Source organism: Pelodiscus sinensis, chromosome 32 (genome assembly GCF_052426305.1).
Source record: "Pelodiscus sinensis isolate ZL-2025 chromosome 32, ASM5242630v1, whole genome shotgun sequence".
Classification (NCBI taxonomy): Eukaryota; Metazoa; Chordata; order Testudines; family Trionychidae; genus Pelodiscus; species Pelodiscus sinensis.
The window spans coordinates 223,719-675,627 of NC_143083.1; the positions used below are offsets into that span (position 1 = coordinate 223,719).

Below are 451,909 nucleotides of genomic sequence, written 5' to 3' on the forward strand. Positions count from 1 at the left end.
TGGGCCCAACCCACTTCCTCAGATCATATTCTGGAAGAGAATTGGCATGGCCATATATACCAAAGGAATACAATGAAAAAAGTGAACACATTATTAAACTGACAAATCAGATTTAGTACAAAAGGTGGGGTGAGGGAGAGAGAGGGACGGAATAGCTATTTATGAGTCAATGAATCAGGGGTGATAAGTGGGGAAGCTATCTTTTGTAATGGTTAAGGTAATTAGCATTTTTGTTAAGGGCCATTCGTAAAGTATCAAATTTAAGCATGAAAGAAAGTTCTGAAGTTTCCCTCTGTAATCTGGTGTTATAGTCTCTTTGAAGTAAGATGCATGTAGTACAGTCGTTAAGATAATGTCCAGATAGGTTGAAATGAAAAGCAACTGGTTTTTCCTTGTGAAGATGTCTGATGTGTGAGGATTAATTCTTTGGCAAAGTGTCTGAGAAGTCTGCCCAATATACACAGCAGAAGGACACTTTTGGCACATGATGGCATAAATTATATTTCTGGATGAACAGGAATATGTGTTCTTGATCATATAACTGACATGGTTAGGTCCAGTGATGGTGTCACCAGAGTAAATATGTGGACAAAGTTGGCACCGGGGTTTGTTGCAAGGGAAGGTACCAGGGTTGGTATTAGTGTAGTATGTCCTGTGGTGGTTGTTAAGAATCCTCCTAAGGTTAGGTGGTTGTCTATAGGATACTAAACAAAGATGCTAATTACCTTAACCATTACAAAGATAGCTTCCCCACTTATCACCCCTGATTCATTGACTCCCCCCGACCAGCCCCGCTCTCCCTGACCCCCTCCCAGCTGGCCTATTCTCCCCTGCTTCTCCTCCTGATCTCCCCTGGCCAGCCTCCCCCCTCTCCCGGCACGCCAGCCCTGCTTCCGCTGGACGGTTCCCCACCCTCATCTCACCCAACCAGCCCCACTCCCCCCAACCTCCTCCCAGCCAGCCGCTTCTCCCCCCATCCAGCCCTGCTTCCGGAGGCTGGTTCTCCCATCTTCCTCCTCCCCATCTCCCCCAGCCAGCTCTCCGCCCCCCATCCCCGGGGCCAGTCCTGCTTCCGTCGCCCCCCCGATCTCCCCCGGACAGCCCCGCTGCCCACAACCCTGCTTCCCGGCAGCCGGTTTCTCCCACACACACCCCTCCTCCCAGCCCGCCCCGCTCCCTTCCCGGCAGCCACACTGAGGCCCGGTACCGGGCCGCGGCCCATAGTCTGGGAAACGCTGGACTAACAGATTTATTGGAACATAAGCTTTTCGTGACGCTGATGCAGCAAGTACACAGTTTTCAGCCTCAGCTGTCTGGCTCTGAGGAACAAACCCAGCAGTTTCCCAGCTCTGTTCCTCCACCTATCGCCTCCTGGTGGTATCTCACATCACTGCAGGCATCAAGCAGGAACTTCATTTCTGGTTTCAGTCTCTGCCTCTTGTCCCATGACTCTAGCTCTCACCCTCACTGTTTGTGCTGAGCGATATTGATCACTGTCATTGTTCAAACCACACAAAACATCTCGGACAACGGGTTAGATGAAGAGTAAAATAAAGTGTAAAAAAGGACTATTCTGGCAAATGAGCATTTGTCTTATGAAATCTTCAGTACATCTGAGCTACATCCTAAACTGACATCAAAGTATGTGACCAAATAGCCTTCATGCAGAGAGAGAAAACCACAGTCCAGCCTGGGCTATAAAAGGTTTTCCCATTCATAAAGAGAAATCTCAGGGAGTCCTTTCAGACTCTAAAAAACAGGAAAATAAATGTGCCCAGTTTCTTCTGAAGTGGCTAAACTGGCTTCACTTCTTGCCTCATTATTCAATTGTATTGGATGCAAAGTTTTAATACCATGAAAAGAAAGAGGAGAGGAAAAAAGAGAAATATCTTCTCATCTATAAATGGCCTGGACTGAGCCCAGAAAAAGCTGGGAAGCAATTTTACCCAGAAATAGAAACAGGGCTGTAAGATTTGTAAAGCCACACTCTGCTTTGAGGTTCATTGGACACCCCGTTCCAGCTCAGTGACATTTTCTTCTCCAACCCCACAGAGTCTGACTTAGGATCACAGGCATCAGAATTGTGATTCCTAAGTATAGAGTGCCAGGGAGAGCCTTGGGAGGCAGAGAAGTAGAAAGGGTCAAGATAAAATTCTCCATTACTTGGATAGAGGCTGCTGGGTTGAGCGTGAAGGTGATGGGGGAAGGAGGAAATGCCTCAGATTCACCACAGTTGCCATGAAATAGCACTGAAACTAAAACACCACATTTTGCTCTCTCTGTTCCCCATTTATTTTAGCATCTAGATAATTCAGGCCATGGGGGTCACCCAGATGCCATGGATAGTCCCCGGGAGTTCTGGGTCATCACACATAGCTGCCTCTCCCCCAGCTCTAGGCTGCCAAGGGCAGTGGGAGATCCTCAGAGCTCCGAGCCACAGGTGGTCGGGGGCAGTATTCCCTCTAACATTTTCCATCCTTGGGTGGTTTTAAATTTCTTATGTGCACCACCTATATTGAGATTCTGTGTGGATGTGCAGCATGTCCCAGTACAAACAAAAAACCTAGGTATAAATATGTATTTTAAACAGTCCATAAGTACGGAAGAATATATTAAAACAAGAGACAATTAACAAGGCACAATGCTTAAGATGTTTAATATGAAATCAAATAAAGAAAATTAACACTACCCTTGGAGTACATGTATTATTGTCCTAACAACTCGAGCTAGTAAACACACCAACATGGGACAGACTGCAAATAACTATATAAATAAATCAAAGACATGGCCATTAAGCATAAAAAATATGCACAACTTTCAGATGCTAAACAAATATATGAGTCAACTAGAAATAGTCACGCTCTCCTGGAAAATATTAATACAATATTTACTGATATTGGAAAGAATAGTAAAAGGCGTTCTTCACTCAGGCTTATGCACTTTCACTAGGGAAAGTTTAGGATCCATACTACACAAATGAAATAGAAACCTATAAAAACTGATGAAAGTTCTTGTTTGAAACCTTCATTTTGTGTGTATCACTAACTCAAAGAGTAGAAGACCCAGAGCATTTGTCCAGAATCCAACTAACTGAAAGGCCAAACACATTAAACAGGAGCCAGGGTAAAGTTCTTCCAGTTTTAACAATGTAACATGTAATAACTACTAACACAGGGTTTTTAAAAAAAATCATTAAGATCAGAGTTTGCATTAATTTACAACACTACAAAAAATATGTTAAAAGAATCCTTTCTTTTCTGATGGTAATCCATTAACACCTATGTAAACTTCGTTTGAAATGTAATCATGCAAATGTCATGAGCTAGGCCTTTTGTTCCAGTATTCAAAAGCAGCCTAAAAGCTTTTAACACACCTGAAATTTTGGCACCACCCCATACAGCCTGTCCCAGGCCAGGAGAGTCCTGTCTGCAGCCCAGCTAGGGCTGTTGGGCTGAGACAGACAAGGTTTGACTCTTGCTATCTGCAGCCCAGATGGGAGTAAGTTAAGATACCCCAAACAAACTCCCCTATTTCCCCCATGCAATCTACCCCCACCCTCCATCAGCCCAGGAAGCTAGAGGAGATTGCTGAGTTTCCTCACAGGAAGCTGCAGGAAAACCCAGCTGCTATAATCAAACCTCTCAGCTGGGAGACTGCACCTGCAAACTCTCCTCCTGTCTCAGCCATGTACTTAGTCTTGCCCTTCTCCTTACGTTTCCTTTCCTACCTGCAAGCTCATTGTCTGGAGCAGGGAGCGTCTGCTGTTGAGGGCGTGTCCCTTCCCAGTCAGGAAGCTCTTAGGGCTGCCAGGTGTCGGTTTTGAACCAGACAGTCCGGTATTTGAGGGTTCTGTCCAGGAAACAAATTGAGAAAATACCGGACACATAAAATGTCGGGTATTTTCTAACTAGGTAAGTTTTAGTATTATTAGGAATATCAGTACGTAGCTGCGTACGGCCTGGCTGGTAGACGTGCTCATGTTGTGTGAGCATGTCTACCAGCCAGGCAGTCTGCAACTATGCGAGGAGGGGGGGGGGCAGGGCAGGGCAGGAGAGAATCTCCAGAGCCGGACTCGCTCGTGCTTTGCCGGGACAGTGTGAGAGACGGGCAGAGCCCTGGGATCTGCGTGCGCCGGGGTCAGTCCCGCTCTCCGCCGGCCAATTCTGTCCCCCCGCTCCATCCCCCGGCCAGCCCCACTCCCCCCAACCCCCTCCCGGCCAGCCCTGCTTCCCGCCAACCAGTTCTCCCCCCCCCACCCAATCTCCCCCAGCCAGCCCCGCTGCTCCTGACCCCCCCGCCAGCCCTGCTTCCCACCGTCCGGTTTCACACACCCCCTCCCAGCCAGCCCAACTCCCCCACCAGCACTGCTTCCCGCCGGCCGGTTCCCGCACCACCTCCTCCCAGCCAGCCCCACTGCCCCCGACCTTCCCGCTCCTCCTGGCCGGTCCTCCTCCCCCATCTGAGATCAAGTGTGTCCGGTATTTTTTGAAGCCACCTGGTAACCCTAGAAGCTCTCTGTGCCACAGCCCTAAGCCTCTGGGTGGGGCTCATTAAGCAGCTGCAAGCTCTCATGAAAACTTTCCCCAAATGTAAGGCATTTAAAGCAGGGGTCTCCAACTCACATCTAACTTAGGGCCAGTAGCAGTCCTCAAATCCTTCCTGAGACACGGACTCCACCCCCCCCCCACCCCGCATGCAATCCTAATCCTAAACAGGCACCCTCCTCTGGCAGGGCTCTGAGAGCATCTCCACTTGCTCCCCAGCAGGTCCCCTGGCCCTACCTGCTCCATTTGGGTGATTTAAAATCCTCCAGGGACCGGTGCCACCACCACCAGCAGTGCAGCACGGCTAGAGGGGCTTCTGATGGCTAGCTCTGTGCTGTTACTGGCACATCCCTGTAGCCCAGGGGAGGGGTGTGCAAAGCCATCTCGGCCATAGAATGGTTTAGAGCAGCTGTCCCAGGCTGTGCTTTGGGGAGCCTGCCGTGGCCACCCCAACCATCCTATGTACAGAACATACTCAGGTTAGCCCGTGGGGTCCTGGGCAGGCCGGGGCTGGTAGCAGGGGTTGGGGTCCAGCCCCCCCACATTTACTGTGGCAGACTTTTCTCTGCTTGGCCACCAACTTCCAGGCCAGCCCAGTTGCTCCACTTTATCACGGCTCTTGTCAACAAATTGAACATGGGGAGGCCCAACCTCTGCTGTTGCCTCGCTCCATGCCCCCTGGTAATCCACAAGGCCTTGTGCCTTAGGAGAAGGTGCTTGAGGGAAAGGATGCAATGGCAGGGGGAGAGGGTGTAGCAGTGGCAAGAAGAGGAGTGGGGGCAGAGCAGGGGCTGAGGCGGAGGGAAGGGTACGGACACAAACCCTCCAAGGTTGCAGGGGCTCACGTGCTGGCAGTCATGCAGGGGCTGGACTGTGGAACTGCTTGGGCTGTTGATGGCCCACAGGCCGTGAGTCTGAGACCTCTGATTTAAAGGGTCTCTCTCCTGCGTGCACTCTCTGATGACTAGTAAGGTGTGACTTCTGAATGAAGTTTTTCCCACAGTCCAAGCATTTATGGGGTCTCTCCCCTGTGTGGATTCTCTGATGATTAGTAAAATTTGTTCTGTCAATGAAACTTTTCCCACAATCGAGGCATTTATAGGGGTTATCATCTTTGTGGATTTTCTGATGCTTAATAAGGTGTGAGTGATGAATGAAATCTTTCCCACACTCAAAACATTTATAAGGTCTTTCTCCTGTATGAATTCTCTCATGTTTAGTAAGGGATGAATGTTCCAGAAAGCTTTTCCCACACTCCAGGCATTTATAGGGTATGTCTCCTGTGTGGATTCTCCCATGTTTAGTAAGGGATGAATGTTCCATAAAACTTTTCCCACACTCAAGGCATTTATAGGATTTTTCTCTCGTGTGGATTCTCCTATGTTTAGTAAGGGTGGAACGTTCCATAAAGGTTTTCCCACATTCAAGGCATTTATAGGGTCTTTCTCCTGTGTGGATTCTCCTGTGTTTAGTGAGGGATGAATGTTCCATAAAACTTTTTTCACATTCAAGGCATTTATAGGGTCTTTCTCCTGTATGGATTCTCCTATGTTGATTAAGAGATAAACTTCGCATAAAACTTTTCCCACACTCAAGGCATTTATAGGGTCTCTCTCCTGTGTGGGTTCGCTGATGTGTAACAAGCTGTGATTTTTGAATAAAACTTTTCCCACACTCATGGCATATAAAGGGTCTGTCTCCTGTGTGCACTCGCTGGTGTATAATAAACTGTGACTTCTGAATGAAGCTTTTCCCACAATCCAAACATTTATGGGGCCTCTCCCCTGTGTGGATTCTTTTATGCTGAATAAGAGAGGAACTATCCATAAAACTTTTTCCACACTCAAGGCATTTATATGGTCTCTCTCCTGTGTGGATTCTCCTATGTTTAATAAGGTCTGACTTCTGACTTAATGTTTTCCCACAGTCCAAGCATTTATAGGGTTTCTCCCCAGTGTGAGTTCTCTCATGTCTAATAAGAGCTGATTGGCGTCGCTTTCCCATGTGCAGCCTCTGGTGTATAAGACGACATGGCTTCCTACTGAAGCTTTTTCCACGGTCAAGGCATTTGTAGGGTTTCTCTTGATTGGGACTTGTCTGCTGGATTGTAGCTTCCTTGGGTTCCTTGCATGCTCTGCCACGGTGAACAGATTCATCCAGTTCCTTTCTGGGATAATTTCCCTGCTGCATCTCTGATTTGTGCCGATCTACCCAGGCATTTCCCTGTTCCAAGCCTGGGGAAGAATCCACTTCAGCTCTTCTCAAAAATATCCCCTGTAGTTCCAATTTCCTAAGACCTTCCTGCCATTGATTCTCCTTCTTGTTCTCACTCACTGTCCTGTCACCTGCTGGGAGACAGAATCCAGGCAGAAGTCATTAAGTGTGCTAGCAGCAAAGAACAGAATGGGGAATCACAAAGGGTATGTCTACACTACCCCGCTAGTTGGAACTAGCGGGGTAATGTATGCATACCGAACTTGCTAATGAAGCCCGGGATTTGAATTTCCCGGGCTTCATTAGCATAAAGCCGGCGCCACCATTTTTAAAAGCCGGCTAGTGCGAACCCCGTGCCGCGCGGCTATACGCGGCACGGGGTTCGCACTAGCCGGGTTTTAAAAATGGCGGCGCCGGCTTTATGCTAATGAAGCCCGGGAAATTCAAATCCCGGGCTTCATTAGCAAGTTCGGTATGCATACATTACCCCGCTAGTTCGAACTAGCAGGGTAGTGTAGACATACCCAAAGTTAGCTGTTTGCTGAAGATGGTACAGTGTAAGAATGCACTGTTGACTTTCAACAAGTTCTGGAACAGGTCCCAAGGCCAGCCACCTGGTATGGGAGTGAAGGAGTGCTTGGGAAGATCACATAGCTATCTTTGCTGAATGTTTCCCTCCTGATAATGCTAATTATTTGGCCTGGGAAAATATGCAAAGTATTGGTCCTGGGATTGGTCCTGCCTTTGGCAGGGGGCTGGACTTGATGGCCTTCTGAGGTCTCTTCCAGCTCTATGGTTCTATGATTCTATGTATCAACAAGCTCATTACTGGATCTGGGAAAATATGCAATGTATCAACAATCTTCTTAGGTTCTCAAAACAACAGGTGTGATTACTGTAGATCCAACAGTATATAAAGGCCAGGAATATTCCTAACATTGGAACCACGATGTAGACCAAAGCCGCAGAAGGTGCTATGCACTGGCAACTGGGGTCCATCCTCTGTCCTTCTTCAGGGGGTTCCCAGCAGCAGAAGGGACGTAGGCATTGCATTTTATTCTGAGATCCACTTAGGCTTAATAAGTATTGTATTTTATTCTAAGATTTGCTTCATTGTATTTTATTCTAATACTAAGCATTGTATTTTACCCTTATATTTGCTTAGTAATCTCTTTAAGCCTTCACCCAATTTGTGTGCTTATTGCCTCCGAATCCCGCAAAGGAAGAACCATTGCCTCTTGGCAATACATAGATGCACTGATGGCTATCCGAGTGTGCATACAGGCTGAACCAGTAGCTCTAAGGGGGGCGTGAACTGCCGCATTCATCTTAACAATGTTGACCAAAACCCAACAATTATAATTTATCAATTCTGAAAAATATATAATGGCCACATTAACAGAAACACGCAGCAAAGGTGCTTATCCCAAAGCCCTAAGCAACCTTTCACAGTTCCCCAGCTGTCCCTATCCAGCTCCCAAAACTTCACTCTGACAACTTCTGTGATACAATTAACCATTTTCAGCACACAATTTTGCAGCACATCAAAAATTACCCTGTCCTTGCATTTTTAAATTAGCTAAATTGAATACTAAATTAAATAACAAAAGGAAAGTTGTTCCAATTAAATTACTCATTTTTCCATATAATTCAGTAAAAGTAATCTCCAATTTTTCATATTTCTGAAGCCAAAACCAAGCATTCAGTCTGCTCCACTAGAACACCACATATTCCAAGCCCAGACTCCTTGATATATATAATATATACTGCATGTCCCAGAGCACGCAGGGTCCTGCTCATAGCCTAACTCACCGCTGTCTCTTTTTGTCTTTTTAGAAAAATGATTTAAATACTGATTATGAAAAATTGTTTTCTCTCAGTTATTTTAAATAATGGCATGAGTTGTGCAGATCTCTTAATGGCTTTGCTCCTGGAGAATCTTACTGGAAATCAGCAGCTGCATTTCAGTGTACGTGCTAGCACTGAAAACTATTCTGGGAAATGGATCAACAATGCGACCTGATATTCTAGCAGATCAGAAAGCTCCCACACTCCCACCCCAGGTGAGTGGTACCCAAATGATTCTTCAACCTTCATCCTAAAGAACCTTCAGCATAAACTGATTGATTGCCCTAGCTGCAGGTTGAATGGAATTTATGCTTCGATTTACAGAAGAAATGAGGTCTGAGTGAAATCAATGTAGTAAGTAAGGGTATGTCTACACTAGCCCCCTAGTTCGATCTAGGGAGGCTAATGAGGGTGACCAAAATTGCAAATGAAGCGCGGGATTTAAATATTCCATGCTTCATTAGAAAGTTCCTGGCCGGTCGCCATTTTAGAAATTGACTAGCCCAAAGTAACTGCCCGCGTCTACACGCGGCAGTGAAACGGGATTCCTGCAATGAGGTTTACCAGCTAATTTGATTTAGGGCTTTAATTCGGAATCCCGTTTCACTGCCGCGTGTAGACGCGGGCAGTTACTTTGGGCTAGTCAATTTCTAAAATGGCGACCGGCCGGGAACATGCTAATGAAGTGCAGGATATTTAAATCCCGCACTTCATTTGCAATTTCGGTCACCCTCATTAGCCTCCCTAGATTGAACTAGGAGGCTAGTGTAGACATACCCTAAGATAGTCTAGTTACAGATATTAAATCTATCAAATTTCAAGTTCTAGTATAAAACTTTATATTTACAACGTGCAAACAAAACAAACCATTGATAGCTCAACCCAAATTATTCTATCAATGAAGAAAACATCTAAGGTGATGGAAACCAATCTTCAAAACGGAAGACTCTATCATGGATAAGAAAGAATACACTAGGATATTTAAGGAGGGCTGTGGATTAAGATTGAATTTACTTTCAGATACTGTAAAAGATTCAAATTCTTGTCCAATGTATTTTTGTTTGTAATATCTTAAAGGGGTAACCTTAGAGGCAACTCCTAAGCAATTCCACTCAGGGTACATATCTACACTGCACAGCTATTTCGAAATAAACTATTCTGGAATAGTTATTCCGAAATAGCTCATTTCAAAATAGCACGTCTGTTCTGCAAGGAAGCCTCAAAATTAGTCTGAGGCAAGCTCCCCTAATGTAGACATGCTATCTTGATTTAGAGCATGAGGAGGGACTGGGGAGGAATAATTTAGAATGGCCCTGGTGAGGGGCTATTTTGAAATAGCAGCAGTGGAGCGTCTACATGCACCTTATTTCAAAATAGCTATTTCAGAATAGGCATTATTCCTCATAGAATGGTTACAGATTTCAGAATAAGCCATCTATTATTCAAAATTATTTTGAAATAACAGAATGGCTGTGTAGACGCTCACATTGTTATTTTTGAAATAACATTAGTTATCTCAAAATAACAGTGCAGTGTAGACACACCTCACTCTTGAAAGATTTCTCTATCACTAGAAAAAGCTAAAGGATTGCTTTTAAAGTGAAGTGGTCAGATAAAGACTTCAATGGTAGCGTGCCAGATAGGATACTGTACTTAGCTTCTCAAGAATGTTAGACAGCAATCTCTTATTTGTAAGTTCCTTTAGGCCTGGCTCTCTCTGACCTACAGAAAATAGTTTACTCCAAAACTGACAGCATGTTGTTCTACATGTATTATCCATTACAGCTCAGAGCAGCTTAGGATGTAAATCAAAACAAGACTTTTAAAAAATATTTTATTGGCAAAAAAAACCCCATTTCTGTTAAATTACAGAGGGAAACCCCGATGAGCTGTATCCTCTAAAGATTTAATTGCGATATACCAAGACTTTTCCAACTTGTAGTCCAGTGTCTTAAAATCTTTGTTTGGTCTTCTTTATTTCTCTCTTTCAGTCATGGACAGTAACTCCAAGCAAAATAATTCTGAAAGCAGATGGTAGTGACATACTGCAGACTCAAGATGCAGTTCTCATTTCTCTCTCTTTCACCAGGTTCAAATTCGAATGTGAAAAGTACTATTTACCAATAAATAAATAAATACATTAAATAAAAATCACTCGTGAGGCTTTTCATTTGTAGATCTAAAAACACTTCACTAAGGCTGAATAAACTAACAGCTGGAAGCCAAATGCAAAGACTATGAAACAATCACCGACTTCCAACACAGACACATTTTTGATAACTGGTCTTTTAAGAATTAATAGACACAAATCAGATATCTGAAAAGACAACACACAAAAACCCGTTGGGGAACACTTTAACCTCCCTGGACACTCATTAAGGGATCTACAAGTTGCTGTTTTGTTTCAGACCAATTCCACAAACCAAATACACAGGGAAGGATGGAACTCCACTTCATTCTCAAGTTTAACTCTCATGCAAATGGGATATTATGATATCAGATGGCTCTCACATTATCAACCAACCACACAAGTAAGAACCAATGGTTCTTGATGTCTGTGTAGAATCTGGTATTAGTACTCTTCCTTTCCAAGTGCAAACTAATGGTTCTTATCAGCCTCTTTTAACTATTTAGTCTTTAAGGTGCCAATAGACTATTTGTTGTTTTTAAGTTTTTCCTGTTACATACTGGCTTGTCTTTCCCTTTGAAACTTATCTACCCAATGAAATACAGGACTATGTAGCACTTTAAAGACTAACAAGATGGTTTATTAGATGATGAGCTTTCGTGGGCCAGACCCACTTCCTCAGATCAAATAGTGGAAGAAAATAGTCACAACCATATATACCAAAGGATACAATTAAAAAAAATGAACACATATGAAAAGGACAAATCACATTTCAGAACAGAAGGGGGATGCAGGGAGGGGGGGGGGAAGGAAGGTAAATGTCTGTGAGTTAATGATATTAGAGGTGGGGAAAGGTAGATGTCTGTGAGCTAATGGTATTAGAGGTGATAATTGGGGAAGCTATCTTTGTAATGGGTAAGGTAGTTGGTGTCTTTGTTCAGCCCCCCCCGGGGAGAGTGTCAAATTTTAGCATGAATGACAGTTCAGAGGATTCCCTTTCAAGTGCAGATTTGAAAGTCTTCTAGAGTAGGATGCATGTAATTAGGTCGTTGAGACAGTGTCCTTTCTGGTTGTTGCCATTTCAACCAGAAAGGACACTGTCTCAACGACCTAATTACATGCATCCTACTCCAGAAGACTTTCATCATCTAATAAACCATCTTGTTAGTCTTTAAAGTGCTACATAGTCCTGTATTTTGTTTCTGCTACACCAGACTAACACGGCTACATTTCTATCACCCACTTCTTCAAATGAATGAAGTTAAGACACTGGAGTTAAGTGGGTTGTGCCCAGGAAATCTCATGATACCATTAACATTTTTTGTTATTCTCTAAGGTGCTGCAAGACTATTTGTTATTTTTTAAGTCTCTAGATTCTGTTTGTCAGGACTGGAAATGGGTGAGAGCAGTGAATCACTTGATAATTACCATTCTGTTCATTCCCTCTTGGACACCAGTTAGAAGATAGGAAACTGAGCTAGATGGACCCAGAATGGCTGTTCTCATGTTCTTAATAAAAGATCGTTCTTATCCCAAAACCAGAAAATTAAATAGGTCCAGGCTAAGGATGACTGGATCTCTGTCACACCTACATTGAATTACCTTTCATAAATATTATTACTACTCAACATGCACTTCTAACATTCAACTATTTATGAAGTATCAATTATACATTTATCTCCAGATTAAGTTTCTGCCTTATCGTAATATGTGTTTCAAATTGTGCAGTTACTCAAAAAGACCAAAAAAACCTTAAAAAACAACCAATAGTCTGGTAGCACTTTAAAGACTAAGGGTATGTCTACACTACAGCGCTAATTCGAACTAACTTAGTTCGAATTTGTTAATTCGAACTAAGCTAATTCGAATTAGTGCAGCTAGACTTAAAAACTAGTTCGAATTAGCGTTTTGCTAATTCGAACTAGCATGTCCACACAGAGTGGACCCTGAACAGAGGTTAAGGATGGCCGGAAGCAGTGCCGGAAGGGCATCAGATGAGGACTTAGAGCGTGGAGCTGCTGTCTCAGGCTAGCCGAGGGCTGTGCTTAAAGGAACCCGACCCCCACCCCGGACAGACAGTTCTCAGGGTTCCCCACTTGCAAAGCAGTCCTGGCTTGGAGTGCCCTGAGTGCCCACACGCGGAACATCACAGCACTTGGCCATCACCCTGGCTGCACTTGCCGCAGGCTGCCATCCGGGGGGAAGGGGCAATCGGGGGGCTGCAGGAGAACTTCCACCCCGAGAAGCCCGCAGAGCCAGCCCAGTCCTCCCCATCGGGGGCACGTACCCCATTCCTCCCTCACCTCCTTCCACTTACCCTTCCCTAGCCCCCCTTCCTGATGTACAAAATAAAGAAAATGTGTGTTCAAAAATAGAATCTCTCTTTATTGAACAAAACTGGGGGAGACTGGGAAAAGGAGGTGGGAGAGGGGAAGAGAGAGGCTGGGAGAGGGGAGGGCAACTAACATGATCAGGGGTTGGGAACAGGTCCCAGATGAAGAGAGGCTACAGAGACTGGGACTGTTCAGCTTAGACAAGAGGAGACGGAGGGGGGACAGGATAGAGGTCTCTAAAAGCAGGGGTTGGGTGGAGAGGGTGCATTCAGAAAAGTTCTTCCTGAGTTCCCATAAAGAAGGACTAGAGGACACCAAAGGAAAGGAATGGGTAGCAGGCTTCAAACTAGTAAGAGAAAGTTGTTCTTCACAAAGCAAATAGTTAACCTGCGGAACTCCTTGCTGCAGGAGGCTGTGAAGGCTACAACTAGAACAGAGTTTAAAGGGAAGTGAGATCAAGTCATGGAGGTTGGGTCCATGGAGTAGTCTTAGCCAGGGGGTAGGAGTGGTGTCCCTGCCCAAAGTTTGTGGAAGGCTGGAGAGGGATGGCATGAGACAAATGGCTTGGTCACTGTCTTCGGTCCATCCCCTCCAGGGTTCCTAGGGTTGGCCGCTGTCGGCAGACAGGCTACTGGGCTAGATGGACCTTTGGTCTGACCCAGGACGGCCATTGTAAGCTCAGGGCTCAGGGTCGGGGGTCTCAGTGGACCCCCTTGATTTTCATGCATACCTGCTCCTGGGTGGCCAGGCTGGCAGCTCTCCTGCCCTAGATGGCCACTTTCCTGTGCCTAGTGCGGAGATCGTGGACGAGGTCAGGAAGGTGCCCGCCTCTTGCGGTCCAGGGCAAGCTCCCGGGAGCCGCCAGCCTGGTCCCGGGAAGAGGGGGTGGGCTGGGGGACATCGGGTGGGTGGCTCTGTGCTGTGCCAGGTGCAGGGTCTGCTGGCTGGGTGCTGGCAGGCTTGCACCTGGCACGGGCACCGTAGCCAGCCCGTGCCCCTTTAAGGGGTCCGGGGCCGGGAGGGGAGCATAGAGTTTCCCTGGTGTTGGCCAGAGTGGCCACCAGGGAAACCCGGGGAGGGCTAGCCTCCCACTAGTTCGAATTAAGGGTCTACACAGCCCTTAATTCGAACTAGCTAGTTCGAACTAGGCTTAATCCTCGTAAAATGAGGTTTACCTAGTTCGAACTAAGCACTCCGTTAGTTCGAATTAAGTTTGAACTAACGGAGCGCTAGTGTAGCGCCTGGGAAAGTTAGTTCGAACTAACGGACGTTAGTTCGAACTAACTTTGTAGTGTAGACATACCCTAACATGTCTATGATATCATGAGCTTTTGTAGACATAGCCCACTTCTTCAGATGACCGGAGTGTTGGAAGTCCAGAACCAAGAATAAATAAGGGGAGAGAGGGGGAAAGGACATTTTCCAAAGCCAAGATCTATCTATCTATCTATCTATCTATCTATCTATCTATCTATCTATCTATCTATCTATCTATCTATCTATCTATCTATCTATCTAATCTAAAATTTTAGATGAGACAACCACATCTGCACACAGTATTCAAGATGTGGGTGTACCATGGATTTATATAGCAGCTTATTTTGAAATAACACATCTACACACAAGATGCATTTCGAAATAGCTTATTTTGAAATAGCGCATCCACACTGAGTGGACTCTGAATTGCATTTAAAGCTGGCCAGAACCAGTTCCAGCCGTGCTTCAGGTCAGGACTTACTGTGTGAGGCTGCTACCTGAGGCTATCTGAGGTCTGTGCTTAAAGGGACCCGCTGCCCCCCCCTACCCCGGACAGCTAGTTCTCAGGTTTCCCTGCTTGCTTGTCTACCTTGATGAGGGACAGCAAAACATTTTGTCTCTGTGTGCTCTGGTTGCCCTCACTTGGGACACCACAGCACTCTGCAACATGGAGCCGGAGCTGCCCCTGGGCACTCTGGTACTTCTCATAGACGTGTTGCTACAAGCCTGGCTTCACTTTCTGCAGGCTGCCATCCAGGAGGTCCATCAGGGGGCTGTCAGTATCTAGGAGGCCCCGCAGGAGAGCTTCCAACCCTGAGGAGCACTTAGAGCCTCCCTGGTCTGCCCCACTGGGGGCTTGTGCCTTATTCCTCCCTCACATCCTTCCACTTACCCCTCCCTAGCCCCCCTTCCTGATGTCAAATAAAATACACGTATTTTCATGAACACAAACTCTCTTTATTTAACAAAACTGGGGGGGAGGGAATGAAACTCTGGTGAGACTGGGGAAAGGAGGTGGGAGAGGAGAGAAGAGAGGGTGGGAGAGAGGAAGGAGAAACCTGGGAGGAAGGATATGGAAGGGGGAAGCAAGGGGAAGAAGAGAGAGGCTCAGGGTTCACGGTTGGGAGGTCTTGCCAGACCAACTTAATTTTTATGCAAACCTGCTCCTGGATTCACATGTGGCCTTTGGTGGCCAGGCTGGCAGCTATCCTGCCATAGGCAGCTGCATTCCTCCATCTAGTGCGGAGATCATGGATGTTGGAGGCATCCCCCCAAACCTGAATAAGATCCATGATCTCCACCCTGGACCAGGAAGGCACCCACCTTCTCTGGGCCCTGGCAGGCTCCTGGGACCTGGCAGACTGCTCCTTGGGAGCAGTGGAGGCCTGGCTGCCAGTGGCTTGCTGGCTCATGTTTTGGGGCCATTGGGTCAGGGGCAGTGACTGCTGGCTCTGGGCTGGCAGGCTTGGAGCTGTCACAGGCACTGTGGCCAGAGTCTACCCCTTTAAGGACTACGGGGAGGGAGAGAAGTGTTCTTGGTTGAGGCTGGAGTGGGGCACCCTGGGAAGGCTGGAGGCCCCCTATTTTGAAATAAGTGTCTACACTGCACTTATTTGGTGTTATTCCTCGTGGAATGAGGTTTACCAAATTCAAAATAAGAGCTCCACTATTTCAAATTTATTTCGAAATAGCGGTTTGGCTGTGTAGACGCTAGGAAAGTTATTTCGAAATAAGAGCTGTTATTTCAAAATAACTTTGCTGTGTAGACATACCCTTATTCTCTATCCCTTTCTTAATTATTCCTAACATTCTGTTTGCATTTTTGACAGCTGCTGTACATTGAGTAGATAATTTCAGAGTATTAGTCACAATGATGCCAATATCTCGCTAATCTGGTCCCCATCATATTATGCATATAGTTTGGATTATGTTTTTCAGTATGCATTTCTTTGCATTTATTAATATTATAATTAATCTGTTTCAAAATTCTGTAATTTTAAAAGACTATTTCAATTGCAGTGTAGCCAACTCTTCCAATTCTATCATGAGTCTTTCACTATTTTGTAAATCCCATCTCCTAGAGTTATGAGATTATGTGAGATTGGTATGTGTATTTTAAAGCAAGTTTCTAGCACTCACGGGTGTGGAGCACAGTTGGAAAATGTGATCTGAGGTTCAACAAGCCAAAGACAAAGAACTCAAACCATTTTTTAAATCTTGTTAGTTGAGGGAGAGGAAAGTTGACTCTAGGTTTTTGAATGGTTAGGGTTTGAGATCATTCCACTGACTGTCAGGCTGGAAAGTTTGTAATCTGCAGGTGCTTGTTAACTATGTGCTTGGAACGGGCCTCTGATAGAAAGGAAGGGGGATTTCCTGATGTTCAACAAGGCTGCTGTTACCTGAGGAAATCAGGTGCTCGTATTATCATGTGCTGAAAATCTTCCACAGAGAGTTTGCCATCATTGTCTTGATCAGCTTCATCAATCACTTTGTCACATACAAGACAAACCTCCTCGGGGGTAAGTTCATTTCGGGTCAGTTTGTTAACGGTTTTCTCCAAGTCTGATTTGCATATGTAATCATCGTTGTTAAAATCTGTCCAAGGAAACAGAGTTAAATTCAAAATTACAAAGCGCTGTCCTCCACATATCTCCCAGGCTTTTCATGGAGAAAAGCTGTGTGTGCCTCAATATCAAATCCCAATACTTCTGAATAATTGCCAAATAGAATTTTAGACTTTTAGGATACATCTAGACTACACGCTTTTGTCGACATAAGTTTTGTCAACAGATACTGTCAACAAAGCTTCTGTCGACAAAGAGCGTCTAGACTACATCCAGTTCTGTCGACAAAGGAAGTCGCTTTGTCGACATGACAGTGTAGACGCAAAGGACAGTATAGATGCAATAACACCTTCTGTCAACAGAACTCTGTCGACAAAAGGTGTTATTCCTCGTAGAATGAGGTTTACAGACATTGACAAAACTGCTAAGTTCTGTTGACGTGTTGACAGAACTCAGCGGCAGTGTAGTTTTGTTGACAAAAGGTAGGTATAGTTTTGCTGACAAAAGTCCACTTTTGTTGACAAGCCCTGTAGTCTAGACACACCCTTACACTCCTTGTAATTTTTAATTTGTATTTATAAAATTACTTAAAAGGCACCCACCCACAAGCTCTGCATACTCAATCATATAGATCCCAGATAGCAAATCAATATTAACGAACTGAAGGCATTATAACACAGTCAAAAGAACTGTTTGATTTTCTCCTCTCCCCCATGCTGAGTCACTTCCACTTCAGAGTGGAAGAGAATTTAAGAGAACTTTCTGTCCTGCTTGTGTTGCACAATAAGTTGTTCGGCTTTTGTTGTAAAGAAAAATCAACTGAAAACAATATTAAAAGAGAGACTAAATTATTTCTAATAACAGAGAGGTAACCGTGTTAGTCTGATCTTGGAGAAACAAAAAAAGCAGTCATGTAGCACTTTAAAGGCTAACAAGATAGTTTATTTGGTGATGAGCTTTCGTGGGGCAGACCCGCTGATCTGAGGAAGTGGGTCTGCCCCACGAAAGCTCATCACCTAATAAACTATCTTGTTAGTCTTTAAAGTGCAACATGACTGCTTTTTTTGTTTTAAACTATTTCTGTTCTTAAACCTGCCCTCTGAGAAACTCTGCTATAAAACAAGGCTTTTCAAAGACCCCATTGGAGTTGAGGTACCTAATTTCACGAAGGCTGAGCATTTCAAAGCACCTAATAGCTTTTTTCTTAAATGCTGCTTCCTCTAATCATGAGGATGGGAGATGAAACAACTAATCTGATGGAAGCACTGTGAATTCTCCAGCAGATGTCACACTCTAATCAGCTGTATCTTTCAGTCCCAGTAAGGCCAGATCTGAGCAACTCAAGTGCTTAATTAAATACATTTTTAAAGGGGAAGGATATTCCAGGGCACAAAAGAATTGAATGGCAAGACAAAAATGGATATGTGGCAAAGGCTGTAGGACCTGTAAATTTACTATGGTAAGAAAAATGGAAGTCACATCTAGATATCTCTGCATCTGCTGAGATGGAAACACAGTATATGCACCAGGAGAATGAGAGCCAGCTACTTTAGACAGGAATCATGGAACAAATCAAAGTTGATCACCTTACTGAAGAGAGACGTCCCTGAGGTATTTGGCATAACAGCATTGGAAATGTTCTTGGTGGGTGTGAACTCCCAGAAGTAAGTAGGAAATAAGAGTCATGTGGTCTTCCACTCTGCCCCCTAACTCCAGACCCCCACAATGAGATATCTGGTCAAAGACATCATTGTTAAATGTTAATCAAACCTTACATTGATAGGTTAATGTGCTCTACTATGTGAGATGCATGGATGACCAGAAACACCTGTTCGGTATGTAGCAAAGTAGTTGGTACTGGATAGCAAGTGCTAATGGTGGGTTTACCACAGAGTCGTCCCAGGATAGAATTGTTTTCATAAGAAAAAAGAAAAAGCTATAACTGCTCAGGCAAGGTACAGCTGGCTGAAGAATTTATAGAACCTATGTGTCCTCCTTAGCCTTGAGCTACAGTTAAATTTTTACCAGTATAACTATTTCAGTTAGAGCTGTGGAAACAAAACACACACACACTTATATATTAAATAGTACAAGTCTTAGGTTACGGGTACGCTGCCCTGCAGTTCAGCCTATGGGGATATGAACAGCCATATACACCAAAGTTGTCCCCTGTAACTCTCCTGTGTGGAGGCTGTGGGCACAAATAACTAAGGGTATGTCTACATTACCCCCCTAGTTCGAACTAGGGAGGTAGTGTAGACATACCCAAGGTTCCTAGTAGCCCTGTTTGAAGAGGATTATGCTAGTGTGAACTAACAATATGCTAGTTCATGCCTGCAGCAGCCACACAAGGGAATTACAGAATAGCACTTTGATGCATATTGTTGCTATTCACAAGCATGTAGTCCAAACAGCTAGACAGAGTACACAAGTAACTAGCAGGGACAGACTTATACTGGTGACTTATACCATTATGGCAATTCCCCTTTATGGGAAAAAGCTATGCTGCTATAAGCACTTTTGTTTTGCTGTAACTGTGTCTCTGGAGAGACCAGGGGTTCGGGGAAGGGAATACATTTTAACTACACTGGTGTAGGTTGTTTAAAAGGGCCTGCATGGGAAAAGTGCTTTCAAACAGATTCTTGAAATGGAGGCTGTGCGTTACCATCATGGTCAGTGTGTTTAAGAATATGTGGCAAAGGATATGTGGCAAAGTCTCTGGGTTTGGTTTTGAATCCTCCATCAACTGGGGACAGCTCGACAGATGTTTGAGGCTTGGTCTACATTAGGAAGGTTTGTCAGTGTAACTACACTATGTTGCTCAATGGTATAGAAAATCCACACCCCCGATGACGTAGTTGTACCAACACCACCAGCATCACCCTGCTGTCGGCAGCACTACGCCGATGGGAAGTCTTCTCCTGTTGACATAGCTACCGCCTCCTGAGGAGGTGGAGCACTTATGTCAACAGGATATGCTCACTCATTAGTGTACATAGCATCCTCACTGAAGTGCCACAGCAGCGCGGTTGCATCACTGCAGAGCTGTAAGTGTAGATCTGTCCTAAGAGAGGCTGCGTTGATGAGGGCCATATACGTACCAAAGTACGTACACAGACCATGTATAGATGGCAGTTGGCAGTGCAAATCTTAAGTGCTTTTGCATCAAGAAACCTTGAGTCATGTACAGTACCAGGATTTCCTCCAAACTTTACTATGTAGGCCTATCTCACTCACCATAGATTTTAAAGGCATAATAGGCTTTGAGGTCTCTGGGAGCCATTTCACTCAGAACTGAAAACATGTCCAAAAAGTCATCTAAAGTCATGTTGCCATCTCCATCCTCTGAGAAAACCTCGGCAATCCGCTGACGGAATGGATTGTCCTGTGGAACAGGGATGCAGGATATAACAGGTCTGTCTTCACTATCATTTAGGTCAAAGCGCCTGATGGGCTCCATCATAGCCCAGCTATGTCCGGTTCTGCCCCCCTCTTCATTTTAACCCAGGTGTAGCAGACAAACACCCCTTTGCTCTATTACTCTTTTATGTACTACGGCTGACGTGGAGACCAGGAGGGCTAGCGTCAGCTTTCTCTGTCCTACATGGTGCTTCAAAATGTTTTCAAAGGCAACTACTGGACCTTTCCAGAAGGATGTTGGAATTGGAGAGCTATTCCCCAGGGAGCCAGGATTCAGATAGCTTTCAGCCTCCCGGTAATTAGTACAGGATGAATTATTTAGCAGAAATGGATGAAAGTGAAATGTGGCTCCCTATCTACCATCTGTGTTCCTTGGACTGTACCTTCAGCTCTGGCATGCTACCAATGAGTTCATAGGGGAGCTTCACATCTGGTTTATCTATGTAGCTGAGTGGGACCAGCTGTGGGGCCAGGTCTCGGTATCGGTAAAACAGTCTGGAAAGGGAAAGAAAGGCTCATTTAGGGCTCTGTGTACGCTAATAAAATGTGTTTCTTTTCCATATTGCAATATGCTTCATGAAAGGAAGAAATGTAGTATTTAGTATACTTCTTGTGTAATATATTAACCAGACAACGTATTTTCAGTGTTACATAAAAAGGAGGGGGGACGTCTCTTTGAGAACAAGACAACAGTACTGTCGGAAACCGAATGACACAAGCCGTTTTCCAACTTTATTTAGTAGTTTCCCACAGCCTCAGTGATTCTTCCATTTCACTCCGCTAGCCTGACACTACTCTGACACTGCTCATTTTTACATGATTGAAGGCTGTTCCTTTCAGTAACACAGTTCTCAAAGGCTAACCCATCCACAACTCCACTCTAGAGAAAGCAAAACAATATAAAAGGGTATATCTAACTATATGAATTATTCGCACTCAGCCCCCATCTCTTTCCCACCTCCCCCACCCAATATTTACTGACACCTTAGTGCTTTATTTACACTCACTGAAGATTTTAGTCTTAAGAGGCCAGAGTGTGCTTCCTCATACTCTCAAGGACATTCCACGGTCCGCCTAATTTTACCTTTTGACTCTGCTAGTCCTTTGACACTCTGAACCAGGTTCTCTTTTTTGGCTCCAGCCCTTTGGCTCCTGCCTGATTATGTATTATTTGTATTACCATAGCACCTGCACGCCTCAGTCATGGACAAACAGGCACACTCTGTCCTCCAAACAATTTACAGTCTAAGTTGGCTGCCACCTCTCATGCAGCTGACTCATAAATGTTTTAGAGGCTTGTTAAGAAGTTGGTCAGAATAGCAAGAATCACATTGCCTGTCTAAGAATTGAAAATAGTCCGATGTTGCAGCTAACTGCCCTGTGAGACAGTGATCTACAAACATATTTGCAACACACTGAAATTTCAACTGTCTCTTCAGGAGTCTCATGTAGTGTGGTAACAGGATACTAAATTCAGCAAATTTATGGTATCTCTGTGGCTCTTATTCAACTGCCTTGCATGAGGACAGGTTTCACAGAGGGAGTTGTGTTAGTCTGTTTCAGCAAAAACAAGGAGTCCAATGACACTTTAAAGACTAACAATTTTATTATCTGACAAAGTGAGTTGTAACTCAGAAAAGCTTATGCCATAATAAAATGAGCTCGGCTTACACTCTGCTTTCCTTAAGTGGATTCTAATGGGAAAGGAAGCTAGAAGTGTTCTGCACTGTTTTTCCCTGTACCTGCAGTGACACCTCATTCTGGGTTCGTCTACATTGGCCCCTTTTCCGGAAGGGGCATGTTAATTTCACAGGTCGTAATAGGGAAATCCGCGGGGGATTTAAATATCCCCCGCGGCATTTAAATAAAAATGTCCGCCGCTTTTTTCCGGCTTTTAGAAAAGCCGGAAAAGAGCGTCTACACTGGCCCCAATCCTCCGGAAAAAAAGCCCTTTTCCGGAGGATCTTATTCCTACTTCAAAGTTCCGGAATAAGGACTTATGCCCGAGCGGGAGCAGAATAGTTTTTCCGGAATAGCGGCTGATTTTGTACAGTAGAGCGTCGTTGCTTTTCCGGAAATTCAAGGGCCTGTGTAGACAGCTCGCAGCTTATTCCGGAAAAGCGGCTGATTTTCCGGAATAAGTGGCCCAGTGTAGACACAGCCAGCCATAGATTTGTAAGGACAGAAGGGACCAATGTGATGAAAATAAGTGATCTTCAAAAGATCTCAGGGGAATTAAGAATGGGGGGTTCAATAATGAAAGTATTTTAAGCCTACCTTACCTTTGAAATGAGCATACCTCTTTCCCCTGCAAAAACATGCAGGCAAACCCACAGGAGCTAGAAATAGAGAGAACCTCCTGGACCATCTAGTCCACCCATTGGGGGGATTGTCCTCAACCCTGTTTCCTTAGATACCTTTTTTTCTCATCTTTAAGCTTTTAAAAAATGGGTTTGTTTTACCCTTCAAATATGGGGCTCCATCCTGCCTTTTGTTGCCCACCCAAACCTCCCACTGATTTTGTAGGGACTCAGAACGAAGAGAAGGGAAGAGCTATAAACTGACCCCCAAATACGTTTCTTTTCTTCTCAATGCAATTTACTTCCAGTGTCGCATTAGACTGAGGAGCTCATTCATACTGTCACCCATGAAAATGGTATCAAACAAGAGGACAGAATTTTCTAAAGGTTTCCTATCAATTATAAATGCCTTATTTGTGATATAATTATGGTCTTGGCCTCTATTCAATACATGAAAACACAACCAGGCTTAGTTTAATTTATTAATTTCATTTGCATTTTGTACTGTGGAGCACTGATAAACAGAGACTAAGATGGGCAGAGTAGGAGATCAGGGTCTGGTGGAGAAGGGCAGTCGTCTTATGAAATTGTCTCTGCACTCTACTCAGCAAAAGATTTGGCACACTGATGTTGTGCAAGGTCAACCTTAGAAAGGGGAAGGAAATGGAAATGTTTCTGCTGATTAATTTGCTGCATGACAAATAGGAAACAAAAGCTAACTTCTACAATCAAGTCCGGTGGAACAGACTCTTATGGGCTGTGTCTAAACTACAAAACGAAAAAGGGATGTAAATTAGACACTTCAAAATCGCAAATGAAGCCAGGATTTAAATTTGCATAATGGTGGTTGCAGTTTTTTTCTAAATGGGGCTTTTCGAAAGAAAAACTGCTGTTTAGACGGGGATCTATCGAAAATAAAACCCTCAGAGGAATACAGGATCTTCTGAAAAAGAGTTTTATTTTCGATAGATGCCTGTCTAAACAGCCGTTTTTCTTTCGAAAAGCCCCATTTCGAAAAAAACCCATGGCCACCCTTATGCAAATGAAGCACCGGAAATTTAAATCCTGGCTTCATTTGCAATTTTGAAGTGTCTAATTTACATCCCTTTTTTGAGAAAAGGGATGTAGTTTAGACACAGGAGTGCCAACGCCTGCCAAAGTTCACTCGGTGATGCACTGGGAGACCAGGTTCCAGTTGCCAGTTAGGACTCTTGATCCCTCAGCCAGTGTGTTACAAATCTCTAAGCCAGGGGTGGGGAACCTTTTTTGGTCAGCGGCCACTGACCCACAGAAAAATCAGTTGTGAATCACACTCAAGTGAGAAGCAAAAAAAAAAAAAACTTCCCACACACTCAACTCTGGATGCTGGGGCTTCGCTCATGCTTCAGCCTTGCAGGGGGGCACCAAAGCTTGGAGATTTGCCATGGGGCTGGAGCATGAGCACTGGCTTGCCCTGCTGGGGGGGAAGCCCCAAGCCTCACCATGGGCTGGATCAAAGCAATGCAGGACCCAGATCTGCCTCACAGTCTGTAGGTTCCCCACCTCTGCACTAAGCCTTTCCTCTTCAGCCTCTTGTGGCTAGATGACTAATGGTCAATGGCTTGGCCTAGATGTACTATTTACTTGGAAGAGGTTCCAAAATTTCTGGAAATGAGTGATTCAGGCTAACTTAGGCCTTGTGCTCTAATGAGGCACCAGGCTTCAAAATATCACCACAGCTTTTTACACATAAAGCTAGTGGGCAGCATCATGTTGTCTCAGCTAAAGTTTTTAGGCTACTTTGATCCGGCCATGTTTACTGTGGAATCATTTTTGTGAAATAATTTAATCTCTAATCTTGTTTCATGGGACTTGGGGCTTGTAAAAATGTCTCCGGAAAATATCATAAATGCAGATGCAAAAAGTGACACAAAACAATAGCTGCTCTGTAGACAGCACTGGATTGTCAAGGCAAAGGTAAAAAGTTTTTACTTTAGCTTTAGCTCTGTTTTGATGGGCAAACAAAATGAAGCCAACGTAAATCATGGAAAACAGCATGCTACAGGGTCAAAGCATAATAATTTAAAAGCTAGAACAATCCTGCTTTGTAAAGAGAGTAAATAGAGGCATGAATAACATTTTTATATCTCAAATTTATATACATCTAAGAAATTATAGTTACCTTTAAGAAATTAAATTTTCATGGCATATAAATATTTCTGAACTTATAATATAAAGACAATAGAACAAGATCATACACTAGTCAGAAAGCATTTAATCAAATAGATGGTAGCAATATTCTGTGTAGCACTTGTTATAAACCAGATAGAGGGGAATGGGGCCTCCTAGCAGAGTATTAGATGTAACTTGTTATAGTGTTTTACATGGGAGTAGCTGGCATGTTAATAGAATTATAGATTTTTGGCTTAACTAACGACATTGAACATGATTTTTGTGCGTATGTGTGTCTACTTCACTTATCACAATAATGCCATATTAAATCCTATTTAAAACTTAATAAAAAGATTACTAAGATTACTAGATGAGTGGCCTTACTTTTTAATAATCTCCTTATAGTTTTACAGACAAAAAATATAGACGCACCTCAGAATTTCTTTCCTTGTAAAGAATGTGCAATCCTGTAAAATATGGAAAGATAGAAGATGTGATGGTGAGTTATTTTTGCTTTTTTATTTTAAACACTAGCCCAAATTCTTTTCTGTACAAGTGCACTAATTTCACTTGACTCATATTATGGATAAAGCTGGCCCAACCTTTATAAACTTTCTGTTCAACTATAGAGTCACGTTTGACAGTTTTTTCTCTCTTAAAAGAAGATAAAGGAATATTAAACAGCCATAAACCATTTACTCTAAAGACTTCAGATAGTATTTCATATTCCTGTTTAGCACCATGAAACTAAGTGCTGGAGACTGCTTTAAAACAACCTGCCATTTCCTGGCATTGTGTCTAACTTGTCTTTTATTTGTTCTTACCTGATACGCATCCAGCTGCTCTGGAGTGAAAATGGTTTGCTTATTGCCCATTTCTGTCTCTAAATCCTGATTCTTGTCCCATAACTCTTTCCCGTTACGTTACCTTTACAGGAAGGCTGAATATTGAGATATGAAAAGCTGCAACAATGAGGTTCAGACAGAGGAGGATCAGGTAACCAACCACCTTCCCTGCTCCATAGATTTCAGAATCATAATAGGAGCATTTCATCAAATCTTTAGTCTGAATACACAAGACTCTCATACAGCATCATTCATCTGCTTCCTGTGTGCTCTGCAGAGACTCATATTACAGCATTTCACAAACAACTAACACAATTTCTATCCCTTGTCTCTGTGCTACATAGGGGACAGTATGGATTTTAGTTTTATGCTTCCATCAATTAAATTCACATATATAAAAAGTCTTTCTTCCTTCAACATTCAGCAATTCACCTTAAAAAAGAATCACAGTAGGTATGGTCCTGAGTCCTTTTCTTAATGTTCATTGTAATACACATTCTACATCATATGTTAATACTGTGCTGTATTTTTCACTGTGTATAGCAATACTATATTTAAGCTCTTCCTCATTTTTTAACGTCCATCCCATGCCAGCGTTGGCACTTAATGGAGAAATCATTCCTCTCTGTCGTGTGCTGCTGCTTCCAGAGCTATCCATACGATGGTTCAGGACAATCACCCAGGGCCCACACTTCGGGATGTCCCGTACTTCAGGGGACATACATACAGGTCTTGGGTGACGCCAGGGCTGATGGCAGCATGACTGTCCCTGCTCCACTCCACTTGCTCCTGGCATCACTCGAGAAGAGGCAGAATGGGGGCAGGGCAAGGGTGAGAAGAGGCAGAACAGAGGTGGAGAAGGGGTGGAAGTTTGGGGAAGGAGTCAAATGGGGCAGGGACAGAAAAGGGCAGGAAGAGGTGGATGCGGGCAAGGTCTGGGGTGGAGGATGGGGGGGGTTGTCCTGAGCCCCATGCCCTGTTAGGGATGGCCTGGGCTGCTCCATGGTTTGGGGATTGACTATTCAGCCCTCCCTGCTAAGGTTTCTCTGATGCATGCTCATTTCTCATACCGGTTGGTTTCCACTTGACACCTTCACGTGTGAGTCTGTGTCAGCGTTTGCAGTACATGATCCAAAAATCACAGACTCACAGAACTGGACGGGACCATCTATCCCTGTCCACTGTACTCACAGCTGGACTAAGTATTAGCTAGACCAGCCCTGACAGATGTTTATCTAACCTGCTCTTGAAAATCCCCTGTGATGAAGAATTCATAACCTCCCTAGGCAATCTATTCCAGTGCTTAACCACTCTCAGTTAGGAAGTTTTTCTTAATGTCTAGCCTAAACCTCCCTTGCTGCCACAATTCTGAGTTTCCCCCTGGGTGAGGTGGCTGCAAACTTCACAGCCATAGGGGTACATGGCTATTGTTCCTCCACCTTAAGTAATTCCTCATCGCCAGGGCAGCGTAATGGTTCTCCATCACCATAGTAGGCAGGTTGGAAGTAGGCGTACAGCACTGTCTGCTGCTGGAAGTAACCAGCAGCCAGTGTCCTCCCTGTGATGGGCTAGGTCTACACTGCAGGTATTTGCCAGCAGAGAGTATGCTAATTAAGTGCACATTAGCATTTGTCCCACTGTCATTTGCATATCTCTGCCAATGCTTTTTGTGCAAGAGGTTTTTGTTCAAAAACAAGCAGTGTAGACCGGCCCATTTTGCACCAAAAAAACCCTTTTGCACAAGATCCCTTAGGCTTCAAAAAAGGAGGTATAAGGATCTTGAGCAAAAGGCGGTTTTTGGTGCAAAACGGACCCGTCTACACTGCTTGTTTTTGCGCAAAAACCGGCCGAGATATGCAAATGACAGCGCAACTCTCTGCCAACAAATACCTGCAGTGTAGATGTAGCCACAGAGTCATATCCGGTGGTGTGACAGAAGTCCTCTAATGCAGGATAGCTTCTCTGAATGCTTGCTCATGTCCTTTCAACCTACATGTGTGTGGTTGTCAAGTCTTCTCGCTAGGGTAAGCCTTTACCCCCTCATTAATCACACAAGAGGAGGTGACCATTAGGCTGACTGAAGCTTAGGAAAGATGATCAAGGATGGTCCAGGAAACAATGGCTCAAAGAGTCCCCAGACACACAATCCCAACTGATCCAGAAACTGAAATAACCTGAAAGAGAAAGAAAAACTGTGAAGCAAACCCACTCACCCCAAGGTCAGTACTCTCCCTCTTCCTCTCTCAAACTCATCTTTGTGGTCCCCTGTGCAATGCTGCCTTCTGATTCTAGCAGAAATGAGCTACTGATGGATGAGGTAGGTGGCTTCCCTGAGCTCTTGGTGATAAACTTTTTTTCAGTCAAAGCCCAGGATCATAAAAGCACTGATTTTCAAATAGTGATAGAAATGTAGCCGTGTTAGTCTGGTGTCGCTGAAACAAAATATAGGACTATGTAGTGTCTGAGACATCTTCGCCAAAGGATCAATGCCCACAAAACAGATATTAGACAGGATCACAAAGAAAAAACAGTTTCTTGCCATTTCAACCAGAAAGGACACTGTCTCAACGACTTAATTACCTGCATCCTGCTTCAGAAGCCTTTTAAATATGCACTTGAAAGGGAATCCTCTGAACTGTCATTCATGCTAAAATTCGACACTCTACGTGGGGGGCTCAACAAAGACTCTAGCTATCTTACCCATTACAAAGATAGCCTCCCCAATTATCACCTCTAATACCATTAGCTCACAGACATTTACCTTCCCCTCCCCCTCCCACATCCCCCTTCTGTTCTGAAATTTGATTTGTCCTTTTCATATGTGTTCATTTTTTTAAATTGTATCCTTTGGTATGTATGGTTGTGACTATTTTCTTCCACTATTTGATCTGAGGAAGTGGGTCTGGCCCACGAAAGCTCATCATCTAATAAACCATCTTGTTAGTCTTTAAAGTGCTTATTTTCAAAGGCATCTATTTTTCTGTCTAATGTATGAGAAGATCTCCAGCTCTCACGGCCGTCTGTTAGCTCTGAGATTACATTTGAATTGAAATTTATTGGGTTTTTTTCTGGTACCCTATATCTTTGATTTCTATATGTTCCTGAATCTTCTGCAGTGTGACACTACACAGGATGAAAGAAGCCATGGATGCAAAGCTTCGAGAAGAACAGGTGGTATTCAGGCCCAAAAATAGATTGTATGCAGATTAGGGATGTAAATACCTGCTTTAAAAAGTTAAGAGGTTAAATAATATAATTTTAATGGTTTAACTGGTTAACCAGGGTCCAAACAGCAGGCGGGGGCTGCTCTGGCCAGCTGGGGTCCTGCGGCGTGGTGCTATGGGGCTGCTCCGGCCAACCAGGGTCCCACCATCTTTATATTATTAGTGCCTTTCAAAGTATTGTCAAACTTAAGCATTCCACAGTCATGAGTCAGGCCACAAAAATCATGAGATTTTGAAAAAAATATACTCAGTTTGGGGTAGTTATTTTTTTCTTATTTGCCTTTGGTTTCTGACCTATTAGAATCTGTTATATTTTTCCAGGCAACCATCAGGGCTAGAAACTTACTTAAAATGTTACTTCCTGACTCCAGCATCTGGAGCTTTAAGAAACACCAAAGGATTGTGAGATTTGCAACACGAGTGAGACGTGACAACTGTCCAGACCAAATGGAAGGATGGCGCTTGAGAAATATCTGCCTGGCCCTAAGGGACAAGCATAATGAGGCTAAGGATAGCCAGAGCTGCCAAACAATTTCGATGCTGGGACAGCACTGCATTGGCCAGGAGAAGACAAGTGATTCTGAACCAGAAGGAACGGGCCCTGCTCTTGTACATGCAAGAGTACATAGGGGAGGGCTGGGGGCAGTGGACTAGCCCGGTGCCATGGTTGTTGGTCAGTATCTGAGATTATGCCTGTAGCTCACCATGACTCAAAATCGTTTGTCAGGACTCGCATTAATTTCAATTGAAAGTACCGTTGCAAAAAATTTCGATTTTACACAATTATTGAAAGGCTACGGAGTGGCGGCCCGTCAATACTGGCGACCTAGGCGGTCACCTAGGGCACCAAGATAAATGGCCATTGAGGGCTTTGGAGGTGTGGGTGCCAATCACACGGTGATCGCGCGTTTCGCCTAGGACGCCTGTTGCTGGCAGCTCGCCTAGGGCCGCTCCTGAGGCTACAGAAGTATAAAAACCAGAAAAATTCAATTCATATAAATTCTTTTAATTCATGAGAAACTGGGCACACCAGAAGACACTAACGTTTTTCATTACAATGTATAGTTGCACCGAAATTGTTTATTAGTCTTTAAAGTGCTACATAGTCCTGTTTTTTGTTTCAGTTACACCAGACTCACACGGCTACATTTCTATCCAAATTGTTGGTAATTGTGATTTGTTAAAATTAAATAAGTACACGAGTAGGGAATTGTTTTATTCACGAACTACACATTTTCTGTTTTCATTTTTTTTTTCAATTTTAAACAAAACAAAACCAAACCAAACCACTGCAAAGTGCAAACGTGTAAAAGCCAACAAAAAAAGCGGCCAAAAAAGTTTTGCTTGGGGCGGCAAAAACCCTAGAGCCGGCTGGCGCTGGCTGTAGCAACCCCCCTCCACACACAGCCCTAGTTCCAGTCCTATGGGGCGGAGGGGGAGCCCCGGGGGAAGGAAGCGCAGCCCCTGCACCGCACGGCACCGGGACTGGCACCACCGGAGAGCAACACGCCCCCCCCCCGGCTCATCGCATGGGGGCGGGGCCAGGATCCCCACAACGCTGCCCGCGCTCTGTAGGGGGCGCCCGAGGCCGGCTCCCTGAAGCGGGGGCAGAGGGGGGGCTGCGCACCGTGCGCTGCGCACGAGGCTTAGAGCCTCGCCCCCACCCGCGCCTGTGGCCCCGCCCCGCCTCAGGAGGCCCCGCCCACGCGACCTGACCCGGAAGCGCTGTGAGCGCGGCCGGCGCGCGATGGCGGAGTACGAGAGCGTCCAGCGCGGGCAGCTGCGGCTGAAGGGTAGCGGGGCGGCCCCGGCGCTGGGGAAGCGGTGAGCGGGCGGCGGTCCGGGGGCGGGGGCCCGGGGGGGCGGGGGCGGCGGCGGTCCGGGGGCGGGGGGGCGGCCCCTCGCCCCTCGCCCCTCGCCCCTCACGCCGCCCGCTCTGTGTTGCTCCAGGAAGAAGAAGGCGAAGGACAAAAGCAAGATCCGCGAGCAGATCGTGAGCAGCAAGAAGCAGGAGGAGGAGAAGAAGCGGGCGCTGGACAAGCGGACCCCGGCGCAGCTGGCCTATGAGAAGACGCAGGAGAAAAGAGTAGGAGGGGGGCAGCTCCTCCTGGGGGCGGGGCGGGGCGGGGGGGTCGCCGAGATGCGCTTTCCTAGGGTGCCCCAAGGCAAAGCCCCCCCCCCCCCGCGGAGGGTGGGCTGCGCGTGGTATGTTCCCGGCTGCCAAAGGAAGGTCTCACTGTGTCTGTTCCATTTTCAGCAAATGGAGAGGATCCTGAAGAAAGCCTCCAAAACTCATAAACAGAGAGTGGAGGTAAGGGGCTGTGTGTGTTGGCTTATTCCCTCCCGGGACTTCCCTCCCGTCGTCATGTGTCGCTTCCCTGAGTCTGAGTTCTGGAATCTTGCCCCTTTCTCTCAAGCAATTTGTTCGTTCCCTCTGAAGCACTTGAAATTGGCCATTGCTGAAGCACAATGCTGGGCGAAATTGACCATTGCGCTGACCCAGTCAGGCCATTTTTATCTGGTATTGGCAGACCAGATACGGTACCAATTGTATACAGGACTATCCTGTATTTTGTTTCAGCTACACCAGACTAACACGGCTACATTTCTATCACTGTACCAGTTGTACTACTGGTTTGATCTGGAATTGCAAAGTATAAACATAGTGAAAGAAATAGTAAGGTCAGGTATGTCCGTATTATAGCCTACTTTTTTTTTCCTCTTAGGATTTCAACAGACACTTGGATGCTCTGACTGAACATTATGACATTCCCAAAGTTAGCTGGACTAAATGAATGTTTTCTCTTCCCCAGTTCTGGATTCTGAGTAGGCTTTTTATTTAAAGGAAATAATTGTACAAATCTCTGCTCTCCAAGTTGGATATTTTATTAATGCTATATAAACATTTCTTTCTGGTACTTTTTCATCATTCATTGTTTGTTTAAAACTTATGTACACAGCTTAGCCTTCTTCTTGAACTATTAGTAAAGGCCCTGAGCCTCCACTCAGGTGCAAGGATCCATCTTTGCAGAGCTCTCTGCAGGATCAGGGCCAAAGATATTTCAGGTTTATTGGAGAAATGTATCTAGTGTATTGTTCTAATGTTAGCTGATAGCTACCCCTTCTCTTTTTTCCTTTGAAAAGGGGAGATCTTTGACACTGTCCTACATAATAAACTTCATTTATAAATTCAAAGGATTATGTTGGTGATTACTTCTAGCATTATTCTTAAATATTCCTTGTTGAATCCTAAAACTCTTCTTACACTGCTTTTAACTTGTCAAAATAATCATGGATCTGCTATTTCTGTGGTTGGATTACATAAACAAGGGGGGATGGTGGCACTTTGTGCAGTGGCAGTTATCAGCCTCACCCTGTTGAATTGATTTATATTTACAATTCTTTATGCCCTTATTCTGTTTTGGAAGAACACTAAGTGCCATTCTTGATTAAAACAATAATTAATTATGACAACAATTAAACTATTGCTCCCAATATTAACATTAATCTTGGGAGTTAATAAATAGAATCATAGAGGTCCCTTCCAGTCCTACATTTCGTAGTCCACAACTTCAGTCTCCTGTGCTGTGGCAGGCAAGTAAACTTAGCCTATACCTGATAGATATTTGGCCTCACTGTTTTCAAAAACTTGCAATGGAGGGAATGCTTAACCTCCCTTGGAAGCCTGTCCCAGAATTTAACTACATGGTTAGATTTAATTAATAGCTAATCTAAATCTTTATTACTGCAGATTAAGCCCATTGCTTCTTATCCTACATTTAGTGGACACAGAGCAACTAATCATGATCCTTAAATTTGGACAGCCCTTAACAAATTTGAAGTGTGTTGTCCGGTCCCCTCTCAGTTTTTTCAAGATAAAATATGGTCATATTATTTTAACCTTTCCTCATAGGTTTGTATTCCTAAATCTTTTATCATTTGTGTTGTTATCCTCTAAACGTCCTCTTGTTTGTCCACATCTTTCCTAAATTGGAGGACACAATTGGACACAATACTCCAGCTGAGGCCTCACCATTACTGCACAGGGCTGCCAACAGGGGAGGGCAAAGGGGGAAGCTGCCCCAGTGCCCTTCAATTTAAAAGGGCCTAGGATTTAAAGCCACTACCACTGCTTCCGTGGCAGTGGCTGGAGCCCCAAACTCTTTAAGGCTATGTCTACACTGCCATTTTTGCTGGCAGTGAGTATGCAAATGAGGCATGGATTAGTATATTGTTGCACCTCATTTGCATAATTTATTCAAGGTGTTTTTGCACAAAGGGTTTTTGTGGGGAAAAAAGTAGTGTGGATGTATTCTTTTTGCACAAAAACACCTTTTCCCACCATATCCTTATGCCCCAAAAAAATGAGGTTTACTTATCTGGCGGGAAAATGGGTTTTTGTGCGAAAAGAAAATGTCCATACTACTTTTTTTCCCCCACAAAAACCCTTTGTGCAAAAACGCCTTGCATAAATTCTGCAAATGAGACACTGGAATGTGCTCATTTACATACTCACTGCTGGCAAAACCGGCAGTGTAGATGTTGCCTAAGTTGCTGACAGGAACTGCAGCTCCAGCAGCATGATGCCATTTGCAAATTTTATACTCCTACTCTCCACTCCATTATCCAAGTCATTGATGAAAATATTGAATAGTACTGGATGCAGGACTGGCTCCTGTAAGGACCCCGCTAGGTATATTCTTCCACTTTGACAGCAAACCTTTGATAATTGTGCTTTGAGTGTGTTTTTTTCTCTCTCTCATAAACACTCCGTATACTATTTCCATTTAGCCTGTGTTTTCCTGGCTTGCTTATGACAATGTTATGTGGGGCCTGCCAGAGGCCTTTGTAAAACCAAGAGCTATCACATTTCCTGCTACCTCACATCTAATTGGCTATCAAATACTAGAATTGGAAGCAACCTTGAGAGGTCATTGAGTCCAGTCAAGTCCCCTGCACTTGTGGCAGGATCAAATACCTGCCTCTATACTGTTCCTGACAGTTTGTTTTACCTGCTCCTTTGGTACAGGTTGCATTTGTTAGCAGGTTGACACTAATGGATACAGTCCAGACCAAAGGGGGACAGAAATGCTCCATTGCAATATTTATTGGCCAAACTGGACAGTCTCTATGGAAAAGAATTAATAGACACAAATCAGATATCCAAAAAGGCAATACACAGAAACTTGTTGGAGAACACTTTAATCTTCCTGGACACTCATTAATGGATCTCCAAGTTGCCATTTTGTTTCAAATCAGTTCCACAAGCCAAATAGACAGAGAAGGGTTGGAACTTAACTTCATTTACAAGTTTAATTCTTATGCCAAGAGTATGATCCAGGGATGTCAGATGGCTTGAACATTATCTTCCGCATCTTAATGACTTAACTAACCAACCAATGAAGAAGCTTCAGGGGATAGCCAAGTTAGTCTGTACAGGATAAACTTAAAAAACAACAAATGGTCTTAGCACTTTAGAGACTAACAAAACATGTAGACGGTATCATGAGCTTTCAGGGGCACAGCCCACTTCTTCAGATGGTCATTGTAGTAAGTTGAGGGGCAGTAACATGGAGTCAGCAGGCCTAAGGTCTGTAACATGAAAACAGCAACAGGCCTGCAATCTAGTGAGCAAGACTTTAGTTCAGTAACTTAGATACTGATAACTGTGTAATTGTGTAAGTTAGGTCACAGGGCTGCACCAAGAACAGACTGTAAACCAAAAGGGAGTAACGGAACATCTTAAGGAATGTCCTGGTACAAAAACTCCCTAAAAACTAATGCACATATCGACCTAGGTTCAGGACCAGGTCAGAATTGACAGCATGAAGGATAGTAAGTAAGCCCCCCTTCCGTAAGGTGAGGGGTGGTATCTAGGCAACAGAGTGTGGTAACCAGTACGTAAAGAAATGTTGTAAGTTGTTTATACCTGTCTATAAAAGGACACCGCAGAGGGTGCTCTCCGGCTGAACTTGGGGGGAGGGGGCGCACTAGGCACCTGAACAGCAGGTGTCATTGCCTAAACTTACAGAGTGCACAGTAGCTTAACTTTGAATAACTGCGGTTAATATCTGATATATGGCAATAGGCCTGCCTGGTGTTGGTACCTTGTCAACGTGGGCCATAGTGCCCAGTGGTGTAACATTGTACTGATCTCTGTTACCAACTGGTAGGCTGCGTCTAGACTGGCAATTTTTTCCGCAAAAGCAGCTGCTTTTGTGGAAAAACTTGCCAGCTGTCTACACTGGCTGCTTGAATTTGTGCAAGAACACTGACGATCTAATGTAAGATTGTCAGTGTTCTTGCGCAAATACTATGCTTCTCCCGTTAGGGAAAAATGTATTTGCACAAGAGGGCCAGTGTAGACAGCTAAAAAGTGTTTTGCGCAAAAAAACCCTGATGGCGAAAATGGCGATCGGGGCTTTCGTGCGCAAAACCGCGTCTAGATTGGCACGGACGCTTTTCTGCAAAAAGTGCTTTTGCGCAAAAGCGTCCGTGCCAATCTACACGCTCTTTTCTGCAAATGCTTTTAACAGAAAAACTTTTCCGTTAAAAGCATTTGCGGAAAATCGTGCCAGTCTAGACGTAGCTGTAGAGCTTTGCATTTGACAAATAAACCTGCTCGATTGATTGTAAACCTTGCCTGCATCTGTCGTTCCCTGGGCCTCTCAGAGATCTGTGTTGACCCAAGTGCACGGGGTCTAACGCTCTAGATAAAGGGAGTACCAATTGTTACGCACGCAGCCGAAAGTTTATCATCACCAACGCAGAAGAGGTCCTGTCAGGAGCGCGCCAGGACGACCCTGACCAGACGACCCTGACACTGACAGTCCAGACCACTGAAGGTACTGAGGTACGAAGACACAGAGGTACCACAGTCATCTGAAGAAGTGGGCTGTACCTATGCAAGCTCATGATACTATCTACATGTTTTGTTAGCACTTTATAGACTAAGACTATTTGTTGTTTTTAAGTTCAACCAATGAAGGTGATGATGGTTTTTTATGTCTGTAGAATCTGGTGTTAGTCATCTTCCTTTCCAAGTACTGTACAAACTAATGGGTCTTATCAGCCTCTTGTAACTATTTAGTCTTTTAAGGTGCTATTACACTATTTGTTGTTTTTTTAGTTTTTCCTGTTACAGACTTAACTCCGCTATTCCTCTGAAGCTTATCTACTCACTGTCTCTTTTTTTCTTCCCTCTCATTTTTTTCCTTCTCTCCCTTCTTCCTTTATTTATTCTTGTATCTGGACTTCCAATACTCCTGTCATTGGAAGAAGTGGGTTGTGCCCTTGAAAGCTCATGATACCATCTACATGTTTTGTTAGTCTTTAAGATGCTATTAGACCGTTTGTTTATTTTTTTCAAAGGGGGACAGTTAGTGGCATCCAAAAGGCCAAATAAGGAGCAGAAGTGACCAAAAGCAGAGATGTGTGTGTGGGGGTGTGTGTGTGTGGAGGCTTTATTGGGGCCACCCTTAAGATTTATGGGATCCTTCACACTACCATTAAAGTGAGGCTCCTATACCCGATGGCAGCTGGGTGTATGATTTTGTAGAGATGTCATTTTCTAATCTTCAGTAACACTAATGAAAGCTAATAATAGGTCTGGCCGGCTTTTTCCGTGTTAATTAGATGCTCTCTGGAGGAAGCAGAGCCCCAGGACGGGGAGAAGAAGAGGCAGGTGGGTGGACATGAAGGGCCCAGGGGTGACCCCATTTTTGGGGTGTCTTATGCAACTGCATATTCTGCACAGGGGTGAGGTCAGTGCATGCCACAAGAGGATGGGGGGAAGGGGCAGAAAAACCTGCTTCTGCCCCTAGCCTCTAAGACTCCCACAGGCCTAGGAACCAGGCCCAGGTCTGCAGGGCCATGTCCCTCCTGGGAAGAAGCCAGGCGCCAGCCTGTTCCTCCAGCTCTCTATGGGCCGCTCAGGCTAGCGCGCCGCTTTGCGTCCCCCCGGCGACGGGGACCATAGAGAGCGCGGGCCAGAAGGGCGGGGGTGCATCCGCTCCCTCAGTCGCTTCCGCCGCAGGGCGTGTTTCCGCGGGAAGGCCCCGCCCCCTTCGCTGGTGTCCCTCCGCCCTGCCAGAGGCCTCTTCCGCCCCTGCAGCTGGCCTAGCCGGTGGAGAGCGGAAGCCGGAGCGGCCGCGTTTCCGGCCAGGAGCGGGGCCGCAGCGGCGCCGAGCAGCCGGGGCGCGATGTCCGCCAGCGCCGTGTACGTGCTGGACCTGAAGGGCAAGGTGCGGAGCCGGGGGCGGCCTGGCCTGGGGTTCCCGCGCTGGGCTCGGGCCCCTCCGCACCCGAGGGGCCCGGCGGGAGGGCTCAAGCTCTGACACCCCCATGCTCCCTCCCCACCTCGCTCGGTGCGTCCCCCTCCCCCGCCTGGGGTGGGGACCCCGGTTCCTCCAGCCTGCCCTGGGGCCTCAGGCGTGCCGGGAGCCTGCCGAAAATGCTGCCTTGCTTCAGCCGGAAGCTTTGGGCTAGACTTTGTGCTGCTGATCAGCTGCAGTGGTGCAGGAAGTGCTGGTTTTGGTAGCTGGCTCCCCTCCTCCTCCCGCTCTCCCTTCTGGGGCCTTTTATCCTCTTCCTTCGTGAATAAAAACTCATGCAAGTGAAGTGGGTTTGATTTTGGGGTAAGTGAAATGGAGATCACCACTGCTTGTGGAAACTGAAGCTACAGAGACACTTTAGCTAACTTTCTATATTTCATCGTATTCCATTTTGGGGTAATTAGATTTGGGGTAATTTCCTCCAGGGTAGATTGTCAGAGACCCTGGAGGTTTTTCGCCTTCCTGTGTAGCATGGAGCACAGATCACAGCTGGAGGATTCTCTGTATCTTGGGGTCTTCAAAGTATTTGAAGGCTTCAATATCTGAGACATAGGTGAAAGGATTATTCTAAGAGGTGTGGGTGAGATTCTGTGGCCTGCACTGTGCAGGGGGTCAGACTAGATGATCATAATGGTCCCTTCTGACCTTAAAGTCTATGAGATTCTGCATATTTAAGTACATTCTGAGGTTTTGTTCTATCATCTAAATATATTCTGTTCCCAACATTGATATTAGGGATGTGAACGGGTAACTGGTTACCAGGTAAGCATCACACTTAGGCTACGTCTAGACTACACCTCTCTGTCGACAGAGAGATGTAGATTACGCATGTCAAAATTGCTAACGAAGCAGGCATTTAAATCTCCCGTGCTTCATTAGCATAAATATGGCTGCTGCTTTTTTTTTTTAAAACTGAGCTTTTTCCAAAAAAAGGCAGTCTAGACGTGGATCTGTTGAAAATAAACCCGTTTTCGACAGATCCTGTAAACCTCATTTTTTGAGGAATACAGGATCTGTTGAAAAAGGGTTTATTTTCGACATACCCTCATCTAGACGGAGCTTTTTTGAAAAAACGGCAATTTCGAGGGGGGGGGGCGGGAGCGGTGGCCATATTTATACTAATCAAGCGCGTGTGATATTTAAATCCCTGCTTCATTAGCAGTTTCGATGTGCGTAATCTACATCTCTCTGTTGACAGAGAGGTGTAGTCTAGGCGTAGCCTTAATGGGTGATACTCTACTGGGTAATGGTTAACCATTACCTGGAAGAGGTCCGCTGGCTATTCCAACTCTGTGGGGCTGAAAGGGGGACTGTTGGCTCCCAGCCCTTGTGGGATTGTGGAGTGTGAGTTAGACTGTGTGCCCCCATTTAATCATTTACTTGTTAACTTAATGTTTAACTGGTTAACTAATTAAACATGATGTTCCATCCCTAATTGATACATGCTATTTAATAGCTGCTGAATGGATTCTAAAAGCTATGCTTAAGTTGCGAATGAAAGATTTCAATGTACAGTTTGTCATTCAGTTAGTGAAGAATTTTGGGGTTCCACTGCCTAAAAGTACTTCCCATGTGTCAGATGATAACTTCAGCATTTGTTTTTAAAACCTATTCAGATTTCTGTTGCATGTCTATTGCAGGTCCTCATCTGCCGGAATTACCGTGGAGATGTGGATATGTCTGAGGTGGAGCACTTCATGCCAATTCTTATGGAAAAAGAGGAGGAGGGAACACTTTCTCCCATTCTAGCTCATGGAGGAGTACGTTTTATGTGGATTAAACACAACAATTTATATCGTATCCTTTAAAGTGTCAAACTGTTAGTATGGTGAAACTGATGAACATGGTGGATTTTCAGAATTTGTACTTGAATGGAAGTAATAGGATAACAGGCTTACTGCTAAGAATTTTATTGATCAAGATTTACAAAGATGCAAAAAATATATAAATAGGAGTTTTTTCATGACATACCTTATTCCAGTAACGTGTATAAAAGTGTTAAAGTGCCAATTTAATATAAGTATTTCCTGAATTTTTAGTCCTCTGCCCCCAGGAGTTAAACCATCAAAAATAACATAAACCCCACAATTTTCAATATCAAATGACTCTGGAAAGAGGAATGTCATTGCTGCTTCCTTAATATTTGGGCCAGCTGTAATAATATAGTAAATGAGTTTTGAAAATGTATTTAATTATAAGCATTTTTTAAAAAGTGTAACTTTAAACTCCAATTCCTGAACATACTTTTTCAGTTGTTGCTACTTCTAAGAAGAATGCTTGTGTCTCTCTGGTGTTTTCATTTCTTTACAAGGTGGTTCAGGTGAGTATGGAAGTGGTAAAGTAATATTTGTTCATATAACTAAACATATATGTTTTATGTAGATATGGAAATCTTTTAATTATGTAGTGCTGTGCAGAAATGGCATATTTGGATTATAGGTGGTTATATAAAGATCTTTCAATGTTCGTTTCTGATGTTTATTTTGTGCTGTACAGGACAAGGATACTGACAATCTTATAATAAACAGGCACAGAAAATGATACAACATGAAAGCTAGATTCAAATATTGTGAGCTTTGTGAGCATTGTTGAGGAAGCAGATTTTTAGGATGTATTTCATTAATACATGACTTGCTGAGCTGGACTAGGGAGCCTATATTGCAGTTTTGTGGCAGCATAGAGTTGAGAAAAGAAACTAACAACCTTTGTATTTTGGAGTGAAGGGAATCAAAGTTCTTCAAACAAGACTGTGTCTTAAATGTTGCATGTAAGTAGCTGTGTGCAGAGCCTTGAGAGTAGGGATGAGAATTTTAAACTCAGTGCTGTATGAAGATAAAAGTCTGGAGAGATTCTAGGGGGATATTGTGCTCAGGCTATTCTCCAAAGCACTAATTCTCAACCAGAGGTATGTATGCTCCTAGGGCCATGTCTACACTACACTGAAGATGGATGGGGTTCAATTTAGTGGATCTAGTGAAGAACCTGTAAATTGAACTCAGAGGGTGCCCCCATCAGCATCGGTACTCCTGCTCCTCATGAGGAGTAAGGGAAGCCAACAGGAGTATTTGCTCCTGTCAGCCTGCGACTGTGTGGACGGCACAGAAACTCAGTTTAAGATATGTCAACTCCAACTACATGAGTAATGTAATAGGAGTTGCGTATCTTAATTTGACCTTCTGCTGTAGTGTAGATCAGGCCTGGAGGTGCACAGAGCTCTTCTGGGAGGGTGGGATACACCAACTCCTCTAGATACTTGCCTAATTTTACAACAAGCTAAGTCAGTACAAACTAAAATTTCATACAATTAGTAGCTTCAGAGGGGCAGCCAAGTTAGTCTGTAACAGGAAAAACTTTAAAATGCTACTAGACTTTTTTTTTAAGACTAATAAAACATTGCAGTACTACACACTGACGTGTAAAAACAATATTTATATTTCAGTTGATTTTATAATTAATGGCTATTAGCCAGCATGGGTAAGGAATGGTGTCAGAAGGTGGAGATGGATGGTAGGAGAGAAATCGCTTTGATCATTATCTGTTCGGTTTACTTCCTCTGGGACACCTGGCATTGGCCACTGTTGGCAGACAGGGTACTGGGCTGGTTGGACCTTTGGTCTGACCCAGTATAGCCATTATGTTCTTATAATTCTATGAGACAGTAAGCAATTTTTTAGTAAGTGTGTGCTGTTACACTTGTATTTTTATGTCTGATTTTGTAAACAAGTAGTTTTAAAGTGAGGTGAAACTTGGGGATGTGTGAGAAAAATCAGACTCCTGGAAGGGGTACATTAATCTGTACAAGTTGAAAGCCAGTGCCCTGAAGCATCTATTTCGGAAGAAAACTATTTCCTTTTCTTTGGTGACTTCTTTGCTGTGTGGCTTCTGGAAGGGGCTACTCTTCTAGGATAAGGCAAAGCTTGGCTGTACTTCATGGATGTTGTGTGGTACATTACAAACTCTGGGGTTAGCATGGTTTTTTTTTTTTGTTTGTTTTCCTGGAAGGAATTTTTGTAGGCAGGCATATTCCACATACATCGTGGTTTCTTTTAATTTTTAGAGGTCACAACCCTAATTTGTCAAATAAAATAGTGGCTATGTTCATGTGTTTTTGTTAGTAGCCCCTGCAAGTTTAAAAAAAAAAAAAAGACGGGGGCGGGGGGGGGGAGGAGAAGGTGAGAAGTGTGGTGTCTGTTAAATGGACGTTGGAGGAATGCACTACTGCTTGAGGGGGCAGGCTTTAAAAATGGGCATTTGACATCCAGTCTGGTCTGAGATGGGGCAGTGTGTTTTAGCCAGCGATTACGGATGTGTGTAAATATAAAGAACTACTTGAAAGAAGAGAAACCGAGACAAGGATTGTTAGATTTCCAATGCACAGGTTTTGAGGCTCAGCCCAGTGTTTATTTCAATAACTTGTGTTCTCTATAGAAATATCCCCAAACAAAAAATTGTTAAAGTAGTACTGGGGAGCAGGGAGTACATGTATGTGTGTGTTACACTCTTCGTGGCTTTTGTAGGCTGAGAATATTGCACGCACGGGGGCTCCTTGTAATCTTCCATTTTTCTCCCACAAATCTCTGGGTGCCACCCTCCCATTCCCCTCTTTTTTTCAGAGGCTCCCTGCAATTCCAGCCAGTCTCCTCCCCAAAAGGGTCTCCATGTGTCCCCTTCCATGTCCCCTTCCATACCAGGGTTCCCTCTTTCTCCCCCATACAATCAGCTTTGTGCATACCCCCATTTGCGTTTTCCCCATTTCCCTCTATAGGATGGACTCTGGCAGATCCTGGTATGGAGCACACAGTCTCCCCTCACACACGCATACATATAAACTCCAGGCATACTATGTTCCCCCACTCCTCCCTCCATGCATTTTAACATCCCCCATTTTCCCCTGTTGCAGGGGTTCCATGCTCCCTCCCTGTAGTAAGAACCCCCATTCTCTCCCCATGTTCTGTGTGAATACTCATTGCTACCTCCCTCCCCTATGCAAGGGGCTTTGTCTGCCTGCCTTTATCCTCCCCACTTCATACCAGGCAGGGTCCCCGCAATCTCCTCCCATCCACACTGGGGGTTCCGCGTGCCACATTCCCCCTTCACATAGTAGAGCTCCCCTCTTCTCTTCACATTCCAGTGGCAGTGTGCAATCTCTTCATACCTCGCATATCACTGTGTGTGGGGGGGGCGGAGGGGGGGAGTGTGGCCCATCAGCATGTTAAACTAGTGTAGTATAGAGTTTTGTAGCTGTGTTAGTCCTAGGGATGTTAGAGAAACCAGACTTTTATTGGAAAAATTTTGGTGACACACCAGCTTTTGAGCTTACATAGAGTTTTTCTTCTTACCAGCAGAAGCAGGTCCAATTTAAAAAAAATACTTCATCCACCTTGACTCTCCTAGGAGTATACACAGGAGTAGTATTGTGTGTGAAAGTATGAACGGTGCCATCAGTGAGTTCTTTGAGTTACAGACAAATGCGGAAGTGCTAAAGATCATTTTGAAATTGATTCGATGGAGTGATAAAACATTATTGTTACATTCAGTTCAATGGCATTTCTGTTTCCAATTATGGCTCTAAAATAAAGAAACTTGTTCTATTTGTGTAGTGGGAAGAAAATGAAATACTTGAAAGTCAGGAAACTTGGATTTTAAAGTTCAACAAGTTACCTTAATTCACTACTATAGGTCATCACATTTTTAATTTTCAGAAATGGAGGATTACAAGTTATGTGAATTAAACTTCACTGTTTTCTAATATTAACATTTCAGGTATTTTCTGAATATTTCAAAGAGTTGGAAGAAGAGAGCATTCGAGATAACTTTGTTATAATTTATGAATTGCTTGATGAGCTCATGGATTTTGGCTATCCTCAAACCACTGACAGTAAAATTTTACAAGAGTAAGTATCCGTGTACTTGCACTTAGATACCAGGTGACAGATGTTTTGAACACTTATGAGCATAAAGAAGTTAGTTTACATGACTTTAGAAACCGTCCTCTCTCCAGGTTATTACAACATGGGATCAATTTGTAGGTTTCCTTTTGTTTACCAGCCTGGATTAAAATCAATAGGATACTAATAACAGGTGTCCCAAAGGAGTCAGCTGAGGTCTGTCCATTAGGGAGAACTGCAAAGAATGGGACAGCCAGTCCCCCAGAGCTGGTGGTTTTCCTAGTACTTCAGTTTACTAAACTAGCACAAAACAGCCTCTCTGGTTATCCAGTGGAAACAACACATTCCCTTTATCCAGACTCAGGCTCCAACCTGGACACCCAAGTCAAATAAAGTTCTACCAATCCCAAAGGATCAGATGCATTATCTCTCAGCTCATTGAATGTTTCAGACCTTATCCCAAATACACGCTTATAGCCAAGTCTTAACTAAACTAAAATGTAATAAAAATAAGAGAATATTGGTTAAATATCATACAGACATGAGTACAATTCTAAGAGTGGATTCCTAGCAAAGGTAAGCTTTGTGATTGCAAAGAGTTCTTGCAGAATTTAGTTCATAGGTTATAGTCCATTGCTCATCATCATATTCTGTGTGTGTACGAGTTTAGGACTGGGCTCTAAATCCTTATGGTTTAGGCTTTCCCTGCATGAAGTCTTAAACAGATATGAGAGAAAAAGGATCAGGACCCAAAGGGTTTTATATAGATTTCAAGAAGCCTCTTGACATTTCAGTTCTGAGTTAACAATAGGCTTTTGAGATAAACTTCTGTTTCCCAAAACATTAAGGTAAGTAAGATAAGGCAGTTTATCCTTTAAAGAGACATATAGACAATAAAATGAATCTTGGGTGAAATAATTTCCCCTTTGATCTCCTAATCAACAGGACCTGTCTGTTTACATGGTTACTTTTACCATCTTACAAGATACAAGCAAATATATACAATTAGTATCACTTCTAATTTCTAACAATACATGTCAGAATTCTAGCCTTAACTCTTTCTGGCCATATGTGATACTTGGCATAACATTTGTTGCAATTTTTATAACAGTTATATCAACAATGGTTTTTATGGTCGTATTATAGTTAGATGTCATCAAAAAGCTGTCAACCTTTTCCTGTCCTTGTTGATGGAATGGTACAATTTCCTATAAATACATGATCTGTCTTGACCTGGCAAAGAAATAGTATTTTCTAGGATTTAATTTGAATTAATATCAGACTTCTTCTGTTTGCTGATGACCTGTGACCTTAAGTGAATTACTAAAGGGTACAAAATGTAACTTTTGTATTTAAATAAGAAACTTATGTGATTCTGAAGGTACATCACTCAAGAAGGCCACAAACTGGAAACTGGAGCTCCACGCCCACCTGCCACTGTTACCAATGCTGTTTCCTGGCGGTCAGAAGGGATAAAGTATAGGAAAAATGAAGTGTTTCTGGATGTTATAGAATCTGTTAATCTCTTGGTGGGTTTGTATTTTACTTGTAGTTTATTTTGTTTTTTAATGAGAGTTGTAGTAATCTGTAAATATGCAAACACAAAATGGAAGCAGAAATCAGTGTGAATAGCTTGATCTATAACGTTTTAGTATTTCATTTGAAACAATTTACATGTCTCCAAATGGAGTGATCAACAGTGATAGTACCTTATGTTGCTGTACACGCAGGTACATGAGTATGACTTATATAATAGACTTCAATAGATTTTTCAGCCATCAGGGAGCTTCTTTTCCATTCTAAACTTGAAAAACATAGGGACTCTTTATATTCCTGCCTACCCCTCACTCTCTGAATAAAACAAACTCTCTTCTACTCTCATGGAATGACTCCAGTGTTATTTGTAGTCCTGTTGGTCCCAGGATATTAGAGACATGGTGTATTATCTTTTATTGGGCCAACCTTGGTTGGTGAATGAAACAAGCTTTTGAGCTACATAAAGTGTCTTTTCAGACTTGAAAAAGCTCTGTGTGTCACAGCTTGTCTTTTGAAAGTGCTATGCAGGTTTCCTTTTGAGTATCATGACTGACAGAGTGACTGCTTTATGAACAGTGTACACCCACAAGTGATAGGGTGTATTTGTCCTTTATCGTTTTACTGTGGGAGTTCATTTGAGAGGTGGTATGGTTTTTACCCAGATTGTTTGTTACTGGAGTACTTAGTGCATTGGATGAAGTATACCACATGTGCTAGGCATGTGTAGGATCCACGAACCTTGAAAGGTTCATTGTAGAAGGTGTTTGTTGTATCTCCACTGCTACAATGATCTGTAGGTTTTGCACCTGTTGTCCTGGCAGGATCTGGTGCCCCTTTAAGTAAGTGTGTTCTGGTCTTTGGCGACTTTACCTCTGACAGTGATCTTGGAGAGGTTAAAGGGTAGTTTGTTTCGGAATCCCTCCTTTCTGGCTTTCAGTCTGTTTCAAGATAAGGTCCCCATTGGGTATTGGTTGTATTGTTTCATGATCTCTCTTCCTCCTGCCCCACCCCCATATGGCTTCTGGTGAAGGATGGTAGATAACAACTAGGGGTGAGGTCCAAGGGGATTTTATTTCTGTATTGAGGCAGGTTTTCTCATGGTATTTGAGTGGCCCGTTCCATGATGTGATTTATTTCTCTGAAGGGGATTGTTATTATTTGGTGAATGCAGTTTTGTGTGTGTTAAGGTGGCGATTCAAGCGTCTATCTTTTTAGACCTGTGGTGGTATCAGTGTCTGGCTGAAGATAACCATTTTCTTGGGGTGGGTGGGGGTGGGTGGGTGGGTGTGTGTGTGTGAGAGAAACTATTGGATCTACCACACCTACTTTAGATCCAGCAAGCACTTAAAGAAACAATTTCTCAATTAGTGTCTGTCTTGAAGGGTTGATGATAGGGTGATGATAGGGACACCCACAAGTGATAGGGTGTATTTGTCCTTTATTGTTTTACTGTGGGAGTTCATTTGAGAGGTTGTGTGGCTTTTACCCAGATAGTTGTTACTGGCACACTTAGTGCTATCATTTTAATACATACATGTTATCATTTTCAAATGTATTGTAACAATCTTATTACCTATTTGTTAGCAAACAAAACTTTATATATCCTCGATTAATAAACATTGTTCACTAACACGAGACCTTTCAGTGTAAATGTGCACATTTATTGAAAATATTGTTTCCCAGGATTGACTGAGTTTTCAATATTGTTTATTTTGAGCCCCTAATCTTGTGAAAACAAGGAAGTGTAAAATCATTGTACCTAGTTGTTAAAGATTGTTCCAATAGCTGAGGAGAATGACTTCACCTTTCTTTGCTCTTTAGGTTAGTGCCAACGGAAATGTATTGCGCAGTGAGATAGTTGGATCCATTAAAATGAGGGTCTTTCTCTCAGGAATGCCAGAGCTTCGCCTCGGTTTAAATGATAAAGTACTCTTCGATAATACAGGACGTGAGTATGTATATAGCATTTCTAAAAACATACAGGCATATTTCCTCGTTTCTTTGTCTTTAGGTCACCTTAAGGCAATGCAACGCATCAGACAACAAGATTTATTTAGGATGGTGTGTCTTCTCATTTACTAGTTGAGGAGGTTGTATTGCTATATAAGAGTAAAGAGTAATTTTAGTGTTACAAATTAAATGATTTGCTATCAGACGGGAAGCACTCTTCGGGTGGATGTGAAGTGTAAAATATTAATGTATTATTGACCATGAAGACCTGATCTTCATTCAGTTAAGGAACTTTCCATTTCTAGCCTGAGTGGTATGCCAGTGATTTCCACTACATAGGCCTGGGGTGGGTAATAATTTTTGTTGGGGAGGCCACTCCAAGAATTTGGTAAGTGGTCAAGGGCTGCACTCTTCCATTATATTAATGGAGGAGGTGCAGGGTCTAGGATAGAGGTTGGATGCAGAAGGGAACTTGAGGTAAGGGATTGGGATCTGGGAGAAAGTTTGGGTGAAGGAAGAAAGTTGTGACATGGGACAGGAGACTGGGATGCAAGAGGGTGTGCAGAATACAGGAGAGGGATATGGGTGCAAGAGAGGATTCTGACCTGGAGGAGAGTGTAGGGTCTGAGAGGGTTGTGACCTGGGGCAGGAGTTCACGGTATGTGTGTGCAGGAATGTGAGTAGTGACTGGGGATAAGGAATTGGGATGCAGCATCTGGGAGTGGGTTGTGACCTGGAGAAGGGATGTAGGAAGGGGAGCAGGACTGGGAAGTGGTTGTGACCAACAGTAGGAGATTGAGGTGTAAGGTCTGTGAGGGAATTGTTACCTGTTGTAAGAGGGAGTGCAGGATCTGGGAGGGGGTATGGGTGCAGGAGCAAGGATGCAAAGGGTTGGGGTTACATGGGGTAGAGGGGCAAAGGATTAGGGAAGGGAAGGACTGCGGTGCTAGAGGCAGGCTGTGGCAGGGAGGTGCTTATCTGGATTTCTCCTGGCCAGTAGCCCTGCCCAGTAGGTTCCTCAGCCAGGTAGGAGCCATATCCGTTGCTCTGAATGCTGCAAGATGAGGGGAGCAGTACATTGCGTGCTGCTGGCCCTCCAAATAGGCAGCTCTCATTGGCCAGAAACTGGCCAGTGGGAACTGCAAGATTGTGTGCAGTCTCTCCTTCACACCCAGCAGGCTCGCAGTGTTCAGAAAACTGCTCTCAGTAGCATGTGGGGTCAGAGCAGGCAGGGAGTTGGGCTCCTGCTATGTCCTTGGGTCATGTTTTGCCTGCCCCAATATAGGCTTATATCGCTGTGAATTTAAAGAATTGTCATTTATTTTAGCTCCAGTTACCCATGTTATATGCAAATTTGATGCCCCCTGTTATTGTTGAAAATTATTTACAATTAAGTTGTAATTTAAAGAAGAATGTTATAGAAGGAGCTATTCCCAGTGCAAAAATTAATCCCGGCCCTTAAGTTTGCAGTATTAATATTTTAGTGTTTTCTTATTTTTAATACAGGACATTAAATGTGGGAATTGGCAGGTTGAGATATATGGAGGTGTATATCCACAGTCTGTGAACTAAAGAGGAGGTCATGGGAGGGGAGTTGAGGAGGAAGTAAAATATTGGACAGCCTCTCTAACCGATTGCACACACATAGCAACTGTGACAGGTGCAGTCACAGAAGACCCTGGGGGATTGTTCCCCAGTGTGCTGATCATGCCACACTGCTTCCTGCCTCCTTGCTTTCTGGGGCTCCCCGCCACCTTGTCCTGCTGGGCCAGATCCTCTGGTCTCCTCCAGACAAGGCAGAGAGTTGAGGTAACTGCCCCCTGCAGAGCAGTGCAGACCCTGAACCACTTCAGCTCTGGGAGGACACAGTTGTAGGGGTCAGCACCCAGGAAACCAATCCCCAAAAGGAATCAACCCCCTGAATTAATATGTCTTTCTCCGTGCAAGTTTTACACAGTGAAAGCTCATCAGGAAAGCACCCTTTATCAATGAAAGAGAGCTGCACAGTGGTTGCTTCTCCCAGCTAACAATTACTTACATTAGGCCTGATAGTAAACAAAAGTGTTTTATTAAATACAAACAGTAGGATTTAAAGGGTTGCAATTAAAAACAGATACAATTAAGTTGCTAAATTAAAATGAATGGAAAAGACATAGCTCGTTCTAATTCACTAAGAAACTTGTCACATGCAAATTTTTACCCTAAACAGCTGTTCTTAGTTCAGGTGGTATCTTCCAAGACCCAGATGATCTTTTATTCTGAAGTGGGTCTCCAGTTCTCTTTAAGGTTCTTTTTCCAGTTAAGAAGTGCCAGGCATTTTCCAAGGCCAGCAGAAGATAAAGGGCTGATAGATTCCCATTGTTTAAATAGACTTTCTCCCAGGGCAGGAAGTTTTTGTTTGGCATCTCCCCTCCCATGGAAAAACACCAAGTTCAAAATGGGTTCCAGTACCAGGTGCTATGGTCACATGTCTTTGTAGACCAGCGGTCTCCAATATTTTTAACCACAAGATCACTTTTTCCATTTAAGTGCAATGTGAGATCTACCTCAACCCAAATACCCTTGCCCCACTTCCTTCCTGCCCCTTCTTTGAGGCCCTGCCCCTGCTCCACCTCTTCTCTGAGGCTTCACCCTGCTCACTTCCTCCTCTTTCCTCCCCCATCCTCACTCATTTTCACCAGGCTGAGGTAGGGGGTTGGGATACAGGGTCTGGTCTTGGGCCAAGGAGTTTGGGAGGCACTCTAGGCTTAGCCCAGGTTAGAGGATTGGTGTCCAGGAGGGGTTTGGGTGCAGGGGGACTCACATCTGGGACAGTAGGTTGGTGTAGGTGTAGGTTCAGGGCAGAGATAGGGGTTCAGGAAGCAAGCTCTGGCTGGGCACTGAGATGGCTTCTGGGTGGTGGAGCAGTGAGGTTAAGGCAGGCTTACTCCTGCCCTGGCCCTGCACCACTCCTGAAATCAGTTGGCATGCACAGCAATGGCTCCATGGCGCCATTTGCTGCCCCTCATACGCAGGCACTGCTTCTACTGGCCACAGTTCCCCATTATTGATCAATGGGAGCTGCAAGAGCAGTGTCTGCAGGCAAGGACAGCATGTGGAGACTCCCTGCTCTGCCTTTCTCAGGGGCTGCAGGAACATGCCAGCCACTTCCAGGATTAACAATTACCGTAGGGATATTTACTCCAGTTAGGCATTTTAGAACTCGCTACTCAAATAATTACATTTAAGTGTAAGAGAGAAATGAAAATTATGAAATGCACAGACCAGTCAAAAACCAAAACTAACCCACTTTGCAAGCAGTAAAAGTAGTGGTATCCTCCTCCTTACCCCCTGCCCCAATGTATGTGTTGGTTCAGGAGATGGGGTGTGTGTGTGTGTGTGTGTGAGTGAGTGTGAGAGAGAATCACACGCACACACACGCACACAGAGTATGTGGCAGTGACAGATTTGCATTGCCAGGCTCCCTCCATCCCCTGTGTGGAGATAGGGTTCAAAAGTGGGGGGAGGAGGGACACCCTGACATCAGTGCCTCACCTTCTCCCTCTCACACCTTGCACAGCAATCAGGAGGTGCCCGGGGGGCAGCTCCAAGGCAGAGGCAGGAGCAGCATGAGTGGGTGAAGGGGCAACTGAATTGCCAGCTCTTGATAGCTTCCTGGCCAAAGCAGTCAGGATGACTAGTCAGGGGCTCCAAGATCGACCAGTAGATCCCAATCTACTGGTTGGTGACCACTGTTCTAGCCTAACCACCTTCTGGATTTACAGGATAAACAAGGCTGTTCATAAGTTGTTGGGTTGATCACCAAGCCTTCTGGCACATCAGTAATAGCTCTTATTAGCACATTCAAAAGTATAAACTGGTTCATGCTTCATGTTTCTGACTTCACATAAAAGATTGATGCAAGCACAAAATAAGATATACAAGTCCACCAGATTATAGAAATAAAAAGGTTACTTGAGGTATGTTGTATAAAGCATCTTCGAGTTATGCATATTTATACTCTCAAGCCAATTTTCATAAAGCTGGGCGGGGGGAACCATCACAGCAACATCATCCTGTTTTGTGCACTTGTGAAATGTCAGGGGGAAATACCTCTTAAATTCTTGGGACATGTAAATGCTTTTCTTTCCCTTAAGACCAGAAGTCCAATACTGTATTTCCAGTGACAGTACTGAGCAAAGAGAACAGAATACCTTATTTAAGTTGGTCTGCTTCAATGGGCTACCTCCACTCTCTTTTCACTAAGGGCATGTCTACACAGCAGTGTTATTTCACACTAACCGGCATTATTCCACATTATGAGAAGTTATTTGGTCATATTGTCAAAATAATGGCAAGCTGGAGGACTTCTTACTCCGACTCCTGTAACCCTCATTTTATGAGGAGTAAGGGAAGTCAAAGGAAGAGTGCTTTTTCTCAGCTGTCCTGCTGTGTGGACAGCACCAAAAGCCGAAATAAGTTATTTTGACTTAAGCTGCACAATTGATGTAGCTGAAGTTGCATAACTTAATTCGGCTTTAGCCCTGCTGTGTAGATGTGCCCTAAGATTCCTAAATGTACTATAATGAATTAGATGTAGAATAGAACTATTATGGCGACCATGAGCAGCTGACCGCTCAATTGCTTTATAAAATGCAATGATTGCCTAAGACAGGGTGGGCAGATACCAGCCCACAGGCCAAATCCAGTGTATTGGGGCTAGCTCCCAGCAGGCCCTCATACTGCTCTGTTTACCTGTGCCTCCGCAGGTATGGGGAATCACAGCTCCCATTGGCCATGGATCGCCGTTCCTTTGGAGGTACAGGTTAATATAGCAGCAACAACCCATCAGGGGCTAACCTGGTGAACTGCCACTGTTTTATTGCCCACCCTTGGCCTGAGAGAGAGGTTTTTTGTTTTTTGGCTGTTCAAAAACTCCTCCTAAACAATAATAGCTAGGACCACCAAATTCACTATACAGCTTCCTCTTATCATAACTTAAAGCAACTTAAAGGTTTGGTTGTGCCAGAAAAATTTTATATGCTTAGAATGGGATTGCTTCTCAGAAAACCATACAGAAGAGAGAATCACTAGGCAAGTGAAAGGGGTTGGCTGGGGGAGCTGTCGCACCACCTCTCCCCGGTCCAGGGCTACACAAGCCTCCCACTCTCCAGATACCCTTTAGGAAAGGCGAGGGGTTTGAAGTATCCACCCCCAATTCACATGGGAGCATTGCTGGCTGTACTCCAGGGAGCAAGGGGAAAGTGCACCGTTTGTTGTATTCATCACTCTGGGGAGAGCAGGGGGCAGATGAACGTGGACTTGCCTCTGCCAGGGGACATATACCCCTTACCTGGCTGTACCCACTGGAGCTGCAGCAGCCATGGAGAGGAGTTTTTCACTAGGGATATAAGCGACTAGTCGCTTCCCTCTTCTTGCTGCCACTGTTAGAGGCAGCGAGGGGAGAAGCAGAAGCCAGTGCTGAGGGGAGCCAGCTTAAAAGCTGATTCCTCCCAGCACCTTCTCCAGGGTGCCACCATACCGCTTCTCCTCCACTGCCTCTATCACTAGCCTGTTACAGGGGCTGCTGGACTCAGCATGAGCTGGGACCAAGCAGTCTGGTTCCAGATGCTGCACTTCTGCATTTTGAATATAATAAGAGCCCAGCTTCTGGAGCTACCCCTGCTGCGGTTCTGCAGAGTGGTCCTATCGACTAATCATATTGTATCAACTATACGATTACCTAGGTAACTGCAATTTAACATCCTTACTTCTCACCTGGCTCCGACATGCTGCAGTGAGAGGGGACTGGATAGCCCTCTCTCCCCGGGACAGCCTGCATTCTGAACCTTTGGCATTGGAAAAGTTTCAGAAAAGGGCAACAAAAATGATTAGAAGTTTGCAACAGGTATGAAGAGAGATTAAAAAGACTGGGACTTTTCATCTTAGAAAAGAGGAGACTAAGAGGGGATATGTATGTTAGAGAGAGGTCTGTACAATCATGACTGGTGTGGAAAAAGTGAATAAGGAAAAGTTATATAAGAACTAGAGGTCACCAAATGAAATTAATAGGTAGCAGGTTGAAAACAAACAAAAGGAAGCTTTTCTTCACACAGTGCACAGACAACCTGTGGAACTCTTTGCCAGAGGATGTGGTGAAGACTAGAAGTTCAACAGGGTTCAAAAAAGAGCTAGATAGATTCATGGAGGTTAGGTCCATCAATGGCTATTAGGATGGGTAGGAATGGTATCCCTAGCCTCTGTCTGGAAATGGGTGACAGGAGAGGGATCATGTGAGGATTACCTGTTGTGATCCCTCCCTCTGGGGCATCTGGTATTGGCCACTGTCAGCAGACAGGATACTGGGCTAGATGGACCTATGGCCGTTCTTATGTTCTTAACCCCTCATCCTCATCCCAGAGCAATGATTTAAATGAAGCATGCACATTTTCATTTTAGTTCCAAAAAACAATAATTGAATTAAGGACCTGACCAATGCCGCGTAAATCTTCAAGCGTGCTATACAAATTGTGGTTTGTTTTCCTGATAGGTGGCAAAAGCAAATCAGTGGAACTAGAAGACGTAAAGTTTCACCAGTGTGTTCGTCTCTCTCGTTTTGAAAATGATAGGACAATTTCTTTCATCCCACCTGATGGAGAGTTTGAACTCATGTCATATCGTCTTAATACCCACGTAAGTTTGGCACATATTTTGACCTAAAGTTAAACAAATTCATGGATGAAAATATCTTAAATTCTGGATAAAACTGTAAAAGCCTCCTGGACTTTTCTTATTTTTTTTGTGCTCTATATGAAAGTGTATAACATTTTTCTGACAAGTCAAAATAAAACTTACACATGTTTGTTCTCCAACAGGTGAAACCACTAATCTGGATTGAGTCTGTGATTGAGAAACATTCCCACAGTCGCATAGAATATATGATCAAGGTCAGAGATCCAAAAATGGCCACTCTTAATTTCAGTCTCCTTCTACAAGGCAAACTACTGTATGTAAATAACAAAATGTGTGAAGTAGGATAGTTTTAAAGTATACATTTGCTTTCTGGAAAGCCACTCCTTTCATAAATATTTATCTAATTTTAAGTAATTCAAAACTTATTCAGCTAGTGCAGAGGATATGTTCTTTCCTGTAAGGCAGTTTGATTTTATATAAGACAAGTTTCTTAATAAAATAAGTCTAAATATGTTAATAGGATTGTAATGGATTATTTTAAATCTTTTGCATACTTGTTTGACAATTTATCCAGTTCTGGTTTCTGCATTATACTTTTGTGCATAGATGTTCCATAAGACTTCTGACCGAAAGGATGTTTTTACAGTTTGCAGCTCTTTGAACCTGATCAAATAAGATTTTGTTAAAAGCTGCAGATTGCGTTGGTTGTGGAGAAGTGGGAAATTTTTTTTAAATCCTGCATTGCTTGCTTTCTCTAGGCAAAAAGTCAGTTCAAGCGGAGATCAACTGCCAATAATGTGGAGATTCACATCCCAGTGCCAAATGATGCAGATTCACCAAAATTTAAAACCACAGTGGGAAGTGTCAAATGGGTTCCAGAGAACAGTGAAATTGTCTGGTCCATTAAATCATTTCCGGTAAGCTATACTGGTGTGGTGGCATTCCCTATCAATGCTGCTGTTAAACTACTGTGGGTTTCATTATAAGTAAATCTTCTGTTTTAAGAATTGAGTCTAGAGTGAATTTTAGTATAAAATCTAGAATTTGACTGAAATTCACTCTCCACTTGATTTAGTTCTTACTGTTGGATTACTAGTACCATTTGCTTACCCTCTCCCCTCATTGTAGGGTGGGCACTTGAGTCACCAAGTACTTAAGGTGGGGGTGGGCAATAACTTTTAATGATGGGTCACTCCAAGATTTTGGCAAGTGCTCAAGGGCCACATTTCTACTGAGGGGGTCTGGGACAGGTTGGGTGTAGAAGGGAGCTTGGGGTAGGAGACTGGCATGTTGGAGTGTGTGTGGAGTTTGAGAGGGAGTTTGGGTGAAGGAGGGAGTTGTGATATGGGGCAAAGGCTTGGGGTGCAGAGTCTAGGAGAGAGTATGGGTGTAGGAGAGGATTTTGGCCTGAGGGAGGGGCTCTAGGAGGGGGTGCAGGGTCTGGGAGGGAGTTGTGACCTGGGTGAAGAGGGTGCAGAGGGTTTGGGTGATGGCTTGGGGATGGGGGTATGGATGCCAGAGGGGATTCTGGCCTTGGGGAAGGGTGTAGGTGAGGGTGCAGGGCCTGAAAGGGAGCTCTGAGCTGGGGGAAAAGGGTATAGAGAGTTTGGGTGGTGGGCTGAGGCAGGTAGTTGAGGAGAAGAAAGAAAGCAGGGGTGCCAGAGGCAGGCTCTGGCTGGGAGGTGCTTACCTAGGCAGCTTCCAGTCAGCAGCCCTGCAGGAACCTGAAGACTGCAGTCAAAAGCTGCTCCATGGGTAGGGTGAAGGGAGGGAGGAGGCTTCATTGGCTGCCTCTGCCACCAGCAAAATCTCTCAGCTGCTATTGGCCAGAAACTGGACAGTGGGAGCTGAGAGATTTTGCTGAGGGGTGGGGCAGAGCACAAAGCCTCCCTCCTCGCTCCCAGAATAGAACAGCTGTATTTCAAGTGGCTGCCATTGCGCTGTACTTAGAGTCCCAGCGAGGGAGCTGCAGGCTGGATCTGGTGGCTTGGCAGGCCAGATGTGGCCCACTGGCAGCCTCTTGCCCACCCCGATGTAAGATAATCATATGAAACTGGAAAAGCAAACAGGAAATCTTACTGTTTTTTCTCATTAAGATATTAGTAACTTAGTGCTCAGTTTTAGCCTTTCAGAAAAGAGCTATGTGACTGTATCTTCATGTCTGAAGCACTTTGGTTTTTAAAGGATATTTTCTTGTACAATGATTTATTTTGCCTCTCTTTGGATAGGGTGGAAAAGAGTATCTGATGCGCGCTCACTTTGGTCTTCCAAGTGTTGAAGCTGAAGATAAAGAAGGCAAACCTCCTATCAGTGTCAAGTTTGAAATTCCATATTTCACCACTTCAGGAATACAGGTTAATAAGAGTAAAAATGTTAATTTTTGTGAAATGGAATCTTTGTTCATTTAGCTCTTTGAGTGTAACTGTGGTTTTATAAGTAGAGTCCTACGCAGATTTTGTATCTGTATCCACAAAAATGAGCCACAGATATGTGAATCCATATCTACAGATGCGGATATGAAGTGGATATCCATGAATTTGCAGGGCTTTATTTATAAGGTACAAAATGCAGCTTCGTCAGATGCATGTAGTGGAAATTTCCAGAGGCAGGTATAAATATGCAGGCTAGAGATGATGAGGTGGAGCCAATCAGGGAGGATGAGGCCCACTTCAAGAAGTGGGTCTCATCCTCCCTGATTGGCTCCACCTCGTCATCTCTAGCCTGATTCTGGCCTGCTTATTTATACCTGCCTCTGGAAATTTCCACTACATGCATCTGACGAAGTGGGTCTTTGCCCACGAAAGCTTATGCTCCAACACTTCGGTTAGTCTACAGGACTTCTCGCCGCTTTTGCAGATTCAGACTAACATGGCTATCCCTCTGCTAGAATGCAGCTTATCACTTTAAATTCAGCTATAGAGAAATATAGATCTGTTTGAACAATGTGTATGATCTTTTCAGTCGAAGTTTTTAAAAAAAAAAAAAACCCTTACAATAACTGTTTGAAGCCAGTCACAATTAACTTTCTCCTGTCTAAGGGTGTGTACTCCATTTTTCTACTTCTAAGCCAAAATAGGTCTAAAATAGATACAGAAGGCAGCAACTAAAAGAGATCGAGTAATTTCTGAATCTAGCTCAGTTTTGGTTTTTTAATTATTTTCAGAAGTTTTACTGTTTATATTTAAACTGTAGGATTAGTATTTGTCCTGTTGGTGCTTTAAATATATTGAACTTCCAGAAACTGTACTTAAGTTGAGGATTCAGTGAACCTGTTCATCTTAAGATTTTATGCAAAACTTTTGTTATCTTTTGTAAAAACAGTAGAAATTATATTAGGAATATGGGAATGTTATTGCAAGATCAATCTAGAGACCCATCCAGTCCCAATACCTTGTTTCAGACAATGGCTAGTTCTACATGCTTTAGGCAATGTGAAAGAAAATCCTCTATAATGGATAATTATGGAATAACCTATACTCAAGGGAAGTTTCTTCCCAACCATTTCTGAAACTGAATCATCTGGATTTGTTAACTTTAAAAATCTAACGTAACTGGTTGCTTTTATTATCTTTAATCTTCTTACCTATCTTTTGTATATATTGAATAAAAATTGCTTTTCCAGTTAACTAATTTAAAGTCATTTTTTAAATTTAGTTTTATGTCCCCCTTGCTTTTGAGAGGGTAAAAAAGTTCTCTTACCCTCTCTGTTACTCCTTATTTTGTGTATCTCATCATTTTGTCTACACTCTGAATACTCTAAGTTTTTCATGCAAGCATTCCATTCTTTTAATTTTGTCCTCTGACTCCGAATACCTCCTATTTCTGCTGTATCGTTTTGAGATGTGACCAGAACTGTGCACATTAGTCCAGCTGAGCTACCAGTTATTTACAGGATGGCATGATACTTCTTCTTTTGTAACCCGTCACAACATTCTACTCACTCTTTTGGTTCCTGCTGCTCATGGGACTGTTCATAATGGTTTTCAAGACTTTTTGTCTAAAACGCATGTGTATGCTGAAGTAGAAAAGTAATTTAATCTTTTCTTTTCAGGTCCGCTACTTAAAGATCATTGAGAAGAGTGGCTATCAGGCGCTGCCATGGGTTCGCTATATTACCCAGAATGGAGGTAAATTTCAGAGCTATGGACTGTGTACACTAAAGTTCCCCATGTAGTTTTTCCACTAATGCACTTTTTAAAAAATGTGCAGTTTTACTAGAAATTATATTAATAAAGGTATTTCTTCTTCACCTACCCTGCTGTTGCTGTTATGGAAATTCCACAATCATATTTTTACAGTTAAGTTTGGGTTTAGTATTTTGCACCAGAAGCAGAGATTTAACCCCTTTGGTATATACAATTTAAGAAAATACACAGTGTGGAGAAAAGACTGGCAATGTGACCTTTAGTCATGGAAGCTGTTAAGCATGTGGAAAGGTCCATTTGGGTGAACAGAAATTCCTATTAGCTGGAATGTTTAATTCTAATGTGGCAAAGTTTCCTTTAAATGGTTTTTGAGCATGTAAACAGATAGTATTCTTCTAGCATGGTCTTTTTACAAATCTCATTTTTACTTGAGTAATCTTTGCTTTAATTTGGTATTATTCTAAATATTTCTGATCTGATATCGCTACTCTTATTTAATAAAAGGTGAATGAAGTTGACTGACTTTTCTGGATTTCTTTTTCTCTTGCAGATTATCAGCTCCGAACACAATAATACTTTTCCAATCAGAACAGATGACAAATCTTCAGGTCTAGAATATGTAGAAAACGTCATGGTAGTCAAGGCTGTGAACATTGTCTGCGGGGGTATTGTATCAGCAAAGTTGAAATGAGGAGGAGAAAGAATCTGGGTTTTTTTTGTATTATGTTCAACACTAAGTGTTTGGACCATTAGTGCAGGTTGTATGAATGTATGTCTTAGAGCACGTTATTTCCGGCTAAATACTGATCATATTAGGAGTAGCAGTTATTTTGAGAAGCCAGGATTGCCTTGCCAGTCTTACTTCAAAGTTTCAAGAGTCCATATTTTAAGAGTGTATATATCCTCTTTAAAATCATTGGAAGCTTATTTAAAAGCTAGGGAGGTTGTGTTGCAACTGAAGTGGCTATTAAGCATTCTTAGTTGTAAATAACACTGAGCCATTATTTTACATTGAAAACACCTGACACTTTTGAGGATTATTTCTTAGTTAAAACTGTTAGCTTGCAAAAGAATTCTTAAAGGCAGTGAGGAGTCAAGAATGGTTAGGTCCTATGTTCAAAAATAATTGTTTTTGTTGGCATAGTTAAGCTCATTTGATATCTGTCAAAACTTGAGATATTGGGGGGGGAGGGGTTGTGTTTAAACATAAATTTGATTAAAAATACAGGTGCATTAACTACTGTATTAGCTTGAGGAGGAAGAGATGTCAAGAATAAATATGGTCTCTATGCAGTATCGTGGTCAATGCTTGTTTGAATTATGGAGCCAAGAAGTAAAGCTGAGGAATCCAAACAAATTAAGAAAACTCAGTATCAACTATCCTATAACATTTGATTGACTTAGATATTTCTGCAAAATACATTTAAAAAGTAAACCTGAAACTTCCGATTAAACATTTAAAAGCCAAAATGGCTAAAACAAAGTTCAGCAAATGGAACATGTTTGTAAGTAGTACTTCAGGCACTTCCTGATGATCAATGGCTGTCATTAGAGGGGCTGGGCAACAGAAGATAATAAGAAATTACATATCTGCCATCCAGTTTAAATTTAGATATGGAAAAATTTAAATTTCAAGAATTTACATTTTCTTCAGATTCTACTTTTTTGCCAACTTTCTGGCAGAATCTTACAGTTTCATACTTTAGAACTATGAAGATGCTGCAAAACTGAATAGCTATTATATAGTTTTTTCAATTTCAGAAAATGTTAAAGTGGTTATTTCAGTGTTTTCTTTAAAAAGGACTAAACACTTTTGTTCTAGTGTAAATTTATTTGCTTCTGCCAGATTTTAGCTTAACAGCCTTGAAGAGGGACTATCACTGTTCACAGCTGATGCAGTGAACGGAGTGGGTGTGCAAGTTTTCCCACCCCTATTCTGCCATTCTAAAGTGCTTCAACCCTGCCCCAGAGGGGAGAGAGGGTAGGTCACTGTGCCCATTTGTGACGTGTAGATATGTGGACTGTGTGTCTACACACATTATATACAAAATCCCCCTGAGCAGTTTAGCATTGATATTAGGAAGATTTGTTTCAGAAAAGACCAATTTGCCTAAAGATCATCACAGCATTGATATTAAAGCATCTAGAAGCACATCATGGTAGCTTGAGAATTGGAATGTTAAATGTAGGTGCAGGTATTTTTATAGAGTAGGGTTATTAGATTTTATTACTCACCAAAACGTTACAACAAGTTAAAGCCTCTTATTCAAGATTTTTATGTTACTACTTCCATTTTCGGTTGAAATTTTAATCTTGGAGACCAAACTGACCATTTTGCAAGTTTAATGTGAAGTGTTTAGCTAACCTGTTACAGAACCTGTCAGATATTGTCTTCAGTCTACATTGTTTATGCAGTCCTTTTATTTACGTGCTTGTTAAATGTGGCAGTTATAATTGCAGTTTTCCATGTTGAAGCTTGTACCTTACAAACCACAACAGTATTTTACGGACTCTTTGCAGCTGCTGAAGTTTGATTATGTTGCAGAGTGGCCAAAGGCAGCAAAGAATCTTTCTTGCAGCATTAACCTCCACTGTCATTCTTCCGTAGCTAAAGGGTCTGAAACTGCCTGTGGATCAAAAGTACCTCCAGGGAAGAGGATTGACTCTGAACTTGTGGAGCATGTTTTATAAATGCTGAAAGTATTAATTTTTAATATGCCTGATTTAATTATCATCCTGTGTGAGAGAATTGTCGACATTTTAAATGTTTGCAGTAGGCAAGTCAGTTAATTAAATGTGCATATTTATCAAACTGGACAATTACAATAGAAAGACCTTCACAGTTTTGTCATTACCAGATACTTCAAAAAAGACCAATTTAGTCCAACGGTTGCCCAAATGTTCTGTATTTACATACAGACAGAAATAAGAGCTAATAATACATTAGTTTCGTGTTGGTCTTTGTTTAGAGAGTATTTATCTATTCCTCTTCCTTTGGCTATTAAATTTGTTCTTTTATAATTTGCAGTGCTGTCTTCATTTTACATTGGTAACATATCGCCCCCCGGGCTGGCTTCTGTAACTTTACTTAATACACAGTGGCAGACTGCCAAACTAGTTTTGTTCTGGACAGTTATTTTTTAAAAATATTTTGATATATATATATATATAAGCAATCTAGATTTATATATTAATATTAATCTAGATTTTTAAGTCAGTGTGGTTTCATAAACACTCAAGTTAACCAGAATGTGCCAATTGCCATCACAAATATCTGGAAATTGTGCAGCATAAACTAGGAATTTGAGACAAACTTTCAGTGTTCTGCACTACAAGATTAAGTCAAATTCATTAAAAAGGTCAATTTTTTTAGCACCTGATTTTGTAAAGTCCCAGGTGCATGTGTTCAGCGTGTGCATGAGATCAATGCAGTCCCTAGTCATGTGGCTGCCTTTGATTTTGACAGCAATGCACTGTAGGTAGCTACCCCACAGATCCTACTGCCCCTTTGCATTCTGAGTTAGGTTCCCAGTGCCTAATGGAACAAAAACATTGCTGTGGATGGTTCTGGGTACATGTTGTCAGCCTCCTATAACGTACTCTTCTCCCTTTCCCCTGCTTGAAAGCAATGGCTAACAATTTTTGTGCCCTTTTTCCCCTGGTTGTCTGTGCAGATGCCATAGCACAACAAGCATGGAGCCTGCTCAGTTTCAAACTGCTGTGGCAAGCATTGCAAACACCTTGTGCATTTATGCTGCGGTTAGCCTGGAGCTTAGCCAGGAGCTCCTGGCGTGAGGAAGAACGTGAGGAAGTCACGAACACATACATGCATGAAACACTTGAGTAGAGCAATTGGCGAATGCTGGCAGCAGTTGACCATGCTGACACAGTGGAATGCTGGTTCTGGTCCTGAGAGACAAGCACAGAGGGGTGGGACTGCAACGTTATGCAGCTATCAGATAATGAACAATGGCTGCAAATCTTGCATGCATAAGGCTAAATTTTGTAAATTGCTTGCCCCTCCCTGTAGTGCAGCAATACCAGAATGAGATCTGCTCTGATAGTTGAAAAGCAAGTGCCAATAGCCTTGTGGAAACTTGAAACGCCAGACTGCTATGGATCAGCTGAGAATCAGTTCGGAGTGGGTAACTCAATCCTAGGAAGCATAGTGATGCTGGGAAAAGTGCAGGACATAGTGGGTATCGTTGCCACAATGGAATTTCCTAATTGTGCTGGGGCGATAGAGGGACTGCAATGTGGCACCAGGCCACCTTGCCAAAAAGTACATGAACTATAAGGGGTACGTCTCAATGGTGTTGCAGGTGCTGGTGGATCACAAGAGCTGCCTCACCTACATAAACATGGAATGGTCGAGAAAGGTGCATGAGGCACACATCTTTAGGAACGCTAGTCCCTTCAGAAAGCTGCAAGATGGAACTTTCTTCCCAGACTGGATGTAGCCAGAGACACACCCCTTCTCTCCCCCCCCCCCCCATCACATTCATCTTGCTTGCCCCTCTGAGGTGCTTGGAGCACACAGGACATAGAGAGCAATAAAATCAGCATAGTCTTTGATGCCTTGACAGAGGCCTCGATATGCTGGCTCATCTGACCCTGATAAGAGAGGGTGGCCAAGACAATAGATGGCCTAGAGGCTGTGAAAACTGCCCAGGCTGGCACCTATGTTGATACGATCAGACAACCGTCCCTGGGAGAGGAATCTCCTGCAGAGCAAAGAATGTCCAGTACTCCCAATTTAGTTATCTCTCTTACATGTGTAAATTAAGTTCACATCTCCCTTGTAAGAACTGGCATCACAAAGACGAACCAGCACCATTTGGCACCATAGATAAGAAAGAGAATACGTGACCCCACGGGTATAAAGATGGGTCCAGCAGCACATTTACTCTGAGCATCTATCTGCCATCTACCTGCTGGTCAGGTTAGGTAATTGCCTCCCGAGGTCCACATGGGGGTGCCCAGCCTCATATTCGTCTTTCCTGGGGAATTGAGTGACCGATCCTGGCCTGACACACTGAAATTGAGACACACAAAAGGGGGGTAAAAATTGTACCTGTATGTGTCCTTTTGTTTTAGTGCATGCATAGAATAGAGCTCTTTAACGATTAAGCTGTCACATGGTACCCTTACTTTCTATCTTTCTTTTTCCTTTGTAACCATTTTAAGACCTGTACTTGCTAGCAGTTAAGAAGTAGAACAATAGCCACTCTAACCATATGCTTTATAAGTTTTCCTTTAATAAACATATAACTGTTTAAGCTTTAACCTGGCGCCTCCTGTTGCTGTAACAGAACCAGACACAATTAAAAGAACTCTAGCCTGTCAAAGGGGTAGACGCAGTGAGAGCTGGGTGTTTGGGCTCTGCCGCCTCCACAGGGAAGACCTTTGGGGCACCCCTCAGCCTCCCTAGGCTGCCCGCTGCGAAGGGACCTTGCATCCTAGCTCTCCCTGCAGACTCTTGGGACACCCGTCAGCCTTTCATAGGCTGCCTGCTGCAAAGGGACCCTGTCCTAGCAGTTGAAGACTAGGGTGTTTAATAGGGCTCATAGACCACACACTACCCCACTGGAAAATTACCATTGGAAATCTTAAAACACCAATAGTGCTCCTTGGAGACCCCTTACTCATGAAGTCGCATAGTCAGCCTGGAGCATAGTAAGGAGCAGTTCAACTACAGGTTGAGCAAGTGCAGAATGATGGTAGAATGTGCTTTTGGACATTTAAAGAGAAGATTTGACTAGGGAAAGCAACATTCCTATTGTGACTGCTTCTTGTGTGCTCCACAATATCTGTGAAAGGGGTGGGAGGGTCGAAGCAGATTGCCTAGCAGCTAATTATGAACAGCCAGATACCAGGGCAATAAAGCAAGCACATGGAAGGGCACGTCTATCAGTCACTTAAGGAGTTCTGATTGATTGCTCCCCAACAAGCCTCAAGATCTCATCCTGGATCTTGTGTTCATGGTACCTGAATGCTCTCCTCTCCTCCTCATGTGCCATTTGTATAATCTGCAATATCATGCTCTGTATATTTAATTGCTTCCTGTTGGTGTGGCAGATTGCATTTGCTCATTAAACATGTCTTCCTAAGTACATTTATTTTTGCCTTCTGTATTGTGTTAGCAAAGTGTCGATGGATCGGGGTAGAGGACAAAAGACTCAGGCTAGGGCTACACTGTAGCCTTCTTCTGGAAAAGCTTATGCAAATGAAGCATGGAATGGAACAGTGCTGTGCTTCATCTGCATAATTAATTAGCAGCTGCTTTTGTGCAAGAGGCTTTTGCGCAAAAGGAGCTGTGTAGATGACTCCTCTTTGCGATTAAACCCCCTCTTGTGCAAGAGCTGTTCTTCCTCTTCCGCAAAAGCAGCTGTAATTAATGATGCAAATGAAGCATGGCGATATTCTATGCCATGCTTCATTTGCATAAGCTTTTCTGGAAGAAGGCTACAGTGTAGCTGTAGCCTCACTGTTGTACATGCTATAATGGAAAAAAAATGAAGGGTAGACTTTTAGAGATAACTGTAGAACACAGAAGCTAATCTGTTACTATGAAAGACAGTTGGTGTTACACAATAGACATGCTAAGTACAAGCAAAGTTGTGTGTTTAAGTCCCTGAACAGCAGCTATGAGACGGAGATCGCCATGGTGGAGCTGGATTCTGGTGGCAGGCATAAACAACAGGTTGGGGCTCTTTCTTTAGCTTTGAAACCATGTGCAACAGAGCGCCATACACCTATCTTGTAGGGCTGGAAGGGACCTTGAGAGGCCATTGAGTCCAGTCCCCTGCCCTCAGGACAGGACCAAGTACCATCCCTGACAGATACACCCCAGATCCCTAAATGGCCCCCCTCAAGGATTGAGCTCACAACCCTGGGTTCAGTAGGCCAGTGCTGAAACCACTGAGCTTATCCCACCTGTCTAAAATACATCCCTCATGCTCATTGAGGCTTCCGCCTTTGCAAAGGGGGGCTGCAAGGGCGAGCACCTCTGCAAGGGGGGTGGAGCAAGCACGTGGGATTGCAGGGACTTGCTTCCCACTCACCGGGAGAGTGCAACTTTCTCTTCACACAGGGGCCTGCAGGAGGGATGGGGGAAGTGTGAGCTTGCAGGGGCTCATACAGCCAGCAAACCTGGGGTCGTGCTTTGTTAGGGATGAGCAGTTACAGACCTTTCTCTTCTTCATTCAGGCTGCCATGCACAGTATTTGTTTTCTCTGGTGAGGGAGTGGGGAGGGCTCAGCTGGGTGGCTCTCTGTCTCCCCACAACTAACACCCGTGGGCACATGCACCCAGCCCAGGAGCAGCCACAGCACCAGCTCCTGGGGAAGAGCTGGGCCGGGGCCATGTAGGGACTGTCCAGCTGCTCCCGGGACGGGCTGTGTAGCAGGCCACTGCCACAGCTGGAGCCAGGCTGTGGTGCAGCTGCTCCTGGGTTGGGTGCAGGCAGTTGGGGGTGTCAGGGTGAAGGAGTCACATTCTCACCCCCCCGGGTGGAGAGTATCAGGCAGCACAAGGACAATGGAGGTGGGGGGGAGCACTGGCTGGTGGATCGGGTGTGGCCCGTGGCACTGAGCAGGGAGAATGAGGCTGAGCGCAGGCAGGGCCTCGCGGAGCGGAGCGAGGAGGCAGCCCAGCTCGACATGTTGGACACCGGCGTGTGCAGACAGCATGGCCAGAGCCGTGGCCCAAACTGCTGCCCTGCCTGCCCTCGTTCTGCCTGCTGCCACCCAACTGCTACCTCATACTGCCCCCGGCTGCCCCATGCCCCTGCCCAAGCACCCGCAAGGAGCTGCAGCCTCTGGCATCCCCCCCTTCGTCCATCTCTTTTCCGATCTCACCCCCACACTGCACACCGGGTCAGTGCCCTCCCTGTTCCCACATGTTCCAGTCCGGCTCCTGGCTCAGGGCGCTAACAGCACTGAAGAGCGAGGAACTCGTGACTGAAACCTGAGCGCTCTTGCACTCGCTCTGTCAGGGACTGTGGTGGCCCCTTTTGGAGAAAGGCAAGGCAGGTGCTTGCGTGGGCTGGCCTCTACTGGCAGGCACAGCAATAAACAAGAGAAGCCCAAAAAATCAGGGTTTTGGGGGCCTGAATGAGTCTGAGTGGGAAAAGGCCTTTTATTGAATAATGTCCAACGAGGGGACCTGAATTTTCAAATCATTTGTACACACTTCATCTGTAACATGTTGCAGATTCTAAACAGAAAGTGAGAAAACGTAACAGTGCCGTGAAGGTTAGTTAACATGGGTGTGTTGGTGGTTTTGCTGCTTCTTACACTTCACTTTTGCATGCTGAAGAGATTTGATTAGCTCTATACTGCAAGAGAGAGCTGAGGTGGTGGGGAGAAAAGAGAAGTAAGGCAGCGTAAAGGAGCTGTCATTTGGCAATGAGAGGAGTTGTTTCTGTGCTCTGTGGTTAAACTATTTTAATTATTTTGAGGGGATTTTTTTTATACCTTTTATAGGTGTGAGTTAGTTTGTACCACACCTAGCACTTTAACTTCAGGTAGTTGAAGGCTTCTGTCAAATCCCCACACTCATCTGTAACTAACTAAGCCCGAATCCCTCAGCCCCTCCTCATAATCATATTTGTTGCCCTCCACTGGACTTTCTCCAGTGTGTCCACATCCTTTCTGTAATGGAGGGCCCAGAATTGGATGCAGTACAGCCAGTCCCCAAGTTGCGAACGGTCGACTTATGACTATTCACATTTACATCCAAAGCTGTCGTAAATGGCGGACCCCTGAGTTACGAAAGTGAGCCGCACTTATGAACAGCGTGGTCGCGTGTAATTCTATGGGGGGGCCGACTTACAACCAAACCGACTTATGGACCAATTGCTTGGTCCATAACTGGTTCGTAAGTTGGGGAGAGGCTGTATTCCAGATGTGGACTCACCAGAGCCGAATAAAGGAGAATGAACACTTCTCTAGATCTGCTGGCAATGCTCCTCTTAATGCACCCCAACATGCTGTTAGCCTTTTTGGCTACAAGGGCGCACACTGTTGACTCATAGAATCATAGAGCTGGAAGAGACCTTAGAAGGCCATCAAGTCCAGCCCTCTACCCAAGGCAGGACCAATCCCAATTAAATCAACCCAGCCAGGGCTTTGTCAAGCCTAGATTTAAACACCTCTAGGGCTGGAGACTCCACTACTTCCCTAGGTAACCCATTCCAGTGCTTCACTACCCTCCTAGGCTGCGTCTAGATTGGCAAGATTTTCCGGAAATGCTTTTAACAGAAAAGTTTTCCATTAAAACCATTTGCGGAAAAGCGTGTCTAGATTGGCACGGACGCTTTTCCGCAAAAAAGCCCCGATCGCCATTTTCACGATCGGGGCTTTTTTGCGGAAAACAAATCTGAGCTGCCTATACTGGCCCTTTTGCACAAAAGCTTTGCTCAAAAGGGACTTTTGCCTAAACGGGAGCAGAATAGTATTTCCTCAAGAAGCACTGATTTCTTAGAGTAGGAAGTCAGTGCTTTTGTGGAAATTCAAGCAGCCAGTGTAGAGAGCTGGCAAGTTTTTCCAGAAAAGCGGCTGATTTTCCGGAAAAACTGGCCAGTCTAGACACAGCCCAAGTGAAATAGTTTTTCCTAATATCCAACCTGGACCCCTCCCACCGCAACTTGAGACAATTGCTCCTTGTTCTGCCATCCATCACTACTGTGAACAGCCTCTCTCCATCCTCTTTGGAACCTCCCTTCAGATAGATGAAGGCTGCTATCAAATCCCCCCTCACTCTTCTCTTCTGCAGACTAAACAGACCCAACTCCCTCAGCCTCTCCTCATAGGTCATATGCTCCAGCCCCCTAATCATTTTGGTTGCCCTTTGCTGGACCCTCTCCAATGCATGCACATCCTTCCAGTAATTGGTGGCCCAGAACTGGACACAATACTCCAGATGTGGGCTCACTAGAGCCGAGTAAAGAGGAATAATCACATCTCTGGATCGGCTGGCAATGCTCCTCCTAATGCACCCTAATATGCCATTAGCCTTCTTGGCTACAAGGGCACACTGTTGACTCATGTCAAGTTTCTCTCATCCACTGTAACCCCCAGGTCCTTTTCTACAGAACTGCTACTTAGCCAGTTGGTCCCCAGCCTGTAACAATGCTTGGGATTCTTCCATCCCAAGTGCAGGACTCTTTTAGGCTATGTCTAGACTGCAGGCTTCTTTCGAAAGAGGCTCTTTCGAAAGCATCTTTCGAAAGAGCCTCTTTCGAAAGATCGCGTCTAGACTGCAGGCGGATCTTTCGAAAGAGAAATCCGCTTTTTCGAAAGAGAGCACCCAGCGAGTCTGGATGCTCTCTTTCGAAGACGGCCTCTTTACATTGAAGAACGCCTTCTTTCGAAAGAGGAGCTTTCGAAAGAAGGCGTTCTTCCTCGTGAAATGAGGTTTACCGCCATCGAAAGAAAAGCCGCGTTCTTTCGAAATAATTTTGAAAGAACGCGGCTTGAGTCTGGACGCAGGGGAAGTTTTTTCGGGAAAAGGCTACTTTTCCCGAAAAAACCCCTGAGTCTGGACACGGCCTATGTGTCATCTGCAAATTTGCTGAGGGTCCATCCCCTGATCTAGCTCTGCAATTCAGCTCTGGCAGGGCTAACGTGGCAAGTCCATCTCATCACAGATACCTCCATTCCATGGGCAGTGCATCGCCTGCAACATTAGTTTCCAAAGATTTGTAATGGCTGATCTGTCTGCTACCTTATTTGATTAGTAACTGGGTCATTGTTGCTCAGGATGCTACTTCTTTGCCCTACTAAGGGTGTAATAAAGTAGTACTATATTCTTTGGCTACAGCTTGCTTTTTCTGGTGTGTCCATTAATCCACTGGCTTAGGCTGGGATAGAATTACTAGTAGCTTGCACATGACCAGTTATACCTGTGTGGTTCTGTACATGTGCCATTCACATGAGATCCTTGCATGTTCCAATGCCCTCTGTTCTCAGGGGCCTAAATTATTTAATTAAAAAAAAATCCTAACTGTTGATCTGGGAAGCATGGTGAGCTGGACCACCAATAGAGAATGCCATCTTGTGGCTTAGAAGAGTAGATCTATGTGTAGTTGAGGTAATTAAGGCCAGATGATTTTTCTGGTCAGCTTCATGACTGTTCAGAGCTGGAGAGTTCTGTACAATTTATAGGCAAGTTGTGTGTTAGTCTGTCAGCCTGACTTCTTGACTGTTCATTACTCACCCCAGCCTGTGCAATCTCTTTTATCAGATCATCTAACTCTACTAATTTTCTTCTATATTCAGCTCAAGCCTGGGACTCTGAACAGATCATTGCTTCATACTAGCTAGAATAATCATCAGGCTTTCTTGAATGTGTACTGCTTTGTGCCCACTTAGAAGCATTAACATTTAATAGATATGTGAATATGGCATGGTATTAATGAATAAACTTCTTCCATTCCATAGATCAGGATTTAAGATTTGAAGAACTATATATTTTAGAATTTGTCTGTTTGCTCAAGAACTCTTCTTAAGTTGAGTAAACGCTAGGACCACCAAATTCAGTACAAAGCTTTCTTTGTTCATAACTTAAAGTGAGGTCAGGGTTTGTTTGTGCCAGGAAAACAGGATGTGCATGGAATGGGATTGCTCCTCATGAAAGCAAACCAAAAAGAGACCAATCACCAAATCAAGTTCAGTCCTCAAAATTGACATAACGGAGTGAATGCTCAAAGAGACTGAACCAAGGTGAGCCAGAAAAATAGGATGAACAGGATTGCTTCTTAGTAAATCTTACAGAAAAGAAATTAAATGGAGAAATTTAGAATAGTGCCCTGTTTTGACACAACTGAATCAATGCTTAAGGTTTAAAAACTATTAAAAAATGCAATTGGAAACCAAATTGATTGTAACCCTTTTTTGGTAAAAACATAAAGAATGATGAGAGTTTATAGGGATGAAGAAAAAAGTACATTTGAGGGAATGCCCATTTTTAAAAAATTACTAAAAAAAATCCAGTGGAAAAATTGTAATCCCTTTTTTAACGAATTCTGAAAAAAATTAACTTCATAAAAAACACTGCATGTTTGAAAAATACAGTCATTGAAATAAAGCATGTGCATTTTTCTTTTATTTTAAAAATAAAACCCACTTAATTGACTTACAGACCTCAGCAATGCCAGTTAAACCTATTAGTTAAAAATATTTTTAAAAGCTTGCTCTGTACTTTTTGGAAACCGCTGAAGCCACATTTCACAATCCATGTGGTGAAGCTAATTGGTTTTCTAATCTATTTGAACAATCTTGAGACTTCCATTTTACAGAAATTATTACAAACTATGCTGAGCTCATTCTTCAACCTGGTTTCTAGACTCTTAGTTTAAAGTTCAAGATCCAGAAGCCTGGGGTGAGTTAAGAAAGAACTACAGAGTTGACTTCAAGTGAGTAGTAAACAGTGCTAACCATCCTATTTGATAGAGAGGCCTCATTGCTGTTAAGCTGGCAGTGTTCAGGGCTAAACTTACAGCCTTTGTACATGATGTCTAAATTGTGTGTATCACTCACCCATCTGATATAACTATACTTTCTATACCTTTACCATTCACGGATGCACCTTACCATTGTCACTCTGGCTTTTCTTATACCTGACAATGGTAAAAACAATGAGCAGGACTGTGGTATCTCGGACACTAACAAATTTATTTGGTCATGAGCTTTGGTAGATAAAACCCACTTTATCAGATGAGTTGGAGCGGAAATTACAGAATCCAGGGTATATATAGCAGCAAAAGAAGTTACCTGTGAATTGTAGGACCAGTAACAAAGGGACAGCTGTGTTAGGCTAAATCTGCATAAACAACAGGAAGTCCTGTGGCACCTTATAGACTAACAGATTTATTGGAGCATACGCTTTCATAGGACCAGTGTCAATGAAGTAGTCAGCATGGATGTGTCTCATTCACAGTATTTGATGTGGAGATGCAAATAACAAAAGTGGGGACATTGCCTTTATAATGCATCAAACAGTTGAGATCTTTATTTAAGCTAAGGATGTTAAGTATTGACTGACTAATCGACTATTCGATGCATTTTGCATTGACTATTCAATTAGTCCATAGATCAGCTCTGCCTTTGAAGTGTAGTAGCAGCCCTCCCAGGCTCCGTGCGGCACTGCCGCTTTCAAAAGGCGTGAGGAGCTTGATGCCGGGCTCTGATAGAGGCAGCAAGGGGGGGAAGCTGCTAGTCAATAGCCCATAAGAATTTGCTTATCAGTCGACTAGTCAACTACTCTTTCACATTCCTAATGTAAGCCAAAGTTGATGGTATTGACCTTGTAAATGAACTCCGGTTCAGCTGTCTCCCTTTGTAAGTGGGTGATAGAATTCTTTTGTAGAAGGATGGCTACTTTAAGTCCATTATTAAATGTCCAGGAAAGTTAACTATCCTCCTACATTTAAATGGACAGAAAGCAGCTGTAACCTGTGAGTGGGCTAGATTGCACTGCCCTTCTCCAGTGTCTAAAACAAAGAAAACCCCTCAACTCCCATAGAAAGTAACTGGAGACCCAGAATTCAGTCTAAGGAATTTCAGCAAGGATTGCACCGTGTCAGCCTCCCTAACTTTAAGTACCAAAAGAAACTCAAAAATCAATGTCATTAAATAATTTTATAAACTCTTATGAAGTCCTGTAGCTTTTTTTAAGAAAACCAAAAATAAGATTTGAATGGTTCAGTCCACACAAAACACAACAAGAAGAAACTGGGAAAGCCCAAAAGCTTCGATTTAGTTCACCGAAGTCCAGTTTGTGCCTCTGATCATCAAATCTGCACCATATGCTTAGTCTGATCCATCTCTCAACTTGTAGGTATCCTCAGTTAGGGTGTGTCTAAACTACATGCCTTCGTCGACGGAGGCATGTAGATTAGTTTATTCAGCTGTTTGTCCGCTCAGCATGGCAGCCATGTACATTTAAATGAAGCCGCAATTATTTAAATCGCAGCTTCATTTCCCTTTTTCGAATAAACTAATCTACAGGCCTCCGTCGACGGAGGCATGTAATTTAGACACACCCTTAGAGTCCAGGCAGCCTCTTCCTCTGCTGTGGATCGCTCCTAAACAGCCAGCTCACCGATTAACCAGTTAGTTAACTCACAAGTGAACAGACTTAAAGAAAACCCTGTTACAAGAAAATACACAAACTGAGAATAACACAATAGAAATTACTCTTTCCCCGTTACTACGTGTAAAGAGGAGCTGAAGAATCCCACTGGGAAAGTGAACTAAAAGTTTGGCTAAAATCAAAACAGCATTCGAAGCAGACAATCAGCACAGAAGTTAGTTGCCCCTCCCAGTTTCCCCTTGCTATAACTAACATTGCCCATGTGCTCTGGTAGAGGGTTAACATCATTACTACCTGCTGCAAAGTGCTTCAGAGTGAGGAACAACCATAGGCATGCGCACGAGGTATGCCGAGTGTGCCCAGGCACAACCTAATGTCTCAAAGGGCCAGCTGGCGACTGCTGGAAGAGGAGGGGGATTTGTGACGGGGTGCCGCAGCCCCGCACTTTAAATTCCCCGGTGCCATGCGCTGGCCATCTACACAACACTGTGGGGCTGAGGGAGTGCATGTGCAGCGTGCTCAAACGCCACATAACAGGTGACAGTGGAGATGCCTGGGCGTGGTGTGATGTCATGGCCCGGGACTTTAAAACTGCCCAGCGTTGCACCACACAGCCCAGCTCCAGGCCCGGCACGTGGTCTGGAACCCCGGAAGCAGCTGGGGCCAGGGCTGCGGGGACTTCTGGGGCCCGATCTCAGACTCCAGCCCTGCAAACTGGAAAGCAGAAGCCAAAGATAGGGGAGGGGAGGGAAAGGGGGAAAATAGGAGGAAAGGGTGGGAGAGGAAGGGGCTTGTGCTGAGGGGAGGGGGGGAAGGAGGCAGGTCAGAAGAAGAAAGGGGAAGGCACCAAGGGATAGGGTGGAGGAGAGAGACAAATGCCAGGGGGCCAAGTGGAAAAAATGTGGAAAAGGGCAGGAGGGGAGGTGTCGGGGGGGGGGGGGGGACAGGGTGATGCTGCTAGAGGGGGAGGGGAAGGTGTTGGGAGAAGGCTTGAAAGAAGGGATGGGTATGAGGAAGACGGGGATGGAGAAAGGCATGTGTGAGGGCACGGGGCATGAGGAGAATGGGGGCAGAGGGTGGTGAGGGGGTGGGCATCAGGGAAAAAGAGGGCAAAGGGGGCAGGGCAGTGAGAAGGGGGAGGCACCAGGAGGGTGCAGGTGCCAGGGGATTCTGGGAGTGAAGCAGAAGTTTGTATTTTTAAGTAATGTTTAGCTGTTAATTTAAAAAAAAAACAAGTTTAGTTAAGTTTTAATTTCTTTAGTTTGATTAATAAAAATAATGTCCTTTATGATGGAGTATTCAATAAATGTTCGCCTTTAAAAAAAATAAAAAATAAAATTCCCTGGGTGCACACCCTAATGAAATGTGCTGCGCACGCCTATGGGAACAACAGCCTGCTCTGCTCCAGGCTCAGCTTCTCCCAGCTCATACAGGGCACAAGGCCTTTGGAAAAAGCAGTAGCTGCCCCACCTGTTTGTTCATGGAGACTGAACTCCAAACCACCACATCCAGCTCCAGAAGCTTCTGGGTATGGAGTGTTAAGTCTGCCCAGCAACAGTAACACTCAACTCACTCCTGCTTCCCTCACAGCAGTCTCGTAAAGAGATAGCTCCCTATTAGGTGCATTGGTCACACAGACATCAGGTTACACACATGGGCTGTGTCTACACTGGGCCACTTATTCCGGAAAATCAGCCGCTTTTCCGGAATAAGCTGTGAGCTGTCTACACTGGCCCTTGAATTTCCGGAAAAGCAACGATGCTCTACTGTACAAAATCAGCCGCTATTCCGGAAAAATTATTCTGCTCCCACTCGGGCATAAGTCCTTATTCCAGAACACTGTTCCGGAAAAGGGCCAGTGTAGACAGCCCAGTAGTCTTTTCCGGAAAAAAGCCCTGATCGCAAAAATGGCGATCGGGGCTCTTTTCCGGAAAAGTGCGTCTACATTGGCCACAGACGCTTTTCCGGAAAAAGGGCTTTTCCGGAAAAGCAGCCTGCCAATGTAGACGCTCCTTTTCTGGAAAAACTGAAAACGGAATAGTATAGACACAGCCCTAGGGAAATGCTTCTGTAGGGTAGGGGTCTGCAACCTATGGCTCTCGAGCCAAATTCGGCTCAGAATGGAACCAAATATGATTCTTTTGTCATTCCCCAAAACAGGCACCTTTTTAAAGTAAAATGAAAAATTAATTCAAAATTTAAAAAATGCATAATTACGCATGTAGCTTGAATGCCTGCATGAACCTGAATTTGACCACTTATGATGTCAACGTCAAAGAACTGCAAAAAGCTGCAGCAGCAAAAGTCCCATTAAAGTCTGTGAGTATGTTTCATTTATGCTATTATTAATCATAACAGCTGTTGCTTACAACAGGTGTGTTGTAAGCAAAACTCGTGAAGTCATTCTGCCGCTCTACTCTGCACTAGTTAGGCCTCAGCTGGAGTACTGTGTCCAGTTCTGGGCGCCACATTTCAAGAAAGATGTGGAGAAATTGGAAAGGGTACAGAGAAGAGCGACAAGAATGATTAAAGGTTTAGAGAACATGACCTATGAAGCCAGGCTTCATGAACTGGGCTTGTTTAGTTTGGAAAAAAGAAGATTAAGGGGGGACATGATAGCGGTTTTCAAATATCTAAAAGGGTGTCACAAGGAGGAAGGAGAAAATTTGTTCCTCTTGGTTTCTGAGGACAGGACAAGGAGTAATGGGCTTAAAGTGCAGCAGGGGAGGTTTAGATTGGACATTAGGAAAAAATTCCTAACTGTCAGGGTGGTCAAATATTGGAATAAATTGCCAAGGGAGGTGGTGGAATCTCCCTCTCTGGAGATATTTAAGAACAGGTTAGATAGACATCTGTCAGGGATGGTGTAGACGGAGCGTGGTCCTGCCTTGAGGGCGGGGGGCTGGACTCGATGACCTCTTGAGGTCCCTTCCAGTCCTATTATTCTATGATTCTATGATTCTATAATATTATTAACAATATTAAGTTGTATATTTTCAGTTATGCAAATGGGCTTTCATATACTAGCTCTTTGTTGACCACGTGTTCTGAATTTTGATGTAGTTTGGTTCATTGGTTTGAAAAGGTTGCTGACCTCACTGTAGGGGGAACATTTAAACCTCCCTGGACATTCAATAATGGATTTAAAAGTAGCCATTCTTCTACAAAAGAATTCTATCACCCACTTACAGAGAGCTGAACTGGAGCTCATATATAAGTTCAATTCTATCAGCTTTGGCCTGAATAAAGCTCTTAATTGACTGGTGCTCTACAAAGGCAATTTCCCCACTTTCGATATTTATACCTCCACATCAAATGTGAATGAGACACATCCATGTTGACTGCTTCATTAACACTGGTCCTATAACTGACATGTAACTTCTTTAGCTGTTACGTATATACCCTGGATTCTGTAATTTCCGCTCCAACCCATCTGATGATGTTTTATCCACCAGCATTCATGATCTAAAAAAATGTGTTAGTCTCTAAGGTGCCACAGGCCTGCTTATTGCTTTTAGAGTTACAGACTAACACGGTTACCTCTCTTGAGACTGACAATGGGCGTATATCTCGTTGAATACTAGAGGGCAGCAAGAGCAAAGGAATAAATTTACCAATGTAAAATTATACAAAACCACATTGCCCACTAGGGGACTGTGCACACAGGGTATTAGATGGACGTAGTTACATACTTCCTCAAATATTATGCTCATGCAGTCGCAGGGGCTCTCTGAGAGTGTGGCCAAATGGAACTGATTGCAGGATCTGTATCTTTAGCTGGTGCCGCTGCAGTTTTCCATTAGTAATATAAAGTTTGCCTACACTTCAATGAAAAACCCCTCGGCTGGCACATGACAGCTCACTTGAGCTTGCCAAGGCTTAGTCTGGAGCCTGGGTGCAAGGAACCTGCATGCTCTGAGCAGCAGGGCGGGAAAGAACCCGTTGGCTTTTTATTAGACTGAAAATGTGGGCATTCATCTGGTAATAGTCTTCAGTCGGACAGCCTCTGTGCTGTAGTAATATGGGGAAATGTCCAGCTCCCCCTGATTTCTAAAAATTCAACCTTACTGTATTTTTAAAAGACTAATTGTTTACTCTGCAAATAGGCATTTCACATCTAGGTTAAAGCCACCCTCCCCCTCTACCCTCCTTCCCCTGTTAAACCATTCAGCAAAGCCCAACCCAGAAAATTGAGACCAATGGGAGTTTTGCTATTGACTAAAGATGATGCTTTCTTAGGAGCCTAGCTCTATGGGGACTGTTACCCCTCTTCCTTTGCAAAAGAGACATACTGAAGCTAAACTGGGGCTATGTCTACATTACAGAGTTTTGTCAGAAAAAAACAGCCGTTTTTCCAACAAAACTTGAGTTATGTCCACACTGCAATCACGTTCTTTTGAAAGAACAAAGGGGTTTTCCCAGCAGCGGTACTCCTCTTTCTATGTGGAAGAACACCTTTTCCGAAAGCTCTTTCAGAAAAAGGCCTGTGTGGATGGGGAGAAGGGTTTTCTTTCGAAAGAAGAGGCCTCCAGGAAATAAGACAGGTGCACTGATGGACACTCCGTCCAAAGTAATCACAACTCTATAGGTCCTGTCTCCTGGCATGTCCCAAAGTTGCAGGCACTCTGGACAAGCCTTGTGGCAGGAAGCTGGCCTGACCACAATGGCTCTCCCTGCCACAGGCCTGCTCACCCATGGTCCTCGCCCAGAACAATCCCAGGGGGACCCAAGAGGCAAGCACCCTCCTGGTCCAGAGCAAAGATCCTGTCCCTCCTCGAGCCATGGGGCGAGGAGGAGACATTGCAGGATCTCCACTCCAATCGGCGTAACGCCGATATCTTTGATCACATGGCTGAGTCCCTGGCGGAGCGCAGACACCCACCCCGTACCTTGGGACAGATCCGGAGTACGGTGAAAGAGCTCCTCAGGGATACATCAGGACCAGAGAGCGCAGCTCGTGCTCAGGGGCAGGACCCCCACACCTGCCCCTACTACTAAGAGCTCCACCAACTCTTGGGAGGTGGTGGACTCCGGCCTCGAAACCCCCATTGCCACCCGGCCGGAGGAGGAGGAGGCCCAGAGACAGCAGGAGGAGGTGGACAAGACGGACACCGTCACCCTGTCCCTGGAGCCGGTTCCTGTCAGTGAGGACATCTCCCAGGCCTCGTCTGACTCTGGGAAGGGATCTTCAGATAAGTGCTTTGAGTTTGTCTCACACACAGGGTGGGGAAGGCGGGCGTAGAGGGGGTGGGATGTGAGCATCACTCAGGCTGGATATCATGCTGCAGTCCGTGCACGTAAAGCCACATGCACGTGCAGGCAGCCCTTGAGCATGGGTGGGATCCCGCTGCCAGGCTCAGGAGAGGCCACACATGTCCGGCCCTGGGGGACCTGCCACAGCTGGAAGCAGGCGAGCCACAAGGGTGCAGGCATGACCCCAGACACCCCGAGGAGTGCCGCATACAGCACACGGGCGAGGCACCACCCGCTCTCGCAGGCAGCGCTGTAAGCCACAGTTGTGCGTGTGGACTCCAGGGAGGGCCAGGCTGCTCCTAGCTCCTCTGCCGCCCATGGGATCCCACTATGACTGGACACTTCCCTGGCCTGTTTTTCGGGGGTGGGGGAAGCAGAAAGCAGGCAGCATGGTCTTCTGGGCACCTCGGGGTCCCATGAGGCAGGGCCTGCTGCGCAGCCCACACAAGCCTTGCTCCTGGGACATTCCCCTCCTCTGGCCCGAGGATTGTTGGTCACTGCTCACAGAGGAGGTCACTGCCTCAGGGACAGTGTCAGTATGGATGATTGACCACCTCTCCCGCTTTGTGTTCTCCACAGTTGGACCAGTCGGGACTGAGGGGTGAGCCACAACACCCGAGCCAGCCACCAGAGCCCAGGGTACCCGAAAGCGCACCAGGGTGCAGGAAGACCTCATGCGCCAGCACATCAGTGTAACATGCAGCAGACCCTGGCGTAGACGATCCGGGAGGACACAGAGTGGCGGAACCGTGCCTGGGACCAGCTCATGCAGCAGTGCGATAGCATGTGTGCCATCATGCGTGACATGATGGCACACCTGCCTCCTGTTGCTGCTCTTGCCCCCCCTGCTATGCCCATTCCCCCTCCACCAGCCCTCTAAGCAATGCCTCTGCTCCCTCCTCAAGCAATGCCCATGCTTCCTCCCCAAGTGAAGCCCCCCCAACCCTCCTTTCCCAAGGGTCCCCCTTTTCCAGGACTCCTTCCCCCCCTCCCCTGTGCAGAGACTGCAGCCCAAAAGTGTCTGTCCTCCATGAGGAGGACCCCGACGGTGCACTTCCCTACGCCGAACTGGTTGCCCACCGCTGTTGGGGGTAGCCAACTTCCAGAGGGCAATGGCGACCCAATTCTCCAGGGGATGGCGGGTTGCAGGTGGGTGTTGTGTCTCCAGAGGGCAGGGGCGAGCCAGGCACACAGCTCTGAAAAGCTGGCCTTCTGCATGTGGAAGTTTTGAAGCCCTGCTGGTTATCCCACCACTCCGTGACCAGTTGGTCCCACCAGTCAAACCTGGTGTCGAGTCTCCAAAAATGCCTCTCCACTGTGGGGTGCGGTTGAAAGAGTGTAGCTCCTGCAACCATGGAGAGGGTCCCAAGAATGAACTCAGAGTCGAGCTCGTGAAGGACCAGGAAGGCAGCTGGCACAAAATGCTGCAGAAACTGATAAACAATGTGAAATCACCAGACGTACCCTCCCCAGGATCAGTGCCCGTCTGTGATGTGTTCTGGGAGGAGGGGATTGTCTCCAAGGTTATAAAAACTTATTGGTTCTCAACACATGCCTGCTGACCATTATCCTCCTTCTGCTCCTCCACCACACTGTCCTCCACTGCTGCCCTGATGAGTGTCTTGGGAGGATTCCACAGTCTGGCTTGGGAAGCTGTCAGGATTGAGTACAGCTGCTCATAGAAACAGCATGTTTTTGGCAATGCTACAGACCATCCATTTGTCTCCTTGATAGGTCTTTTGGTAGGACTGCCTCAGCTCCTTTATTTTTCACTTGGCATCACTGGGCGCCCCTGGCATATCCTGTCTCCTCCATGCCCGTTGCGATCTTCATAGACATCCACATTTCATTTGCTGGTTCAGAGCTTGGAGAGGATCCTCTCCCCATGCATCAATGAGTTCTCGGATCTCCTTCACACTCCATGCTGGTGCTCATCTGCACCCCTGGGAACTGGAGTTCATGAAGCTCATGCAACTTGAAGTCATGGTCAGGTGTGCCTGCTGAGGTGTGCTGCCTGCTCTGAAGTGTGCTTACCATGCTATCCACATAGGAAATGAAATTCAAAGTTCCTGGGCTTTTCCTGTTCACCTGGAGAACACAAGAGTCACAAGTCCGGGCCAGAGTAGTCACAGTGGGGCACTGTGAGATGCCTCCTGGAGGCCAAGAACATCAACTTTTGCAATGCTGAGTCCACACTACCATAAAGTCACCCATGCAATTTAGCATTATTCCTCATAAAAAGCAGGATTATCAAAATCAACTTTAGCAGCCCTTAAAGTTGACAGAATGGGCTTGATAATGTGGACAAGTTTAAAAAATTGACCTTATTGGCTAAATTCAACCCAAGCTCCCAGGGTGGACCGGTCTTAATAATTCCCAACGTTGTTTTCTTTTTTGACTGTCACTGCACATTGAGTTGATATTTTCAGAACACTACTCACTATGACTCCAAGATCTTTCTCTTGAGCGGTATCAGCTGATTTAGACCCCCATCATTGTATATGTAGAGCTGGGATTCTGTTTTCCAATATTCATTATTTTGCCTTTATCAATGTTGAATTTCATCTGCCATTTTGTAGCCCAGTCATGCTGTTTTATGAAGTCCTTTTGAAGCTCTTCACAGTCTGCTCTTGCCTTAACTATCTTGAGCATTTTTGTATAATCCACAAATTTCGCCCCTTTCTCCAGATCATTCATGACTATGCTGAATAGGATCAGTCCTAGTATAAATCCCTGAAATAGTGCCTTTGTGTTTGGGCCTGATTTTCCAACTCCTAAAGATCACACAGAAATGGGTATGGCCAAAGTGACACAACAAAATTGGTTAGCACAATGGAAATTAGTCTAAGGAGAGTTGGAAATGTTGGCCCTATACCATTTAGAGAGAAGATAAGGGAGGACATGACAAGTATATAAAATAATGATTGGGGTAAAGGAAAATCAGCTGCTCCTGATTAACTTGTTTCAAACCATGAGCAATTAGGAGCATTCAATTAAATTGAAAGGCAGATAGTTTAAACCTGGTAAAAGGAAATACTTTATTTTATGCAAACCATCATCTCTCTTCATTATTCAATTTAAGTAGTACTAGGATATGCCAGGGATGTTTCTGCCTTATTTGAAAGCTGCTCTGATGGTCCTTTTATTATTTGAGCAAAGTTCCTGTACATTCTGGCCGTTTCTGATTAGGCTGACCAATAGCAAGTGACTAGCTGCAGAGCAAGTGTTTATTTTCTTACTTGCTTAGTTATTAAAGCAAAAGCACCAAGACAGACGTGCTTCTAAATGTTGTGAACTTTACAATTGTTAAGGTTTCTGAGAGGTCGCAAGGGTCCCAGATAACATTAGCAACTAAATGCTCTGTGGTCCTTTGGTGCTATCAACAGGAAACATCTTTAACAGCACAGGAACTACAGCTTCGTAATTGGCCTGGTGCAAGAACATGACGGCATTTTCTCATCCTATCAGGAGTCAGATATTTTGGGAGCTGATATATAAAGCGCACAGCACACAGTGTCTTTTGAATATTGGGATGAGCTTAATGTGAGAAATTCAATGATGCCGTGCTAGTTTATTAGTCACCGTGTGGGTTATTTTCTCATACACATTGTTTAGGCTGCTCTTTCCTCACAACTCAGACATATTTATGATATTTTTGTGGCTATGTATGTACGATTAGAGAGTCTGAACATTGAGAGGGAGCTTTTAGCAAATAATTCAAATACAGAAGTCCTTATCAAAATGCCCACTGACTTTAAAGGTCCAGAACTGAGCTTTCTACATACAAACCTCAGTAACTTTCTAGAATAGATTATAGAACTTTGTATGTTGGCGATGGACTCCGACACTGACACTGGAAGAGAGTTACACTGTGATCTGTGCCTTCAAAGAAGCAGAGCCTGTGTTATATGCAATTAGTGAAGAAAAAAGCTCAGTGCAAATACAACTCACTTTAAACCAAAGCAAATGTCTTTAGCTGGGGGGCTTCAGTGAACACAAGTTATAGTTTTAATGCTCTGCACAGATCCAAACCTTTTTCTGGCTATTGCATGCTTCCCTTTCACTATTTGCTAACATGTAATTGCCAAGGCTTCCTTTGCGGATTGGCTCAGTAGCAACTTCAGATACTAAATAAGAAAAAGAATTCAAACTAGCACTTAACTGGCTAAACCAACCTTAGCCCATCAGTCACTTCTGTCCATTCAAACAGGACCTTTCTTTGATGTACTCTAATCTCATAGTGAAGTTAAGTCATGTGGAAGGCCAGATCCAACCCAAAATGCTGGCAATGGATCCTGAAAGATGTGATATCCTTTCTTCTCTGAAGTAAACATCTGACAGCACTGAGATGTTAAAGTCATGGTTGCATAAAGACCAGAGAAAAATAGAACAAAATTAGAATAGCTGTCCTATAAAATGATGGAGCTAGTCTTACCAGCCCTTACTCAGGTGATTAAGCAGCTATTTATCTGTTTTTATACCATACCCAAAATTGTGAATCTGACCCTGAACTTTCATGTACGTAAGGATTGCTCTAGTCTGAATGGCTTCTCAGGCTCAATCCATGTTAAAGTGTTTGGATTCCTATGACATTTATTACAGTGTATGAAATGAAGTGACAGATGTTTAGGAAATAAATGTACCAGATATGTTTTGAACTGCTGATGCTGTGTTTGGCTAGCAGCGTTGGTTGTGGTCTGTAAGACTAAGTGGCACGCCACCAGGCAGGCAAGAGCCTTGGTCTGATTTTTAAGCAAAACCACCATGTGAGCTATTCACACAGTTTTTCTTTACTCATAGATGAGGCCATCTGAATCCACCCTGAATGCAGGGTGCAAGAGCCCATGCTAATGGAAAGGCAAGTTGTCTGCCTAGCCAGCTTTGGCCCCAAAAGTTGTGGTCTTGATTTGGTGGGGACATAGCCAGGGTTCTACTGCTAGATCCTATGAGCTGTGTAAACGAACTGATTCTACCTTAAATTTTACAAGCTAAATTCAATCCAAACAAATTGAATTAGTGCATTGTATCAAGCACCCAAAAGTCAGACACAGCCAAGACCTGTGGTTATTTGCATCCATGTCAATCTGTAAATATGGACCATGGATATAAAGCAGATATCCTCAGATTTACAGGGCTTTCATTCTATTTCGTTCTTTTCAGTGGGTTAAGATGGTCACATTTTCCAGATGGAGTATTTTCAGGGTGCAAATCTGTTTTGCTTAAATATGCTTCTGTGATTAAATCTCAGTTTCTCTCTGTCTCTCTCTCTCAACCCTAGATGCTGTTCAGTATAGCTGAGTTAAAGTTTTGAGAACAACATTAACATTTTGATCTTCTTGACTTAAGTGCTTGATTTCACAAATGAAATGGGGCATTAGTGTTAGAAATCTGTGTGCTGGCACATGCATGAAGGATGCCACGTAAAGATAAATTTGTTGTGTTTGTTGCAAAGAATAACTGTGTCTTGTCACATTTCACAACCCAAAGGGTTCACTCACTTCACTTTTTCCTTCTTGTTCTTGATTTCTGCCCCCTCCCCCTTTGTACTCACTTCTACAATTGACTTCCTGGGTAAATGGTTTAAAAATATTTTTGTAAAAACAACAATGCAAATTTTGAAAAGAAGGATAAAGCAAAACCCACAAAGTTCCCTCTTGGTAGTATCCCTGTAGCTGATATCCAAGGGTATGTCTACACTACCACCCTAGTTTGAACTAGGGTGGTTAATGTAGGCAACCGGAGTTGCAAATGAAGCCCGGGATTTAAATATTCCGGGTTTCATTTGCATCTTGCCGGGTGCCACCATTTTTAAATCTCCGGTAGTTCGGATTCCGTGCCTGCGGCTACACGCGGCACGGAGCAGGTAGTTGGAATTAGGCTTTCTATGGGGCGGGCACGGAGTCTGAACTACTGGGGATTTAAAAATGGCGGCGCCCGGCAAGATGCAAATGAAGCCCAGGATATTTAAATCCTGGGCTTCATTTGCAACTTCGATTGACTACATTAACCACCCTAGTTCGAACTAGGGTGGTAGTGTAGAAATACCCCTAAGGACTTGGGTTCACTGAGAAGCCCTCCACCTGCTTCATCCTCTCCCACCCACAAAAGGGACTAGATACTTTTCCTTCCTGCTTCCAACCTTTTGGAACCCACACCAGAGGTCTGGATCCCTTAGGATGAAAGTGAATCGGGTGAAGGAATAAAGTCTCAGAGGGGTAGCTGTGTTAGTCTGTTTCTGCAAAAACAAGAAGTCCTGTGGCACCTTAGGGGTACGTCTACACTACAGAAGAGCGAAGGTGCTGCTATCAATCGTCCAAGGGTTCAAATTAGTGGTCTAGTGAAGACAGCTAATTCAAAGTGAAAGGGGCACTCTGATCAACGCTGGTAAACCTACTTTCATGAGGAATAAGGGAAGTTGAAGGAAGAGTTTTCTTCCTTCAACTTCCTGCAGCGTAGACAGCACCAAAAGCCAAGTTAAGCTACTCTGACTTTAGCTACACAGTTAACATAGCTGAAGTTTCGTATCTTAATTCAACTTTGTCCCATAGTATAGACATACCCTTAAGGCTGCGTCTAGACTGGCAAGTTTTTCCGCAAAATCATCTGCTTTTGCGGAAAAACTTGCCAGCTGTCTACACTGGCTGCTTGAATTTCTGGAAAAGCACTGATGATCTCATGTAAGATCGTCAGTGCTTTTCCGGAAATACTATGCTGTTCCCGTTCGGGCAAAAGTCTTTTTCCAAAAGACTTTTGCACAAAAAGGCCAGTGTAGACAGCACAGTACTGTTTTCCACAAAAAAGCCCCGACCGTGAAAATGGCGATCGAGGCTTTTTTGCGGAAAACCGCGTCTAGATTGGCCACAGACGCTTTTCTGCAAACAGTGCTTTTGCGGAAAAGCATCCTGCCAATCTAGACGTGCTTTTCCGAAAATGCTTTTAATGGAAAAGTTTTCCATTAAAAGCATTTTCGGAAAATCATGCCAGTGTAGACATAGCCTTAGGCTATGGCTATACAGGCAGTCCCCGGGTTACGTACAAGATAGGGACTGTAGGTTTGTTCTTAAGTTGAATTTGTATGTAAGTCGGAACTGGTACATATTGTAGGGGAAACTCTAGCCAAACATTTCTCCAGAGCTCAGTTTTATTCTCCCACACCTCACTTCCCTCAGTCCTTTATTCTCAAGCTGAGGTGTCTGCTGAGAAAAGCCGCTCCGCGTCTCCCTGATCTGCTGGGTGGGAGGGGGGCGCTAGCTTTGCGTCTCCCTGGTCTGCTGGGGGGAAGCAGCTAGTGCGGGGTTGCCTCACCCCGTTTGTAAGTAGGGATTCGATGTAAGTCGGATCCATGTAACCCGGGGACTGCCTCTACTGCTGTTTTTTGCAGAAGAGGATATACAAATTGCTCTCGCATTTGCATATCTTTTTCCGATTCTTTTTGCGAAAGAGGTTTTCCCAATAAAAAGCCCCATGTAGATGGGGCCATTTGTTGGGAAAAAAAACCCACTTTCGCAAGAGCCCTTATTCCTGAAAAATCAAGGCTTACAGGATGTTGCAAAAGGGGGAGGGGGGGCCGACAAATGGCCCCATTTACCTGTTTTTTTTTTTTTATCGGAAAAACCTCTTCCGCAAAAAGAATTGGAAGAAGATATGTAAATGCGAGTGTGATTTGCATATCCTCTTCCGCAAAAAAATGGCAATGTAGCCGTAGCCTTAGTGATTAATAGACTTATCAGAGCATAAGCTTTTGTGGGTAAAACCCACTTTATCAGATGAATTGGAGTGGAGTTTATAGAGGTATGGTTATAGAACTATATAAGGACAACAAAAGAAAAAGGGCACTTGGGTAAATGAGGCTAACCAAGTCAGGGTGGAAATGACTTATTCACAGAGCTGATGTGGATATCAGGAGAGGGGAATGTGTTTGTTAACCAGTTAAGATCCTTATTGGTTCATTAACCAGTTAAGATCCTTATTCAATCCTAAATTAATAGTACTGATTTTGCAAATGAATTCCAATTCAGCTTCTCTCCCTTTGTAATTGGGTTTTGAAATTCTTTTGCAGAAGAATGGCTATAGGTCAGCAACACTTTTTAGATTTCAAAAGGGCTGACTTTGAGAAACTAGTGGAACTAGTTAGTTAATTCAACTGGACTCAAGAGCTAGGCATTTAAAACTTGCATCCCAAGCAAGGAGGAAAAGACTTGTAGGGAAGAGATCCAGTGGATAAATAACCAGGTTTTATGTCCCTCTGGGCTCTTGTATTTAAAATCTTTATATATATTTGTATTGTCTTTAAACATTTTTTGTAAGCCGCCTCGAATATTTTAAATAGAGAGGCAGGGTAAAATATTTAAATAAAATAAATAATAAATTTCAAAACAGATATTAGAAATAATGGATATCAGAACTGAGTCTACAAAGAATGGAAGAACGCATTTATCAGCAAAGAAAGCTATGCCTTGGAGGTAAAAATGTGTAGGGCTCAAAGGAGAATTGCCAAAAATCAAACTAAGTTAGACAAATAGAGACCAAGAAGAGCATTTAAATAAAAAGAGACCAAGAAGAGCATTACATAAAAATTAAGAAACTAGTTAAAAGGGTGAAATGCTTGCAAACTGCATGACAACTATTTAAAAGCACCATAATATAAGTTCAAATTAAATACTACAAGTTAAAAAAAGAACAGCAAGAAGGCAAAAAAAAATGCTACAGAGGCCAAAGAGGAGAATAAAAGTGGAAGTGTAAGGCAAAAAGGCATTCTTTTAAAAAGTGGAAGTTCAAATCACAAGACAGAAAGGAGCATAAATGCTGGCATGTCATGTGTAAAAGTATTGTAAGGCAGGCCAAGAAAGAATTTGAAGAGCAACTAGCTAAAGACACATAAACTAAGAGCAAAAAAACTATAAAGTACATAGACTCAGGAAGCCTGCCAAACCTCCAATAGAGTCACTGAGCTGATGACTGAGCTGCAAAAGCAGCACTCCAGGAAAACAATGTTGCAAAGCAACTAAATTAATTATTTGCATCAGTCTTCACTCAAGAGGATGTGAGGATGATTCCCACATTTGAGCTCTTTATAGGTAATAAATCCGAGGCACTGTCCTAGGTTGAGGTGTCAGTACAGGAGTGTACAGGTGCTCTTGGGGACTAAAACTAACGTCTGTGGCCATGTCTACACTAGTAGATTATTTTGAATTTACTAAGTTTGACTTCTGGGCACCCGATTTTACAAATTCAAAGTTCCGTGTCCTCGGCACAGGGAAGAATCAAAGGTGGTCCAAGGCAGGCTCCGTTAATGTGGATGCGCTACCTCACACTCAGAGCTCCAGGAAGCAGTCTGGAGAGCTGCAGGAGGCCTCCCAGAGGCCAATTAGTTCGAATTAGTGGCACTGGAGTAGCCACACATGTTATTTTAACTTACAAGTTTGAGAAGAGCATTACTCCTCGTGAAAAGCAGGACTACAGATTTTGAATTCTGTGGCCCCTTATTCTAGAATAATGGGCTTGGTAACATCGCTTACAAAATCAATCTGGGGGCTAATTTCATACTAAGGTCCTAGTGTTGGCCCGGCCTGTGTGTGTTTTGATCGATCACAGAATAACTCTGAACCCCCACCCTGCTGAAACCATAAAAAAGGCAAATGCAAGCCTCTTAGGCAATGTATTTGCTGTAGAGAGGGGAAAGTATTCATACCATTGTACAGGGAACAGTAAGACCTTTGCTTTGTACAACTCTCTTCACCCCATGCCCAAGAAAGACAAAGTCAAATGGAGCAGGGACACAGAAAGGCTAGTAGGAGACTAAAAGAGCTGGACTTTTTTTTATTAAAAACAAGGCCCAGTGGAGCGCTGATCGCGCTCGAGCCATATTCCACGAAATGGAAGCACCACGGCTATTTAAACCAAAGGACAATGTTGGCATCAGAACAAATGGGAATAAACTGGCCATGAAAACTTTTCGAAGGCTTCCAAGCACCAGAAGAGTGAGGGTTTAGAACAGCATTCTAAGTAGGAATCCTGGGGGCAAGTAACCTCACCCGGTTTAAAATGGAGCTTGATAAATTTGCAAACAAGATTATTTGATGAGGTTGCGGATGGTAGCAGTGATGAAGGAGATCCCTTCCAGTCCCACGGTCTATATTCCTGGTAGGCGGGTGTCAGACTAGATGATCATACTGAGGCAATTCTCATAACAATCTGTTCTCAGTGTTTCTTTTTCCTTCAGTGACCACTAGATTACATTATCTCCCCGAGATACAAGCAAACCGCCTAGAGATGCATCTGAAGCTTCCTGCTGGTGTCCTGGGGCAGTCACAGCCAGTGAAAGCAGAGCCGAGTTGAAAACTAGAAGTGAGCAAGCAATTCACAAAGAAGGATAGCGCCAGCTTTACTTCTCTCACCAAATCCTGGCCTACACTAAAGACTTATTCCAAAACAATCCCCAAGGCTGAATTCATAAGCAGCGCCTCCATGCTACCAAGCTGGTTATTTTGAAATAATGTTTAAAAATATTTACTTCTGAAGACTGAACGAGAATCAGAGAAGAAGAGGAATAATTGAGTATGACACAGTTAAATAGGCTAAATCCTATTACTAAGCACTGGTTGGATCTGCTTGGCTCCACCCCGCAAATGATAGAGCAAGGTGTGACTTATAGGCACTGAGGGGCGTCACTCACCTTTTGATGGTATCTCTAAAACTGGGGTGCTATTTTTACTTGGCTCAGAGAAACACGAGAGACCGAAGTCAGTAATTTAGTAAGGCTGCTTTGAGTCCATGAAAGAAGGGCAGAGACTTATTATTACCGTCATTGCTGTGTGGTTGAAAGTGAAGAGCTTGAGGGATCTTTTGTCCCATACGGGGAGGAGGCCACCTTGTTTTTTCCCCTAGTGCTCTTAACAAGAAACAAACAGCTGCTGTTGATTTTACATGTTAACCGATTCAGCCCTATATTGTGGCTAGAGCTAGGCTTGGTGGTGGGGCGCTCGCTGCACCCAAGACAATGCTGCACAAAGCAGAGCACAGGGAGCTCTGAACACTTACAGCAGCTTCTGGGTCTTGCTAGAGTCACATCTCAGAAACACCCAGAGCAGCGGTGCTATGGTGCCACTGTGGGCCAAGGCGAAGAGGGGCTCTGGAAAGCTTCGGCACTGAAAGGTGGAATTGCAGTAAAGCTCCACTTCCTATACACATATAATTCAGTGTTAGAGCAGCAAGCCAGAGTCAATCCAAGGGAATTCACGTTCATTCCCATACAGAGCCCTTAGGACACATTTCACCTTCGGAGTCGACGGGAACTAGTAAAGAGCTAATACCAACTACACCTGTGAGGCAGGACAAACCCAACATTTTTTTTTAGCAGTTTGCCATAAAAATACTTTGGGGCCAAAGAGATTATTTTTATTTTGGACACCATCATTCAAGAACGCTGCGCCACAAGTTTGGTCTGAAAAAAACCACACACGTTTTGACTCTTTTTATCTTGTATCAGCGGCGGAGAGCTATGTGTGGTTACAGTTTTTTCGGCTCCTCATTTCTGAGAAGAGAGGATCATATTTAATCATTGTGTCAGTTGGCACAAACACCATGTTTGTAGTGAAATGCTAAAAAAACAGCCCATTTATCTTTCCCTCAATCAAGATTCATTTGATACGGGCTCCTAACGTTAGAGTCTATCAGTAATGAAACCTGCGAAGCCTTCATCTACATAGCTTGTTTACTGTAATTTATTGTAAAGAATGAGGAGACGTATCATGCCTAATACAACAAGCACAACCGCTGTATTCTGAACACAAGTGGTGGTATTGGCCAAAGGGACAGCTGCTTCAGCTTTGGATTATTATTCATTGTCATATGAAGGAGGAGTAGCTGGAATGTGGAACATCAGACCTGCACAGTTGGCATGACAGCATGACTTCTATCATTTGTAGCAGTAGAGATGAGCTAGGTGTGGCAGTAAAACAAGACAGATAAGGCCAGAGGGACCACAAGTCTGGCCCACATAACACTGCTAGATCATGTCACCTAGTTTTTCCTGCATCTAGCTCCTAACTTCTAGTCAAGCTGCAGCATATCTTTTGTGTATGTGTGGTATTACAGGACATGTTCTTCAAAGAATCCTGGCTTACATGTGAATAAGGCTGTGTTGTATAACTGCCCTCTTGGTATTATTTTGTTTTTATTGTTTTTATTGTTTCATCATCATGATCTGGTGCCCCATCCTGCTAGGTGCTGCACAAACACATATATTGCTCGAGAATGCAGGGGAGTAATCAGGAAGGTGAAAGCACAATTGGAATTTCAGCTGGCAAGGGATGTGAAGGGTAGCAGGAAAGGTTTCTATAGACATGTTAGCCATGAGAGGGTGATCAGAGAGGGTGTGGGGCCCTTACTGGATGAGGGAGGTAACCTAGTGACAGATCATGTGGGAAAAGCTGAAGTACTCAATGCTTTTTTTGCCTCTGTCTTCACAGACACGGTCAGCTCCCAGACTAATGCACTAGGCAACAGTATGGGAAGAAGGTGGGCAGCTGTTGGTGGAGAAAGAACAGGTTAAGAACTATTTAGAAAAGCCGAACATACACAAATCCATGGGGCTGGATTTACTGCATCCAAGGGTACTAAGGGAGTTGGCAAATGTCATTGCAGAGCCTTTGGCCATTATCTTCGAAAACTAGTGGAGATCGGGAGAGATCCCGGATGATTGGAAAAAGGCAATTGTAGTGCCCATTTTTAAAAAAGAGAAGAAGGACAATCCAGGGAACAACAAACTAGTCAGCCTTACCTCGGTCCCCAGAAAAATCATGGAGAGGATCATCAAGAAATCCATTTTGAAACATTTGGAAGAGGGGAATGTGATCAGGAATAGTCAACATGGATTCACCAAGGGCAAGTCATGCCAGACCAATCTCATTAGCTTCTATGATGAGGTAACTGGCTCTGTGGACATGGGGAAATTGGTGGATGTGATGTATCTTGACTTTAGCAAAGCTTTTGATACGGTCTCCCACAATATTCTTGCCATCAAGTTAAGGGAATATGGATTGGATAAATAGACTGTAAGCTGGATAGAAAGCTGGCAGATTGTCGGGCCAATGGCTCGACGTCAGGTTGGCAGTCGGTTTCTACCAGAGTGCCCCAAGGATCGGTTCTAGGACAGGTTTTGTTCAACATCTGTATTAATGACCTGGATGAGGGGATGAATTGCACTCTCAGCAAATTTGCGGATGACACTAAGCTAGGGGGAGATGTAGATACAATGGAGGGTAAGGATCCAGAGTAACCTGGAGGATTGGGCCAAAAGAAATTTCATGAGGTTCAACAAGGACTAGTACAGAGTCCTGCACTTGGGACAGAAGAATCCCAAGCATTGTTACAGACTGGGGACCAACTGGTTAAGCAGCAGTTCAGCAGAAAAGGACCTGGGGATTACAGTACATGAGAAGCTGGATATGAGTCAACAGTGTGCCCTTGTAGCCAAGATGATGCAAGAGGATGCATTAGGAGAAGCACTGCCAGCAGATCTAGAGAAGCGATTATTCTCCTTTATTTGGCAAGTGAGACCACATCTGGAGTATTGTGTCCAGTTCTGGGGCCCCCACTACAGAAAGGATGTGGGTGCATTGGAGAAGGTCCAGCGGAGGGCAACCAAAATGATTAGGAGGCTATAGCACATGACCTATGAGGAGAGGCTGAGGGATTTGGGCTTATTTAGTCTACAGAAGCGAAGAGTGAGGGGGGATTTGATAGCAGCCTGCAACTTCCTGAAGGGAGGTTCCAAAGAGGATGGAGAGAGATTGTTCTCTGGAATGACAGATGGCAGAACAAGGAGCAATGGTCTCTAGTTACAGTGGGGGAGGTCTAGGTTGGATATTAAGAAAAACTATTTCACTAGGAGGGGGGTGAAGCACTGGAATGGGTTAGTAGGGAGGTGGTGGAATCTCCATCCCTAGAGGTTTTGACAAATCCCTGGCTGGGATGATTGAGTTGGGATTGGTCCTGCTTTGGGCAGGGGACTGGACTCGATGACTCCTGAGGTCTCTTCCAGCCCTGGGGTTCTATGATTCTATGAAACACAGAACAAAAAGATGGCCCATAGCCCCAGTGAACACACTGTCCGTTTTTTGCTGCCTGCAAATGTTAGCAGCACCGCTTTTATATTTTCTTCCAGAACAATAATAAAGCTGTTGAACAGCACCCTTGGACTTCACTAGAAACATCCCCAATAGGTGAGGAGTCTTCATTTACAATTATTTTTCTGAGAGTTGCCCGTTAGCAGTGTTGTTTCCACAAGGGACACTTCTGAAAGCAGTTGAAACTGTCAGCTGCAGTACAGGCAGAAGGTTCTGAGTCAAGGAGAGCAAGGACACAGAGAAGCTGTGAGGCACAAATAGCCAGGTGTGTTGACTTAGATGACACTTTGAAACCACAAAATAACTTGCATTTGACATAAGTTTAATTTTTTCCACAGACAGGTATAGTTTGACGACTCTGCTCTCAGAATGTCAATGGGCGGTGGGGGTGGGGAGAGAAGATTAGCCTTGGGGACTAGCAACTTGGCACAGAAGCAAACTGTTGTGCAACCAAGAGGGAAGCTAGGAGATTAAGGGGATGGTTTTGTGAGGAATGTTGCTGGTATCTCTATTGACTAGCGTAATAGATAGTAGCTGTTGATGTAGCCAAATGTCCACAATGCCAGATGTCAGTTCACAAAGCAAATAGCTATGGTTAGGCATAATTATTATTAATATTAGTTAGTTAATTACAGCCCCAAAGAGCTCTCACACACCTGCCAGTCTCTTTTTTCTCAATGTTTTCCACTGACGAATGAAATTGCAACTGATAATAAATTGAGAGGTGATGCAAATCCAATTAGGCTGAGACCAGAAAGAGGATATCACATCTGGAGAGCTAAGGCACGTGACAGAAAATAACATTGTATTCATCGTGGAACAATTAAGGTAAAACATTTTGGGAGCAATAATAGTAGCAAAACCAATAGATATTCAGTGGGATTGGAAAACCTGGAACACGGTAATTCTGGAATACCTATGTGTTGTAGCAGATAGCACATTAGATACGAATTTGTAATATAGTCTTCAGCTTCATACACAAACGTTTCATGTTATAGTGCAAAGTGATGGTCATTCTTCTCTAAAGATCTGTAGTGTAATCATACTGGAATAGTACATGCATTTCTGTTACTATATTACTGGAAAAATATTGACTAATCATAAGGATATCAGAGAAGAGCAACAGAAGTGATCGGGGCTGGAAAGATTGATTTATCGATGCAAGATAAATAACTAAATATCGATAAATGCATCTGACGAAGTGGGTCTTTGCCCACGAAAGCTTATGCTCCGACACTTTGGTTAGTCTATAAGGTGCCACAGGACTTCTCGCTGCTTTTGCAGATTCAGACTAACACGGCTACCTCTCTAATACTAAATATCTATAGCTTGGCTAAGTGCTAGCGAATGTGATAGGACAATTATAACAATCTACAAATATATGAAGGGTGCAAACTCCAAGAAGAGCATGGTACTTGGTGGTCACTGGAAGCTGCTGGATGACATTTTCAAAGGGAACATAGCTGACTAGCAGAATACATATCCTGCGTATGAGATATTCTAATCTGAGCTCTAAAATCATCATCTGTGGAAAGTAGTGGACACTCCATCTTAGAGACTTTAACAAATAGACTGCACAAAATATTATCAACTGCAAAGTAGGGAACAATGCCGAATATACCGGAACATGGCTTGGGTGATTTACTAAAGGGATTTCAAACCGATTCTGATAAAAGAGACAAATTAAATTTTAGTTTTGGGGTACGGAGTATGTTTACAAAATTAGGGTCCTGTACTCCACTACTGTGTAAAACCAGAGGAGATTTGCACAAAGGATGTAAGCCTTATGTTGTAACCAATCTTTTACATTGTAACATTACTGTTACATGCAATAAAACACTTTTATTGTTTATCCTTGGACACTTTTAGGCTGTGTCCAGACTCACGGGTTTTTTCGAAAAAAGTAGCCTTTTTTTGAAAAAACTTCACCTGTGTCTAGACTGCAGCTGCGTTCTTTCGAAATTAGATCGAAAGAACGCGGCTTTTCTTTCGACGGCGGTAAACCTCATTTCACGAGGAAGAACGCCTTTTATCGAAAGTGCTCTTTTGAAAAAAGGCGTTCTTGAATGCCAACAGGGCTTTTTAGAAAGAGAGCATCCAGACTCACTCGCTGCTTTCTTTCGAAAAAGCGGCTTGCTTTTTCGAAAGTTCCGCTTGCAGTGTAGACGCTCTTTTACGAAAGAGGCTTTTTCGAAAGTATCTTTCGAAAAAGCCTCTTTTGAAAGAGGCTTGCAGTCTAGACATAGCCTTAGGATCAGCACTTCTTCTATCCTGGGAGTTACCAAATTTGTACATACAGCTGATGTAGTTGTGCAAATAATGAACATAAACACTCACACACATTGTTTTAAAATTTATCTCTTAGGCTACATCTAGACTGCAGGCTTCTTGCACAGGAAGCTTTTTGTGGATCCACACAGCAAGAGTACATTGGAAAAAGCGATGCACTTTTGCGTAAGAGAGTGTCCAGACTGCATGGACGCTCTCTTGCAAGAAAGCCCTGATTAACTGAATGGCCACCAGGGCACCTGTGCGTCTTTTGATAGGCTGCTTTTGCACAAAAAAAACCCTGTTTCCTGTCCACAGACACCTAAAAGGAGTTATTCCTCATAGAAAGTGGAATACCTATACCACAAAAAAACCCTCTGTTCTGTCGAGTCACTGTAAATTTTCTTGTGCAAAAACGTGCTTGAGGTATGGATGCTCTGCGAGTTTTTGCGCAAAAGCAGCTGTTTTTTCACAAAAACTCTGCAGTATAGACGTAGCCTTTAAGTACCATCATTAGTGTTAAGAATCAACATCCTAATAATGCTACCGTGAGATTCAGGCAGCAGCACGTAATATACAAACTTGGAAAGACAATCCTTGAATCAGTTGCTCCCAATATATGTTTTGAAAGTTACAGTTTAAAAAGTGAAGGTTTGCACTTTGCACACACTATTGTGATGGGGCCCAGATAAATACTTGTAAACAGCTGGATCCAGTTTTGGTGAGGTGCTTTAAACCACTGCTATAGATGGATGTTTGTGTCGCTAACTAATGGAAGGCCATGATTCAATGGCTTTCTTTTGGAGTTGTTGAAGGTCTTTTGTGATTTTTAAGCACTTCCAGACCACATGCCACCTGAGCCAAACCCACTGTGACTTGGTACCTGTCTACCTGCAAAACCACTTCCTCTCTCTCTCTCTCTCTCGTGCCAGTGAAAGCAGCTGGCTTTATCTTTCTGAACTGGTTTGATACAAGGCAGTCTCATAGGAACCACATTACTTTCTTTATACAGAATTTATGAAGCCAATTAATTCTATATAACACAGGCTCCTTCCCTTCTCATAGACCTCTCCATCCTTAAAATTAAGAGATTTGTAGTCTACTGGAGAGAGAGCTCATGGTGACATTTGAATCCATGTCTTCTTCTTGCCCCTTACAGTAATCACATTTCATTTCTACAATATTTTTACAAATATGTAAACTTAGTTCATTTGTGGAATGCTCTGATGATCAAAGGAAGGCTAGAAATGCTAAGTGTTTCTATCAAGCATATTCAAGTGATATTTTTATTCTATACTGTCAGAATGAAACATGTATTGTGACCTCTGCATATGTTAAAATGGACGATAAATATAAAAACCTGAATATTCTGATGAGCATCCACCAGGAAACTGCAAAATTTAGAGCTTTATTAATATTAAACATACTGGCATTTCAGACACACTTTCAATTACATTGTTTTAATTGAATACCAGGATGTAGACGTGGAAAAGACTCACTTGTGCATTTAGTCCACAATGTGAAATACAGACATGTTTTTTTTCCTCTTCAAAATCTAAAAGTAGCAACCCCTTAATTTAACTGGCAGAGGTTGCATGACAGGTGCCCATAAAGTGAGCAGCCTAGCTGGAACTTGCTCTGGTGCTTTGGCTTTCAGAGAAATGAAAACCCAAATATATATACAGATCTTGATGTTACTTAAGGTAGGCTTTGTCTGCGCTGCGGGCTTTTGCCGGCACAGAATATGCAAATGAAGTGCTGATTAGCATTTTATCATGCTTTATTTGCATAATCTATTCAAACTGTTTTTATGCAAAGGGTTTTTGCACAAAAACAAGCAGGGTGGACGTTTCCTTTTTGCACAAAAACCCTTTTTCGTGCAACATCCTTTATGCCTCTCCAGTTCAGATCTGGACTGTGAAAAGAATGTCTAGGAACGAGTACAATTATAACTCTTGCTGCATAAATCGAGCCAACATGAAAGTCATTTCTGCATCACAGACTTAAAGCTCAGAGCTCAGGAAAGGGCAGCAGGGTTTTCTTATAAAGAAAAATAAGATTTTTTAACGCACTCCTTGAAGTTTTTTCTGCAGGTGGCCTCAGTTTCAAAAACCACTTGAGTCCCTGACTACTGCGTGTGTGGCTTTCCACAGGCCCTTGAGGTTTACTGATCTACTGTTAAGCTACTGACAGTAATAACAACACTTTACAAGGAGCAAACACTGAGCATACTGACGTTTCAGAGGCATGCACAATGTACCTGATACCTTAAAACAGAGCTACTCAACTTTGGAAGCCCCAGGGGCCACAACTTAAGTGTGGTTGCATCTATATGTGCATCTATATGTAAATATATGCAAATAGCTTCTTTCACACTGATGGGCATGAATACAAAGATTAGGGCAAGGCTACACAACACGTAGGCCCCATTTAAGTCAGTTCTGCTGATATTAATACAATGCAATATTTACCTGATTTCCACCCATATGACAGCACTTTTAATGAGCAATGACAGTCCAGGAATTTAACTACTAAAATGCATCTCAACAGAAGACCATTATATTAACTTCTTTTTTGCTTTGGCTCCCACCCACGGGCTGTGTTGAGCTCCGCGTAAACCCAAACCACACTGTGGGCCACAAACAAACGGGCGGCAGGCTGCATGCGGCCCGTTGGCTGCGTGTTGAGTAGCCCTCCCTTAAAATAGTGATTAAGGATTAAATAGTTAAACAGCAACGAACTGTAAGGGCATTTAGTTTCAGGCTTTGAGCCACTAGTTATTGGATCATAAATTAAATGCAGACTGCAATAGAAAGAATGTTATGAGAGCCAGAAAACAAACAAAAAAAGCTAAACAACCTGGTAAAAGAAGCGGTTAAGGCAAAAAGGCATCCTTTAAAAACTGGAAGTCAGATACTGTTGAGAGAAATAGAAAGGTGCATGAAACTCTGGCAACTTAAATACAAGTAGGCAGGCCAAAAAAGAATCTGAAGAGCAATTAGCATATGACTCAAAAAATAACAGAAAAAAAAAGTAGCTGGAAGCCTGCCAAACAGGCAGTGGGGCCATGGGTTAATGGAGGTGCTAAAGGAGCACGCGGAAAAGAAAAAGCAATTGAAGAGAAGCTAAACAAATTATTTGTGTTGCTCTTCACTGCAAGCGGATGCGAGGGAGATGCCCACACCTGAGCCATTCCTTTTAAGTGACAAATCTGAGGTGCTGTCCCAGCCTGAGGTGCCAATAGGGGAGGTTTTTGGAACCAATTGATCAATTACATATCAATAAGTCACCAAGACCAGTAGGGATTCACCTCAACATTCTGAAGGAACTTCAAATATGAAATCGCAGAACTACTGTGTTCTGTACCTATCACTTACATCAGATAACTGGAGGACAGCTAGCCCTGGTCTTCACTAGGGAGCTTTTTCTAAATAACCCCCCTTGTTTCAAAATACCAAGCGGAGCATCCACACCGCCAAGAGCGTTATTTTGAAACAACAGGCCGGTTATTATGAAATCTGTACTCCTGCTTTCCTCGGGGAATAACGCTTATTTCGAAAGAACGTTCCTGTGGATGCGCCGGTGCTGCTGTGGCCACACCTTCCAGCTCCACTGCTCCCCTTCTCCTGTGGAGCTTAAAACTCCAGGCTGCAGGAGAAGGGCTTGTGGCACGTGGTCGATGGAGCCAGGGCACACCCCAGTGCTCCCACGGATACCAACACCCTCGGCTGCCACTGGCCAGGGACACAGGAGAGCTCCGACCTGGACTGGTGCAGAGATCCTGGCTCTCATCAAGATCTGTGTGGGGGGACCAACCTCCAGGATCTCCACACTAGGAAGAGAAATGCCAGCATGTATGGTTGGAAGGCCACTAGCCTGGCCAACAAAGGCCACACCTGGACCCTTGACCAGGTCCAGATGAAAATAAAAGAGCTCCGGCAGGCCTACAATAAAGCCAGGGAGCAGAGCAGACGCTCCAGGGCAGCACCACACATGTGCCGCTACTACAGACAGCTCGATGCTATCCTAGAAGGAGAGGCCAGTCACTTTCCCTGTGGCCCCCATCATCATCAAGTCCAGCCAGGACACGCCTGGTGTCAGCCTCCATGAGGGCGGGGTTGCAGATGAGGAGGAGGAAGAGGAGAAGGAGGCCAGCCAGGTGACCATGCTGGCCAGCCAGGACCTGCTCCTCACCCTGGAGCTGGCCCCCCTCCCAGGATGTCTCCCAGGCTTTGGAAGAATCCGGGGAAGGCACTTTAGGAGAGTTCTCTAACTTTTCCTATCTACATGTGGGGCAGCAACGGGCTGCAAGGGGCTGCACGCTCCTCTCTGGGCCTGCTCAGCCTGGAGTGGCACAACAGCCTGTGCACACGGGTGCACCCAGAGCACCAGCCCCGAGCACTCAACCCCATGATGCTCTCACACAGGAACCTTCGGTCCTTCTCACAAGGTTCCTGTAGAGGCCTGTCTTCCTCTGGTGCCACTGCTGGTCGTCCCATTCCTGCAGGGTGATGCGGTCCCCCAGCCCGAGCTTGTCTCCCTCTGCCAGAAGCGGCGTTCCTCAGTGTCCAGGAGATTGAGGGGCATTTGCAGCAGCAGCAGCAGCAGCAGCAGCAGCGCCAGGACCTGGGTGATGAGGGCCTCAGGTCAGGGCTGGTCTTCGTCCTGCTGGAGCAGCATGTGGACCGTCTGAACGAACTATGCCACGAGGCGCAGCACGAGGCCTGTGAGCCTGGCACTGCTTTGCAGCAGCTCTGGCTCCATGTTGTAAGAGTGGTGGCACCTGCAAGGGCAACCAGAGCACCCGGCGTCCATTTTATTTCCCACGAGGGGGGAGACAGGAGAGGAGTGGCCCATGAGACACAGCCGTAGAGAGGAGCCCCTGACTGCATGCATCACAGATTGCCTGACCAAGCAGTCACAGGAAGTCTCCACCCTCCTGGTGCCCTCGAAGGTCTCTAAGGCAGGCTCCAGTCAGTGTGGACGTGCTATTTCAGTTTTGTTATTTCTGGAGTTCCTCAGGAGGTCACTGAGTCCAACCCCCCTGCTCAGAGCAGGACCAACCCCAATAAATCATCCCATCTTGGCCTTGAAAAAGCTCTAGGGATGGAGATTCCACCATCTCTCTAGGCAGCCCGTCCCAGAGCTTCCCCACCCTCCTGGGGAAATAGTTTTTCTTAATACCCAACCTAGACCTCCCCCACTGCAATTTGGGACCATTTCTCCTCGTTCTGTTCTCTGCCACATCGAGGGCCATCCCAAGCGGGGCACAGGGCCTGAGGGTCCCCCCTACAGGGGCCCAGGCACAGAATGCAACTCCCTGCACCGCAGGCCCTGTCCCAGCCTTCCCTATGTCCCATCCCTGCTCTGCCTCATCCTGCCCCCACCCCCAAGTAACACGGCTTGGGGGATCACCCCGCCCCAGATAATCCTGCAGGTCTTATCCATAGGACAGTTGGGGAAGCTGCTGTGGAGCCCCCAGAAAAGCAAGGCCTGGGGTGGCCACCCCGAATCATCCTATGGGTGGGACAGCTCTGGCCACCACTGAATAGCCTGGATCCTTTCTCTTTGGAACCTCCCTTCAGGCAGTTGAAGGCTGCTCTCAAACCCCCCTCTCTCTTCTCTTCTGCAGACTCAGTAAGCCCCAATCCCTCAGCAGGCCCATGGTGTCCAACACACTAGCTACATGGGGCTATTTGGCCAATTGAGTATGGCAAGTTAGCTTCAGAACTAGTTGGACGCCACAGCCTCAGCCTCTCCTCCTGTCATGTTCTCCAACCCCCTAGTCATTTTTGTTGCCCTCCACTGGCCTCTCTCTGATTAGTCCACATCCTTTCTGTAGTGGGAGCCCCAAAACTGGTGGCCGTACTCCAGATGTGTCCTCACCAGTGCCTAATAGAGGGGACTAATTACTTCTCTTGACCTGCTGGCAAGGTTCAATATGCTGTTAGCCTTCTTGGCAACAAGGGCACACTGTTGACTCAGGTTCTTGTCCACTATAATCCCAGGCCCTTTTTTGCAGAACTGCCACTTAGCCAGTCAGTCCCCAGCCTGTTGCCGTCCATGGGAGTCTTTTGTCCTAATTTCAGGCCTCTGCGCTTGTCCTTGTTGACCTTCATCAGATTTCTTTTGGTCCAATCCTCCAATGTGTCTAGATCACTCTGGACCCTATCCCTGCCCAACAACGTAGCTACCTCTCTCTCCGGCTTAGTGTCTTCTGCAACATTGCTGAGGGTGCAATCCATCCCATCTACAGATCATTAACGAAGATGTTAAACAAAAATAGCTCCAGCACTAACCCCTGGGGCACTCCACTTGGGGCTGCCAACTAAACATTGAGCCATTGATTAGTCCCCACCAAGCCTGACAAGTTAGCCAGCTTCCTCTCCACCTTGCAGTCCATTCATCCAATCCATACGTCTTTACTTGCTGGTGCAAATACTGTGGGAGACCATAGTGAAAGTTTTACGAAAGTCAAGGTATATCACATCCACCACCTCCCCCATAGCCACAGAGCCAATTACCTCTTCATTGAAGGTAATCAGGTTGCTCAGGCATGACTCAAACTGGTTTGAACAGAAGGCATGGTATGAGAGTCATACTTGGAAATGCTACTCTGTCATTGGCTTGCTGGGAACCTTCTGTCTTTTTGCAAAACACCACTGTATCTGCACAAAGGAACCCAGAGTAATGGTGAAGCCCTTGAAAATGTGAAAAAGTGTACATGCTGGGGACAGGTGCAAAAGAGTGTCAGGAACATACAGCTTCTAAGCTAATACCTGAAACTAGGCTCTGAACTGGGGATAGCAGCAAAGGCATAACAAACCTACATGGCTGGGTGGAAGGGGAAACTGAGGCACACTACCTCCTGACACTAGTGGCTAAATGCCAAGACACCTGCACTTTAAAAGGCATTGCTAGTGGCATTCTGGGAGCACTGCTTTACCCCAGAATAGTTTCAGACACCTGGGGGACAGGAACCCAGGACTTTGGCAAAACACTTGCAGATGACACTGGGTGGATGTGTAACCGAAGCCAAACAAAGATTTTAAGCATGCTGCCACTGTACGGGATAGTGTCCAATGCTCTAGCAGTGATCTCAGGAGGCAGGTGTCACAGGGTCCCCCCATGCTTTATGAAAATTGGCTTATGAATATGAATAACTTAAAGACACTTTAGGCAAAATGCGTCAATTGACATAATTTGTAAAAGTTAACATCTGCTGAATGTGTATATTCTATTTTTGTGCATGTATCATTCTTGTATATGAAATCAAAAATATAAAGTGTGGAGCTGTTTATAAAGCTAACTTGCTCACGAGGGCCATACTTGGAAACATAATGGCCTGGTACTCAAATCAATGACCTGTGAATAGTCTAGCTTTTCCTGTAAGCCTGGATTGTGGTTGGTCCTGCCAGGACATGTGGCCAGGCCATCTGATAGCCGGAATCAATTTTGTATCTTGTACTTTTCCACTCAAGGTGAGAAAAGTTTGAACTGAACACAAAGGGTGTGTCTACACTGGGCCACTTATTCCGGAGAATCAGCCGCTTTTCCGGAATAAGCCGCGAGCTGTCTACACTGGCCCTTGAATTTCCGGAAAAGCAACGATGCTGTACTGTACAAAATCAGCCGCTATTCCGGAAACCGTACGATGCTCCCGCTCGGGCATAAGTCCTTTTTCCGGAAAAGCTTTTCCGGAAAAGGGCCAGTGTAGACAGCTTTTCCGGAAAAGCAGAAGAAACGTAAAAAAGCGGTTTGGACGGCGGGAGACCCCGTAGAAGCCACGGACTTCCGCATTACCCGAGGGCTTAAAGAGCACGCACACTACTGGCCGCACGTGGCAGGAGGCCCCCAGAGACCTCCCTTCCCAGCTCTGCGACGTGGCAAGTGTGCTGCCCAGCCACCTCAGCGGAGGCATGGCAGCTCGAGGTGGTCATCCACCGTCACCCGGGGCAGAGGAGGAAGCCCCCAGGGGCCGGAAGCGCAGGGCCCCATCCTGGACCCCCAGGGAGCTGGAGGCCCTCCTGGACCTGTGGGAGGAGGAGGAGGGTCTCCATGACCTCCAGTCCCGCCGCCAGAATGCTGAGCTGTACACCCGGATGGCCCGGAACCTTGCCCAGCAAGGGCACCCCAGCCGCAACTGCGAGCAGGTCCGCTCGAAGGTTAAGGAGTTGCGGCTGGGGTACGTGCGGGCCACGGAGGGGAGGGGAGCAGGGCCTGATGCCTGCCCCTATTTTGAGCGGCTGAACTCATTTTTGGGCAAGCCAGCCCCGCAAGGCCCAGCTGTCCCCGTTGACACCTGCCAGCACCCCCCGATCATTCGTCCCACCGAACCGGAGGAGGAAGATGAGAGCGGCGGCGCTTCGGGAGAGGAGGCCAGCGTTGCCACCCAGCAGGCCCCCTCCAGCAGCTCCTCTGTGGCCGGGGAGGAACCCACTGGTGAGTCTTTGAAGGTTACACTCCCAAAGGGCAGGGGGCTGAGGGCGGGGGGGAGCGAGACCCAAGTGTCCGGAGGGGGGAAGGGGAGAGCATGTCACTCAGGCCACGTGAGCTGCACGCTGCATAGCATGCGGCAGTTAGCAGCACGTGCAACCACGTGCAGCCTGGTGACTGAGCGGCAGGTGGCCGTGGCAGGCAGCTGCGGGCACGGCTGGGACCGTGCTTCTCACACACATTTCAGCGGGATCAGGGGGAAGGGTGGATGCCGGCTGGAACCGGCCAGGGCCCGAGGGACTCAGCCCAGAGCCTGCTGCTCCACCAAGGGGTGCAGCACAGGGAATGGCACACTGTCCCAGGCCTGGCTGTGAGGCACAGCCAGCTGCTCCTGGGATAAGTGCAGCGTCACAGTCCTGTGACCGTGGACCGCCACCGAGCCGCTCACCTGCTCCCAGTGCCTTGGCAGGTTCCCCGAGGGAAGTCCCCACTGCGGCCACACCTGTCCCTGGGCTACCAGGCTTGCGGGAGGGATAGTGGGAGGGAGATGGGCCCCTGAGTTTTGCTGCAAGGATGGGACATCCCCCCACCCAGTCACCCTTTCTGGTTCTGACCAGGAGATATCGCACGCAATGGGATCTGAGAGCCCAGACCGCCACTGACAGGTGTGCTCCCAGGCACTGCGTGGGGATGCATCTCGCTCCCTGTCAAACACCAGTGATTAGCCCTAAGCTTTTCACAGTGTCCACCGGCAGGGAGTTCCACAGGTGAACGCAGCACAAGCACCCTCCTGCCCTGCACGGAGCCAAGATACAGACCGGTGCTTACAATACTGCAGGGAGGACCCTACTCCCAGGGGTGGTCCTTCTTGCCAACATACAACACCACCCGGGAGCAGGAGGGGAACTGAGTGGGCCCAAGCCACAACTGTGCGGTCACCTGGGGCTCTGGGGTGGAGGGCATGGAGGTGTGGGGACAGTGGATGGCCTGCCTGACTGACCCGTCCTTTCTTCTCTTCCCTGCAGCGGGACCCAGCACCAGACCAGCGACTCCAGCAGCAGCGGCACCCCCAGCTGCCCAAGCCCGGAGGACCAGGCTCCGACACCGGGACCAGCTGCTTCGGCGTCATGTCACCGCGGTGGAGGGGATCCAGACCTCCATTGCGGAGCGTGTGCAGGGGGACCAGGAGTGGCGGCAGGAGGGATGGGCTGCGTTCCTGGAGGAATGCCGCGAGATGCGTGCCACAATGGGCACCCTGACGGCACATTTAATACATGCCATCCACTATGGCATGGCCGGACCGCATGCCCCCGCCATCCCTCCGGGAGCACAGCCCATGCCCCCTCCTATCCCTGCTCCTCTCCCTGCTCCTGCTCATGCTCATGCTCCTGACCCTGACCCTGACCGTGCTCATGCTCCTGACCCTGACCCTGACCGTGCTCATGCTCCTGACCCTGACCCTGCTCATGCTCCTGACCCTGACCCTGCTCATGCTCCTGCTCCTGACCCTGAAGACCGTGCTCCTACTCGTGCTCCTACTCGTGCTCCTACTCGTGGGCACCTCAGCGTGCAGGCTGCCCCAACGCGGTCTGCCCAGCGTGGGCAGGTCCGCCCCCAGAGGGGCGCTCGCAGGGGCCACCCGTCCCAGTAATTGCCCCCCCCCTCCTTCTCGCAGTTAAAGGTCCCCCCCCTCCTTCTCGCAGTTAAAGCTCCCCCCCCCTCCTTCTCGCAGTTAAAGCTCCCCCCCCCTCCTTTGTAAATAAAAAGTTCTGTTTTCATTTCAATCTTGTGTGGTTATTGTGTTCCTCTAGTAACTGTACAGAAATTATGTGAGATGCCAATTAGCCACTTCAATTTAAAGAGGGTTACAACTGTGGACAACAAATTCATGACTCTATCACCGGGGAGGGGGGGGGGGGCTTTTTCAGTGGTCATTGGTTCGCGGCGCATAAAGAAATACTGAGACTTTTCAGTAAAGATGTAAACCAGAAACTATATTTACATAGCAACAAACAAGCAGAAAAAAATGGTTACAATATGCAGTACAGTACAGATTCAAAAACATAAGTTAGGCGCAGGGAGGACGATTGTGGTGTTGCTGGCCACCTCGATCCTTTGGTCCTTCCGGGCCTCAGGAGAGGAACAGCCAGGAGATCCCTCGACGGATGACTGTGGTGTTGCTGGCCACCTCGATCCTTTGGTCCTTCCGGGCCTCAGGAGAGGAACAGCCAGGAGATCCCTCGACGGATGACTGTGGTGTTGCTGGCCATGTCAGTCCTTTGGGCCTTCCGGGCCTCAGGAGAGGAACAGCCAGGAGATCCATTGAAGATGGCACTGATGTAAGCCTTCCACACAAGTCCCAAATCCTGTTGGCTGTTCCTCAGGATGGCGATGGTGGCCTAAACCCTAGCCTAACTTAAAAGAAAAACCCTAACTACACCCGACGCACCCGACGAACAGACTCGATGACGGCCGCGATGTGCTGTGACCCGACGCTTTACTATACTATGGGGGGGGGGAGGTAAGGGGAGGAGGTGGGGAAGGGGAGGAGCTGGGACGGAGTACTCTGGGGTGACCCAAGCGACCCTGCTACGGGGCTTGGGCAAACATGTCCACCAGGGCCTCTCTAATGCGCACCGCCTCCTGGCGCGCCTGGCAGATGGCAGCTGTGTCGGGCTGGTCCAAGGTCTGTGCCTCAGCTGCCACCCATGCAGGGAGGAAGGCCTCCCCACTGCGCTCCACAATATTGTGGAGCACGCAGCACGCGGCCAGCACTTCCGTTGCATTCTGCTCACCCATGTCGAGACGGGTGAGCAAACAACGGAAGCGGGCTTTTAACCGTCCAAACGCCAGCTCCACTGGGTTTCGGGCCCGGTTGAGGCGGTCGTTGAACCGGGCCCGGTTCTGGTCCGGCTGCCCCGTGTAGGGCCGCATGAGCCAGGGCATCAGGGGGTAGGCCGCATCCCCGACGATGCAGATGGGCATCGGCACATTCCCGACAGTCAAGTCCCGCCGGGGGAAGTAGGTGCCCGCCTCCAACCTCTGAAACAGTCCTGAGTTCCGGAGGATGCGGGCGTCGTGTGCCCGGCCGGACCAGCCGCCGTAGATGTCCAGGAAGCGACCCCGGTGATCCACGAGGGCTTGCAGGACGATGGAGCAGTACCCCTTTCTGTTCATAAAGTGGGCTGCTCGATGCTCCGGGGCCCGGATGGCGATGTGGGTGGCGTCCAGGGCTCCCCCGCAGTTGGGGAACCCGAGGGCAGCGAAGCCAGCCATGGTCTCATCGACGTCGCGCAGGCGGATGATTCTTGGCAGCAGGACGTCGTTGATGGCGTGGACGACCTGCAGAAGGGTGCAGAGAAACACAAGGGAACACATTACATACAGCCAGGGGTGAGTGTGCGCTCCCTTGGGTCCCCCCCTTGATTCCCTCTGTACACACACACACACACACACACACACACACCCAGGGCCCCCCTCGCCCCACGCCCCCCCCCCACCAGTGGGCAAGCGAGGGACGGTCGAAACCCCTGAGCGACCCAGCCTGGAGTCTTGGGTGTCCCTGGGCCTGGAGTGGAGCACCCTCCCCCCATCTCACTCCCCCTGGGACTTACCTGGATGATGATAACACCAACGGTGGATCTTCCCACCCCGAACTGGTGTGCCACCGAGCGGTAGCTGTCCGGTGTGGCCAGCTTCCACAGCGCGATGGCAACCCTCTTGTTGACGGGGATGGGTGCCCGCAGCTGGGTGGCGGTTCTCTGCAGCGCGGGGGTCAGCCAGGTGCACAGCATCAAAAAGGTCCGCTTTCTCATTCGGAAATTCCGGATCCACTGGTAGTCGTCCCATCGTCCAAGGACCACACGGTCCCATCAGTCGGTGCTCGTTTCCAAAGTCCAAATGGGCCGGTCTATCGTCGGGTGCTGATGCCACGCGGTTGCCAGGACCTCCCTGGTGAGGGAGTCCAAGGCAATCTCTGCCTCCTGGTACATGAACACCAGGGCACCAGCCTGCAGCACGAGCTCCAGGCACCTGTACAGGTCTAACAGGGGCCCGAGCAGGTACATGGCCACCCACGGCTCCATAGCAGACAGTGCAGAGCAGAAAAAATAAAATGCCAGGAAAAGCTGGTGGGGGGCCAAAGGGTGGTGTCCCCAAAACTCACAGGGCAACCACCGACCCTGTGAAGGGTGCCAGTCTCTGGCAGAGGTCACAAGGCACGGGAGCACGAGACAAACGGCTGCCCGGCGAGACCCCTTTAACCACGCGTCTGGACGGAGCTCCGGCCCCGCCCCCGGAAAGGTCTGGTGGCCTTTGCCCTTTTCAAAATGGTTCCGGGCTTTTTGCGCCGCCAATGTAGACGCGCTTTTCCGGAAAAGCGCATCGTTATCGCGGAATCTCCGTGGCCAATGTAGACGCTCCTTTTCCGGAAAAGCTGAAAACGGAATGTATTCCGTTTTAAGCATTTCCGGAAATTCATGCCAGTGTAGACGTAGCCAAAGAATTCCTGCCTTTGGCAAAGGGGTATAAAGGTGGGAAACAAAGCAATAGAGGCAGTTGCTAGATGACAGGAGACTCCCCTGTTACCATCCAAGCTGCCTGCTGGAAACATCTAACACTGAACAGGGTGAAGGGTTTGGCCCAAACTAGGAAAAAATTATTAGGGTAAAAATGTGCATATACTACACTAAATTAGTGTTTGTTTATTTTGGCTTAGTAACTCACTTTGCAAGTGAAACCAGACAGCTCAATCACATAAATCCTCCTTTTTATACTTAAAACACTTTTGTTTATTATCAAACCCAGTGTAAATAATTGTTACGGGGGGGGGGGGGGAGGGAGTAACCACTCTCTCATTGATAAAGAGGGCAAACTTATGAACTTTCTTGGTATAGAACTTCTGTCCAGAGTAAGATGGAGTTATTTGAGATTTTGGTCCCTTTTGAGGGTTCTGGATGATGTCAAGGACCTATAGCTGAGCCCTCTCAGAGCTGAGCTGGTTCAGTGTCTGTGTTGCTCTGCTGGGGGCTGTTACCCCAACTCTGGGCCTTGGCTGGGGGAGACCAGAGCTTCTGGCTCAGCAGGCCCAGGTGATGAGAAGCCCTAGAGGGCAGGTACACAGGCTCAATGGCATGATCAGCACACCGTGCGTCAGCTCCAAGGGGGACCTCTGTGATCCCACCTGTCACAACAAAACTCCCAGAAGATTTGAATGGGGATTTTTCACGGGCATAACTCAAAGCAACAGTTGGCACTTTTGCTGACCAGCTAATTATGCCAGGAAATGGTTCTGAAAAAGCAGGTGCACATTATGCTACATGCGAAGATTGAGCAGAAAAAATCAAAAAACGGCAAAAGCAAAAAGACATTTGCGTTACAATAGTAAACTCCAAGACATTAGCAAACTTTATGTCCATTAACAGTGGACAAAACAAACCCGACTTCTTTTTCCTTTTAACACAGCAGAGGGACGCCGTTTGCATTGGTAGGTTTGCAGTTTGTTTAAAGGCATATAGATTTAAAATGATACTGCATGTAGAAATAGCACAATAAACCTTGAAAAGCTAAAATAAAAAAGAATCTGTGTTTTAACTTAGTGTTGAGTATTTATACAGCTGGCACCATTTAGTCCGGCATGTATGAGTGAGTGCAAGTTTGTGGTTGCAGTTGTATATAAAAATATTGTAGCCTGCTCCTGCTTTAGGAACTAACCTTCAGCTCCCAATAGCTCTCTCTGTAATTCTTTTTCCAAATAAAAGGAAGAACTATTCCTGGCTCGTAATGGTGTATTTGTGTGGCTTCTTGAACTATCATGAAGGGAGTCTGGAATGTTAAAAATTACACATTCAATGCCAGTTCTTAACCCAGTGTAATTTGAGCTTTAAATGTTTTTTAAGTTTACATTTTGACTCTGTTATTGTACAACTTTTTAATTAAAATGTCACTGTGCCTCAGACCAGTAACAACGCTTGCTCAAAGACCCATTACCAACCAGGCTAGAACTCAGATAAATATAGTCGCGAGGGCTAAGCCCATCTGCTAAGAATATTATTTGGTTTTATTTGGCTGATTGCTATCGGTAGAAATGTAGACACACTCTTTGATGTTGACTGGATTTCTACAGTGGAAGCACCATTTGTACTAACCACTGTTTGTCCATAACGTGGACTAAACTTGAATGGGATTTGACATAATCATCCCTGTCATGTTTGCCAGCACTTGAAATATCTGCTAATCTGTAGCGACACTGTATCCCAGATGGATATGGTACCATACCACTGTATGGTACCATATTGAAGACTGTTTCTAACTACGTGTTTTTACATTGTCACGCTCACCAGATCTCAGCTGACACATGTGGGTGCTATCAATAGAGGGGCGCGCACTTAGCAGTGTTGCAGGCCGAGTTGACTGCACTCACCAATCCCTCTGTTCCTCTCTAAATCACTCCATAGGCCACACTCCCCTTCCTCCTCTGAGTCACAAATTCCCTTTAACCTCCCCAATTGGTGCCCAGCCAGAGGTTCTGTGTTGCGCCCCCATTCTCTGTGCTGCTCATACCAGGCTCTTCCATTCCCCAGGCCCTGCCACGGGTTCTTTGTGCCTCCATTCCTGTGTCTCCTTTCTGCCTGCCCTAGCAAGGGCTTTGCCCCCCATTCCCACCTGCCCCAGGGTCCCCAGTTCTCTCCCCTCCACCAGGCTCTGTGCCTGCCGTTTGCCCACTTTCCCTCCATGAAAGAGGCTCTGTCTGCTCACCATTCCCCCTCAGTCAGGTCTATGGCCCAGGAAGCACCCCCCCCCCCCCCAGACACACACTTTTGTGCTGCTGGCTCTTCACCTCCCTTGGGGAGCAGGGTTGCTCTCGGTCTTGTGCCTGACCAGGGAATTTTCAGGCTGCGCAGGCTCCTGCCTACAATGTGTTATTCTCAGCAAGCCAGGCTACCTGAACAGACAGCAGCTGCACTTTGCTGAAGAGCTGCAATGACCAGCAGAGGCATGTTCCCAAACGAGCATAAAGGCTTATGTGAGCCACCATAACAAAACAGTGCATGTTCTACACATGCCAACGCGCCCTGTCAGTCTTATGTGGCTTAAGGAGCCCAATGTCCTGCCACCCCTCTCCCGGAAAGGCCTGTCTGGTTGCTGCATCAGAAAGCAAGCCCTGTGTTATTGGAAACTCAAGCTATGTAGGCAGAAGTCCTTGCATTGACTGTTGGCTCTACCGACTTCAGTTAGAACCAATAGATGCAAATCTCAGCAGGAGGGGTGCGAGTGTCTCCGGAGGTTTTACAGCCTGAGTCGATTTGCCTAAACACCCACCTTCCCACACAGGGTTTTTAGTTCCTGGAGGAGCTGTGGTCATGCCCCACTCTCCCCACCCCCCACCTTACAGACAGTCCTTGGCCCATAGTGACAATGTAGCTCTCTCAAAGAAGCAGCAGCAAATCCCCATATCTATTGCATCCCCATTTTCCAGTCTAGGGGCTTTATGTGTTCTCTCTTTCCTCATACTTGGGTCCCCCAATTCCCCCTGAGGTGTCTGTGTGTCCCGTCCAGTGTTCCCCCAGATCACAGCAGGTGCTCTGTGAACACACACACACACACACACACACACACACTTTCCCATCCTAATCCCTCTTATTTTTGACTGGGAGATTACTCATTCAGGGCGTGAGGGGGTCTATATATTAAATGTGCTTGGCAGCTGAGCAGGGAGAGTGCTTTGTTAGATGTGAATAGGTGGCATCAACAGTTGCAGAGATCTGTGCTAATCAGATGGTGGGGCAGATTTCTTTAAATCCCCCCTGCCCATTGATCAGAGGCCTGGGCATGGCAAGAATAAAGGCCTGGGAGTCTTTTCAGCCTCATGCATTATTTAATCAGCTCCTCAAACTGATCAGCTACTTAGTGGTCTGATAGATCTGATTTTGTTATAATTGCCTATTTATTTCTTCATTAGTTAATAGCCCTCACTTCATGTCTCCACAGCATTATTGCCTTCTCTCTTCTTTTTTCCTAACCCCTTTGAACTCTTTTCTCCCCTTCAAGCTACCCCACAGCTCCCACCAATTCCCCCTAGCGGTGTTCTGGAAAGATGCTCTTTGGGCCACTGTTATATTGTTTGGAGTTCCACAGTTTAGAAGGAAATCGCTGGAAACACAGAGAGCTTGAGCAGTTGCAAGTGTCCATTTATTTCATAACACAGAACTAACTAGAACCAACCAAAACGGGCTGGGCTGACCCCCTAGTGAACTAACTCACAACAAGATCTATATCTACAACAACCCAGTACACAACAGCCACCATTGGTAGGGTTTGTACAGACACTTGACCTCTGTGAGCCTGGAGTAGGGTGACCAGATGTTCTGATTGTATAGAGTGCTGATATGCGGGGCTTTTTCTTGTTCAGGTGCCTTCTACCCCCTATCCCATTCCTGATTTTTCTTGCTATCTGGTCACCTTAACCTGGAGGAGCAGTAACCATGTCCACACCAGAGCAGATACAAGATGTTAAAATACGCCTTTCTTCCCAGTCTCAGACTGTGGTACCTGCCCCAGATTCTGAGGATTTGGAGTCTTAACAGGAAGAGTTTTGGAAGATTGATGTAACATGCTGCAGAATAACAAGCTTCAAACTTGTGTAATGTAGTTATTAGAAAGTGCTCTGACTTTGTGGTGACTTGATGTGTTTAATCCACTATGAATCTCTTGATATGCCATGGGGTTCTTACCCATTTCACACCACAATTTATTTTTAGATACAAATTCTGTTTTGCAGTAAAAGTAAGTCAATTTTAAGTAAAATTAAGTCTGATTAGTTCCACATAATCAAGGCACAAACAGTTTCACTTTCTTTGAAGCTTTTTATCTCCCTGCAACTGGATTTGAATCTCTATTTCAACACCACAACCCTGTAGCCATAACCACAAGGCCACATAGTCCCAGGGCTGTTTTTGGAGGTGGTAGTGATGTGAGCTATTTTAGCAGCGGCACAGTATAATTCCAGTTTTATTTGAAGGAGGGTTACTTAGCTTTGGATGTTCTAAGGGAGCCCTGCCTCCAGGGTGTAGGGGGCAAACACTGACGCCATCAGCAAAATGCTTGAAGTGGCAGGCTACCCTCAAGGTCTAACATGAACCACTATGTGCAAATAACAGGCACTAACTATAGAGAACCTCTTGTCCTTTCTGCTGTTACCTAGCACCTGTCTACAGCAGAAGATGGGCCATGACACAGAAAGCCCTGGGGTAGGGAGTCACTTTCTCATTACACTGAACACCAAATAGCAGAAAACCAAGTTGCTTTTGCTCTGCTCTTCTTCCGTGAGATAAATGCAATTCAATTAATTTTTTTAAACTCCTCAACAGGGCCTGCAATTTCTGATGACGTTTTGTATCCCCATTTGAAATTGAAAGACCAGATGCTACCATTACACACCCAACTCTCAGCTTTATACTTGCCAGCTTCCATCTGTGCCCACAACTAATGGCAAAATTTCACTTGCGATATTAGAGGCCATTTGTCAAAAACTAAGCCCTTCATTTACAAATTCTGCTGCTCACTCCTTTGTCTCTGGACGTGTCAAGTGAAAAGATGCCATATCTCTGATGTTGCCATGGCTCAAATGTCAGATCCAGTGTGGCAAAGGCCCAAAACAAGTGACACACACAAACATTATTATTCATGCTGGAAATATAAACGTGGGATTTGTCTAGGAACTAACTCCTGTAATTTCAATGACACTTTAGTGACACCAGAGCTTTGCAACAATAAAAGTGAAGGAACATGAAATCCGTGAGGGTATGTCTACACTACAATGTTAGTTCGAACTAACGGACATTAGTTCGAACTAACATTCATAGCCGCTACACTAGCGCTCCGCTAGTTCGAATTTGAATCGAACTAGCGGAGCGCTTAGTTCGAACTAGGAAAACCTCATTTTACGAGGATTAAGCCTAGTTCGAACTAGCTAGTTCAAATTAAGGGGTGTGTAGCCCCTTAATTCGAACTAGTGGGAGGCTAGCCCTCCCCAGGTTTCCCTGGTGGCCACTCTGGCCAACACCAGGGAAACTCTATGCTCCCTTCCCGGCCCCGGACCCCTTAAAGGGGCACGGGATGGCTACGGTTCCCGTGCCAGGTGCAAGCCTGCCAGCACCCAGCCAGCAGACCCTGCACCTGGCACGGTACAGAGCCACCCACCCGATGTCCCCCAGCCCACCGCCTCTTCCCAGGACCAGGCTGGCGGCTCCTGGGAGCTTGCCCTGGACCGCAAGAGGCGGGCACCTTCCTGGGCTAGTGCGGACATCGTGGACCTCGTCCACGATCTCCGCACTAGGCACAGGAAAGTGGCCAGCTAGGGCAGGAGAGCTGCCAGCCTGGCCACCCAGGAGCAGGTGTGCATGAAAATCAAGGGGGTCCACTGAGACCCCCGACCCTGAGCCCTGAGCTTACAATGGCCGTCCTGGGTCAGACCAAAGGTCCATCTAGCCCAGTAGCCTGTCTGCCGACAGCGGCCAACCCTAGGGACCCTGGAGGGGATAGACCGAAGACAGTGACTCTTGGGCCATTTGTCTTGTGCCATCCCTCTCCAGCCTTCCACAAACTTTGGGCAGGGACACCACTCCTACCCCCTGGCTAAGACTACTCCATGGACCCAACCTCCATGGCTTGATCTCACTTCCCTTTAAACTCTGTTCTAGTTGTAGCCTTCACAGCCTCCTGCAGCAAGGAGTTCCACAGGTTAACTATTTGCTTTGAGAAGAACAACTTTCTTTTTGAAGCCTGCTACCCATTCCTTTCCTTTGGTGTCCTCTAGTCCTTCTTTATGGGAACTCATGAAGAACTTTTCTGAATGCACCCTCTCCACCCAACCCCTGCTTTTAGAGACCTCTATCCTGTTCCCCCCTCCGTCTCCTCTTTTCTAAGCTGAACAGTCTCAGTCTCTGTAGCCTCTCTTCATCTGGGACCTGTTCCCAACCCCTGATCATGTTAGTTGCCCTCCCCTCTCCCAGCCTTTCTCTTCCCCTCTTCCACCTCCTTTTCCCAGTCTCCCCCAGTTTTGTTCAATAAAGAGAGAGTCAATGTTGGAACAAACGTTATCTTTATTTTGTACATCAGGAAGGGGGGCTAGGGAAGGGTAAGTGGAAGGAGGTGAGGGAGGAATGGGGTATGAGCCCCCGATGGGGAGGACTGGGCTGGCTCTGCGGGCTTCTGGGGGTGGAAGCTCTCCTGCAGCCCCCCGATTGCCCCCTCTCCCCAGATGGCAGCCTGCGGCAAGTGCAGCCGGGCTGATGGCCGAGTGGTGTGATGTGCCCAGTGTGGGTACTCCGGGCAATCCAAGCCAGGACTGGTTTTCAAGCGGGGCACCCCTGAGAACTGTCTGTCCGGGGTGGGGGTCGGGACCCTTTAAGCGCAGCCCTCGGCTAGCCTGAGACAGCATCTCCACGCTCTAAGTCCTCCTCTGATGCCCTGCCGGCACTGCTTCCAGCCATCCTTAAGCCCTGTTCAGGGTCCACTCAATGTGGACTTGCTAGTTCGAACTAGCAAAACGCTAATTCGAACTAGTTTTTAGTTCTAGACGCGTTAGTTCGAATTAGCTTAGTTCGAATTAACTAATTCGAACTAAGATAGTTCGAACTAGCGCTGTAGTGTAGACATACCCTGAGGGACATAGGTAATTCTAGGACTAAAATGAGCTATGTCCCCCAAAATCAGGATAATCCGAGAGATATTGTTACTCGGATCTCTGCCCAGAGTCCCTCTTCACCCCCTGAACTCCTGCACCTCCTCCCACCTCAGTCCCTGGTCTGAGCCCTTTTAAGGACCCAAGCAACAACTCGTCTACTATATATTTTATAGAGTGTGTCTGTTTTTCTGTTTGATCAAGAACTCCTCCTGAATGGTAAGAGCTTGGATCACCAAATTCAGCATACAGCTTCCTCTGATTGTACCTTAAAGCAAGGTCAGGCTTTGGTTGTGCCAGGAAAACTGGATGTGCCTGGAATGGAATTACTTCTCATAAAACCATACAGAACAGAGACAGAATCATCAAAGCAAGTGCAATCCTCAGAATGGACACAATGGAGCAAATGTTGAAAAAGACTGAACCAAGATGAGCTAGAAAAATGGGATGGACCTGGAATAGGATTGCTTTCCAATAATCCTTACAGAAAACAAATAAAGAGAGAAATTTGGAGTAGTGTTCTGTTTTTGTACTACTAGACAATGCCTGGTAAATCTGCTAGTATATTATAAGTGGAGTTTATTCACCATGGCTACGTCTAGACTGGCATGATTTTCCGGAAAAGCTTTTAACAGAAAAGTTTTCCATTAAAAGCATTTTCGGAAAAGAGCGTCTAGATTGGCATGGATGCTTTTCCGCAAAAGCACTTTTTGCGGAAAAGCATCCGTGGCCAATCTAGACGCGCTTTTGCGCAAAAAGTCCCCAAACGCCATTTTCGCGATCAGGGCTTTTTTGCGCAAAACAAATCTCAGCTGTCTACACTGGCCCTTTTGCGCAAAAGTTTTGTGCTAAAGGGACTTTTGCCTGAATGGGAGCAGCATAGTATTTCCGCAAGAAGCACTGATTTCTTACAGTAGGAAGTCAGTGCTTTTGCGGAAATTCAAGCAGCCAATGTAGACAGCTGGCAAGCTTTTCCAGAAAAGCAGCTGATGATTAGACACAGCCCATGATAAATACTTATGGGAAATATTTCCCTATGTAGCACAATGATGAGGAGTTTAGAAATGCATCCGAAGCAATGAAAGTGGTGCTAGCATTTGATCTTTCCTCTTCATCTATTACTATTAAAACACATTTTTAAGAAGCTCCTCATGCATAATATTTGGGCATCTTTTTACATAATTTTGATTCAATGCAAAAAAGAATTAATCAACTGAGGAACCATACACTCAACAATAGTCTCCTTTTCCCATACCTGCCGCACCAAACCAACTCTCCTACAGACACCAGAGATGAGGAAATACCAACAGATTCCCAAACCTGCAGCTAGCTGCCATTCTAACACAGAGCTATAGCTTCCATCCAAGATAAGTGGCCAAGCTCTGACTCAGAGATGTCTTAGGAGCACACTTCATCTGCAGATGTCCTGTTCCCAGAGTGTGCAAACCCTACCCTTGGGAATGGCAACTGAAACATTCCTGCCAGAAAGGCCAGGTGGTGAGAGCTGACAACCTCCAGCAGGAGCTGTTCTAGTTAGGGCTCTAACCAGAACCCAGGATAAGCTGGTAGTCAGTGCAGAGCAGAGAACACAGGCTTTCGCTGACCTGGCCTGCTCACTAGGAAAGCGGACACTTTTCTGCAGCAGGGCTGGCCTTACCATGAGGCAAATTGAGGTGGCTGCCTCAGGTGCCAGACTGTGGGGGTCACCACTAGGACCCAGAGTGTAGAAAATCGTGTCTGCCTCTGGTGCAGATGTATTCTCTCTGCTCTAGATGCACAGAGATGGTGGAGTGCTGTGCTGAAGGAAGGAGTGCAGAATTGAGACCTTTCAAAGTTTTGGCCCAAGTGAGGTGGCATGGGGCAACCTCAGGTGCCAAAATGTTGTGGGCCAGCCCTGTTCTGCAGCGATGGAAGCAGCCGTGTAACATACGGGGACAAGAACAGAACTAGAGAAGGGCAAAGAGCATCAAAAATATTTTTAATAAATGAAAAACGTCTCAGCTCAAATGTTTTGGGTGATCATCAAAAAATTCCAACAAATTATCATGATATTATCTCACTCATAGAGCAGGCTTCATTTTACTGTTGAATTAACAATATCCGGCAAACGACTCATTAGGACAAAGTAGTATTTGCATATTCTTTAAGGTCATGCCTAGTCTGGGTCTTTAATTCATTTGATTATTATTTTTTTAGAAACACAATTCTCATTTGGATGTAAGTACAAACATGTCAATGAGAAAAGAGTTACCGTTGGGTATAAAATGGGTGGACATAGCCATTTAATACAGCCACCCCATCTCTGACTTGACATAACTTAGGGCATCAGAAGCTCTAAGTCCAGTTGTGGTCATTATTGCTGCTATTTATTAGTTATATTATGGTAGTGCCCAGAGACTAGCTCGGCATAGGCGCTTCACTTCTTTACTGACGAACTCCCAACGGTCCTCAGGTCTGACCATCAGTAAAGACTAAAGTTGCTGTTGTATTTTAAGAAGAATGTGAGAAGAAAAAAAACTCACACATTTCCCTGACACCCGTCTTTGTAAAATATCAAAATATTTTTCCATACTGTGAAATTGCTATAAATAATGTTTTAAATGATTAAAAAGGTAAAGGCAGAAAAAGGGGCTATTTATATAGGAGCACATTGTGTTGTTTCAGTTTAATTTGTGTCTGAGCTAGGAGCCTCATACGTTAGCTGGAGGGAATCCAGAGCTTTCAAAGGTTTTCTGTCAGGATTTGAAAAGTTGCCAGTTTTTTTTAATGGAGCCGAGCAGTCTCAGGCCTGTTGTTTTCAGCGATTTTGTGAGCCAGGGCCGCATGTTAGCAGGAAACAGAGCCAAATGGGCTTCCTGAACGTCTGAGAGAGGAAACACTGTAATAAGCATGGAGGCTGTGGTTAAAAATAACTCTGGTATATAAAGGCTGAAGAGAATCCCCTCTCTCTCAGTCATACTCACAGCGGCCTCTTGGCTGGCTGCTTCAAGCTGATTTCATGCGAGTGAGATATTTGGACATCTAACTGGAGCAGGTGGTTTTTAAGCAAACGGAGACAGAAAACAGTTCTATGGAGAACTGAAGCCCAAGAATTCGGAGTATCGGGCATTTAATAGTTTACATGTTGCCAGAAAGCTTTGGTTTCAAAACCTTTGCATGTAAACATAGGAGAAGGCTGTGTGTAGAACTCTTAAACCCCAACGTTTGCATAGAACTAAAACCTGGGAAAGTGACACTATTGTTTTTCTGTCACCTGAAATTTACAAAAGAGAAGAGCAGCCTGAATCACACCCTCTGTCCCTTCTGAAAGTGGACACAAAGCCTGTAAGTGCTAGATCATCACAACTAACCTTACAGTTGTTGCTTTGGTTTGAATTAGAGCTTTTGCCTTCTCTTTCACTTTGAGGAACCTACTGGGATATACAACCCTATGTGCAATGGATATGCATATTCTGCTGCAAAGCATTAGTGCATTAACACACAGAGCACTTATGCGTTTTTCAATGCATTTATTTCGTGTACAACTCCATCCTCCTTTTCTTTTTTGGCGGGGATGATTTCTCTGCATTCTGGGTAGCAAATGAAAGTAGGGGTTGCTCTACTGTAACAAGATACAAGCCTGTTGCCTTCCAGTGGGCTCCAGTCTGAAAACCTCTTTTGTAACCCCCCATGATGCCATAACTGGCAAAAACAGTCATCCCAGACTCATAACATTAAGTCTTACTATTGCAAGCATTTATTTGGCATGGTAGTACATTTCAAAAGTTATTCAAATGATCTTAAAAGCTGCTTTATATCAGACTGCCTCTTTAAAATGACTTAAAATAGATGTAATCCTTTCAGAGATTTCAACAGAATTGTCTAGAAGACCTGGCATTTATTTACACTTAGGCTGTGTCTAGACTGGCAAGTTTTTCCACGAAATCAGCTGCTTTTGCGGAAAAACTTGCCAGCTGTCTACACTGGCCGCTTGAACTTCCACAAGAACACTGACTTCCTACTCTCTGAAATCAGTGCTTCTTGCGGAAATACTATGCTGCTCCCGTTCGGCCACAAGTCCCTTTTGCGCAAAGCTTTTGCGCAAAAGGGCCAGTGTAGACAGCTCAGATTTGTTTTGCGCAAAAAAGCTCTGATCGCGAAAATGGTATTTGGGGACTTTTTGCGCAAAAGCGCGTCTAGATTGGCACGGACGCTTTTCCGCAAAAAGTGCTTTTGCAGAAAAGCGTCCGTGCCAATCTAGACGCTCTTTTCCACAAATGCTTTTAACGGAAAACGTTTCTATTAAAAGCATTTGTGGAAAATCATGCCAGTCTAGACGTAGCCTTATTGCACAGAAAATTGGCCTCATCCACTGAAGTAGATGCTTTGCTTCTTGTGATTATCTGACCAGAGCACTTTGGAGTATATTTTCAAGGCTATCTAAAGAAGGGAAGAAGATGGTTCTGCTCCTGAACAGAGAGTGCGTTCTACACATTTCTAAGTGGTATTTTTCATCCCAAGCTTAACCAGGAATGTATTTGCTCTAAAAGAGAGGCAAAAATAATTTGAACAAAATGACACACACAAAAATGGAGACCAGTGATCTGAAAGAAGCCTGTCCCTAAATATGCCATTGCATTTCCAAAAGTTTGTGTAATACTGTAATTATTTGTGTTAATGGAGAAATCTGTACAGTTTTGGATGTTTTAATTATCTAAGTCTGAACAGAACTTCAGGTTCCCGGAAGACAAATGAGATCAGCTACTCTGCATGCAAAGTATAATCTACAGTGCAAAGATCCCTGTCTTCCTCTCCCTGGTTAACTCACCAGACTCTGATTCATACTTCCATGTATTCAAATGGAGAAAGTCATTCCAGTCAGCAACAGGTTATTCCAAATCACAGTGTCGGTTAGTGAAACTCTTTCTTCAAGATTTCCCATTACTCAGCTCCAGATACACAGGCCATATGACTAATAAATACTACAGGTGCCACACAAAGATGATATTTTCTAAATGAAAACTAAACATACACTCATAGCTATATATAAGAACATAAGAATGGCCACACTGGGTAGACCAAAGGTCCATCTAGCCCAATGTCCTGTCTTCTGACAGTCACCAATGCTAGGCACCCACAGAGGGAGTGAACAGAACAGGGAATCATGAATGATCCCGCCCCTGTCATCCATTCCCAGCCTCTGACAAACAGAGGCTAGGAACATCATTCCTACCCATCCTAACTATTGGCTATTGAAGGACCTAGCCTCCATGACCTGGCCTCCACTGGCAAGGAGTTCCGCAGATGGACTATGCACTGGGCTTGTTTAGTTTGGAAAAAAGAAGATTAAGGGGGGACATGATAGCGGTTTTCAAATATCTAAAAGGGTGTCACAAGGAGAAAGGAGAAAATTTGTTCCTCTTGGTTTCTGAGGACAGGACAAGGAGTAATGGGCTTAAAGTGCAGCAGGGGAGGTTTAGATTGGACATTAGGAAAAAATTCCTAACGGTCAGGGTGGGCAAATATTGGAATAAATTGCCAAGGGAGGTGGTGGAATCTCCCTCTCTGGAGATATTTAAGAACAGGTTAGATAGACATCTGTCAGGGATGGTGTAGACGGAGCTTGGTCCTGCCTTGAGGGCGGGGGGCTGGACTCGATGACCTCTCGAGGTCCCTTCCAGTCCTATGATTCTATGATATGTGTACTTCCTTTTCTTTGTTTTAACTCTCTGCCTATTAATTTCATTTAGTGACCCCTAGTTCTTACGTTATGGGAACAAGTAAATAACTTTTCCTTATTCACTGTCTTCACACCCGTCATGATTTTATTGACCTCTATCATAACCCGCCTTGGTCTCCTCTTTTCTAAGCTAAAAAGTCCCAGTCTTTTTTATTTCTGTTCATATGGCAGCTGTTCCAAACCCTTATATATTTTCCCTTATGAACTCCATCTCTGTATTACTGATTAATACACTTGCAGCTATCTATTTAGCTAAACATGTAAAACTGCAAAGACTTCTGGACCATAATGAAAAGCATCTTCACCTCCAAGCATATTTCCAGCGGTGGCTAAGTCTCTGCCCCCCATAAGTTTGAAATGTTAAACTTCATGCTGACAAAATGGTCTACTAAAATAATTAGCCATGCTTCTATGAGGGCTTTGTCTGTATCAGATCTCACAAGCTAAGCAGTCTTGAGCCTACACTGGGGCTGTAGAGATTATTTTATTTGTAATTTTTGTTTAAATGCTATATTAGTCGGGTTTATCCTTTCCAGTGCTCAATACACCCAGCTTACACTTATTCTTTGGGTTGCACAGCTGATATCAGGGAAAATGAACATTAGGTTTGATACCTGTTCATCATTATTTATTGCCCCAAATGGCCAACAAAAGACACTGTTGTTTTCCTTCTCACATTGTCTCCCCACAGGTATTCTGTAGCTGTTCTCACAATTCAGATAAGCAGAATCAGTGACCACAAAAGTTTGGGCAGCAGTTGTTTTGTTAAGGTAACAGGATTAGTTGGGTTCATTTCCGGTGAAGATTTGAATGATTCTGACATTTGTGAATCTGATATCTTTCCCTCAAAGTTTCTAGCATCTCTCCAGAGTAATGGAACTGCTTACCTCAGAGCTCAGCTTGGGAATCACAGCTTTCCAACTGAGTTCACCATGCCACACAGATATGTTCAGTCACATCCTCCCTGGTGGCTCTGGTGGGTGTCCTGTTCCCACATCTCAAGATGTGACCCATCCTCTTGTCATTCTGATCTGATTCCTCCCAGGTCCACTTTGATTCCCTCCCTCAAGCTGCGCGCCATGCATGCTTCCAAAGACAGCAGTTTGGGAGGGATGTCTTTTTAAAAATCAGATTAATTCAGACACAACATCTGGGCCAGTATTTGTGCAGAACCCAGCATAATATAGCCCCAGTCTGACGTATATTAACTGTAACATTCATCTTTATAAAGAATAATACCTTTGTGAATTAAATGACAAGTACTTTCTTCCTCACTTTACTATCGATCCCATAGGTGCCTCTAGCCATCACATCACTGTACTTCTGAATGTTTAACAAATTGCAGATCTCAAAAAGAAGCACTTGGCAGTGTTTAAAAGTCACTCATTGGAATCTGTTCTGTGTTATTTCAAAGACACAAGTCCCTGCTTTGTGGTATTTGAGTGGAAGGTGCTCTGCAGACTTTTTGAAGCTAGGTCCCCTCCCTTTGTCTGTAAGTTCAATAAAATTAAATAATTGTCAGAAGTGGGTTATTAATCCTTAGTTGACAGCTAAAAGGAAAACATGAAATGCAGGCTAAGCATTATGCTAAAATATATGCTAGCAAATGATGACAGGAACCAAACTGCATATCTAAGCAAAACAGGTAACTAATAAACAGGCATTAAGTATTTTGGGGCTGAAATCTTCCTCAATGGCTCTATGAACAGATTGGTCAGAAATACATTAAAGACTGCAGCCACAGCTGCCTGCTTTCCCAAACCAAAATCATAAGAACTCAAGTCACTTGAAAAAATATTAGTTCTGAATATATCAAATGCAGATTATTCAGAATACAAACTAATTTCCTTTCATGCAAACTTCCATAATAAAGGATTTGATTCTCTCATCATTAGTCAGATTCATAAACTACTTGAACAGTCAAATCACATTTTTCATACATATTTCTGGGCAACTTATGACTTTTTTACACTTAGAACTATTTTGGAAATGTAGCCTCTAGATTTGCCCTCTAGAATCATAGAATACCAGAACTGGAAGGGACCTCAAGAAGTCATCAAGTCCAGTCCCCTGCCCTCATGACAGGACCAAGCACCACCTAGACCATCCCTGATTAGATGTCTGTCTAACCTGCTCTTAAATTTATCTCCAGCAATGGAGATTACACAACCTCCCTAGGAAATTTATTCCAGTGTTCAACCACCCTAACAGGAAGTTTTCCCTAATGTCCAACCTAAACTTCCCTTGTTGCAGTTTAAGCCCATTGCTTCTTGTCCTATCCTCAGAGGCCAAGGAGAACAATTTTTCTCCCTCCTCCTTGTGACACCCTTTTAGATACCTAAAAAATGCTATCATGTTTTTTTATGATCAGTCATAAAGAGATCAGTCATCTCGGCTATGTCTAGACTGCAAGCCTCTTTTGAAAGAGGCTTTTTCGAAAGATACTTTCGAAAAAGCTTCTTTCGAAAAAAAGAGCATCTGGACTGCAATCTCTTCTTTCGAAAAAGTGAGCCGCTTTTTCGAAAGAGAGCACCCAGGCAGTCTGAAATGAGGAGTACCGCCATCGAAAGAAAAGCCGTGTTCTTTCAATTTAATTTCGAAAGAACGTCGCTGTAGTCTAGACGCAGGTGAAGTTTTTTCAAAAAAAGCCTACTTTTTTCTAAAAAACCCTGCAGTCTAGACACAGCCCTCCTTACCAAACCAAACAAGCCCAATTCTTTCAGTCTTCCTTCATAGGTCATGTTCCCTAGACCTTTAATCATTCTTGTTGCTCTTCTCTGGACCTTCTCCAATTTCTCAACATCTTTCTTGAAATGCAGTGCCCAGAACTGGACACAATACTCCAATTGAGGCCTACCCAGCGCAGAGTAGAGCAGAAGAACAACTTCTCATGTTTTGTTCACAACACTCTTATTAATAAATCCCAGTATCATGTTTGCTTTTTTTGCAACAGCATTAGACTGTTGACTCATATTTAGCTTGTGGTCCACTATGACCGCTAGATCCTTTTCTGCAGTACTCCTTCCTATCTGTCGGACTGGGGCTACATTATGCTGGGTTCTGCACAAATACTGGTCCAGATGTTGTGTCTGAATTAATGTGATTTTTAAAAAGACAGTCACTTCCCATTCTGTATGTGTGAAATGGATTGTTCCTTTCTCAGTAGAGCACTTTGCATTTGTCCTTATTAAACTTCATCCTATTGACCTCAGACCATTTCCCCAGTTTGTCCAGATCATTTTGAATTATGACCCGTCCTCCAGAGCAGTTGCAACCCCTCCCAGCTTTGTATCATCTGCAAACTTAATAAGCGTCCTCTCAGTGATCCTAATGGGTCTATAATGACTGTCACTAGTGGCTGTCTGACGGATGTTTGTGGGACTTTGTGAAATGAGTTAGTAGGAGCTCAGAGGAGCCGACAGACACGCCGGGCCCCTGGTGAGTTGGAGGGTGGGAGGGCTGGCTCTGTACTCCCGGAAGGTACGGGGCCAAGGACAGCTGGCCTAAGCACTGCCAGGAGCACCCCTGCTTCCCCAGGCAGCTCTAAGGGCCTCTTGGAGTGCACCACGTGGTTCTCCAGCATCAGCGATTTAGAGGGATTGGGGCTTCGGGCCTCTTTGAATCATTGGGCCTCAAGGCAGTTGCCTGCCCTCCCCTGTCATCGGCCCTGCAGGTGTCTCAGTGGATGGCACAGAAAAATACCATCAGAAATGACGAAAAAAGTAGCACTTTTAATAATACATTTGAACTTCCTAATACGGGAATGCCCATAGTACAGAGAAGGAAGCTGGGGGAATGGCAGCACAGAGATGCCCTTCTCCGGAGGCTTCTCCCTGCTGCTTCCACAGCAGTGAGGAGCAGTGCCTGGGAGCAGCCTGTGGCACAGAGCCAGGGCAACCCATCCCCCTCACACCTCACATGCAGACCCCACGATGCCCTCCCTGGCCCAGCAAAATCTTAAATCCGGAATACCCAGTTTCCCAGGGCTGGCAGAGTAAACACGTTTAAGTGTGCTGCAGAAAAGGCAACATTTTCAATACTTGTTTCTGTTCTGTATTTGGGGATGCCAGATGATGTATTCAGACTGTACAGTTCAGATGCTATAATTTAAGAGGATGTTAAACAGCAGCAGTTAAAATTGGACATTTTTAAATCAGTTGGTCTAGACAATTTGCATTCAAGAGTTTTAAACAACTTTGTCGAAGAACTCTCTGGACCATTAATGCTGATTTTTGGTAAGTCTTGAAACATTGGGGAAGAGTTCCAGAGGTGTGGAAGAAAGTATGTGTTTAAAGAGATAAACAGGATGAGCCAGGTAATTATAAGTCAGTCAGCTGACCATCAATCCTGGGTAAAACAATGGAATAGCTGACACAGGACTCAGTAAAGACCAGACCATTTGTTGTTTTTTTAAAGAATTAAAGAGAGTAATATGATTAATGCCAACCAACATGGATTTAAGGAAAATAGATTTTGTGAAATTAAACTTGATTTTTAAAATAAAATTACAGATCTGGTTGATAAAAAAAATCACGTTGATGCAATTTACTCAGACTTCTGTAAGGCATTCAACTCAGTACCACATATATTTAAGAAACAAGAATGATACAAAATCAACATGGCACATAAATGAATTCAAAACTGGCTAGCTCAGGGGTGGGCAAGAGGCGGCTGAGATTGAGACCGCGGTTAAGAAGGAACTGGTAAATTGGCACAAACAAAGAAGAGGGATTTCGAGTTGGGCCATGCACCTAGGAACAGAGAATCTAGGCCACACATACAAAATAGGGAACTCCATCCTGGGAATTAGTGACACGGAAACAGACTTGGAGTCATGATGGATAACCAGCAGAACATGAGCTCCCAATGCCATGCTGTAGCTAAAAGGGCCAATGCATTCCTTGTATACACAAAATGGGAATATCAGGTAGCAATAAGGAGATTATCTTACCTTTGTATTTGGCATTGATCCAATTGCTACTGAAATATTGTGTCCAGTGAGCACATTTCAAGAAAGATGTTGAAAAACTGAAAAGAGTTCAGAGAAAACTTACAAGACTGATTAAAGATTTTAAAACATGCCTTATAGAGAATGACTCGCAGAGCTCAATCAATTTAGTTTGTCAAAGAAAAGCTTAAGGAGTGATTTGATCATAGTGTGTAAGTACCGACACCTGGAACAGAGATCTGATAAGAGAGGACACTTTAATCTAAAAGACAAATGTATGACAAGATCCAGCGGTTGGAAGCTGAAGCAAGAAAAATTCTGATTAGAAATAAGGTGCAAATTTTCAATAGTGAGGGTAATTAACCATGGCGACAGCTTACAGAGGGATGTGGTGGTCTCTTCATCACTGTAAATCTTTTACTCAAGATTGAAAGTTTTTTAAAAGATATGCTTAGTTGAGTGGCAACTATTAGACTTCAAGAAGCAATTAATTAATCGAAGATTTATGGACTGTGTTGTGCATGCGGTCGTGCTGGGTGAGCACAGCAGTCCAAAACCCTGCCCAAAGCAGGGCCAACCCCAACTAAATCATCCCAGAAAGGCTTTGTCAAGCCGAAACTTAAAAACCTCTAAGGATGGAGATTCCACCACCTCTCTAGGGAACCCATCCCAGTGCTTCCCCACCCTCCTAGTAAAATCGTTTTTTTCCCTAATATCCAACCTTGACCTTCCCCACTGCAACTTGAGACCATTGCTCCTTGTTCTGCCGTCTGCCACCACTGAGAACAACCTCTCTCCAGCCTCTTTAGAACCCCCTTCAGGAAGTTGTAGGGTCCTAGCAAATCCCCCCTCACTCTTCTCTTCTGTAGACTAAATTAGCCCAAATCTTTCAGCATTTCCTCATAGGTCATATGCTCCAGCCCCTTATAAGTAATTTGCTCCAGGGAGCTATTCATAGAACCATAGAATCCTAGGGCTGGAAGAGACCTCAGAAGGTCATCAAGTCCAGCCCCCTGCCCAAAGCAGGACCAACCCCAACTAAATCAACCCAGCCTGGGCTTTGTCAAGCCAAGACTTAAAAACCTCTAGAGATGGAGACTACACTACTTCCCTAGGGAACCCATTCCAGTGCTTCACCACCCTCCTAGTGAAATAGTTTTTCCTAATATCCAACCTAGATTTCCCCCACCGTAACTTGAGACCATTGCTCCTTGTTCTGCCATCTGTCACCACTGAGAACAGCCTCTCTCCATCCTCTTTGGCACCTCCCTTCAGGTAGTTGAAGGCTGCTACCAAATCCCCCTTCACTCTTGTCTTCTGTAGACTAAATAAGCCCAGATCCCTCAGCCTCTCCTCATAGGTCATGTGCTCCAGCCCCCTAATCATTTTGGTTGCCCTCCACTGGACCCTCTAAAATAGGTCCACATCCTTTCTATAGTGGGGGGCCCAGAACTGGATGCAATACTCCAGATGTGGCCTCACCAGAGCTAAATAAAGGGGAATAATAACTTATTTGGATCTGCTGGCAATGCTCCTCCTAATGCACCCTAATATGCCATTAGCCTTCTTGGCTACAAGGGCACACTGTTGACTCATATCCAGCTTCTCATCCACTGTAACCCCCAGGTCCTTTTCTGCAGAATTGCTACTTATCCATTCAGTCCCCAGCCTGTAATGATGCTTGGGATTCTTCCATCCCAAGTGCAGGACTTGTCCTTGTTGAACCTTATCAGATTTCTTTTGGCCCGATCCTCTAATCTGTCTAGGTCACTCTAGACCCTATCCCTGCCCTCTAACGTATCTACCTCTCCCCCTAGCTTAGTGTTGCCCTGCACTGGACTCTCTCCAATGTGTGCACATCCTTTCTGTAATGAGGGGCCCAGAATTGGATGCAATACTCCAGAGGCAATCTCATCAGTGCTGAATAAAGGGAAATAATCTCTTCCCTAGGCCTGCTGTCAGTGTTCCCACTCATGCAACCCAGTATGCCGTTAGCTTTCTTGGCTACAAGGGCATGCTGTTGACTCATAACCAGCTTCCCATGTTTTTGCATATTTAAAAAAAATTATATACCTAGCTAGCAACCTAAGTTCTAGTCAGAGTTGGTAGAAAAAGATAATGAAAGAAAGAAACCACCAAACCCATAAGAGAGAATGGCTTGATTAAAAAAAGCTAGAGAAACTGAGGAAGCATTAGTGAGGTGTGTAAGTAATTGTCAGCATGGTTTCAGATTCACAGTGGTATCTTAAAGGGAAAAGGTATAAGATTGTAACAGTGGAAATGGAACAAAAGGAAAGATGGTAGTATATGTTAATTTAGTACTCAGCCAATCAGAGCCAACAATCCCAACCAATGGATCTGAAGAGGGTGAATCATTTCACTCTTAAAAATTTCAGAAGCAGAAATAGAAAAAGCTATTAAGCAGCTAAAAATGGCAAAGTGCCCTGTCAAGATAAACTTTCTGCTGATATGCTTGAAAGGTGGGAGGATGTGGTTGTACATGAAATACATAAACTTTGCAATATCGTTTGGGAGAAAGAACTCTGCCCAAAGGATTGGAAAAAAGGTGTGATTTGTAAACTACCAAGAAAAGCAACCGACTGAGCTCACTGTCGAGGAACATTACTTTCAGTATCTGGAAGTGTTCTGCACTGTACTATTGAACAGAATCAAATTGGTCACTGACAAAAAAAATCACATAATGAGCAAGCACGTTTAGACTAAAAGATCATGTTTAGATCACACCTTTACAAATGATTGAGAAAGGGTTTGCCTACCTGACAAAATTAGTCTGGAATGTCAATAGAGCTCACCAAAGCTTTTGACTGCATTCACAGAGTGGTGCTATGAAAGATCTTGAGGCAAAATGGGCTTCCTAGAAAGATAGTGTCACGAGTCAATAGGTTGTATGAAGGTTCAAAAGAGAAAAAATGGAGAGACCAATTGGCTTGATAGCATCACTTGAGTGTAGCAGAGTCACTTCTTATCGCTCCTTTTTCTGCATTGTGATAGATTGCATTATGCAAAAAGCAACATCAAATGAAGATACAGGTGTAATGTGAAATAAAGGAAATTTTCAAGATCTTAACTTCTCAGATTACATTGAACACAAATTATGATACCATGAAAAAGACCACTATCAATGTCAAACACGAGGCTGCCAAAGTAGGATTAACAATCAGTCAAAACTAAAGTTATGAAGATTGAGAGGAGTCAGCAATGATGGTTATATATCTAGGAAATACAATCAGTGTTGATGGACAACTCCATAAGTAGCAAAAGAAAGAATTGGGAAGGCAAATGGAGGGGTTTTGTTTAAGACTACCAAATATTTGAAAAAGTCAGGAGATTCACACAAGAACTAGGGATGTAACCAGTTATCACCAGTAAGGGTGATGCATACCAGTAACTGGTTAACTGGTGGCCCAGAAGGGCTGGAGTAAGCCCCCACCCATGGGATCTTGGTTAAGCAGTTAACTGGTTAAACAACATTTAACTGATTAACTAGTTAATCAGGATTTTACATCCCTAACAAGAGCCAAGACCTTACACGTTTTACTGTGATGCCCACATTAGAATATTCTTCTGAAACTTGGCAAATGTTATAAGCTAACAACAGGAACTTAATCACACATTCTTGGAGAGAATATGCTGTGTTGACTGGTGGGATAAAGTAACTAATGCCTATGTGTTAAAAGAACTGGTCAACAGATGGCAGAGAAAGTGATTTGAGAAAGAAGGCTGAAATAGTATGAGCATGTTGTACAAATGTCAGAAAGTTCCCTTGTGCAAGCCCTTGAGTTGATACCGTTTGGTGGAAGATGGAAAAGGGAAGACCAACTCTCATGGAAGCAAACTACAATGAAGTAAGAAACATGGGATCTGACAGACAAAAGGAGAAAAACTGGGTTGCATCATATCACAAGGCATGACAGTTTCTCATAATACCACCTACCAATTCGTACTGCATAGCTAATGTAGTCTCTGCACATCTTTCACAATAGCATCTCAGCACCATGTTAACTTACCTACATAATATGTATCAAATATATGATGCCCAATAGACCCCAAAAAATCTACTCTGTTGGCTGTTTTAGCAAGGTCTGATTACACATGGAAGATCAAATTCATTTGATGTTATTTCACTGAAATCAGTGGAATTACACTAGAGATTAATTTGGCTGAAAGACAAGAGGTGTCCCTCTGGGTCTGGGAAGGAAGTTTACGGTCATTTCCTTGATAGAGAAAAGAATTTAGTCTTAGCATGGCCGGTCTCACACCTTCCATGAGCACTAATTCAAGTATGCAATTCAAAGCTACATTTTCTAACAGATTATGAACACAAAGGAATTACTCTGCAATTGTTTGGTATGTAGCTGAAGTAGAGCTATGTTAATACGGTACCTACCTTTCCTGCTTACACAATATGTAACATTCAAGATATATTGCTGGTGCCATAGTTGTGAGCAGAATAGTGGTTAATAAGTTAACAGGCCTGATCCCGATCTCAGCCCAAATCATTCCATGGAATGCCAAGCTGAGGCCTTTCATGAACTGTCCAGTGAGAAAGGAGCACTCAATAGAATTCAGTGCTGACTTAAAAGGTTGGATAGACAAGGCATGTCCTGCTGCAGACTCAGGTGCAATCACCAACAGATGCAGTTGCAGCCTTTCTGTGGTGCTGTATTCCTTTTACACAGCAGTAGGTTTGACCCGTTCATTAAAGTTTAGGGTCTTAATTACAATCTGTTAAAAAGCTGGTAACAGGTTCCCTTCGACATAAGAAAGCCAACATAAACCAGCAATTAGTAATATAAAAATCAAGTTTGCCAACATAATACGCAATTTTTTGAAACTGGAGTATCTTGTGTCCTGTTCTAGCTGAAGGCTTCCCAAATCTCATCCATTAGTATGTTGTTCACAGCAGATTAAAGAATACATTTTGTAATAATTTCCTTCTAATCTCAGAGACACTGCTTTTACAAATTACTGTAACCTCAGTGGCATTATTCGAAAATTACTTGGGTGTAAATTAAATCAGTGTAATCTGTTTTGGGATATTTATTAAAAAGACTTGTACAGGTGAAAAATCAAACAGTATTAGCACAATGATAATGAAGAAGAGGAAGATTGTGGCAAATTATTGCAAGGGTTGCAAGTAACTAGTAACTCACAAAATAAATAAACTCTTCACATTCAGCGCATGGAGTTTACTGATTTCTTTTTAACTGAACAGCTCTATAGAGGACAAAGAGAAACTGGAGGCAGAGAACCTATTATTTCATGTATTTGGCTTTCATCTTCAATATTCACTCAATGTTTCCTTTATTCAAAGAAGTAAACACAATATACTTTAGGTGACACAGAGTGACTATGGGGTTACATACTCATGTGTGTCCAGCACATAATGGAAAACAGAATCTAACTAGACCTTTACAGTTCAATTTACACTTACAGTTGTGTACCCTAGAAACAAAATATTTTTGTAGCAGTTGCTGAAATCACAAGAATATAAACTGCCACAGACACTAAGCATGTTAGCCAGGGAACATACACATTCATTCAGAATTCAACTCAGGACATTTTCTTGGCTGACTCATATCACCATACATACATTGTGTGCACTTACAAATAGTTTATGAGAGGAAAAGAGTTTACATTGAAAGATTACACAAGTGTGACATTTCATTGCAGTGAGTCACACATCTTTGTGTACTTGGTTACCATGCTAAGTGCATTGATTCTAGTGCATTCACAGCAGATCGACTGCTCCTCCCAGCCATTTTGTAAACTTGTAAATTCAAATGTGAGGCTATAAATTATTCAACTGAGAATACAGTCAGGGTAAATCACCACTCTTCTTTTTTGAGAATTGCCCCTGTGGTTCCCTGTTCTTGGACCACTGACAAGCAGCAGTGACCCTCAGCGTGAGGGTGTTGGTTAAAGATGACTGTGAGGTGCCAAGGTGAAGACCAAACCGTATGTGATGCTGTCAAACTACAGAAGTTAGTGGAATTATTTGATTTCATTTCGTCACTAGGGAATGTTGACTTTGGCAACCTTGCTAGTCAGGTTAAAAAAGACTCCTCAATGCTACGCATTCATCTGGGTGAGAGGCGGCACGGGCGATCTTCCAGCAACAGCCAGTCCAACCTGGGTGCCCAGCAAACAATTGAATACAAGACAGGCCGATGCGCTGCTGGGAGTCCGCTGTGCCCCAGTGGGAATGAACGTGCGGTTAGTGGCTTGAAGCTCAGGGAATTCATGGGGCCGGCGGCTACATTCCCAACCCTGGGGACGAGCCCCCCAGCGGGAGACACTGCTAGCTGGGGACGGGTCACGCCTGGTGCCCTTCGCCTCCTTGTCCCTGTCACGGGGCCTGACTAAGAAACTCAGAAACCAGGGACAAGTGCGTCCAGGGCAGGGGTGAGCAAAGGGCACAGCTGAGTAGAGTGTCCCAGGGGAACCTGTAACTACCCCTGCACGCACGAAACACCCCCCTGCGCCTGGCCCACGGGGACCCCTGCTCCCCTCCCCCCCACTGCCCCTCCCCCGTCGGAAGCCCTGACCCACGGGGAGCCCTAAACCACCATCACCCCACTGCTCCCATGGAAAACCAGGACTCTCCCCAACCCGGCCACCCAGGAATACCTGAACCCCCCCCCCCACGCTCCTGTCCCCCGGCAGCCTTGGACCCCCCCACTCCTGCCCGGGGTGTCCCCGGCCGGCGGCTCCCCTTGCTCCGGCGCCCCCGGGGGGACGGGACTGAACTGGGGCCCCTCGGAGCCGGGACACGGGCGCGCTCGGGTGCCCGGCCGGGAAGGGCCCCGGGGCGCTCGGCGGCGGCCCCGGCGGGGGGAGCCAGGGCCCGGGAGCCCCGCGCTCCGCCCCGCGCAGGCTGGAGCCGCCGCTGCCGCTGCCTCCTTTTATAGCGCGGCTAAATTTAGGCTGCGCCCGGCTCGCTCCCTCCCGCCCCGTCCGGGACGCGTTTCCTCCGCTCCTGCAATTGGCTTGCGGGCTCGGCCGGCCCGGGCTATAAGGCAGGGCGGGCCCGGAGCCGCCAGCCTACAGCCCCCGAGCAGCGCAGCGCAGCGCAGCGAGCCGAGCATGGCGCTGAGCGACACTGCCCTGCCCTCCTTCGCCACCTTCGCCAGCCCCTGCCGGGAGAAAACTTTCCACGGTGTGAGTGTCGCCGCGCGCCGGCCAGCTGGGCACGTTCCCGGGGGGGACCCGGGGGGCGCCCCCTACTCCTGCCAAGGGACAGGGGGTGTTCGCAGGGGGCTGTGCCGGGCTGCCCGTGCCTCGCGGGGCACGCACCCTGGGGTCCCAGCCTTGGCTGAGTGGCGGAGCCAAGCCCAGCCCGGAGCAGGGGGGCTGGCGCTGCCCATTGGGGGGAGACCTGGGCCCTCTTCCCCCGAGCGCTAATCTCTGCTTTGCTTTCTCAGAGGTGGAAGTGTGACCCCGGGGACAAGCCCCCTGCCAGCAGCTGCACCATGCCAGAGCTGAGGCCGGGACTGGGCAGCAAAGAGGATGAAGATCTCAACAACGTTTTGGATTTTATCCTTTCCATGGGCAATGACAACTTTAGCCAGAGCTCACCTAGTGGGGACTATCCCTCGGCACAGACGGAACCCAGCAGCTTCTACCAGACAAATCCATCATCTGGATGCTACAATTCCCTGGAACAGAGCAATCCCCCACCCTACAACTCCAGCCTCATGCCAGAGATGATCAGGTCGGAGATGGACTCAAACTTCTGCCTCCCCAACAGTGTCCAGGGTCGATTCTTTGTGACGTCCAGCTTCGGGAGCCCACACTTTGTGGACCACATTAAGCCAGAACCTGACATGGACAGTTATGGGCCTGTCATGGGCCTCGTCCCTCAGACGTGTCCTAAGATCAAGCAAGAAGGCAGTGCAACCTGCATGATGGGCTATGAGCACCCTAGGATGGCCAGCTCACCCCAGATCCCTGGCACAGAGACACCCCCTCTGAGCCCTGATGACCTAATGGTGACTGACTGCCAAGCACAGATGATTTGCCCCTCATCAATGTCATTCCAGCAGAACTATCACCCTGCCACAGGCTTCCACCATCACCAGACCCACTTCCAGTACCAGAGTGCCTCTCAGTTTGGCTTGTTTGAGAACAGCCTGCCCTTGCAACCCTCAGCTCCAAGAGGCATGCTAACGCCTCCTTCCTCTCCCTTGGAGTTGATAGATTCCAAGCCCAAAAGAGGGCGACGATCCTGGCCCAGGAAGAGGACAGCCACACACACATGCACCTATGCAGGCTGTGGGAAAACCTATACCAAGAGCTCGCATTTGAAGGCCCACCTTAGAACACACACAGGTAAATACAGCACAGTGCTTGGCTATGTGGGGCATCCATGGGGTTTGCCATGTCTGGGTACTAAGAAACCCACTGCTGCAGAATTAGATCTAGGAGTAGATTATAACCTGAATTGTGTGAGAAGCTCATTAACCGTACAAAGTCTGTAAGATGCATGCCCAGCAACGGTCTGAGAGGTTAATAACCCTGTTGTGTCTGGGAGCTTTCTGCATGTGTTTTTGCTAAAAATTTTCCACCCTTACCAAAGCGATACTTCCAACAATGGCCTGCCAATCACCCCAAAACAAGAGCAAACCCGCACAACCCTCCTCCAAGCAGAGAACTTCCTCTGCGCAGAGAAGGGAGAAGCATTGCTACTGCAATTTCTCCTGAGAGGCACTTTGATGCTACAGGGCTGGGCACCAATAGCAGATACTAAGAGAAATGTTAGGAATTCCCTGAGACCCAGTGAGGCTGCATACAACCCTTCTAGTGTTAGAGAGCTGCCTTTATGTGGGAGGAATTCACTGAGTCATGGTCTGTCTGATTTTTCCAACAGGTGAGAAACCTTATCACTGTAACTGGGAAGGCTGCGGCTGGAAGTTTGCTCGCTCTGATGAACTGACACGTCACTATCGCAAGCACACTGGCCACCGGCCCTTCCAGTGCCATCTCTGTGACAGGGCTTTCTCTAGGTCAGACCACCTGGCTCTGCATATGAAAAGGCACATGTAGCTATAGAGACTGTACTGCACAAGAGACATTATTTAACTGGTCAGGCGCAGAATCATTCAGAAAGCTGTAGCTGGTACTACTTAGAGGAAAGAAAGCTCTAGCCATGGATGCTAAAGAAGAATTTGACTCAAGGAGGTTTAGCCTGTCATCTCCTGAAGAGACTTTAAAGGAACTGTATCAGTGTCACTGGCTGCTCCACTCAGGAGATTGTGGTTTATTTATAGAGCTTCTGTGAAGGGTAAACTCGACAAGACTCCATACAGATTGTATAGAAGCTGTAAATACTGTAGCTCTGATTGTAATTGCCTAAGACATAAGCTTTATAAGACAATGTTTGTATGGAAACTGCCTGAAGTCAACCCTAGATGGGATTAAATGAATGTTACTGTTGATGTTATTTTAGATTTCAGTTCCAGGCATGGCTAAGAGAAACACTCTGTTAGACGATTTGTTTCATTGGTGCAATAATATTCTTGTTTGCCATGATCTACACTAGAAGTACAGGGCTTGATGTCTTGTAAAAAAACCCCAAAACCTCTTTTACTGATTTTTTTTATATATTGTAAATAATTTAATACATTGAAAAATATTGTAATGTATTATGTAAATAAGACAAATAGGCATTTTGCCTATTTCTGTTTTTATACAAAAGTAGCATTTTTTTAATGTTTGAAAACATTTCTCCCTTTTTAATAAAATAAATGTTTAAGTGATGTGATCACACTTTACACCCTCATGTGAGAGCCTGTCATTATCCTTCCCAACAGCTGGATCAACAGCCTCCTGGAAATGTTTTAAACAACAAAATATAGAAGGACATTTAAAAAATAGCAAGTTGCTTCCAAAAACAGGGCAAAATTAGGTGTAAAACTCATGCTCAGTTATATTTGAACTATATAAAATTCAGTGTTATACCACACAGGGAAGTGTTTCACATTCAAAATGTAATTCCTAAAAATGATTGTTAGGTTCAAAAGTAAGCAACACTGTAATTTGTCTCATTTCTAGTTTATGCTGGACTATTTTAATAGTATCCTTAATGTTTTCCAGATGTAGTCACAGTTTTGCCAGCAGTGTGTGGTTTTTACTATAAATTTAAACACTACACTTTTGTAATTATGGGGGCTTATTTTAAGGCATCCTTGTATATAAATTATCCTTGCTTTCAAGAACTTAGTGCAAAAATCTGTAGAACAGTAGGCAAAAGTTTAAACATTTTTCATTTAACATGAAAATGTTTTCATTTTAACACAGTTTGGCTAATGTTTCTTTTTAATACATTGTGAAGATGTGCAATGACTACATTATAAAGACGCACAGATTAAGTCTTCTAAAGACATTTTTGATTGGAGGTAGAAAGTCTAGTCAAAAGACCCAATTTCTGTTAACTAATTTCAAACAGAGTATTTCCGTTGTATCAGTGCAAAGTGGGAGTCAGTCCACTGAAACCATTAGGAGTTAGTTTAGCCCTCAAGTGCTGTTTAAAAAAAAGAAATCAGATCCTGACCCAAATTTTATGTTTATGCACCACTTAGTGTGAAATCCCAGCTCTAAAAAGTAAAAATGAAGGATATCAACTATAATTTTTGACTATTAGAATAAAATTGTAACATGTATTAATTAGTCTAGTATTAGGGGGGAAAATTCCTAAAATGTATACACACAGAAATTTTAGTATAAACAACAGGGTTGAGGGTTTTTTTCTGACTTTACAAGATATACTGCACATGAATGAAATCAACAGAAATGTATTTAAAGTCATTGCAAACAAATATAGTTATTCTTCTGTGAAAGCAAAGTCTGGATTTATTCATGTAGAACAGATGTATTTTGGGCTTCTGATCAGTGACATGGAAGAATGAGTTCCACATTTCACTTTTACAGCTCTTTCAAAGTGAAATTCGAGTTAAAGTTACTTGTTTGCCAGAAACAATTGCTCAATATAATTCCAGAAAGTGCAGATGACTTAAGGATGTTCTAAAATTATCACACCATCATTGCAATAGTTCTAGGTATTTCCTCCTCTTTCCTCATAGGCTAAGATTTCATATCTGAGAGCGTCTGTTGGCATTTATTACGTCCTGAACATAATTTTACAATCAAATCTTAAACTAATCGTTCCCTATTGAACTGTATACTTAAAGAATTTCCCTTTTTAGAATGTTCTCATATATGTTGCAACATAACTAGTTCCTAAGCTACTCCCTTTGTCTCTACCTACTTACAATTTTTGTGCTTTCTTTTATTTCTCATCTTGAACTTGGGACAGCCTCCCAAACAACATTCATAGGGGGTGAAACCCACCCTTTTACAGAAGTGGTACAAGAAGCCTTGTTCTACACATGTAGATTCTGTGCAGGGCCTGAGAAGCAATATCAGCGGCTCCCTCTGACCAAGTTGCTTGTGTAGTATGGCTATGCCTACTGTTACTGTTTATGGAGAGAAGCACTGCTCTCTTGCGGCTGTGGATTTCCCATCTCACTAGCCCTCTTTCAGTTCTACCCACATACCTCGTTGCGAGTCCCTGTAGAGCTCTATGCCATGGCATATGTGGAAAGGGGTTCAATATAGCCACGAAGAAGCCATCTGATATGCTATTTAAAAGTGAAGTGTTCAAAATGTTTTGAGTTTTCGTTTTGCTGTAAGCAAATGTTAAAGTGTACAAAGCCGTCCTGCAGCATACACACGCCTCTGCAAAGTAGGAGCCAACTAAACAGTAACAAAGCCCGGTGGACACTATTTTGAACTGACAGTTGCCATCAGTGTTCCCCGTAAGCTGAGCACTTGGGCAGCCAGGAGAGATTAAAATGCCACTCAGCTGATTAGCAGAGCTGGTGGTGCACAGCTGCACATGCCTTGATGCATAAAAAATGTATTCTGCACAAGGAGGGAAGAAATTAGAGAGAACACTGGTTGCCAACTGTGACAGTTTCTGAGTGTACTTTACTGAAGGTCCCTGTGTCTCAAGATATTCCCTCAATAGAGAGCAGTGTTACTTTTACTCCCTTCAACTTTATGTTAAGACTAACAGACAATCCTTACATGATAGCAAAGTTTTAAATGGGTGCATCCATGGAGGTGCATTTAGTAGTCGTGTCTACTAAAAGAGAGCACAGCAATTGTGTTCTTTGCCCTATGAGTCATTTGAGCCACCAAGTCTTTCTTCAGTTATTTTAGCACGAATGCACCTTACACCATCCCTATAACAGCATAGTCATGTCCTATTTCTTCAAGTAATGTTCTTGGTCATGAGTACTACTGGATTCCAAGGGTCCTGGCTGGATGGGGGGAGGAGGGGAAGACCCCCTGCTGCTAACAATGCAGGAGAGAGTTAATTCTTCTCCCACAGCCCCACCACATGCCAATGTCGGCATTCACCTACTTTAACATAAGTATAAATACATAAATAAAAATCCGTCTGTGTCAAACCTGCTAAGAGGAAACGAAGTCCGTTGTAAACAAGATTTTCACACGCACTTTTAAAAGATACCACAATGATGAGTGCACTATAAATGCAAGAAAGATCAATAGATTAGATAAAGCATGCTTAGAAACAAACAGATCCAGCACAATGTCCCAAGTCAAAGTTCGTTGTTAGCATTTCTGAATGAGACATTTTCCAGTGCAGTTACTGTTATATAGTTCAGTTTCAGCCCGCAATGTTTTCAACTTGAGTGAAACAGTCTCCTCTCACCTGTTAACAGGCATTTCTGAAGTTAAAACTGCATGCTGTGAGCTCAGAATTGAGCAAATACTGTCCTAGCCTCAAAGTCTGTTGCTGCTGAAACAACAAGAGCAAAACCTGTGTCCTGCCAGCCAGAGAAGCCATTACTGCAGCCCTCCAATCCTTCCAGCACTAAAGTGAAAACAATTATCCCAGAGGGAAAACAATTTAAAATCAAGATTCCAAAGGCTAGAGTAGAAACCTGAAAAGATGCTCTTCCAGCTTGTGCTGAAGGAATCTGGAGAAGTTTTTGCATCCTAAAACAAAGGAGAGTTTCTAACAATCATGAAACTTTGGGGCACTTATTCAGACTTTAGCTAACCCCAATGTAATTAACGGGTTATTAGTAATTGTATATTCTTCCTTACTTTTAGTAATTTACAAACTGGATGTAAAAATTTGTCCCAGACTGAAATTCGATCTCTAGCCATAATCAGCACCAAAAAAAAGTTTTCAAATTTAAAATAAAATAAGTGGTACATTTTGTGGTTGCCACAACTATTTTGTGCACCAATTACATGCAACAAGGAGGCATTTCTTAAATAATGTTGTCTAAGACAGAGTCCCTGACTTGTAAAATTTACAGCACCATGATAGTAACTTGGAAGGGAGGGGGGCATTTGCCAAGTGTGTCTAATCTAAAGCCTATTAAAGCTAATGAAAATACTCCCTTTGACTTAAGGGAGCTTGGATCAAGCCCTAAATTAGCATCTCAGCTGGGCTACTGCTGCAGCCCTTCAAGTTCCCAGCTTCCTTTGAGGCAGTGGATCTCTGCCTTTTCTATATCAGGGTCTCCACTTTACATCTACCATTTCCATTTAGCGATATGGGAAGGTAACGGTGGCTGCAGCCCCCTCCATGAAAGTCTCTGCATTAGGAATCATAGAATCCTAGGGCTGAAAGAGACCTCAGGAAGACATTGAGTCCAAAGCCTGCCCAAAGCTGGACCAACCTCAACTAAATCATCCCAGCCAGGGCTTTGTCAAGCCTGGACTAAAAAACCTCCAGGGATGGAGATTCCACCACCTCCATAGGGAACCCATCTCAGTGCTTCCCCACCCTCCTAGGCTACATCTATACTGGCATTATTTAGCGCAAATACTCTGTAACGCAAGAGTTTTTGTGTTAGAGTATTTGCGCAAGAGAGCGTCTACACTGGCATGTGCCTTTGCGCAAGAGATGTGCTTTTGCGCAAAAGCATCCATGCCAGTGTAGATGCTCTCTTGCGCAAGAAAGCTCCGATGGCCATTTTAGCCATCAGGTTTTCTTGCACAAGAAATTAATGTTGCCTGTCTACACTGGTCTCTTGCGCAAGAGGGCTTATCCCTGAGCAGAAGCGTCAGAGTATTTGCGCAAGAAGCACTGATTTCACACATTAGAATGTCAGTGTTCTTGCCCAAGTACTTGTGGCCATTGTAGACAGGTGGCAAGATTTTGCGCAAATGTGACTGCATTTGCGCAAAATCTTGCCAATGTAGACACAGCCCATGTGAAATAGTTTTTCCTAATATCCAACCTAAAAACCCCACTGCAACTTGAGACCACTCCAGTTGGAGATACCCTTTTTTCATAAGCCCTGAAAAGGAGGATGCAGCTTAGAAATAAATTGGACACAATTTAAAATGTATCTCCATAGGTCTAAAGGCTACTGGCTCAACCTGGCAAGGAGTGGACTTTCCACAAATTCCCATGATCTTCTTATCCAAAACAACCAACTCCCTGACAGGTGCTCCTACCAAAAGTTGTCCCCCTGCGTATGTGTGGGGGAGGGCATCCATATTGCCTTCTTCCTCATCCTGTGGTGTCTTTAGGGAATGGTGGCAGGCCCATTCCCAGCAAATCTTTCCCCCATTTTATTCTTCAGAAGACATGACAGGCTTGTTTGTTTACTTCCATCTATCACCAGGACAGGTCTTAAGAGCTTCTCCCCTTTCTTTCTCTTTTAGATATTCCCCATATGCCCTTGCACATGTGGCTTTCTTGCTCAGAGCTTCAGCATGGGTAACAGTAATCCACATACTCAGGACTAATGACCCCTCCCCCATAACAGGGCACTAACCACTGGAATCTGAATGAAATGAAACGTCTTCACAGCCCTCCCATATCACACGTTGATTGCTGTTTGTAGACCCTTTTGCCATAGCAGTGATGCTAACTTTGGACATGTGGCCCTTCTCACCCACCCTTCTTCCTTGTATCCATGCACTGCTTTATCCCATGGCACCAAGAATCCTTCTGCATATATTTCCCTTGAGCTGTGTCTACATTGGTGTGATCTCACGCCAAAGCGGCCGCTTTTGCGCAAAAACATGCTGCCTATCTACACTGTCGGGAAGTTCTTGCGCAAGAACACTGACGTTCTAATGTATGAAATCAGGGCTTCTTGCACAAGAACTATGATGCTCCCGCTCAGGAATAAACCCTCTTGCACAACTGTTCTTGTGCAAGAGGCCAGTGTAGACAGGCAACATGAATTTCTTGTACAAGAAAGCCCTATGGCTAAAATGGCCATCGGAGCTTTCTTGTGCGAGAGAGCGTCTACACTGGCATGGATGCTCTTGCGCAAAAGCACATCCCTTGCGCAAAGGCACATGCCAGTGTAGACGCTCTCTTGCGCAAACACTTTAATGCAAGAACTCTTGCGTTAAAAGAGTATTTGCGCAAGATCATGCCAATGTAGACATAGCCTTGATGAATAGGTCAGATGAAATGGGCTGGCCCCAACTCACTCGTTACAACATTTTCATAGAAGGGGTTGTATTTCTAGCAACTGTTCCCTGCATGCTCTCATTGCACTGTATCTGCTGTTCTCTGGTCTTCCCAGAGATTCTGGGACAGGGGCGTAGCTGAGGCATGGAGGAAAGGGAGCAGGAGCAGACATCCCTCCCATCTATGCTGAGCAATAACCCTTAATAGCAGGAGGAAAATACATGGGACACTGCCTTGGCCTTCACCAGGCCCGTGAGCACCAAGGACTGGTGTTTCACATCTAACCACGCCCGTGGCCTTCAGCCTGATACAATCCTCGGAGAATTCTGTATTTTTATTCTGTCTCCAACTGTAACAAACGCAGAAGTCCCACAGATTAAGAACAGTACTACAAAGGAGTAAATACACTTCCTGGTTTCTCCACTAGGGCTATGCTATACAAAATTGGGACGGTGGTAAAAAAAAAAAGGGCTTCTGACAGCCTCTCCTGGGTGGTATGCAATAATGTTGGCCAAAGGTGTGTCGCGTGCCTGACGATGGATTTGTCTGCTCACAGCATCCTCAGTTTGAAGTGCAGAGAGGTTGGGGGCGGAGATTTATCCTAAAAAAACATGCAGCAGGAAACAGGTTTGATTTAATCTCTTGTGGTCTGAGTTTCAGCCACAGTAATTTGCTCTAACAGTATTTTATGTTGCGTGTCCAGCTTTGCAGAAAAAAGACGGAGTGTTCATTTACAGCATCTTTCCACCTGCTGTGGCATTGGGGCCAGTTGAGGCTTTAGGCAGTCTACAGATTTGTTTACCATTGATTTTTGGTGCCTATTGCTTATCTTATAAATTAAAAAAGTGCTCAGGAACTCGCACACCCGAAGCCTTTCACTCGTCTGCTCTGGTAACTACCCTCCCATCCATATTATATTTGACCAAAAGAGACTTTTACACAGAAAGCTAGTGGCACAGACACGTTCTGCAGTTAATTAAAGTTGTGAGCATCCCTTGAATCAGCATCCCCTTCCATTGTGAGAATTTGGAGGTTGCTTATTGGCAGCTCAAAATAAAGTGATTGGATATTAATTTAATAGTGTACTTATCTAACACGGCATAAAAAGTATACAAATATTACAACTTTCTGGTCCGACAATTCCCTTCCCACCTCCCTCAGCAGGCTGCATTGTAAAGGGAAGGAAGAGATGGTGCAGAAAAAGCAAAGTTTTATTTCATTGTGAGGCTTTCACTGCAGCCTAGTTCAGTGACCCACTTCAGAGTCAAGATGACTGCCTAGAGCTTCTTCCTTCAATAGCTAGTTTTTGTCATGGTTCCCCCAGGAAACTAATCCTATAGCTCTGTTGGAAAAACTTTTGGCTGTGTCTCTTCATGCCCTTTCAGACATTTTCCCATTTACTCTCCTTTGCAATCTTTCAGCTGAAGAAGTCCCAGCAGTTGTGCAGTGTGGGGTATTTGGCTTAGTAAGACTAGCTGTAGCTCCCTATGCTCTCTCTCTCTCCCCCTACTTCTAGCCAAGAGGTCACCAACCAGTTGATCGGGATCTACGGGTCGATCTTGGAGCCTCTGACAGGTGACCCTGACTGGTTTGGTCAAGGGGCTATCAAGTGCCAGCACTTCAGCTTCCCCTCCCCCTACTGCTGTGCATCTCCTGCCCTTTGCCTTGGAGCTGCCCCTCCCCCTCGCAGCCTCCTGCTTCCTGTGCAGAGCAGGAGAGGTAGAGGAGGAGAACTGATGTCAAGGTGCCCCCTCCCACTCTGTATCCTTTCTCCACAGAGAAATGCCATCCCAGAACCTGCATCTAGAACCCCCTCTGCTACCCCAACCCCTGCCCCAAGCTCAGCTCAGATTCCCGCTCACACTCCAAATCCCTTACTCCACGACCAGCGCCTGCATCCCAACCCTCAGCTCCAGACTGATGAAAGTGAGGGAGGATGGGCAAGAGAGGGAGGATGGAGTGAGCAGGAGTGGGGCCTTGCAGGAGGGGGAGCAAGGGTATTTATATTTGAGGTAGATATTGGATTGCACTTAAATTCAGTAAGTGATCTTGTGCTCAAAAAGGTTGTAGATCACTGTTCTAGCCTAAGGCCTGGTCTACACTAATATAGGTCAAACTTAGCCACTTTAGGTCAATTTTCTAAACAATGAGTCACACATCACCCAGCCTGTTACATCTAGGGTTACCAGGTAGACCCGCCAAAAAAACGGACACACTTGATCATGGGCGGGGGAGGACTGGCCAGGAGGGGGGCCAGGCTGGCCGGGAGGGGAGCAGGATGGGAAGCAGAGCTGTCGGAGGCGGGGGTAGGGGCTGGGAGCCACTCCCCCCACCTGGCTTCTGCTCACAACCAGAGGCTCCCAACTGGGAGGTGAGGCCACGATTGGCGCAGGGAACCTCTGGTTGTGTGCAGAAGCCGGGCAGAGGGAGTGGCTGGGAGTCCCCCGGCTTTTGCACACGACCAGAGGCTCCTAGCGCCAATTGTAGCCTTGCCTCTTAGTCACTCCTCCACCCCCGCCAGGGTTCTGTCTGGCACCCAGCCGGGAATTCAGAAAATACCAGACATTGCACATGTTTGGTATTTTCTGAATTTTTCTACTGGACAGAAGGAGACTGAGCAATCCATCTGCCGTCCGGACCTGGAATCTCGAGAGGTTTGCTGCTTACCGGGAGCTCACATTCAGGATGTGACTGAGAGGCTTACCAAACTGATCAAACCTTTGGATCGCTACCCCTTCCTGCTTCTCCACATGGGAACTAACAATACAGCCAAGAATGACCTTGAGTGGGTTACTACGGATTATGTAACGCTGGGAAGAAGGATCCAAGAATTCGGAGTGCAAGTGGTGTTCTCGTCCATCCTCCCCATTGAAGGGAAGAGATCGTCGAATTAAGGATGTAAATGCGTGGTAGCGCAGGTGGTGTCGCAGAAAGGGCTTTGGTTTCTTCAACCATGGGACTCTGTTCCGGGCACAAAGATTGTTAGGAAGAGATGGGATCCACCAAACGAAGAGATGATGGAGCATCTTCGCGGGCAGGCTTGCAAACCTAGTGAGGAGGGCTTTAAACTAGGTTCGTCGGGGGATGGTAACCAAAACCCTGAGAGGAGTGGGGAAGTCGGATACCGGGAAGAAATGCAGAGAGGAACGAGCAAAATAGGAGGACCCCTGATACGAATGGAGAAGATAGGGAGATCAACTGGTTACCTGAGGTGTTTGTACACTAATGCGAGAAGCTTGGGCAACAAACAGGAAGAACTGGAGGCCCTGGCCCAGTCCAAGAAGTATGATTTAATCGGGATAACAAAGACTTGGTGGGATGGCTCGCATGACTGGAGCACTGTCATGGAAGGGTATAGACTGTTCAGGAAGAACAGGGAGGCGAGGAAAGGAGGAGGAGTTGCACTATATGTAAGACAGCACTATGATTGCTCTGAACTCCAATATAAAGAGGGAGAAAAGCCTGTTGAGAGTCTATGGGTTAAGTTTAAAGGAGCAAACAACAGCAGTGATGTTGTGGTTGGTGTCTGCTACAGGCCACTGAATCAGGTGGTTGAGGTAGATGAGGCTTTCTTCGGACAACTGAGAGAAGCTTCCAGATCCCAGGCCCTGGTTCTCGTGGGGGACTTTAATCACCTTGACATCTGTTGGGAAACCAATATGGCAGTACACAGGCAATCCAGGAAGTTTTTGGAGAATGTTGGGGATAACTTCTTGACACAAGTGCTGAAGGATCCGACCAGGGGCTGTACGCAGCTTGACCTTCTGCTCACAAACAGGGAGGAACTGATAGGGGAAGTAGAGGTGGGTGACAACCTGGGAAGCAGTGATCGTGAGATGGTAGATTTCAGGATCCTGACCAAAGGAAGAAAAGAGATTTAGTAAAATACACACCTTGGACTTCAAAAAAGCAGATTTTGACTCCCTCAGAGACCTGATAGGCAGAATCCCCTGGGATGCTAACATGAAGGGGAAAGAGGTCCAGGACACCTGGCAGTATTTTAAAGAAGCCTTATTGAAGGCACAGAAAGAAACCACCCTGACGCGTAGCAAGAGAGGCAAACATGGTAGGAGACCTGATTGGTTTACAGGGGAAATCCTTGGTGAACTTAAGCACAAAAAGGAAGTTTACAAAAAGTGGATACTTGGACAAATGACCAGGGAGGGGTTTAAATGAATAGCTCGAGAATGCCGGGGGGTTATCAGGAAGGTGAAAGCGCAAATGGAATTGCGACTGGCTAAGGATGAGAAGGATAACAAGAAAGGTTTCTACAGGCATGTTAACAAGAAGAAAGTGACCAGAGAGGGTGTGCGGCCCCTACTGGATGAAGGAGGTAACCTAGTGACAGATGATGTGGGGAAAGCTGAAGTACTCAATGCTTTCTTTGCCTCTGTATTCACGGACAAGGTGGGCTCCCGGTCTAATGTGCTAAGTGACACAAGATGGGATGAAGATGGACAGCCCTTGGTGGGTAAAGAACAGGTTAGGAACTATTTAGAAAAGCTAAACATACACAAATCCATGGGTCTGGACGTAATGCATCTGAGGGTACTGAGGGAGTTGGCAAATGTCATTGAGGAGCCTTTGGCCATTATCTTTGAAAAGTCGTGGAGGTCGGGAGAAATCCCGGATGATTGGAAAAGGGCAAATGTAGTGCCCATCTTCAAAAAAGGGAAGAAGGATGGATCCAGGGAACTATAGGCCGGTCAGTCTTACCTTGGTCCCTGAAAAAATCATAGAAGGGATCCTTAAGGAATCCATTTTGAGGCACTTGGAAGAGAGGAAAGTGATTAGGAATAGTCAGCATGGATTCACAAAGGGAAAGTCATGCCTGACCAATCTGATTAGCTTCTCTGATGAGGTAACTGGCTCTGTGGATATGGGGAAGTCAGTGGATGTGATATACCTTGACTTTAGAAAGGCTTTTGATACGGACTCCCACAATATTCTTGCCAGCAAGATAAGGGAATGTGGAGTGGATAAATGAACGGTAAGATGGATAGAAAGCTGGCTAGAAGGTCGGGCCCAGTGGGTAGTGATCAATGGCTCGATGTCAGGATGGTGGTCAGTTTCTAGCGGAATGCCCCAAGTTTTGGTTCTAGGACCGATTTTGTTCAATATCTTTATTAATGATCTGGATGAGGGGATTGATTGCACCCTCATCAAGTTTGCGGATGATACTAAGCTAGGGGGAGAGGTAGATACACTTGAGGGCAGAGATAAGGTGTAGAGTGACTTAGACAAATTGGAGGATTGGGCCACAAGAAATCTGATGAGGTTTAACAAGGACAAGTGCAGAGTCCTGCACTTGGGACGGAAGAATCCCAAGCATTGTTACAGGCTGGGGACCAACCAACTAAGTAGTAGTTCTGCAGAAAAGGACCTGGGGGTTACAGTGGATGAGAAGCTGGATATGAGTCAACAGTGTGCCCTTGTAGCCAAGAAGGCTAATGGCATATTAGGCTGCATTAGGAGGAGCATTGCCAGAAGATCCAGAGATGTCATTCCCTTTTATTCAGCTCTGGTGAGGCCACATCTGGAGTATTGTGTCCAGTTCTGAGCCCCCACTACAAAAAGGATGTGGATGCACTGGAGAGGGTCCAGTGGAGGGCAACCAAAATGATTAGAGGGCTGGAGCATATGACCTACGAGGAGAGGCTGAGGGAGTTGGGTTTGTTTAGTCTGCAGAAGAGAAGAGTGAGGGGGGATTTGATAGTAGCCTTCAACTTCCTGAAGGGAGGTTCCAAAGAGGATGGAGAGAGGCTGTTCTCAGTAGTGACAGATGGCAGAACAAAGAGCAATGGTGTCAAGTTGTGGTGGGAGGGGTCCAGGTTGGATATTAGGAAAAACTATTTCACTAGGAGGGTAGTGAAGCACTGGAATGGGTTCCCTAGGGAAGTAGTGGAGTATCCATCCCTAGAGGTGTTTAAGTCTCGGCTTGACAAAGCCCTGGCCAGGTTGATTTAGTTGGGATTGGTCCTGCCTAGAGCAGGGGGCTGGACTTGATGGCCTTCTGAGGTCTCTTTCAGCTCTATGGGTACGTCTACACTTCAAGCCTCTGGCGACAGAGGTAAGTAGATTAGGCTACCAGGCATAGGAAAATGAAGCGGTGATTTAAATAATCGCCGCTTCATTTAAATTTACATGGCTGCCGCGCTGAGCCAATCAGCTGTTTGTCGGCTCAGCGCGGTAGTCTGGACGCTCCGTGGTCGACATCAAAGACATTTGTTGACCTCCAGGTATGCCTCCTGGGAGGTCGACAAATGCCTTTGATGTCGACCACGGAGCGTCCAGACTACCGCGCTGAGCTGACAAACAGCTGATTGGCTCAGGGCGGCAGCCATGTAAATTTAAATGAAGCGGCGATTATTTAAATCACCGCTTCATTTTCCTATGCCTGGTAGTCTAGACGTACCCTATGGTTCTTTGATTCTATACCAGACTATCCAGTAGAAAACCAGACACCTGGCAACCCTAGTTACATCAACTTTGAGGGCTGTTACAGTAGATTTCAGTACTCCTGCTTTACACAAGGAGTAACGGTAAATTCAACCTTGCATTATGGACTTTAGGGTAGACGCAGCACTGTGAAAGCTGATGTTCTTGGCGTCTAGGAGATGTCCCACAATGCCCCCATGTGACGGCTCTGGCCAGCACTTTCAACTCTGCTGCTCTCCAGTGTGCAGGAAATGGCCCAGGAAAGGTTGAATTTAATTTCCTGTTTGGCTAGCATGGCAAGCAGACCTCAGAGCAAGCAGCACTCCTCAGCAACACACCTGACCATGAAAAATGCCCAGGGTTACAAAAGAGCTCCAGCATGGAGTGTGCAGGAAATCCTGAACCTGATTGCTATGTGGGGAGAGGGATCTGTTCAGGCAGAACTACAAAGCAGCAAAAGAAAAGCTGATGCCTATGCCAAGATTGGCCAAGGCTTGGAGGAGAAGGATATGCAAGCAATGCTAGCAATGCTGCATGAAAATAAAGGAACGCAGGCACCAGAAGACAAAGGCGGCAAATGGATGGACTGAATTACTGCTGCAAAAATGCTGCGTCTATGAGCAGCTGCATGGGATTCTAGGGGTGCCCCCAGTACTCCCTCACAGTCGGTGGATTCTCCCAAGAGAACCTTCAGCCAGCCCCAGGCAATGGCAGGGAGGACAATGTGGATGAGGAAGAGGAGAGGAGCAGAGTGGTCAGCAGGTGAGTGGAACATCTGATCTTACCAACAGCCAGGACCTTTTTTTTTAAGCTTTGGAGTTAATCCCCTCCTGCCGACATATTGCTGCTGGACTTTGCTGAGGGGAGGGGAAAGGGCACTTCTAGTGAGTTCACATTTTTAATCATTCTACAAGTGGGTTAAGGCAATTTGATGTGATCTGTGGCATCCATTCTGCCTACACCGTGGGGGCTCCCCTAGCACAGTTACCGTGTCTGAAGACAGAGCAGGAATCCTCCCTGCACACATCTCCATAAAGCTCTCATAGAGGTACCGTTGCATGCTTCTCACCAGGTTTCTGGGGAGGCCTGCCTTATTCCGCTCTCCAGAATAGGGCACCTTCCTATGCCACGTCAGCAGTGAGTGATCTGGCATTATTGCATCACAAGGTCCAGGTTTCTGGCCACATTCAGTCAGCATCCACTCCCCCATCATTCTGTGTGGTTCAGAGAAAACTGATATTGCACATGGCAACCTGGAAGCTCTGTAACGGACGCCATTGGGACCGCGCACCTCCGTTTGTTCATCCACAACAAGGCCTGGTTTGCAGAGTGCGTGAGCCCCTGCCCTGCCGCAGCCCCTGCAAGCTCCTCGACGTTTGTATGAACCTCTCCTGCTGCCATACCTGACCCCTCCCTCTCCTGCAGGCTCCTTGGTGTCCATGTGGACCCTTGTCCTACTGCCACACCTGGACCCCTCCTGCTTGCAGGCTCCTGTGGGAAGGGTAAGTTGCATTCTCCCAGAAAATAGGCGGTGCTGAACACACAGTCATGTTAGCCCCGGCCCTGCAACCATGCACCTCTTTTGCAAACAAAGACACTGGCCTAGCTGCAGGAGCTGCTATTTGCAAGCACCATATCACACATGCTTTCAAAGTTGAAACAAAAGAGCAAGCCCCAACCTGTTCCTTATCATGCCTGCCACTAAAATGAGTCCAGATGCTCCCTTAAGACCTCTGACAGTTGAGAAATGAGGGACAATAGCTTTGTGGAAGCTTGCAATGCCTACCACTTAGCTGGCAATCAAATCAGAATGAGTAAAGATACCATGGGGGCTGCTGCGAACCAAATAGCAAGACCTTGGTGTTGCTTGTTTTTCAGAGCACACAAAAGATATCAAACAGAACTTTTAGTATAATTTAACAGAGATTTAGCAATTCATTAATGGCAATGGAAATTTTACCCAATTGCTTCCCTAGCAGGATTTGCTCCACAAAGCCCAAGAGCAACTGCAGAGTCTTGCTAATCAATTGATTTGCCTCCCCGTTCTTCCTGTTGATGGATGAAAATAAGTCTTGTGCTTTGTGCAGGACACCAATATGAAGTATGCAGGAATAAGAGATCACTTCTCTATCCATTGGAAAAAGGCAGTCAGGACTTTCCATGGTATCTCAAAAAGCAGATGTGCCATATTCCCCTCAACTATGCACCTGTACCTTGACAGTGATGGCTGCTGTACTAATGCCTAAGAGCCATGAGAGAGAACATAGTTCGTGTGGAGGCTCTGTATTTAAATATTCCATCATTGATGTCATTCAGGGGATTGAGGTTCATAATATTTACATGTAACTAGAGCATGTTTAATTGATCTACTTTTTACATGGCTTATTTATTTAATAGGATAAGGCAAAATATGCAAAAATATCTCACCTTAACTGAAATCAGTGGGAACCTCAGCCACTTACTTAGGCTCTTAACTTTGGCCTCCTAAAGGAAAAGGTTGGCTGCAACATTGTAGCTCATTATTTGTTTTCATACTAAAGGGTTTACCTTAAGCTAAAATTTATTTTAAAAGTTCATCACAAATAGCAATATCAGGACAACTCCCCTATCTTTTATCTACCTGCTTCAGCTGTCATTTGTTTGCAAATTAAAACAAGGCATTCTTTGGCTTGACCATAAATCCAATATGTGTAGAGATTGCTGCTGAAGACATTTATCTTTCTAGTGGATTTATGCTTTGATACAGTATCCCTTTAAGTGGACTTCACTGAGTGATCTTGTAATGTTCTTACATTTCAAAGTAGTCCTACAGTGCTTGACCCATCAGGAAACATCTGGAAGAGTAGACTGAGCACCCCACCAGACATTACATTTACCAAGAACCTGTTTTGCCTTGGAGGTTTTCCACAAATTATTTTAGCACCTATGCCTAATGCTTGTTTAAATTACAAGTTATTTTTCATAAGACTGTATTTTAACACACAACCCTCAAAACAAAGGAAGAAGAATATTCTTGCTGCTGAATAGCTTCGGAAGGGCAGCAAATCATTGTTTATTGATCTACAATAGAACCTCAGAGTTACGAATGCCTCAGGAATGGAGACTGGTTGTACCTGTACAATGTTTCTAATTCTGAACAAGATAATATGGCTGTTCTTTATAAAGTTTACAACTGAACACAGACTTAATACTGCTTTGAAACTTTACTGTGCAGAAGAAAAATGCATTTAATCACCTGATTTTAAAGGAAGCAAGCATAGAAACAGTCTTCTTACCTTGTCAATTAAAAAAAATCTTTATTATAGTAGTTTACATTTACCCTGATACTGTGCAGCAATTGCTTTTTTGGGGTAAAGGGATTTTCTAGCCTGATTTGTCTGGTCTTTTCATAACGCTGGTTTTGGTATTGTATCTATAAAAAAAAAAGAAAAGAAGTCAAAGCATTCCTAGAATCACCAAGTCTCTTGTTCCCTGAACAGATTAAACTGAAGCAGGGTGCAGAAACCCCTCCTAAGAGTCAAGGGATTATTCCTTGACTTCTGCAAAGCTTTTGATACGGTCTCCCACAATATTCTTGCCAGCAAGTTAAGGAAATATGGATTGGATAAATGGACTGTAAGGTGGATAGAAAGCTGGCTAGATTGTCGGGCCCAACGGGTAGTGATCAATGGCTCGATGTCTGGTTGGCAGTCAATTTCAAGCGGAGTGCCCCAAGGATCGGTTCTAGGGCTGGTTTTATTCAACATCTTCATTAATGACCTGGATTAGAGGATTGATTGCACCCTCAGCAAGTTTGCAGATGACTCTAAGCTAGGGGGAGAGGTAGATACGTTGGAGGGCAGGGATAGGGTCCAGAGCAGTGGTTCCCAATTTTTTCCAGATAGGGGCCCATTTTGACAATTCAGGAATACTTGGTGACCCAGGGCAATTCAAAAAATGCTTGAATGATTCCTTAAGAGCCACCTGGGAAGACACCTGGTGACCCTTTTGAAATGTAATGGCGACCCATATTTGGGTCCCGACCCATAGTTTGGGATACCCTGGTCCAGAGTGACCTAGACAGTTTAGAGGGCTGGGCCAAAAGAAATCTGATGAGGTTCAACAAGGACAAGTGTAGAGTCCTGCACTTGGGATGGAAGAATCCCAAACATCGTTACAGGATGGGGACCGAATGGCTAGGCAGCAGTTCAGCAGAAAAGGAGCTGGGGATTACAGCGGATGAGAAGCTGGATATGAGTCAACAGTGCGCCCTTGTAGCCAAGAAGGCTAATGGCATGTTACGGTGCATTAGATTTCCAGCAGATCTAGCAAAGTGATTATTCCCCTTTATTCAGCACTAGTGAGGCCATATCTGGAATATTGCCACCAATTCTGGGCCCCCCACTATAGAAAGGACGTGGATGCATTGGAGAGGGTCCAGTGGAGGGCAACCAAAAAGATTAGGGGGCTGGAGCACTTGACCTATGAGGAGAGGCTGAGGGATTTGGGCTTATTTAGTCTACAGAAAAGAAGAGAGGGGAGATTTGATAGTTTCCTGAAGGGAGATTCCAAAGAGGATGGAGAGAGGCTGTTCTCAGTAGTGACAGATGGCAGAAGAAGGAAAAATGGTCTCAAGATACAGTGTGGGAGGTCTAGCTTGGATATTAGGAAAAACTATTTTATTAAGAAGATGCTGAAGCACTGAACTGGGTTACCTAGAGAGGTGGTGGAATCTCCATTTTTAAATCCCGGCTTTACAAAGCCTTTCTTGGATGATTTAGCTGGGGTTGGTCCTGCTTTGGACAGGGGTTTGGACTCAATGACCTCCTGAGGTCTCTTCCAGCCCTACGAGTCTATGAAATTGACACAATCCTGGTTTCAATAAAATTAGCAAGTAGTGTCTGGCAGAAATAATGAGGCAGAATCAAACAGATTAATCCTTTTTCAGGCCATTGGTCAAACACACCTCAGTGTAAGAGGCTGTCTGCAATGCTCTGAGAATTCCTTCCTGTGTTAAATCCCTGAAGGTTTAACATTCTGGGACATAGGCTGTTTCTGTAGAAGGTGTGGTAATGAGGTCTTGTGACTTGAGAATACATGCCAACTGTGGTTGGTGGAGAGAGGACAATAGGCTGGACAGGCCAACAATCAGAAAAAATACACAACCTACAAATGTAATTCTAAACAAGAGTCACAAAACTGACACAAAGATAGTGAAATCAGGGACGCAGAACTCAAAAAAAGTAACTTTACATTTATTATATTAAACAATGTTTCTCTTATTGTATTAATAAACACATAGCATAGGTTAAAATTAAAACACCTTTTTCCAATTTGCTATATGATATTTAAAGGATAAATATAACTACAGTAATGTACATATTTGGATGGACTAATGAATTTCTGGTAAACACTGCAGTTTCCACTTTATGTTTTCACCTTTTTAGCCATCAGATTAAACAAAGTCATAGTAAGATGGACATTAAGGAACATAGCACTATCATTATATTAATAGAAAATGGAACCATTTATACTAAGTTTACCTTTTAAAGTTATTTAGCTTTAAAGGGAAAAGCAAAAGTTGAAAAAATTAAAATTTAATTTTAAATGACAAGCATGTATAACAATTCATCCTTTTATTTATAAATCTTTCAAGTAAAAAGAACCATGAAATAACAATTGCTAAGACAAATGTCAACAATTATTAAAAGTTAACTTGTTTATTCTAAAAAGCCTTAATGTTTCCACCATGTTCAAAGCAGAATTTGTGACAAAATTTTCTTAACTCAGAAAATGTAAATGAATTGAATTGTGACTAGAATGTCTGCAGAAAAAATGTAAATACTAGGTCTTAAATATTTAACTGTTACTATTTGTAATGTAATTGATTGTGGAACAGGTAAATGTATTTATAATTACACAATCTATTAGCAGAGATCAAAACAAAATATCTATTTGACAGAACTTATTTTAGAAGAGTGGAATTAAATAGAATTCATTTTCTGAGAATCAGCAATAAAGTAGAAAATAGGAATGATCATTACACATGGGAAAACAATGATTTCTAATGTTTAAACCAACATTCCATAAGTGCTGAAACTTCAAGACAAATATGAAGAAATATTAAAATAATAAAATGGTGACCTCAAAAAGATTGCAAGAAGAACCTTAGAAAAAATACTGTCTAATTGCAAAGCAGAAGTGATGACAAGGTGATTTATCTGGAGTGCCTAATAGGATTTCACAGACCAGAACAAAAAGTGCCATACCTTAATAGATACAGCTTGGAATTTCCTTATATCTAAGAACCCACTATATAAAATAAAATGTATTACTGAACACTTTCCCCACTTAAATAATTAGGCCAGAGGTTCCATAAGGAAAACTTTGTTGATCATATGAAATCTCATACACCACCACCACTACAGAGGTACCACTACATCTCTTTGTATTATCTGTTCTTGTGGTAGAATGGTTGGCAAGTCCTACAAGAATATTTTGTAAAAGCCTCGTTTCAAATAGATAAAATCTTTTTCCATTTCAGTCTGAAATGCCATTTAGTGGTGTTGTGTGGTAATCAATCAGTGAGTGACTGCAGTTTAGTATGTACCTCTGCATTTATGAATACACATACTAATCTAGAAACTTTTGTGATTGTTTCACAAACCGTAGTCTAATGATTTCTCCCTGTAGAAAACAGAATCATGTTAATTCTTTTATCAAAGACAAAAATGAAATGCACAATCACTTCTCCTAAGACAAAATCTTAGATGAGAGCTCTCAAACAAAAGACAGTTCAGACTCAGAGAAGAGTGACTGTGCAACCAAAACGACAGTCAAGAGAATGAGAAAAAGGCACATTCTACTATATTTCTACTTAATGTCCAAATATGAAGCTATGTGAAAGATTCTTTAATTCATCAATAAAATATTCACCACCACTACCACAACCAGGAGGCAAAGCTTGGTCTAATGCTGAGAGAAGGGAATGAGATGTCTCCAAAACACAGACATTCAGAGACAGCAAGTGCAAGTGGACACAGGTGATAATATCCCTGTCAACTGCTACCTTTGGCAGATTGTATTAATCTTTGACAGACAAACCCCTCAGGTTTCTCTGACATCTGGTAAAACTCACAAGCGTCTCATGCCAATCACAGTATTATTTTACTAAATGATTGGAAGAAGCAAGTTAAATTTTTCTTTGCACAGACTTTGTAATTCTAAGCACAATGGTCTAATTTTCCATTTTTATACACAAAATGCACATATCCATATAGACATATATACACATTTTATATATAGAATATATATAATAATATACTATATATTTATTGCATATACATTTTATAGATCACCTATGATAATATACTAAATATAGTTTTTGTGAATGTATACACACTGTCTGTTATATAATTTATTGTATATTTACATACAAATGTATCTTATTTTTGTGTGTGCATGTGCTGATATTCCCAAACTGAAGTGAATAGCTTATGGTTATGATTTCAATGATTGGTGGAAGAAGGAAAGAATAATGGGTTCAGATAAATGTTTGCTTTAGGAGAAAAAGTGGAGTGATTTCAATAAAAAAAAAGTTGCCTCCAGGCTAGGGAAGTAAGACGATGCCTGCTTTCTACAAGGAAAAACTGTTAGATATTACAGAAAGAAATCAAAGGGAATTTTCCTAGATTTCAGCCTTCTAAAATGTATCTCTTCTCTTTCAAAGTTAAAACCATCTCAGAACAACTTAGGGTTATTGTATGTTTGCAACTGTAAATGGATTAACTACATATTTTCTTGGATTACTGTTTTATTAACTTGCCCGGCCTTTTGCTACTGATCTATCCTCTATATTTGGTGGCACAAGGCTATACCTTACATAAAGTTTATATTTGGGTCTAACACTAAATTTATATATATGATCAATTCACTTTTCTGACCTCAGACTGTGTCCCCTAAACATTAACTATCACAGAACTAAGGGAAACAAAGTGGGTGAGGTAATCTCACTGCATATCTCAAAAGTATCGCAATTCTATTAGAAGATTTCAGATTTGATAAAGTGGCTGAAAATATTTCTATGGAAAATTAATTTTCTGATGAATCTGGCTCTTTAGCTCATCCACAGGTCTCATTTATGCGTGGTGACCCAGAAGCAGAATTCCTTTATAAATTGGTTTAAAGATACTGTTTAATTTGAGCAGAAGAGAACAAATTATGTCACTCCCTTCACCCCAATTTTCCACACAAAGACCCAAGCTTGAACACTATCTTGTAACTTTCACTCCTCAGGCTTGGTGTATTCCAGGAGTGATGCTTTTATTCCCGGGACTGCAGAGGAGGAGAGTGCACCTCCTAATGATAGGTAATGGAACAGCACTGCCAATTTGCAGAAGGTGGCTTGACCCTGCAGTCAGAGGTGAGTGCAGTTGATACCATATATTGAAGGAGAGATGAAAGAGGAAATTACTATAAAGCAGCATTCACAATACAAATTAAATCTATTAATTATAAAGGGAGCTAATGCAGCTGCAAATCAAAGGAATGACACCCCTCCCCCAATCTGTGTTCACACTATACTTCACAAGGGGACTTAGATATTGCAGTTACTTAGAAACAGTATGTGAGATTTTTCAGCTGCATGAGGAATGAAAAATCCTATAAAATAGAAACAGTTACTGAATATGAAAAAAATCTAAAAGCGTTATATGCACAGATACAGGCTATTTAATTTCATCCTGCATCCCAGTAGATTTTTTTTTCAATTTGGAAGAGAGTGATATATATGAGTGGCACCAAGATAAATGCAAGATATCCATGTACACAAGACAGAAAAAACAGAAGAGTAAATAAAACAACCAAACTGCAACAACAGCTCCATGAAAGAACAAGAGTCAACTATCTCTCTGAAGCAACGTGACTGTAGTATAAGGTGGACAGAGAAAAGGCACAGAGCTGTTTCTCATTTCATCTGTTTGTATAGTTAGGATGGCATGTATAGCACTGCCATGTACAGTATATTCTACATTTATCCCACTTTAATGGTAAAATCTTTGTATTAATGTTAGCTACAAGTAGATCTAATTTGCTTTCATGAGTTTGGCATGTTGTAAACTAAAGGAAAAGAGCGTGCTTTGAAATTTTAGAAATCAGACTTTATAAGTTACATCTTGCCCGCAGTTAGGTAATGCACTCTAGTGTGCTTTAGAAATCACACCTCCGTAATGTGAGGCATAATAATTGGTCCATGTAAATCTGGCTAGTACAGCACTGGTTCAAAGAGCACTACATCAATGCTCTAATACACTGCTCTAACACAGTACCTTTTGAATCAGTACTGTGTTAATTCACACTAGGGTTCTATGTAGATCAACTAATGCATAACACATTAGCGTGATTTAGAAATCACACCCATACAGAGTGCATTATACTACCATGTATACAAGCCCATAGTCTCTCTCTCTAATATATTTTACAGAAAAACAGTTATGTTTGGAAGGGACCACATAAGTCATCAAGTACTCCAAATACGGCAGGATTATTTCCTACAGTGTTCATGACAGCCTATTACATCAAATACAGAACAAGACATATGCTTCCGTGTTGTTCAGATTTAGGGGTATCTTCTTTCATGATATGAATTTAAAAGTCCATTTGTAACAACATTAAATAGGAGTTACACACACATTCAGGATCAGCTCCTCCACAGAATGTCTTCTTGAGATGATAGGCGTCAGTTTAGTCAAATATATTCTGTCTGAAGACCTTAAAATGGATGTTCTCAATATGGAATCAGTTTTCAATGCAAATGCAATATTGTCCTGAGACATCCTATGTTTAATTGCAATTTCAGGTCTGAAAACTAGTCATCAGAAAAAAATAAAATCCTTACTCCGATTCTTATTTCTGTGTAAGGAAAGCATCTAGAACGAGGCAATTATATTGTAGGGATTGTTTTGTCTGGAAAAATAAGCACTAACATCATTGTAAGGAAAAATAAAAACAGAACACACACATACAAAAGTGTAAAACACACATTGCAGAAGATGAAGGAATACCATGCTACCCAGAGAATGTTTTACAAGCTGAGGGGCACACTTTCAGGAATTCAGAATATTAACATGGCAATATGCACATGTAGAGAATTGGCAGTGCAAATACAGGTATCACAAAAACATTTTGAAAATTTGGCCCTAGATGCCTATTCTATTTACAAACAAAACCAGAGCACAATACAAAGACAAATGAAGTGCTGAGATCCCTGTAACTTACCAAAAAAGGCAGTTTTTATAAATGAATAATTCACAGCAAAAATACTCTAAGTACTCATTTTATATCTGTGATGAGTAAAGTACATGTTTCATTACCTCTATAAATACATGTCACATCCCCGCTGAATTCTGGAAGTCTGTAAAGAAGCTGGACATACTGGCCTAATGAGTGCTATCAGTAGATAGGCTGAAAAAATCTGCTCTACAAATATTGCTGTAACTTTTGCATGAATATCCTATTATTCTATCTAACTTGCAAATGAAATCCATGTGAATTTAGTCTAGACTACAATGGTATAACTTTAAATAAAGGGCAGTGAGATTAATCATAATATTTAAAAATAAAACCACACACTTAAGTACTTCCGAGGTAGAGATTGTACCATAGTCAACTGAATAATACAAATAATAGCCCTATATTCTGCCTGTTGGAGCAAATAAAGGGAAAATATTGTTGCAGGGAAGATTACAATATGTAAAAAAAAGCCTCAAACACTATCATTCCTGTCTTCATGCTTGTTCATGGAATTAATCTATTTTCATCTCAAGATTTAGAACTGAGTCATCATTTGTCTAATTTACTATATCAAGATTACTCCTTTAATACCATGTACAAATATTAAAATTTTTATGCAAATAATCATGTTTAAATAAGAAAAAGCTATTAATTCCCATAAGCTCTGAATTCAAAATATCATTGACTCTACTTGAATTGTATCTCTAAGCGTCTAATAGATAAATAATCAGAGTTCATTCATAGCATACGCTACATCTCACAGAAGAAAAGGAAACATCTAAGAAAGAATTTGTCCTCAAATCTTTGAGCTAGGCAGTTTTATGGTCATTGGCCTACTATGAGTAATTAAACAAATGTAACAAAAAGAACTGAAAGCTAACTGATAAATTTATAAACATTTTAAAAGCGTCATTTTCTATAATTTTATTATTCATACTGCAGCCTCAAAGCAATGACATTGGAATTTAGGCAATAAAGCCAGATTCACACATTGCAGCTTATTGTATGCAACATGGTCTGCATTATAAAGAAACTTTGCTTTCAGTATGTTAGGGTCATACATTAAATTTCTTACAAGCAGTTAACATTTTTCAAGGAAGTATAATACAATTTTTACAGTATGTTTCCTGTGCATTATGTACTTGAAAAGCCATGGAGAATCCAGTTTTTATATAACCAGCCAGTCGTCTTATACTTTGACTACAATTACTTCACAACAAAAACAAGAATTTTACAAAACCTTCTTTAAAGGGTTTGACTTTAATTGGGTGGAGCCCAAAGACTTATATTTAAGAGTTTGGCATATCAGCCTTACTGAGTGCAATAGCCAATTCAAGGTCTTCCTGTTCTTGTCTTCGCAACCGAGCCAGCCTTTCCTGCTCTGCTTTCTCACTCTCTCGCTTTGCCCATGCCAGTTGCTGCTCCTCATTTCCAAACTAAAAATAAAAAAGGAAACTTGATTAATAAACAAGAGAAATATACACAGAGACAGCAGAAATACTAAGCAACATGCAGTAGATCTAAATCATTAAGAAATGAGCATCAAGTAACAAGACATATAAGTCTATCACCTTATTGGTTGAAACCAGAAATAAACCAACTGGTTTCCCTACTCCATTCACTGATCTTTTTACTTAACACCTTCTTCTTCCCACCCTTGGCATAAACTTTTCAGGTTGATGATGTCCTGCCTTCATCCAGGTCCCAAGTGCATACAAGTGGCCTGAAGATGTGGGGATAGAAAGGAACTCTACATTAATGGGCAAAATTACTTGGAAGAGTTTGGGGGTTTAGCAACCTACATCCATACTAAAGATGCATAATGATGTTAGCCTCAAGCTGTCCAAAACTGGAAGCTATTTACTGATGTGCCACTGCAATGTGAAGTGTTTTCTGTAATCGTTTCTGTAAATGGTGTTACATGCTAATAATGAACCTGGAGACTGAAGATTTGTGGGAGGTTTCACCATCCGATCAAAAGTAAAATTCTGCTTTTGCAATTGTCTATAAAATAAATGCACAGTTTTTCAGGCAGTACAGTAGTAAACAATATAACAGAATCCAAATGAATTTAGCAACAAACACTAAAGATATAAAATACATTTTATTCATATATTTTAATCTTATCAAGTAATTTCAGTACATGGAAGCAATGTGCAAAATTATTCCAATAATAATCATTGCTTAATATTACACAAAGTTTCACATAATTAGTAAGTGGACATTAAACTGCATTGGATTTTGTAGAAAATGTGAGAAACATGTTTGCTGGATTGTAAATATCTTCAATACTAATTCTTAGTTTTGGACTATTTCTACTATTTAAAAATTGCTCGGATAAAATTTAAATCCTCAGAAAAATGTATTAATTTTATTTTTTAGGATGGAAAACCAGTGCACAGAACTCTAAATTTCAACTTTGACTGAATCAAATTTGTATAAACTGAATGCTACCTCCTGGTCCATGATGGGATATAATCTTTACAGCACAATACACAGCTGCATTGACTTATTTTGGACAGCATCCAGCACATATCCATATAGGGCTAAATTCACAAAAGCATATACTGAACATTAAATAAAATAAAAGAATTGATAGATATGCATTTATCTAGTTTATTATATACTCTTATGTGTACATTTTCCCAAGAATTTACCTTTCCATTACACACTGTATCCATGCTTCATATTATTTTTAAACAAATTTATAAGATAACATTTCTTGCTGGTCCAAATGAATAAAGCTAATCTATGTCCAATTATCTGATCTTTTTAGTTATACAGTATTTTATTTTTATGTTAGTCTGGATGTTTGCAGTTCCCCCTGCTATTACTGCTAAAAAACTAATGTCATGAATGCAAAGTGCATAATAGAAGTGCATTGCATCTTAGCAACTTTGATGTTTTAAACAAAGAAAGTGTGCAGTCCATTACTACAACAACTTATTTCAGTGAACAGCTGATAAGTAAGGCTTAAAAGATCACTAAACTGTAAATATATAATTTTCAAGACAATGAAAGATATACCCTGGCCCCAATTAAGTCAGGCAATGTGGGGCCAGAATTTCACCAAAGTTTCCTAACTTCCAAAAGAAAATCCTTGGGATGAGAATTAGGGTGAAATTACTGTTACTATAAAAGTTTTAGATATATGAACTTCAGCTAATCATTTTTAATCTCAGATATTTTTTCAAAAAGTTGAGAAAATAGGTTTACCAGTGGTGTTCATTCCTTAGGACAAGATGCATGTTTCTAACTTTTATAAAAGAAAGCATATGTATTTCATACATATCTGAAATTATAGTGTGTAGTTAGAAAAGCCAACTAAAAGAGTAAAGTTGATTTAACGCAAAGAAAATGTGGATTTCTGACTAGTGTGGAATGCTTGATATTTGACTGGCATTTTTACATTATCTCAAAGTGCTAGTATGATCAACCATGGCATTTCAAAAGCATAAGTACAAATTATAATCACCACCAGATTAAAAAAAGTATTTTGACTGAATTTACTAAATTCTCAATTCACATGGGTTTTGAAAGTTCAGATCTGTCTAAATGAACCTTAAATGTTCAGTGGTGGAATATACAACCAATAATTCAATATCATCACTGTTCAACATGCAGGTTGCCAATAAAAGTCATCTTACTGAGCTAAAAGTATATCAGTATAACATGATTATTGTTGCTATCTAGTTTTCAACAAAAGCTAGTGCTTCAAAACAAAATTCTCTCACAAAGATTTAGTATTCATCATCACTGGTAGTCTTATTTGGTACAAGGGATCTGAAAACAACACTCAATAAATATGGATATATTTTTCAAAATATTAGAACAAGTACATTAATGGCCCAGTATAAATGGAGGAAAGACAAACAAAATCCATATGCATTGAATAACGAGCATTCTTTGAGCTTAGTTCTGAATGCTCTCTTCCTTGAAAAAGAAAATGTGCTTTCTATCATTTGCAGTGCAGTTGTAGCTATGTTGGTATGAGACAAAGTCAGTGGAGGTAATATCTTTTATTAGACCAACTTTTTTGTTGGAAGGGACAGGCTGTCCCTTTGACCAACTTCTTCCAGCTTTCCCTTCCACCAAAAGAAGCTGTCACTTGACTTGTCTTTTTCTACTGATTTTAAGATTACTGGAATTTTGCAATTTTTCCTACAAGTTGAAATAAGAAGTTAGAAATATCTAAAAAATTAACAAAACATTTTGTCTGTTCCTAGCACCCATATTTTATGTCAATACCCAAGTCAAGAATGCAATAGAATCATGTTATTAAATCCAATGGATAAGAACAACCCAGTAATTCAAATAAAACCCCCTAGAATAACAAATAAAAAACTAAAGGAAATCTTTAAACTTCTCTTTGCTTGTAATCATGAAGAATTCCACCTAATCAACATGCTAATTTCAAATAGTACAGTAACACACTTCATGTCAGAAAACACACTGTAAATTGAGTTGTTAGGAACTTTCATAATCAAGAACAGGATCCAAATAACAGACAAGCACAATTCTTTTCTTGGTTTATGAGATATCTGGTTTAGTTATGATTTAAAAAAGCAAGAGATGAAGCATTACTAAACATGGCAACATGATCCTGGTTATAAACAACTAAAAAGAAAATAATATTGAATAAAATAGACAAAACAAATAAACCACTCTCTTTTAAAAGAAGCACCAAATGAAGTGTTTTCTCAGAGTAATAGATGACATTTACAAATGCAAGTTTAAATCTGTTTAATCAGACTCAATACTGCCCGATGACAAGTTAACTTAAGCTATGACTGGCTAAATGATAAAAGATTATTCAGATCCTATATTTTTCTTTCCAAGGTTGATCCTCGCTCTTACAACCCTGATGGTACAAGGGTAAACACAAACTTAAATGGAAGAAATGACACTGGTTATCAGTTGGTAATAACCACTCATGACCTATTTGAGCCTACCAGCTAATAAATATTTGTGTTCTGTCAAAACAAACTTCCCTACTGGGTAACAGTCATTCCATTTTTATGCTTAGACATTACATTTTTGCTCCCAAAGAAAAAAAATTAGGTACCATTCAAAAAAAATTCAGATAAAACAAATTTTGTGTCTGAATTTTATTATATCACCATTTTATGTACAGGCACAGAATTTAACTATGTACCAACTTTCGACAGACTTTTGCTAATTATGGTAAAGTTTACATAATATTTTGAGTGTTGATATTTTCAGATAAAGAATTGAGGGCAACTAAAAATATGCACAGAGGATCTCAATTAGACATATCAGGTAGGAAAATGATATACATTTACTCTGAACTGAAATACTGGGGGAAACTGTTTAAAATTAACACCACTTGAGATTAAACTTTTAAAATAAAAACCTACAGCTGCTTAACAGTAAAATATGTCCTCTAGATTTAGAAGAATAGAGTTGGCTATTTTATTTGTGTCAATATAATCCAGAACAAAACTTAAATACATGAAAGAAGGAAGAAGCCAGAGGCTTTGTATGAAACATTTTCTATTCACCAGCGGTAGCATTTAAAACTGCTTTCTAATATTACATTTGAAACCATTATACAATATATCTGCCAACATCAGAAACAAAAAGTCAGGCTTTTTGAAACTCTGTACTTAATCCTGGAAAGGCACTTAGCTTTGCTGTAAGACCTTTTGACCTTTTTTAACGGGGTGCAATATGGATGTTAATATACTAGTTCTACAAAAAAAGACCTTAGTTTGCTTTGTCTAAGAAGGACTTCTACATTATCAGCAACTGAAACAAAATTCAACAGCTAATAATTTTCAATCTCTCTCTTGTGTCTATGATTCATATTCCAGAGTATATAGAAATCATTGTGACTGGACTGTCAGAACTTTTTCATGAACTGTTACAAATACTATAAGGAACCCTTTGTTTTAAGTATTACTTTTCAGGATATGGTAAAACTACTATACAAATGTCTTCAACAATTATTTCTGAGGAATTTTTACATCCTGGCATTCAAAAATCAATTACAGAACAGCCTCCATGCAACAAAAACAGCACACAGATTCTGCTACAAATATCTTGAGAGAAAAGAAACACCATACTAAAATAATTTAAAAGAGAACCCTTTTAAAATTTAGTATCAAACTCAAATCTCCTTTATTATTGAGAGAAAAATGCCTTTTTACACAGAAATATTAATACAGAACTACAGTGGGGACGGAATGAAGGTACTCAAGAGAAAGAAGCCAGTGGACAGCAGGTCTGTAGTTAAAACAAAAAAAAAACCCTAAGAGTTTGTGGCAAGCAGAGCAGAAAGTGGTTTGCTCAGAGACAATGAACTTAACTTACAGAGCTGAAGTCTGCAAACCCCAAGGAAGAGTCTTTAGAAGTTTTACTTGAAGAGGAGGGAGCAAATGGATCTTTTCCACTAAATGGGTCCCCAAACCCCTTTTTACTTTGAAACGGGTCACTGCTGTCAGCCCCAAATGGCTGGAATGGATCATGGGGCTTGGTAAAATCTGCAGACCCGAGCTGGTTTACAGGAGTACTTTTACCTGGAAAGTTCAGGAGAAAAAAGAAAAAGAGAGGTTACTTACCATGGAAAATGCAAATTCCTAAGAAGTAGATTGTCCTTTATGAACTTTTACTGTAATATCATCCTTTCTGCTTGGAATAAGCTACAATTTAACCTGGTATCATAGCATCCATCATCCTGGCAATAGGTCTCAACAGTTGTTTCTCTCTTCATGGATTTTCATAAATGTTATTTATAAAAACACTGGCAATATGTTTATTTAAATTTAAGAAAATACTATTGACAAAGTTTGAAAAAATAAAAGATCTATATACGTAGGCATATGAGAGCATATTTGTCAATTATTATTTAACTTTGCTTGAAAAAGGTAGAAACATTTGAGTTTCATTTTGGGCCTTTCACTAAATGAGAGCAGATTTTTAAAGGTATTTAGACACATAATGCCTGACATCTTTAAAAATCTGGGCTTTGATGCTTTACATATCCAAACACTGAACTATTATGTTAAACAATCAGATGTTCATGAACAATGTCTATTACCTGTGTGGATATATTTCCAGAACAGGTTTATCCTTCCACATTTGCAGTGTTCAGTATATGTATATATGTTGGACAGTTGGTGAGAAAACAAGGAATTATTTAAATCTGTTTGATTGTGTAACTCATTTATTCTTATAAGCATTGTCACTGTCTTTAATGAAGTCAATGGGATTATTTCTATAAGTGCTGACATGTCTGAATAAAGGTTCCATATTCTAACCTTTATATTAAATATGCATTAACAATATTTTTGCTAATTTCTTTAGCTAAATAATAAACCCCGTAAGAACAAAAACCAAAAAGGTCTCCTAAGCGAGCACTCTTGACAGATGTACAAACCACCCCTAACTCAGCTTCCCTAGAAACAAATACCCGACTTGACCCTCCTTAGTATAAAGTCAGTTACAACGTGCATGAAGAAATGTAAAAAGAACTCTGAGAAGAGGTTCCAAAGGATAAAAACAGTACAACTCATGGCTCGTCAATAAAAACACTTATTTCACAGCAAGCCGAGTTATAAATCTACCCACCCAGCACTTGCCTGCTGTGCACTGTATTCATGTGGAATCTGCTCCTAGGACATTTTCTGCTGTGCACTAAAAGTTCTATACTGTGTTCTGATCTATCTTGTTTTCAAACAGAAATAGACCACCAGGGCCATAACAAGGGCGAAGAGAGTGAGGCACTTGCGTCGGGCGCATAACTGAGGGAGCTCAGAAAAATAATATAGAAAACTAATTATTTTAAGATAGCGCCGCTTCCCTCCCCCACCCATTAGTATCGGCCAGCCCACAGTTTACATGTCAGGCGGCATGTTACCTCTCCGCGATCCAACAGTCACCATCCCTAGCGGCTGCCCAGTGCATCAGCTGCTTCTGAGCGGCGTGGGAGGCCGGGCACCAGTTCAGCTGCACCAACTGCCACCTTAAGATGCCTGAGCAAGTTCCCAGGTGCTGGGCTGTGAGAGATGAGGCTCAAATTGCCCTGCACAGGGGCAGAGGTGCTGGGGGTGAGGTGGGGGTGTCAGGCTGGGAGCCAGGACTCCTGGGTCTTGTCTCACCTCTGCCAGGGGAGTGGCTCTAAGTCTTAGGGGTATGCGATTAGAGCTGGGGGTCTGGGAGCTATGATCCCTGTGTTCTATGGGTGAGGGTCCAGGCCCTTAGCCTGTTGGACTCAGTTTCCCCTCCAAAAACTGGAGCCCATGCTGCTGAGCACCTATGCCAACTGCTTTGAATGTGCTGCACAAACCAAGGGGACAGGACAGTGACTGTGGCTTCTTGCGAAAGAAGTTTTAGTAAACTAAAATCAATTAAGAACTACCTTTGAGCATCCACAGGTCAAGAGAGATTATCAAATACGTCCATCTTATCAATAGAACATGAGGTAGTGAATAATATTAATTTCAATGCAATTCTTGATGAGTTTGCCTCATTAAAAGCGCACAAAGCACAATTATAAACAAATACCTAATAGTACCTGACATGGTGATATTTTATAATTATCTGTATGTAATTGATTGTTTATGAAGATCTCATAACTATAATAAGTAAACATTGTGTTATTATTTATGTATTTTCCTTTTTTCTACGAACTAACTACTATGAATATATACATGAGGGGGCGCAATTTTTTATTCTTGCCTCAGGCGCAAAATTAGCTAGTTATGGCACTGTAGACTACAATCTTGTCTATATAAGGAAAAAAGCCTGCACCATAGTGCAGGGTCCACACAGATACTTAGGGTTCACCCACACACTGAAGTTAATATGAATGAATGAGAAGTGTGAATTTAACATGAATGAGAGCATCCACATAGGGGTTTAATGAGGCATTTATTACTGTAATACCAACTAGGAAGCTTTAAGTTTGCATCTGCAGCATAAACACAGTGTAGAACTTTAGTCAGAATTGTAAGGTAGAGTAGACAAGTTCCAAGTGTTTGTATAGACCTTTTTTTGCCCTTGGCACATATAAATAAAACTACAAATTCCACATCTTCCATATTTTTTAAAGCTCCCAGCACCACACAGACCAAATTTTGCTAAATGTATTAAATCTGATAGGAACAAAGATTTACAATCAGCTACTGCTAATAAAGATGAAGAAGACTAGAATACCCGGTATTCTCGTATGGGTGCCCATTTAAACTAGATTAGGTCTATTTTGACTTTTGAAATCATTTGTTTGGAATCATCCAGTCCTTTGAATTGTAACTTAATGTGAGTTCTGTAATACATTCACTCCAGGATGACCATATATAAAAATAAGATTTGTGTTCAAGTTCCAAGAATTTTAGAGGATATTTAAACATGCTTTATGAGCTCTACGTGAGTCTGACAGGCAGTCTTGCATCCTCTCAAAATGCACAGTGAATCAGTAGGAAGTGCTGATGGCTATTACTCAGTGCACATAACATACTGGGAAAATTAATGCTGATTATAATAATAGGGGCGGTCCCAACTAAAACAAATTAATTCCACAACAATGTCGTATTAATCTTATTTTCTTTCCATTATTGACAATGTAGTAAAAATATATAATCAAAGCTTTTGAATTAACATATTTCAATACTGACTTGCATCAAAATTAAGTATTTTCTAACATGTCACAATCATTTATCCTTATTAGTAATAAAAAAAATTCAAACTTTAAAAAGGCGAGTTTGAGTTCCGTACAGGCAAAAAAGAGGATCACAGCAATTTTATGCAACCTCCATTCAACAGCAAAGGGTTGCAAAAAACAAAGACCACACACCCTAGGCATACATACACTATGTCCTTGAAACTTTCCAAACAAATTAATATTAGAATAAGTATGAGAAATTTGATCCAAAATGAAATTTATAAATGCTGAAAAACATAGGTTAGGATTAGGGATGTGAGCGACTAGTCGAGTAGCTGACTACCCAATAAGCCTAGGTTTATCAGGTAGTCAAGTCACTATTCGACTACTCATCCCTCCCCTCACCCTGCTGCTGAGTCCCGACTCATGCCGCTCCCAGGAGCTAACCCTGATGCGTCTCTGCAGTTTAAATGCAGTAAGAGCCGGGCTGCCTGCACTCCCGGCTCCTACTACATTTAAACTGCAGACCCGCAGCAGGGATAGCGAGCACTTCCTCTTATCTACTAATCGAGCAGTTATGGATTATGGATGGAAATTCCATTGACTACTTGATTAGCTAATTAAACACTACTTAACAACCTAATTGGGAGTAATAGCTTTTATACACTTAACTAGAGTTGCTACAGTAACAGTACCATTTTACAATGATTCTATATAAAGACAACTCTTTGGGTTATGTCATTTGAATTTCAGAAAATTATAGCATCAAAAACTACTTCCAATAATTCCCACTGGAATTATGTTAATATTTTACATCTGCATTTCCTAGTAAATAGGATGGAAAAATTATCTTGACAAAAGTACTTATTCTGAGTTGTTTATAAAGATACAGAAAGATATTCCTGTTTCACTTACACATGAAAAAAACATAATTTTTAATCTCTCTTACACATACAGGCAGTCCCCGACTTACGCGGATCCGACTTATGTCGGATCCGCACTTACGAACGGGGCTTTTCTCGCCCCGGAGCTCGCGGGCGGCGAGACCACCCAGAGCACAGCGGTCCCACCACCGCATCCTCCGGGGCGAGAAAAGCTGCTCCGGGTCTCCCAGCACAGCAGGGAGACCCGAGCAAAGCCGCACAGGCGGAGGGACCCCGCTGCCCATGCGGCTTTGCTCCTTTGCCCCAGAGCAAAGCCGCACAGGCGGCGGGGTCCCCCACCTGTGCGGCTTTGCTCGGGTCTCCCTGCTGTGCTCGGCTTTGCACAGCAGGGAGACAGGAGCAAAGCCACAGAGGCAGCGGGACCTCTGCGCCTCCGCGGCTTTGCTCGGGTCTCCCTGGTATGCTGCGGGGGGAGGGGGCGCAGCTAGTGAGCTCCCCCCCCCCCCCAGCAGACCAGGCTTTTGTTGCAGGACGCCTGGGGTAGAGCAGCTGGGGTGCTGCCAGGTTGGTCCTGCGGGGACCTACCCGGCAGTGCCCCAGCTCTTCTGTCCCAGAAGTCCAGATTCAGCCGCTGTTGAAACTGATCAGCGGCTGATTCCAGGAAGCCGGGGGCAGAGCAACTCTGCCTAGGGCTTCCTGTAGTCAGCCGCTGATCAGTTTCAGCAGCGGCTGAATCTGGAGCCAGTTCCGACTTACATACAAATTCAACTTAAGAACAAACCTATAGTCCCTATCTTGTACGTAACCCGGGGACTGCCTGTACACATATGCTAGGGAAAATCCTAATAATTGGCATTCTGAGACCACCAAAAAACCTGAACTGACAAGTGATAGCTAGTACTTAGTGGCTGTCAAAGCAGTTCAGCTTCTCTGTACTTAGAAAGCCTGGGTACAATCACTGTTCACATCTCCTACCCTCCGATTCTTTATGAATGCCAAGGTATGGCAGGAAAAAATGGAGTTGCATGCAATTTTGTTATGTTCCTCCTCCAATCCTGCTCAGCCAGTTGGACCACATGCTGTACTTCAGGAAGAGTGCTCTGGCAAGCTCTATGTTGCACTTCTAGCTAATACAACAGATAAATGCCAGCTTCAGGTTTCAGACTCATTTTAGATATACTGGTCAGCCAGTAGTATATTTTTAAAAACAAGGCAGATCAAATCAGCAGATTGTCCTCAAGGTAAAATATATGCAAAATACACAGGCCTTAGCAGCAGTACGAGCTTTCCCCACTTTCAACATGGACCTTCTTTCATGCTCTTTGCCACAATTTCAGATTATGCACTCTCCCAACCCCCATCATTATATTCATAACATCCCACTCTTGGCCACATCTGACAGGAGATATCTTTCTCACATACACCCATGCAAAATTATTCATTAAGAATACAGAACTCTGCATTTGGAGTATTACTGGTAAGCGATAAAAACGGTCATTTATTGAGTTCTTCAGCAGCCCGGGCTCTCCAGACAAAGAGGTTCTTACATGCAAACAAAACTGGAGTATTTAGGTTTTCTTGCCTGAAAACCTAATTTGAGATTCAATCTGTACTTGAACAAGTATCCTTAAAAGTGTTGTTTCAGTTTACACTCTAACCCCAACTACTGGATACCATCAGTAAAATTCTCCTTAGTTGCACTTATGCATTTCTATTTAAATCCAGGGGCTGGTAAACATACACGTGAAAGCAGAATTTGGCTGTATAGTTTCTAATACCAAACCTCTCTGGCAGATTTGTAAAGAGGAAGCCCGTTCCATTTTAAGTGGTCTTTTCTGAGCTGTTCGATTTTCTGTTGCTGAAATCACTGTTTGGATTCAATAACTGGAATTGTGGTCCCAGTGAGCAACTTATTTGCTCACTAAAACTGCTGTTTCTAAACTGTCTGTTTTAATGTTTTGCATAAAGCCCCATGGTGGTTTCGGAGCACACGTGAGGAGCACTGGGGTTTCTTGTGCTTCGTATTTAAAGCTCAGATCACAAAAGAATGAATCTGCTGCAAAAGGAAGTGTCACTATGAATACTATGGAGTTAATGTTAATTTAGAAGTCTTCAATTTCACTTCATGCATGCTGTTTTCTTCAGTTTTTTTATTAAACTAATCTCAAAACAGTGTTAATCTGGTAATTTATTTTGAAGCAACACATGACGAAGATGGAATAAGTGTGCTTCTAACCTGCACACTTTACAGGCAGTGCTTACATTGGATAAACCAATCCAGTAACCACTTACAGGTGATGGTTGCCCTCCAGCAAAGGCCCTCAATCTGGTACAAATGCTCTGGTTACGAAAGCTGGAAAATGTTTGGTTTGTTAAATTACATCTTCCAGTGTAACTGGTTTCCTTCTTACCACTGCCCTCTAATTAATAATCCTATTTATAATCTTACCATTGGCACTCAAATGCTTCCCTTTGTTTTGCAGCATGTGCTAAATTCTATATTGGTTTTTACTTAGCGCAACTCTTTACTTAAGTAAATGTACACGGCATATATGGCATATCTTTGACCCTACATGTGTGCAGCTACATGAATCTAGGCTGGCAGGAGAAACAAGTTACAATTTCTTTTTTATACCAATACAAACATAAAAAAGCTCAAATCAAACCAATCAAACCCCAAATCCCCAACAAATTAACAGAACAAACAAATGATGACAACAGAAATATTCGTAAAGAGGACAGTTTCAAGTATCACTCTTTGAAAATTAAAAAAAAAGTGCAGTTTTACAATGAAATGCATAAAGTAAAACGTCTTTTTAGGTTTGGACACAGGAAAATGCAAATAAACATGTGCATTTCTTTCTTATTATGTTAGTATTTTAGCTAACAGTTTCAGGGAAAAAAGCTTTACAAAAAGCAAAACAGGTCCTATTCTGAAACCACAGCAGTTTCAGCAGTTACCCAAGTGGTGCACCCAAACCACACAGAGGACTCACTTCAGCAAAAAGATGATGAGCAAAATGGTTTACCACAGTAAATGCTGTTAACTTAGTAATGAACTCCACCCATAGTAAGGGCTTTATCTTAATTTCATACCCAAAGACCAGCTTTAAGGTTAGTGATGTTAGTAGCTGTTTAGAAGCAGCACTGAAATTCAGGGTGAATATTTTATTCTTAGTATTCTACTGAGGCAGCATTGGTGTAGTGTGCTATTATGGAATTTGACTTAGTTGAAAAGTGGGATGGAATGCAGAAGTGAAGATCTTTTCTGTTACATTTAGGTCTGAGTCTAATATTTCTCTCAAAATAAAGATATTTTGCTGTATTACATGATAAAGAGTCTGTGATCTTGTAATTATGACACACACACAGGGTAGAGAATTATGGGTACACATATCACATTAGCTTTAGCAAAGGCAGGTTTAAGTGCTTATATGTGCAACTTTATATACCCCCCAAGTAGCTTTTTGAATGGAACTTTCTAAGGTGGAAAAAATAATAGAGAGTAGAGGGTTCACTATCCAAGATTTCAGACTTCTGCTACTTTGTAGAAAAACTGGCAGTAATAAGTATGTAAAATTCATAATCTGCACAATGCTTGCGACAGTCTTGAATCATGCAACCCAGACATGCAAGAGGAAAACCCCACTCTTGCAAGCCTTGGGGTCTGTAGCATAGATAAAGTGCATCAGTGCATGGCTCCTTCTTAGCATCTTACCAACAGCAGTCTGTCCTAACCCCTTTAGTTAACTTGTTTCTAAACAACTCAGTTATCCACCCATTCCATAGATGTGAAATGCACATTTTCCTAGTTGTCCACTTTATAAGTTTACAGAAAGAGTATAAATGATTTACACAGTTTCAGTATGGGATTGTAACTCAGTAAAACCAAAACTAATTTTCTTCAGAGCACAAACATTTCTCCTAAGCAAGGGCTGTTTCCTTGCTATGTTTCTGACTCTCAGCTATTTTGGTTGTAGAGCTATTCATAAAACAAAAAATATATATATACACATTTCCCTCCCTCACCTTGTACTCAAAAATTTACAAAAGATATGAACCTTTGAAAAGAGGAGGTTAGAATAGAAATCATTATGAAATCTTCACTATAAGCTGCTCCTGTTGTATCATTCTGTTACGAGGTAAATTCTCTTCTGAACAACTTGCTTCATCAATTAGTATCATCTTCAGTGCAAGAGATCATCATAAACAACAGAATCAGAATGTGAATGGAATTTTTAGTTTGTGCCTGGGCCAGCTGCTTCGCCCATGAGTCATTTATCCTACACAACAAGGGATGCCTGAATTGCAACCTGTCAGGTCTTCTGGAAGTCATGAAAAAAAATACGTCTTCCTGTCAGACACTAATTCTAAAGCAGAGGTTCTTGCTCATAGCCACAAAGGAGGAGAAACTGAGATGATTGGGGATTGCGTCACCTTTCTATAACCATGGCGCCAACTCTCAAAGTCACAAACAGGTATGGGCATGCATCCAGAAGGGTCCAAAGCTCTTCAAAATCAGAGGTGCCTTAGCCATGAGTGGGAATAAGGTCAAAACTTTTTTTGGTTGAGGACCTTATTAAATAAAGCCATTTTATATTCTTCCTGACTTCTAAAAAAACCCATCCATCCATTTGGTTTGAATAAACACAAGTAAATTAAGTGGTGCTCCAGCCCCCACCAATTAACCGGAACCAGGAAGCATCTCCTGTTAAGGGTGATGCTTACCAGTTAACCAATTAACCTTCCACATCCCTACACAGAACTCCTCATTGTTTTTGCAGATACAGACTAATATGGCTACTCCTCAGACTTGTCACTATTCAGCCCTCTCACCGGGGGGAGGGGCAATTGCCGTAGGCCTCTTTGAATCACTGCCGGAGCACTGCATCACGCACTCAGTGCTGTTCTGAGGGCCAGGAAGGAGGGGATACTGTGGCCAGTGCAACGCTCTGGGCAACACTGAGGGCTGTTTGTTCTACCCAGCACCTTCCAGCCAAAGTCTGGGTGCTGGAGGGGGTGAAGCGCAGCTCCCCAATGCCTTGCCTGGGGACCACGGAATCTATTGTCCCCCCGTCACTGCTAGAAGTGTTTTTGTGAAAATTAAAAGGCAATGCTGACCTAAGGTCCTTACCCCTTTGTACACAGTATTAAATCCTGAAGATGTCAACTATTCAAATACAATACTTTAGCAAAAGGACATTGAAAAATAGCTATATTTACCATTTACATAAGGGGGAGAAAGATGCAAATATAGAAGTGAGCAACTAATGGCAGAATGGTCTAGAAAAACCTGGTATGTCTATTTCTATATAATAAATCTCTATCTATTCATTTGTTTACTGTAGGGTCAGAGTTAGCCTGTCTTCACATTTTTTCTCTGTATGAATTCGCACTTGGGAGGTCAAAAATAGGACATTGCTGCCTAAACAGCCCAAAGAGTCATGTGGCATATGAACTGAATAATGGACACAGTTGATCCTAAAGACTGACTCCTTCTCATACCTCTAGCTCTAGGGAACTCTTTACTACGGTTGAAACAGCCTGGTCCAACTAACGTGCAGAAGTTATGGCAAAGCCCCTTCCTTCAGGGTTAGACAAGTATCTTTTCTGCAGATGATGGAACAGAATAGTCTGATAAAATGTAATTAAAATTGAATTTAAAAGATTCTTGGTGCATTGTTTATACAGTGCAAGATTCAGATACCATCTGCTTTCATCTGCCAGCTCATAAGGTGAGGAAAAGGTCACATAGGACCTGATCCAGCTCCTACTGAAGTCAATGGGAGACTTTACTGGCTTTACTGGTAGTAGGCTACAGTGTTATGTTTAATTAGTCTGCTTTGCAAAAAATAAAAATAAAATCAAAATAAATTGGCTAGGTCAATTATATATTTTATTGTTCACATAATAATTAATGTAAGTTCTGGTCCTGAAAAAGGAGACACTTATACAGGACATAATTTTGACACTGAATCCTGATGAAGTCAATAGAGCGCCAACAAGTTGATCCCTTTGAGAGATCAGGGTCATACTTAATTGAAGCAAGCTCAGCAGGAGGTTAACAGTTTTGTCTTAGGATTTCTTGTGACATTCTGACAGCTCAGAAATAATACCAATTATAAGAACAACGTGGGAACGGAATTGAAGTCCTTCACTCAAAGGCAGAGGTGCTAACCACTAACCTCTGAAATGCCAGTTTGTAAATTCAGTTTCCATAATAAACAAGATTCACAGATACAGAATAAAAAAAACTAAAGTCTTGGCTAATATCTCTGGATATGGTGTGAGTTTATAGTTTTAAATGTTACCAAGCATATATATAAGTGAATATAAAATGTACTGCATCAACTAGTCCAGAAGAACGGGAAGCCATACTAGATTTTTTTTTTAAAATAATAGCCAAGAAGTATCTATTTAACACTGAGTTTAATATTTACTCCCTTGAATTCTAAAGTGTGATTATTTTCCAGATACTTTGTTAATATTCCATTAAAGCATGGAACCGTGGCATACTAATGGCACATATATTATTGCTCTAGAAGTCAAAGTCAGTACACACAAAAATTAGATTAGTTATTGAGACACAATTCAAATTTCAAATTTACAAAGGAGAGAAAACTAGAGAGATCAGAGGTTATTTTTAAAAATTACTATTACAAGCATTAATTTATACTGCATGCTATTTCAACAGCCATTTGCAAGTAGAAGGCACATGTATAAGTATATTATATTTGTAGTTCAAAATGTTATGATTTTTATATTTTTTCAAGGTTAAAAAGGTCACAACCACTATAAGCAAGCAATAAAAATGTAGAAGAGGTTGAAGGTTACACACTGGTTAGTGGTGAGGTTCTTCCACTAATATCACTGGTTAGCAGTACTGTTAAAACCACAATGTGGAATGCATGGTGCTGCATTTAAAGGAAGTGGGTAAGGGTGGGGTAAATGCAGCAGGTCCCACGATCAAAGCACTAGAGTATTGAATTTTACTTATAACCCAATCACTGACACCCACACAGGAACTTCCTGTACTTTAAAAAAATCTGTTTCTCTCTTTTTTGCAATCAACAACTTTTACCTAGAAACTAGTTAGCGGTGAACTCTGACTGATTTCAATCTGCAGTTCATTGCAGAAAACATGTAATTGTTAATCTGTGAGAACCTGCAGACAGCACATTTTAACTGACAGGTTTCAGTGGATCAGCTTTTTATTTCCTCCTTTTTTAATTACAGATAAGTTCTACAGGACACAATAACTAGTATAATACACACAATTCCTTCATGTTCAGTAACAGTGAGTGCTACAATTCACAACAGGAAAATAAAATATAAAATTAAGTGTATTTGTAAATCTATAAATGATATCAAGATATTACAGGGATTTTCTAAAAGTATTTCAAATTGCTCACATATGGAACCTTTCATCCAAAATATCAATATAATTTACTATTAAGCAACAAAGAACACAACCCTAATTTGCATTGAACAAGCAAAAACTAAGAGTGATAGCCTCTTAAAGGAGGCTGAGGGACAAGTTTGTAGGATAAAAATGATTGTAGGATAAAAATAAGGCTAATAGAGGGAAGTCTGAGGAACAATTTGGGGAAACAATTTCAAGAGTTTCTTTTTAAAAGTTGAAAAGGATGAAATTACATGGATTTTGTGGAGGTACATGGCCTGCACTGCCAAGCCCACAATGGTATGTGTTTGCCTGTCCTTTTCACATACAATAGCAATGACCCTGAATAGTGGGCTATGTACGAGCAGAAATATCTGCCAGTACAGTTCAATGCGAAGCAGTGAATCTGAAAAAGGTTTGGAGGTCATGGTGAATAATCAGCTGAACATGAACAACCAGTATGACACTGTGGCCAAAAAAGCTAATATGATCCTGGGATACATAAACTGAAATCTCAAGGAGGAGAGAGGATATTTGACACAGGCACCACTGCCACTGGAATACCATGTCCAGTTCTGGTGCTCACTTTTCCAGAAGAATGTTAAAATTGAGAGGGTTCAGAAGAGCTGCAGAATGATTAAACGAGTAGAAAACATGTCTTAGTGAAAGACTCAAAGAGCTCAATCTATGTAAGAAAGAGAAGGTTAAATGGTGACTTGATTACAGTCTATAAGCAGAGCCCTGCAAATTTGAGGGCATCCGGTTTATATCTGTGGGAATCCTCATTAGTCGATATGGATGCAGATATCCGCAGCTCATTTTTGCAGATACGGATTCATACACAAATTTTGTATCCATGGAGGGCTCTATCAATAAGTATCTATATGGGGAACAAATATTTTAAAATCGGCTCTTTAATATAGCAGATAAAGATATCACATGGTTCAATGGCTGGATGCTGAACTTAGACAAATTCAGATTTAAAATAAGGCATAAAATTTTATTCTGTAATAAATATGGCTTGTGTTATACAGCATGCCATACTAGATGATCACAACAGTCCCTTCTGGTCTTGAAATCCATGAATCTAATTGTCCATTTTCATGTACAAATATGTCTTTTTATAAGTGCATTTCTGGAGACCCCTTTGAAATCGTTTACCAAAGAAGATCAATGATTGACAATACTCACATCTGACAGTGACAAAGAGAATTTCAGAGTCAAAGCAATGTGATTAGTGAGAAATAATGCAAAAGTTTAATAGAAGAGGCGTGACTACATAAAACGGAGTGAACACAGGCTATGGACTCCTAACAGCAGAAAGTTCACCAGAGCAAGATAGAGTCTGAGGAACATGTTTCTCTACTCCGTGAGGCAAGTCTGAGCCAGCCAGCCCAGATCCAAATGTGGATTATCAGATCAGGATAGATAATAATCCATGTGCTGATTCTAGGGCAGCCTCCACAAGATGGACGCCCACACTTCTCAGACAGAAACAGTGATGGGGAAGGCATTGCTGCTGGCCTCTGCTGGGATTGAACACCTTCCTAGTACAGCTGCCTCTGCAGGAACAGAGACAAGTCAATGCATTTTTCCCCCCGTGCCTGTAGAGATGAATCAGGCACAACTCCATTAATTTTGCATAAATCAGTTCAGATCAAGTAAAAATCATAGGGTTTGTGTCCTCTAGCTAGAAACCTTTTAATGGTCCTTGATTTTTTTCTGAATAATGAAGGGATAAGATAGATACACCCACATAAGTACTTTTCAATATTACAATGCTTGTGTATGTTTCTTATCAACTACCTGATAAAGGAGGAGTATAAACTGACAGAAAAAAGGCCAAGTGTTAGATCAGTCTGATCTGAACTGATATTTGTTCACCTCTTGAAAGATCTTTACCACATACTTGTTTTTGAATTAAAAAGACTAACGAGCAAGGTAAGAAACAACGGAAGTTCCTCTTCTGTTACTTGTTTTGTGAACAGGATTTCCATCATAACACTCATTTGTATCTCTTGCAAGCATCACAGAACATTACTATGTAATTTTTCATGTTTTAAGAAACCACTGATAATTGCTAGTAAGAAAGGAAGGGAGGAGTTTAACTGTGCATTAGTACATGAGTCCCGTTTGTTTTCCAAAAGAATAACTTTGTTTTCTTTACAGTCTATTTTAACAGAAGAACATTGCTCCTGGTAAATTTTCTGTTTCCACATAACAGGAGAAATGCAGATATTTAAGAAACTACTTTTTCAAACCCTATATAAAAACAATGCCCTCTCTAAATCAAAAAATAAATTCAAATTAATGAACTAATAATAAACATTGCCTATTACAGCTGAAAATTCTGGAAAAATAGGGCAGTATTCTAAGTCAACCACCTTTTAAGATAGTCCGCAAAACATATTTTTGGGGAAGTAGGAAAAGATACAAATCAAGGTAACATCCATTTTTGATTGCCATTTCCTGTATTTGTTGTTAGAATCATGTTTAGGCAAGAAAGATGCAGAAAAAAGCCATATTAAAAAAAAAACCCAAAACCAAACCCCAAAAACACCAACCACTAAATACACCTTATCTGTATTATCAGTACAGGTTGGATTCCTGTTCCAAGACTCTCCGTATCTGACTGGAGGGGATTTGCCAGACCAGGGGAGATGCCTCCCATCATGGCTTGTACTACCCTGGGCTAGGGCTCCAGCCTGATTCCACAGCCCCCAGATGGGCCAGAGTTCCCCGCTGCTCCGCCCCTGCCTTCTGACATGGGGCTCCCAGATGAGTTGCCAGCTCCGCCTGCCATTCTCCTGCTCCACTATCAAACCTCCCTATCTTTGGGCTCTGTGATCCAGGGAGAAGACATTACTCACCTTATGCAATAACAATGTTTTTTTGTGATGTATCCCCCTGTGGGCGCTCCACTCGGGTCTCAGTGCGTCCTCATGCCAGTGATCACAGATTTTTGCCTAGCAGTGATGTCCCGCATCACACATGCGCACTTGCCATCTCGTGGTGTTTTTGTCCATTGGCTGTTCCTGTGGCGCAGGTCTCCCTCCATTCCTTTTCTACTGGAAATCCTATAGTGTACTCCAAGTAGAGAGGAGGAAGGGAGGGTAGTGGCGCACCAACAAGGACACACTTCTTTAAGAGCCATTGTTACTATACAAGGTGAGTAATTTCTTTTCTTTCAAGTGGGGTCCCTGTAAGTGCTCCACTCAAGTGATTAATGAGCAGTACCTGTAGCTTGAGGTGGTGAGCACTTGGGTAAATTTTAAGAAGAGGAAAGGACTGCATTGGCTAAGGAGGTAGTAGGTATGGGCCCTTACTGCAGAACATAATGTTATGCAAAGGTGTAATGTGAAGACCATGGCACTGATCTACAGATGTCAACAAGGGGTATATTATGCAGAAAAGCAATAAATGTGGCTATCACATGAGTGGAACGTGTGATTATCTGAGGTGGGTCCTTCTTCTGAAGGCAGTAGGAATTGTGTATGCAGTTGGCAATCCACTTGGATATATTCTGTGCAGAAAGAAGAAGTTACTCACCCTGTGAAGTAACGATTGTTCTTCGAGATGTGCCCTGTGGGTGCTCCACTCTTGGTGTCGAGTTGAGCCCCACCCCGGTGCCGCGGCTCAGAGAATTCTCATAGCCGTGCTTCGCTGGACCGCGCATGTGCGGCTTCTCTGTAGCGCTGTTCGCGCCTTTGATCAGCTACGTGTCATCCAGGAACCGTCAGTTCCTCTCACCCGCTCATCTGAAAGAGAAGAGAGACAATTTCCGGAGCAGGGAGGAAAAGCGGGTCGCGGAGCACCCACGGGGTACATCTCGAAGAACACTCGTTACTTCACAGGGTGAGTAACTTCTTCTTCGAGTGGCTCCATGGGTGCTCCATTCTTGGTGACTTCGGAGCAGTATCCAAATTGCTGAAGGGCTCCGGAATTAAAGTTTATGATCATGATTGAGTACTGCCGTAGCCACCAAGGAGTCTGAAGCAAAATGCTCAACTATAACATAGTGTTTCATAAAGGTAACATTAGAGGACCATGTTGCTGCCCTGCAAATGTCACGAAACGGGACTCCTCTTAGAAAGGCCATAGTAGTAGACACCGCTCTGGTGAAATGGGCCTTAGGAGGACACAGCAGAGGTTTTCCATGTATATAATGACACATAGATATGCATGAAACTATCAGTCTTGAGGTGCGCTGAGAAGTCAGTAGTTACCCTTTTGAATGGTCCGCTGTTGTTGTTGTTGGCCTCCGTCGGTCATGTTGACCATGGATGACGTATCCTAGTTCTCGTCTTGGTTCGTGTCGGATTGTCTGGGACAGCGTCGGGGACAGCGTCGTTGGTGACTGAAAAGGCCAATCCGGTACAGGCATTCTTTGCCGCAGAAGTCGCAGCTGTAGGTGGTTCCCTGGCTGTTGTTGTTGCGTATCTTCCTGCGGGCTCGCTTTTCTTCTGATGCACGCATCATGTTCGTTTCGCCTGACTTGAGCTGTGTGGTCAGGGTGCCCCTCCACTTCGGGCGGTCTGCTGCGAGGTCTTCCCAGGACTGCGTGTTTATGTTGATGGCTTTCATGTCCCTCTTCACGACATCTTTAAATCGCAGGTTCGGGCGCCCTGTGGTTCTCTTCCCAGATGCCAGTTCCCCGTAGAGGATGTCCTTTGGGATCCTCCCGTCCTCCATGCGGCGTACATGGCCAAGCCAACGCAGGCGACGTTGTCGGAGCATGGTGTACATGCTGGGGAGGCCGGCTCGAGTCAGAACTTCGAGGTTGGAGACTTTGTCTTGCCAGGTAATGCCCAGGATGCGGCGCAGACCTCGTAGATGGAAGGCGTTCAGTCTCCGCTCTTGTCTCGCGTATGTGGTCCATGTCTCGCTCCCGTACAGCAGGGTGCTGATGACGCAGGCGTTGTACACTGCCATCTTTGTTGCAGTTGTCAGCCTGGGGTTGGTCCACACTCGGGTTGTCAGGCGGGCTAAAGTAGAGGCTGCCTTCCCGATCCTCTTGTCAAGCTCAGCGTCAAGGGAGAGATTATCGGTGATGGTGGAGCCCAAGTACGTGAACTGGTGGACGACGTCAAGCTGGTAGTCATCTATTGTGATGGCTGGTGGAGTGACAGTGTCCTGGCTTAGGACGTTTGTTTTTTTCAAACTGATAGTCAAGCCAAAGTCTTTGCAGGCCATGGAAAAACGGCTCATCAGCGACTGTAGTTCTTCCTGGGTATGTGTGACGACTGCTGCGTCGTCGGCAAATATCATGTCCCTGATCAGCGTCTCGCGTATCTTCGTCTTGGCTTTGAGGTGAGAGAGATTGAATAGCTTGCCATCCGATCTGGTGCGGAGGTAGATTCCTTCCGTTGCTGAGCCGAAGGCATGCTTAAGGAGCAGGGCAAAGAAGATCCCAAACAATGTGGGGGCAAGAACGCAGCCTTGCTTGACGCCGCTGCTGATACTGAAAGGCTCGGAGCAACTGCCGTTAAACTGCACTGTTCCCTTCATGTCTGTGTGGAAGGATTCAATCAAACTCTGCAATTTTGGTGGGCAGCTGATCTTGTGGAGGATTTTGAAGAGTCCGTCTCTGCTGACCATGTCAAAGGCTTTGGTGAGATCAATGAAGGAGACGTACAGGGGCATCTGCTGTTCTCTACACTTCTCCTGGAGTTGTCGTAGGGAGAAAATCATGTCTACGGTTGACCATTCTGCGCGGAAACCACACTGTGACTCCGGGTAGACACGTTCAGCGAGCTTCTGCAGTCGGGTCAAGATGACCTTAGCAAATACTTTGCCTACGATGCTAAGAAGGGAGCTGCCTCTGTAGTTGTTGCAATCACTTCTCTCACCCTTATTCTTGTAGAGGGTGACGATCTTAGCATCCCGCATATCCTGCGGTATGACTCCTTCTTTCCAGCAGTGACAGAGCACTTTGTGAAGAGGGTGCAGTAGGGAACACTTGCACTGTTTCAGCAGGTCTGGAGGAATCCCGTCGCTGCCAGGGGCTTTTCTTGAGGCCAGTTTATCAACAGCCTTGCTGAGCTCTTCTGCTGTTGGCTCTGCATCAAGTTCTTCCATGGTTGGCAGGCATTCAATGGCATCTAATGCTGCGGAGGTCACCGTGTTCCGTCTGGAGTAGAGGTCGGAGTAGTGTTCCACCCATCTCCCCAACTGTTGTTGCTTGTCGGAGATTATTTCTCCAGTAGATGACTTGAGGGGTGCTGTTTTGCTCTGGGTAGGGCCCAGCGCTTTCTTGATGCCGTCGTACATGCCTCTTGTGTTCCCTGATATGGCTGCTTTCTGGATGTCGTTGCTGAGCTGCTGCCAATATTCGTTCGCACAGTGTCTGGCAACCTGTTGAGCCTTGCTCCTAGTAGCCCTGAGAATTTGTAGGTTCCTCTGGCTTGGTGACCGCTTGTATTCTGCCAGGGCGGCGCGCTTGGCTTCTATGACTGGAATCATCACAGAGGACTTTGCTTCAAACCAGTCGTGCGTCTTTGTGGTCCTCTTTCCAAAGGTTGCCAGGGCAGTGCGGTGCATTATGTTCCGCAGTGTTTCCCACTTTTCCATGGCAGAGTCTCCTGTCTGTGTGGCGTCAAGTTCCTTCTCAAGCGCTTCTGCGAATTTCTGCGTCAAGTCAGGCTGCGACATCTTGCTGACGTCGATGCGAGGATTTCCTTGTTTCCTTGAACGATGAAACCTCTTCGGGTTCAGCCTGATCTTGCAGCACACTAAGGAGTGGTCTGTGTCGCAGTCAGCGCTGTGATAAGCGCGTACGTGCAGGACGCAATTGATAGCTGAGCGGCGAACTAGTATAAGGTCCAACTGGTGCCAGTGTTTCGAGCGCGGATGTCGCCAGGAGACCTTATGCTGAGGCTTGGTCTGGAAGTATGAGTTGGCGATGCACAGGTTGTAGAAAGCGCAGAGCTCGAGCAGGCGTTGGCCGTTCTCGTTCATTTTGCCGACGCCAAATTTTCCGAGGCACGAAGGCCATGAGTCATTGTCCGCACCTACTCTGGCATTGAAGTCACCCAGAAGGATGAGTTGTTCCTTGTCGGGGATGCTGTTGATGACAGATGTTAAGTTCTCATAGAACCGGTCTTTAGTTTCCAATGTTGCGTTCAGAGTTGGGGCGTATACGCTGACAAGGGTGATAGGGCCTGTGGTGGTGTTGAGACGAAGGGTGAGGAGTCGTTCTGAGCCATTACTGCCTGGTTCTACCATACTCAGTAGGCTGTTTTTCACCGCGAAAGCTACGCCATGCTGTCTGGGCTCGTCTGGGGCCTTTCCCTGCCAGTAGAAGGTGTAGTCTTTTTCTTTCAGAATGCCTGAGTCTGCCAGTCGTGTTTCCTGTAGGGCGGCGATGTCTACGTTCAGCCTCAGAAGTTCGTTGTTGATGACTGCTGTCTTTCGTAAGTCGTCAATGTCCCGTACGTCTTCGGAGAAGCCCGTCAACATTGTACGGACATTCCAACATCCCAGTTTAAGAGGTGGTCTCTTTCTCAATGTTTTGTTGCCTGGTGCGATGGTTGCAGCCTGCCGTTCGGAGTATTCCTAATCTCCATGCACCCAGTGAGGAAAGCAGACTGTGGCGGGGCAGTACCTGACTGTCTGGGGGCTGCCCAGCTTGAGGCGGGCGGTAACTGCCCAGTGAGACCCGAAGATCCCTCCCACCATCGGGAACAACCCCTGGCGCCATGCTCTACGCCAATTGAGCTGTGGCTTATAACCGGTAAACTGTTGCTCCCCGTGTTGTTTCCACGCTAGTAGCGCTAGCGAGGCTGGAGTGTCCTCTCCAGGGTTGCGAGATATGTTGGTAGTCGGATACTAGCCAGGGCGATGTAATATGGAGGAACAGGCTATTGCCCACGTAGCGGGTCCCCCCTCTCCACGTCGTCGATGGATCCAAAGGAACAGCAGGGCTGCTACAGTTTGGCATCGGCGCCGTCGCAGGAGTTGCCAGAGCGAGGCTGCAAGCAGCGTCGAACTGCCTTAGGGACTCCGACTCCGGATTTTTCCTCGAGGTTTACTCCTGAAGCCTTTTCCATGGAAGAATATAGCCACAAGGCAGCGGAGGTTTAAAATCAGGGTTTTCCTTCCCCTAGATGAACTGCCTTCCTAGGCTGACGAGTATCATCTCCCCGAAGCAACTGGTTATAAGGCGCCAGTGACCCGCCTGCGCCCCTTCTCCTGTCAGTTAAAACAGTTCCGCCGGGTTTAAAAGCTAAACCGCACGTGAAGGCCAGGAGCTGGACTTGGTTGTCAGAGGCTATTGGAGACGCACACCGTATAGGGGTACTTTATAGATAGTGGGAGCTTATCCCCACTATCACCCCTGGCTATGACAGCCTTCGTCCGCTAATGATATTATTAAGCGGTCTGTTTTCCTAAGTCCCGCGTTCTGTCAATGTAGAACGCCAAGGCTCTCCTTATATCCAGTGCATGTAGCGTCGCTTCTTGTATTGAGGTATGGGGTTTAGGAAAGAAACATGGTAGGACCACCGGTTCATTGATGTGAAAATAGGAGGAGACCTTTGAAATAAAGGCTGGGTGAGACCTTAATGTCACTGAGTCTTTAGAAAAAACTATATAAGGAGGCGAAGCCATGAAGGCTGCTATTTCACGTACTCTATGAGCTGAGGCAAGGGCTAGGAAAAACAAAAGTTTGACGGTAAGTATGTGTAATGGAATCATGGCTAGAGCCTCAAAGGGAGGGCGAGTCAAAGTTTCCAATACTAGATCCAGATTCCTCGAAGGCGGGGGGAAGGGGTGTCTCTGAGGTGGATCAAGGTTTGAGAGCCCCTTCAGGAACCTCTTTGTGGTGGGATGCGCAAATAGAGAGAAGCACTCGTCTATATGGTGGAAAGCATTAATTGCTGCCAAATGCACCCATAGGGAAGCTATTGCCAGCCCATTGTCATGGAGCTGTAAAATGTACTCTAATATACAAGGTAAGGTTGCAGAGCGAGGATCTAGATTATTGTTCGCACACCATGCCTGGAATCTGGACCATTTAGCTGTATATGTCGCTCATGTAGATTCTTTCCTATTGTGCACTAACACCTGCTTGACCCGTTGGGAACAGAGTTGTTCGGAATCGCTAAACCAAGGAGCATCCATGCCATGAGATGCAGAATCTCAGGCCTCGGATGGCTCAGGGATCCATTGTCCTGGTTCAAGAGATTCGAGAGAAGAGATAGAGTGTACGGTGCCCATATCGACATCTGGTGGAGCATTGAGTACCAAGGTTGGCGAGCCTACGCCAGGGCTATAAGAATCACTCGAGCCCCTTTTCTGTTGATTTTCTTGAGAACCTTGGGTATTAGAGCCACTGGGAGAAAGGCATATGACAGCGACCTTCCCCAATGGAGAAGGAAGGCATCTCCTAGTGAATGATGTCCTATCCCACCTATGGAACAATAGGTGGGACACCTCGTGTTGCTTTCCGTCGCAAACAAGTCTATTGTCGGAAACCCCCACCAAGCAAATATATGACTCAAAACATCCATGCGGACTTCCCACTCATGGTCGTGTGGAAAACACATGCTGAGCGAGTCCGCTATTGAGTTGTCGACACCCAGTAGATAGGATGCTGTTAAAATAGTGTTGTTGTGGATACACCAGTTACATAATCGGATGCTCTCTTTACAGCAAGAACAGGATCTGGCGCCTCCCTGCCTGATGATATAAAACATAGTTGCAATGTTGTCCGTCAGGATTCTGGTAGTTGTATTCCGTATCTGGGACTGAAAATGCTTGCAAGCATGCCGTACCACCCGTAGCTCAAGCACATTGATATGCAACAGCATTTCTTGTGTCAACCAGCGTCCTTGGATTGTCAGATTGTTCATGTGCACTCCCCAGCCCGTAAGTGAAGCATCTGTGGTTAGCTGCCTTGTAGGTTGTCGGCGATGAAATGGGATGCCCGTGAGAAGATTGCTCGGCTTGGTCCACCACTGAAGGGACTCTCGTACATGTTGTGGTACCACTACTGGCCTGTGGACGCTGTGCTTCGCTGGGATGTAAATCGTGGTTAACCAATGCTGGAGGCAACAAAAATGTAACCTTGCGTTCTGCACCATGATGGTGGAGGCAGCCATGTGGCCCATCAGTTGTAAAGAGACGCGCGCGGGAATTGTTGGAGCATGCGTCACGGTATGCACAAGGTCTTGGATCACCACAAATTTTCCATTGGTAGGTAAGCACGTGCCACGGTTGAGTCAAGCCGTGCACCTATGACTGTGCCTGTAACTGAACCAGTGATGATTTTTTTACATTTATGAGAAGGCCCAGTGATGCAAACTTGTTGGACACTGTCTGCCCCATTTGACATGCGTCCAAATTTGTTGTGCCCCTGACGAGACAATCGTCTAAATAGGGGAATAGTGTCACTCCCATCCTGCGTAAATGGGCCGCCAATACTGCTAAGATTTTGGTGAAAACCCTGGGGGCACACGCTAGTCCAAATGGTAGAACCCTGTATTGAAAATGTTCTTCACCCAGCTGGAACTGAAGAAAACGTCTGTGTGCCACGTGAATAGCGACGTGGAAGTAAGCATCCTGCAAGTCGAGGACTGCAAACCAGTCTCCTTTGTTCAACGATGGAATAATAGTTGTTAAGGTCACCATCTTGAATCACTGTTTTTGAAGGTGGCGATTTAATTATCAAAAGTCTAAGATGGGTCTCCATCCTCCCAACTTTTTTGGTGTGAGAAAATATCGGGAGCAAAATCCTTTTCCTCAAAACTGTTTGGGTACTCCCTCTATTGCCCCGATCACGAGCAAACGCTGAACTTCTTGTCTCAGCAGTTGCTCGTGAGAGGGGTCCCTGAAAAGGGACAGGGTAGGTTGGGTAGTAGGGGGAATGGAGAGAAAGAGAATGGAGAGATCGGACTGTTCAACCTCTAGTACCCATCTGTCTGTGGTGATGCCGGACCAATGATGGTGGTATGATCTCAATCGATGGTGAAAGAGGTGGAGTGTTTTTTTTCCACGTTGACTATGGAAGGCATGCTTGCATCCTCGACAGAAATGTCAAATCTGCTGTTTCGCTGAAGATTGATTGGACGAACGGTTTTGTTGGGGTCGTTTTCATTGAGGACATTGTCTAGGGCGCTGGTTCTCTAAAGTACGCGTTTGTTGTCTCGGAAAATTGAAATCATATCTTCGCTGATAAGGATAATAGCGCCTACATCTAAAGGGAGGAGTGTACATCCCCAGTGTACGTAGGGTGGTGTGAGAATCTTTGCCCGAGTGAAGGACTTCATTGATGTTTGCCGCAAAAAGCTTAAGCTTATCAAAAGGCAGATCCTCAACCTTGCTTTGTAGCTCTCTTGGTGCTCCTGCAGACGAAAGCCATGACAATCTTCTCATTGTGATACCTGTAGCAGTGGCTCGCGCAGCTGTGTCAGCCACATCCATAGCAATCTGCAGTGCAGTGCTACACGATGCGTATCCTTCTTGTACTATTGCTTTTAGTGGTGGTTTCTTGTTGTCTGGGAGATGGTATAGTAACTCCGCTAGTTTCGAATAATTATCAAAACTGTGGTTAGATAAATGGGCCGAATAGTTTGCGTTGTGTAATAGAAGTGTGGCTGAAGAATAGACTTTCCTACCAAATATATCCAATTTTTTATTGTCCTTATCCGGGAGCATGTTTTTGTACTGCAGTGCCTTAGCTCTACGTTGCGCTGTGTCAACTACTAATGAATGAGGCTGGGGGTGATTGAATAAAAATCCAACCCCTTTGCCGGCACAAAGTATTTTCTATCAGCCTTTTTACTCACAGGTGTAGCCAATGTTGGGGTCTGCCATATCTCATCTGCCACTTCCATGATTGCCTCATCAATCAGTAAGGCGATCTTTGCACGCTGTTGTGGGCAGAGATTCTTTAGGAGGCAGTGCTTTTTAACCGGGACATCTACCAACTGTATTTCTTGTGTGCCTGCTACCCATTTAAACAGATCTTGAAACTGTTTTAGGTCATCCGATGGAGATTTGTCCCCTGGGAATATCACCTCATCCGGTGATGAAGAGGAACAGTATGCCAGAGAAGTTTCTGGTTTAGGATCTTCTGCTTCAGACAGCTGCCCCTCTTCCGACTAGGACTGGTCTTGGGCTCTTCGATGGAGGAGGTGAGTCTAAGTGCTGTAGTTGGTGAGGTAAGTATTGTGCACTTGGTGATCAGCAGTTGCAGAAAGATCCCCTACATGATGATGGCGTATGATCATGCTGGGGACGATCATTGTATGATCTATGACAGTGTCCATAATACTGCTCAGAACATGACTGAGAGGAGTGACGTGATGAGCGTGCACTATGTGTTGGATGTAATAGACGCAACGTGGAGAGCGTCTGGTGGACCAGTACCTTGATGATTGACCGGGTGAGCGAGATTGTGAGCGGGACTGATGTGCTTCTAAGTACACTGTGAATCTATAATTACGCCGTGCGTATGCGACATGGATGGGAGAGACACTATAGTCACGGTAGCATGCATGCCTTGGCAGAGAGGGGGATGGTCCCAGGGAGAAAACTGGAGAGGCAGACCTGTCTCTTACATACGTTTTTGACAGAGCTTTCCTAGGTACTGAAGCACTGTTAGTTTCCATGGCAACCAGGGAGCGCAGCACCGAGTGAGAGCAGAGCGGTGCTGGGGAGATCACCTGTAGCTGCACTGCTGCCGGTGCTGGCTGAATGCCCAGTGCCGGCGTTGCTAACATTGCCGAGGTTGACATGGCAAGGACGTGTGCTCCTGCATCCGGTGCCGCAGAAGACGGTGCCGCCACAAGTAGTACCGCTGAAGCTGGTGCCGTCACAGCCGGTGCCACTGAAGCCTATACTGACTGACTTGTCAGTTGCGGCACCGGCGCCGTTGTCAGTTGCAGCGGTAGTGCTGTTCTATGAGTCAGCGCAGCTGAAGCCAGTGCCGACTCACTTATCAGTTGCAGCACCGGCACCGATGCAATGCCAAATCAGCCCTCACCCTCGGCGGTTGTGACTCCCTGGTACTAGGGCCAGCAGAGTGTCAGGGGTCACTTTGGAGGCTGCTGATGACTTTGAAGCTGCCGGGGGAAGGGAGCGCATTGGGGACGGCTTTGTTCTTTTTGAGATGGCTGGTCCTGGAGAAGCCGCTCTCTGCTTATGATTGGAGGTTTTTGCTGTGGCTGCGGGAGGCATCAGGTCAGGCTACAGTGCCTTGCCAAACATCATCATTCGGATCTTTATCTTCCGCTCCCTCCGGGCCCTCGATGTGAGCTTGTGACAGTGGGTGCACTTCTGAGGGACGTGTGATTCCCCCAGGCACCTAATGCAAGCATCATGGCTTTCAGCCGCCGGCATGACTTCACAGCAAACTGAACATTTTTTAAAACCGGGGGACCCCAGCATTGTCAGGGGCCGGTAAGGGTGGCTGAATGCCGACCCAGCTTGATCCCCGCTTTCACTGTCTTGTCAGTTTCAGTTCTTTAGCACTTAGCTGTAGCGCTTTCAAAAAAAACAGTGATTCTGAAATTTGTGTTTTTTTTTTAACAGAAGAACAGTAGAACAAGAACACGACTAACAATAAAACTTAACTATTTACAAATAAAAAACCAGCTAAGATCATCTCTGAGAGAAGAAAATAGAAGAACACAGGGAGCGCCGACCGCGACATGAGGCGGTTGAGAGGAACTGACAGTTGCCAAACAGCGTGCGGCTGATCAAAGGCATGAACGGCGCTACAGAGAAGCCGCACATGTGCGGTCCGACGGAGCACGGCTATGAGAATTCTCCGAGCTGCGGCGCCGGGACCTGACACCAAGAGTGGAGCATCCACGAAGCCACTCAAAGAAGAACGATTGCTCCCTTGTGGGGACCAGACAGGAAAATCAAAAGTCTATTTGATTTTCTAAATTCTTTGGTCCTATCAGTGTAAAACTCAAGGGCTCATCTAGTGTCCAAAGTGTGTAAAATTGCTTCCCTGGGGGAACTGCGAGGTTTAACATAAATGGGTAAATAAATGAGCTCATTAATATGGAAATTAGATATAACTTTGGGAAGGAACTTTGGATGAGATCTGAGAATGATTTTGTCCTTAGTAAAAATGGTATATGGTGGGTCCACCATCAGAGCTGTAATTTGGCCCACCATCGTGGCAGAGGTGATCGCTACTATAAAGTACACTTTCATGGTCTTTTTGGGAGGAAGGAATTGCTAGTAGTTTGAAAGGTGGTCTTGTCAGTGTGCCAAACACAAGGTTTAAATCCCAAGGTGGTATGGGAGGATGTATGGATTCATAAAGGGCAAATCATGTCCGACCAATCTGATCAGCTCTATGGTTAGGTAACTGGATCTGTGGACATGGGGAAGTGGGTGGATGTGATACAACTTGACTGTAGCAAAGCTTTTGATACAGTCTCCTACAATATTCTTGCCAGCAATTTAAAGAAGTACCAGTTGGATAAATGGACTATAAGGTAGATAGAAAGCTGGCTAGATTGTCAGGCCCAAAGGGTAGCGAGCAACGGTTCAATGTCAGGTTGGCAGTCGCTTTTAAGCGGAGTGCCCCAAGGATCGATTCTAGGGCCGGTTTTATTCAACATTTTTATTAATGACCTGGATGAAGGGATGGATTGCACCCTCAGCAAGTTCGCAGATGATACTAAGATAGGGGGAGAGATAGATACACTGAAGGGTAGAGATAGGGTCCAGAGTGACCTAGATAAATTGGAGGATTAGGCCAAAAGAAATCTGATGAGGTTCAACAAGGACAAGTGCTTGCACTAGGGACAGAAGAATCCCAAGCAGCGTTACAAGCTGAGACCAACTGGCTAAGTAGCAGTTTGGCAGAAAAGGACCAGGAGATTACAGTGGTCAAGAAGCTGGATATGAGTCAACAGTGTGTCCTTGTAGCCAAGAAGGCTAATGGCATATTAGGGTGCATTAGAAGGAACATTTCCAGCAGATCTAGAGAAGTGATTATTCCCTTTTATTCAGCAATGGTGAGGCCACATCTGGAGTACTGTGTCTAGTTCTGGGCCCTCCAGTACAGAAAGAATGTGGATGAATTGGAGAGGGTCTAGCAGAGGGCAACCAAAATGATTAGGGGGCTGGAGCACATGACCTATGAGGAGAGGCTGAGGGATTTGGGTTTATTTAGTCTGCAGAATAGAAGAGGGAGGATTCGATAGCAGCTTTCAACTACCTGAACTGGGGTTTCAAAGAGGATGAAGAGAGGCTGTTCACAGGAGCGAAGGATGGCAGAACAAAGAGCAATGGCCTCAAGTTGCAGTGGGGGAAGGTCTAGGCTGGATATTAGGAAAAACTATTTCACTAGGAGGGTGGTGAAGCACTGGAATGAGTTACCTAGGGAGGTGGTGGAATCTCCATCCGTAGAGGATTTCAAGAATGGGAGGTACTGGGGTAGTAATTTGGCTGTAATTGACATTGGTTGCACTATTCCTGAAAATGCTTCCATTTGTTTTGATAAGGGAACCTCATGGAGAAGTGTCGGCTATTCAAAAGGATCTGTGCTTCACTCTCTCCAAGCAGTTCTTCATTTTGGAACCATGGAGAAGCCACGTGGTGAGCTTGAGAGCCTGCAGGTTTGGGTGATGAGTTTTCCCGTGATGTTGGGTCAGCAAGTGTGGGTTGATGGGGAGGGGGGGCAATCAATAGATGGTGGAGATAGGGAAACCATGGTTCCCTTGGCCAATAGAGTGCTATCAAACTGACCATTGCCTGGTCCATGCAAATCTTGTTGATTACTCTGGAGACCAGGGGAGCTGATGGAAAAGCATGCAAGAGGGAGGTGGTCCAAGGTATGGTGAAGGAATCGCCCTCTGATCGCTTGCCTCAAACCACTCTGGAGCAGAACTGGTTGCACTTGCAGATGGACGCTGTGGCAATTAGGTCTATGACAAGGAATCCCCACTGCTGTAAGATAGGGAGGATGGTGTTGAGACGAAGCTCCCACTTGTGCTGTTCTGAGAAGTGCCTAATCAGCTTGTCTGCTTGCTGTGGGTTCTGCTGACCTGGTATGTACACTGCTGTTGATGTGATGTCATAGTGTGATATCACACGCCAGTTCCAAAACTTTATTGCTTTGGCACATAGTGAGTGTGACTGGACACCCTGCATCAGTTGATCTAAAACATACAAGGTGAGTTGTCCATGAGGACATGTATGGTTCGGCCTCAAATGCGGGGAAGGAAATGTATACATGTTGCAAATGGCCCTGAGTTCCAGTAAGTTGATATGAAGCCTCATTTCCGGACGTGACCATCTGCCCTGAAAACTGTCTGTGTGCGACAGTGGGCACCACAGCCTCTATTGCGATTACCCTTGAGGGGTCTGGGCAATGGAAAGACACGCCGGTGGGGAGGTTATGTGGAGAAGTCCACCATTTCAGAAATTACAGAACTAATGGTGGATGTGTGAGATGTTTCGCAAGGCTGTGTTGATTTGAAACGTAAATGGATGCCAGCCATGTGTGTAGGCAGCGCATATGTAGTTTCGCAAGGGGTACCACAAAGGTGATAGTTGCCATGTGACCCAGGCTACGTCTAGAGGGATGCAAATCAAGCACATCGAAATTGCTAATGAAGCAGGGATTTAAATATCCCGCACCTCATTAGCATAAACATGGCCACCACTTTTTTCGAAACGGAGTTTTTTTTGAAAAAACGGCAGTCTATACACTGATCTGTTGAAAATAAAGCCTTTTTTGACAGATCCTGTATTCCTCAAAAAATGAGGTTTACAGGATCTGTCGAAAACGGCTTTATTTTCGACAGACCTGCATCTAGACTGCTGTGTGTGTGTGTGGGGGGGGGGGGGGGGGGAATTCCCCCCCCCCCAACTCCATTTTGGAAAAAAAAGGCAGAGGCCATGTTTATGCTAATGAGGCACAGGATATTTAAATCCCTGCTTCATTAGCAATTTCGATATGCCTAATCTGCATCTCTCTGTCGACAGAGAAGTGTAGTCTAGACACACCCCCAGGATCTGAAGGCATGTGCAAGTGGTTTTAAAGGAATCATGATGAAATAGGCTGATGAAATTGCACAGAGTTTGAAAATGATGTGGGGGAAGAAAGGCCCTGGCTGTCACAGCATCCAGCATCCCCAATACACTCTATTTTCTGGGTAGGCTCCAGAGTGGATTTTTGAATGTTTATAAGTGGACCTAAACAAGAGAAAGTTTCCCTGGTCATGTTTGTCATGATTAGTGTTTGTTGATGTGAAATGCCTTTGATTAAACAATCGTTGAGATAGGGGAATATGACCACACTCCTGCCTTCTGAGTTGATTCCTGTAAAACAGGAGGTCTTCCACCTTCATCTGTAGCTCCCTCGGGATGCCAGATGATTCTAGCCATGATGTGTGGCACATGACTATTGCTGTCTTCGTAGGCCTAGCTGCTGTGTCTGCTACATCCATAGACACCTGAAGCATAACAGAATCCTAGGGTTGGAAGAGACCTCAGGAGCTCTTCAAGTCCAGCCCTCTGCCAGGATCAATCCCAACTAAATCAACCCAGCCAGGGCCCTGTCAAGCTGAGACTTAAAAACCTCTAGGGATAGAGATTCCACTAACTCCCTAGGTAACCCATTCCAGTACCTGACCACCCGCCTAGTGAAATAGTTTTTCCTAATGTCCAACCTAGTCCTCTCCCACTGTAACTTGAGACCATTGCTCCTTGTTCTGCTATCCGTCACTACTGTGAACAGCCTCTCTCCATCCTCTTTGGAACCTCCCTTCAGGAAATTGAAGGCTACTATCAAATCCCCCCTCACTCTTCTCTTCTGCAGACTAAACAAACCCAAATCCCTCAGTCTCTCCTCATAGGCCATGCACTCCAGCCCCCTAATCATTTTGGTCGCCCTCCATTGGATCCTCTCCAATGCATCCACATCCTTTCTATAGTAGGGGACCCAGAACTGGACACAATAGTCCAAGTATGGCCTCACCAGAGCCGAATAAAAGGGAATAATCTCTTCTCAAGATCTGCTGGAAATGCTCCTCCTAATGCAACCTAAGATGCCATTAGCCTTCTTGGCTACAAGGGCACACTGTTGACTCATATCCAGCTCATCCACTGTAACTCCCCAGGTCCTTTTCTGCAGAACTGCTACTTAGCCATTCGGTCCCCAGCCTGTAACAATGCTTAGGATTCTTCTGTCCCAAGTGCAGGACTCTACACTTGTCTTTGTTGAATCGCATCAGATTTCTTTTGGCCCAATCCTCTAATCTGTCTAGGTTACTCTGGACCCTATCCCGGACTTCCAGGGTATCTATCTCTCCCCCTATCTTAGTGTAATCTGCAAACTTGCTGTGGGTGCAATCCATCCCCTCATCTAGGTCATTAATAAAGATACTGAACAAAATTGGTCCTAGAACTGAACCTTTTAAAAGTTCTTGCAGTCTAGTGTACTTCACATGTAAACCAATCCACATTCCCTTAACTTGCTGGCAAGTATACTGTGGGAGACCATATCAAAAGCCTATAGTTCCCTGGGTCGTCTTTCTTCCCTTTTTTCGAAGATGGGCACTACATTTGCCTTTTTCCAATCATCCGGGATCTCTCCCAATATCCATGAGGTAACAGTTAACTCGAACTAAGGACTTAGTTCGAGTTAACGTTTGATTGCTGCATGTAGCCGCGGGCAGTTAGTTCAGACTAAGGGGATTTAAAAATGGCGCCCGGACGGGAAGATGCAAATAAAGCCTGGGATATTTAAATCCCGGGCTTTATTTGCAACTTCGAATGCCTACGTTAGCCTCCCTAGTTCGAACTAGGGAGTCAAAATATGCTTTTCTGAAGTCCAAGGTGTGTATTTTACTACTCTCTTTTCTTTCTTTGGTCAGGATCCTGAAATCTTCCATCTCATGATCACCTCTCCTTCCCCTATTAGTTCCTCTCTGTTTGTGAGCAGAAGGTCAAGCTGCACACGGCCCCTGGTCAGATCCTTCAGCACTTGTATCAAGAAGTTATCCCCAACATTCTCCAAAAACTTCCTGGATTGCCTGTATACTGCCGTATTGGTCTCCCAACAGATGTCAGGGTGATTAAAGTCCCCCACGAAAACCAGGGCCTGCAATCTGGAAGCTTCTCTCAGTTGTCCAAAGAAAGCCTCATCTACCTCATCCACCTGATTCGGTGGCCCACAGTAGACACCAACCACAACATCACTGCTGTTGTTTGCATCTCTACACTTAACCCATAGACTTTTTCTCCCTTTATATACTGGAGTTCTGAGCAATCATAGTTGCACTGTATGTAAGAGAGCACTCCTCCTCCTTTTCTCCCCTCCCTGTTCTTCCTGAACAGTCTATACCATTCCATGACAGCGCTCCAGTCATGCAAGTCATCCCACCAAGTCTCTGTTATCCCAATTAAATCATATTTCTTGGAGTGGGCCAGAGCCTCCAGTTCTTCCTGTTTGTTGCTCAGGCTTCTCGCATTAGTGTACAGACACCTCAGATAACCAGTTGATCACCCTATCTTCTCCATTTGAATCAGGGGTCCTCCTTTCTTGCTCGTTCCTCTTTTCATTTCTTCCCGGTATCCGACTTCCCCACTCCCCTCAGGGATTTGGTCACCGTCCCCCAACGAACTTAGTTTAAAGCCCTCCTCACTAGGTTTGCAAGCCTGCCCACGAAGATGCTCCTTTCTCTCTTCGTTAGATGCCCAGAACAGAGTCCCATGGTCGAAGAAACCAAAGCCCTCTATGCAACACCACCTGCGCAACCACGCATTTACTTCCTCAATTCGACAATCCCTGCCCAGTCCTTTCCCTTCAACAGGGAGGATGGACGAGAACACCACTTGTGTTCCGAATTCTTTGATCCTTCTTCCCAGCACTACATAATCGGCAGTAACCCGCTCAAGGTCATTCTTGGCTGTATCGTTAGTTCCCACGTTGAGAAGCAGGAAGGTGTTGCAATCTGAAGGTTTGATCAGTTTGGTAAGCCTCTCAGTCACATCCTGAATTAGAGCTCCCGGTAAGCAGCACACCTCTCGAGATTCCAGGTCTGGACGGCAGATGGATGGCTCAGTCCCTTTTAGGAGGGAGGGTGAGAGTGGAGGTGGGATGGGGAAGATTGTGTGGTGCTGGCCAGAAAGCGTGTGGATGTATGTGCTGGGGTTGCCACTGTTAGCTCACCTGAACGATGACGGTGCAAGGAGTGGATACAATATTGATTCCAGGGCACCAAAAGTGGCCATTGGGGTTGGAACTGCTGTGGTAGCTAAGGCCAACGGTGGTTAAACCATGAATACTGTAGAGGACAGTGTGTTGGCCAGTGCCTATTGGAATGCCATGATGCTGAACCTGTTGCGAGGAATGCTGGGAGAAGAATCTCCTCCCCTGACCAGTGCTGTGCCTCATGGCCAGAGACAATTTTGTAGGTAAAAAGGAAATAATCTCTGAAGAGTGCCAGTGCAGACTAGATTGCAGAATTATGGGAGAACGAGGAGGTGAAGCCATGCTCAGCACTGGTGGTGTTGGTGCTGGCAGATGCGACGTTTGGTACCACATATGCGTGGTCTTCTGGGGAACCATCTTGGACTTTCATGCCGAAGTGTGTTTGGGTTCTGGCTGATGAAAGGGACTCGAGTGTTGGGTTGGTGCCAAGGTGTCTACCAGCACCGGTCGTGGCAGCATATCGGCTTTTTTCAGTGCCAATCAAGAAGCAGTACCAATAGGTGCAGAGGAGCTGGACTTCCTCTTCAGCTCCAACTACGCTCTTTTTGTAGGTGCCATTCTCTGCTTTTCTGCAGTGCCAGAGGTGGATGACACTGGTGAATGTGCAGCACAGGACATAGAAGGTAGAGACTGTGCTGGCAAGACCTGGGACTTACAGGAGTCCCTTGTAGAGGATGAGTTAGCCCTCTTGAATGGGGCTGGAGGTTCAGAGAGTTCACTGGGATTGAATTCTGGTGGTTAAAGGGATTTCTCCCACAGGAGACTTTTAAGCCTCATCTACTGGTCCTTTCTCACTCTCGCAGTCATGTTCTGGCAGTATGGGCATTGCTGCGCCACATGGCCCTCATGGAGGCATTTTATGCAGGAGGCGTGCCCATCAGATACGAGCATTGAGTATCTGCAAGAATCATACTTCTTGAAACTAGGAAAGCCTGGCATAATTGGAAGAAAAAACTTTGAGGTCCAGAACTTGGATAAGAAGGAAAAAAACTGGGCCAAACAGGTTTTGGGGTTTTTTTTAAACAAACTGGAACAAGTTAACACTAACTATAAACTTACTAAACTACTAGCAATACTACTTTATCTTTTTATTTTCAGTCAGAAAAGCACTGCTAAGAGACTCCATCTTCTGCTGAGGGTGGCAGAAAAGGAACTGAGGAGGACCCACGCCGAGTGCGTAGCCAACAGACAAAAACCACGAGACAGCGACTGCATGCACGATGTAGGAAGACAATGCTAGGCAAAAATCTCTGATCGCCAGTGTGAGGATGCACCAAGATCTGAATGGAGCACCCATAGGGACACCACTCGAAGGAGAACATCTACGGTCCTGCTGGACCTCGGATGTTGCCAGACCACAGAGTTCCAGTTTAGGGAGCTACAACCTGTATTCTTTTACAGTGGCATTACCCTTTTAATTTTGAACTATTTGTTAAGACCCTTTACCAGAAAGATAAAATATTCTTTAGTCAAGAACATACGTCCCATGAAAACTGACAATGAAAAATCAACAACACTTCACCACCCGCAGCATTCTAGATGGCAATGAGATTATCTCTTTCTTCACAGTGTAATCTCCCTCACTGTTCAGCAATGTCCTATTAGTCTGGTTTATTGTATATGTTATTTCTATTTTAAAGTCTTGGAAGACACTTAGATACTATGGTGATAGAGATTTTATAAATAGATAGATGTGGGATTAACTGCTTCAAGGACCTTCCTACAATCACTCAATACTTTTTTTGGTCAGTATTCATCAGTAATCACACATACAATGCTCCAAAATGCCGTATTAATTGGAAACCAATTTTTAAAGGCATCTATAAGATCCTTCTAAGGAGTAAAACCAAAATGGCAGCTGAAAACTAGTGTTTGAAAATTTAATGGCTGCTATGATGCAAGATCCCAAGTGGCAAGACTTAGAATCACAGAATCCTAGAACTAGAAGGGACCTTGAGAGGTCATTGAGTCCAGTCTCCTGCCCTCATGACAGAACCAAGCATGGTCTAGATCAGTGTTTCTTAAACTGTGTTCCGTGGCACACTGGTATGCCATGAGGCAGTCGGAGGTGTGCCGCGGAGAATAACAGAATTAAAAATGGCCGCCCTTTTGTTTTGTTTTGGCTCCATAACTTCCCCCTAGCCCTTTTTTCCCACCAACCTCTTTCCCCCCTCCCGACCTTTCCCCCCCCACCCCCCCCAACAAAAAATCCTTGGTATTCCCCATAGAAAAAATTTATTGTTTGGCGTTCCTCAGTCTTAAAAAGTTTAAGAAATGCTGGTCTAGATCATCCCTGACAGGTGCTCTTAAATATCTCCAGTGATGGAGATTCCACAACCCCTCTAGGCAATTTATTCCAGTGTTTAACCACCATGACAGTTTGAAAGTTTTTCCTAATGCCCAACCTAAATCGCCCTTGCTGCAATTTAAGCCCATTGCTTCTTGTCCTATCCTCAGAAGCCAAAGAGAATTTTTCTTCTCCCTCCTCCTTGTAAAACCATTTTAGATACTTGAAAACTGCTATCATGTCTTCCCTCACAGGTCATGTTTTCTAGACTTTTCATCATTTCTGTTGCTCTTCTCTGGACTGTCTCCAATTTCTCCTCATCTTTCTTGAAATGTGGTGCCCAGAACTGGACACAATACAGGCAGTCCCCGACTTACGCGGATCCGACTTATGTCGGATCCGCACTTACGAACGGGGCTTTTCTCGCCCCGGAGCTCACGGGCGGCAGGTCGCCACCTGTGTCCTCCGGGGCAAGAAAAGCTTCTCCCGGTCTCCCTGGTCTGCTGGGGGGGTCCAGCAAAGCCGCTGGACCCCCCAGCAGACCAGGGACACCCGAGCAAAGCCGTCCAGGCGGCGGGAGTCCCGCTGCCTGGGCGGCTTTGCTCCTGTCCCCCTGGTCTGCTGGGGGGGGTCCAGCAAAGTCGCTGGACCCCCCCAGCAGACCACGGACACCCGAGCAAAGCCGCCGCCTGGGCGGCTTTGCTCCCGGGCAAACGAGCAAAGCCGCCCAGGTGTCCCTGGTCTGCTGGGGGGGTCCAGCGGCTTTGCTGGACCCCCCCAGCAGACCAGGGGAACAGGGAGACGGGGAGCAAAGCCTTGGAGCACGCCCGCAGCGGGACAGCCCGGGCGCGCTTGGGCTGTCCCCCTGCGGGCATGCTCAGCGGCTTTGCTCTCCATCTCCCTGGTCTGCAGGGAGATGGGGAGCAAAGCCTTGGAGCACGCCCGCAGCGGGACAGCCCAGGCGCACTTGGGCTGTCCCGCTGCGGGCGTGCTCCAAGGCTTTGCTCCTGTCCCCCTGGTCTGCTGGGGGGGAGGGAGAGGATGCAGCTAGTGCCCCCCCCCCAGCAGACCAGGCTTTTCTTGCCTACCCCTGGGGTAGAGCAGCTGGGGGCTGCCGGGTTGGTCCCGCAGCGCCGCTCCGGACCAACCCAGCAGCACCCCAGCTGCTCTGCGCCAGGCGTCCTGATTCAGCCGCTGCTGGTCAGTTTCAGCATCGGCTGAATCAGGACGACTGGGGCAGAGCAGCTGGGGTGCTGCTGGGTTGCTCCAGTAGCGCCGAGGAGCCGCGCTACTGGAGCAACCCAGCAGCACCCCAGCTGCTCTGCCCCAGGCGTCCCCAAGTCAGCCGCTGCTGAAACTGACCAGCGGCTGACTACAGGAAGCCTGAGGCAGAGTTGCTCTGCCCCAGGCTTCCTGGAATCAGCCGCTGATCAGTTTCAGCAGCAGCTGACTTGGGGACGCCTGGGTTTCATAAGTTGAATCTGTATGTAAGTCAGAACTGGCATCCAGATTCAGCCACGGTTAAAACTGATCAGTTTCAGCAGCGGCTGACGCCAGTTCCGACTTACATACAGATTCAACTTAAGAACAAACCTACAGTCCCGATCTTGTACGTAACCCGGGGACTGCCTGTACTCCAATTGATGCCTAATCAGCACAGCGTAGAGAGGAAGAATGACTTCTCCTGTCTTGCTCACAACACTCCTGTTAATGTATCCCAGAATCATGTTTGCATTTTTTGCAACTGTGTCACACTGTTAATTCATGTTTAACTTGTCTTCCACTATGACCTCTAAATCCCTTTCTGCAGTATTCCTTCCCATAAACCTCGTTGCGTGAGGCATAAGGGATCGGTAGGTAAAGGCTTTCCTTGCCGACCCATCTCCGTCTTGACTGACGCTTTGTGCTGACAAACAGCTGAGCCAGCACAATGCGGCGGCCATTTTTATTCTAATGAAGCGGGGGATATTTAAATCCCTGCTTCATTGACTGTGTTGGTATGTCTAATTTACATGCCTCTGGCGACAGAAGCATGTAGTCTAGACATACCCCTGGAGTGCACATGCGGCTCCGGGTACCCCAAGCCCTTACCCAGGCTGGGCAGAGGATGCAGCTGGGTGAAACACTGAAAATTTATTCATTTTTAATTCTTTTTTTATATGCGTTTATATTTTTGGGCTGCAAAAAACAGTACTGAAAAAAACAGGTTCCAACGAAAGTAAAAAGTTTGGGAAACCCTGATCTAGCAGGCTCTCTGTCCATCTTATCCATTTACCCAATCCATATTCCCTTAACTTGCTGGCAAGAATATTGTGGGTGACCGTATCAAAAGCTGTGCTAAAGCTGGCACTGGGGGCTTTGGGAGGACCAGAAACAACTTATCTGAATATTCATCATTTGCTTAATGAATATGCATATATGCAAATGAATGTTACTGGTCCTCCAAAAGCTCACTGGTCCCCGTGTCAAAAAGTTTGGAAAACCCCTGCTTTATGCCTTTTGCTAGATTTAGCTCTTTTTGTGCCTTTGCCTTTCTGATCTTGCCCCTACATACATTTTTTATTTTTTAGAGCAAGCTGTACCCTTCTATACCAATATTTCAATCGTGTGTATTATCCCACTAAGTCTCTGTGATTCCAACTGTGTCATATTTGTATTTATTTATTAGCACTTAAAGTTCTTCTTGCTTATTCCCAATACTTCTTGCATTTGTATATCTGACCCACCTCCTAGGTCTCCATGTTTTTCACCCACCTCTGGGCTTTGGTCACCTGCCCCTGTCAAACCTAGTTTAAAGCCCTCCTCACTAGGTTAGCCAGTCTGAATCCAAACACTCTCTTCCCCTTCCTCAAAAGGTGACCCCATCCTTGCTTAACAGTCCTCCTTCTTGTAACAGCATCCCGTGGTCAAGGAAGCCAAAGCCCTCCTGAAGACACCATCTTAGCAACTAGGCATTCAATTCCAGGATGCACCTGTCTCTGCCCAGGCCCCTACCTTTGACAGGAAGGACTGAAGAGAACATCACCCATGCTCCAAACTCCTTCACCTGTACTCCCAGAGCCCTGTAGTCACTCTTGATCCACTCAAGGTCACACCTTGCAGTATCATTTGTACCCAAATGGATGAGTAGCATTCAGAGGGCCTGATAATCCTCAAAAATGCCTTCGCAATGTCTCGGATACGGGCCCCTGGCAGGCAGCATACTTCCCGAGATAATATATCAGGGCAACAGATGGGTGCATCTGTCCCCCTTAGAAGGGAGTCTCCAACCACCACTACCCTACGTTTCTTCCTTGCAATGATGGCTGCAGACCTCCCAGCTTTGGGGGGTACAAGGCTTCTCCTCTTCTGCCTCAACTCTCATATCCAGAACAGCATAACGGTTCCTCAGAACCACGCTGGGAGGGTTGGGAGCAGGGGTAGAACATTGCCTGCTGCGAGAAGTGACCAGCTGCCAGTGTCCCCGCTGAGATCAAGCCATCTCCTCCTCTACCAGTGGTGTGTCAGCCGTCTTTTGTAATGGGGTAGCTTCCTCAGCCTCAGTAGTCTCCACATGAATACTCTCCAGGAATTCCTTGTGGATTCAGATGCTCCTCAGCCTAGCCACCTCTTCCTGTAGCTCTCCCACCTGCTGCCTGAGAGATTCCAACAGCAGGCACCTGTCACATTGGATGGTCTCCCCAACCTGGATATCAGTGAGTGGGAATTGCAAGCCACAGTCCCTGCAAAACCACACCAGGATCTGGGTAGAGGCATCCATGGTCAGGAGGTCTGCCTGGCTACAGACGCAGGCGGAGGAGTCAGAAATAGTTTGGGCATAGGGTCTTCCTAAGCATATTAGGACACCCTCTGTCAAACTCTCTCTCAATCTCCTGTCTGCTTCGCTTCACTTGTCACTCTACTTCTGGCTTTTAAAGCCTGCGCACCTCGGTCAGGCCTACTCCCTTGTTAGCCATACAAGGGGAGGCTGATCCCAAGGCTGAATGAGGCCTTGATAAAAATGGACTTGAACTAACAGCTCTGAAGAGTCTCAATTTAATTTTGGCAGCATCTGACCAGTTTAGAAAATGGCAAATGGTCTGAAGCTGAATACTAAAACAAAATTATATTCTAAGCTCAACCTACATAGCAGATCTATTCATATTTAAGAATCTCTAAAACAGAACTGACCCATATACAGGCAGTCCCCGGGTTACATGGATCCGACTTACATCGGATCCCTACTTACAAACGGGGTGAGGCAACCCCGCTCTAGCTGCTTCCCCTCAGCAGAGTAGGGAGATGCGAAGCTACCGCCCCTCCCCAGTAGACCAGGGAGATGCGGAGCGGCTTTTCTCAGCAGACACCTCAGCTTGAGAATAAAGGACTGAGGGAAGTGAGGTGTGGGAGAATAAAACTGAGCTCTGGAGAAATGTTTGGCTAGAGTTTCCCCTACAATATGTACCAGTTCCGACTTACATACAAATTCAACTTAAGAACAAACCTACAGTCCCTATCTTGTAAGTAACCCAGGGACTGCCTGTACTCAGAAGCAGCTATGAATTGAACTAATGCAAAACTGTATAGACACATTTTGTTGTTTACTGAAAATCAGATAGTTAGTCCTAAGAACTGCATGTCTGAATCAGATGTTGGTCTTGGAATCTGGACTGACTGACATCAACAAGACAGAAAATCATGAATTCCTCTTTATCTTGACAAATTGGGAAAACTGGGGGAACTGGCTACTAGGGAAAAAGAGTACTTACCACTCGGCGGCTTAGGTCGTGGAGGAACGCTTTTCTTCGGTGGGAGAGCTGGAGTGTCTGTCTTACTTTTAAAAGGGTCATCTGAGAATCCTATCCCTCCAAAAGAGGAGGTGAAAGGGTCTGACGCTGTGGGCTATGAGATAAAGGAAAGGTAAACATATGCAGATTGTAAAGATGACTTGTTAACTTTATAGAAAATAACTGAAAATTATCAACTCCTGTTTGAATTAACTCAGAAAAATGATGAGTAAAATTCACAAAAGAACCTTAGTGACTAGAGAGTCTGAGTTCCATTTTCAAAAGCACCTAAGTTTCATAAGAGCCTAAATCACACTAACTGTTATTGATAGACTTCGACTTCTAAGTCACCTAAGCACTTTTTACAATTTTTATCCCTAGAAAATTTTAACGAGAAAGGGCACCTGGGGAATAATAAGGAAAATGAAAGAGGTAAAATGGTATTTTAGACCTATTTATATCTTACCCCTCAGTAACTAATCTGATATCTGAGTACAGGATGTAGTAAAATGTACTCAGTGTGTACACATCTACTGAAAATTTCGTACACAAAAAAAGACTTTCACAACTGTCACATCAGAGCTTTTATAAACCATTTATTTTATATTCATATACATACACATATGTTCCTAAGAGCGTGTGTATACAAAGAGTTAATACATGCAAGTAGGGGTATAAATCTATTGTTCGTTTACTTACTTCACACTTATAGATACTCCTACCAGAACAAGAGATAAGAACATAAGAATGGCCATACTGGGTCAGACCAAAGGTCCAGCTACTATCCCAGTATCCTGTATTTCCAACAGATACCCCCAGAGGGAGTGAACAGAACAGGCAATCATCACGTGATTCCTCTCCTGTCATCCATTTCCAGCCTCAGACAAACAGAGGCTAAGGACACCATTCCTACCCATCCTGGCTAATAGTCATTGAAGGACCTAACCTCCATGAATTTATCTAGTTCTTTTTCTTAAAGTCCTGGCCTTCACAACATCCTCTGTCAAGGAGTTCCATAGGTTGACTAAGTGCTGCATGAAGAAAAACTTCCTTTTGTTTGTTTTAAACCTGCTACTTATTAATTTCATTTGGGGACCCCTAGTTCTTATGTTATGGGAACAAGTAAATAAGTCACAGATATACCTCCATTGCTACAATGATCAACACATCCTACAACACAGCTTCATGATCCATGAACCTATATGAGCCTATCACAAGATATGGTGTACCTCATCCGGTGCACTAAATGCCTCAACAACTATGTGGGAGAAACAAGACAATCAATGTGCTCATGAACAAACTCCCACAGGAAAATGATAAAAGACAAAGGCACCCTATTGTCTGTGGGTGAACACTTTTCATAAATTGATCACTTAATATCTGACCTATCAGTTCGTATCCTGAAAGGAACCATGTATTACAGTTTCAAAAAATGAGTCTGGGAGCAACATTCATTACTCTGATAGATTCTAAAAATCATGGACTAAACAGTGACACCTGATTTATGGCATATTACAAAAACCAGTTATCCACCTTTTCTTAAATGTTCTTTGAGAAGTCCAATCCATTGTAGATGTGCATGTGCCCATGAGCATAGTCACTGGAGATTTTTGTCTTAGCAGTATCTGTAAGGCTGGCTACCATCACCTTGAGTGCCTCACTTGTGCACTTGTATATTAGGCACTGCTGGCCCTAGATCACCCCTCAGTTCCTTCTTGCCGACAACTGACAGAGGGGCAAGAGGATGGGCAATGGAATGGACAGGAATACCACATCTTGAAGAACAACAGTTATGAAGAGGTGGGCCACCATTTTTCTTCTTCAGGAGATTGCTCATGTCAGTTTCATTATAGGTGACTCACAAGCAGAATCTTTGGAGGTGGGCTGGAAGTTCACAGATTCGCAGATTGTAGCACTCCTCTGCTGAAGCCAGCATCTTCTCCAGCTTGCTAGCTCTGTAACTACTAATATGATGCGAACATGTGGATGGATGACCAGGTTATGGCCTGACAGATTTGTTGGATAGGCACCTGTGTCAGGAAGGTTGCCGATGACACCGCTGCTCTAGTTTGAGTGCAATGTTAGATTTGCTGGCGAGGTACCTTCATCAGCTCATAGCAGTAATGGATGCAAACTGTGATCTAGGATGAGATCCTCTGAGCGGACACAGCGTGACCATTCATTCTATTCACAATGGACGGCTACACTGACGTAAGGAATAGCTTTGTTCTGTCTTTCTATACAGAAAGCCAGTGCCTGCCTGATATCAAGGATATGAGCCTCCTGTTCCTCATGTGATGCATGGGGCTTCTGGAAAAGGACAGGTAAAAATACATCCTGGCTAGTATGAAACTGGGAAGCAATCAGGTCACAGATGAACTTTGTCCTTGAAGATGACAGCACAAGGGGTTCCAAAGTGAGTGCACTCATCTCTGACACTCTACAGACTGACTTGGAGTACTGCGTCCAATTCTGGGGCCCCCATTACAGAAAGGATGGAGATGCATTGGAGAGGGTCTAGTGGAGGGCAATGAAAATGATTAGGGAGTTGGAGCACATGACTTACAAGGAGAGGCTGAAGGATTTGATAGCAGCCTCTAAGCCCCTGACGTGGGGTTCCAAAGAGGATGGAGAGAGGCTGTTCTCAGTGATAACAGATGGCAGAACAAGGAGCAATGGTCTCAAGTTGCAATGGAGGAAGATTGGATATTATGAAAAACTATTTCACTAGGCGGGTGGTGAAGCACTGCAATGGGTTACCTAGGGAGGTGGTGGAATCTCCATCCCTAGAGGTTTTAAGTCCTGGCTTGACAAAGCCTTTCTAGGATGATTTAGTTGGGGGTTGGTCCTGCTTTGGACAGGGGTTTGGACTCAATGACCTCCTGAGGTCTCTTCCAACCCTCGGAATCTATGAGCCAGGACAGACCAAGATTTAAGTCCCCGGGGAGAACAGTTCCTGTATGTGTGGCTAGAGGCCCTTTCAAGAAACGTGCTGTCATGGGATAGGTGAAGAGGGACCTAGTATGGACTGGGGGATGTAGCACTGGTGGACCTTGATGAAAGAAAAGGGACAACCCTTGAAACGTCTGATGCAGTGAATAATCCAGGATGTCCTGCAGTGAGACTCAAGGGCCCCAATCCAAGTCCTAATAGTCAAAAGTTTTCCACTTTGCCAGGTGTATTCAAAACTTTTCCACTTTACCTGATCTAGGGTTTCCTGCTGCTGAGCAAAACAAATGCAAGCTGAAATAGCTCCTTCATCCGCACTCAAACACATAGGGGCCAAGCCATCAGGTGCAGCACCGCTAAGTGGGGATGCCGCAGTTTGCTATGGTTGTGTGACAGCAGATCTGGTTGAAGAGGCAGCAGAAGGGGAGTGGCTACTAACAGGACCAACAGAATGTCAAGCCAGTGCTGATGCTGCCACACAAATGACTCTTGCTCTGTCCTACTTGACTTTCACCAGGACCCTGTGAATCAACGGCACCTAAGTTTCTGCTGAGTTGCATGGCAACACTGCTTTCCATTAGACACCGCGCAGAAGCTCAGGGCTGCAGTGGTGAAAATGCCTCCCTTGAAGCCCCATAGTAGCTATGCCAGTGGGGGCAGCGCCCCTCTGCACTGATCCAAAAACAGAGCTGCTGCAGCTGGGGAAGACTGACCCCTTTCTGCTGGTCCTAGGAGCGAATTGTCGCAGGCAGGAGAAAGGAGCCCCTGCTCACCATACCCAGTGTGCTGCCGCTGGTTATGGCCAGCACAGCAGGTCCAGCTCCTAGGCAGGGGACTATGGAGCTCCATGGAGCCTCTACCCTGCTGGCGAGAGCAGCATGTGCAACGCAGCATGGAGCCTTATGCCCCTTTGGAGCAAGACCTTCTGGTCGCTTCTCGGTATAGCACAGTGCCCCAGGACAGGCAGGCCCCAGGCAGCCTTGCCTTAGTGCCACTGCCCAGGAGCCTGAGCCCTAACCCCCTACCTCACCCTAGACCCTGCCAACCTAGAGCCACCTCCTATTATTTCTGGCCTCATCCCAAAGTCCACACCCCAGCCCAGAGCCTGTGCCCCCTCCTGCACCCCAAACACCTCATTCCCAGACCCATCTCAGAGCCTTCACCCCCAGGCAGATCCCTTGCACCCAACCCTCTGTCCCACTCCTCAATCCCAGCCCTCCTTAGAACCCATACCCTTAGCTGGAGCCCTCAACTCCTGAACCCCAACCCTCTGCCCCAGGCCTAAACCCCTTCCAACACTCAGAATCCCTTGGCCCCAATCCCACAACATGAATTTTGTTATGTGCACCAATAGAAAGGTGATGAGTTTCAAATTACTCTACACTGGAGTACATAACAAAAATTCATTTTACTCAGAGATGGGAAAAATTAGAAGGAACACTGCATTGGTAGAAAGACATATGAACGCTGTCCAAGGAATAAGGAAGTTGTCCAAAAGGGAACCTTTGTGCAGATGCTGGTTGAAGCAAAACTCGTGGCACTTCCCAAGTGGACCTGTTTGTATCTAGTCAGATTAGGAAGTCACCTACCTTTGGAAAATTACCTCTACCATCTCCAGCTGGAGGGACCACTTCTGAAGAGATGAGAAAGTTCTGTTGAGATGATCTACAAAAATGTTCTTGGAGCCAGACAGGTGGGCAGTGATCAGATTAATAGCATGCAACACACAGAAATCCCAAAAAGTTGGGCACCTCCTGACGAAAGGGGAGAATACAGCCCCTCCCTATCTGTTGATGTAGTACATCACACCGGTCTTGCGTGTCAGGACCTGCAAACCTTGTGTCTCAGGAGGGGTAAGGGCAAGTGAACCATTCGATAGGCCAGGTGAACCACTCTGAGTTCCCTGACATTGATGCAAAGGGCTAGATCATCCTATACCCACCGGTCTTGGATGCTCAGGTTACCCAGGTGGGCTCCCCAGCCAGACTGAAGACGCTGGAGACCAGGGTCAGTGACAAGGACAGAGTTCTGAAGTGAAACCCCTGCAGCACCAACGTGGAGTCCAATCACCAACCCAGGGATGAAAAGATGGGTCTTGACACAGTAATCACTGCCGCTGTCCTAGTGCCACCAATGCTGGCTGGCATGCCCAATCTTGCCTGAATTAGCTCATGATCACTCGAGCCAAGGTTGTCTCCTACAACCATTTCATCTATGAGGTCCTCGCTACTCACCAAAACCAAATCTAAAATAGCATCCCCCCTTGTTGATTCAGCAACTACTTGATGAAGGAATTCATCAGCTATCACATCTAGGAAAATCTGAGCCCTTTTACTATTACTAGCACTTGTTCTCCAGTCTATATCTGGAAAGTTGAAATCTGATTACACAGTTTCCATGAGTATTTACTTCATTAAAAACATTAAAGAGGTCTCTATCCATATCCAAATTGGATCCTGGTGGTCTATAACACACCCCAAGCACTATCCCAGGGGAGGATCTGATAGTTTTCTTCCCCAATGTGATTTTTGCCCAAACAGACTCTGTCTTCTCCATTCCATCACTTTTTATTTCTTTACAATCTACCTCATCTTTGATATACAATGCGACTCCACCACCTTTACCCTTATTTCTGTCTTTCCTAAACAACACATACCCTTCAATACCTGTACTCCAGTCATGCCTAGTATTCCACCATGTTTCTGTTATTCCTATAATATCTGGTTTCACTTCCTGGACCAATAGCTCTAGTTCCTCCTTTTTGTTACCTAGGCTCCTCGCATTGGTGTACAAACATCTTAATTTTTGCTGTTTGGCCTCATTCACATTCTTTACCCAATTTGGCACAGACGTTATACCTCCAATATGACCTATTAGACTAGTATCCACCCCACCGTTCCTCATGTTCATTCTCCTATCCCCAGATATACCCTTTCTTACTTCGTTTTCCTCCCTCTCAGTGTTAAAATCTGGCGTAGAGATTACTTTGGCATCTCCCAACCGTCTCCCCCAAATTCCTAGTTTAAAGCTCTCTTAATAAGTTGAGCCAGCCTCCATCCTAGAAGTCTATTTCCCTCCCTACTTAGGTGAAGTCCATCTCTAGAGAACAGTCCTCTGTCCATAAATGCCTCCCAGTGACCATACATCCCAAAGCCCTCCTTATAGCACCACTGCCTAAGCCATCTATTGATCATCATAATCCTGTCACATCTTTGTTGCCCTTCTCTAGGAACAGGCAGAATCCCACTAAAGATCACCTGAGCCTCAATTTCCTTGAGCCTCCTCCCCAGCCTAGCATAGTCTCCCTTAATTCGTTCCAGCGAGAATCTAGCCGTATCATTTATTCCTACATGAAGGATGATCAATGGATTCCTTCCTGCTCCCTTAATAATTCTCTTCAACCTCAGTTCCACATCTCGTATTTTAGCACCTGGCAGACAGCACACCCTTCTATTCTCTGGATCAGCTCTGGTTACAGGCCTATCTATTCTTCTCAATAAGGAGTCCCCAGTCACATAGACCTGCCTTTTCCTAGTGATAATGAAATTCTCTGGTCTATCTCTAGCTTCCTCTGGCTGCAAGTCCTTACCATTCCTATTTTCCCTTGTAATCCTAATGCTCATTATTGGTGTTGTCTCCATTAAGTCTTCCCCTTTATCTATGGGACTAGCCACTCTTCTCTTCTTCCTTACCCTTCCATCTTCATTATCTACCTGCTGTACCCCTTCTTCATTTTCCAACTGCACATACCTGTTCTTGAGCTCTATTTTTCCTTCACTGACCCATCTTTTCCTCTGCCTGGTCCTCTGAGTCACATGCTTCCACTATCCATTTTCTTCGCCCAGCAGTCCCCCCTCTGAGGCCCTTGATCCTGCTTCCATCTGCATATCTAAGCTTTTCCCTTTAGCCATGTCATGCCTTTGCCCCATCATCTGCTCAAACCCCCTTCTAAACTCGACCAGAGTTTCCACCTGCATCTCCAGTCCTCGGATCTTTTCTTCCATCAGTTCTATCATGCAAACAAAACTCCTTTCAGGTACCCCCTCCAGAATCATGTACGTACCGCAGCTACCACATCCAATCATCCTCCTTGTGTTCTCTACTCCTTGGGCCATGGCCACTAATGCCTTTATGTTTTATCTACTTTCTCACCAAAATCCTATTAGTCCGGTGAACACAAAAACAACACAAAAACAAACCAAAACACCCCCTCCACAGCAAAAACAAACTCCAATCAAGTTCCAATATCCAAACTCCCTTTACAAACTCCCACTCAAACTCCCCTGTTTACAGCTCTGTTTGCTTGGCTCCTGTGCCGCTGCAGCTATCTTTAGTTCCAGAGGAGCCCCTTGTTGAGGCCTGGGTTTGTCTCGAGGCATGCCAAGTGGCCCTGATGCCAGCAGCACACTTCTTACTGATGCCAAGGTTCTGGGCCACTCACGCCAGGATGGCTTGGATGCAAGGCAGAGGGCTGAGCTGGATATCCCTCTCCTTCTGTGTACAAGGCTGAAAGTCCTTACAAATCCAGCGCCTCTCTTTAAAGTGTCCTTCCCTATAGACATTTGAAGCAGCTGCCAGGGGGGTTGCTAAAAGGAATAGGCCTATTATAGGAATCACAGGGCCCAAAACCTGAACACTGGGCCAGGTCCCATTAGGACCCAACACTAACGATTAAATACGGCAATACATATTGAACAGTAAAGATGCCTTTGTAAAAGCCAGGCACAAAGTTCAAGACAAGAAAAATGCAAGTTCTTGATGAACAAGGAAAGACACTCTGAGATACCAGAGATAAGAGTGGCTGGGACATGCCAGCTGAGTCGGGTTTATAGGGCGTGGGCTGTGGGTTCATTTCATTGCATGTAGACTTCTGTACTTGGGCTCCAGGACCCTGCAGGGTGGGAGGGTCCCAGAGCTCAGAAGTCTGAATAACAATAAAACCACCAATGAGCATGAGCTGGCTAGCATGGACCAGCTGCGGGGTTTTCTTTGCTATGTATTCCTACTTTAAGTGGCTCAAAAGCTTGTGTCACTCACCAACAGTCAAATGAAAGTTACTATCCCATGAACACATAACTTAGCATTTAAAAAGAAATCCACAGCATTCTTTGCTCTGTTATGCTGAGAACTAGACCGGGTGGATGTCAAGGTTCTTTTACTACTATTATACAATAACCCCTCCACACTCTTGCTACTTGAGATCTGATTTAGGCTCTGATTCTGCAAACAACTTATACATGTAACTGTGACTAGAGTCATTAATGAATTGGGTTTAATTTTGTGTTAAAGGAGAGAGAGAGAGAAAATATATTTGCAAGATCAGGGCCTTAATTTGTAGAGCAAAGTCTTTTTTCGGGCAGTTACAGAAATAATTATTATTATATAGATTTCTAGAGCAACCTTCACTCAGACCACTTTTGTACATGCAGTATAATAGAGCCATTGCTTACATGCAGTGTAGGAATGTTAAAATCTGATTAATCCATTAATCAAATAGTCAATGGAATTTCCATTGACTATTTGATTAGTCGATAAGGGCGCTTTCACTTTGAAATGTAGCAAGAGCCACCTGGCTGTTGCTACATTTCAAAGGTGGAAGTGCTGCCTGGCATTGTCTTTGAAATGTATAAGAACCTCAGCAAAGGCTTGTGTGCATTTCAAAGATTGAAACACTGCATGGAGCCTGGGGCCATCAGGGGCTTTGAGTTCCCCTGCTGGTCCTGACCTAGAGATGTGAACAACTAGTCGACAAATGCTTATCACATAGTTGATATGCTCAGGGCTTGGCAAACGGCGGCGAAATTTTCTCTCCAGCCCCGCACTGCGCATGTGCAAGACCCGCATTGCGCATGCCGCCGGAGAACGGGGCGACCAGCTGAAATCTACTCGCCAGGGTGAGTAGATTCAATGATCTGTCAAGCCCTGGATATGCTAGTTGCTCCCCCCCACCCTGCTGCCTCTATCAGAAAGAGGTAGCAAGTGGTGGGGGGAAAAGGAAGGGGTGCTTCAAAGTGGCAAAGCTGCATGGAGCCCTGGGTCTGCCACTTTGAAATGCTGCGTGCAGCCCGGACTCAGCTGGGAATCCGCTTTGAAAGGCCACAGGGAGCATGGATCTAGCAGGGTTCTGCTTGAGTCCCCCACTGGCCCCATGCTCCCAAGAGCTCTTTCGCCATTGAAGTGTAGCAATAGTCTTGGGGCTGCTGCTACATTTCAAAGGCAGAGACGCCCTTATTGACTAATTGAAGAGTCCATGCAAATTGCATCGATTAGCCAATTAATCAAAATTTTACATCCCTAACCCAAGCTCCATGTGGCACTTCCACTTTGAAATGCCGCATGGAGCCCAGGGCCAGTGGAGGACTCAAGAGTCCCCTATGGCACCAGGCTCCATGCAGCACTTCCGCTTTGAAATGTACAAGAACCCCAGCAGGGACTCTTTCCCTCCTGCTTTCCCCCCCACTCTTGCTGCCTCTTTCTGATAGAGGCAGCAAGTGGGGCGGAACGACTAGTCAATTAGAGTGTCGACTATCTGATAAGCTTTTGCTTGTGCAGTGAAACATCACATACCGTCTTGAAACACTTGAAACAACTAGCTAACCCTCATGCCTCACCCCCATCCATCTCAATTCACCCTTGCCTATGTTTTACTAAAAGTATCTGGAAAAAGCTCTCAAACATAATTCTGCAACCATGCTTTCTTTTTTATTCTCTACAGCCACCTGTACAGGACCCGTCCAACCATTCAAAAATAAATATATAAAAAGGGATACCACAGATTTTTTTAATTGCTATATAGCAGCTTTATCATTTTTCAAATGTATATAAAACTTTGATCCTGCAACACGAAAAGGAGTTATGTAGGAAAAGCATCTTGCTATTTGTAGCTTGCTATTTCCTGCCACCTAGTGGAGGAAAAAAGCTTTATATGCAAACAAGACAGGAAATATTATTTTGGTCAGAAAGACATTGTGATTTTAATATCTCTTGAAAATGTATCTTTAAAGATTTTATTGTCTTCCCTTATTTAAAAAAACATTAGAAAATCAAATCTATTTCCTATCCAATATTTTCTCTTCAGTGCACACACTTGTCATTGTAGGGCTCACTAAAAAGGTTGGATGACTGACGTTCATTTTAATTCTCCAAAAAGAATCTTCAAAAAAAATGGATTTTGTCATCAGATATAGAAGAGGGGAACAAAATTATGTCTTTTTAAACATGTCCCAGAAAGCAGAGGCAGCAGCAGTACTGTGAACTTGGCACATAGGAACTGAGCTTCTTTTGCACTTCCATACACTTATACAGATTACTTTCCTGGCTCCCCAGCATCAGGGTTGGGGGATGCAGACACAAGGAGCACAGCTGAGAACTCAAGAGAAGAAGGCTGCACAGTGGAGAACATAAGTAACTGGTGGGGCTACATTAAGTTATGAAAAATACGGGAATGACATTTTTTCAAATCACACACATTTTCAAATATCAGAGGAATAGGATGAAGTTTGAATTTGTATTGTCTGTCTTTTTACTACAGGAGCTCCCCCAAAAGTCGGACTTTCCAGACACATTTTTAAAAAATCTTCACTTTTAAATGTTGCCTCTGAAAAAAAGTTAGTAATTTTGACCAAATAAATAACAGAGTTGTCTTAAAATGTGGAGTGTAAAATGAAATACAGAATGTGAAATGAAGGGATTTGAATCCTGTTTTCTATGCAAATTTCAACTATAGAACTAACAGGATAACTCAATAATAATAATTAGGTCATCTAGAAAAACAATGAGGAGTCCCATAACACCTGAGAGACTAACAGATTTATTAGAGCATAAGATTTTGTGGGTAAAATCCACTTAATCAGTTTTACCCATGAAAACTTATGCCCTAATAAATCTGTTAGTCTTTAAGGTGCCACAGGACTCCTTGTTCTCACAGAGACTGACTAACACAGTTACCCCTCTTAGACTTGGTCACCTATGCTACACTAAAACAGACACTCTCTCCCTCCCAAAAAATTTAGAGATTTTGGTGAGACAAACAAGTTATTAAAAGCCTTCTGTTTTCAAGGTAATTATATCATTAGTCCCTTTCAGACAGTTTTTCAAATGTGACTGTAAGATTTTGCTTGTTTCAATATAATAATATTCTCTTCTTCACACTCTTCAAGAATTAAATAAAAATATGAAAAAAACATTACAGAGAAGGACTGATGCTTCCCTTGGTAACATTTACCTTTGACATCTGGCTAAAATCTGCAAAACCCTCATTGCTATTGAAGGCACCACTTCCAAATGGGTCTAACGTTCCAAAAGGATCTGAAACAAGTATAGAACAAAGCTATATACTTTTTATTTTGTTTAAAATAATACCTAGACTGGGGAAAAGTCTACTGTCACTAATGTAGACCACTAGACAAATTTAAAAAGGACACCAACATAAAGAAGCCCTCTCGATACTAGTGCCAATACGCAAAATATTTAATAAATTCACATGAAAGTCATGCTTTTCTCTTTATGATGCTGTTAAAATCACCACAAAGTCTGTTTAAGTCTGAGCTGATACCTACAACATGATTTTATAAAATATTTGCTATAAAATACTATCCAGTCAGCAATCATGACTTCGGTGAACTAGAAGATTGATCAATTTATTTTCCTTGGGTGAAAAATTTGGCAGTAACAAAACATGCACTGTTTCCAAGATGAAAAGACAAAAACTCTGAGTTGAACTTCCATCTGTTTACCTCATACTTAACTCTCTGTAGGTGGTAGTTTATTTCAATGATGTTTACTGAGACTTTGTCTGATGCTTAAGGACTTATTTGCATGGAGATATGCAGGAAAATTGATCTGAATTAACAGCAGGTATGAATTTGAAGTTAATTATTTAAACCACATTAAACCTCTGTACCCTCATATACAAAAGGCTGTTAAAAGGAGGAGGGAGAAAAATTACTCTCCTTAATGTCTGATAAGACAATTGCAGCAAGGGAGGTTTAGGTCAGACATTAGGAAAAACTGTCAAGGTGGTTAAGCACTGGAATAAACTGTGGAGGGTGGTTATGGAATCTCCATCATTGAAGATTTGTAAGAGCAGGTTAGATGAACGTGGTGCTTAGTTCTGCTAAGCATGGAACTGGACTTGATGACCTCTTTGAGGTTCCTTCCAGTTTTATGATTCTATGATTCAGAAGTAAAGCGGCCTTAATTTGAATTAGTTAAGATAAATCACACTGCTTTAATTCCAAAAGATGGGCTGTGTCTACACTGGGCCACTTATTCCGGAAAATCAGCCGCTTTTCCGGAATAAGCTGCGAGCTGTCTACACTGGCCCTTGAATTTCCGGAAAAGAAACGACGCTCTACTGTACAAAATCAGCCACTATTCCGGAAAAGCTACGCTGCTCCCGCTCGGGCATAAGTCCTTATTCCGGAACATTATTCCGGAAAAGGGCCAGTGTAGACAGCCCAGTAGTCTTTTTCGGAAAAAAGCCCCGATCGTGAAAATGACAATCGGGGCTCTTTTCCGGAAAAGCGCGTCTACATTGGCCACAGATGCTTTTCCGGAAAAAGGGCTTTTCCGGAAAAGCAGCCTGCCAATGTAGACGCTCCTTTTCCGGAAAAACTGAAAACGGAATAGTATTCTGTTTTAAGCATTTCCGGAAATTCATGCCAGTGTAGACACAGCCATGGTGTTTATACAGGAGTTTACTAGATTCAAATAATCCACTTTAAATTCAAACCTTTAATTCGTTTGTATTAGTTTTCATGAATTTCCCTTTGTAGACAAGCCTAAGTCTACTTAGATCACATACATTCCAACTTTCCCAAAAATTCCTCTCAAGCATTGTTTCCAAATATTAGAAGATAGCATCTCTAAATTCCTGTTTATGAATAACTTATCAGCTTCAGCAAACTCTTCCATGATCTTGAAAACTTCTCTAAGTCACCCTGAAGTCTTGTTTACCCATAAGACTCAGTCATGTTCAAATGACACATTCTTAACCTAGGTAGACCCAAACCGTCTTGTCCGGAGAAGGGGAGAAAAAGTAGTGACACATGAAAATTGCCCCCTCATGGAAGATTTCTCTATATTCTTCTACTGGAAGAGATATGTGGTTTTCCTACCTGAGGACGTCCAGGTAATTTGGTTCTCAGAAACTATGGATGTTGAGAGAACACCTAGAAGGACAGAGCCATTGGTATCTAGGCCCTCTTGGGCTCCTCCCACACATACTAATAATTAATTGAGGGCTCCTTTGAGCTGTCAGGGGCCTAAGCAATTGCTTAGTCTGCTTATGCCTAGAGCTAGCGCTAACAAATCTCCAAATTTTAACTGATTACTGAGTCAAAAAGGAAGCAGAAATTATCTGTGCTTTTCTTACCTGGGCCTTTTGAAGAGATACTTGAAGCTGTGAAAGGATCACTGCTTTCAAAGGGATCATGCTAAATGAGGGATAAAGAAGAAAGGCATGTGTTATTCTAGGCCAAAGTAATTAATTAATCTCTAATATAAGTCTATTATAGTCAGTGGAATTTAAATTTGACCAAACATTATGAAATACTCTTTTTGGCTGAAAACACACTATTGGTGCATGTAGATCTTGATATCAATGAAACAATGTAGGATTGCTGACAACAAAGGTACTATCTCGCTGAGCAGTGCAGGGGATGTTACAGTAAAATAAAGCTGGTACTAGTCACCAATGCAAAACCCCAGGCATACTCATAAGCTCTGAAAATGTGGCCACGTATTTAGATGCATAATCTTAGGCAATGAAATTTGAAAACGTTGCCCTATGATTGTAAATAGAAAGGAATTCTCTGAAACACATTTTCACCAAAAGAAACCAATACTCTGATATAAGTAGGGTCCTACCAAATTCATGCCTGGGAAAAACACATTGGTCTCCACCATGAAATCTGTTTTTTTATGTACTTTTATGTACTTTTACTCTATGTCAGGAGTGGGTTGTGAGTTGATCCAGCCTGCAGAAGTCCTGCCATTATCCCCCTCCCTCCAGGCCAATTAGGATCTGGGGAAGCACACAAAATCTCCTCCTGCCCTGCAAGGAGTGCATGGCACTCAGAAGCACCACATGCTCTCTCACCCCAAGGCCAATCAGGGTCTGTAGGTGGGGAAACCAAGAAGTGCCCTGGCCCTGCCATAATGGCTCATGATTTTTTAAATCCTATGACTCTGAAATTGACCAAAATGGACTATGTTGTTAAGGTCTTAGTTATAAGACAAGTATGAAATCTTGACTCTGAACTACTGTTTGAATAAAATTCACTATAACTATCCTAGTTATACCAACACAACTTTTCCAAATACCTCAATTATTATCAGCCAAAAATACTCATATAAAATTGGTATTTTATGACTTATGTATAAATTACTTTGTGCCACTGAATAAGTCAGTCACTTACATGGATGTTTGGCAATACAAACGATGGATGTTTGGCAATACATATTATTTTATATTGATGGGAGTGTGGTACAGGACAAAAGCTCCATAAAAAGGACACAAAGCACGGGGGAGGGAAGAAGGGGGGTTATTAAATAGCAAGTATAAGAACTCAGCTGCTTTAACAGTTGTAGGCCATCAGTTCCACAAGAAATGAACACAACTGCTCATGGATGCAATTAGTCACATGTCACTTATATAGCACTTAAAATCTCTGGACATATTTTTCCTGTACTTTTAGGCAAAGTATTTGCATAACAGTAGAAAAAATGATGATAGTACAACATGCAAACATTCAAAAATTACCTACCTTTGAGGGCAGGGTGGGTTTTTTTGTGAATGCATCTGAGATAAATGGATCATTCTTCACCTGTTTCTTAAAAAAATCCTCAGAGACAGAACTACGAAATGGGTCACTTTCTTTAAAAGGATCTGCTCCAAATGGATCTAGCAAAAGAGTTAAGGGATGTAAACAAAATGAATTGCTTTACAGGTAAAACACTAAACAATGTGCTATAGGGAGCAATCAAGCCTTAGCAAGGAGAGGGACCAATTATGCCTTTTATCTCAAACTTATTTATCAAATGATAAACTATTATGATTAAATTCCAATTAAGTGGATATTTTTATAACATTTATATTACAGTTATGAACTATATTTAATAAAATTGCATATCTGCTATATATTTTAGAGAGTTTGTGCGTCTGTGTGTCCATCTGTCTGTTCAAGAACTCTTCCTAAACGGTAATTTAGTATGAAGCTTCCTCTTATCATAACTTAAAACAAGATCAGGGTTCGGTTGTGCCAGGACAATCAATTGTGACTGTTTCACATCAAACAGAAAAGGAGGGGTGTAATAGCAAGGACTATTATACTCGTAAATGACCAAAGGGGGGCAGCAAGTAGTGGGGACAGGTATACTCACGAATCACCATAGCAAGCGCTCCAGTCCTGGGGAGCAATTGCTGACTGGCAACAGGGTCCCCCACCACCCTAGCCCGCCCCAGGGAGTAGCTGCCTGCCATGGTGTGGCCCTTGGCTGCCACCAAAGAGCAGCTGTTGACCAGACCATCCCCAGGAAGAAGCCAGCAGGCAGACCGGGCAGGCCCGGCTGCCCTGGGCTGGCCCCGGAACTGGGCAACATGGGTTAAGTCTTCTAGTACATTTAAAAGCTTCTTCCTAAACTCTCACATGCACGCACACATATTTTCCAGGCTCCCCAGTTTAACCTGAAGCCCTGGAAAGCCAGCAGAATACTGGGCATATCTGTATTTGGCTGCAAATTATATCCTACCTGTCTCAAAGGAAAAGCTTTTACCTGTTGAAACAGGAGGTTGTTCTGAAAAAGGGTCATTCTGGAATGGATCATCTAGGTAAAAGAGAAAATATCTTGTTTTGTCAACTACTTACAGAACATCTACACAGGCCTAAAGTTTGGACTAATGGGGTGTGACCAGCAGTGCACACCAAAGTGCTGCACTATGATTTGGGATGTTAGTAGCTAGCCAGTTAAATGATTAACCAATAACCAAGCTACCACATGCAACCTCCCCCCACTTTGCTGCCTCTCTATGAGAGGCAGCAAAAGGGGGGAAGGCGGGAGCTGGTACTCATGGGGAGCCGACTTTTAAGCCAGCTCCCCACGCGTGCCAGTTCCCACAGAGCCACCTGACCCTCCCCCCACTGCCTTTCACACAGGAAGCACCACTAGCAGGAGCTAGTGCTTGGGGGAAATTGGTGCTTATGGGATGTCAGCCCAGCCTTTGTCTATAAGGAGCTCAGGCCCCCTGTGAACCAGGGCTGTTGCCACCCCGCGCTGCTACCTCTGTATCAGAGACAACAGCATGGTGCAACAGGTGGAAACCCATCTGTATGGGGAGCCCATTTTTAAAACCGGTTCCCCTCCTGGACGGACTCTACCTGCCACCCAGTGGAGCTGCCGCTGATACAGAGGCAGCAGCACAGGGCGGCAGGGGGCTCCCTAGAAGTGGGAGCAGAAGCACACTGGCTGCTGGTCCTACCCCCGGGGAGTACTTTAGCAACCGTATAACTACTAAAGGTTGTTGTAGCTACATGATTACTAAAATACACTATAGCTAACATCCCTAACAATAATTGCCTGTATAGATGATGCAGGGGCAAATTAAAAGTGCAAACTCTGGACCTTTTAAGTTTAACCAAGAGCATCCACGCAGGGAAATTAGAGTGGGGTACTTCAGTGGGAACTGCTCTTCACACCCGTTAGTCCGAACTGCAGGGCACATTCAGTTAATAAGATTAGCACAGCTTGTAAAAAAATACATGTTTGAAGGACAACTGGTTTTCTGGTTCTTAAATTAGCCATCAGTTACTTACTGCCTTTGAAAGGGTCTGCTCCTTTAAAGGGGTCAGATCTGAAAGGATCTTCTGCCTGGAATGGGTCCGTATGCAATTCTTGTGTATTATTACTAAACAATAAAGCTTTATTCTTGAAAGGATCATCCTAGAATTAAGAAAAGAAACATTACAAAAATTTTATCAATATCAAAATGATTAATCATCCAGTTTGCAGAATTCTGACACATCTTATTCCTGTTCAATGTTATTTTAAATTCAAGAAGCTCCTTACTGACATCAGAAGTGCCCTTTCAGCTGAAGTATATACAGTAGACTTCCGATAATCCAGAACTTTTGGGATCTAGGTGGTGCCGGATTATCAAATATGCCAGACTATCAGGAGGTACTATAAGCTGGTTTTACACACACACACACACACACACACACACACACACACACACAGACAGACAGACAGACAGACAGACAGAGTAAAACTCCAATTGTCCAGCATCCAGTGGTCCGGAAGTGCTCCGGCCAGCCGGACAATTGGAGCTGTTCCGTACCGCTTCCCCACGTCCGCAGCTGGGGCTGCTGAAACTGACGAGTGGCGGACTTGGGGAAGAAGCGCGAAGCAGAGCAGCTGGGGTGCTGCCGGGTTGGTCCTGCAGCACCGCCCCTCACCCTGCTGCTCAGCGCCAGGCAGCACCTCAGCTGCTCTGATCCGCGCCGCTTCCCTTAGTCCACCGCTGCTGCAACTGATGAGTGGCAGACTTAGGGAAGCTCAGGTGAGGGGCAGTGATGTGGGACCAACTCAGCAGCACCCCAGCTGCTTTGCCCCACCACTTCCCCAAGTTGTCGCTGTCGCTTGCAGCCCCAGCTGGCCTGTCACCAGCGGCTGCGCGGGGCTTCCCCCGCCTCCCTGCAAAATGGCAGAGGATTCGCCCCACGCCACGCCATTCCCCGCCAATACCCACCCCAGACCCGTCACAGCCTCCCTGCCGGAGTACTTCCTGATACTCCGGCATATCCGATAATCTGGCACCCCCTGGGTCCCAAAGGTGCCGGATTATCGGAAGTCTACTGTGTGTGTGTACACACACACACACACACACACACACACTGTATATAGAGTGTTTTTAACCATTTTTATTGTAGCACAAGCACTGTCCAGCGTGTCACAATACCAGTGGCAGACTGACTCGGTCCCATCCAGTTTCACGCGGTTCAGCTGCTGCCACTGCTGCCTTGTGACTCGTTTTTTGCCGAAGCTCACTCACTAGGCTCTTGCCATTTTGATGCCAGACTATGGGGAGTGCCATGTAATTGGATGCTGGACTACTGGAGTTTTACTGTATTACAAAATACAGTGTTTGAGGCTACATAGATCAAATGTATACGGAACACAAAATGGGTTTCTAATTTTTGTGTATTAATTTCTAATATGCCTTCACAAACTTCCTAAAATTTTGCTCCTCTAGTTTTTACAAAGCCTCAGCTCCATGTAATACATCTTAATTTCCAAGGTAAATACATCTTTCCACAAATATTTGAATACTGATCTCCACCTACATCAGGGGTGTCAAACTCCCAGCCCATGGGCCATCTACAGCCTGAAGCAGATTTGCAATCTGGCATGGGGGCATCCAAACCTGTTCCCCAAGCCCTGTCCCTTCCTGCCACTGCCTCACTCATCCCTCCCCTAGCACCCTATCTCCCAAGGGAGCCACAAGGAAAAAAGAGAACACTGCTGCAGCTGGGAGCGAGGGGGGCTTGACTCCTGCTGCTGCCCTGCACCGGTCTCCCAGTAATTAGGGATGTAAAATCCTGGTTAATCAGTTAACTGGTTAAATCTTAGGGTTAACCAGTTAATGGATTAAGCAGGATCCTGGTCCCAGCCCTCCCCCACCCCTCTATGTTTGGGGCTACCAGCTGCTAGCCCCTCCATGCTTTGGGGGGCTCCTCTGTACTTGGGGCTACCTGGGACCTGCAGCACAAGCAAGGAGACTCTAGCGCTGGTGGGTCAGCTTCTATTCCCAGCCCCCCTGTGCACAGAGCAGCCAGCTTCTGCTCCTGGTCCCCATGAGCCTGCAGCAGTCCTCCGCCTGCAGCGGGCCATGGTTCGGTGATTGCTCCTGGGTACCAGTTAACTAGTAACCAGTAAGGGTGAAGCTTGCCAGGTAACCATTTACCCATTCATATTCCTACCAGAATAGTGATAGAAACGTAGCCAGGTTAGTCTGGTGTAGGTGAAACAAAAAACAGGACTATGTAGCAGTTTAAACACTAACAAGATGGTTTATTAGATGATGAGCTTTCGTGGGCTAGACCCACTTCCTCAGATCAAGTAGTGGAAGAAAATAGTCACAACCATATATACCAAAGGATACAATTTTAAAAAATGAACACATATGAAAAGGACAAATCAAATTTCAGAACGTAAGGGGGATGGGGGGGGGGAGGTAAAGGTCTGCTCACAGACATTTAAATGTTAGCTCACAGACATTTACCTTCCCCCCCCATCCCACTTCTGTTCTAAAATTTGATTTGTCCTTTTCATATGTGTTCATTTTTTTAAATTGTATCCTTTAGTTTATATGGTTGTGACAATTTTCTTCCACTATTTGATTCGAGGAAGTGGGTCTGGCCCACGAAAGCTCATCACCTAATAAACCATCTTGTTAGTCTTTAAAGTGATACATAGTCCTGTTTTTTGATATTCCTACCAGTAATCCTCAAGGATGGATCCCTCAGGGAATGGAGTGCTATCGAGGAGAAGATCGGATTTGGGGGGATGGTTTCGGACATGCCCCCATTGGGCCACCAGGTCATGTGCTTTGGACCACAGATGGCTCATGGGTCAGAATTTTGAGACTCCTGAACTAAACTATTTAGAAAAGCTGAACATACCCAAATCCATGGGACTAGGTCTAATGCATCCAAGGGTGCTAAGGGAGTTGACTGATGTGACTGCAGAGCCATTGGCCATAAATTCTGAAAACTCGTGGTGATCCAAGATGACTGGAAAAAGGCAAATGTAGTGCCCGTATTCAAAAAAGGGAAGAAGGAAAATCTGGGGAACTACAGACCAGTTAGCCTCACCTCAGTGCCTGAAAAAACCATGGCAGGGATCCTCAAGGAATCCATTTTGAAGGACTTGAAAGAGAGGAAAGTGATCAGGAATAGTCAACATAGATTCACCAAGAGCAAGTCATGTCTGACCAACCTGATTGACTTCTATGACGAGGTATGAATATAGAGAAGGTGGTGGACATGATATACCTTGACTTGAGCAAAGCTTTAACAAATTAAAGAAGTCTGGATTGGATAAATAGACTGTAAGGCGAATGCAAACATCGGGCTCAACGGGTAGTGATCAACAGCTTGGTGTCTGGTTGGCAGTTGGTATCAAGCAGAGTATCTCTAGGGTAACTTCTGGGGCCAGTTTTGTTCTAAATCTTTTTTAATGACCTGGATGAGAGGGTAAACTGTACCCTCAGCAAGTTCGCGGATGACACTAAGCTAGGGACAGAGGTAGATACACCGGAGGGTAGGCATAGGGTCCAGAGTGACCTAGACAAATCGGAGGATTAGGCCAAAAGAAATCTGATGGGGTTCAACAAGGACAAGCGCTTGCACTAGGGACAGAAGAATCCCAAGCATTGTTACCCGCTGGGACCGACTGGCTAAGTAGCAGTTTGGCAGAAAAGGACCTGGGGATTACAGTGGGTGAGAAGCTAGATATGAGTCGACAGTGTGCCCTTGTAGCCAAGAAAGCTAATGGCATATTAGGGTGCATTAGGAGGAGCATTTCCAGCAGATCTAGAGAATTGATTATTCCCCTTTATTTGGTACTGGTGAGGCCTGGTGAGGCACTGGAGTGCTGGATCCATCCTTACAGAAAGGATGTGGATGCACTGGAAAAAGTCCAGTGGAAGGCAACACAAATAATTAGGGAGCTGGCACATGACTTATGAGGAGAGGCCGAGAGATTTGGGCTTATTTAGTCTACAGAAGACAAGGGGGCTTCAACTATCTGAAGTGGAGTTCTAAAGAGGATGGAGACAGGCTGTTCTCGGTGACAGAACGAGGAGCAAGGGTCTCAAATTGGAGTGGGGGAGGTCTACGTTGCATATTAGGAAACACTATTTCCCTCGGAAGGTGGTGAAGCACTGGGATGGGTTACCTAGGGAGGTGATGGAATCTCCATCCCTAGAGGTTTTTAAGTCCCGACTTGAGAAGGCCTTGGCTGGGATGATTTAGTTGGGATTGGTCCAGCTTTGGGCAGGGGGTTGGACTCAGTGACCTCCTTGGGGTCTCTTCCAGCCCTATTATTCTATGCTATAACAAAGCAGGAACAATTATAACAAAACTGTTTTGTATGGATCCAACCCAACGCACTTGACATGCAAGCGTAGGCATGAGAAGCTGCGTTTCAGGACTGCAGCAGCCCTGGGTTTTCCATCCAGCTTCCTTGTGGCTATGGACCAGGCCCACTGCCGACTCCACCAGCTCCGTGTCCTGGCCTTCAGGTGGCCCCTCCAGGATCCCCCTGGCTCCACCAGCCACAGCACCCCTCGGGGTCCTGCCACCCATTGTACCCAGGGGGTCTGCACCCAGTCATCAGTGGAAACTGAAGCCACCTGCTCTAGAGGCTGCACTGCCACTCTGGGTCCTGTCACTAGCCTGGTGCTCAGCAGCCACTTCCAGCTGTGGATGGGTTGCCAACTCTTCCAGACCAGATGCTGAAACCGGGAAAGTTGGCAAATACAGGTGTGACCCCAGCCTGGGGCAGTGAGGGGTGCAAAAAGGTTGGGGGGGTGCAAATCAGCACCCCATACTAAAAATAGTTGCAGCGCCACTGCATGCAAGAATGGGGATGGATTTCCTTCTAAAAACATGCTACCTTAACTAGCTCTCCTTCACAGATGTCATCCGTAGCACAGTTTACAGTTTAACTGTGTTTTTTGTTAGCACAGGTCAAGCCAATTTTGATTGAATTAAAAAAACAAGCCACAACACATGTAACTAACAAAGTTGTGTCAATTCTCCATCATCTGCATTTGTTTAGATGAGATATACTTGTACCCATGTCTTTGCCTGTTTTGAATGTTTTAGACAGTAAACTCTATGGAATAAGGACTGTTTCTTATCCATGTTTGTACAACACTTTGCACAATAGCGCTCCAATTTTGATAGTAAATATTTATTATGGTTGAAAAGCATCTAACAGCAAGAACTACAGACAAAGCCTTAGAACTTACAAAGTTAAAGTTCCTCAGTAGAGAAAACTCAAATGAATAAGTCTAAAATTATATTTTTCAACAGCAAAATAAATAAATACAAAAGAGGCAGGAAGAATTAAGAAACAGGAAAGAAACAAATACTTTATAATTTTTTTTCTGAACATATATTGGAGTTTTCTTCCAATAAGCAGTTCTCAGTCTTTACAAATAAAAGCAACATTCCAGAGACTTCCACTTGAAATTATTTAACAATAAATAACCATTCACGCACAAAGACTGTGCAGCAAAGTGATGTGTTAAAAAAACAAGTCCATGAAAACATCACTATTCTAAGATAATCTCTTTCGTTCTCAAGTCTTTTCCCCTTTATTGCTTGAGCAGAGACAAAGTACTTCAAGGCAGAAAAGTACAGGCAGTCCCCGGGTTATGTACAAGATAGGGACTGTAGGTTTGTTCTTAAGTTGAATCTGTATGTAAGTCGAAACTGGCGTCCAGATTCAGCCGCTGCTGAAACTGACCGCCAGTTCCGACTTACATACAGAATCAACTTAAGAACCCCAGGCGTCCCCAAGTCAGCTGCTGCTGAAACTGATCAGCAGCTGATTCCAGGAAGCCCGGGGCAGAGTACTAGCTGCACCCCCCCCCCCCACCCCAGCAGACCAGGAAGACGCGGGCGGAAGACCGAGACGCACCGCGGTCCCGCCGCCTGGGTCCTCCGCGGCTTTGCTCCCCGTCTCCCTGGTCTGCTGGAAACCAGCAGACCAGGGAGACGGGGAGCAAAGCCTCTGAGGACGCCAGCAGCGGGACAGCCGCGGGGCATCTGGGCTGTCCCGCTGCCGGCTTCCCCCGAGGCTTTGCAAAGCCGCGGAGGGGCTCGGGCAGCGGGGCAGCCCAGGCGCGTCTGGGCTGTCCCGCTGCCGGCTTCCCCGAGGCTTTGCAAAGCCGCGGGGGGGCTCGGGCAGTGGGGCAACCCAGGCGCGTCTGGGCTGTCCCGCTGCCGGCTTCCCCGAGGCTTTGCAAAGCTGCGGGGGGGCTCGGGCAGCGGGGCAACCCAGGCGCGTCTGGGCTGTCCTGCTGCCGGCTTCCCTGAGGCTTTGCAAAGCTGCGGGGGGGCTCGGGCAGCGGGGCAGCCCAGGCGTGCCTGGGCTGCCCCGCTGCCCAAGCCCCTCCGCCGCTTTGCTCCAAGTCTTCCTGGTCTGCAGACCAGGGAGACGTGGAGAAAGCCCCGGAGTACACGGGCGGCAGGACCGCAAGGTCCCGCAGTCCGTGTCCTCTGGGGCGAGCCCCATTCGTAACTGCGGATCCGACTTAAGTCGGATCCGCGTAAGTCGGGGACTGCCTGTATAGTACTTTCTGAATGCCTACTAGGCCAGTGTACTAAATATACAATGCACAATATAGCGGTATTCTATAACTATTAAATATTTATTTTGAAATAGATCAAAGTGCTTTGGATACTTAAAGACAGAAACATTATCTAAGAAAGCTATTACACTTTTACTGTTATATAATCAAAAAGTAAAATAACAAAATAAAATTATCTGATTTTGGTAAAAAATAAACACTAATACATATAGAAAAATAAAATTTTATTGAAACTACCTTCAAACTGAGTATTTTGTAGACGGTTTTCACTACTTTGCAATTTTACCAAAGATTTTACGTGACAGGTGTTTTTAAAGATAAAAAAAATCTCAGCATTCCTCTTATGCAGGGATAAATTGTGGTCAAGTCAGATATAAAAGCAAATGTTGAACAATGAGCTATGTTCAAACAAGATTCCATCTATCAGCACATCTCTTTGACTTGACTTTTTTCCTTATATAGGCCTCCAAATTATGAATAGGAGCTCATGGTACACTCAGGCTAACCCTATAGTAAGCATCTTATTCCCAGAAGGGTTTGCAAGATGGCTTCTCCTGGTGAGGACACACAGAGAGAAGATGGATGCCATATAATGATAAAGTTGGAGAAATGAACATACAAAATTATGTGTGTTTTATAACAAAATATTGGTTGTTATGTAATTTACTTAGGATTAGTATTAGAAATAGCTTCCTAAAGGAAATCCAGTAAAAAAGCTCTTAAGTTTTTAAAGGAATATATGGAGGCAACATACACATCTAAAATAAATATACCGGATGAGAGAATACTGATGGTTGGGAGTATTTTAGAGGAAGAAAAAGAAACCAATATGTTATTTTTTGGATATACTCTGGTTTAGATTTTATTGCTAAGTGTATAAGTGTAAAACTCACATCTTACAGAAAAACAGAAGCCTGTATACCTTTTTTTAGAAAAAAGGGAAAAACATATGTAAAGTGCAATAGGAATGGGAGCAGCTGGGAAGGTAGTTGAATTTAAAAGAAAATTGTCCCATTTTGTTCAGCCCAAAAGTCAGATGGACAACATATTTAAAACTTATAGCTGCAACGATGTCACACAGAAATATGAAAAAAAAAAATCAATAACCTAACCAATAGCTATGCCAGGAAAAGTTCTTGTGTTAATGCAGTTACACTGGCAACAATTCCTTTAGGCAGTATATAGCTTATTCAGTCTGAAAAACTGGTATAAGCTATACCAACAAAAAGAGTTATTTTACTGGTATAAATTACATCTCCAGTAGGATGGTTTGATGGTTTAGCTATACCAGAAAACTATTTCTAGCATAGTTAGGACCTAAGAATTAATTGTCATGAGAACTATGTTTTAAGCCTATGGCTGGAGAGTGCCGTCTTGCAGAGGTTACAGCCACATAACTAACTAAATACAAATCTTTTTACAATTTGAGTTTAGCTGTAAGTTACAAAACTAATTATTGTAAAATGTGTTTTACACTCTGCATTGAAACATAAATCCATTTGTTACTTTTATTCAGTCTTACCATAACGCCAAAATTGCCTCTTTCTTTCTGTGCAGTTCCTTCACTTATGTCTGCTAAATTCGTCATACTACCACCATGAATTCCGTTCAGAGCTTCATTATTTTGTTCAATACTTTTACTGATTTCCTGGTGACTCTCTTGAAGTTGAGAAAGCTTACTTCTTGCCTAAATAATTAAAAATACTTCAGTATCATGCAGGATCAGACACAAACTTGAATGAGCAAGCAACTAGCTACTCTTTGAGAATGAAAACTAGTGCTCATTGAAAAATCTGAGTATTTCAGTTATAGGAGATTCTTGCCATTCATCGAATCTCTATTCACAGTTCTGCATATTTGCGAGTTTCCTCTCATATCAGCCTGGGAAGGTGGGGAGAGCTGGGAGTCCTGGCAAGTTCCCTGCAGCTTCCAGTTCTGCAGTGAGTTCGGGAGCTGCAGGGAGCTCATCACGCGGGCTGGGAGCCACTGGGAAGCTTACCACAGCTTCTGGCAGCTGCCGTGAGTTCCCTACACCTGCTGAGAGCCAGTGAATTTGGGAGCCACAGGGAACTAACCATGGCTCCCGGCAGCTTAGCCCCAGTGGTGAGTTCAGGAACCACAGGAAGCTCAACTTGGGGGCCAGGAACCACAGACCCCAGTATTTGTGAATGTCACCATTCGTGGTGGTGTCAGGAACACCTCTACTGTGAATGACAAGGGTTTCCAGTACTCTGGAATTTGGTTATCACAGGATTACAGAGGTATGGAGTAAATCTGCATGAGGCTAAATACATCTGTCAAATTGTCACAATACTTTCCCAACTAATTTTTTATATGAACTTGTAGTCCACTGCTAGTCCACAGTCACAAAAGCCTATACAATCATATTTATTTTACTTCTACAGGATTTGCGTTGTAGATGCAGTTCATCCCTTCCTAAAATACTGTGTTTTAATGGAAGATGAAAGATATGTACAAGGCTACAGAGAATACCTGATTAATTTCTTCTTGTGTTGATTTTAAAGATTTAATTATTGTTTCAAGTTGCACCTTTCCTGCTTGAATACTCTGTTCTAGTTGAGTCTCTTCTTGCTGGAGACGATTCAGCTCTGCTTTTGCTCTATTGAGATCATCTTCCTGTGATTTTAAATCTGATTCCTGAGACAGAATCTCCATTTTCAATGATGAAATCTGAAAAACAAATGGTCATGCAATGCCTAATTCAGAATGCAAATTAAACGTATAGTAACATTATTATGAATTATTTATGATTAATTCATATTTCATTATGTTAAATGTTACATCATCTGATCTATCAACTAGCTAAGGAAAGAAAATCAACTCTCAAACTCATCTGGAGTTAGGATTTTTTTATATAAGAACATAAGAATGGCCATAGTGGGTCAGACCAAAGGTCCATCTCACCCAGTATCCTGTCTTCCGACAGTGGCCAATACCAGATGCCCCAGAGGGAGTGAACAGAACAGGTAATCTTCAAACAATCCCTCTCCTGTCACCCATTCCCAACCTCTGACAGAGTAGTTACAGATAAATTAGTCCCCATCATATTGCATGTAAAGTTGGGATTATTTTTTCCAATGTCCATTAAAAAATACCTCTCTCATAGAGCTGGAAGGGACCTTGAAAGGTCATTGCATCCAGTCCCCTACCCTCACAGCAGGACCAACTACCATCCCTGACAGATTTGCCCCAGATTCCTAAATGGACCCCTCTAGGATTGAACTCACAACCATGGGTTTACCAGACCAATGCTCAAACCACTGAGCTATCCCTCCATTTTGTTGTTCAATCACTTAGTTTTTTGAGATCTTTATGAAACTCTTCAGTCTGATTTGGTCTTAACTATTTTGAGCAGTTTAGTATCATCTGCAAATTTTGCAACCTCGCTGTTAACCTCTTTCTCCAGGTCATTTATAAATAGATTGAACAAAACTGGTCCCAGTACAGACCCTTGGGGGACACCACTGGTTAGTTACCTCTCTCCATTCTGAAAACATATAATTTATTCCTACCTCTTGTTTCCTGTCTTTTAATGAGTTATCAATCCATGAGAGGACCTTCCCTCTTATTTCATGACAACTTACTTTACTTAAGAGCCTTTGGTGAGGGACCTTGTCAAAGGCTATCTAGAAATCTGAATATACTTTAGCTACTAGATCCCCCTTATCCACACGTTTGCTGACCCCTTGAAAGAGCTCTATTTAAGAGCTACTGATATGCATAAAACCCAGGGAATGCAACTGATAACTATTACATATTAGAAATAAGACACACATTAAGACCTTATTAAAAGCTCCTTTAGTGCAGTGTTTCTCAACCAGTGGTATGAGTACCCTTTGGGGTATTCGAAAGAAGTCTGGGAGGTACATCAACACAACTGAAATTTGGAGAAAACTGAATTTTGGTTTTAATTTTTACAGTGCTTTATTATTTTGTACTTTTTACACCCAAAAATTTCATCGCCCACCTGGCTACGATTAAGTTGTTTAAACAAATGGGTTGCAATGGTAAAAAAAAAAAAAAAAAAAAAAAATTGTGTGTCTGAAAACTGTAAGTACTGGGGGTACTTATAATTTTTTAAAGGGGTACTTTATAAAAAAAACAGGACTATGTAGCACTTTAAAGACTAACAAGATGGTTTATTAGGTAATAAGCTTTCGTGGGCCAGACCCACTTCCTCAGATCAAATAGTGGAAGAAAATTGTCACAACCATATATGCCAAAGGATACAATTAAAAAAATGAACACATATGAAAAGGATAAATCAAATTTCAGAACAGAAGGGGGATTGGGGAGGGGAGGTAAATGTCTGTAAGCTAATGATATTAGAGGTGATAACTGGGGAAGCTATCTTTGTAATGGGTACGATAATTAGAGACTTTATTCAAACTTAGGTGTAAAGTGTCGAATTTAAGTATGAATGACAGTTCAGAGGATTCTCTTTCAAGTGTAGTCTTAAAAGGCCTTTGAAGCAGGATGCAGGTAATCAAGTCGTTGAGACAATGTCCTTTCTGGTTGAAATGGCAAGAAACTGTTTTTTCTTTGTGATCCTGTCTAATATCTGTTTTGTGGGCATTGATCCTTTGCCGAAGTGTTTGAGACATTTGTCCAATGTACATAGCAGATGGACACTTTCGGCACATGATAGCATATATTTTATTTCTGGATGCGCAGGAATATGTGTTCTTGATCTTATAATTCACTTGGTTAGGTCCAATAATGGTATCAGCAGAGTGAATATGTGGACAAAGCTGGCAACGGGGTTTGTTGCAAGGGAAGGTGCCAGGGTTTGTGTTAGTGTAGTATGTCCTGTGGTTGTTGGTAAGAATCATCTTGAGGTTAGGTGGTTGTCTATAGAAGACTCTGGGTCTGTCTCCCAGAGCCTCTTGGAGTTTAGTATCCTGTTCCAGTATAGGCTGTAGTTTATTGATAATGTGTTGGGGGCTTAACTTAAACCTGTCCAACACATTATCAATTAACATCCCCCTTCTGTTCTGAAATTTGATTTGTCCTTTTCATATGTGTTCATGTTTTTAATTGTATCCTTTGGTATATATGGTTGTGACAATTTTCTTCCACTATTTGATCTGAGGAAGTGGGTCTGGCCCACGAAAGCTCATTACCTAATAAACCATCTTGTTAGTGTTTAAACTGCTACATAGTCCTGTTTTTTGTTTCACCTACACCAGACTAACATGGCTACGTTTCTATCACTATTCTGGTAGGAATATGAATGGGTAAATGGTTACCTGGCAAGCTTCACCCTTACTATTTGATCTGAGGAAGTGGGTCTGGCCCACGAAAGCTCATTACCTAATAAACCATCTTGTTAGTCTTTAAAGTGCTACATAGCCCTGTTTTTTGTTTCAGCTACACCAGACTAACACGGCTACATTTCTATCGCTATTCTTTATAAAAAAATGTTTGAGAAACACTGCTTTAGTGCTTTTCCTGCAGATTCCAAATTTCAGCTAAAGGAGAGAATTACTCCTTTGCCTATAACTTTTTCTTTTAAATACACTGTGTATTAAAGTGGTCAGCTTTCTGCAGCACTAAATTTACAAGTGTTATACCAATTTCCTGTTTCCTATATACCCAAATGATCAGCCATTCTGAGTTTCTTTCTCTAAAAACACAACATATTGACTATATTGAAATCATGTTATAAATGAACAAGCAAACTTAAAATGTTGGTCATTACAATAATGTAACTTACTATATTGAAACAAACAAAAAACAAAACAAAACAAAAAGACTCAGAACCAAACTTCCCGGCTTTGAGTCTGGTTCCTCTAAAATTGCATTTTTACCTCTAACTTGAATAATATCTAGTTGGATAACTTGAAAATGTTGACAGAGTCCACAAGGCAAGAGGAATATTATTGCTTAACTCACTTCTCACTTTTGATTAACTTTTTCCTATTCATTGGGATATTAAGGAAATTCATTTATCTGTATTTTCATCAGTGCATTATAAGCCTGCGGCTTTAAGCAGCAATACAGAACAGAAACACAAATCTTGATGTATGAAACTACTGACTGAATCAAATAAATACTTCCTGAAATTTTAAGATACCAGTAAAACAAAGTTACCTAAATGAACACGAGGTCCAGAACATTATTCAATTAGTTATCTTGGGGTATTTCTTTTCTTTTCCATTTATTTATCCATCACAAATAAAAGAACAAGGAAATCTTCTATCTATATATTTCTGAAATGTTCATCTGTCCATTTGTTCTGTCCATCTGAATCCATTTGTTCAAGAATTCCTCCTAAACGGTAAGAGCTAGAACCATCAAATTTGGTACATAGCTTCCTCTTACCCCCACTTAAACCAAGGTCCAGGGGTAGTTGTGCCAAGAAAACGGGAAGTGCTGGGAATGGGACTGTTTTCCATAACATGGAAAGGGAGGGGACTGAGAAAGGGAGGAACAGAGAGAGGAGGGACTCAATACTGAGAGAGGCCACTGAGGGCAGTTAGTGCAGAGGAGAGCTATATGAAGAGTGACCACTGGAGACAACTGTTACACCAAGAGTAGCCAGAAGGGCTGAGGCTCTGCCATCTTGCCTGCCACCAGACCAAGTAAGTAGCAACTCCTGCCCCAAACCTTTTCTCTACCCCACCCCCAGCCCTTGGCTGTAGTGCCAGAGGGGTGGAGAAGGCCCCTGGTGGCTGAAGGGGCTGAGGGAAGACAGAAAGCCCCTCAAAAATGAGGGCAGATGGGGGGCAAGAGAAAGCCCTGCTGGAGTGACCCCATGCCCTGAACCCCTCACCCCTCAATCATTCTCGCACACACACACCCACATGCCTAGCCTCCTGCCCAGCCTCCCGACGGCCCCAAGATCCTGACTCCTTCACTCTCCACACTACCAGCCCCCTGTCCTAAAGAATCCTAGGTAAGTCTTCTAGTACTATATATTTTAGTACTATATATTTTAGAAATGTGCATGTCTGTCTGGCCGGCCAACTGTAAATCCATCTGATCAAGAACTCCTCCTAAACAATAAGAGCTAGGACCACTACATTTGGTATGCAGCTTCCTTTTATCATAACTTACAGTAAGGTCTGTGTTTGGTTGTGTCAGGACAATTGGACGTACATGGAATTCAATTGTTTCTCATCAAATTGAAAGGAGGGGCTGATTGGAGGCACAGTTATACTGTAGAAGGACTACAAGAGGGCAGCAAGAGGCCAGAGATGGGGATCGAGACAGCTATAACTCTACTGGGACTCTGGGGTGTGTGTATGGAAAAAAGGAACACCTATCTACTGTATGTCAGAGAGTTCATGTGTGTGTGTCTCTGTCCCTCAGGTGGGGGACATGCACTCCTTTCCCTGGCCTTGACAGCTGCAGCAACTATGGACAGATGCTTCTCACCTGACCCTAAGCTGCTGTGGTGAGAGAGGGCCGGGGCAGCCTACATACTGAACCTCTCATCCCCCTTTATACAAAACTATTTGAGTTAAGGACCCAAGCAACACTGGATAAATCTTATAGGAGATCTATAGGCATTAAAACCTTCCACCAGCCCTTAAGAATAATACAAATGAGTGGGCTAAGAATTAAATAAGCTATTAAGATGGAAATAAAGGTCGCAAATCACCAACAAAAACTGATGGGAAAGTGATAGGGAGGAGTGTACTTATGCACCAGTATATCTTTAGGAATTTGTTTTCCTTTGAAAACTGTATCATTAAAAGTTGAGCATGTTCACAAGCTTACCTAAGGACTCTAAAATTTTAGACATTAATGAGAGCTAATATTCTTTTGGATGGGTCTCTTCTTCATCATTATGAAAAAAGAGTATGATGGACTCCTCAAATACTAGATTCAGATTTCTTTTAAAATTGAATGCAAGTTTATCAGCCAGAATAAAAAAAATACAAAAAAGCTTTTTACAAAGACAATCTTTCTAACAGCTCACCAAAAGACTACAAATAATAAAAAAAGTGCACAAAAAGTCAAAAATAAAGTGTTAAGCTAGCAATTTAGGAGAAAGATTGGATGGCTAACTATGAGTAAAGCTAATTGCTAACTGTTAGCCATACAATCTTTCTGATGTTCTGGGCTTCCCATAGGCCAGATTTACTTTTCTGGGATTCCAGAGTTAGTGGATTTTGTAGATCCCCTTAGGTTCTGGGGTGGGGACAAAAATTAGGGGTACAGTGTGCAGGACAGGGTTGCCAATGAGTGGGATAGGGATGGGGTGCAGGATCTGAGAGGGAGGTGGTGTGCAAAAAGGAAGAGGTTGTGAGGTGCAGAAGGCTGGGAGTAGGGTGTCTGGCCAGGGGGGAGGGAGATGGGGGCAGGGAGTGCCTGGAGCTAAAGCTGGGGGCAGAGTGGCTGAGGGGGTTCAGGGAAATGGGGGCAGGATGCCCCTGGGAACAGGGCTGGGGTCAAGGTGGCTGGGAGGGTGCAGGGAAACGGAGAGGCAGGGAGGCTGGGTGCAGTGCAGCAAGGTGGGGGTGGGTGAGTAGGTGACCCTGGGGTTTCTAGCCCTGCAGAGGATGGGATCCTGCAGGGGTCCAATCCATGGCACCGTGGGGGCTGAGCCGCTGATTGGCCCCTCCCTGCAGACTGCCATGGACTTCCTGGGAGGCGGCTGCAGTCCATTAGAGGTCCACAGACCACACTTTGAGAACCACTGAAATATACCTTTCTAACATTTCCTCTTGCAGGTGGCCTGCTACATATTAAGCTCAATGTGGCAAAAACGATGTTCTCAACTTGTCTGATAGTCTTTGTCTATATCTTGGGCACTTCCTCTCTCTCGCCTCTTCTCTGGGTTTCTAGCACCTTGTCTCAGCCTCTCAACCTTCAGACTGTCCAAAATGCTTCTGCCAAAATATTCATCCTCACAGACCACTCCTCATTTTCAGTCTCTTGCAGCAAGCTGAGATATGAATCTGCCCTGCTAGCGTGCCATGCTTTTACTGTCTATGGAAGCCCAGAGGCAGGCGAACACTGAGAAAGCGAATGGGGATGGAGTTCCCAGGAGAGAGCACATGAGCCTGGGCCGCACAGAGGAAAGCTGCACAGTAGGCGTGTGGCCAGGGCCCAGAGGCAGGCAGCTGCTGCTCCAAGGGGCACACAGAGATGGAGCTCCCGGAAGAGCGCGCCTGAGCCAGGGGCCTAGCCCAGGTTACCGGCACACACCAGAGCTGCTTGCTCGGGAGGAGATCTGCAGCACATCCCCCAAGCTCTCAGAGCAAAGCCACATGGCAGGCACATGGGCCAGGCAGGCTGGAGGCGGGGCCCAGATGCAGGTGGACACTGGTCCAGGGGACACACGGGGCTGGAGCTGCCACCACTGTCCCTCCCCCGCATTTCACAGAGCAGTCATGTAGTCAGGGCTCCTGGGGATGTAGAATGACATATGAAGTCACCCAATCATTCCGCAGGAAAAGGATTTTTACATATACATAGAGAGACTGATATTTTCTGTCTTTTTGTCTATTCCCTGCCCAGGCTTACCAACCAGGTGGAGCAGCAAAGGGGGCAGTTGCTTCAGGCTCTTTAAATCGCTGGTAGAACCCCAGGCAGCATTGAAGGGCTGGTGGGAGAGGCTAGCCTCTAGCCCTACCTGTTCTGCCCCAGGCCTCCCATCCTTTCCGGAAGCATGGAACTGGCCCCAGCCCCCCCTTGCCCAGGGACCCAGCAATTCTGTCAGCTGCCCTTCCCCTGTCTAATGGCTCCCAACATTCCATTATCTTCTTAGTCTGTTGCTGCGCATTGAGTGGATATTTTCTTTCTTGAGTGATAAGAGCTAATTTAGAGCCCATAATTTGGAATGAAAAACATAATCCCAACTCTACAGTGTACATTTTGTTGCATTTATGAAAGTTGACTTTCCTCTACCATTTTCTTGCCCAGTCACCCAGTGAGATCCCTTTGTCATTCCCTGCAGTCATCTTTGGGTATAACTATCTTGAGTAATTTTGATCATCTGTAACTCACCATCTGTGTTTCCTCCTGGCATTTCTGTCTCACATCATTTAGCATATCTTTCAGTTTGGCTTTCTGCTGGTCCATTTCATCTAAGCGATCTTGAGCATCTTGTTTCTGAGCTTCCAGCTCTTGCAAGTTACTTGTTTCTCTGTCTAAGTCATTTTGCAGTTCCTGAAAAAAGTTCCATGTTATAGACTATACTTAACTGATGTACTGTAACAAGTGGTTAACCTTAAAAATATTGTATATTATTCATTATATATTTGAAACAGTTTGTGCATCTGTCTGTCTGGGAGTCTGTTTGTTCAAGAACTCTTCCTAAATGGTAAAATGTAGGACAACCAAATTTGCTATGCAGCTTCCTTTTATTAACTCAGGGTTTGGTTGTGCCAAGAAAACAGGATGCACCTGGATATAAAATTGTTTCTCAGAAAAAGCTAAAGAAGGGGTCTGCTAGCATGCATAGTTTTACTGCAGAATAGCGACAAGGGTGGCGGCCATTCCTGTACGACAGTGGTCACCTTTCACAGGTAAGGTCCCTGTTCTAGTGACAGGCATTGTTGCTCCCCCCTTCCCATGCTGGTCCCCATACTCCACAACTGCAGCACAATCCACTCCTCCCAGCCCTTGGCCCTGTGCCGGACACAGGGTAGGAGGGTGCTGGGTGGGCAATGCAGCCCCTGCCACCCTTCTGGCCCTGGCCTAGTTCAGCTCCCACGGCTGTGAGACCCTGGGGAGCTGGCACCAGCCAGGTAACAAGGCACCTGCTGCTGCAGAGCAACCCCCATTGCTATTGGCAGCCCCTACGCAGCCGTGCTCATGCCACCCCGGCTGGCCTCAGGAAGCTGCTGAGCAACCCCTGGGGAGCAGCTGCCAGCTGGGTCAGGCAGCTCAGACGCTGCCCCGCCCTCTGCCCGGGGAGCAGCTGCTGGCTGGGTAGGTCAGCCCTGGCTGGACTCGGGGCATCCCTGAGCCCCCCACTCCTCCCAACCTCCCTGCTCTCACATCTGCAACCAGCCCTGACTCCTGCAACCTGCCTGCCCTGGCTACTCTGACTCTGGCATCCTCAACCCCTGACCCTCCGCATACCTTCCAAACGCCCTGCCCACACGCCTTCCCCCCACCTTCTGCCTGAGCCCCTACAAGGACCCGAATAGTATTAAATCCTCTAGTATTCTAAACTATTTGAATTTTACACTAACCAGCCTCAAAACAAGTTTTCAACAGAGCACAAAAATTAAATCATTGCTACAGGATATTCACTCCATGCCAGAATAAATATACCCAGATGAATTCATAAAAGTAGTAATGTGAAAGAAAATCAAAACCTGTTTAAAACATGGACGGTGCATTCTGTAGAATTTCAAAGAAATGTCATTAGTAATAATCCAGAGTTTTTACCTGAACTTCATTGGTTTTCTGTCTAATTGATTCCTCCTTTTCTCTAATGTCCTGCTCTAATGAATATTTTTCTCTGCAGGGAAAACAACTGAAGTAAGAAAATATTTTATAAAAACCAATTAAATGTTCCTTAGTAAACAATGCACAGATGAAAAAGTAATCCCACATTTATGTCATTCTTTTAACAAGTAATTAAGAAATATGCTCTTGCACTTTGAGAGACAAATCTATCCCACCAACCACACTTTTCATTTCATGCTCTAGAATCATAGAACTGGAAGAGACCTTGAGAGGTCATCGAGACTAGTCTCCTGCCCTCACAGCAAGACTAGACCAGCACCATCTAGATCATCTCTAATAGACGTCTATCCAACCAGCTCTTAAATATCTCCAGTGATGGAGATTCCACAATCCCCCTAGACAATTTATTCCATTGTTTAACCACCCTGACAGTTAGGAAGTTTTTCCTAATGTCCAACCTAAATCTACCTTGCTTCAATTTAAGCCCATTGCTTCTTGTTCTAGATTACAAGTGAACCTTCTAGGAACTGCTCAGTGCAATTAGTGGGAGTAACCATTAACTTCAATGATACACAGATAAGGCTCTTGACTTGTAGCATTCAAAAGACAATGTAGGACGGATAGAAGTAATAATTACCAGTAACAAACAGGAAGTAATATTGAAACTCTTCTACTAATCAGGCATTCAACTGTCCCATTTTAATGAAAAGGAAGATTTTAGTTTATGCAAAATGTGCTCGACTTACCTTGCAGTGACATTTCACAATGAATTACTATGGCTATAAATAAAAAAATATAGTGAACAATTGGGTTCAGCTATATAAAAGGTGATGGGGCCCTATTTTTGATTTAACCACACACACTTAAAAAACCCAAAAATCTATGGAACTGATAAATGCATCACTCCCCAATGAACTAAACTAAGAAAGCGGCAAGGAGTCCTGTGGCACCTTATAGACTAACTGAAGTGTAGGAGCATAAGCTTTCGTGGGCAAAGACCCACTTCGTCAGATGTATGTCACAGGACTCCTCGCCACTTTTGCAGATTCAGACTAACACGGCTACCCCTCTGATACTAAACTAAGAAAGGTTTCGTCTTTTTGGGAAAGCACAGATATTACAAATGCTTATGCAATTTTAGGACATCATAAGTAAGGAAAATCCTCCTTTTCCCAGATTCAGAACAGTCCACTAGATTTACCTCTGCAGCAGTGCAATTTCTTGACTAATATCATCGAGTTCTTTCACACCTGTAAATTCTCCTGATCCAACAGAACTTGAACTATCCTGTAAGAAAACAAAATATTCCACTATCAAGCAAGCCAAATTAGAAACAGAAACACATTCTCAGCAAAGACTGAAGACACAGAATCCACCCCTCACTTTGCTCTTCCCTAGCACCTTCCCTCAGAGAGCACAAAGTATTTTGTACAGCAAATGAGCAAGTTTCACAATGCTTTGTGGTGTAAGAGTGTAAAATTTATCCATTTTAACAGATGAGTTGCCTGAAGCACAGAGAAGTTAAGGGACCTGCCCAAGGTCAAGCCTTGAGCAAAAACTCTGGGATGAAATCATGGCCACACTGAAGTCAATAGGAGTTCTGGTATTGATTTCAACGTGGCCACGAGTCCTCGGTCAGTTTACTGTTCTTAGTACACAACATTCTGATTCCTGCATTCATCCATTTCCTTCAAAGCTGTAATTTAGTATAGTGACAGAAATTCATCATCAAACACAGAATATACTGGAAGTTAAAAGGGACTGATTCAAAGGTTCTCTCTCACTTCTTACGCAGGAAAATGCTCATTAAAGTCACTGAGGAAAGACCTCAAGATTAAAAACAGCATGTCTATTTCTCTGAAAAAGGGACAGTATTTGAGAGAGAAACTTCACTACACCGCATCCCCCTGCTGACAAAAAAATTACTCCATAACCCCAAGAGGAGGAAGGGAAGCCTGAGATCATCCAAGCTCTGCTGCTCCAGGTAGGAGGGAACCAAAGCTTGAGCTCCACTGCCCCAGAGTAGGATGCAAGGGACACAGCACAAGTTCAAGGCCGTTACCCCTAGCCAGGGGGTCTGCAACCTGAGCCCTTGCATCCAGTGCTGAAATCTAAATATTTCAGCTTCAACCCTGGGCAACAGGGCTTGGGCTTTGGCTTCAGCCCTGGGCCCCATCAAGTCCAAGCCACCCTTGGTGACCCCATTAAAACGGGATCACGATCCAATTTGAGAATCCCCGATTTACAAGTATTTAACTATATTTTATACAATACATTGCAAAAGATTTCTTACTATGTTAATTACTGTGATGAGAAAAATGGGCTCCCCCATACACTTGCACTATTCATTGTGAATCACCAGAAACAGAAGATACCTTCCAACTTGCTTGCCAAAATAGTTAAAGATGCGAGCTGCCATGTTAGTCTCTTACACACAAACAAGCCACTAATCAACATGAACAAAAAGCTAGTATACTGCACGCACAGATAGGTACCTATTTTTATGCTACCTTTAACTAAAAACATAGCAAATCACAAACATGAAACAATGAATTAAAGAACGGTTAAGATTTTTGCACCAGGATATACTTATTGGCAATTTAATATAAGTTACAAGCATAGTAAATTATTATGCCAATATTGAGCTTCCTATCAAAATAAATGCTTGAAAAAATAATGGCTTTCAGATTGCTGAAGGAGCTCATACTGCTGGGCAAACAGCAAGAAGTGATAGGCTCACATTGTAACAACACTGTTAGATATTAGAGGGCACTAGTGCTGAAGAAATGGGGAAAGATGCAAACATCAAGAACTCAAAGTTACAATTGACTACACAAACAAATTTGAATTCTTTGGGATTTTCCAATTACTCACACGACGCATTTCTGTTAGCGCGGAGATCTCAGTTCCTACAGGGGTCAAGTAACCTGACAGACTCTACAGAAAAAGGATATAGAAGAAATAGAAGAGCTTCAGAGAATAGTAACGAAAATAGTCACAAGCCTGGAAAGATTTCCATTTGAGTATAGAATGAAAAGATTAAGCCTAGTGTGTTTACATATAAAATTATAAGAAGTGACATGACACTGTATGCATCAGATGAGGGCAAACTGAGTATTAAGGAGGACATAGATGAAGGATGAGATACATTTGAAACAGATAAAAGGAAATTCTCCCCGTATAATCCCAGAAACACAAAATGCTTCAACCACCTGTAGAATTCACTGCTAAAAACTATTGAGGTAAAAAGCACAGACAGATTTAGAAAAGAATCAGACATTTTTGTGACTAACTAGAGTATTAATAATTCAGCTAATTTTACTAATATTAAAAAGGTAAAAAGTTTATCGCATGCTTTAGGAATAAGCCATTAATGCCTTTAGTGTCTGCATCTCTGATCTCTCCTCATACACTAAGAAAGATCCAGAGAAGCAGGAGGAAAATCTCTTTAAGGGTCCTTCTCTTATTTCCCATTTTCTGTGGGGCTTCCAAAAGCAATGTTCCTTCTACTTAAAAAAAAAAAAAAAAAAACGGAACAAGCTGCCAACTCCACTGAGCATTATGTTTTTGGCCCTGGTTAAAGTGAGTGGGGAGTAGGGGTGTGGGTGAATGAGAGAAAGCATGTGCAGGGGGAGTAAAGGGTGTGCAGAGGGGGCTGCTCCCCGGTGGCTCCTTCCCAACAGCACACATTAGTAATCCCTATTCCTAGGATTTCCTCTGAAACAGCTTTAGGAGCCTGGCCAGATGTGTGGGGTGGGCAGGAGGTGGTGGTGTCAAATGCACTCCCCTGAGTTGGGGGTTTCAGAACCCACCCTCCCCCAGTCTCTCTGCCTCCATTCCCTAGAGGCACTCACATTACAGAGCCAAGTCTGCAGCTCCCTCCTCTCTTGCCTCACGGCAATGACTGCATTCCTGGAAACCAACTGCCAGGCAGGCACACAAGGTATGTGTATGTGTCAGTGCTTTGGCCACATCAGGCTACAGCTCCAGAATTTCCACTGAGCTGTGCTGGCACCGCAGAGCCTGGCCAAGCCTCTCCCCTGAGAGCATCCTCAATGGGAGCCCTGGAGTGTGCCCCTAACACGTGGTCACCAACCCGTTGATCGTGATCGACTGTGGGGGTACGATCAGTTGATCACAAGGTGTTCCAGGTGCGCCCATTCTTCCCACCCCCCAAGGAGTAGGCAGCGCTGACACTACCTCTTGGGAAAATGGAAGTAGTGCCGACTTCCTGCAGCATGGGGAGGGAAGACCCGCAGCTGTGCGCCAGATCCAGGTATCAGGAAGCACGTGGGCTGCTCCTCCCCTCCCCAAACAGCTGGCATGCTTCCTGAAAAGCCAGGTCTGGTGTGCAGCCAGGGACTTCCTTCCCCATGTTTCCTGCCTTCCTTCCTTCCTGCACAGGAGGGGAGGGGTAGGAGTAGGAGTCCCAGGACTGCATGCCAGCTTCAACTTCAAGGAAGTGCGCCGGTTGTCGTGCGGAGGGGAGGAGCAGTGCGCGTGCTTGCTGAAATGCTGGACCTGGGGCACAGTCCTGGGACTCCTATTACCTACCTCCCCCTCCCCCCACACACACGCAGGAAGGCAGGCAGGAAGCACAGGGAAGGAAGTCACCAGCTGTGAACCAGATCCAACTTCTCAGGAAGTGCACCAGCTGTTTGAGGAGTGGAGGAACAGTGTGCATGCCTGCTGAAATGCCAGACCTGGCATGCAGCCGCGGGACCCCCCAGATACTGGCCAAGCTGTCCCTATCCTCTCCGCAGGCCAGACCCACAACAGCACCTCACCCAGACCTCTACGAGTACCCTGCCCCCTGTCCAGGCTTCCATCAGCAACCTGTCATCTCCCCAGGCCCCCACCAGCACCTTGCCCTGGTCCCGATTAGCACCCTGCTCCTGGCCAGACTCCCACCTACACCCTGCCCAAGCCCCCATCAGCACCCTGCTCCCTGGCGAGACCCCATCCAGCACCCTGTCCCTGCCTCGTGGACAGATACGCACCAGCACCCTGCTCCTGCCCCCTCCCTCCTGGTCAGACACCTACCCCCAATTTACTCCTGTACCCTATTTTCTACACAGATTCTGCACCCCCATCCTATCCCACTTACTGGCAGCCTTGCCCCGCACACTGGATCCCTCATTTTTGGCCCCACCTCAGAGTGTTGAGAGGCCAAATTCCACTAACTGTTGAACCCCAGAAGAGTTAATCTGGCCTTAGGCATTGAACCTCAGTCCTACATACCCTCCTCCTCCTCTCGTGGGGCTGGAGCACCAGGGGAGTGAGATGTCTCAGTTGGGCCCACATCAGTGAGGCTTGGAAAGATTTGGAGGGTGTTTTTTATTTTATTTTTTTGTTTCTCACTTGTGTGGTCCCCCACTGATTTTTCTATGGGTCAGTTACCCCTGACCCAAAACAGGTTCCCCACCCCTCCCATAAATAAAGACAATTGTGAAACATTTAGTGTTGGACATAATATTTTATTTAAAAATGAAGCCTGGCCAACTCGCCCCCAATTGGGGCCAAGCTCCCATCTGGCTGCAGCATCATAACCAGGGTTTGACAAGCAGAGGTGAGCCCCGCTTGCCAGCCGTGCAGTTTGTCACGCTGCACATGTGCTGATCGCGCTGCGGCACCATGCCGGGCTAAAATCTACTCACCACAGGCGAATAGACTGCCCTAATTGTCGAACCCTGATGGTAACACTCCTGCACTCCCACAGGCTCCAACCCAAAACCCATCACACACCTGATTCCCCCTGTCCTAAGTCCCTCACATTCCTGCACCTCTCATCCCCAGTCTTCTGTCACAACTCTCCTACATCATTCACACACTGCAAATCTGTGTCCTGAGCCCTTCATACTCCCAACCCCCCTGCCCTGAACCCCTCATACACTCCTGCACCCCCACAACCACAAGCCTGTGACTTGCTCAGCACCCCAACCCTCCACCTGACCCCAACACTCTCCAGCCTGAAGCCCCCTCCATGAACCAGCATCCCCTTCTCTTTCTCCTGCACCCAGATTTCCCCCACCCCCAGAGATTGCATCGCTCACCCCTTCCCACACCCAAATCCCACACCTACTCTCTGTGAGTGTGAGTAAGGGCTGGGGACAGCAAGTGATGGAGAGGAGGGGAGCAGAGAGGGTGGGGCCTCAAGGAAGGGGTGGGGTAGATCTTGGCTTGTTCTGACATTTAAAAACTGATCTTGGGTGTAAAAAGGTTGGAGACCTTAAGACTGGAAGGGTTTGCACTCCCCCTGCAGGAAAGAATGCACGCACCCTGCCACTAAACTGGGGGGAAAATGAGCAGAGGCCACACCACATCCTTACTGACACTTCACAGAGGAGACATGAGCAGCATGGCTACGTAGCCTACACAAAGAACACTGCCCCAAGGTTCTGTTCTTGGCTTGCTAGTCCTCACCCTATATTCCTTTTATTCTGGGTGATGTCATCTTCGCACTGGGATTTCATAGACATCCATTTCAATTACAGTACAACCCCTATTTACAAACTAATTAGGGACTGAGGCGTTCATAAAATTGAAAAATTCATAAAACTAAAAGCTGCAGTAGATATGATGCATAAGTACACTATGATACACTGCATTGCCTCCTTTTTGTCTTTCAAGCCACAGCAAAGAGATTTCCAATGCATGGAAGACATTGGGATGCAACTTATTCTTCACTGACATTCATTTACTTTACAGGCAGTCCCCGAGTTACGCGGATCCGACTTATGTCGGATCCGCAGTTACGAACGGGGCCGTCTCCCTGATCTCCAGCACACCAGGGAGAGGAAGCAAAGCCGCGGAGCCCGAGGGCAGCAGGACAGCCACGGCACATCTGGGCTGTCCCGCTGCCCCCGTGCTCCGCGGCTTTGCTCCGGACGCCTGTGGTACAGCAGCTGGGGTGCTGCCGGTTGGTCCTGTAGCACCGCTCTGGGCGCTACTGGACCAACCCAGCAGCACCCCAGCTGCTCTGCTCCAGGCGTGCTGATTCAGCCACTGCTGGTCAGTTTCAGCAGCGGCTGAATCAGGACGCCTGGGGCAAAGCAGCTTGGGTGCTGTGGGTTGGTCCAGTAGCGCCGAGGAGCGGCGGCGCTACTGGACCAACCCAGCAACACCCCAGCTGCTCTGTCCCAGGCGTCCCCAAGTCAGCCGCTGCTGAAACTGACCAGTGGCTGACTATAGGAAGCCCCTGCCCCGGGCTTCCTGGAATCAGCCGCTGATCAGTTTCAGCAGCAGCTGACCTGGGGATGCCTGGGGTTCTTAAGTTGAATCTGTATGTAAGTCAGAACTGGTGTCCAGATTCAGCCACTGTTGAAACTGATCAGTTTCAGCAGCGGCTGAATCTGGACGCCAGTTCCGACTTACATACAGATTCAACTTAAGAACAAACCTACAGTCCCTATCTTGTACGTAACCCGGGGACTGCCTGTACATAGGATTCCCTCCCCAGAGAAAAATGGTTTGTATCACTGGTGCTGGTACAATTACTAAACTGACGTTCTACAGAACCAACTTTTTAACAATCATTCCCCCGCGCCCCAAATGTTTATTTTTTATTTTTTCCATTTACAGTCCCTCGTTGTATGTTAAGATTGTAAGCTCTTTTGGAGAAGGGACTATCTTTATTCTATCTACTACCTAAGATCCACAAACCTGGAAATCCTGGACGCCCTATCATCTCAGGCATTGGCACTCTCACTGAAGGAATGTCTGGATATGAGCACTCTCTGCTCAGACCCTACGCCACCAGCACTCCCAGCTATCTCCATGATACCACTGATTTCCTGAGAAAACTTCCAGAAAACACCATCCTAGCCCCCGTGGATGTAGAGGCTCTCTACACAAACATCCCACACATAGATGGACTACAAGCTGTCAGGAACAGTATCCCTGATGATGCCACAGCACAGCTGGTGGCTGAGCTCTGTGACTTTATCCTCTCACACAATTATTTCATATTTGTGATAATATATACCTCCAGACCAGTGGCACCACTATGGGCACCCACATGACCCCACAATATGCCAACATTTTTATGGCTGACCCAGAACAACACTTCCTCAGCTCTCATCTACTCATGCCCCTTCTCTACCTACACTACACTGATGACATCTTCATCATCTGGACCTATGGGAAAGAAACTCTGGAAGAATTCCACCACGATTTCAACAGCTTCCACACCACCATCAACCTCAGCCTGGACCAGTCTACATGGGAGGTCCACTTCCTGGACACCATAGTGCAAATAACTGACGGTCACATAAACACCACCCTATATGAAAACCTATCAACCATGATGCCTACCTTCATGCCTCCAGCTTCCATCCCGGACACACCACACGATCCATTGTCTACAGCCAAGCCCTGAGGTACAACCGCATTTGCTCCAACCCCTCAGACAGAGACCAACACCTACAAGATCTTCACCAAGCATTCTTGAAACTACGATACCCAGATGAGGAAGTAAGGAAACAGATTAACAGAGCCAGACGTGTACCCAGTAGCCTCCTGCTGCGGGACAAGCCCAGGAAAGAAACCAACAGAACACCACTGGCCATCACCTACAGTCCTCAGCTAAAACCTCTCCAACACATCATCAGTGATCTACAACACATACTGGACAATGATCCCTCACTTTCACAAGCCTTGGGAAGCAGGCCAGTTCTCACCCACAGACAACCTGCCAACCTGAAGCATATTCTCACCAGCAACTATACACCGCACCATAGTAACTCTAACTCAGGAACCAATCCATGCAACAAACCTTGGTGCCAATTCTGCCCACATATCTACACCAGCAACACTATCACAGGACCTAACCAGATCAGCCACACCAACACTGGTTCATTCACCTGCACATCTACCAATGTAATATACGCCATCATGTGCCAACAATGCCCCTCTGCTATATACATCGGCCAAACTTGACAGTCCCTTCGTAAAAGAATAAATGGACACAAATCAGATAATAGGAATGGCAATATACAAAAACCTGTAGGGGAACACTTCAGCCTCCCTGGACATACAATAGCAGATCTAAAGGTAGCCATCCTGCAGCAAAAAAACTTAAAGACCAGACTTCAAAGAGAAACTGCTGAGCTACAGTTCATCTGCAAGTTTGGCACCATCAGCTTAGGATTAAGCAAAGATGGAGAATGGCTAGCTAATTACAAAAGCAGCTTCTCCTCTCTTGGTATTCACACCTCCAGATCAGCTGCTAGAAGTGGGCCTCATCCTCCCTGACTGAATTAACCTCATTATCTTTAGCCTGCATATTTATACCTGCCTCTGGATATTTCCAGTACATACATCTGATAAAGTGGGTCTTTGCCCACGAAAGCTTATGCTCCAATACATCGTTAGTCTATAAGGTGCTACAGGACTCCTTACCGCTTTTGCAGATCCACACTAACACAGCTACCCCTCTGATATTATCTTTATACTGTGTGTGTGTGTATAGTACCTATCAAAATTGGGTCAAGGTCTCTATCGCTTGAAGGTGCTACTGAAATACCCACCTTCCTCCAATCCCATCTCTTGATCTGTTTCTAATGACATCTGCCAGATGTCTCTCTGTTAAATGTTATGGGGACAAATCTAACTGTTGTTACTACAAAGCACTTCCACCAATCATCTGTTCTCTCTCACTGTTTTCTATGCCACTATCTTTTTTTATGCTCAGTCTTGCAACCTGGTATATATCTTCAACTTCTCCTCTTCCTCTGATTTTGCAAAATCTACACTGTGTCCTAATTATGCCACTTCTTCCTCTACAATGCCTACAAGCTATATTCTTTCCCTCTCAGTCCTGACAGCAAAACTTTTGCCCTTGATTACTTGCTTAACTTGTCTTTTCATTTTGCTCCTACTTTCTCTCCCCTTCCTCCTTCTTATCAGTCTTCCTTCAGTCTCCAAAGTTTGGAAATGATCCAAATATTTTCTCTATTAGTATAACTTTTCATATTGTATTGATTTACAAAGAAAGGCCAGCAATCCTAAAACATTTTATGAAGTTAAAAAATATTGTCCTGTTCACAAAGGTCAGAAATCTTAATTTTTTTTCTGAAGTTCAAAAAAATTAAAATATTTAGATCTCAAGTTTCAATGACATTTAAACACCTAAGTCACTTGTGAAAATGTTACTCATTGGGCTGGTCTGCACTATCAATGATATTGAGCTAAGTTATACAATTTCAGTTCTGTGAATAACGTAGCTGAATTTGATGTACTTCAGCTACTTTAGATCTACTTACTGCAGTGTGTCGACTGAAGGCACTCTCCTGTTAACTTCCCTTGCACTTCTCATTAAGGCAGAGTACCAGAGTAAGCAGTGGTCAATTTATCATGTCTATAGTAAACATGATAAATTGACCCCCACTGGATCACTGCCCTGTGAATCCATCCAGTAGTGAAGACATGCCCTTTATGTATCTAATAGCACAAGGATCAATGGCAACAAGAGTGAATGAAAAATTAAAATGCTGGATAAAAGGTTAAGAGTAAAAGGAAGAGATATACTTTATGAAGAGCAACTCCCATATACTTAAGCTTGCTAAGTATGGCAGAGTTCTGCTATCATCATGCATACCTTCATGACAATGATTGATAAAAAAGTCAAAATGTCACCACCACTTTTGTGGTGAAAGATACATGTTTTAACAAAACATTTAAACTGGAATAATTCCAGGCGCAAGTAAAGATTTCCTCTGGTAATTGTGAAACTGGTCTCATATTTATGAATGCTACCTGTGCAATGGACAACTTCTTTAATATGAATGTTTGCAATTTATAACCAATTCATGAAGCATTTTCTGAAATCTGAAAATCAGTTCTAAATAGTAGACAAACTTCTTGTAAGTTAAAGCAATAGAATATTACAAACTATAAATAAATAACAGCTCTCAAAACTAGTTACTTTCAAAGCAGCTATTGATCTAGTAGAACAATATATTTATTAATAACCAATTACTTACTTGTATGGGAGTATTTCTCTCTGCAGGAGGGATCATATCTGGGGACAACACCTGTGGAGGATCAATCCCTTTACTGACCTTCTGCTGAATGAAATACATGGCTAGTGCAAACTGATCTTTGCTTAGCTTTCCCATCTGTCTTGTATCTGCCAATGCCCTGTTAGAAATTGGTTATTCTTATCATAAGTCGAAATTGTTATAAACCAAACAACTATTATTATTATTATAATGAAATCTGAGATACAAATACATAGAATTTTATTGTTGTTTTGGCCTCAGAGCCCATTTCCCAAGTGGAAAAGTTTTACATGCTGAACTATGAATGTTTTATTAGATGCACTTAACTGAATTAAACATTGTTTTGTTCTTATGTTTTCCTGGAAAAAATGCCTTTGACCTTTTAGCCAGCTGAGTTATAGAACTGTTAAAAGTTTTCCCCATTCATGGAATAGTTTACATAATAGGAATACTGACTGCGTTATGCTATCAATACAGAGATACGATAAGCAGAGGTATGTTTTCAGTTTCATGGATTTCTCCAGTGCTTCGCAAGTAGAATCATAGTATCATAGAAATATAGACCAGGAAGGGACCGTTATAGGCCATTTAATGCTGGCAGGACTAAGTATCATCTAGATCATCCCTCATAAGTGTTTGTCTAACCAGTTCTTAAAAACTTCCAACAACAGAGAGTACATAACTCCCCTGAATAACCTGTTCCAGCATTTAACTACTCCTTATAGTTAGGAAGTTTTTCCTAATGTCTAACGTAAATCTCCTTTTAGGAATGTTAAAAAGGTTAACCATTTTAATTTAGGGTCCCGTCAGGTGGCCCACTGTCCAGCCCTTCCTTGGCCCTGGTCATGGGGTTCCGCCAGCACCTCCATGGCCGCGACTGCTCTGGCCTGACGTGGCTGGCTGCTGCCAGAGTTCACTGGCAAGGGCTGGTTAACTGGTAAGTATATTGGTAAGCCACATGCTTACTGGAATGCTTTCCAGTTAACATCTCCTTTGCTACAATTTAAGTCCATTACTTCTTGTCATGTCCGCAGTTAAGAACAATTTATCCCACTTTTATAACAACCAAGAGGACTGTTATGTCCCTCCTCAGTCTTCTCTTTTCCAGTCTAAGCAAACCCAATTTTTTCAATCTTTTCTCCTACAACATATTTTCTAGACATTTAATAATTTTTGTTGTTCTCCTCTGGACTTCCTCCAGTCTGTTCACATCCTTCCCAAAGTATGGTTTTTAGAACTAGACACAATACTTCATCTGAAGCCCAATCAATGCGAAGTAGACTAGAATAATTACTTCTCATATCTTGCTCTCAACACCCCTTCTAACACATCTGAGAGCGACTTTTCCTTTTTCTGCAACAGTATTTCATTGTTGACTCATATTTAGTTTGTGATCCACTACAACTCCCAGATCCTTTTCAGCAGTACTCCTGTCTAGCTGGTCATATTTCCCATTTTGTATTTGTGCAGTTCATTATTTCTTTGAAAGTACAGTAGTTTGCACTTGTCCTTACTAAATTTGATCGTATTTAATTCAGATCATTACTCCAGTTTGTTAAGATAATTTTTAATTCTAATTCTGTCCTCCAAAGCATTTACAACCTCTCCCAGATTGATACTGTCCACAAACTTAGTAGATATGCTCTCTTTGCCATTATTCAAATCCTTTATGAAAACACTGAACAGGACTGGACACAGATCTCTTCAGCCCCCTCAATATGCACTTCTGGCTTGAGTGTAAACAACTGATAACCACTCTGAGTATGGTTTTCCAGCCACTCACGCACCCATCTTATAATAAGTTCATTCAAGCTACATTTCTCTAATTTATTTATGAGATGGTTATGTGAGATAGTATCAAAAGCCTTACTAAAATCAAGATATCTCACATCTGATTCACCTTCATCCATAGGGCTCCTTACCCCATCAAATAAACAGCTTTAATCTGAATATTAGAGGAAAGGAAGAAAATGTATTTTGCTGCTCTCCTTGAGAGAATTTATGAATTTCTCCTTACTTACAAATGCATACAATTGTGTTGGGATATTATAGTAAAAGCAGCAGCACTACATATATGAAAAAGAATAGCAGTGGCAGCTAACAAGAGCATTGTTAGCAACACATTTCTGGATGAGAAATGCTATTTCCTAGAGTCAACTAGCAGAAAAACAATCAAACTGAAGCAAAATCAAAACAACCAATGATGAATCCTTACCATATGTGTGCTAGAAGATTCTGAGACAGGCCTGAGTGTATAAAAATATCCTTCACTTCTTGGCCACTTACATAGCCATCCATGTCCATATCGGTTTTTAAGAAAATTTCATCGTATCGCGACTTATCAGACATTGGTACCACCCAATTCACAGATGGCTGAAAAACAAAATCAATTACAACCTTAATTAATACCCTGAGGACTCACATTGACAGTACTCAGCGTTATGTATATGTCCACAGAAATTGAAGGGTGCATAATATATTATAGGATCAACCCACTAACATTTCCCTTCCCTTCAGTAACATATAACAAAAACTGAGAAACAGAATGTTCATAATATGAGTACGTGCTTTCTACTCACATAGAGACTTACTAGAAGATTTACTTGGCATTGCTCACATCCTTAACTCAAACAATTGTTGTTTTTGTTAATTTAAATCATTGCTCTGGGGTGAGGTTGGGGATGAGAGGTTCAGTGTCCAGGCTGCCCCAGGAAAAGAGGACTACCACAGTCCTCTCATCACATCAGCTTGGGGCCAGGTGAGAAGTGCCTGTCCATGGCCAATGCAGCAGGTACAGCCAGGTGAGGGGTGTATTAGGGATGTAAGCGAGTAGCTGACTACCCAATAAGCCTAGATATTTAAACTGCAGAGGTGCAGCAGGGGTAGCTCCCGGACCCAGTGTGAGCTGGGACTGAGGAAGCTTTTCTTTATCAACTAATCATGTAGTCAATAAAAACGTTATCAACTACATGATTAGTGGATTACCCATCTCTTAACATACTTAGGGTGCATATCCCTAGCTGGGGGGGAGGGGGGGAGAGACGGACAGATACTCTCAAATACATAGTAGATAGCTGTCCCTTTTGCTACCTCTTGTTCCCTGCTGGCCCAATGGAGTTAGAGCTGTCCTGGTTCCCATCTCTGGCTCCTTTCTGCCCCCCTGTGGGCATTATACAGTATAACTGTCCCTGCTAACAGAGCCCTCCCTTTCCATTTTATGAGAAAAATCTCACTCCAGGCACATTCCATTGTCCTGGCACAGTCAAACCCTTACCCTAGCTTCAAGTTATAAAAGGAAGCTGCATATCAAATTTGATCATCCTGGCTCTTACCACTTAGGAGGAGTTCCTGAGCAGGCATACAGACTCTCTCAAATATATACTAGACTAATACCCCAGACTGGTATGCTTATTGACAGTGCTCAGAAGATACATACAGGAGTCCTGGGTGCAGATTCATCTCTATACTGCTGCTAGGGCTATGGTAGGGACAAACTCCCTCTTATGAGCCCAAGCAACTGTTCATGCTAGTAAGATTCATTCTAAAAGAGAATTCACCTTTTAACATTCAGCTCTCCTCACATCCCATGAAACACATTTATTTTCAAAACAAAAAAGTGCTCTCCTACGTAAGAAAAGTGATCCTCTATAGTGATAGAAATGTAGCCGTGTTAGTCTGGGGTAGTTGAAGCAAAATGCAGGACAATGTAGCACTTTAAAGACTAACAAGATGGTTTATTAGATGATGAGCTTTCGTGGGCCAGACCCACTTCCTCAGATCAAATAGTGGAAGAAAGTAGTCACAGGTATATATGGTTGTGACTACTTTCTTCCACTATTTGATCTGAGGAAGTGGGTCTGGCCCACGAAAGCTCATCATCTAATAAACCATCTTGTTAGTCTTTAAAGTGCTACATTGTCCTGCATTCTGATCCTCTATATAAATCCATGGTACACCCACATCTTGAATACTGCATACAGATGTGATCACCTCATCTCAAAAAAAGATAGATTGGCATTAGAAAAGGTTCAGAAAAGGGCAACAAAAATGACAGGGGTTTGGAATGGGTTTCATATGAAGAGAGATTAAAAACACTGGGACTTTTCAGCTTACAAAAGAGGAGACTAAGGGGGGATAAGACAGAAGTCTATAAAATCATGACTGGTGTGGAAAAAATGAATAAGAAAAATTTATTTACTTGTTCCCATAACATAAGAACTAGGGGTCACCAAATGAAATTAATAGGTAAAAGGTTTAAAACAAAAGGAAGTTTTTCTTCATGCAGCACTTAGTCAACCTATGGAACTCCTTGCTAGAGGATGTTGCGAAGACCAGGACTTTAACAGCATTCAGAAAAGAACTAGATAAGTTCATGGAGGTTAGGTCCATCAACACTTATTAGCAAAGATGGATAGAAATGGTGTCCCTAACCTCTCTTTGTCAGAGGCTGGAAATGGATGACAGGAGAGGTATCATTTGATGATTATCTATTCTGTTAAAGCCCTCTGGGGCACCTGGCATTGACCACTGTTGGAAGACAAGATATTGGCTAAATTGACCTTTGGTCCGGTATGGCTGTTCTTATGTTTGATCCAGCAAAAAAAAAATTTAATTTTTTTGCAGTTCACTATAAAGGATATAAAAATTGCCATGAGACTTGTACCTGTGTTTGCTTTATGCTGTGTTTGGGTGACAAGCTTCCTGTGCTATTCAGGCTGTTTACACTACCATGGGATGGGGTAGAACGAAGGCTATCTTTAGGTGGAGGACTTGCAGGAAGAACAGGAACAGCACCAGGAAAAACTGGCGTCTTCTTTCTTTTGGAAGGTGGTATAAGTGTGGGAGGTAATGCTGAGGGAACTGGCTCCTTCTCAAGAGCTCTATATACCAAGTGCATTGCCTGCAAAAGTAAAAGGTAAAATACACCAATTAACAGAGGAACACATAACAAAAAGTTTCCAAAATACAAGGGAGATGAAAGTAAACATGGTGTGGCATTATTGGATTGTAATAAGAACATACAAAACATTGTTGCAACCAGTTACATGTTTTCATCGAATCTTGTACAAAGTAGGGATATGAAAGGCTAAGCCAGGGGTGGGCAATAATTTTAGTTTGGAGGCAACTTCAGAGATTTTTGAAGTGGCCCTGGGCTGCCTCAGAGGGAAGGGGCAGGGCCAAGGCACTTCCATGCTTCCCCACCCACAGACCCTGATTGGCCTGGGGGTGGGGAGCGTGTGGTGCTTCTAAGTGCTGCGCACTCCTTGCAGGGCAGGGGTAGGGTGGGAGGAGATTTCGCTCACTTCCCCCTGCCCGCAGGCCCTGATTGGCCTGGGGGCGGAGGGAGCAGCAAGGCCTCCGCAGGCCGGATCAACTCGCTTGGCAGGCCGGATCCAGCCAGAAGAGGCTCTTTTGCCCACCCCTGGGTTAACCGTAACCCGTGGGGGCTGAAGCAGCTCCCTGCCTGATGCAAACATTCAAAGTAGTCCCTGTCCCCGGAAGGTCCAGGCACCCCAGAGGCAGGAGCTGCTCTGGCATCTGGAGCAGCCTCTGTCTGCAGGGAACCCAGCCTTCCAGACAGGGGCTGCTCTGTTGAGGGCTCGAAGCCAAGTTGAAGCAGTCACCCCTGCCACCCCATTTAGTCGGTTAACTGAATAAATGTTAGGTTAACCTATCATTTAGCTGGTTAACTGATTTTAACGATGATTTTACATCGCTAATACAAAGTGAACCAAGTAAGGTGTCTATCGAAAGCCTGTGATTCACTGATAGTGTTTATACTATTAATATGCATGCATCGTTTTTGTATTTGAAGTTATGAGTATTGGCTATGTGAGATATCAGCAGAAGGGTTGGCAAACCTATTGTGAAAGGGTTGCTAGTCAAATAAATAGGAGTACTTGATGGACAATGCACCTCAGATGGTGCCAAACCACTTCTGATCCACTTGTTCACAGCAAAGATGAGCTTTGCTGTGAACCTTCTGACCAGCATGTAAGCAACGGCTGCTGCCCAAAAAGGACTAGACAGGTGACTTGCTCATGTGACAAACTCCATGTTGGGACATACTTTCTTACAAAGTGAACAATGGAATTCCTTCCACAAGGGCTAGAGAGTATAGAGCGGGTCCTGGGGGTTCCTCAATTTTTGTTTTGTATCCTGTCTTCAATCTGACTAATTTCCTCTGAAGGATCTCTGCTATGACTGGGAAGGACTGACGATCCATCCTAACAGAGGATGTATTCCAGAGACTTGTTTTAAGACAGCAGTTTATTCCATCTCTGCTACAGTCCTGCACCAAGAACCTTGCCATTGATGTATGTAAGTTGATTCCTTTAACAATTTTATTCTCAACCTTTTCTTTCTTTCTTCTATTAATAACCCTTTTGATTCTAAAGAATTGGCACAGCGTGCTCTTTTGGGTAAGATCTGAGGTTTAAATTAACCTTGGAATGAGGCTGTTCATTTGGGATCGGAAGAACCTGTTTGGATCTGGTGATACTGGTTTTCATAACCTTGCCTCTGTATAAGGAGGTTATTGGCAGTTGCAACAGGAGAAATGGAGTGTTTAAGGGGATTGCTTGTGTGACTTCTTGCTAGCCATTGTGGCAAACACAAGTGCTCTCTGTGACTGGTTTTGTGCACCTTATAGTAGAGGACCCCCATTCTTGGGCTGTAAATAGCTCTGTCTCGAAGCTATTTGCTCAGATTTGACCCTCTCAGCAGCGCCCCAGAAACCTCCTGTATTTCACATGGTAAGACATGAAACCAGAGATACAGGTCACAGTAGAGCTGTACAGGACTCTGAATGCTGCACAAGATGATTAAACCCGATACCCTGGACAAGGGGGAGCCAGATGAGGGGTTCAATGAAGAAGACCATTTTAGTGGCTGTAATTTGAATGATCTGGAGTAGGGTGCAGTGTGGATAAAGAGCAGCCAGAGAAGACGCTGCAATTCTCATAATTAAGTTCAAGGAAACAATAATACCTACACACTGCTTTCTTAAACTTTCAATTAAAAAAACCTACCACAGCAAATTCATCCTTGTCCAGGTGTCCATCTTTGTCAATATCACTGAGATCCCAGACCTACAGTATTTAGACAAAAATGTTACAACAAATTCTATTAGTAATACATAGGTTAAAAACATCAATTACACTAAAAATGTTAATACTCTCTAGAAATCTGAGGTCCATTTTCTGAAAGTCATATTACTTATGATAATATACATGGAAGCATATGTTTGGGGCTGACAAGAGGCTTAAAGGGATACAAAGTTTCATCTGTTCTGGTACTTCAGCCTATGTTATCATAACTTTTCATTCACATCAAGCCAAAGAAGAAAGTGGCCTTTCATGGTCAGGGTGAAAGCAGGTGAGCAAGGGCTCATGCTGCACTAGCTGGAACCCAAACTTGGCCCTGATACAGAACACTTAACTTAATACACTGGCACCTCAGATAAGAATGCAAAAATGTAATTAATAAATAAAAAAAGAAAAAACGTTAAAGGGTATGTATTGCATGTATTACATATTTGTAAGGGGAGTCCCCAAAGTTCAAAGCTATTGCTCACAAAATACAGAATGTGTAACAAAAGTATAATGCAATTGTTTAAAAACCATGATTTACTGAAGTTTTCACAGAATAACCTGATTCCTGAGTACACTCATGATAGTTGGAGTTCACATTTACGGTTGGTTTAATAGCTCCTAGTATGAAAAAAGCTAGCAGGATATAAGGCCTTATAAGCCATTTTGAGGACAGCTTTTCAAACCAGAAGCATTCACTTTTCTTTTAAATTGACTTGCTTCTCTGCTCAGTAATTTTTAAAGCAACGTTCTTGCTCTTAAAAGACTACAAGACAAATTAAGCAGATCCAGCCTAGGGCCAAGTTGGTTGTATGTGTGTGCATGTGAGGGTGTTTTGCTTTTAAATGAACTACGTAAGTGCCTAAATATTGGTTTAGAGACCGTAATTTTAGGCAGCCATTTTTTTAAACGTTGGCCTAGATCTGAACTATTGCTTTCATTGAAAATAATGCTATCAGTTACATTGCATATTTACTTTCACTAGAAAGAGAAATTACATTAAAGCATGGTTAGGAAAACCTACAGCACACTTACCCTTCCGAGGATATCAAGAGGTAGCTTTGAGTTCATCAATACTGGTTTTACTTTGTCTCCTGAAAGTACACCATTTACAGGCAAAAGGCTTTCAAAAATACCATCAAACTTCGCTTTTTCTTCCACCTAGTTGGTAAGAAATAGCCTGAATAAGTAAAAAAGTGTGCCTGTGTGAGTGTCAAAAATTAAATCTTTCAAGAAGCTAAGTGACTGGTTAGTAATTTATTATTTTAACTTCCTAGCATGAACCTGTATGCTATATCCTAAACACTGTACTGTATTTAGATGTAAAATTCACAGTACAAGCTTTAGGACCTTATTTTTCTCAGTATGAAAATAAGATTTCTGGAGACTGAAGAACTGTGGCCATAATATGCATTTCTCTAATGTTCCAGAAAGACAACACATTTTGATTCACTAACTGGTGCCCAGATTTCAAATTATGAAACTTTCACAGATCATTTACAATACAAAGAACTTTAAAAACAAAGAGTAGTCCTGTGGCACCTTAGAGACTAAGAATTGTTACTTTCAAAGATTTTGCTTTCTATATTATAATATAGTCAACGAGATACCTTTATTTAAATGATTTGACAATTTAAATTTTTCACAAACAGAAACTGTATTTTACATTTCTATCACACAATTAGAAAATTAAGTTATAAATACAAAACATATGCAAAAATTACTGTTTTCATTAGACCATACAGCAGGCACCAAAAAAAAATCATAATCCTAGAAAGTTGTACATTCAAGTTCCCTACTAATACTTGAGGATGGGATTGGTGAAGTGCTTCACTGTTCTTTAGATCAAATATTAACTCCCAGTGCCTTCTGCTCTGACTCTGGCAGCTAGGCAGAAGATTAAATTTTATAGCATAACCTTCACGTCCTGGACAACGCTTCTTACAAATATACCAAACACTGACAGAGGTTTGTTACAATATTTATATTAAATATAGAAATATATAAACACCTATATTTAGTACTGTATAATGTTGATGTGTCTGTTTCTTTAAAGGAAGGTGTCTCAAAATGGGAAGTATTTTTTCTTTCTTGGTAAAATGAATCTATCAAACACAGCCGCCAGGAACAGCATTTACATTTAAAAACTGGATTAAAAAATATTTATCTTGTACACTTACCCTAACAGCCCAGTGAGCCTCTGTTGAAGGTGGTGTGACCAATAAGGGACTGCTAGTGTCATGCTAAAATGAAGAAAGCAAATATATTTATGCACATGTAGCTTTCTCTTTAATATTCCAATGTTTTACAGAGGACTAGAGATTTAATTTGTTCTACTGAAAAGAAACACAAACTCTTGCATATGTTATCCAAGCGAGAAAAAAATGTTAAATATCATATTATTATTTGTATTACTGTAGCACCTAAAGGCCTAGTCACCAACTAAAATGCCATTGTGCTAAGTACTGTACAAACATAGAACAAAAAAACAAACCCAAAGAGCTTACAATCTATGTCCTGTAATTACTAGGAGAGTAATTTGTAAAGGAGAAAAGATTTCCCAAGGTTTCATTTTAAGCTTGAGTTCTAAACTTAAAATATCACTTACAAACTTAGGAGGTGGCATAGTCAAGTTTAGATTGCTCAAGTTAACATCATGGCCATTCTGTGCACATGCCACAAGTCGCAATGCAACATAGAAACCCTACAAATTGAAACACAACAACAAGTAAATACAGGACATTCTGTTAATAAAAACAAGCAATCTAGCTCACTGTTCTTAAGCAGAATAATCTATATTTTCAAGATCCTATGCAGATACCATTGCTTAAATGGTTAAACCACATTTGGGGAAGATGTTAAATTGCATTCACATTCCCACCCCTCTGTTTATTTCTACCTTTATACATTTCTACAGACAACTTTTACAGGAAAGGAGATTTTGCAGCAACTTGGGGAAAAACCTTTGGAACATAAGGAAAGAAACCTAATTAACTGAATACATTCTTTAAAAAAAAAGCTTCTCCACAATTAAGTCATGGTTGCCAAACTTCTTTCTTAAAAATGATCAATGTTTTTGTTTAACAAATCCAAATCCCTCCACCTCTAAATGCTGTTTAATATCCCAAATCATTAACAATATATGGGTAGACTTAGCTGTTGAATTATAAAAGGAAATTTGAATGAAGAATAGCTTTTCATTTATTTGCCAAATTCTGAGTTCAGGTTTTGGTAACTCTCTTTCAAAACCTGATGTCATCACAAATATCTACAGGAGTTGCCAGCATACAGCTGCATTCCCTAGTCTGCCTTTGCAACAGAAACACACAATCTTGGAAGTGTGGCATAAGTGAAAGAAATTGCTCATACATATTTTAATGTATGTATTTGTAATTTAAGATTAAATAATACAATGGGGAATTGTGATATTAAATAATCTTTAAAATGTTTTCTTAATACGTTAAAAAAATTAAAGTAAAAATTAATGAAGTAAAACATTAATGAATTTCAATTTCTTGAACTTTAATTATGTTATAATATTGTCAAATGCCCATACTTGCTGCAGTATTTGGTTTATTTTAATAATTTTTGTTAATCACAAATATCTAGAGTATTTTTAACAAGTAATAACAGAGTGTCGAGAACCAGAAGCAGAATCAACACTCTAATCACTAAATTCAGTGTTTTCCTCTCAATGAAAGGCCTGACTGAAGGAAGCTGAGGCTAATTACTGTAGCAAGCTAAGGATCTAGTTATTCACAAAATGGAAGAGCAGAAAGGCACAGGAAAGAAGTGCAAGGGGGAAATGAGAGAAGAGGGTGGGAGAAGATAGGCATGGCCAAGATAAAAGAAGATCTCTGCACGGAGACATCTCTTTGATCTGGCAACAGTTTTATCTCTTTGATCAGGCAACAGTTTGTATGTCACTGTAAACAGAGTTGCTGCACCAGAGGGAAAATGGGTAGTTGTTGAGATAAACACAAGTAAACTGCATATTGGTGTTTACAAACCAAAGTATTAGAGCCATTTGTAACTGTGCCGTATCATACATATGTGTAGTAAGATAAGGGCCTGAAACATAAACACGTGTATCACATGCCTGGTGTGAGGCCTAGTTAACAATGGTCAAGGCTTTGCTAATATGAAGCAAAGCTAAGCTGTGTGCAAGAAGCAGGCACCTGCTCATGGAACTTGCCATGAACAGGGTTAAGTGTGTAAAACGCTAACTGGCAATAGGCACAGGGGTAGAACAGTAAATGGTACTAGATACTGGCTGTAAAATAGTAATTGGCACTGGGCATAGGTTAAAAGCATTATTCTGCAGAAGACAAGAGTGAGGAGGGATTTGACAGCAGCCTTCAACTTCCTGAAGGGAGGTTCCAAAGAGGATGGAGAAAGGCTGTTCACAGTAGTGACAGATGGCAGAACAAGGAGCAATGGTCTCAAGTTACAGTGGGGTAATTAGGTTGGATATTAGGAAAAACTATTTCACTAGAAAGGTGGTGAAACACTGGAATGGGTCACCTAGAGAGGTGGTGGAATCTTCATCCCTAGAGGTTTTAAAGTCTTGGCTTGACAAAGCCCTGGCTGGGTTGATTTAGTTGGGATTGGTCCTGCGTTGGGCAGAGGGCTGGACTTGATGACCTCCTGAGGTCTCTTCCAGCTCTATGATTCTATGATTCTGAAGGATGGTAACCTCATTAAAAAGGATCTTGGTACCCACACACTCCCCACAGACACCAAGGACATACTGACCCAGTTTTAGGAAAAGGTTTAAAATGAGAGCATGATAGATAGAGATGTTCGGTGGCAATGGGTAGTATTTAAGCAATGTCATAGGGTAGCAACCTGACACATCAGAAGTGATGTGTAACTTGTTTGTACCTATACATAAAGTTGTGTTTTGGAAGGGCAGTAGGACCTCCCACTGACTGAGCTGGTCCATTGTGAGGGGTTACATATGTATAATGGTTTAGTAGATTCTACAGTCAACTATAACTGCACTACGTTTGAAAATAAACCTTCCATCCTTACTTGATTTTGTGGTCTTTGGGTGCTCTCTCTGAGAGTCTGCTGTGTTGACTACTTGCACAAAGTCAACATAGCACACAAGTGTGGTAGAGCCTAGACTACCTGCCTTGGCAATAACTGGTGATGTTTGCCTTGTCCAAAAAAGCAGTCTCGCTTGTTTCAAGTGTGGTGTAACAAAACACACAGGCAAGGCCCGAAAGTCAAGAATTGTTTTGCATAACAATGCAGATTAAGCATGGTACATGAAACGACATCAAGAACACAGGACAAGCAGACTTGTATTGATACTTTTGTTGTAATAAGCAAAAAGTACAGATGCAGCCATAGGACTGTCAACTGCGCACATAGCAGTAACATCCTGAGTAGCAGGATGAGCCCCAAATAGGGGCATTGGGCATTTTATGTATCCTACACAATGTGTAATCAATTGATTATTAGAATGACCAAGTCTCTCTTTGCTATAAATTCGGCTTAGTAAGAACAATCAATGGGAGGGAAAGGGCAGGATTGACTCACACGTCCTGCTCGATGTTACTAGAAGTGATGAGGCCCTTCACACTGGCTACGTCAGTGGTGGCGTTCCTATGCATGAGAAAAGATGGAACCACGACCTCCTGCCTAGCACTGCAGGTAGCACATGGGTAAAGTGTACGTGAATTAGGGTTTATTATTGTATATAGTAGATCTTTTAGTAATTGCTTTTGCATTGCTTTGTGCTGTATTAATTACTTTAGAATTTATAGTATTTAAAGTTTAAATTGTATAGTAATTGTTCTTAAGGCTTGTAAACTTAAACTTAACTGTATTAACTGCTTAAAGCTTGCAATAAATAAGAAAGTGGTTAAGTAGCCCTGAAGTGTATTGGCTTCCCTTGGATCTAAAATAAATTGAACCACACAACAACAAGAAGAGCACACACGCACGTAGCTGAATGATTATCATCACTGACAGACCTTGGAAACCCATCAGGACACCACAAGAGTGGCTCCTTACTATTACAATATGAATTTTTTTTAAATAAGAAAAGATAGAAAATTATAATAACCAGATTATCCATATTATTTTATTTTGATTAAATTAGTTTAGAACATTAGTTATATATTTGGGGGTGAGCACTGAAAAAGGCTCTTAGGCAGTAAAGTGTGTAAGCATATGCATCATGTTAATGGAACGTAAGTATTATCCTGCCTCAGAATCAAAACGTGTAGGCCTATATAATAGATTTATCTTCATGTTCACTGCACATTTTATATACCTGTTTATCCAGGTACCCTTTTCCCTCTGGATCAGCCAAATCCCATATCTGTGGAAATAAAAATCATTGTTACATGTATTTTTGTAGGCAATTTATCTCGGAAAGCTCAAATAGAAAATATCAGTACTTAAATTATTTGCTTTCTATTTCAAAATTTGAACCATAAAATCTGCTTTAAAATTTAAACTTCAAATTGTTAAAGTATATGTAAAAAAAGTTATTTATTTTAAAATTGTATCCTTCCTCACACAACGCCAGATGCAAACTCCAGTGAAATCAATGGAAGTATGTCCATTACCTTTAAAAACCTTTCTTTCAAGCTCTTACATTCTAAAGTCTGAATTTCTCTTGCACTAAAGATTACATCACAACCAACATATACAGAACAGTAATCTAGCATTTTCTTGCACTCTCTAGCTTGCAGTTGTAGAGAAGCAACTCCCACTACTCTTCAGTAGTCCTGGACTCATGATTCAACAGGTAAGTGCAGGACGAACAGATTTTTCTAACATTTTATTTTAAAATTAGTTTTAAAATCACCTTAGTGTTTTAATTAGCCACTATCATCTTTAGCTCTTTCCTCATCACAACTAGTCTTTCTTTCTTTCTCAATGTGTTCTTATACTACCCTTATCACCATAGTATCTAAGCGCCTTCCAATAGTCCAATAAATTGTGTTGTTAACACTGGGTACTTCTCTTTTACACATCTTCCGAATCCACATCGCCTCCCCCATTAAAACTTTTATCCAAATCCTGAACATCACCATCCTTGTTTATTGTAACAATCTCTGGTCTGGACTCCCAGAACCACCTCTCCCAGTCCCTCAGTCTTTCTATATTTTCCTCCTCCACTGCTTCCTACACAGCTCCTTCTCTGTGAATCACTCCATTGGTGGATTCTTGTATCTTCCCCCTTTTTTTTTTTCCAGTTTCCTCTTTCTCATTGGTTTCTCTCAGTATTTGCCACAGTTCCATAACTGCTACCTACAATACTGCTTACTCCCTCTGTCTCCTCCTCCAACTTTCACCTTTGTGCCTTCTAAGATGCTGTCTCACTGGCAAGTTGCTCCCTCATCAAGCAATTCCTTATATGATAATATTTACTATTACCTCAGCTTCCCTATACAGATTTATTGTATCTTGTGCATTATAAACTTTTGGGGGGGCTCTTAAAATATTCATAGGCGCAAATCTTTAGTCAATGCAATCAAGGGAGTAACAAGCAATCCACAGGTAACTAAGAGTTCATAAAATCAGAGGGGCACTGTTTTGCATCCTCTCTCTAGATAACCATATCCACAATGACTCAATAACAGCTGTGATCATAATGCACAGACAAAATAATGTATATGTATCCCTATATACACATACGTTCAACTTACTTTTCCAAGGATAATGTCTGGAAGACCTGATTTTTTAAGGAACAGTGCAGCTTCACTAGCCCCAACTCTCCCTGTGTATGCTGGATCTACCTGGAAAACAAAAATTAACTGACTTATGTCAGTTACAAAAGCACAAGTACAGAATGAAGAATCTCCTGTCCCTTAGCCACCCAATAACAGAGCAGTACTTGTAAGCAGTTACTATACAGCAGAGGGAACTTTATAAGTAAGTAGATATAGAGAGGAGGGAAAAATAGAATGTTAAACAAATATAAGTATTAAAAATATACCTGTTTGTAATAACTCTCATACGATGGATTCCCTGTGGAAAGCTAAAACACAAAAAAAGTGGGAAGAAACGGGAAAAAAATTAGAAAGGCAAGACTGGACCATGATCAAATATATTCCACTTTCAGGGAAAGTCAAAAGGCACATCCTAATATGAAACAAATTCATTCAAATAATTTTTGTATCTCTAATATTATATATTTAAATTAGAAAACATATCACAAATTTACCAACTTAAAGTTTGGACTCTAAAGTTTCATCCAATGAAAAAGCTTATTTCACAGCCTCAAACACAAAAGAGATGGAACATTTTATTTGGGCAGAATTTTATAGAAGGTTACAATGTCAATATTCACTGCAGAGATGTGAACAGGTAACCAATTACCCTGTAAGCATCTTCCTTAATGGGTGATGCTTACTGGGTAAAAGTTAAGTATTACCTGGGAGAGGCCCCATGTGGGCTGGGAGTCAGCAGCCTCGCAGAGAGCTGAAAGGTGAAGCATGGGGGTGGGGCGGAGTGTTACTGGCAGGGCCATAAGCAGCCACAGAGGCAACTCCAGCCAGCCTGCCTGCCCCCATTTAATCAGTTAACCGGTAGAAATGGATCTGGAGCAAAACAGCCCAGCCATGAACAGATTAACCATTTAGAAACGAACACAACAGACTGAATGCAAAATTTTAAAATATCAATATATACACAGAAATCCCCACACATTTAAATTATGCAACGTTTAAAACGCTATCATTCAAATCAGATTTATGGCATGTTTTACCTTTTCTCTCTAACTATATCTGCTGTCTCCAAACACCCTCTCTAGTGACAATTATAGACAAGTTTTCTCCACAATACTAACATCTCACCAGAGCAAAATGTAATAGCGCACGCTGACAAGTTCAGTTATTAAACTCATAGCTGCGTATTTCTTGACTATGCAATCCATATTTCACTTGTATGTTGTACATATACATATTACACACAAAAAATAACATTAAAAGAACATTAAAAATAATAAAGTCAAATACTTAAAAATTAAGAAATGCCAGAATTAAAATTGCCTCTGCAATCTTAATTCAACCCCTCTCTCGGTGTGTATTTGTAATCACATAGGCAGGGCTCGACAAATCAGTGAATTGACTCGCCTGTGGCGAGCAGATTTCAGCCGGTCGCCCTGATCACCGGAGGTACGCGCATGCGCAGTGTGGGGCTGGCGAGTAGATTTCGCCGTGGTTTGTCAAGCCCTGCACATGGGTGTTTTTAAAAAGCAAGAGGAAAAAAACAGAAATGCCATCATGTGGATTCATAACCAAGGTTCCCTGTAAGCTGCATACCCACGCAGGTGCACAGCCCTTTTCTGACCACTACACAGAGGTACAGAGCGCCCCATGCAGGCAGGAAGCTCAACTGATCACTTGGGGAAGCACTCACCCTCTTGGAGGAACAGAAGCAGCAGCAGCTGCTGCCTGCTACAAATGGAGAAGCTGGCTCCAGCCTCTACTCCAGGGTTGGGCAAAAGATGATCTGGGAGCCGTAGCCAGCTCCCTGCCTGCACTGAACCCACTTGGCACTCAGAAACGCTAGGTACAGGGCCACATGTGTGTTTCTGAACACTGAGACCCTAGAGGGAGGGGAGACAGGCTTCTCATGCTGCCCCCCGCCCCTCCTTAGTAGTTCCCATTGGTCATTTTTGGCCAATAGCAGCTGCCTGTTTACAAGACAAGCAGCATGTGAAGTGCCCCTCCTTACTCATCCCCCAGGCTCACATCATGCAGTTTAGAACAATAAACATGGCTCCTGCGACTCCCCTGAGCACATACAGGTGCTGGAAGGCAGAGACCCTAGCTAAGGTACCTGCTGGGCTGTTTGCTTGGAACCAGGTAAGGTCCCCCAGCCACAGTCTCTTTCTGGGGGTACATCTAGACTACATGGTTCCGTCGACGGAGCCATGTAAAGTAGTTTACTTGGCATAGTCAAAGAAGCGGGGATTTAAATAATCCCCGCTTCATTAAAATAAAAATGGCTGCCGCACTGTACCGACGATCAGCTGATCCGGCACAGCGCGGCAGTCTAGACACAGCGCGGTCGACAAGGGAAGCCTTTGTCGACCACTCCGGTAAACCTCGTTTCACAAGGCATACCGGAGCGGTCGACAAAGGCTTCTCTTGTCAACCGTGCCGCGTCTACACTGCCGCACTGTGCAGGATCAGCTGATCATCGGCACAGCGTGGCAGCCATTTTTATTTTAATGAAGCGGGGATTATTTTAATCCCAGCTTCTTTGACTATGCCGAGTAAACTACTTTATATGGCTCCGTCGACGGAGCCATGTAGTCTAGACGTAACCTGGCACTCCAGCCCCGACCTTCCTCCTCCAACCCTCTGCCCCCCTCTGCTCTCCTACCCCACGTAACCCAACCTTCTGCACCCCTGCTCTAGCCCCCATACACCTTCCTAAACACTGCCTCCTCTCCTATACCCCTCCTCAAGTCACAACCCTCTCTCACATCTTGCACCCCAATCTGCTATCCCTGGTCACAGTCCAAATCCCTGCACCCCCACCTGCACTCCTGCCCCAAGTCACAACTTCATCCCAGGCCATGCACCCCCACCACACCACCCCAGGTCACAATTCTCTGCTTCACCCAAACTCCCTCCCAAATCCCACACCCCAAATTCCCTTGTGCACCCAACCTCCAACCCAGACCCCCACACCTCCTCCATTAATATAATGGAAAAGTGTGGCCCTCTACCACTTACATTCTTGGAATGGCCCCTCCATCAAAAATTATTGCCCACTGCTGTGATAATGGCTTACAGTAAGAAAGAAAAAGATTCTTTTAACAGAATTTTTTGAGTGTTGCAGATATCTAAAACTCTGATCTTAATGATTTATTAAAATTTTGTGTTACTAATTAATACATGGTAAGCTGTATTGCATTAAGGCCAGATCTTTGCTATCTGGCAGAGTTCTGGCTCTTATGAGTCAGAAGCAGCAAGGACTAGGTGTGACACTAGGGCTACGTCTACACTGGCCCCTTTTCCGGAAGGGGCATGTAAATTTCACCAGTCGTCGTAGGGAAATCCGCGGGGGATTTAAATATCCCCCGAGGCATTTAAATAAAAATGTCCGCCGCTTTTTTCCGGCTTTTAAAAAAGCCGGAAAAGAGCGTCTACACTGGCCCTGATCCTCCGGAAAAAGTGCCCTTTTCCGGAGGGTCTTATTCTTTGAAGTAGGAATAAGACCCTCCGGAAAAGGGCACTTTTTCCGGAGGATCGGGGCCAGTGTAGACGCTCTTTTCCGGCTTTTTTAAAAGCCGGAAAAAAGCGGCGGACATTTTTATTTAAATGCCGCGGGGGATATTTAAATCCCCCGCGGATTTCCCTACGACGACTGGTGAAATTTACATGCCCCTTCCGGAAAAGGGGCCAGTGTAGACGTAGCCTAGGTGTTTTGTAGGATGAAACCTTATTTGCAAGATCTTTGAAAGGTGTATCTGGCTGTTAGAAAGGAAGATGATTCATATTCTCCAAGGTCTCAGAGAAGTAGCCGTGTTAGTCTGTAGCACCTTAGAAACTACTAAGAATATATAAATAGTATCATGAGCTTTCGTGGGCACAATCCACTTCTTCAACCAAGGGTAGTGTTAATTTTTTTATTTTATTTCATATTAAATAATCATAAGCATTGCACCTAGTTAGTTAATTACCCCTTGTTTTAATATATTTTCTTCCACACCTATGGACTATTTAAAATATATATTTATATCTCCAGTTTTTGTTTGTACTGGTGGGTACACATCCATACACCACCTCAATACTGGTGTTGCACCTAAGAAATTTCAACCTGACCAAGGATTGCAAATCTTAGGGTACGTCTAGACTACAGGGTTTTGTCGACAGAAGTTTTGTCGACAGATACTGTCGACAAAGCTTCTGTCGATAAAGAGCATCTAGACTACATTCAGTTCTGTCGACAAAGCAAGGTGCTTTGTCGACAAAACCCTGTAGTCTAGACACAACCCTACATGCAATAACACCATCTGTCGACAGAACTCTGTCGACAGAAGGCGTTATGCCTCGTAAAATGAGGTTTACCAGCGTCTACAAAACTGCTGAGTTCTGTCGACATTATGTTGACAGAACTCAGCGGTAGTGTAGACGCAGGTATAGTTTTGTCGACAAAAGTCCACTTTTGTCGACAAAACTCTGTAGTCTAGACACACCCTTAGAGGGAACACTACTCATAACTAGCATCCTCATTGGTCACCAATAGGGACTTGAGATACATAGCCCAGACCTCTTCCATTTAAGCTAACAGAGTAAGTGATACAATTAATAAATAATTATCCTTTTTGTGGATTTGTCATTAATAGAGGCTGAGGCATGTTTGCAAGGAGATTTCCACAAAAATCTGTGACAGCGGAGGAACAACGAGACTCGGGATCTTAGGCTACATGGACACCACTGCCAGAACCAATGGCCTGAGACAGATACACCCAGGGGCAGATGACCGTTTTGCGGGGCCCCAGGCAGCATAATTCCGCAGGGCCCCCCCTTTGCCACGGCGCATGCGCGGGGCTTTCTGAAGCACAGGGCCTGGGGCGGCCGCCCCGTTCGCCCTGCCCTATATCCGCCCCTGGATACACCAACAGATGATTTAGCGGGTCTAGTGAAGACCTCCCAAATCCAAAGAAGATTATTTTCAAGTCGAACTACATAATCTACCCCCATGAGAAGGGAGAAGTAAATTGACAGGAGAGTTTCTCCCTTTGCTCCCTACAGTGTAGACGCTGCAGTATCTTGACTGAAGGAACATTTATTTCCTATTTGATCTGAGGAAGTGGGTCTGGCCCACGAAAGCTCATCATCTAATAAACCATCTTGTTAGTCTTTAAAGTGCTACATTGTCCTGCATTTTGCTTCATTTATTTCAGTGACTTTATTCACATAGCTGGAGTTGTGTATCTTACTTGACTTACTGCAGTAGTGTAGATCAGCAGTGCTGTTCCACTGGGAGGGGGCGGGGGATTCGCAGCGCTTTTATCCGGGCCAGCTGATATTTTCTTTTCCTACCTCGACGTACATGCGGCAGGGGTGGGGGGAGTGGCAGGGGAGTGAACCAGCACTTTAAATTAAAGGGTACGGCTTTTTTTGTTTTGCTCAACAAAAATTTTCCCATCTCCAGGGGTTGCGAATGAAAGAACGTTGAGCACCACTGATGTAGACCTATCTTTAGGTTAATTCCAGATTCTAGAGGGGAAAATGCTCTGATGATCACCTTTTGCTTCTCTTCCTCCAAGACTAACTCATTCTGTCCCACCTCCTACACCAGTGGTCCCCAACCTTTCGTGGCTGGCGGGCATCTGGGGATGGGGCCACTCACATACTGGGTGTCCAGGGGTGGGGCCATGCATGTGCTGTGCGCCTGGGGGTGGGGTCCGTCCACGTGCCCTGAGTCCAGGGCCAGCAACGCGCATGTGCCATGCGCCTGGGGTAGGGGCAGTCCATGCGCCGCGTGCCCAGGGCCGGCACCACGCATGTGCCGCGCGCCGGGGGCGGGGTCAGCCCAGATGTTTCGGCAGGCGTACATAAATGCCCCGGTGGGTGCCATGGCGCCCACGGGCACCGCGTTGTGGACCACTGTCCTACACAGTGCTCCTGTACTATTTGTCCCATTAGCTCTTGTCCCACTCTCCTCACTCAGTCTCCACCTCTCAGGAGCTTCATCTTAGTATCAGTCTCCTCTGCTGGGCTGCTCTAGTGAGTCTTCCTTCCCCATGCTCTTTTCTCCAGATAGTTCCAGTCTCTCTCCTAACTGGCACTTAATCCCAGTCTCTTTGCCCACCCAGTCCCGGCCCACCTTAGCCCCCACTGCTCCCTTTAGGTCACAATTCCAAATCTTCCTCTTGCCAGGCTCTTTGTCTTCCTCAACTCTTAGGGTTGCCAACTTTCCCAGACCAGACACCACGTGGCAATGGTCTCCAGTCTGTGTAGTCAGGAAAGTTGGCAACCCTATCCTACGTATGGCTCTTATTTTCTCTATATTCTAATCAAACAGCTGCTTCTTCTATGCTGCTTGGGTATCTGTTCCCAAGAGGGAACACTGAAAGAACAAGAGCTAGTCTGCATATTCATAGTTCTGGTGGTCAGTGATACAGAGGCCTACAGCACGAGTGAGCAACAATTGGAGGGAAAGTATTATTCAGCCCATGCAGTCCTGCGCCGGAACACTTTCAATATGGACAGAATCTTTGGAGAAGCTAGAGACCAAACTCTATTGACCATACGCAAACTGAGATTTTTAAAAGGCTTATAAAATGTCCAAACTTGAGCTTTTATTTTCTAGCATGGGAACAGCAAAAGGTTCATCACTAACACAAACGCAACCTTTTGCCAAAATCTCAAGTTCCTGATCCAAAGCATGGACGCATACTAACTCTACAGCTCCTTAAGAACAGTTACAAGATTGGGTTTTTTAAATCATGGGCAAAGTGACATCCCCCATCCCCAATATTTTCCCCAGAAATGGCTGAATCATTTTTGTCGAAACTTTCTTAAAACATGCAGGTTGAGGTAGATATGTGGCATGGGAAATTTTAAGTCAAACAGTTAAAAAATTGGCAAATTTATAAAACCAGGGTCTTAGAAGGGGAAGTGTCAGGCAACCTGGAGCATGGGTGGAACTAGAAGTACTACTTATGTTTATATACATGCCCATGCATGCATGAGCACATATTTTTTTGCCAGGGGCCACACCAGAAGGGGCAGGGCCAGGATACTTCCCTGCTTGGTCTGGGGGTTGGGAAGCACCTTTGCCCCTTCCCCCAGAGGTTCCCCCTAGGCACCCATGCCCCTGGCAGTGGGAGGGACTTTGCGCATGCCCGCTTCTGCCCCTAGGCCAATCAGGACTTGGGGGCGGGGGAGCATGCAAAGTCTCCTTCCGCCCTTCCAGGAGCCGTGCGCTCCTGACAAGGCGGAGGAAACATCATGTGCTTCCCTGAACTCCCAAGCCCTAACTGGCCTAGGGGCAGGGGAATGGCAGGGCCTCTGCAGGCCGGATAAACCCGCTTGCCAGGCTGGATTTGGCCTGTGGAAGCCCTTTTGCCCACCCCTGATGTAACCGCTGAAATTTTCAGAGGTTACATGGCTATTTAAACAAATGCATTTTAAAATCACTAATGACTAGTCTTAGTCTGGATGCCTTTGTGTAAAGATACTTAATTATAATCCATCTGGTCCCCTCCCCCATTTATCTGTATTCCATTTTGGTGGGTCTACACAGACACACACACACAAACACTTACGCTGTTTTCAAGTACATATAAAAATTCAAGGAAGTTCTTTCATTTGCTCTAAAATTCTACTACTTTATATAAAATTATCACACACTGATGGGTTTTTTTTTTGTCTGCACAGAACTTTTTCTAAGGAAACAGCAAAACACTGCTAATTTTTTTTTAAGTATCAATACTGAAAGAAAATCTACATCCTGTCCACAGCAAGACCACCTATTTTTCTCAGTAACCCCCTTAAACATATTTAACTGGTTAACAGATTAAACCAGTTAAACAATTAAATGGAATTTTACATCTCTACTTAGGGAAGGAGTTGGGGATGTGGGTTCTGGGCAGGAATTAGGGTGCAGGAGATAGCTCACAACTGGAGCAGAGGGTTGGGGACTGGCTCTTATCTGGGGTAGCCTCCCTTTGGGGGTGCAAGCCTAGGGGAAGGGAGGAGAAGGGGCAGATGGTTCTGTGTGCTCCCCTGCACTCACTTGTGGTTACCACCCTCCACAGCTCCCACAGTCCCTGATTCCCAGCCAATGGGAGCTGCAGAGGCTGAACCTGCAGGTAAAGAAAGTGGGGGTGGTTCCTGGTGCTTGCAGCTCCAGCTCTAGGGAGAAGGGAAATGGCAGCACACAGAACCACTGCCTCTCCACACCAAAAAAGGCTGGAATGCAGGGGCAGTAGTAGCTGCAGCCCTGGGCTTAGGGGACCCTGCATAAAGATCTGCAGGTTTGGTAGCCCAGAGATCTTATTGTGGGGCCTGGGCAGCAGCCCCTAAAGCCCTTTTCTTAATCTGGCCCAACTCTGCCTGGATGCTCTCTCCCTCCTGTGGGCTCTGCACTAGCTCCGCTGACAAGCCATATTACCCCAGCTGTCCCCATCCTCCTGTGGGCTCAGAACCAGCTCCAGCCTTCTCTAGCCCCAGGCTGTTCTGCATCCCCCGCTCATGCTGCTCACCAACTCTTGGTGAGTGGAAAGTGGGCACTGAACACGCAGGCAAGAGGGCAGCCAGAGGGATGGGACTGAGGGTGGCCAGAGCTGGTGCTGAACCCAAGGGTGGGGGCTACCCGAAGCCAGTGCTAAGTCTGCCAGAAAGGGCAGTGGAGGAGGCTGCTGCTGCACTGTCTGGGGCATGGGAAGGGGGGTTGCCAGAGCCTGTGCTGAGCCCACGGGCATAGGGAAAGAGGCTGGAGGATGGGGCTGGCTACAGTGTTCTGGCCAGCACTCATGGTGCTCACCACCACCAGCGCCCTCCTGCCTGCTCCACTGAGGCTGCAAGTGAGTGTTCATATGTGTGGATGTTCGTAAATCAAACATTCACAATTCAGGAAGTGACTGTATGTGCAACTACCCAGATAAAAGCAGGATTTTTAGTACAGGCAGTCCCCGAGTTACGCGGATCCGACTTATGTCGGATCCGCAGTTACGAACGGGGCACTTCCTCTCCCTGGTCTCGAGCAGACCAGGGAGAGGAAGCAAAGCGGCGGCGGAACGCGCGGCCAGCTGACAGCCCAGAGTCTGGGCTGTCAGCTGGCCGCGCGTTCCGCCGCTCTGCTGTGCTCCGCTCTGCTCCCCCTCCCCCTGATCTGCAGGGGGGGGGGGGGAGCAGAGCGGAGCACGCGGCCAGCTGACAGCCCAGATGCGTCTGGGCTGTCAGCTGGCCGCGCGTTCTGCGGCTCTGCTCTGCTCCGCTCTGCTCCCCCTCCCCCTGGTCTGCAAACCATGGGGGGGGGGGGGGAAGCAGAGCGGAGCACGCGGCCAGCTGACAGCCCAGACGCGTCTGGGCTGTCAGCTGGCCGCGCGTTCCGCCGCTCTGCTCTACTCTGCTCCCCCTCCCCCTGGTCTGCAGACCTGGGGGACGGGGAGCAGAGCAGAGCAAAGCCGCGGAGCCCGAGGGCAGCAGGATAGCCACGGCGCGTCTGGGCTGTCCCGCTGCCCGCGTGTTCCGCCGCTTTGCTCCGGACGCCTGTGGTACAGCAGCTGGGGCGCTGCCGGTTGGTCCCGTAGCGCCGCTCTGGGTGCCACTGGACCAACCCAGCAGCACCCCAGCTGCTCTGCCCCAGGTGTCCCCTAGTCAGCAGCTGCTGAAAATGACCAGTGGCTGACTACAGGAAGCCCCTGCTCCGGGCTTCCTGGAATCAGCCGCTGATCAGTTTCAGCAGCAGCTGACTTGGGGATGCCTGGGGTTCTTAAGTTGAATCTGTATGTAAGTCAGAACTGGCGTCCAGATTCAGCCACTGTTGAAACTGATCAGTTTCAGCAGCGGCTGAATCTGGACGCCAGTTCCGACTTACATACAGATTCAACTTAAGAACAAACCTACAGTCCCTATCTTGTACGTAACCCGGGGACTGCCTGTATGTTAAATATCTGAGACTTGCCATACAGGATGCATTTTTTCAATCCACTGAAAAACTGTTACCTATTTTATCAACTTTTCCTCTTAGAGATGAATCTTTAACAAGTACTGTAACTATCAAGTTCTATGAAAGAGAAAAGAATGTTTACCTCTGAAGTCTTTAAGATATCATGAAATCCCTGGGAGGCCAGTGTCTAAACACAGATTTAAATTGTAAACACCACCACATATCTTGAAAATATCTAGTTCTTTATTTATATGCTAGTGAATTTTCTTTTAGATATTTATCAGCCATATTGTTTATCAGATCAGAAATGCTTTCTATCGCAAAATTAGGGTGAAAATTATTGAAAAAATTCTACCCTAAATTTTTACAGTAATAATCATGAAAGCAAAGTGCATCAACCACAAGGACGGTCCTCTGCTTCCTTTTGTATATTTTGTTTAGAATTAATTAATAAATTAAAGACTTAGAATATATGCCATCTTCTTGCACTTCAAAACATTCTATTTTGTCCACCTAGGGTTTATGTGACTACAGTCTTGTTGCAACCACAGCCAATTTTGGATTTTTATTTATTTATTTAGCTAGAAATTTAGCAAGATTACAAATTAGCAACAATGACAAATGTATATTGGGGTCTGTCAGGGCTGTGATCTGTGTCCAAAGAAAGGTCTGGAAAGCAACACTCTGCTATAATGAGGCATTTGGCAAAATTGTGTGTGTCATACAACCAATTATATCAAACACTGTGGAAGTATAACTCCTCAGAGCAAAACATAAAACTTTTTTTTTTTAAAGACAATATTTCATCAGAGACCTAACATGTCCTGAGCCAGGAGCTAACCCTATTGTAGAACTCCAGTTCTCCCTCCCCCCCATCAATTAATCGATGGAAATTCCATTTACTATTCTATTAGCTGATTACCTGCAATTTAATATCACTAATTTGGTCATGTTAAATTTGAAAATGAATTGAAGTTCTGCTGTTTCTCTATTCACAGCTTTGGTTGGCCGGAAATCACCATTTGCAGGCAACACGAATGCGGGGAAGTGGTGTCCCAGTCTGTGGCGCTTCCTGCCACTCACATTGGCTGCGAATGGCGATTCACGGCCAACCAGAGCTGCGTCCTCCAATACCTGCTGAGGCACAGGTAAACATAGTGGCAGTGGCCTGCAAGGACTAACCCTGTTGGCTGCGTTTTTTTGTATTGCCCACCTTGGGCTAGAATGAGCTGGAGTACTACATCCAGTTCTAGGAACCACACCTTAGAAGAGAGGTGGACAAAGTAACAAGTCCAGAGGAGAAAGCAACAACAGTTACAAAAGGCTGAGCCAACCAGACCCTATGAGGAAAGATTAAAAATAAAACTTGGCATGGTTAGTCTAGAAAAAAACTAGTAGTCCTGTAGCACTTTAGAAACTAATATATAGTATCATGAGCTTTAGTGGGCAAAACCCACTTCTTCAGATGAGCTAGACAAACTAGAAAAACAGTCTGAGGTAAAGAGGATGAAATTCAATAAGGACAAATACAAAGTATTCCACTTAGGAAGGAACAATCAGTTGCCTACATTTACATAAACAGTAAATGACTGCCTAGGAAGCAGTACTGTGGAAAGAGATCTGGGGATCATGGTGGACCACAAGCTAAATATGAGTGAACAGTGTGACACTGTTGCAAAAAAAAAAAAAAAAAAGGTAAACATAAGTCTAGGATGTGCAGGAGTGTTGTAAGCAAGAGATGAGACGTAATTCTGCTCTACTCCTTGCTGATAAGGCCTCAACTCAAGTATCGTGACCAGTTCCGAGTACCACATTTCAAGAAAAACGTGGACAAACTGGAGAAGGTCCGGAGAAGAGCAATAAAAATGATTAAAAGTCTAGAAAACATGACCTATGAGGGAAGACTGAAAGAACTGGGTTTGTTTAGTCTGTAAAAGAGAGGAGGACTGAGAAAGGATGTGCTAAAAGCTTTCAAGTACCTAAAAGATTGTTACAAGGAAGAGGGAGAAAAAAAATATATTATCTTAATCCTCTGAAAGGAGGACAAGAAGCAATGGGTTTAAATTGTAGCAAGGACAGTTACACACTGGAATAAACTGCCTAGGAAGGTTGTGGAATCTTCATCATTGGTGATTTCTAAGAACAGGTTAGACAAATGTCAGACAGGTGGTCTAGACAGTGGTTGGTCCTGCAGGGGACTGGACTTGACTTCTCAAGTTTCCTTCCAGTTATTATTCCATAAGTTCTAATATAGCCTTCCGTGGGAGTTTGTGGAATCCTATCATTGGAAGTTTAAAAAAAAAAAAGATTGGACAAACACTCATAAGGGATTGCCCACCCCTGGGCTAGAATGAGCTGGAGTACTACATAGCCCTGCTACAGCACAGGGGGCTGGACTTGATGACTTCTAGAGGTCCTTCCCACTCTACTTTTCTGTAGTGTATTTGCATCTACCCCTTCTACCAAAAGGCCTTAACCCCTCCAGAATGAAGCCATCGCCCCCCCCAAACAAACAAATACACACACACCACACACACACACACACACACCCCCAGGGCCTGGCAATACTGCTAGCCCTCCTATGTCTGGGGCTTTTATTTTGTTTGTTTCTTCTGATGCCTGATTGTGGACTTCTAGATTCAGATAAGGTTTTTGGATGACTGGTCAGTTCATAATTCTTGAGGATCTACTGTACTTACAACCCCCACTCTTCCACCAAAACCACATCCAGGCACTTTCTAAGATTGAAAATAAACTTCACTCCCTGCTAAGGTTGTTAAATTGTGGCTAGCTGTCTAATCGTGCAGTCAACACAAATTGATATGGACCGCTCTGCAAAGCCGCAGCAGATAGCTCCAGAAGCTTGTGCCAGTTCTGAGACCCACTCACACAACAGCTCTGCATTTTAAATGCTATAAGAGCCGCCGGATGCTTACTACATTTAAAATGCAAAGGTGCAGCGTCCTGAACCAGCATGAGCAGGTATGCTCAGTCCCAGTTCGCAGAGTCCAGCAGCCCCTGTTCGCGGCGGACAGCCCTGTCTGCCAGGAACAGGAGCCACTGCTGGAGTAGCTTCTGTTCACCGTGGCCATGGGCAGGGGCTGCTCCTGTGACCAGCCAGCCTGGAGCCACCGTGAACAGGGACTGCTTGGCTCCCAGCTGAGACAACTGGGGACAGCGGCTGTTTTGCTGCAGCCTCCCTTATCTCTGCACACTGCCTCTAGCAGAGGTGGGGGAAGGGGAGGATGGCACCTCAGAATGGGCTGGAGTACTACATGGCCCTACTACAGCACAGGGGCTGGACTTGATGACTTCTAGAGGCCCTTCCCACTACGTGTCTGTAGTGTATTTGCATCTGCCCCTTCTGCCAAGAGGCCCCAGCCCCTCCCGCAGCATGAAGCCGTTGTGCTCGTTAGGTGGTGGACTGGTCCCTGCCCATTAGGCAGCATGAGATGGGGAGACCCCGGCCTGGAGAAACGAACCAGCTGAAGTGACGGTTAGACAAGGAGCCTAGAGCCCCCCTGACCACTCAGTCCGGGTCTCCCGAGGCCCGGCCCAGGGCCTCCCGCGACCACAGCGCCCTGCGCGCCAGTGGCTCAACGTCGGGCCCTGCAGCCTGCCTGCCTCGAGGGACATTACAGGAAGCCAGCGTCCTCCCTGCCTGAGCCGCCCCCGCGGGGCTCAGCCCCCCACCCCCCGCGGGCGGCGCAGGCCGGCTCCCACCCCACAGCCTCAACCCTGGCCCGGCTGCGGCGGGGAGGGCGCTGAGGGCCTGCCCCCTCCGAGCTGACCCGCCCGCGCCGGATGGGGCCCAGCTCCCCCCCGCCACAAGGGGATGGACCCGGAGCCCCGTCCCCTGGCGCGCTCCAGCTGCCGGCTGCACTGGGAGGCCGCCGGGCCGGGCCGGTTACCTGCTGGCTGTGGGGAATGAGCGCCGCCATCTTGCTCCCACCGAGTGACTCCGGCAGGGCGGGCACCGGGGGCGGAGCGATCGCCGCCGACGGGCGCGGGGAGGCGCCAGACGCGGCGGGGCACGCTCAGGGCTCGGCGCAGCCCGGTCCGGATGCCGAGGCCGCAGAGCGCGGCTCGCTCCCCGCGCCGCCCCGCCCCTGAGGCGACAGGCAGGCGCCCGATTTCCCGGCTCCGGGCGCGCTCACCTACCGCCGAGTCCCACGCGTGTCCAGCGCGACACTGACACGCAGGCTCCGCGAGGCGGTTGGGCGCGGGGTGAGTCGGCCACGTCCACGTTTCATCCCACTGGGCACGTGGAGGGGGGTTAGTCACTGTTCAGTGGAGGTGACCTGAGGAGGGAGCTGTAATTCCAGAGTTCTGGTGCAGGAGGGACTCTTGGCAGCGCCCCCCCCCCCCCCCAGCAGACATCTTGAACCTTTTAAAAAGGAACAGCTTTAAAAAACTATGAGCCTGGCTCAGCCCTACGGGACCCCCCACTACAGAAGGGACGTGGACGCACTGGAGAGGGTCCAGCGGAGGCAGCCAAAATGATTAGGGGGCTGGAGCACATGACCTGTGAGGAGAGGCTGAGGGAGTTGGGTCTGTTTAGTCTGCAGAAGAGAAGAGTGAGGGGGGATTTGAGAGCAGCCTTCAACTTCCTGAAGGGGGGTTCCAAAGAGGATGGAGAGAGGCTGTTCTCAGTGGTGACAGATGCAGAACAAGGAGCAATGGTCTCAAGTTGTGGTGGGAGAGGTCCAGGTTGGATATTAGGAAAAACTATTTCCCTAGGAGGGTGGGGAAACACTGGGATGGGTTCCCTAGGGAAGTAGTGGAGTCTCCATCCCTAGATGTGTTTAAGTCTCGGCTTGACAAAGCCCTGGCCGGGTTGATTTAGTTGGAATTGGTCCTGCCTAGAGCAGGGAGAGAACTTGACGACCTTCTGAGGTCTCTTCCAGTTCTATGATTCTACCACCATCCAGTCAGAGCCCATGTCCTAAGCAGGCTCGGTGCCCTGGCTTACCACTCCCAAAAGCAGCCAGCAAACTCCATCCCAAGTCCTGTTATGCCCCCTGCCCTGCTCTGTGGATATAGGATACAGGGTGGGAGAGTGCTTGACATCAGTGCTCCTCTTCTTCCTCCCCTGCCCTGAACAGCAGGAGGCTCCCAGGGCTGGGGAGAGGCAGCTCCAAGGCAAAGAGCAGGAGTTGCGCAGCAGCAGGAGGGAGATGCAGCTGAAGTGCTGGTACTCAATAGCCTCTTAGCCAAACCAGTCAGGATCGCCTGTCAGAGGCTCCAAGATCTACCAGTAGAACCCGATCCACTGGTTGGTGACCACTGCATTAGAGGATGTGCAGTTGTATGAGCCTCTGATGTTGTATGTGCATGATATGTATGATGACCATATTTTCTGAACCAAAAATGGGGACTTGTTAGCCACACACCCTGGCCTCATTAGCCATGCCCCCTGATTCCTTATGCCCCACCTACCTGCCACATGAAGTCCCACTCCTGTAGGTAGTACTTCCAGGGTCAAAATGGACACATGACCAGAAGTAAAGGGTGTCATGTGACTCCTCTAAGAATTCCTCCCATTGTCCTCTACCAATAGGGATGGTTTTGGACCCCATAGGTAGGGTTGCCAGATGGCTGAAACAAAAATACTGACCCCCCCCCCAAAGGGGGGGGGAATTTTGTTGAAGGAAAAAAAGGGGGGACGGACCATCAAAGTTGTTGAGTCAAAAAAAAAAAAAAAGACTGCACGAACCTGGATCACTGCTAGGGGTTACCAGGTAGTCATTTAAAAAAAAAACAACAACCCACAGTAACACTTAATGGGGCAGGGGGGAGAAAGACCGGCCAGGAAGGGTGCGGTGCTGGCCGGGAAGGAGGGGGCCTGGAAACAGCTGGGGGGGGGGGGGGGGGGGGCGCAACAGAGCTGGCCGGGGGAGATGGGGAGGGCCAATGGGAAGCAGGACTGGTTGTCGGGGTGTTGTCAGGCAGAAAGGGGCTGGCTGTGGGATATCGGGGGGAGGGAGCACCGGCCGGGAGGGGGTGGTGCTGGCCGGGAGTAAGGGGGGGCAGGAAGCAGAGCTGGCAAGGCGGGAGCAGCGGTGCTGGCCAGGGAGATCAGGAAGAGGAATGGGCCAGCAGGAAGCAGAGCTGGTGGGGGGGAGGGGAGTCGTGGGCTGCGGTGCTGGCCGGGAGAAAGGGGGAGTGGAAGGGAGAGCTGTCTGGCGTGCAGCCAGAAAAATCAGAAAATGCCGGACATTGCACATGTCCAGTATTTTCTGATTTTTTTTTACTGGGCAGAGCGCGCAAATACTGGACTGTCTGGTACAATACCGGACACCTGGCAACCCTACCCATAGGACCCAGGCTACTAAATGCAATGCAAGTTGGATTAATGCAATTGCAGTAAACTGGGGGCAAAGGTTGGGAGGTGCCTCTATTTCAGTTGTTCTCAAACTTTTTGGCCTGTGAACCATCTGCCTCAGTGTAAACCTTTCTGCAGACCACTAATGGAAATTCATAGTTAATTACATAATTATGCCAGAGCCATTTTGCTAGTGCTGCAGCTAGGGAGAATGGTTTAATTTAAATAATTAAACTGATTAAGCATTTTAACTTTCTCATGTTCGTTTATCAAACTTCCTTTTAGATAAAGTAAAATATTTATGTCCCACCCAAAAAGTTTCAATGTTTTCTTTATTTATGGGAGGGGCAGGGAACCTTTTTTGGGTTGGGGGCCACTGACCCACAGAAAAATCAGTTGGGGACCACACAGATGAGAAACGAAAAAGCTACTCCAAAATCCCCCAGTCCTCACTGATCTGATCCCCAGCTGAGATACATCACTCCTCTGGCGCTCCAGCCTCACAGGGTGAGGGAAAGAAACAGGGAGGTCTGAGGTTCAAGGTAAGGATGTTAAATTGTGGTTATCAAGCTAATCGTATATTCAATACAAATTGTATTGACTGCACAATTAGTCGATAAGCGCCACTGCAGAGCTTCAGCGAGGCTCCAGGAGCCAGCTTGAACCCAGGCCGCTGTGAACAGGGGCTGCTTGGCAACAGCTGCCCCTGTATGTCATGGACCCAGCTCCCTGCTGAGCTCCCCATGGACAGGGGCTGCAGCCCAAGCAGCCTCTGCGGATGGTGAGCCTCGGCCCTCTGGAAGCTGTCTTTCTGTGAGCTGGCTAAGTGCCCCTGGGTCTGTGTTATGTCCAAACAGAGCATCACTGTGCACAAAGACCAATATCAGTGGAATCTTGTTGGGAGAGGGTGCCATAGATTTGCCTGATGTACTTATCAACTTTCTCATGGAGATTCCATGGCATTTCTCCTCCACCTTGGTACGACATTCTCCCAACCACTCCTCATACTGTGCTGCTGGAATCAAGGCAGCACAGAGTTTGGCTACATAAGGAGCAGGGTGTCCAGAGGTGAAAGAAAGTGCCTGAGTGCAGCGCTCTGATAAGAAGCTGGCTGGCCAGCTGAGACACTTGTCTGCAGTGGGAGGGACTCAGCAGCAGGAAACCAGGCAGGTTAGAAGGTTGACTGGGGGTGCTCTTCCCCCCACCTCCAGGACTGCCCCAGCCCTGAGGTTCCTACCTCGCTGCAATTTCAGGGAACATACCAGGTCCCTTTTGCTTTTCCTGCTTCCTCTGACTAGAGAGTATGGGGAAGTGCAGAGCCTGCTGTGTTCCTCTTCTGCCTCTCTCCTGTGCAGCTGGGAGTGAAGGGAATGCAGCAGACTCTGCACTTTCCTTCACTCCCTAATCAGAGGAAGCAGGAAAAGCAACACAACCCAGTATGTGAGGCTGCAGCTCCCCCGCCCCCTGAAATGGCACCCTTGGCCACTTTCACTCACCTCTACACACACTCAGCCCACTGCTCTGAATCCTGCACCCCCATATTTCCCCAGTTCCTGAAGATGCGCATCATGCACCTTTCCAGACCACCCCACATTATGTCTGTGAAAAGCCCATGGTGATCCACAGGCATCTGAAACACCATGAAGAACTACTCCTTATAATTGGCATACTCTAGAGCATGGTGGGGTAGCACTACAATGGGAATGTGTGTGCCATCGATTGTCCCACCATATTTGGAAAGCCCATATTAGCGAAGCCAGCTACTATGTCATCCACATTTCCCAGAGTCACAGTCCTATGCAATTTATTTCTCTGCACACTTGCATAAGCACTGCCCGAAGGGTAGAATTCCCCACTCCAAACTGCTTTGTAACTGAACAGTAGCAATTGTGAGTCACCAGCTTCCACATAGCAATGGCAACATGCTTCTCTATGGAGAGAGCAGCTTTCATTTGGGTGTCTTTGTGCCATAGTTCAGGGGCCAGCTCATTACACAGTTCGAGAAAGGTTGCTTTCTGCATCCAGAAGTTCTGTAGCCACTGTTCTTCATCCCACACCTGCATGACAATGCGATCCCACCACTCAGTGCGGGTTTTCTTAGGTCAAAAGCAACAGACTGTGGTGCACAAGTGATCTGTGATAGTCCAATGCACTACTAATTCATTAATGTCATTCTCATCCTAATGTGAGTCATTGTTAAACATCAAATCCATAATTAGCTGTGCTGCAAGGTGCTGTGTCTTAAACATATTGATCACACTACAGGAGAGAATTGTAAGATCCAGGATTTCTCATGGCAGATGCTTGAGTTTGCAGCAAGGACTGTCATTCAAGTGGTATGTAAGTAAACTGGAAGCCCAGGGAGTGCTAGGAAGCGAAGAGGTGGTTGATGGGACATTTTCTCATGTTCCCAAAATACATAACGCTTTGTTTCCATTCCCACAGTGCTTAGTAGCTGAGTGTGACAGCGGGCACTGTGGGATGCATACTCACATTGCTTTGCTCTTGCTGTCGATAGAGTGCTAGCAATGTGGCCATGAAATGCTGACAGTTGGAGGCCGAAAAAAAGCCTTGTTTGTTCTTTGACTTAGTATAATGTTTTGTAGCAATATACTTCACATATGAGAGACTGTATCTTTGAAAAAATATTTTTGAAAAAGCTTTTGTGATGAAGAGACGGGGGCTACGTCTACACTGCAGGCTTCTTGCGCAAGAACTTTTTGCAGAAGAGATCTTCCACAAAAAGTTAATGCGCAAGAACGCGTCCACATTGCCATGTGCTTTTGCGCAAGAGAGCGTCCACACTGCCATGGATGCTCTTGCACAAGAAAGCTCTGCCATTCACAGCATGGCCATCAGAGCTCCTGTGCTATTTCCGATAAGGGTTTCTTACACAAGAAACCCCTGTTGTCCGTCACATGCCTTTTTGCACAAGAGCTCTTGCACCAAAAGGCTTATTCCTCATAGAAAGAGGAATAACTCTTGTGCAAAAAGCCCTGTCTTCTGACGATCTACTGTACTTGCGCAAAAACTACTATTGTACTTTTTCTTGTGCTTGTAGTGTGGACGCTCTGCGAGTTTTTGCGCAAAAACTCTGCATGTAGACATAGTCTAGGTGAGGTAAGATTTTTGACTCTCATCAACTGAAGTTGGCCGAATCAAAAATATTGCCTCTTCCTCTTTGACTATCTAATATCCTGGAACTGATATGATTACAACACTGGATACAAATTTTGTGATGAAGGGAGAACTTCACAACATAATTTTGCATGTATTTTATATAAATATTCATTGAATCATAGGGTTAGAAGAGACCTCAGCAGATCGAGTCTAACCCCCTGTTAAAAATAGGACCAATCGCAAATAAATCGTCCCAGCCAGAGCTTTGTCAAACCAGGACTTAAAAACCTCTAGGGATGGAGATCCCACCACCTCCCTAGGTAAATCATTCCAGTGCTTCACCACCCTCCTAGTGAAATAGTTTTTCCTACTATCCAACCTAGATCTTCCTCACTGCAACTTGAGACCATCGCACCTTGTTCTGCCATCCGTCACTACTGAGAACAACCTCTCTCCATCCTCTTTGGAACCCCTCCTCAGGTACTTGAAGGCTGCTATCAAATCCCCCTTCAGTAGACTACATAAACCCAAATCCTGCAGCCTCATTAATGATGAAAAAATAAAACTATTGGCTCCAAAGATGTTGGTTACAAGACTTCTCATAGCTGTATGCAAACAGCGTCAAGAGATATATAGAGGCTATTTTAGAGGTAATTTACCAAACCCTAACTCAAATACAAAATATGTAATTTAATATATATTTTTATTGAATTCTTTCAATTCCAAATTTTAATTACCGGTACAGGAAATATATTTTCTTAATATCTTCTGTGCTAAAATATACATGTACATCTCATAAAAATGAATAGTTCTCTCAAAGTTTTATTACAAGAAGTTTAAAAATATTATTGTCAATTAGTTATTAAGAAAATATCTGTACTTCTATGTAACAAATTAGAGAAAAAACAAAAACTTTAGATATTTCTATACAACTAATTAGAGAAAAAACAAAAACTTTAGATATTTCTATACAACTAATTAGAGAAAAAACAAAAACTTTAGATATTTCTTTGAAGTATTTTTAAAAAAGAATTAAAGTTCCTCCTTCTTCACAGTTATCCCTTTTGATTTATCCTTTTCAGGTTCTTTTTGCTTTTCTACCTTCCTGTTAGATCTTTCCCTAAAACGCTTTTCTTCTTTTGCCCTTTCCCTTTCCTTTTCTTCTTCAGTCTGTTTTATGTTCATTTTCTCTTCAGGATCCTGAAGAAATAATGAAAAGATCAGTCCACAATAATGTTATTTTGAGTTCAATTCTGTCAGTCTTCTGTGTACTGAATTTACATTGAATTCAGTAGGACGGAGTTTGCCAATAGAAGAATTACAAGGGCCTTTTCTTTTAATGGACATCTAAACTTTCTTACTTCTGTAAGACACTACAGTAACTTCTTACTGTCTTTCCAAACTACACACATAGAACATATTTTAGCAGCAAATGGTTGAACTGTTGGCTGTTTTACTAAAATGGAATATCTGTGACAAGAATATAAGAGATCAGATTCTGTCCCTGGGTCCCATACAGCCCTCTGAGCTTCAGGGGCTTTAATACCCAGAGGAAAACTGCTCCCAGGACAGCAGTTGCATAAGGCTGACAAAATGTTGCTCTATGCTGCCTTGCTGTCTCCACCATAGTGGACAAGCTTGAAGCAGGAATAAATCTGTCAAGGAGGTAGAGTAGCTAGAGTGTTCAGCATTATGGCTCCCCTGGGCTGCAGAGCAACACATTTGCAGTCCTCGAGTCTGTCATTAATGCTGTGGTGGCCAGGGGACGCAGCAGAACCTGGACGTTTATTCCAGAAAGAAAAACCCTTGAATTATTAATAACTTAAGGCTAAAGTCTGACCTCAGTGTAACACTCTTAGGGCATATCTACACTGGGGAGCGTTCACACTACGAAGCCCATTACAGGCAGTCCCCGGGTTACGTACAAGATAGGGACTGTAGGTTTGTTCTTAAGTTGAATCTGTATGTAAGTCGGAACTGGCATCCAGATTCAGCCGCTGCTGAAACTGATCAGTTTCAACAGTGGCTGAATCTGGACGCCAGTTCTGACTTACATACAGATTCAACTTAAGAACCCCAGGCATCCCCAAGTCAGCTGCTGCTGAAACTGATCAGCGGCTGATTCCAGGAAGCCCGGAGCAGGGGCTTCCTGTAGTCAGCCACTGGTCATTTTCAGCAGCTGCTGACTAGGGGACACCTGGGGCAGAGCAGCTGGGGTGCTGCTGGGTTGGTCCAGTGGCACCCAGAGCGGCGCTACGGGACCAACCGGCAGCGCCCCAGCTGCTGTACCACAGGCGTCCGGAGCAAAGCTGCGGAGCACGGGGGCAGCGGGACAGCCCAGACGCGCCGTGGCTATCCTGCTGCCCTCGGGCTCCGCGGCTTTGCTCTGCTCTGCTCCCCGTCCCCCAGGTCTGCAGACCAGGGGGAGGGGGAGCAGAGTAGAGCAGAGCGGCGGAACGCGCGGCCAGCTGACAGCCCAGACGCGTCTGGGCTGTCAGCTGGCCGCGTGATCCGCTCTGCTTCCCCCCCCCCCATGGTTTGCAGACCAGGGGGAGGGGGAGCAGAGCGGAGCAGAGCAGAGCGGCAGAACGCGCGGCCAGCTGACAGCCCAGACGCATCTGGGCTGTCAGCTGGCCGCGTGCTCCGCTCTGCTCCCCGCCCCTGCAGATCAGGGGGAGGGGGAGCAGAGCGGAGCACAGCAGAGCGGCGGAACGCGCGGCCAGCTGACAGCCCAGACGCGTCTGGGCTGTCAGCTGGCCGCGTGCTCCGCTCTGCTCCCCCTCCCCCTCCCCCTGGTCTGCAGACCAGGGGGAGGGGGAGCAGAGCGGAGCGGAGCGGAGCAGAGCAGAGCGGCGGAACGCGCAGCCAGCTGACAGCCCAGACGCGTCTGGGCTGTCAGCTGGCCGCGCGTTCTGCCGCTCTGCTCTGCTCCCCCTCCCCCTGGTCTGCAGAGGGGGAGGGGGGGAGCAGAGCGGAGCGCGCGGCCAGCTGACAGCCCAGACGCGTCTGGGCTGTCAGCTGGCCGTGCGTTCCGCCGCCGCTTTGCTTCCTCTCCCTGGTCTGCTCGAGACCAGGGAGAGGAAGTGCCCCGTTCGTAACTGCGGATCCGACATAAGTCGGATCCGCGTAACTCGGGGACTGCCTGTACTTTGAAATAACGGCCTTGTTATTTTGAAATAACTCCTGCTTGCGAAGAGGAATAATGCTTATTTCAAAACTGTTGTTTCTATATAGCATTAGTGTGGATGCTCAGCTGCTGTTATTTCAAAATAATTGGCCTTCAGAAGCCTCTCACAGCTGCCCTTGTGACCACTCTAGCCACATACCTGACAACTCCACTGCTCCCCTTCTCCTGCAAAGTTTAAAGCTGGGAGGCAGCTGCTACCACAGCTGCGTGGCGGGTGGCGGGTGGCAGCTGCCACTGGGAATTGGGGCTGCATAACTAGCTGGTGCCTCCAGGGATTTTTTTTTTTTGCCTGGCCTGGGGTGGTTTATTGGCCTGGCCTCTGGCCAGAAAGACCCACTCAGCAGAAGGGTGGAGGGTATGCAGCAATTCTGTAGTGTCTGGAGGAGGTTGTGGGCAAGGAAGGGTGTTCAAACTCACTGGTCCATATTAGTACAGTCAATATTTCAGTGCAGGGGGCTGCACCCTTGCGCATCTTCCCCAGGCAGCACCCCCACAGCTCTGGCCAGCGGCTGTCACCCCTTCCCCACTATGTGGAAAACTAAAGAACTGTCCCATGCTGCAGTACAACTCCTCGCTCCCACCCCCCCCCCACTCCCAAATACCCAGGCCATTCGGCTCCAAGCTGCTGCTCAAGCTGTAATGTGAGTGACCAAAAGGGGCTGAAAGGCACTTCGCCACAGCCCATTGCATTAGACTGGGCAGGAATTCTCCCTGGGCTCTGACCCCATCCATCAGAGAAGAGACACGGGCCCAGTGCTGCTGAGATGCTTGTTCCCAGGGTCCAGCCCAAAGCCTGTCCAAGCTTCTTGGGTCCTGGCTGCAGGGCGGGAAGTAGCTGTAATGGAATCTAAGGGAGCCAGAGCTGCTGCTGTCCCTACTGGCATGAGAGCCTGGTAGGGACTGCTCAGTGTTCAGAGGACAGCTGGGGGCAGCTGAAGGAAGGGGCGAGCAGTGGAGGGGAGGAGGAAGAGACAAGGGGGCTAACTATGTAACATGGCAGAAGATGAGGTAGGAGGTACTGCATCTGCACAGTAAGTGTGGCTTTCTTCCATTTTTTTGTTAGTAACTGGTGGGTGCCATGGTGGCCCGTATCCAGACAAGCACACATGACATCAATATTGGTACAGCAGATAAAACTCACTCCTCTCACAGATGGAAAATCTTAGAGGGAACACTGGCTGGCAGTGCGAGGAATGCAGGAATTAAGGCAGGAGACTAGGTATGGAGACTCAGGGCAAAGGGTATGTGTGCAGGAGTCAGGGCAGGATGTGGGGGACTCAGGCCCAGGGGCTCAGAGGTTTGTGAAGGCTCACCAGGGCCACCCATAGTGGTGAGGATGGCACTGCAGCTGCTCCCCTCCTCCCGACTGGCTCCTCTTGGAGGGGAGGGGGACTTGCAATGCCCAGCCCCGGTTCCTCCAGGAGAGGTGTGGGTATGGCCCAGGAGACAGGGCTTTATAACCTATGTACATAGATTATTGAATCATAGATTACATGCCTGGCACTATTCTAGGAAAAAAATATCAAAGTAAGTTCCTTGGGGTTTTAAGCAACATTTGTGGTCTCTTGACCCTGGGCTGCTCCAAGTGTTCGAGAGGCTCCTTGCAACAACCTGCTGAAGCTACTTTAATGTCACGGTGCTATCTTGAATATCAGCAGCATTATGTGCTCAGTGGCCATTTCCTCAGCATACTCACTTCACCATGGCCCATGAGGGTGTCCAAGGAAGTCTGTCTTCCACCATATCTGCAGCAGGGGATTCCTTGCTTTGACTGGATACATAGATTTTTGGACCTCTTTGCACTATTCCAGCCTTTTTACTGCAAAAAGGGGCCACACTGGAAGGGTGAAGAGCTCATCCATTACCTTTGTTTCACCCCAGGTTTGATCTCCAAAGTCTTCAGCAAATTCTTCATTGTCTGTGATCAAGAAGTTATCAAAAATTGTTCCAGCTCTCACCTGCAATTAAAATAAAATGTGATTTTTCTTTTCATGTATGGTCCCAGTTAATAGTATTAATCTCATTCCTTTCACTTGGCTGTAAATTAATCAGGATTACATTACTGATTTCTTTCCTATACTCATTGGCAAGATTTTGAGCAAAAGTGACTGCTTTTGCACAAAAACTTGCTGCCTGTCTACGCTGGCCGTGAGTTCTTGCGCAAGAACACTGACATTCTAATGTAAGAAATCAGTGCTTCTTACGCAAGAACTATGACGCTCCCGCTCAGGAATAAGCCCTCTTGCGCAAGAATTCTTGCACAAGAGACCAGTGTAGACAGGCAACATGAATTTCTTGCGCAAGAAAGCCCGATGGTTAAAATGGCCATCGGAGCTTTCTTGTGCAAGAGAGCATCTACACTGGTACGGATGCTTTTGCGCAAAAGCACATGCCAGTTTAGACACTCTCTTGCGCAAATACTCTAATGCAAAAACTCTTGCATTAAAGAGTATTTGCACAAAATCTTGCCAATGTAGACATAGTCTGAGTCCAATGTATTCCACAAAGTAGCTGCAGAATTTTCTGATAAATTTACTCTTGTTGCAGAACTATGCTCCTGAATCCAAAGCCTTGTCTTCACTTGTTTAAAACAATATTTGTTGGTATAAACAGGAATTCTATTACTTGACTTGTTCATGCTAGCTTTAGTCACGTTTGAACATAGTTAATCTCTAAATATATTTTAGAGAGTTTGTGTGTCTGTCTGTGGGTTTGTTCATGAACTCTTCCTAAACAGTAAGAGCTAGGACCACCAAATTTGATATACAATTTTTTGTTATCCAAACAAAGCATGGTTAGGGTTTGTTCGAGCCAAGAAAATGGGATGTGCCTGGAATCTGATTATTTTCCATAACATGGAAAAGGAGGGAGCTGAGAGCAGGGACAGTTATGTTCTGCAATGCCCACTGGGAGGGAGCAGCAAGTACAAGAGATAGTTATACTGCAGAGTGACCACAAGGAGGCAGCTGTACCAGGAGGTGACCAGCTGGGGCCAGAGCTCTCCATATTGTCAGCCATCTGCCATAGGTAGGTGCCCCGTTCCCAAATCTCTCCCCTGGCCCTAGTGTTGGATGGGGGGGGGGGGGTGTAGTGGGGGTGCTGTCTGCTCTGTAACCTGGTGTCCCCCTGCAGGTAAGTGACTCTGGTGGATGGCGTCCTGCTATGAAGGAGAATGGTTATCACTTGTTCCAAGCACAGGGATTCAGTGCCATGGAACTAGATAGGTGCCATACGTGAAGGTGAAGGGTATGAGGTTGATGATGGAGTAATTTGCCTTGATTCTGGGAAAGGAAGCTATGATGGTGTGGAAGCGGATATGGCCATTTGATGGACATATGTTGGAGGTATGGGAATCAGGTCTGCATGGACCACGAAGGAGCTATCAAGATGATCTGAGCCTCGTTGGACTGAATCTTGCACAGTAATCTCAGGATAAGTGGAATTGGTGGGAAAGCTTAATGTAGTGGTTTGTTCCAGCGAATTAGAAGGGCATCGCCCAACGATCCTTCACACAGTCCTGCATGGGAGCAGAAATGAGGGCACTTGGCATTGCACTGGGCTGCAAAAAAGGTCTATTGACAGATGGTCCCATTGGTGAAACACAGAGGCAAGCACTGTTGGATGCAACTCCCACTTGTGGTTAGTGGAAAATTGCTGTTCAAAGCATCTGCCATGGCATTGTTCATACTAGGTAAGTATGATGCCCTTAAGGTGACCCTATGATGAATGCACCAGTTACAAAGGTGGATTGCTTCCGCACATTGGGATCAGGAAAGGGAACAGCTCTGGATGTTTATATAAAACATGGTCATCATGTCTGTGAGTATGCGAATGATGCAATTGGTAATGGTGGGAGTGAAGTGCCTACACGCGTACCTCACGGCTCCATGTTCAAAAAGATTGATATGTAACATGTCTTCATGTGGTTATCACCTGCCCTGAGCAGTGTACTGGTGCAGGCGTGCACCCCAACCTAATAGGGAAGTATTTGGAATAAATTCCCCTTGCCTGATAGAGGTCGGGAACCCCTCCTCTATAGCTCCTAGATGAAGAAGACAATTGATTTCATGTCTCAAAGGAGTCCTGTGGGAGGGGTCCCTGAAGAGGGAAGGAGCAGGGGGGAAGGTAGAGGGAAGTGAAATGAAATAAATGGTGTATCCTGTACAAATAATTTCTAGCACCCACTAGTTCAATGTTATGGCGTTCCAGTGGTGGAAAAAGGAATGTAATCTGTGGGCAAAAATATGGTACCGGCTTGTTGGCACTGGATGCATGGGGAGGTCGGGCAGACCCTCGACCAAAGGTTCAAACCTGTTGCTTAGCAGCCTGAGAGTCCAAGGAACAGGACTGAGGTGGGTGCTTCCTCTGAGGCTGTTGTCTGGATCGGTTGTAATCATAAGACCTTTGCTGTGGACAGTTGTAGTAACCGTCCCTGTTATATGGGGTGTAGCGCATCCATTGATACGGTGGTGTATACATGCCAAGCATTCAGAATGCTGTATGAGAGTCCTTACTGCTATGCAGAACATCATCCATCTTAGCCACAAAGAGCTTCTGTTCATTGAAGGGGAGATCCTCCAACTTAGACTGTAGCTCCTATGCACTCCCGCTGCTTGGAGCCATGAAGCCATGAGCATCATGACAGCTGTAGCTGTCTCTCTAGCAGCTGTGTCAGCCAAGTTGAGTGACAACTATAAAGCCGTACAAGCAATGGTATGACCCTCATGACTGACCTGAGTATGGGCGTCTTGGAGATGCTCCATTAATTTGGCTAGTTTTAAGATTTGTTGAAATCATGGTTCACTATGAGGGCTGAATAGTTCACAATTCTGAGCAGTAGTGTGGCAGAAGAATATAATTTCCTGCCAAACAGATCAAGCTTCCTATGCTCCCTGTCAGTGGGTGTAGATTTAAATTGTGGAGTTTTGAACGATGAATAGCTGCCTCCATTACCAACGAGTTGGGTTGTGGGTGAGAAAAAAAGTCCAAGTACTTTGGAGGGACAAAATACTTCCTGTTGGCTCTTTTGCACGTTGGTTGGAAGGAAGCAGGGGTTTGCCATATCCTGTCCAGTACCTCCATAATAGCCTCATCAGTGGTCAGCCTTTCGCTGAGAGGTAGGACAGATATTTTTCAGGAGGCATTGTTTTTCCTTCACCTCCTGAAGCTGAACCTCTTGGCTCATGGCTACCCTTTTGAAGAGATCCTGAAACTGCTTCGAGTCATCTGTGGGATATGCGTCCTCCAGGATCACGGCTTCATCAGGGGATGATGAGAAAAAACGGTTACTTACCTGTAACTGTTGTTCTTCAAGATGTGTTGCTCATATCCATTCAAATAAGGTGTACGCGCACCATGTACACAGTTCCCGGAGCATTTTTTACCCAGCAGTACCCGTCGGGCTGGCAGGTCGCCCCCTGGAGTGGCGTCCAGATAATAGTGCATAAGTACCCCTGCCGGCTCTCCCCCTCCTCAGTTCCCTCTTGCCAGAGACTCTGACGTAGGAGAGGTAGGGGGGAAATTGAATGGACATGAGCAACACACCTCAAAGAACAAAAGTTACAGGTAAGTAACCATTTTTCTTCTTCGAGTGATTGTTCATGTGCATTCAAATGAGGTGACTCCCTAGTCCAAACACAAGGAGGCAGGGTCGGAGATTTGATCGTTAAGTAATTTCATGCTTGTACTTAAATGATTTGGGTGTGTGTGTGTGTGTGTGTGTGTGTGTATATATATATTCAAAATAATATTATTTTTCTCTTTTACAGGATTGAATTTAGAACTACAGAACCCAGGGCCACATCACTCCTGACTTGCTGTGTAATGGCATAGTGCGATGTAAACGTATGGACTGATGACCAGGTGGCCAACCTGTAAATATCAACTATTGGGACCTGTGCCAGAAACGCCACTGAGGACGCATGTGGTCAAGTGGAATGGGCCATAATGTGGAGTGGTTCCTTATCTGCTAGCACATAACACTCCCTGATATATGCTGAGATCCAGGAAGAGAGCCTTTGGGCTAAAAGCGGTTACCCCTTCATCCTTTTTGTGAAAGAAATAAAGAGCTGAGATTACTTACAAAAGTGTCTTGTTCTATGTAAAAAGCCAACATCCTCTTTGCATCAAGTGAGTGTAGGGCCTGCTCTCTGGGAGATTGATGCAGCTTCAGAAAGAACACAGGTAAGTATATGTCCTGCAACACGTGGAAAGTGGGGACTTCCTTGTGGAGGAAAGCCGGGTGTGGTCGCAACCTTACCCTGTCCACTGAGAAGACTAAGTAAAGTGGATCTACCATTAATGCTCTGAGCTCAGATATTCTCCTTACTGAGGTGATTGCTACAATAAAGCAACTTTAAAGGAGAGATGTTTAAAGGAGCATGTGGCTAATGGCTCAAATGGGGGGGGACATGAGCTTGGTGAGCACTAGATTAAGGTCCCACTGAGGTACAGGTGCCCTCACGTATGTGAACAGTTTATCCAGCCCTTTAAGGAACCTCTTGACCATATGGTTCGTGAATAGGGATCTACTCTTGTCCCTTAGATGAAAAGCTGACATGGCCGCCAGATGTACCCTAATCGAGGAAGTAAAGAGCCTCAATCCCAGGAGATGAACTAGGATCAGCGGGATGAGGGTGATATGAGGGTCCTGCCCATAGTGAGAATCTATTCCACTTAGTTGAGGGTATGGCCCAGGTAGCAGATTTCCTACTTCCCAGCAGGACCGATCTCACGTCTTCAGAACAAGCTAGTTCTGTCCCAGTCAGCCATGGATAAGCCATGCTGTGAGGTGGAGAGACAACCTTCAAATCGCCACAAAGCTGCCACTGATGTTGGTCATAGTTTATGCACCTCAAAAGTTGTTTCATGTTGTCATAGGTTTCCTTCATATGGACTGCATGACCAACTGGAATTGATGGCAAAACATTGCCATTATGCAGCAAAACAGCTTTAATACTCGTCTTCGATGAATCAATGAACAGTCTCCACTCATCTGGATCGTGAACGATGTTGAGGGCTGCCATCACACCATCGATGTTGTTGCAGGCTACAAGATCACCTTCCATGAAGAAGAATGGGACAAGATCCTTCTGACGGTCACAGAACATGGAAACCCTAACATCACCTGCCAGGAGATTCCACTGCTGTAGTCTGGATTCCAACAGCTCTGCCTTACTCTTGGGTAGTTCCAAATCCCTGACAAGGTCATTCGGTTCACCTTGTGTTCTGAGGTGTGGTTCAGAGGAGAAGGCTGGGAGAAAATGTGGGTCCTGTGACATTGATGGTTCAGGACCAGAAGTTTCATCCTCTTCCTCGTCTGACTCAAGTGAGAATGATTCTGGTGCATCAGGAACCGACAGTCCTTCTCCGTGGGGTACTGGGTGTATAGCTGATGGAATGTTTGGATAATGCACAGTCCACTTTTTCTTCTTTGACACACCTTTCCCAACTGGAGGCACCATGCAGAAGTAACAACTTGCTGGTATGATCTGTTGGCTCTCTCCAAATCATTGGCACAGCAAAAGGCATAGATTTCCTTTTCCTGTTCAACCACTGGCGAAGATTTGTTGCACAAGTGTTGCAGCATATGTGTGGGGACCACCTCTTGTCCTGATCTCCAATTTTGCAGCCAAAATAAAGGTGATAGGCTTTCTTAACCATAGTGGTTATACTGCGCTTTTGTGATGCAAAAGTCACTTCACCACAAACATAGCAGAAGTTATCTGCACTGTTCACACAGTGAACAGAAATGTGTCCCTTTGCAAAATCAAACACTGACAAATAAGAGAGCACGACACTGTAAGATTTCTAGAGCAGATATAGGGCAATTTGTTCAGCAGAATGATGTAAGCTTTGTTATGATTGCATCATCCATGACTTCCAGGAATAACATGATGCAATTCATATCATGTATGACGCAATACCAGCTTCAGATTGCATCATTCATTGTTTTGCCTAAAAAGCAAGTACTGTCCAAACCCAGTCATAGATTTATTCATAGATCCAGTCAAAGATGTATTTTAGTCATTTCTGGTTTAAATTGAGATCCCTTCCCTTTATAACTCATTTATCCTCCGCCATTCGCAAGTCAAGGGTTGTATATACTGACCTAATAGCATATCTTGAAAACTAGAGCCAATCAACAATTTTAAGCATCATTTTCGTTCTTAGGGACCCAGAATTAGTTAAGTTTGACTACATTTATTTCAGAAGCATTTTGGCTGTAGAGCAGTGAATAGCATCTATTCAATTTATCATTTTATAAAACAGTTTAGGTCCTTCATTTGTTAGTACATCTGGAGATAATTATGATCAAATGTTCAAAAAAACTACCTGAAATACATTTGGAATATGTTTGGCCTATTTGATAAATTTGGCTGAAAATAGCTATTGAAATGAGGGCCTGTTAAAAACATAGGTGTGATCTAACTTCCAACTCAGTAGATGATGTGCATATGCGAGGACAGAATACATTGCTGCTTAGTGAAGGACAGGAAGCTCTTTAATTTTCAATTGTCTATAATAATTAAAAACAACTGACCTGCCAGAGGTCTAGTCCAATGATGCTAATGTTCTCATAACTATAGATATTGAAGTCTGGTGAATAGTTTGGGTTTTCAATCTGTGGATAGGGCCAAATGCCTTTATAATTTGGGTTATCAATCTTCCTTGGTTTCCATTCACCCTGCAACAAACCACATGGGCTGAATGCTGTCACCAAAAGAACAGTTAACTTGAACATGTTATGCATAAATAGAATGATTTATACCCTGTATAATGGATTCTTGATCATAGGAGGATACCATTCTCCATTTGTTGCATTATCCCAATCTTCAGGTTTCTCGGCACTAGTATCCAGAATGTATTCAGGTTCATCCCAATCCTTTAAAAATATCCAAAAGATAAAGCAAAATTATCTAGATTTTATATTCCTACTATGAGGCAAGATACCACATTGATTCCCCAACCAATTCAGCTGTGATTTTTTTTAATGTTATAAACAGAGTACAGAGATTATCTCCTTTTCAGAAAAAGGAAACCAATGACATACTGACTAAATCAGTACATATCAAGGAGCTCTTCACATACTCTGGCCAAGAGTCTGTTAATCTTGCACTAATTATACAGGAAAGTGAACAAACAACGCTATATAGAAAAAAATCCTGTTGCTTATGTACTGCATGTTACAGACTGATCTACAGACAGATCTGTTTTGCACTTGGTTCTGGTTGAAGCATAAGTAAGCGAGACACTGCGACTCCACTTTCAAGTAGGTTGATGATGTCATTCAGTCACATAGCAGGAAAAACTTTTTTATTTAGAGAGAGGTTTTTAAAACCTTGATTTGTTAAAGCTTGGGGCACGTCTACACTAGGAAATTATTTTGAAATAACTAAAATCAAAATAACTCCCAATTTAACAAAATCTAAATTAAATGTCTCCACTACGGGGAAGCATTGAAATTAGTCATCACTCTGGGGAACATGGACAGCATCAGGGATGCCGCCATGTGCTTCCCTAATGGGGGGGTGGGAGGCACGGCACCCCTGAATTCCCTGTTTATGCCTTTCATCCCCCATCCCTCCCTTCCCACCTCCCCTGCAAAGTAAATAATAGAGGCATTTGTTATAAAAACAGGACTGTTTATTGGGGGGAGACATAGAATGGGGGAGGGACTGGGTAAAGAACCTGGAATGGGGAAGGGGGCTCAAAGATTGGTCTAGAAATAGCACTTGCCTCCAGGTGTTCGGGATGCTTTGGCTGCCTTAGAGGTCCCATTGCCCAATAGTCTAAGGCCCCTGAGGAGGCTAGTAGAAGCCATGGTGGAGAGTGGCTGGTGGCCCACTCCATGCAGGACACCATGTGCTCCATCACCAAGGTGAGGGAGGAGCACATGGTGTTGTACTGGCTCACCAGCTGGTCCCAGGCAGCCTTCCTTTGCTCTCAGTTGGCTCAGCACTCCTCTTGGTTGGCTCAATGCTCCTGCCAGTTGGCAGCCCGCTCCTGGCACTTGTCCTAAAGTCCCCAGAGGAAAGACTGCAGGCAGCCTATCTGCTCACATATTAGGTCCTCCCAGGTGTGTTTCCTCCTGTGGATCCCATGGAGTTGGGTAGATGGCATGGGACGTGGAGGACTCACCAAGCTTGCAGCTGGCCCAGCTGTGAAGAAAAGTTACAAGGGCAGTCATCACAAAAGACACTGTGTATGAAGCCTAGCTCTAATCTCTGAGCCAACACCAAAGGTCTTGGTTCAGTTGATGGCAAAGTGCTTCAGACAGGGCCATGTGTTGCTTAGACAGCAGGCACTTTCCTGCAGGAGCACAGATCTCCCAGGGGAGCACTGCAACACCCACGGCTCTGGGACAAGCCAGCATGGGAAGGTACTTGCCAGGCAAGGAACCTGAGGGCAGGGGGGTAGGATGAGGTGGCTCGGTTTCCTAGGTATCCCGCACATGCCAAGTCCGGCACTGGTGACGTCCTACTGGAAGAGGAGGAGGGTGTTAGGGGAGGTGAGTGGCAAACTTCACTTGCCAGAGAGAGTGCTAATAGGTTCCCCTCCACTTCCTCCGCACAGCAGGTTCTCGTGCAGAGGATCAGTCTCCTCTGCATCACCATGCTTGACTGAGAGTGAATGCTGCCTGAGTGTGGGTATGACCGTGTTACTATGACCCAGACTTCTTAGTGGTAGCTTGTTGTGGGAAGGTGTCCCACCATGGAGGCTGGAATAAGGCAAGACTCTCCAGGAACCTTGTGAGGACTGAGGGTTTCCTGTGTGAGAGCATCATAGAGCTGAATGCTCCAGACTGGTGCTCCATGTGTAGCCACATGCAGAGGCTGTTATGCTGCCCCCGCTGAGGGAGGAGCACACAGCCCCTCATAGCCTGTTGCCTGCCCCTGCCTGTAGATAGGGAAAGATATAGAACTCACCTGAAGTGCCTTCCCTGGGTTCCTCTGAAGCCTGGGAGACATCCTCAGAGGTGGGGACTGGCTCAAGAGAGAAGAGCAGGTCCTGGCTGGTGGGCATGGTTGCCTGGTTGACCTCCTCCTCCTTGTTGTGCATCTCCATGCCCTCCTATAGGCTAATGCTGGGCGTGGCCTGGCCAGACTCGACCACAACAGTAGGGGACATGACTGGCCCCCTACCAGGATGACATCCAGCTGATTGTAGTATCAACAGCTGTGTGGTTCCACCATGGAGAATCTCCTCTGCTGCCTGGCCTTGTGGTAGACCTGTTGAAGCTCTTTGATTTTCATCTGGCAGTGGTTAAGTGTGGTGTGCCCTGTTGGCCAGGTTGGATGTGATCCGGCCATAGACTTTGGCATTCCTTTCCCTGGTGCGGAGATCCTGGAGGTTGGTCTCCTCCCCCAGACCTCAATGAGGTCTAGGATCTCCACACCAGTTCAGGCTGGAGCTCTCCTGCGTCCCTGGCTAGTGGCAGCTAAGGGAGCAGCAGGAATGCTGGTAGCCATGGGAGGGTCTGCTGGAGCATTGGTTGCTGCTATGTCACATGGGATTCTCACCTTATGGGACAAGCCCTTCTCCTGCTGCCGGGACTTTTAACCTCCGCAGGAGGATAGGAGTAGTGGAGATGCCAGGTGTGGCCACAGAGGTCAGAGCTGCAGTTATAAGAGGCCTCCTAAGGCCAATTATTTTGAATTATCAGCACCAGAGCATCCACACTAACACTGTTTCAAAATAACTATTTTGAAATTAGCATAATTCCCCGAGGAAAGCAGGCATACAGATTTTGAAATAAGCAGCATTATTTTGAAATAACGGGCTTAATAGTATGGACACCCTGCTTATGAATTCAACCTAAGGGAGGTTATTTTGAAATAACATCCTAGTGTAGACCAGGGCTCAGGGTGGTCTACAGTGTTAGGCACTGTCAAATCAGAGAATTGGGTTCAGTCTCTTGTAATGGTCATTTATGTACTGGATTGTTGGAAATTGGGCTTGCTGGAAGGATCTTCTGATTAACTCCTTATCTCATTATGCATTTTACCTAATATGAATCTTAAGGTCTATTTGATTCTCTCCTCATATAAGCAACCCTCATCACCTTGTCATACAGAATGTCAAGAAAATTTCAGTTACTAACATAGGGTATGTCTACACTACAAAGTTAATTTGAACTAACAGCCGTTAGTTCGAATTAACTTTAATAGGGGCTACACATACAAACCGCTAGTTCGAACTTAATTCGAACTAGCGGAGCGCTTAATTCGAACTAGGTAAACCTCTTTCTATGAGGAGTAACACCTAGTTCAAATTAAGTAGTTCGAATTAAGGGCTGTGTAGCCACTAGTTGGAGGCTAGCCCTTCCCAGGTTGCCCTGGTGGCCACTCTGGGCCAAACCAGGGAAACTCTTCTGCCCCCCTCCCAGCCCCGGAGCCATTAAAGGGGCACGGTCTGGCTACAGGGCTTGTGCCAGTCGCAAGCCTGCCAGCACCCAGCCAGCAGACCCTGCACCTGCCACGGCACAAGCCAGCCACCCGCTGACACCCAGCCCTCTGCCTCTTCCCAGGACCAGGCTGGTGGCTCCCAGGAGCCTGCCCAGGGCCGCAAGAAGCAGGCGCCCGCCTGGTCTAGTGTGGAGATCGTGGACCTCATCAAGATTTGGGGGGAGGCCTCCAAAGTCCCCAATCTCCACACTAGGCACAGGAAAGCAGCCGTCTAGGGCAGGATAGCTGCCAGCCTGGCCACCAAAGGCCACATGCGAACCCAGGAGCAGGTTTACATGAAAATCAAGTTGGTCCAGTGAGATCCCCGACCCTGAGCCTTGAGATTAGAACATAAGAACGGCCGTACCGGGTCAGACCAAAGGTCCATCTAGCCCAGTAGCCTGTCTGCCGACAGCGGCCAACACCAAGTACCCCGGAGGGGATGGACCGAAGACAATGACCAAGCGATTTGTCTCGTGCCATCCATCTCCAGCCTTCCATAAACAGAGGCCAGGGGCACCATTTCTACCCCCTGGCAAATACCACTCCATGGACCCAACCTCCATGAATTTATCTAACTTCTCTTTAAACTCTGTTATAGTTCTAGCCTTCACAGCCTCCTGTGGCAAGGAGTTCCACAGGTTGACTATGCGCTGTGTGAAGAACTTTCTTTTATTAGTTTTAAGCCTGCTACCCATTAATTTCACTTGGTGTCCTCTAGTACTTCTATTATGGGAACTAATGAACTTTTCTTTATTCACCCTCTCCACACCACTCATGATTTTATATACCTCTATCACATCCTCCCTTCATCTCCTTTCTTCTAAGCTGAAAAGTCCCAGTCTCTTCAGCCTCTCTTCATATGGGACCTGTTCCAAAACCCTAATCATTTTAGTTGCCCTTTTCTGAACCCTTTCCAAGGCCAAAATATTTTTTTGAGGTGAGGAGACCACATCTGTACACAGTACTGAAGATATAGTACTGGGCTTAAACTGCAGCAAGGGAGGTTTTGGTTGGACATTAGGAAAATGTTCCTAACGGTCAAGGTGGTCAAACACTGGAATAAATTGCCCAGGGAGGTTGTGGAATCTACATCTCTGGAGATATTTAAGAGTAGGTTAGATAAATGTGTATCAGGGATGGTCTAGACAGTATTTGGTCCTGCCGTGAGGGCAGGGGACTGGACATGACCTCTCGAGGCCCCTTCAAGTCCTAGTATTCTATGATTCTATGATATGGCGTACCATAATTTTGTACTCCCCCCCCCTTCCCCTGCTTCCCCCTTCCAGCTCCCTTCTCCCAGGTTTCCCCCTCCCCTCCCCCACCTCCTTTTCCCAGTCTCCCCAGAGGTTAATCCCCCTCCCCACTCTAGTTTTGTTAAATAAAAAGAGTTTCTATTTTTTAACACGTGTCCTTTATTTTTTACATCAGGAAGGGGGCCTAGGGAGGGGTAAGTGGAAGGAGGTGAGGGAGGAATGGGGCACGAGTCCCTGATGGGGAGGACTGGAATGGCTCTGCGGGCTCCTTGGGGTGGAAGTTCTCTTGCATGGCCTCCTGGATCCTGACAGCCCCCCGATTGACCCCCCCCCCTCAGATGGCAGCCTGCGGCAAGTGCAGCTGAGCTGATGGCTGAGTGCTGTGATGTGCCGAGTGTGGGCACTCAGGGCACTCCCAAGACAAATGCTTCGCTGTCCCTCATCAAGATAGACAAGCAAGCGGGGAACCCTGAGAACTGTCTGTCCGGAGTGGGGGTCGGGTCCCTTTAAGCACAGCCCTTGGCTAGCCTGAGGCAGCAGCTCCACACTCTAAGTCCTAACCTGATGCCCTGCCAGCACTGGTTCCAGCCAGCCTTAACTTCGGTTCAGGGTCCACTCAATGTGGACATGCTATTTTGAATTAGCAAAACGCTACGTTGAATTAGTTTTTAGGTCTAGATGCACTAATTTGAATTATCTTAGTTAATTCGAAATAATTCGAATTAAGTTAGTTCAAATTAGTGCTGTAGTGTAGACATACCCACAGTGTGTATATCTGTGGAATGGATGGGGCATTTCTTAGTCTTGGTTCCAGGCCAACTTTGGTACAGTGATGTGAAGCATTGCAGCTGGGTATCTCCCAATTTAGGTTTGCTGTAAAGCACCTGAGTCAAATAATCATATTTTCATGACTTGCAGCTGCTAGACACAAAGAACGCCCTTGCCAAGAGAAGTTTCTCCAGGCTCAATTTGACTATGTATTTGAAGTAGCTCTACGTATTGATATGAAGAGTAGTAACAAATCTGAGTTCAATTATAATAAAATAATCAGATATTTCTGACAAGTATGTACTTCTACAAAAATAACGGACAGAGGAATATTCAGGAAAAAGAAACCACCTTAGGCTTGACATCATTTGGATCATCAATTTGAGGTATATCATCCCAGTCCTTGGGTTTCTTTGCTGAAGGATGATTTATTTTCCTTGGCGGCAAGAAATCCCAATCATCTTCTAAATTGCCCGATTCAACTATTTCATTATCAATTTTCACTTCATAAGTCTGATCTGGTCTTAAAATCAGTGTGTATAAATGAGTGAATCCATCAACCTATAAATGTTAAAGAAAGGAAGTTAAATATTTTCTTCCGCCACTTGGAAGTACCACTAAAACATGTACCACTTTTAGAACCAATTTGCATTAGAATCACTTTAATGCAGAAAATCTTTACTATGTATTTTAGAGATGTGTGTCTGTCCATCTCTGAGTTCATTTGTTCAAGAACTCCTCTTAAATGGTAAAAAGTAGGACCACCAAATTTGGTATGTAGCTTCCTCTTATCATACCTTCAAGCAAGGAATGGGATATGCTTGGAATGCAATTATTTCTCATAAAAAATGAAAGGGGGGGGGGTCTGTAGAAGTGAGTTATACTGTAGAATGACCACAAGAGGGAAGTAAGGGGCCAGAGATGGGGACCAGGACAGCTACAACTCCATTGGGACAGCAGGCAGCAGGAACAGAGAAAGGGACAGCTATCTACTATATATTTTGTAGTTTGTTTGTGTGTCTGTATGTCTGTCCTGCATCCAGGGTACAAGCACCCCTCCTCCAGCTGTGCCCCCTGCAGTTGCAATGGCCATGGATAGGTGCTTCTTACTTAGCCCCAAGCTGCTGTGGTGACAGAGGGCTGGGGTTGCCCACTGTCCCCAGGGTAGCCCGCATACTGAATCTCACATCCTCAAAAAATCTCAGAGGGGTAGCTGTGTTAGTCTGTCACTTTAAAAACAATGAGTAGTCCTGTGGCAGGTTAGAGACTAAGAAAAATATATAATATCATGAGCTTTAATGGGCAAAACCCACTTCATCAGATGATGACCCGAAGAGGAATAAACAGAAACCAAGTATTTTATAATAGAAAAAAGGTACCTGTCAATTGTAGGACCTGTGCTAATGAAGCTAATAAAGTGGGCTAGAAGTGTCCCATACTTAACTTTTGATTAAAAAATGAGGTGTTAAAGGTAGGGAAGACTGGCTTTATAATGTGATTAATGTCTCTCTCTCTGTAATTGGCTGGTGAAATTCCTTTGTACAAGAATGACTACTTTTAAATCCATTATTTGAGTGCCCAGGCAGGTTAAAATGTTCCCCTACAGGTTTATGTGTGTTATCATTTCTGATGTCTTTATCAGGCATTCTTAACACTTAAATGCCCACCTGGGGAAGTGAAAAAATAGATTGGCAGAGCCAAACAAGTTCCCAGGAATTTACTTCTCCAAGACAGGCCCAACAAGGAAAATAACACCACTGGTCATCAGCTAGGCCACATCTACACTAGATCTGTAAGATTGGCTTAAGGCAGTGGTCCCCAACCTTTTGAGGTTGTAGGGCACCAGGGGGCGTGGCCGTTGGCCCGCCAGAGGGCGGGGACACTTGCGCACCCGGGGGCGGGGCCCCCCCTAGCCGCGCGCCGGGCCCCCCCTAGCCGCGCGCCCGGGGGCGGGGCCCCCTCCAAGGGCCGCGCGCCCGGGGCCGGCACTCCCCCCCTCCGCCGAGTGCCACGCGCCCGGCGCTCCCCCCCCGCCGTGCGCCCGTGCGCCATGTGCCCGGGGCCAGTGCCCGTGTTGGGGACCACGGGCTTAAGGTATGCAACTCCAGCTACATAAATATGTAGTCAGAACTGGCTTACCCTAAGCCAGGCATGGCAGTGAGGAGTACAGGCACCAGCTGGAGCTGATCTCAGCATTCCATTTACAAGTCTATACTAGAACTGCTAAATCAAATGTCAGAATGTTGATATCTGGCATAGTGAGTGAAGACGTGCCCCATACAGCCCCCCAGCACCACACTGACAATCTGCAACCTATCCTGGAAAACGATCGCTCACTCTCAAAAGCCTTGGGAGACAGACCAATCCTCGCCTACAGACAACCCTCCAACTTGAAGCAAATACTTTCCAACAGCCACACTTCACACCTGAGATACACTCACCCAGGAACCTATCCCCGCCAACTCTATTCACATATTTATACAAGTGACACCATCATAGGACCTAATCACATAAGCCACAACATCAGTGCTCATATAACTGCACAACCTCTAATATATGCCATCTAATGTCAGCAATGCCCCTCTGCCATGTATATTGGCCAAACTGGACAGACTCTATGACAAAGGATAAATGGACATAAATTAGACATCAGAAATGGCAACACACATAAACCTGTAGGGGAACATTTTAACCATTTTAAACTTTTCCGTTAAAAGCATTTGCGGAAAATCATGCCAGTCTAGACATAGCCAAGGAGTCCCATGGGACCTTAGAGACTTGTGAATGGCACCTCAAATCTTGCCTTTGAAATGATAATTGTCATAAATTTGGCATTAGGATTCTTTGCAGGATTATGCAAGATAAAGTCTAGTTAAAAATCTTTAAGTCAAGAAATATATCTGACTTTGAAAAAGTAGCAAGAGAAAACAGTAAGCGAGTCTACATTTTAAATGTGAAACATCTGACTATTCCTTCTTTGTGAACGTCTCTGTGTTGAGAAGGGAAAGCTTTGAACTGTTCCTGGCTTACTCTTCTGTATGGCAGTCAGATCAGCACTGATGGGCTACGTCTACATTGGCATCCCTTTCTGGAAAAGGGATGCTAATGAGACGAGTCGCAATTGCAAATCCGCGGGGGATTTAAATATCCCCCGCGGCATTTGCATTTACATGGCTGCCGCTTTTTTCCGGCTTGGGGATAAGCCGGAGAAAAGCGCCAGTCTAGACGCGATTCCTACTTGAAAGTGCCTACTTGACTTGAAAGTAGGAATAAGAAATCCTCCGGAAAAGGGCTTATTTTCCGGAGAATCACATCTAGACTGGCGCTTTTCTCCGGCTTATCCCCAAGCCAGAAAAAAGCGGCAGCCATGTAAATGCAAATGCCGCGGGGGATATTTAAATCCCCCACGGATTTGCAATTGCGACTGGTCTCATTAGCATCCCTTTTCCGGAAAGGGATGCCAATGTAGACGTAGCCACGGAGTCCAGAGTAAGCACTGTCTATCCTGGCTTGCCCATAGGAAGTATTATAATGCAGAGAGCATAACGTTGATAGTCATGGAAAGGACATAAAGATACAAAACCTCCTACCCACAATCCAAAAATACTTTCCTAATTTACATCCCAGACAAAAACAAAGGTAAGTTATGGTATCAGTCACTTATAGGTGAAAATCTTTACAGGGATGTTGTAACTATACCAAAAGAAAGCATTACAAATCCAGGAAATTCACAGTTATGATTATACTTAAAAATCCAAACATGTTGATTTGTCTTCTGTACCCCAATTTTCATATAACTTAAAAACTACCGGAGTGGGGGGAAGTGACGCAAAACAAAGATACTTACTTCAGCTGCCATTTGATGCTTGCGCTGAAGCATATAATTTAGTTTCACAGGGCCACTTGGTGGCACTGATCTACTTGTCACCCCCTAAAGCTAGCCCTGCATCAGCAACCCCCCCCAACTCATCCCATGACCACCCTTGGCTGAGACACATTGATTTAAATGAGTTAATGTACCCCCTAAAGGTATGCACACTGGTAATGGTAGTAGAGACCTAGTGATGTAAGCTTGGAGGATATACCGTATTTTGCAGACAAAACAATGAGATTGAATCCGTGCTTTAAAATGCAAAATTGAACTCAGCTTTAATTACTGAGTTGCAATTAGTGCCTTTACAATGTTTTTAGTATGACAGACTTTTAAATTATTAGTTAGTGAAAGAGCCTGTTTAAAGTTACCTAAATGCAGCTATTAGGTGAATTTCAACATAACTATTTTCAGGATCTTCAACAATCTTTAAAACTTTTTATATTCCAGTATTTACCTTGCATCTGATTTGTTTCTTGATTGGATGAGGTTTACTCTTGTAATTTAAAATAACATGGACTTTCTTTGTTTCAGATCCACAGATATCTGGTCCTATAAAAAAAGTCATACTGTCTATTCTTTTTATACACATAGGCTACGTCTAGACTGGCCCCAAATTCCGGAAAAGGGATGCAAAGCAGGTAAGTCAGCATAGGGAAATTTGAAGGAATTATTCAAAGTAGGAATAAGAGCTCCTCCGGAATAGGGCTTTATTCCGGAGGATCGGGCCAGTCTAGACGCTTTTTTCCGGCTTTTCCCCAAGCCGGAAAAAAAGCGGCGGACATGTTTATTTAAATCCGCGGGGGATATTTAAATATCCCGCGGATTTCCCTATGCTGATTTACCTGCTTTGCATCCCTTTTCCGGAATTTGGGGCCAGTCTAGACGTAGCCATACAGCTTATTTCATATCTTTTTTATTCATGTCATCCCTCAATACCATAGGTCACTTGATCAATTCCCATTTCTGTTCCCATTGCTTCTCTTCCAATTTCTAGATTAGCCTCACAGTTATACTCTGATTTTACTAAGATAACAAAGTGTGCTTGGGGGGGGGGGGGGAGGCACTACCCAGAGTATCAATTCATGACAAAATGCTTAGAGACTGAGTTGCCACAGCTCAAGACTGGGGTTCCTTCACTACCAGGCTACTGCACTAGGCTACACAGCATAGGAAGGAGGTGGGCAGCCCTCAGCGGAGATAGAACAGTTTAAGAACCCTCCCCAATGTAACCCATTCCACTGGCCCTGCTGCTGCAGCCCCCTCGGGGAGCACCCCGGCTACCTTCAAGGAGCAGCCAGTAACAGGGCACTGGAGCCCATACAGCCCCAGCTAGCCTCACAACTGCCCTTATTCCTACACCTCCTCACCACCTGCCCTCTCTCCTGCACTCCCACCCCCCGCCCTGAGCCTTTCACCCCCCCCACCCTGAATCCTGCACTCACTGCCTGCCCTGAGCCCCCGCTGCCAATTCCTGCTCCTTCCACACCCTGCTCTGATTCCTGCACACACCATACTCTCCCCTGAAACCTCCCACATACACATCCCAACCCCCTGCCCTGACTCCTGCACTCCCGGCCTTAAATCCCCAAAAGGACCCAAGCAATGCTGGGTAAATCCTTTAGTATAAATATACTAGAAGATTTATCTGGTGTTGCTTGGGACCTTAATTTTTATTTTTCCTCATTTAAATCATTATTCTGGAGTGGGGCTGGTGATGAGAAGACTTCTCCAGACCTCTTTCACCACAGCAACTTGGGGTCAGGTGAGAAGCACCTTTCCATGGCTGCTACAGCTCCAGCATGCAGTTGGGGGAGAGGTGCATGTCCCCTGGCTGGGGCAAGTCCAAGTGTGCCTACACCCTGTACTCCCCAACCAGAGTGAGGAATGCAGCACACAATGCACTTTGCCCTTGCTTCCTGATAAAGGGGAACAGCCAGAAATATTCCTGTATGAATCTGGGGAACCTAGTCCCCCCCCAACCTCCCTAAAGGGTGCCTTGGGGGTGGGAGGGTCGGGGCTGGGGCAGTCCAGGATCAGGAGAGGGGCTCCTGCAGCTAGACCCTTTCTGCCTGGTGATTCTGTCTCTCTTTTCTGTATTGTTTTATGAGAATATCAAATCATTTATAATTATAATACGTATTTTGACAATTCATGCTTAAAAATATTTGAACCAGATAGATGCTGAATTGCTGATCAGTCACAGCATTTTTTACCTTTTCAGGGAAGTCTTGCATTAAATCTTTTGCTGTATCAGTTCTGGATTTGTCTCTGAATAATTGTGCAGCTATTGTGACAATATTTTAGCAATGCACATGTCCTATATAGGTGCTACAGGACTCCTTGTCACTTTTGCAGATCCAGACTAACACGGCTACCCCTCTGATACATGTAACTAAACTCACCAAACATAATGTAATACTGTGAATCTCCACTCATATTTTTCTGATCCAAGTTTGAGGAAAAGACCTTAACGTATCCACCACCACAATCTATTTTCTGCTCATGTTTTACTGTATATTGAATGACCAGAGATCTTCCTTTATTGTTAAATGGTTTAAATCGTGATGAAATGGCATAAAATTTAGAATTTTCGGTAGTTTGCAGACCTATAAAACATTAATATTTACATATGGTAACATAATACTTACGATTTTATCAATAGCATATAAAAACAAAACAGATTTTAATTACGTTAGAATAGGAATCCAGAACATCTCTGTGAAGGCAAATAGATTTTGAATCAATATTAATTTATGAACTGGATGGATGCAAAATTTGCTGTGGAAATCATGGGTTCAACTGTCTTCATTTAAATTTAAAGTAGGGGACATTCTCATGTAATTTACACTGTTATAAATTCAGAGTAACTCTGTGGCTTACATCTCACGCTTTACATCAGTGTAATGTAAATGTTGACAAAACATCACAAAAAGAATGACATAACAAGAGAGTTTTAAATGAAATCACAAAAAACAGCACTTAATATGTGATAATTTGTATAAAGAGCACACAGCAAGGCATATTTTAATTTGTATCAGAAATGATACAGAAATATGGAAATAATCTATTAAAAGCCTTTGAGGGGGTCAACAAAGAGGGGAAGAAGGGCGATTCAGGGAATATAGATAGTGTACTTGGACTTTCAGAAAGCCTTTGACAAGATACTCATCGAAGTATCTTATTTCATGACTTAAACTAGTCATGAAATAAGAAAGAAGATTCTCTTATGAATCAGTAACTGGTTAAATATACAGTTGGACCTCCCTGGTCTAGCACTCTCGGAACTTGAGTGGTCTGGCCTGACTGTGCTATCCTAGGGAGCTGCCAGCCTCCCAGCCAGGCTCTCCTCCTGGCCGCTAGTCACAGCTCCCAGGTTCCCCTCTGTAGCCAGACAGGAACCCCCTTGTAACATCCATTTTTGCTTGCCTGAAGCATACAGGGCACACAGAGCAGAAGGCCCAGGCTGTGTAACCGTGAATGGCTGTAAACAGAGATACGCCAATTGCTAACCAAGAGGCTGCCAAGGAGTGCCCTTGACTAAAACCCATATTAATACGAACACACATCCATCCGCGGGGGGAGGAATCTCTCGCCCAGTAAAAAATGTCTAGTGCTCACAATTTAGTTATCTCTCTTGCAAGTGTAAATTAACTTGAAACTTGCTTGTAAGAACTGGCGCCACAAAACGAACCAGTACAATTCAGCATCTTAAATAAAAAAAAAGGATACGGGCCCCCAGGGGTATATAGATGGGTCCAGCAGCGCATTTTCTCTGAGTGTCAATCTACCATCTATCTGCTGGTCAGGTTTGGTGTTTGATCTCCCGAGGTTCCAAGGGGACGCCCACCTCGTATTCGTCTTTCCTAGAAATTAAGAGACCGGCCCTGGCCTAACACGCTAAAGTCAAAAGGCACAGAAAGGGGTAAAAATTGTACCTGGATGTGGTCCTTTGTTTAAGTATATATATACATAAACTTAAAGCTCTTTAAAGATTAAGCTGTCACTTGGTATCATTATTTCTATTTTCTATCTTTATTTTCTTTGTAACCATTTTTAAAATCTGTATTTGTTAGCATTTAAAAAATAAAGCAATAGCCATTGTAACCATATGCTTTTATAAGTCTTTTAATAAACCTGTAACTGTTTAAGTTTTAACCTAACTCCTTCAGTTGTTGTAACAAAACCAAGCACAATTTAAAAAAACTTCAGCCGGTCATAAAGGGACAGACATAAGGAAAGCTTGGGCGTTTGGATCTGTGTCACTCCCAGGTAACAAGATCCGTTGGGGCACCTTTCCAGCCTTTCCCAGGCTGCCCGCTGCGAAGGAACTTTGTGTTCTAGCAGTTAAAATCTAAGGTGTAATAAGCTCTTCCTATATAACGGGGCGTCTGTTGGCCTGCTGGCCACCCTCTGTAATGGAACCCCGGTCCTAGCAGTAAAAACACAAACGTTAAACCTTTTCTCAAAAACATACACACACACACTGCCCTAACCGTCGGCTAACACCCTCCTGACTGTTGACCTCATTGTTGATCCCACCTCCTGGGTCCCACTCCTGGCCCCAGCCAGGCTCCCAGCCACTGGCCTGGCTCCACTCCCAGTCCAGCTGTGTTACCAGCTGCCACCCCACCCCATCCCCCTTGCTGCAGTCCTGCTCCTGGTGTGGCTTCCAGACACCATTTCCAGGACTCCCAGCCATCGGTGTCCACTTCCAGCTGCCAGGGCCCTCTAGTCCAGCAACATCCATGGTCCTGCTGAACCACGGATGTTGCTGGACCAGAGACTCCTGAATCAGAGTGGTTTATATTTTTTTTAAAAGCAGGAAAAGCAGTTTCAGAGTGAAAACAAGTAAATAGCAGTGTCTCCCCAAAGGACATGAACTGGGACCAGTACTGTTCAAGGTATTCATAAGTGATCTGGAGAAATGAGCAGTGAGAAGGCAAAATTTGCAGATGATACAAAATTATTTGAGTTAGGTCCAAAGCTGATTGTGAAGAATATCAGAGGACTCTCACAAAACCAAGTAACTGGGCCCAGGGCCATCCCCTAGGGCAGCAGTGGCCAACCAGTTAGACACTAAGGCTACGTCTACACTGGCATCCTTTTCCGGAAATGCTTAAAACGGAACAGTTTTCCGTTATAAGTATTTCCAGAAAAAGTGCATCTACATTGGCAGGATGCTTTTGCGGAAAAGCACTTTTTCCGGAAAAGCGCCCGTGGCCAATGTAGACGCGCTTTTCCGGAAAAAAGCCCCGATCGTCATTTTCGCGATCGGGGCTTTTTTGCGGAAAAGACTACTGTGCTGTCTACACTGGCCCTTTTCTGGCATAGTTTTTCCGGAAAAGGACTTTTGCCCGAACCGGAGCAGCATAGTTTTTCCAGAAAACACTGACAATTTTACAGTAGATCGTCATTGCTTTTCCGGAAAAGCAAGCGGCCAGTGTAGACAGCTGGCAAGTTATTCCGAAAGAGTGGCTGCTTTTCCGGAATAAGTGGCCCAGTGTAGACACAGCCTAAGGGTACGTCTAGACTACAGGCTTTTGTCAACAGAGGCTTTGTTGACAGATACAGTCGATAAAGCCTCTGTCAAAAAAAAAAAGAACATCTAGACTACAGCCAGTTCTGTTGACAAAGCAAGCCACTTTTTCGACAGTCTAGACTCTCTCTTTTGAAAAAGCAGTGTGGATGCAATAGCGCCTTTTTTCGACATAACTCTGTCAAAAAAAGGTGTTATTCCTCTTAGAATGAGGTTTACCGCCGTTGATAAAACTGCCGTGTTCTGTCGACTCACTGTCAACAGAACTCAGCAGAAGTGTAGACGGAGGTATAGTTTTGTCAACAAAAGTCCACTTTTGTTGACAAAACCCTGTAGTCTAGACACACCCTAAGAGCCAAAATAGCCATAGATAGTAGTGCAAAGAGCTACCCACCCCTCTCCCAGAGCCAGGCAACCCCAGATTATTTTATTCTTTTATTAACGTGGGTCTCACCAGATACCAGATGCCGCAGCCACACTCTTCTCCCTCCAGGCGCTGGGGCATGTGCAAAGAGTGGCCATGAACTGTCCTGGCATGCAGCTCCAAAAGGCAATCCAATGTTCCACTGAAGGCAGGTGCTGCCGTCCCCTCCCCAAATCCCGGACATTTTTTATGTTTTAAATAAAGCTGGGAAAGAGACATATTTCTCTGAGCAAAGAGCTGCATGTGGCCAGCCCTGTCCTAAGGGGGCGGGGGACCTGCAGCAACCCTCACCTGTACCTCAGGAGTGAGGCCCAGGGCAGCCACCGTAGGCCAAGCACTGCCTGCACCTTCCCTTTCTCTTCCTCCTTACCCTTCCCTTGAGCAATTCAAGCTGGAGATTACCAGGGAGCCTGGCATGGGGTGGCAGCAGAGGTCTCCCCTGCACTCACTGCAGTGGTGGGAGCCAGAGTGGCCCAGCAGCCTGCTCTGCTCTGCCACACTGCCCTCTCCCACCACCACAGTGAAGCCAAGCACAGAGGGCGGTGGGACAGAGCAGGCTGCCAGGATGCTCTGGCTCCCGCCACCAAGGTGAATCCAGGCTGCTGCCTCATGTCAGGCCCCAGGTAATTCTTTGGGTCACCCTGGGACTCAGTCATAAGACCATTGAGGTGGCCACTGTGGGGCAATTGCCTCAAACTGTCTTAGGGACAGGACAGCTCTGATTGGTCACAAAAATGACATATGAAATTCAGTGCTGATAAATGCAAAGTAATGCACATAGAGAAAAAATAATCCTAGCTATACATACAGAATGGTGGAGTCTAAATTAGCTGTGACCATTAAAGAAAGAGATCATAGGGTCATTGTAAGCAAACAATCCACATCTGCTCAATGCACAGCAGCAGTCAATAAAAAAAAAATCAAATAAAATGCTAGGAACCTTTAGAGAAGAGAGAGATAAGACAGAAAAAAATATAACCACTATATAAATCCATGGTATGCCCACATCTTGAATATTGTGTGTGCAATTCTGGTCATCTCTTCTCAAAAAAGATATACAGGTTGGACCTCTTTGGATCTCCTAGGGAGATTGCTTCCCTCCTGGGCTCCCCTATCAGCCCTGTTCACTGGCACTGGCTCCAGATAGGGCTGTGCTCCCTGCCACACCAACCCAGCTTATGTTGCACTCTGGATCCTGGCCAGCCCCAGTCCCAGCAGAGCTCTCTGGTCCAGCAAGATGCTGCCAGACCAGAGAGTCCTGGATTTCAGAGGTTCAGCTTGTATTGGAATTTTAAAAAAACAAAGAAAAACAATAAAAATGTTTGTGTGTATGGAACAGCTTCCCTATGAGGAGAGGGTAGGCTCTGGACATACTGGTTGCTATAGAACTTGGCTCCTGAATGGATTCCATGATGAGTTCTACGCTTATCCTGCTATGGCATTTGCATAAGCTGGGTTGGTGTGGCAGGGAGCACAGCCCTATCTGGAGCCAGTGCCAGTGAACAGGGCTGATAGGGGAGCCCAGGAGGGAAGCAATCTCCCTAGGAGATCCAAAGAGGACCAACCTGTATATCTTTTTTGAGAAGAGATGACCAGAATTGCACACACAATATTCAAGATGTGGGCATACCATGGATTTATATAGTGGTTATATTTTTTTCTGTCTTATCTCTCTCTTCTCTAAAGGTTCCTAGCATTTTAGGATAACAAAGGGAAAAAGGGCATAAAAAGATTGTTTACCATCATTTTCAACTGGGGTGGGGTGAAAGAGATGAGTGCATTGTAGTGCAGGGAGTAGGGAGGGAGGAGATGGGTATTGACAACACGTACCAGAACACCCACTGCACTACGTTGGTCCCATCCAGCACTGGGAGCCTAACTGTGCAGCAGGAACTGTGGGATAGCTACCCACAGTGCATTGCTATCAAAGTCAATGATAGCCACGTCAAACTTTTGCACATAGTGAGGACATGCATCATTGATTTTACTAAATCAGATGCTAAATAACATACCTTACTAAATTTGACTTTATCTCTCAGTGTAGACAAGGCCTATATTTTCACCTCCTTATCTCAGTCACATCAAATATAAGTTGTTTGTTTTCATTTTTCAGATCCTACAAATTCTGTATCCACTCTATATATTATCTCATTCACTATCAAGCTGATGATATCAAGCTCACTTCTCATTTGCCCATAATACCAACCTCCATCCCCTACTTGTTAAATTTTTAAATACTTGTGTTTAAAGCACTCCCATGCTCCCCATCACCTTGGGTCCTTTCTTGGATTGAGAACTGGTTAAAAGACAGGAAACAAAGGGTAGAAATAAATGGTAAATTTTCAGAATAGAGAGGGGTAACTAGTGGGACTAATCCTTTTCAACTTATTCATAAATGATCTGGAGAAAAGGGGTAAACAGTGAGGTGGTAAAGCTTGCGGATGATACCAAACTGTTTAGGACAGTCAAGACAGAAGCAGACTGTGAGGGACTCCAAAAAGATCTCACCAAACTAGGCGATTGGGCAACAAAACGGCAAATGAAATTTAATGTGGATAAGTGTAAAATAATGCACATTGAGAAAAATAACCCCAACTATACGTACAGTATGATGGGAGCTAATTTGGCTATGACAAATCAGGAAAGCGATCTTGGAATTATCGTGGATAGTTCTCTGAAAACTTCCACACAGTGTGCAGCGGCGGTCAAAAAGGCAAATAGGATGCTAGGAATTATTAAGAAAGGGATAGAAAATAAGACACAGAATATCTTACTGCCCCTGCATAAAACTATGGTTCGCCAACATCTTGAATACTCATAGAATCATAGAACCATAGAGCTGCAAGAGTCCTCAGAAGCTCATCAAGTCCAGCCCCCTGCTCTAGGTAGGACCAATCCCAACTAAATCAACCCAGCCAGGGCTTTGTCAAGCCGAGACTTAAACACCTCTAGGGATGGAGACTCCATTACTTCCCTAGGTAATCCATTACAGTGCTCACCACCCTCCTAGTGAAATAGTTTTTCCTAATATCCAACCTGGACCTCTCCCACCACAACTTGAGACCGTTGCTCCTTGTTCTACCATCTGTCACTACTGAGATCAGCCTCTCTCCATCCTCTTTGGAAGCTCCCCTCAGAAAGTTGAAGGCTGCTATCAAATCCCCCCTCATTCTTCGCTTCTGCAGACTAAACAGACCCAACTCCCTCAGCCTCTCCTCATAGGTCATATGCTCCAGCCCCCTAATCATTTTGGTTGCCCTCCGCTGGACCCTCTCCAATGCGTCCACATTACTTTTTGTAGTGGGGGGCCCAGAACTGAACACAGTACTCCAGATGTGGCCCCACCAGAGCCAAATAAAGGGGAATAATGACAGCCCTGGATCTGCTGGCAATGCTCCTCTTAATGCAACCTAATATGCCATTAGCCTTCTTGGCTACAAGGGCACACTGACTCATATCTGGCTTCTCATCCACTGTAACCCCCAGGTCTTTTTCTGCAGAACTACTACTTAGCTGGTTGGTCCCCAGCCTGTAACAATGCTTGGGATTCTTCCATCCCAAGTGCAGGACTCTGCACTTGTCTTTGTTGAACCTCATCAGATTCCTTGTGGCCCAATCCTCCAATTTGTCTAAAGTGACTCTGGACCCTATCTCTGCCCTCAAGCGTATCTACCTCTCCCCCTAGCTTAGGGTCATCTGCAAACTTACTGAGGGTGCAATCCATCCCCTCATCCAGGTCATTAATAAAGACACTGAACAAAACCGGTCCTAGAACCGAACTTTGGGGCACTCTGCTAGAAACCGCCTGCCATCCTGACATTGAGCCGTTGATCACTACTCGCTGGGCCCGGCCTTTTAGCCAGCTTTCTATCCATCTTACTGTCCATTTATCCAATCCACATTCCCTTAACTTGCTGGCAAGTATATTGTGGGAGACCATATCAAAAAACTTGCTAAAGTAAAGGTGTATCACATCCACTGACTTGCCCATATCCACAGAGCCAGTTACCTCATTATAGAAGCTAATCAGATTGGTCAGGCACGACTTGCCTTTTGTGAATCCATGCTGACTATTCCTAATCACTTTACTCTCTTCCAAGTGCCTCAAAATAGATTCCTTAAGGATCCCTTACTTGGTTTTTCCAGGAACCGAGGTAAGACTGACCGGCCTATAGTTCCCTGGATCATCCTTCTTCCCTTTTTTGAAGATGGGCACTACATTTGCTTTTTTCCAATCATCCAGGATTTCTCCCGATCTCCACAATTTTTCAAAGATAATGGCCAAAGGCTCCTTAATGACATGTGCCAACTCCCTGGGTACGCTCGGATGCATTAAGACCGGACCCATAGATTTGTGTACGTTTAGCTTTTCTAAATAATTCCTACCCTGTTCTTTACCCACCAAGGGCTGTCCATCTTCATCCCATCTTGCTTCACTTAGCACATTAGTCCGGGAGCTGACCTTGTCCGTGAATACAGAGGCAAAGAAAGCATTGAGTACTTCAGCTTTCCCCACATCATCTGTCACTAGGTTACCTCCTTCATCCAGAAGGGGCCGCACACCCTCCTGATCACCTTCTTATTATTATTAATATGCCTGTAGAAACCTTTCTTGTTATCCTTCACATCCTTAGCCAGTCGCAATTCCATTTGCGCTTTCGCCTTCCTGATAACCCCCCAGCATTCTCGAGCTATACATTTAAACCCCTCCCTAGTCATTTGTCCAAGTTTCCACTTTTTGTAAGCTTCCTTTTTGTGCTTAAGTTCACCAAGGATTTCCCCCATAAGCCAATTCAGTCTCCTAACATGTTTACCTCTCTTGCTATGCATCGGGATGGTTTCTTTCTGTGCCTTCAATAAGGCTTCTTTAAAATACTGCCAGCTCTCCTGGACTCCTTTCCCCTGCATGTTAGCATCCCAGGAGATTCTGCCTATCAGGTGTCTGAGGGAGTCAAAATCTGCTTTTCTGAAGTCGAAGGTCTGTATTTTACTACTCTCTTTTCTTCCTTTGGTCAGGATCCTGAAATCTACCATCTCACGATCACTGCTTCCCAGGTTGTCACCCACCTCTGCTTCCCCTATCAGTTCCTCCCTGTTTGTGAGCAGGTCAAGCTGCACACGGCCCCTGGTCGGATCGTTCAGCACTTGTACCAAGAAGTTATCCCCAACATTCTCCAAAAAAAAACCTTCCTCAATTGCCTGTGTACTGCCGTATTGGTTTCCCAACAGATGTCAGGGTGATTCAAGTCCCCCACAAGAATGAGAGCCTGCAATTTGGAAGCTTCTCTCAGTTGTCCGAAGAAAGCCTCATCTTCCTGATTCGGTGGCCTGTAGTAGACTCCAACCACAACATCACTGCTGTTGTTTTCACCTCTAAACTTAACCCATAGATTCTCAACAGGTTTTTCTCCCTCTATATACTGGAGTTCAGAGCAATCATAGTGCTCTCTTATCTATAGTGCAACTCCTCCTTCTTTTCTCCCCTGCCTGTTCTTCCTGAACAGTCTATACCCTTCCATGGCAGCGCTCCACTCATGCGAGTCATCCCACCAAGTCTTGGTTATCCCAATGAAATCATATTTCTTGGACTGGGCCAGGGCCTCCAGTTCTCCCTGTTTGTTGCCCAGGCTTCTCGCATTAGTGTACAAACACCTCAGATAACCAGTTGATCGCCCTACCTTTTCCATTGGAGTCAGGGGTCCTACTTTGTTGCTTTTTCCTTCCCAATGAAAATGCCAACTACTTAATTAGCTGATTATCTGCATTTTAACAGCCTTACACCAGACTACTTACTGCCAGCTGGCATGGAAAGGTGTCCTTCCTTGCAAGACAAAATAAGGCAGGCCTCTCCATAAGCCTTGAGAGAAGGATGAAAGAGTACTTCTATGAGAGCTTTATGGAGATGTGCCCAGAGAATTCCTGCTCCATCTCTAAACACATTAACAAACGTTTCTGAGGAGATGCCGCTGGTTAGGCACAGTGGCCGCCACAGATCACACCCAATTGCTTTAATCTACTTGTAGCATGAGAAAAACTGTGAAGTCATCAGAAGTGCCCTCCCCGCCACCACAACCCAGCAGCGAGATGTCCAGGAAGGAGGGGATTAGCTCCAAAGTTATAAAAAGGTCGTGACAGTAGGTGAGATTGAATGCTCCATTCGGCTGCTGGCCAGTCTCCTCCTCATCTGCACTGTCCTCCATGCTGCTGCCAGAGGAGTGTCTTGGGAGGAATCTATGAACTTGTTTGGGAAACTGGTAGGGTTCCCCCCTACCAGAATCCCATGAAGCTGTTTTTAGGTGATGATCCAGACCATTCATTTGCCTCCTTTGTCTTCTGGTATGCCTGTCTGAGCTACTTTATTTTGACACAGCACTGTTGGGCATGGGTGGCAGGTGAAGGCCCAGCTGTGGAAGGCAGCAAAAGCACCATTCCTTCCAGCCAAAGCCACAACCCTTCCCCTGATGCCATGTCCCTTCACAACCTTCCCCCACAGCCATGCCCCATCCAACCCCAGCTGTGGGCCATGGCTATTGCGTGTAGAGGCGTAGCGAAGGAGGTGCGGGGGGGGGGAGGGTAATTGCCCCCAGTGCCATGCTAGGGGGGCACCAGCCTGGGGTGAGAGCAAGCGCACGCTGCGCAGGCTCACCTGGCATAGGTGGTGAGTTATATGGCCGTCTCCCCCGGCCCATCCCTGCCGTGTGCAGCATTCAGTCAGCTCCCCCTTGCCTGCACACGCTGCCGGCTGCTGCTGCCACCACACACAGCGTTTCCAGGTGACTGGGGAGATGCTCGGGCATAATGTGATGTCACGGCCCGGGACTTTAAAAGTGTGCTGTGCCACATGGTGCCACGCGGCCTAGCTTCCGGTTTGGAGTCCAGGGACTTCTGGGGCTCGAGCGCAGAGTCTGGCCCCACAAAGTGGAAGGCAGAAGGTACAGCAGGGCAGGGGAAAAACTAAGAGGAAGGGGTGGGAGAGGAAGGGGCTTGTGAGGAGGGGGAGGGAAGATAGAAATGCCAGGGGGGGCAAGTGGAGACAATGATGAAAAGGACAGAGGAGAAGGTGCCAGTGGGAGGGGGACAGGGTGATGCTGCGAGAGGAGAGGGTAAGGGCATTAGGGTCTAGAGGGGGAGGGGGAGGTACTGGGAGAAGGCTTGAAAGGAGGGGTGGGCATGAGAAAGATGGGGATGGAGCAAGTCACGTGGGAGGGCACAGAGGCGCATGAGGGCAGAGGGTGGTGAGGGGGTGAAAGAGGGAAAAAGAGGGCAAAGGGGGCAGGGGCAGTGAGGGCAAGGGGAGGCACCAGGAGGATGCAGGGCTAAGGGAAGGTACAGGTGCCATGGGATTCTGGGGGTGAAGCAGAGGGGCAGACACCTCCAGGGGAGGGACCAGCACCAGAGGAGAGAGGCAGGGCAGGTGTGTAGAGGGAGGTGTTAGAAGAGGAGATGAGGAGAGGTAGCTCATCTGATCAGAGTGGGGCTACTGGAGGAGTGGGCACAGGAGGGAGAGAAGGGCTGCTGGAGGGGGGCAGGTCACAGGAGGGCTGAGGGCAGTGAGAAGGGCAGGAGTCAGGACAGCAGAGGAGGGTGAGGAGTTGGGGGGCAGCAGGCACCAGGGGAGATGATGGAGCAAGGAGAGGAGACATAGCAGCAGAGAGAAAAGGTAAAGGTTTAAAAATATTTATTAATATCTTGGTATGCTGCCCACAGCCAGTTTGTTTGCGCCTCACAGTGCAGTTTGGGTTTATGTGGGGATCAACATGTGGCCGGCAAGTGGGAGCCAAAACAAAAAAGTAGTCAGTGTAATGATCTTCTGTTGATATGGTTTTAGTAGTTAAATTCTTGGACTGTCATTGCTCATGAAAAGTGCTGTTAGATGGGTAGAAATCAGGTAAATATTGCATTTTATTAATATCAGCAGAACTGACTTAAATGGGGCCTGTGTGTTGTGTAGTCTTGCCTTAATCTTTGTATTCATGCCTGTCAGTGTGAGAAGCTATTTGTATGTATTTGCTTGCATATGCATCCACACTTAAGTTGAGGTCCTCAGCATGTTCTGCAAGTATCAGTGTGGCCCCTGAGGCTTCCAAAGTTGAGTTGCCCTAGCTCATCCCTGACAGGTGTCTGTCTAACCTGGTCTTAAATATCTCCAGTGATGGAGAGTCTGAAATCTCCCTAGGCAATTTATTCCAGTGTTTAACCACCCTGACAAGCAGGAAGTTTTTTCTAATGTCCAACCTAAGCCTCCCTTGCTGCAATTTAAGCCCATTACTTCTCATCCTAACCTCAGAGGCCAAGGAGAACAATTTTTCTTCCATGCCCAGCTTTGCAATGGGGCTGTAGACTGGGGGGAGAGGGGTGGAGGCAGGCAGAGGTGTCTCCCTGCAACAGATGTAGACATGTCTTTGCATTAATCATTCTCTCATTGAAGTTTTTAGCTTTCTATTGAGTCCTTTTACATGGCAACTTTGTATTACATCTTGGTAGAACAGTCCCTAGGACAAGTGAGGCAAAGACTGTCCCTGTGGGGTGAATGAGGTGGGAAGGGATAAGGCGGAAGGTGAGCACCTCTGGGCAATTGCAAATGCTGGAAAGGGGATGGAGAGGGGATGGAAGTGGGCCCATTGAAAGGAGACTAGACCTGTAGATCCCTTGGGGGTCAGCAGCAAGGGCCTGATTTGGGAAGCCCCCTCTTTGGAGGTGAATGTGGCAGCATTGAGACACCATCCAGAAGCAGGCGCCACAGACACTAACTGCAGATTCATGGGACAGCTCTCACAGATCTTGAACATGCATAAGATAGATCTGCAGGAGGTGGGGCAGTGGCATAGCAAGGGAGTCGGAGGGGTCAGTTGCCCCTTGGCACCATGCTAGGGAGGCTCCAATTTAATCCCATTCTGCTCCCCCCCATTATCCCTTCAGATCACATGTTCCTACTCCGCCTGCCACCAACAGCTGGAGCCTCCTCCCTGCCTCGCTGCTCCAAGCCTGACCCTCCTCCATCTCCACTAGCGGGTTAATGCATGTGGGAGCCCAGCCCCAAACTGTAGGGGTGGGGGAAGATGCAGTACAAGTTCCCTTCAGCTGTGCAGCAGGTTCAGGGCCATGCCACATGGTGGTGGTGGTGGGGTGTGTGTGTGGGGGGGGGATTTTTTCCTTTGCCCACAGACGCATAACACCCTCGCTATGCCTCTGGCTGCGTGGCATGGTCCCAGCCTTCCTGGGCACTGGGGAGCTAGGCAGTCGTGTGGTGTAGTCCCAGCCCCTCCTGGGCAGCTAAGGCAATTTTGGAAAAGCAATGCCTTCCCTTGCCTACATCACCTGCCAACCATGCTGCTGGGTGTGCCTGGCATATCTTTTCTTCTCCATGCCCTCTGCATGGATACAGATATCTGCATTTCTTTTGCTGGTTCATAGTTCTGTCTGAATTGCTTCCTTTCCCCACACAATAATGAGGTCTGGGTTTTCTGGAACCCACCATGCTGGTGCTCATTTGCAAACCTGAGCATTCATGGTTAGGTGTGCTGACTGCTCTGAGGTCCTACTCACTACGCTGGCCACATAGGGAATGAAATTCAAATTTTCACAGGGCTTTTCCTATAAACCTGGAGAGTAGCAGAACTGAAAGATCTGGCCAGAGCAGTCCCAAGAGGGCACTGTGGGACACCACCCAGAAGCCAAGAACATCGCCTTTTGCAGCACTGCATCTGTACAACTGTATAGTCAACCTGTCAAGGTAGAATTTAGCATTACTCCTCATCAAAAGCAGTACTGAAATAGACGTTAATGGCCCTTAAAATCGACAGAACGGGTTTGGCAATATGGGTAAAAATTAATCTAATGTGGTTACGTTTGACCTAAACTGGTATAGGTCAGGCCATAAATGACATGGTAAAAACAACGAGGTACAGGCAGTCCCCGGGTTACGTACAAGATAGGGACTGTAGGTTTGTTCTTAAGTTGAATTTGTATGTAAGTCGGAACTGGTACATATTGTAGGGGAAACTCTAGCCAAACATTTTTTTTAGTTTTGGATAGCATAGGGAAAGGTTAACTCCCCTCTAATGTTTGTTTTGCTGTCTGTTCCCCTGTTCAGAAGATTTCACATCTATTTCTGTCCCTGTGACAAACTCAGGACTAAAGGAGTAACTCATCAAATACCAAACAGCTCTGCACCATGCTTTGAGCTAATAACTTTATTTCCACACACCACCCAGGGTTCTAGGAGGAGGGTCCTTTTTTTGCTAACACAATGAGGCCAGCACTTTGTTTGTTTTGGTGGAGTCTTTGTTTGCCCAGGGAGCCCAGCATGTATAGGGGGAGGAGGGGCGGAGAGGCTGCTTTTGTCTGCTGTTCGGCAGCCTGTTGCTCAGGGGAGGGGGCAGCCTGTTGCTGGCAGGGGGGGGAGAGGGGAGGCGTGCAGGATGCGAGGCCGCGGGGGGGGGGGGGGGGGGGGGGCACTTTTCCTCTGCCCGGCAGCTCTGCGGGATCCCTGTCCCTGTGGCCAGCTGCTGCAGGCAGAGGCCAGTTGGAGCCGGCCGAAGAGGAGGAGAAGGTGGATTCTAGGACCCAGGTGAGCGAGCCCCGGGGACGCTGCTGCGCTCCGGGAGCCCGGCATGTATAGAGGGGAGGAGGGGCAGAGAGGCTGCTTTTGTCTGTTCGGCAGCCTGTTGCTCAGGGGAGGGGGCAGCCTGTTGCTGGCAGGGGGGTGGGGGGGGGCAGCGGGCGTGGGGAGGCACTTTTCCTCTGCCCGGCAGCTCTGCAGGACCCCAGTCGGAGCCGGCCCGAGGAGGAGGAGGATCCTAGGACCCAGGTGAGCGAGCCCCGGGAATGCTGCTGCGCATGTGCGGGAGTTGCCTCACCCCGTTCGTATCTAGGGATCCGACGTAAGTCGGATCCACGTAAGTCGGGGACTGCCTGTAGTAACATTATCTTTACTGCAGCTCTTTGAATGGATGAGAGCAGGGGAAGACGGCATTTGTTAGGGAAGGTATAGTAAACAAACGGAAGATAAGAACTTTGACAAAAGCTTTAGTTGTGTGGATCTATTTTAGCTATATTATGCTGAAAAAAAAAATCAGTAAGATTTAGGTTGGATGTGAGGCTCCATACAAAAGATGACCTCCAGGTAAGGAGCCAATGTGAGCTACAGGCAGGATGCTGCCACAGTCCATAGTGATGAAGAAAGAAGGTAGAAGGAACAGCTTGCCAAAAGATTATTAATAGCTTTGTGTTAGCCGCATTGAGCTCAAGCTGACTTCTAGACATTGATAAGGAGATGTCAGAGAAACAGACAGATTTTAGTTTGGACAGGAAGTAGTAAAGACAGAGCAGAGAGGTAAATCTGAGTCACTGAATGTAGTTGAATGAATGTTTGCAGATAAGTTGACTTAAAGATAAGGTACAGAGTAGGGATGTGAAGGACTAGTTGACTATCCGATAAGCTCCCCCCCTCCCTTGCTGCCTCTATCAGAGAAGGGGGTACTTCAAAGTGGCAGTGCCATGTGGAGCTGGGGGCCAGACCCCAGAGTCCACATGGTGCTGCAGCTTTAAAACACTATAGGGAGTCAGGTGTCAGGCTGTACGCTGTGTTTCAAAGTGGCAGCGCCACGTGGAGCAGCTGATCCTGGGCTCCCCGCAGTGCTGCCACTTTGAAACCCCACGAGGTGCCTGATGCTCAGCTCCTTGTGGCATTTCAAAGCGGCAGTGCCACACAGAGCCTGAGGTCAGTAGAGGAGTCCCCAGCTGACCCCAGGCTCCATGGGGTGCTTTCGCTTTTGAAGTGTACTTCAAAGGCAGAAGTGCTCTATCGAGTAGTTGATGAAAAATGCAACGCCTATTTGATTAGCCAATGAGTCAACATCCCTAGTATAGAGGAAGAAGTGAAGGAAAGCAAGGGGAGAGCCCTGAGAAAACCATGCAGAAAGCAGAGGGTGAATCAGGAGGTTCATCTGAAATGAAGAAAGATTAGAGAGGTAGGAAGAAACAGGAAGACGACAGTCATGGAAACAAATGGAGGACAAAATTTCAAGAAGAGCATGTAAATTATCACCAATGCATGCAGTCCTAATAACAAATTTTAAATGGAATGTACAAACCTTTGTCTCTGACTGCATTTCCATAAAACTTTCCAGCTGTTAGTCTAAACTTCCCATAATCAGATTTATATTGAGAATTTATCCATCTGTTTTTCCACTTAGCTGGAAAATAGTGTTAAGTATTAATGAGGTTATGCCAATAGAAACATTTGGTCACTAAAGAAATTAAAATGAGCCATACAAGGTCTTTTTCAAAATATACAAATCTTTTGAATTGTACTGTTGTATACAAGAACTACTAAGAAGCTTGAAAGTGAAATATTTTCCCTTACTTATTATTAGCCTTTGTTAATATAGGATTAATGAAGAGCAGTGCACTGTCCACATTCACATTCTTTAAAACATTTTTTTAAACAGGAGAGGAAAAGAAAAACTACTTATAAAGAACAGAATGAAAAAGTGGGGGTAAATCTCTACTATCAAGGAGTGAAATTGTCTTCAGCAACTTCTCAAAGGGCTAGCGATGTCAAATTCACTCCTAGTGAAATGGACCTGATCTGAACATAGTAGAGCACTATGAGATGGATTTGTGACAAGAGGCTATGTCACAGGGGATGTGTGGGATACAAATCCACACCAGTAACTAGGGAGGTTAAAAATAGTTTAATACGGTAACTGTGTAAGTGCTAAACATTTTAGCGATTAAACATACTGCAGAGTCTGCAGTATAAAACTTAGCTTTATATTGCAGAGCCTGCAGCAAAGCCCCTGCCAGCCCAGCTCTCGGGAAGGAGACTTCAATGCGGCAACGAAGCCACCTACCAAGGAGCCAAGAAAATGAAGCCTCCTTTCCAGAAGCAGAGCAGGCAGCCCTTAACAGATACCATTAACAAATAAACATCCTAGCAATAACTGCTTCAGACTCGGTGTACTGAGCAGAACTGACCGGAGTTCTCTCCCTCTCCAGAATCTCGTCCAGAGTCCCAGGCTCTTTCCTCAGCCCTAGGAATCACCACGTTCTAAAACAGGGATGCAAGTGGCTAGTCGAGTAGCCATATGCTTATTGGGTACTACTCAACTAGTTGCCCCCCCCCATGCTCCCTCTATCAGAGGCAGCGGGGGGGGGGGGAGCAGATGCTGGGGGCAGTTAGTTTAACAGCTGGTTCCCCCCCCCAGCACCATCTCTGCAGGAGGGGAGGCTGAGGCACAGCAGGGGACTGGGTGTAAACCGGGACAGCTCATGCCCGGTCCCCCACCGCGCCTCGGCCTTTTAAATGCTTTGAAAGCATCTGGGACCAGGTGTGAGCTCTCACTGCTGGTTCCCAGCTCACATCCGGTTCCCCGCTGTGCCTCTGCCTTTTAAATGTGGTAAGAGCCAAGTGGCTACTACATATAAAAGGCAGAGCTGCAGCAGGTATAGCTCCCACTGCGGCTCTGCAGCTTCCCCCATCCACTACTTGAGTAGTCGATGGGAAGTCCATGGACTACTCCCTTAGCCGACTGAGTGAAATTTAACATCCCTGTGCTAAAATCCGATTCTAAAACCCTCCGTTCCCAACTCACAGCCTTCGACATGCCCCATCCCCACCCGCCCCTTCATCTCACTCCTTGTCCCCTCAGGAACGGGGTTCCCGTCCCACAGGCAATGCCCCACCCAAGTTTACCTCCCCAGACTCTCTCCGGCCCCTCCCCATCACCTCCATCCAGAAACTGCTCGCGGAAATACACGTCGGCACAGGCGGGGCTCAGCGCGGCCCAGAAGAAGAGGGCGAGGCCCCGAGGCCCCATTTCTAACCCGATCCTACGTTCGCCCGTCAGGGAAGTTGGCCTCCCGCGAGCGTAACGGCCCTCGCACCTCCCGGCGGACTCATATTTGATTGGTCCTTGCCCGCGCGCTTCCTGCCCATGCAGGCGGTGATTGGCCCAAAGCCTCACGCGAAAACGGGCGTTGTTGCGTACGTATTTTCGCGCCTCGTGGAGGAGAGGGCTCTGATTGGCTTAAGCCGTGAGAGAGGCGGTCTATCTGACGCGGACCGGCCCGCCCACTCCAGGACGTCTAGTGCGCTGGATGCCGTGGAGAGAAGGCTTTGTGATTGGTTCTCGCTGGGCGATGACAGGACGTTGCCATGGAGGAGGCGCCAACGGATTGGCTGGCCCCGCTGGGTCACTCAGTGGGCGGGTGGTGCTGGGATGGCCGAGCCCGGAGCCATCTCTCTGTCTGGGCCGCTGACGTGAGGGGCCTGGAGCCCAGCCCCCGGGCAGCAGGTGAGCTCCCAGCTCCAGTCGCGGGCTTCGCTTGGCGGTGGCCGACAGCGGAGCTGGAGGGAGGGAGGGAGGCGGCCGGGTCGCTGTCACCTCAGTCCTGCTTGTGCCTGTTATTTATGGAGGAAGCGCCCATATGGCCCCCCAAAGGCAGAGAGCGGCTCGTCGCACCGGGTGGCGGTTGGTCCACAGTAGGCGTAAGCCCGGCCTTGAAAAGGGGGCTGTTGACATCGAGAAGACAGTCAAATGGCGGAGAAAGGAAATATTGGGGGGGGGGGGGGGCTCGTTGTACCTACGGAGAATGGGGGCTGAGAGACTAAATGTCTTGTCTAAAATCAGTAGTAGATCTCCAATAGTCTTGTCAACAAAGGATCATCCTTTTGTAATCCTTCCACAGGAACACGTGGAGTCTCCCCATAAAAACATCACCATGTCCAGTGACCTCTCTATAGGCAGCACAGAAATGGGAGAAAAGGAAAAAAACAAAGATCTGAGGAGGGTGACCCTTATGGAAACAAAGCTTAATCACAGCAGATTCCTAAAGAAAAAACAGCATGCACATAGAAGCCAGCTGAACCAGGTGGATACTGGTGCCATGCTGGAGGGAAACAAGAATGTTGCAAAAAAAACACTGGATACAGCCTCAAAGGTAAGGTCAAGTGCCATTCTGAGAAAGCTAGCACAGATAGAAAGCAAGATCATGACTCGAAAGGTGCAGCTGGATTTGGCAGATACTGAGTTAGACCTGAATATTTCGGATGAAAAGGACTCAGCCTCGTCCAGCCTTGAGCAGAGTACAAGAGGTAGCCGATATCTAAAGAAAAATGACAAAGTCAGTGATTATGTGGTATCAACTAAAGTCAAGGGGGAAAACTGGCACCAGACAACAAACAAAGTGCCAGTTAGAAAACAGCTTGGACTAGATAGTGATGAAGAGGAAATGAGACAATTACTAGGGAGCTCTTTGGAGTTTTCCAGTGAAAATGAGAACCAGAAGGATGTCACCAAATACCGGAAGGATGTCACCAAATCAGATGGAAAGGTAACAAAAATTAATCTTACTGGGTTAGACGTTGTTTATATTTTATGAAATTATACATTAAAATGGCAGATAGCTTTACAGAAAATGTACACATTTTAACAACTTATTTTCTAGTATTTGTAATCCACTTTTGTAAAATGAGAGCTAATGTCAGTTGACATGCTTCTTAGTCTATGTAGCATTCTGAATGGTTCATTATTTATTGTTATCAATATAGTGCATTTTTACTTTTGGTGACAGTAAAAGGTTTACTAAAATCTTTTAAATAAAAGTTGAAAATTATGTAAAATTACATATCTTTTTTCAAGTCCTTCACAAAGTCCAAAATGAAGATTCCACCAAGAACATCTTTTCCACCCAAAACCCAGTCGTCTTCAACAAATCTATTTAGTGCAAGTTTTCAGAAAAGAACTTCCAATATAATTAATTCACAAACTCCTCCACCAAGTAGAAATTTGCCAAGACTAACTAGTATGTCTTCTCAATCATTGACTTTAAATAAAGACAGTATTACAGAGAATGCTTCACCTAAAACAAACCACATTAAACAAAGCCAGGTGTCCTTGTCTGAAAGAAGTGAAGTCAAGTCTTTGGATGAGTTGTTTTTGAAAGCAGCAGATACAGAGGATGCAACCAGTGAAAGCTCCAATGGTGAGTTTTTTCTAAGTTCTTTTTACATTTCTACTTATGTTCTAAATAGTCTTGATGTAAGCCATGGATGCTAAAACTAAATTAGAGCTCATCATATTCAACAAACTTATACAGAGCTCTAGATCCCATCAAAGGGATTGAGATTTGCTCTGAGCATTGGTTTTCTAGTGCAATATAAACTCTTTTTCCCTCATTTTTGATGGCTGAAGGAAAAGCAAGGTCCTGCAGTCAGAGTTTTTTTAGGCATCAATGGGCAGAAATCCTATTGATTTTGGTGAAAATTGGAACACCAGAGGTTGAAAATCAGGGGAAAATGTTGTTCCATTCATCCAGTGAGCAGTTTCAGCAGCTTCAATCACCTCTGTAATTGTAGATAAAAGAACCAGTTGATAGCAGCCATTGATACCTTCCAGCATAACAATATTCCCCCATCTCGGCTCTGTCCATCATAAGAACATAATAATGGACATACTGGATCAGATCAGAGATCCATCTAGGTCAGGAAAAAAACAGAACAGGTGTAATCATCAAGTCACCCATTTTCAGCTTCTACAAAGAGAGGCTAGGGACACCATCCTTGCCCATCCTGGCTATTGATGGACCTATCCTGCATACATTTGTCTAGCTCTTTTTGCACTCTTAAAGACTTGTCCTTCACAACATTCTGTGGTAAGTAGCTTCACATGTTGACTGTGTTGTCTCCTTATGTACCTTTTGTTTTAAACCTGCTGTTAATTTCATTTGGTAACCCCTAGTTCTTGTTTCAATGGGAAGGAATAAATAACATTTCCCTTATCTACTTTTTCCAGATGAGTCATGATTTTGTATACCTCTTACCATATCTTCCTTAGTCATCTCTTTTCCAAGCTTATTATTCTCTCCTTATATAGCAGCTGTTCCACACCTCTAATAGTTTTATTGCCTTTTTTCTGAACTGTTTCCAATTCCAATATATTGGATGAGGCAACCATCGATGTATATGTTTCAAGGTGGGGTATACCATCAATTTATGTAAAGGCAATGAGATACTTTCTGTGTCATTAGATATCTCTTTTTCTTAATGATTCCCATAATTCTGTTTGCTTTTTTGACTACTGCTGCATATTGGGTGGATGTTTTCAGAGAATGATCCACAATGACTCCAAGATCTTTCTTCAGTGGTAACAGCTAATTTAGTCCTCAACCTTTTTTTATGTAGTTAGGATTATATTTCCCAGTATGCATTACTTTGTATTTATCAACACTGAATTTCATCTCCCATTTTGTTGCCTCGTTACCTATTATACCATGGCGGGTATAATAGGTAGGGGAAAGCATTGCCTTCCCAAACTGCCAGCCTGGCCCTGCCAATACTCTATTCCCAGAATGACTACTGTAAGCATTCTTGGGGCGGAGTGTTGCTGCCCCTAGTGCCCACCCTCCTCCCTCCCTGGTGCTCTGAGCCAGGGATGCTGGAGCCGCATGCTCTTCTCCCTCCTGCTCTGGGGCGGGAAAGCTGGAGCCGCCCACCTGCCCTCCTCCATCTCTACGTTCCAGGGCTGTAGAGGCTCGGGCCATGCACCCTTCTCCCTCCCAGGTGCTCTAGGCTGGGGCTACACACCTGCTTGTCTGCCTCCCCTCTCCTTGGTGAGGAGGCCACCTGGCTGCCGTCGGAAGTGGGCCCCAGCAGAAAGGGCTGGGAGTGAAAAGGACTGGTCCCAGAACAGACTCCTGGGAGATACCTCTAGCTACCTCTCTCTCCATTCTGAAAACTGACCAGTTATTCCTACCCTTTGTTTCCTGTCTTTTAACCAGTTACCAATCCATGAAATGACCTTCCTTCTTATCTCATGACAGCTTACTTAAGACCCTTTGTTGAGGGACTCTGTAAAAGACTTTCTGGAAATTTGAGTAAACTATATCCACTGGGTCCCCCTTGTCCACATGCTAGTTTACATCTTCAGAGAATTTGAGTAGATTGGTGAGGCATGATTTCCCTTTACAAAAAACATGTTGACTATTCCGCAATAAATTATGTTTATCTGTGTCTCTGACAATTTGAGTTTTTACTAAGTTTACCTAGTACCGAAGTTAGATCACCAGCCTGTAATCGCCAGGATCACCTCTGGACTCCTCTAGTCATTTGGTACAGAAGTTGATTTAAAGGATATGTTACAAACCACAGTTAGTAGTTCTGCAAATTTCATTTTTGAGTTCTTTCAGAACTCTTAGGTCAGTATCATCTGGTCCTGATGACTTATTACTAGAAATGTTAAAATGTTTTAATTCAGGTAAATGTGTAACCGCTTAAGAGTCTTTTTAAAGTCTGTTCCCTGTGCACTAGCTCCCATGTAGTCCCTCTCCCCCCTGCACTATTGCCTTGCTCTTGCTTACAGGGAGCTGGCTTAAAAGGCAGCAGTATAGGTAGGAGAGGTGGCTCTGCGGGAGCCGGTACATACAGAGATCCTGTCCCATCCCTCTGCATTGCTGCTTCTGTGCTTCCTGGGAGCACTGACTCCTATATACCCCTCCCCTTTGCGCTGCTGCCGTGAATGTTAACTGATGAGCCCACATTTACACTTTCCCATCTCTACTTTATTACTGTTTCGTTTATCAGTTTGTTCCAAATGACACCTTAGTCTGTGATAGTTCCTCAAATTTGTTCCTCAAATTTGTAACCTAAAATTTGATGGCTCAGGTTTGGGAATCTCCTGGTGCCCTCAGCCATGAAGATAGATGCAAAGAATTCATTTAGTTTTTCCCCATTGGGTGGTTAGCAGACTTCCAATGTACTTGAACAAATTGCTGGGTTTTTTTGAGTTTTTGACTAGCTGTTCTTCAGATTCTTTTTTGGTCTGCCTAATTATATTTTTACTCATTTGTCAGCGTTTATGCTCTTTTCTGTTTTCCTCTAGGATTTAACTTCTGCTTTTTAAATTATGCCTTTTTCCTTTTTATCTCACTGCTTCTTTTACTTGGTTGTTAAGCTGCCATCCTTCCAGTTTTCTTTTAAAAGTTAACATCCTGAATAATTTATTTCTCAAGTTTAAAAAAAAAAAAGATAGGGAACAGTGGGGTTTCACCCAAAGCCTCTGGCAGTACCAGGAGGAATGGGGATGAATAGAGACCCTGGGAGGAGGGAAAATGGGGGATAGTGTTATGGAAAAGGGAATATGAGAGGCATGCAGTCTCTGGCATATAGTTGGGTGGAATAGAGGACATGAGTAGAAGGGAGAAATGACGGGCACACAGGGACCCTGGCATTTGATGCGGAAAGAATGGGAGACAGGAATGAGGGAATACTGAGCCTCTAGCATGTTAGGAAAGAGTACACAGCGGACCTTGGCATGAGAGAGAATTGCAGAGTGTCCTTGAAACACAGGGTAATAAAAGAGAGGCATAAGAAGTATGTAAAACCTTCTTGATCTATATGAATAAATATTTAAATCAGGAAAACAGTATTGAATGTATGGCCTTTCCTCTTTTAAGGGCATGTGTAAGGTAGCTTTCTTGCTCTGATACAAGGTGACCATTTGCCATTCAATTGCAGACTTCAGATTCAATATTTTGAGCATTGATGACTTGGATCTAGATGTTTCTCGTGATAGAGAAGAATTAAAACAAGAAGTAAGTACTGTAGTAAATCATTATGTTACTTACAAGAGTTTGTATTCATGTGTCAAATGAAGATGGATGTTTTGAAGGGAATACCTTCCATTTTATCTTCTAATAGTCTGTATAGACCCATTATAGAAAGTAAATTGACCAGATTTACACTGTCTGTCTTTGTCTACATTACACGTTTTTGCGGCAGAAAATATGCTAATGAAGTTATATTCACTTGGTTTTAAATTTCCTTTAGCAGATTATATGTTAGTTACACTTACCTTTTAGTAATATTTCAAGGGAATGTCTCTCATTTCCTATTAAGAAAAAAAGAGTCGACAAAGGACACAGCAACCAATAAGACCAATATTTTATAAGCAATCTACACTGTAGTACAATGTTGTGCACAGCTCTCTGAAACACTTCTAGCTTGCATTGTTGAGACTTCACTTTTTTTTTTTAACAGGAGACAGACATTCAGATGTCTAAAAAATCAAACAAAGACTCGAAATCAAATGTGTTTCCTATGAATAATGACCAAACCCCTCTTAAAGTAGCGAGTGCCTTAACTAGTACTAATGCTGCTTCTGACAATGATATGGAAGCGGAAATCATGACTGAAGCAGAAATCTCTGAGCTTTTAAGTGGAATTTCTACAGACTACCTCAGTGTTAGACAAGTTTTTAATGGGCCTGAGGAGAGCACTGTTAATTCAGAATATTCAGAAGACTTTGAAAAATCTCTGTCTTTACCGGTATCTGAGACTACAGACCGAAGGTCACTGTCTGAAATGTCAGTGGAGCACTCTAACAGCTCAGTGTATTCCAGAAAGGACCTTACTCCCTCAGTCTCATCACCTCATTCTAACAAAAAATGGCACAAGATAGTAAGCAGAGTAACTGTGAAGGAAATGGCTGTGCAAACAACTGACTCTCCATTCATCTATCACTGGTCAAAGAGTAAGTTCACATTTATTTAAAATGTGGGGGTTTCTAGTTTCAAGTGTTAATCCTAAATAGTTGTCTAAACTCTATTAATAAATTCAACATCAGAAGGGACAATTGTTATTAGAGATGTCAGCATATTGTCATGTGACGATTAACGGATAAGCCTGATCTTATCGGTTCATAAGATAAATAAGCCTCATACTGCAGAATCCACATCAAAGCTTCCTGGGGGGCAGGACCCTAGCTCCTGCTGCCCCTGCTCCTGGGGAGGCTTTGCTGCAGCAGTGAAGCCTTTCTCTGAGCTGGGTGGGCAGAGGCTGCCAGCTCCACTCCCAGGGAGAATTTTTCTGGCAGAGGGACAGAGTTTAACCGATAGCATCAGCTTATTGGTTAAACTCTAACATCCCTATGTATGTCTTATTTTGTTTACATTTGTCTAAAGGGTAGTTCTTAGTTCATGTACTATATCCTGAATTAATCAAAAATACTTTTTAAATCTTTCACAATATCAGCGGTCTGCACAAAAACTACTACATAATAATAGCATAGTTGGTAGCATAGCTTGTAGCTTCCAACTGTTGTTGTTAAAGGGCAGCAGAGGGATGGGACTGATTTCTTTGAGGGACACTGGAACCTACACAGGCCATAGCAAGACAGTGGGGATTGAAATAATACTCAGTGTCCTAAAACAGGATTTTTAACAATTGAAGTATGAAATAAACATGTTACTAAAGTGACCCTACCAATGTAGGTGTTACATTTATTTACTAGTGAAAAGCCAGGCTCCCAATTTACAGAGGTCAAGCAGCTGATGTTTTACTACTTCTGCAGGTAACTGTTTTCAACCCATGACGGTCGTTTTCTTTAGAAATAAAGGCGCGCGCACCAGTTGCTTTTGCCATTCAGGCTCTTTAACTGTCTAGGTCTGATTCTAATATTCACTGCCTACCTCCTGAAGTTATGCATAAACTAGACTGTCTGGGGAGAGTGTGTTGGTAATTTTTTTAACTATATTTTCCTGTATTTGTATATTTATCATTGGTGTCATCACCTATTGCTCTCCCCTCCACTTGATATCTTTTGTTGTGGAGGGAGGTATTCAGAAAGATCTTAACTGAGAGTACAGATCCATTTAAGGAGTTAAAGAATGAACCCAATAAACCCATAGGCTATGTCTAGACTGTGCCCGTTTTAGGGAAAAAATATGCAAATAAGGCAAAGCATGGGTTTGCTCAAATCCTGAAAAAAATGCAGCAAAATAGCTCTTGTGCAAGAGGGGGTTTTTGTGCAAAAACGAGCTGTGCAGAGAGCTCCTTTTTGTGCAAAAGCAGAGCCTTATTAATTATGCAAATGAGGCATGGTGATATTCCATGCTTTGCCTCATTTGCATATGTTTTTGCACAAGAGGCTATAGTGTAGACATAGACTCACTCTGGCATGAATAAAGATTCTGGGCCAGTTTTGCAACTAGCCCTAACAAAATGTTTTGGTGTGGATGGCCATTAGGAAGTGTTGTGCTAAGTCAGTGGTCCCCAACCTTTTGAGGTTGTCGGGCACCAGGGGGCGTGGCCGTTCGGGCGCCAGGGGGCGGGGACACTTGCGCCCCAGGGGTGGCCCCCTCCATAGCCGCATGCCCAGGGCCGGCGCTCCCCCCCGCCATGCGCCCGGAGCCAGGCCAGCCCTAAGCACCTGGCGGGCGCATGGAAATGCCCCCGCGGGCGCCATGGGGACCATGGTGCTAGGTGCATGGTAATGCATGTTGCAAAGTCCTATGGTGGGACAAGTTCTACTTTAATTGCCATTTGTTTTTGCCTTGCTGTATATTTCTGATGCCTTCATGAACAAGTAGTCCAGTTGGGGGTCAACGAGGAACCTACCTATGAATGGTCAAGATTAGCTAGGACTCTTCAAGGGAGTATGAGAAAACAGAACAAAAACTAGGCTGATATAATTGAAAACAACTGTTCTGCACTGTAGTGTTTGAGCAATTCCTAGGGTTAGACATCTATAAAATAGTAAGTTTCCCCACGATGGCAAATAATGAGGTGACCTCCTCAAGACAGACAAGCAGCACCACATTAGTGGTCTTCAGTTTCTGTGTTGTCTGGTAGAAATCGGTGGTTAAAGCTGTTCACAAATTCTACAGACTTCTGAAAAGTGGAATACTGCATTATTCCAATTCTAGTTCTGAAATACTTCATCAGAAACAATAATGTTATGATTCTATCCTGTGCATAGGTGATGGCACAGCAATCCTTGGCCCAGCTGTAGGCTGCAGCTATATTGATCCAGTACCTATTGCAAGTCATGTTGTCACCATGGATGCTGTGGAAGGTATTGTAAAAGCAAGAAACTAATAATTTTATTGTCCTTGTACTTAGTTTGTTCAGAATTTACTATTTGCAATTCACGTTACAATATTCAGCATACTTGTTCTTTTCCCTCCTGCTTGTAGCCCTGACTGCATATAGTCCTGCAGTGTTTGCTTTAAATGACATGTTAAAACAGCATTTGCTACTAACTCAGCAGTTTGTGGAGACCATCCACCATCTTCATTTATCACTTGTGGAGTCACTGGAGGATGAGAAGTTTCAATATCACACACTGGCAGAAGCCAAGGAGGTAATTGCAGCAGAGCACAAATTGAATGTTTTCTAGAGCAGCAGTTCTTGAGATGGCAAGGTGTGAGCAGGGCTCAGGGGGTCTACCAAAATAAATCAGAGAACAGAGTTGGCAGAGTTTGCAGTTCTAAAACTGCAAAAATAAAGCCCAAGCAATTTAGTTTTATGGGGGCCTGAGCAATTGCCCTGTGACTCCCTAACTTAACCCTCACTTAATCTGGATATGTAGAAAAACAGTTGTGGCACAGATGGACCATAGAGTTTAAGAACATGTTGGGGGGAGAGCCTTGAAAAAAGGTTGAGAACACCAGGCTAGAGCACAAGACAGTTTATAGTAAATATGAACTGAGTCTAAACATGAGCATAATGTATGTGACTCTCCCCCTTCCTCTGCTAAAGAAATTTATAGCAAAGAAACAGCTCTTTCCAGTACCATTTATTCCCCATTAGAGGGCTATGTCTAGACTGCAGCACTTTTCTGGGATGCCAGAGGTATCCCGCAAAACCAGTTTTTGGAAAAGCAGACAGGCTCTTTTGACATCCCTGTACACCTCATTCTATGAGGAAGAAGGGATGTGTTAAAGAGCAGGTTTTTCTGAAATTTGGCACCCTGTGGACATGCCAAATTTTGGAAAAGCCTCGACAGAAAAGTGGGAACAGATACACAAATTGCATTTTGTCTTTTTCTAAATTACCTTTGTAGTCTAGATGTAGCCAGATTAACAAAGTGTTTGCTTAGCTGCTATTTAGATTAAAACAAGTTTGAAAGATCTTCTATTAGCCAGACACAGATAGTTCTCTGCAGCATCCAAGGGGTTACGGCTGCTTGCTAGATAGGTCTTGGAGGGGTAGCTGTGATGGTTTTGCAGATACACCCTAACATCTTTAAGGTGCCACAGAACTTCTCATTGCTAGTTAAGAATAGCACCATATCTTAAATGGGGGAAGCTAGTTCTTTAGAGATGTATGTTATGGCTACTATAGGACTTTGATAGAGTGGGTTCTGAGTTGCTAGACAAACGTTTAAGCACCATGTGGCTAATTTTTCACTAAATAGTGTAACTATCTAATCTGGTAAAAGACTTATGCTTGCAAAATGAAGTACCCAGGTTAGGAATACAGAATTAAGACCACTGATCTCACTTCTGTTCAGGCCATTTATTCATATGAATTATGCTCAAGTTGCATATTTTCCATAAGACCCTTGCCTCATGCAGTGCATTGAATAGACAGTCCCCACAGAATTTTTTTAAAATTATTGAATGCATGTTCCCAGATATTTTAGTATTCACCATTTTGAACTCTATGGCTATGTCTACACTGGCAGTTTCTTGCGCAAGAACTCTTTTGCAGAAGAGTTCTTGTGCAAAAAATCTTCCACAGGCGCATCCACACCACCATGTGCTTTTGTGCATGGCAGTGTGGAGGCTCTCTTGCACAAGAAAGTTCTGATGGCCATTTTAACCATAGGGGCTTCTTGCGCAAGAATCATAGAATAATAGGACTGGAAGGGACCTCGAGAGGTCATCGAGTCCAGCCCCCCGCCCTCAAGGCAGGACCAAGCTCCGTCTACACCATCCCTGACAGATGTCTATCTAACCTGTTCTTAAATATCTCCAGAGAGGGAGATTCCACCACCTCCCTTGGCAATTTATTCCAATATTTGACCACCCTGACAGTTAGGAATTTTTTCCTAATGGCCAATCTAAACCTCCCCTGCTGCACTTTAAGCCCATTACTCCTTGTCCTGTCCTCAGAAACCAAGAGGAACAAATTTTCTCCTTCCTCCTTGTGACACCCTTTTAGATATTTGAAAACTGCTATCATGTCCCCCCTTAATCTTCTTTTTTCCAAACTAAACAAGCCCAGTTCATGAAGCCTGGCTTCATAGGTCATGTTCTCTAAACCTTTAATCATTCTTGTCGCTCTTCTCTGGACCCTTTCCAATTTCTCCACATCTTTCTTGAAATGTGGCGCCCAGAACTGGACACAGTACTCCAGCTGAGGCCTAACTAGTGCAGAGTAGAGCGGCAGAATGACTTCACGAGTTTTGCTTACAACACACCTGTTGATACAACCTAAAATCATATTTGCTTTTTTTGCAACAGCATCACACTGACTCATATTCAACTTGTGGTCCACTATGACCCCTAGATCCCTTTCCGCCACGCTCCTTCCTAGACAGTCGCATCCCATCTTGTATGTATGGAACTGATTGTTCCTTCCTAAGTGGAGCACTTTGCATTTCTCTTTATTAAACCTCATCCTGTTTACCTCTGACCATTTCTCTAACTTGCTAAGGTCATTTTGAATTATGTCCCTATCCTCCAAAGAAGTTGCAACCCCACCCAGTTTGGTATCATCTGCAAACTTAATAAGCGTACTCTCTATCCCAATATCTACATCATTGATGAAGATATTGAACAGTACGGGTCCCAAAACAGACCCTTGAGGAACTCCACTTGCTATCCCTTTCCAGCAGGATTTAGAACCATTAACAACAACTCTCTGACTACGGTTATCCAGCCAATTATGCACCCACCTTATCGTGGCCCTATCTAAGTTATATTTGCCTAGTTTATCAATAAGAATATCATGCGAGACCGTATCAAATGCCTTACTAAAGTCTAGGTATATGACATCCACCGCTTCTCCCTTATTCACAAGGCTCATTATCTTATCAAAGAAAGCTATCAGATTAGTTTGGCATGACTTGTTCTTCACAAACCCATGCTGGCTATTCCCTATCACTTTATTACCTTCCAAGTGTTTGCATATGATTTCCTTAATTACCTGCTCCATTATCTTCCCTGGGACAGACGTTAAACTGACCGGTCTGTAGTTTCCTGGGTTGTTCTTATTCCCCTTTTTATAGATGGGTACAATATTTGCCCTTTTCCAGTCTTCTGGAATCTCCCGTCTGCCATGATTTTTCAAAGATCATAGCTAAAGGCTCAGATACCTCCTCTATCAGCTCCTTGAGTATCCTGGGATGCATTTCATCAGGACCTGGTGACTTGCTGACATCTAACTTTCCTACGTGATTTTTAACTTGTTCTTTGTGTATCCTATCTTCTAAACTTACCCTCTCTCTGCTTGTATTCACTACGTTAGGCACTCTTCCAGACTTCTCGGTGAAGACCGAAACAAAGAAGTCATTGAGCATCTCCGCCATTTCCAAGTTTCCTGTTACTGCTTCTCCCTCCTCACTAAGCAGTGGGCCTACCCTGTCCTTGGTCTTCCTCTTGCTTTTAATGTATTTATAAAAGGTCTTCTTGTTTCCCTTTATGCCTGTAGCTAGTTTGATCTCAATTTGTGCCTTTGCCTTTCTAATCTTGCCCCTGCATTCCCATGTTGCTTGCTTATATTCATCCTTTGTTAGTTGTCCTAGTTTCCATTTTTTATATGACTCCTTTTTTATTTTGAGATCATGCAAGATCTCCTTGTTAAGCCAAGCTGGTCTTTTGCCATATTTTCTATCTTTCCTACACAGCGGAATTGTTTGCTTTTGGGCCCTTAACAACGTCCCTTTGAAATACTTCCAACTCTCCTCAGTTGTTTTTCCTTCAGTCTTGCTTCCCATGGGACCTTACCTACAAGTTCTCTGAGCTTATCAGAATCTGCCTTCCTGAAATCCATTACCTCAATTGTGCTGGTCTCCCTTCTACCTTTCCTTAAGATCATGAACTCTATTATTTCGTGATCACTGTCCCATATACTGTCTTCCACTTTCAAGTTCTCAGCTAGTTCCTCCCTATTTGTTAAAACCAAATCCAGAACAACTTCTCCTCTGGTAGCTTTTTCAACCTTCTGAAACAGAAAGTTGTCTCCAATGCAGTCCAGAAACTTATTGGATAGCCTATGCCTTGCTGTGTTAGTTTCCCAACATATGTCTGGATAGTTGAAGTCCCCCATCACCACCAAATCTTGGGCTTTGGATAGTTTTGTTAATTGTTTAAAAAAGGCCTCATCCACCTCTTCCACCTGGCTAGGTGGCCTGTAGTAGACTCCTAGCATGATATCACCCTCGTTTTTTACTCCTTTTAAGCTTAACCCAGAGGCTCTCTACACTGCTATCTCCTACGTTCATCTCCACTTCAGTCCAAGTGTGTACATTTTTAATATACAAGGCAACCCCTCCTCCCTTTTTTCCCTGTCTGTCCTTCCTGAGCAAGCCGTACCCTTCCATACCAACATTCCAATCATGTGTCCCATCCCACCAGGTTTCTGTAATACCAATGATATCATAGTTGTATTTATTGGTTAGCAATTCCAGTTCTTCCTGCTTATTACCCATACTTCTCGCATTTGTATATAGGCATCTAAGATACTGATTTGATCTTGCCTCCCTGTTGTGCCCTGACCCTCCTTTCTCCTTACCATGATAGGCCGTAGTCCCCCCCATCTCCCAGTCCCACACATGCAGCACTTACCTGTGGGCTTTGCTCACCTGCCCCTGTCGAACCTAGTTTAAAGCCCTCCTCACAAGGTTAGCCAGTCTGTCTCCAAACAAGGCCTTCCCACTCCTGGAAAGGTGAACTCCATCTTCGCCAAGCAGTCCCTCCTGGAAGAGCATCCCGTGATCAAGGAAGCCGAATCCCTCCTGGCGACACCATCGTCGCAGCCAGGCATTCACCTCCAGGATGCACCTCTCTCTGCCCGGGCCCCTACCTTTGACAGGAAGGATCGAAGAGAATACCACCTGCACTCCAAACTCCTTCACCCGTACTCCCAAAGCCCTGTAGTCACACTTGATCCGCTCAGTGTCACACCTGGCAGTATCATTTGTGCCCACGTGGATGAGTAGCATGGGGTAGTAGTCAGAGGGCCGGATAATCCTCGACAATGCCTCCGTAACATCTCGGATACGGGCCCCTGGCAGACAGCATACCTCTCGAGATGAGCTGTCAGGGCGACAGATGGGTGCCTCCGTTCCCCTCAGAAGAGAGTCTCCAACCACCACTACCCTACGCTTCCTCCTCGCAGTGGTGGCAGGAGACTGCTCAACCTTGGTGGTGCAAGGCCTGGTCTCCTCCACTGTGGGGGGTGACTCCTTGTCTCCTGCAGAAAGTAAAGTGTAACGGTTATGTAACAACACAGTGGGAGGGTTAGGAGCAGGTGTGGAACACTGCCCGCTGCCGGAAGTAACCAGCTGCCAGTGCTCACCCTGCACCACTGCCTCCTCCATAAGTGGCTGGTCAACAATCCTACATCCTAGGACAGTGACCTCCGTGGACTCCACAGGAATACTGTCCAGGAATTCCTCATGGCTTCGAATGCTCCTCAGCCTGGCCACCTCCTCCTGTAGCTCTCCCACCTGCTGCCTGAGAGATTCCACCAGCAGGCACCTTTCACAATGGTTGTCTCCCCCAGCCTGGAGATCACTCAGTGGGAATTGCAAGCCACAAATACAGCAAGACCACACCAGGACCTGAGTAGAGGCATCCATGCTCAGGTTCTCTGTCTGGATACAGGCACAGGTGGAGGAGACAGGAGAAGTACTGGCACAAGCGCTTCGGGTCTTCATCACCATCAGTCACTCCCTCTGCCCAACTCCCTCTTCAATTCCCCTGTCTGCAGTCCCCTGTCCGCTTCGCTCCCCTGGTCGCACTGCTCTGGCTTTTTAAAGCCTGCTTGCCTAGGTCAGGCCTGCCCCCTTCTGAGAAATTCATGTGGTCTGTCTACACTGCACTCTTGTGGAAGAGCTCTTGTGCAAGAGGGCTTATTCCTCATGGGGAGAGGAATAACTCTTCTGGAAGAAGCCCTGTTTTACAACGCTATACTGTAAATTTATTTGCGCAAGAACGCTCGTGCAGTGTAGACAGCAAGGCAAGTTTTTGCAAAAGAAGCTGCTAGTGTAGACATAACCCATAGGTAAATATAAATCTTTTGTGCTTTTTTCTGTGCTCATCATCTTGAAAACAATTTTTCAAAACCACTCCGGAAGATGACTTATCTCCATTTTATACAACGGGATGGGAGATCAAAACTGAACTGTCCACTAATTTTGAGTACCCAATTTACAAGAGCCCATTTGAGTATTTTGCATGTTATGTATACTGCACACCTTCCACTGACATCACTTACTGACTGCTCAACATTCCTGTAAAATCATATCCTCTCTATAAAGTTAAACCAAAAATTTCATAGATGGTTTAAATGACTTACCCAGAACCACGCAAGTACTCTGAAAGACAGGCCTCCATTTGGCTGCCTTAAGCATATGACTACCCTTTCTTTTTGCAGTCATCCTCTTTGTTCACTACACACCTTCTGTAATAAATGAGGCATGGGGCCTCAAACAACTACATTCACTACCCTGCTTCAATGTACAGGATAGTGCTCAGGGAATGAAACGGGGGAAGGAGGAAGATGTAGAAGAGTGTGTAATTAAAGATCTTAATGCATATGCACAAGCACTCAATTTCAGCTCTAACTCCAGTTGCAAAGTTTTTCTGTTGAGGCCACGTCTACACTATGTGGAAGATTGATACTGCTGCAACTGATCTTCCTGGGTTTGATTTAGGCTAGTGAAGACCTGCAAATTCGAACTGAGAGGGCTCCCCCATCGGTGCCAGTAATCCTGCTCCTCATGAGTAAGGGAAGCCAGCGGGAGCAGTTGCCCCCATCAACCTCCTGTTGTGTGGATGGCACAAAAACGTGATGTAAGATATGTTGACTTCAGCTATGCAATTAGCTTAGCTGGAGTTGCATATTTTAAGTTAACCTTCCCCTCTAGTGGCCTTAATGTGTTAGGAACTATTTCTCTGTATAGCATCTATTTCAAAGACCTTACATATAAAACTTGTTTATCACTCTCCTTCCTCCCCCCAACAAACACATGTACAGAGCAAAAGCAAGTACAGCTTCTGTTGCTGGTGTAGAAAGGAACAGATGTTGTGAGGCAAACTAATCTTTTGTGTTAACATAGCATTTGAGTATTAACTAACTTTGTTACTTTGCAGTACATCAAGAGTCACAAATCCCCACCTCTGACAATTGAGCAAGCATTACTGGAAGAAGTTGATTTACCATAATGAATAACCAGCTTTACTTTCACATGTGTAAGTTTCAAACCAATAAAATTTTCATCTGTTTTTAAAAAAGGCAGATACTGTATGCAAAATTAACTTGGCAGTAAGAATTCAGGCACTCTGTACATTTTATTCTCATGTACATGCTCCTTCATTACAGAAAAGTAGCCTCTCACTAGAGCAAGTGTTTGTTTTAATTATCTTGATTGTTTCTTAGCACATTAGCTTACCAAACAGCACATTTAATCTAGCAAGCAAACGAAGGATTATATGTTTGTTGCGTTAAAAAAAAAAAAAAAAAATCAAAATCTCCAGTGTAGTTCAAGTGAGGAGTCTGAAAGCAAAAGAACCATATTTAGTACATTGCTTCATTTTTAAACGGTGTATGAATATTTGTCCTCCTTAAGTTTGACAATTTCTGAACACCTACTCCAGGCAAGTTAAGGAGATGCTGCTTTACCTAGGTAAGGGCAAGCCACTTACTTTGAAAAACAAACTGAAGATGGTTTTATAAAAGTGTTTATTTGAAGGCAAAACAGTAAAATTCACAAGTTGGTAACATACATGTCTTTTGCTGATTCACAGACAGTTACAGTTTCACAGCTACAGTAAATCTAAACAAGCCGATTACCATATTGGAGTGGATGAATTTGAAGAGGGTTTTTAAACTGTAAAAACAGCTCTAGAAGAGGCTGCCATCTGGCAGACCTCTGCATTGGAGGTGCAGTGTAAGGATATCTAACAACTGTAGCTGGTGGTCTCTGGAAACAATTCAGTTACAAAAAAGGGTATTTTGTAGGTAAGGTGGTGGTTTTCATGAATGCTTCATATTTAGAAATGTGGGGTTAGGAAAATGGAGTCTTGTCTACTGAACTAGTTTTAGCTTTTATTCAAGGGTATATACAAAAATATAAAAAGGCTTAAAGAATGTCTTTCATTACAAAGCTTGAACATCTCAGAGCACTTGAATGGCTAAAACAGTTAACACTGCATTCTGAATAGAGTTGTGACTGCAGCAGGTGGTGCATAGGGGCTTTAAGTTGTGTAGTAGGTAATAATAAGCTCATACAGTGCTCATAGGTCACCTGTATTGGAATTAGGTGCTTCATTCCCCATTTAGACATTAGGATACACTGCTCAGCATCAGTCTGACTTGCTCCCAAGGCAGCACCCCTCCACTTCAAATAGAATTAACCTTTGAGAGAAAAACATACATTATGGAACAAGAGACATAGAATCATAACAAGTAACATTTGTATTCCAGGGGAATGAGTGGATCACAATCCTGGAGCCAGGGACAGAGAGCTTGGCAGGGGTTTAGTTCTAATATAAAACGGGGAACTAATTTTTAAAAGTTTGCAAAATAAATGGGTATTTTTAAACTTGCTAGACATGTAAAATGACTGGCCTTTTAAAAGCACTAAATTGTTGGTGTACATGTCATAGCTTTCCATTTTCCATCAGATTTAAGTGTAATTCATTTAATGTCACTTTCTCCAGACATTAATCCTGATTTATACAAGATTAAGTTTAATCTTTTGTAGGAGATGCAAGACATCTTTCTTCAGATTTCAGGGAGTCTTATTCAGGTGGTGGAGGGTCTTGGGTTTCACGCTTCACTGAAACAATAGGGAGAAAAGTTCTTACACATTCTGAAGTTAGTCTTAGTTCTGTCTGAAGAGTAGTAATGGGTGGGGTGTTTTTTTTTTTTTTTTTTTTTTTTTAAAACAGATTGTTAGTCTTAAGAGCTATGGCCAGAAGTGACTTTGCTGTGACTCCTCACAGGGCAATTGCTCAGGCCCCCATGAAACAAGTGACTTGTTTACTGTTTTTTCCCATTGCTATTTGTTAATCTTTACTCAACAAGGGTATTTATCCCTCAGAATTCCCCCCAAAGCCCATCCTTTCCTCATCTTCAAAATGAGGCTCTTTCTCTTCACCGTGGTACTGCTCACATTGGCCTAATTTACAGTTGTTTGCCAGTGTCATTTTTCCTGAGCCTCTACTGAGGGCCTGTGCTGTGCCTGTCCACTGCTGGTTCTGGTCCTTAAAGGAGCAGAACTCAACAATGAGCATGAGCAGCTCATAGCTGGATAGACAAAGCCATGCAAAAATGCCAGCCTGTCTTTCAGTCCCACAAAGCCATTTTTTCCTCCTGTTCTACAAGCTGCACTCCCCTTGGCTTAATGGCAGCCTCCCCCAGTAGTTTAGAGATTAAATCAGGTTTCCTGAAGGTTAAACACAAACTGCATAGCAATCACTCCACAGCCAAAACATGGCCTGTAGAGGAGGGAAATAAATGGAATTAGAATGGAAGTGACTTGGAAAGGAAGAGGTTAATTAAAAATGCACATGAATTTCTAAATTTCAAATTAAGCTCAATTCAGGTATTTAGAAAATGCATAGCTCTTTCCTGCTGCTATAGCATTTGCCATTTAAATCAAGTATTCTGGAATAAAGAGCAGCCATAGTTAATACTCCTGGGGGAATTCTATGTCACTGACAATGCAGAATTATTCAGAAGTTAGTGTCATGTACACAGAATTCCTCCTGCCCTTAAATGAGCTGCACTGCTGCTGGCTGACCTGGCAGAACCCAGCTTGTACATAGACATTGATGGGGGAGTTAACGAGTCCTTGGCAGGTGCAGTTCCCTGCATTAGACCTGGGACCAAATATGTTTCTACCTCTGAATCCCTTGGATATGGAGGAGGAGGGGTGCAGGTATCTGGACTTGTGAGAATGGGGGACAGAGGTATGGCTATCTGCTGTGGGGTGGGCCTGACTAGGCTTTGAGGAAGGAAAGGGTTGTGAGTGTCTGGCTCCCCAGCTGGGCTCAGAGGGAGGGCTGAGAAACAGGAACTAGGCTGTCACAGGGTTTCTTTAAAATCTCTACTCCTATGAGAATTTTTGGTGCATGTTGTCATCACAGACATACTTGCTAACAGATATTGAAATAAATTCCCAAAAAAATAAAAACAATCATATTAGTTTGTTAACAAATAAAATTTGCAGAATTATTCATGTTAAAATAGTGTGCAGGATTTTTAATTTTTTGGCACACAATGCCCCCAAAAGTAATGCAGTGTGACTACAACTCTTACCAAAGAAATTGGGATCTTCAGAGAGCAGAATTTACTTACCCAGAAATGTACAAGTGAATAATAAAACAATTATATAAAACTGTGTTCTTAATCTTTTGATTCCCTGTGTGACCTCCATTGGATTTTATGGTCTAGGGAAAACCTTGCCAAGTAGGCTGAAGAAGTTATTGTATTAACTACAAAGGATTCACAGGAGCTTTTTAGATTGTCCATCATCATTCACTTACATTCATCTCTGGCCTTCATGCGTGCAATAAACGAGTAACTTTTATTTCTGCGGTAATTTTCATATGGGTCATCCAGTGCAACTCCTACTCCTTTATACTGATCCCATTTATCTCGGATATCCCCTCCTTTAATTGGGTCTTGAATTCCTTGTTCCTTGGCTCCCAATCCTCCAGATCCACTCCATCCTAAAAAATGAACATGGGACAGTACCTTATTTGCTGTTAAAATTCTTAGTGTGAACTGTACAGGAATACACCCTTCTCACAGCTATTGTTTCAAGCTATATCAAGCGTTGTGTACTCTCTCGTTCATTTCAAGTATTAATTTCAAGACCTGCTGCTCTGCAGAGAATGGGAAATACCACCACCACCTAACAGAAGACACTGTGTGGGAGGAGCAGCAGTGCAGTAGGTTCCATGCTCCCACTCAACCACACAGATATAGTTTGTCTACTGGAGTAAGCACTTCATATAGGGAGTCCCTTTGCTGCCACCCCCATGGAAACCCCCATGCTTCTCTAGAAGGGAATGAGAGCTCCTTCTACCACCACTCACCATCTTAGTGAGGCTGGGGGTAGGAGGGATACAACAAGGTACATATGGGCCCCACATTGCCCTAAACTGGCCCTGCAATTAAGATCCATATAGAAAAGTTGGAACAAGTACGAGTGACTGTCTGCTGCAAGACACTTTGGGGTGCAGGAAACTAGTAATGATTAAAAGGAGAGGTCTATTTTGTCAGCTAAAATAATTTACACAGACAAGAGTGGGACTAAGATTTGGCATTACATTAGAAGGAAGGACAGTCAACAGGGCAGTAGTCTGGAATTCAGAAGGACCAAGTCTGATCTTATGCTTTTTGCCTGGCTTCCTCTGTGGCCTTCAAAAAGTCACTTAATGTCTCTGTGCCTCAATCCCCATCTGTAAAATGGGGATGACTAGTACTTTGCTAGAAGAGGTGAGGAAGGATAAATGTTAGTGTGAGTGCCTCTATCAATTATGATTACAGGGATCATTCATATACACACACACGAGCTGCAATAGAACAAGTGATAATACTGTTTCAGACAAGGCTGTACGATGGAAGTTTATCACAGAAGCCTAAAAACAACCCATGCTCTTCTAGTCCTTTTGTTTAAGGCACAAATAAGGTGGACAATTCAATTTGAAATATGGTAAGGGCTGTTATAAAGAGAACAGTAATTAACTGTTTTCCATGACCACTTAAGGTAGGACATTCTACAGCAAGGGAAATTTAAGTTAGATATTTGGAAAAGCTTCCAAACTATAAAAGGTAGTTAAGTGCTGTAATAGGTTACTAAGGGAGGTTGTAAAATCCCCATCGATGAAGGTTTTTAATAACCGGTTAAACAAAACACCATGGAGATTGGTCTAGATACACTTGGTGCTGCCTCAGCATGGTGGGGATGGACTAGAGATGACCGAGGTCCTACATTATTCTATACAGGAATGTATTTAGTCATGTCACTTTAGAGAAATATATATGACAGCAATTCTACTCAAAAAAGGGCATAATCAAAGTAGCTCAATTACAGTAGATCATGCTACAGCACTGATAGTGGCTAGAAGAGTCTCATTCTTGAAGTCTTTTCCACAACAATCAGGCCTAAGACAGGGCTGGAAGATGAAACCAGCACACTACCAGCACCTCAGATCTGGTAGTCTTTGCTCTTCACCCTTTGCTTTCATGTCTAAACCACTTCTTTTCTCCCTCCAATTTCCTGGAGGGCTGTGCTGCACCAAGTGTAGCCAGTTGCTAACAGCTTCCTCTCAGCTTGCAGCTGAAAGTTTTCCAGTCTCTCCTGCAATTGACTTTGAACCTGAGCCTAGGTTGGCCTAGTGGCCAGTGGAATAATATATTCCACTGTTCATATATTAAAAGTGACTAAGCAATGGAAAAGTCTATGTCTGAGACAAGTGATTAGACTTGGTAATTTTACTCTCTCAAGTATTTTAGGTTCAGGAGCTTTGGATTCCCACTTGATATTTAAAATACGGTAAGATAGTGGCTGTGAAAAGTGTTTAGCCTTCTTTGATGCCTGCTGTCAGTGGTCCAGGCCTATCAAAATTCAAACAGTCTGCTCAAAACATACATCTAGTAGACCAGTGTCTTATCGAATAGAGTTGATCCTAGATAACAGAGTATCAGAACAAGTTCCTCCCACATTTTATTAATGCAGCATGGTTTAATTTCTGAACTCTACACTCTTTAGGAGCATGACAAATTATGTTTAGGCAAAAAAGTCCAAGCCAGGGGTCACCATAAAAATTATATCAGCCTCTCACCAAATATGGAAGGCCTTGCTGGAGTAGGTGGTACACACACTATGTTCGTAAGTCATAAGGCTGGGGGTTCCCCCCCCTTTTCGGCTTAGAATCTTTCACAATTTGGATGTGGAATCAGGATGATTGTTTCAATCAAAGACAATAAATCTTACCCATTTTCACTAACATTTGATGCCCCTTATTTTCTTCTCCAAGTCTTGAATCGGGTATAGGAGGTCCTGAGCTAGAGCCTAAACCAGCAGCAGAGCTAAGAGAAAATATAAGTTTTAATTTATCATTAGAATGTTAACATTTCATTGTTAAAAGATATTCAATAAGTGATTTGTTATGCACATATATTGTTTAAACCTCTATAACCCATTTTCACTAACATTTGATGCCCCTTATTTTCTTCTCCGAGTCTTGAATCAGGTATAGGAGGTCCTGAGCTAGAGCCTAAACCAGCAGCAGAGCTAAGAGAAAATACAAGTTTTAATTTATCATTAGAATGTTAACATTTCATTGTTAAAAGATATTCAGTAAGTGATTGTTATGCACATATATTGTTTAAACCTCTATAGCCAATATAACTAGCCAGTTATAAACTTTTGGAAAGGCAAGATACAAGGTGTCTTGTTACAGCATGTTCTGTGCATTTCCACTACCACCTCCCTCCTTCCCCCTGCTCTAACCCAAACAGTAACTGTCCAGGATATCAAACACCATGGTTTTCTCAAGAGTAAACTGCAAACATGCCCAAAGGACTCCTCTTCCTTCCCATGTTCTGAACCTAGGGGTTTTTAATGCAATGTTTTAATACAAATAATGCAGTCATCACCAGGTACTATAAAATAATTTTAGTCTCTCCATGTAAATACAACATGACTGTGCAGTTTCTTCCAATTATGTTTTGATTAGCTTTGAATCCTGCCCTTTTCTACACAATTCATTATACAGAAACCCACAGAAGAGATGTTAGGCCAGTCTCTGCAGACAGAGTGTACATCACCAACTCAATCCAATGACAAGCCTTACGGAGGAGTAGGACTGCGAGATCGGGACCGGTGCCGCCTTCCCGGGGAGTAAGATTTAGATCTTGATCGTGACCGTGACCGTGACCGACTATGGGAAGAGTGGGACCTGCTCCTGCTTCTGGAAAGAGAGAGTGTATGATGTCAGTTATATTTCTCTGATACACAGGCAATATATAGCTTTTTCATGTGATTGCTTTTGAAATTCATATCTGACATTAAAGAAATAGTATTTTTAAAAAGGTAAGTTTATGGACAGAAATGTTGATATGTCATGCACACAGCCTTCACTGTGGCACATTCTATATATATTTGAGAAACGAAGTAAACATATTAATTTGAAACATCTGAGTCTCTAGCTTCATCGCCCTGAACAAAACCTTGTGATCTTTGGTGCATTGAAATAACTAAGTAAGGTTTCCTGAAGGAAGCAAAAAACAGAGTTAAGTTTCAGAATGTTCCATTTTCTGGAGAAGAGCCCTGCATTGCCAACCCACAAGCGATTTGTTGAATGTGCAAAGGGAGCATGGTTTAAAATAGAATCAGGAGCAGTGTTCCCTCTAACATTTTCTATTGTTGGGCGGGTTGAAATTTCTTGTGTGCAACACCAATACAGAGGTAGTGTGTGGATGTGCATCACCAATACAAACAAAAAATCTCACATTCTATGTAGATATCATGTTTTCCTTGCAACTACTAATACAATATTTACTGACACTGGAAAGGAGTGTAAAAGGCATTCACTAAGGTTTATAGTTTCTCTGGGGAATATTTAGGATCCATGTTATACAAGAACAAGTGAAAAAGATACTTGGTTTGAAATGCAATACAATACACCATGTATTAATTACTAACACAGGATTTTAAAAAATAATTAAGCTTAGAGTTTTAGATATCTGCAACACTCCAAAAAATTCCATTGAAAGAATTTCTCTCTTACCATAATCCATTAACACCTATGTAAAACTTGTTTGAAATATAATCATGCAAAATGTCCTGGCACAACCCACTCCTAAGCAGCCTGCTTTCCCCTCCACCTCTCCCTCCAATCCAGCCAGCATGGACTGCAGCAAGTGAATCAGGACACTCCAAATAAACTGCCCCGACTCCACCTCACAGTACAGATGCCAGCACCCACCCACCTACCCTCTTCCCCCTCCACCTTCCATTATGCAATCTGCTCCCCCCAGCCCGGCTGGGATAAAATCCTACTTCTCAAACTTGCAGGCACCAGCAGTCTAACTGAGAGTCAGGACAGAACAAGCAGCACAAACTCCCCCCGCTTCAACCTCACCCCAAAGTCAGCACCCATCTACCCCTACCTATCTCAGGCAGTCAGTCCCTTACTTCCCCCTTCCCAGCCCAGGAGGCTTGAGGAGAGCACTGGGTGTCTGTCTCTGCCCCTCTCTCCTCACGAAAACAGGACTCTCCAAATGCCCCTCCACTTGGACTAACCCCCAGCCGATGACTCCCTCTCTCCTCCCCTCAACCACTTACATCCCTCCTTATCTGCTCTGGGAGTTCCTCTGTTTCAAATCATGTAGCCCCTCCCCCTACCGATCAGATGAGCTCCCTGAGCCTAGGCTTATTGGTTAATCTAGTCAACTAGTCACATTCCCCCCCCCCCCTCCCCCGACGTCTCTGATATAGAAGCGGCAGCAGGCAGCCTATCTGCGAGTGGAGCTGATTTTTAAACTAGCTCCCGTGTGGCTCAGGTTTCATGTGGTTACTCAACTATTCAATTAACCAATAGCTAACATCCCTGGATCATACTGGCACAAATCCAACATTTTAGATTTATAGCCAACCATCATTCCTAATGGAGCTCTTACTTTCCCTTACCTGGACTGCGATCGTGAATAGGATCGTGATCGGGAACAGGATCGGGATCGGGATCTTGAATAAGAGCCAGATGATTTTGAAGATCTTGAATTGGATCGTGAGGAAGAGCGACCTCTGCTTTTAGACCTACTGCGAGATCGAGATGGCCCACTGCACAAGGATAACAAAATACCAAGAAACGTGAGCAGTATAAAAACAAACATATTTTCACTTAAACCAAATTTCAACATACTGCTGCTGTCTTGCTGACCATCTGGTGAAGCCAAAGCCTTGTCAGGGTGGCAAGTAGGGATGTCAACATGTAGATTTATTGGTTAATTCTGTTGACTAAACGTGCTCCCCCCCCCCCCGGCTGCCTCTGTATCAAAAGCAGGAAGGGGGCCAGCTCCCCATGAGCACATGATCCCGCATAGCCGCCCCTCTCACCTCCACGCCCCGCTGCTTCTGACAGAGATGCAACAGCGCAGAGGGGCTGGTGGAAGCCAGTGCACGCAGAAAGCCAGCTTTCAAGTGAGCTGCCTGCGTGCATCTGCTCCCATGGGCCCCCCACTGCAAACAAGTACAGATACAAAGGCAGTAGCGCAGGGTAGCAGGGGGCTTCCTGGAAGTGGGACTGGGAGTACCTGGCTGCCAGCCCAGCCCCCAAGGACTATCAAATAGTCACGTAACTGCTAAAATGTGATGCAGTTACACAACTATTCAGTTACACGCTATCTAACATCTCTAGTGGCAAGTATGCCGTTTTCTGTGTTAACTTTCTGAAGCTTAATTTAAGACATTATTGCCTCAGCACACCATCAAAAAGATTTTCAGTATATGACTGAGGCACCAGTAGCACAGTCTAAATGAATGGCAAGTGTTAGAAGGCAGCACAAGAAACCTCTTACCTATTTCTCTTCTCCTGACCTTTCCTCCGTCTAGCTCTCATTTTAGCTCTGAAGAACTCATACAGCCCATTCTGCTCCCAGCCTTCACTGCAAAATGTAAGCCACAAAGAGCCAATATATAAGAGCAGCTCACTTTTGTCACAGACACATTCAGCGTTTCCCCAGGAAATAGGGGATCTGGGGAAAGTGGTCTCATGCTCAGTATGAGACCAGACAATACACTGGAGTGGATGAAGTTCAAATAGTAACTTAAAAGCACTTACTTCGACATTAGCAAAACCAACTGAAAGACCTGAGAGTTTCTCAGTGCAGGGCATTTTCCTTACCATATTCTTACCTATATGCATTCTTACCTGTTTCTTGGCCTGTCATGAGATGGAGGACTATAAAATGCTTCAACTGCAGCCAGCAATCTCTCACTTGGAGGCATTGGAGGTGGAAGACGTATATCTTTAGGATCCAAAGGTTTATATTCGTGATCTTCAAGCTGCCAGAAACAAAACAAGTGGCTTTCAAGTCATGGAGTGACTACCTAAAGAGAGAAATATACCTAAAGAGTCTAACTGCTTTCATTACTGAATTAAAGACACAGTCTAAAAATAAGGCTTTGGCAGATACAAGTACTAGATCTAAATCTAGGAAACAAAACGTAAGTGTCATTTGCAGCATTACACTGCACTCATGATTGCTAAGCGTTTGACACAAACTTGGGAAACAGTCTTGCACTATGAAGAACAGAATTGAGAGACAGACAAGACCTATCAATGAATCTAGAACACTATATACATTTGAATAATTTAACCCATCCCATAGCAGCCAGTATGTTCCCTACAGTCTATTTTCTGGTGTTTTATTCACTTGTATTAAGTTAGAATTAAGTTAGAGAGCACAGGGGCATGAGGGTGATGAGGGGGTAGGCATCAGGGAAAAAGAGGGCAAAGAGGGCAGGTGCTAGGTGATTCTGGGGGTGAAGCAGAAGGGCAGACGGCAGGTGTGTAGAGGGAGGTGTAGCTCACATGATCAGAGTGGGGCTACTGGAGGAGTGGGCACAAGGTGGGAGAGAAGGGCTGGTGGAGAAGCCAGGTCTCAGGAAGGCTGAGGGCAGGAGTCAGGACAGCAGAAGAGGCTGAGGAGTTGGGGGGCAGCAGGCACCAGGGGAGCTGATGGAGCAAGGGGAGGAGACATGGCAGCAGAGGGAAAAGGTCGAGGTTTATAAGATATTTATTAATAACTTGGGCGATATGTATTAATAACTTATTAGTAATTACTGTTCTTATTCTTATTAGGAATTTATGCCATTAAAAAAAACTTTGGGGGAGGGGGGATGGTGAGTCCCTCTTGTCTGGCGAGTACGGTTTTGCTTAATTTGTCATGCCCTGGTGATAAATAACTCAATTTTAAGCTATTCCTAAAATTAATCATGAGAGTTTGATCTTTTAACCCTTCTGTTCAGTTTCCATTTCAGCCACTTACTTTCACAAGCGGAGCCATAAGTCCAGCAGGAAGATCAAAGTAGGGGACATTTGGCACCAGGCTAGGATCATCATGGTTCACGTGAGGGGGTCCTTGTCTCCGCATGTGAGGAGGCTGCCCGTTAAATCCATGTGGAGGAGGTCCAAAATCAGGGTGCTGCGGCCCACCCCAAGGAGGATGTTCACCAATTCCAGGATGAGGCAATCTATGCCCAGGGTGATGATGAGGAGGTCCAATTTCTGAAAAGAGAACAAAAAGCCTTCTTTGGTTTCATAAAAGTGAAGACAGAAAGAAGGGCACCTAATTGAGATGCCCCTAGTCCTCACTACATACATTTATTCTAAGGGGGGAAAGTCTTATTACAAGGAAAGCTCATGAAATACTACAAGGAAGACAAGACACTGGGTACAGGTCTGTGGTCATGAAGCACCTACAGTCTCCCTCCTTCCCTAGCATATCAGCCACCTACATCAATAGGAAATTTCAAAAACCCGTCACTCTGGGTACCTTGAGTTTGGAAAGTGCTAAAATGAAAGTTTCTATACTCAAAACCATGTTAACCCGCATTCAACAAAGATGACGCCCACATGATATACTTCTAAAGACTCAAACACTACTGACGTCCATCTCCAAAATCAGAAGCATAGACAAAACAGATGGGAGTGGTTTCACAGGAGGATATGACATGCAAGTGCATTCATAGAAAGGCATTCTGAAAGGAAGGAGAGAAAGTGTTCTTGTTAAAATAAGGAAATGACTGATCTCAATATGACCCCTAGTGGACAAAAATACTGGCTACGTGTACGAGGGATGTAAAATTTCAATTTGGCTAATCATATAATCCATGCAATTTGCATTGACTATTCAATTAGTCAACAAGGGCGCCTCTGCCTTTGAAGTGTAGCAATAGCCCTTCAAAAGCAAAAGTGCTGTGGGGAGCACGGGGCCAGCGGGAACTCAAGCAGTCCCCCACTGGCCCTGTGTTCCCCATGGCCTTTCAAAGTGGCAGCACCTCATGGAGCATGGGGCCATCGGGGGAGGCCCCAGCTGACCCCAGGCTCCATGCCACGCTGCCACTTTGAAGAACTCCCTCCCCTTCTCTGCCTCCCTCCCCCGCCTCTCTCTGATAGAGGCAGCAAAAGGGGGGGAAGCGACTAGTCAACAAGAATTTGCTTATCAGATAGCAGTTCACAGCCCTAGTGTGTACCAAGACAGCACACAACTGAGCCACTGTAAAATATTCTAGCAGAGCTGCATAGGAATTCTAGCCTGGAACAGCAAAGGCTGCTATAGGGCAAGAATGAGCGAGCAGGCAGGCAGACACAGCCACACTCCGGAGGGAGAAGCCTGCACTAGGACTACCTAACTCTAGATGGTGCTGGTAGTCTCTCAAATTGAGTTCTACTAAACATGAAAAAATTTCTCTGCTATTTTCAGGCTCTCCCCCACCCTTTTACATTTAATGAAGAAAAGTCTCTCCAGTTCCCTACTAGAATTCAGAGGAGGGATCAACTTATCTGGGTTTAACTCTATTCACGCCTATTTCTCAGGCTATTCTCCCTACTCATACTTCTAAAAGACTGAACTAGAGCAGGGGTCTGCAACCTATGGTTCTTAATATGGCTCAGTATGGAACTAAATATGGCTCTTTTGTCGTTCCCATACATGCAACTATTTAAATTAAAATGAAAAATTAATCTGAAATTTTAAAAAAGCATAATTACTCAGGTAGCTTGAATGCCTGCATGAACCTGAGTTTGACCAGTTATGATGCAAACTTCAAAGAAATGTGCGAAAAGATGCAGCAGCACAAGTGTCATTAAATAAAGTCTGAGAACAATGTTTCGTTTATGCTATTAATCATGTCAGTTATCAATATTAAGTTGTATATTTTCAGTCATGCAAATGGGCATTCCAATATGACTCTTTGTTGACCACTTGTTCTAAATTTTTATGTAGCATGGTTCTTTGGTTGGAAGAGGTTGCCAACCCCTGAATTAGAGCCCCTAAGAGCTATTTGACATGAAGCCGTTTTCTCTGGAGGTGGGTAGCAGGGGAGGATCATGTGAGGATTACCTGTTGTGATCCCTTCCTTTGGAGCATCTGGCATTGGCCACTGTTGGCAGACAGGATACTGGGCTAGATGGACCTTTGGTCTGACCCAGTATGGCCGTTCTTATATTCTAAGCAAGAGTTAATTCGTGGCAGTCCTGAGTTATGCAGGTGGTCAAACCAGATGATCATTGTGGACCCTTCTAGCTTTGGAAATCTACAACTAAGATGCATAGCTGCAAAAAGAGCACTACATGGTTTGCACTAGCACAAGGGTGGGCAAAGGGCCCTCCATAGGCCGGATCTGGCCCGCCAAGCTGATGGAAAGTCTCCTCACCCCCGCAGTGGCGAGACACACTGGCTGTTTTAAAACAGCTGGCTTCTATCTCTAGCTGCCACACACCTTTGACAATGGGTGGAGCTTTATTCACTCCCTGCCCCCAGGCTTATCAGGGCCTGTGGGTGGGGAGTGCAAAGTCTCTTGTATTCTTTCCATGCCCTGCCAGGGGCGCACAGTGGCTAGAGACAGACACTGGAGGTTTTAAAATAGCCATTATGACTCTAGCCGCCACATACTCTTGCAGGGTGAGGAGACTTCACGCACTGCCCTGTCTCCAGACCCTGACTGGCCTGGGGGCAGGGAAAGTGCATGAGGTCTCCTCCCACTAGGAGCCTAGAGGGAACCACCAGCTGTTTTAAAACAGGTGGCATTTCTCTTTAGGGGCGGGGGAGGGAGGAAGACTTCTCACACAAACCCCCCTATTGGCCTGGGGGAGCACAAGAAGTCTCCTGGCCCCACCCCTTCACTAGCATCTGGACACTCTTGCAAGAGGCTTTGGCCAACTGCAGTAATTTATAATGAGTTCCAACTGTCCATTACATCAGAGAAAGGAACAACGAGACGCAGGAGGCATCAAATGCCTTACACAATAACTCTCAGTACAAGCAAATAGCTACTTCCCAGCCCTTGAAGAGACAGAGCTTTCCCCATTCGTTTGACACCAAGCTCTCATCATAAGGAATTTTAAGCTGCAATCAGCATCAGCATCCTCAGCACCCACTTTACCTTGAGGGAAGTCCCCTTGGGGATAGTCAAAACGATGAGGATATGGTGGCCTTTCAAAGGGATGACGCGGTGGGAAGTCGTCCTGCATGAAGCGAGGTGGGAAGCGGTTGAAATTATGTGGATGTGGGGGCTGATTGAACTGGGGATGTTGCTGATGTGGAGGGAATGGGCCTCTGAAGTGGGGTGGACGTTGCATTCGAAATGGAGGTTCCCTTTGGCCCCCACCCCAGGGAGGCTGCTCATGCTGGTTATTCCATGGTGCTTCAAACTGGTTGTTCCAAGAAGGATCTGGCTGGTTATTCCAAGGGGTCTCCCGCTGGTTATTCCATCCTGAGTCTCTTTGTTCATTCCACATTCCTTCGTGGTTGTTATTCCATGGAGGACAGTGTGGTGGGCCCTGGGGGGAGGGTAAGGAGGCTGGTCATAAGGCTATAAATAATGTAATAAAAAAGGCTATTTTTGCTACCTAGCACGTGAGTCCTGCATGTGCACAGAAGAGGGGGAACAAATATTGGTGTACAGTCTGCTTTACATGCAAGTTCGGACAAACAGATGGAGAATTTGAGGAACCAAGTTCAGTCCTGTCATTAACGATAAGAAAATACCTGTTATTGAACAGAATATCTACCTAGCAGATATTTTAAATCTGGACTAGAGCATTTCCAGGTTTTCACCAAGCTCCTACCATGTGATTTTTACAATCTAACGATTATTGGGCACCTCAGCATAGTACTTTACCATAGCGATAGTGACATGTTTGGTACCTGTTGTTGACCCCAAGGTGCAACAGGATGAGGCTGGTCAAACCAGGGTGGTTTATTTGGAGGAATCTGATCATGAGGCCCAGGGCCACGTGGTCCAGAAGCTGCAGGATCTTGCACCCCAGTCCCTGTTGTATCATATTCTGAAGAACCAGCTAGAGGAAGCTGTGATTTGCCATCATCTGAAATAAATTGGAGACTCTCGTAAGAAGCACCCTCTGTTGCATGGAATTGCTACCAAACACTGGTTTGATCTACAGACTTAGTCCATTTCAAATTTCACTGGGCTCAATAAGCTGAGGTCAGGAGGTGCCCACCAAATTAAAACCCATCATTTAGTTTTATATTTATATTTATATCAGCTTCTGGAGACAGAAGGAAATCTACTATATATTTGTGTGTGCCTGCCTGTCTGTTCAAGATCTCCAAATTCAGTATGCAGCTTCCTCTTATCATAACTTAAACCAAGGCAAGGGTTTGATTGTGCCCAGAAGACAGGATGTGCCCAGAATGGAATTGCTTCTCATAAAACTATACAGAAGATACAATCACCAAGAAGTGAAAAGAGCTGGCTGAGACGTGTGCCCCACCCATCTGGGACTGCTCCAACCCCAAGCTTCTCAGGCCCCGGGGCCCTTTAGGAAGGATGGCCAAGGAGGGGGAGGTTGAAGGTCTTCCCCTATTTCTATGGGAACATTGTTGGTTGCTCCCTTTCATCGAGAGGTGAGGGAAAGTGCACAATTTGCTCCACTCCTCGCTCTTGCTAGGGGATGCAGAGGGCAGATGTATCAGGACATGCCCCAGCTGGGGGACATGCTCCCATCTCCTGGCTGTGCCTGCTGGAGCTGCAGTGGCTATGGAAAGGTGCTTTCAATCTGAACGCAAGCTGCTGCATTGACAGAGGGCTGGGGTACTCCCCTCTCTCGGGGGCAGCCTACATACTGAACTAAGAATGTTAAAACTTTGATTAGTCGATAGGGAGCCTCCGCCTTCAAAGATGAAAGTGCTGCGGGGAGCACAGGGCCAACAGGACAGTCCCCTCCTGGCCCCATGCTCCCCACAGTGATTCAAAGCAGCAGTATCACCTGGAGTCCGGGGTCAGCTGGAGACTCCCCTATGATCCCAGGCTCCATGCAGTGCTGTCGCTTTGAAATGCTGATCATGCCCCACATCATGCCCCACATGGCGTTTTAAAGTGGCAGCACTGCAGGCAGCTTGAGGTCAGCGGGGGAGTCCCCGGCTGATCCCAGGCTCCACACAGTGCTGCTGCTTTGAAGTATTCCCTTTTCTTCCCCCCCCTTGCTGCCTTTTTCTGACAGAGGCAGCAAGGGGAGGAAGCGACTAGCTATTCACATCCCTATACTGAACTCATCCCCAGCCCCACCCCAGAGCAATGATTTAAACAAAGAAAAACCAAACATTATTTGAGTTAAGGACCCAAGCAACACTTTTAATACACCTTCAGTCCCTCAAATGCTCACCCCGCTCAAAACAGCCACCACATTCATAGAATCATTGGGCTGGAAGAGACTCAGACTTTAAGATCAGAAGGGACCATTATGATCATCTAGTCTGACCCCCTGCACAGTGCAGGCCACAGAATCTCTCTCACCCACCCACTCCTGGAATAATCCTCTCACCTATATCTCAGATATTGAAGTCCTCAAATGATGGTTTAAAGACCCCAAGATGCAGAGAATCCTCCAGCAAGTGATCCGTGCCCCATGCTACAGAGGAAGGCGAAAAACCTCCAGGGCCTCAGCCAATCTACCCTGAAGGAAAATTCCTTCTCGATCCCAAATATGGCGATCAGCTGAACCCTGAATATGTGGGCAAGACTCACCAGCCAGACACTCAGGAAAAAATTCTCTATAGTAACTCCTATCATCCCACCATTGGCCTATTTACCACCAATAGTGAAAGGTCAATTAGTTGCCAAGATCATGTTATCCCATCAAACCATCCCCTTCATAAACCCATCTAGCTTAATCTTGAAGCCAGATAGGTCTTTTGCCCCCACTACTTCCCTTGGAAGGCTGTTCCAGAACTTCACTCCTCTAATGGTCAGAAACCTTCATCTAATTTCAATTCTAAACTTCCTGCTAGCCAGTTTATATCCATTTGTTCTTGTGTCCACATTGGCATTGAGCTTACATAATTCCTCTCCTTCCCTGGTATTTATCCCTCTAATATATTTAAAAAGAGTGCAATCATGTCCCCCCCTCAGCCTTCTTTTGGTTAAAGTAAACAAGCCAAGCTCCCTGAGTCTCCTTTCATAAGACAGGTTTTCCATTCCTCAAATCATCCTAGTGGCCCTTCTTTGTACCTGTTCCAGTTTGAATTCATCCTTCTTAAAAATGGGAGACCAGAATTGCACACAGTATTCCAAATGAGGTCTCACCAGTGCCTTGTATAACGGCAGCAACACCTCCTTATCTCTACTGGAAATACCTCGCCTAATGCATCCCAAGACCATATTAGCCTTCTTCATAGCCATGTCACATTGGCGGCTCAGTCATCCTGTGATCAACCAGGACTCCGAGGTCCTTCTCCTCTTCCATCACTTCCAACTGATGTGTCCCCAGCTTATAACTAAAATTCTTGTTATTAATCCCTAAATGCATAACCTTACACTTCTCACTATTAAATTTTATCCTATTGCTATTACTCCAGTTTACAAGGTCATCCAGATCTTCCTGTATGCTATCTCAATCCTTTACTGAATTGGCAATACCTCCCAACTTTGTGCTATCCGCAAACTTTATTAGTACACTCCCACTTTTGATGCTGAGGTCAGTAATAAAAAGATTAAATAAAACTGGTCTCAAAACTGATCCCTAAGGAACTCTGCTAGTAACCTCCCTCCAACCTGACAGTTCACCTTTCTGTATGATCCGATGTAGTCTATCCTTTAACCAGTTGCTTATCCACCTCTCAATTTTCATACTGATCCCCATCTTTTCCAATTTAACCAATAATTTCCCATGAGGGACTGTATCAAACGCCTTACTGAAATCGAGGTAGATTAGATCCACTGCATTTTCTTTGTCTAAAAAAATCTGTTACTTCCTCAAAGAAGGAGATCAGGTTGGTTTGGCACGATCTACCTTTTGTAAAACCATTTTGTAATTTGTCCCAATTGCCATTAACCTTAATGTCCCTAACTACTTTCTTCTTCAAAATTTTTTCCAAGACCTTGCATACTACAGATGTCAAACTAACAGGCCTGTAGTTACCCGGGTCACTTTTTTTTTTCCCTTTCTTAAAAGTAGGAACTATATTAGCAATTCTCCAGTCAAATGGTACAACCCCTGAGTTTAGAGATTCATTAAAAAAATTTTGCTAATGGACTTGCAATTTCATGTACCGGTTCCTTTAATATTCTTGGGTGAAGATTATCTGGGCCCCCCGATTTATTCCCATTAAGCTGTTCGAGTTTGGCTTTTACCTCATATATGGTAATATCTACCTCCACATCTTTATTCCCATTTGTTATGTTGCCATTATCCCTAAGCTCCTCATTAAAGACTGAAGCAAAGTATTTTTTTAAATATTGGGCCATGCCTAGATTATCCTTAACCTCCACTCCATCCTCAGTGATTAGCAGTCCCACTTCATTTTTTTTCCTATCTATATGGCTATAAAACCTTTTACTATTTGTTTTAATTCCCTTTGCAAGGTCCAACTCTACCTGACTTTTAGCCTCTCTCACTTTGTCCCTACACTTTCTAACCTCAATAAGGTAGCTTTCTTTGCTGGTCCCTCCCATCTTCCACTCCTTATATGCTTTCTGCTTTTTCTTAGTCACCTCTCTGACATGCTTGCTCATCCAACTTGGTCTAAAACACCTACCTATAAATTTTTCCCCTTTCTTGGGATACAGGCTTCTGATAGCTTCTGCAACTTTAACTTAAAATAATCCCAGGCCTCCTCCGCCTTTAGATCCATAATTTCTTTAGTCCAATCCACTTCCCTAACTAATTTCCTTAATTTATTAAAGTTAGCCATTTTGAAATAAGAAACCCTAGTCTCAGATTTATTTTTGTTTATCCTTCCATTTAGTTTGAACTGAATTAGCTCATGATCATTGGAGCCAAGGTTGTCCCCTACAACCATTTCTTCTATGAGGACCTCACTACTCACCAAAACCAAATAAACGGCATCCCCCCTTGTTGGTTCAGCAACTACTTGATGAAGAAATTCATCAGCTATCGCTTCTAGGAAAATCTGAGCCCTATTACAGTAAAACTCCAGTGGTCCAGCATCCAGTGGTCCGGCACTCCTGATGGTCCAGCACCATCTGGAACCCGGAAGTGCTCTGGGCAGCCGGACAATTGGAGCTGCTCTGCCCCCGGCTTCCCGGAGTCAGTCGCTGGTCAGTTTAAGCAGCAGCTGACTTGGGGACGCCTGGGGCAGAGCAGCTGGGGTGCTGCTGGGTTGGACCTGCAGTGCTGAGGGGCGCATCCCCCCCACTCCACCTCAGCCCCTCTTAGGCCCCCCCTTCCGATGGTCCAGCATATTTGATAATCCGGCACCCCCTGGGTCCTATAGGTGCCGGATTATCGGAAGTTTATTGTATTATTACTAGCACTTGTTCTCCAGTCTATATGTGGAAAGTTGAAGTCTCCCATGATTACGCAGTTTCCATTAGTATTTACTTTATTAAAAACATTAAAGAGGTCTCTATCCATATCCAAATTAGATCCCAGTAGTCTACAGCACACCCCAAGCACTATCCCAGGAGAGGATCTAATAGTTTTCTTCCCTAATGTGAATTTTGCCCAGACATACTGTCTTCTCCGGCAGAGCCAATCCCAACTATATCAACTCAGCCAGGGCTTTGTCAAGCCAACACTTAAAAACCTGTAGGGATGGAGATTCCACCATGTTCTAGAGCAAGAGCCTAATCAGTCCCCACTCATTAGGATCCTAGTAAAGCAACAGAAAGCAAGAGACTCTGGAATCACCTAGTCCCCAATTCCCTACAGCAAGAATTTAATAATAAAACACATTTAGGCTACGTCTATACTGCACTCTTCTTGTGCAAAAGTCTATGCAAATAAAGTGCAGATTAGCATATTGCCATGCTTCATTTGCATAAATAATTAGGAGCCATTTTTGCGCAAGAGGCTTTTGCACAAAAAGGAGCTGTGTAGACGGTTCCTTTTTGCACAAACCCCCCTTCTTGCACAAGAGCCATTCTTCCTCATTTTGTCAGGAAGAACAGCTCTTGCACAAAAGCCGTCTACACAGCTCCTTTTTGCGCAAAAGCCTCTTGCGCAAAAACGGCCCCTAATTATTTATGCAAATGAAGCACAGCAATATGCTAATCTGCACTTCATTTGCATAGGCTTTTGTGCAAGAAGAGTGCAGTATAGACGCAGCCCTAGTGACTAGTCCAATGTATTTTCCAATGTTCTGGTGTTACCCAAACAGGAAAAAAAAGTGTCCCCTTGGCCAGGAGCCTACAATTATTGGTTTCTTTATTTCAGGATAGTTGTAAACGCTTACCAACAAGGTTTCCTCTAAGCTGCACAGTGTAGCACGGCCCTGCAGCTGATTAATGAGCCCAGCCCAGCGGCTCAGAGCTGCTAGGCAGTGAACTACCTGGAGCTTGGGAGGGGGGGTTGAGAGAAAGAGGTCTGTATTTCTCCCTCAACTACAGCAGCAGCTCCCTGCTGATGACACGAGTAGCAAAACTCTCTCAGCCGGTCTAAATGGCAGCCAAGCAGCTATGGGACCTTGCTGCAGCACAGTTTAGAGGGAACCTTGTTTTCCAAGTGTGCAACAAACCTCAGTATGTCACACAATCTTGAAGTGGCACCAACTTCAAGTCTAGCAATTTTTTTATGAAGGCATAGCAAGTCCTATGTCTTCCCCAAAACCCCTACCAGTTTTTTGGGAGGGTAAAACAGACTTTACAATCACATTTCTCCATTTAATAAATATGGAATCTGTTCTCTCCATACAGGAAGTGCTGTCAAATGCACAAGGGAAAAAACCTTTAAAAACATTTTTGCCAATATCTTTCAGTTTGAGTGACTGCTGAAAACTCATCAAAATATTCAAATAAATTCAACTCAAGTTGATTGCCCTTTTAAAAGGGCCTTATTTGATATGCCAGCATTGCTTTTCTCTGGCAAAATTAAAAACCTGTGTTCCTAGGTATTTAGGTACATACATCAGTATCCAAAGATATTATTTGCAAAGGTCCTGAACAGAATTTAATGGTATTTGTGAATGCCCAGCTCCTTTAAATCAAGCTACCAAAGATAAATAAGAATCACACACTACCAAGAACAGACCCATGAATAGGGCTCGACAAAGTATTGAGTCTACTCGCCATTTCAGCCGGGCGCCTGCGCAATGTGGGGCTGGCGCCGTTCGCCAAGCCCTGCCCATGAACATTTACAGTCATACTGTAAACTCTTAAACACAAGTGGTTCTGGTTAGAGAATGGTACAATACCATAAGGCTAAAGATGGGGACGATCACTTCAAATCAATAAGGTATTCAATCTAATTTAAAAGTTATTCAATTTTTATATTGCAGTAGTTCATGAAAGCTACAACCAGAATTAGCCCTGAGAAGCTAGACACCATAAAAACAAGAAGTATCTGCCCACTGAACTTATAAGCGATGCTAAGTCAGTCTAAATAGCAGCCCACTAGGAGACAAGTGATGAATTCTGAGGAAATTGCCACGGATTGCCTTGTAACACATACAGATGTGAAGGTTTAACCAGTTAATTGAGGTGAGCAGTCATGGATAGGGTTTGCTTTGGACAGGCTGGAGCAGCCCCTGCCTGCAGCGGACCCATGCACCCCTCATGCAGGGGCTGCTCCAGGATTCCAACTGATGCAGCCCCTTTCTGCAGCAGGGTGTGTGCACGGGCGCAGGCAGGGGCTGCTCTGTACGGGCTGAAGCAGCCCTAGCCTGCTGCCAGTGGGGGGGCAAGCCCAACCCTAGAGCAGCCCACCCCCGCTCCTCCTCCCTTTAATTATGTATGTTTAACCAGTTAGCCAATTAAACAGGATTTTACACACTTAGTAACACACAAGGCCCGAGAATGCAATCATACCTGTTTGACTGACTGGAGCAGGTGTTGGAGCCGGAGCAGGTGTGGGAGCTGGAGCTGGGGGTGTTGATTTTACTTCACTCTCAGGTGGTGGTATTTGTATTTGTTGTTGCGGCTGCTGTGGCTGTTGTGTTAAGCTATTGACAAACTCTTCATGTTGTGTTTTTAGGTTCTGTATCTGCTGCTGGAAGGCCACCTGCACAGGCTGTACCACTGATGCATATTCTGTGATCAAAGTTGCCTGACAGGATGACATACAAATTAAGATGAGCATTTCCAAGAAGCTGCTGTTGCCGCCACAACAAATACCAGCCCTGCTCATATAGGCTCCCCCAGATAACATATCCCCTCTTCCAACTGTACTTGTCTTATTTGAAAGTTGGGAGTTAGGACATCTAGAATGAATGCTGCTCACAAGGGGTTAACCACTAATACATATGGTACTATAAACAACTTTAACAACAGTCAGAGAAATAAAAGAATGAAAGGCAAGCAAGCAAAAAGTGGAAGTGGGTGTAAAGAGAACACACACATCAAGAGAGAAGGGTCAGAGATGAGGAAGCTGATGGGATAAAGGGATGAAGAAACTAGGCCTAATCAGAACAGTATTATTTTATGCTATATTTTAAGTGGCCCCATTTTATTAACTTTTGTAATTCAGTAGAGTAAAAGTTCATAACAAAGATACCGCTACTATTTATATCTCACAAAAAAAATGAGTTACTGCATTTGACACTTAAAATGTGTCTGTAATCTATTATGTAATTATAAAGAGAGCCCAACTTTCTCTCATGGCTAACCTGGTACTGGCCAAGTCCAAGAGCTGGGCTCTGTAACTGCTGAATAATTGATTCATCAAAGTAGCCATTTTTCTCCCACAGCTGAAGAAGCTGTATAAATCCAGGAAGAAAAAGAAATTCTGTTAAGCACATGACAGGCGTGACAGAATAAAATTAGGGTATAGTAAGCTACACCGCTCCTCCAACACTGAAAACAGAAACCTAAGGCTCAACCTAAAACTACTCACTCTGGCAATTTTCTGTTGCTTATCCTCTTCCACAGCTAAAAAGCTAGTACAATATATAGGTACAACCACCTTCTGTAAAGCAGCCAGAAGATCTCGTGCTTGCTTCCGCTGGCTATAAAAGGGAGAAAAAAGTAGATGAGTCTTTATTATACTGTTAAATGAGCTACAATATCTACATATGTATCTCATCCAAATACAGAAATATATGGTTAGTAACTCATTTGTATATGAATAACTACTTTTCATTTTTAACCAGCTGTAACCTCATTTTTAACTTCAGCTGGCAATGACTTTAAAAGTTAAAGAACTGAATTATTAGCACTTTGCAGCAATTATAAACATAACGCTACACTCACTAAACATGATAGAAACATGTACTTAAAAACATATTTAAAAAACTGTGTCAAATCAGACCAAGTATAAATTGTATACCAGGGTGCTCCCTGACTATCCCTTAAACTAATGAGTGTAACAAACGAGAGTAACAAACTGAAGAATACATTTTAATCCTTACCAGTGATGCAATACATCATTGATTAGGTAGATTAAGTGTAACCGAAGCTCAAAGTGAGCCCCTTCAGCTGTTATGCGATTTCGTAGATGTCCAGCCATCAGTTCACAGTGCTGAGGAGACTTTGCATTACTAAACATCCAGTTTTTTCCAGCCTTTAATATAAAATATTTTAAATTGATTTTCAGTCTGACGTGTTCACATTGATTTATGAAATCTACACAACAGATCACTACTGTGCAAGAAAAGGAATTCCCATGTAACTGCTGTTACTGAGTATACTGTACAACTAAACAAAGAAGCAGCTAACAAACTGTATATGGTACTACTAGAGGTCACAAACTATGTTCAGAGTAGTAATTATATTTAATGGCTTTCAGGGTCAAGAAAATATTTTTCACTGAATTTTGTCTAGCAGACTTAATTACTCTCACTCATCTTTTGGGGCTTTGTGCATCCCATTTTGCTTTTGCTCAATGCCTGATATTCAATGATTTGTTGTTTGGGCTTTCTCTTCCCTCTATGGAGACCTTTACCAGACTTCCAAAGCATCAGAGTTACGAATGAGCTGCCCTAATAGTACTGTAAATTGGAACTGATCTAGTTTCCCTGTGTAGGATGGTTCAGCCCCCATCTCTTGCCCCAACTCCCCAAAGTACCACTTGCTCCTGGCTGTGAACTGCCTTCATGTACAGAACAGCAGTCAAATTCCAAAGAGCTGTTCATAAGCAGAACAGGAAACATGGAATCACTCACAATTAACAGAGAGGATAACATTCACAGCTGAAACAGCACCAGTCCGATCTATTTACATACAAATACACCCTCCTAAAGCAGCACGTCAGGGCATGTGTTACACAAGTATATCACCTGCAAAGGCAGGAACAGAATACATGGATGAACTTAAGACATTTACTTACTGAGATTGCATCTTTTGTACATGTGTCAATTATTGGCTGCAGCAAGTTATCAAATTCATTCATGTCTAGCTGGGTTTCCTCCAGGACTTTCTGCATTTGTTGTTCAACTGCAAGGGCTACTGCTGATGTAACTTGTTCCTTTAAAAAACAGAAACAAACCACTTTTAAGGATTGCCAATATCCTCTTGATACTAAATTCAGCAAATAAATCTGCTGTGCTCCTAGTCACAGGAAGCCCTCTACAGAGACCAAGATTCTTTACTCCCATTGAGACAGTTATAGCTACGTTTCAAGCTGGCTGTCACTAACCCCTTGTCTACCTAATTCCCCATGAGAAATCCTGTCTCTACTGGTATCTTAAAACCCTTGCTCTAGAAGAAGCCAAGCAAGAGCTAAATGCTTAGCATATAATCTAGGTCCATACTCAGAGAACTCTACAGTGTGATGCAACACCTCTTCAGTACTGAGCTGTGTCCCATGAAAACCACTGGGTCCAAAAAGCAACGTTTCACCCTCATAAAAATAGACCACTGCATGCTGAAAGTCTCCGCAAAAATCACAGCACATATCAAAGAGTAGGGCAACTGCCATTTTATGCAAGCTGAGTGCCATTTTCACTCTCCCAATAGGTTGGGTGCCTCTGCTCCAAACAGGTTATCACTTCTTTTCTGCAGGACATACCATACACAAAGTGATGCCAGCTCATGTCTCCTCCCAGGCCACAATTCTAAAATTACCACTAGCTAGAAGCAAGATGTTCAGAATTCCCTTAAATCCATACCCTCGTGGGCACACTACAAACTGCTGCCCCTGGGAACCCAACGTAAGCAAAGCTGATCTTGACCCTACCTGTCGCATAGCAAGTAGATGCTGCTCCTGCTGCTGGAGATTCCATTGGCTCTGCTGGATAAGTTCTTCCACAGAAGGAGCACCCTGAGGAGCTGGGATAGTTGCAGCTGGTGGAACAGAGGGCTGTGACAATGGTGGGATCTGTGCAGTGGCCTCTATGTCTTGAGTCTGTTTGCAGAGCACTACAGCGGGGAAAAAAGTTCACAGTAAGAATCATAAGTGACCCACTTGTTTACATCAATATCCTAAACCACTAGGGCTGTTAATGGTTAACTGGTTAATGGGTGAGGTTTACTGATTACAGTTAACCAATGGGGGCTGGAGTACCTACACATACAGGTGGGGGGCTGCTCCAGCCCAGTGGGGCCTTCTGTGGGCGGGGGTCATTCCAGCCCAGCCAGAGCAACCACAACTGTGGTGGTCCTGGCCCCAGTGTGAGACAGGCAGAGGGTGCTCCAGTTCCCTGCCTCCAGTTAACTGGTTAAACATTAAGTTTAACTGATTAACTAGTTTAACGGGACTTTACACCCCTACTATCCCTGCAGTTAGCTTCAAAGCCAAATCCCACCCACCCCCTACACTTACACAGTTCTATATTATAAAACTAACACTAACTAAACAGAAGCACATTCCTGAATACTTAATCTGAAGTTTCAGCACATACCATTCAACATGATTTTAACATGTTTTTAACAATGGGACCCTGGACATCCCAAGCTGGATTTGTTGCAGACGTTCTCATTCTAAGGATACTTAAAGGGAGGAGGGATAGCTCAGTGGTTTGAGCATTGGCCTACTAAACGCAGGGTGGTGAGCTGCAGAGGCCATTTGGGGCAAAAATTTGTCAGGGATGGTACTTGGTCCTGCTGTGAAGGCAGGGGACTGGACTCAATGACCTTTCAAGGTCCCTTCCAGTTCTAGGAGATAGGCAATCTCCATTAATCTAAAGTATGTCAGATCAGCTTTTCCATAATGACTCATTTAATTTTTCTACACTTGACCAGAAGAGGATCCTTAAAAGAAGATAAGTGACCACAACCAAAGGACTAGCTATAAAAAAATAGAATAAACTTCTAGCCAAGCTTTTGCCTAGGACAACACACCAGGTCAGAGACTCTAGGTTGAACTAGATCAAATTCACCGTTTCCTCCCCCGCATCACAGGTTTCCTCTGCACTCGGAAGTCAGGGAAACACTCCAAGTAACAGAGTGGAGCGATTAAAGCAGGGGGCTAGGGACCAGGCTGCTTTGCCAACCCCCCCCCCCCCCCCCCGGGCAGGGGCGGCGAGTGCTCTGCCGCCCCCGGCACTTACGCTGCTGCTGCTCCAGCGCCAGTTTGTACTTGTAGTAGCCGTAAAACTCGCCCCCGAAGAGGAACGAGAACTTGGGATTCTCCTTCTGCTTCTCCATCGTCATCTTCTCGAACTCGGGCCCGTTCCGCGCCACGAACTGCGCCAGCTTGTCAATGACATTCCGCAGCTCCTGGTCTGGGGGCAGAGGGGACGTGACCGTCCGGCCCCCGCCCCCGCCCGGGCCCCGGCCTCGCCCCCCGCCCCCGAGCTCCCCCCCGCTCAGCTCGCGCCCCCAGCCCGTTACTCCCCCCCTCCGGCCACCCCGCGCCTGCGGGGCCTTGGCCGCTCTCACCTTCGGGCGGCAGCGGCATCTCCATGGCGGCTGCGGCGGAACGAGGCTCGTCTCCTCGCCCAGGCCCAACGCCAGGCCGCCCTAGGCCCCGGAGACCGGAAATGCCGCAAGAGGAGCCTTCGCGGCACTGGCGCGCCCGCGCTTTACGGGTCCGTCGCCATAGCAACAAGCGGGAGGGAGGCGGAGTCGCCTCTCAGCGGCTGCCGCGGCCCCACCGGGGCTCGGCTCGTTCGCGACGCGCAGCGGGACCCTGCTCCGCGGCCGAGGTGAGGGATGGGGCGGCCTCTCCCGCCAGCGCCCCTCGGCTGAGACCCGGCATGGCCCACGCCGGGGACAGACGGGGCAGCGAGTAGCTCCCGCCGCTGCCCCATTCCCTCAGCGCGGGGGGGGGCGCGGGCCCTGGGACAGTGCGTAGGGGGCGGGGGGGGGCGCGGGGGACAGTGCGTAGGGGGCGGGGGGGGGCGCGCGGGGCCCTGGGACAGTGCGTAGGGGGCGGGGGGGCGCTGGGACAGTGCGTAGGGGGCGGGGGGGCGCGCGGGGCCCTGGGACAGTGCGTAGGGGGCGGGGGGGGGCGCTGGGACAGTGCGTAGGGGGCGGGGGGGCGCGGGCCCTGGGACAGTGCGTAGGGGGCGGGGGGGTGCGCGGGGGCGTTGGGACAGTGCGTAGGGGGCGGGGGGGCGCTGGGAGGGGGGGGGGGGGGCTGGGACAGGGAGTATAGAGGAGGAGGCTGAGAATTCCCAGCCCAGTCTATAAGGGAATCACCTCAGGCATCCCCAGGCACACCACAGGCACCTGCTAAAGTCTTTCCCCACTCGTGCATTGGCACCACGCAGCCAGATCAGACCTGCGGCAGCCTCTGCAGCAAAAGGGAGGCAAGGATGCTTGAAAACAGGAGAAATGAAAAGGACAGGTGAAGCGCCTAGTTTTAGCTGTATTAAGGGAAACACACCAACATACGCACTTTATAGCAGCACACTAGTTCACACTGTGGATTTGTCCCATTTTAACTATAATTTTGTTTCTGAACAGCTATCTGTAGTGTTACAAATCAGCCAGTTTATATACCCACCCTAACAGTTGAGTTCACTGCCGTTTCCATTTTTATAAATCGGAAGGAACAGTCTTTTACCTCTTAATTCATGAATGATTTTATGAAGTGCTGCTGAGCAAGCATCTGATGGAAGGTGGCACAGGGATATAATAGTGTCAGTAATTTGGTTTTGTTTTATTTAATCAAAGTTCTCAAAACAGTGACATGTTTGAATAAATCAGTTGCATCACTCATTTTGTTTTGCAAAGCCTCCTATTCTGATCACTTCCTAGTGCTACCCCCTTCACCTGCCTTCACGCCAGTTTTCTTAAGGAGAAGCTGAGACAAGTTCACTAACAGGATACATGAGGCAGATAGGTTCCTCTGTCAGTACACATTAAATGGGCCTGCATTTTGATTACTGGAGCAGAGGTGCATGGAGGGACAACACATGGAGATAGATGAGGGAAGTTGTGCCCTGTCCCCTCCTCCCCTACGAGTGGAAGAGGGAGGAAGAGAAGAGACTGGCACCCACAGGAACATTTCACCTCATCAGCAGCAGGCTTCAACATTAGGGTTCCCCCCTTTGCAGTACCAGGATCTAGGGACCCACAATTCCATTGCCATATTCAGCAAATTACAGAACAACATAGGGTTGCTGCTGACTTGCCCTAGTTTACGAGCTTTACAACTCAACCTTTCCAAGTCCTGATAAATGCAAAATAATGCACATTGGAAATCCCACCTCTGCATACAAAATAATGGGGTCTAATTTATCTATTACCGCTCAAGAAAGGGATCTTGGAGTCATTGTAGATAGTTCGCTGAAAACATCCACTCAACGTGCAGCAGCAGTCAGAATGTTAGGCATAATTAAAAAAAGGGATAGCGAATAAGACAGAGAATCTTATTGCCACTGTATAAATCCATGGTATGCCCATATCTTCAATACTGCATACACAAGTAGTCACCTCATCTCAAAAAAGATATATTGGCATTGGAAAAGGTCTAGAAAATGGCAACAAAATTAGGGATTGGAACAGGTGCCATATGAAAAGAGATTAAAAAGAATGGAATTTTTCAGCTTAGAGAGATGATATAAATCATGATAGGTAAGGAGAAAGTGAATAAGAAAGTTATTTACTCCTTCCCATAACATAAGAACTAGATGATCACTACATGAAATTAATAGGTATCAGGTTTAAAACAAACAGGGTTCCCCCCCCCCCCCCCCCCCACACACACACACACACAGCACAGAGTCAACCTGTGTAACTCCTTCCCAGAGGATGTTGTGAAGACCAGGACTTTAACATGGTTCAAAAAAGAACTACAGTAAAACTCCATTAGTCCGGCATCCAGTGCTCCGGCACTCCTGATGGTCCAGCAACATCAGGAACCCGGAAGTGCTCGGGGCAGCCAACCAATTGGAGCTGCTCTGTGCCCAGCTTCCCAGATTCAGCCGCTGCTGAAACTGACCAGCAGCTGAATCGGGGAAGCTGGGGACAGAGCAGCCAGGGTGCTGCCAGGTTGGTCCGGCAGTGCCAAGGGGCGGCGCTACAGGACCAACCCGGCAGCAACCAAGCTGCTCTGTCCCAGGCGTCCCCAAGAGCAGCTGGGGTGCTGCTGGGTTGGTCTCGCAGTGCCAAGCGGCAGTGCTACCGGACCAACTTGGCAGCACCCCAGCTGCTCTGCCGCAGGCGTCCCCAATTCAGCCACTGCTGAAACTGACCAGCAGCGGCTGAATTGGGGACGCCTGGGGCAGAGCTGGACTATCGGAAGGGGGGGCTATGAGGGGTCTGGGGTGGCATCCCCCACTTCACCCCAGACCCCTCATAGCCCCCCCCTTCTGATAGTCTGGCATATTTGATAATCCGGCACCCCCTGGGTCCTAAAGGTGCCAGATTATCAGAAGTTTACTGTAGATAAATTCATGGAGGATAAATGGCTATTGGCCAGAATGGGTAGGAATGGTGTCTCTAACCTCTGTTTGTCAGGGGCTGGAAATAGATCACAGGAGAGAGATAATTTGATGATTCCCTGTTTTGTTCACTCCTTCTGGGGCAAGTGGCATTGGCCACTGTCAGAAGATAAGATACCGGGCTAGATGGAGCTTTGGTCTGACCCAGTATGGCCTTTCTTTTGTGCTCTAAAATCTGAATGGTTACTCTGATTGCTTGGCAGTCTGTGTCCTGGGAATGAGAGTTGCACTCATGATCCAAATTTGATGTCATTTGACCAAGGCTGAATTTCAGGCTACTGCCCAAACAGGTTTCTTTTTTTTAATTATTATTAGGCTATGTCTACACTGGGGGCGGAGGAGAGGAGGGATTTCCGGGATATCCCAGAAAAACTCTGTCACATCCAAGGAACATGTTTGCTCTTCCACTTTTTTTGCAAAAGACCAAACATGCTCTTTCAGGGAGCCCTTTATTCCTCATTCTACAATGGATAAGGGCTCTTCCAAAAGGAGGTGGCTTTTCTGCCATTTGGCCCTGTCTAGACTGGGTCAAATGGCAGAAAAGCCTTTCTGGAAAAGTGATCGGAAAAAGCTATGCAAATTTGAAGAGCTCTTTCCAACAAAGGATTGTAATGTAGACTTAGCCTTAGAGAGCAAGTACTAAGTATATCTAGCTGAATCTGAGACATGATGATGAGAACTCACCCCACTGTCCATTATCCTTAGTTAAGTCAATCAGACTTATTAGACAAAAGGAGCTTGGGAATAGATGCCTGTAGGATGCTATAATTCGAGTGTCCTGGATGACACTTTGATTTTAATAAGAATTGGTTTTGGTGGTTGTGGGGACAAATAAGGCACGTAAATGTTGCCTCCCAGAGGGAGAGGGGATTGTGGGAAGGGAGGGGAGGTAAGTGGGGATAGGTGGTAGGGAAAGAAATATTGGAGGTTGAGGTGAGGCAGGATTAGGACCAGTCTTCCAGTACACCCCAACACTCCAACCTGCACTCTGCTACTCCTCCAGGCTCCAGCACACCCCAGTCCTGCATTACAACACACCTACATCCCCAGCTAACACTACCAGGCAGAGACAAATGGAGAAAATGTAACTCAGGTGTGGAAAAAAGCAGAAAAGAAAGAAGGAATAGTTAAGGGACTGAAAGGTTCACTGGAAAAGTGTAGTTTCTAAAAGTGTTTTGACTAGCAAGGAAAATGCTGCATTTATGAAGTCCCGCAATTGTACTACGGCTGAGGAAGATGCACAGGCTGATGAAGAGTGACAATGAATGCTTTTCAGAAACACACTGAGTTTGCTAAATGGGAAAAGGGTTGAAAAATTGGCTGGTGTACTCAAAGCTTATATCACAAAATGGCAATGTGTCTAGTGCAAAGTTATGTTGACATGACTTTTGAAGACAAAGGGAAAATGTTACTTTCTTCCAATTCAAGAAAAAAAAAGCAGACAAGGACTGTCATTCTCAGTGGCTGGACTTGGCCTCCATACTAGTGATTGTAGGGGTCAGTGGTACAATTGTATCCAGGCAGGCAGATATAAGAATGTAAGGCATGCCACTGATCATGGTCAATGAGATTTAATTATGAACATAATTATAAAAAACACTAAAATTGCACAACTGGGTGTCAACATTTAATCTGTAAGCAGATTTCACCTGTATAAAACTTTTTTTGGGGGGGTGAGGGGGACCATAGAATCATAAGGTTAGAATCATAGAACACTAGAACTGGAAGGGACCTCAAGAGCTCAGAGTCCAGTCCCCTGCCCTCATGGCAGGACCCAGTACCATCTAGACCCGTGGTCACCAACTCATCGATCGCAAGGCGTGCCAGGCTCCCCATATCTCCCCACCCCCAAGAAGCCCCACTACCTACCTCCAGCAACAATGGAGGTAGTGGCAGCTTTCCAGTGGGAGGACGGAAGTCCTAAGTCATGTGTCACTCCTGGGGGTTCCAGAAATGTGCTGGCTGCTTCCTTGCCCCGGTCTGTGGTATGCTGGGAGCTTACCGGGGAGTCCCCAGAGGCATGCGCTGGGACTCCCCTCACCCCCCCACAGAGAAGGGGAGTCAGCCCAGGAGGATGTGCATGCATGGGCTTCCCTGCTCCGTGCAGGGAGGGGGTCAGCCCCAGAGGGGGCACACAGGGGCTTCCCTGCTCTGAAGTAGGCTCACACCAGCCCCAGAGGAGGCACGCAACAGGGCTTCCCTCCTCTGCCCAGGAGGAGGGGGAGAGGAGAGGAGTCCTGGGAGGAGGCAGGTACAGGGGAGACTCTGCCCCCACTGGCACCGTCTCCTGCCACAGAACTCTGTCCCCAATGGCACCTTGTCCCCTGCTGCAGAACCCGTCCCCCCAACGCTGTCCCCTTTCCCCCTCTGGCACCATCTCCTGCTGCAGAACCCCGTCCCCTGCCCTCCTGGCACCCCGTCCCCTCTGCCCTGTCGCAGAATTCTGCCTCCACTGGCACCTGTCCCCTGCCCCAACACCCACTAGCACCCTTTCCCAGTACCATGTCCCCTGCTCCCACTAGCACAGTTGGGGCCACGTTAGTGAGGCTTGGGCAGTTTTAGAGGAGTACTTTTTTGCATCTCACTTGTGTGGCCCCAACTGACTTTTCTGTGGGTCATGATCTCGGACTCAAAACAGGTTCTCGGTCCTTCTCATAAAGAAAGACAATACAGAAATTGTTTGACATAGTATTTTATTTAAAAATTAAGCCTGGCCAATAAACCCCCAATTGGGGCCAAGCCCCCATCTGGCCACAGCATCATAACACTCCTGCACCCCCCTTTCTCCCAGACCCTAGATCTGAGCCTATCATACACTGGAACCCCTTTCCCTGAGCCCCTCACATACCCTAACCCAAATTCCTGCACCCTCACATCCACAAGCCTGTGGCTTTGCTTAGTACCCCAACCCTCCATCTGACCCCAACACTGCCTAGCCTGGAGCCCCTGCCCCAAGCCAGCATCCCCTTCTCCACCTTTTCCTGCATCTGGATTTCCTCCCAGAGCTTGCACTTCTCACCCCTTCCCCCACCCAAATCCCTCACTCCCACCCCAGAGCCTACACATCCTCTGTCAACCCAGCCAGGGTACAACTAGACTGCAGGAGTTTTTCGGGATTCCAGAGATGCGCCAGAAACACTCTTCTGCATCCAGGGATGTGTTTGTTCTTCCGCTTTTTTTAGTGGAAGAGCAAACACGCTCTTTCGGTAATCCCTGTATTCCTCTTTCCACGAGGAATAAGGGGGCTTCCGAAAGAAGGGGTTTTTCTGACATTTGGTCCAGTCTAGATAGGCCAAATGTTCCTACAGAAGAATTGGGAGGAAAAAGCAGCAGTATAAGGGTTGGGGATAGCAAGTGATGGAAAGGAGGAGAATAGAGGGTGGGGCGGGGCTTCAAGGAAGCAATGGGGTCTTGGGGGAAGGGTGGGGCAGTAGATCTTGGCTTGTTCTGTCATTTAAAAAGTGGTCTTGGGTGTAAAAAGATTGGAGACCACTGATCTAGACCATCCCCGATATTTATCTAACCTTCTCTTAAATATCTCCAGAGATGGAGATTCCACAACTTGCCTAGGCAACTTATTCCAGTATTTAGCCACCCTGACAGGAAGTTTTTCCTAATGTCCAACCTAAACTGCCCTTGCTGCAGTTTAAGCCCATTGCTTCTTGTCCTAGCTTCAAAGGCCAAGAACAATTTTTCTCCCTCCTGCTTGTGACACCCTTTTAGATACCTTGGGAAGTCATAGCATAGTTATTTTGGAGTAATGGCCATTACACAGCAATTCTGTTACAGCCGGTCCCCGAGTTGCAAACGGTTGACTTACGACCATTCGCAGTTACAACCAAAGCTGTCATAAATGGTGTACCCTGAGTTACGAATATGATCCGCACTTACAGCGCGGTCACGTGTAACTCAATGGGGTCCAACTTACGAACAAATTGAGTTACGACCAATTGCTTGGTCTGTAACTGGTTCGTAAGTCGGGAAGAGGCTGTATTTTGAAATAATGGACGGCTTATTCCGACTTCTGTAGACCTCATTCTACAAAAAATAACGCCTATTCCGAAATAGCTGTTTTGAAATAAGGTGTGTGTAGACGCTCCACTGCTGCTATTTCTAAACAGCCTCTCACCAGAGCCATTCTAAGTTATTCCTCCTGGGGCTCTCAATCAAGATAGCATGTCTACATTAGGGAAGCTTGCCTCAGACTAATTTTGACGCTTCTCTGCAGTGTAGACGTGCTGTTTTGAAGTAAGCTACAGGAAGCCCCCAACTTGTGATGCGATTGGCTCTGGGGGAAGCGTCGCTAGTCAGGGGCATTGTAACTCGAACCTGCATTTACAATAGGTGCCATGCGCCGTCATAAATGCAGGCTGAGGACATAAGTCTGGGTCCTTCTGCACTTACAAAAATGAAACTCAAGTAGTCGCAAGTTGGGGGCCTCCTGTATTTTGGAATAACTATTCCAGAATAGCATATTCCAAAATAATTGCAGTGTAGACATAGCCATAGAGTCCAACCCCCTGCCCAAAATAGGACCAACCCCAAGTAAGTCATCCCAACCAGGACTTCGTCAAGCCACGACTTAAAAACCTCTAGGGATGGAGATTCCACCACCTCCCTAGGTAACCCATTCTATAGATGTGACTTACTCTATACAAGAAGTATGCGCTATCTAACTATATGAAGTAATGAAAGGTTTTTTTTTAAAACAAGTTGTAACAGATAAACTAAATAAATAATTAACGAACTATAAAACTATCAACAATTTTGTACACTTTCACAATAGAGCTAAGTGGTTGAGGAAAGCTGTTCACTGCGGCCAGGGGCAGCTGAGGGGAACTGGCGAGAGCCAGACCGTGTGCATGTACAAAAAGGCATGCGTGGTCTGGCTGACTACCGCTATGGAAAAGTCTCCAATCTGTGGTGCCAAGACAAGTCCCGCACCTACAGTGAAACACCCACAGGGACATCATTCGAAGAACTGATAATAGTTACTTGACTATTCAATTAACTGATATTTAACATCCCTATTGGAGACTGAATGTGCATCTACTTGCTAATAATTTAGTATAGGCTATCTAGATGAAAACCATGGGATAATGTAGAACAAATTACAGGAACCAATCAAAATGCTATTAGAAGGGGGTTTAGATTGCCTGCATTGTATCCCTGGTGTGATGGACAGGAGGAGTGCCCAGCTTCCTAGTTCTCTCCAGTTCAGTTTCTAACTGCTTTATCTCCACTTCTGCCTCTAAACACTTTTGCTTCTCCCTTGTCTCGGTTTCTAATTGCTTCATTTGTAGTAAGAACTCATCTCGGCCTGAGTTAGAGATCTGCCTGCCTTAAGGGTACTCTTCCACCCTGAAGAAGTGGTGAGGGAGGGTATGGTTACCACCCCCTGCTCCCAGAAGATGACTTTCCCCGGGCCTCACAGGGACATCCTCCTGTCCCACCTCCTCAGAGTACAAGTCTTTCCTGGTGGTAGATATTTTGCCCTGAGCTGAGGCCGTTTTCACCTCACTGTGTCACTTAGGGAGCGTTAGTTGCGCTAGGGCTACCCTGCCCGATCACAAATGCATGGACCAGGCTGCTTCCCTGCCCTACTCTAGCCTAGCTATCCAATTGCCCCAAAAGCTAGGAAAAAAACCACCACACTATTTGGTTTGGATTCTTTGGCTGTGCAGATTTAATCTTCTGTGCGCCTTCCTCCCCGCCCCCAGGCAGCAAAAGAGGAAACCAAAACAAGTCCCAAAATTTCCAAACAGCAACACAGGAAAAAAAAAGTGTCCTTTTAAAATCCTGAGGCCTGTGATTCCTGGTTCAAAATGATCCCTCCGCTCTGCCAACATGTGAGGGCTGTTCCCCACTCCGGCACTCCACGTACAGAAGATGGGGGCCCGCAGGTGACCTTAAATATCTTGTCTCTATTGGTTCTGCTTACTGAAACTCCCCAGTCACAGATTCACTGATTTTGGTGGGTAGCTGCCACCACCAAGTGAAACAACCTTTCTTCTTGAACCCAGGAAGAAAGCACTTGGACTTCCTTCCCAAGCAAGAGTTCCCTAAGCTCCTCTGCCACAAGAGAGCTTGAAAAAACAAACAAAAGAAAACAAGCTGTCTTTGATAGCTGACCTCTCAGACTTGACACACACACAGATCTCCTGTTTCTTTCCAGAACACAAGAATCAAATCACCACCTTAAAAAAGGTGATTTTATTAACAAAACAAAAAGATATACTTGATAAAGTATACTTGGTTGCTAGGTGTTACAGAGCAACTGAGTAAAACAAATTAAAACAACTCTGGGTACATTTTTAGATAGGGAGAGGGAAAGGATAGATTCACAGAAGTTTAACCAAACAACCAAAACAAAGAAAAACGCCCTGATCATGACTAAATACACATTTTCTGTTTATTTACTCATGATCCCTTCCCTGTTTAGTCCACTTCCATGCCCTGCATTCCTTGGAGGCATGGTAGTCCTGCCTGGATTTAAATCATGCTGTTTTCCAACACCACCTGGTTTAACTAACTCCTACAAAGAAAGGAGGCAAGGTATCTTATACAATTCAGATTTTAGCACCGTATGCCATTGGTTCGTCTGGCTCTGCCAACCCCCCCCCGCTAGATACATGAATTTAACCCTTTAGTCACTGGGTGCTGGACAGCACTCCTATCCATCATACCTGGTCTTAGACAAAACTACAAAAACTAACAGGATCTTTAGACTAAAAATACTCACTAGTCACATGCCACCTGTCCACCCTCATCACTGTGCTATCAGAATATGTCGAATATCCATAAGTAGAAGAGTAAGAAAAAAAACATATCCATGATTAAACAGGTAATGTTATAGAAGCCACTTATTGCAACTTGTTACAGATTTAACAAATTGAGTCTTTTGGTTATTAAATAAGTTGTGCCATTGCCCAACTGCAGTTTAGCTAAACTTGTTGAAACCCAAAGGAGTCAAAAACTAGCCAGCGCCTCCACAATTCTAGATGTAAATAACACCAGTAAGCAGGATCTGACATTGCAGAATTCATCTTTATTTACATTTTCAATATTTAAAAAGTATATTAACAAAACTTTTCCACTTTAAAGTTCATAAGCTAAAAAATTCATAATTACTGTACATTAAAAATAAAACTTGAAATAAATTCACTTTAGAATTAAACATACATATCAATTAAATATCTCTTTCCTGGAAATAATTCTGTTTGCACTCAAAGAGGAGAATTATTCATAAAACAGGAGTGGGAATACACCTTTCCTTATTAACATAAATGAACCAGTTATCTTGCATGAACACTAAAAAGTTTACATTTAATGAAGTAACTTAAATAATTAAGATCCCTGCCACAGGATTTTAGATACTAAGTTTAACCATTTAGAGAGTGTCACGAACTTGTCTTTCCAAGTTGAGGTCTTCTCCAGAGATCAGAAAAACTTTATACACCTCTCAGAACAAGCAGTTTTAATAGTTATCTGTTTCCTCTTCCCCTCTGTCTAAAAAAGTTTGCAAATCTTTACAAAGCAGTAGTGTGGGGTGGTAGCAGCCCCTCTCCAGGGGGAGGTCTAAGCTCCCAGACTCAGCACAAGCTGGAACTGAGCCAGGCTGCTGGCCAGCCTGCTAAAAATTTACCAGTGGGAATGGAAATTCATGTAGTCTATAGCATTAAAAGCGTATTGGTTTATCAGTTAATGGACAATACTATTACCGCCCTAGTGTACATATTAGGATACAACATCTGAAACTTGTCTTAGCTCTTACAGAAATGCTATAATTGGAAGTCGACGGGGGAGGGAGGGAGAGTTTTTATGACATAACAGTCCATGCCAAAATCACATTACACTACACAGGAATTTTATTACACAGAATGTGAGGATATCAAGAAGCTGGGCATACATGAAACCTTGTACAATTAAACTTAAGTACATGCATAATTGTTAAAGAAAAAAGCAAATTCTTTAAAGGGACACCATCATGCCATATTTAAGAAGGCTTGTGTTTTAATTTTTTTTAAATATAGCTTTTCACCATTTACACTGTTCGGTATTTGCATTTCAGTTTGTATAGTGAAACTAGAGACTTTCATTTTATGGTGCTTATGTTAAGATAATCCTTTTGCACTTGAGTTTCCAAGTGTAGAAGTTAATATTTTACTCTTCCAAAACTGAAGTTAAAAATCAAACATTTATATTCAAGTTGGGGGTTTGAAAAATTAAAAGAAAACTATCACTTTTTAAAGGAAAACATTTTGCTTTGCATTTCAGTTGAGCAACTTTTCCCCTTTGTTTTTAATTCTTCTCTCCGCACTCTACTTCATTAGGTAATTCTCAAAACCATTTTGGGATACAATTTGAGAACCAGAAACCATAAAATGTGAATGTGGGGCCTAAGATACTAGAAAAGAAAAATTCAACTTACAAATAAAAGTGATTAATCTAGAGTTTTAGAAGACTTAACAAGGACTTGCGCCTACTTCCATCTGGATATACAGTTGCAGACACCTCCCACACATTAAAAAATAAACAGCAACAAATTTCCAGTTACAAATACCAATTCATAGACACTCCCACAGAAAAACAAACAGTGCACTCCCTTAACACAACTATTACAAGATTTGTGTCCCCTCTACCATCACCTTAAAAGCTCACAAGAAAATGAGCTTTTGCAGTATGGTGCACTACTGAAACTGACTTTATTCTTCCTATTGTTTTGTATAATGTCACCATTTTCCATCATTTTGCATTCCTGGGCATTACACATAACACTATTAGGGGAATTCTGTGTCTGCACATAAGCAGAATTTATGTCCCCTGAAGGTTTCTTTGCTTCCCCACAGAAAAGTGGGAAACTAAAGGGAAGCCACAAGAGCAGCTGTTCAGACTAACAAGGCTACCTCTCCGTTTCAACAAAAACAAGAAGTCCAGTGGCACTTTAAATGACTAACAAATATATGTGTTACCTTTTAAAGTGTCCCCCCTGTCCCCAATCCTTTGTTTTTGTAAGAGCAGTCACAAACACCTCCCCAGTAGCTCAGTTAAGGCACCTAGAGTAGCTGGCAGAGACAAATTGCTATGTGGAGGGAGGGGGAAGTTTGTTGTATGTGTGTGAGAGTGAGATTCTGTCACTTTTGTTTGCTATTGGGATTTTTCTGAGTGTACGTCTACATTGTAGTGTTATTTTGGGATATCAGAGTATCCCGAATTAGCTATCCCACATCTTCACAGCATGCCCATTATTTTAGGTTCGCTATTTCAACATCCCTGTAAACCTCATTCTACGAGGAGTAAGGGACCTTTCAGAATAGTGCTTTATTTTGAAATTTGGTGCTGTGTAGACAGTTGTCTATGATGTAACACCGAGTATATGCATGCATATACTTGTTGACTAATAACTAGAAATAAATGGTGAAACCTAGCCACGTTACTATTAGACAAAGTGGATTTGGGAATTTCCTCTAACAATCCCCACTCCCATTCTCCATCTAGTGTGTTGTAGTTTAAATAAATTGCAAAAAATAACTGAAACCAGCATTATTAAATTGATTTATTTTGACAAAATATGCAGAATTTTAGAATATTGTTCATAGAACTTTTAATTTTTGGTGCAGAATTCCCCCAGGTAATTGCAGGGTCATATTAAGAATTCTGGTTGTGGCTGTACCTAGCCAGAAACTTCTCAATCAAGATGACCACCACCACACACCTCCACTTGTCAGTCACTACAAGATTCTAGTTCTCCAAGCCTTTGCAGTCATTGTTCACTCTACTATATCCTCAGCATACAGCTACACTATTCAGCTTCTTGTAACCACAAAGTGCCCAGAAGGCTGTGGCCACCACCTCTGGGTATTCAAGTAAGAACCTCCAGGGCAGGCCTCAAAATCCATCTAACCTACCCAACTAGGTAACAGATCAATCCCCACAGATTCTCTGACACTCAAAAACCACCAGTGCAATTTCTCCCTCCGGTCTCCCACCAGATATGGAGCACCAGCACACCACCAATGATGTGAAGAGTAGCATACGGGAAGCCTCCATTAAGCACAGACAAAACAGTCATACTAAGTTATGTACTGAGCTGTAAAGAATAGTGCAGTAGAAATAAGAACTTCAAACATTCTAGAGCAATTCACACCCTAAGGTTTTAAGTGCCAAATTTCCTATGCATCACATTTTATCCTGTGATAGGTAAAAACACTAAGCACACAAATTCATCTACAAAGTATTAACATGTGGAAAGCACAGAATGGGAAGGTTTGTGCTACCCATAGAGCTGCTCTTAAATATTTACATATATAAATATTTGTATGTAAATAGATCAGAATGAAACATTTATCTTAAGAACTCTTCTTACCAGCACTGAGCTAGCTGGCTACCATGTTTCAACAAACAACAATTTTCAGCTTATATCATGGTTAAAAACTGGAAGCCCTGGAAAATTAATGACTCTACTTGTAAATAAAGGGCTATATAGTTTTATGGCAGAAATTTCTATTGTTACACTGAGGAAACAGAAGGGTGTATTAGGACATTACTGTTTTCTGATTTTTATCAGACCATTCTGACTAGCAACTCTTCTAGCAATGACCTGATGTTACGAGTCATTTTCACAAGTCTTAACTCCTAGTGCATTGAAATTTCATTCATCCATGTTTAGTTGTTTCAGATAAATGCATAGAACACCTGAATGTTTCATTGACCAAAATAGGGATTCTGCTAGTCATTATTTGGTCCATAAGGGAAAAGCTTCACTCAAGATCTTCTAGCAGCACCAAGTTATTAGTTGAACTATCTCAATGCAAAAACCATGTAAAGGAATAGCTGAAAGTAGTGTTCAGTTTCTTTGCATATGTAGGACTACCAAATTTGAAATTTCAAAATAGAGGACACTCCTGAGAGGGAGTGTATCTATATCTGTATCTGCCAACTTATGTTGTATTCATGTGTTATATACCACCGGAGTTGGTAGATACTGACACATACTCTCTCTCAGGAGTGTCCTCTTTTTTGAAAGTTCAAATATGGTAACCCTATCATGTGCTCGTTTTTAGTAATACCAGTATTTTGGGGGGATAAGATTCCTCAGTTGTTATCAATGTAATGTACATGACAGACTGTGGAACTCAGACAATTTTTAAAAAGTTGCAGTAACTAATGTCTGAATCTCAGACACTAGTCATAGAGCCCCAGCTTTCTTCTTATTGCAAAAATAATCTGGTCCTCCAAATGGCTGCTGATATGGCATTCCCTTAAATTGTACTGTAAGCAAAAAGTATTTTCTTCACTTTGATTTAATAGCAGGATCATTATACATGATTGTCTAGATATGTCCTTTTTATTCCTGTGTTTTCCTATTTTCTACAGATTTATGTACAGTTAAAAATGCCATTAATTTACAATGTTAAAATTAGACAAATGTTTCACCTCAGACAAAACCTCATAACGTCTAATAAGATTACAAGTTCCAACAGTATCAGAAACTTCCTTTACCTGGATGCAGGCAGTAACTACTTTGGAACTTAGATTCAGGTATTCAAAGAAATAATTTACCATAGCGTGATTCATGTAAATATTCTGTTGTACAAAATAATTCCCAATGACTATATTATGTGAACTAGCAAAGCATGACCACAGGCCATGTAAACTCTAGGATGGGGTGGGGAACTTTTTTGGGTGGGAGGGAGGGGAGGCAATGACAGAAAAATCAGTCTGAAACCACACACAGGTGGGAAGAAAAAACCCTCACTGAGGTGGCCCCTGACAGAGGGAGAAAGACAGTCCCCACATTCCCCTCTCACACCAAAGCCCCGGGGGCGGGGGTGAAGGTAGTATATTTTGTATGCTCCAGGAGGATGCTGAAGCACCAATGCAGGCTCCCTAATGTTGGGGGGAGCACTGAGCCTTGGTGGCTGGATCCAGTCAAGGCAGGAGCCGCATCTGGACCCCGGGCCTGAGGTTCCCCACACCTGCTCTAGAAGAAAAGCCTAAAATTTATCTTCAGAGCCCTAAGTGGACTATGGCCTAGTGCTCAGTGAGCCCCCCATTGCTTTGCACTGCATTATAGCAATTGTGTCTCTGCGAACACTGAGGATGCCAGAGCCCAGATTAGAACACGAGAGAGAGAAAATGAGAATTCTCAGCAGTGGACCCTCACTTGTGATTACAGTCCTTCCAAATCACAGGCTACATCTAGACTGCAAGCCTCTTTTGAAAAAGAGCATCTAGACTACAACCAGTACTTTCTTTCGAAAAAGCAGTCTGAATGCTCTCTTTCTAAAAGCAGTTTGCATTATAGAACGCCTTTTTTTTGAAAGAGCACTTCCGAAAAAAGGCGTTCTTCCTCTTAAAATGAGGTTTACCGCAGTCAAAAAAAACTGCCGCGTTCTTTCGATTTATTTTCAAAAGAACACAGCAGCAGTCTAGACGCAGGTAAAGTTTTTTCAAAAAAAGGCCACATTTCTCGAAAAAACCTTGTAGTCTAGACACACCCACAATGAGCCTAACTCCTCCTAGTTTATGACGGTGCAATGCAAGCCTTCTAGGGAAAGAGTTAACAGACCTAGCTGCAATCTTTAGGAAACAAGCCACTTATTTACTTAATTGTATGTATCTACTTGGGAGAACAGAAGGGAGCTGTATTCCTCTTCCTTGAAGGGATGACTTAAATACTACCAAGATATTATGGTGGTAGGCACACTAGGATGAGAGATATTTCTATACATTTTTATGGCCCTCAATACCGTAGTATCCCAAAACAGCACTTCTATGGAGTATGGAAGAATTAGTCCCATTTTACAGAGAGGAAATCGAGGCACAGATATCATGTTTGAGATTTTCAGACGGGTTTATGGAAGTTAAGAACAGTGTTCCCTGTAAGATGAGTGCTTGGGCAGCAACCCAGGAGAGATTCAAATGCCACCAGCTGATTAAGAGTACTGACACCCAGCAGCAGGTTTTTCTACTGGTGGTGCACAACCACACATGCCTCGGTGCACATTAAATTTATTCTGCACATGGATAGTTAGGAACTCCACTCCCATTGAAAGTAACTGAATTGGGCATCTAACTCCCTTAGCCTGAAATTTTCAGAGGAGGTAAGTGAGTTGTTCAAGTTCCCGGTGGCAATCTATGGCAGAACCAGGAACTGAATCACAGTCCCAGTTCAGAGCCTTCAGCTACAAGATCACCCTTCCTTCTGCATTTATGCAATGGCACACATTAAAAAAGGGTGTCTTAGAAATTCATTATGTCATTCCACTAGCTGGATTTTTTTCCTTTTATATGTTAATATGAAGTTTCAGTTGTAAAGAAATGAAGCCCAGAGCCTGTGAAAGCAATTCTAGGTTAACAGTTGTATGGGAAGGATCTCCAGAACGATTTCTGAATTGTGAGTTTTTCAAACTAAACATCTACATCAGTGTTCCCCCTTAGCTGTGGGGCAGCTCAGCTTCAGAGGTGATTGATCAGCCCCACCCAGTCAGAGGCTCATGGCTCCTTCCATGGAGCTGACTGAGCAGGGGGGCCTGATTTATCAGCTGTGAAGCTGTGCTACTGCACAGTTTAGAGGGAACACTGAACCACATCCAAATTTCCTATTAGCATTAACACATTCGCCTCCACTGATAGTGGAGTTCTGCTCATAAAACACCATGACTGAATTTGGCCCAGCCTCCAGGTGCAGCATTCTCCCCTTTGGAATACATCAAAGAAACTATTAACAATGGCAATTTCTACAAGCAGACTGAGAATAGATTTAGCTTTGCACTTACAGGAAAAAAGCTATATAAATAAATCAAGAACGGAGTCACAAATTTATCTTACTGCTGAAAGGCAATCATCTTTCATGAAAAGGGATAAAGGGATTTTATAAAATCATTGAGTACTAGAACTGGAAGGGACCTCAAGAAGTCATCCATCCAGTCACCTGCCCTTATACCAAGCACCACTGATTATTCCTGACAGATGTTTATATAACTTGCTCTAAAATATCTCCAATGATGGAGATTCCACAACTTGCCTAGGTAATTTTTTTGCAGTTCTTAACCACCCCAACAGTTAATAAGTTTTTCCTAACGTCCATCTACCCACTACTAAAGTGTGTCATTGATGTTTGTCCAGTGACCAAGAATGCACCAAGCACTTCTCCTGCAGAATCTTAGCCCATTATATGATGAGTTCCTCTCCAGGAGAGGAGGCCTGAAGATAATCATCTTTGCCAAAATAGTTTCTATTTATCAAAGCTCAGATGGCTTCTTTTATCACAGACACTCAGTATCTGTCATAAGTCATCAACAAAACTTCATGTTTTGTCAAAGCACTTTCATTTATGCTAAAAGTGCAAAATAAAATCCAACACATTTTCTGGCAATTTTACATACTCAGTCAACTCAAGAACAATTCTCTCATGATAATTCATTATTCAAGTGAAAGGTGCTACAGGAGGAAAAATGGATATAAACAAATATTAGTGTCCATAAATATGAACATACAAGTCAGGCAGAACATACACAATTACTCTAGTAGCACTAAGTAGGGGAAACACAGAATGTAATTGGGGTCCAAGAAATAGATTTTGTAGACAATCAAATCCACATTCATAAAACTTAAGTCATATGATAGCATATAATTCTTACAATTAAAAAAAGGGAGAAAACACACAATCCTGAAGCATCTCCCAACTCAACATGATAACAAGCTAGCTTTACAAAAAACAAGTGCAGAGCAGTCACAGGAAAACAGCCTTGTTCCAAATATTAAGGTGTTTTCTCTTCTCAGATAAAGAGTAACTACTGAAAAAGTTACACAACTTCATTAGTCAAAGAATGAAAACTATCAAGTTGCTATTGATAACTAATGTCAGATTATTTTAGAGCCAAATTAGTTCTCTATGCCTAAACAAAAGTTGTACTTCAAGATTATTGCAGAGAACAAGAATGTAGTACCAATTTAAAAGCCTGGCTCTGTGGTGATCATTGCAAACTCAAGTTAGAAGTACACATTTAATATCAACATGAAGTTTTAAACCTGTGGAACTTGAAATTCAGATCTACCCCTCTGCTTTTTTTAAAGACACAATTCAATTCCCCTCCAACTGACAAGCCCTATCTCCAAAAAGTATCATAGCTTGCATTTGGACAGTAATGAGCCGCATACCATTAAAATAAAATAAAAACACAGGTTAAAGATTGAATTGCTATCACAGAAAGGAAATACTGGCCACACTTTAACTGCCAAAATGGCGGTCAGTTGACAGGCTCTGAAAGCAAATACAACAGCAAGTATTTATGCTGGAGTTTTACACTTGCATTTCACCAGAATCTCTGTACAAGAACTATATTGTACACTACTTTCCAGTGTCTGATCTAATTGTTTCGTGTTTACAGACCTGCTTCACTGAAGATGAAAGTCTGTACCACTTTTGATACACATGCATCTTCCCCTCTGCAGAACCCATACAATCTACAGCTTTACGTTCAAAGGCATGCCAGAAGTCTCTGATAATGCTAGGGAAACTCCATGTTACAGTCTATACCTGCTTATCAGAATCCTATATATCATACCGATTTAAGCTGTATGTGGTTGGATAGTTTTGCCTGTTATACTGAAAGTGATCTGTTAAGACACTGGTTCGGCCATACTGGTAGTCTCCATGTTGTGCAAATGTCATAAGTCCATTCTGAGACTTTTCAGGAGTGTTCCGGTGGCGTTCCAGAGTCACAAGGTCTCCAGTAGTAACTGGAAGTAGCTGCTTCTTTGCTTCCTGATTCGCATCATATTTTGTCTATGGAACAAAAAAAATTAATTAATTAAACTACTTCTCTCAGACAACAGTGAATGTGTCTGGAAAAAACAGACACCTATTTCACACAGAAACCAGTCATATTAGAGACTATTTTCTCTAATACTAATCTTTAAATCTACAGTCACTCCTAAAGCAAATCCTTCCTTTAGTATTCCTAGTTAACAAGATTCCTGGTTTTGCACAGAAGTGTTGAGTCACTACTGAAACAGTCAATCAATCCAGATTAGAACAGTGATCAGAAGAAATCTTTTGTTATGTTCACCAGAACCACCACCACAGGCAAGTTAGTGGCACACATTTGTGTGCTTGTAGAAGCTTCAGAGGATCAGGAACAGCACTATATTATATATTTGTAAGAATGAATTCTAAGAGTGGTGAAAGATGCTACATTTACACTTCTGGAGACAAGTCTACTGACCCCACAACTGTAATAGTAAGGCAGCAGCAAAGCAAGCTTCTCCTAATAGACTGCTCCACTCTTCCAATTTCAAAGTTTCAATCCCACCTAAGGCCCATTCATTTCTTGTTCTCCCAGAGCCTAACAACTTCGACCATTTGTGGGGGTTTTTTGGTTACACTATTAACTTTTTTGATCTGCTAATAGACAACTCGTTTTACAAAGGCTATTTTATAGTCAATAGATATTAACAGTTTTTGGTCACTACTGACTGGTGTACGTTTCATAATAGAGACTTACCTTATTATACAAGAATACCCCTAAGATTGCAGTCAACATCCCAAGGACATTGGTGCTGGTGACTGGATTTCGAAGCATTATAAGGGAAACTGTAATAACCATGATCCTTTTTGTGGCATTTGCAACAGAGTAACTTAATGGGCTGATTAAGTTAAGAATACTGAAGGCAATGACATTCTGGGCAAAGTTACAAAATCCACTTATTATGAGCAGCATTAAGGTCCAGGACCAGTGGGACACAGTACTCTATGGAAAAAAAATAAAAAATGTTCATCTTCAGTTTCAGATAAGAAAGAATTTCATAAGGAGAAGAGGATGCAGTTCACAATAATTTCTGAAAGAAGTCAATTACTAGCATTACTAGGGAGGGCTGAGTAAAATGGCACGCTACCACATTATCTCCCCAGTCAAATTAATTGTCTATTTCTAGAGGCAATCTCAACCTGTATTTTAGGCTCATTCCAATCTCCTCTTTAGGGCTCTTGCCTCAAGGTAAGACAAATTACTGGCTTTGCCTGGTGACCCTGTAATGAGCCTTTCCCATAACCTCATAGCCTGCTTTTTCTCCACTATTTTGTGGTACTTAGTGGCAATTACAATGCCTCTTATCTGAGAAATGGATACATCTTTAAAAAGCAGGAGAGATGTCCAAGCAAGTGCCCTATTTTGAAGCTTGCCAAAGACTTACCAAGTCATTTTCTACTAGAAAGGAAGAAAGATCCACTAAAACCCATGTTGGGATCATGAAGAACACAGCATGACATCCAAGTATGTTCAGCAGCCGAAGATGATGTATTCGGGAATCTCTCAACACCTGATAAAGACATCAAAAATCACCTTTTCTCCAAATACTGATCATCTTCATTCAAAGGATGAGGAATTAATTCAGAAAGCACAAACATGACTTATTGGTGTAATATTTGATCAAATTACAATAGTTCTTTTTCACAGAACCTACAGCTCACTTTCTACCATGATTAAAGATAATCAGAAACCTATCTAAGGGCTGTGATATACTGCCTAGTTGGTTTGAATGCTGGAAGGGTCAACAGCCAATTGTTTATATTCTAGATAATGGCATCAGTCGCATACTAAAAGTGCTAAATATTCTATTTGGTCTTAAGTCTGATTTTTTTTCAGAAATTTGATTGACATGTTGTAAAGTTGGATTGCAGTTACACAGAAGGACGTGGAGTAATGTAGTTCAGTCTGGAGGGAGAGGCTGACAATGTTAAAGTTGCCACCCTACAAATATGTTATTAGACATGAGGCCTCCGCAGTCATTGCTGATGGAAACTGAAGATTCTTGGCATGAAACAAAGGCAAGGATAAACTCTGGGTCATGGCCAGCTTTCCTTCACTCAACATAACTACCTTCCACCAAATCAGAATATACAAACCCAGTTCTATACTGGGAAATACATTCCTGCCCTCTGCAATGCGATGCCCCTTATTTAAGAGTTCTATCCAGCAGGATGAACAGAAGTGTTACCTTTTTGGAGAAGATGTTCTGAAGCGAAAAACAGAGTGTAGCAGCAAGAGCACTGATGAGACCCCACATATCAAATGAGAGTTCAGTGATTGTGGCCAGAAGAACACCACTGATTATAGGTATCAGCGATAAATACACCTGGAAGAGAAAACAGACAGCCGCATGCACCTTTTAAGGAAATTAAGTCAACATTCATGGGCACTTTTAGAAGGACACAAAGATACTTGGGTTCAGCTTTCACCTTGAGCAAACTAAGCCATGCCTCGTACAGAGGAGCAATCTGCCTACAGCTAGCATATAATCAACTTATCAAACTTGGAAGGGTTTCTTTACAATCATAAGCCCTAGCATCCTAAACAGAGGTGAAAATAATCTGATGCAGTGCTCCAGCAAGAAGCTGGCCAGTTGAGGCACTCAGTGAGAGCACTCCCTGCCTGGCTCCCAGGGTTTCCTGCAGGCAGCCAGGCAGGTTACAGGGGCTGGCTGGGGGGCACCACTGCCTGGAACTGCCTCAGCCCTGAGGCCCATCCCTTTGCTGCCATTTCATCATATACTAAGTCTCTCTGTGAAGCTTTTCCCCTCCCTCCCTTTGACTCTCAGGGAGCAAGGAATCATAGAATCATAGGACTGGAAGGGACCTCAAGAAGTCATCGAGTCCAGCCCCCCGCCCTCAAGGCAGGACCAAGCTCCACCTACACCATCCCTGACAGATGTCTATCTAACCTGTTCTTAAATATCTCCAGAGAGGGAGATTCCACCACCTCACTTGGCAATTTATTCCAATATTTGACCACCCTCACAGTTAGGAATTTTTTCCTAATGGCCAATCTAAACCTCCCCTGCTGCACTTTAAGCCCATTACTCCTTGTCCTGTCCTCAGAAACCAAGAGGAACAAATTTTCTCCTTCCTCCTTGTGACACCCTTTTAGATATTTGAAAACCGCTATCATGTCCCCCCTTAATCTTCTTTTTTCCAAACTAAACAAGACCAGTTCACGAAGCCTGGCTTCATAGGTCATGTTCTCTAAACCTTTAATCATTCTTGTCGCTCTTCTCTGGACCCTTTCCAATTTCTCCACATCTTTCTTGAAATGTGGCGCCCAGAACTGGACACAGTACTCCAGCTGAGGCCTAACTAGTGCAGAGTAGAGCGGCAGAATGACTTCACGAGTTTTGCTTACAACACACCTGTTGATACAACCTAGAATCATATTTGCTTTTTTTACAACAGCATCACACTGTTGACTCATATTCAACTTGTGGTCCACTATGACCCCTAGATCCCTTTCTGCCATGCTCCTTCCTAGACAGTCGCTTCCCATCTTGTATGTATGGAACTGATTGTTCCTTCCTAAGTGGAGCACTTTGCATTTCTCTTTATTAAACCTCATCCTGTTTACCTCTGACCATTTCTCTAACTTGCTAAGGTCATTTTGAATTATGTCCCTATCCTCCAAAGAAGTTGCAACCCCACCCAGTTTGGTATCATCTGCAAACTTAATAAGCGTACTCTCTATCCCAATATCTACATCATTGATGAAGATGTTGAACAGTACGGGTCCCAAAACAGACCCTTGAGGAACTCCACTTGTTATCCCTTTCCAGCAGGATTTAGAACCGTTAACAACAACTCTGACTATGGTTATCCAGCCAATTATGCACCCACCTTATCGTGGCCCTATCTAAGTTATATTTGCCTAGTTTATCAATAAGAATATCATGCGAGACCGTATCAAATGCCTTACTAAAGTCTAGGTATATGACATCCACCGCTTCTCCCTTATCCACAAGCCTTGTTATCTTATCAAAGAAAGCTATCAGATTAGTTTGGCATGACTTGTTCTTCACAAACCCATGCTGGCTATTCCCTATCACTTTATTACCTTCCAAGTGTTTGCATATGATTTCCTTAATTACCTGCTCCATTATCTTCCCTGGGACAGACGTTAAACTGACCAGTCTATAGTTTCCTGGGTTGTTCTTATTCCCCTTTTTATAGATGGGCACAATATTTGCCCTTTTCCAGTCTTCTGGAATCTCCCGTCTGCCATGATTTTTCAAAGATCATAGCTAAAGGCTCAGATACCTCCTCTATCAGCTCCTTGAGTATCCTGGGATGCATTACTAACTATTGCATTCCTCCTCTTCCCCTCCTCTGAGCAGCCATCATTTTCCCTCCCTCATTGAGAGTAATAAGGAGAATAAAGCAACACTCAGGGACCCAGCATGTGCTGCTGCACACTCACCCCTGCGCACACCCAGCCTCCTGCACCCCAAAATGCCTGCTGCTCTGAGCCCCCCCACACCGCAGCTCCCTATGCAGATTCCTGAACCCACACATCCTCAACCCTGACTTCTACATACCCCCCCCAAAAACCCAGCTCCCTGCCCATAGTCCATCTTCATACCCGTCAACCTTGATTCCTACTACCCCTCTACGTCCCCAGCCCTGACCCTCCCACACTTAAATTTCTTAGACATTGTATTGCACCTCTCCCCAAACTGAGCTCCTATTCCAGGCAAATGCTTTAAGAAACTTAAGTTACTTTAACTTCTGAACTTAAATATGCAAAATGAATGGTTACACTTGGCAATCTTACACTACGCAGGAAAGGTTTCCACTTGCCCCACGTGCATGAATTTTTAATCCCTGTCAGTTCAGCATGGATTAGTAACGAAGAGAAAGATGAGGAATCATCAGTAACTGCCTTACCTTTGTAGTCTGTTTTTCTTTCATTATAATTCTTGAAAGCAGAACTACCCATATTGGCATTGTTGCCTTTACTGAAAACAGAAGAAAAGTTTAAATAAGGGTAGTAAAATCAAACTCATCCCAATAGAAAAACAAGAATGGGGAAGTGTGCAGAAGTGTGGAAAACCACATATTCAAAGCCTAACACTGAAGAGTTGATCAATACCACAGCTGAGCTTACAAAAATAAAACAAAAATTAAGCTCATCAAGATATGTGAAGTGGAATAAATGTCACAAAAAATGTTAGAAATTGAAAGCAGTTTTTCCTTTCAAACTTTGTTTATTTAGACTGACAGCCTAATTTGGACAGGAAGGAAGCCTTTTCCTTCCCTTGTGCCCCCCCACCTACCTCCTTCCCTTACTTATTCTTGGTTCAGGACGTCCAACACTCTGGTCATCTAAAGAAGTGGTCTGTGCTGACAAAAGCTCATGATACCACTATTGTTAGTCTTTAAAGTGCTACAAGACTATTTGTTGTTTTTAAGGTTTTCCTGTTAGAGACAAACTCGGCTACCCCTCTGAAACTTTGGAGCCTACAGTGTTTAAGGGAATACTCCAAACTCAGAACAAGATAGCGCCCTCCCAGTTGTATTGGGCATTAAAATCCTTTGTTACTCCTCTGGGAGCCCCGCACCTGCCTGGAACACGGAGCTCGATGCAGTTCTATACCACTGGCCGGGCAGTCTGCCTCGGCCGGCACGCAGAGCCGAAGGAAGAGTCTCCAATAGGCAGCGCACAGCAGGGCGGGAAGGGAGGCGGCCGGGCCCACGGGGCTTTCGGGGGCTCGGGAAGCGGGGCGGGGCGGGCGGCCGCTCACCTGTGTGCGCGTAGGAGACCGGCACCCGCCAGAGCGAGACGTGCGCCGAGACGGAGGCGAAGTACTTGCCGAAGGCAAGCGGCAGGATGTAGCGCGGGTAGGCGCGGGGCGGCAGCTGCGCGGGCCCGGCCGGGGGCACGCGCCAGGCGCGCAGCAGCGGCGGCAGGAGGCCGCAGAGCCCCAGGATGTGGAAGAGCGAGACGGTGACGGGCCGCGGGAAGCCGCCCAGCAGCAGCTTGTTCACCACGTTCCCGCCCGCGCTCAGCCCGTACCAGGCCAGGCACAGCGCGGACACGCGGGCGCCCTCCCGCAGCGCCGGCCCGCGAGCCGCGCCCGCCGCCGAGCTGGAGCCGCCGCCCGGAGCCGCCAGCGCGGCCGCCATCGCTCCCTACGGCTCCCGGCTGGCCGCGACGCAACGTCAGCGCCGCCGGCACGTCGCTTCCGGGGGCGGGCCCCTCGTCGCCGTCCTGGCGTCACTTCCGCTCGGCCGCGGGCCCCGCCTCGTGCGGCGCCAAGGTGCCGGTGACTGCGCTCCCTGGGGTGGGGGCGGGGCAAGTCCTCCCCCCCCGCGCTGGCCCGGGGGGGGGGGGGGGGGGGCGGGGGGGCTCGGAGCGGGTTCCAGCCTGGCCCGGGTTTGCAGCGGCCCAGCTGCCACTTAAGCACCCGGCGGGAGCGGCCCCGTAGCCGATCGGCCAGCTCGTCCACAGCGCAGCCGGGGGGCCGCCCCGGGCCGGTGAGCGGCCGGGCCGCCGTGCAGGCCGCTGTCTCGTGCATGCAATTACTGAACAGCCGGCCCCTCGGACAAGCCTGTATCCAAGAGCCCAGACCCCGGTGCTGTGAACTGCCCCACAGCTACCCCCGCAACCGTGCCCCCCTCCCGCCCAAGGGCCTAAAGTCCGGATTGCTACATCGCCTGCTCCTGCAAGCGGGCTCACCTTGACAGCGGCAGCGAACAGCCCCTGGAGCCTCAGGCCAGCAGACTACCTGAAGTTGTCCTAACCCCGCGTGGCATAGGAGAGGGAGAGGTATCTATTGTGCTACTTGACAGCAGGGCGGAGGTGCTGTTGTCTACAGCTGCTAGTGGTTCTTTAGTCTTTCTTCCCCTCTACCACCAGCCACTACTATTGCAAAACATGGTTTCATTGTAGGTTGCCCGTAGACCTAATTTATAACTAGAGCTCTTGGATAATATCACCAATAAATAAAACTAACATTACATAGATAAGAGTACAAGAACCACCTCTGGAATTAGCATATTTACAAAGAAAATTCTTCATTAGGCAAAAACATAAGTCATTTACAGAATAAAAGGTGACTAGTTTTTCTGTTTCATAAAGTTTTGTCTCAGATTAGACAGAAGTCTTAGGATCTCCTCTGTAACTGAAGTGTACATTGGAGGACTGAAGGCCTGAGGCCAGCGATTCCCTCAGCCTCACTTTCTTGATGACAATTTTTCCACTTCCAATCAGTGGTAACCAAATGATGTATCCCTCACCTTCAGGCTCCAGCTGCTCAGAGGTAAGGGCAGCTCTCTGTGTACCCAAGTGTTTCCTTCCCTGCAAAGGGAAAAAAATCAAGACCTCATTTCATATCTTGCCATTTCTTATCAGATGCCTAGATTTCCAAAGTAGCTTTTTTTTTTTAAACTTAGACACACTCCATTACCCCTCTCACTAATTTTATTATACATGGGGAAATTGCTTTCTCTGCCTACCCTACACTTAAATAAGCACTGGATTTAGTACTACTGCAAGAAATTGCATCCCACTGAAGTCCCAAAAACAGCCAAGGATGCAGTTTCCTCAGTTATACAATTAATTCATGAACTGGAAGGGTCACCTGCAAGACTATACAGTTAACTTAGACACTTACTAATTCACATAATTGGCCTTCTCTTATGACATCAACTGGGACACTTGCTTCAACTGATTTCATAGTTAGCATCACTCAAAATGCACACCAGATTTGGACAAGAAGAGCATAAAGAAACCTATCAGTCTATGCTAGTCACTCTTGATCACTAATTTTAACAGTAATTGCTTACAGTAACGCTTAAACTTCTAGACAGGAATGATTAGAGATTTAATTGCTTAAGGACAAGTCAATTACTTTCACGAGGTGCTCACATCACAAGCAAAAGCAGAAATTGTTTTTTAAAAATTATATTTGCATTGACATGGGTAGTCAGAGGCAGGATTAACACCTACTCAGGAGGAATGACATTCTTGAAAAGTCTGAGGTAGAAGTGTTAGTAAAACATTGTCTAGCAAGAGTGTTATGTCTGGCTCTTTCCCTAAGTGCATTGAGCACAAAAAGAAAATACTATTACTAGCAGCCTGTAGAGAACCTCCTCTCTAATATTTCACATAACTGTCAATGGAAACAGCATATAGCTCCTCCTCCTACAGATAGGCACTCCTAATCTATGTTACCACCAATACTGAAAGCTCCTCTTTGTGCTTGTTAAAAATCTACAATAATTTAAAAGGAAAAGATTGTTCAGCACCTGAGCAGCAACATGAAGTGTCTATAGCAAATTAAAAATTTAACTGAGGCTAACTAAAGAAGTATAGAATGATTCTTGGATAGGCCAGTATCAATTGTTTGGACAGCTTATTTCTTCTATGCATTCTTTGAAAAAAAGGCATTTATGTAATACAAGCTGCCAGCGGGACAAATCCAGCTCACCAAGCCAACAGATCCAGCCTGTGGAACCCTTAGGCAGAGAACAGCTCACACTTTAAAAAGCCAGCTCTGGAAGGCTGGGGAGGGAGGAGGGAAACTTCTCACGCTGTTCTCCCCCCTCTCGCCCCAGCAAAATCTCTTAGCGCCTACTGGCCAATCTCTCAGTTTCCAGCCAATAGGAGCTAAGAATTTTTGCTGGGAGTAGGGGCAGTGTAGGAAGCCTTCTCCATCCTACCCCTCCCACCCCTCCCCACTCATGCCCAGAGCGCAGCAGCCTGCAGCAGACAGTCTGCCTTAGGTTTCTACTGGAAAGTGCACCCCAGCACCTCCCTTCTCCAATCCTCTGCCCCCTCCTGCCCCCATATCCCCTCCTAGATCTGGCACTCCAATCCCCTGCCCCAGATCACAATCCCCTCCTACCCTAGGTCATATCCCAAAATCCTGCATCCCAGTCCCGCGCCCTAGGTCATAACTGCCTCCTTCACACAAACTCTTTCCCAGAACTCTTTCTCCCTCCTGCACCCCAGTCCCTTACACCCCAGGCTCCCTTCTGCACCAAATCTCCATCCCAGACCCTGGAATTCCTCCATTAATATGCTGGAAGAGTGCAGCCTTTGACCACTTTCCAAAATATTGGAGTGCCACCTCCCCATCAAAAAATCATTGCCCACCCCTGATGTAATAGTGTCTGCACACACCTAAAAAACCAGGCCACCCATACAAAAATGGGACCATACCAGAATCTAGAGTCACACATGGGAGCCTTTCCATGCCAGAGTGGAAGGAGATGTCTGTTCTGTACTTGTAAGACTGTAAGCTTTAGGAGAAGGACAGTGCATTTTGGAAAGCACCGAGTACAAGCAACTGGCCAAGAAACAGTCCATGCAAAAATATGTAAATACAACAAGTAATTATGTATAAAGTAAACTTCATTTAACTGGCTTACAAAATAGACAAGACCACCTTGTAAACATCTTCAACATTTGCCGGAGCTGATAGAACATCACTGTTTACACTAATAGAACATGCTGAAATATAAAGGTCTTTGAACCGATTTCTGACCCTGAATTACTTCCAACTTGGTTGATCCCCTAATCCAGAACTGTGAAGCAAGTCACACACAGATTTAAAGCACACAGTAATCAATGGACTGTATTGTCACACACTAATCAATGGACTGTATTGTCAATTTGTGCTGCAGTAGGCAAGAGCTGGGTCTGATGCCTTAAGACTTCTCCACAACAATGTGGATGAAATTAAGACCATCATAGCGGTTAGCCAGCCACTGGGCATTGTGGAGGATGCTTGTAAATGTCAGTGAGTTTAGAATATCACAATCCTCTAGAGCCAGAATTTCATAAGAAATGGAATAAGCAGAGGAAAAAAATGCCCAAAAATTATGTGGTGGATCACTGCCTCACCACTCCCTTCTGAGAATAGCCCTAAATTCAGAGGCCCCCAAGATGGGCACGTTACTGATCTAGGTTCAAGGAAAGGGAAAACAACAGAAATATTTGTTTGTTTGGTGTAAGGGCAGGAGAGGAGAACTGGATATATTTTAGTTTGTGCTAAGTCTTCTAAACAAAGATCAAGCATTTTTCAGGATCATCTTGACCTCTCATTCCATTCTTCCAAGACCCTCCCCAGTCCTAAACAGCTTGGGTAGTCTATCATTGCGGAAGAGTAAAAACTGAAGTAAACTGAAAATATACTTGGACACATTTTTATGGTGGTTATTTTTTCCAACTGACAAGACTCTCATGTTGCAATTAACATTGCTGCACTGGCAGTAATCCCACTAAAGTTTTGTTTATTTTAAGCCTCAGCAGGACAGAAACCCAACACCAGGTGCTGTAAAAGTAAATTGTTCCAGTTGTTAATATGTTAACAAGAGCTGGAAATGTTTTGCCTATGCTGCATATAAAAATACTATTGAATCAGGTTGTGATCAGAGGTGAAATAGACATTTTACAATTATTAATTACTACATACAAAAGTAGAACAAATTAGCTCAACTTTGAAGTATAGTAACAGTAACTTGGAGGACACTCTCCAAGCAAAGCATATTCTCCCTGGATTTAACCACAGTTAAAATTATCCAATATATATTAGTAAATATTTCCAGCACATTTGGAAGACTAAAAAAAGCTAGATAGTACATCTTATAAGACTAACCATCTTTAATTGGATTAGAATTAAATTAACAGGATGCAGCTTTACCCATAGGGCTGCTATATGTAGTTAGCTTCAACTTGACTTTTCTGAAGTGACCAAACCTTGAAAGTAACCAGTTTAAATATAAATAATTCACAAACTTTTTTGTGCAAATTTTTTTATTTCCACATTTATATCACAATGTGTCCACTTAAAGGACCAAATAGCAAAGTTGCTCCCTTCTGCATCCCAAGAACACAGAAGTCTAGTTACTGTACATTCACTAAGGCTCTTTGTTTTTGCAAATTGCGTTTATGATGGATATCCATAAGGCAAACAATATCTAAAGGAATGGTAACAAGTATATTTCCAGCATACAAACAGGCTTCTTTTTTCCCTCACAGTACAGTTACAAACTTGTAGCACCCTCATTACTTTTGGATTCTAGAAAAGGTTAATTTTTCTAGAAGTCTGCAGGAAGGGAAAAGGAGAAAAGTGATTTGGCTGGTGATTAGAAAATAATGTGTAGTTTTTTTAACCTAGTTTTTGCAGCATTTCTCAGATTGGATTTAACTGAAACCAGACTAAAATATGTAAATGCCTATGGAATGTTGAGCTGAAGCCAGATCGCCATCCTGCAGTGTAACACCTGATATTTAAACCCAATCTTTGCACCATGTGACTTAAAAGAACACAATTTCCAGAGATCTGATGCAAATAAAAACTACATTTTTTGCGCATTGTCTCAGACGTCTTACTGTCAAATGAACCCAAATCAAGTCAAATAAATAGATGCATATTTTGTTAAGGTAATTTCTACAATTTTATCTGTACCTGCCTGTAATAAGATTCCGGCATTCACAAAGTGCTGGAAACCATCTTCACTTCTCGGGGACTAACACTTTTTTATAGCTGGGTTGCTATAGAGTTTTGAACTCAATTTAATCAACCTTCGTATGCCTTCCTTTGCAATTTTGTTAGTAAACTGGTAGCAGCATTTCACAAAAGGAGAATTTAAAGGAAAGAGCTGTAAACAATCAGCTCCTTCATACCCTCTGTTTGATGGCCCTGCTTGTCCAGGACAGGAGGCTCTCTCCATGTTAAGTGTCTGCTATACTTGCTAACTGCCAATGTGAGAGCATTTTAGCAAAACTGTACTCAGTCTAGGCAGACGTAAGGCAGGATGTTCAATCTACCATCATCCCCATGTGGATCTAAAGATATGCACTGCGTCCAATTATACCAGTTACCCTGTGTATCATAACAGCCATTCACGCCTGGCCAGTGATGTTCACGTATTCTGTTAAGGTCATCACTTGTGACCTCTCTTGTGACCCCAGGCAAGTCTGTGGGTTTGCTGTTGGGAGCTAGAACATGAGTCTTTCTAGCTTCTCTTCTAGTGCTTTCCTCCTGCTTTAAATACTCAGACATGAAGTAGTGAGCTCCTGGGGTTTGTACACCTGATGAAGACAGCAAGCTACTTTGTCTGTTTAAATACGATTGAATTATTTCATTTCTGGATAACTCTTTCCAGTTCGTTTGTTCAAAAGGACTTTGCAGGTTGGGTTTTTGCTCCTGCTTGTCTGTTTCTGTCCTGTGCTGTTCAGTAGCTGCAGGTATTTCTACCTGCAAAGAATCTTTCTGTGTTAAAGGTTTTATCTGTCCTGTCATGGGATCAAATGTGAGTTTTCTTTCTTTTAATCGCACTGGTTTCACACCCCCTTCTATTAGCTGCCCATCCAAATTTACTGTATGGTCTCTGGGTCTGTACCTTTTCTTCTTCTTACTATCTGAACCTGAAGCAGCATCATCACTGTCCATTTTTGACGCGTCGGGTGAAAAGCCAACATATGGAGTCAGAGATTCTGCAGGGTGCAAGTTGGTTTTGCAGCTAGGAGATGTGTGCTGAAGTGTCCCTGCTGTGTGCCTGTGCTGGCTTTCCAAAGGTGCCTGCTCCTGCCAGTGCGGAGATATCTCAGTTCCTGATTGCTGAGAAACCTCCAGTCTTTTTGCTGGCATTGGAGGTGTTGATGGTTGCATCAAAGAAGGGGGTTGTGGTGATGGCACCTGTGCAGAATCTAAGAACTGGGACCTTTGAGATGGACTAGGTACTGAACCCTTTGGTGAGTATGTGATATGCTGTCGAGCAAAAGTATCATGTCTAATATTACCAGGACTGAATGAGGAACAGCGGGGACTTTTAGGTTGGTGCTGTCCTGTAGTTTCTTCCAATTTATCATGCTGTTGAAGCACTGCAGTCTTTAATAATGAGGAAGTGCTTGACGGTTTTACAAGCCCTGGAGGGCTGGTGTGAGGTTTTACAGCATTTATTGGGATCTTACTGTGTTTGTCATTTTCACTATGTTCTGTCCTGCTACTTTCAGGCCCTGCATAAGGATTAACATCTATAGGACTTGGAAAATTTTCAGGGCTCCCAGCAATTCCATTAGTTGGTGGAGGAGAAGAGTTTTGTAGTACTTCATGGCTAGCTTTGGAAACTTTAGGAGGGGGGCCCTGATGCCCATCTCTATGTTCACCTTTCCTTTTCCGATTTCCTGGTTTTTCTGTTTTTGGGGAGTTTAACTTTTGGATATCATTCCTGCTTTTCAATTCATTGATGGGTTTTGATCCAGTTACTACAGCTGATGGCACTTCTGGTTTACAGTTGTGTGCACCACCGTTGGCTGACCCAGGGGGATTCGGCAATCCTCTTGGAACAGATTCATTCTGGGTTACAGGTTCTATCAGTTTTTGCCAATTGCGTAGCAATTTCTTGGCACGTTTGGCAAGCTCCTCATTTGATGTCTTCTTTCTTACATCATTGATGAGTTTCCCTAATCTTGTTTCCTATAAAAAGGGAAAAAAGTGGTTTTACAAAAATGTAATTGTGAACAGATAGAAATTAGGCCAGATGGGACATTTTTCTCTTGTCAGTACATACCAGGCTACCAAATATCACACCAAAACGTTACAAAGAATGGAGATGCTAATATATTAATCCATTTGTCTTTCTGAATTGGATTGATTCAGTTGACCCCATGCTCTAAAATAAATTTATAAATTAATGGAGATTGCCTATCTCTTAGAACTGGAAGGGACCTTGAAGGTTGAGTCCAGTTCTCTGCCTTCACAGCAGGACCAAGAACCATCCCTGACAAATTTTTGCCCCAGATGGCCTCTGCAAGGATTGAACTCACAACCCTGGGTTTAGCAGGCCAATGCTCAAACCACTGAGCTATCCCTCCCCCCTCTATCATGCAAGGAACCTACTGTACGTCTGATTATTCACCACTTCTCTGCTGGCTAAAGAGTTATGGGAGCCATTTGGGGAAGGATTCCCCCTCTCAATGGGAACCTCTTGTAAATGACCAAGGAGCATGCTCAAGTTCTGAGGAAAGCTGTGCACAGATCCCAAGCAGACAGCTGTGGGAAAGAGCTGCGGGGCCAACATACATAAAATTCTGAAAAAGAAAATTTCTAGGTCCTTCTTTGTTTTGTGGTTACACCATTTGGAAACATTAGGCATCTCCCCTACAAATCAGATTAAAGGAAAGGAATACTGGCATATAGTTATACCAAAGAAAGTGTAGACCAGAGTTTCCCAATTGGTGCTCCACGGAACCCTGGGGTTCCGCGGAGCACAACGAGGGGTTCCGCGAGGAGCTGGCTCCCCTGCCATCCCTGAAAAAGAGAGAGAGAGCCAGCTAGCCAGCATGGAGCTGGTCCCGACCGCGCACGCGCACGTCCTCCCAGCCTGGCCCCAGAGCATCTCTCCCCCGGACCCATCCCTGCCGTGCGTGACCTTCCCTGAAGGTGAGCACCGGCCCTGGGAGCGCTGCAGATTGGCCGCCCGCGCTCGGGGGGGGCTGCCGGCCCCGGGCACACGGCACTTGGGGGGGGCTGCCACCGGGCGCGCAAGTGTCCCCACCCTCTGGCGCCCGGCGGGCGAACGGCCACACCCCCTGGCGCCCGGCAACCTCCAGTGGTTGGGGACCACTGCACCAAACTGACAGGGATGAAGAGAGAATTGCCAGGGGGCCAAGCACAGACAATGAGGAAAAGGGCAGGAGGGAAGGTGTCAGTGGGAGGGGGACAGGGTGATGCCGGGAGGGGAGAGGGTAAGAGCATTGGGGGCTAGAAGGGTGAGGGGAGGTGCTGGGAGAAGGCTTGAAAGAAGGGGTAGGCATGAGGAAGGCTGGGTTGGAGCAAGTCATGTGTCAGGGCAGAGGGGCATGAGGGGAATGGGGGCAGAGGGTGGTGAGGGGTGAGTATCAGGGAAAAATGGAGCAAAGGGGGCAGGGGAAGTGAGGGAAGGGGGAGGCACCAGGAGGGTGCAGGGGTAAGAGAAGGTGCAGGTGCCAGGGGATTCTAGGCAGACACCTGCCCAGTGGAGGGACCACCATCAGAGGAGACACACAGGGCAGGTTTGTAGAGGGAGGTGTTAGAAGAGGGGATGAGGAGGGGTAGCTCACATGATCAGAGTGGGGCTACTGGAGAAGTGGGCACAGGGAGGAGAGAAGGGCTGGTGGAGGGGGGCAGGTTGCAGGAGGGCTGAGGACAGTGAGAAGAGCAGGAGTCAGGACAGCAGAGGAGGGTGAGGAGTCGGGGGGCAGCAGACACCAGGGCAGCTGACATGGCAGCAGAGGGAAAAGGTAGAGGTTTAAAAATAATTATATTTATTAATAACTTGGGTGGCACAATGACACATCCAAACAAGCCACATGAACTCAGGACTGGTGCACGACACAAAATTCATTTTGCTCATGAGAGGAAACTCTTAGGCTGTGTCTACACTGGTTGTTTCTTGTGCGAGAACACATCCACTCTTCCATGTGCGAGCTGTGCTTTCGCACAAGAGCATCTATGGCAGTGTGGACACTCTCTTGCCCAAGAAAGTGCCGATGGCCATTTTAGCCATAGGGCTTTCTTGCTCAAGAAATTCATGTTGCCTATCAACACTGGCCTCTTGCGCAAGAATAGTTGCTCAAAAGGGTTTATTCCTGAGCGGGAGCATCGTAGTTCTTGTGGAAGAAGCCCTGATTTCATACATGAGAACGTCAGTGTACTTGCGCAAGAACACACGGCCAGTGTAGACAGGCAGCAAATTTTTGCGCAAGAGCGGCCGCTTTGGTGCAAGATCGTGCCGTGTAGACACAGCCAAAGGGAGGGAGGAAGGCAGGGGCAGGGAATCAGCACTGGCTCAGCATGTCTACATGGTTTGGGGGAAGGTGCAGGGAAATTGAGCTCAGTTGGGTTGCAGAGTGGGAAGGTCTGGGGAGCTGGGCTGGGCGGTGGGGTGGGGTGGGGTGGTGTGTGTGTGTGGAGCTCGGAGCTCAGTTTGACTGCAGGAGGAGGGAGGTGCCGGGAACCGGGGCTAGACAAGGGGAGGGAGAGACAGGGAATCGGCTCTTGGCTCAGCAGTTTTGTGGGGCTTGGAGGAGGTGAGGGGCTGCAGGGAACTGGTGCTGCACTCCCTTGGATTGTGAGGGATGGTTTTGGGGGAAGTGCAGGGAACCAGCAGGGGTGGGCAGCTTAGTTCGGTTGCAGGGGATAGAGGTGCAAAGAAGCCTAGTGGGGAAGGCGGGGGGGGGGGGGGGGACCAGAAGCCCTGAAATGACCTCCCCTGGTCCAAAATTCCTCATCTGGGACCAGTCAGGTCTAGAGGGTGCCAGATCAGGGAGGTCCAACTCCTACCCAAGTCCCCTCCTTGCACCCTCCCTCGTAGCCAGACACCCTACATCCAGCCTGCTTCTGCACCCTACCTATCTGGTCTGCACCCTACCCAGACCTTGTCCCCTTCCGCCCCCCAGATCCTGCACCCCATCCCTATCCCGCTCCTTGGCAGCCCTGCCATCCACCCTAGCACCGCCCTGGCCCCAGCACCTTGCCTCACACCCCAGGACTCAGCACCACCCTGGCCCTGGTCCCAGCCCCAGCACCCTGCCATCCACGCTAGCACCCAGCAGCACCCTGTTCCTTGTCCCAGCACCCTGCCAGTCACCCTAGTGCCCAGCAGGACCATGTCCCTGACCCCAGCACCCTGCCACCTGCCTGCCCCAGCACCCTGCCACCTGAGCCAGCATCCTTCCACCCAGCAGCACCCTCTCCCCAGCACCCACTAGCACTCTGTCCCCTACCCCCGCCAGCACATTTGGGACCACATTAGTGAGGCTTGGGGGTTTTTGGAGGATTTTTTTTTTTTGTTTTTTTGCATCTCACTTGTGTGGCCCCAACTGACTTTTCTGTGGGTCAGTGACCTTTGACTCAAAACAGGTTCCTCACCCCTCTCACATATAAAGACAATGCTAAACCTTTTGAGTTTGACATAATATTTTATTTAAAAATGAAGCCAGGCCAACAAGCCCCCAATTGGGACCAAACCCCCATTTCACTGCAACATCGTAACACTCCTGCACCACCTGACCCCAAATCCGGGCCTATCATACACTGGAACCCCCGTCCTGAGCCTCTTACATCCCCACACTTCTGCATCCCCACATCCTCAGTCTTCTGCCACAACGTTCCTCCACCATCCACACATCACAGATCTGTGTCCTGAGCCCATCATACTCACAACCTTATTGCCCTGAGTCCCTCACATGTCCAGCCCAAACTCCTGCACCCTCACATCCACAAGCCCTGGCTTGCTCAGCACCCCAACCTTCCACCTGAGCCCAACACTCCCCAGCCTAGAGCCCCCTCCCTGAGCCAACAGCCCCTTCTCCTGCATCCAAATTCCCTCCCAGAGCTTGTACTTCTCACCCCTTCCCACCCCCAAATCCCTCATTCCCACCCCACATCTCACTCACTAGGTTGAGACAAGTATAACGGCTGGGTATAGCAAGTGATGGAGAGGAGGGGAACAGAGCGGATGAGACCTCACAGAAAGGAGATGGGGGGGGTCTTGGGTCATGAATTGGTGGGTCCCTCTCCCCCCCCCCTTTTTTTTTTGCTTGACAAACCTAGGGGTTCCTTGAAATTTTGAAAAGCTGAAAAGGGTTCCTAGGCCAAATAAAATTGGGAAACACTGGTGTAGACTGAAATGAAGCACACTCCTTTTGTACATTAGAGGAATGGGATGGGTTTGAAACATTTCAATATATTTGGATACATTTCAGTCTGAGCCAACTGGAAATTAATCATGGCTGTGGCTGGAGTTGGCAGAATAGTGCTGTGGTCCCAGAAGAGAAAAGATTCCCAATGAGGAACATAACTGGATCCCTCCTGTATACAAGTCATTTGTGTTATTAGAGACTTACACTGCCCATTTAAGTGCACTCTAGAACAGCAATTAGTGATCTGAAGAAAGCTCTACTTAACTCAAAAGTTGGTCTTTTCACCAACAGAAATTTGAATTTCAATACTTTAAATTTAAATTAAATATTTTAGACATCTAGGTGCGAAAAGATTCTCTTGGGGTTTATGGATCTAAGAGGATCCAAATAGGCTGACAAGGAATGGTCTGTGCAGTTGCTGTCCCACCGGCAGAAGTACTGGGATTAGTAATCTGGTTGTCCCCTTCGTACTGTACTGAATTACCCAATATTTGAGCCAGTGTTCTCTAGCTTTACAGTATTCTCACAGGGGAGCTAACCTCACAGCCAATCAGGGACTGGCACTGAATTGGAGCTATTTCAAACTAATTTTGAGCCTATAAAGAGATGCTATTGCAGGTTACCAAAGAGAATTAATAAATGAGCAAGAGAATAAAAACTTGACAGTCATAAGATATGGAAGCAATGCTGACTGACTCAGACGAGGAGTTAATCAGTGGAAACATTGCTCTGGTGCCTCATGAACAGAAACTGGATTGCACCGTGTACCAATAGAGATCGCACCGCGTACCCTTTGATATTATAGGATTCCAGAAAGACAATTAATTCCATCGTGTACTGGGGTGCCAGCGGAAGTGGTGGAGGACGGATTATATATCTCTGCCTTAAATATGTACTCTTTCACAAAAAAACAAAGATAAATCACAAGAGTTGAAATATATTAAAGGGCATTCAAAAGTTATTGTATGGGGTGGATTATTTTCATATGTAAGCATGTGTTGAATTTCACATGTAAGATGACATACCTCAAGTGCCTCTTTGGTTATGGGATACTTCTCCAAGCTGGAGATCACTTCCAGCACTGCCACCATGTTATGGATCTGTAACAAGGAAGAAAAAGTCATTTAAAGTTTTCATGCACCCATTTTAGTTCTCAAATAATGCACATTTAAAACATGTTGTATAATTACAAGAATGATGCACAAAACTGTCACCACATATCCTGGCTTTAAGGAGCCATGTCTCCGCAGTAAGATTGAAAGGGACACCTTCGGCCTACCTGGAAGGTGAAGGCACTATTATAGTCTTGCTGTTGCGTAAAATGAAATTCAGCACATTGTCAGAGCAGGTTGCCAGCTGCAGAGCCTGATTTCAAGGGAATAGCCATGATAGTACATTTCTGTTTTCATTTATAAAATGGACCAGTGTAGTCTCCAGATAAATTCACTATACATTAAAAAAAGTGAGTTTGTCTTTATTCTTTCCAAGACCTAGTTTCCACTCCTCCAGGTTAAATCTGAATCAGATTTGTGCTGTCCCCCAAGTGTCAGACTACAAAGGAAAGCCAATTCCAGAGTGCAAGACAGAGAATGTCCATCATCAGTGCCCAGAGTTCAACTCCAGGGTCTGGTACTTAGGGTGTCCACACTGGCCAATCGCCAGCATAGTGCTATAGGAAAGAACCCAGGATCCGAACCACAGACAGCTTGACATTTGGGTTTGATAATGTCACTGTATATTCAATGGTGGTGGTATAGACTAAACGTTAAATTAAAATATTTAGTCTTGTTCAGTGAACTGTAATGCACTGTACATTTGAGTGTCACTCAAATTGCTCACATGGTGGCATGCAACAAATGTTCACACGCTGGACTGGCCCAGTATTTTATAGCACTCTTGAAAATCCCTGCTCCAAAGAGCTTGCAACAAACTGAAAAAACAAGGCAAATGCAGGAGATGATCCCTGCCCTAGGCTAGCAGCCTATGGGTCAGTAGGGAGCCAGGTACGGCTCTTCTGAAGCTTGAACTCAGCTCCTCCCCCCCCCCCCCCCATTCCCCCTGCAGCAGGGAGCCTGCGCTGGTGCTCCAGCCTCACAGCCTCCCTCCCCCCCCAGCAAGATTGAAGTGCCAGTACAGTCTTCCTGCGGGGAAAGGAGGGAAGTGGGGGGCCCTCTCCAGCCTCCATGCCAGATCTAGCTTGCAGGGAAGAAGCTGAAGCTAGAAGCGGCTGTGCACACTGCCACTTCCCTTTCCCCAGCTGAAGGAATAGCAGCACATGGATGAGCTTCCTGGAAGCTTTCCCTGCTGCTCCCATTGGCTGGAATCCAGCCAATGGGAGCAACGGGAGGCCAAGCCTAGGACAGGCACAGGGCATGAAAGCAAGTGCCCTCCCACTTCCCCTCATGCTCAGGCTTCCAGCACCCCAAGCTCCTCACTTTACCCCCTCCACCGAGACCCCAACACCCACAGCCTACTTCTACATCCTGCTCTTGGCCAGACACCCACCCTCCTGGCCAGATATCCTACTCCCAGCCTGCTCCTAACATCCTACCTCCCACCCAGACCTTGTACCCTCACCCCTCCTGCAACCACCTCTTCTTGCCCATATCCTGCACCCCCATCCCTATACCACTTACTGGCAACCCTGTCCCACACATAGAACCCCCCATTTTGCCCCCACTCGAGAGCCATGGGGTGCCCCACAAAATCAGAGTCACAGAACCTTAAGGCTTGAAGACCTCAGGAGGTCATCAAGTCCAACCCCCTGCCCAAAGCAGGACCAACCCCAACTAAATCATCCCAGTCAGGGTTTTGTCAAGCCAGGACTTTAAAAGCTCTAGGGATGGAGATTCCATACACGCCCCCCCCCCCCGTGACCCCTTCCAGTGCTTCACCACCCTTCTAGTGAAATAGTTTTTCCTACTATCCAACCTAGACCTCCCCCATTGTAACTTGAGACCATTGCTCCTTGTTCTGCCATCCGTCACTACTGAGAACAGCCTCTCTCCATCCTCTTTGGAGCCTCCCTTCAAGAGGAATCCCCTCTCCCTCTTCTCTTCTGCAGACTAAATAAACCCAAAATCCACTAACCCTGGAACCCCAGAAGAGTTAATCTGGCCTCAGGCCTTGAACCTCAGTCCTCCCTAACCCTCTCCCCGCCATCAGGCTGGAGCACCAGGGGAATAAGGTATTTCAGTTGAGGGGCTACATCAGTGAGGGTTGCAGGAGTTTGGAGGGATTTTTTTGTGCTCCTCACTTGTGTGGTCCCCTACTGATTTTTTGGTGGGTCAGTGGTCCCCCACTCCAAAAAATGTCCCCACTCCTGCTATAAATAAAAACCATGTTAAAACCTTTGTTGTTGGACATCATATTTTACTTTATTTAAAATGAAGCCTGGCCAACATGGCCCCGATAGGGGGCCAGCCCAAATCAGACTGTAGTGTCCTGGATCCCATCTAGCCACAGGAAGGGCTAGTGGCAGCTCACCTCTTGCTGTGGCACGGGTAGGAGGGAAGGTCCTAGCCCAGCTCCTCATCCAGCCACTGCTGCCCAGGTGCAGCAGCCCAGCCCCGTAAGGCAATCTGGCCCCAGGGCCCCACCTCCCTATATTCTACTCCCCCCATACTTCCAGTGCCCTGCCCCCTGCACCTCCCACATGCCCCAACTCCCTGCCCTGAGCCCCTCACACATTCCAACCCTGACTCCTGCATCCCCATATCCACATACTGCACCCCCAGTAGCAGCAGAAGTCCCATTAAATAAAGTCTGAGCAAAGGGTTTCATTTATGCTATTATTAATTACCATGTCAATCATCAATAATATTAAGTTGTACATTTTCAGTAATGGTGGTGGGAGGAGGGCACTGAGGAGTCTGCTTGCTGCTAGCATCCTTACAGCATCCCTGACTGAACAGAAGATGAAGAGAACTCTGCCTCATTTCCTCCCCTGCCTGAAAAGTAGAACTCCAAGTATTGGAACGCTGGCCCTGTGTCACTGATAGAAGTTTCAGAGCAAGCCAGTCAAGAGACTGCCAAAGCACAGCCCACTGCACACAGGCTGCCTCTCCTTGTTTCCAGCTGAGCAAGTCTTAGCAGCTGAAAGGAGAAGTAAAATCAACCTGATTAACTCTTTCCAAAAAGAATACTTCTAGCAAGTAAAAATAAATCCTATAACTTTTCCTGTAAGGAATTAATGTTGCTGCCATAAGGATAAATATGAAATTAAGCGAGTTAAGCTGGTACCCAAAAAATCTGAGTAAAAACGAGTCATGTGGCACCTTAAAGATTTATTTGGGCATAAGCTTTTGTGGGTAAAACACCAGTCTGAGGTATTTACACTATGAAAGATCTTGGGAACCCCTAGTTTAGACAGACTATAAAACAGTAAAGACATAATTTCAGAGTAATTTTAGGGGCCAGTTCACTGACTGTATTGGTTACACCAGATGTCTACCTTTGTGCTTCCTGAATAAATTTTCATCAAATAATGTTTAAAGAAAAAAAATCTATGACAGTGACTCATTTCCACAGAGGGGTAGATCCCAAGCAAAATCCAAAAACCCTCAACATAAACCATAGTTTAAAATCAGAAAGAAGAGAAGCAAGAAACACTATGCCCACTAGAGGTCCTCTGGCTGTCTCAGTGAGTAACAAATCTCTGCCTTATTAGCTCTATACACTCAGTCTCAAAGCACCTGCTATTCTAAGCACCGATTCCAAAGCTATGCTACCTTACATATATTCCACAAATGTGTGTCACATTAACATAGTTGGTGCCATGTTTTCAATGGGTCTCAATGCAACCTTCATCTGTGCATATGCAGCTTTATACATACACATCTTGGGTGCACAAAATAATTTGTGGACCTACTTATAAGTGAGATGGAAATACTTAGGTGAAAGTGTTCACAAACAAATGCACCACAACAACAGTATACTTGAAATACATCAGTAATATTTTCATCCTATGGACAGACTATAAAACTTCCTCAGATTTCTACCACAACTTCAACAACTACCCATCCACGGAATTCAGCCTCCCTAGAATACTCCCACATGTACATCCACTTCCAGTACACCATTAGCTTCAACAAAGGAGCCATACACCAGAAACCTACAGATCACCACACCATCTTCACCAACCACCTCTCAAACAATTCCATCAAACCCCCCTTTTGTTGGGCCCAGTAGGAGAAACATTTCCACTTAGCTTGGTAACAGTGTTTAGCTGATTTCTTCCTGCTGCTGAAGAGGATGTTTTTCAGTGCAAGACAGGTCCATTCTAAAGCCAAAGCCCATCCAAATGCCAGAGGTGAAGCACTAGTGAATTGGGATGTCTGGTCTAACTGTTGAACTGTGTCACCAGTTCAGGGAAGGCGGGGTTAAGAAAAAACCTGTTACTTATCTCGAACAACAGTTACGAGGTGTGTTGCACACCTAAGTGGAATGGACATAAGCATGCGCCACCTGCACAAGTTCCGGAAGCTTCTTACCCTTAGCAGTACCCATTGGGCCGGCCAGGGGAGCCCCCTGAGTAGCGCCAGCATATCAGCACATATATAACCCCACTGGCCCTCCATCTCTTCAGTTCCTTCTTGCTGGATGTTCCGAAGGGGAGGTGGGTGGAATTGCAATGGACATAAGCAACACATCTGGAAGAACAGTTAGTTACGAGGTAAGTAACCATTTTTTCTTCGAGTGCTTGCTTATGTCCATTCCACTTAGGTGATTCCCAAGCTATACCTATGGAGGTAGGGCCAGAACCTAAGAGGAAACCGATTGCAACACCGCGTGGGTATATATGCACCAATGTGTCACTTCAGGGGGCTCCCTGGCTGGCCCAACAGGTACTGCGCTAAGGGTAAAAAGCTTCCAGAACTCATGCACATGGAGCATGCACACCTAAGTATAATGGACATAAGCAAGCACTCGAAGAAGAACGGATGCACAGGTTGACACATGAAAGACTGGGAACCCAGAATTGTCTGGGCCATGACCACTTTATCTCAAACTCTTGAGAAGTATTCAAGGTAGGAGCAATAGAGGGGAGGAAGGAGAGTTGATTAGTCAGGCCCTGAGGGAGGTGGCAGAGATCTTCCTGGAGCAGTACATGGTGCATTTGAGGATTATACTGAAGACAAAGAAGTGTGGTTGGAAACACCATCAGTTGAAGAGGTCTTGAACTACCGAGCTGTGCAATGCCCATTTCTGATCAGTCATAAAATGTCTGCTAAGTGAGTTCATAAGCACACTCCATGTCCCTGGTAGGCAGGCTGCAGACAGGAGGCTCTGGTGAGTGATGCATCAATTCCAGAGATTGCTTCTGCACAGAGCAGTCGATCTCATGCCCCCATTTGCTAATGTAGAAAATATCACTGGTGTGGTCTGACATAAGGAAACAGGATGGGAAGGGATGAATGGAAGAAAGGGCTGACATGCTTGCACTAAACCTCAGTTAGTTCCACAATATTGATGTGCATCCTGGACTCTCAAGGACAGCAATATTCCCTGTGCCCCGTAATCATCCTTCTGCTCATCCATCCTTCTGCTCAGCCAGGGATGTCTCAATGATTACCATCTTGTCTGAGGAGGAGCAGCAGCAGCAGGGAAGAAGGGAGGGAACCCCAAAACATACGTGATGTGGATCTGTCCACCACTCAAGGGTGGACAGTACCCTGGCAAGGACTGTTAGCATGAATCCATGGTGTGACATTTAGGTGAGAAAACCATCTGGAGCCCATCTTGAGGCAGCGAAGGTGGAGTGGAGCAAGGGCAGTCACATATGTACACTAAGCCATGTAGTAAAAGCAGGATAGGCTGCTACTGGTAGGTACATGAGTGCTCCCTTCTGATGTCAAGGTTTCTAGTGTTAGGCTTCATGAGTAAAGGGTACACAGTCTCCCCCAGAATCACAATGGGCATTTCCACATCCCCTATTGGAATTTCTTGGTCTGGAAAGAAAGTCCCCACTTGCTTCTTTCTATCCAGGTCAGTGTTCCTGAAGATGCATGTATCATGAATCTTCCCAGACCACCCCATGTCGATAACCATGAAATGACCCCAATGAACCACCAGCAGTAGCCCTTTCTGATGTACTCTAGCCAAAACTGGAACATGACTGCCAGTGCCTTGATGCAGTTAGGGAATCCCATTGCCACAAAGCCATCCAATATTTCGGGCACATTGCCCAGAGTCAGACTTTCAAAGCAAGAGGCGATTAATGGTCCTGCATGCTCACATCACCCCAACAAATTCCCAGTTCCAAACTGATTGGTGACTGGTCAGAAGCAGTCTGAAGTTGCCAGCTGCCACATAATTGTCACGCGCTTTTCCACCATGACAGCTCTCTTTTTATGTCCTTACTCTTAGTACACGTTCCAGAAAAGTGACCTTGCACATCCAAACATTCTGCAGCCACTACCTATCATACATGCATCATGATGCGATCCCACCACTCAGTGCTTCCTTTCCAAACCCAGTACTGACAGTCCACCACCAGCAGATGCTCCCTCAATGCAAACATCAATCCTGAATAGGGATATAAAATTCCATTAATTGGTTAACTGGTGGGGGGAGGGCACAGGGGCTGCTCCAGCTGGGCTGGAGTGCCCCCAACCCACGGCATGCCCTATAGGTGAGGTGGGGGTGCTGCTCCAGCCCCCACTAGTTATCCATAACCGGTAAACCTTACCCACTAAGGGCAAGACATTCTGGTTAACCATTCATATTCCTAATCCTAACAGCTTCTTTCCACTGCACACAACTCTGCAGGTGTAACAGATTCATTACCAGATTTACAGCTCATGATATATCGCAGGATCAGCCATGTTGTATTCATAATCCTCCTCACTAAACTGGGGAGCAGTGTGGGATCCATGCCCACACAGTTTACAGTGGCTGCTGAAAAATGGCACAAAACGTAATTAGAAGCCTATGCAATGATGGAACAGAGAAAACTGCATCAGAGGACAGTGATTCCAAGCAGCAGGCGGCAAGTTGCACTGCCTTCACTGCTCTGTTGACACAAGGAGCATTGTGTGAACATGCACAAACATAATTACACAGGTTGACTTAACTCTGCCATGTAGACACAGCCCAAGCACCATTAATCACTGTTCCAGCTCTTTGTTACATCTCAGCTATGCCTTAGCAGACATCTTGTGTACAGTTAGCTCTGCTTTCCAATCAGATCAGGTGCAACTGCAAAATTTTGAGTCTGCAGCTAGACACTTTGGTACCCAACTTCCTGTCAGAGCTCCAGCGCCTGGTCTCCACACACAGACTCGGCAGTAGTTTCTTGATGCTCTGAAACCTGGACTGCTCAGTACCCTTGTGTCTGATATTCAGCAGTTCAGTACCACACAATTTTTTAGGTAGCCTTAAAGGTACTGATACATTGGAACCTGCTCCATTACTTCAGTACCACTTTTGTCAAGGTTCTTATAAAATAAGATTGATGCACTATCTATTCCAAATCCACAATTCCGGATCCCTGATGACAGAATTTTTCTGGATATGAAAATACACAAAGCATCTTTAGGCTTTGGAAAACTAGATACCTTCCCACCTAGTAAGCTTCATATCTGAAGCAAGTCAAGCTAATAATTATGCTCAAACCAAGAATCTGAGTGACTATTCTTACAGTTACTGGTAATCCCCAAACATTACAAGATTTAATTGACTGTCAAAATGATGGAGAGAGGGGCTATATATCTGTCAAAAAGTAAACACAAGTCCATCAGATAATGCATGTGTGCACATCAAGCCTGGCAGAAGAGGACACTTTGACAGGGAATATCCAGTAGCAATGTAATTAAATAACAAACAAACAGTCCACTTTGGGGATTCCATAGTTTCACTTCTCCCGTTCTAAGTAAAAGAAACCCTATTATATAAAGCTCCTAGAACTATTAAAATAGGCAGAAAAAGCACTCTTGGATAGAAAGAGTGATTGCTACCAGCTGTATTCCTGCCTTCCATATATTAAAAGCAGCAGGATTTCTTTCCTCTGCTTTGACCCAATTCTCATTTTGTATGTGTGAAACTGATTGTTCCTCCATAACTGGAGTACTTTGCATTGTCCTTATTGAACTTCATCCTATTTACTTCTCCAGTTGGTCCAGATTATTTTGAATGCTGTCCTTATCCTCCAAAGCACTTGCAATCACTCCTAGTTTGATATAATCCACAAACTTTAAGCACATTCTCTATGCCAGTGGTCACCAGCCAGTCGATCTCAACGCAGTCAATGTTCCCAGTCCCTCCCCCACTTCCCCCCCACCTGCAACCAGGAGCCCATGCCCACACTACAACCTCCCGTGGCTGGGGCAGTGGAGAGAGGGGGAGGAAGATACTCATCCCTGGAGACGCCCAGGTACCGGCCGAGCTGCTTCTGCTCCCTCTTCCCTGGCCAGACACCCACCAGAACCCTTCCCCGGCCCTAGCCAGACACCTAGCCCCAGCTTGCTCCTGCACCTTACCTGCCACCCAGATTCTGCACCCCCATCTCTCCCACTCACTGGCAGCTCTGTCCCACACACTGGACCCCTCATTTTTGGCCCCAACCAAGAGCTATGGGGGGCCCCACAAAATCCACTAAGCCTGGAACTCCAGAAGAGTTCTGGCCTGAGGCCTTGAACCTCAGTCTTTCCTGCCCTTCTCTCCGCATGGGGCTAGAGTGCCAGGGGAGTGAGGGGGTCTCAGTTAGGGGACACATCACACAGGGTAGAGGAGGTGGGTTTTTTTCTTCTTACTGGTGTGGTTCCCCGACTGATTTTTCTGAGTGTCAGTGCTCCCTGACCCAAAAAAGATTCCCTGCCCCCTCCCATAAATAAAGACAAATGCTGAAACACTGTGTTAGACATAATATTTTATTTAAAATGAAGCCTGGCCAACAAGCCCCCCCCATCTGGCTGCAGCATCATAACACTCTTGCATCCCCGCAGACCCCAATCCTGAGCCCCTCATACCTGAACCCACTGCCCTGAACCCCTCATACCACATCCCCAGTCTTTTCCCATAACACTCCTGCATCACCCACACACCGCAAACCTGTATCCAGAACCCCATATACACCCTAACCCAAACTACCACACCCCCACAAGCCTGTGGCTTGCTCAGCATCCCAACCCTCCACCTGACCCCAACACTCCCCAGCCTGTAGCCCCCTCCCCAAGCCACAATCCTCTTCTCCACCACCTCCTGTACCCAAATTCCCTCCCAGAGCTTGCACCTTTCACCCTTTCCCACACCCAAATCCCTCATTCCCACCCCAGAGCTCATACTCACTCTTACTGGGTTGAGAAAGGTAAGGGCTGGGGACAACAAGTGATGGAGAGGAGGGGAATGGAGAGGGCGGGGCCTCAAGGATGGGGTCTCAGGGAAGGGATGGGGTAGATCTTGGTTTGCCCTGATATTTAAAAAGCAACCTTGGGTGTAAAAAGGTTGGAGACCACTGCTCTATGCCATCATTGATGAAAATATTGAACAGAACCTGTCCTCAAACTGATCCCTGTGGAACCCCACTTGTTATGACTTCCCAGCATGAGTGTGAACCATTGATAACTGGTTGGATAACCATTGTCAGACTAATTATGCATCCACCTTATAGTAGTCCCATCTACATTGTATCTCTCTAGTTTACTGATAAGGTCATGCGAGACTGTATCAAATGCTGTATTAAAGTCTAGGTATACCACATCTGCTGCTTCCCCTTTATCCACAAGGCTTGTCATCTTATCAAAGAAAGCTATGAGATTGATTTGACATGCTGACTGTTACTTATCACCTTATCTTCTAGATGTTTGAGGATAGATTCCTCAATTATTTGCTCCATTATCTTTCCTGGCACAGAAGTTAAGATGACTGGTTTGTCGGTTCCTGGGTCGTCCTTATTTCCCTTTTTATAGATGGGCACTAGTAGTTGCCCTTTTCCAGTCTTCTGGAATCTCTCATCTTCCATGACTTTTCAAAGATGATAGCTAATGGCTCAGATAACTCCTCAGTCAGCTCCCTGAATATTCTAAGATGCATTTCATCAGACCCTGGTGACTTGAAGACATCTGTCTTTTCTAAGTAATCTTTAACTTGATCTTTTCCTATTTTAATATTACGTTCAACCCTTTAACTGATTAAACAGGACCACTCCAGTCCGGCTGCTTCCAACCCCAAGCTGGGGAGTCTTCAGCCTTGCATGGGGCCAGAAGCAGCACTGGACAGGGGGAATTGTGCTGCCAGCTCCCAGCCTATGCAGTCTCACAGGCTAGGAGCTGGCAGCCTTGCACAGGGTGGAAGGGAACTGGCAGGAAGCCATAGGCTGTTTCCAGATAACCAGTTAACAGGTTACTTGTTCACATCCTTAATTTGTACACGGTCAACTAAAATACTGTTTCGATTTTGTCCCCCAGTTCTGCCTTCTCTCCTTTATACCTATTATATACTATACTCCCCTCAATCTGACCCGTTTTTCCCCTTATCTGTGGGCTTTGGTCACCTGCCCCTGTCTAACAGTGCTATCCAAACACTAGTTAAACCACCCACAAACTCAGGCTGACTCAACAGCAGAAATTGCACAGGGTAAATTTCACATACTCCAAATGTAATTAACTGAAGAATCTCAGAATAAGGACATATATTTAAAACAATAAGCATGATAGTTAGAATTCTGATATATCAAGACTAATCAAACATTAACAATTAACACTGATAGGTCCAATCTTCCATTAAACCTCTAAATGAGGTTTATTCTTGGATAAATTATTAAATTCACAGGGACAAAACAATTCAATTTCACCAATATGAAAATATGTTCAAAATTAGATGTTATTAAAAGCCCAAGTGATCAACAGAAATGCATGTGTCAAGCACAGCTCTCTCTTTTCCTCCCAAATTAATTCCTTTCAATTTGCTCTGGTCTTTACAGTACTTGCTTTGTGTGTGTCCATCAGAAGTTTACAGTCGAGTCTCATTATGGGAATCACTACCATGAGTAACTGCAATCTGTTCTGAATCCCATCTCCAGCTCCAAGAGTTGATACGCATCTGACAAGCACAGTTTACTGTGTTGAGAGCAAACTATCTGGAAGCAACAACTTTCCATTTCATCACATCAGCAAAGAAATCACTGATACTTCAGTCATTTGCTGCCTCCACTACTGCAAAAGCAAAGCCAGACGCTGTCAGCCAGACTGTGTATGAGAACGGCAGTTAGAAACACCAACCAGAGAGAATCATTTGGGATTTTTTTTCCTTAATCCTAACAAACCCTAGAGAGTTACCAGAGATTTAAAATTATGCAGAAATTTAAGGATCTGATGGCTCCTGCAGTTCTCCAAAATTCTCTCAAGAATCTAATACAATGACCTGCATAAAATGAACTGAATTTCTACTGAGGTCTGTGCATTTGAACTACTGGAGTTCTCTCTCTGCACTAGTATCAGAGAGTTCCAATGTCACCTAGATTAGGAATATAAATATTGTTTTTAAAAGTACCCAAATTATTAAAATTCTATTAATCATCTAAATCATTGACAAGTTCACAATTTACCCCTGGCCTGGGGACACCCTGCTGTGTATCTGCAGAGGTGGAATACAGTGGTCTGGGAGATCATTTGCATGTGCATAACTGTGTTGCTCTGATCTCACCCCTCTCCCCCAGTTACTAGGCTCTGCTTAGTGCAGCTAACTTGATGGCTCGCTGCCAGGAGAGCAGCACTGCCCACAGCTGATCCAGTGGTTCCTAAGCAGGCCCACTGTTTCCACCAGCTTCAAGAGAAGTAGAGTTGCGATAGGAGCACGGTTGAGGGAGTTTCTGGGCTGCCCCAGTGTTGCCCTCTCCGTCAGGCACAGGCTGATCCAGCAGTGCCCCCAGCTGCAAGAGTGCGGCAAGCTCCAGCAAATGTCACAAAATTGTTTTACCAACCTGTATGAATTAATACTTATTGATTAACCATTTAGTAGTATCCATCCCTAACCTAGCTGTAGTAGAGGTCTTATTCTCCAATGGTACTGAGTGCAAGCAGCTACTTGGAAAGCCTACTTGTCCCAGTACAAGCTGGGATACTTCAGACTGTCCTTTTTCTCCACTGCTCAAGTGCATCCCTCACTGGAGCCACAATGACAGAGCCTGTGACCCTGGCACAGCTAGTTACCCATTAGATCTGTCTGCTTTGGATAATTTATTTTCAAATTAAGCCCTTAAGAAGAGCAAGACTAGGAATATTTCAAATTTCAAGAGTTAGTAATCCAGTGAGGCTACGTGACTGACCCCAATACCTATGACTGCAGCAGACAGACTGAAAATATGAAGCATGTCCTGCAATGTCAGCTGTAGGAATGTGAATGCCATGCCAGTGCCCCGGTAGACTGTAATGATCACAACCAATCACATGTGCACAAGTGTCATGTTCACCTTGTAATTTCTATGAAGGTAGCATCAGAATAACAGGAAAGAAGTTTACTGTATACTACTGCTGAAGCCCTATCATCTCAAAGAGTGATCAGGCACTAACATGCTGTGGCCTGTTACCCTGGCTCTTCCGAGAGAATCACCCTCTTACCTGAAGGGAGGAAAGAGGTTTCTGTAGGTCTGGCTAGGTGTACACTGCAAAGAAAACTGATGCAAGATGCCACAACTCCAGCAAAGTGGATTGCATGCCTGGAATCAACATACCTTCTTATAAAGGTATCCTGCTTTGAGAACAAGAGCAGCAAACAGGGAGTTTTGAGAGGGAGTTCTTCAGATAAAGGAGGAGCAAATACAGGACCCTTGAGATAAGTGGCTGTCTGTAGTGTGTGTTTGTGGGTTATGTGCTGTGTGCTGAGCTTGTGTTTGTCTGTTTTGTTTGTTTGAAGGAGAGTGTGCTGTGGCCAGCAGCTGGAAGCTGTGAGCTTCTAAAGATTTGAAATCTAGAAGCCTCTGTTAATTGGCTGAGCCTTAGTCAGGGGGCGGGGCTAATCAGGCAGGCCAGGGCTTTATAAAACAGTGAGTCAGCGACCAGGGAGCTTTGCAAACAGGATCAGCAAACAGAATTTTGAGAGGGAGTTTGAGAAGGGGCCAAGGTACACTTGCCATTCTTTATAGTTTAGTTTAAAGGTTTTAAATCAGGAAGTTCTGATTAACTCGAAACCCTATCAATAACCTAGGTAACTGTAGGAGAGAATGCAGGCAGAAGCCCAGCAGCAGAGTGGGGGCTATCCTGTTTATTGCACTCAGTGTAGCATGTATGAATACTTGCCCTGTGGCGTATGTGTGCATTCGGTGCAAGGAGCTCCTGGCCCTCAGAGACCGCATACGGGCTGAACTGGAGGAGCTGAGGGAGGCAGAGAGGCACGTAGATGAAGCTTTACAGGACACTGTAGAATTGTCCCACCTCCAATCAGACAGCCCCTGTGTTGTTAAGGAGGATGAAAGGCTCAGGGAAGGATAGCAGTCAACGGGAGCAGAGGGAAACCTTCCCATAGTCGGGACCCTCCTTTCAGATGTTGGGGTATCCTCTCACACTGAGGTTACCTCTCCAGGGGAAGGAACTCCAGTCATTAGGAAAATGCAGTTGTTATTAATGGGAGATTAGATCATTAAAAATGTAGATAGCTGGGTTTGCGATGACCGGGAGAACCATATGGTGACTTGCCTGCCTGAGGCAAAGGTTGCGGATCTCTCGAGGCATCTTGATAGACTTATGTGTAGTGCTGGGGAGGAGCCGGGGGTCATGGTACATGTAGGTACCAATGACATAGGGAAGGTTAGCAGAGACATTCTGGAGGCCAAATTTAGGCTACTAGGAAAGAGACTGAAATCCAGGACCTCTATGGTGGCACTCTCAGAAATGCTTCCAGTTCCAGATAAAGGGCCAGATAGGCAGGCAGAGCTTCAGAGTCTCAATTCGTGGATGAGACAATGGTGTAGGAAGGAGGGGGTTAGCTTTATAAGGAACTGGGGAAACTTTTGGGATAGGGGGAGCCTATATAGGAAGGATGGGCTCCACCTCAACCACAGTGGATCCAGACTGCTGGCACTTAACATTAGAAAGGTCGCAGAGCAGTTTTTAAACTAAGAGATGGGGGAAAGCAGATTGGTACGGAGGAGCACATGGATCAGAAGACGTCTCTTAGAGGAGAATCTATTGATAAAGTTTCTCTAGGTTTTAGTCAGGAGGAGAAGATGAAAGAGGATAAAGTATGGGCCAGATCAGATGAAAAACATTCACACAAAAAAATCTGACATATCAGAAAAGGGCAGACAACTAAACAGTGACAAGTTTTTAAAGTGTGTGTATAAAGATGCTAGAAGTCTAAAAAAATAAGATGAGTGAACTAGAGTGCCTCGTGTTAAAGGAAGAGATTGACATAAGAGGCAACACAGAAACCTGGTGGAGTGAGACAATCAATGGGACAATCATTTTGGGCTACAAAATATATCAGAAGGACAGAACTGGTCGTGCAGGTGGGGGAGTGGCACTATATGTGAAAGAAAATTTAGAATCAAATTAAGTAAAAATCTTAAATTAATCAACATGTTCCATAGAATCGCTATGGATAGTAATTCCCTGCTCTAATAAAAATATAATAGTAGGGATCTATTATCGACCACCTGACCAGTGGGGCTTCTGGATGATCGATACACAAAAGGAGCACTTAGAGACGATAAAGTCATTGCGGAGAAACTAAATGAATTCTTTGCTTCAGTCTTCACGGCTGAGGATGTTAGGGAGATTCCCAAATTGGACCCATCCTTTGTAGGTGACAAATCTAAGGACTTGTCACTGATTGAAGTGTCATTAGAGGAGGTTTCAGAATTAATTGATGAACTTAACAGTAACAAGTCACTGGGACCTGATGGCATTCACCCAAGAGTTCTGAAAGAACTCAAATGTGAAATTGTGGAACTATTAACTATGGTTTGTAAACTATCCTTTAAATCAGCTTCTGTACCCAGCAACTGGAAGATAGCTAATTTAAGACCAATATTTAAAAAGGGCTCTAGAGGCGATCCCAGCAATTACAGACCAGTAAGTCTAATTGGCAAATTAGCTGAAACAACAGTAAAGAATAAAACAGTCAGACATATAGAAGAACATAATTTGTTGGGCAAAAGTCAACATGGTTTCTATAAAGGAAAATCATGTTGTACTAAGCTATTAGAGTTCTCTGAAGGGGTCAAACAAACATGTGGACAAGGGGGAATCCAGTAGATATAGTGTACTTAGATTTCCAGAAAGCCTTTGACAAGGTCCCTCACCAAAGACTCTTACGTAAATTAAGTTGTCATGGGATAAAAGGGAAGATCATTTAATGGACTGATCCGATTAAAAGACAGGAAACAAAGGCTAGGAATAAATGGTAAATCTTCAGAATGGAGAGGGATAACCAGTGGTGTTCCCCAAGGGTCAATCCTAGGACCGATCCTATTCAACATATTCATAAATAATCTGAAAAAAAGGGTAAACAGTGAGGTGGCAAAGTCTGCAGATGATACTAAACTGTTCAAGGTAGTTAAGACCAAAGCAGACTGAAGAACTTCAAAAAGATCTCACCAAACTAAGTGAATGGGCAACAAAATGGCAAATGACATTTTTATTTTATATATGAATAAATGTAAAGTAATGTACATTGGAAAAAATAACCCCAACTATACATATAATATGATGGGGGTTAATTTAGCTACAACTAATCAGGAAAGATCTTGGAGTCATCATGGATAGTTCTCTGAAGACGTCCACAGAATGTGCAGTGGCAGTCAAAAAAGCAAACAGGATGTTAGGAATCATTAAAAAAAAGGGATAGAAAATGAGAGAATATCTTATTGCCCTTATATAAATCCATGGTATGCCCACATCTGGAATACTGCATACAGATGTGGTCTCCTCATCTCAAAAAAGATATACTGGCATTAGAAAAGGTTCAGAGAAGGGCAACTAAAATGATTAGGGGTTTGGAACGGGTCCCATATGAGGAAAGATTAAAGAGACTGGGACTTTTCAGCTTGGAAAAGAGGAAACAAAGGGGGGGTATGATAAGATATATATAAAATCATGAGTGGTGTGGAGAAAGTGATAAGGAAAAGTTATTTACTTGTTTCCATAATATAAGACCCAAATTCAATTCCCCAATCCAGACTTCCTGTGTGTCCCTTTGCAAGTCATGGAGAACAACAGCAGGGATGTTAACTAACATGTAAATGTGTAATCCCTCTACATGCAGGAACGGGCAGGCGGAAGCTGGTTTAAAAGTCGTCTCCCCACATGCACCAGGCTCCTGCCTGCCTCCCACTGCACAAGGAGAGCCAGCTTTAAAGGACTCCCTTGGGAGTGGGGGGGATGAGCAGGAGCCGATACACAAAAGGAGCCAGCTTGAAAGCCAGCTTCCCAAGAGTACCGTCTCCTGCCAGCCCCACCTCCACCCCTCTGCGCTGCTGCCTGATACAGAGGAAGCGGGGATTGCGTCTATTAGTTAAGAATAACCAATAAGCCCAGATTGTTAATTGTGTAAAAGACAACATGTAAATATCTACAGATAACAGTCTTGCCTCACGGGGGTATTGAGAGGACAAATACATCAAAGATTGAGACTCTCCAATACTGTGGTGATAGAGCCATATACAAGAACCTAAAATAGATTAGCCAGACATTACAAGAAAGGCCACATGAAAACCAGGATTACAGAAGACATTCCAAGCAAATGGGATACCTGAAAGAAGGAAACAAAGAGGGTAAAAAAAACCTGGTAAGTTACAGCAGAGGTTCCCAACCTTTTTGATACTGGGTTTGCCGGTCCCCATTCACAAACTTTTGATGGACTGGAAACATTGTATTTCCATATTCATTATGCAAGTAAGCAAACAAAATGTTACTGGTCTGCCCAACGCCCAGCCCCCAGAGCCAGCACTAACCCCTAGAGCACCCCCACCCCTCAGCACCAGCCACTAACCCCAGAATCCCCTACACCCAACCCCCCCAGTGGCAGTTCCCCATCCCAAATGCCTGTGTCAGTCCCCCACCCTTTAGAGCCCCCCACCAGTCCCCCAGTACCAGCCTCCTGTTTCCAGAACCCCACTGCACCCCAACCCCCCCCAGAACCTCCCTCAGTGCCAGCCCCCAATATTATTCCTGTCTCTAGAGCCCTGTTTTGCAGTGCAGCCCTACCCCCATAGAGGCCCAGGAGCTCAGTCTCCAGAGCCCCCAGCACTAACCCTGCCTCTGCAGCCCCCAATGCCTGCCCCACCCCTCTCACCTAGCCCTGTCCCTGCAGCTCTCGAGACAGGAGCTAGAGTACACCTCCCAGCTGTTGGGAGAAGGGTGTCCTGACCCGCCTCTCAGCCAAGCAGCAGCAGACAGGGGCGGGGTCTCTTCCGGTCACAAAAGAGCACTTCCCTACGCTGCAGGAGGGCCACACAGGGAAGCACTGGGCTACAGGATTTCATAGACTCAGACTCATAGACTTTAAGGTCAGAAGGGACCATTATGATCATCTAGTCTGACCCCCTGCACAGTGCAGGCCACAGAATCTCACCCACCCCTCCCAGAATAATCCTCTCACCTATATCTCAGATACTGACGCCTTCAAAGATGCAGAAAATCCTCCAGCTGTGATCTGTACCCCATGCTACAGAGGAAGGCGAAAAACCTCCAGGGCTTCCGCCAATCTACCGTGAAGGAAAATTCCTTCCCGACCCCAAATAAGGCGATCAGCTAAACCCTGAGCATGTGGGCAAGACTCATCAGCCAGACACCCAGAAAGTTCTCTATAGTAACTTCTATCATCCCTCCATTTCAAAACTGTCAGGAAACGAGAGGAGTCTTGCAGGCAAGGACAAGTCTTCGAATGAAATGGTACTCAAGTTATACCTCATTTGCTAAGAAATTAAGACTGAACAAGGCCACAAACAAACTTCAGTCCACATTATCTAACTGCATCCAGGTCAGCTAATCTAGCCACTCTGCGCGGCAGGTTCGCTTGACAGATACTGACTGAATAACAATCACATTCAGTAGGGGACAGCTACAAAATTAGAGCGTCAAGACACACACCAGAGCATTGCCGAAACAATGAATTCCATTGCTCTTAATGGGCATGTCAAATATATTCCTTCACTGTTCTTTTAACATCCATCAGTGCATTTATCCTGAGATGCCAAATCGCTAAAGGAAGATCTTGAAGAGTTATGGGAGGCAGAGGGAAATAGGTAATTGTATCCAGCCACTCCAACTTGCTCCATTCCCCTAACCCAGTGGTTCTCAAACTTTTGGTCTGTGGACTACCTGGGGCATTGCAAACCTTTCCAGGACAGTTGCTAATGGACACTCACCATTAATTACATAATTACACCCGAGCCATTTTACTAGTGCTGCAGCTAGAGAGGATGGTTTAATTTAAATTATTAGTCAGATTAAGCATTTTAACTCTCGCTTATTTAAAATGAAGTTTGATAAACTAAGGAAAACAAATTCATGTCCAACAAAAGATTTGAATGTTTTCTTTATTTATGACAGGAGTCAGGAACCTTTTTTGGGGTCAGGGACCACTAACCTACAGAAAAAGCAGTTGGGGACCACACAAATGAGAAGCAAAAACACTCCTCCAAACCCCCCAACCCATACTGATGTGGCCCCCAACTGAGACACCTCACTTCTCTGGCACTCCAGCCCCACCGAGTGAAGGGACGGGTCAGGGGGGACTGAGGTTCAGGACTTCCCATAGGCCAGATTTACTTAGGGTGGGGTTCTGGAGTAGCTTTTTGTGGACCCCCTTAGAGTCTGGAGTGGGGACAAAAATGAGGGGTTCAGTGTGCAGGACACAGCTGCCAGCAAGTGGGATAGGGATAGGAGAGCAGGATGCAAGGTCGGGTGTAGAATCAGGATGGGAGAAGAGTGACTGGGGGAACAAGACCAAGGGAAGGTACAAGAGCAATGCAGTTGCTGGAGCAGGGTTGGGGATAGGTGTTTGGCATGAGGGGAGGCGCAGGAGCAGGAGGGTGCAGGAGTAGGGTGTCTGGCCAGGGAGGAGGATGCAGAGCAGGGGTGGGCAACAATTCTTGATGGGGAGGCCGGTCCAAGAATTTGCTAAGGGATTGAGGGCCGCACTCTTCCATTATTAATGGAGGAGATGCAGGGGTCTGAGATGGAGGTTGGGTGCAGAAGGGACCTTGGAGTAAGGGATTGGGGTGTGGGACCTGGGAGTTTGAGTGAAGGACAGGATTGTGCCCTGGGGCAATGGAGTGGGGTGAGGAGAGGGTCCAGAGTCTGGAGGGAGTGATGCCTGTGGTAGAGGTTCATGAGTTTGGACTGAACAGGGACAGTTTTCTCTCCCCCCCCCCCCCCCCGCTTTTTTTCCAAAGTATTCAATGCAGTTGACTCCTGATTTATTTTAAACTCTGTGGCCTGATTGTGAACAGTGCTCTGCAAGTATTCCATGAGCTGAGCTGTGATTGGTTCTTTCTTTGCCTGGGGGAGCACACAAGACCATGTCATGCTCATGCGTATGTGCGAATTTAAAATTTGTGAACTCCTGGGCATGAACATTTGAAACTGCCTGTCTGTGAACCTTCACACCCCTTTAGCCCAACTGCAAGAATATCCGTGGAAAGTGAACAACAAAGAGGTGTCACGGTTCCATGAAATTGTCGGTGGAACCCTTTATCTTTCCATATTGCTCAGTTCTAGAGTGTTGCTACACAGCTGGAGAGCCCCCTCCTTTTGGGAAGAAAAACTTCATTATGCTGCTGTTCTCCCAGCGAGCTGGGCAGGAGGGAGCAGAGAAACACAGCGTGGAGCTGCTTGTGCTGCTCACTTTGAACTGGTCTAGTGGGTCGCGGCTTTTTTCACACTTCCTCCCACAGGGAAAGTCCTTTACATACATACACACACACTCCCCCAACCCGCAGGCAAAGCCCTTTACACACACACACACACACAGCGCGCCACAGGGAAAGCCTCTCACTTCGCCCCTTCCCCCCCATAAGACACACACACAGCCCATCACACTCCCTTTTCCCCACTCAGCAGGGACAGTCTGGCAGGGTTGGGACTTTCTTCATGGCTGTTTGGTGGACGTGAGACTAGAATGTCAGTGTGGGTTTCCTACTGTGAGGGAAAGGTGTGGGGGGGAATTAGCTGGAGCCACGGACCACCGGGGAGGCAGCCACAGACCACTAGTGATCTGTGGACTGCATTTTGAGAACCACTGCTGGAACCTCAATTAATCTCCACTAGACCAAGCTTCTCCCTAAACGCCTCCTGGCCATGCGGCAGGTAACGGGTCTCTCCTCCTACCAATCCCCTGCAACCGGGAGCCAGCACTAGAAGCGCTATGGCTACCCCCAAGACTGGAACACCAGCACCAGATTCGGGATGTTAGACTAGTCGATTCCCGACGCCCTCACCCCTTGCTACCTCTATCAGAACCAAGGCCGTGTTCAAAGGGGCACTGCTGCACAGCTGATCCCTGGCTCAACTGTGTGGCGCTGCATGCGTGGAGCCCGGGGTCAGCTGCGGACTCCCCCACTGCACGGAACCTGCAGTTAGCATTTCCCCAGAACCCAGAGTCAGGTGAGAACTCCCCAGCTGATCCCAGGTTTTGCAGAAATGCCACACTGGAGCCTGGGATCAGCTGTGGAGCCCCCAGCTGACCCCGGGCTCCAGGAGCACACGGGGACTCTAATCCTGGCTCTGCATGGCATTTCAAAGTGGTAGCACAGCATGGACTATGGGGGACTAAGAGTTCCCCGCTGACCCCAGGCTCCATGCTGCGCTGCCACTTTGAAATGCACAAGAGCCCCCGCTGGGACTTCCTGCTGGCCCCAAGCTGCATGCGGAATTCCGCATTCCTCCTTTGAAATGTACAAAAGAGGAATACGGAAGTGCCAGTCGAGTAGTCGATGGAAATTCCATCGACTACTTGACTAGTCAATTAATTGCTAGTTAACAGCCTTATGCCAGATTCCTGGGGCAGGAGAAAGACCTGAGCCTCTCCCACCAGATTCAGCATGTGGGGAACAATTAGAGCAAAAAATGGTGCAGTGCACTGCCCTTTTCTTTCCCCGGCATGCGAGGCCAAGTGGAACTAAAAATGGCTCTGTGTGTGCTGCCCTTCTCCTTCCACCAGGACACATTTCCTGCAGGCTTCCCCTGCAAATCCTTCCTGGAAGCTTCCTTCCAGTGAATGGGAGCAACGGGAGGCCGTGTTACCCGGTGCCTGCAACGTGAAAACAAGTGCTCCCCCTAACTCCTTCATGCCCAGATGCTGCACCTCTTCCTCCTCACTCACGCCACCCCAACAGCCTGCCCCCATCCACTCCTGCCCCCTGTCCAGTCTGCTACCTGGCCAAACAGCCTGCCCCTGCACCCTCACCCCCTGCCCAGATCCTGCACCCCATCTCTATCCCATTTACTGGCAACCCTGTCCTGTACACTTAACCCCTCATTTTTGGCCCCACCTCTGAATCTGGGGGGTGACCACAAAATCCACTAACCCTGGAACCCCAAAAAGAGTAAATCTGGCCTGAGGCTTTGAACCTCAGCCGTCCCCCCACCACAGGACTGGACCACCAGGGGGAATAAGGTGTTTCAGTTGGGGGCCGCATCAGTGAGGTTTGGAGGGATGTAGTTTTTTTTTTTTTTGCTTCTCACTTGTGTGGGTCCCCAACTGATTTTTCTGTGGGTCAGCAGCCCCCGACCCAAAAAAGGTTCCCCACTCCTCACATAAATAAGGACAATGCTGAAACCTTTTGTGTTGGACATAATATTTTATTTAAAAATGAAGCCTAGCCAACAAGCCCCCAATTGGGGCCCAGCCCCTATGCCACAGCATCATAATACTCCTGCACCCCGCCACAACAACCCATAGCCCATCTTACACCTGAACCCCCTGCCCTGAGCCCCACATAATCCCACATCACCAAACTCCTGCACCCCCCATATCCTCAGTCCCCTGCAACACTCCTACACCCCAACCTTGTGTCCCTGAGTCTATCGTACACCCAACCTCCCCAGCCCTGAGCCCTCTCACACCTCAGCCCAGACTCCTGCACCCTCATATCATCAGCCCCCTTCCATAAGATTGACAAGACTGCCTGAATGCGTGCATGAAGCTGGATTTTACCAGTTATGATGTAAACTTCAAAGAAATGTGCAAAAAGATGCAGCAGCAGAAGTCTATGAATACAATGTTTCTTTTATACTATTATTAATCATTATGTCATTAATAATATTAAGTTGTATATTTTCAGTCATACAGATAAGTGTTCTTATACGGCTCTGTGTTGGTCACTTGTTCTGAATTTTTATGTACTTCGGCTCTATGATTTGAAAAGGTTTTTGAACCCTGTGATAGTCCATGCTTTTGTCAAGGCCATTCAGGAGCATAGCCATTAACTGGTTTTTGAGGACAGAATGAGATCTCTCCCCAACCTCTTGCTAGGAAAAAAAAAAAGTCGTCCCTGGGAGAGTTGTAAACCTAGCCCTTCTCAGCAGTAGACAGCCACCAGACTGGTTTTCTTTATTGACCTGTAAATTTCACTACACCAAAGCTGTCATCCAATGCAATTACAAGATGACAGAATGACACAAAGGAGCTCTAGATATTAGACTGCTTTATGCAAGATTAAAACACACACCCCAAAGCTGGAGTTTGGGGGGTATCAGGTTAAAAAAAAATCTGTTACCTGTTCTCTGTAATCGAAAATGCCAAACACAATGCAACAACTCCCACTTTGGAAAGTCCCTGGTGTAAAAGCTAATCAAGAGATGAACGCCACCTAACCCTCATATAGCAATTTTCATCAACAGATCTCAAAGTGTTTTACAAATAACATCATCCCCATTTCGAGCTAGGGAAACCAAGGTGCAGGGAGGTCAAGTGACTTGCCCAAATTCACTCACTGAGGTCAGTGGCGGAACTGGGAACAGCTTCCAATGTCTTCTGCAAGTGTGTGTCTCACTAGACTACATCAATTCAAAAAACAATTACTTCAGAATTTGAAAGACTAAATGTCTCCCACTAGCATTAATGTAAGAATAGTCTTATTTACATGAATTATCCCCAATGCAGAGACAGACATACAACCTGAAAGTATTTTTTCAAAATAATGTTCCTACCCACCCCAATTTCACTAAAAGAACAGGACACCTCTCCCTCCCCAGTTTTCTATTCTCCACCAATCTCTCCACACATTGTGTGCCAAATTGCAGTTTCCAAGCCTAAGGAAAGATTTTGGGACAAGATATAAATAGAAAGCCAAATGTGACAAAATCCCTAACAACGAATGTATTTTTACATACAAATTCCCACCTGACCTGGAATTACCTACCAGCACACAAAATCTTATATTCCACTATGCCAGGCACCTTTCTACCATTCGCCTTGTACAAGATCTTTGGTATAGAGTAGATAAAAATCGTTGATTTTTTTGATAAAATGTTAAGGCGGTGGGGGAAATCTATGCAATGGGACTCAGTAAGATACCATCCGAGATTTGTGTATCTAGAGACAACATGCTTATTAACAGCAACAATGTTTTTACATAGAGAGGGGTGAGAAATGACATACCTCAAAGCTATTGTCCCTCTGCAAATCTCTGTACAGAGTCAATCTCTTGCCTCTAAAATTTCAATGAACAGAAGCCAATATTTTAATTTACTCATGTTGACTTGGCTGACCATTCATTTAATTTTTGTTTTTAAAACATTTCACTTAAATATTTTAGTTGTTAATGTTAACAAAAATCAGATTTTAAAAATCTTGTGTTTAAATTTTAAAAAAAAATCTATATGCTTGTTTTGTTAAAATATTATGCTTGCTATTTAAGAAAAAATCCAGAATGCATATAATTGCTGTTTTAGTTAAATAAAACAAATTTAAATGTCTGTCTGGTGATGTTCTCCTAATACAGCATGGCAAGAAAATCCTCCAAATATTAATGATTTGCCTGTTGAATTGGCAATAGCTCACCTCCCAACAACTTAATAAATATGTGTCAATTATCTTTGATAAATGAAATAACCGAACTGTAATTCATTTTCTGATATAAGTTTTATAGTTATCTGAAAAGTTTTCAAAATAAATCCATTCAAAATAAATGCATAGTGTGTATCTTCTAAAAATGAAACCTACATCTCTGAATTGTGAAAAATGTGCTACGGTTATGACAACAAACAAGAATGCACTTTGATTTAATCATAATTTTCTACATCAAGTATTCCTGACTAGTGATTTAAATCAATCTGATTTAAATCAAATCCACCTGCTCTAGTCAAACAAGTGCTCAGTTAGAGATTATTTATGGTGGGTTGAAACTCCATGTAGAGCATTTGCTCCCTGCAGACAGTAAAATGAATATGATGTGTGTTACCTACAGCAAATGACACAAAACTAAACAAAGTTGAGAGTGAGATCAGGAGGATTTAAGATACATCACCACTTTAGGAGCAATCTTAAATTTCCCCATTTTACACATTTCATTCACTAATGCAATGAAGTTAGCCCTATGATGTTCTGCTAGTTTCAATTCTAGATGGATTTCATAATATGAAAAACGAGTTCCACTAAAGCATTAGCCACATCTCACACAGAGCAAGAGATTTTATTCACTAGAACCTTCAAAAACAAAACCTCAAAACAAGAGACACCAAATGCAACTGCTGATGTATAGATGGGAATTATACAAGCCCAGTATTACTGTTCTCATACAAGTCTCTTCTAAATTGAATATAAAGAGAAGAAAATAAATCTGCTTGATAAGATACACGTACAACTTATTGGAAGATCTCAATTCTAAAGGAATACATTATTTTGTTTTGCTGTTATTTCATAGGAATGTATAAGATACATGCAAAGTGACACTATTTAACCATGACTAGTGAAAATGGCAAAAAAATTGATGCATCTGGTACACTTAGAGAAGAAACTTCACACTCAAACTCTTTTCAGGGTGCAGATAAAGCGTTAACCGTACTTCGCAAAAGAATTCATTTGTATTGTAGTAAAGTCTAGGGTAGGGATGTTAAGGACTAGTCAACTAAGCATTTGCTTATCGAATTGTCAACTAGTCGCTTCCCAGTATTACTTGCTACAATATGCTTGAGCTACCCATAATTTTCAAATTCCAAGTCTGAGATTCTGGAATCATGATGCCCTAAAGAAAATGTTTCTGAATTAAGGTTAACAGTAGCAAATAGTAGAGAGAGATTACATTTAAAAAATATATTTAAAAAATAATGTTAAGGTTGCAAAGGAAAGCATTCTTAAGCTAGAAAATGCCAGGATCATGGTTGCCCTCAACTCAGCCCTGTTGTCCATATACACTGAAAGAGACCCAATCTCTACAGTTCAGAATGCTCTGAAGACCCCATCACTATGACATTTAGCCAATCTTAAAAATAATTTAAATGCAGGTTTGGGTACAGTTTTAGGAAGGTGGGGTTGCATAGTATAGATTCAAAACATCTTCCTCTCAACAACCATTGCAGACCTTGTTACTGAAAATAGCTTCCAGGTCTTGACAATATCCTGATAAAGACAGCCTGGGAGTGCAGAGATGCCTCATGGAAAACCTCGTGGGTAAAAATGAAAGAGCTGCTGGTCATACCTTAGCCCATGGAGGAAGGCATGTACTGACACACTCCAATCCAGATTATAAACCCTAACAGAGCCTCTGCAAGGGCCTGAAAGTGGAACTAAGTAACTGGCTGTGAATGGGTAGTGTTTATAGAATGTGTCACTGCAGTCTCCCTCTCCTCCCCACTTGGTTTTCCCCCTGTATTGGCTCTTTCTAGGAAAGAGAATTTTTTTTTTTATTATTTTGATAACATGTGTTTGGTCCCTTACATCATCACATTCATATAAATGATACTATACATTTTAGTTTCTGCTTGTTGCTTTGTAAGAATGTTTTACCTAACAATCCTCATTATTTTCCTGTTTATAGAGTACTTCAAGTTGTTTTTGTAGGGAACCTGTTGGTGATACAGTGTCTGAGTATCACCTTTCAGGGCACTTCAATAGAAATTTCCTTCTGTATGCTTTCCTTGCCTTGGGATTCTCAAGAGCAGCCAGGGACTTTGTTATGGAGAGTGCCGATAATTTATTCATTGCTCAATTTTGCTGTTAACCACGTTTCCCAATGGGTGAGAGAGGAGCCATTTAGATAAGGGAATCCTTTAAAAAAAAAAAAAAAAAAAAGGAAAAATCCCCACAAAGACAACTCAGTTCAACTCTGCCCTAATCTGAATCCCACAGACACACATAACACTAAACTCAACGGGGTGGTGCTTTTAACTTAAACTGGCTGACCCATCAGTGAGCAGAAGCTAAGGCTACAATTAGCATACATTTTGCATTGTGGACACAGGCCAGCTCCACTTGCCTGCCACTAGTTCATTATTTGTATGACCACAGTGCAGTCGCAGGCAATAATTTTTCATGTGGAGGCCACTCCCAAGATTTTGGAAAGTGGTTGAAGGACACACTCTTCCATTACATTAATGTTATGGGATCTAGGATATTAATGTCACGGGGTGCAGAAGGGAGCCTGGGGTAAGGGACTGTGGTCCAGGAGGGGGTCTGGGAGGGAGTTTGGGTGAAGGAGACAGTTGTGACCTGGGGTACTGGACTGGGGTGCAGAGGGTTTGGATTGTGACCTAGAGCAAGGGACTGGGATACACGAAGGGATGCAGGGGTTTGAGTTGTGACTTTGGGCAGGAGATTGTGGTGCAGAGACTGGGAGGGGGTATGGGTTCAGAACGGGGACAAAGGGTTTGGCTTATGTGGGATGAGGTGGCAGAGGGTTGTGGGGAGAAAGGCGGTGGGGTGCCAGAGGCAGGCTCTTACCAGGAGACTTGCCTGGGCAACTCTTGGCCAACAGCCTAGCGGGGTTCTCAGACAGCTTCCCTACCTTCTCCGCTGCCTGCACAGGCTACAGGTAGGGTTGCCAGGTGCAGGTATTCACCCAGACAGTCCGGTATTTTCGCCTCCTGTCCAGTAAAAAAAATTCAGAGAATACCAGACACCTGAGATGTCCGGTATTCTCTGAATTTTTCCCCAGCCAGGAGGCGAAAATGCAGGGCACCTGGCAACCCTACACTCAGCACCCAGCCTCTCCCCATCCCCAGCCCCCAACACCTCCAGCCCCCATGCTTATCTGGTTTCCCAAGCCTGCTGGCAAAAAATGGCTGCCGGCCAAAATACCTAGGTGCTCAACGTCTCCCCTGTTCCTATCCCTGCATTCACTCCTAAAGGGGACATGCTGTTTTATTTTAAGTTGGGGGGAGAGGAAGAGGGGGAGCTTAAGTCGTTGGAGTCCTTCCCCCCCCCCCCCCAACAACTTTGTTCTCTCCCCCCCCCCCCTTTTTCCCTCTCCCTTCAACAGATTTTTTCCCTTTTTTGGGGGGGGGATTTTGTTTCAACCATCTGGCAACCCTAGCTACAGGGGCCATTTGCATTCATGACTAAGAGCCTGAAGGGAAGGGGGCAGGGTGCTTTCAACACTGCCTGTTCTTTAAACAAGCAGCTCTCATTGGCCAGAAATCGGCCAATGGAATTCTGCAGAGGGCAGGAGCAGCCCATGAAGCTTCACTCCCCCCTCCCCAGGTTCACAGCTGAGAAAGAGAAAGGGCTGGGGAAGCCGCTTTTTTTTTTGGGGGGGGGGGGGGCGATGAGGCAAGCAGTGAGTCTGCCTGAGGCTCCCCACTGTATCCGCAGGCCAGGTCTAGTGGCTTGGCAGGCTGGATCCAGCCCCCGGGCCATATTTTGCCCAGCCCTGCCATAGTGCCTAGAAGGCCATAGTGATAGACCAGGACTTCCCTGTGACAGGCAATGTATAAACATTAGAAAAACAAAGGTCCTGCTCCCACAGAATGTAAAACCAGTTTTGGCATCAAAACCCAGAGAGCATGTCCACATTTCAACATGAGGCAGCAGTGCAGGGAGGGGTCCAGGGGGGAGCCAGCACTCATAGCGAGCCAGCTGTTAAGCAGGCTACCCATGAGCACTGGCTCCAGGGGAGCCACATGCCTGTACCCACCCCAAGGCAGCTCTTCAGGAGCTAAAAGCCAACTCCCCTTGCATACCGGCTTCCTGTCCCCACGTTCTGTTGCCTCTGAAGCAGTTCCCTGGGAGCCAGTACGCATAAGGAGCAATCTTAAAAGCCAGCTCCCCACGGGCGTGTAGATGCGTATCTGCTGAAAATTTCAGCGGGTACAAGTTTAACAAAATAAACAAATGTTAAGATCCCTAGTAAACAGGAAAACGTATGTACCCTCTCCCACTTATAAACCTTGGGAACTTTAAAAATCCCATTTCCTGGTGTCTGGCTCATTGCGTAGTGGTCATCCTGGTGTCTTCTCAGGGAACCAGGGGTGTGTATCACTCAAAATACTCTCCTGAAGAACTTTTTCATTTTATAATTGTGGGGGGGGCACGGTTGGGGGGTGTAGAATCTGCAATCACAGCTGCACACAATCCTGAATGGTGACCCCAACTGTGCAACCAAAGACTGTGGATTTTTCCTATAGCACAGAACGAAACACTTGTCCCCGAGATAGACATTATTGGTGAAAAGGTAGAAGTGGATGAAGGGCTTAGGGTCAATTTAGTGTGCCAGGCAGCAAGGAATTATTCTGAAATCCAGATGTTTGTGAGGACTCTCAGCTGCTATACAGGGTGCATGAAGGAAGGTAAGAGTCGCAGGGCCATGAAACAAGGAAAGAGATGCAGGGTACTTTGCTCTGCAGGCGGTGGAGGAGGCCCGTTGGCCTGGAGCACAAAGTTGTTCTAGTGCACCCTCGGGAGGGGAGGGGAGGCCACAGCAGTCCAGGGCTCTAAGATGTTCTAACGTAGCTTGGGTGGGGGAAGTGCTGCAGCCATGCACGGTGGTTAGTTACTGTGGGGTGGGGTAGGGTGGGTGGCAGCTTGGGAAGTTGCTCTTGCAGCGGTTAGGGGTGGGTGCAGGAGGAACAGAAGCTGTTTCTGTGAGCTGGCTAAGCCTTGTCTGGGTCAGCATTATGTCCAAACAGAGCATCGACGTACACACAGATATCAATATAATCTTGCAGGGAGCATGTTGAAGCTTTGCCTGATGTAGATGTACTTCTGCTTACATGCAAAAGCTGAGCTCTGAGTTTGCCTGTTTACCTTCAGCAGGGATGTATCAGCCAGAGTACTCTCAGCCTGTGGACAAGTGTAGGATTATTAGAAATTGTTTTCACGTGTAGCTGCTGCACAAGCCTAGACTGTACTTTCTTGGGGACCCACACCAAACACTCATTCACACACACACCCCTTACCTATACGTACATCTCACCATGATCAGAGGGTCTGGAGAGATTTGTGTTTGCCTCTTGGGCAACAAGAAAAGTGGCAAGTTTTATTCAGAACTGTGCATGGTAGTGAAATTTTACAATCTTTATCATAAGTAGTACAGTCAATCTATTGTTAATGGTTACTTTTCCAGACCAGACTCTGAGAAGTCAGGCATGTTCACCAGACAGACTCCACCAAGGAAAAATCCATGGAAGACAAGGGAGAATCTGGCCTAGGATGTGTTGCATCACTCAACAGATCAAACATAGGGAAAAAAAGAGCAAAGAAGAGCTATGCAGACTCAAGTGAGAACACAAACCATTGAGCACATGCTAAAGCTCACGGAAAACCAAAAAGAGATGCTGAAGTGTCTCATCAAGATGCAGAGCAAACACAACTAAAAGCCTCACTGTCAATACGTGCAGAACTCTTTCACAGCAACCATCCCTCCACATCCACACATCAGCCTCCATGCTGCACTTGCAAAAAAATTTATCCAGCAACCTTCCCTCTATGCCTACATACTCATTTTCACATTCAAGTAATGGCTTCTTTCCATCATACTTTCAATCACCCTTACCACTGAACATCCTGATAGAAAAACATCAATAAAAACAAATGTTTAAAAACCATGAATTTATTCTGAGACACAACCCACACAATCACGCTGCCCCCCATGGAAGCCTGAAATATCCCTTGGGTTTCATAGAAATGCCTCCTCAAAACAAGCAATGGGATGAGACAAAGCAGCATCACAGAAACATCAGCGCCCCTCATTGTCAAAGACGTTCCTCGGCACCTCCTGATATTGATGACCACCCTATAGGCTCTTCTGAGAGCACAAGTGTCTGACCGTTCACACTGTGCATCCAGGCACAGTGCCCCCTCGTTTCACCCACAGCCAAACTCTTCACCCTTACTCTCACGACAACATACAGTCACCATCTTGGGCATATGATCCTCGAAAAGGTCCAGCCTGCCAAAGACGCCTACAGCTAGGTTTCAATCTACCACAGGGGTGGCCAACCCACAGCTCACGAGCTGCATGCGGCTCTTTGATTACAAAAATGCGGCTCCTGCAAGAATCACTCGGCCCAGCCACTCTGTGCAAGACACCACGGAGCCTACTCACGGCTGGGCCACTCTGCTGCATTCCAGCACATGCTCAAGGCTGGGCCGCTTTGCTCGCATGCCCAGAGGGAGACATGCATGGTGGGGTAGCAGTGGCAGCAGCGGCTCTGGGTCCCGGGCATAAGGTTGTGGGGAGGGGGAAGGGGAGATGCCTGGCTCTGGGGAAGAAGTGGGGGGAGAGGGGGTTTGGCGCATGGCATCCCAGCCAACACATGCTCAAGGCCAACTACTCAGTGTACGCACCCCAGCACCTGGAGGGAGACATGCGTTGTGGTAGCAGCGACGGCAGTGGCTCAGGCTCCAGGACCCGGGCATAAGTTTAGGGCAGAAGAGGACTGGGTTGGCGGGGGAAATAGGAATCCCAGGACTACATGCCAGCTCCAACTTCTCAGGAAGCACGTGGCTGTCAGGGAGCAGAGGAAGAGCAAACGCTTCCTGAGAAGTTGGAGCTGGCATGCAGTACTGGGACTCTTACACCCACACTCTGCACAGGCAGCCAGCAGGGGGAAGGAAGTTTCCAGCCGAGCAACAGACCTGACGTTTCAGGAAGCGTGCCAACTGTTTAGTGGAGGGGAGGAAAAGGAAAGAGCAGCCCACATGCTCCCTGAGACCCAGGATCCCCAGGTACCGGCTGAGCTGTCCTTCTCCCCTCCCCCCTGGCCAGACCCTCCCCCCACAAGCACCCTGCCCCTTACCTTAGTACCCACCAGCAAGCACCATGTCCTCTGCCCCAGCACCCACCACTACCTGGTCCCCACCAGCACAGTTGGGACCACATTTGTGAGGCTTGGGGAGCTTTGGAGAGGTTGTTTTTTTGTATCTCACTTGTGTGGCCCCAACTAACTTTTCTGTGGATCAACTCAAAACAGGTTCCAATGCTGAAACATTTTGTGTTTGACATATTTTATTTAAAAATGAAGCCTGGTCAACAAGCCCCCATCTGGTCGCAGCATCGTAACACTCCTGCACCCCCTCGACCTGCGCCTATCATATACTGGAATCTGCGCCTATCATATACTGGAACCACCTGTTCTGAGTCTCTCATCCCCAAAATCCTGCACCCCCACATCCTCAGTCTTGTGCCACAATATTCCTGCACCATCCACATACCGCAAATCTGTGTCCTGAGCCCATCATACTCCCTGCCGAGCCCCTCACACACCCCAACCTAAACTCCTGCACCCTCACATCGACAAGCCTGTGGCTTGCTCAGCACCCCAACCCTCCACCTGACCCCAACACTCCACAGCCTGGAGCCCCCTCCCTGAGCCAGCATCCCCTTCTCTACATTCTCCTGCACCCAAATTCCCTCCCAGACCTTGCACCTTTCACCCCTTCCCACTCTCAAATCCTTCATTCCCACCCCAGAGCCTGGTCTTCATCACACACCTGCATGAAAATGCGATCCCACCACTCAGTGCTGGTTTCCATAGCCCAAAAGCAATGGTCTACAGTGCATGACTGATCTGTGGCAGCCCAATTCCATGTCAATTCTGTGGTCCCCCCCAACAATGGTGTCTGCATCCAATTCTTAGTCTTCTGCTATTAACTGTATAAGTAGCTCTGCTGCAACAACACAATGTCCTAAGTACACTGAACACAACATGGGAGAGAACTTTGGGATCCACGATTTCTCACAGCAGATGCTGGAGTTTGCAGTAAGACTGTCAGTCAAGTGGTGCAAAAGCAAGCCAGAAGCCCTGGGAGGGCCGGGAAGCAAAGAGGTGACTGACAGGCCATTTATCACGTTTCCAAAATGCATAGCAACTACTTTGTGCATTCCCACAGTGCTTAGCGACTGGAGGTAATGCCAGGCATTGTGGGATGCTTACTCAAATCGCTTTGCTCTGTCAACAGGGTGCTAACAACATGGCCATGGAATAACGACAATGGGTGGCAGAAACACAGGTTTGACCAGTTTTCACTTTTGGTAACTTTTGCATGTCGACAGCACTTTTGTCACCAAACCTTCCCAGTGTAGATATAGCCTAAGTCACGTCCCTTTCCCACTAAATACTAAGGGAGTCTGAGGTGGCTACGAGCAAGTGATAGCACCACCACCACCACCTTCTCTGGGGCCCAGGAAAAGAAGCTGAAGGGGCAGTTGGACCACACCGGTGCTTTGACATTTTCCAACACAGATCTCGCTTTCTGACAGCACCCAGACTTCCTTTGGCAGCCTCAGCCCCAACCTAAGTCAAAGATAGCTACTAACCTCTTCCCTGTGAGAGTATGTCCTGCCACAAGCGATGTGGTCTCTCCACCAATGGCATACCATAGTAAAATGGAAGGAGCTCTATTTTTTCCCAGCAAAGAACTATAAACATGGGCAAATAGAGATGTTAGATGTAATTTAATCTAATAATCAGGTAATCGTACCAAATCTTAGCGATTACACAATTATTCTATAGTCCCCTGGGGTGGGGCCGGCAGCCAGTGTGCTTTCAGCCCAACTTCTAGGCAGCCCTGCCACCCTGTGCTGCTGCCTCTATCAGGGGAGCAGACAGTCTGGTGCTCATGGGAACCAGCTTTTAAACCAGCTCCCTGTCAAGCACTGGCTCCTGCCCACCTCCACCCCAGTTTAGCTGGGGGAGGGGTGGGGGGTTGTGTCTCCGCAGAGCTGGCACATGCAGAGAGCCAGCTTAAAAGCCAACTTTCCACATGTACTGGCTCCAGCCCCCCCCCCCCATAAATCTAGGCTCATCAGTTAATCGTGTAGGCAACTGCACATTGACATCCCTAGTATACATGCTTAACTGATGAACCTGGGCTCACTGTTTAACATGCATAGTTACACATGTCCCCACCTCCACACTGCTGCCTTTGCATTAGACACAACAGCATCAGGTAGCAGGCAGGAGCCGATGCACTGGCTCCTAGGGAGCTGCCTTCATCTCTCTTTCCACCCCCACATGTACACATTTACTTGAACCAACGCACATTAACATCCCTAGTACCAACCACAGGCACTTCTTATAGAGATAATGGGTGTGTCTAGACTACAGAGTTTTGTCGACAAAAGTGGACTTTTGTCGACAAAACTATACCTGTGTCTACACTACTGCTGAGTTCTGTCGACGCTGGTAAACCTCATTTTACGAGGCATAACACCTTTTGTCGACAGAGTTCTGTCGACAGAAGGTGTTATTGCATCTAGAGTTGTGTCTAGACTACAGGGTTTTGTCGCTGCTTTGTCGACAGAACTGAATGTAGTCTAGACGCTCTTTGTCGACAGAAGCTTTGTCGACAGTATCTGTCGACAAAAGCCTGTAGTTTAAACGTACCCAATGTAAGGATGACAACAGCTACACAAAACTCATCAGGCTAATTCAAAGAGGTGAAGAATACTGTGGGCTGAAACCAAATAGCACGCTACACCCTTTCCCAGGCAAGAACACAGTCAACTCGCTATGTTAATGCTCTCACTTGACTCAGATGACTTAAGAAAGTAAAACCTTGTGGAGACAAGGTAAGTGACAGGTAAAACCTTATCAGCTGCTTTTTAGTCAAAGTATAATTTAAAATTCCAAGTTACCTGAAACAGAAAACTAAACTATATAGTTTAAATTTAATTCTTTATAGTAAGAAGTGAAATACACACTCAGTGCCATATAAGGGGTGGGCAATTTTTGACAAGGGCCACTTCCAAAATGTTTGAATTGGCCCTGGGCTGTCCCGGAAGGGGCAGGGCCTCAGATGGAAGGGGTGGGACCAGGACACTTCCATGCTTCCCCACCCACAGACCCTGATTGATCTGGGAACGGGGGAGCACACAAAGTCTTTGTCCCCCTCCCAGAGAGGCCCACCAACTGTTCTGAACAGCTGGTGGTTCTCTAGGTACCCGTGCCCCTTGGCAGTGGGAGCACATGAATTCTCTCGCTCCCTGCCCCCGCCCTGCAAGGGAGCACTGTGCTTACAGTCAACTGCCAGCTGAGCAGCCCTTGTGCGTGGTGGTGGGCTGGACCAGCCCGGCTGCAATAGAGGGGGGCAGAGTGGGACTCCAGCCTAGCTGGGCTGGAGTGGCCCCTTTTAATTGGTTAACCAGTTGAACATGAAGTAAACTTCACATTTAACTGGTTAACCAGTTACATAGGATGTTGCATCCCTAACACTCAGAAAGCATCCTTTGAACTAGATAACTGTCCTAGCTCCTTGAAGGAAAGGATAAGGCCAAAGTTTGTTCCACCTCCATTTGCAGGAGACACACTTACCTGCACCTAAAGCAGTCACTAAGAGAAGCAAAGGGGGAACTATCCTCTTTCCTGCTCTGATTAGGCCTCAGTTGGAGTACTGTATCCAGTTCTGGTCACCACCATTCAGGAGAGATGTGGAGAAATTGGAGAAGGTCCCAAGAAGAGCAACAAGAATGATTAAAGGTCTAGAGAACATGAGCTATGAGAGAAGACTGAAAGAATTGGGCTCGTTTAGTTTAGAAAAGAGAACATTGAGAGGGAACATGATAGCGGTTTTCAAGTATCTAAAAGGGTGTCACAAGGAGGAGTGAGACAAATTGCAGCAAAGTGGTTTAGGTTGCACATTAGGAAATGAATAGACAGCAGGTTTAAAACTAATAAGCAAAAGATCTTCACACAGCGTGTAGTCAACCTGTGGGACTCCATGCCAGAGGAGGCTATGAAGGCTAGGACTATAACAGAGTTTAAAGAGAAGCTAATTTCATGGAGGTTAGGTCCATAAAAGGCTATTAGCTAGGGGATAGAAATGGTGCCCCTGGCCTCCGTTTGTCAGAGGCTGGAGAAGAATGGCAGGAAACAAATCACTTGATCATTGTCTTCGGTCCACCCTCTCTGGGACACCTGGTGCTGGCCACTGTTGGCAAACAGGCTATTGGGCTAGATGGACCTTTGGTCTGACCCAGTACGGCCGTTCTTATGTTCAACTGTGCTGGTAGGGGTAGAGGGCACGGGGCAGGGTGCTGGAGCAGAGGCAGGTGGCAAGGTGCTGGGGCAGGGGACAAGGAGTCCCACAGCACCCAGGACTCTTACATTCCCCCTGCAGGAAGGCAGCAGGAGAAGGGAATCCCTGGCGTGCCACAGACCTGACTTCAGGAAACACACTAGGTGTTTGAGGGAGGAGGGAGCAGCCTGTGCACTTCCTGAAACTCCAGAAGTGGCGCACAGCTGCGAGACTGCTCCCCCCACACTGCAGGAAGCCAGTGCTACCTCCATTGTCACTGGAGGTAGAGACAGTGGGGGGTTTCTTCTTGGGGTGGGGGAATGGAGAAGCCCCGAACACCTTGCGATGACTGGTCGAGCTCTCCCAATCGACAGGTTGGTTACCACAGGTCTAAATGGTGCTTGGTCCTGCCATGAGGGACTCAATGACCTCTCAAGGTCCCTTCCAGTTCTAGTGTTCTATGATTCTAAAAACTAAGGCTATGTCTACACTAGGAAGGTTTGGCAACAGATGTACTGTAGACATGCATAAGTCAGCAAAAGTGAAAACCGGTCAAACTGTTTTTTCTGCTTCCCATTGTCGACATTTTGTGACCACATTTCGTGGCACTGTCGAAAGGCAAGCTAGCAATGCTATGAGAGGGCAGAGCTGAGCCCTGCACTTCCTGGGATTCTGAGTTTTCCCCACAGCATTCTCAGCTGCTGGGAGCAGGATCATGAGCTCTTCATGCTGAAGAATGTCAAAGCAGCACAACAGTCTCTACGGCCTTCCCCCTGCAGCAGCAGCCTGCCTGCAGATGTGTTTCTAGCCGGGAAGAATGGGAACATTCCAATAATTTGCTTTTTCTGTTTGCTCCCAAACAGAGCAGCTTACTGCACTGTCAGATACTTCCCAGAGCTTGGAAAGGGGCAGGGCACATGCCTGCAGGGCAGGAGAGATCACACAACACTGAGCGCCAGCCGGCAGGGGAGGCATTGTGAGATACTGGCAGAACCCAGTTCTCTGGACAAAGCAAATAGAGTCCACACATCCACGCCAGCTCTTTGCGGACAATAAAGGGAGGGGAAAAGTCAAGTTTCCTGAAGAGGTGTAAGTTGTGTCGCCAAAACTGGATGCTCTCCCACCCCAGTTGCATTGTAGCATGTATGCTCTCACTGTTTTGTCAACAAAAAGCAGTTTTTTGGCTACAAAACACGCCACTGTACACAAGGCCTCAGGGAGAAACGTACTCCCATTATGCTTGTGCTACATTTTTTAAAAAAAGCTTTAGAATGAATTCCATACTGGGGAGATTCTGTCTATTACCAGAGCCAGGGAAGATTAGCTGCACGATTCAAACACCAACTGGTGGGAACTCCCCAGCCCAATACAGGTAGCCTTGAATCAGTGTAATTTAGGTCCTTTCCCGGAGTCTAAGCAGAGATGGCAACTATTTCAGTCTCCATAGCAACTTGATTTCACACAGTAAGTAGGGATGTTTAAAATGAGTAATTGGGTAACCATGTAACCACTAAAACGTTCAGTGATTACACGGTTATGTGCATCCACAACATGGGGCAGTAGCTGACTCCCAGCCAGCTCCTAGGGAGCCGGCTGCCGCCCCATGCTGTGTACTCTGATACAGAGCAAAAAGAGCAGGGCAGCAGCCAGCTTTTCGGAAGCCAGTTCCCAGCACACACTGGCTCCTGCCTGTAGTCCCACCCCCAGGGAGCTAGCTACTGTCCCACGCTTGGCTCCTGCCCCACTCCTAGGGAGCTGGCTGCCACCCCACACTACGGGCACTGATAAGAGAACCAGCTGAGCAGGGTGGCAGCCAGCTTCCTGGGAGCGGGACAGGAGCATGTGTGTAACCAGTCACAGTAACCAATAAGCCTAGACTGATCTGTTAACTATGTAAAAGGTTATTCGGTTACCATTAGGGATGTAAGTATCTGGTGGGTGTTTATTCACCATCAATCCAGATCAGATTTGAACCAATAACGGAGATGATAAAGGCAAAAAGACGTGCAATCCTTTCAAGTCAAATCCCCTGTTTTACCAATTCATTTCTAGTGCTTAAACTCAGGGAGGGGATATTATGCATTTACTAGGGATGTAAAATCCCATGTTTAATCAGTTAACCGATTAAACATAAAGTTTACAATTAACTAGACTAACCATGAGCAGGGACTGCTCTAGACACCCAGAGCAGCTTATGTCCATAGTAGGTCCCAGGGGACTGGAGCATCCCTCTATTCAAGGTGGGCAGGGAGCTGCACCAGCCCACACTGGTTAACCAGAAACAGTGAACCTTTCACATCCCCAATATTTACTCATTTTAGGACTAGGAATCCATCATTTCTCTGGGATCTTAACTCTTAAGAGACCAGTGAAGAGGAAATAGCCGTTTAAAAATTAATTTTCTTTGATGGGATTAACAAATCTCATTATTCCTGGGATGGGAGAACATCACTCCTGAAAAGTTTCAAGTGAAAAATTGTTTATTTTTGGCATTTGGAGGAGGGAGGTGTAATCCGGCTTCTTAGTGTACGAACCTACAGCCCACCAAACAACTTCATGCAGCCTTCAGGGGGTCCAGCAGCCATGAAATGCTGCAGAGGGAAGTCTTTGGGGGCCACTTTAAAAACGTCTCCCAGCCTCCCCAGCAGCACAGCCGGATGCTTCCAGTTCCTCTCCTGCACGTGGGAGAGGTACGCCCAGCAGACCTGGCGGAAGGCATGCTGGAGCCCTGCAGTATTTCTGCAAAGCAGCAGCGAAAAAAAGGCTGGAGCAGCTTCCCAGGCTCAGGTGGCTGCAGAGGCTGCCAACAAAACTCCTTTTACTGGTAAGGAGATATGCGGAACCAAGGTGAGGGAGAATCCATCCCAGACTGGGAGGGAAGGGAAGTTCGCCAGCCCCTTCCCTGCATGGGGGGATTTTAGTGAGGAAGGGATGGCCACAGCTGGGCAAGCTCCAGAACTCTTCCCTGCAATAGTGTGGCTGCAGCAGGGAGTAATGTCTGGTAGTCCAAGCCACATACTGCCAGCAATGCCTCCTTAATTAAGGAAGCATGCTGGACCTGAGGAGGGAAGGGGGGAGTGGGAGAGATGGGAAGCCACCCCAACTCCTTCCCTGCACAGGGAGCTGGGAAAAGGGAGGAACTGGCGGCTTTGCACGTGTGTGTGTGTGTCTGTGTGTGTGGGGGGAGGGGGGGTTCCTTCCCACTTTTGTGAAGCCCCCATCTGGTATTTATGAGAGTTAGCAGCCCCTGATCCAAAAAAGTTGCCCCACCCCAGTGTACAGTACTGAGATCAAAAGAAAAATACTATTACTTGAAATACACAGCAGCCTTTGGTAAACTGCATCTCCATAATACTTTATTGTAACAATTGTGTGAAGTGCCAGACATTTCTCTTAGGCCACTGTTTCTATACAATCCGTCTCGTCTCATAGGGACAGGAATTCCTACATCATGTTATCACCTGAAAGAAAAAAAAAAAAAAGCACCGTACCCTACTCCCACTAAGCCCGAGTCTCACACTGCTGGCCTGTTAAAAATCTACAAACATTTCAGGAAAATCAATGTTGAGGGCACGTGTTTGAGTAGCATCACTTACAGACACTGGATGTGAGAGTCAACAACTTTGATTCAGACCATTTCAGAAACGGATTAATTATTATATGCATCCTTTGAAAAACAAAGATATTTATGGAATTCTCTGCACACCTAGTAGCACTTAAAATATCAGTGTATTCCCCTGGGATTGGAGGGAAAGATTTCAGTTTGAGAGAGTAAAAAGAAAAAAAAAATCTATGCAAATTCAACAGATTCTGCTCCTGAGTCAATGTGATCAAGTGCAGTGATTCTCAAACTTTTAGCAATCTAAAGACCCCCAATTTTGAGTTAAAATTTGTCAGGAACCTCCTACTCTGCCGCTGAGCCCTCCTTGTCACTTGCTCTCTCCCACCCTCATTCACTTTCACCAGCCTGGGGCAAGGGATTGGGATGGGAGGTATGGGAAGGCTCCAGGATGAAACAGGGGTTTGGGAGTGCAAGAGGGGACACTGGGCTGGGGCAGGGAATTGGGGTGCAAGGAGGATGAGGGCTCCACTGGGGACAGTGTTCCCTCTAATTTTTCCCACACATGTAGAATGAATGTTATGTGCACCTAATACAGAGGTGATTTGTGACCTATCATCTCCATATCAGTGCACATAACAAAATTCATGTGGGGCAGGAGGCTTAGGACTGGGACAAGACGGGATGCATGGGTTTGAGGACTATCTGGTGGGGCAAGCTCTGGGGATGGGGCCAAGGATTAAGGCTTTGGCTGGGGGGTACAGATCGGCCCAGGGCTACAGTAGGGAAAAGGACTTCCACCCCACTTTTGCACCCCATCTTGCAACATCTCCTAGAATAGAGTGAGAGGCACCTCTCCCAAACCACAGCAGCTCAAGGGCTAGGGCCAAGGCCACCCGATAGGCACCCTGCTCCTGCAGGTCCATCTGGGCAGGTAGCCTGAACACCTGTGCAGAGCTGAACAGATTGTTGCACAGCACCATAGGGGACAGGAGGGTCCACGGGTACCAGCTCCCACCTGTCCGTGTCAGAGGCAGTGGAGGCAGGTGGTTTCAGAAGCTGGTATGTGCAGGGAGCCAGTTGGCTTCCCATGTGCACCCCCGGGTATGCTGCCTTCGACAGAGGCAGCATGGAAAGGTGGGCTGCATGTAACCATTATGATTAACCGATGAGCCTAGGCTCACTGTACTAAGTTTACAGTTTAAAAAGACAAATTATTTTAAATGGACATCTGCTCAAATACAAGTTAAATAATTCTGAATTCCAAAACACAGACAGAGCTCTACAGCAAAGAAGGTTCAGCAGAGCTAGAATCAAGTAACAATCATACCAAAAAAAGCATTTAGTACATAAATATTTTATTTTCACTGACATTTTTGCCACTAAATGTTTATTTTTGCATCTGTTAAAACTTTGAATTGCTCAGGCCAGGAGAGACATGAGGTCAGCAATCCAGCACTGACCTGAATTTAAAACACATTCTGACAAAAAAAAGTTATTCTGTGCTTCAGTTTCCTTATAAACTAACAGTTCTACACATTTTAGCCACTGTACTAGTCCAAAAATTCTTTATGAAACAAATTGAAGAGCAAATGCAGGACAAGAAATGTATCCATCTTCTGACTGCTTGAAGACCTTTACATGGAAACTGAGATCAGAACTGTACAAGTCCAACCTCATGACCAATTAATATAATGACTGTCAGGAAATACAAGATTCTAACATATGGATTGGCAGCTTGTCCAACAAGCAGTAAGACACCACATTTCACTTCACACGGCTTTTTCATGTGTTTTCTCAACTGCCTGGTATCATTGAGAAACTGCTCCCTGCCAACTGCCCTTTCTGAAACATCCCTTACTCTAAAGCACTTGCAGCATGCTGCAACTTAGCTGTCTCTATTTAAACTCTAACCAATGCTTGTGGATTAATTGACTACGTAAAAATCAATTACATGAAGATTTACAATTTCGGCTAACTATTTCGGGATCATTAACAGAAGACCAGTGTACAGTATATTTTAAGGTTACCACAGGTTATGAAGGATGCATAGGAACAGAAAATTAAAGAAGATAAATTGTTCTAAAATATTATGTGTTGCCCCATGGCCTATTAAACTGAAACATCCCGATTTCATGAGTTCGTAGACAGCATAATAGGCCAGATCTCATTTAAAACAATGTTATAAGTGATCGGGCTGATTATTTTCAGATTACATGCACATCACACTGCAGCACCCTCAGAGTGCTTTCACTTAATTATCAAATTTGTTACTATGATACATAAATCTGCTTCTAATAAATAGAGACCTCTAAGAGATGGGCATGTGAGCTTGGGTTGAACTGAAATATCTAATTCCATTTGGCCTATAGTCTCTAATGCTTGACAAAGCCCTGGTTGGGTTGATTTACTTTGGATTGGTCCTGCCTTTGGCAGGGGTCTGGACTTGATGACCTCCCTGAGGTCTCTTCCAGTTCTATGATTCTGTAGCAAGTGGAATGAATACTTTGACATGCGGCATTTGACTTGATGCACATTTAGGCTTCACCATAGCCAGCCTCAGATGTTATGAGCTGAATTCTACTTTGCAACCCAGACTCTGATGTGTTGGCTGCTGATCCAAATTAACCCTACAACTCTATACACCATTAATTTGAAACAGAAAATTAAGTACAACTCGTAAGCTTAATTATTCACAGTAACAGGTAAAAGGTATACCAGCTTTTCTGGGCTTATACCGTGTCCTCAAACTAGTTGATAAAGTTCATCATATAATAAAAGGTGAGGCCAAAAAAAAAAAAACACAACAAACGTCTTACCCCGAGCTGTAAATAATTCAGGAACCCACAGCGTGCTTCTGCCCTAAACCTAGAGATGGCCCCAAAAGTTTCAAGGGTCCCACAATCCTGTTATTTCAATCTAGGATCTTATTTGGGACACTAACCTGCAACAAATGAAGTCCCTGAGCATGGGTGCTTGCGAGTCAGGGAAGAGAAGGAGAAATGAATGAAAAGAGCCCCTTCTAGGGTGTGCTACCTATAGTACAGTGGAGAACAGCGGGATGTAAGGGGAATGCCCCCAGCAGGTGACCATGTTAAAGGGAGACAGAGAGAGACTGGAACACTGGATAAGAAAGAGGAGGGAAAGTTCTCTCATAGCAAGGATGCAGAACCCGCTGGAAGCATCCCCAGAGTCTTTTATGGGGTGAAGAAGAAACTGCAGGGCCCCCCCCCCTTGGGAGTGCAATCACCGAACAGCATCGGGAGGGACACTGGATGCTCTGCAGCCGCCTCCTAGCAGCTCCTAGCCGGAAAGGTCCGGGTCGCGCCGCTTTCCCAAACGAGCCAGCTCGGAAAGCCCATTACAGACAGGGAGCCCCCTGCAGGCCGCACCATAGCCTCGGTGTCGAGTCCGGAGCTCGGTCCGACACCGCACCGCATGGCCGGCTACCACCTGCCCCCTCCCCCAGCCATGCCCGCGGGAGTGAACTCACGGAGCCAGCCTGGCCCCTGCGCCACAGGGACCGGCCCTCGCGGGAACCCCGGGCCGAGGGGCGCGAGGACACCGGCCCGGCGCACGGGGAGACGCAACACCCGGGACTCCGCAACACCCGAAGAAGCGAGTCTCGAAACCCAGCGCCCCTCGCACCCCCCCCCCCGCGGCAGGAGTTTCCGGCGCGGGGCTGCTCCGCGGGGAGGAGGCTCCGGAACACCCGGGACCCGGCACTCCAGCTGCCTGCGGGAGAGGCGCCTCACGCCAGCAGGAGCCCACAGGCATCCCCGGGGGGCTCGGCCGGGGGGGCAGCCCCCTCCCCGGGGGGCTCGGCCGGGGGGGCAGCCCCCTCCCCGGGGGGCTCGGCCGGGGGGCAGCCCCCTTCCCGGGGGGCACGGCCGGGGGGGCAGCCCCCTCCCCGGGGGGCACGGCCGGGGGGCAGCCCCCTCCCCGGGGGGCACGGCCCGTACTCACATTACTCTGCGGGTCGATGGCCTGCAGCAGCCGGTCCCTGATCTGCTGCGGGGAGGGGGCCGGAGCCGCTGTCATTGCCTGGGCGAAGCGGGGCGGCTGCGGCCGGGGCGGGCGGGCGGCGGGGCCGGGCCGGGCCGGGGCGGCGGCTCCTCACTCGCCGGCGGCAGCCTCCTCAGGGAGCCGCATGTTCGCTCCCCGCTCGGCGGGGGAGCGGCGCTCGGGGCCAGGCGCGACCGCGAGGGGAGGCTCGAGGCGGCGGGACTAGGCCGGACCCGTCTGCTCCACTGAGGGCCGAACTCAACTGTGGGCAGGATTCAGAGAGCCAGCCCCGCGCAAGGCACCATGGGACACGCCCGACGCCGTCACGCACGGCGCGTCTGTGACGTATGCGCGCACAGGCCCCTGGAAGGAGAGCTCGCGCCTGGGGACTCGTTCGCAATACGCATGCGCAAGGCGGGGCCGCGGCGCTCCGCACACCCTGTGTCGTGCGCTGCACCGTGCCGGGGAGGCGGCTGTCGGGCTGCCCTGGAAACCCGGCCTGGGCCGGAGCCCTGCAGCATTGCGGCCGGGCGGCAGCAGGACGGGCATGGCAAAGGTGCCCAGGAAGCCCGAGACTGCGGGCTCAGGCGCTGACTCGGGAGGGGGGAGTGTCCTGCAAATCCGGAGCGAGACAGCGAGTCTCGCTACCGGCTCGGGCTATCAGCCCTCGTGCTGCTGAGATACACCGAGCAACTCCCGTCGGGCTACATGCACGGGCTTGGGGACCCGCCGACACGCCCCTTGGCTCCTGCTCTCTTTGCATCGATGTCTGCATGAAAGCTCCATAACACGAGGGTGTTTAAGTGTCTGACAAGTCCCAAATTCCACAACAGATTGCCACTAGACAGATGCCAGGTGTTTTTTTTAAATAACGTCTGATCAAATGAAATGTTTCGTTTTCACAATAAAAAGAGCACATGGATTTTATTTTAAAAAATGACGCACATGGGGATTTCCATTCATTTTTACTGAAGTGATTAAAATGATTAAAGAAGCTACTGCCTGCATAATGTAAGCCCTCCTGGAGAGGACTGAGTTTACAAAATCTGAAGAAAACTGTTTTCTAAAGATATTAAATTGATAAGAACAGATCTCCAGCCTCCCCACCTTTTGATATTTGTAGTGACCCCAGATTAGCCACTTGATTCTTACAGTAAGAAATTTCCTACTTTCTTGTTACCTCCTCTCCCACCTCCACCTCATTCCCACCTTTTGTTCTACATAGCTGATTTGTCATTTTGTAATTTTTTACTTTTTTCATTGTATCCTTCTGTTATATAATGGTCATGCCAGTTCGCTTTCAGAATATGATCTGAAGAAGTGGGTCTGCCCCATGAAAGCTCGTCACCTAATAAACTATCTTGTTAGTTTTTAAAGTACTACAAGACTACTTTTTTTTCCAAGACCAAATTAACACGGCTACCTCTCTGTTACTATCCATTGTGGCTGTGTCTACACTGGCATGAATTTCCGGAACTGCTTAAAACTGCCAGTTTTTCCGGAAAAGGAGTGTCTACATTGGCAGGCTGCTTTTCCGGAAAAGCCCTTTTTCCGGAAAAGCGTCTGTGGCCAATGTAGACGCGCTTTTCCAGAAAAGAGCCCTGATCGCCATTTTCGCGATTGGGGCTTTTTTCCGGGAAAGACTACTGGGCTGTCTACACTGGCCCTTTTCCGGAACAGTGTTCCGGAATAAGGACTTATGCCTGAGCAGGAGCAGAATAGTTTTTTCCAGAATAGCAGTTGACTTTATACAGTAGAGCATCGTTGCTTTTCCGGAAATTCAAGGGCCAGTGTAGACAGCTCGCAGCTTATTCCGGAAAAGCGGCTGATTTTCCAGAATAAGTGGCCCAGTGTAGACACAGCCCATGTGTTACTGTAATACACAGAGGCTGTGTCTAGACTGGCAAGTTTTTCCGCAAAAGCAGCTGCTTTTGCAGAAAAACTTGCCAGCTGTCTACACTGGCCGCTTGAATTTCTGCAAGAACATTGACTTCCTACTGTCTGAAATCAGTGCTTCTTGCGGAAATACTATGCAGCTCCCGTTCGGGCAAAAGTCCTTTTGCGCAAAGCTTTTGCGCAAAAGGGCCAGTGCAGACAGCTCAGATTTGTTTTGCGCAAAAAAAGCCCCGATTGCGAAAATGGCGATTGGGGCTTTTTTGCAAACGCATGTCTAGATTGGCACGGATGCTTTTCTGCAAAAAGTGCTTTTGAGAAAAGCATCAATGCCAATTAGACGCTCTTTTCCGACAATGCTTTTAACGGAAAACTTTTCCGTTACAAGCATTTCCAGTAAATCATGCCACTCTAGACGTAGCCTATATGTAACTGATCAGAAAAGCTGATGGAGAGAACCAGTATTGCTAGAGACAACAGGGAAGGTGAGGAGCACTGAACATATATGTTTGGACTCCCTTACCCAAGTAGCCTGAGAACCCAGCCAGTAGCTGGGGAGGACTGGTTACCCAGCTCAGGCTGACCAGAGCCATCACCCCCAGCACCCTTTTGGCCAAGGGACAGAAGCCCAAACGCTGACAAGGACAAGTGGGACCTATGCCTGTACTTAGCCTGTGAATTTGTGGACTGAACAGCAGTCTGGGGCCCAGGACTGGTACTGACCTTGCTACACATGATTCACTGACAATAAACCTGGCTGGGCACCTTTGCACTTTAACGGATCCTTTGGTCATTGGGCCATTCAAGTTGAGATCTGCTTTGCCAACTATCCGTGCTGAACTGGTACAGCACACAGAGAAAACAAATGCATGTGCCCCTGGCCATGTCTGACATCATCCCTATGCCCAACATAGGCATTTAATTTCAGAAACGAGAAGTACATAAAAATGAGGTTAGTTAAACGGAAGTTAAAAGGTCCAGTGACTAAAGTCAAATCCCTCCAAGCTGCATGGAAACTTTTCAAAGACACCATAACAGGCTCAACTGAAACGGAGAGGCGGCCCGTGAGCCTAGGCGAACTAGGCAGTTGCCTAGAGCGCCGCTGCCCCGGATGCCCAATGATGACGTCATGGCCATTGACGGCCAAGCAGGCGGGGGCAGCGATTGCGCCACCCGCCTGGGGTGCCAGCTGCCATAGCCGGCCTTGGGCCATTCCTGCTGAAATGTGTATCCCAAATTAAAAAACCAAACAAGTGCCACTGTGGCTTAAGAACCAAGTAAAAGAAGCAGCGAGAGAAAAAGTCATCGTTTAAAAAGTGGAAGTTAAATCCTAGTAAGGAAAATAGAAAGGAGCATAAACTCTGCCAAATGAAGTGTAAAAATATAAGTAGGAAGGTCAAACAAGAATTTGAAGAACAACAAGCCAAAAACTCAGTTTAAGTACAACAGTAGCAGGAAGCCTGCTAAACGATCAGTGGGGCCAGTGGACGATCAAGATGCTAAAGGCACTCAAGGACAATAAGATCATTGCGGAGAAACTAAATTAATTCTTTCATGGCTGAGGATGTGAAAGAGATTCCCAAACCTGAGCCATTCATTTTAGGTGACATATCTGAGGAACTGTCCCAGACTGAGGTGTCTAGAAGAGGTTTTGGAATAAAACTGATAAACTAAACAGTAACCAGTCACCAGGACCAGATGGCATTCACCCAAGAGTTCTGAAAGAACTCAAATGTGATAGTGTGGAACTACTAACTGTGGTGTATAACTTATTCTTTAAATCATCTTCTGTACCAAATGACTGAAGGATAGCTAATGTGATCCCATTTTTTTAAAGGGCTCTAGAAGGGCATGTTTACACTACTGAATTATTTCAAAATTACTCATGTTATTTCAAAATAACAAGGCGAGTGTCCACACAGCAAATGTGTTGTTTCGAAATTATTTTGAAATTATTTCGAAACTAGATGGAGTTACCTGGCGTTGCTTGGGAAACCAGAGGAACAAAATGTAAAAAAACAGTAGTCCATTATTTTTGTTTGAATGGTAGAAAAGTTGCACTGATTTCTATAGGGATTAAAATATAGGTCCATGTCATCCCGGGGAGGGAGGGTGCGACCCCGGATTGAGGAGAGGTTTTATGCGCCCCAACTCACGCCTGGGGCTGCAGGTTCTACATGGGGGTAGGGTGGGTGCCCAAGCTGCTGTGCACGTGGGGGTCAGGGCACTGTGTGCCGGTGCGGGAGGGGGAAGAGGGTCGCTTATGTAACTTCGCAGGTGGGAGGGGGTGAGTCCCAGACAGCGCAGGGGGCTACAGGCAGCGGGCACGGGACCTACGGTGGGTGCAGTGGTTTACTTTTTGATTTTTACAGCTTGAGCTCAGGTCCGATCAGGTCCAAAAGTACCTTAAAACTTTCTCCTGGATAAAAGGTTATCCCATGCAAAGTTTGGTTGCAGTAGCTCTTACAGTGTCCAAGTGATTAGCACACAAACATAAACATTCTCCTTTATATGTTAAATAACAGGCTTCTTATTCTGAAATAATAAACCCATTTCATGAGCAGTAACACCCTATTTCAAAATAACTATTTCTAAATAGGCTACGTTCAGATGGCACAGCTGTGCCTATTTCAGAATAATTGGCCTCCAGGGCGTCTCACAGCTGGCCTCTCTTTCCATGCCCCTCACAACGCTAAAGCGTACTTTTTCCTGCAGCCTTTAAAGGGCAGGCAGAAGGGAAAGTGCTTGTGGCATGACACAGGCCCTGTTCACACCATGCCACACAGCAGCACTCTGCTCTGCATCCCTTGCTGCAGTGAGCAACCCCAGCACTCCCTCCAAGCCCTCCACAGCTGCAAGCGAGCCTGCAGCACCTTGGAAGCCCCTGGGGCAGAAGAGGGCCCCATCCTGGACTAGTGTGGAGATCCCGGATCTCATCGAGGTCTGGGGAAAGGAATATAATCTCCAGGATCTCTGCACCAGGCACAGGAACGCTGATGTCCATGGATGAATGGCCACAAGCCTGGCCCAGAAGGGGCACACCTGCACCCAGGAGCAGGTGCGGATGAAAATTAAGGAGGTCTATCAGGCCCATGTCAAGGCCAGGGAACAAAGTTCCTGATCTGGAGTGGCACCCAAGACCTGCTGTTTTTATGCCCAATATCCTGGAAGGGGGTTGTTGGGTTCTCCCCACACCTTATCTAGACTCCAGCCTGGCCACACCTGTCGTTAACCTCCAGGAGGGCAGGGATGTGGACCAGGATGAGGGGGGAGGTGGAGGAGGAAGCCAGCAATAATACTATGCCTGCCCGCCAAGAGATCATCCTCAGCCTGTAGCTGGTCCCCCCTAACCCCAGGATATTTCCCAGGGCTTGGACAAGTCCAGGAAGGCAGATCAGGTGAGTTCTCAACTTTTCCCTATCCACATGTGGAGACAGGCAGCAGGTTTCAAGGGGCTGCATGCTCCTCATCCAGCCTTCTCAACTTGGAGAATCGCACAATAGCCTGTGCATGTTGGTGCACATGAAGTGCCAGTCTAGAGCACTCAGCCCCATGAGGCTGCCACACAGAAACCTGTCGCTCCTTCTCATGAGGTTCTTGGACAGGCCTGCCTTACTCCAGACTCCATGGTAGGACGCCTTCCCACCACAAGCCACACTAAGAAGGCTGGGGTCATGGACACACACAGCACAGGCTCGTGCCTGCATTCTCGGGCAGCTTCAATTCCTGGTCAAGCATGATGAGGCAGAGGACATCAATCCGCTGCCGGGGAGCCTGCCAGGGGGAGGAAATGGAAGGGACCTCAGTACCACCTCCATGGCACGCGGCATCTTCCACTCACACACACCTCCCCCAACTCCTCCAGTGGGCAGGGATAGAAGTCCTTTCTCTGTGGGATGCCCCACTGCCGAATCTGGTGTATGTTAGGCACTGAAGGAGGCCAAGCCTTCCTGTAACTCCCTCCCACCTGCAGACTCCTGGCACAGCTGGCACCTTCCCATACTTGCTTCTCCCCAAGAGGTTGGGGTAGTAATGCTCCCCTGGGACAGCCATGACCCTGCAGGGTCAGTGCCTGCCATGTAGGCCACAGATGGCCTTGCTCAAAACA

At 45.0% G+C, this 451,909-nt stretch overlaps 11 protein-coding genes and 1 long non-coding RNA gene across 36 annotated transcripts; 5 read left to right on the top strand and 7 right to left on the bottom strand.

Annotated features, from left to right (window-relative positions):
* Positions 1-2,517: 2,517 nt before the first annotated feature.
* On the bottom strand, positions 2,518-6,904 carry LOC142819062 (uncharacterized). The gene is made up of 2 exons (XM_089775053.1): positions 5,367-6,904; positions 2,518-3,849 (listed from the first exon to the last, which is right to left on the bottom strand). The coding sequence occupies exon 1, from the start codon at positions 6,732-6,734 to the stop codon at positions 5,400-5,402; it is 1,335 nt and encodes a 444-aa protein (XP_089631179.1). The 5' UTR covers positions 6,735-6,904; the 3' UTR covers positions 2,518-3,849; positions 5,367-5,399.
* Positions 6,905-10,697: 3,793 nt separating this feature from the next.
* CIB3 (calcium and integrin binding family member 3) lies at positions 10,698-25,634 on the bottom strand. Of its 2 annotated transcripts, XM_006122453.2 has the most exons (6): positions 25,584-25,634; positions 25,192-25,226; positions 20,692-20,803; positions 20,126-20,273; positions 16,724-16,919; positions 10,698-10,719 (listed from the first exon to the last, which is right to left on the bottom strand). In XM_006122453.2, exons 1-6 carry the CDS (start codon positions 25,632-25,634, stop codon positions 10,698-10,700), a joined length of 564 nt encoding a protein of 187 aa, XP_006122515.1. The 2 variants fall into 2 exon arrangements, with proteins under 2 accessions (XP_006122515.1, XP_006122516.1); XM_006122454.2 differs by lacking the exons at positions 20,692-20,803; positions 25,192-25,226.
* Positions 25,635-30,493: 4,859 nt separating this feature from the next.
* FAM32A (family with sequence similarity 32 member A) lies at positions 30,494-32,023 on the top strand. Its single transcript, XM_075903379.2, has 4 exons — positions 30,494-30,652; positions 30,779-30,914; positions 31,086-31,139; positions 31,555-32,023. The coding sequence occupies exons 1-4, from the start codon at positions 30,576-30,578 to the stop codon at positions 31,621-31,623; spliced, it is 336 nt and encodes a 111-aa protein (XP_075759494.2). The 5' UTR covers positions 30,494-30,575; the 3' UTR covers positions 31,624-32,023.
* Positions 32,024-36,887: 4,864 nt separating this feature from the next.
* Positions 36,888-60,373, top strand: AP1M1 (adaptor related protein complex 1 subunit mu 1). 2 transcript variants are annotated; one of them, XM_075903376.2, is made up of 12 exons: positions 36,888-37,071; positions 38,802-38,958; positions 39,414-39,481; positions 42,925-43,055; positions 44,431-44,578; positions 46,407-46,533; positions 53,065-53,207; positions 53,390-53,461; positions 53,966-54,124; positions 55,436-55,561; positions 57,259-57,334; positions 57,903-60,373. In XM_075903376.2, the coding sequence occupies exons 1-12, from the start codon at positions 37,030-37,032 to the stop codon at positions 57,923-57,925; spliced, it is 1,272 nt and encodes a 423-aa protein (XP_075759491.1). In that variant the 5' UTR covers positions 36,888-37,029; the 3' UTR covers positions 57,926-60,373. The 2 variants fall into 2 exon arrangements, with proteins under 2 accessions (XP_075759491.1, XP_075759493.1); XM_075903378.2 differs by lacking the exon at positions 36,888-37,071 and adding an exon at positions 37,442-37,464.
* A 70,534-nt stretch (positions 60,374-130,907) lies between these two features.
* On the top strand, positions 130,908-133,679 carry KLF2 (KLF transcription factor 2). Its single transcript, XM_006122452.5, has 3 exons — positions 130,908-131,067; positions 131,331-132,237; positions 132,776-133,679. The coding sequence occupies exons 1-3, from the start codon at positions 130,993-130,995 to the stop codon at positions 132,949-132,951; spliced, it is 1,158 nt and encodes a 385-aa protein (XP_006122514.1). The 5' UTR covers positions 130,908-130,992; the 3' UTR covers positions 132,952-133,679.
* A 23,321-nt stretch (positions 133,680-157,000) lies between these two features.
* Positions 157,001-275,657, bottom strand: EPS15L1 (epidermal growth factor receptor pathway substrate 15 like 1). Of its 9 annotated transcripts, none has more exons than XM_075903357.2 (25): positions 275,576-275,657; positions 262,018-262,059; positions 261,728-261,817; positions 260,344-260,391; positions 256,666-256,761; positions 256,238-256,300; positions 255,093-255,218; positions 253,998-254,057; positions 251,630-251,866; positions 249,182-249,339; positions 246,949-247,105; positions 238,841-238,903; positions 237,168-237,253; positions 235,946-236,018; positions 234,554-234,715; positions 227,066-227,263; positions 226,095-226,259; positions 218,004-218,130; positions 216,967-217,017; positions 215,958-216,094; positions 214,565-214,625; positions 212,414-212,496; positions 201,223-201,355; positions 162,425-162,630; positions 157,001-157,527 (listed from the first exon to the last, which is right to left on the bottom strand). In XM_075903357.2, exons 1-25 carry the CDS (start codon positions 275,603-275,605, stop codon positions 157,381-157,383), a joined length of 2,799 nt encoding a protein of 932 aa, XP_075759472.1. In that variant the 5' UTR covers positions 275,606-275,657; the 3' UTR covers positions 157,001-157,380. The 9 variants fall into 9 exon arrangements, with proteins under 9 accessions (XP_075759472.1, XP_075759471.1, XP_075759474.1 ...); XM_075903356.2 differs by having other exon boundaries at positions 235,946-236,033; XM_075903359.2 differs by lacking the exon at positions 238,841-238,903.
* A 95-nt stretch (positions 275,658-275,752) lies between these two features.
* Positions 275,753-291,954, top strand: LOC112545686 (uncharacterized). Its single transcript, XR_012896761.2, has 3 exons — positions 275,753-275,891; positions 290,065-290,479; positions 291,176-291,954. It is a non-coding gene; the product is annotated as an uncharacterized LOC112545686 (long non-coding RNA).
* Positions 278,623-322,560, bottom strand: CALR3 (calreticulin 3). 7 transcript variants are annotated; one of them, XM_089774976.1, is made up of 9 exons: positions 322,300-322,546; positions 320,696-320,797; positions 305,043-305,246; positions 303,095-303,189; positions 299,118-299,327; positions 293,067-293,180; positions 292,839-292,982; positions 286,162-286,254; positions 278,628-282,309 (listed from the first exon to the last, which is right to left on the bottom strand). In XM_089774976.1, the coding sequence occupies exons 1-9, from the start codon at positions 322,421-322,423 to the stop codon at positions 282,142-282,144; spliced, it is 1,254 nt and encodes a 417-aa protein (XP_089631102.1). In that variant the 5' UTR covers positions 322,424-322,546; the 3' UTR covers positions 278,628-282,141. The 7 variants fall into 7 exon arrangements, 6 of the variants coding, with proteins under 6 accessions (XP_089631103.1, XP_089631104.1, XP_075759490.2 ...); XM_075903372.2 differs by having other exon boundaries at positions 278,631-282,309; positions 322,333-322,539; XR_016348205.1 differs by having other exon boundaries at positions 282,173-282,309; positions 285,993-286,254; positions 322,300-322,549.
* Positions 322,561-322,742: 182 nt separating this feature from the next.
* C32H19orf44 (chromosome 32 C19orf44 homolog) lies at positions 322,743-345,489 on the top strand. 6 transcript variants are annotated; one of them, XM_006122448.5, is made up of 9 exons: positions 322,743-322,900; positions 323,295-323,939; positions 324,248-324,590; positions 328,120-328,196; positions 328,642-329,134; positions 331,361-331,456; positions 331,578-331,744; positions 338,709-338,807; positions 345,351-345,489. In XM_006122448.5, exons 2-8 carry the CDS (start codon positions 323,328-323,330, stop codon positions 338,778-338,780), a joined length of 1,860 nt encoding a protein of 619 aa, XP_006122510.2. In that variant the 5' UTR covers positions 322,743-322,900; positions 323,295-323,327; the 3' UTR covers positions 338,781-338,807; positions 345,351-345,489. The 6 variants fall into 6 exon arrangements, 4 of the variants coding, with proteins under 4 accessions (XP_006122510.2, XP_014428802.2, XP_006122511.2 ...); XM_014573316.4 differs by having other exon boundaries at positions 345,312-345,451; XR_012896757.2 differs by lacking the exon at positions 331,578-331,744.
* CHERP (calcium homeostasis endoplasmic reticulum protein) lies at positions 339,281-365,699 on the bottom strand. Of its 4 annotated transcripts, XM_075903366.2 has the most exons (19): positions 365,534-365,692; positions 365,203-365,376; positions 363,891-364,072; positions 363,042-363,179; positions 362,125-362,276; positions 361,611-361,722; positions 361,384-361,473; positions 360,587-360,824; positions 353,509-353,687; positions 352,745-353,141; positions 349,627-349,865; positions 348,507-348,640; positions 348,154-348,240; positions 347,267-347,416; positions 345,429-345,545; positions 344,786-344,866; positions 344,567-344,661; positions 342,108-342,293; positions 339,281-339,972 (listed from the first exon to the last, which is right to left on the bottom strand). In XM_075903366.2, the coding sequence occupies exons 1-19, from the start codon at positions 365,556-365,558 to the stop codon at positions 339,968-339,970; spliced, it is 2,781 nt and encodes a 926-aa protein (XP_075759481.1). In that variant the 5' UTR covers positions 365,559-365,692; the 3' UTR covers positions 339,281-339,967. The 4 variants fall into 4 exon arrangements, with proteins under 4 accessions (XP_075759481.1, XP_075759480.1, XP_075759483.1 ...); XM_075903365.2 differs by lacking the exon at positions 339,281-339,972 and having other exon boundaries at positions 342,100-342,293; XM_075903368.2 differs by lacking the exons at positions 339,281-339,972; positions 361,384-361,473 and having other exon boundaries at positions 342,100-342,293; positions 365,534-365,699.
* Positions 365,700-375,572: 9,873 nt separating this feature from the next.
* On the bottom strand, positions 375,573-390,544 carry SLC35E1 (solute carrier family 35 member E1). Its single transcript, XM_006122461.4, has 6 exons — positions 390,118-390,544; positions 389,261-389,331; positions 386,548-386,685; positions 385,744-385,869; positions 385,056-385,301; positions 375,573-384,337 (listed from the first exon to the last, which is right to left on the bottom strand). The coding sequence occupies exons 1-6, from the start codon at positions 390,497-390,499 to the stop codon at positions 384,104-384,106; spliced, it is 1,197 nt and encodes a 398-aa protein (XP_006122523.3). The 5' UTR covers positions 390,500-390,544; the 3' UTR covers positions 375,573-384,103.
* A 2,626-nt stretch (positions 390,545-393,170) lies between these two features.
* On the bottom strand, positions 393,171-446,278 carry MED26 (mediator complex subunit 26). Its single transcript, XM_075903370.2, has 3 exons — positions 445,870-446,278; positions 403,037-403,111; positions 393,171-397,803 (listed from the first exon to the last, which is right to left on the bottom strand). Exons 1-3 carry the CDS (start codon positions 445,942-445,944, stop codon positions 396,115-396,117), a joined length of 1,839 nt encoding a protein of 612 aa, XP_075759485.1. The 5' UTR covers positions 445,945-446,278; the 3' UTR covers positions 393,171-396,114.
* Positions 446,279-451,909: the final 5,631 nt, after the last annotated feature.

Bases quoted from the DNA above. Each gene is read 5' to 3' on its own strand.
- LOC142819062 (XM_089775053.1), bottom strand. From the start codon at position 6,734: ATGCAGCAGGGAAATTATCCCAGAAAGGAACTGGATGAATCTGTTCAC.
- CIB3 (XM_006122453.2), bottom strand. From the start codon at position 25,634: ATGGGCAATAAGCAAACCATTTTCACTCCAGAGCAGCTGGATGCGTAT. The intron at 20,804-25,191 runs GTGCGTCTATAT...TTCCCTTTCCAG, and splicing joins ACAAGGAAAGAAATTCTGAG to ACTGTTTTACCGATACCGAG. The intron at 10,720-16,723 runs GTAACAGCAGCC...ATTGGTAAATAG, and splicing joins CGAGCACCTGATTTCCTCAG to TACTTTTCACATTCGAATTT.
- FAM32A (XM_075903379.2), top strand. From the start codon at position 30,576: ATGGCGGAGTACGAGAGCGTCCAGCGCGGGCAGCTGCGGCTGAAGGGT. The intron at 30,653-30,778 runs GTGAGCGGGCGG...GTGTTGCTCCAG, and splicing joins GCCCCGGCGCTGGGGAAGCG to GAAGAAGAAGGCGAAGGACA. The intron at 30,915-31,085 runs GTAGGAGGGGGG...TTCCATTTTCAG, and splicing joins AGAAGACGCAGGAGAAAAGA to CAAATGGAGAGGATCCTGAA.
- AP1M1 (XM_075903376.2), top strand. From the start codon at position 37,030: ATGTCCGCCAGCGCCGTGTACGTGCTGGACCTGAAGGGCAAG. The intron at 43,056-44,430 runs GTAAGTATCCGT...GTGATTCTGAAG, and splicing joins GACAGTAAAATTTTACAAGA to GTACATCACTCAAGAAGGCC. The intron at 46,534-53,064 runs GTGAGTATGTAT...TTTTCCTGATAG, and splicing joins ACTCTTCGATAATACAGGAC to GTGGCAAAAGCAAATCAGTG.
- KLF2 (XM_006122452.5), top strand. From the start codon at position 130,993: ATGGCGCTGAGCGACACTGCCCTGCCCTCCTTCGCCACCTTCGCCAGC. The intron at 131,068-131,330 runs GTGAGTGTCGCC...TTGCTTTCTCAG, and splicing joins GGGAGAAAACTTTCCACGGT to AGGTGGAAGTGTGACCCCGG. The intron at 132,238-132,775 runs GTAAATACAGCA...TTTTTCCAACAG, and splicing joins CCACCTTAGAACACACACAG to GTGAGAAACCTTATCACTGT.
- EPS15L1 (XM_075903356.2), bottom strand. From the start codon at position 275,605: ATGGCGGCGCTCATTCCCCACAGCCAGCAG. The intron at 227,264-234,553 runs GTGAGTTACAGA...TTTGTTTTTCAG, and splicing joins GCCAGGAGGAAACACAGATG to ATTTCATCATTGAAAATGGA. The intron at 162,631-201,222 runs GTAAGTACTCTT...TGAACTTTCCAG, and splicing joins ACGACCTAAGCCGCCGAGTG to GTAAAAGTACTCCTGTAAAC.
- CALR3 (XM_089774976.1), bottom strand. From the start codon at position 322,423: ATGGGGCCTCGGGGCCTCGCCCTCTTCTTCTGGGCCGCGCTGAGCCCC. The intron at 305,247-320,695 runs GTTTGTACATTC...AATGTTTTATAG, and splicing joins AAATGCAGTCAGAGACAAAG to GTCTGCAAACTACCGAAAAT. The intron at 299,328-303,094 runs GTAAATACTGGA...TAACATTTATAG, and splicing joins AGAAACAAATCAGATGCAAG to GTTGATGGATTCACTCATTT.
- C32H19orf44 (XM_006122448.5), top strand. From the start codon at position 323,328: ATGTCCAGTGACCTCTCTATAGGCAGCACAGAAATGGGAGAAAAGGAA. The intron at 328,197-328,641 runs GTAAGTACTGTA...TTTTTTTAACAG, and splicing joins GAGAAGAATTAAAACAAGAA to GAGACAGACATTCAGATGTC. The intron at 331,745-338,708 runs GTAATTGCAGCA...GTTACTTTGCAG, and splicing joins CACTGGCAGAAGCCAAGGAG to TACATCAAGAGTCACAAATC.
- CHERP (XM_075903365.2), bottom strand. From the start codon at position 365,558: ATGGAGATGCCGCTGCCGCCCGAAG. The intron at 361,723-362,124 runs GTAAGGATTAAA...TCCCTTTTATAG, and splicing joins AATGATGTATTGCATCACTG to CCAGCGGAAGCAAGCACGAG. The intron at 353,142-353,508 runs GTACCAAACATG...CCCTCCCCCCAG, and splicing joins CACCTTGGGGTCAACAACAG to GGCCCACCACACTGTCCTCC.
- SLC35E1 (XM_006122461.4), bottom strand. From the start codon at position 390,499: ATGGCGGCCGCGCTGGCGGCTCCGGGCGGCGGCTCCAGCTCGGCGGCG. The intron at 389,332-390,117 runs GTGAGCGGCCGC...TTCTGTTTTCAG, and splicing joins GGTCTCCTACGCGCACACAG to TAAAGGCAACAATGCCAATA. The intron at 386,686-389,260 runs GTAAGGCAGTTA...TTTCTCTTCCAG, and splicing joins AAGAAAAACAGACTACAAAG to GTGTATTTATCGCTGATACC.
- MED26 (XM_075903370.2), bottom strand. From the start codon at position 445,944: ATGACAGCGGCTCCGGCCCCCTCCCCGCAGCAGATCAGGGACCGGCTG. The intron at 403,112-445,869 runs GTGAGTACGGGC...TCCTTGTTACAG, and splicing joins CCATCGACCCGCAGAGTAAT to ATCCATAACATGGTGGCAGT. The intron at 397,804-403,036 runs GTATGTCATCTT...CCCTTTTTATAG, and splicing joins TAACCAAAGAGGCACTTGAG to GAAACAAGATTAGGGAAACT.